Here is a 576,716-nt window from a genome sequence, read left to right as displayed (position 1 = left end):
CTCCTTCCCATGTATCTTCAGCTGCCCTTTCAGTGCCACCATCTTTCTTCCTCAAGTCCTCTCTGCAGCTGCCTCCTGTTCCAGCACTTGGGATTTTCACACGATGCTGCTGACACTCAGTCCTGATGCTTGGTTAGAATTCCTTGTCCCAGTGCACAGCCCATCCCCAGAGCAAGGTCTGGGTATCCAGTGTAACCTTACAAATATCCAGGCTGCTGCCAGGCTTCCCCATCAGCTACCTCTTCCCTCATCAAATAGTGCAAAGGCCCAGCACTGTCAAGGAGCCAGAAGGAGCAAAATGTCCTTCCAGCTGGCACTTCCTTTGACAGCAGCAGCTGCTGCCACACTCTCAGCTCCTGGGCATGAGGGGGCTGAGATCAGCTTTGACTCAATGTGCAGGTGGCAGTAAAGGGGTGGGAGGTTAACTGGTTTCTGTCACCTGATCGATTCGTTAAGGGGAAGGCTCTGCAAAGCATAATTAGCAATCTCTGCCTGCAAAGACAAATTCAATCTGGCTGAATGAGCTAGGGCCATCTGTGCACAGCTGTTGAGGTGCCAGTGCTTGAGCCCCCCCCTTCCCGGCAAGCAGCCAGATGGGTCCATCCATCATTCCAGTGCTCCACCTGTTCCCTGCACTGGGACTTGTGGCAATTGAAAATGGAAGATCTCTCATCATGAGGCAGCTGGGCCTTTTGGAAGAAAGCACAACGAACCTCCAGGGAGGGGAGTAGGAATGGGATCCCTTACCTACCCTGCTTTCTTACAGCGAGGGGCCAAGGTGTGAAGAATAGCAAGGAAAGGCATGCAAGCCACAGCGGTTGCCACCTTTGGAAACATGGTGTTGCAAAGCTCCTTCTATAAGCTCCTTCCATACACTCACACCCTATTGCAAGCTAGAGAACACACCTGTTGTTCATATGCAGAACTGTGCACAGGCCATAAAGAAAAATGCAAGGTGGTTTCCTTGTAACTTGTTCTTCAGGTGGTGGCCTGACCCATCACATCTGGGCTTTTCAGCAATGACAAGAGAACTACACAAAAATGTTAACCCATGAACAAAAAGCAGGATCAAAAATGGCTGTAAAAATACAAGGGGGGGGGGAAACAACCCCAAAAGGCAGCTGCGGGGACTGGTAATGTCCCAATGTATTTCAAATCTAGCTCCATGAAAGGAAAGTTTTCATATTTGCTCCTTTGTGAAACTGTACAGAAAAACTGCATACTGCAGTATGGTATCTATAACACAAACAGTCACTGGCCAAGGAGCAAGGCAGGCGTGCCTCCTGTTCTGACTAAAGTTCTAGAATGTTCTATGTTGTTACCTGCATGGGTGCAGCCCTGGGTGTGTAACACCATAGAACAAGCCTTATTTTATGCTTCCCCTGTCAGCTACCACAGGGTGTCATAGCACCACTTCATTAGACAAGGGGAGGGGAACAAACAACTGTTGTAGCACCATGCTGTAAGCCTTTGGGTTTCCAACTATAACCAAGAGGTTACCTGCAGAACCTCTGAGTTGGGCAGTCCTAGTTGCAAGGTTCAGTGGTCCAATATCCCAAAGTTTCCCCTCACCTCAGGAAGATTTACTTGTCACTGAGACTGAGGAGTCTACATCTTCCCATGATAGCAATGGAAGATTCCATACATTCTAGCCCATCCCCTAAAATCATCTGAGAGGGCCCAGTTGCAAGTACTACCCTTGACAGAAGTTAGGAGAATAGTGACATGAAGCAGGGCCTTCTCTCTGGTGGTACCTCAGTTGTGGAACTCAGTTGTGGATCATCCCCCTCCCTAGAGATGTTCTAGTGGAGACTGAAGACTTTTTAAAATGTAGATTATCTTTTTAGCACATTGAGTTCATTGGTGATTTGTTCAGGTGTTTTATCTATATCACACTTGCAACAAGGCCCTCTCAGATGATTTTAGGTCTGTGTATCCCTTGCATCTGTTGGAATCCTAGGAATGCATCACTCATCATGCTGTCCTCCATGGCTGCAATCCTATATACATTTTCTGGGAGTAAGACCCATTGAACATGATGGGACTCACTTTGGAGTAGATGTAACTAGAATGTGCTGTGAATCTCTCTCACAACACTCAAGCACCAAACAAGACTTTCTCCCTCATTGTCCTACAAAGGTAGCTCTTTAACTCTTGTTAATACAGTAAGCTTGGGGTTCTTTGCCAACTGAACAAGATGAATTAGAACAAGATGAACTGAACAAGATGAATGAATTAAAACAAGGACTGCAATAAACAACGGACACCAGCAGTTGAGAGCCAGCTGAGAGTTATATTCCCCTCTCAGCTGGGATGATTTCTGCTCCATCTACCCCATATACTAGGGACCTTGGTTTCTAATATATTTGGAGCACGTTGAATACCCTACTGTGATTTTTTTTAAGCCTACATATTGGATTTAATTTATTTAGTAACAAGCTTTGTTTGCTGCCCTTCAGTTTATGGAGACTTGATAATTCACCAAAATGTGAAATACAAAATAAAATTCAAAATAAGTCAGCAGACACCGAATTCAGAACAGAGCAACACAATCAGCAGAGTCAATTAAAGAAATCAATGAAGGCACATTGAGACCACCTGGTGAGAAGGCCTGGGCAAAGAAACTCTGCCTGGCCCTGGAATATTTGGCACCAGGTGAGCTTCCCTGGGGAGACCACTCCTTCCAGGATGAGCCACAGCTGAAAAGGCCCTGTCACAAGTCAGTACCCAGAATTCAACTTCCAGAGTGAGGGAAGGCTTGAAGGAGAGCCTTTGAAGATCATAGCAGTTGGGCAGGTTCCTGCAAGCAAGAGACTCTGCTCCAAGCCACTTAGGGCCGTAAAGGTCAGCACCAGTAGCACTGGATTGTGCTTGGAAACAAGGTGCAGTCCAAGCCCTCCCCTACAGCTCTCTGCTTCCATTGCTCAAACTAAGCAGACCTCCACATGGATGTCTTCCCACTGGTCTGCAGAGTTCCCTTGGCAGCTTCTCCCTACCTCCTTCTCTGGCTTGCTGCTGCTAGTCTTCTTCTCTTCCTTTTTCCGATTGCTCTGGTCCTGCCATTCAATCTCTTGAAAGGGCAGAATAGAAGGGTGGAAAGTAAGGAGGGATAGAGTAGCAGCGTGGTGAGGGAGAGGAGAGAAGAGCAGCAGCCCTGGGCCTGGAGGACAGTCTCTGCTTATTTGCTGCCTGTGGTGATGACCTCACCACATGGGCCAGCTACTGTTGGAAACTGACTGGTAGCTGGTATCTACGAACTAGTGTTCCTATAGCTGACTGGGGACCCAATCCTATCCAACTTTTCCTCTCCGGTGTAGCCACAATGCAGCCCTGTGGTAAGGGTACATATTTTCCCATACCTTTAGAAGGCCCAAGTGACTACCCTTCCACTGCAGGATGCAGTGCACACCCCACTGGCACAACTGCACCAGCACTGGAAAATTATATAGGATTGGGCCCTGAGGGTAAGGGAATGCAGCTCTGAGGTAAGGGAACAAACATTCCCTTACTTTGAGGAGGCCTCCGTGAGTGACACCCAACTGCAGGATGCAGCACATGTCCTATTGGCACCGCTATGCCAGTGCTGGAAAGCACTGACTTAAGAGGTTAGGATTGTGCCCTTAGTCAATGAAATGGATAACAGGAGTGCAAAATCTCTCACACCTCACAAATAAAACCCTTTCCGCTCAAACTAAATGTCAATATATCTTTCATGATTCTCAAACCAATCTATATAAGGAGTATATATGAGATCAGATGGGACACAGATAGTGTCATACACTGGCCAAGAACCACACCTGTCAAAGGACTCCCACTGAACCCTCAGTACCTGTGGCAGCACAGAAAGCAATATCATGGAGTAGGGATGCCATGAAGGATCCAAGGCTGGGTTCTGCCCCAGAGGAGTCCCCAGCAATCTGGCACTGACACTGAGGAGGGATATAAGGGACAGGAATCTGTCTGGCAGCATCCCTGATTTATTTATTTATTTATTTATTTATTTATACAGGTATTTATATACCGCCTTTCCTTCTTTGGTCATCAGATTTCTCCTCCGACTTTAATCCAAGGCGGTTTACATAGGCAGGCTGTTCTAAACCCCCATAGGGATTTTTACAATTGAATAGTTCTCGTCTTTCATAGAACTCCTCCTTCCAGCTGGACTCCTTCCCGGTCTGGCCTCTCTCTGGCCCTTCGCCTCCCATGCTCCACTTGACAGCAACTCCTCTCTGCCACCGAGGGTCAGCTCATCAGTATATCAGCGTGTCCTCAATTCTCGGGTACTTCTGGTTGTTTCAAACTGGCAGCCTCAGATCTTCAGGCATACAAGGTGGCAGCTCTACCAACTGAGTCAGAACTCCTGCCCACAGGACCTCCTTTTCTTCCCCACTACCTTTTCAACTACTTTAAGTAAATCATACCACCAGCCTCTTCCATTTTATAGTTTACAAAGCACTTGTCAAAGATGGACTGCTAGCGGTACCCTATAGTTTACAGGTGGAACCATGAGACATGGAAAGAATACAAATTATTCAGGATCCCAAAGCCTTCCCATTCTGCCTGCTGAGCCATACCATCACGTCTCCCCAGTGTCTTGGTCAAATGTTAACCCTTGATAAATGTAGTCTAAGGACAAGGTCTACATGAATCTTTATGACTACCTATTATGCCAGACAGAATCCAGCACCTTTGGGTCTAGTTATAGCAGAACCATGACAGCCTGCATTTAGGCTACAGTCCTATGAACATCGTGGGACTTACTTTGAAAAGACATGTTTAGTATTTCACTGTTAATTTCATTTACAAAGGATTAGCACCTGGCTGGTTGGGCAGCTTCCGTGAAGCTTCAAAATCTAGAGTGGCAGTTGTCTCTGGATGAATTTTCATCCAGGCGTCAAGGGATGAGATGCCGATGCTGATCCCAACCTCTCTCTCTTTTATCTCCTTACCTACACCTGCACACCTATGGCCCCCCCTTACCAAGCCCCCATAAATCCTTGCCTTCCTTTCTCACCCTCTCTCTCATTTCCTCATTAAAATTCAGATAACAATTTCCGTATTTGAAAAGAAAATATGTTCTTGCAATAAAGCAGCTACATTAAGCCAGCAGAGTGAGACATGGTGTCTTGTCAGTACAGAAATCCATTTGTTTGGGCTTCATTTCTGGCCCTGTAAACACAATGAAAGATTAGCTGGGTCTTTATCTAATTGGTTTAGAACCAGGGAACAAGAAAATCTCCTTGGATATTCATGAAACCCCAGCCTTAACAGGGAGACACACAGGCTGGCATTAGTGGTTTTTCCCCCCTCCCTGAGACCCTTTAAATCTCCATTCCCTAGCCTAGTTTTGCTTTATTATGTCTGGCACTTGTTAGCCTGTCTCCCTAGCAGAGGCTAGGAGATTTCTGTGCACCCTGAATATATATTTGGCAAGTTCTCTTTCATGCCTTTTGAGGTACAGCTAGCAACAGATCTTCTTTGCAAGTCTACTGAACCATGTACAGGTTGGGCCTCATTCATTTCTGGCTTCTAGCAAAATCTCATTCATTTCTAGTGAATTCAATAGAAGCCTACGAACAGCATTCCTTGGGGCTGATGATAAGATTACAATTCTTTGGGGTTTTAACATTATTAAAACAAATATTTTAATAATGGGAAATGGTACTTGAGAAATGGGCGTTCATTTTCACTTAGTGTCATAAACTTTTGACTTGTCATCTTGTCTCTTTCATAGCCAAAAAGGAAGGCATGATCAACACCGAAGTACTCACAGCCCAATCCTAACTTACACTGGAACAGGCAGGCCAGTGGATCTGCACTGTTTCCAGACCAGTTTCAGAAAGCCAGAGGCTCAGCCAGGGGAAAGGGGGCACTTTTCCCCTTACCCCAGGGACAACCACTGCAGTCCCAATGGGGTTACTCAGATCTGTGCCATCTCAGGAAGTGGCAAAAATCCGAGCAGCCCGGGCTGCCTGGGAATGGGGTTAGGATTCAGCATAGCTGTTGGATCCTGGCCCTGCCTCCTGCTCCCCACCGGCCCACCCCCTGCCCTGAAACACCTCCCTCTCACCTCTTCCCCACCACCCATGCCCTCCCCAGATCCCTGCACCAGTCAAGCTTGGCTGATGCAAACTCACTGTCCCTGGAGCTCGTGTTGGCGTGAGGAGGCCAGCACATGTCTGTGCATTGGTTTTTCATCCCCCAAAGTGGTGCAAAAGTGCTTGATGGCACTTTTGCAACACTCCCGGGCCAGCGCAAGGGACTTGTGTCTGCACAGAGCGCAGTTTGGATTGTGCCCTTAGTTAGATTTTGCACTTTAAAAAAAAGTTTGTTCTTAACTGGAGCATTAGTTCCCCCTTGGATTTTACTTAAACCCATTTTTGCCACAGGTGTATACATTTGGTCCCTGTTGTGTATATGCAACATTGGGTAGAAATGGCTTAAACTGAAGTATTTGTGGCCACTGCAACAGCTTCCTTTGCCCTTTTGGCTGGTTAGAGACACTATAACTGAAGATGAATTTATCTCTACAGACAGGACATAGCTGCATCTGTCCATATTCAGGCACTGGAGAGAGGCAACTGGGACTGTATTTGGAATCATCATCACTCCCACTCAGTTGCCTGTTCCTGGAATGAATCTCATCCACCTGGCCTTCCATGCCTGCTGTGTATATTTAAACTGGGTGCTTGATTGTGTTGCTGTCTTCACGGGGATATTCATGAGATGCTTGTATGGCCTCCCTGAACCACAGCTGTGTGGAGAGCATGTTTTTTCAGCTGGAAAACTGGTAATTAAAGTGAGGAACAACACAAAGATCTGCTGGGCAGGAAGAGAGTGAGCATAATGCTCTCAATTACAGAATTGGCTGTATCTGGAAGGACTTTCAAGCCTGATTTCTCAGGCTCTGCATCAAACCTTAGGGAATCAAGGTATGGGCAAAATGCTCCTCTGATTTATTATTACAGAATTGTTTATTATTGGGCCATCAATATGCATGATAATTTTCAAGGATAAGAGGGCAGGGTCCCTGCCCTGAGGAGTATACAATCTATGATTTGCCATGGGGGTGACAATGCAAGATGGGAAGAGAAAGCGAGCAATATACAGGCCAAAGCTCCACAGGTGTACCTAGTCCTATCATTACATTGGGGTGAGCTGGAACCTTTTTTCCCCCCTGATGTGTTTGTTACCTCTTTACTTGCAGGAAGATTTTGAGATAGGGAAAGCAGTCAAAGATGGGATGCCCTTACAGTTTGAAATAGTACAGTTCATTCTATTATATTTCTGTTTTACCAGTGACCCCTTTGGCATGTGTAGACCAACCATCACATCCAGGGTTACCAACTTTTTTTATTTGTCAGTACAGCTGTGCCTTTTTATCAGCAGTTTGATGTGCAGTCCATAACAGGTGATAATGTTTGTGTAAACGCTAGGAAGAGCTTCCCCTACAGCAGAGTTTCTCAAACTGTGGGTTGAGACCCACTAGGTGGGTCATGAGTCAATTTCAGGTGGGTCCCCATTCAGTTCAATATTTTATTTTTAATATATTAGACTTGATTCTACCATGTATGTGACTGCATTTGGGGAAATATTATAGACCTGTACTTTTAACAAGTTACTATGTATATTCTTCAACAGTGATAGCAAATGGGACTTAATCCTGGGTAGGATTTCAGTCTAGGATTGTTAAAAAATTTCCTGCTTGATGATGTCACTTCCAGTGGGTCCTGACAGATTCTCATTTTAAAAAGTGGGTCCTGGTGTCAAATGTGTGAGAACCACTGCCCCACTGACTTCTACAGAGCAGGCTGCTGTTATAAGCATAAGAATAGCCCAGGACATTTTTTTCTACTGTTGGTAACCCAGTGGTAATGAATTCCATACCTTGTGTGAAATGTTTTTATCAGTCCTGAACCTACTGCAACAACATTTCATTAGATGACTTGAATTATAATATAAAGAGAGAAATTTATCTCTGTTCACTCTCTCCATTATGTTATGTATGTCATCTCCTTTCTTCCACCTAGTTAGCCCTGTTGTAAAGTACAAAATAGCCCAACCTTGAAAGCATTTCTTCAGAGACTAGATGCTCCACCCCACCTGCCAACTTTAACAATCAGTTTCTCAATTCAAGAGTCCCAGACTGTGATGCACACCTCCATTCATGAGAAAGGCAAAGGTTTTAGAGTAAAGGCAAATCTTAGACAGAGACTGTATCCTGCACATTTAGGAAACACATTGATTTTGACCTTCAACTATGAACATTTGATTTGCTTGATAGTAATGAATCACCATCAGATGACACAGGGTTGCAGCTCAGCTTCTGGAATGACTCATGATGCCACAGATCTGACTCCAAGCCACAAGGCTTCAACGCCACAGCTCAGTAAGTTGTAACCATGTTGTTCCTTGTCACAGCCATTCCATGTGAGTAAAGCAATGATATTTGGGAGAACGGAGGTGGGAGGTTTGAGCAATCCAAGAAGAAATCTGTTTTGCTTTGCATGGGTGGGAACTATAATTGCCTGCTGTTTCTAAACCATTAGTTTGATTCCAACCAAGTGACTGACAGCCCCAAGTTTCAAATATTACTTTGGGGGAATCCATGGAAAATATAAAAGGGTTGTCATATCCCTTCTTTTTACGAGTATGCATGTTCTACAGCTCCACAGAACGGAAAGCTGACCTTAATTTTAGAGTGTCAACTTCATTGCTCTCCACTGGACAGGCATTTTTATTCCAGTTTGTCTATTATTATTTTGATATCACAGTTCTAAAGGCAGTAGATAGTGAGCCACTATGACTCCTGGAGAGAGATCAGGAGCTGGCTTAGGGCCCAATCTTATCCAACTTTCCAGCACCGGTACAGCTATAATGCAGTCCCAAGGTAAGGGAACAAATGTTCCCATACCTTGAGGAGGCCTCTGTGACTGCCTCCCCACCACAGGATGCAGTGCAAGCCTCATTGGCATGGCTGTACCGGCATTGGAAAATTGGTTAGAATTGGGCCCTTAGAAGCCTCCTTTGCTGCCCATACTTCATTGGCAGGTAGACTTAAGGTTGGCACTTTTCAGGCTTATGTTCCAATCCAAATGAACCTCAGATGCTAGGACTTTAATGTGCCCTTAGTTGGTGGCAGTGATTGTAGAGGAAAACCAAACTCTTCCTTCCTCTGGTTGTTATGAGTTGGCTTTGCTGTTTCTTCCTACTGTGATTGTCCCATTGACATCTCTTCTACAGATCCCCCACTCCAAGTCATGAGCTTCAAACTGCAATCAATGCCAGTGAAAGTATTATCTATCAAAAATTCATATCCCATCCACAGGTCTTGAACTTTGGATGGTCCAATCTTCTGTTTATCCCAGAGATTTTCAACCTTTTTCATCTCACGGCACACTGGCAAGGTACTAAAATGGTCAAAGCACACCATCGTTTCTTGACCATTGACAAGGCTCACTGTGCTGCCAATGGGGGGCTCATATCCCCCAATGGCTCTACTAATAAATGACCCTCTCCCAAATTCCCACAGTACACCTGGGGACTATTCAGTGGTTGAAATGGCTGGTTTATCCTAGTAGCACAATCGTTACTAAAACTCTTAACCATTTTTTTAATATTTTTGTTGGCAGCCATCTATTGGTAGAAGACAATTAACACAAACAGGGCTGGTGGGTTGTGCAAGAAAGCAGAATGGTGATGGATGCTTGCATTTCTAGTTTTGGAGTGCGTGGGATGGGGAGGGCAATGAGTAAATGGTGCATATATGGAAGGGTGGGGTGGAGAAAAAAAGACATTGTGCCACCCAGGTGGCAATTAGCTTGTGTGCTGGAGCAGTTGCTGTTCCTCCTAATTTTGTGCCAACTGTAAATATTTCATATGCTCTATGAAATAAAGTGTGAAATATGTAGTCATGTCTCACTTCAGACTGAGTGGAAATAAGTTTTCAGAGTCGGGGACAGCTTTAAGCCAATTGGACCAATTGCTCCCAATTGGGCCCCACAACTAAGGGGCCCCGTGCTAGGGTAATCCAGTCTTGTATGCAATTTTATAATAAAATGTGCTTAGATTCATTTGGTTCATTAACTCACATGCAGTTTTTAAGCACACATTTTTGATTGCTTTCCATTCTACTATAGAGATATAAAGTTTCTACACTAAAATTTATTTATACCTCTAAGATTCTACAGACCTTGGCTGTGAAACTGGGGCCCTGCCCAAAAAATGTTTCCAATTGACCCTGCAGCTCCTAAGGCTGGCCCTGCCCAGGGTACAGTGTTACCTGGGTTTGGGCTACTTTTGGAAATCACTGGAGTCTTATGTCATTGTTAACAGTTGCATTACAGTATTTACAAATGTACAGGTTTGAACACTCGATTGAGTAAGTAGCATGTTCCTGCAGCTACAAGCAACATCAGCTACATGGATGTTCTAAATTTGTTCTAAGAGCACAAGAAGAGCCCCGCTGGATCAGGCCAAGGGCCCATCTAGTCCAGCTTCCTGTATCTCACAGTGGCCCATCAAATGCCCAAGGGAGCACACAAGGCAACTGACACAACCTGTGCCCTGGTGCCCTCCTCTACCTCTAACAATCAGAGGCAGCCTGTCTCTAAAACCAAGAGCTTGCACATACCTACTATGACTTGTAACCAGTATGGACTTTTCCTCCAGAAATTTGTCCAATCCCCTGTTAAAGGCATCCAGGTAAGATGCCATCACTACTTCCTGTGGCAAAGAGTTCCACAAACTTATTGCACGCTGGGTAAAGAAAACCAGCTAGCTATCCGCTCTTCCTCTTGGCTCCATTCCAGCCTTTGCCGCATAAAATCCTAACTCTCTCTCTTCCAGCATTTGCCAGCTCACATGCAGCCATCTTCACTCACTGACTCAGTGCCCAGTCCTATCCAACTTTTCAGTACAGATGCTGCTGGGCCAATGGGGCATGCGCAGCATTCTGTGGTGGTGGTGGGAGTCACAGAGGTCTCCTCAAGGAAAAGGGACGTTTGTCACTTGGGATTCCATTGGCACTCGGGACTGCTTTGGCACTGGAAAGTTGGATAGGAGTGGGCCCTCAGGGAGGAGGAGTAGTATCACCTTATGTCTTGGCACCTCCTCTCAGGTAAAATGCCCTGATGGAAACTCCCATTCAAGGAGTTTTTTGGGGGCTGTTCTTGGTCTTGAATAAAGTCTTGAATAAAGACCAAGAAAGGCGGTATATAAATACTGTATATTATATATTATATTATTAACAAATGTTACCTTTCTTTTGTCCCATGTAAATAGCTGGCTATGTCTCCTCTGTTTTGGACCCTGGGAATCTTGCTTCTGTTGAGTGCTTCCCCTTTGGGTGCTTGGTTTTTTACAAGTTCCTAATGTCTCCCCCTCCCCCCCCAGAACAAGACTGTCAATTTCATCCAGACCTGGACTGACTCTGTTCCTGTTTCTTTCCTTTGGTATGGCACTGCATTGGCAGAGATTAGTTGGAACTGAGCCTTGGTGTGACAACTTGTTTCTACCCTTAGTATATGAGCAGACTAGCAAAGACAGCCTATGATGATGCACCTTTGACTGCAGGTGGCTCCAACACTCTTCCTCCTTGCAGAAAAAGGAATTTAGCCAAGTTCTGAAAGTTTGCCCTTTCCAGACATGAAGTTTTCTTTAACAAGACACCATCTCAGGTGATCATGTGTAGAGGATGATAGGGCTATTGTGCCATTAATAGCTGTGTAAAGAGAGATTTTCAACAAGTACAGTTTTTGTTACCCCTGCTACACCATACACCCCACCCTGTTAAAGGATCAGGAGACTGGTGTTCCTCTCCTGCATCTAGTCATTTCTCCAGTATTATATTATATATGAGACTTGGCCTTTAGCCATGACACAATGAATTCAATTTATTCCATGTTCAGACTCAAGAGTTCATTATAGGCTCCTTACAGGGCAGGCTTTTAATTGTTCAGTGTAAGAAAATATTAGAATCAGCTTGTGAATAAGAATTTCCATTGTATTGTTCCATAAGACTTTCTTATTCCTTGCCAGCTCCTTTCCTAATGGAGGTTCCTATACCTTTTAACATCTCCATGGCTGGGAGAAATTGACTAGATGCCTTTCCACCCACTGTGACAGCTGTAGTGAAGCTGTAACTGGATTTCATACAACTATAAAAGGCACAGTACACTTTTTAGGGAAAACTGCTTGCAACTCTTAACATTTCACTGGATGGACAGTTCTTATGCATATGCTCAGATCTATTTAATAGACCTAAAACAGAGAAATGCTTGGCAAATCTGGCTTTCTGTGTACCGGTGGTGCAAAGACAGACTTACCTTTCCATCTCTTCTAGAATGGAAGAATGACATGCTGAAGGGGTGAGGATGGGATACCTGTGCTGGTCCATGCAGCACTCTGCCTGTCAAGTTTATTTAGAAACTCTGTACCTGAAAGTATCTTAAGTATCCCCAACAGGATATTTCAGAACTAACAGTCACAGTTGCATAGCTGGGGGGGGGGGGATAAGTACTACAGGTACCTCAATGCGCCTTGTAAGCACCCCCTCCCATTCACTGTTGGAGCCATTCTCGGTGGGTAGCAACAATGCACAGGAAATGACATTTGGTTTGGCAAGTGCATCGCAGCATATGCAGTACTTACCATTTTGCTGCCCCCTTTAGCTATGCTACTGGATAGTCAATAACCTCATAGGTGCAGCTTTCTCCATACCAGGAAAAGCAGAACTGTGAGATGTTTGCCTCATGTGCTGTTCTTAAGGATTCTGCCTGGGGGGAAAAAGGTGAGCCTGTTCAAATAAGTGAAAATTGGCAATCCTGTTCAAGGAGCACTGCTTAGCTTTTGGTTTGGCAGTGACTCACATCAGGTTGTCTGCTGATCTCCATCTTTATTGAGAGGTTTATGTAGAGTGAGAGTGAACTGAGTGACCCGGAGGCAAAGAAGGGCCAGGCTCCTATGCTTTCAATAGTTGTGCAGAAGTGGGAATCTCAGCAGGTACACCTGGTTATAGGGATAAGGAAAGCAACAACTGCTGAAATTCCCTCTCCTGTAGCTGTGAAAAATATAGGATCTTCCTATGCTTCCAAGAGTGAGGCAGATTCCCATGAGCTGCACCTAATGACTGCTGCACAATCAGTTTCTCTCGTTACAACAACCCACGCTGGCAGCAATCCAGCTTCTAACCTAATAGGATATGCCCTATGCTTGATTAACTGGGCAAGTATTTATCTGCAAGAGGGATCTGAAAGCCTTAGGAGTGGACCTCAACAAGTGGGAAACCCTGGCCTCTGAGCGGCCCGCTTGGAGGCAGGATGTGCAGCATGGCCTTTCCCAGTTTGAAGAGACACTCGGCCAACAGTCTGAGGCTAAGAGGCAAAGAAGGAAGGCCCATAGCCAGGGAGACAGACCAGGGACAGACTGCACTTGCTCCCAGTGTGGAAGGGATTGTCACTCCCGAATTGGCCTTTTCAGCCACACTAGACGCTGTTCCAGAACCACCTTTCAGAGCGCGATACCGTAGCCTTTCGAGACGGAAGGTTGCCAACTCCAATTTATCAACCTCACCTACCTTACAGGGCAGTAGCATAGCTGGGAGGGAAGCAAAATGGTAATTACTGTAGGTGCTGCAACATGTTGTATACTCATCCCCTCCCATTTGCCGTCTGTGCCATTCTGGGAAGCGATGGCAACATGCAGGAGATGCCATTTGGTTCAATGAGTGTCTGAGTGTTGCCATTGCTGCCCCGAATGGCTTCAACAGCTAGTGGGAGGGGCTGCTTACACAACATGCTGTGGTGGCTGCAGTATTTACAGCTCCCCCCCTCTAGTTACACTACTGTTCAAAGGGTTTTGGAAGGACAAAATGAGAGGAGGAGTTACGCACACCAGCCTGAGCTGCTCAGAGGAAGAGTGGTATAAAAACATGAAAAACAAAATAAATTCAGCTGCTAATGTCACAGGTATTCTAGCTTTCACACTGCTTGTCCATTTTCAGGACAGCTTCAACAGGAGACAACATCTGATCAGTTGCTGGGGTAATTTTCATACAGGCTCTTCCCAAGTACATTTGAGTATTCTTCTGTCAATGGTCTGAGCTATGTTTGTAAAAACTGTAATGGGACAGAAGGGGCTGCAACAAGAGACTGGTGCCATTTCCTCACTCTTATATTCAAGTCCCCTTTCTCTCCTTGCTCTCCTCCAAGCCTCTGGCATTAAGGCATGTGCCATCTATTGGTCTCTTGGCTGAGAACAGCCAAGTTCTCAGTGGGACTGTTTCTCTTTCAGAGTCTACAGGCAGAAAACAGGGCCAGCCCCTGTGCTTTATTTTAAGGGCATGTTAATTAAAGGCAAATATGATGTATGTCTTTGACATCCAAATTAATAGTAAATGAGGTAATTATGAGAGGTGCCATTAGTGTGATGGAAGAGTCTGCACCAGCCCAGCCCAGAGATTAGAAAAGGCTGTGGCTTGACTTCAAACAAATCCCATACCGTGCAAATGCTCAGAATAAATGGTACAGAGGAGACTGAGAGGGGGAGGAGGGGGCAACTGTTGAAGATTATTTTCTTCATTGAAACATTATACCCTTCCTCATCCTGAAGCTTTTGGTTGGGCAACAATAAATCTCTGGTTCTGATGTTGTGTGAGAGGGAAAAGAACATTCCCCTATCCCTCATATAAAGCCACCGGGTAGATGGGACTCGTCAGCCTAGGAAGGCAGCTCATCTAAGAGAAGGAAACTCTGATCCCAAACCTCCACTGCCTTGTGGCTACATCCAGTTCTGGAAAAGGCTTCAGGAGTCAACCTCGAGGCAAAATCAGGAGCCGGAGTCCCTTAGGCAGTTCATGGCTGAACACAGTCACGTTCTGGCAACTCCTGCGACGCCGCTGGAACCAACCGTATTGGCTTCTGCCTTTCCATTGGACCATTCCAGCGACGTGGAGAGGGGGGATTTGCTGCATGGGTAACAGCCTATCCTCCATACCTTCTTTACCCAGGCTTCGCGCACTGGAGAGGACACTCCAACTTCGCCATACGGCGTCGGCACAACACGGGAAGCAGCAGTTTACCGGTTATAAGTCTTTGCTCGATTGGCGTAGAGCATGACGCCAGGGGCTGCTTCCGACGGTGGGAGAGATCATTGCATCTCATTGGGCAGCTACCGCCCGCCTTAAGCTGGGCAGTCCCCAGCCAGTAAGGTGTTGCCTCGCCACGGTCCGTTAACCTCATGGGGTGCGTGGGGTTTAGGGTGAAAACCGACAAGCGGATCGACAACTCTGCACCATGCAACAGAAAACAGAAAACTACTGCCCTAAAGCTGGGCACCTGGAACGTTAGGACAATGACACCTGGCTTCTCTGATGACCTGCAAGAAATAGACGACGCACGCAAAACAGCTGTCATCGACATGGAGCTGAGCAGACTGCAGATGGACATCGTCGCCCTTCAAGAGACTAGGCTGCCAGATTCCGGATCTGTCAAGGAGAGAAATTTCTCATTTTTCTGGCAGGGAAAACCACCAAACGAAACCAGGGAACATGGCGTTGGCTTTGCGGTCAGAAATACCCTGCTGAAATCCATCATCCCACCTACTGTGGGAAGTGAAAGAATTTTGTCCCTGCAGCTCCAGTCATCAGCAGGACCTATCACTCTCATCAGTGCTTATGCACCGACTCTGTCGTCTCCAGCAGAAGCCAAAGACAAATTCTATGATGACCTGGCCACCACTGTCAAGAAAATCCCTGTAAAAGAGCCATTGTTCATCCTCGGCGATTTCAATGCTAGAGTTGGTGCTGATAACAGTTCATGGCCCACTTGCTTAGGTCAGTTTGGCACTGGGAGGATGAACGAAAATGGCCAACGCCTGCTAGAGTTTTGCTGTCATCACGGTCTCTGTGTCAGCAACACATTCTTCAACACAAAGCCCCAACATAGAGTCTCTTGGAGACATCCAAGATCAAAGCACTGTCACCAGCTCGACCTGATCCTCACCAGACGCTCCAGCCTTCCCAGCATCAAGATCACACGCAGTTATCATGGTGCTGCCTGCGACACTGACCACTCCCTGGTGTGCAGCAGAGTGAAACTGCAAACAAAGCGACTGTATCACACGAAAAAGGAAGGAAGACCTCGCATTGATACCAGCAAGACCCGGGATCAGAGAAAAGTGGAGGAATTTGCACAAGCGCTTGAGGAATCTCTTCCAGGCCCGGCCGACGCAAACGCATCCAGCAGATGGGAACATTTCAAGAATACCGTTTACAACACCGCCTTGTCCATATTCGGCAAGAAGACCAACAAGGCGGCAGACTGGTTTGAAGCCCACTCTGAGGAGTTGACACCAGTCATTGAGGAAAAGAGGAGAGCTCAAGCAGCATACAAGGCCTGTCCCAGTGAGCGCAACCTGCAGGTCCTCCGAACTGCTCGCAGCAAAGTCCAACAGACTGCCAGGAGATGTGCTAACGACTACTGGCTCCAGCTCTGTTCCGAGATACAGATAGCAGCTGACACGGGCAACATCAAGGGGATGTATGATGGTATCAAGCAGGCCCTAGGTCCAACACAGAAGAAAATTGCCCCTCTGAAGTCTGCCACAGGCGAGGTCATCCAGGATCGGGCGCAGCAGATGGAACGCTGGGTGCAGCACTACTCTGAGCTATATTCCAGAGAAAATGTAGTCACCGAAGAAGCACTGAACAACATTGAGTGCCTGCCTGTGCTGGAAGAGCTTGACAGTGAACCAACCCTAGAAGAACTTCACGTGGCCCTGGACTCCCTTGCCTTTGGCAAGGCACCTGGAAAAGACAGCATCCCTGCTGAAGTCCTAAAATGCTGCAAAGAGATCATCGTCACTGAGCTGCATGAAATCCTCTGTCTCTGCTGGAGAGAAGGTGGAGTACCTCAAGACATGAGGGATGCAAACATCATCACGCTGTACAAGAACAAAGGTGACAGGGGTGACTGCAACAACTACCGCGGCATCTCTCTCCTTAGCGTTGTAGGAAAGCTGTTTGCCCGAGTTGTACTAAAGAGGCTCCAGGTACTTGCAGAGAGCGTCTATCCAGAATCGCAGTGTGGATTCCGAGCCAACAGGTCCACCACTGATATGGTATTCTCCCTTAGACAACTGCAGGAGAAATGCAGGGAACAACGACAGCCACTCTTTATAGCCTTCATAGATCTCACAAAGGCTTTCGACCTGGTCAGCAGAGACGGCCTCTTCAAGATTCTCCCCAAGATTGGATGTCCACCCAGGCTCCTCAGCATCATCAGATCCTTCCACAAGGACATGAAGGGCACTGTTGTCTTCGATGGCTCCACATCAGACCCTTTTGACATCCGAAGCGGAGTGAAGCAGGGCTGTGTTCTTGCACCAACCTTGTTTGGGATTTTCTTCGCTGTCCTGCTGAAGCAGGCCTTTGGAACTGCAACAGAAGGCATCTATCTCCGGACCAGATCAGACGGAAAGCTCTTCAACCTCTCCAGACTGAGAGCAAAATCCAAAGTCCAGCTGAAATGTCTGCGTGACTTCCTCTTTGCCGACGATGCAGCTGTCACTACCCACTCTGCCAAAGATCTCCAGCAGCTCATGGATCGTTTTAGCAAGGCCTGCCAAGATTTTGGACTGACAATCAGCCTGAAGAAAACACAGGTCATGGTTCAGGATGTGGACTCACCTCCCTGCATTACAATCTCTGAGCATGAACTGGAGGTTGTCCATGACTTTGTGTACCTTGGCTCAACGATCTCCGACACTCATTCTCTCGATGCCGAGCTAAACAGGCGCATCGGTAAAGCAGCTACCACGTTTTCCAGACTCACAAAGAGAGTCTGGTCCAACAAGAAGCTGACGGAACATACCAAGATCCAGGTCTACAGAGCTTGCGTCCTGAGTACACTTCTGTACTGCAGCGAGTCATGGACTCTTCGCCCACAACAGGAGAGGAAACTGAGCGCTTTCCACATGCGCTGCCTCCGACGCATCCTCGGCATCACCTGGCAGGACAAAGTTCCAAACAACACAGTCCTGGAACGTGCTGGAATCCCTAGCATGTATTCACTGCTGAAACAGAGACGCCTGCGTTGGCTTGGTCATGTCGTGAGAATGGATGATGGCCGGATCCCAAAGGATCTCCTCTATGGAGAACTCGTGCAAGGAAAGCGCCCTACAGGTAGACCACAGCTGCGATACAAGGACATCTGCAAGAGGGATCTGAAGGCCTTAGGGATGGACCTCAACAAGTGGGAAACCCTGGCCTCTGAGCGGCCCGCTTGGAGGCAGGCTGTGCAGCATGGCCTTTCCCAGTTTGAAGAGACACTTTGCCAACAGTCTGAGGCTAAGAGGCAAAGAAGGAAGGCCCATAGCCAGGGAGACAGACCAGGGACAGACTGCACTTGCTCCCGGTGTGGAAGGGATTGTCACTCCCGGATTGGCCTTTTCAGCCACACTAGACGCTGTGCCAGAACCACCTTTCAGAGCGCGATACCATAGTCTTTCGAGACTGAAGGTTGCCAATACATACATATAAAGCATCTTAAAAAGCTTCCAAATTCCAAGGGAAGCTGCAAAGAGCCAAAATGTGTTTGTATACTATAGATAAAAGTGGGAGAAATTTTTTTTTTTGCAGATTTCGGTATTTTCCAAAGCTAGAAGTCTGGAAAGTTGTGTTTTTATTCAGAATTTACTTTATAGTTATAAATTATCACTTTAAAAGTGTACTAGATAGATAATATGGGTGGTATAGTGGCAGAGGATGCAGCTGCAGTCATTATTCATGCACCTCACCCCTTGAATAAGAAATAAAAACAAAATAAAACGGGGGTTTTTTGCAGATTGTTTTTTACAGTGCAGAGAAGTGCAGAAGGCAGTTATGTGTTTTTTATTTCATTATCACTGTTTTCTCCCACCTCTAGCCATAGATAACGTATGAGGGTGCCTAATACGAATCAGACAACTGGTCAGTTGGGATCAGTATTGTCTACATTGCTTTCCTGGTCTAAAGGACCTCAATCCTAGACACCTGGGAGTAGGTCCCTTTGAAACAAATCGGACTTGCCTCTGAATGAACGTGCATAGGATTGCTCCTCCTCTGATTCTGCCTCATGTCCAGTGCCCTGCTACAGCCCCAGCTTTCCCCTGCACTTCTAACCATTGCAGCTTCTGAAGCTATTTCTTGCCACCAGTGATTGCTTGCGGCAGCAACACTGGGTGACAAGAAGGGAGGTGCACCACTCTGCAGGGCCTCTGCAAGTGTGGGACCCAGAGTGGCCTCCCCAGTTGCCCATCCCAATGGATGGGCCTGTATGCAAACTATCTGCCCCACTATGGAGTTATGGGCTCATCACTTCCATCAGCTGTCCTGCCTTGGTTGTCCAGGTTTCAGAGGTGGTCTCTGAAAATGCCTCTATTTTATTTTCAGATTTTTATACTGCCCTTCCCCCAAGGAGCTCAGGATGGTGTTCATAGTTCCTCCTTTTGTCCTCACAACATGACACTGAAAGGTAGGGCCTCTGTGGGCTTCCTTTTAGCTGGGCACCTCTATGAGATTGGTGATGGAAGATGGATAGGAGAGAATGACAGTGGAATGACTCTGTCTGCAGAGAGGGTCCCTCTGCTGCTGCCGCCACCACACAAAGTTTTTCTTAGGGATCAACACAGAGATTTTCTGTGGGCCATGAGACATCAGCAGCTGGCCAACAATACTGACCCTGGATACAGAGATTTTTATTGAAAGGAAGCATGATGGGAAAGAGGGGAGGGAGAAGTGATTGGCCCCCACTATCTGGGACTTTAAATGTTAAAACCAGCAGCTTGGAGGATGCCAAGACACTGGAGTATCCTGGCACTTCTCTCTCATTCATAGAGAAGATTGCCAACCGACCAGAATGCTAAAAACAAGAACAGCCTGCCCTGCGCCTGTGCTTTAGAGCAGTGGTGTGAGATGCAGAAATGAAGCAGATGAAGCTCTCCATGGCATGGAGTGAAACATTATCACCTGCCAAATTTATCTCTGTAATATTTAAGGGAAGGCCAATACTGTGTAGGGCTTTTAAATCTGCTGCTGACTTGGCAGATGAGGTGGCAGCAGCCTCCCACTTCCCCACCTGCTGTGCAATGTTTCACAAAGTCCTGCTCGCTGCAGTAGAAGGGTGAGGATGGCAGATTAGAGGATGAGGTGGGATGAGGGCAAAAGAAGCCCCAGCTGCCTTCTCTCCTACTCTGGCAATAGATCTATAGACAAAAGGGGAATCTTTGGGTTAGAACTGGCAGTCCTCATTTTGTAGCATCCAAAAACACTTGCTTCTTGGTCCATCTACTATGGCTGCCCACTCGTTTCTGAACAACCATGTTAGGAGCAAGTGAACCAATTGTCCAGGGTCAATCAAGCCACTCAGCTGCCTGCTGATCAGGGGCAAGTATCTTCAGGTGACCAGCAAGCAAACCAGCCCTTCTGCAAATCAATATGTGGCTCATTGAATGCTATCGTGATAAACAGGCAGCAGCTGCTTTCCTGGCCCCAGGCAATCACTCCACATTTGCCAGGGGAGCTGCAAATAACAGCCTTGGTTCACCTTGCAGGGATTTTGAAAGCAAAGGCACATTAAATATTGTGTACAGTAGACTGGAAACAGGGATGGATGGAAAATAATTGGGTAGAAAAGAAGAGAGTTAATAGGGCAAGGGTTTTTAGATCTCCTTCTTGAGTCTCTATGAGGTGGAGGCTTGTTACTGACAGGCACAGACAGGTATCTTAGCACTTGTGTAAGTATCAGATGACACTTTTTTCTTCATGGTAGGATTCTTGGGACTTCATTTCTGGGGGAAAACATGAGAAGAGTGGGAAATAAATGTATTTAAAAGATTAGGGCTGCAGTCCTATATCTACCTGGAAGTAAGTTCCATTAAATTCAGTGGTGTTACTGCTGAGTAGGCATGCCAAGGATTGCACTGTATCCTTCAGTTGTTCCTAGAATGAAGTGGCAAAGTTAAAAACAGGGCAACATTTAAAGGTATCCTTAATATTCTAAAATAAGACTTTCCCCCCTTAAGATCTTTTCAGTGTGAGTGATTTTAATCCTGTTGAGAATGCTTTCATGCTGCTTTTGTATTTTACTGTTCTATTTTTATTGTGATCTTTTTCTGTTTTTATTGATTCTGTAAGCTGTCTGGGGATTCTTTCATTTATTTTGAATAATGGTAGTATAAGTACAAAAAACTTACTTCTAAGTAATTAGTGCCTATAAATTTACTTCTGAGTATATAAATTGGCATCTATAGGGGATGAAGGCCTGCCCAATCTCATTTCCATATGTCTTCCTGGTCATATTTAGTAAAGCAAGCATTGTGTTTAGTGTTTCCCTTCCCCTGCCCTATTCATTGGCAGCCATTTACGGGGGCAAGGAAACACTGAACATGATGCTATGTGTCATATGACTTTTATTAAACATGACTGGGAAAATGTCAGGTTAGTCCTAAATATAAGCCTATGCTAGTCGGTAGTATCTGTGATTGCCTGTTGTCAGAATTGCCTTGCTTTCATCCTAAAAGCACAAGCTAGTAAAGGCTGCTTTTTTAACGAATCGGCTTAATCCTGAGGCATCCTATCAAGGGCAGTGTAGTCTACCCTGACTAGCAGTGGCTCTTCAGGGTTGCAGATGAAGGTCTTTCTCAGCTCTACCTGAAGATACCAAGGAATGGAATGGAATCTGCATGCAAAATGTGTGCTCTGCCATTGTGCAGGCTGCTTCACTTACCTTGCAATAAATGTGTCGCCCTAAATAGCTCCCTGGCACGTGTACCCCTGTGATAAAGGGTTTACAGCTAGATGCTTCTCTATTATATTTACATGGACACATAAGTTATGTAATGAATGAAATAACTGAGAGGCACAATAGCCTGGAAACATTGTGTGGGTGTGAGCTAGAAAGGGATTACCCTTATATTTTTAGCACCTCAGCATTAGGGCTGCAGCTGATGTTCTCTAAGGGAGAAGGAACCTGCTCAAGTTCCTCGAGTGCCAGACTTCTTCAGTAGGCAGTTTCTTTAAAGAAATCCTTATCTGACCAACAGTGAGAGAGTTTAACCCATTTTTGCCCAGGTGTTCACATTTGATCCTGTTGCTTATATGCAACATGGGGTAGAAATGACTTAAACAAAGAAAAAACACCCATAGAGAGAGAATGAGACTGAGAAAGCACCTAGATTTATAACAAACCTAGTTTCTGGTCATTGTCACTTATCCTGGTAATAATAAATGTGACGCCACCCAATAGATACCCCCTTCTAATTCACAGGTGCATTCGTGACTCCATTTTTCTTAATGACATTTGTGCCTTATCTCAGCCTGTGTTTGGCACAGCTGGGCTTCTGTGATAAAAGCAAAATTGGGCTAGGCTCTTGTCCTTTCAAACTGTTACAACTCCTAGTTTACCTCTCTTAATTGTTCAGAGTTTTATCTGTTCAGAGCTGAAGTGGTAGCTTAGACAAGAAGGGGCCTAGAGATAGATATGGAGGGTGATGTGTGGTCTCTCAGGACTGTAGAATTAACTGACATGATAGATTGCGCTCATCACTCATCCCACCCCAGCATTTGTACATAGAAAGCTGGAAGAGCATGGAATATTGTGTAATATACGTCATCTTGTATAATTCTGTATTTTTCCATTAGAAATACTTCACCTTTCTAGTACCTGCTGGCTGCACAAAAGGAGTCGGCAGTATACTAAATGATGAAAAACAAGAAAGATTTGATATGTGATCAGGAATGTGTAGCACTTTGAGGTGCTACATTTCTCCCTCCTTGTCTTGCACCCTGTCACTTCCTCACCATTCCTTTCTGTGCATTTCTGCCAATGACTTAACCCATGTCTTTGCAGAAGCATTCTTGCCTCTTCCTTTAAGATCTACTGGCCCAAACCTATCCAACTTTCCAGCAGCAATGCAGCCCTGAGGTAAGGGAACAAATGTTCTGATACCTTGAGGAGGCCTTTGTGCCTGCCTCACTATCACAGGATGCAGCACACACCCCATTCGCTGCAATTGGATAGGATTGGATCCTAACATCGAAAGCAAATCATCCAGTATTTGCAGATGACCAAGAGCTATTGGGAGGTGTGGTCTGGAGGTGGAGCTGTCACATTGCCTGAAAAAACTAAGCAGGATCACCTGGGTCTTGCCTCAGATGGGTGACCAGAAGCTGCTGGCTAGAGACCGGTGTAGGGGAGTCAAGTGGCAAGAAGTGGATAACATCCTGAGAACCAGCCTGAGGCATGTTTTGCAGCTACCTATGGAAGCTTAGAAAGCACAAGAGCTATGCAGCCAGGACAATGATTACACTATGAAGGGAGAAACATCTGGAGTAATGGAAGGGTCCTATGAGTTTCTCTCATAGTAATAACACTTGTAAAAACCCAATTTTTTCAAATGGGTTTATGATCAGCCTTCCTATGTAAACTGCCTTGAGCCTACAAGACTGAAGTCTATGAGAAAGGCAGATTCTGTAACAAATAAATAAAAATAATCTGTGCTGTATAAACAGATTAGCAGCCCATCAATTGGTCAAGATTTCACTGAGAATTCGGGTAGGGAAGATAGTTTAATTATTCATTTATTATTTTCAAAGCTTATATCCCACCATTCCTAACTGGAACTGAAGCAACTAAGAAGAACATCATTTAAAAAAAATTAATGTAAATAGCCACAAGAATGAAAAGTATACAGAAAACCCCTGCAAAACACAATGTGATCATCAAAATTCAGAGCAACAGATGAAAAACAAAAGGATCAGACAGTATTAAAAGCTTTTGGAGAAGCCGGGGTTATCATCTGGTGTTTAAAAGAATACAAGGTGAGGGATTCTCTAACCCATATGGGCAGAGAGTTCCAGAGGGTCAGCATCCCCGCTGGGAAAAAAAAAAAAATCCTTCTTGCAAAAGATGCTGTCTATAAATTCATTTGAGAGGTAACCAAAAGAAGATCTTAGATGATAAACAAAGCATACACTTAAGTGCAAGTTAGGCCATTGGGCTGCATCGCCATAGACTATCTATTTGCCAGACAACAGCTCTCAAGGTTCTTGTGCAGAGGTCCTCTCTAGTCTGAAAGCTTCTAGAACTGGAGACAGAGAGAACTTGTCCAAAGCTCTTAAAGAAGCATGTCCTGGACTACTGCACAATGACCCCTCCCAAAGAGACTATCAGGCCCAGGAGTTCCAGGGTTTGTTGTAATGGCTGCGTGGTTGGCAGAAAGTCAGCAGGTGCTCTTTTTTGTTGCTGTTCTGAGAAGTGCTGCCCCTGTTTAGTTTCTGCCTGTCATGCAAACTACTAAAAACAAGGTACTGTATAGCTGTGGGTGGAGGAGCTGTCAGGCCTGGGAAGGAATCTGAGAAACGTACTTGTCAATAACTGCACAGATTGTGGAAACAACTTCAAGGGAGGAAAGCTCCTGTTTTGCAGTCCATGTTGCCTCTTTCAACTCCTTTTCCAGAAAGTGTTTCCTTCAGCTAATGAAATATCAAAGCAATTCTTAAGGGAACAAGGGGGATTGGAGAGTGCTGCGCCTAGCTTTGTAATTCCCTTCAAACAGTGATGCTGAGCAATGTGATTAAAGCTCCCTGATTAACACACAAACCTTTTTTTTCTGGCAAGTAGGAAGTGGGTGCTTGGGGGAATCCACTTGGCAACTTAGAAAGCTGCCCTGACAAATTGCTCATCTATCAATTAGCTTGCTAGGTAAATGTCACCTGACATCTAGTTGTTTGCAGAAGTCTGAGATCCAATTAACCTGAGATTGTCACTGCAGGAAGCCCCCCCCCCCCAGCAATTTCCTGTGTGGCACATATCAGCAGGGTGGCAGCTAGAGAGGGCCCTTGGGAGCAGGGCTATGAAGTGAAAATTCTTGAGCTTGTGCATGTATATGCACACCAGCTATATGTTTTGTTCATGTATACTGTATACATAAAACTAGCTTTGTGTAAATAGCAATGCAGCAATTTCTGGGTTCAAACCAAACATATGAATGCAACATCATACAGATTCCCAGGCCACTGGTATCATCATGACTTCTGTTTCAGTACCTCAGCCCAGATAATCCTGCATGTTGATCAGTTTGAGGTGACACTACATAATGCCCAGCTTGCAGGTCACAGGCAGGTGCCACCCCCTAAAGCAAACAGACCCCATCTCCATTACGTACCAAGCTACTAGAGTCATTGCCTCCACAGTACAGGCTTCCTCGCTGTTTATGAATGTATTCTAAGCAAATACCGGCTAGGGGGGAACCTATCCTGAGAATTCTCCAGATTCCTACAATCATATGGGGAGGAGATACTGACTGGAGAGTAGACGTGGCTACTTTTTACCATGTGCTCTAGCACTGCCACAATAATTAATTTTTGGAGTCGGCATCTTGCAATTGTTGATGCCATGGCCATTTATGAGGCTTTCCAGTGGCTACGGGAAAGAGTTATGGTCTGGGAAGGGTACTGTACATGGACACCCCACCCCACCCCAATATTCAAGTTTGGATGAGAAACAGAGTCTCTCCCTCATAGCAACAGGTAGCTGATCAGCGGGAAGGGTCTAGACAGAGCACCTTCTACATCCAAGTTAAACTCAGCCACATCATGCTGGATGGGGAGAAGATGAGGGCAGTGTGTGTTCGTGCACATATCCCAAACTGATCTCTTGTGGGTGCTGAATCAGAACATTTTTCCTTTTCTGCTATGGAAATTTCCATCAGAAAACACAGTAGTTTCTTGTGACCGGCCAAAATCCCAGCCTTGTCTCCTGCTTATTGAAGCACCAGCTGGAAGCAACCTCATGACCCAGAAAAAACTAGGTCATTTTGTCTTCCAACTGAGATTTATGGCCCTTGTTTGAGTGGCAATCATAATTACCCAATGAGATGTTTACTACCTCCTGTGAGCTTCTGGTTCCCAAACCTGAAGATCAGTTGTTTAGACTGCTTCCAGGAGCAGCTGTCTATCCCTGGATGCTGACTTTGCCAAACCTTTCCAGTTCTGCTGATTTCAGAATACCTGGAGTTTTCTCTTCATCCCTTGAAAAATGGCAGCAGCTGTTTTTTCTGCGCTCTGGTTCCCAGATTGTAAAGTAATCCACAAGTATTAATTTGCCACCATGTGAGTGGGGAAAACAAGGAACCACATTATTCATTTCTGGTAACAGGTCATAGAACATAGGGAAGCAAAAGGATTGATCAAGACTGCCACAGACACACAGGGAAGGGGAAAGGGTGGTGGGTCTATGTGCAAGGACTGAAGAATACACAGAACTGTGAAGAGGTTCCATACATAGGGTTATAGCTGGCTATGAGTCAGGATTATAGGGTACCAATAGAATTAGGGGTTCTAAATAAGTTTCCCCCTTTCTTCTGCTGTTCTGCACACCCCCCAGGACTGCACATAGGGCAGGCCAGTCTTCCTGATGTTCAACTACAGTAACTGCATGTGAGGATAATCCGTCTGGGAGCACTTGGGACCACCCTGTGGCTAGAAGGGAGTTATATAAGAGCCAATGAAGCCCTGCATAGAACCAGGCTGGTAAATGTTAACATCTGCTGCAGGAAACCACTGACATCATTTCAGAGCTCACTGTGGCTCTTGTCATCTGTTGCTTGTTTCCTCAGCATCATGGGCTGACAGTTTGCTAAGGGTGTGTAAGAAAATGGATGTCTCTGGAATAGTGGCCTGAGGAGAGGTCACATGGGGAGGGGGACAAAGTGAGAAGCTAGCTTGAACCAAAGATGAAAGGCAAACATTTGATATTCTTTTAGTGACAGGGAAAGGAAAATAAAATAAACCTATGATAACATTGTGGGGGAATGAAGGGCTTTGCCTTCCCTGAGGAGCCTCCCTTCATGAAGGAAAGCAACTGTGCAGGACTACAAAGCAGTCAGGCAAGTGCAGCAATTCGTACATTTCGTGATTTACTGGGATGTGGGAAGGACAAGCCAGAGGCTCTCTGAAGACTAGAAAGGACTGTATGAGCCTGAAACAGCAAGCCTTGACCTAGAAGCCTCTGAGTGTGATCTCTTTGTAGTCTATGAAGTCATGAAAGTCTGTGAGCTGGAAATAGCATTGGAGTTCAGCTCCAGTGGCACCTGACAAGCTTTCGATTCCCCTGAATTTGATGAGAAAAGGTCAGTTGCCAAACAATGTTTTTTTATCTCTTTTTCTTTTTCAGAGAAGGAAACACACCTAATTCTTGCTGAGGTCTACAAAGAGACCAGGGCGGCAGGGGGGGCTCAGTGTCAAATGGTGCAAGGGCTGGAACAGGCCCTGATGATTAAAATACCTCATAATGGGTCACTTGTGCTGCATCACTAGGGCTGCCATCTTTACATTAGGGGGTATAATCTATTTCTAATTAGGTTTTCTGGAAGCAACAGGGCTCCCTTGCCTCTCGTCCACTGGTGGGAAAGATGTTCAACATTGTGTTCTCTCTCAGGAACTATTTTTTCTTGATCTAGTGAAGCAAACCATGTGCTGTCTCCATGGCTATAAGAGTAGGCATACTGCTCCAGTCCTTATATCAGCCATTTTCAACCGCTGTACCATGGCACACTGGTGTGCTGTGAGTGGTCCACAGGTGTGCCACAGGAATTTGGGGAAAAGTCATTTATTAATAGGGCCAATGGGAGATGTGAACCCCCACTGGCAGCATGGTGTGCCTTGTCAATTGTAAAAAATCTGGTGGTGTGCCTTGACCATTTTAGTGCCTTGTCAGTGTGCCATGAGATGAAAAAGGTTGAAAATCGCTGCCTTATATGGTTTTTCTCATTCTCTGCAGTTGGTCCTTGGTATTCAAAATGGCTCTTTCCCTTGGGAAAGAAAAGAGATGTCCTTCAACTGGCCTCAAATGTACAAACCCTGTATAATGGTGACAGTCTAACTATCTGAGGAGAAGCATTTTCCTTTGGGGAAATGATAAATTGCTGCTAAATGAATTAAAGTCATGAGGGACCTGATGAGTAGGAGGTCCCAAGACAACCAGGGAAACTTAATGAGAGTTATGAGAACAGGGGCTTGTTGGAGAGGCAGACAAAAAGTGTTGGGGGTTGGCAGTGAGGGGAAGAAGCAGTACAGATTTAGGAAGGGTGATGTGCTCCCCAACATTTTGGATTAAATTTTGTTTGATGATATCATTTCTCACTCCTTCGAATTAGGTGTATCAGATACAAGTGGGGACTGAATACCTATACCATTAACCATTGTACAGAAGAGTGAATTTTGGCAGGTGCAGCTTTTATAACCTTTTCATGTTGAGATGCGCTTGCCAAAATTCCCTCTGCTGTATAATGGTTAAAGGTACAGGCACTCTGTTCCCTTTGAATCTGATAACGCTGCTTAGAATGTAACCTCCATTTTTACTTATTGTAAACTGGACCTAGTTACAGGGAAGATGCAGAACACAAATGAGTTCAGCCTTCTATGAACATACTTTTAATAATATTCTGGCCCCAATAGCTTGCCCACGTCTCCTGAAGAGCAGGCGATTAACCCTTAGGTTACCACACTATTCTTTTCTTCAGACTCTCCTCAGTTATGCTTGGAATCTGCATAGGGTTACCAGATACAAATGGGTTCAGGGTGCCTATACCTTTAACCCAGTGGTTCCCAAACTTTTTAGCACAGGGACCCACTTTTTAAAATGACTCTCTATTGGGACTCACTTAGGTTTATGAGACTTTAAAAAAATCTAAAAATAAATAATTTTTTTTATTTACATGTAATAATAACAAAACAAAAAAAAGATGCGCCAACATTTATTTATGAGAGTATTTATGAGAGGATGCTGCTGCTACGGAAACCTCCAAAAATCAGGTTGTGACCCACCAGTGCGTCTTGCCTCACAGTTTGGGAATCACTGCATTAACCATTGAATTGAAGAGGGAATTTTGGCAGGTGCAGCTTAGCATGGAAGGGTTTTAAAAGCTGCAGCCACCAAAATTCCCTCTTCTATATAGCGGTGAAAGGTATAAGCACTCTGAACCGCTTCTGATATCAGATGTATCTGATAATCTTACATCTTCAGATATCAGTTCCATGTCAACAGCCAGATGGTTAGAATTGTAGAGAGAAATAGAAATAAATCCATCAAACAGACATTAAGAACACAGTGAATCATTATTAAAGTAAATAAAAATGATGTATGGAAAAATGCAGTCAACAAAATTATGGGGGATATGAACCATAAAGCATTTGCACCATGCTAGACAGATGGGACCTACTGAGGAAAGGGCCATAGCTCAGTGGTATAGAACATCCCAGGTTCAACCTCTACCAATTGGGCTGGGAAAGACCCCACCTGAAATACTGGAGAGCCAATGCTCTCAGTGTAGATAATACTTACCTAGATTGTTTGACTCAGTATGCAGAAACTTCATATGTTCACCCCAGACTCCCCATACTATTGCATGTCTGAATGTAGACAGATTAGGGTTGCAATAACTTATACCAGTGGTTCTCAAACTGAGAGCCATGGCTCCCTAGGGAGCCGTGGAAGCCAGCCAGGTGAGCCATGGAATCCTTGCAAAAAAACCTGGTGCCCTATACAATGCATGGGATTGTAGACCTAATGGGGAGCTGCGGCCAATGGCCCAGAAGGTCAAGGGAACTGCCAGTCAAAAAAGTTTGGGAACCATTGCTAAATACACTTACCAGAGAGTAGGTCCCATTTGAAAGAGTGGGACTTAAAACATGTTTAGAGTTGTGCTGTACGTCAAATGCCACTATTATCTAGGAGAGGGAAAGGCAGAGTAAGTCCTAAATGGCTATAAGAGAGCAATGAGAGACTTTTTTCAGTGGATTGCTAATCTGGAGAGGAGGGGCTTCAAATAACAGACTGAGCAGTGTCCATCTACTTCAGAGATCCTTAACCTTTTGTTTAATTTCAGTTATTAGTATTTGCCATTTTCCTGAAGTTGCATTTCCTGAATATATGTGGCAAAAAGTAGAACCTGAAAAACATCATTAAATTACAATAATAGAAAAAAACAAACTGTTCATTTCTTGATGAAGACATCAACAAATTCACAAGAAAAATCAATGAGAAGGCTGGTACTGTTTCCCTTCAATCAGAATGCTAATTTGCGGAGCAGTTTTTGATAACGCCAGGCGCATATCATGCCTTCCATCAAACAGATTCCAAACCTTTGCTTTGATGACAAGCAATGTTGAAAATCCAGAAATACACACACACACCCCTCCAGTGTTGCCAAATGCCTAGAGATAGTTTTATTTGTAAATACTGATTAAAAAGATGAAAACAACAAATATTTTGGCCAATAAGAAAATATATTACTGACTTTTGTTGACCATCAGTAGTTAGGGGCCAAATTCAAATCAAATTTATCCTCCTCTTGTTAAAAAAAAAAGTTTATAAACAAAAAAAAAATTTTTTTGTGGAAAACTGTGGGGAGGAGGAGCTCAACCACTACAGTAGGACAGCTGGCAACCTAGTGAGTCTAGGATTAAAGAATGTGGGATCTAAGAGCCCAATCCTTTCCAACTTTCCAGCTCCAGTGTAGCCACAATGCAGCCCCATGGTAAGGGAACATCTTAAGTTCCAATATCTTAAGAAGGTCCCAGTTACTGCCCCTCTACCAGATGCAGTGCACACCCCACTGACACAACTGCGGGCCCAATCCTATCCAATTTTCCAGTGCCGGTGCAGCTGGGGCGTGCACTGCATCCTGTGGTGGGGAGCTAGTCACAGAGGCCGCCTCAAGGTATGGGAACATTTGTTCCCTTACCTCAAGGCTGCATTGCGGCTACACTGGTGCTGGAAAGTTGGATAGGATTGGGTCCTGCACCAGCACTGAAAAATTGGATAGGATTGGGCCGTGAGTTACTAGAAAAGGAGAGCCTAGTACAGATGTTGAGGACTGTACAACTGCAGAATTCATTGATTATAAAATACTACTACATTGGTATGTAAGTGAATTAGGGCACAATCCTATGCAAATCTCAGAGGTAAGTCCTATTGTGTTTTAACGGTAGTATCATTTGTATTGATTTATCAGTGAGGACCAATTTCTATCAATGGGGACACATTTTAACCCATGAGGTGATTTTCTGGCCTGTTATTTTCATAAAAAATGCAAAAGAAAATGAAGTGAAAGAAAACACATGAAAAATAAAACACTAGAGTTGGCCTTTCCTTCTAATACCTTCTTGCTTATAAGTTGTGTTACCTTGAATATAGTATTGCAAAAAAACAACAACAAAAAACCCCATATTTAGGTTTTGATTACATTAGCATTCATTTTAAAGTAATTGACAAATTGGCTAAAAGGCAGATGATTAATCAAGAAAATGCTTTAATTTGTTGACTGCCATAACAACAACAGTACTGTACAATGTTGTGGTTTTTAATTACAAGGTTTTAAGTGAAGTTGCTCAGTGATATAAGGGTGGGGAGGATGGAACTGACTGTGTGATGGCTCCAAGTCAAATGTACTTTGCAGCTTAGTTTTCCAGCATTTAATAAAAAATGAATTTTTTCTCCTGAAGCAGATATGTTAGGCAGTACATAATTAACACTGTAGGACTTTGTTTTGCACAACACATGATGGGTCATGCTGCACATCTTCACCTACAGGCTGATGGGAGCCCGTTGAGAGTGTACAGAAAATCCAGGCAAACGTGGATTACTAAGAAAACAAGTTCTATTTTGGGGAACCAACAACAACAACAAAATCATTAAAATAGCTGTAAACAAACATCATGCTGCCTAATTAAAATAGTGACCCTGGCTAAGTTATAAAAAAGCTTGTAAGGAGAGATTTCTGGTCATTCTCTGGAAGAATGGAGGAAGTTCGGAGAGAGTGAGCATATCTTTTCAGGCACCATGGAGCCCCACATGACATGGAAAAAGCAAAGGAACAGGAAGGGGAACCTATGAGAAAAGTTGTCTGATGAATGGCATCAGAAGTCTGACAGTCCAATCCTATTCCTGTTTACTCAGAATCAAGTCCCACTTTCAATGGAACTTACTCCCAGGTATGTGTGCAAGAGCCAGTTCTAACATTTCACGTGGAATAACAAATTTGCTTGACTGTGCTATACATATTTGGTAAATAGGGATCTGGAAGAAGGAGAGAACAGTCAAGGGGACAAGATTATCTTCCTCATGCCTTCCTAATACAATATCAGTGGCCTCTTTTGGAGGGAAGTTCCTGCAATAGTTGAACTTTGGGTGTGAGTCAGCAAAGCATCTCTTATGTGTGGCGTTTGAGACTACTGTGTGGTCTGCCCTATGTGGCTGTTCCTAGGTGTGTAACAGCTGGAACTGGCTGCCGCACTGGCTAATGGGAAGGGAAGTTGGCTCCATCAGTCGCCTGCATCTTTGACACCAGCCTCACTTTGAAGGTAAACTCAGGCAGACCGTTTTAGTGTCCGTGTTATTGCTGCTCTGGAGCTGTCGCTCCCGTTCTCTTCACTTGCCAGCCTGCAAAACAGACCTCCTTGTTTAGATCAATGCGGCGTTGGGAAAGACTGTGCTGTGCTGACAATGTTGATGAAAGCTCAAGGGTCCCTACTGCTACTGCAGCTGTCTAGTCTGCTACCAGTCAGGGATGTCCAGGCTGGCCCAAATGGTCTGGGAGTTTAACTCTGAAACTGGTGTAGAAGTTGTGCAATTGGATGCAGGCTGGAAAGCAGAGAGACCAGCGGGGACTCAGTTCTCCAACAGAAAGTTACGTTGCAATCCTGTACAGACTTACCTGTAGGGCCCCTTGAATTTAGTGGGATTTATTTTTGCGTAGATATGCACCAGCAGTTTGTCTCATGTTAGAACTGGGTGGGGTTTTTTTAACTGTTGGTTAAGAATGGAGAAAGTGTAATGGAGAAAATGTAAGAAGGTGAGAGCAAGAAGAGAGAAAGGAGCCCCCAGAACTGTGTTCACTTATTTCTTGGTCTCTTACTGTGAGGGAACCTTGTAAGGATTGGCAATTCATGGCAATACTGTCCATTAATACAGGTACACAGAAAGCCAGCGATTAACCCCTGGCTTCCCAGAGTAGAGCTTCTGTCCAATCTCCTGTGTTTGGGCTCCGGCTCTTGCTCTTTCAATGCTTTGCGCATACTTGCAGCCCTAAGGAGATTCATTAGCATAGGAGCTGTAGCATTGATGTTGGCATTACATAGCGTTACCAGATACGAAGTGCCTGTACCTTTAACCATTGTAACCTTTAACCTACCAGTGGGAACTTTGGTAGGTGCAGCTTTTCAAACCCTTCCATATTGAATTGTACCTGCCAAAATTCCTATTCAATAGTTAAAGATATAGGCACTCTGTCCTCCTTTGTTTCTGGTATCCCTAGAATTACATCCCATCTTCTTACTTTGTTATGGATGATAGGTGAGGCTCCTTGGTGAGTCTCTTCTTTCTGCTGCCCATTTGTCTCTGAGATCCTTTTTATTGGGAGATGGGCAATGGTGGCTAAGAAGGAAAACGTTTTTTATTTGACTTTGTCGAAGGGATGCTGCACAGAAACAGTCTCACCACTTGTTACATGCTTCTAGGCTCAGAAAGTTTTGAGAAACCTTTGCCTGATGAAGGGAAGGCCCAGCCCACTACTAAGGCACCCCAATTATCCTTCCTTCTTCCCACTCTCTGCTGCTGCCTCTTTGTCATCATGATCTGCTCCTTCGTTGTACCCACTGATCTCTACCTTCCATCTGCCACACTGTTGTTTTCCTGAACATCTTCCCAAGCTCCAACTCTTCCCACATTCTCTTGCTGTGTAGCCCACTCAGGCCCTCTGTAACATGATAGACTTTGGTATCCTGCTTTCTGCATCAAAAATCAGAACCACAAAGATAGTTTGTGGGGAGGATTTAGAGCAGAAAGATTTCCTTTTACAAATTTGCCTTGTGTTGTGCTCATGGCTGGTATTCTGATTGCTGATGGGTCACATGACTCTTGCTGCCACACTACACACTTATGATAATTCTGTAGCCTTCTGTGTGGTTCTAAATCTGATGTAATGATACAAAAGGGAAGGCAGCTGCTCTGCAGAAATTCAAATGGTGTTCACAAAAGGCCACCCACAGGTTCATGCTGCAGTCATGTTCTGCAGAGCTAGATCAGTCTTCCTTGGCCTCTACCGTCCATCCGCTTTGGGATTGCACTTGAAGGGTGTGTTCTCCAGAATCAAATTCCAAAGATGAATTCAATGGATTGCACCAATAATTCTGATATTTTAGGAGATGTTTGGCCATGACACTGTTATTTTAGTCACAAATGGGCAGAGATTCCCAAAACGTGCACTGTGACTATTAGTACAAGATTTTGCGGCCCAGCAAGCCAGGAAGTAGAGGTCATGCAGCTCTGTGCAGCACCCCTGTGAGTACAAGGGTGCCATGACCATACTGAGTTGGGGAACCACTGGATTTGGGGGTCACAAGAAGCACTAGATTAGTGCAAGAGTTGGGTGATCAAGGGGAGGCCCAGGCTTAAGGGGAGAGCGTCTGGATAGTAGCTAGTGGTCAGAAGAATGACTGATAGTCTGCTCGTGCTTCTCAACTGTAGGCAATACTTGGACTCCATTTGAGGTTCCTTTGATGAACCACTGAAGCTGGCAAATTTCCCATTCTGGATTTTTTTCAACTATTCCAGATGAACTGGCAGCAGTTCTTCCACAGAGAAAGCTACATAGTCAATGCCTGCACAGAAAAATTAGGACAACCCTTATATCTGCCAGCCATTTCTGATGCCCTCATTGCATAGGGTCGCCCAGAAAGTAATGCACCGCATTTTTTTTCTTCAACAATTATTTGTTGAACACAATGAAACTTACACACAAGAAAGAATGATGTTTCTTCTACACTCCCTGTTTTTCCACGTAATCTCCATCCAGTTCTATGGCCTTCCTCCAGCGAGACACAAGGGCATGTATGCCCTGTCGGTACCACTCCTTGTTCTGGTCACGAAGCCATTTCTGCACTGTGCGAATCACCTCTTCGTCATCCTCAAAATGTCTTCCGCGAATGGCATCCTTTAATGGCCCAAACAAGTGGAAGTCTGAGGGAGCTAGGTCAGGGCTGTAGGGTGGATGGGGTAACACAGTCCAACCCTGTTTAGTGATGTGTTCCGAAGTCCTCAAACTTGTGTGAGGCTGAGCGTTATCATGTTGAATCAAACATTCACCTGGGTTGTTATGGCGCCGAAGTCGCTGGAAGCGCTTCTTGAGTTTGGTTAATGTCTTCACATAAGCTTCAGAATTAATGGTGCTGCCTCTTGGCATCACATCAATGAGTATGACGCCCTCACAGTCCCAAAACACAGTGATCATGACCTTACCGGCGGAAGCAGTTGCTTTGAATTTTTTCTTCTGTGGAGATTGAGGATGACGCCATTCCATCGACTGTCGTTTTGTTTCGGGTTCAAAATGGTGAACCCAGGTTTCATCACCTGTCACAATCCTGGACAAGAACGCTTCCCCCTCATCTTCAAAACGTTTCAGCAACTCAGAAGAAATGTTTTTTCTGAGAGATTTGTGGTCCACCGTAAGACAGCGTGGAACCCATCGTGCACACACTTTTGAGTAATCAAGAGCACGGATGATTGCATCCACACTTCCTTTGCTGATTGACGGCTTCAGCACCAACTGCCTAGTCGTTATGCGTTGGTCCTCGCAAATGAGCACATCAGCAAGCTGCATCTTGTCAGGTGTGACAGCCGTGGATGGCCGCCCCGAACGCTGCAAATCTTGGAGCTCTGCCGAACCGCCTTCTAATGGCCTCACCCTCTGTGCCCAGCGACTAACCGTACTTCTGTCGACTGCAGATTCTCCATAAACTGTACACAAACGTTTGTGAATGTTCCCAACAGTTTCTTTCTCCACAGTGAGAAATTCAATGTCGACACGCTGCTTGTAACGTACATCACTTACAGACGCCATTTCGAAACACTGCTGCAGCTACGCTATCTGTCTGAAGAAACCAAAAATTTGTGCACACTCCTGAAAATTCAAATAATGTATATCTAGAGTTTCACATTCGTACCATTACTGTAGGCTGAGAAAAAAAATGTGGTGCATTACTTTCTGAGCGACCCTCGTAGCAGCATAAATGGCACACAAAATGGCTACTGCAAAATATGGATGGCCTTTTGCCAGTGCTACTGGACTGACAGAGTTAATGCTGAATTTATTACTACAACAGAACCAGGTCACAAACTTACCTGTGACCACAATCAAAGGAGCAAATGTATTTTTAGGAGAGTTCTTGAAGAGAAGGACAAAAAGAAATTGTATCTGCGGTTTGAGACAAGATAGTTTATTTCCAAGGTCATCATTTGTATGGTTTCTGACCCAGCTTTCTTCCTTAGCCTACTTGCCGGCATAATAATACGCAAACTGAACTTGCCATTTCCTGAAGAAAATTGAAAGATGCTGGCCTGTCTCCCTTAATGAGTGGTTTTAAATCAAACTCAGCCACGTGAAAGCTTAACAGGATACCTGACAGTAACAAAGCTGGTACTTTTGGAGGGGGAAAGGTGAACGCTACAAGACAGAAATGAATGAGGGTATTCACTCCATTTTTTCTCCATTCAACAATCCACTCAGTTTGCTGCAACAGCTGGAAGATTGAAAGACAACTGTCACAAACATTTTGGGACTGTTGGGTACCAGTGGAGGGATGGAATTTATTATTATTATTATTATTATTAGTAGTAGTAGTAGTAGTAGTAGTAGTAGTAGTAGTAGTAGTAGTATTTTCAACAAAAGTTCACAAAGTGGTTTGCAGAGAAAATCAAATATCTAATGGCTCCCTGTCCCAAAAGGGCTCTCACTCTAAAAAGATGCAAAAGAACATCAGCAGACAGCCACTAGAAAAGACACTGCTGGAGTGAAGCGGGCCAGTTACTCTCCCCCTACTAAAAAGAGGAGCACCCATTTGAAAAAGTGCCTCTTACCCAATTAGCAGGGGACTGTACAACATTCTTCCAGACATCCCTCTAGGCAAAATTGGCTGTAATTGTTTAATTTGTAAAAAATTAAAAATATCAGTAATGGCACAGTCCTAACTGGCGATGGCCTATGGTGCGAAAGTGCCATGAAAATCTTCACAACATCCTGTCTGTAAGGAACACCAGTGGAATGGCCTGTGCTGCCCTGCCAGTGCTGGAGTTAATCGGAGCACCCAAGACAGCAAGTAAGCTCCTACTGGGCAGTGCAGGGTCAGGGGAGGGTGGCAAGAGGGAAGAAGGGGACGAACAACCCCTTACCTCAAGGAGACCTACAGCCTGTTCCTTCCCAGTGCTGGATACAGTGTGGGCTGAGTACCCCACTGCTCTGGCACTGGTTAGGATTGGGCTGCCCATCTTACCTTTGAATCTCAGATGTGGAGGACTGCTTATGGACAGTGAGGTGATGCAATGCCAAGAGAAAGGGCCTCTGCATGAGATTCATATGTTTGTATGGTATCAGGTGCTCCAGAGTCAAATCCTGTCTTTAAAAATGGAGTCAGAACCAAATCCTGTTGATCCCTGATTCAAAATAGACTCTGGTTGTGAATGCTGGCAACGTATGGCCTTAAACTCTGCCTTGAGAAAGACCATTTCAGTAGTTTGAGACTAAGATGGATACATGCAGAGCAATTTAATACTGACTAACCTACTTATGTTCCTCTGGTCTGACTTGCCGTCTTCCTGTCCGTGGCTGAAACTCCCTGAGAAACGGATATTTGACTGACTATAACGTGCAGATAGGAGACTCACTAAAATGCATCAACTGGGTTGCTAAGTGGAAGACGTTGGGACTGATTCACCTGCGAGCAAATCCCCAATGTCCCTCCCACTGGAGTGTGCAATCTGAGCTGGGATTCCAGAATCTCTCTTGGGGTGTCTGTTCTCCTGCTACCACTGATCCACTGTGCCTGCCTCATGAATATGAATAAGAAGCTTGTCCTCTGGGTCGGCTACCTGCCACTTTGAGTCTGAGTGTTTTTGTTTTCCTGTCCTCCCTCAGTAGCTCTGGGAACGTGGCTTTCTTTTATCTTGCTGCTACTGTTGTAGCTTTGAACAAGACAGCAAATGTGTGTCAAAATGTGGTGACGAGCAGGCATATAAATTTGGGACTCTAAAATGGGGAAGTATGTTCCTGGGAAAAGCTAATGGCCATTTTACAATGAGAACATGCTCTATAGCTTCTTTGAAGGACTATTTGGCCAGAGCCAGTGACATATACATTTTGAGAACTAATGAAAAAATAGGAAGCCAAGCAACCAGCTGTGATTCTTCTGCCCCTTCAGGCCACATTTGTTTTCAAAACAATGATACAATAATTGGACATGATATAGCAAAGCGATAGGGACAATTCACACATGCCTGTTTGTCACCTGATTAGCGCAACGCAGCAGAATCCATGGCTGCTTCCATCAAAACATATTGCGTTTGAGGTAAAATGAAAGTTTCATCTGTGCTGCTGGATCCATAATGGCTCATTTTTGTATTATTGCATAGTTTTATTAGGTTTTCTTGATGGTTGCTTGTTTAACATTGCTTATTGCTAAGCACTTTGGGCTCTTGAATGGGGAAAAAAATGAGACAATATCCAGAAAATTTTTTTAATGCACATATGCAAGTTAGCCTGTGCTAACAGACATACGTACATGACATAACATACATACATGACAGACATACGTGTGTGAAAAACAACCCTGAGAGAATGATTCTGATGGCCCAATCCTAACCAACTTTCCAGTGTCGATGCAGCCACAATGCAGTCCCATGGTAAAGGAACAAACATTCCCTTACCTTGAGGAGGCCTCTGTGAGTACCCCAACACCAACACAGAAAGCAGCATATGCCCTCTTGGCACAGTTATATCAGTGCTGGAATGTTGGATGGGACTGAGCTGTGAGGTCAGCAAACAGGGTCAAGAGCAAGAGACTGGCAGCCCAATCCTATGCAGGTGTACTCAGAAGTAAGTCCCATTGGGTCCTGTGGGGACCTTTTTCCCTCCAAAAGTCACCCTTCACCTACCCCTTAAGCTTCTATTTGCAGCTTCAGGGGGAAATAACTTCAGAGATCAATTTCTGGTGGCTATTTTGACCTGGGCTTGGTAGGATATTAGGCCTGATTTCCTAAACACTGGGAGAAAGTTTTCACAAATCTTTTTCATTAATATGCTTTTAAAAATGTCTGCATGGCTTTTGTTTAAATTTTGAACATAGTATCCCCCACCTGAGGTTTAAAGTGGTACAAATTCAGACTTTTGTTACCTCAGGCCCCAGTCCTGTCCAACTTTCCAGCACTGGTGTAGCCCCAATGCAGCCCCGAGGTAAGGGAACAAATGTTCCCATATCTTGAGGAGGCCTCTGTGACTGCCTCCCCACCACAGGATGCAGTGTATGCCCCATTGGTGCAGCTACACCAGCAATGGAAAACTGGATAGGATTTGGTCCTCAGCCTACCACCATTTTTGCTACATAATAGACTACATTTATATATTTAAAAAATCTCTACCTATCTTATTATTTCATGTAGGATTACAAAACAGCTGGCTTTGTTTAGGCACAACTAAAACAAGTTTAAAGCAATTTCATGCGTGTGTATGTATATATAGGCATGCATACTGGAATGAAATACTCTTGTGGATTGCTCATTACTGGAATGTGTGAGCTGACTCCATAGAAAAAAGCCTGTGTTCACTGCAGTGAGAATGTTCTGTCCCTGGTATATGATCTGTGAACCCTTCATTAACACATGAAATAAAAATAAAGAATAGAGGTTTACAAGCACAGTGAATTTAAAGGCTGTCAGCATTATGGCATCAAGTGGACAGCCTAACCACTAAGAGCCTTGGGAATACAGTACTAACTTTTCTGAAATGATAACTTCACTGTAATAGCATGTCATGTCATGACAGATGCAGAGGCTATGAGAAGATTCCTCCTAGATGCTTGTCAGGGAATGAGAATCTGTCCTTTTGCTCAGATGATTATTTTGATCTCTCCCAGCTCTGCAGTCTCACAATGCATCCAGAATTTCCACATTTGGAATTCATAGAACCTGTGATTGCCAGTACTTAAATAAAAGTTTGGTGTGGCTGACTGGAGGAAACTTTCTCTTTAGAACTGTCTTAATGGATTCTGCCTCCCAGCACTGCCCTGCTCATTCACTCACTTTCCTGCACGTATCTTGCTGAGCTTCCTCACAGGCTCTAGCTCTGTAATTAGTCTCTGGCCAGAGCCCTTGGTAAAATGTCAGGACCCTCTAACGAGGTCAGGCATGTCACCAGCAATGGGATCAGGCAGCAAGGTCCAGCACTTGGCAGACCCTGTAGCTTCTCATTAGGTTTTCAGCAGGAGGAACTGGCAAGAGGTTAACTTGGTGGTGCTTACAGCTCAGACCATCTCACACTACTAAGTAGGTTAGATCAGAACTAACAAGCTGGTGCTTTCTGAAACTTCCAGAGCTAACACATAAAGGGCAGATGTGTTTGGAACTGAAAGGGATGATGGGCTCCCAGAGAGAACTGTTTAAGACCAAAGTCTGAGGGGGACCAGGTGCTCTTGTAGATTTCTCCTTGCTTTCATCAGCCCTTGACAAAACCATAGTAGTGGTTTTGTACAACAAATTGTGCAATAAGCACCACTATCTGCTTAGTCCACTGACAGTCAGTGGCTGACTTGCTGGGTAAGGAAGCTGATACCATCCATGCAGTATCAGGACCTATCTGTTTCCACTATCACCTCTTTCAAAAATGAAGATTGGGACCTTCTGGGAGCCCCCGAGTAGGCTGGGGCCCCAGGGGTGCTAGAACCTACCCAATGAGGTTATGGTAACATGGGATTCAGGATCCTCATTGGGGGCCCTTCTCCATCTCCAGACCTTCCATCATCAACCTCAGAGTCTCAGGAACAGTGGTGACAATATCCCTAAGCAGAAACTCAGAATCAAAAGATAACACTCATGGGATAACCTGAGGCTTCTGTTCCATTAGCCCTACTCAAGGAGGGAGCGAGCAAGCACTTGCATGCTCTGGATCAAGGCCCAACTGAGATCCAGAAAGAGGCAGAGTAAATAGTTCCATTGCGAAACTCATCAGTTTCTTCTTTTAAGATGCTGGATCAACAGCTCTCTAGGGCAGCTCCCTTGCTATCCATCCTATCTATCTTTCCAGCATCGGTGTAGCCGCAATGCAGCCCCAAGGTAAGGAAGCAAATGTTCCCTTACCTTGAGGAGCCCTGTGTGACTGCCTCCCCACCACAGGATGCAGCGCATGCCTCATTGGCATGGTTGCACAGGCACTGGAAAATTGGATAGGATTGGGCCCTGAGTTCGGTAAACCCAGCTCTTCCTCGCCAGCTGGTCCAGATCGCCTTGCGGAGTATCTGCTGTTACTACCTTGATCCTGCTGAGCAGCTGCCCAGCTGGTCCACACTTCCTTGCTCTGCTGCAGCTGCTGCTACTCATGCCCTCCCACTGATTGGGGTTGGCAGAAACAGACAGCAGGACGCTATACAATATGTTACCGTTTCACTGCATATTAGTCCCTTCATGCTTTGTATGCTAAAGATCCCAAACCTAGTCAGCTTTGTGGCATACAGTGTGCATTATGACTCATTATTAATTACTAGATCTGTATTTTTTTAAATCTGCTTTTTATTAAGTATGTCCCAGGCTTGCCTCTGGCCAGGATAAACTTAACTGATATCATGAAAGCATTCTTGGAAGGAGAATTCCAGACACTTTGTAGAATTTGATTGCAGCTGCATGAGCTCAGGCTCTCAGGGCACTTTTGCACATTACTTACACAGTTAGCACTGCTCTCTGGTGTAAACTCCATGGGTGCATGTATGTCATTCAGTATGATGATCCCAAACATGTATATTTCATGTGATATACAGTGTCGTGTCTGTGTACTAGGAACCTAGGAACCTGCAGACAATCACAGAAAAGACTCAGGATTTAAAGTAGTAATGGTTGGCAACCTTCAGTCTCGAAAGACTCTGGTATAAGCCTACAGCACCCGGTATTCCCGGGTGGTCTCCCATCCAAGTACTAACCAGGCCTGACCCAGATGAGATCGGGCACGTGCAGGGTAACAGTTGCTGTAGTAAGTACTACAGAAATGTACTATGGTAAGGATGGATCTGTATTAAATGATGTTTGTGGGATCTCACAGGTTACTGATGAGTTTGTTTTGCTTGTGATTCATGGGATTGTAATTCCCCTGTTGGAACAGGTATGAAAACTAAATAGTTATTTGCTGCTGATAAGCAGGTTGATGGGATGTAGGCTAGGAGTTCTTTCCATCAGCTTCATTAATTGCACAGATTCTGTGCCTTCTTGGATAGAATCTGACAATGCTGTTCCATGCATTTTGACCTCCAAACTTGACTACTGTAATGTGTTATATTGGGGCTGTCCTTGAAGATAACTAAGACACTTTGGCTAGTGCAAAATGCTGCTGTGCATCTCCTTGTAGATTTGGAAACATAGACATACACAGCCAGTATTATGCTAGTTATGCTGTCAATATAAGTAGCGGCTCAAGTCAGCCTTTAAAACCTTTACTGCTTGGATCCCACATGTCAGAGACCACCTCTCCTTGTATCAGTTCCGACACCACTCTGGTTAGACATGGCTTCATGTAGCTATTCCTTATGAAATTAAGAACTACCACAGCTAGATGCACTGTTTTTCCAAGGTTGTGCAATGACCTTCCCCAGAGGTGCATAGTTTTTGACTGCTCCTTACTAGATTTCAGAGGAGTTGCAAGGTATTTCTTTTCTGTTTGGCATTTGGTTTGCCAGTAGGTTTGTTATTGTCTACCTTGTGCTTGATCACTGTTTTACATTCTGGGATTTTAAAGTGTGTTCTAATTTGCTGTTAACTGTTGTTGTAAGAAAATAGTGTCTTGAGTCTTGGAAAGATGGCATAGAAATGTTGAAGTGAATAAAAAACGAGGAAAGCTTGTATTAGAGTGGGGTATAACAAGCCTGCTATGAATATGGGCATTAGAAATCTCCAGCTAAGTAAGTAGAGAAACTCCAGCAAAATTTTCCCTTGAAAATCATACCAATATCTATATCTATCTTGATGTGCCATGGGAGAATGCTGTGTCAGAATCCTTCAAACTGCCAAAAAATCTACTTGAAATCTCCCAAGCCGCATAACCAATGTCATGCAATTGATGAATGGTTGATAACTTGTCGTTAGATGGATGGAGGTCCTTGCATAAAACCAGACCAAAAAGTGTGCTGATTCTGGTGTTTTATTATAGTTCTTACTTTCTGAAAGAGTCCCATGTCTGTAAGATACTGATTTCATCACCAAAACCAAAATTTCAGATTCTAATATGTAAGAGAATAGAAAACCAATTTCCTGTCCCATTCTGACTAATTTTCCTCAGTCAACCAATAGAACCCAATCCATGTGGGGGGATGTCAGTTTTTCCATATGGGCTGCCAAGGAAAGGAATCAGATCAGACTAATTCTCCAGTTTTTAAAAGCCTGTCTGCCCCTTTGATCCTTTCCCCGAAGTCTTGGGTCCTGTCCTCACTCACCCGGAGCCTTCCATCTGTTGGCTCTAGCTGTGGTGAGGCTTTAGCTCTGGTAAGTAAAATGCTTTCCCTCACCCCTCTCTCGTGCTACTTTCTTCATGGAACTTCGGTTCAGACAAGGAGGTTTTCTTACCTTCTGCTAGGGGTATGCAGGTGAGATAATCCGTTGCCGCCTACCTTCTATTAAAGAAACTCTCTATTAATCTGCTTCCCACCCCCAGTCAGATACATTGGCCTTTTCCTTCCTTTGACTCTGGATCTCTCAGCCTGACTGCATAATGATTAGAAGATGCTTGAATGGCTGAAGTGAACCCCACTCGTGCCCTACCTGTGTAGATGATGGCTGCTGGCTGCTGCTATTGTGCACAGCACAATAATAACCTTGCTGCAAGAGGCAGGGAATAGAAGTATTGTTTGAGCTGCTAGGCAAGTCATGCTGTTTTTGTAGATAGAGGAAATGGCAGGGAAGGGAGAGGAGGGAGGAGTAAAGAAAGGGGAGCAGAGAGAAGGACAAAAAACACATGAAAAGAACCCTCCTTCAAAACATTTTCCCACTGCTTCATCTCCCCCTGACTCTGGCCCCAAAGTGCATGCTATTCCTTCCAGTCTAATTCCTCCCTGTTGTTACCCCCATTTCTTCTAAGGAAAAACTGTCCCAGGACCCAGTAATTTCTCACCTCCATCCTCAGGGACAAGAGATTTCAGCTGTTCTGCAATTGAGAAAATGGAAATGGGTGGGGAATGGGGCAGGATAACTTTCCCTTTCCTTATGCTGTCTGCAAATGAATGAAAGGAAGTGTGCCTGATCAGGACTGTAGTGAAGGGCTGATGACAGCAGCTGCAAAAGAGGCTGGAAGCTCCGCTGCCTGCAGCACCAAAGAACAGTATTGGCTTCAGTCTCCAGTGAACCGCCCCTACCTCTACCCTGCCATGATACCTCTCCATTTGCAGTCACATCCCTTAACATTGCTGCTTTTTCTAAACAAAAGTAGTACGGTATGCATCTCCAGGGCCATTGGCCACCTTGATTCTTTCTCAAGCATGTTTTGGAGTCTCTGCTTACTAGTGATAATCCCTATCTGCCTGGGATGGGTTTGCTTGATTTATTGTAATCTCCACCCACCGAAAGGTGAATTGGTTTTTTAATTTTACATCCATCATTGTGCATGGAGCTGAGCACTATAAGCAAAATAAAGGAAAAATACAGGTCTTTAGTTCAAGGAGCTTGTGTTTGAAGATGTGACCACAGGGAGAGTACAAATGTCAGAAAAGGGAAGGAGAAGCAAGAATAATAGGAATGGATGTGAGCAAACACTCATTTATGTGCAAAAATACATATGGGTGTGTGACCCACCATCTCTTCTAAAAAATACCAAACTAAAACTAACTAAAACAATTTTCCCTTGAAACCCCTCTGGTATTCCCTCTGATCACTGTGACATTTCATTTTAGGCCAAATGCAATAGCAGCAAATCTAGTCCCAGAGCTAATCAAGTTTTCCCAGTGCATGGAGAGTTACTTCAGTATCCCTGGACTCCTAGGGCTGGTGAGAGCCAACTGAAACCCGTAGAACAGCTTGACTAACAACCTGTGGGTTGTAGTTTGCTTGCTGTGTGTGGACCTCCACTGAGCTCATCGTCTCAGACCTCTTTCTGTTTGTTTCAAAACTTGATGGAGGTTCTGCCTGAGCATGGATGACCCAAGTCTCAATTCATGTTGGGCAAAATTTGGTGACAACTTTTGGAATTGGGAATTATGGGGCGGGGGGGGGGGGAATTAATCAAGCACTTGCCAGAAAATGTGCGTTTTTGCACATGTTGCTTTCCTTGTCTAAAATAGACACAAAATATGGGTCTCTAATGTCTGCTGAGAAACTTTAGGCTGGTTATGAGGAAAAATTATATCCTCCTTATTAGTGCTTTACTTAAACAAGTAGCTTCTGGGTATGGTGGAAATTATCCCTGGAGATCCTCCTAAAAGGAGGTTCGACAACAAGCGTGTGACTAGATTGGTTTAAGTGAGTTTGGTCAATGTCTGCAGCAGAAGACTTGATTGAATGGCACAGTTTCCAACATGTCCATGACTTGAGGTGAGGGAGCATAGTCCTTTGAAAATATAATTTGAAATAGGTTCATACATGTGACAGGGTTTCAGTGTCAATGATCAGCAAAATCCCTTTCACCTCTCTGATTCTACAGTTCCTTCCTAGAAAACGTGTCACATAGGAAAATGAGACTCAGTACCAGGGAATCTGCTCAGTGTTTCTCCTCTTTCAGAAATTGGTTTGAGAGGACACATTTCTTCTTCCTTGAGACCCATTTGGCTTCTTCTTTGTCAACATTTCCAACCGACAAAAACCTTTCAGTTCAGATGCATTTCAGTTAAGTTGATGCCCCTGTATCATTTATTATTTTTAGCTTAGTTGGTTCGGAATTTTTATTATTATTGTGATTGTTATTACTATGATTAACTCTTGTTGCTTTATTTTTGATGGTTCATTAATTATTATGACAGGTTTTTGGAATCTTGATGTAAACTGCCTTGAGGACTCCTTTGAGGGAAGAAAGGCAGGGTGAAAATTGCTGAATAAATAAATATTTTGCAGAAAGCTGTGCTGATGCACTGGGGGAAAGAAATGTAAATGAATGTTGGAGGGAGAATATGAGAAAGAGGTTTTTAGACCAAACGGAAGAGTAATTGACAGGAATCTTGAGCAAAGGATTAAATGGAACATAACAATACAGTTTCTTGAATCAATTGGATAGAACTAGGGTTCTTGGCCATTTTGACTTTGAGAATTGTTAGCTTTGGTGGCCTGTCAAAGCCCAATAAACAGTTCTATGGGCAAACAGGGTTCTATGTCCCTTCTGAAAATTTAGCAACTGACAGCCCAATCCTATGGGCCATTTATGACAACGGATCTATCGACTCACTGTCATAAATGGTCCTGCAAAGGTGCAAGTATTGCACTGCCATTGCGTGGAATGGAGCCACTGGCAGAAATGGCCTGTGGCTGGCCTGGGTGAGATCAGAGGGGGCACTCAAGGACAGTTTGGGGGAGGTTTGGGGTGGGGAGTAGATCTCAGTGCCAAAGGCGCATACCAGATCTGATTTTTCAATCCATCTTGTTCCCTTCCTCTCTATGGACTTCAGCCTACAAAAAGCTGGTGTGGGCCCAAGGGGTCCCATAGGTGATCAGGCAGCCTATCAGGAGGTAAGTAAAAAAGGTTTTTACTTACCTCTGGCTGGTTGTCTGATCAACCCTCCACCATAGTATGCAGCCCATGTGCTATCTACAAGATGGTGGGGATAGGATAGGATTGGATTGGGCTATCAGTTGCATTTTTGAGGTGGTTGTGAGGGGGAACCACGCACCCTGTGAACTAACTAGTTGTTAGTTCTAACTAACTAGCTAGCTAGCTAACTAACTAACTAACTAACTAACTAACTAACTAACACACCATCCATTGATCATATCTGAGGTTGGGCAGAGAACACATTCCATCTGATTCATAAAATGTCAATCATCAGATGTGATGTGGGTGTGAGACAGGATTATCTGCAAGTTTTTAGTTTTAGTTTAGGTTGCCATAAGATCTACACATGCAACTGATCACTTGGAAACATAGACCTCCTTTGTTAGAAGAATCTACCAAGAATTTAGAAGCGCACCCACCACTTGATGGGCAGCACAATCCTATGTATGTTTACTCAGAAGTAAACTCCTATGTTCACTGGAGCTTACTCCCAGATAAGTGTGATAGAGTGCATTGTACACATAATAAAAGTCCCAGTTTTGAACTAATTCAATTTTTACAGTGTATGAAAACATCCTCAGTTCAAAGCACGACTATGTCAATTGAAGTGTTTCATCTTGGTAACACGATGTTCATTCTTCTCTGTGGTGGTAAAATAACTGGAATGTTATAGTGCTGATGAGAGTATTGTTATAAATTCTGAATATTATGGCTCTGCTCATCTGTATGGAAGTCAAGGTGTGGTATGTGGTATGCACTGAGATTCCTGAAAAGTGGAGACATAGAATGTGAGTATAGGGAAGGGGAGTTGGGCGTCTGAGAACTGGGCACTGACAACAGTGTGAAGTGTTAGATCTGGAAGATGTGATATGAAGGGAACTTCGTAGAGGAATATGGAAAATAGGTGGATCCCAAGAGTCATTCTATTACGACCACACAAAGGCAAAGGACATAGTGGCAATTCCAGGGATCCATAGTGGGACCTTCTGAGGGGCCCTGGGCCCTTGGTAACTGCCCAAAGATGTGAACCTGAACACAGGCCCTGGATTGGGATAACATTGGTAGCAGATAAGGAGCAGTGCTGTGATTGTGGATAGATGTTAGGTAACCTTTAATGAAATCCACAAGCCCTACTCCCAACTCCCCCTCCCCAATTTTAGCCAAATTAGGACTCCTTTTAGCCTGCTAGTCACAGGGGGATCCTCTCTGGCCTTCCTGTAATTTGAGGACTAATAAGGATGAGAAGACCAACATTCAGAATTGGGTTAGCAGGCAGAGCGGGTTATAACAGCTGGAGTGACTTCCGCTGTCATAAAATGGGTTTCAAGTTTTATTCTTTGTGCTTCCTTTCTTGCTACAACATTAGGTCCCCCCCCCCCCACCACACCCCATATACTCCCACACATACATGTGTCCACCTCTTTTCTAACTGGTTTGTAACTCACAGCACCAGCCACTTGTCTATGGAAAGAAGTCTCCTTTTTTAATCATAGTAACGTAGTAGCTCTTGCCAATCTCTGGCAAAGGGTATACTTTTAAAACACAATCCGTATAGTAAGAGCTTCAGGATGACATTATCCTATTATTCCTCCATTGTGCGGTGAACGTGGCTGGCATTCTTTTCCAGCAGATGGAACACGGGGGTGCAACCAAAACAAGATTTGTTTCCCGTGGAAAAAAAAATGCCTGTTTGGAAGCCAGAAAGTGAGATAAGGAAAGAGCAAACAGGCATGGTGGAGGAGGGGGAGGCAGAAGAGGTGGAAGGGGGCTCTAACAGAAACACAGAGGGAGTTGTGCATTTTGCTGCATAAAAATAGCATTTTAGTTGCAGATGAAGACTGTCCTTGGAGCAGCATTATGTGCTTTTTAAAAAACCAGTAAAATAGTAACGTTAGTACTGGCTCCTATTTGTCTGGTTGGTGGGATTTGAATGTAAATGTATAAATAGATGTACATGTAAAACAGAGAGTAATGCTGAGATAAGGCAACCTGCTCTTACCTGGAAATAAGCTTAACTGAAATTGCTGGGCTTACTTCTGAGTAAATATGCTTAGGATTGTGCTACATGTAGTGTGAGCGGATGATATTTATGGAGACATGCATATTAGATTTGTTGATACCTTAGGATATTTTTGTGTTTGCTTTTCACCATATCTGTAAATATCCTGAAAGGGAAGGAAAATGGCCACTTACTAGAGTTTGTTTGGAGACATTGAATGATTTTGTTCTTTACCTCCTGCTTTTGTTCATTTTGTGGTTTTGATATATCATGGACTACCATGACAACATTCTTGTGTTTGATGTGCAAAAAGGTGGACATCCATATCCACATTTGTATTCCATGCTACAAAATCAGCAAGTTACTAAGTATCCTTGATCCTCACTGGAAAACGCAATGTATCATTCCCACTGTCAGAGGAATCATACTTCTGGTTGCAAGTATATCTCTCAGGAGAAGTGGGTATTCAGTGTTTCAGATGTTGTGACTTGATTGGCTTATGCTTGATGTTTGGCTTATGCTTAATTAATATCATTCAGGTCTTCTGTTGTGGATTTACCCTATTCACCTGGCTGCCTACTTTCTCATGTGTTATAGCTCTCACATTAATGGAATTATTTTTTTTAAAAAACAAACACATATGGTATGAGTCACTTAGGGCCCAATCCTATCCATTTTTCCATCAAAGATGCAGCTGCAATGCAGTCCTGAGGTAAGGGAACAAAGGGAGGTAAGGGAGGCCTTACTTTGAGGAGGCCTCCATGGCTGCCCACCCATCACAGGATGCAGTGAACACCTCATTGGCATGACTGCATTGGCACTGGAAAGTTTGATAGAATTGGGCTCTTTGATTTGATAGCACAGGTCCCATTGTGAAAACTGTAAAATGCCCACACTCTGGAACCAGAGGACATTGCAGCCTCCTATTTTCCATTTTTCTGTTCTCAGTCTTTCCTTCAGCTTTAAATGAGCAGCAGAAGTAGGTACCAAAGTAGTGCAGAGCTGGGGAAGTTATTCTTGTCTGCTATGAAAACAAAAGTTCTACCCCACTACAAAGAACTGCTCTAGACAGCCATCTAGTGATCAAGTCAGTGCAGGGCAAGACTCATAGAAATCTGTGATATTCAGGTTATTTTCTGGTGGTCTCCTCCTCTCTCCACCTTTGCTGTATTCTTATGGCCCAATCCTATCCTCCCCCTCACTGGTGCAGCTGTGCTGAGCTGAATCCAGTGGGGGGGGGGTGAAGCAAGCAGCTTCAGAAGGGAAAGGATTTGGATTAATTCTCAAGCTAGAAATATGCACAGGATCTTTCCTGGATCCCCTGGAGCAAGATCAAATTAGTGCTAAGATGAATCCTCCCCATTCCCTCACTCTACCATCTTTTTTCTCTTTATTTTGCATTCTTTCAAATGAAATAGATATCAAACTCTCCTGGAGAGAAGAGGCTTTTATGGTGGGGTCACATGCCCTTAATGAAGAAGAGCAAGGTACAGTTTCCCTGACAACCAAAAGGAAATGAGAGCTGGGAAGTAACTCTTGAAAGATGTCATTAGCTGGAACTGCTAAAGTGGAAGTGGATGTTGAATCTCTGGTCAGACTAGAGTACATGACCATGGTCTTGTACAACATGACCATGGTCTTCCTGAAGCAGATTTGGAATCCCACCTACTTTCTTATGGTTCTCTCACTCCCATCTCCTGTACCCCACCCATTTACTCCTGAAGAAACACATCACATTGAATTCCAATTGCAGAAGTGTTAACCAAAAGTCAGTGCCTCTTCTTTCTTCTGGAGAGCGGGCAGTTGATAAGACAATGATCATGAGAGTCAAGATCTGACCGGGTGAGAGGTCAGTGACAAGGAATCAACCCAATTGGTTAGAATAATGTAACAGTGCATTCCTAGGCATGTCTATGCAGAAGTAAGTCCCATGGTGTTCAATGGGACTTTTTCCAGAAAAATGTGTATTGAATTGTAACCTAAGGAACTTTAAGCATTCAGAAAAACTATTGGGAAGATACGGTGTCCCAGCTCTTAGCCTGTGTTGAGAGTAGATAGAACAGATGGGTGCATGAGATTGGTTTGACTGAGTCTGCAATCCTAACCTCACTTTCCTGGGAGTAAGTCCCATTGAACACAATAGGACTTACTTCTGAGTAGACCGGGTTAGGATTGTGCCCTAAATTAAATACAAAACTGAGGAGGAAAAACACAACAACATATTGACAAAACCAGGGCAGCAAAAAGCTAGTTAAAGTAGTACTTATTTAGACAGAGGAGTTGTCAAGAAAAAAAGAAGACTAAATAAGCAGTAGCCAACTGACACTCATCTGCTGGTCAGCTGACTACAGAGCACATGCTGTTGTTTTTAGGGTTGGTTTTGCAGAGCTGTAGCAGAAGGCCACAATCTGTGATGCATTCCCGGGGATGTGGGTGCAGGGCTGTATTATTCATAAGACTGACTAGGCTGAAACCTAGGAGCCCTGCAGGGACTAGGGACCCATCATTTATTTTATTTTGCTGAGGCACCATTACCTGCGCCCTAGGGCTCCAATGGTTAAAGGCACTTTGCAATCTGAGCCATAGCAATAAGTATACGTATCTATTTATCCATATATACTGTCAACTGCAGTGGGGTGAAAGATTGAAGTGTCAGAGGGGACCCAAAATACCTGAAAGCTTAGGGGCCTGGCCATGGGTTAATACAGCCCTGTCTGGGTGGGAAATTTTATTGTCTGTCAGCTCAGGAGCCCAAGGCATGTCTGCCTATTCCCAAAAGGAAAGCTCCCTTAGGCAGTCCCTGGTTAAACAGAAAATTGTATCCTAGTGCTGGGGTTTCTCTCTGAGAGTTTAAAAAAAAAAAAAGTTTTAAAACAGGCACAGCCAATTGTCTTTCATCACTCTTTATTGTGTAAAAATAAACTCGACAATTCATGTACTTCCAGCAATAAAATAAAAAGAAAAAGAAAAAGCATGAAGAACCAGTAGAAACAGTGCATTTTCAGTACCGCTGATGTGAACTGTGGATGTAAGATATAACAACTCATTCAAAACCCAGTAAAGACTGCTAGAAGGAATAGGAAAAATATACAGCTTTGGTTAACAGAATGATAACTCAAGAAACATTTATCCTCTTTCACGCTGTACAGTATATACAATTGTATCACTATCACCCTTTTTATTTTTGGCAAATCACACGCAATTTGGACTGGATTCATTTATCTTAACATTTTTCCCCTTCATCAGATTGTACTTACATTCATTATTAGTTGCAAGAATGTTTCCAATAAGAATTGACAGATCAATCTTAAAAGGTACAGTTTTGTTTGTTTTAAAGAGCACTGCTTAAAATATGCTGCCCTGAGCCAAAATCTGAAAAGCAAGATATCTAGATTGGCTTGGTTCAATTATTGATAGATTTCCCCCCCCCTCCGCACTCTCACACTATGCTTTCACATGAGCGGTCACATGACTTGCTCTGATATCTGGCAGCAGCTTTCAAGGAGTGCAGCATCATCCTAGAACTGTCGATTACATGCCCATCCATGTTGCATATTCATTTGCCACAGCTTTAGAATTGGTCAAAATGGCTCAGTAAGCCTCATGAGTTTTTTCTTCATCCCTCCCTTTTTTCCCCTAGCCAGGAAAAACTCCTTGACCAGGATGAGAGAGGGCAAGATGACTTAAAGGGGTGATGGCTGCAATATACTATTAAAACCCAGGAGATTTTTTTTTTTAAAAAAGAAACCATATAAAATATTATCTATTTCAAAATAAGCTTTATCATCCATTTATCCTTCATCCATAAATTCAAAGTATTTTTCAGAGAACATCAATTCATTTTCTATATATTCTTTGCTAATAAAAATACCTTTCATGGTAGTAAACTCCTTTTACAACAAGAGAAATATTGTTTGTGTGTTTACAAAAGCAGAAAGGCTTGACATTTCAAACAGTAACTAAACTTTTAAGGGACAGTAAAGGTTGTTTCAGCTACTATGACATGGGCTCTAAACATTGCCAGTAAGTTCCATGGAAGTGAACAGGACTTACCTCTAAGTTACATATGTTTTGGATCAAGTGCTGAAGGATGATTCACTGACTTTTTAAACTGGTGTAGCATTAAAATATTCCATGGAAGTACACCTGTGTAAATGTCCAACGAATCACCCCTTTAGGCGGTGGCCTTTGGGACCTATCAGACACTGTTCAGGCAAACACACACGCTGCTTGTGCAGTGGTCTTTTTGTTTTTATAAAAGAACATTACCTGAGAGAGGCATGTATTATTCAGTGCAAGAGGGAACATCAATCCTATTAAGCAGTAGGCCTGGTTTGGGTGGATCAGATCTTTACTCCATGCTCTTTACTCCAGCAGCCTGGTGCTGAAAGTTCAACTCTCAGTAAGCCTGGAGTGGGAAAGAACATCCACAGTGGTGCTGAAGAGACAGCTCCAAGCACATTCAGATTGGTAAGCTTCAGTAGGACTAACCCAACAGCACAATTTGGGTTACATTCGGGTACATTTCAAGGCAGAAATGCTTAAGATCACCTTCCACTGCAACCATTGGGACAGCTCAGGTTCTGAACTGCAAGCTCTGGCTTCCTTCGGGCTTAAGCATCTTCTTGATGGTGCTGAAGGGAACAATTCCTACTGACTTCATAGTCACCAGTATTTTAACTGTGGGCACTGTTTATTATGGGGAAGAACGCTGCATCCTTAGTCACCTTCTTCCAGTCACACCTGACCTCTATGAATGTGCTCAGATGACTTTGTTTTTTAAAGCATGAACTATCGCTTGGCAAACCCCCACTGCAGTAGCCCATGCAAGCAGGCAAGCGCTAGACCAGGTAAAACACGATTGAGGCACCTACTGAAACATGCAAGAAACAATGGTGCACCCTTTGCCTCTCCTATCAGCCTGCAGGAAATCTAAGGGTGCCACAAACTGGGACAGAAGTAACTTCACTGAAACTACACAGCACGATGCAACCTGTTGCCACTAAAGGTGGAAAACTAGGCACTCTCCTAGCCAAATACAGTCCCCATAAAAAAGGCCAATAGCTACACCTTCCCGACCTCCTACAAAAGTTGGTGTCTTTCAAGATACAAATAATTCTGTATATTACAATAAGAAATGCACTGTTCCCCTGAAAAGAGGTCTGTGCAGGCTCCACACATTCATAGAACCCATTAGGCATCCCTTGTGTTCTTTTAAAAATATAGTGCAGGCTCTTTGCTGATTGCTGGGCAAACAGATGCATGGAGAGGCTGCAGCCTCTCCTTAATCCCCTGGGGCTTTGGAGCAAAACCAGGATTTGCCCTTTATTCTGCTTGTTTACACATTTGCTTAGCAAACCCCCACTAACAGTTCATTTCTTCCTTTCCAAAAAGGAAGATCTCTTGAACTTTATGAAAGCAAAGTCTACCTCAAATCCCACTGGGCTCAATAAGCACAGGGCAGGAAAGGCTCATTGCACAGTACAGCCTGCCACCTGCAATGAACCCAATTTGTATTTAAAAGGCAAAAATCTCAGCTCAGCAGAGTGGCCATGAAAATCGGACTGCAACTGCATGCTTTGCATCCGACTGACACCCCCTACCCCCCAGCCCTTCAGGTTTATGGCTCTTAGTGAGAGAAAAAGGAGTGTCGGTAAAGGTATGGAAATGTCTCATAAGGGGATAAGAAAATGATCCCTTCTCCCAACCAAATATTTTATGAGAGGCCCAGAATGCATTGCCTTTGGATAGGGAAAATGATTTAAGAGCTGGCTGTGGAAATGGGAAGGGAAAGGAAAGGGAGTGAATCAGGGAATTCTCTGCCTTCATCAGGTCACAGAGTTTTGAGAGAAGCAGTAACTAATGCCTGTGCAAGGAAATGACTCTGGACTAGGGGTTCATTTCTTGATGGCTAACAGAGACAAATCCTATAGCAAAATGAAGGCAGAGTAGAGAAATGAGCTGTTCTGCAGCTCCATTAAAATAGGAGAAATCTACTCCTACAAATAACCCAGGACCTGGACAAGCCGTCTAGGATCCTTGGCCTTGCAATGCTCCTGAGTCTCACGTGTACCCATGGGGGCAAAGATGGCTCTATTGTGCTCTGGCCATAGCCAGAAATGTATACAGTTGGGGGAGGTTATCAGGGACCTGAAGAGGTTAAACAGTCCTACCCCTCCCCAAATCTTACTCAATCCATAGTCAAGCCACCGTCATGCATCACCCAAAAGCATTTGTTCTCCTATCACTCCAAGAATAATTCTTTAGTACAAAATAAACATCTGCCAACAGGTGAATGGTTGCTTAAAAGACATTAAGTAGGAATATAGAGATATCCTTTAAAAAATATATGCAAATGAAGACAAATGTGCTGAAAGAGTCGCACCAGCCCAAAGGCACTCAGGCTTTGAAACAAAGTTGGCAAGCCAGAAAAATCAGACCGTTCATGATGAGATTTTGTAAAGCAGAAATGAAAAGAGAATCGAGTCTCAATCCAACAGGGAAAGGGAGAAAAGAAAAAGGGGAGGGGGAAAGATGACCCCCTCACCCTGCTTGTCAGATTGCAAAGTTCCAGGTTGCCTTAGAGTTGACTGAGAAACTTGGTCCAAGTCTCCTACACACACAAAAAGTGACTGATTCTTTTGGATAACAAACAATAGAATTGTAAAAGAAAAGAGACAGTAGAGAGAAAAGAAACAGATTTGTCCGTAATTCATTCCTGGGTGGGGAGAATGTCTGTTAACCAAGGGTTAAATGAATTTGGAATGGGGGAAAGAGCAGCACTTTTAGTTGATCTGACGACAAGCTTCAAATGTCCATTTGGTGGCTCCACCATAAATATCAATGTTGGTCTCAGACCAGGCTATGACACTACCAGACAGGGCTTTGGTGCTGCAAGTGGCCAGGTTGTAGATCTCCCCTGGGGTAAGTTTTCGGTCCCAGATGTTGAAGTGAGCCAATTCTCCCACAAATGCCTGAGTGGCATCAAATCCACCGCCAAGGGTATCCTTGAACAGAGAAAGTGAAGATAAAAGGTTTGAAAATATGTCTCTCTCTTTTGCTCTGGAAAGATGTGGCATTTACTCTGGCCTAAGAGAGTTCTATTCCTTCTCCCAGGACTTAACCCAGCACTGGGTGTCCTACAGCATGACAGAATAAGCACTTGAAGTCAGCCAGAAAGCTTTTATGCTAGCTGGGAAAGGTCAGTGGGAATAGACTGCTCCAGAACAGTTCATTAAGGAGAAGGAAGCTGCAATCTTCCAAACCCATTTTCTTTGGAAGGAATTTTCAAAAACAGAATCTTTGGCACTTGGCTCTAGCAATGCTGGTGTGTCTTAAAGCTTGTCAGAGGGGGACAGGTGTGTCCACACATGAAGACCTCTGAGAGTGTGTGATGGTGAGAGAGAGGCAAGGGACAATAAAATTGGCCATGCTAAGATTCAATCCTCCATCTTGAGGCTTGTGTCTGCATGTGTGCATAAATGTAATTAATGGAAAGACTCTGTTAAATAATTGGTTACTATAACTTTCACTTTCTGTGTGCCTGAGTGAACATACGGTGCAAGTTGTGGACAGACTTGTTCTATGTCAACTCTTGTGCTACGTGTGACAGAAAAAAACACCATATGAAAGACTCACATCTAGCTGGAGCTGGGGCCTAACTTAGCACCCAATCCTATGTATGTCTACTTAGAAGTAAGTACCATCATAGTCAATGGGGCTTACTCCCAAGTAAATGTGAATGGGATTGCAACCTCAGCCTCACATCTAGTTTAGGCATACAGGCAATGCCAGCCAAATAGTGATGTCGGGTGTGTCACATGCATAGATGGCGGAGTAACATTGTTGTTCTCCACACTGACAAAATGGGTATGCTGAGACTTGAAATCATGGTTTACCTGAAAGATCTGATGCCTGGAGACATGTTTCATTTACTAAATGGATAAGCCAGTCCCCATTCATGCTGACTTTTGAGAGAGGGAGAGTTTGTGTGGGAGCAAGCGAGTGTGTAATTGTGCCTGAATGTTTGTGACTGAAGGGAGCAGATCAGTTCTCCCCACTCCATCTGGGCTTTCGTATCCTCCCCCCTCCCCTCCAATTTTCTTCTGCTCCAACATAAAGCTGCTATCAAATTCCACCATAGGTTATATTTAAAGCATATCCACAGTGCTATCCCTGGTGGAACTCTTCTGCACTTACTAGGATATGAGAGTCCTGCAGGTTCTTCTGACATGATTTCATGGCTCCATCATCACAGTAAATCTTCTACCCCATGTGCGGAGACATCTTGTATCAATGTGACATGACACAGGAGGCCTCAGTACATACCTGGTAAGACCCCCTGAGGTATGGAATGCACCAGTTTTTAGTTAGACCAGCACAAGAGCCAGGCATCTGGAATCAGTGATAGAATCTAGTACATGCTTTGAAAGCTTGACAGAATTCAAAAGGGAGAAACCAATATAGAACCTGCAGGATGGATATATTTGTAGTGATGAGCACTTCCTTTACCGGTCATTACATTACTGCAAATTCTTGTGCATCGACAATCCCCAGCAGACATCCTCTTTTCCTCAGCCTTCACCGTACTATCTTACCTGTTCCTGTCCCAGGACAAGGACCCCTTGTGGCTTGATGGGGTGGTAAGGGGCCAGGTTTTCCCCATTGCCTCGTTGTGTACCATCCTGATAAGCCTCCCAGACACCATCTCGGGTAGTCCATGTAATGCAGATATGGTGCCATTTTCCATCATTAATGACAAAGGGGAGCTTTGCTACCTGAGAGAAGAAGGTGATAATTACTGAAGGCATGCATACCGTACTACAAAGAAAAGCTGTTAGGAGTAAACTAGTCCAGGCTGGTCTGTCCTGGTTTTTTATCAGAAAGGACTTTCACCTCTCAAAACAGCCGCAGGACTCTGATCTCTTTTTTATTGCTGGATAGTGCTGGGGAGGTGGGTGGGAGGAATAGGAGATGGGGAGCTGACAGCACACTGGAATCTATATCAAGTGAAGTTAATGGCAACGTTTCTTTTGCCTTCAGGGATGCAAGATCAGGTTTGCTGGCTTAAAAGTCCTGACTATGAAGAACAAGATTTCAAAAAGCTGGGGGTTTTTTTGTTTTTTTGTTTTGGATAGTTATATATTTTGAAAAGTCCAGTTCATGTCTGAGGGCTTCTTAAAATCTAGAGCATAGTGGACAAAATATGTTTCTGAAAATTGGTTGCTTGTATTGCTGAACATCATAATAAACTTGGTGTGCTATGTGCATTTGAAAGTCTAAGGCAAATTGACAGCTCAAAATTGTGGAAATGGGAAGCCACGGTACTGCAGGTAAGGGATCCGCATGCCTCGGAGAACTCCTGTATAATGACTTGCACATAAAGACCTTACCTCTGGCTACATTTGCATTGTATTGGGGGCCGCAAGAATAGAAAATCTAGAATATCTGTGTGGTACAGGTGAACTGCACAGAACCTTAGGCAGCAATCCTAAACACCCTTTCCTTGGAGTTAGCCCCACTGAACTCAATGGAACTTGGTAGATATACATAGGATTATGCTGATAGTCTATAGCAGTAAATGTTGCAAATGTAGACAAGAACCATTATCTCTAAAATTCACTTCGTGGGAGGGCAAGCTAAATATGTTTCCCTAATGAGCTCAATTTTTATTTGCCTAATGCCTGAATTTTTATTCTGAAGTTGCCTAGGAAAAAGATTGACGTTTAGAGGAGTTTAAACTCGCTTCTTGTGTTTTCACTTTTGAAAACAAAGCTCCTGTATTCTGCTTCTTCTATATTTCTGGTTACAGTGTCAATCAGCACAGTAATCTGAGATTTGCATGTAGCCACAAAGATGCTACAAGGGGAAGGGGTGCAGAATTTTCATTGTTTATACATTCACTGTTGATGTCTCTGCCTCTTACCTTGTCATTGATAAGGATCTCCATTGGATTGTTGCCCCACTCAATTAGCACCAGCTCATTCGCTTGTCCAGGTACTGCATAAGAGAAGGGTGTACCTACACCTGGGGAGGCATTTGATTTGATCCACATGCAAATAGTAAAGGCATACATCTCTGGCAGGCTTTTCTTCACCTTGGCATACATGTAGTTGGTTCTCAAAGGGAAAGTCAACTGAAACTTGTCTGTTGGCCTGTTGTCCTTCTGACCTAGTGGAACATAAGAGGAGGGGTGTTTGCTTGGTGACTTGAAGGGGTACTATGACAGAGTGGGGCAATGATCTAAAATTACAAGATGTATACAGATGCCACGAAGTCTGAGCCACGCAGCTTCCCGTGAAATTCTCTTTTTCTTGCTTTCTTTCTTTCTATTATATAATGAGCCTTAAGATGGCACTGTTTAAATCCCTCCAGCACATTTCTGCACTCTAATCCTGGTCACATGGACAGCGCCTAGGGAATAGGGTCCTTTTCTTTCCTCTCCCCCCCCCCCAATTTTTATTTTTACCATAAAGCTTAAAAGAGATAATGAATACTAACCAATCCAGAAGGAAAAAAAAGGTTTGGATGGGCACCGCCACCAATCTTGTCAAAGTTTGAGACCCACAAATTGCTTAGAGGAGGGAGGAATGCTTTAATTTGTCCTAGGTCACTTAGAGGGTAGACCCCAATGCATTTAAAATATAATCAATTTTAGGTAAAATATAATCAATTTGAGGCTAAACAATTTAAGGTGTGTTTTTCCTGCACAGGAAGTCCCGAGCCTCTGTCTTGTTAAAGGAGGGAAAGTCTCATTGGCAATACAGTTTGGGACAATGCGCTAGTTATTTATTGCCCTTCCCCACCACATATGCACACGCATTCACTTATGTTCACCATTTCCAGAGTAGGCAACAACAATAGTTGATCTTGCTCATGGTTGAGATGGAAAGCATTAATTCTTCATATGGGTAGACTACAGCGGGGGGGGGGGGGATGACTGTTGTGGGGTGAGTGCGTTGGGGAGGAAGACTGGAGATAAACAGGAAAGCTGTTCATCTCCAGCTGCCCTCTAAATGTGGCATTATTCAGAATAAATGGACGAAGCTTTTTACCTTTCTCTAGGTCACTGATCCTTTGGTGAAGGGAAGTTAAAGTGCTTTCTATTTTCCCTCTTTCTTCAGACTCATTCTTGGGATTGTACTTTCCTTCCTCCAGGCTGTTAATTCGGAACAGCACTTGCTTCTCTAAGTCATCAATGTTACTCTGGAGTATATCCTTCAAGGAATTGGTCTGGCTGGAAGAATTCATCCTACTGAATTGCTGTGCAGGGTGGGGAGGGGAGAAGCAAAGAGAGTAAGTGGATTGTAGCAAACCAAATTAACACCACAGCATTATTTACCAAAGTCTCATTCCGGTGCCCGCTCCTTGGACAACTAAACTCATTTAGAGCTTACCAAACAAAGGCGCTTCGCTTCGTTAAAGTGAAGCACCTGATCTGCTCTAGGCACACGCTGGCCATGCTCATGGAGAGTGCTTGGGGTTTGACTGCGGACATTTTACCTCTGGCGTGGGACAAAGGGGGGCATCAGTTAAACCACCCAGAGGAGGGTGCTGGCCGGGTGAGCGAAAGCGACGTCTAGCACGTCTCCTTGACTAGCCCTAAGAAAGAAGAGAAAGTTGTACCTCCAGGGTTTCTAGCCTCATTTTAAGCGACTGCAAAGTTTGCCCAAGTTGGCTCAAGGTCTCGGCAGCCGGAGTCCGGGAAAGATCCCCCATGGTGTTTTTGGAAGAGCTGCCCTGCTTCCTGCCCGCTTTGGCTTCGCTGGGCACGGTCTCCAGCAAGCTCTGGCTCTCACACCTGCCCAGCTTGGTGGTCAGCTCCCTGATGGTCTCCTTCTGGTTCATGATGGTCTCCTTCTGCTGCAGCACCGTCTCCCGCAGCTGGAGCACGGTGGTCTTGAGGTCCTCGGCGCTGCCCCCGCTCTGCATGGAAGAGGTGCACATGTCCATATCCACCGGCACCGAGGTGCAGATGAAGCGAGTCTGCCCGAAATTCTGCGCGCATCCTCGCCAGAAGAGGAAGGTCACCAGCGCCAGGCTGTAGCGCACGCCGGCAGGCATGGCTGGGGCCAGGCTCCCCCCAGGCGCGGCGCCCCCAAGCCCTGGCCTCGCTTTCAGCACCATGGAGCTGTCCGCCGAACTGCTGAGCCGACTGCGGTACGCGGGCTGCTTTTATCGCGGGCGGGAGGGGCCACGCGCCGCTGACGTCACGCCGGGGTGGAATCCCGGTTTAATCGCCTGCCCACCAGCTCCTTTCCCTCCTGCGCAGGGGAAGCAGAGGAGGGTCCCGGGGGCGTCGACCCAGTCGGCTCCTGCCCGCTTCCCTCGCTCGGAATGAATGGAAGGGGGGCAGGGAGAGCCCGGGGTGGGCGGGGGCGTCCAGCGCGCCTGGCAGAGGCCTCGTGCTTGCGCGTGTGCAGCAGCATGTGTGAAAGTACAAGTACGGGGGGGGGGGTGTTTGAGCGAAGGAGCCCCGTGCGTGCTGTGGTGGGTACACGAACCCTTTCTGTGTGTGAGGGCGGCCACGTTGGACTGCGTGCTGCAAACCTCTGTAATACTTGAGGAACCTTTGTGGTGTCTGGGAAAGTCAGGCTGCAAGCCTCGCCGCGCTTTCCTGGGAGTACGTCCCATTGACTACAATGGGATGTCCTTCTGAGTAGACATGCATAGGAGTCGGAGCTGAGTGGTAACTCCGCCTGCCCCTCCGTCCTCCTGCTGTGTGTGTGTGTGGAAGGCTGCAATCCTATGCCCACTTTCCTGAGAGTAAGCTCCACCGAAGACAATGGGACTTACTTCTGAGTAGGCAAGCATAGGATTGTGCTCTCCCAAGCCTATGCATGTCTACCCGGAAGTAAATCCCGTTATGGTCAATGGGACTTACTCTCAGGTAAGTTCGGCTAGAATTGCAGCCTAACAACCCAATCCTATGCAGGTTTAGTCAGAAGTAAATTCCACTGAGTTTAATGGGGCCTACTCCCAGGAACGTGTGCATAGGATTGCAGTCTGACTCCGCTCCCTAGGGTGGGTAGTGCGCGCTGGCTCAACCGCCTGCTGTACTAGAGGTAAACCTAAACAGGTGTAGCTGAAACAATCGCGTATTCTTCATTTGTATACCTGCATCTACCTCCAGAACCTTTGGAGTTTTTGGGGGTGTGCGCGTGTGTTTCCATTTCCAGACTGGAAGCCCTTCAAGGTTGGAAGTTGTCCTCCCGCTTGGGAAAGCAGGATATACATGGGTGGTTCTCTTTTACACGTAAAAAGAAGAGGCGCTGCTTGGCCCGCTTGCACTGAGGAAGGAGCCATTGATGCGTAATCGTGCGTACGTGAGAGCTCTACGATGATCAAGGTGGTGTTGTCTGGTGGAGATGTGCGTGAAGCTGCTTGAATGCGAGAAGCCCTTACTTTGGGACGGTGAGTCGTCCCAGCTCTGGAAAACTTTGATGTGTGTCACTGACACATACACGGCGCGTGTGCACTGACTGATAACACTCTATGACTGTCAATGTGGCAGGTGTGATGCTGGTGTCATTCTGTGTATTGTGTTGGGGACAATAGGTCGTGGTGGCGCGTCAGAAGGTGAGTCAACACGTGGCGGGAAGTCGCAGATCAAGAGGATGCAAGACGAACACAAAGTGGGGGGGCAGGAGCTAGGAGCTGAAGCGGGCTAGTGGTGGGGAACTCTGGCAGCCTCTGCTCCCCTGGAATGCGCCTCTCCCTCTTCACCTGTTAGTAGGTAGCTCCTCGAGAGAGGTGCTGGTGCTGGAAGCTGCCTTCCCTGATCGAAACCCCCCTTCCCTTATTCAAGGGTGTGAAGGTCCCCCGTGATCTTTCAGTGATGGGGGAACTTTGTCCATGCTCAGAGGCCCGGAATGGAGCCCGAAGACCCTGGACTGCCTTTTCCTCTCGATGTGATGCTGCTGCTCCAGTTCTCCTGCGTCCGACTGAAGCGAGGCCTGCCTGCACCTCTCCAGGGGGCTCCCTGAGACCTCCGTCCCGGCGCTGCGGAGGGCCGGACGCCTCAACTCCACCACGCCGGCTCGAGCAGAAGTGAGCCGTCAGCTGCAGGGAAGCAAGACGGAGCCCCCCTTCCCTCCCCCAGCCGGAAGACTCGCTTCCAGTCCAGGAGAGCTTTCCCGCAAGGCGCGTCCGCCCAAGGGGGGGAGCAGGAGGCGGAAGAAACCCATTTCCTGCTGCTTCTCGCGGCTCCAGCAGCGCCTGAGTGGACGCGCAGTCTGCTGCCGAGTTGGCAGGCACCCGATCCCTTCCCGCACGGCACCGAGGCGTCGGGGGGGGGGGCCTTCCTGGGAAGAGAGCTCTAGCCCGGCCCAGCCTCGCCACGATTGCCTCCTGCCTGGCTTGCACTGGGCTGAGCTGGCGGGACGTGGGTGGGAAGGGGAAGTGTATGTGTGTGTGTCTGATCTGTGTGCGTGGAAAAGTTACTCACCCATCTCATTCCCCACATTGACCACACATCTGCTGTGCATCCCAGTCGACGTCTGACGTTTGTGCTGGCTCTACACCAGCATTTTACTGGTGTAGTGCTGGGGTGCCATTTCAGTACACACACACACACACACACACACACACACACACATTTTGCTGGTGTATGAGGGGTGCCATTTCGGTCCAGACACACACATTTTACTGGTGTAGAGCAGGGATACCATTTCGGTACACATACACAGAGTGAGAGAGAGATTACAGCAATATTTCAAGGCCTGCCTTTGGACATTTTCAAAAGTGAAACTGTAACAAAGCAGTACATTTTTGACAGCTCTGTTGGGCCTCCTTTGTAATATCAGAGCTGTGGGTGTGTTTCTGAGGCATAAATTGTAGCTTTAAACAAAGACCACTCCTTCCCCTTCCTCAATAGACCCCTCCAAATACAGCAGAAAGGGATGGAGAGCTGGATAGCATGAAGTCTGGTTAGTCAACTGAGTGGTAAATACTGGGTGATCGGGGCCATGACATCTTTCAGCTCTAGTGGGGGCCTCACACAACTCAGGACTAGTAGTAGGCAACATTCAGTCTCAAAAGACTATGGTATTGCGCTCTGAATGGTGGTTCTGGCACAGCGTCTAGTGTGGCTGAAAAGGCCAATTCGGGAGTGACAATCCCTTCCACACTGGGAGCAAGTGCAGTCTGTCCCTGGTCTGTCTCCCTGGCTATGGGCCTTCCTTCTTTGCCTCTTAGCCTCAGACTGTTGGCCAAGTGTCTCTTCAAACTGGGAAAGGCCATGCTGCACAGCCTGCCTCCAAGCGGGCCGCTCAGAGGACTCAGAGGACCTCAGGACTGCTAGGCGCTGATTGAGCTTTGAGGTGAAATGACCTTGCTGGAGTGGGGAGCGGTTAAGGAAGGAAAGTTTATCTGCTATTCTAGGAATCAAGGAAGGAAGGAAATGGCCTGTATTGGATCAATAACTTTTCCTCATTGTTCCAATACATGTCCTTTCTCCCTTCCATTTTCCCTTCCTGAACAATCTCAGGGTAGTTCCTGGAATGGTGGCACATGGGGATCTGGAAGTGTAGTGGAGAATCACTTTCTCTGTTGCGCACATGCGCGTGCGTGCACACACACACACACACACACACACACACAAAGAGTCTTTATTCTGGTGTAGGCCCACTGACATTAGGCAGAATATATTATGATCCTGGACAGAAGATTACAGCAGCAAAATGTAGTAGCTCCCTACTCTAGTCTTGTGGAACAACAAAAGAGGGTCTTCCCCTTGCTCACTTTTCCTCTCCTGAAGATTCCCTGACCTTTTTTCCCCAGCAGCAGAACCTGGAGATTTTTTTAAAAAAAATTTCAAAACAGGACTGTAGTACTGCAGGCTGGAGTAGAACTTAAGGAGGGAGTGGAAGGGTTGGGCTGGACATGGACTGCTGTGGTCTCCTGAGAAAGACTTTTTCTATTGAGATTCCTTGCTTAGTTCCACATCGATATCCAAACTTAAAGCTCCCCACAGGTATACCTTCACCAACCATCTACTGTAGTTATGAAATGTGGCTTCCTCCTCCATCACACATTCTCACCATACCTCTGAAAGGTGCTGAAGTGGGGGAGGCCTTTGCTAAATAGCAAATGGCATAATTACAAACAGACCATTTTCATGACCAGTGCCTCCCATTATATTGGTCCTGCTGCCTTTCTCTGTCCTAACGCTTCAAGAACTGCCATGCTGGATCCTTGGATCAATGTTACCTACCCCTCCCCACTCTTCCTGCACTCCCTTTTAGCAAGGCTAGAATTAAGCCCCTGGGAGTAACTGCTCCTTCCCCTCTCTCTAATGACAGAGATCTTCCTCCCAGCTCTCTCCCTCCACACACCCTTTCCCTTTTTTTAGAGTTTTAGAGATACCTGAAAAGCAAAAAATCTGCAACTCCCAAGGTCCCGACATTTCCTTGTTTGAGAATTTTGCATGGTTCCTTAAGGGACTACCAAAAGAGAACAGCTTCTGGAAAGAACAGGGAGAAAAAGCTTCTGGAGCAAAACCTGGCTGCTTCTGAGCCAGAGGCAAAGAGTTGATGGGGGGTGCTTCTCACATTCTTCAAGGGAGAAGAGGGAGAAGAGGCAGAATGGTGCCAGCCTCAGGCGTTAAGTAGGAGCAGCTGCACTGAGCAGCCACTCAGGGGGAGCAAAAAGTTGCCTTCCTGCCAGGGGGAAGATACCAATTGCAGCCAAAGCTTTCAACAAGGGAGAAGCAAAACCGGGAAGCAGAAAACGAAACCCAGCCTTCCATCAAATGCACATGTTCTGGGCAATGAGCCAAGAGGCTCTGGTGCTCTACTGGAGCTCTCCCTATGATTTATTGGCTGTAATAACCTGAGAGAGGCCACAGTGCTTTGTAAGAATCACAGGGATGAATGAACTGGTCTCTAATGGGTGCTCTGTTCTTTGGACTGATGCAAGCAGAGGTCCATTGAGAAAAATATTACGAGGAATGCCCACAGATTCATAGAAGCAGAAAGGCTGTCTACCAGTTATGTTATTTGGGGATAACACTCCCTTATTCACGTCCCCTGATTGGGTGTTTACACATTCCAAGAGTGAAATATTCAAGTTCTGAAAATCAAGGACCCTCTGGCAAAATCAGGAGTTTTGGGCTCACTTCCAGGCTGAATAATCACATAAACAATAGCCTTATTTATCTGTCTTAATTAGAGGAGGATGGGCTATGTAGTACAGAGTTCCTTATTTGTCAGTTTTGTTTATATACTGCTTTTAAACAAAGCAGAGCATAAAGCCAAGAAATGAGAGCATTCCCAGTCCCAAAGGTACTCATAATTCAAAAATAAACACAAGGGAGACAACAGAGGAAGGGGAAGGAGGTGCAAGCAAAAATACAGTGGGGAAGAAGATGTGGGGCCCAATCCTATCCAACATTCCAATGCTGCTGCAGCCACAATGCAGTCAAGAGGAAAGGGAACAAACATTCCCTTACCTGGAGGAGGCCGCCATGACTGCCCTCCTACTGCAGGATGCGTTATTCCCCCGAGCAGAAAATTCTTGGGTTTGTCACAAACAGAAATGGCCAAGAAACTTCTTACAGGTGCTAATTCTCAGCTTATAAGACCAATTGCAAGTTTTTTGGCTGCTGTTTACAAAACCTGGATGAGCATTATTAATAATGAGAGGAAATTTTAATAGCTACTCCTTCTTATTTGATCATAATACTATGATGGCTATTTTATTGTATTTTAATGTTGCATTTTAATGTACACTGCATTAATTTTAATAAACACTGCAGGCTGCAGCACATGCTCTGTTGGCACATCTACATCAGTGCTGGAAAATTGGATAGGATTTGGCCAGTGGTTATTTAACATGCACATTCATAAACTAATTTGCAGCCTGATGTGAGCACTTTCCAGGATAGTCATTCCTCACAGGAAGGACTTTAATGTCCTCTTTCCTGCTAGATGTTATTGGTAGTCACCAACGCAAGCATGGTGATGTGAAAGAGTGAAAATCAAAAATCCACAGTCAGGTAATGCTTCTATTAGCACCAACCAAAATGCCACACAAGATGTAAGCAACAAGCTTTTGATTTCTCCAGAGCTCAGGCTGGATAGTAAGCAAAGTAAAAGGAAGTGAGGAAAGAAAAAAGCTGGGCCTGGCATAAAATCCTCCAAAGTCTGACATTTATATATAACAGTCTTCCAAGGGGGAGCAGGAGGAGTAAAAGAGACCTGTGGCCCAATCCTATCTGGACCATGCGCTGCCAGAACTCCTGTTTCGGCAGCTCAAGGTCCTTTATGGTGGCATGAAAGCTGGGCTGCTGTCACATGCTTCTGGACCACTGCTGCAAACTGTGAAAGGCATGCTGCAATTTTAATGATCTTCAATATGCGGATGATGCAACCCTCCTCTCAGAAACCTAAGAAGGCCTAAAGTATTTAATTATGAAACTCAAGGAAAAAAAGCAAGAAGGATGTTCAAGAAGAGGAATGTTCAATCTCTTCTTGAACATCACAAAGACCAAACTTATGACAACTGCAAATAATGGAAATATCAGAATAGTAATTGGTGGAAAGGAGGATGAACATGTGAAAAAATTCATCTTTCTAGGGCCATTGATCAATCAGAACGACTGCTGCAGCCAAGGAATTAAATACCAAATTATGCTTGGTTGCACAGCAATGATGAGTATGAATCAAATATGGAAAAGTAAGGATGTCAGATTAGTCCACACTATTGTGTGCCCCATAACTTGATATGTTTGTGAAAGTTGGACAATGAAAAAGTTGGAAAGAAGGGAAATTGATTCTTTGGAACTGTGGTGTTGGAGGAGGCTATAGCGTATACCATGGACTGCAAAGATAATGAATAAAGAAGTGCTGCAGCGCATAAAACCAAAACATGCCACTGGAAAGCAAAATAATAAAACTTAGACTTAGCTACTTCGGCCATGTCATGTGGTCAACTTCACTGGAAAAAGACATTATGCTTGGAATGGTCAGTGGCAAATGACAAAGAGCATGCCAAAGAACGCATTGGCTGAATGTAATCAAAGCAGACACTGGTCAAAATATAAAGCCACTGAAAGAAGCTGTACAGGGTCAGAAATCATGGAGAGAGCTGGCTCATGGAATCACTAAGGGTCGGATACAACTGAATGGATTATTCAATTTGAATGTGATAATAAACCAGTAGAATGTCTGAGCAACTGGAATTGGAGGCACATGCTGATGGCACTTCAATATTAGCAGCCTCTACTGGTGCATTCCAGCAATCACACCCGACTCACAATGACAGAGAAGCTTGCAAACACCTGGGGGTGGGATAGCAGAACAGGATAAATTTAAAAAAAGAAAAAAAGAATGGGATATAAATTCTTTAACCAGGTTTCTGAGGCTGCCAGTACAATAATAGGCCCCACAGGTGCAGCACTATAAAAAGTCCTTATTTTATTTTCTGGGGTGAAAATGTGTGATTTTTGCTGACTTGTGAGTCGTGCATGTGGAAGACTCTGAAAAAGAGTCAGGGCCCCTCTGACTCAGCACTTGTGCCCATGCATGCTGACTCAAGTCTGCCTGTGTCCGGGTGTGCTTGCTTACTGTTTTGCAGCGTGAAAAACCTTGCGGGGCCAGCATTTCAACCGGGTAAGCAACAAGGAGTTCCATCCATGAAGCAGGAAAGGGTTGATACTTCCTTTCCCAGCCAAGTGGGAGGGGGAAGCCAGGAGCAAACGTTTTGCCATCTCTGATAGGAAGGAAGGAATGGATGATCATTGGATCATCCATTGCTGGAGGGAGGGCAGGAGCAGGAGCAGGAGCAGGAGCCCAAGGCAGTTCTTGCCTTACAATTGGCTGCAGAAGCCCAGGGAGGAGGGGAAAGAAAGAGGGGAAGTGGGGGCGGTTCATAGCATCAGTCACACTTTCAGCAGGCCACTGTTTCTTGCTCATGGCCTCTGGCCATTTGCCCTGGTGGACACAGCCCACAGAACAACAGAGTGCCTTTCGCAGCGTTGTTCTGGGATTTTGGCTGATGGATTGCACAACCCGTCAGTGTACCCTGAATAGGACTGGGCTATCATATCCCAAATGATAGCTATCCTTCTGAATGACAGTTATTCTTCTCAAATGTTCCTATGAGGTGTTTGAAGTCTGGGAACTGTGCACTTCCAGAAGGGAATTGAGTTTGTCTTTCAGCAGTGATTTTCATGGGACAAGCCCAGCGAGATCAGAGGACATGCCTCACAAAATTTTATGGGATTCCCTTGGCTGATGTTGATCATTTGAATTCAAGAATCTCTTTATAGTGCTGTTAACACAGGTACACATACTAACTCTACCTGCATCCTAAATCTCCCACTGTCACATTTTCTATTAAATGTACACAGAAGGATATAGACATGGATTAGATTAACTTTGTGTACAGTGCTCTTTTATCAGGGATAGATAGTGTTGATGCCAGGTTGTTGAGGGTCCCAGGACATGGCCCTCACTGGGGCTTCCATTGAAACCCACCCCTCAACATCCTCTACTATCTCCTAATCAGCCCTGAGGGTTTAATAGTATCAAATAGAAGTAACAAGGGTCCAGAAAATCACTAGGTCTAGATGATAGCCATCCAAAAATTCTGGAGGAACTCAAATGTGGAATTGCTGATTTAACAAAAATAGGTAGCTTGTACTTTAAACACCCTTCATAGCAGAGTAGTGAAAGTAGTCAACCTAACACCGAAATTTCAAAAAGGGATCCAGGAAATTGCAGGACAATCAAATTAACAACTGTTCCTGAAGTGGAAAGCATAATTAAAGATAAAATTATTAAGATACTCTGCCTCACTAACTTTCTAGAGTTCTTTGAGAGCAGGCATGTGAATAGAGGCAATCAACTGACACTGTGAACTTGGACTTTCAAAAAGTTTTGGATAAAGTCTCTCACCAAAAGATTGTGAATCAGCTTAGCAATCATGAAATAAGAAGGTCTGGTCTCATGGATGGACCTGCCCTGTGGGTTGTGCCAAACTAATTGTTCTCTGCTGGACTGAACTGAGGTCATTTTCTCTTAGTAAATGTGATGGATACTAAAAAAATAAGACAGTGGTTCCTAATATCTTTTCACTTGTGAACCTCTTGGCAGCCCATTTCCATAGATTGTACCCTTCATATTAGCAAAATTTTGTAATGACTATAGTTTCTGTCATTTCAAATTTATATGTTTTAAACTATTGATCCATATCTGATAATACATGAATTGATGACCAGAAACCAGCAGTTCCTGGGGCTTTTGCAGCCAGCTAGCTGCCTTTATTCCTGCCTTGCCAGCCCCAAAAGGCATTCTAATACAGACCTGCCTTCTTCAGCCATTATTCAATTCTTTTTCAAGTAACTCTAAAGGTCCTGGCAAGTACCCCTGGGGATACACATACCTGAGGTTAGGAACCACTGACCTAAGACATCACTATATATATGGCAAATAACTACCAGTTAAGGACATATAATAACATCATACTGTATGTTATGAAAATGGAGCCAATTTAATTGAACTGTGTTTTACTAATAGGTACTTTCCTCCCTTGAAATAAATAAATAAATAAATAAATAAATAAATAAATAAATAAATAAATAAATCTGAATGGCCTGCATCACAGCTTTCCTAAAACGATTGTTCTGTGTACAAGGTGGGTAAGTTAATTATTTGAAGCAGTTAGTCAGTGAATGTAAAAATATTCCTTGTACTTTAACAATCCTCCTCACTCTTAAAAAAGAAGGTTCCTGGTTCTGGCTTACTTTTCTCTGCAGCTATGATGAGCTAGGCACAATACATCACTGCTGGACACATCAACATCTTTCACTATGAAGGTCAGCAAAGAGAAATGGATGTGGATTGCAGTGTGTTGGGGGAATACATTTAAGGCTGGCAAGCGAATAGAATTTGTACCCGTTGGTTCATTTGGATAATTGTTTATTTAATATATAGGAGAAGATTATACATAGCAGGTATATTTGGTATTGGCTGAGAGCGTGAGCCATGAGCCACGTAGTCCACAGTTCAAATTTTACCTTAGCCATGAACTTCTGTGCAACATGAAGATAATAACACTGACCTACCTTGTAAACTGTTGTAAGGATTATTAACATTGTGGGTTGTATTCTAAGATTACATTGCATGAATGGAATGTTTACACAAGGGGGCAAGAGTGATTTTTGCTACTTCCATTTCCCTCTGCAACCCCCTGCATTCCTGATTCCTGGAAGATCTTCTGGACTAGGATGGTTTGTATCACAGGAGGCTGCAGCAGGAAGGGAGGATTGTCAAATATCCTACATTCTGACAGACTTTTTCACAGAACATCACCTTAGGATACAACCAATCAATGTGACGTATATTGAACCAGGGCTGGCCCAAGGCCTCCTAAGAGGATCCTTCAAAGAAAATTGGAGCACCCTGTGGAGCGGAGCTCGGAGAGGGTGGTTAGCAGATGGGCTAGGGGGCTTGTCTGTTTGCCACCCTCTAAGAATGCCAGTCCACACAATCATTTCATGTTGCTTCATAGCAAGGCTGGCCCTGGATCAGCTGCATGTTAAATAAACTCAAACACTGTGCTGCTTTCAGTATTGGGTGGTTTTGTGAACTCTTTTTACTTTTGTGAAATCTGTTGGTTGGTTGACATGTTTTATCTTTGCCTTTTTATTGTACCTTGTAACTGATTGTGGGTTGCTCTATTACTTCTTGTTCTTATTCTTTTTAATGGGTTGCTTTATTGGCCATATTTTTGGCTTCAGATGCCACTATTCCAGTAACCTCTAAACCACCTAACTGTACTAAGATGGGTAACTGAGTAAATACGTAGAAGCCTGCATAGGAGGTGCATTGGGCCAAAGAGTTGCAGTTTAATTTTCCTATGCAAAGATTAATGTTTCTGCAGCTGTCAACTTTGCGCAGCTAGCCTGACCCTCAACCCATCTGAAGCAATGAATTTAGATTTAAGCGCACTGAATGTATGTATTCAGTAACAATACACTTTGCAATAAGACTAGCTTCTTTAAACGGCTCTCTGTGTCTTTAAGATAGAAAGCACCTTCACTCTAGGAGGCAGCAGGCAAAGATTTCTGTCTGAAGTTTGCTGCATTTTGCTGCAATCCCTTTTTGCAGATCTCCATCTATGAGGCTTTCTTTTCCTCAGTGTCTCCCTCTCCAAAGTCAATCTCTTTCTCAGTGCTTGACATTTGCAGCCAAATAATAAAACGGGAAAGGGGGGTCTTTATACCAGCCAGGTCTCAGCTACGCTACAGGGACATGGATCTTTTCATTACAAATAATTAATTTTGTTACATATTGCATAAGATCCTAAGAAGCTTTCTGGGGCAATCTCCTGCTCACTGAATGCACAGCTTCTATCAATATTACATTGCATTTGCGTACTAGAGTTATGAAGTTTCATTAAAAATTTAATTTGTGGTTTAAAAGTGTGGCATTCCCTTAAAAAGTCTAGCAAAGAGGTTATAGAAGGTGTAGGACGAAGTGAGGTGAGGTTGGGTGGAGAAAACTGCTGAAAACTAGGCAATAGAGGGAGGGGAAAGGTACAAGACCCTTGGGTACTTGGTGAGGAAGGGGGCAGAGGAAAGAACAGAAGGACAAAGAATCCTGAAGCCAATTTGCACCATGCTAAGTACTTCCTGCACTTCCACTGCCAAAGAATCTGTTCCCAGCCCTTGGCACGCATTTCTCAAACCCTGATCTCCACCCTCTTTCCTACCCATTTTTTCCTTATTGATGTAGATCCTATGATCCTAGAAGGACTGTTTCAATTCTCTGCATAGAGCCTTGTTGTTGTTGTACCAAATACATATAAATAGTGGTGGCAGCATCTGTCACAAGCACGGGCCTTTTTGCAGTCTAGGAAAGTAATAGAAACTTCTTTGTCTACCTATAGTGTGTAGATCTGGGGAACCAAGACTGCCAGTTAATTCATTTGACACTGTCTCAGTGTCTCCCACTGTCACTTGATGTTCAATACTGACCAACGAGTATCCAATTTGAGCTAATGCTCATCTTCAGTTTACCTCTGGAAACTTTCACTGTCTTCTACTGTAGTGGTTATGTAGTAGTGCATGTACTTATGAAGTGGTTATGTGGTAGCGCATGTAGTGATTATGTATTAGTGCATGTCTTTTACTATACTGGATAGAGAGCCACTCTGTTGCTTGCTTAGTGTGGGTTCAAGACCTACTTCCACTTCCTTTTTTGTCCCTGAGTGGGTGTTTCTGACCACTCATGAAAAAGGTAGATGTGATGTTGTTGCAAGCCTCCATCTGTGTTCATATCTGTCTTGCCTGACTGTGTGTTTATTTCACATAGTTGCCCTCGCCCAAGGAGCTAGTATCTTCCTCCCTTTGGTTTCTGTGGTGAGTCAAATCAGTGGATACCAAATCAGTGGATACCAAGGTCCCACCTGAATAGCTATTTGTTATGGTTATGGTTGCAGCACAATGACCAAGCAGCTGCACCAATTTAAGGCAGAAAGACCCTAATTTAACTTTCAAGTTCTCTTTGACCTCACTGTTGATTTACAAAACAAGCTACTGTTTCACTTCCAGTCCTAATAGTCACACTGCTTTCCTGAGCTCAAATATGCAGAGTTCTTTGAACACTTAGTGTTTATATATAACTTTTCCTAAGGATGCCATCTTTTGCACAGTTCCTTGGAAGTAAGTGGGCCTTGTTTCCTCATAAACAAGCAGAGAACTAGCCTGCAAAGCAGGGGTGTCCAAACATTTTGGCAGGAGGGCCACATCATCTCTCCCCAAGGGCCAGTTTGAGAGCCCCCGAGGGCCGCAAGTGGCCCCCGGGCTGGGGTTTGGGTACCCCTGTTGTAAAGGAAAAACAACATTAAATCCCTTGATTTTGGTACTTTTACATTTGGCGACCATTTGTTTTCCACACAACATACAGACTGGAGCTCATTCGTGGGCTTTGCAGAGCTCTTTATCCTTTTCACATACCCAGCTTTCCTCCAAACCCAGCTGTTGCAGTGTGGAATAAATACTTCCAATGAAACATTCAACAGAAAATAAAGTCTCTGTCATTTCTTCTTTCAGTTTCCCCCAACAAAACTGCAATATTTACATTTTTCCAGACATTTTAAAGTCAGAAAATATTTCTGATGCAATTTATGCTTTCAGCAAATAGGTGCAGAATTCAGGGACATCTATATGTAGCACCTTACCCACAGTACCTACATAGGTAAGGTACCTATGGTAAAAGTTTCAGACTTTCAGTTTCCCCCAACAAAACTGCAATATTTACATTTTTCCAGACATTTTAAAGTCAGAAAATATTTCTGATGCAATTTATGCTTTCAGCAAATAGGTGCAGAATTCAGGGACATCTATATGTAGCACCTTACCCACAGTACCTACATAGGTAAGGTACCTATGGTAAAAGCAAATACCGTAGTGTCATCATCGTAAGTCAGTACCTTGGGGGTTATCTCATGTTAACTTCACAACAAACCTGTGAGTTAGGTTAGGCCAAGAGATAGTGATTTACCCAAGTCTCAGCAGGGATTTGAAATTGACGCTCCCGCACCTATTTCTGTTGTCCTAGCTCTTGAGTAGACATGGGTGCCACAGGACACACACAGAGGCAGAAGCAGAAAAACCCATGGACCAAGCTATGCCATCACCTTGCTTGCACTACTGCTGTCTTTGCTAGGGCTATGCTGCTGCCTCCTTCTCAGCCGACTTGAGACAAGATGGATGCAGGACATAGTGGAAAGCATGAAAAGTCATTGTGATGTAGCTGACAGTGTTGGACTAGGACTGGGAAGAGAAAGGTTCCAATCTCTCCAGAGTAATGAAGCTCATGAGATGACTTTAGGTCAGCTACCATTCTCAACCTAACCACAGGAATAAAATGGGTGGTGGAGTATGCGCTTTTGAGCTTCTTGAAGGAAGGCAATAAATGTATATTGAAGTGCACACCAGAGAGGCATTTGTCCTATATTTTGGACTTGACTTGTCCAAAACCACTTGCCCAGAAAAGTTGGCCAGCCTAGCACAGCGCAACACTAGCTTTTCTCCTTTGGATGGTTGCAGACTGTTTCTTTCAATTACATTTGGGTTCTTCTTAGCTTGGGAAAAGGGAAAACTTCTAGAGGCCTTAGTTCACAAGCTGAGGGATCTGTTCTGGGGAATGACTACATTAAAAGCAGTCCACGATTCAGTCCTGGCAATACAGATCCTGAAAGTCCTTTGGCCATTGTAATGTTCAAAATTCTTTTCTGGCAATCTGTGTATGGTTGTTTGTCACTCTAATCTGTGAGCACCAGCTATTCAGAGTCACCAGTTGACAGGCTTTACTTTGGGAAAAGAGCTGGGAACACAATAGAAACAGGAGGACAAAGTCATCTTTATTTTCACCACAAGGAATAGAACAGTAATTTTCAATCCAGTTAGTGGAACTCTAATTTTCAACTCGGGTAACACACCACAATTTTCAGCTTCCATCAAATTAAATTGATCTATCCAATGTGCTCCTTTCCCAGTAAATTCTTCAACTAAATTAGGTTCACTTCAAGTTCTTGCTGCTCGGTTTTATAGTTATGAGAGCTAAACCGGCATGCTTTTGCTCGAGGATTTCTGACTCCTCAGAAGCACTGGCAGGCCTGGCTATGGGGCAGACGGGGCAAAAGCCCCAGGCGCTGAGGCCAGGCAGCCTGGGGAGGAGCGCTGAAGCTGTGTCCCGCCCCCCCCCCGTGCATTTCACCTTTAAAAAACGGAGCTTCTGCGAGGGGGACGGCGGCCTGCTTCCCTCCGCCCCCTGAGCTCACTGCCCTCCAGTCCCATTGCTCCCTTGATGCACCACCTGCTCCGCCTTTGGTTTCCCTTTATAATTTTGCCGCTGTGCTGATCGCCAGCCAATCAGGAGCGGCCCTCCTTCTGCAGTCCCGCCCCCTCAGCCATTCATTCTCATTCCACATGCTGCTGCTGGCTGCTCCTGACTTCCAGGGTCAGCAGAGATTTTGGGCACAATCCTAGCTGGGTCTACTCAGAAGTAAGTTCTATTTTGTTCAATGGGGCTTTCTCTCAGGAAAGTGTAGGCAGGATTGCAGACTTTGTTGGCACGAACTGGAGGGTAGCTTAAAAGAAAGCCATCCTGTTGTAAGTACTGCTTTGCTCAGTTGGGGGGGAAGTCAAGAGAACTGAATTATTTAGCTTCTTCCAAAAAAAAGTTATTTATATATATTAATTTTCTTGTTTAAGAAGTGAGTAGTTCAGCACCTGCTGGCCATTAAAACAGTATTTATAATTTGGGGAGGAGGGATGCAGAACTGGATTATTTAGCTTTTTTTAAAAAAATATTTTGTTGTTTGAGAAAATGAGCAGTGGCCAGGTCTTGCAGCCACCCCCTCCCTGCCAGTATTTCTCTACCCAGCATGTAATTAGTCTGTGGAACTCTTTGCCACAGGAAGTACTGATGGGAACTTGCCTGGATGCCTTTAAGAGGGAATTGGACAAATTCTGGAGGAAAAGTTCGTTACAGGTTACAAGTCATAGTAGGTATGCGCAAGCTCTTGGTTTTAGAGGCAGGCTACCTCTGATTGCCAGATGCAGGGGAGGGCACTGGGACACAGGTTGAGTCTGTTGTCTTGTGTGCTCCCTGGGGCATTTGGTGGGTCACTTTGGCCTGATCCAGCAGGGCTCTTCTTATGTTCTTAATATTAGAAGCCACTAAACATTCATAATCTGCTGAGAGGCAGGGAATTGGGTGTCTATTATACACTGTTATTCAGTGCTACTGTTAATAATGATAAACATATATGCAGTAAAAAATGAAGACCTGAACATAGTGAGTACTGCTGCTAATCAGGGCCTAGGGGAGGGGGGATAAAGGGGGTAATTTGTACCCAGGCCCAGGGTCAGAAAGAGGGCCCAGGAACCAAAGGAGGGGGCCCAGATAGTTCTTGGGATATTATGTTTTCCAATCTCACCCAAACTCACTGCCTGCACATGATGCTGGGGGCACAACCACAAGCATGAAGTGGCAACTGCTGCTACAAGCCATGCACACCGGGCCCAGGAATGAATCCATGACCCTCCCTAACAGAATCAAATCTGGGAGGAAACTGGCCTGCTACAGTAGCTTTTTGGCTTTTGGATCCCATAACCATGAAGGAGTGTATAGGGCCATGATTTTCAATCTTTTCCATCTCGTGGCACACTGTCAAGGCACTAAAATTGTCAAGGCACACCATCAGGTTTTTGATAATTGCCAAGGCACACCATGCTGCCAATGCGGGGCTCACATCCCCATTGGCCCTACTAATAAATGACTTTCCACACCTGTGAACCACTCATGGCACACCAATGTGCCATGGCACAGTGGTTGACAATGGCTGGTATAGGGGTTCAGGGGCTACAGCTGCTGTAGGAGTTCATTTTGGTGCACATAGCACACTGTCTGTTCTAGTGCAAGCCTGATGATGCTAATTTTCTGCAATGGATTTTCTATATTTCAAAGATTTTAGAGAGACTTAGCAGTGTGTTTGGGTTTCCATATTACTTTATCTAGCATGGTAGGATAGAACTGGGCTCTGCATCAAGAAGCCTGGTAGACCTGGGCTCCAAAGACTGTTTTGGCTATCAGCACCCTCCCCTGGCTTATTTGGCCCCCTGTTCTGCCTGCCCCCATTGCCCCCCTCCTCCTTTGGGAAGGGGCCCAAAAGAAACTTTGTACCCCCTGATAAAATTCTTCTCAGAGGCCCTGCTGCTGATGCTTTATTCTAATGCTCTAACCAATGCTCCTTACTGTTGTTTTACATAAACAAATCATGCATTTGCTTGCTACAGTGCTGCGTTCGGTAATACGCTATCATGCTGTCCTGGCCTTCACTGTTATTTAGTCTACCACTTAGGCAGCTATCTGTGGGAAACAGAGATAAAGAAAGCAGGACTAAATTGGCCTTGCCTTAGGTTGATTCACACATGTCTCTTTTGCTGGCCTTGTGGTTTTCACCACGCCCAGAAGTATGGGTTTGCTTGCTACAGTGGTGTAGCCTTGAAATCATTTGTCAGATGCGAGATGGTTAATGCTGCTATGTTGTGCTGCTTCTCCAATAGTGGTGTCTACCTTACGCTGCTTTCTGTGGGAAACAGAGATGCTAGCCTGGCCTTGCCCTGGCCTGTTTCCATGCTGTCTTGTGAACCATTCACACAAGTCTCTTTTGCTTTCAGTGAACCCACATGCAGATGTCTGTTTTGCTGTCAGTGTCTCACTAACACTGCAAATCTGGTCTTGTGGTTTTATGCCATAAATATCTGTGTTGCTCTCAGTGTGTTCAGCAGGGTTCTTCCCTATGCTCTCAAGCAGTCCAGTGCTGCAAATCGAATCTTCTGTGCAACATTAATATGCTCCTGTGCTGCTTGTCCAATGGGGTGCTGTCTATCTTAGGCAGCTGTGTGTTAGGCAGCTTTTTAAAATCACAGTTTTGCAAATAATTAATTAAATTGGGGGGGTGCCAAAATTTTAGTTTGCCCAGGGTGACAGATGGCCTAGGTACGCCACTGCTCGAAAGGACCAAACCAAATGTGCAAAAACTGTTGTGGAAAAGAGTCTTTCCCATGCAATCAGTGCACGTTTGGATGTAAAACCCATACAGATTTCTTTATTCATGAGACATCTATGAGTTCTTTGCCACGGAATATCCAAGTACATCTTTCCTACTTTTTCAACTCATATTACATGAGTTTGGAGGCTTCCACTGAATGTACAGTGACCCCTCAATGTCCACGGGGAATCCACGCCTCTCTGTGCAGCCTGGTCACTTCCAGTTGCTTTCAGGAGGTCCTCTGAGGTCCTCCAGCTGCAGGCTTGGCATCTGTGGATATTCAAATCCACAGATGTCAAGACTGCAGATAAGGAGGGTCCACTGTATTGTTACAAAACTCAGGTGGTTTTAAAAATCTGTGAATTTTGAGCTGTTGGAGGAGGTGTGTTGGCTCGGCACTTCTGACTGGCTCTGGGTGGGGCTTCCTCCACAATAACTCAACCTCTTGTTACTCTCTGCTTTGAAAGGCAGCAGTCTCTCTCCCAGGCATGTGGTGAGTGGGAATGACTGCAGTGAAAACAGCTTTTGCTTGATCTTTTGCTCTACCTGGTTGGGATGGGGGAAGGGATAGTCAAGGGAGCCCCCTCTTGCCAACACTTTGATCTTCTTCCCACTGAAGAAAGAAGGGCATTATTTATATTGCCTTATGCATGCCTACTCCAAGTCCTCCTGTGTTCCATTGGAATTAATCCCAAGGAAGTGTATATAGGATGGCTGCCCAGGCAGAGCGAACAGGAGGAGAACATGGAACCTTTCCTGCACCCCCTCTCCATCTCTTCTTAGCGGTCTCCCCCTCCCTCTCCTCTGGTCTCCTCCCCACCCCCCATTTCAATCAGAGGAGGGCATCTCTTATCGAATCATCATCCAACAGGAGCCTAGCCAGAAATACGTCCCATTGTGCTCAGTGGGGCTCACACCCAGAAAACTATGTGTAGGGTTGCTGTCCAAGTTGTGCAGCAGCAGGGCATGAACAAGAGTGAGGCAGGGAAGGAGGAGTAAATAGGAATATCTTTGTCTGCTTGTCTGAGTGTGGGTGTGAATGGCTGTGGGGAGGATGGAAGGGTGGCTGCTTTGACACACCATTCTATGCCTGCTTGCTCGGAAACACCAAGGAGTGGCCAGCAGCCTGCTCCAGAGTGAACAGGTCAGACTTGTACATGCTGGCACAGAAAAAAAATCCTGCTCTCTCTGGCAAGAGTAGAACATTTACTGCATCAGAAGGGCAGACCCTCAGGGAGAAGCTGCCACACTTTTTGGCTGGCAAGTGGTACATGCAGGCACTGGAAGTTGGCTGAAGGATGATTGGCACCACTGGGGAAGGGTCAGGCATGGCTTTTGTCTCTAAGAAAGCACTGGATTGCAGAAAACGTGTGGTCACAAATCCCATGTGGGTGGAAACTCATATGACTCATATGACTCATGCTATGTGTATTTTCCAATAGGATACTATGTGTTTCCTTTGGGCCTTTCACTCTTCCTGCCAAAGGATTGAGCTGTCCCTTTTTATACCTTCCCCTGGGCTGAGTTTGCAGAAAACTGCTGAAGAGAAAAGCCATCCCTCTTGCACAACTCCACCCCAACAGTGGCACAGGAGGCAGCATCAATGAAACTGCAAGAGAACTTTCTCTCAGCCCATGTGACTCCCTCAGACTCATCAGTGGGAAGGTTCATAGAGACAGACAAACCCTTTTGGTGGATCGAAGGGACATACTGCATCACTGCAATAACTGCAGGAATTCCCATAGTAGGAAGCATCTTGATCTACTGCATTTTCATTCCACCTTCTCCTACTGAGATCAAGACATTTTCCTCCACTTTAATACTGCAGTGCTGTGAGGTAGGTTAGGTTAAGAGGCAGTGAGCGGCTCAAGGTCATCCAGTGAGTTCCATGACTGAGCAGATTTGTGAGTGTAGGTCTTCCAAGTTCAAGGCTCTTACTCACTACAATACCCTAGCCCTCAGAGACTCCCAATCCAGCCCATAGGCTGGATGCAGCCCAATCCAGCCCAATGAGCCTGTGGCCCTCTGGAAACTTGCTGGAGCCCATGCTGGCCCAACATAACTGTTCTTAGTGTGAGGGCGACTGTTTGACATGTGAGCTGTGAGATGAGGGCTCCCTCCACTGCTTGCTGTTGCACATCTGTGATGCAGCAGCAGCAGTGAAGGAAAGGCCGGTCTTGCTTTGTGCAAGGCCTTTTATAGTCCTCGAGCTATTGTAAGACCTTCATTCATTCATATATGTTTTGTCTCTAACAAAATTTTTCCCCCGGCCCCTGACACAGTGTCAGAGAGATGATGTGGCCTTCCTGCCAAAAAGTTTGGACACTCCTGCCCTGCACTGACTTGCTTCGGATTTTCTAGTGGTGAGTGACTTGCTTGACATTTGAGGCTGCTTTAGCTACAGTTTCAAGACTTCTGTTTGCATGACAGCAGCAGCTGATGTGGATTGCACTGGCAGACCTAAAGCAACTTTAGAACAGAAGTATGTAAGGTGGGTGTGACAGTGAGTGGGTGGGCATGGGTGGGTATGCGTACACTTGAGGGAGTCTTACTGATTTTGTTCTGTCCACCCACACTATCAACAATCATTTATGTAGATAATAAAGGCCAGACTGATTGCTCCATTTCTTGGACTTGCCATTGCTACAACTGTTGGACTGGTTTTCAATAACTACAGAAAAATGTGACGTGCCTCTTCTGTTTACACATCCAGGCTCTCATAATTGATTGGGTAAGGGCCCAGCACAGCGACCTGTCAGGCTTTGGGAGGTTGCAATATGGTGCCAATTCCACCCCCCTGCCAGTCTTGATCCTCCCCCATTCCACCCTCCTCCGCTCAGAAATGCCCCCCCACTTCCAAAACTCCTTCCTGCCACCCTCTTCCACCCCCCACCCCCATGCTGCAAACCATGCTGCAAACCAACCAATGCAAACCTACCTGTGCTGGCCGGCGCAGGATCAGGATCTGACCTGGCCAAACTGGCACGGGCCTGCTCAGCAGCCCAGCTTGCTCTTGAGTCAGAGCAAATATGTCTTATGGCATGCTTGCGACATTCAGAGCCTGTGTAGAGAGGCTTGCGCCAGCTCAAGTTACAGTTTGGATTGGGCTGTAAGTGATTCTGAACTCCTTTCTCATTCTGGATTCTGTGGCCCCTCATTCTGTTACCACGTTGGATGTTTTCAGATGCTGGCACTTTTGTGCCATCATTTCCAATTCACAGATCTCAGTAGAGACTTGATTCAAAGCTAGTAGAGGCCACCTAGTCTGGCATTTCTGCCTTCAATACATAATGTACTTCCTTGATGAGTGAGTTTGTGCTAGATGGGCTCAGTGCCAGGTCTCCCTCCTCCCTTTTTGAAATGGTGTAGTTGATACAGTAACAACAACAAAAAGACATGTCAGCAAACCCGGCACTTGGCCTGAGTGCTTCTGACAGACCCAGGCATGGCTAACAGAGTTCACTTGATTCCCATTTCCTCTAGATTAGGGGCTGCTTTGCTGCTGATTCAGAGCTGATACTGCTCTCTAGCACGTACCAAATGTTTAAGAAAACATTCCTGCTCTGGAAAAAGAGAAAGTCTGTTCAAAAATTTGTCTGATGGCACTAGCAGTACCATCTATTTTTAAAAATGCACATGGGTGGAGCTGAGGGGGAAAAATTATAACAAGTGTTGTGAACAAGTACAGAAAGCTAGTGATATAACACATGAGCTAACATTTATTTATGTAACATGTTATTCAGATAGATATCAAGAGGGTTCATAGAATCACGAGGCTGAGTAGAAATATAGGAGGTCTGTTACTTCGGCTTGCCGCAGTGAGGAAGGCTTAATTATACCTCAACTATCCTTTCAGTCTATTTCCCTACCCAGGTGAGCAAATGCCTCAAAGAATTTGGAACTTATTTCCATATATTGATTGCAATCCTGCATCTTCTTGATATTCCCTTTAGATTCCATTGAAATGTATGGAATGTAGACATACATAGCAGGGCATCAGTGGGTTGCTGTGATCCAGCACACACAGAGCTCCTCCACTTCCTGCAAGGGATTTTGTCATTCACGTCAACAGAAGGAGCAACTCCTAATAAGTAGAAAATCTACATACTTGTGGAGGTGTGTTGATAAACATCTCCCATTTTACACATGTTTCTCCATAGTGGAGAGTGGCATGCAGAGAAAAAAGAGCTCTGCACTGCATCTCCCCTTAGCGGGAATCTAAGCGAAGAATGCGATCATCACTAATCAATAACGCATTTGTTTAAGGTCAAGATGTTCATAGAAATCATATATTACAAACTGCAGTTGGTTTACATTATGTTATGCAAAATGTAACATAACATACTTTTATGCTGTAAAAAAATAAATAAATGTGTAGATCCATACAGTCTGTGGAACCAGAACTTTAGCCTGTATGATTATTGATGTGAGCTCCTGATCAGGAGAAGGTTTATCTGCATTTAGAAGTAATGTGGCAGACAGTAATTTTGCAAGTCTAAGGGCACAATCCTAACCCCTTATGTCAGTGCTTTCCAGCACTGGCACAGCAGTGCCAATGGGACATGTGCTGCATCCTGCAGTTGGGTATCACTCACGGAGGAGAAAGCTAGATTTGTCAATATTGTCAATATTTGTCAATATTAATTACACTCTTAAATGAGATGGAGCCAATATCTCAGTCCTCTCCCTGAGCCAGTGCCACATTGCTGGGAGTAGGGGGGAGGCAAATTCTTGTAGTGGAGCCCCCCCCTGCTGGTACCCCCACCTGCCCTGGTGGTTCATTGAATGCAACCATTATACTGAGGATTGAGGTTAACCTGGGCAGGTGGGCAGAAGTTCTTGGCCAATAATCAATCTGGCCAATTCTTGGAGTCACCCCTGAGCTGAGCTTCGTGTTTCCATAGACTTACCTTTAGCTCCAGTTGAACTCATACTCACTGTTCAATGTAAGAAAATCAGAACTGCCTGCTGGATCCATTCTTTTTCCAACAGCAGCCAGCCAGATGCTCTTGGGAAGGGTGCGAGAGCAACAGCTCTCCCCTTTGCTCATCCCCAGCACCTGGTATTCAGAGACATACTGTTTCAGAACATACTAGTAGATGCTTCATTTATTTATCATAGCTAGTAGCTCTCAACAGATCTGAATTTGCTAATTCTTTTAAAAACTAGAAACCTACTCCATGGAGCACTGGATTTCATTACTTTCTTATGCACAGCGTGAAGTACTGTACTGTACTTCTTTTTGTCTACCCTGAACCTATTACCAACAAATCCTTCGCTATATATATTTTGTCTAGAGAAGAATTTTTATTTTTCACTTATGAGGAAAGCAGTAATTATCCCTCTTTCCTTGGGTTGGTTCTTTACCCTTTGACAGACTAGCAGAACAGGTGCTGCGTTCACAGGGATAGTTTGGCAGATTTACTTCTGCTGCTGTACTTTTCATTAAAATGCCACACAGCTCAGGATGTGCATGTCTTATGTTCATGTTAAAGGGATTTTGATAGAACATATTGTACAATTTTGCTCTTCTTCCACTGAAAGGGGAGGGCATGTCTCTGGGACTGGTGAGGAAAGAAAATCAGTCACTGGGCTCCCCCCTGAGGGCACCCACTGACTCTGCCAGGTAACCAAAGCCAGAGCACAACATCTCCTCCTCCCTAACCTTGCCCCCATTTTTAGCCCCAGAGTTCTGAAGCACATTTTCTACAAGGAGGCAAGTGCTGGAGACTGTGCACTGCGGCCACATAAATAATAGAACTAAAATCATCCTTAGTTAAAAATAGATATTCTTCTTAATAAATATTTTACTTACTGTCTTTAGGATATAGAGCTCCCTTGACTGAAACCTTGGTGTTTCACCCAAAGAGCTTAAAATGGCCCCTGGTCTGGAGCTTGCACACAATGTGGGGACAGGTTTAAAGGTTCTTGTTGTTTTAATTTTTATGCATATAAATGCCAAATATTCTTGCTACTCAGTTATTTTAAGCTGCCAGAATATACTTGAGAACTTCTTTGACAAAAGGGCAGCTTCTCAGTTTTTGGATAATTTGAGTAACCTTTATACTTAAGTGTTGCAGATTCATAATGACACTTCCCCTGAATGTTTATGAATCCTTTTTTCCCCCTTATCACCATTGTCTAAATTACTAAAGGCAATGAAGATGATTCCAGTTATTCCCACATAAGTGGCTAAGATACAAAGACTACAGACTTTTCAGACAAAGACAGAAGACTTTTCAATGATTTGTCAGGATTCTGATAGTTAGGGATATCATGGAATAACAGCCCATGGTGCTGAGGGTGACTAACAGTCCAATCCTATGCTTCCCTGGTGCCCAGAGGAACAGTGGTGTTGAAATGGCTGCTGCTGTATCCAATGGGGCCAGAGAAGCTGCTACAAACTTCTTGGGGGAAGGAAGTGTTTGCTCCCTTATGGGTAATGGCTTATGGCCTTATGGGTAATGGCTCTGCAGCCCCAATGGGTACAGAACCAAGAAACCCCCATGTAGGGCTTACCAGCCAGAGAGGGAGCATAGGATTCAGTGGCAGACTCTGACGCCATCTCTGTCCCGCTCCTGGGCCTCCCCTCCCTCCACCTAGTTCTGCCCCTCCTCACCTCCCCCCCCCACCCCAAAAAGCCTTGCCTAGAAATGCTTCTAAAAATGCACACCTAAAAATACAATGTTTGAAAGAAAACACTAAGATTATTTTGCTTTATATCTGGGTTGATCTCATGAGCCAAATAAATTAAATTAGGTCATGCTCCAGCCAAAGTTTAAGACGTTTAAGTCCCATTTATTTCACTGGGAAAGAATTAAACATGCTTAAATTCCATTGATTTCTACAGAAAAAGAAAATGCTTGATTGGATTATGTCTTTGTCTTGAAAGCACCACTGGATTCTTTATCTTTTTGCAGCAACTGATTAACATGGCTATTAATCTGGAATTTATATCTATGTAAGTGACTCACAGCCCAATCTTATGCAATAGTAGCTCCAGCGAAATGCATGTTCTGCAGGTGCATGCTGTCATGAAAATGCCATAAGGCACTTTGCAACAGCACAGAGAGCCAGGCCTGGGAGCTGGTGGAATCTGCTGCACCAGTGGACACTGTTCCCTTTTCCCCTTCCCAGGCCCGATCCTCCTGCACAGATCAACCCAGACTTGCACCAGTTCTGAGTTGACTCATAGTGGCAGCTGGGGCTTACCCAGGGGCAAGGGGACAAATGCCCCCTTACCCTAAGGAGACATCCAGCAGCCGAAATTTCCCTGTGGGTCAAGCCCTTGCCAGTGCCGTTGCAACACTGGGAATTTAGGTAGGATTGGGCTATGAGTATGTTGCGTATCATATCCAGTCTAGTCAGTTACTGTAACTAGAAGCAAATTCCGAAACGAAAAAAGTGGCAACCAGTTCAAAAATTAGTGATTCAATAATTAGGCACTTGGCTTTCAACTGTATGAGTCATGTTTTCTTTTTTATCTTATTGTATGCTTTGCAAAATCATTTTTAAAAACATTCAAAATAGTTTACTGTGAAATAATTAATTCTCAAGCTAAATACTTATCACAGCATTAATCTGATGGAATGATGTAGCTAGTAACAGAGGTTGATATTATTCAGCATGAAAGCTAACAACTGGCTCAAAATACCAGGAACTAGTTACCAGTTCGTGTCTGAACAGGAACTCAACTGCAGAGTTAAAAAAATACTGATGAAACTGAGCTGAAACAAAACCCAAATCTGTAATAGTTGGACTCCTTGATTTGTTCACATCCAGTTTTTATTGCTGTACAGCTATTATTACCAATCTACATAACATGCCCCAAAATGAAATAAACCGACAGCCTGTTCTCAGCCTGCACAGTTCTCACCCTCGCTAGTTATCTGAATCAAGCTATATAAACAGAAGGTTTCTCTCCCCTCCCTCCTACTGTTGATCATCCTGTGCTGCCTTCTTGGATTCCCTTCTATCTTTCACTTCCTGATATTGTTCACCCAAACCAAGCTTTGTGACATCAACTCAGTTTCCATGGTGTTGAATAGCGATGTCCCAAACAATTGAAAAAGCCAAAGCTCTTTCCATTCCAGAACTTCTTTTCAAGAAATTTGAAATAATTGACACTTCAGAGTGAAGAGGCATGTATCTCCTGTTATTCAACTAATTTTTCATTTCCTTGGCAATGGACTGATTAATTTTTGGTGTTAAATAGTTTGGGACAAGTAGATTGACTCATGAGTTGGGAACTAATTAACTATGCATTTACACAGAGATAACAATACCCCCACACCTCTTTTTGTTGACTTCCTACTTCTGTTCTTGTTGCTACATTGGAAGCCCAATCCAGCTTCCTGTTGTGGTTAGAGATTCTTTCCAGTATCTTTCATGGAAGTTAGAACATCTCAGCACAACCGGCTGGGTTGCCAACAGCACAACTGGTGAAAGTGACAGAACTGTTTTTCTACCTCCTAGTTCCTTTCTTGGTTCACTAACTATTTAAAAATAATTGCCGAATAATTGAAATCACTTCTTTCCCAATGATGGAGCTGGGTTGTAGCTGGAGTCCTGCACAATGGGTTGCCAACAGCCTTAGGTATGTCTGGAAACAAAACAGATAATGAATATGGTTCTATGTTTGTTGTCAGCAGGTGATAGAGAGGGTTGCTGCAAAACAAAGCCAATATGCATATGGCAAATTGGCATCTGTATGCCATGACAATATGAGTATATAAACTAAGCCAGATCATTGGCATATTGAGCCTGTACTTTTTTCTGCTTTGCTATCTGAAATCCTTTAACTAGAGCAGGGGTGTCCAAAGTTTTCGGCAGGAGGGCCACATGGTCTCTCTGACACTGTGTGTCAGTGTGTGTGGGGCCAGGGAAAAAAAGATCTAATTTACATTTAAAATTTGAATAAATTTACATAAGTTTACATAAATGAATATATTAAAGATGGAACTTATATGAATGAATAAAGGTCTTGCAGTAGCTCAAGGCCTATAAAAGGCCTTACACAAAGCAAGCCTGGCCTTTCCTTTGGTGCTGCTGCTGCATCACAGATGTGAAACAACAAGCAGTGGAGGGAACCCTCACCCACAGCTCATGTGACACGTCAAACAGTTGCCCTCACACTGAGAGCAGTTGTGTCGGACCAGTGTGGGCTCCAACAAATCTCCAGAGGGCCAGAGGCTCATTGGAGACTGGAGTCTCCCTGAGGGCCGCATTGAGAGGCCTCCGCAAGTGACCCCAGGGCCGGGGTTTGGGCACCCCTGAACTAGAGTATAATACAGATCATAATGTACTGATTCACAGATCATGATCACCATCTGATTATTGCTTTCAGATTCAGTAATCTACATCACCTTCCTTCCACTGAGACAGCTCAGGTATTCCTTTGCAGTCACTTCAGATTCCACTGAAGGAATCCCATTTTATATCTGTCAAAGAAGCATAGTGTCAAAGACATAGTGGAAATGGAAAAGGTGCAAAAGAGAGCGACTAAGATGATTACGGGGCTGGGGCACCTTCCTTATGAGGAAAGGCTACGGTGTTTGGGCCTCTTCAGCCTAGAAAAGAGACACCTGAGGGGGGACATGATTGAGACATACAAAATTATGCAGGGGATGAACAGAGTGGATAGGGAGATGCTCTTTACACTCTCACATAACACCAGAACCAGGGGATATCCACTAAAATTGAGTGTTGGGAGAGTTAGAACAGACAAAAGAAAATATTTATTTACTCAGCGTGTGGTTGGTCTGTGGAACTCTTTGCCACAGGATGTGGTGATGGCAACTGGCCTGGATGCCTTTAAAAGGGGATTGGACAAGTTTCTGGAGGAAAAATCCATTACGGGGTACAAGCCATGATGTGTATGCGCAACCTCCTGATTTTAGAAATGGATTATGTCAGAATGCCAGATGCAAGGGAGGGCACCAGGATGCAGGTCTCTTGTTATCTGGTGTGCTCCTTGGGGCATTTGGTGGGCCGCTGTGAGATACAGGAAGCTGGACTAGATGGGCCTATGGCCTGATCCAGTGGGGCTGTTCTTATGTTCAAAGAAGCAAACAACCCTTTCTAAATAGGGGGTTCCAATTTCGCAAAGTAGTTGAACAGAAAAGGAGGCGGAATTATGCAGATGAACCAAGCAGAGAGCAATGGACTCACAGTCCAGTCCTGTGGATGTCTACTCAGAAGTAAGTCCCTTTATAGTCAATGGGGTTTACTCCCAGGTAAGTGTGGATAGATTGCACTCTCAGCTGTTATGCTCCAGGAAGAGCTTCTAACATAGCCCTGTGATATAACTCAGAAGCTCCCATTCATGTAAACATGAGTAAGATGGGGAGGGCTGCATGCTTGGCCAAGTTTTGTCTGAGTGAACTGAATTACAGTATTTTCATTTCTGTTTAAAACTGCTGGGGTAGGAGTTTAACTAGCAGCCATCCCTATTCTCCAACTTCTTAGCTATTGTCCTTTTAAAAAGGTGATTTGCTGGTCTCAGCCATTGAGACTGTAAAAATCCTCTCATTTATATTTTATTTCCTCCTTTCAAAGAAATCGTGATATTTGCTGGGTTTGGTTAATTCACATATCCCCAGAGGGAGATTTGCTGAAGTAAATGTTATGCCCTTTTCATCACATGTTTAAAAGTAAAGGGCATTCACAGCTGTGACCTTGCCATCTTAGTCAGGGATCAGGTATCAACATAACAATGGCAGCAGCTCTGCCACTGGGAGGCATGCATGCTGAGACAGTCTTTTTTCTTGTATCAGTTATTATTGTAGCCTCAGTTTCATTGAGGCAATGTGGTTCCACCATCTGAGACATGCCCTTATTTGCAACACTGCCACAATAGCTGCCACTGTTAATCTGTGCAACAATAGCTGCTACCTTCTTGGCTAGCTTGTTGGCTGGCAACCTGAGGTTCCATACTTCAACTTTCTTGTTGTCTGTTCTGACCAACTGGCTTCATAAATAGAATTTGTCTTTTGGGATCCAAAAAGGGGTTCTTTTCCATATCTATCCAACATTGCTCTTCCCTCTGTTGTCCCCATCATCCTGATCAGTACACATATCAGTCATTAATAAGTCCCTCACCACATTTTTTGGCCTTCTCCATCTGTCTGGAAAATGAACAAGCCCAGTCAGTGAAAATGTTTGTCTGGAGAAGGCAGAGATAATAGATAAGCTCTATAATATGTGTGTGTGTGTGTGTGCGCGCGCGCACGTGCGTTGCCAGCCATCTCACTAACTTATGTCTTAGGTGTAAAAATCAAAGGAGAAGAAGACAAGGAACAGAATGGTACTCTTACCAAGGGCTGACTCATCCATGTGGTCAACTGAAGTGATAGCCTCAGGCAGAGATAATTTGGGAGTGCCTCTCTAGTTGCCTCTACTGCTCCCCCTTCTCCTTCTACTCCCTGAATTGGAAAAGGAAGAGGGGATAGGAGAAGAGAAAATATGGAAGAGTGTGCTGAGTTAGAACATTGGAAAATGGGAGGAGCAGAGGCTGAGGTATCATCCGGTACGGAGGAGAATTGGAGTGAAATCAAGTAACAGTTAAATATACAACCTAAACTGACTTTTGGGGGAGAATGCTGGCCCCACTATACTTGTCTCTGAAGTTAGTTGTGATTCCTGTATGCTATATACGCGAGATCTGACCCTTCTACTTGAATCTATGTCTCATGCCTTCATTTATACATATGCATTGCCTGGCTTCACTACTGTTATGCAGTCCACAAAAACTGTACTCTGATAATTGGTTTGTCTTTAAAGTGCCAGAAGACCCTCTACTGCTTTTGCTGCAATAGACTATATAGGGCTGGCCCATCCATGAGACCAACCAAAGCAGTTGCCCCGGGCAGCAGAGTGGTTGAGGGTGTCCACCTCTGTCTCCTCTGTGAGATGGGGACAACTCACCTGACCTGCTTCTTCTCCCCTGCTACTCCCTGGACTGTAAGAGGCGGATGGAGTGGAAGAATCAGAACTTTCTTTCACATTTCCTCTTCCACTCCATGCTCCTCTTCCTTTTACAATCCAGGGAATGGGGAAAACAGAGGCTGGCACATTACCAGGTAAGGGAGGGCAGCATTTGACATGCTGTCTCTGGTGCCAGGAAGTCTTAAACTGGTTCTGCTAACTTGGTTACTCCTCAGGAAGTGGTTACCAGGTAACTCATAAGGGTGTGTTGGTAACAGCTGGAGTCATGCTATTATAAACTGTGGCTGGATTCTCACTACCATTTGCAGCAGGAGTGACCCTATCTCAGGTTTACTCCTACAGTCTCACAGAAATGTAATCCTTGGAATACTGGCATTTTGAAGAAACTCCCCTGGTAAGACTGCTACCATTTCTTACTGTGGTCCACTGGTAAAGCAGTGGCTTTCTCTTGGTAGGACAGGCAAGATAATCAGCAATAGCTTCCCTTCAGCACAGATACTGATTTATCCCCCACCTCCAAGTACTGCTGGTTTGGATCACAGAGAGAAGGCAGCAGGGTTCAGGGGAATGAGGCCTCACAGAATACCAGCTCAGGCTGGGATACATAGTTAACTCCCATCCTGGATTTTTAACCTCACAACAAACTGGTGAAGTAAGTTTATATGATAGTAACTGCCCCCAAGGTCACTTACAGTCCAATCTTATCCAAGAGGGGTAGGGGGCAGGGGAGGGAGTTGAGGGACTGGGGGCATAACTGGGCAGGGAGGGAAAAGAGGTGGGAGGGGAGCAATGGCGCATGGTGGATCCTATCCCCTCTATTTCAATATTCCCTGCCTCTTTTCTCTCCTTGGCTATACACCACCAAAAGAGGTAGTGTATTTCTGAGGAGACCCATATGCTTCCCCAGGGCTTAAGCAGAGGTAAGTAATGTTTTATACTTCCAATTTGCCCTTGGGTTGCCTCTACCCCCACTGCTAGATGCAACACACACCTTTTTAGCACTGTTGCATCAGCACAACCGGACGGGGTTAGGACTGGGGCCTTAGCCAGAGTTCTGATTGGACAATCTAACCCCTACACCACTGCACAAGGGAACCTGGATGCCTTATGAATAGGACCAAAAGCAGAGATCGGTCCTGACCTCCCATTCATGTGAGTATGTGAGTGAGAGCAGTGCCTATAGGGCAGCCTGTTTAGCTTCACTTTTTGCATAGGGCTATAGGTAGTGGATGTTAGTGATTCCTTCTTTCAGTGGCCAGGACAGACAGCAGCAAAAGAAGAATTCATCCCTTCTGTTTTCCTCCCACTAGTTTCTGCTGCGGCTTATGCAGTATTGCAGCAATGTACTTCACTGAAGTACTGCTGCAGGAGTAAACAGCAGTATATGACTTCTTTCTTTTGACTAGAAGTGCAAGCATACTCCCATTGTATAGTGCATTGGTGCCTGACCATCTGTCTTACTGGCGTACCAGATTTCATCTCGTCTCTTTGGTATTCTTACAGAACCTTGAAGGCCACGATCCACTGAATGCTGCTCCTGACAAACACACACTGGAACAAACAAAAAATTGTTTCTGTGGAAACAATACTTGGGAGATAGTGCCTGAAACTCTAAGCAATTTGGCATTTCAGAGGGATATTTTGTCTGATTGACAATTAAAATTAGGCAGATTTCTGGCATCAAAATATGCTTTCTAGGCTGTAGGGAAGTGTGTCTTTTGAAGGTGATACTTTCAAAAATGCTTTGTAGGAGCAAACAATCTGACATTTAGGAAGGGTGAGGAAGTAGCCTGTGCATTTCTCCTTCTCCCTTGTGCACAATGAGCTACTTGGTTGCTTAATGTGAAACAAATGTACCTATATTCATCTGTCAAATGCTGGGAGGTATGCACCCATTACAAGAATGAATAAAAATGCTGCCTGTGCCAAGTTGGTCCCATAATAGCCAATCTACTTGTATTCCTGGGCTGTTAGCCTGGACGGATAAGTGAGTGAATTATATATAAATGTGTGGTGTGAAACAGATTGCCTTGGCCTTTTCCATTCAGTCAGGTTTTTTCTTTTTTTCTTTTTGGACAACGCTGTTTTTTGGCTAATTTTCAGACTGATGTTCTGCCTTATCCCCTGCTCTTATTCTTCTATGGGAAGCAAACACAACACCATGGTCCTGAAAGTCTCAAGAGTTGCCATGGTAACCAACTGATGTGCTGTGACTGAGGCCTAAGTGTTGGACTGTCATTCTGAATTTGCTACCTATCCCTTTCAAGGGGGTGATGGCAGTGGAAGGCACTATTAATTGGCATATGCAAATTAATTTCAGCAAGTGCATTTTAAAATTGTCCTTTTAACTACCTTTAAAGTAGTTAGGAGGGCAGGAGGTCTGGTCTAGAGGGTAGAGCCTCCGTCTGCCTGAAGATAACATCCACAAGGTCGCCCGTTCGAGGCCACCGGCACCGTGCGACCTTGGAACAGCTGACAAGCTGAAGCCAAGCTATTCCATCTGCTCTGAGCATGGGAGGATGGAGGCCAGAATGTGAAGCCAGATCGGAATGAAACACCTTGAATGTAGTCGTTCTTGAAAGAAAGAACCTTCTTTGAAATTGTAAAAATCCCTATTTAATAGGGATTTAATAAAGCCTGCCTATGTAAACCGCCTTGAATAAAGTCTTGAATAAAGACCAAGAAAGGCGGTATATAAATACCTGTTATTATTACCTTTAAACAATTTGCTGGTAATGTAATTTAACTTACTGGAGCATTGAGTTCTGGCAAAGGGTTCCTCTTGTGTCTACCAGTTTCGCTCAGCCATAATGTGCACCATCCCTCAAGCTCCACTGTAAGTCTTTGCAATGCCAGATCATTTGCAATGCCAGATCATTCCTTAGGCTGTAACCCTGCAAGCAAGAACTTGTCTACAGTTTTTGTCTCTGCAAAGCACCTAGGTCTTTTATAGGTGCTTATTAAAGAGTATTATCAGAATACTTACACACTAGTGATATAGTGTGTTATTCTGTATTTCCTCATTTTGCATGGCCTGAATGAAACCAAGACGTAGTGTGCAAGGACAGAGGAAAAGGTTTAGGTTATTTTAGGTTTGCTTGTTTAATATATTTATACCCCACTTTTAGCCAAATTTGGCTTCCAAAGCAACTTAAAATTACAATCCGAAAAGAAGTATGTGTACAATAAATTAGGGACAGATGGAGGAATTTATGGTCCTTGTTGCCTGGTCTCTGGCAGTTGTTGTCATAATCCAGATCCCAGGCTCTTGACACCAGAAGGAGGGGGCAGAAACCAGGAGATGCCTCTGCATTGCTCGAAGCACTTGGAATGGCTCTGATGGTGAGGGAGAGGGGCAGCTTACAGGGTTTGTTGAGGCTCCAACAAAACTTAGCACTTTGCCTCCCCCCCCCAAGAATGCCACTGGCAGAAACAACTGAAGGTTGACTCAAGAGTTGGCTGATGGTAAAAACCCTGCAGTCTTCAGGTCCCTGGCACTTGATGACACAACTCAGGTTCCTTCTATGCTTTTCCAGAAACAGTAGGTAGAAAGAGCTGAAGGCAACAATGATAGTTGCAAAGGACAAGAACTGTTTATTGCAAAGGTTATAATCCTGAAATGAGAGGTGCCAGCACACAAATCCTGCATAGGAGTCATGCGTCTTATTCTGTCCCGTATATGTGGGTGCAGGATGTATTTATTCAGTGATGCAAAAAGAATTCTGCATGTACTGTTACCAAATGAGCTAGGTTTAGTTGTTTTGGGAAATTAGTATACCTGCTTTATTGGAACACTGGGACCTTAGTGGGTGCGAACCAGTGTTCTGCAGAAATTCCCTTTAAAGAAGACACTGAGAGAAATATTCCAATAAATGATTACAGCTTTATTAAAAGGGACACAAAGAGATATCCAAAAGAATCAGTACGGGACTATTGTAGTGCCCTAACTAGAGTGCCCTATAGTGGTGAGTGTAGTGTCGTGAGAGTGTATTTGTGTATTTGGTGCATCCAAAGAACTCAGAAAGAAGGGAATGGTAGGGAAGGATTTCAGGGATCCCTGCTCTGCCAACCCCAGCTACTAGCTAAAGATGGGGAGAGAAGGGAACAAAAGGGGTGAGGGAAGAGAAAGAGTTCAAAGCGCAAGACATTGCTATCTGTCTGGATGTCTAGTCTGTGAGCAGCAGTTTCTGTGAGCAGTGTGTGTGGACACCCCTGGAGAGTGACCATTTGTTAGTCAACCCTCCTTAGTATTTAAGGATATTGAAACGTTGCTTACATGTAAGCAGAATGTTTGGGGAATAAATGTGTAACTTGGGGTGTTTGCTTTTAATATATCAATAGGTAACTTGGGTATGAATGAAGGGAGTTCTTCTTAATCAACCATTGTTGGCAACCTTTAGTCTCGAAAGACTATGGTATCGCGCTCTGAAAGGTGGTTTTGGAACAGCGTCTAGTGTGGCTGAAAAGGTCGATTCGGGAGTGAAAATCCCTTCCACACTGGGAGCAAGTGCAGTCTGTCCTTGGTCTGCCTCCCTGGCTATGGGCCTTCCTTCTTTGCCTCTTAGCCTCAGACTGTTGGCCAAGTGTCTCTTCAAACTGGGAAAGGCCATGCTGCACAGCCTGCCTCCAAGCGGGCTGCTCAGAGGCCAGGGTTTCCCACCTGTTGAGGTCCACTCCTAAGGCCTTCAGATCCCTCTTGCAGATGTCCTTGTATCGCAGCTGTGGTCTACCTGTAGGGCGCTTTCCTTGCACGAGTTCTCCATAGAGGAGATCCTTTGGGATCCAGCCATCATCCATTCTCACAACATGACCAAGCCAACGCAGACGTCTCTGTTTCAGCAGTTCATACATGCTAGGGATTCCAGCACGTTCCAGGACTGTGTGGTTTGGAACTTTGTCCTGCCAGGTGATGCCAAGGATGCATCGGTGGCAGCGCATGTGGAAAGCGTTCAGTTTCCTCTCCTGTTGTGAACGAAGAGTCCATGACTTGTTGCAGTACAGAAGTTGATCTTAATCAACCAGGATGCGGTAAAGAGGGCTAGCAGGGTCAGTTAAAATACAGATTAGCCCTCTGGTGCCAGGGGATGTCTGGCAACTTAAAGTGAGGTTTACCTAAGTTACTGCAAAATACAGGTAATCCAATGTTTTGGTGCAAAATACAGAAGTTACTGGAATTGCATTCAGTTTGCATTCAGCAAAGCCAAACTGATGATACAATGGAAAACTGACAGGATTACTGAGTTTCATTCAGCTAGAGATACAATGTAGAATTATCAGTTTCCTTCCAGGATGTGTGATTGTGAGGGGAGAAGAGGAAATACAGACAAGCAACCAAGAATCTGAGCCCTGCTTCTGAAAAGCAGTTATTTGGCTGTGCCTCGGCTAAGCCTTGGTTATTCCAGAAATCATCACAGAATATGATTGATGAGTCCCTTATGTCCAACAAGAGAATTCCAAAATGTCACTCAGATTTTAAATTCAAATTGTCCACCCAATGTAAGCGTGCTTTGAGAATTTACAGGCATGAATGCAGGGAACCCCCAAGGCTTCCACTTTCTCCTACACAGTTGAAGCCACTTCCCTCTATCTGCCCCTGTAGCATCCCTCCAGCCATCCACTCACCACCTACCATTGTTATCAGCAGTGGTGGTGTGGTTGGGTGAGCGCATGGGCTAGCAGGCAACCCAATTATTCAGAGGGATGGGAAGAAAAGAGCTGATCATGTGAGTTGGCAATTCTTCCTCCTTTTACCCCTCCTTGCCTATCAGGATGCTCCTCAGGAACCAAAGTCCCTGGAGAGCTACTGGATTGGCTGGGGGTGGAGGAAGGAAGAAGAGTCAGCATAACCCAGATGGAAACAGCAATGGAGTGACATGCTTGGCTGAGTGACATGCTCTGGTGCTGCTGCCATGTAAAGGTGGAGGCTGGGGTGCTTCAGTGGTTGACTGGGTGGTCCAGGAGGGCTCAGCAAGTGTCCACTTTGATCAACTTCTAACACCACCCATGTGGCCAACTCTGCTTAGCCGATAGACGCTATGTTTATGGTTTTACATGAACACAGAGTCACGGACAGAGAGCACACATGTCTTGTTTTAGAGCATGTCAATTTTAAATTTGCAGGTAAAAACACTCAAAGCTATTGTAAAAGTACCTTTTGATGGGGAATACAGTTGATGCTGATAATCTTCAAAATTCTTCACTTGGCACTAAAAAAAACCCAGTAAAACATTAGGTTACACAGGCCAACACATATTTTGCTTCCTTAAATGTTACATCAATTCCTGGGTATACGTATTTGGGAGGCCGATTCCAAAAGTGGCATCCGTTTTGCCCTATTGTTACCAAAAAGGCTGCTTTGTTTAGGGGAATTAGTATATTAGCCTTTTGGAAACTTTTTTGGGACCATAGGCTGGATTAACAAGACAGCGTAGAGCAAAGAGATCCCTTGTCTAGCTTAAAGAGGAGACTGGGAGGAAGGTAACTTTCAATCAAAGGATTATATTTTTATTGCAAAAATACACAAAGGTAAAACATAATACACATGGAGAAATTATATGAAGTATAAATTTCTAGTACTGGTCTGGTGTACCTAACTAGTGGTGGATGCGTGTGCTGTGTATTTTGGGTGCATCCGAAAAAGAATCAGAAATGGACAGGAAGTAGGGAGGTATTATAGGGGGTTCCTTAATCTGCTAAACCCAGTTGCTGACTAAAGATGGGGGAGCAGGGAGGAATAGGTAGGGAAGAAGGGGGGGAAGTTTAGACGCAACGATATATTTACCTGTCCGGGGGGGGGGAGAGTTGGAGGAAGAGTCTGGCCACTCCGGCCGGTGGGCAGTCAGAGAGCGACCGCATGTGCTCTGAGTTCTCTCTTATAAGATTTGTCTTGGACCTGGAAGTTGATCTAAAACTGACCGGAAGTATCCCAGAGCTGTGGGCATACTCAGTAACACACAATGGTACACGTGGAGTATGTAAAGAAAAGGTGGAAGAGTCCAGAACTCAGTTATCAGCAAGCTTGACTTTGGGGGAGGGGGAGTAGCTTACTTCCTGTTGCTACAGGATTTGAGGCTGGAGGTGGCTTAATGGCTGTAATTTAGTTAACAATAGGTGGTAGACTTTGCTGCCAAAGTCCTCCTCCTTTAAGGTGTTTGCATATTCAGTGATTGACTTAAACAATAAAGACATTTCCAGTGTCTCTGGAGAAAATGAGTCTTCCCAGACTGACAATCAACATGAGAGATGAGTGAGTTTAAGATTTGACTCCTTTTGTGGCCTGAAAGAGAAGTTTTAGGCCTGCATTTTAGTCCAAAATACATAACTAGATATAAAAACACAACTTGGAAGGGAAAAAGGGGATTTTCACGTAACACTATCATGTCTAGTTTTGGAGACATGGCGTAGCCTCTTTAGTGAATGGTTCAAGCAGCTTCCTCATGAAGAAGCCTACACCATGGCTTCCTCATGAGGAAGCTGCTTGAATCATTCACTAATGAGGCTATACTATATCTCCAAAACTAGACATGATAGGGCAAAACGGATGCCATTTTTGGAATCAGCACCCCAAATTCATATCAAACAACCATAAAGTTTGGGGAAAACTTTTCTGACACTCAGTTTTGTAGGCCTGTGTTAGCTGTGGCAGGGTGACCACTTAGAGAAAAGTGGGGAGCTGGATCATCTGGCAAAGTACACCCTTACATTCTTTCCGTTCTGCCCATCCTTTTCAGGATTGCAGCTGAATGTTTTGTTCTCCAAGTTTCATGGATACCTAGTGCTGGAACAGCAAGACGGCTGAAGCATACACTGACAGAATGGTCTGCTGCTTGTGGCAAGTTATAGCTGAAGAGAGGTGCACTCCGAGGTAACAGAAAGCAAGACTACAAATGAGGATTAAGTTGCATCGGCAGAATTGTGTGCCTCTCAGCTGGAATAGGGCTGCAGGGCAAGACTGTGGAAGATTGGCCTGGCTGCATGGGGAGCACATATCTCCGCTAGGAAGAAGTGCCACAGGTCAGAATTGAGATGCATTAGCAGAGATGTGCAAAGGAAGGTTGTTGACAGTCTGTCTGGCACTTCTTCATGCTGTTAACCCTCACTGGCTCGATTTCGAAGGCCGGCAGTATCTTTTTACCTTTTTTAAAAAAAACAGCACTGCATTTTAGTTGTACAAGGAGTGCTCCAGTCCCTTTCTTGCATTTACTCTTCGTTTTGTTACTGTTCTTCTGGATTGCTGACAGAATCCAAGTTAACACATTCTAGCCGCAGGACAGCAAACTGAGCACGTTTACTTTTAGGTCTCTCTCTTTCTCTCTTTTTTAAGCAGGTTCCATATATGACCAGGTTGCTACTCCTGGGAATGGACTGTAAGTAAGATTTATGTTTCTACAGATGTAGTACATAAACACAGGGACAAGCATTAGGTTTGCTGAGGAAAGGATGGAACCAGCTCATGTTGACACCATATGCTGCATGTGGATTTAGGAGGCTGCAGAGTTTTATGGAGATGGGTGCATTGTAAAAATCTGTTCCAGCACTGCAGAGCATGTGGGTAGACAAGGGCTACAGCCTGATTTACATGACACAGTAACTCAGGAAGAACATTCCTTATTGGAACAACAATATTCATGTCTATACTCTAATTCTTGAATAAGTCCAGGGCTAAGTATCTTTCTGGATTCCCATTAGATATACTGTACTTAAAAGAATTTGTAGATTGGCACAGCTAACCAGCCATTGGGAACTGTTAAAGCATGGACAAAATCCACGCAACATTAAGCACTTTTAATCCCATTGATTTCAGAGAAGAAAAGCAGGTTCATGCTGAATTCTCTTCAGATGAAATCAGAGGAACTGGTTTGGCTGGATTGTAGTACAATACATATATTGTCCCTGCTTCTCCTTTTCCTGGAGCCCTCTGGACATAGGTCTAGTTCTTCTCAACAAGGTGACAAACCTGTGCCTAGGTTGTTCCACTTCAGATTGCAAATGGGGGCTCACATGATTGAATACCCCACAACACAAAACAATATCCTAAATAGAAAACTAGATGTCAGGGAAAAGGGTTCTAGTTTTAGATGGAAAAATATTTATTTATGTTCATATGAGCCCCACCTGCAGTGAAGTGTACAGCCAGACACTGGTTCACCGCAGAGCGAACTAGGCAAGATAGAATGGTGATTGTCTATTGCTTCCCTCACCTGTCCCCCAATTCTGAAAGCATATCTGCAGGACAAGTTCCCAGGCTCCGCATTTGACCCATGAATGTGAAAAGAAAAACATAAAAAGAGCCTTGCTGAATCCAACAATGGCCAGCTAGATACTTCCCAGAAGCTCACAAGCAGCCCTTGCCATTATTTGTCCCAAGCATCTAAGCATTCACAGATGTACTTTATCTCAGTGTTTCTCAAACTGTGGGTTGGGACCCACCAGGTGGGTCACAAGCCAGTTTCAGGTGGGTCCCCATTCATTTCAATATTTTATTTTTAATAGATTTTATATTACCATGGTATATGTTACTGCATCTGGGGAAATTTTACAAATCTTTACTTTTAACAGGCTACTCTTTATATGCTTTTAACAATGATAGTCAATGGGACTTAGTCCTGGATAAGTGTGGGTAGGTTTGCAGCGTAGAATTGTGAAAAATTTTCCTGCTTGATGATGTCACTTCTGGTCATGGCATCACTTCTGGTGGGTCCTGCCAGACTCTCATTCTAAAAAGTGGGTCCTGGTGCTAAAGGTTTGAGAACCCCTGCATATCTGAATATGGAGGTTTCATCAAGCTGTCCTGGCTAATAGCTATTGATAGACCCATACTCTTAATTTGCCCACCCCTTTTTCAAGCATCTAAATTAGTGACCATCACTGTTTTATTTTAAAGTGCAAGAAGGCCTCTTAGAGCTTGCAGATGGATTCTTCAGGATATGCTCTTCCTGAGAAGTCAGTCATGAAGATAGCATATCCTGCAATCATGAAGACAGCATATCATGCCCCTACTGTTTTATTGAAGGATTTATTAGACCAACATCCCATGAAGTTTCCCATTTTACAGATGGGCAAATTAAACACTTTAACCACTGAAGCTGCACTCCTATACATGGGAATAGGTCTCATTAAACTTAATGAGACTTATTTCTGAATAGACATGCCCAGGATTGGGCTGTGAGTGTATGAGTACCATTATAAAGCTTCAGTTTGTAAAAATTTGTTTATTTTTGTTTCTTCAGGTACAAGAAGTTGTCAGAGCCGCATTTCAATATATTATGCTGGTAATTATATATGATTGACAGTTCAATTTTCCATATTGTCTGCATATTTTCTGGGTCACAATTTCCCATATTTTCTGAGGTTTCTAAAGGAGGGTTTTGTCCCTTATTCTGTCATGCTGTAAGAAGATGCACATTAAATAGCATCTGCCTGAGGAACCAGCTGCCCCCACAAATAACTATCCACCTTCTGTTCTGCATTAGTCTGGATTTAAAAAGAACCGTAACTGCTTACCAACTTTCATGCTAGTACATCTAACTTTTTTCTGAGCATTACAATGGCGCTCTTAAATCTTAACATGAATATACATAAGTTCACAGGAAATGTCAAATATTAATCAAATTGTAAGCACAAGGCCCCTTGCCATCACCTTATATCAGGGGTGCCCAAACCCCGGCCCTGGGGCCACATGCAGCCCTCGAGGCCTCTTAATGCGGCCCTCAGGGAGCCCCCAGTCTCCAATGAGTCTCTGGCCCTCCGGAGATTTGCTGGAGCCCATGCTGGCCCGATGCAACTGCTCTCAGCGTGAGGGCGACTGTTTGACCTCTTACGTGAGCTGTGGGATGAGGGCTCCCTCCACTGCTTGTTGTTTCAAGTCTGTGATGCAGCAGAGGCAGCAAAGGAAAGGTCAGCCTTGCTTTGTGCAAGGCCTTTTATAGGCCTTGAGCTATTGCAAGACCTTCATTCATTCATGTAAGTTCATCTTTAATACATTCATTTATGTAAACTTATGCAAATTTATTCAAATTTTAAATGTAAATTAGATCTTTTTTTTTCTCCCGGCCCCAACACAGTGTCAGAGAGATGATGTGGCCCTCCAGCCAAAAACTTTGGACACCCCTGCCTTATATCAACTGGCATCAGAGAAACAGCCAAATACTTACAGAAATGTAACCAGGGACAGGGGAAAGAAGCAGGCTGGTCTCCTCAGGGTAAGAATTTATTTTTCAGCTTGCCCTGAGTAAAGCCCAATGCAAGTTGGTGTTAAGTGCTTTACATTGCTTTTATTATGGATCCCGCAGGTCTGGTGGACATGCTACTGCCAAATAGGATTGCATTGTCAGTTGCATGAGCAGTCAAATGGTGTTGTCCTGAGATCATTTGAATTCATTATCATGCAGATCTTCATACCCAAAGTAATTTACATGACCCAGGGGAAAATCTGAGAATGACTCCTGTTAAAAGCAAGAGAAGGAAACTTTCCTGTGCTAATCCTCTGTGTAGCTACTTCACACCTTGAACCAAGAGTTACTATAATACAGTATGGGTGCAGGATAGGGGCCCAAAGTGGCTCAGCCAGAGGTAAGGGGAAACCGCAGGTAAGGCACCCTGGCCCCTATGGGTCTCCTCAGACTTGCGCCTCCTCTGGAGGTGACACAAGTCCCAGGAGAGTGGAGCAGCTTGAAGCCTCTCCAAACTCCCCAGGAACGGGGGTTGGGATCTGGCATAACTGCTGGGTTCCAGGCCTGCCTCCTGCTCCCCATCCACCCACCCCCAGTGAAAATCCCCCCTTTTGTCTTTAGCTTTGATTTTCTTTTGCTATACCTGGTTATGCTCTATTATGGCCTATAATATCATGCAAGCTAAACTGTTTTCCCAGCATACAGGCCACATTTCCAGGACTTTGGTCAAGCCACAAGCCCATTGTTAATTTACACACACCCCCACACACACCCATAGTCACACATTGTGGAAGGAATTCTTGTGTCTTAATCAAATCACTGTTTAAGCACCTCCTACAATACCATATGCAAACTTGAACTTCCCTCCATGATTCTGGTGTTGCAAAATTCTGTTTCTGATTCATTGTATTGTATCTACATCCTGTATTTTTTCCCACACAGTTTTTGTTAAGTTCCCCTTTCTAGGAAGCCAGTCATCAACCCCCTGATTGACTTTTGCTGATAACTGATACCTACCTCCTGATTCCCATTCAAACTTCAGGAATACTTTTACATATGAAAGCAGTACTCCAAGCACCCAACATCTTGTTAAGTAACCAGCAATCAAGCTACCTTCCAGCTCAGCACCTAGGTATTATCTCCCAATCCTTATAAGAGAGGTCTCTCTCTCTCTCCCCCCCCCCCCAAGGCCCAACACACTTGTGTTGTGTCAGTGTCCTCTCCACAGGACTCTCTCTTTCCCCCACTTCAGCTGCTCTGCAGGACAGGTAACTATCTTGCGCCTTGAACTCTTTCACTTCTCCCCCCCTTTCTCCCCTTGTCTCCCCATCTTTAGCTAGCAGCTGGGGTTGACATAGCAGGGACTCCTAAAATCCTTCCCTACAATCACCTTCCTTTTTTAATTTCTTTGGATGCACCAAATGCACTTCACACACAACCACCATGAAAGCTAGGTACACTATATTCAATCATGAGGACCAAGAAACATACCTTTATCATTACTCCATGTGTGTTATTTTTACCTTTATTCTTTTGTAATAAAACAATAATCTTTTATTGAAAGTTATCTTTCTCTCAGTCTCCTCTTTAAGCAAAAGGGAATTTCTCTGCATTACGCTTTCTTGTTATCCAGCCTGAGATCCTAATGTCCCAATTGGACTGTGTAAATAATTTCCCTAAACAAAAACAGCCCTTTTGGTAACACCAGGGCTGCCCACTGCCTGCCCCCCCCCCGCCCAGGAACACCGGCTTCCCGCCTCCTTCCCACCCACCCCAGAGCCTTGTGTAAGCCCAGGTGGGCTAACATAAGGCTCAGTGCGCAAGCCACCATGGAGGCTGGATTCAGCCCTCGTGTGCCAGCACACCTTCGTGCACTGGTATGGCTTGCTCATGAGGAGGCACAAACGTGCTTAAGGCACATTTGTGACCCTCCCAGGCTGGCACAAGGGACTTGCATCAGTCCAAGGCTCTGGCTTGCACCCTATATCAATTAACTCACCACCCAGATATATATTGATCTCTATAGCCCTTAATATTCTGGGCCAGGATACCCAAAGGACCACACAAATCTGCCTATATGTTAAGATCTTTTGATGAAGCCCTGCCCCAGGTGCTTCCACCTTTGAAGGTGAAGTGGGTAGCTGGGCATACTTGGGAGGTGGCTACATTGTTAACTTTTAAGCATCAATTCAAAACTTGTTATTTGCCTGGGCCTTTGTTGTCATCCAACTGGGTTTGATTTCTGTGTTTTATTTATTAGATGTTTCTTGGCCGCTGGATTTGCTTTTGTTTTATTTATTCATTTGTGCTCTGTTTTATTGTAATGGATTGTTTTAACTACTTCTTGTAAGCCACCCCAGAGATAATATTTGGTGGAAAAGTTGGGTACAGTGTATCTTTTCAATAAAGAAACAAATCCACCACTGGTCTGAGAAAATCGCTTTTGACTTTAACTTTGTTTTCTAAATGTATATGCCTGAAAATAGCAAAGCAGGCAGGGTGGTTGTGATTGTAATATTGATATTTATTTTTCCTTTTTCCAGCAAACTTCACAATCTTCCTTTCTGTACTTTTTGCTTGAACATAGATTAATTCCTAAATTACTGCAAATCATTTTGGGGGGATTTAAAAATAACTTGAATAAATCTGGGCCAGTTTGGTAAAGTACCATAAATTGAGATTCTGTTTATTTCAAAAGAGGCTATGTGTGCATTAATGTGTGCATTAATAGTAATACCATGGTCTCATCTCAAAGCTTCTGCATAGTTCAGTCAGTTAAATTCACTCCTAGAATTAATAATGTTAAACCCATGGAGTTCTAAAGCCTATTATTTAGAAAGTCATCAAGAAAACTGCACATGGTTTCAAACACTTCTTCTCTTAAGTGATTTAGATAATATCATCAAACTTTAGTCCATATCATCAAACTGTATTTCTAGCTTCTGCTTATCAAGATATACCTGCTGAGGCATCTGAAGTAAAATCGGCAGGGCCATTTCTTTGCTGTTATTCTGGTAGTCCAACAGATTGTAGCCCCAGTGCTTATGAGGGTCTCCTCCTCTTGCCCACTGAACAGATGATCGATGACCAGCTTTGACAGCACTACAGTGCGATCCTATGCATGTTGACTCAGAAATAAGTCCCAAAATATTCAATGGGGCTATTCAGGTAAGTATATACATAGAATTGCAACCCTAATCACCAGCTGAAGAGGAAAATTAGGTCCTGGATTTATTATTCTACTTCTGCACCCCCTACCCTTCCCCCCCCCCCCTGCAAAATGAGATTGTCATTCATTGATGCCAGGGGTTTTCAAGCTATGTTCTGGAGAATCCTGTGGTTCATTCAAAGCTTAAAGGATTTCCTCAATGAGATCAATAATGGCAGACAAGCTTCTCTGAAAGACTGCATACCTACTGTTTTCTATTATCCTTTGCAGTGCACAGTTGCAGAAGTACGTTGGATGTATTTTCTGAACCAAACTCTCAGTTCATGCAGAAGAATGACAAGGCCCGACAGATCTGGCCAGAAAGATGCCAAATGAACTGACTGTACACCCTGAAATGAGGGTTCCTAAACATCTAGGGAAAAACAATCACCCACTGCTAGTTTACTTTTTTAGTTGTACACCTTTGATGCATGGTGTTCATCAAATACCATTGTCCTTTGTGCTGGGCTCTGTCCCTGACTCCACCAAAACATGCTGGGTTCTGCCTCCTGGTTCTGTTTCTTGACCTGCTCTGGGCTTTGCTGCCTTACCCAGGCAATTCTGCACCAGGCCCAACCCAGGTACCAGAATTGTTTAATTCAAGAGTTGGCAATCCTATTTAGAATATGTCCTGGAAACATTTACCATAAAAATGAGTTGCTTGGCAGAGAGGTCAATGTGGAAAGAGTTCCCTGAAGACAGGAAGTTTGAAAATGACAGGTCTATATCAGGGGTGCCGGCCCGTGGGCCACTTGTGGCCTGCTGCAGGTCCCCATCCGGCCCCCAAGGGGTCCCCCACCTCCAATGGGCACCCGGCCCTCACCCCAGCTTGCACTGGCCCGCCGTGCGAGCTTCGTGCCTTGCTTTCCCTTGCTGCCGCTGAGCTCGGTGGCAGCGAAGGAAAGATGAGCCCAGCTGGCGTGTAGGGCCTTTTATAGTGGGAAGGTAACATGAGACTTGCAGGTCTCGCATTACTTCCCATTATAAAAGACGCTGTGCGATTGCCTGCTGGTCTCTTCTTTCTTGCCCATGGGCTGGGCTGGGCTGGGTTGGGCTGGTATCTGCTCCGTTTGGCTCCCCTCCCCTCCTGCAACCTGAGCCAGGGGAGAGAGAGAGATCACGAGGGAGGGGAGCCCAGCCCAGCTCCCTCCCAAGGGAGGGAGGGAGGGAAGGAGGGCTGGAACCAGCCGGCCAGGCAGGTGGCAGCAGCAGCACATGGGCAAGCAAGCAGGCAGCCCAAGCAAACGAAGGAGGGAGGGCGAAGGGGCAGGTGAGCAAGCGGGTATGTGAAAGTATGGAAGATCCCCCCCCATTTGTGTGTGTGTGTGAATGAGATCATAAACTGGCATGAAGATCCCCCCCTTCTTAAGGTGAATGTGATCATAAACTGGCATGAAAATCCCCCCCCCCTTCTTAGGGTGAATGTAATCAAAATTGGATTGAATTCATTCATCTATTTTCCATCTCTAATACATTCATTTATGTAAATTTATTCAAATTTGAAATGTAAATTAATTCGACACAGTGTCAGAGAGATGTTGTGTCCCTCCTGCCAAAAACTTTGAGCACCCCTGGTCTATATACACACTGCCAAGTTCCAAGTGCTGTATGTGATGCTGTAGAAGGGCATTTCTTTGTGCAACATCTCCCCTTGAGCACATGCCATCTGATCTAGCACAGTGTTATGCAAGCAAAAACCTGAATATTACCTTGGATCAGGGGTGCTCAAACCCCGGCCCGGGGGCCACTTGCGGCCCTTGAGGTCTCTCAATGCGGCCCTCAGGGAGTCCCCTGTCTCCAATGAGCCTCTGGCCCTCCGGAGATTTGCTGAAGCCCACACTGGCTCAACGCAACGTCTCTCAGCGTGAGGGCGAATGTTTGACCTCTTGTGTGAGCTGTGGGATAAGAGCTCCCTCCACTGCTTGCTCTTTCACATCTGTGATGCAGCAGCAGCAGCAAAGGAAAGGCAAGCCTTGCTTTGTGCAAGGTCTTTTATAGGCATTGAGCTATTGCAAGACCTTCATTCATTCATATAAGTTCATCTTTAATATATTCATTTATGTAAACTTATGTAAATTTATTTAAATTTTAAATGTAAATTAATTCTTTTTTTCCCCCCGGCCCCCGACACAGTGTCAGAGAGCTGATGTGGCCCTCCTGTCAAAAACTTTGGACACCCCTGCCTTGGATGGATTAGAGTAACAGTTGGGCAGCCTAATCCTGTGCTGCCCGGCGTATGGGGCTGCTACAGCGCCAAAATGGCTGCCATGGTTTCCAGAGTGCAACCAGGCAGCCATTGGTGGCTCCTCGGGGAAGGGAAACAGAACCACAATGGGGCTACTCAATTCTACGGCAGCTCTGGAGCTGCAGCAGAATTGAAGAGTCCCATGTCAGACCGTGTGGTCCTACATGGGGCTCAGAATCCAGTGGAGCTCTGCTCCACTGGTCCTACCCTCCTCCCTCTGTGCCCTCTCCCCACTACGCCTCCTCCCTGTCCTCCTCCCGCCTACCCCGCCTACCCCCCACCCCGGAACGCTACCGCTTCACCTCCCTCCACATCCCCACTCACCTCTTCGCCACTAAGCAGTCTGGGCGACCACTGGGCAGTGGAACAAGGGTGTAGGCTCGCGCTGAGCTATGTCTGGTGCTGGGCCCACCGTAAGGGCTTGCAAACATGCCCTATTTGCCCAGCATGCAGGGCTCTGAATTGGGCCCTAAAGGTCTTAAGTAAGCCCAGAATCTTCAACATACAATAGACAAACTGTACAGTACGGTAGCAGAACACACGGGTGAGAGAGATTTGAGTGAGGCTTTTTTCAGACTTCTGCTAATCCCCTAGCCAAGGACCTACACAGGCTACACAAAAATGTTTACACAGAGTAAAGACTGAGTTATATAAGTAAATAATTTAGAAAAATTAAACAGCAGATATTTAAGTGTCAGTTCCAGCCAAAACAAAGAAGGTAAAGAACTTGTACTTCGGCAAACAGAAAAGAGAAAACATTAAGGAAAGGTGACGCTTTGAAGCAAAGATATGGCAAACAAAGAGAAAAGAAACCAATTAAAAGCTGTTTGAAGACTGTTTAACCAATTGGGTGTCGTCTTTTGAATTTCCACCTTTTCTCTCCCCTTTTTCCTATTACTGCTGTCTTGACTTTCTTGTCTTTCACTAAGCAAAACATTAGCCTGAAGGAAAAACCCCTCATCCTAAATATTGAAGTAGAATGAAGTATGGAGATATTACTTTTTAATGTATGCTAAAACCTATTCGTTTTCTTAATCTTAGGAAACCTCATGTAGTTACTCAAATAGGCAACTCCTATTTCATAACCTTGTTCTTGTTCATAGATGCATACAATTCTTTATAAAGTAAAAACCTGTGTAGTCTGTTAATTTTCCACACAAGAATTCACAGATCTCAAGCAGCAAGGAGCAGGTGGGTTTTATGCACAGTGAAAAACCATCTGTCCAAGTTTAAGTCAAACTTTACTATAACAGTTATAAACATTGTAACTGAAGGCTGCAACTCTAATACTTGGTATACTTACATCTAGGCACTTTTCTTCCAAGTAAATATATTTAAGATTGAGGTACTTAGTCACTGGTTTAAAATAAATGTCTGAACATCACTGTATTTCTTAGAGTGCCAAAAAGTACAAACAGATGTTTTTAAGTAGGGTGCTTGTTCTTTTATGTAGAAAATGATTTCTTGGTTCAGACCCAGTTAATAACCCAGCCACATCTGTTTTCTCCCACAAAACTCCACACCGCAATGTAATATTTATTTGTATTAACTTGTATATTATGTTGTTTTTTGTTTAAAATATGGACTACTTTAAGACCTTTACGCAAATGTAAGGTCGAAAGAGAGTCTCTTTTGGATCCCTTTTTAATTTAACAACCAGTCATTGGTTGTTGTTTTTACCTCTTTTAATTGCTCCAGTATAGTTTTGATTGCTCCAGTGCAACCCTAACTGCACATTGAATAGCCACAGCCATCCCCACGCTGACTCAGAGTGTTGCCATAAGGTACGTATGCGGCAACTTGTGAGATGGCAGCACTGTCCCAATGACTTGTGCTGGCCTGCTGGTGCCGCATCCTATCCCAGCACCCGCTGGCACAGGTGAGGTTGCAATGGGTGATGCAGGGGCTGGGAGAGGGTGATGGGAGGTGTTTTGGAGGTGGTGAGGGGGCATTTCTGGGGGGAAGGTGGAACAAGGGAAGGATCAGCAGCAGCGCGCACTACATCCAAATCCCCTTCCTGGGTCAGGCAGCCCTACACAGGGCTTCCTGGATTTGCACTAGTGATATAGATGGCATGGATCTGAGAAGCCCCAAAGGGAGGGCTGGGGCTTTACTCAGAATAAGGGGAAATATATCCCCTTGCCCCGAGGAGGCCTTCAGTCACCTCCTGTGCTGCACTGGATGCAGCATAGGACATACAGCCCCACTGCACCAACTGAGTTTAGGATTGGGCTGTTATTTGGTTCTTATTGAATATTTTTATCAGTTGTATGTTTTATTGCTGTACACCGCTCTGAGTGCTGGAAAAGCACTATAAAAATCTTTTCAACAAACAAACAGATGTGATTTTTAATGAACAGGAAAGAGGAAAAGCTAAAGTGGGGATGGGGAATAATAGAGATGGGGAATATCAACTTCAATTTTTTGCTCATCTAAAATTAGGCTCTTATCACATATAACAGTAAGCATTGCCTGAGCTCAGTTCCCATTGATTCCCACCATCCTGAGGCGCGTTGTGGACCGCTTTTCTCTCTGCAGGCTGACAGCTCCTAGCAAAGCCAAGCCACAGGTGTGCTTCTAGCAAAGCAATGGTAGGAACATTCTGTCTTAAGCACAAACTGATCTTCAGGGCCCCGTGTCTTCATGTTGCTTTGTGGTGATGATCTAAATCGGGATGGAACACTTGCGTATTTGCTTAGCACAAACATAAGAGCTTGGGGCTTTTTAGTTCATAAAAAAAATGGGAGAAACATGATAGAGAGCAACTAGAGATATGTTTCTCTCTCTCTCTCTCTCATAATATTAGAAGTCAGGATCGTCCACTATAACTGATTGGCTCCAAATGCTAGAAACAAACAATAGGTTTGGGCCGTCATCATCATGTACTTGTGTGTTTCCAGGGTGCATCTGCTTGACCATTGTCTGAATTGTATGATGGACATTTGATGGACATATGATGGATGTTTTGTCTGTTCCAGCCTAAGCAATTCTCCTGCACAGGTTGTGTGCACAGATGTCCTGTCAGATGTCAATAAGCAGGAGAGGCAATGAGATTTCAGTGAGGGAGGGGCATGATTCACAGCAAGGAATATCCTTGGTTAATTAAAGAGTTAACAGTCATGTATATTAAAAGTATTTGTTGTGGTTATTTTTTGATCAAAATAATGATATGTTAATAATTCTGGTCAAATTTTCACAATTTTTATGCAAAGGGATTTATGCCCTTGGTATGCATACCCAGCACAAAAGTTCTTTTACAGCACAATCCTATATGTGTGTACTCAGAAAAACTCTCCACCAAATTCAGAGTGACTTACTCTTAAGTAATTGTGTATGTGTGTATAGGACAGCAATCTCTGGCAGTGTGGCCCCAGTGTGGAAACTGCAACCTATGGCCACAGACTGTAATCTCTGGCAATGTGGCCACAGTGTGGAGTGGTTTACGACAGTGGAAAACAGGAATCATTTTCAGGACGCTGCCCCAAATGGTGGCAGAGCAGGAGGACCCACAACCCAATCATGAGCTGCCCAACGTGTGCGCTAGCAGCACAAAAAATGACTGACACTGCATCCTGCGTGCTCAGCGGGCGGCACCTGCGGCTTCTCAGGAGAAGGAGACTTTTGGCTGCTTCCCCTGAGTAAGGTGAGTAGTCCTGCAATGGGGCTACGGTCCAAGGGTTACCATAGAAAGAGACTCTGTGTAGGGAAGGCGGCCTGATATGGAGGCTCAGGATCCACCTTCCCCCAATCCCACTCCCTCCCCTGGCACGCTTCCTCCCTGCCCACTCTCCGCCCCCCCTGCCTACACCCATGCCCCCACCTACCTCTCCATTGCCCAACGGTCTACACAACCTGTACGTTGTGGAGCACCAGTGCTCCACTGGCGCTAGCCCAGCACCAGTCAGCACTGAGCTAGCACCACCACCAGTGCAGGCGGTGAGCCAGCATGCACTGCATAGGATTGGGCCCCAGACAGGTAAGTCTGACAGCAGTGGGGTTGGGCAGAGAGCGGAAGAGAGAGCAGCAGAGAGGGGAGAGAGCAAAATGGGGAGAAGATGGGGCAGGGAGGGGGCAGATCAAGGCTGGGAAGGGATGGCACTAGTGGCAGTGGCACTGCTGATATCCTATTCCCTTTTCCGGTCTTGATCTCCCTTCCCAGATTCATTTGGACTTGTGCCAGGAAAGTAGCTGGTACAGATTCAAGGAGACCTATGCAGGCAGCAGAGGTTTTCTCCCAGCTAGGGAACAAATGTCCCTTTGCTGAAGGAGACTTCCAGGGCATGAAACTCCTCCGTGATGCACAGCATGCCCCGGGGCTCCATTGATTCATGAGGAGTTCAGTAGGATTGGGCTGCCAATTTTTCAGTGATAGTTACTGTAGAAACATGAGTTGGCTAGAGACAAAATGCTCCAGAGAAATATTCATTTGTGGTTTGAAAAACACATTAGGTTCTACCATCCCTAAATTGTTATTATGGGAGAGGTAAAATAGTTAGTTATTTCTTCCTTACTTTTGGCACACCATTTGTGGTTTTTCTAAGCTGACATAACCTAAATGGTCCTGTGCCTCTGTTAAATTTTGTTGCCTTTCACTGTGCCTTGTTCAGTTCTATTATATTATTTATAATATGATGTTGCAGAAATGTGGACAAACTGTGTCCTTTATTGGTTTAGGCTTGCAGTTACCGAAGAAGCGCTAGGGAAGGAATAATGAAAAATTCAAAGTTGATTTTAAAAAAACACACCATGTTTGGTTCTAAGTGAAAGAATTGTTCTACAGTAGTAGTAACAGAGGCAGAAAGAACGGGCTGGAAAGCTTACAATGCCATTACTGTCAAAACCTTCTCTTTAGGTGTGGTTATAGCTAAAGTGTGTCATTATCCATTACTGTCAGTTAATTCCTTGAACTAGCTATTACAGTACAACTGCTGGTTGAGGAAAACAAGGAAAATTCTACTCCTGTTCAGCAGTGTAAACTATCACCTACATACCAATGCCTAGTCAATTTTTGGATAGCATCAAGGAATGTTTTTCATGGAGGGAATGTGAGTAATTTCTGGAGGCTACTCAGAGATATTACTGGCTGTTTAAGAATTTGAGAATATATTTGGATAATTGTGAGAGTTTTGACGTGTTTAGCAGATACTTGCATGATTCTGTAGGCTGCTGTTTCAATAGTTATTTTGTTATTTTTAAGGAGATGTTTTATTTATTTCCCTTTGTCGTATGTTTGAACTATATTTAGCTCACCTTCGATGGCAGGTGATATTTGTAACTCTAAGTTCATTTAGGGCACAATCCTAATCTGCTCTGAAACAGGCAGACCAGCTGGCCTGTGCCGTATCCAGTGTAGGTTTGGTGGAGGCTGGGGTGCATCTTATAGTAAGGGGAATTGGGTTCCCTTACCCTGAGCAACTCCCCAGGCAGCCTTATGGGTAGGGATGTTTTTTTGTGATATTTTTTCCAAAATTTCTTGATTAAAATACCAGATGGTGGGGTTATGTGTTTTTACCCAAATTCTTTTTCAAAATTGTACAAACAGTGCAATAAAGCACAATAAGCATTTCAACTGTGACCTCTGTATCATTTAGACCATTATCAAACATACACACATACATACATACATATTCATTAGTTTTTCAAACTTCTCAGAAGTACAAACAAGCAGAATTTTTTTTTTAATCATACCAGAATGATACCAGAATGGCATAAAATGAACAAAAAAGCCACATAAAGAGATCAGGTCAAAGAGCAAAATATAGAAAAAATAAAATCAGAGAAAGGCTTCACTGACCCTTGCTTGGTTTTCCAAGCTTCTCAAAACTGCAACATCACACAGACAAGCACTACACAGACAAGCCCCAGAAAAGGCATTTACAGATAGTGGCTTGGGATAGAGGGGAAATCCAGATCTGAGCACATTCACCTAGTCATAGTTCACATACAGATCACAGTTTAGAATTAAATCACCTCTCCTCCAGATTATAGTACAGTGAAGTGAAGAAAAGCAAAGAAGGAGCAAAGAAGGAGCAAGGCAGGTCGGAACTGCAGGCTTAGTTCTTCCTTCTCAGTGCCTCTGCTCAAACATTTGCTTTTGTCCCCTTCGCCCAAGAAAAGCCCCAAGCCCCGCAGTGGGCTTCTCAAGTCTGTACAGACTTGTCAGCCAGCACAGACTTGACAAGCACACACTTGTCTGTGTTGGGCTTTTCAGCCTGACACAGGGGATAGGATGCAGCAGAGGATGCAGAGCAGGGCTCTGCTGGTCCCACCCACTCGTTCCCCAATTTCTCTCCCTGCCCCACCCTCCCTCCACCCTGGAATGCATCACCCTGCCCCAAAAGCTCTTATTGCCGCCCAGAGCTCTTCCTTTGCTCTGGGTGGTGTCCATCTGATGTTAGGCCCAATGCCGCCTGGTACTGAGCTGGTGCCAGTGCTCCCTCCTCTCTGGGTGTCATGGACATGCCTTATGGCACATTTGTGACATGCAGTGCCGGAGCTAGAGCTCAGTGCCAGTGCTATAGACCCACAGGATCTGCTGACTATGAAACAGATAGAATTTTTTTTTGTTACTGTATCCTGCTGCAGTGGCATAGCTAGTGGGGGGCGGGGGCGGTCCGCCCCGGGTACCACCCTTGGGGGGTGTAACACCACAAATGCCCCAACATTGCTAACATCACAGAGGTTATGAGTAACCACATCATGTTATATATACCGTTGGATGCAGAATTTCCAACGGAATGCAATGCAAAAAACCAGATTGAAATATCTCCTTTCCATCAAAAGTTATGGCCAAAAAACTGGAAACCAAAAAATGCATTGAACCCTATGGAAAATGTAACTACTCGCGAGTAGGCGAACATGCCATAGTTTGTCAGAAAGGGCAGACTGAAGAAAATGATGCGTATTTAGTTGTTATGATATTAACTGCTGCAAGGATTTTATATGCTAGATACTTGGAAAGATATTAAAATTCCAACGAAAGATGAATTAATAGAGAAAATAATGAACGTGGCGGAAATGGATTGACTTACAGAGATTTTGGCTCAACAGCACAAACCGACACAGATAGAGCAATGGAGACCATTTTATGCTTGGTTGAAAATGAAGGTGCAGATGTATAAGACAGGGCATTTAGATGAATGTATTGTATACATTATATATTATACAGGATATGATATGATAGATAAATGATATTAAGAGGCTAAACTAGAAGAGGAACAAGATTAGAAGATATGTATTGATTGATTAGATATATTGATATACGTATGATTGTCTGCACCCTCCCTCCAAGCAGACAAATGTATTGGGCCCTATGGAAAGTGAAAGTAAGCCACACAGTCGTGTTTACTCGTGAGTAAGCAAATGTGCCTTGGCTCCTGGTCAAGTCAGGCAAAGAGGAATGCTAGGCTAGCTGCATGGTCCCCATCTAATGAAAGTGGAGCTCAACAAATGCTCCAGAAGGCAGCACGCCCCTCCCCCCCAGAATAAACCAGAGGCTTGAGCTGCTAAGGAGGGCATTGGGGAGGGCTGAAAATCTCACTGCTTTATTTGTGTGTGTGTGTGTGGGGGGGGGTGTTACTGCAGGCAGCAAACCCCCCCCCCCAAAGAATAAAACAGAGGCTTGAACTGGTAAGGTGGGCACTGGGGAGGGCTGAAAATCTCACTGCTTTATTTGTGGGGGGAGGTGTTACTGCAGGCAGCAACTCCCCCCCCCCCAAAAGAATAAACCAGAGGCTTGAGCTGGTAAGGTGGGCACTGGGGAGGGCTTAAAATCTCACTGCTTTATCTGTGTGTGTGTGTGGGGGGGGCGTGTTATTGCAGGCAGGCTACAGAGAAAACTCACTTGGTGAAACAGGGCTGGCTTCCCCTTATTTATCTGTTTTTCTTTAATTTAATTATTTATAATTATTTTATTTTGCTTGATGATGTCACTTCCAGCCATGACATCACTTCCTGGACAGGTCCTGGACAGCTTGTCATTCTAAAAAGTGGGTCCCAGTGTTAAAAGTTTGAGAACCACTGCCTTAACTCAAAACAGGCTAATGAGACATCCGGGGAAGGGGGTGACACCCTAGTGACCAAAATTCTGGAAACTGTGGCTTTTAGGAATAATACCATCGTGTTATATACCATTTGATGCAGAATTTCATCCATTGCTTGTGGGAAATACTGCATTTATTTTTCTGGCTATTATTATTATTCATTCCATGCCATAACTATTACTATCTCTGTCTCACCTACCTCACAGGGTTGTTGTGAGAACAAAATAAGGGAACCATGTACACCACCCTGAACTGCTTAGAGGAAGGGTGGTATAAAAAGTGAATTAATTAAACAATATAATTAATAATTAATTAATAATGATTAATAAAGTAAGTCATATGGGGTGACAAAAATTTATGGGCCCCGGGTGTCAAATGACCTAGCTACGCCTCTGTCCTGCTGGTAGTTTTATCCCACCCTTTTCCCAAAGAGCTCAGAATATACACAGTCCCCATTCTGCTCCTATTGGAGATGGATCTAAGATCATCCAACAAGCACCATGCTTAGTGGGCATTTGAACCTAACTCTCCCTGGTCTTAGCTCAACATTGGACCCCTACAGCATACTAGCTAGTTACCAAGTTTTCTCTAGGCACACTACTGATCACGTGGAGCCTTTACTATCATGGTTGTCCTTGGGAATCTGTGCACCTCTGCAGTGCTGGAACCGCCACACATTAGGCATCAGCTTGTATGTATGTTTGGAAGAAGAAGGTGAAGGGGCAGGCTAGGTTCCCAGGAAATTCTTCATAATAAATCAGTAATGTAACGGGTTGAGGTCAGAGAGTGAGGGCAAAATCCCATCCAATTTTCCACTGCTGGTGCAGCTGTGTCAGTGGGGTGTGCACTGCATCCTGTGGTGGGGAGGCAGAGGCCTTCTTAAGGTTTGGGAACATTTGTTCTCTTACCTCGGGGTTGCATTGTGGCTGCACTGGTGCTGGAAAGCTGAATTGGATTGGGCCCTGAGTGTGCTTAGTGGGGCAAACCTGCAGCTAGGATTTAGAGATCCTGTCTCGGTGTATATGTTAGAAACGCGGTTCCCAAACTTTTTAGCACTGAGACCCACTTTTTCAAATGACACTCTCTTGGGACCCACCTAGGTTTGCAAGACAAAAAAAACTTGAAAGAAACAATATTTTTACTTATTTACATGCAACTATACTCAGAAAAAAAGATGCTCCAACATTTATATCTCCCTATAGGGACTCTTGCTTGAAACTGCAAGAGCTCTTTGCAGGGCTCCAGACAATTAGTTATCTGATCCTTCCCACAGCTGTATTTTCTTTGGAGGCTCTGCTGGGCTGCTAGGGGACCCACCAAAAATCAGGTCGTGACCCACAGTTTGGGATACAGCAGTGGTTTATGCTGAGAAAGGGATGTGAATTTTCGAAAGGAATAAATGAACGGAGAGCACTATTGACTACAATTCTGCATCCTCACAGCCCAATCCTACCCACACTTTCCTGGGAGTAAGCCCCATTGACTTTAATGGGACTTACTTCTGAGTAGACATGCTTAGGATTGGGCTTACTCCCAGGAAAGTGTGGATAGGATTAGGCTGAGCGGGGACCGGCAGGCTCCCGAACGCCCAGCACTGCAGTGCTACCTGCTGCGGGGGGGGGGGATGAGGAAAGAGGGAACTGCATCTTGATGGCGCGAGGCGTTCTAGGCGGTTGCTAAGGCAACGCAGCGCAGCCTCACCCCGCCTCCCTCTGCTTTACGGAACGCGTTTGATGCGGCTTGAGCCGGCCGAGGGCCCGTTGCCGCGATGCACTGTGGGGCTTTGGCAATATGGCCGCCTCCTTGGTGTGCTGGTGAGGGGAGTTGGGCTCTCCGGCAACCCGGGACGTCTCCCCTCCGCTGCCCCGCCCGAGGCCGGCGCCCTTGGAGCGCTTCGAGGAGCCACCAGCCGCCCGAGGCGGGGGGCGCGATGGGCCGGAGCGGCGTCCCTTCGCAGCAGCCGGGCAGAGAGCAAGCGGCCCCGCGGGGGTAGGACGTGCCCCCTCCGTCCCTCCGGCCACCGCAGGCTCTCGGGGGCAGGCCTAGGAGGGGCCCCGAGGGCGGACTAGGTGGGTGAACTGCGCTGCGGCAGGAGAGCCGCTCCTGGGCGCCCGCGGCCGCTGCCTGGTCTGAAGAAGGGTCCCTGCCCTCCTCGCAGCCCTGCCTTGGACGGGGACCACGCCGTGAGCCTGCGCCTCTCGTGGCTCCACCGCGAAGGGGCTCCGGCGCTGAGAGTGGACCCGGAGCAGCCCCCCCTCCTTGGAGCTTCGTGTCCTTCTACCGACACTCTCTAGGCAGCCTTGTCTGAACCAGGGCACAGCAGCCCCCAGGAGCTCCCTCCCTCGCACTGCTCCTAAGAGGCTCCTGCTCCGACTTTACACCCTGAGTAGAAACTTCCGAGTTGCATCGCCCTGGGTCCCGTCCCTGGGTCAAGGCACCAGCTTCATCACCCTGAATGGAAGTGCCAGTCCGGGCCCTATGAGATCCTTGTAATTTAGACTCTGCCCGCTCTTGTGACTTTGACTTGGGCCTCTGCTGTGAATTGCAAGCCACGTTGTCCTGCCTGAAACAGACTTCTGGGCCCATCTTTATTTGGAACAAATCTTCACAAATTGTGTGTAAGCCCATTTCAGGAAAGAACTAGTCACACTGTTGATCCCTAACACTGAGATACAGTTCACATGTAACCTATTCCTGAAGAAAAAAGGGTCCACGTGCACATTGTGACCCATAGGTTCATGTGGAGAGTAAGAATCCCTTTACTGCCAGGCACTAATAGCTGCTTGTTGTACAGGTATCACATTATTTCTCAAGCTTACCTACCCTGAATAGGAACCCCTCAGCTGCTGAGCAGACAACATTGCCACACACTCTGGAACATAGCGCTGGCAAATCCATTTGGAGCAAGGCTTCTTCCCATAGAACTTCATTTTGAACAGAAATTGCTCAATTCCTTTGTCCTCCCAAGTACTTTTCTCCACACCTTGTGCTGGAGCGGAAATTTCTGATCATTTGTTATCTTGGTTCTTTCTCTTCTGATGGAGTCCGATATGCTGCAGTCACCCCTCCTGGGGCTTGGGGAGGAAGATGAGTCAGACATGACTGACTGGAATCTGCCCTTGGCCTTCATGAAGAAGAGGCACTGTGAGAAAATTGAGGGGTCCAAGTCACTGGCTCAGAGTTGGCGGATGAAAGACCGGGTAATAATCTGTGACAAAAGATTTTATTTAGGAGGAATGGAGATTCATATGTTAACTGTTTGTTTATAGTGAATACTGGGGGTCTGCACAGTGTCCTTTAGCACAGCCCTGGACCTTTTCAGTTGCTTAATTTCCTTTGGCTTTGAACATTAGCTGTAGGTCATGCCAGTAAACAAATCATGAATAGGGTTAAAAGATAAGTTAAATAATGTGTTTCTTTAAAAGAAACATCTTTTAGGTAAATAAAAATAGTAAGGTCTTAAAACTCAGTGGGAGGAACAATATGAACAGAAAATAATAAATGCATTTATGTCTTACATCAATTTGCATTGTTGAGAAGCTTTAGAGCAAGTGGTTTAATCAAACAATATTGAGCTGATTGCATTTTATGAAATAGAAAGATCTGAAGAAGTGGGGAATCTCTGTTCTAGACTACATGTGATCTTGCATAAAATATGTTTCTTTTTAAATGACGGCAGCTATCAACATGTAGAACTGTTTGTTAGGCGTTATAGAATATGTGGAAAATCATTTGTTGTATTTGAACTTTTCCAGAAAGATGAATTTTCCAAAAAGCCAATCAGAACATCCAATGGAAACCTTAAAGACAAATTCAGTGGGGTGTGCATACCTTGTCAGTGATGTCAACTGCTAGAGTAACTCCTCATTTGTTCTAGAAAGCAGAATTTATCTACACATAAGGAAAAATTTAATAGCAGTTCTGTGGAACTTGTTTTTTATAGCATACTGTGAATGTTAATTAACCAAAATGATGAAGAATGTAATCGGATTTTAAATGTGTTCTTAGATTTCCAACTGTCTAAGAGCCTTATCTTATCTTATACTATGCAGTAGTCAGGGCTAGCCTATTCATGAAGGTGACTGAGGAGGTTGCTTTGTGGCAGCAGATTGATGGGTGCACTGACCTCTCTCCACCCAGCTCTTTCTCCCACTCATTATATTGGAAAAGGGGGAGGGAGGTGGAGATGGACATGTCCAGAAGAGGTGAGTGCTGGGCTAAGAGTGTCTTGACTCTGACTCACCACTTACCTCTTCTTCACATGTCTTCCTTCACTCTGTCTCCCTCTTCCTTTTCCTGTCCAGAGAGTGTGATGAGCAGAACCTGCACATCACCATGTGGGGTGATCTCCTTAGGTACCAGGAGATCTTGAGCACTGTCCTGGTAGTAGTAATGAGGCCTTGGTCATTGTTTGGCTCCTAGAGCTTGCAAGGGCGTACTCTGAATCCTGCTTTAGTACTGTGACCAAGGCTTGCAGAAGCTGCCATTGAAGCTAATGTGTAAGTGCTTAGGAGAAGTAATTGTATGATGCAACTGTGCTGTGCAAGGGAGCTTAACCCATTTCTGCCCAGCCCATAGGTGTACACCTTTGATCCCTGTTGCATATGTGCAATGTTGGGCAGAAATGGCTTAAAGTGGTTAGAGGAAGAGGTGAGTGAACTGGTGCTGCCATTGCCTCTGCAGGTGTTATTTATTCAACTGATTTTGGTAAATCCATGAAACCTGTTATTTTTGTTACTATTGCTGTAATAGTTCAGCAGGTGAGATTTATTTTTAAATCTAAACATGTTCCCATATCCATATTGTTCCATATTTTCTCTGTTAACATTTCTGTTAAAAGATTTCAGAACTCTTACAGATTTTTATTAATGGGACACTTGCACACTGTAGGCCATGGATCCCCAAACTATGACCACTTGCCTCATCTGACCCACCAACACAGTTTGGCCCAGCCCGCTAAGCTCAGTGACATTATAAATACGCGTATATCACTTTCTTCTTCTCCCCCACCCTTATTCATCATCATGCACCTTTTTCCTCTTGCTGGATGGGTCTGCTCTCAGTGGGGCTGCTGGCCTGGGTTACTCTTCTGGGAGCCCAGCAGAGAGAGGGGGGGGGCAGGCAGGCCATGTAGCTACAAATATTGCAAATATTGTTTCTCCTGTTGAGAATGTTCTTGAAGTATCATTGGAGCCAATGTTTATATTCATTTAGGGTTAGCTAGGCGACCCAAACCTTTGAGAAGCCTAAGCTGATAGTTCACAGACAGAGCAGTTCATTTTCATGAGAGAATATGCAAGCAACCAAGCTCTGGTAGTTCTCGATCATAAAAATAAGTACTGTATGTGCAAGATGGGTACAGAAGGTGATTTTTCTACTGATATTCAGTTGACATCTCTTGGATATTAGATCCCAGTTTAGATAAATTGCTATTTTCTGGCCCCATATATTGTTGATTATATCTAGATTCTAGTATAACCTACATAGGACCATATTTAGAATGTACTACCTTAAAAAGATTTGCCCATAGTTCTTTGTTTACATAGCAAAGCAGGCTTTATTTAATTAATTGTGTTGGAGAGGGCAACTGATTTACTTTTAAGACACAGTACATGTAGATAGACATACATATTCAGATTTAATTTTATTCAAGTAACTTTAAAGAAAAGTACAATATTGATTAAAAATCCAATTTAAATTTAAAAATCCATCTAACAATAAACAAAGGGGGGAAAACTCTTAGGGTAAATTAAAAAAAAAATCTTGGTGCACTGTTCAAGGTGGAGCACAAAGTAACATATATAAAAATTGTGACCACAGTTGCATAGGAGACTTCAGTTGCTGGCTCTCATTCATACATACTAACCAACCAAATACTGAATAGTGATTTTTTTTTTTTTTGCCCAAAAGCAATTATGCAAGACCTTGCAGTTGGACACTCATATCCCTTTTTGTTAATGTGGGTAAGAACTGCTAGAACTTAGGTTGGGACTTGTTCTGGCCTTCAGAACTCAGCCCATGAACATATCAGCTTCTGAGCATTAGTCAGATACCTTTTTTATTCATTGAGTAAAGCAGTCTTGCCATAGCCCTGAAGCTCCATACCACTACAGTTTCCAGGCTTGCTTTATTTTTAGACAGCTGTTTTTTTTTGCAGCAAATGCAAACAGCCAATCAGTGTACACCATTTCTTTGATGCAACCTCAGGGCAAAGAAAAGGTAAATAGTATGATAGTATGAGATAATGTTTTTCAGAGAGACAAGACACGCTTGAGGAGCATTAACAGTCTGTAGACTAAGTTGTTATCTTAATTCATTGGGTCTTAATCCAGGAGTGTAAAAATGATACAAAAACACAAGCTCAAAGGAGAAGATTTTGGCTCAATAATTAATGCAAGTTGGTACTTAACTTTTTGTAAAGTCTATAGCAGGGGTGCCCAAACCCTGGCCCTGGGGCCACTTGCAGCCCTCAAGGCCTCTCAATGCGGCCCTCAGGGAGCCTCCAATCTCCAATGAGCCTCTGGCCCTCCAGAGATTTGTTGGAGCCCACACTGGCCCCACACAACTGCTCTCAGCATGAGGGTGACCGTTTGACCTCTCGCGTGAGCTGTGGGATGAGGGTTCCCTCCACTGCTTGCTGTTTCACATCTGTGATACAGTAGCGGCAGCAAAGGAAAGGTCAGCCTTGCTTTGTGCAAGGTCTTTTATAGCCCTTGAGCTATTGCAAGACCTTCATTCATTCATGTAAGTTCATCTTTAATATATTCATTTATGTAAACTTATGTAAATTTATTCAAATTTAAAATGTAAATTAATTCTTTTTTTCCCCCAGCCCCTGACACAGTGTCAGAGAGACCATGTGGCCCTCCTGCCAAAAACTTTGGACACCCCTGGTCTATAGTAATGCAGGAGAATGTGCAAATTAGGCTTTGAATCAGTATTTGCTTACCTGTGGGCAATTTCAGCCACTAATGGCAACCAAGTGACTTACTAATAACAAATTTGTACTCCCACTATTCTGTGTAAGAAGCATAAAATATGAAATATGTTCACTATGGACTGTATTGGAGCAAGCAGTCATTGTCATTTTGCAGCTTTCTAAGAACTGCATTTAATGTTCTGTTTTAAAATTCATCAGCATTTATAAAACTCATTTCTATTTATAAAAGATCCTTTCATCTTTCTGATAACCCTGAGAGAGAGCTTTTTTAATTTCCATTTTACAGATAAGAAAGCAGACTGATGACATGTTTATGCTCAGATCTGTAGTGAATCTGTATTACCTGTAACATTTCTGTCATGAAAGAAGATAAAAAGCAAACTTAACTCTTCAGGATGGTAGGCTGGTTTTACTGTTTCTTGGTATTGCTTTGTAAACTGAATTGTCATTATCATGGAATCAATGGCTGAATGTTTTGTTAGAATACTGATCATATCAATGTGATCTCAGTCTACAAATGCACAGGTCATTGCCTGTTTTGCATATCTAAGCTGCTAGCCTGGTTTTCAGTGGATTACAGGTTGAGTCTGGTTATCCTGGAGGGTTCTGAAATCCATTTAAAAAACAATGCCCCTTTGCTCATCAATTTAAAAACAGCCTTGTTGACCTTTGTAATACAGGACAGAGGCATCAGGCAGACATCAATAAATCATTCTCTCTCCAGACTCTTAGAAAGTCTTCATTCTAAGGCAGCAACCCCCCTTTCACCTGGCAGGCAGCAAGAAGAGGTGATAATCGCTTCCCTTTGCATGGAAGGAAGGGGTCCCTTGCCTGGAGTGAAACTGCTCTAAGTGCCTGGAGAGAGAATGATTGATGAATTGTCTGCTGGCTATTCTTTCGCAGATTAAAGAGGCTATTGTTAAACAACTTTTTTCCTTTAATGGATCCTTCTGATTTAAAGGGGATATAATGGCATGGGGGGCGGATTGGGCCTGGGAGAGGGCAGGATTGGTGGCAGCAGTACATGCTGTATCCTTTCTCACTTCCTAGGCCAGATCCACCAGCGTTGATTCACTGGAACTTGCGCCAGCAATGTAATAGGTGCAGGTCTGAGTAGACCCATTGCTGCGGCTGGGGCAAGGGGATGGATGTCCCCTTATCTCAAGGAGCCCACTAGTATTCCTGCTGCATCAGTTTGGTGGAGATTGGATAGTATTGGTCTGTTGGATTATTAATCCTGTGCAGCATTTCAAAAAAAATGATATTACAGACATACCTTGACTTTCATCCACTTGACTTTTCACTTGATGTCCATGTGCTTTCCTCTTTTGTCAGATTTCATCCAAACTTCCATGATGTTTGTTGATGTTCTTATGTTTATTTTTCTTTTATTTCATTTTGTTTAGGTTCTGCATGCATTTGCGTGTGTTTTATATATATTTATTTATGCTTTTCACTGGCCAAAATAAATTGCATGTGTTATATTTATATTTATTTATGCTTTTCACTGGCCAAAATAAATTTGCAAGCTAAATAAGGCTATGCTTTGACATTCATCTATTTTTGACTTTCAGTCATGCTCTGGTCCCTAACAGGATGAAAATGCAAGGTATTCCTATACTTTAGTAAGTTGCAGGCAGATGCATGGATGCAAATGCTTATGTAAGATGGGACATTAACTTTATTTTTTATATCTTAATTTGATTTCTGAAATGTTTATCTCATTTTATTCCGGATGTTTTTATTTGTTGATGTTCCAAATTAACATGATCAAATGTGTTCAGAAATATTCTAGTAGAGAATGCCTGCATATGTTCCCCTGTAACATTGCAGTGTGTTGGTGTGAGTGGGGATACAACTTGAAACTATTTTGTTATGAAATTGGATGGGCTTATAGTTGTGCAAATTTTGATTTGGGAATTGCATTGAGCCTTCTTTAAATTAAAGTGAAAATAATTATATGGAGACTGGGATGAAGGACTGGAATAGGACATAAGAATTACTTTATCACATTTTTATAATTCCTTCCTCCAAAGAGCTCAGGGTGGTGTACACAGCTGCTCCCCTCCTTTTCCCCCCCGCAACAATCCTGTGAGGTAGGTGAGGCTGAGAGAAAATGACTGGCCCAAGGTCACCTAGGAAGCTTCATGGTTGGGGGGATTTGAACCTGGATCTTCCAGGTCTGAGTCCACCTCCCAAACCACTACACCACCCTGGCTCTTATAATTTTGGCTTCTTAGATGCGCTTTTGTTAGATCAGATTAACTGAGGATTGGCAGAGTTGGCATATTTGTTTTTAAAGTAAACAATCTTGCATTCTTAATTTGGATTACAGTGGGCCATCGGTATCTGTGGGGATCCATTCCAGGCCCCCATGTGTGAACCATTCTGCAGATAGTAAAATCCATGGTGGTGGTGGGGTGTCTGCCAGCAAACCAGAAGTGCCTTTTTGAGACGTCAGGAGACTATCTGAGGTGTGGGGAGGCAATATGCAACCTCCCCGTGCCTTAGAAGACCTCCTGGATGTGGCTAGAAGGCACTTCTGGTTGTGTCCAGAAGGTCCTGTGACGCCCTCTAGCATGGGTTTGGGATTCATGTTGAGTCAAATCTGTGGATGCCAAGCTGGCAGATAAGGAGGGCCCATTGTATAATCTAGGTGCGAGGTTACTGATCCTGAATTTCTGTAACACCAGTTAGTATTTTCAGTTTGCTAGCGCTTGTGAAAACAGGGTTATCAGCTTTTTTTAGTGTGCAAGTTCCATTTTCCCAAAGAGCAACTTTTGCAGGTACCACTTTAGCAAGAACCACCACTGCCATGAGAGACAACAGTTGTGCATAGGAGCAAGCGGCTTCCACCGCAGTTGGGATTTCACTCTGTTCTTCAATCTGTGCAGTATTTAAAAGGTTAGGCAGCTAGATAGCTATATCTTCCCCACTACTGCCCCAGCCACCTCCATTTCCAATGGGGTCAGGCCAGATGGGGCAGTGCCATGTGGTACTGTGGCAGTGAACCAAGTACCACTGCCATACTATTGAAATTCCACTAGTTGGTAGTTGAAAAGTGCTGTTGTAGAACAGTGGTCGAGGACTGTAATTTTCCTACATGCACACACTTCTCAAAACACATATCCCATTGAACACAGCGGGATTTACTTCTGAGTGAACATATCTAGAGTTTAATTTTAAGAATACTACAGCATAGGTTCCAGGCTGCATAAATTGAAATACTTTCTAAGATTACTGCTGGTGAATTTAGCAATGTGTTTGACCTGAGGAACAAAGAGCCTGAAACCTCTTAGAGAGAGGATTTTTAGTAGGGCTGATGGTTGGGGGAACCTCTACATTTTAAGAAAATCCATTGATAAATCTAAATAATATGATTAAATATTCACCACCCTCTTTGCCCAGAATCCTTTAATGTCACAGAGGGTTATTCTTTCTAGCCTATATCCATGGTGTATGTGTGCTTTCAGAATGACACTTCTTTGATCTATTATTTATTTAAAGAATCTTTTTTAACACAGAGAGAAGGAATTACTCTTTGAATGTGGAATTAAATCTCATAGCGCTGGTAGCAAGGACTTCATTAAAATGTAAGGGTCTCAAATGTGTTGGATTTTTCCTGACAAGTTGCTACCAAAGTCAGAACATTTAAATTGAGCCACATTTACTTGTATTGATTTCTAAAATAGATAGGAAGCAAAACTCTGGCTGTCGTGGTTTTATTTTAACAACTTTTTCCTCCCTGTAGTCTTGTAACCTGCCGAGAGAGAATTAAGTCTTTCCTTTATGGGAAAAGGTGGAAAATGTGTCTCCACCATAAGGTGAATGTATCCGAGGGGGCTATGTTGTTCTTATGATCTAATAGAGCTTACTGGAGTCTGTATGGCATGCGGTCTCTCCAAAAACCAACAGGAATAGATAGGTTTTCTGACCCTTTCAGCATTAGAACTATGGACAGAAATCTCTGCTTTCCAAAGGGTGATTGTGGGAAGTTATGAATCTTTGTTACTAATTACAGCCTGACCTTCCTTCCTTCCTCACAGTACAGGTTTCCCTGTGATATTTTTACATGGGGGCTCCAAAGTGGGGATGACTTGTCCAGATTTATATGGCAGGGAAAGGGCAGCACTAGGGGTTTGCAGAAAGGAAAGTGGGAATTTATTTTATTTATTTATTCGATTTGTAGTCCGCCTTCCCCCCCCCTGAAGGGCACCCAAGGCGGCTATTTCTCATAGCCTCCCCCTACCCACTTGTGCTATACTTCTTCACCAACTCCCTCCTTCCTTGCTCTTTTGCATCTTATCCCTGTCAGCTAGAGCCAAGGTTTATGCCAGCATAGTAGGAAGAACTTAGATTTGTACGCTGAAATCATAGGTAGCCCATTCACAGCAAGAAAATGCTTTCATTAGGAGTTTAGGACCAAACAAAATATCTCACAGTAGTGAACTAACTTTTAATTTATCTAGCCTGGAGAAGAATTCTGGAGAACTTGAAAGCTTACTCACTGCTCTGTGACATTTTAGTTGGTTCTAATAAAAGTATTACCCTCTGTGACTTCTGGCATTAGATTTGTGTGGAAGTCGTTCTGAAACTTGTTTATAACTTGACAGTCTGTAAATTGAGTTTCTTGTTATTAAGGTGATGATAATTTGAGGTAGAGTAGGTAATCTTATATCTGCCTCTTAAGAAAAAGATATCAAATTATTTTGAAACAGTAGTCTTAAACTTTGACTTGGGATATATAATTTATAGCTACCCTGGGCACAAGATATAAATAAATAAATAAGATTTTTATTTGACAGGATTCTATGCCTGTGGATTTTGTTATCCATGGGTTTCAGCATCTGCAGTTCAGGGACTGGAACCCCCGTGGATGCTGAGGTCAGACTGATTATGCTGAGGTCAGACCATGGAGCAGTGGTTCTCAAACTGGTGGGTCGTGACCCACCAGCTCATGTAATGATGCCTTGTTCCCTTTAAGAGACCGGGCTGGGGGAAGCAGTAAAGCGATCCCCAGGATCGTGCCTCTGCGTGGGGAGGTGGTGCTATTTTTTAACAAAACATACGTGCTCCTAGGGTCCAAGGGGTGTGGGGGGCTCTGTGGAGTGCTTGCAGGGCTCCCCGCAGCTTCTAAACACTAAAAGTTGCAAGTGTGATGAAACCGGAAATTCAATTTCTGGTTTAATCGCACTTGCAACTTTCACTGTTTAGAAGCCATGGATTCACTTACCACTCCCCACACCCATTACTTATCTATTTTCCTTTAATGTGGTGCCAAACTGTGGCCTCGTCCTCTGAAGTCTGTTATAGAGTGCCAGAATAGGAACATTAGAAGCAGCTATGGAAGAAGGAGTTGGAATGCTGGAAGAGGGAGACAGCCAGAACTAGAAGGAGACTAACTGAATAATAATAATAATAATAATAATAATAATACAGTTATTTATATACCGCCTTTCTTGGTCTTTATTCAAGACTTTATTCAAGGCGGTTTACATAGACAGGCTTATTAAATCCCTGTAGGGATTTTTACAATTTGAAAGAATGTTCTATCTTACAAGAACCACAACATTCAGGGGTTACTTTCTTGATCTGGTTTCACATTCTGGCCTCCATCCTCCCACGCTCAGAGCAGATGGAATAACCCAGCTCAGCTTGTCAGCTGCTTCAAGGTTGCACGGTGCCGGTGGCCTCGAACTGGCATCCTTCGGATGTTATCTTCAGGCAAATGGAGGCTCTACCCTCTAGACCAGACCTCCTGCCCAGACCTCCAACTGAATGACTAACTGGATGCAGGAACTGTCCTGTTTCCCATTAATGTTCATTTAGTCTTCCTCTAGCATGCAGGCTGTAAGCAAGAATGTTTGTTTGTTAACAGCACCCTTGCTTCAATCGCTTCTAAAGAAAAAATAAAAGTATGGTAATAGGCACCTGGGGAGGTGCTGGAGGTCCCCCAGATACACAGATGAGTGAAACAGCAGATACCGGATCTCTGGATATGGGGTGGGGGTGCGCCTGTATTTGGCACCACAGTAAATATAGGGCTCACTTTTATCCACGGTTTTGGTATCTGTGGGGGAGGGGGGCTTGGGAACATAATACCCCCAGATATGGGAGGTAGGACACCTGTTTAGGAAAAACTGATAGAAATTTGGTTGAAATAAAACTTGTTGCTTTCTTCTGGGTAGCTTTCCATCACTCCTGCAGCTGTGCCAATGAGGCATGCGCTGCATCCTTCACTGGGATGGGGGCGGTCACAGAGACCACCTCAAGGTAAGGGAATCTTTGTTCCCTTATCTCAGGGCTGCACTGTGGCTGCGTCAAGTGCTGGAAAATTGGTTAGGACTTGGCCCTAAGTCTCCCACTCTCTGTTGTCCCTCTTTCTTGTGCAGTGTATATTGAAATAAACATTGGTAGCCTTGAACAGCAGTGTTAAAAAACCATATGGTGGCTGGCTATTGCTCATAAGCTCTAGTAGGAAAAAAATAGCAACCACAGCGCAACATCTGTTCATTTGACAACTACCACTTTTTATGTTGGCAGTGTATATATTTCCTTAGTCGGGAGACAGGAGGTTATGTGAACCTTCTGAAAGCAATTTAAAAATGCTTCTCTGCTTCTTATCCAGCACTTGGATTCTGCAAAGCTTGTTTTTGTTTGGCCAGAGTTTTTCTTCTTTAATCTCCATATATTATAATTGCATTTTTTCCTTGGGTGTCAGATTTTGTGACCTGCTGTGTCGGCTGTGACCCTACTTCTGTGCTTCTGCAAGCAGAGCAGTCTTCCATTGGAAATGTGCCAAAACCAGATATCTTTGGCATCTGTTTAATTAAATTTGTGATATGTTAATAAGAATGTATTGTGTACTAAGTATTTAATCTTTATCTCAAAGTCCCATTACCCATCCTGAGGCTCTGTTAGGTCAGGAGACAAATATCCATACTCTGTGCTTCAGATGTGTCTGTTCTTTTACCTTTTCCACATCTGTTTTGGCCATACATTGACATTTTCCTCAGGGAATCAACCCCTCTGCTTTTCTTTTCTTGAGGAGATACAGTATTGCATTTTTTAGCATGATTTCCCAGTCTCTCACATATTTCATTGAAACCTGATAACTTAATTTCAAATAAAATACATATTGCACACAGAAACTATATTGACTCCTGACACCGTCTCTCCCTGGCTGTTTTCTTCTCCAGTGTATCCCTGGTCAAATTGCTGCTCTCGGGTCATGTGGATTTATGTGAAGCCTTGCCAATGAATAGTGAATGTGAAGTGACTAGGAAAACCAAATAGGACTCCTGCTTTATATATTTTTGAGTTTTGTATTGTGCACCTTATTGCTGAAAGAAACACAAAATAACTGTTTAAGAAAATGACGTGATTTGGCAGTGCTAAATATTCATACTAAAAACTTGGGAGGAGGCACCTTTTTTTCTTCTAAAGGTTTTGAAATCTTCAGTGTATATGTTGTTGATAACAATGTAACATAGTAAATTCCTTTACTCTGTTGCCCAGGAGAGATTTTGCAGATGGCAGAATGGTAAGCCAGCATCAAATACATTTACCAAATACATGTCCTCTTTTGAGTTTTTGATGTAGTAATCCTGATGGTCATAGCCATTTCCCAAATATCTCAGTATTTTAAAAGTTTCTTAAGTATTTGTAGTCCTCTGATTTTCTACTGACTCTGCTTCTTGTTTCAGAGATGGTAACGCAGTAGCTGTGTGGTTCTAAAAACATTTTAGTAGTTCTGTGATCCTTCCAGGCATGTGCAAGCTAGGACTTGCGCTAGAGAAGGTGAGAAGTGGAGCTCATGTTTTCTTCTCTGTAAATGTGTGCCTGCTAGGGCAGCCTGTGTTCAAGAGTGGCTTTTCTCTCTGGTGTGTAACTGAAAGCTTCATTATGGGTAGTGAGCAACATGCAATATCTATTGTGCTTTCCGGAGATGTTGAATTGTACCTTCAAGGTCAAGAGTGGGGCTTTTTACCACTGGAATATGAACAGCAGGAGGTGGAATCTTTGTAGCACTGAGTGGGTAGTAAGTCATTAAGGGCTTTTCATCTCTCTGGAACTTGCTTAGTCATTGCCAGTTTCCCTCATCCTCCTCTATTTACTTTTCCGTCTCATTATCTGCAGGCTAATGCAGGCTTCGCTATTGCTTCTCTTTGATCTGTAGGACCTGAAACATTGCCCTATCTCCATGGAAGATATATTTTTCATCCTTAGCAGTTGGACCTAAAGCTTTTTGGCCGTTGACTGGGCAAGCCTCATTGCCACAGTAGAGGTTTTCAAATTGATACTGAAGAGTGAGTGGTTCTTCCCAACATAACCATATTGAAACTTCTTGAGCATCTTTTGAGTGACTGAGTCTATTCAGTAATCAGAACCTTTATTGGCATAGAGTCTATTCCTTTGGGTATATATATATATAGTGCATATGTAAGATATTGATTGCTGTTCCAACCATAGCTGTAATGCCAGTCCGATGTAGTGCTTACTTAGTAAAAAGGGGAATCTGGCACTTTCATTAGGAGCAACGTTTGCATTACTATCTGTCCGTGAAGTATAAAGCTTCAAGCTTTATACTTTCCTCCAAGCTTTCCTTTTTATTGAATAAAAAGAGAGAAAGGCAGAATAGGAAGCTTGTTGCATTTGGATGTCAGTAATGTGATTTTTGTGGAAAACAAGATGTAGAATATGGTGGTTTTAAAAAAGAAGAAAACAGCACATAATCTAGGAATCTGAAGCACATTGTCAAGTACATGATGCAGAAGAGACTGAGTAAACCTGTGGATTTTAGACATCCAGAATATGGAGACATAGCCATTCACTGAATCTTTTATCCAAGTAGCCCCGTGTATGTGTATTGAAACTCTCACAGCTTTCAAAAGCTGATCCAGGCTTGCCTGAAACTACCTAAACTTTATTTTGAGATTTTGCTAACTGCAGGCTGTTGGGCCACCTCCTATAGCCCCCCTCCCTTTCTTTTACTTTTTGTTTAGTCTTATGAAGAGTTCTGTATAACTCAAAAGCTCTGGCAGCTCACTGTTGCTTTCTTAGTTTCTTAGTTGGTCTTAATAAAAGCATTAATATTCCACTTTGGATTGTGGGTTATCACCATAGTCACAGCCAGAATTGACCTTTTAGGATGCGCATGACTATGGACTACCTGCAGGGCCATGTGAATTATTAATGTTTTTGAAGTTTGCATTCAGACATTATGCCTGCCTTTGGTTTATCAATCCTGAAATATTTTGTCACTTTTCTTAAATGTTATCTGTGCATCTTATATAATTTATTCTAGCTTTTTGAGGGAGCATCTGAGGAAAATGCAGAGTTTAAGTGAACTACTTTGTTTATTGAAAGGTCTCTTAGAGCACAGTTCAGTGCATGAGTGTTCAGAAGTAAGTTCCATTTATTTCAATGGATCTTATTCCTGGATAAGATTGCAGCTTTGGATCTTTGCTAGTGGTGAGATATAAGAATTTGGAAAGCCAAGCATACTTCTTTTGAACTCTTTGGAGCCATTTAGTTATTTGATTTTTCTTTGTAAACCGCTTTGTGAACTTTTAGTTGAAAAGCGGTATAAAAATACTATTGTTAATAATAATAATAATAATAATAATAATAATAATAACAACTGAGTCAAGGCTTAAAATCAAGATAATAGATATGAGTGTTCTAGGATGGCATAGCCATTTAGAGTGGAAAACTGCAGAGAATATGAGGACTTGTTTATACAATTTTTAAGTAGTAACTGACTAGGAATGCAGTCAGTTAAAATGCAGTCAGGAATGCTATGCAGTTAAAATGGATGCAGTTGTATGCTAAACATATATTGATTTGTCTTACTGTGTAAAACACTTAGTGAACTACTTTTTGTTGAAAAGCGGTATATAAATATTCTTAATAATACAGTGGTGCCTCGCAAGACGAAATTAATTCGTTCCGTGAGTTGTTTCGTATTGTGAACATTTTGTCTTGTGAAGCGCGGTTTCCCATAGGAATGCATTGAAATTTAATTAATGTGTTCCTATGGGCAAAAAAAGTCAGAACAAAGTCAAATTTGGTTTACAAAGTGTTTATTAAGTGCTCTTTAAAGGCATACATACTGTACAGAGGATTTCAAAAATTTCAAGCACAAAACTTCAACTTTTTAATTTTAAAAATTTGTCTTGCGAAGCACGGCCATAGAAAAATTTCGTCTTGTGAAGCACGGCATAGAAAAATTCGTCTTGCGAGTCACCAGAAAAAAATCGCAAAAACGCTTTCGTCTTGCGAGTTTTTCGGTGTGCGAGGCATTCGTCTTGCAAGGCACCACTGTAATTACTATCATCTGTGATATGAAAGACTTAAAAGAGATGCATGTAATGAAGAATCCTACAAAGTTCCTATATTCCACTGCTGTTGACAGGACCTGCTGAAATGTTTATTTTGGGAGGATTGAACAGAACAAAAACTTGGACCCTGTAGCTTAGGTGGGTTTCTTCATGCTCCTCTTTCATTTTAGTATGTAAAAATTCTGTTCAAATTTTAATACAATCTGGCTAATTCATAATAACCTTTCATAATCTGGCTTTGTGGGCAGTGGTTATGAAGTCACATTGACTAGACTTTGGTTGAAGATGGATGAGGCAATATGGCATTGGTTTTCAGACTGGGCCGTCTCAATGCCCCTGCCTGAGAGCCCTGGGTTCTTCTCCCTTAAGGGGCGAGGAGGGGGAAGGCAGTGAAGCAATGCCCAGCATCACGCCTCTGATCGGGGCGCAGGGGCACGCTGCCACTCACCGCCACATGGGGTCGGGGGAGCCTGGCACCAGCCTCAGCAGGGCTCTCCATGCAATGCAGAACCCCCCAGAAGGCAATAGCGACCACTTCTGGTTTTGCGATCGAGAAGCAGAAAGCGGTCATGATTGCCTTCTGGAGGGCTGTGTGCTGTGTGGGGAGCCCTGCTGAGGCTGGCGTCGGGCTCCTCTGACCCCCAGGAGGCTCCTGCAGGCAGCAGTAAGTGGCAGTGCACCCCTGTGCCCCAATCAAGGCACGATGCTGGGCATCGCATATCTGCCTTCCCCCCGCCCCCCTGCCTTTTGATCAAACACTTGGTGGCACTCAAACTCTCCCACAGAGTTTGAGAATCACTGCAATATGGGATTAAAACTGTCAGACCTCTGAGGATGACTTGTCAGCACTCGATAATAAAAGTGTGCTGGACACACTAGACCAGTGTTTCTCAAATTGTGGGTTGGGACCCACTAGGTGGGTCGCAAGCTAATTTCAGGTGGGTCCCCATTCATTTCTATATTTTATTTTTAATGTATTAGACTTGATGCTACCATGGTATGTGACTGCATTTGGGGAAATGTTACAGACCTGTACTTTTAACAAGCTACTATGTATATTTTCACAACGATAGTAAATGGGACTTACTCCTGGGTTTGTGTGGTAAGATTGCAGCCTAGGATGGCTAAAAACTTTCCTGCTTGATGATGTGACTTCCGGTCATTACATCACTTCTGGTGGGTCCTGACAGATTCTCATTCTAAAAAGTGGTTCCTGGTGCTAAATGTGTGAGAACCACTGCACTAGACTATTATTGGGAGCACATGGTTAATTAGGATTCAAAGAAATTCAAAAGGTTATGCTTTGTGAAACCCTCGGCCTAGAAAGAATCTTTCATAAACGTGCTTAAGGCAAAGAGTTAACAGGATGCATTAAAGGTGGAATGTACTTTTAGCAAGCAAAAGCTAATCATATTTGAGAAAGAGAGCCTTTTTTTTAAACTGTCACCCACCACTGGTGACAGTATAACCTTGCCAATGGGGTGCATGCTGCATTCAGTGTCACTGGTGGTGGTTGTGGTGAGATCAGGAGGTCTGAGAGAGGTAAACAAAGCTACTTTTTCCCTTACCTCCACTTAGGCCTCCCGGTGGCCTATGGGTCTCCTCAGGCCTATGCCAGCTATGTAGCCAGCATTGAGGGAAGAAAAGGGGTGGATTGGGTTTGAAATGAAGGGATAGGATCCTGGCACATGCTGGTGCCTTCCGGATCCACCCTTGCCCTCCGCACCCCAAAACTCCCCTTGCCCTCCCCACTCATGACATATCTCTTTTGCCAACTCATCGTGAGCAGTGGAACCTCCAGGAGCAATTGCCCCATGTCCCACACCTCTTGTCGTTTGTGGCAGTTGCTTGGAAGTGCGTGACTGCAATTTGGCTTTCATGCTGTTGTAAAAGGCCTTGCGTTGCTGGAATGCAAGTTCCAGCAGCACAAGGCCCAGATAGAATTAGATTCTAAAGACTTTAGAACAATCCCGACAAAATTGTTCATACTGTTGAGAAATGGACTACAATGAAGCATCAGTCAAACTATGTAGATAATACTATCTTATGATTGATCATATGTTTAAATGCTGTGTGGTGAAGATAGTTTTATTCTACTGTGCTTTTAATCTGTAGTGCTGTTAATCTATAGGTGTTACTTTGCTGGACTTCTACCTATTTTTATTACAGTACATTATTCTTCTGTTTTAATATTGTATTGTTCTGTGTCTTTGACTCAATTTTTAAAATGGTGTTTGTATTTTTTTTCCTGTAAGCCATCCCAGACATAGTTTTCATGGAAAGTTCCAGACCTAAATGCCTTAAATAAATAAATAAAATGTATTTTTTTTCAAAAATAAAGAAAATAATGGTGAAGTATAAAAGCTGGTGTGCAATCCAGTGTGCATTGAATTTAAGACCCACTGAATTTAATGGGGCTTATTCCCAAGTAAGTGTGTATAAATTTGCAGCTTGAGTGAATGAGTAAGCAGATCATATCTTTCAGCACATGGAAACCATTTACTGTTTCAGTCCAGGTTCATGGTGGTGGGGCATAGAGCATTTGTTGGAGACGAATTGTCTTCCTCCTCTTTCTAAAGGCAGCTTCAGGATTAAAAGTGAGATGGCTTGTGAAGAGATATATTATGCTTCTGTATAATGGTCATGCATAGTGACTAGATAGGGAACTGTTGGGATGACTGTTTGCTGTTGGGATTGACTATCAGTGTCAAATCAGAAGACACTTGGTCTACTTCCATTCATTTAGTTGCTGTGGGGGCACAGCAATGGTAAGCTGACTTGTCGCAGCATTTGTGAAATTGCATGTGAATTTGAATCTGTTATAGATAACTTTAAAAGAATATATGCAGAAAAAGCTGTATAGATAGATAGCTGTAATAAGAATTGCCATATCAAACTTATTCCTGAGACACATTGGCAGAGTGGACCACCTAATTAGTGTAGTTTATTGGATTTATTTTTCTTCGAGCTTTAGTTAGAATTTGTATGTCAGATTGAAACATGCAGCCTTCATTTTGGATGGACATAATTTAAAATAAGCTGACACAACCATTTGGTACATCTAGCGTTATTTTATTTCATGTTATAGGTCCTAGAAAAGATTGACCTGAGGGAGAGTATAGCTTTTTCTTTAGTTCTTAGTCAGAACATTTACTGCTTCCAGGCATACTGAAATAATGGCAGACTCAGATAAATTAATATGGTAGCGAATTCTTTAAAGCATAAAGTAGATGTAAGAGCATATCTAGCAGGCAGTAACTGATACAAATAGGAGCTTTTGGGTGGAGGGCACCAACTACTCTTGCACTTACAGAGAGTGGTAGACAACATTATTACCCTGACTCAGTGATTTTCAACCTTTTTCATCTCATTGCATGCTGATAAGGCACTAAAATTGTTAAGGCACATCATATGTTTTTTGACACTTTACATGATGATGTATGATGCTGGTGCAGGGCTCACATCCCCAATGGCCCTACTAATAAATGACCCTTCCCAAAACTCTCACGGCACACCTGTGAACTATTCGCGGCACACTGGTTGAAAATCGCTGCCCTAACTCTCCTACTTATGGAGAGGTTAGGTTTTGGAGATCTGTATTGAACTTGTAACTGTCATCGGATAGAACGGCTGGCTGTTGCTGGCCCAGCACCATTGCACCTATGTGGAAGCACCAGCCAAGGACTGCACCTGCATGGAAACTCTGATGCATCTGTCCATAACATGGAGATCTATAACTTTGAGAGTGCGAGTACTGTCCTTTTTTTCTTTGGGAAACATTTTGTTTCTCTCTTAAAGATTTCTTCTCTCTTGTATTTCTCAGCTAATTAGGTAATGATTGCAATAGATTTTTAAATGACTTATCAGATCATTAATAAAACATGTAGAAGTAAAATAGCAAATAAATGACTTGCTAAAAAGGAAAGGAGCACAAATTGCAGGAAGCAACATGTGAGAAAGAAACCAGAACAAACAAGATGGAACTTGAGCAGATGGCTAAGGAAAGAGTGAAAACAAATTTTGGAGGTAGCTAGGAAGTCTAGGCTTGCTTGATCACCAAGTCCTAAAGGAATGATTAGGGAAGAAAACAATAAGTTGAGAGTGTCTTAGAAATGAAGAACAATAATTTCTCCACCACAGAGGATTTAGGGAAGCTATTCAGTCTTTCCTTCTGGCAAAGTTGATAGAAGAATAGTAAAAGCCATGAGTGGCAAGTAACTGTGTCTGGCTAGGGCTTCATGCTACAGGGAAAAAAAAATGCTCTAGGCTCAAAGTGTTCGGTTTGTCAAGAAGTAGTCATTCTCAAACTCTATCCTGCATTATGCAACCTGCCCAATAGGTCATTGGCAAAGCACATGGTAAAGAGGCTGCAGAAAACTCTAGTTTAAGGTCTGCCACTGTTCCTAAGAGGACACATGCTACCAGGCCTCTTTGGCTGGTGAGAAAAGAAGGCAAATCGGTGTATGCTGCTATTGTGTTGCTCTGCCCCTTTCTATTCAGGTCAATTGGAATGAGAATAGGAGGGAGGGTGTTGTTAGGGCATTAAAATGAATTAGGGAGATAAGAAAACCTTCTGGTGAGGCCTCAAAACTTTATTTCAAAAGGCCTTTGCCTGATGGAGGGCATGACGGCTGCTTTGTAACAATTGTTTTTATATATTTTATGACTTTTAAATATTGTTAGCGACTTGGGTGCCCTTTGGGGAGAAAGGTGGATTACAAATCTAATGAATGAATGAATGAGATAAACTCAACTTGCTTCTATCAGGGGAAAATAGACATATGGTTAGGAGACCAAGGGAACCCACTGTAAATTGATGAGTTTGGCCAAACAACCCCACCAAAATCTGATGGAGGATTTACCTCATCTAGGACCACCAGCCCTGGTTACTGTTCAGACTGTGCAGGCTTGAGCCTCAAAACAAAATGGCAGCAGGAGCACTGCTGTGGCCTGCCTACCTGAGGTTGGATTGTAACCCACTTCTCAAACATGACCCACCTCCTGAAGACCCAGATACTAGACCCAGTGAAAAGCAGTTATCATTCATGTTTAGTAGTCAATCTTTGGCTTTCTTATATTAACAGCCTCATCCCTTAATTCATGATGGCCTCATCCCTTAATTCTGACGCTGGTGCTTCAGATGAAAAAATGTAGACCCTTATTCTTGCTGCTAGTTCTTCCTAATTTTGAATACAAAGACTGAAGGGTCTTCGATTGAATTTATCTTTTTTAACATGTTTCTGAATGTTTTTTATTTTGCTTCTAGACATTATCAATTTCAGCCATTTTGTAGGTGCATATTGATCTTTTTATTTTTAATAGCAGGGCTGATATATCCAGAGAACTGTTTAGAGATCTGCAAGCACCAGGTTTCTCTGCTTGTTTCCTGGAAATTACTATGTTTCAGCAACTTGGAAAAAGGGGTCAGAAGGAAAGATGTATGAAGAGAGTAATTTATATTGAAGCAGAACAATTTATTTATAAGGGGAATCAAATAGCTGTTGTGTAGAGTACCATGCTCTTCCCCCTCACTTGGTGGGGAGAGCACAGAAGGGAAACAACCCTATTAGTCTTCAGGAACAGCCAGCTAGACTATTGCTTATCCTTGCCAGTTTGGTGTCAGTTTTCAAGGAAAAATGCTCTTTTAAAGCACATGGAACTCCAGAATAGAAAATAAATATTGGCATGCACAATGCTGGTCACAGATCAGGCACTTCAAGTGAAATATTGTAAAATAAGGTAATGTTGGACCATAAAGGGGAAGTAGTAAATAAAATGGGTTGGAAGAAAAGATTATTTGGCAGTATGCTTTCTCTTGGAAGAATTATTTGTTCATATTCTGTTCTAATACATGAGTCGGTCATGCACAGGCAATGTTTTTATTTTCTTGCGGGTTTTGCAGTAGCGATTTCTCAGAATGTGATTATTAGTTGCAGTATGCTAGCATTTTCCGGAAGAGTGTTCTCTGAAGCAGTCCTAACTCATAAAATTGTTGGTTTATTAAAATGGTTTAGTACAGAGGTCTCCAAACCCCAGCCTGGGGGCCAGAAGCAGCCTGTGGCGATCCTCTGTCCAACCTCAGGCCAGCCTCTGGTCCCATGTGAGGCTCTGGCCCACTTGACCAAACACGACCGGAGCTGTGCTCCAGTCGTGTCCGGAGGGTGTTCTGAGGGCCAGGGAGACCGCATGCAGCCTCCCTAGCCCTCGGAATGCCTTTTTAAATGCCTTTTTAAATGCCTTTTTAAATACCTAAAAACATCACTTCCTGATTTTAAAAAAAGACTAACTTTTTGTGCCCTCTGACAGCCCTTAGAAGACTTTCTGACGGTCAGGGAGGTCTCCCCAGCCCTCAGAACATGCTCCCAGTGATTCCAGTGATGTGCTGGTTCTGAGATATTTACTCTGGTACATTTAAGTAAGCTACCTGTGGATAGGGGGAAAGTATGTGCTTTATTTCTGTAGTGTGTGTTGGTGCTTGGAGAAATCCAGAAAGTGGGATGCTGAATTGAGCTAGTCTCATTGATGAATGCCATAGTCCTGTTTCTTGGAATTCAACAGATAGATAGCCTGGGCTTGTCAGGGCACTGTTAAGTGAAAGGGACAAGCCCAGCTGCAAGTTTTTTTTTCCTTATTACTCAGACAACCAAGAAGAGAGCAGAATGAGAGGAGATCTTCCTTGAGAAGGTCTAGGATCCCTGATTTGTGATCCAGAGGCAGTTTGCCTTGTTTTAAAACACTAGGGAAGTAATTATGTGGAATTGTCTGAGACGCACCATCTTGCCCAGGGCTACACTGTAAGCTTAATGGCTGAGCAGGGATTTGAGTTGAGATCTCCTAAGGCCAAGTCTAGCACTCTGTCGTCCACACAACATCTGACTCTCAGTTGTCTTGGCTACTTTTTCTTTTGTCTGAACTTTGCAGGCTTGTGCTATGGGGCCACTGTAGAGTTGTACAAAGCAGAGCAGATGTGAATTACCTTAATTTCTTCAGAATTTGAATGTGATCCTGGAGGAGAACTGTTTTCTGTTCTGACAGGCTTCTCATAATTTTGATGTGTCAGTCATGAAAACCACTCATCTATATTGATCCCTGAAGTTGGAACTGTAATACCTGCTTTAGTTACATACAGGCAGTCTGCATTTTGGAACTGGAATCTGATGCAAAATGTTCGTGCAGAGTGAGGAGGATGTTGTATGAAATATGACTTACCTATCTCTGATTCAGTTTATGATTAGCTCCAAATGTGACATTTTGTACAGTTTCTGGGATGATGCCTGTAGGGCTTACGCATGGAAGATGTCATCAGAATGGGTCAATCTTGCAAATTTCCTGTTGACAGTTTTAAGCTTATAACTGTTTGGCATAGGATAGTTTTGTATGATTACCTCTGTTGATAGTTTCACTTCATGCCTTGACTACCTCCCACTGCCTCATTTAACCCAGCTTCATGTCTGTTTGTCTCTGTCTCTTCCTGACTTTTGTTTACTGGTTCCTCCATCATCTTCCATTATGTTTTATTGTAAATGTCATTTGTGTTTTGTTTGTAAGATGCTTTGAGTTTTAATGAAAAATAGGTTATACATTAAAATTAAATAAATAAATGTTCCTTCTCTCTCCCACTTTATCAACCTTTCTCTCCCAGCTGCCTCCATGATTCCTTCCTGACTGCTTTCAAGCATACCATTTGTTTTCTTCATTCTAAATAAATATAAATTAAATAAATAAATAAATAAAAAGATTCCCACACCCAACTTCCATCCTCAAGTACTATCCAGTTTCGCTTCTGTGCTTTATGTCTAATCTCAGCTTACTCCCACTGTCTTGATATTTTTCTCCAGCCCTGCTTTTGACCCACCCTCAAACTTACTTTTACCCTCAGCACTAAAACTATGCTCATCAGTGATCTCCTCAGAACCAAAAGTTGCAATACTCATCCTTTTTGACTTCTCTGCCACATTTAATAGTGTTGAGCTCTCTCTCTCAACATACTTTTTGCTTTGAATCTCTGATTCTACCTTCAGGTAGTTCTGCCTCCCTCTTATTTAGCCCTCCAGTGTTTTCAAGGGACTCTTCCATTGGGGTCCTTCAGGGCTCTGCCATTCTCTCTTTAAACAAGTTCCCTGGGTGAAAAGTATATGTCATGACCATTAATAGGCTGGTGATATCCAACTGTTCTTCTCCACTCCAATCATGCATCTGCAAGCCTCACTGACAGGGCAGGAGGTCTGGTCTAGCGGGTAGAGCCTCCATTTGCCTGAAGATTAACATCCACAGGGTCGGCAGTTCGAGGCCACCGGCACCGTGCGACCTTGAAGCAGCTGGCAAGCTGCAGCTGAGCTGTTCCATCTGCTCGGAGCGTGGGAGGATGGAGGCCAGAATGTTAAACCAGATCGGAGCGTAACATCTTGAATGTGGTGGTTCTTGAAAGAGAGAACCTTCTTTCAATTTGTAAAAATCCCTGCGTGGATTTAATAAGCCTGCCTGTGTAAACCGCCTTGAATAAAGTCTTGAATAAAGACCAAGAAAGGCGGTATATAAATACTGTATATTATATTATTATTATTATTTCCATTTGAATGCTTCATTAGCATTTCTTGCTCAGTATGTCCAAGACCAAATTCCTCTTTCCTCCCAAGTCTTCCTCTCCTTATTTGTTGACATCATCACTATTCATCCTGTTGAACAGGCACAAATTGGCAAAATTCCTGTTACCTTACTCTGTTATAACTAACCCTAAATAAGTATAAATGAAATAATCAGAGATTCTTCCTTAGTTTATCCCTGCCTTTAGTTTCCTCCCATTCTTTTATCTTTCTCGTATGACCCCATTGTGATGGAGTCAGGTCTTTCTCATTCTGTGTAAAAAGTGTCACATGCATAAATGGTGCTAAATACAGGTCTCACGCGTCCTGCGGCTGCGCCCCATAGGAGAGGGCGCGAACGGGTTGGCGGAGCAGCTCCTGCCCAAAGAGCCTGCACCACTGCTGAGGGCGAGCCCCCACTGCCACCACACGTTCCTTCCTGCACAAAAGCAAGCAATTGAGTGCAGCTGATCAGTCCTCCTGTGCGTGTCTCCTCAGAAGTAAGTCCCATTGTGCTTGCTCCCAGGAAAGTGTGCACAGGATTACAGCCTTCAAGCTCCCCACTCAGCATTCCCCCCCATCGCTCACTCACCCTCTCACTGCCCCATTTCCTTCACTTGTTTCCCCCCATGATCACAGCAAAAGCTAGCAATTGAGTGCAGCTGCTCTCCTCCCAAGCTCAGAGCACAATCCTGTCTGTGTCTCCTCAGAAGTAAGTCCCATTGTGCTTGCTCCCAGGAAAGTGTGCACAGGATTACAGCCTTCAAGCTCCCTACTCAGCATTCCCCCGTCACTCACTCACTCACACTCTCACTGCTCCATTTCCTTCACTTGGAAACTTGAAAGGGGTTTGGAGACCCCTGCACCAGATGGTATTCTGTAGATGTTTGTATACTGTATGTGTAACATACTGTATATGTAGCACCAAAGCATATTTCATTGTTGGGAAGTAATCACTGTAAGTATGCCTTTTATTTTATGCAGTTTTGAACTCTTAGCTTGTTTGTTCAGGAGCACTTTTGTGAACAGTGTTAAGTAGTACTAAGTGGTCTTGTTCAGAGGTAGTATTGTGTGTAAAGGCATTTACAAAAGTACAGAAGTAAATGACTAAAGAATGACAGTATTCTTCACAAGCAGTTCACCTGTGCATAATCTAAAACAGTTGTTCTCCAACTGTGGGTCTGGACCTGATTTTTAGTGGGACCTACAAGAGGGGAGTGTATTATATAACTGTGACCTACAAGAGGGGAGTGTATTATATAACCGGGACCTATAAGAGGGGAGCGCGAACTATATATGCAGTGTTATCTTCATTTTAGATGTCAAAAGGGTTTTGTGGCTCCCAAGGTTTTCTTTTTTCCGGAAAACTGGTCTAAATGGCTCTTTGAGTGTTTAAGGTTGCCGACCCCTGCCCTAACTCCTTCCCAAAGGAGTTAAGCAGTGGTTCTCAAACTTTTTAGCCCAGGCCAACTTTTTAGAATGATAATGTGTCAGGACCCACTGGAAGTGATGTCGTTAACCTGGAAGTGATGTCATGGCCAGAAGTGACATCATCGAGCAGGAAAATTTTTTAACAATCCTAGGCTGCAATCCTATCCACACTTACTCAGGAGTAAGCCCCATTGACTATCATTGTTAAAAGCGTATACATTGTAGCCTGTTAACAGTACAGATCTACCCAAATGCAATCATATACCATGCTGGCATGAAGTGTACTAAAAATAAAATATTGAAATGAATATTGGCTGAAATTGGCTCATGACCCACACCTAGTGGGTCCCAACCCACAGTTTGAGAAACAGTGGTATAGACACTTTTTGCCCTTCTAGGTTTGAGAGGAAGAGGAACAAAATATTGGCCTAATCTGCATTTCTGTAGACCACGGGTCTCTAAACTTTTCGACCGAAGGGCCATATCAAATATCTGGCACAGTGTTGAGGGCTGGAAAAAAAATTAAATATAAAATTTGAATAAATACATTAGAGTTGGAACTTAGATAAATGACTGGAATGAATGAATGGGCTCAAATGTCCAGGATTTCTCCAAGGACCAACACAGCCCAAGAAATAAAGCACACACACTTAAATGGACCCCCATTGCCCCGCTCCACAAGCACAACTTTGGTTGTGTTTGGCCAACTGGGCCAGAGACTCTCTCTGCGGGCCGCATCTGGCCCCCCGGGCTGGGGTTTGGAGACCCCTGCTGTAGACGTATGGATCTCTTGGCTACAGATTCAGATGCCTTTCAAAGATATGGTAACTCAGGGCAACTCAGTGGTAGAAAGACAGAGGGATCTTTTTTGTGGTTTGTGTTGCTTAAACTATCTTATATCAGCAGGTCAAATGAAGGATGCTTGCTTGATAGCAGCGGTACCCTACTCCAGGGCCTAGGGGAGGGGGGTAAAGGGGGTAATTTGTACCCAGGCCCAGAGTCAAGGGGCGCAGAAACCAAAGGAGGGGGCCCAGAAATTTCCTGGGATCTTACATTTTTCTATCTACTCAGACTTGTTGCCGCATGGGATGCTGGGAACACTACCATGAGCGTGCTGCTATAGCTACTGGCAAGCCATATATGCTGGACCAGGGAATGCATGCATGACACTCCTTAACACAGTGTCAAATCTGGAAGGAAGCTGGCCTGTTTTCGTAGCCCTTTGGCTTTTGGATCTTCTTGCCTTGAAGGAGTGTGTAGGAGCTCAGGGACACAGCTGTGGGGCTACAGTTGCTGCAGAAACAAGTTTTGGTATGCACAGGACACTTTCCATTCTAGTATGAGCCTAAATATGATGATGCTGATTTTCTGCATGATCTTCTACATTAAGAAGATTTTAGAGACACTTAGGAGAATGCTTGTCTTCTGTATTACTGAATTTAGCTGTCGATGCCACATGGGTGGGTAGACTAGGGCTCCAAAGACTTTTCCAGCTGTCTCCACCCTCCCCTTCTCTGGGTTTCTCCCCTCCCTGCCCTCATTCTGCTTGCCCGTCACCACTGTCCCCTGCTCTTTTTCACCCCTCCCTCTTTGCAAAGGAGCCCCCCCAAAACTTTGTGCCCCCTGATAAAATGCCTCTCAGAGGCCCTGCCATACTCTCCCTCCCTTCCACAAAGCAATGTCCTCCTTAATGCCAAGTATTCAAAAGTTGGGTGCCACAACAGGAGAAGGAAAAGTTCCTTAAAGTTATGTATTTAACATTATTACTGCGCTTAGTTTTCAATTTTAGGTAAAGTAGCTTGTCTTTGGGGCCTTTTATAGCATTTTATGCCCTGTATTCCTTTCTTTTGGGGATTACTTTTGGAATAAAAGTAACTGAGATTCTGTGACCAAATGGGGACAGTAAATATCTTCGTAAATGATAATTTTAAAGCGTTCATCTGCAATCTAAAAAGCTGCCTGGGCTCTTGAAAGAAGGGTCAGGGTGGAGGTTATATTTGCCCAGAAGGATTTTTTTTTACTGTTTTCAATTTAACATTGACCTTTATGTCATATTACCTGCTTTTGTAACTCATATTTGAAGAATTCCTGGGTAGGGGAGGCTGTCGGAGGGGGAAAAAAGTCTAAAACTCCTTTGGGTGTACTGAACAAGTTGTGCTATTCTGTATCTGAAGTTGCTAATGCTGGTGTTGAGTACAATACACGACTCACAAAATGTCCCTGGTTTTAGTGATATATTTCCTAGTCAGTCTGGAATTAGAACTTTAAAAAAAATCAGTGTTACCAGAGTTGTGTAACTGATTCAATACTGGTATTGAAAATATTAAAAGAGTTTTGTGGAAGCTTCCTGTTTTACTGACTCTTTACTAGCATGTAGCATTTTGCCTTTCAGTCTAAATTGTAAGATTCTGCTTTGCACAGAAAACAAATATGTTAGAAGCAATAATTTTTAGATGATGGTGTATATGTATTAACATGTCTTTGAATGTTTAAGCTAGTGAATTAAAGGCAGCAGAGGATGTGAGATACAGTTGTTGGGTTTTTCTGTTGTGATTGCATTATGTTCCTGCTGTACTAAATCACTATGGCTCATTAGTAAATGCAGGGTTGCATTAGTCACACTCTATCACACTTCCTTTAGTAAGAATAAACCACCAAATTGTAACATACTTGAGTGTTAATTAAAAAGTGATTAAGTTGTAATGCTGCTAGCCTTCTTGCTGGCTTAGGTAGGCATTGTCCCTTGGGAAACTCTGAGGGGGGGGGGGGAGAGAGAGCAGCATATTAGCTGTGATGACAAACTTCTTAAATTCTAGAACCAAAAAGGCCAAGGGAGTTGTTTAGAAACTATTTCTTGTCTGTCAGTTTTATTTTGGGCATTGCCTTGCATTGCTGAATAGCAAGCCATTAGTGTTTATGCTATAGTATGGCATGGGTAATTGACTGTTCAAATATTGTCAGTTGAGTGATCAGTTAATAATGGTCTAGTATTTGACTGCAGTCAAATACTTCCATGAAGTCCAGAATGTGTACGTGATAACAACTTTTTTCTTTTTTTTTTTTAAAAAGGTATTATGGTGTCATATGTTTGTAAGGGTAGAAATAAGGACAGCTTGCCCCTAGCCCTGCGGTAGCCAGGGGCATACCAGCAGCATAAGAAAGCTTCTCCTACTGGCTATCTGCTGTAATGCTGACGTCTCCAAACAGAACATAAGCGGTCATTTGTAGCTAAGCTTAATGTCTTGAACCATCCACAACACCGTATGTGAGCTGCCTGTTCTGTTAAACTCCTGTGAGGGACTGAATGTAAGTCTTTTTTCTTCTTCTTTATTTTTCTAAAAAAACTATAAACAAATACACATAAGACATAACACAAAAAACATAACACACTTCACTACACAAAAAACACAAAGGGTATAGGAAATCATATATCTTTATCATATATCACTAAAACTAATAAATCATTACATATCTTTATCAAATCCTCTTCTAAATCTACCTTTTAATATCATTTTTCACTCATCATACATGTATCATATCAAAGATAATATATATGTAATACAATCATCTAAATGCCCTGTCATATATTTCTAAAACTTTATTTTCAACCAAGCATAAAAAGGCTTTTTCCCTTGCTCAATTCATTGTTAATCCGATACTTCTAAAAGTCTGTCCAATTCCGTCACATTCATTATTTTCTCTATTAATTCATTTTTCATTAGTATTTTAGAATCCTTCCAATATCTAACATATAAGATCCTCACTACAATTAAAATCATAATAACTAGTTATACATCATTTTCTTTATCTATAATATCTAAAATAATATAAAATTTGTTGCTCTAGTAAGTTTTTTTTAAATTATACTTCCAGATCTGTTCCCATTGATCTATTGTGATATTATGGTCTATATTTTGCGCCCATTTTATCATGCATTGTTTTACTGTTCCTTCTTACATCTCAAAGTCCAATAGTCCATCTTATAATGCATATATTAATTTTGATCTCAATCTCTCTTTAACATAAATGGCAACACCTTTTTTTCATCTGAAGCCACAAAAACTTCTCCTAATTTTTTATTCACCAACGATGCCCTATTCATTAGTCATCACGTTTCTTTTTACTAGTCTTCCTCTCTTTTGTCTTTTTCTTGTTGCTATTGGTGAGCACCTCTTACTCATTCCTCTAGGCCTGCGGTTTTCAAACTCTCTGGGAGTTTGAAACCTGCAGTAAGTCTTTGCGGGGGCGGGGAGAAGGCAGCAGGGGCAGGGGGAAGGCAGCGACGTGATCGCAAAAGCAGAAGCGGAGCGTGATCGCCCCACTCTCCCTTTCCCTGACCTGGGGCACCCTGCAGGTGCTCACGCAGGGCTCCCCGCACACAGGGACAGCTGCTGCAGGGACTGGAGGGTGCACCCCAGTCCCTGCAGCCCCGTCAGAAGGGAAAGCGGAGCGATCGTGCCCTGCTTCCGGTTTTGCAGAGTGGGGCGCAATCGCTTCGCTTGCACTTTTTCTGACCTGGGGAGCCCTGCCAAAGGTTGCTCAGGGCTCCCCGCACCCCCAGGAGGCTGCAGGAGGCTTGGGAAAGTGCACCCAAGCCCCTGCAGCCCTCCTGAGCAGCGCGATCTGCAGGATCGCGCCGCTGCCTTCCTCCTGTCTCCTGGCTGCCCCCTCCCCTTAAAGGGGCAGAGACCAGGACCCACAGGCTGGGGCATGGCGACGCCCCAGTTCGAATACCACTGCTCTAGGCTCTTCGCTCTGTTTCATCTGTTGTTTCTAAATCATTTGATTTCTTTTCATCCAGCTCCATTTCTGGTCTACATTCTTTTAATTCTTTTCTTCTCAATTTCTCTTCCTCCTTTTCTTTCTTTCTTATCTCATCCTTCATCACTGTACTCAAGAAGTTTTCTGCTTTTGTTGTTGAATTTATATTATATCTCTGTGTCTGATATTGAAAAAAACATACCTTCTGGAGAAAGTCATCTGTATGGTATTTGCTTTTCTCTTAAAAATTTTGTCAGGTTTTCATATTCTTTTCTCTTCTTCCTCACTCTCCATGGAATGTGTCTCAAAATGTTGACTTTGTTATCATCCACCGTCCATTCCTTTTCCTGTGAGGCCTTCAGTAATTTATCTCTGTAAAAGGTTCTGTTGAATTTCACATAGATTTCTCTTTGTAATTCGTGTTTTAACAGATAAGAGGTGCTCACTCTTCTCACTGAGTCCAGTTCTTTAGATATCTCCTCCATCAGTGTATCAATCCATTCTGATATTAATCTGACAATCCGTCACGATGTATCTTCTTCTTTCTCCTCTGGTATATTTTGTATCCTCACCACTCTATCCATCTGAATTTCCATTAACGTTGTCTCTGCATCATTCTGATTTCCTTCTATCGCCGATATTTTAGCTTGACCTTTTCTTACCTTTTTTCCCAGTCTCTCAATCTTTTGTTTAGTTTCTTCTGATGTAATTTTCACCTCCATCAGTTGTCCAGTAAGATCATCTAATCGTCTAGTTAAAGCATCCACATTAGCTTGAGTTTGTTCAGATTGGTTTGTTAGGTGCTGTATCATTGCCAACAGTTTTTCTATGTTGTCTTGCACAGTCTGTTTCCAGTCTTTCCCTTTTGGTTCCTCTTGTACTAATTTTCCAAGTCCAGTCTCTTGACACTGGCAAGCCTCGGACTTTCACTGTTTTGCCCGCCATCTTCGTTCTTCCTTCCTTCTGCTCGCACTGTTCTTTAAGGCCACTAGATGTCCTCAGCGTATTATCTTCAATTATAAACACAAATCCAGTTCTTGCAATGTCTTTTAAATTCCACTAGATGTCACTAGATGTGACTGGTGCACTGTTGTTTTATTTATTTCTCTTACCTTGTTTATACTTGTAGCCTTGGCAACTCCATTCCTCCGTTGGAAGGAATGTCCAAACATCCAGCCGTTCCTTCAGGCACTCCCAAATGATAGTAACAAACCAAGGCAATAAGCACTCCAATACACAAACTTTCCAAGGACAGTTAATTTGTAATCCCCCGAAATTCAAAGTTGTAAAGTTGTAATTATATTTTCATATATCCATAGCAAGCTTGGTAAATCTCCTCTATGATTTCTCCTCACACCGATAAACAGCTGGGGGGGGCAAACCTTCCCCCCCTCTTCTTACTGCAAGTGAACAAATCAGGCAGTCAAATTATTCAGTCCACACCAGGCATACACAAATGGAATAACACTTAAGTCTTTCAACGTCTTTCCCTGCTGGGGCCTTCAGCTTGATTTCAAAATGAATTCTTCACCATTGTTGCCAAGATGGCGGAATCTCCTGGGAAAGCCCCCTGGCAAGGCATTTAAAGGTGGACTGTGGTATCAGTGGTGAGTCAAATCAGTGAATGCCAAATCAGTGGATTCTGAGGTCCCACCTGTCTACACACAAAGATAAGACCAATACGCCATACACGTATGTAGGGCCTGCCTCATCTTTGGTTATGTGAACACAGCTCTGTCATAACAGCTGCTGAGCTTTCTTTAAACTTCTGCATATTTACTTGATGCATAAATCCCATAGAATTTAGTGGAGCTTCCTTACAAGTAAACATGCATGGGATCTGGTTAAAAGTCAAATAAAAAAAAATTGCCCTCCAAATATTATTAAAAGAATCAATGTATCTCTCTGTTTCTCTTGCTGTCATTCCCCACTCCTAAGGTAGGGAAAGGATTTCAGCTTCATTTAACAGTCTCACAATTGCCATCTTTTAAAAAGGTATACCCTCTTAATTCAAAAACTTGGAACCAGATGTTGTGAAGACTGGTGCTGTTAGGCCTTTAGGTCATCTCGCCTAGTTGAAGATTTGGGTGCTAACAAGTTGGCACACCTTTCAGTATTTTAGACCAGTGCTTCCCAAACTGGTGGGTTATGATGCACCCAGGATGGTGCTTCTGCCGAGGAAGGGAGGGTTTTTTTCTCTTACCTGTAGCGCTGCAGTCCTGGGAGGTCCAGGGGGTGCCGGGAGCCCTCTGCAGGGCTCCCTGTGCCTGCAAAACTGTTTGTTTTTTTTAAAAAGGGCACTTACAGTTTCATTGCAAAAAACAGAAAGTGCCTTCTTCTCTTCCATTTTTTACAGTTTTGCAGGCACAGGGAGCCCTGTGGCGGTTTCCCTTCACCCCCAGGACTGCAGGTAAGTGGCTGCAGGTAAGTGCTGGCTGCAGGTAAGTGTAAAAACCCCCTCCCATCCCTGACAGCAGCGCAATCCTGGAGATCGCGTTGCTGCCTTCTCCTCTAGGGAAGCACTGGCTTAGACTTTTTTGGTCTTAAATACATCTTAAAATTTATTTGGCAAAAGTGGAAATTTGAGGGCAGTACATTTTGTTAAATGAGTGTAAACCACTCTTCATCTGATTGACATCTCAGTTAGTTGATTAATATCATCTTAGCTGACACTTGTATCTGACGCTCCAGATCTTCCCCCAATCACATCATGCAAAATGTGCAACATGGTGATTTGAGGGCAGATGCCTGCTAGGTATTTATGTGTGCTTTAGAATAGATGTGGCCAAACATTGGTGAATACAAATACTGTATGCATATTTGCTGCTGCTTTACAATTCACTGATGTATATTTCAATTTTGGTCTTTGGAACTGAATAAATGTTCAGTTTGTCATAGTTGTCTAGCGGAATTATTTCTTGTTCAGAGTAGCTAAAACGTTGTCCCTAAATTCTTTCCAGTAACTTACAGCTAATAAATAGGTTCTCCAAGCATTTCACGTCTTCTGGGTACAATTTTATGGATGTGTTATTTTTTAAAAAATGACTTTGATTACAAATTCAGCACTAATAATCATGTTTTGGAAGCAAAATCTGGATATTCTGGTAAATGCCCTCCATTTACTCATATTAACCCTCTAAAGCAGCAATTTTCATCTCATGGCACACTGACTAAGCACTAAAATGGCCAAGGTACACCATCAAGTTTTGACAATTGACAAGGCACACCATGCTGCCAGTGGGGAGCTCATATTCCCCATTGGCCCTACTAATAAATGACCTTACCCCAATTCCTGTGGCACACCTGTAGACCACTCATGGCACACCAATGTGCCATGGCACAGTGGTTGAAAATGGCTGCTCTAACGAGAGAGAGAGAGAGAGAGTTTGGGAACTATATACATGTTTGCAAGAAGACTATAAAAATTCCATACATGGTTCCTTTCTTGTGATAGAGTGCAGCATTTGTTTGTGGTCTTGACAATAGTTTAAAGGAAATGAATTTCATCCTTAATAATCCAGCAGTAATAGCTTCTCAATTTGGAAAAATCTTTCACTGTCAGCTGAGTCACTCCTTTTGATGCATCCTGCTGTGTGAGGGCATAAATGAATTGATTACATTGACGGTATTAAAATAACTTTGTCATAAAGTAGCAATAGCTACACATAAATCATAATGTGTAATTTACCATTATTCTCAGCTTGACATTTCAGAATTAAGGCAATATTTTAAAAATACTTTTTAGCAAGGAAATCGTTGACAGAGGTGTGAAGCTACAAGGGGAAATCTGCAATTCATTCAGGATTCTGCACAAACATGGCACAGTTTAAATAACGTTTGTCACTTACGTGCCAACTTTGTAAAACTTTCCTTGCAGTCATGGAGCTGTGTTGAATGCATTGTGTTAATTGCAAGAAATGTAAAAAAAAGTATTACGCCCCAAGATCAAAGTAATAGTAAACTCCTTTCTACATATTCTTAATGAACAAATACAGAAGACAGTTAATGGCACTGAGAGTGCAAATTACAAGTGTGTTTGAGGCTATAGCTTAACAGCCCAATCCTATCCAACTTTCCTGCACCAGTGCAACCGCAATGCAGCCCCGGGATGAGGTAACAAATGTTCCCATGCTTTAAGGAGGCTTCTGTGACTGTATCCCCAACACAGGAAGCACTGCATACCCCATAAGCACAGCAGCACAGGCACTGGAAAATTGGATAGGTTTGGGCCCTAAAACTGTTAAGTTTTAAGTGATTGTACATCTGTATGTATCAGCTGAGCACCTTTTTGGCTTAGCTCAATTTTATCAGTAGACACTAAGAATGCATTTCCACCTAGGCTCTGAAACAGTAGTAGAATGTTTCAACATAAAATTACTTACCTATGTTGGGATTGTCAAATCAGTATGTAGTAGACTGTCAGTTGGCTGCACAAATGTGAAGTACTTTACTACTGGAGTAAACTACAGCTGTTTGAGAGCATATGTGTAAATGGATATGGAGGCTTTATGCCCATGTGCAATCCTATACCCACCTGGGAGTAAGTCCTGTTGAACTCATCATCTGAATAGACACGCATAGAGTTGAATTGCGATGGGGTGTTTTTTTTTAGATTTTAATTTCTTAATATGCTTTAACATTTTTAATTATGAAACAATCTTTTTGCAGAACAAACAAATTCTAAGATGATGTATGAGGGTATGCAGAATTATGCTAAAGCATCCTAAGATACACAGAAAGTTTTACCATAAATATCTGTATAATATAGCAGTTATTATACCATTACTGTAACAAATACTGGGTATCAAAACTGCAGAAAGACTTTATTAGTAAAAATGTAGCACCATGCTATTAGAGAGATCATCAGCTTAAAAAAAAAACCAGCCATAGTTCCAGGCCAGAATCAGACTGGCACTTGGAGCTGGAGGGCAGTTAATCTCTCAACAAATTTTCCCAGGAAAGTGGGGGGTGGGGGTTAGTGACATGCCAAAGAATTTCCTAAAAAAATCAGAAGCTGAACAGTGAAAGATTAAAGTCTATCAGTCTTCTTCTCTATGAGCATGACTAGTTTCAGCTAACCATTTTCAGAATGGGCACAGATCCAACTGAATGTCCTCCATGCACAGCCAAGCATGCATTCTCCACCAGAAGGAGAGACTGAAACTAATCCACATAAACTGGATGAGTGATTCTGATGTCTTAAAATCTCTGTCCAATATTGGGACTCTCAAGCTGAGCCAAATTTGAGCACTTTTATCCATTCATGCTTTTAAATTCAAGATGTTCCATAAAAAGTACATGGTGGTACGATAGATAGGTTATGCAGATATTATGGCAATCCTCTTTCTCATGGACAAAAAAGTTTTAAGACATAAAATCTCCTTTAGTTGCACAGAGATAGGGGAGAAATGTACAGAACTCTCAGTAGATGCTTTCCTTTGCCTTCCTTCTTTGAATATTTGTACTTAGGCAGTCAGTGTTTTAAAAATGAAAAGCCATTAAAAAGTACTTTATTATATGATTCATAGCATGAAATCAAGAATTGCTTGTTGGTTTCACTTTTGGCTGTTGCCTGGGGCTGTTGATTCAGTCAATGGCAACAAAAGCAAGGCGGATCAAAACATGTATTCTGATATACCTGTGAGGAGATGAAATCTAAGACCAATTTCATCTTTATGCCATTAAGAAACCAATGTGTCTAGAACTGGAGTTTGAAATCCCACCACCATTCCTTGTATATTACCACCATCCTTTCTTTCAAAATCCCATATATTGCAGGACCCCCTTCCATAGATATTTACATAAGAAGTGTTCAGCATTCCCATGCTTGTCTGAGGCAAAGCCACCCACATCACCACTTCCCTGGGGTGCTCATTAAGATTCAGAACAGCAGGCAAAAAACTTACAGCAAAGCTGGAGCCATACAAATACATAATTTATAAAGAAATCTAGAAACTGGAGCATACTGCAAAGAGACTGTGCAAGGAAAGAATTGGAAGGAGGGGTTGGATCCCAGAAGGTTTCAGGGTACAAATTCTGCAGCCTTTGTCCCCCTCCATTCAAAGATCTTGCTGCAGAACATAAGCTAGCTAGTGGGCATGTCATTGATTAGAAACATATTGCCATCATGGTTGCTGTGTAAGTTTCACACCTCAATTTTATGCTAACAAGGGATTAAGTGTTGCTTTCTAGGTTATAGGAAGAAGCAGCATTATTTTTGGAGGGATTCCTTCTATCAGCATTGGAGGAATTCCCACAGGATTAAAAAGCCCTGAGGAAATGGGAGAAAGCAGTTTCATGGTTACCAGCTATTTCAATTTGCAAACTTCCTCGCTCATCAGAGGAAAAATAAAAATGGACCTGAGTTTGATTCTGTTTGAATCATGCTGCAACCACACACACATGTGGTGGCAGCATGTAAAGAAATTTAACCCTGTGGGGAATGTTCATATCTCGCAGTTGGAAGTACCAGTGAGAGAGTATCCTATCACATCCCTTTCAAAGCAGGACTGAGTCTTGTATTAAATTCTGCACTGCCTAGCTGCTGTGCAACTTGCATATTCCGAATGCTGGTGGGATGCTGGAAACACTGGCCTCTGCTGCTGAGAAAAGAAGGGGACCGATGCAAAAGACACAAACAGGTATCATTTTGGTCTTGACTTGTTGAACTAATTGATCCCTGCTGTGGGTTCTTTGTCACTCACACACTCACACACTCACACACTCACACACTCTCCTCCCCACTCACAGTGCCAGCTCCTGTATGTGTATATGGGGGCCGGCACTTACTTACTCTTTATGCACCTCTTTTTGTGTCAGTTATAGTATGAGTGTATTTTTCAACCCAGATACACACAGCAGGAGTGTATCAAGTTACATGAGTATTACAAGTTACATGAGTCTATCAAGTTACATGAGTATTACAGTAATTGCCTATGCATGAAAAGTAGCATGGCTAATGACTCTAAGGGCCATTTTGAATATATGAAGTTGCTTTATGCTGAATCAGTATTGAGTGACAATGGCTCATCAAGAATTCAGACCAGGGACTTTCCCATTCCTGTGTGCAGATGCTAGGGTTTGAATGCTTCTTTGTCCAGGCTAGGTGCTGTGTCACAGCCATTCCCCAAATTTAATTATCTAGTACTGCATATGTGCAAATTATTCAGGGCTAGAAGCATTTCCACTTTTAAAGTTGATTGTAAAAGTAGGAAAAATGATGAAGGAAAGAGTGGGAGGAGCAGCTGCTCAGCAGTGTAAAATCTGCACAAATACTGGGATCTTAAAAATCACACTATCAAGAAATGTTCAAATTGTAGAATAATCACTCATGAAGAAACTTCCTTTAAAATTTGGCAAGCAGGCTGTAATATGGCATAAGAATCTGCCATTTAATAAGAAGTCAAAGATTTCACTGGGTGTGCCTAAGTAGCTCCTTGGACCCAAGCCATGAACTAGTTTACCAGCGTACTTATATTAGTCATTTTTGGCACTTTGAAGGTCTTGAAAACTTTTCTGAACTGAAAGAAAGTATTTCTGTGCTTAGTTGCTTGGAAGCAATTCTACTTGTCAGGAAGTGACCAAGTGAATGGCTTTTTACAATCCTGGTCTTGCCACATAATCAGAAAGTGAAAAACCTAACTTGGGAAAAAGTCTTGGCTAACATTTTGTGTCTAGAAGGAGTACTTTCCATTTCTCATTCTGTTGTGAAATGATCTGTAGAAACTGTTAAAGTACTTGACTCTGGTCCCTGGCTAGATCATTTAATCTCAACTTTCTTGTTCTGTTTTTTTTATCAAATTATCAAATTGCTTTTATTACTCTTCAGATTTTTTGCTACGCATCTCCAGTATAACAAGTCTGAGATACTTGTTTCATGCTTTGAGACTATGTTTAAAGGATGGAACTTTAGGCTGTGTTAACACTGCCAAATTTTCTGATCATGTAGTATGTAACCTAGTCCAGTGGTTCTTAAACATTTTGGAAGCTTTACTCCCAAAGTAAGTCTTTGCAAGGGAGGGACAAGGGCAGCTACGCGATTTCCAGGATTGCATCTCTAAGGAGGTTGAGGGGGGGTGCTTTTACTTACTGTGTATTAGGACAAGCAGCAGGAGGTGTAGGGAGCCCCGTGCAGCCTTCTACAGGGCTCCCTGAGGCTTGGAATCTTCAGAAATAGCGAGCACAAGCCACCTCCTGGCTGCATTAGCAAACTGAAAGTGGCTTGCCGTTTATAGGGGGGTTATAAGCATGTCCATAGTTTCCTTCTGTGAAATTCTTGTGGAGGTGCAGTTACAGAGGTTTGCAAGCCTTCCGTATCACAGGCTGTGGGTGGAGAAGGCTCATTTTGAACACTTGATAGCTTCTGTAGCACAATGACACTAGCCCTTGGAGGCTGGTATGGTTGTCACCCAGTACAGTCTGAGATGAGCAGTCTTCTGCCAGCGGAGGGAAAAGTAGGCAGGCAGGCAGGCTGGGTACTTGGAGTACCCATGGCCTCCAGTCTAAACGTAGACGCAAGGGTGCCACCAGCCAGTGGGAAAGATGCTGCATTGGGATGAAACAGGACAGGCTACCTTTCCCTGCTAAGTATAATGGGTTTTTGGACCACAGAACAAAGCAGGAGAAGTCTTCCCCCTCTCTGCATCTTAAAGTGCAATAAATTGAGAAGCTCATCATTTCACATCTTGGTAGTTCCCACATAAGCAGGTCAGATATATGTCGTATTGATATCAAACTGAATGCACAGTAAGAATGTGATGTGAGCAGGTCCCTGAACCTGATTCTGAGAAGATACTAAGAATATTCCTAGAATAGATCTCTTCTCTGTGTGATCAACATATATGCTGAAACTATGACTCATGATCCAGCTGTAATATAATCCCTTTATTTTAAGATATTGCTGTTATAAATCATACAGAATTTGTAAGAAAACACATTTCAAGCCCTTCTTATGGCTTCCTGAGTGGTCACAAGGCAAGGCTTGCTGTGTTGCATTATTGATTTGGAAATCTTGAATAATGTGTTTCCGTTATTTTTTAATAAAGCATTTCAGTTGAATTCTGCCTAATCCATGATGCTTGTCAGAGATCCACTGGTAATCAGTCTTCTACAGAGCTGTGCTAAGGGCTTTAGGAATGAATACAAGGTATGCATGCAGCCCTGCTAAACAATCAAAGACCTGAGGCAGATTTCTCTGAAGATCAGCACATGATGGTCAAACATAAGGCCCACGGGCTGGATGCAGCCTTTGGTAGTTCTTTATCTTCCCTCTTTATAATTGGGCTCTCCCAGAGATATCCTTTCAGCAGCACTGCTTCTGTAGAGGATCTGGGAGAGAGAGACAGAAGCAGGGAATGCTACAGAAAAAGGGGAGGATCAAGAGGAGTGAGAGAAGGAAATAATTCAGAGGAGCTGGGAAAACCCAGTTATCATGCGGATCGCCATTTCAGCAACACTTCTTTCAAGGCATAATTTTGCTGCTGAACTGCGAAGTGGTGCTTCGGCAGGAGTGGCGATGCTGTAAAGGCGAACCACATGTTAATTGTGCTGTCTCAAATCTTGAAAATCTGATCAAGATTTGAAAATTTTCTCTTCTGTCATGTGCAGCCAATGTGTTCCTATGTGAGAACAAAGTGCTTACTTTTGGCCATCATCTGTGTGATGACATCACTTCCTGCTTAATGACATCACTTCTGGTCTTCAGCAGGCTCCATGAATGCTTTTCAGCCCACTATATGAAATGAGATTGACGCCTGTGGTCTAGAGTGCTATTGTTGTATATATTTTCTTCATACATATAGGAATATTGTTAATCAGAAATATATCTACAGTCTCTGAATCCGTGTTTCCAGTATCCATGGATTCATTTATCCGCTGATCCCCCTGTGCCCCCATTCGTCCATTACTGTACCTCTGTTTTATGTAGATGCACTGCAGCGCAAGTATTTCTTGTTTAAGAATCTTCCTTAACTGAAGAGTTGAACATGCAGGCAACCAACCTGCAGGGAGGCTAACAGGAAGAAGGATGTTTCCATGTTAAAAAAGATTGTTAAACAAGAAACACGCTGCAAGTGCCTCTACATAAAACAAAAGGTACAATAATGGATGTGGGGGCCGCAGGGGCACGATATATACAGGCATTCCCCATATCCTTGGGGTCCGGGCAGAACAGAACTGCCACGGATACAGGGGGGCCACCTGTAGTTTATTCTCTTATACGAAAAGACACCAGGTATTCACCTAAATAGACTTTTTCCAACAGCAGTTGGATTTCTGCTCCTCATACAAATAAGCAGCAATGAAAATACAGGTGTGCACCACTTAATGAGGGGGGATGCATTCCCACACTCCTGTCCTTAAGGGATACCTCTGTTAAATGATGTCACCTATTCAAAGGCTCTAGAGCTGAGGGGAATTGTGCTCTCCTCACCTTCTCCTGGAGGCTTATCTGAGCCATGCGGAGGCTGCATATGGGTTTCCGGAGGGAAACCTTAAGTGATGTTTTTCCGCCTTATGAGGCATTCTGAGGCCCAGGCTTCATACGGTGAAAAAAGTCATTTCTGAGAAAAAAGTTTCTCTCTGGAAACTGGAAGTTGCAATTTTCCAGCCATTCTGAGCTTTGCAGTGGCGGTGTGCGGACGTTCGCAGCCTCTGCAGGGCTCAGAAAAGCCTCCGGAGGCAAGGGGACCACAGCTCCCTAAGCTCTGGAGGCTTGGGGGGGAAAGCAGAGATCAGTGACAGACCGTCGCATGTGTGGTCTATCGCTGATCAGAACATTGCTAAGCTACATTCACCTGTATTGCAGTGTTAAAGTTCAGAAGCTTTAGGACAGCCTTGCAAAAAAGTTCTTCCATTTTATCTGTTCACCTACAGTTGGTTGTTACATACTGTAAGGTTCAGGCAAATGTTACTTTGCTTGTCTTTTTTAGGTACAAGTAACAACCTGAGAGTACAGAACATTTGGCAGCTTTGGAATGGAATGTGAAGGGTTATCCCTACTACTTCTGGCTGTTATGTTTTTGGTACGACGCTTTAGGTGGAGTAGCAGAATTTAGCTATTTACAGGAATCTCCTGATGGTTAGAATTTCCCTTTGCTGAATGGGAACATAAATTTTTCTCCTAAACAGTAATGCATTTCCGTTGATTTCCTATGCACAGTAGCAACATAAATATTCATTTTTTTTCCAGCTATGGAAATATGGTTGGTTTCCCTTCCAGGTTCATTTTATGTTAGGGGTTTGGTTGAATCTAGAACTGTGACAGAAATGATGTGTTTGCTTTTTATTGTTTGGGGCTGTACCTCAGTGGTAGAGCACATGTTTGCACAAATTTCCAGCATAAGTCTCTGCCATCTTCAGATAGGGCTGTTAAAAATTTCTGCCTGAAACCCTAGGTTGCCACTGCTAGTCAGGGTAGACAGTATTGAGCTAGATCAGCGCCTCCCAAACTGCTACAAGGGAATTGGGTGCACTGTAAGTTCTTGCGGGGAAGGAGGGAAAGCAGCAACACTATCCCCAGGATTGTGCTGCTGCCGGGGATGGGAGCGGGTTTTTCTACTTATTGCAGCCAGCGCCGCAGTCTTGTAGGGTCTGGGCGGTGTGGGGAGCCCTCCACAGGATTCCCTGATTCCAAAAATCTGTAAAAAATAAAAAATAAAAGGGAGGGGGACTTCTGGTTTTCATGATGAAACCGAAAGTGCCCATTTTTCCTTTTTTAAAAAAAACAAGTTTTGCAGGCACGGGGAGCCCAGCAGAGGGTTTCCCACACTCTCTGGAACCATCAGGACTGCAGTGCTGGCTGCAAGTAAGTAGAAAAACCCCCTCCTGTCCCTGGTGGCAGCGTGCCCCTGGAGGTTGTGTTGCTACCTTTCTCCTACCCCTTAAAGGGGCATTGACCAGTGCTTCCCAGGCTGGTGGGTCGAGACCCACCAGTTTGGGAACCACTGATCTAAATGGTATGAGGCATACTCAACTTTTTAGGCTGCAGTCCTACACATACTAATCTGGGAGTAGGTCCCATTGTACCTAATGAGGTGAAGTAGACATGCATAGGATTGCAGTGTAAATTTGGGAGCCCAAGTAATAACATTAACTGATAATAACTAGAAACATTCTACCACAACATCAAATTAGATCAAAATTGCTACTGAGATTCCTTTATCATGTGGGTCATATGTTCTTGAGCCTTAAGATCAGCTATAGTACAGAATTGTATGAATATGAAGTGCTGATTATACAATTTTTTTTTCTAGATGAAGACTGTTAGTGTTGCATTAGTGTTGTGCCTAAATGTTGGTGTGGACCCTCCTGATGTGGTGAAGACAACTCCATGTGCCCGTCTTGAATGTTGGATAGGTAAGCCTATTTGAATATTATTTATCTAGAGTTTTAGCTAATCATGAGGCTGTGACAGTACTAAAGTACAGATTCAGCTTGCAGGTGTAACCATGTTGAAGTATTGGTAAGTAAGGTAATGTGACTCACTTGTAGTTCCTGGCTTAATTCAAGCCTGTAATACACAGTCTAGATACAGGGTTTTTTCCAACTTCAGCCTTCAGTCTTTTAAAAATCTTTTTGGAGATTCAGCCTCAGGATTTAGTGAGCCCATTGAGAAAGAAAGTTGCATACAGTGGAGTGGATACCATGAACACTTCTCTACATGCTATAGGTATGTAGTCACAAACTGCCTATAGTTAATCTTGGTGATTGCCAAGGGGTCTCTTAGTGATATCTTAGGCATCCTAAAATCATCTGGAGACCATTCTGAAAATTCTTATCTTGTACCTGTTCAGAATATTGTGTGATGAGTTGAGCATTACCATGTTTCCAGTGTGCATATACAACCACGGAAGATAGGGAGCACTTGCTACCTGTCATGATTAGGTCTGTATAAAATTAGGCTGCTAAAAAGAGACTGCTAAAAAGAGAGCTCTTACTGCAAATGTTCACTTTATCATATAAAGAAATAAATTCCTTGTTATTTCACTCTGGGGGAACATTACTGCTCTGGATGCAGCTAGACTGGTTGTTCTCAAACTTCCCAGGTAAGCTGGAAGTTGTAAGACTTACTCCTGAGGTAAGTCTTTGTGGGGAGGGGGCAAGTGTAGTGAAGCGATCCACAGGATTGTGTTGCTAACGGGGTGTAAGGGGGTGCTTATACTCATGGAGGACTGCTGCAAGCTGCAGGAGGTGTGGGGAGTCCGCGCAACCCTCTGCAGGGCTCCTTGAGGCTTAGAATGTTCAAGCAGAGTGATCACAAAGCACTTCCTAGTTGTGTGCTTTGTGATTGCTCTGTTTGAACATTCTAAGCATTGGGGAGGGCTGTGCAGGGCACCCTGCACTTCCTGCAGCTTGCAGCAGTCCTCCATGAGTATAAGCACCCCCTTACACACCTGTTAGGGATGAATTCCTGTGAATCACTTCACTGCCTTTGCCCCCCTCCCCTGACCCTTAAAGGGACCAGGAGACCTTAACACGAGCTGGCGGGTTGTGACCCACCAGTTTGAGTACCACTGACATAGGCTAAAGATGATCATGACATGGGCAATAGTTTCCAAACTGCAGAGCCTTGCTTTTCATATTTATTTATTTTAGAATAATTAGTCTGTCCTTCCACCCTTGTGGAAGCTCAAGATAAGTTACATAACAGAATTAAACTACACAATAAACAGCTTTAAAAATCCATAGTAATAAAAAGCCAGTAAAACAGCCACTACCCTAGTTAAAAGCAAGGTGAAATTTAAAAAGAGAGAGAGACACACACACTGTGGAATTAAAAGCTTCAGATTGAAGCTCTCAGAATTAAATGACCTCTGGGCAGAGCACCTAATTAGTGGGATAGAAGCATGATAGACTACCATACGTCATTCCCCCCCTCCCTTGGCTGCTGTGTAACTTTGAAACCTGCCAGACAAAGTTGAGAGAAGTTCATTCCTCCTAACCTGTCCAACCAGGTCTCAGTGATGCAAGCCAAGCTGACCCCTCATTCATGATTGGATCCTGGATTACTTTTGTTTTATTGCTGACTGACCTGGCATTGAAAAGCAGCAGTTTCAGGTTAGAGTGGCTGCTACCAGAGCCACCCAGCCCCCCTTGGGGGGGGGGGAGTAAACTGGAAGGGGGACAGGCCAAAGATGACTTTCCCTCCTTCCCCTATAAGAGCATCGCCATACCTGCCTGTCACTGTATTAATGGGGCCCATCTCTCCTCCACTACCCCCGACCTTTGAAGACACATACTATCCCCCTCTGAAGGAAAACCTCCTAAGAGAGACAGATGCTGTATAACAAGCTCCCCAAACTATAGCATATAAAATAAAGCAGAACAAATACAGCAAACTATAGCACATAAAATAAAGAAAGCAAAGAGCAAAGCAAGCAAAGAGATAAAGGCAGATAGATAAAAAGGCAAATAGGATGTACCCAGAGGCCAGTACAATAACCACCCAACATATGCTGTCACCTCAGGACTACCTACTGATCCCACTCACAATCCCCCTCTTCCCAGGGGCCATTCATTGGGCAGAGGGGAGACCTTTCCCTCCCACTGACCCAGACAGGTGATCCTCTTCAGCAGTGACCTGCTACCTCAGCTTGGCCTTAAGGTACTACATCCCGCCTCAGCAGTCCCTGGCTCAGCTGGAAGCCCCTGCAGAGGCAGGTCCTCTTCAGCACCACTCTTTTGCTCTTCTATGCTCTCTTGTTCATCTGCAGGGCTGGATCCGTGAGAGGAAGGGGAGCACTTCCCTGGAAGCAATGTCCAGTGTGCTTTGGCACTATTTGTCTGTGCCGCTGCTTCTTTCTTCCCAAACAGCAGTAGCTAAGGGCCAGTTGATTAAGACCTTGGCAGATGATAAGGTGCTGGTGAGCTGATCCCTCTGTCTTGACCTTAGCAGCATGAAGGCAATATGCAAATATTGTTTAAAACAAACGTTTTATTTTACTTCTGATGTCACAAAAGCATAGATTCTTTTGGCATTTTAGGCTAAAAAATGGACCCTGCTAATTTTAATCACTATAACTTGCAGGAGAAAAAGTAACCACTCACATTTCACAGCAATGCTACAGTATAAATGAACTTTGATTTATTATACCATATTTTCTGTGTGAAAGTAGCTCCTGCTTGCCCCTGGTCAGGCATTTGCCTTTGTTTGTTGCTTTTATGTATCAGAAATTTATCTGAAGCTCTTTGCCGTGGGGTCTGCAGCTTTAAAAAGAGCAAGTATTCGAATAGGCTATGTCATCTCTAGGAAATGCTGCAGTATTTCAAGATTGTAGAACCTTATGATAAATAGAAGGGCTTAACTTAAATGAACAAAGAGACAGAGGCATTTCTCTTAGTATTGTCTGGGTAGTTTCTCTTAGTAGCTTATAGTTCTGTTTGGTTTTCTTGTCCCTTAAAGCTGTTGCAGCATCAGGTTTAATGCAGTTACTAAGAAGATAGTAGGTTTTTAAAAAGTGACTTTGGCATTTACTGCAGAGCTGTTCACCAAGGCTTCCAGTTTTATGCATGCATGTTACATTACGTAAAGGTAATTATGGATTTTCCTTGCTGTTAGGAGTCTGAGTTCAAAATCTATTAATGTGGGTCATAACTGTGGAATAATGTTAGTATTAGGGATGTAACAACAACCTTTTGTGTATATGGAAAGCAGTGTGCTGAATGTGAAGTAGTGCTCCTGTTCAGATGACACATGGAGCCAGGATTGACTCCTGGTTTTACATGATGTTCCTATTCCTGGGCTCTCCCTTTCCCTTCACATACAAGAGAAGGTTTCCACTTCTGATCCTGGCTCAGAACAAACCAGGATTTATCCTGATGTGCAGACTGAATGATGATAACCTATTCTAACAAAAGTTTGCAAATAAACCAGAATCTGAAGCTGGGGAACAGATTTTGCAAGAGATCCCAGCTTGTTCCAAGTCAGGGTTGGAAACAGAATCCTTCCTCTCCCTGTGTGTGAAAGTGGAGTAGGGAGCATGCAAACACAAAGGGAGGAAAGGTTGCATGAAACTAAGTTTCAGTCTTGGCTCCATGTGATGTCTGAACATCTGATGAGTTCTCTCATACTCCTTGACTGGTGTGCTGGACTTCACAACAAACAGGACATTATGCAGTTTGTAGTCACTTGTCAATAGTCTACTGTACTTGTGGCTCTCCAGGTTTACAGATCGATTTACAAAGATTCTTATGTAACCAACCACTGGGAAAGAAGTAGGGAGATAGGAATATTTTTTGTATCCCCTTATGTCTTAGTATGCAAATCAGATCTTCACCAAACTTCCCAGCTGCTTGCTGTGTATCTTATAAAATAGAAGAGGATTGGGTGGATCTTATTGATTCCTGTGTACAGTTTTTTCAGTGTCCAGAAGGGATGGAATGCGTTTTGTCCCTGCTTGCTGACAAAACGGCAATGTGCTTGAGAAATGTTTGGGATCCCTACAGCAGTCGTCATACTGTGGAAAATGGAAGTATTGGAAGGAGCGACACTTTGCGTGTGCTTTCCCCAATCCCCAGGATGGCAAGTCAATGAAAGTAGTGTGGGGAGATGTAATTCAGTCTACATACACTCTAGGATTTCCTAGGAGCTAGAATTTCCAGCATATTTTGAGCAAAGTGAGAGGTCAGGAGATGGCAGGGAATTGCCATCCTATGCATATCTACTCAGAAGTAAGACCCATTGATTTTTGTGGGGCTTACGCCCAGGTCTGTGTGCATAGGTTTATGGCCTGAGAGTCTCTGCAACAAAATTACTCTGGAATTGGGTATTGCTGGTTTTTCTGTCTGGTGCTTCTGCAACATTTGTGTGATTTAATTTTTATATATGTGAGATCCACTCAGCCTGTACCATGGTTTGCATACAAAGAATGTAATATTGGTAGTATTTTAATAGCCAAGAGGTAATTGTGTTTGTACTGTTGTCTTTTTTGTTTTCCTTAAATCAGTTTTGTGTTTTTCTGGGATTAAAACTGAAGCAAGCATGCAGTTATGTCTTGAAGGAGAATGAAGGATAAGGGCACATACTTTAGTAATTTTCCCTGAATGAGCTACAAAGCACTATTGCATTCATCTTTGGGGATGCTACCGTTGTTTGGTGTGCTGCTTTTGCTCCAGGTAATAGATAGTGTTTTCATAATATTTCCTCTCCCTGTTTAGAAAAGTGACACCTGTCCTTTATTTTGGTTTCGGTTTTAGCTTTGCTTTATGAGCAAACATTAAATGTCACAACAAGAATGTGCAAAATATCATTAAGGAAGATGAATACCTTGTAGAATGCCAAGAAGAAGAAAAAATGTTTTAACAGTGGTGTAAATGAGTTGAATACTGAACAGAAGCAGAAAAATTCAACTGAAATCTCTTTCTTTATATACTACCTCATGGGTGCTATGCATTAGAGCAGGGGTCTCCAGACCCCAGCCCAGGGGCCATATGCGGCCCGCAGCAAGCCTCTATCCAGCCAGCAGCCATCCTCTTGTCCCCTGAAAGCCTCTGGCCCACTTGGCCGAATGTGACAGGAACTATGCTCTGGTTGTGTCTGGAGGGTGTTCTAAGGGCCAGAGAGGTTGAATGAATGAGCCCATTCATTCATTTATTCACTCATCTAAGTTCTATCTCTAATTTATTTATATAAATTTTATATATAAATTTTTTCCCCAGCCCTCAACATTGTGCCAGATATTTGATGCGGCCCTCTGGCCAAAATGTTTGGAGACACCTGCATTAGAGCAATGGGCAATGTGGAAGGGTGGGTAAGGCCTCTAGGAACTGGTTAACCCTTAAAGTAATGGTGGAGTTGGCTTCTATTGCTTGTTGGCAACCTTCAGTCTCGAAAGACTATGGTATTGCGCTCTGGATGGTGGTTCTGGCACAGCGTCTAGTGTGGCTGAAAAGGCCGATTCGGGAGTGACAATCCCTTCCACACCAGGAGCAAGTGCAGTCTGTCCCTGGTCTGTCTCCCTGGCTATGGGCCTTCCTTCTTTGCCTCTTTGCCTCAGACTGTTGGCCAAGTGTCTCTTCAAACTGGGAAAGGCCATGCTGCACAGCCTGCCTCCAAGCGGGCCACTCAGAGGCCAGGGTTTCCCACCTGTTGAGGTCCACTCCTAAGGCCTTCAGATCCCTCTTGCAGATGTCCTTGTATCGCAGCTGTGGTCTACCTGTAGGGCGCTTTCCTTGCACGAGTTCTCCATAGAGGAGATTCTCTGGGATCCGGCCATCATCCATTCTCACAACATGACCGATCCAATGCAGGCGTCTCTGTTTCAGCAGTTCATACATGCTAGGGATTCCAGCTCGTTCCAGGACTGTGTTGCTTTTATTGCTTAAATGTAAGTAAAGTCCCCTAGTGCATCAATCAGTTCATAGTAAGGAAAAAAATCCAGGACAGGAAGTGTTCCATTCTGTCCGGGAGCCTTATCCCTCCTCTATATGGTATGGTATGGCCATATGTATGATATGGCCTTATGTACATTAGAGATGTTGCAAGCTTAGTCTGTAATAATGATGTGCAACAAAATGTTTGATGGATATAGTACTTCTTCACTTTTTCCATTTCTTGGTAAGCAGAATAAATACAATGCATTTTTTTATTTGATGCAATAATCAGTAACTGAAAAAGAATTGCTTAGTCAGAATTCCTAACCAAGACCGGTTGTTGTACTCAACCAGGTGGAACATAATGTTGGGCCCTGCAACATCCTTCTAAAGCAGACACTGTGGGGAGTATTCATGGCTAGGATTACACAGAAGGTTGCTGCTTGTCATCTCCTTTCCAGATTTGTGATTGCTTCATTTTCCCTAGTGTTTCTCCAGTCACTTACCTAACACTGTCTTGTCTTTGTCATTCTACTTGTGTTAAGTTCTCCCTGGTCATTTGGTGGACTGGAAAGCATGGATTTTCAAGTTGCTAGGCAACTGGAAAATATCACAGCAATAGGTTCTGGGTTGTCCTGGAAGTCTGTTATATGGGCACTGAGCAGAGTATTATTAATTAATTATTAACAGTATTTATATACCGCTTTTCAACTAAAAGTTCACAAAGCGGTTTACAGAGAAAAATCAAATAACTATCAAATGAGTACCCCAGCATTAAATGCTGAAGATGGCACCCCCAAAATGGCATTAAAATAACCTATGTCATTTTACCTTTGTGGTGCAAACATTGCTTGTGTAGGCCAGTTGCATGTTGCTTGGAAGTCTTTGCTTAATAGTAAACTGTTGCTGCAGCATCTCTTCTTCAGTAATTGCTACTGTAGCATTTGTATCCAACCATCTTTTGGGAAGTTTCAAATAATGTGTGTGAGTTTCCCCCATTTTATCATCACAGCAGTTCTGTGGAGTAGATTTGGCTCCGTGACATTGACTGGCCTAGTCATCCTGTGAGCTTCAAGGCTGAGCATGGATTTGGACTCTGGTCTGTTGCCAAACTATCTGTTGCTAAACTATGCTATTGGTGATGGGGAAAGATTAAGCAACTCCCCATGTATATTGAGGGGAAAAATACTTTCAGATAGAATGAAACTGGCCCAGCTAAGAAGTATGTTTATTGTATAGGTTGCAGTCCTGTGCAACTGATTTTTTTTTAAAGTTTCATTCGAAAGCAGGCTTAGACAAGAATGAACAGAGGCTATTAGCAATATTAATATTTGTGTCTTATCCAATGTCTTATTTAAAAGCATAGGGTAGCTAATAGTATACTTTGTAAATAATCTTTTATAGTGTGTTTAAAAAAAGACTCTGAATAGGGAAAATGCCTGTTCGAGCCTTCTTCCCCCTCCCCCAGCTATAGCTATCTCTTTGCCAGCCCGAACAACATTCATTCTCTTTGTCCATGGTGTCAGGGAAGCCACATTAAACACATACATAATTCCTTAGCATTTCACTTTCCACAAAGGATAGGATTCTTCCCTTGTGAACTAGCACTGCATCTCATTTGTCTCTCTTTGCATGCATTCTTACATCTTAGTGCTTTAGGGAATAATTTGGAAATGATCCACTTTTTCAGTCTTTGCCAAAAGCAGGGCGCCACATGATGATGATGCTTTTAGCTCTATAGTTCTCAAAATATGAGGAAGGCCTGCTGAGGAAAGAATGAACAATTACTGGGGAGGACTCACCCCTACCCACTGAATGTTTTGATAGCCAGGAGACAAACTACTAATTTACCCACCCTGCTTTTTGTAATGCAGCAATATTGCATTGATTTTGCCATAGGGAAACTTTTTCCTTTCCCTCTGCTTCAGTAAAGAGTCTTTCTCAACTGTGATATAGTTGCATTAAGAGCCTAATTCTCCCGTTGATTTACGTTACCAACATTTATTAAGGACTTCTTGGGTTTTCTTTACTTAAGGAGGCTCATGACAGACATGAGTTGAAAACTTTTCTTTCAGATGTCTGATAACTACTTTTGCTAGAAGGTTATTCTGACGGGGTAGTATGGATCAAGATCCTGTATGCTACTGTCCCAGATAACCTGTTGCCAATATTATCATAGATACTGCAGTCACTTCTTGTTATCCGATAGGGTTAGGTTCTTAGAAAACCTAGTGGATACCAAATTAGCGAATACTGAATCATTGAGCCTATGGGGGAAATGGGGCTAGGTTCCAGGGCAATCCTCTTCACTCTATGAACCTAAATCTTGAAATCTGTGGGGCTGGGTGATAGCGAGGGCTTATCAATATCTCCAACATCTAATGCTTCCTTCTCTGTGCTGGATATCCCTCAATGCGTTGAAGGTTGTGGGGACAGTGATTTCTCTGTGCTGGCTATCCCTCAGCTTCTCCATACTGGCTATCGTGGTTGGATTGCTAGCCCATTAATGAGGCCTCAGAGTTCAGCAGTGGGGAGGAGATTGCTTCATTGGTCCTCCTCCTCCACCTGTCTCTTAGCTCCTTTCCTTGACCTGTCCCAGCTCCAGAGCAGCCCTCAGGTAGCCTTCCAGAGACCTCTCGACCTCTCCTCATCACTAGGGTTGTGAAGGTTCAGCTGGAGTGCCTGACATGGTGCACAAGGTGGTGGGGCAAGTCTGGAAGCGGACACAAATATGTCTGATGATTCTGTTAGCCAATACCAATGCCATTTGATGTGGAAAATTGCCCCAATTCATCAGAACAGCCCCACTGGATCAGGCCATAGGCCCATCTAGTCCAGCTTCCTATATCTCACAGCAGCCCACCAAATGCCCCAGGGAGCACACCAGATAACAAGAGACCTGTCTGCTGGTGCCCTCTCTTGCATCTGACATAGCCCATTTCTAAAATCAGGAGGTTGCGCATAGCATCATAGCTTGTAATCCATAATGGATTTTTCCTCCAGAAACTTGTCCAGTCCCCTTTTAAAGGCATCGAGGCCAGATGTCATCACCACATCCTGTGGCAAGGAGTTCCAAAGACCAATCACACGCTGAGTAAAGAAATTTTTTTTCCTGTCCTAACTCTCCCAACACTCACTTCTAGTGGATGTCCCCTGGTTCTGGTGTTATGTGAGAGTGTAAAGAGCATCTCTCTATCCACTTTATCTTTCCCATGCATAATTTTGTATGTCTCAGTCATGCCCCCCCTCAGGCATCTCTTTTCTAGACTGAAGAGGCCCAAACGCTGTAGCCTTTCCTCATAAGGAAGGTGCCCTTAGGAAGGGCGCCATAAGGAAGGTGGATCGACACTTTCATTGACCTGTCCACCCCCCCCCCAAGATCTCTCTCCTGATCTGTCACAGACAGCTCAGAACCCATTAGCCTATATGTGAAGTTTTGATTTTTTGCCCCAATGTGCATGACTTTACACTTAGTGACATTGAAACGCATCTGCCATTTTGCTGCCCATTCTGCCAGTTTGGAGAGATCCTTCTGCAGCTCCTCACAATCACTTCTGGTCTTCACCACTCGGAAAAGTTTGGCGACGTCTGCAAACTTAGCCACCTCACTGCTCACCCCTGTCTCCAGGTCATTTCTGAAGAGGTTGAAAAGCACTGGTCCCAGGACAGATCCTTGGGGCACACCGCTTTTCAACTCTCTCCATTGTGAAAATTGCCCATTGACACCCACTCTCTTTTTCCTGGCCTCCAACCAGTTCTCAATCCATGAGAGGACCTGTCCTCTAATTCCCTGTCTATGGAGTTTTTTCAGTAGCCTTTGGTGAGGGACCATATCAAACGCCTTCTGAAAGTCCAGATATATAATGTCCACAGGTTCTCCCGCATCCACATGCCTGTTGACCTTTTCAAAGAATTTTATAAGGTTTGTGAGGCAAGACTTACCCTTACAGAAGCCATGCTGATTCTCCCTCAGCAGGGCCTGTTCGTCTATGTGTTTTGAGATTCTGTCTTTGATGAGGCATTCCACCATCTTACTTGGTATAGATGTTAGACTTACCGGCCTATAGTTTCTCGGGTCCCCCCTCTTTCCCTTTTTAAAAATCGGTGTGATATTTGCTGTCCTCCAATCTTCTGGCACCATGGCCTTTTTGAGGGACAAGTTGCATATTTTAATCAAGAGATCAGCAAATTCATTCTTAATTTCCTTAATTACACTTGGGTGGATGCCATCAGGGCCTGGTGACTCATTGATCTTTAACTTATCAATTCAGATAACTTGCAGCTTGTACTGGCACAGTACAGAGGGGTTCCTGTATCTGAAGATCCAATTTCCGTGAATTCAGTTATCCATGGATGCAGGAGGACTCCTCCATGCCCCACCCTCCAGATATGAGGGAAGGTGTGCTCCCCTTGCCTTCAGAGAGTGGGGGAGCATCCCTGTATCAGAGAATTTTTGTATCAGCAGAGGGTTCTGGAATGGAACCCCCTGCAGTTATGGGGACATGCCCCTATCCATGGAGAATGAGAACAGAATAGCAGATAATGGGAAATGGGCAGCAATTCTGCAATTTGCCAATAGCAAATTCGCATATAAAGAGAACTGATTGTATCTAAAAGCTCTTTTGCCTCTGGGGTTGGTAATGGGTGGACACATTGCATCATTCTATTTAGTCCAAGAGTTATCAACTGCTGATCTTTTATCAATTGAGTTATCAATTGCTGCCTTTGAGAATGCCTGCTTAAGTAATACTGGACACCATAGGATGAAATGGATACAGAGGTGTAACTTATTTATCTGGGTTTGTCTCAAGGCGAATGGGGGTGGGGTGGGGGGAACTGAAAGTCAAACACACCTTTGCCTCCTTCGCATTGCGCTGGCATCTCAATCCATTTCCAGGCTGCCCAAAACACTGCAAAAAGGCTCTGCCTGGCACAGTCAGGGAAATAGCCCTGGAGTCCTGGAAGAGGTTCCCCTTGCGAAGGAGCAGTAAGACTCCTGGAGCCACACACACAAACACAGGTGTGTTTCCACTGGGTCAGGGAATGGTACTCAGGAGCATAAATAGGCTCCACCTGTAGTTCCAGAGAAAGTGAATATGTTGCAACACTGATGTTGAGAAGGGCTAAAGCTATTACTATAGCTAATAATTCATCTGCTTTGCATGCAGAATGTGTCAGATTCAATTCCCCGTATCTTCAGGTAGGGCAGAGAAACATTCCTGTCTGAAAACCTAGAAAGCTGCTACCAGTCTGTGTTGATTATACTGATTACACTGACTAGATGGACAGTATATTGTGTTGATTATACTGATTATAATCTGATTATAAACTGATTATACTGACTAGATGGACCAATGGTCTAAGGCAGCTTCCTATGAGGAAGAATATTCACCACATCTGGCTGCACAAGCCCATTAAGTCCAGTTAATGCTGATGATTACTGATATTCTTGAGGTACATCAAGAGGCCCTGCATGTTTATTTGTTTCTGTCTCACCTGCCCTCATCATGGTGTGGTGCACAAGGTTCCTGACTTTACCCACATGACAACCTTGTGAGGTAGGTTAGGCCAAAGATGTTCAGCAGCTGGATTGGGTTCCAGCAGTGGATTGCAGTCAGATGTCAGGTGGGTTGTAGCAGTGTCGCTATCACCATATTGTTTTGTTACTATACAGTGGGAATAGTAGGCAGGGTTAGGGGTCTTTGATGAAGTAAATTGTTAGAGATTTTTATTTCAGGGGATTTCTTTGGTGAAGCATCTTCTTCCTAGTCCTCAGTGGGTCCACTTGATTTTCCCTGCTATGGAAATTCCTCTACTCTGGCTTGCTTTGCCTTGCTTTCTCTTTCTCTCTGCCTTTCAGAATTTGCATGCTTTTGAATTGTCTGCTCTGTGCCCCTACTCTCTTTTTCTGACTGGCCTGAGGGGAATGAAGTGGAAGAATTGATGAGTAACTGTGCATGTTGGCTGGTTGCCAGATTGGGCTTTGAGGTGAGCTCCTGACAAGTTGAAGACTACTGAATTAGGCTGAGAAAGAGAGAGCACATAACTTGCCCAGGGTCACCTTGTGAATTTGATGGCTCCTGTTGCTACTTGTCCCCAGGCCTTGCTGGTACCAGCCTTGCACTCTAACCACTACATGACACAGACCCTCATATGCAGGTCATATACCTCAATTTGATATTCTGGACTTGTGGGGAAGAGGGCAATCTATGGGTCTCCTCTGTGGCACTCCCAGTGCTTTGCAACTCTCTCTCAAGATTTGTTTAGCTGTCCCCCACTGTCGTTTTGGAGACTGTTAAATATTGTTTTTCAGATGGCAGTTTGCTTCTGCTTTGCGGTGCTGATTTTACTGTTCCTTTCCTGTGTGTATGTGTGCACAGGTTTAAGTATCTGCTTGATTAAATAAAAAGATGCTTTGTTATAGCTTTTTGTTCCTCAGTATGATATCAGGATGGAATCATAACAGCATATAAGTGTTGTGTTTCAGGATATAGATAGTTGTCAACTCAATTCCATCTGAAATAACTTTTTGGTCCTTGAGTTTTCCTAATGCTCAATGCGCACTTTATTTCAGTTGCTAGCACTAGTTTCTATATAGGCCAGTGGTTCACAAACTTTGAGCCATGTTTCTGACTTGGTCTGAGTTGGTCTGTATGTTTTTACTGCGCAGGTGGTTTGTGGCAAACAGTTCATAGTTCTCATGTGGTTGTACATGCCTGTATTATAGTTCTCATGTACATTATAAATAAGTTCAGTAAAATTCATTCATATAAGTTCTGTCCCTGATATATTCATTTATTTTAATTTATGTAAATATATTCAAATTTGAAATGTAAATTCTTTTTTCCCCGCCTGCCCACAGTATCAGAGAGATGATATGGCCTTTCTGCCAAAATGTTTGCGCACCTCTGATGTATAGGATTATAGCCCTAATGAGGAGCCATGGCGTATGACCCAGTAGGTCAGTGGAGCCCCCAGTCCAAAAAGTTGGGAAGCACTGATATATTCTAAAGCTAGGGCTGTGTGTACTCTGCATCAGAGAAATTGACTAGTAGCTAGTAGTTGTGGTGGTGGCTATATGTTACCTTCAGGATCAGATGTATGCCTCTGAATCCAGCTTGTAGGGAAACAGCAGTGGAAGATGTGTGTGCTTTCATCTCTTACTAGTGGGTACCCTTATGTAACTGGTGGGTCACAGGATGTCAGACTAGACAGGTCTTTGGCCTGATTCAGCAGGACTCTTCTTATGGTAATCCAGATTCTTTGCAGAAGTTATGATGGGCCATGCAAACTTACATTTGCATTTATCTGCTGTGTTTGTGTTGTGCATATCTTTACTGGAAAAGACAGATTTTAGAGGCCCTAGGATTCTTCTAGTCTCCATGTGACCTGTGTATTGCAAGCAGTATTTCAGAGAAATACCTGTATTGTGCATTGTTTATAGGCTTCTCTATAGTACACTGTTTTTGTTTTTGTTTTATATAATGCTTTATTTATTTATTACAGATACAGGTAAGGAAAATTGGATAGACTTAGGGCTAGGACTTCATAGGTTACACACAAGGGTGGTGGCCATCGATTACAACAAACATTAATCCAAACGAAATTAATAATCAATACAAAAATTATCATATTCATTAACCCAACTGGTTAATACTTTAACATTCCATATTTTTCCTCTAACCTTATCTATCCCATCATAAAAAAACTTTAGATTTTTACTTATACACTCTTCTTACCACTAAACTAGTCTCTAAAATAAAATCTCTTATCTAATTCTTAATTTCTAATATCACATCTAAAAAAAGTCTCCAATTACAATGGTATTACCCCTTCAATATCTCTTATAGCATATTATACATCATTTTCCATAACTATCCAATCAAAAAAGGCTTCAAATTTTTACTTATAGACTCTTCTTACCACTAAACTAACCTCTAAAATAAAATCTCTTATCTGATTCTTAATTTCTAATATCACATCTAAAAACAAATATCTCCAATTACAATGGTATTATACTTCGCTTATCCACCACATATTTATTAACCCAAAATACAGGTTTAATATTTTCTCCAAAATAAATTGACATCTATAATTTTTTATTTACCTTCTCTTTTAAAAAATAACCCTTTTATTTATCTTAATACCACTTTAGTTTACACAATACTTATATTCCAAATTTGCAGTTCCATCTAATTTATTTCATATGTTTACCATTTTAATTTTCACAATACTTATATTCCAAATTCCCTTTTCATCCACTTTAATTTAATATAATTAATAAAATATTTATCTTAATACCACTTAATTTCCACAATGTTTATATTTCAAGTTTTCATTTGCATCTATTTTGATTTAATATGATTAAAAAAAAATTATACTTATTGTTCAACCATTTTGACCTTCTTCTTATTGCTTATTTTATACTCTCTTATTGGTGTTCCCTCTTAGTCTTCCGACTGGTTCTTCCACTTCTTCTTTTTCTTCTTTAGCCCCCCACTCTGTTTTTCTTTCTTCTTTTTCATTCTGTTATTCTTGAATTCAATCCATAAATTCTTCCTCTTCTTGAGACAGCTTGCTCTCTGAACATTTCCTCTTTTTTCTTCCTTAAGGTTCTTAATTATTATGACAATTGCTTCTTCCATCTCGTGTCCCATTTCAAAATACTCCACTTCTTTAACTTCACTCGATATCTGATTCTTTTTTCTTCTCTATTGTTTATAATCTGTTCCCGTGAGTTTAGAAGGGAGGAGCTTATTTGCCCAATTTGTTCAGACAGTTCTCTGACCTGTTGCTCCATTTCTCTTCTAAAATCCATCACAAAATCCACCAACAATTGGATTTCATGATCATCTTTTAAATTTTCAAAAGCCATTTTTCAACACCCACTTGAACCACTTCCTGCAGGGCTACTTTCTAATTTTGTATCCAGGGCTACTTTATATCCAAAAAAAGTCAATCAAATCAACACACTCAAATTAGGTTAATATGCCTTTAAATGACCAAAAAATAAAAATAAAAAAAATTCAAGCCTCTTGCTGAAAAACCGAAAATAGCAGTGACCAGGCTTAAATCAAGGTTTTTTGCTGGGAAAATGAAAGTAGACTTTATTTCCTTCATTGAAAATTACTTATTTATTTCTCTTCAGTACATACCATTAAAAAAATAATAATCTTGTACTTACTCCAGCAGGGGAAATACCAATTCACCTATTCCCCCCCCCCAGGTGGCTAACGGCCAGCATGAATAATCTTGAATTATCTCCTCCTCCTCCAGACTTCTTACTTACAGTTCTTCTTCTTACTTACAGTTAAAAAGGTAAAACTTTTTAATGAGCCAAGTTCACTCACTCTTAATAGCTTTTTTTCGCTGCGATGTTGTTGTATCTAGGCCATGGGAGGGCGAGTTCTCAGCTTTCCGAGCTTCTCCAAGATGGTGCCTGGGATAGATATGATTAAGGGCAGAGCAAAACAGAGAGAAATCCTTGAAATTGCCCGTTTCTAAGGACCCCCCGTTCAAGCTCTCAGCTCTTCGTACTGTCTTCCTGGCACCGAAGCGTGCCTTAGTTGTTTAGGCACATGAAAACACATCTATTTCGCAGTCTCTTCGGGAGCCCCCAAAGTTCACTGCAACTTCCCTGAGAGTTAGCTCCGCCCCCTATAGTACACTGTTTTGATTAACAAACTGAATAGGGATCTGTCTCTCTCCTGCACATTTTGATTTGGTCTTGGAAAAAACATTAGCTATTTTATTTTTGATGCCCCCTCCTCTTTTTTTTCCTGTAAGAAATAAATCAAGCTCTAGAGCAGGGGTGCTCAATAGGTGGATTGCGATCTACCGGTAGATCGCGAGGCAAAATGAGTAGATTGCGGAGTGCCGACCCCCCCCCTTCAGGTGCCTCTGGGAGGAAACGCTGGGAGTAAGGCCCATTGTACTCAATGGGGCTTACTCCCAGGTAATTGTGGCTAGGATTGCAGCCTCACAGCCTAATCCTAGGCATGTCTACTCAGGAGTAAGTCCTGTTATACTCAGTGGGGCTCAAGGTACACCAACATACATTGTACACATAAATGTTATATGTTATGATGGCGTGAACATTGTAAAAATAACTCTGGTAGATCTCCGGGCCTTGCTGGGTTTCAAAGTAGCTCTCGAGCCAAAAATGTGTGAGCACCCCTGCTCTAGAGCAATAGAAATGCCTGACTTCAAGGTTTATGTTGGTAATCCTCATGCCCAACAGAATACCAATATTCTGAAATTATGATACTGAAGATATTAAATGGAGTATTTATGCTACATATTTAAAAGAAATACAGGTTTATTCTAGTTCAATACAGTTTATTGATTATTAGAGAATTTCAAATGTAGCTTTTCAAGGTCTTGAGAGCACTGCTAATTGATGCTGGGCATTGGACTGAAACACCGGAAAATCGGACAGTCTCCTACTTGAGTAGGAACTTTCCATATTGTAAAGAGATTTGGTTTGTGTGCAGGAACTAAGCAAGTCAGCACAATCTTGGGGATGTCTACTCAGAAGTAAGTTCCACTGGCTTCAGTGGGCCTTACTCCCAGGTAAGTGTAATTGCAGCCAAGTCTCTCTTAAGGTTTTGTTTTGTTAATTTGTAATTCATTTTAGATCTCTGTGTTAGAGGAATGTGACTAAGGAATGTGATTAAGAAATGTAAGTTATGATAGTACATTTCTTTCATAATATGATGATGCATTTTTTCTTGGACCTGTTATTGTCACGTTGCATTATTGTTGAAGATGACCTTCTATTTGAAAATGGCTTATGGATGAAATCCTGTAGTTCAAGGTGCAGAGGTTATTCTTTTATCTCTGCAGCCTGTGCAGTCATTTCTGTATGACCTGTAACAGTGTCATTTTCAGATTATTGCAATTTTCAAGCAGCAGTAAATTTGCAGTTTCGGTGTGGACAAATGAGATTTTCTTGCAGTTGGGTTGCTAGCTGAAGTAAGATGTTTGTCTGCAATAGCTTAGTAATGCATGCTCTTCCTGCACATTTAACCAATAGCTTAGATTTGCATTTGATATTATGTATTAGTTTCTGTAGGACAGTGACTATGTATATGCGTACATGCAAATACAGAGTCCTGTGCTGATTTTTATAATGGGCTTAAAAATTCAGCTTGTTTGTGAGGATCCTTGAGAATTCCACTGGGTCCATGATGCGGAACGTTAGCTAAATAAATAAAATAAATAAATACAAGAGAAAAATGTCACCTATCTGAGTTGTAAGCATTTTGTCCAAGATAGATAGTCTGCCTCTTGTCAAATTTTCATCATCAGAGATGGCTTCAGTTGGTAAACAGTAGTGTTGTAGGTCATAGGATCTGTATTTGAATACACAAACACACACATCCCAACTGAAGTACAACTTATTTCAGTGCACTTGAGGGATGTCAAAAATGTTTATGGTTCTTTTATGTGTCTTAGATCCTTTGTCTATGGGGCCACAGAAAGCTCTGGAAACCATTGGTGCAAATTTGCAGAAACAGTATGAAAACTGGCAACCAAGGGTAAGTACATATGTGGGAGTTCAAAGCCTCCTTTTTCCAACACCTGTTCACACTTCTGGTACTATAACATGATAAAGCCCTGTTTTCAGCTTGAAATATAGAATGTAGCTTGCGTACTGACTTTGTGTACAGTCAGTACTGTACTGACTTTGTAAGATTCTTAACTTGTTTGTCAATGCATTCTGCAAGTTCTCAAAAGCTATTATGTTTTGGTTGGACTAACATACTTAAAGATCACAGGAGTAATTTTCAAAGTTGAGGTTTCTCCAATTACATTTGTATTATTTCCCCCATTATTATACTTTTCAAAGAAGTTGCAGTTGCTGTCAGTTTCTGTAGCTGAGGTCTCTTTTTCAGCACCATCAGTTCTTGGTGTGTATGTGACATCTTGGCTAGTTAGACTTTAAAAAAAATCATGTCATTAGGCTTGCTTCAATATTAGATTTGATTAGAATTATGGTAGGATTGTTATGCTTTCACATAAGCAGTTATTTGTGTGCCACAATGGGCATGGCAATTCTAATGTTAGCAAAACCATCCTAGAATGTGGGAATTCGCTGGCATGATTAAATTGTAATCATGTATGGTGTCTGTATAATATAAATAATTTCTCATAAAGAAGGGTGAACCCCTTCCACCATCTTTTGGCCACACACTTTGTAAACATAATCTCTAAAAAGGTCCTAGAAGAGTATTGCTGCTTATTTTTGTGAAAAACAATAGTTCTTTAATTTCTTCAGCTATCAGATGTTCCTGTCACTGCATTTTGGGGAGGGAAAATGCAAATGATGAGATTTCACTTGTTATATTCTTCACCTTGTATTTGGCTTTGATTCATCTTAGGCAGAATCCAGAGAAATCCGTCTTCCAGGGGAAGGGAACCTTTTGATGCAGCCTAGTGGTTACTGATACATTTGATGTTTGGGGTAATTGGGGTTTTTGTACTGCATTCTGAATCCTACAAGAACCCACAACAGTTCAATTACTGTTATTTTTCAATTCTGGTGTGCTTATATATTGCATGTGAGTGAATGTCCAAGTGAAAGTGGAGCAATTTACCTTTTATATTCTTCTTTCACCACCATGCTCCCTGTATATTCTAGTGTGTGTTGTGCTGTATCATTTGTGGTGGTATTTCAGGCTTAGGGCCCAATCTTATCCAACATGAGGAGAGAAGCCTAGTAGAACAACTAGAGCATAAGAACAGCCCCGCTGGATGAGTCCAAAAGCCCATCTAGTCCAGCTTCCTGTTTCTCACAGTGGCCTACCAAATGCCCCAGGGAGCACACAAGACAAGAAGAGATCTGCATCCTGGTGCTCTCCCTCATATCTGGCATTCTGACATAGCCCATTTCTAAAATCTGGAGGTTGCACATAAACATCATGGCTTTTAACCCGTGATGGATTTTTCCTCCAAACATTTGTCCAACCCCCTTTTAAAGGCATCTAGGCCAGATGCCTTCACCACGTCCTGTGGCAGTGAGTTCCACAGACCAACTGCATGCACAAGAATTTATAACTAATTTATGTGCAAATTAAAATTACATTATGTTGACTTATAGGGCATAAATTACATTTGTTTCTTAACTGAATCCTTTGTTTACACACAGAGGTGGATTATGGTTTCTGCAGAGTGTGCCGTGATTCCCTGTGATTTTAAATACCTGTGTTACAGATCCACAGTGGCAGGATTGGGCATCTGCTGGGGACTATATGCTTAGCAAGGAACACACACCTGCCAGAGATGGCTGTTAAAGCCAAGTCTGAGATGGCCCGCCCTTTTGGTGATGTCTTTGTTGTGCTATAGTCCCATTGCCATCTTGCCCTTGCCTGTCACTTACTCTCTTCAGAATATCAATGGATGCATTCACAAGCATCTGATGCTACCCTGCCCATTACAGGTGGAGTCTCATTCACCATGTGAATGGCAAAAATCCTGTACTGTAGCAAATCAATTTAAAAAACCAAGTTCCTTTGTTGGTGATTTAAATACAGCCTTGCTGACCTTTTGTGATGTTAAGAGAGTCATTAAGACAACAATCAACAATCAGTCTCTCTCCAGGGGAAGGGAGGTGGTCCCTTGGAGAGAGAATGTTTGATGGATTGTCAGCTGGCTGCCCTCTCTAACTATTGTGAAGAACTGTTTTCCTTTAATTTAAAGGGCCCTTCTCATCCTGCTGAGATAAAAATCTCTACAACAGTAAGAAAAGCATTTTAAAGGGGTGCATTTTTCCCCTTCTGCAGGGATTAGCACATTCCTTCTGATTTGCAGTGGCCATTCCTGTTGAGACAAATCCATGTATAAAAATTCTGTGTATAACAAGGTTGGACCTGTACTTACTTTTTCAGCTGTATCTGAACCTCTTCCCATCCCTTGACCAAGCCTTTGCAGCCTTCTTCTCTGTAATTTAGGTGGCAGCTGCCCAGGAAACCCTGTCCTCTCTCTGTGCCCAAATTCCAGAGGAAAGGCATAGTGTAGTGCTCTGCATGGATAATAGTGAAGCAGAAGAGCAACCACAGCTGCTGTGCTTTTATGTAAAATGGGAGATCCAGGTTAGATATCTTTATACCTGTCTTTATGTATGAGAAGGAAGAGGGCAGTGAAGGGGGAAGGTCAGCCTACCACTCTTGTTTGTGTTGAGAGAAGGGCTAGGTCAGGGGTCGGCAACCTTAAACACTCAAAGAGCTATTTGGACCTGTTTTCCAGAGGAAAAAAAACCTCAGGAGCCACAAAACCCTTTTGACATCTAAAATGAAGATAATACTACATATATAGCTTTTTTACCTTTATGCTCTTATAGGTCCCATTTTTATAATGTAGCCCCCTCTTGTAGCTTTTAGTTAGTTTTGTCATACATTCTTGTCCTGTGTTTTCAGATGCCTGGTCCGCTATGGTGTTTTGCCTGATTCCAAGGCCATTCTCTGCCTGGAGAATTATGCCCACTTTAAGCAAATTAGCTCCCCTTCTTTCCCCCAACAAATGACCCTGGTTCTGCCCTGCAGTCCTGCTGGACCCCACCTCCAGGTTAGCTCGCCTGTTCAACCTGCAGAGGTCCTCTCTCCTGCCAGCAGCCTCCCACTACTACAGCAGACCCTGGGTCGTCAGCAGGTCTTGGGCACAGCAGCCACACTTCAAACTCCAGCAGTCCATTAGCCACAAAGTCAGTCAGAGTATCCAGGACAGAGTTCAAAGTCAATAAGCCAAGTCACAGTCCAAGGTCAGATTCCAAAGTAAGTCAGTCAAATCAGTCAGAGTATCCAAGTCAGCCTTCTCTCCAACCTGCACTCCTTCTCCAACCCACACCCCCCCTTCCTGCCTCAGGTGCTCCTTATATCCCTGAGGGCCCTATTGCCTTCAGGTGGCTACAGCTGTGCAGCACACTCTGCTGGATGCCCAGGCCTTACCCTTACAGGGGCCACTGCTGACACCACATCTACCTCCTCACCAGATCTTCCAGGATTCCAATACATATGTCGGTTATGACATCTGCTTATCTTACATGGATACTAAAGAACTCCCCCCACCTTCCAGAGGAACCCTGTTGGAAGGAAAAAAGGACACAGACTCCAGAGGTGGGGAAGAGAAGAAGCCAGAGCGGGGGGGGGGGCAGCCACAGGCCAGCTTCTGCCCTGCCTGCCTGCCTGCCCTCCCTCACTCAGGCTGCAGCCCTCCACACCTTCCTGGGAGGAAGCCCCACTGACTACAGCGGGGCTTACTTGTGAGTAGACCTGCACAGGAGGAGGCTGAGGCTACAGCCCTCCATACCTTCCTGGGAGTAGCCCAGGGACTACATTGGGGCTTACTCTCGAACAGACCTGCACGGGCTCCCACTCACCTGTCCTTGCGCTTGGCCTTGAGCAGGCTCCAAGGCTGTCATCCCAGGCACCCTTTCCTGGGAGTAAGCTTCATCTGCTGTAATGGGGCTTACTACTGAGTAGACACACAGGATGTCTCCTCTGCTGTGGAGGAAAAGCCTCTCCTTGCACTGAGTGGGGACCTGCTCAGGGAAAGGCGGGCTGCAAGGGCTGAGGAGGAATGTGTCCTGCTGGAGAGTTGGGGAAGGGAAAAACAGGGACCTTAAGCCTGCAGAGTGGGCAAAATTGAAAAGGGGAACCAATGCGGGGCAGGTGGGGGTGAAGGGAGAGGAGGGCAGTGAGCTCAGGGAGTGGAGGGAAGCAGCCTGCCCTCCCAACACAGGTGCCTCCTGTTACCCCCTTTGCCATTTTCACCCGGAGGAGCCACAGCAGACAGCTGAAAGAGCCGCATGCTGCTCCAGAGCCACAGGTTGCCAACCCCTGGGCTAGGTCTACAATTCAGGTCTGAGTGGAGTAGAACAGAGCATGGGAAAACGGCATGCTCTTTAACAGCTATCAGTTAGGCTGCTTTTTGATAGTTTACACACATTAGTGAGCAATGCTAGCCCATAGGGAATGTAGGGCATAATGCAGGAGCTGTGGACAATTGTGAGCCTTGCCTCTGCATCTCTTGGGCTTGGGGATGAGGCAGCTGGCAAGTTCTGGTTCAGCAGGACACTGTGACTGGGTAGCCTACTGGCAAAAATCTTTATTTTGACTTGTTGAAAATTTTTTAGTATTATTTGGGCTCTCTGAACAATCAAATGCTTTAACCCAGGGGTGTCAAACTTGTTTCATACAGTGAGCCAAATGGCATTTTTGGCTCCAGCTGAGGACCAGAAGTGAAATAATTAAGCAAGAAGTGACATCATTAAGCAGATGATAGCCAGAAATAAGCACCTCACATAGAAATTCATTAGCTGCAAATGACAGAAGAGAATACATTCATATTTTCAGGATATGGGAGAGCCTAATTATCATGCAGGCTGGATATATGACCTGCAAGCCCCTTCTTTTAATGCTATTTTGTAGCATTCCTGAAAAATAAGTAAAATGGAAGAACTGTGTTTTGCTACTATGAAAGGCTTTTGCAAAAAGCTTTCTCCTTTTAAGTAAGTCCTAGTGTGCTCTTCATACTGGCATACCCTACTTTCAGCCAGCAGCCTGTACATCATACAGTGGACCCCCACATTACAATGGGTTCACTTTACAATCAAATCACTTTACAATGAACTCTCCATAGTAAACAAGGTTCACTATACAGTAAGTTATTCACTTTACAATGTGCTCACAATTGCCACCAGCAGTACCTTGTGGCCAGTAGAGATGCTAGTCAGCAATGTGAATGCAACGTTTGGTAGCGTCTCAGCCAAAGCAGTGTTTTTGATATTGAGACCATGTATCTGAAGGGGAGGATATATCCAATGTGAATATATTGGATGCTGATGCAAATGTAAGCCTTCTAGATAGCAACATTTTTAATAGAATGGCTGTATGTATTTAGGGAAGCAGACAACCTTGTAATTTGTAATCCCAAGAGAAACTGGAAGTTGCATTTTTTTGCCCGTAAGGGCCATTCTGAAGCCTGCAGAGGCTGCACAGCTCCAGTCATCTACGGCGGGTTAAAAGCACCAAAAGAGTGGATTTGGTTATCTGTGGTTTTCAGTATTTGTGGGGGAGGGGGGAAGGTCTGATAGTGGATCCCTTGCGGAGGCGCCACCTGTATTTGGAAAGTTGGTTGAATCTAGGTAAAGGAAGCCCAATGGAATCAGACTATATCTTTGAAAATGTCTACGTGCCTTGTACTGTACATTGCCACGTGAATTCCAGGGAATTCAAGCTACTTGTGTAAGCATATACTGACAACTTGCTTTTTACTAATAAATTTAAATTGCAAACCATCAAAATTCCATTGATTTTTTTTTCCATTTGAAATGCACTGTTCAGACATAATAAAGGATAGCTTGCTACCTTCCTTCATATTACCCTCTCACTTTCATTCATGCCGTTTCTGTCCAGATGCAGCAGACTTGGGTGAATCTGCTTGCATGCTTGGGGGATATGTTGCTAGAAAATGTAATATCTGTAAATATCTTCATTGTGAGACTTTTGATTCTCTGTGGTAACATCATTGTAAGTAGAAGAGGTCACAATGGTTTTTTTCATAAAAGTGCAATGATAGCACATTATTACACTTATTGATGAGTCATGCCTTTTCTAGTATCTTTGTTATTTCAGATGCTGTCTGTTTTCAACAGTAACAAGAGTAATGAATCCTCTGGAACTCAGCTGATTGGCTGGCTGACATGAGGCTCTGATGGCCCAGTGTGTGGAACCTAATGTGTAGTAAAACCTCAGGACACAACGAAAACAAACAAGTCTCTCTGCTGCTTAATAGCAGAAGCTGTAGAAATGGGGAAGGGGGTAGTGGAGGAGGCTTCAGGTAGCAGCAGGTACTCTGTGTGTGAGCAGACCCCACGCTGCTGTGGACAGTTTGCACAAAACATGAGGCAATTACTGTGCTCAGATGTTTTGTGTGCAAGGTACCTGGTTTGTAGCAGTAAATCACTGCCTTCTGAAACATTGCGAAGCTGAACACGTACCACTTTATTGCACTCAGCCAGCTTTTGAGTTTTTCTGCAGTAATAAAGAGAAGTTGCTTGGCTACCTGCAATAAAACAATAGGGAAATGATTGAATTTCCAAGACCTTTGCTGTAAATACTAATAGACCTACTTTTGTCTTTGTTCTTGCTCTCCTCTCCATTTTGATGGCCAATAAAGATGATTTAGAAAAGGAAAGGCTAAGAGATAACCAAATTCCAAATCATTGATGTAGCCAGCGTAAAGAAGAGAGCTTTAAAATGGTTACCATAACTGTTACTGATTATTGGAAAATGACCACCAAGTATGTGTGAAGGAGTGTTCAATGAGATGTGGTGTTTTGGGGCTTCCTTGTTTATTGCATTCTTGCTTATCAAAGTTGGAGATTCAGTCAGTTAATTTTGTTTTAATACTGTATTTCCCAAGGTAATTACTCACTGAAAGCAAATACATAAATCCCAGGAAACTGAGAGAGAATTCTAGAAACCCTGTCGAATTTTCTCTTAGTTTCCAAAAGCAATTCTGCTTTGTGTTGGTCTTCTCCTTGCCAAGTATTATTGAATACCTGACTATGTAATTTATCAGTTTGTCACTGTGTTAAGTATTTCTTTTGATTAAATTTAAGACTTTTCTCTTGTTGTGTTGTATATATTTCTCTGCTGCAGAAAGGGGAAAATTTTTCAACTTGTTTTGTCTGCAGAATAGTGCAGTTAAATAAAGCAGCAAATTTCATTGTAATGCTCAAATGAAATTTTTATTGGATAGAAGAAATAGCGAGTTTTAAAGTTGCTGATATATGATGAGGAAATCATCTGAGGAATTTTCCTAACAAATTAGAGTTATAGCTTTAAGAATGGAAATTATTTCAGTGTTGTGTTTTTTTAGATGAAAACCATTTGAGAAGAAACCATGTGCCAGAGACTGTAAAGATCCAATCCTATCCAACTTTCCAGTGATGGTGCAGCTGTAATACAGCCCTAAGGTAATAGAACAAATGTTCCCTTACCTTGAGGAGGCCTCTGTGAATGGTGCCCCACTGCAGGATGCAGTGCAGACCCCATTGGCTCATCTGCATCAGTGCTGGAAATTTGGATGGAATTGGGCCCTGACACTGTGCTAAGTGTGTCTTGATATCAATACAGTTGTGCCTGAATGACTCCAACTGACTCCAGTGATGGGGAGTCTCAGAGGTCTAGTTGCTGTTCCCTCACCCTGAATTGCTGTTGTCTACTGTTGGAAAAATTGGTAAACTTGCTTTCTGTTGTTGTTTCTAGACTTCTGTGAGTTGAAACCTCAGACTGTTCCCTCCTATTGGAACAAGTCTGGACATGTGTGTTTCAGAATTTCATAGCGGATTGCTGAGGCTACCGTATTTGGGTTATTTTGAACTTTTAAGATGTTCAAGATGAATGTTTAAGATGCTCAAAGAATTACTGAAGTTGATGTTTAGTGCTTATCTTTTGTAATGTTCGAAGTGGCAGCCTTGAACAGACCTTTTCTGGCTTATCTGCATCTCTTGAAAAGCGGTTTCTTACATATGAAGTCTCCAAGCCCATGGGTCTAGCCTATCCCACCCATGAGATAACAGCCTGTGTGTTAATGTGTAACCTATGTCTGACCCCAGGAGCAGCTGGTAATAGGAGATGTTTCTTATGGCTAGGGATGTTTGAAAAAGGTTTTATTTTTTCCACAGATTTCATGATTTGAAAGGCAGAAAGCAGTGTTATGTGTTTTTATTCCGAGTTCTCCTTTCAAGTTCTTCTCTCCTTTCAAGTCCTTCATTCTTCTCTCCTTATTTATTCTTTGTCATTATTATTAATTTTAAACACTCTAAAGTATATTAATTAGGTGATATAGTGTCAGCAGATGCAGCCACAGTATTATTTCTAACTGTAATCTATTTTAATTTTTGGAAAATACCTTAAACATCAAAATGTGTTGTTTTTATTCAGGTATTTTAAGCACAAAATGTGGTATTTTGTGTTTTTAACAAAGCAGCAGCAGCAGCAGCAGCAACCACAACAACAAACACCTCTACTTATGGCACAAATGGAGTTCCCTCCCGGAACAACAGGGAATGCTTACCCTTAGTTTTCCCTGCTGTTCTGTTAACCACTTTTCTTTATCCTTGACTTGTGTATATTAATGCCTGGCTTCCAGAAATACTAAGATAATGACCTAGGTTTATATAGTCCTAGTGGCTGTCTTTTGGTTGGCCCTGTTACCTCATTGTCACAAGCATTTTTTTCCACTGGGTCAAATTAACCATGATATCAAGAGACCAGTCTCCATGTCCTAGAACAGTGTTGGTGAACCTATGGCACGCGTGCCAGAGAGGGCACTCCGAGCAATTTCTGTGGGCATGCGCGCTGAGCCAGGCAGCCTGGATAGGGGCGGTGAAGCTGCTGCCTCCTCTCCCTTCACTCCGTTGCCCCCAACTGCCCTGAGTTTGTTTCCCTCCCTGTTTTTCCCTTCCCCAACTCTCCAGCAGGCTCAGCCAATCAGCATCCAGCAGACTCCTGGCTTTTTCTGTTAGAATGGCTCAGGGCCCTTCACTGGCTGAAGACCAGCCAATCCTGAGCTGCTCTCCTCCTCAGCCACTTGAACCTTTGTAGCCCGCCTTTCCAACTGCCCACTCAGCGCCAGGGGAGGCTTTTCCTCCACAGCACAGGCGCAGCTGGGGGTGAACAGCTCAGCCAGAGACAAATCCTGCATGTCTACTCAGGAGTCAGTCTCATTAAAGTCATTGGGGCTTGCTCCCAGGAAAGTGTGGCTTGGATTGCAGCCTGAGAGCCCACTCCTATGCATGTCTACTCAGAAGTAAGTCCATTGTAGTCAGTGGGGCTACTCCCAAGAATGTGAGGGAAGGATTGCAGCCTGAGGGTGCAGCGCGGACATTCCCATGGTGGGGTTGGAGAGGAGCTAGGCTGGAGGGGAGCATAGCTCACAGTGTGGCATAGCTGGAGGGGAGCAGAGTGCTCGGGCCACAGCTTGGGCTTTGTGTCGCCAGCCCTGCACGTGCTGCTGGCCCTGCCTTATTGCCCGCTGGAGGATTATCTGTAAGAACGTCACACAAAACTAATTTTTATATTATCTTAAAGGTAAACCACAGAATTGCTTCTCCAATCCTATTGGAAAAGAAGTGCATGCACAATTTCACATAGCTGTGAGCATGAAATACAGCATGATGCAGCCATCCAACCAGCCCCATTAGAGTTGATGAGACTTACTCCCAGGAAAGAGTGGTTGGGATTGCAGCCTTGGAGCCTGCTCCTGTGCATGCCTACTCAGAAGTAAGCCTCATTAGAGTCAATGAGGCTTACTCCTAGGAAAGAGTGGCTGGGATTGCAGCCTTAGAGCCCACTTCTGTGGGTGGGGCTTTAAACAATTTTTTTTCTTGTTTGAGAAAATGAGCAGTGGTAAGGTCTTGCAGCCACCCCTTCCCTGCCAATATTTCCTTACCCAGCATGTAATTAGTCTGTGGAACTCTTTGCCACAGGAAGCAGTGATGGCAACTTGTCTAGATGCCTTTAAGAAGGGATCGGACAAATTTCTAGAGGAAAAGTTCATTACGGGTTACAAGTAATAGTAGGTAAAAGATGTTAATGTATGAGTTGTTTTTTCTAAACTAAAAACTCAGTATTCAGGTTAAATTGCTGTGTTGGCACTTTGCGATAAATAAGTGGGTTTTGGGTTGCAGTTTGGGCACTCGGTCTCTAAAAGGTTCACCATCACTGTCCTAGAAGCTGCTAATCAGTTACTAAAGCTGATGATGCACTCTGATAATGTCAGGAAGCGGAGGCCGGTTTCCCCTTATGCTAACAAATGCTGGACTTGCCTCAGTCTCACAAGAGAGGGTCTTTTGTTATTCATCTGGTTTGCTCAATGTGGCTCATAATCAACAGAAGACATCAATAAAACAATAAAATGTGCAATAAATACCAACAAGGAAAACCAGAGAGTAAATATTTCAATAACATCTCCAGAGGTTGTAAAACACAAATCTAAAACTGCCAAATCACTTTTCCATACCATTAAAATGTTTGTTGATACAAGCAGGCCACTCTTTAAAAACAGCAAGAACAAAATGGAAGAGGAATGAGGAGGAATAGGCAGGGGGTTACTCCAGAATCTCCATGCAGTGAAAAGATTCTGCTATCTAAAACTGCTCCCATCTTTTTGGGACAGAATCAGAAGGGGGTTGGGGTTTTTTGGGTTTTTTTTTTTGTTTGTTTAGCTATAATGTTGTATTTCTAGGATTGTATAAATCATAAAGTCAGTCATGGTTAACTGAAGTCCATTAATTTAGATGGGACTTGGTTTTGATTCAGTTTGGTTTTGACTTTGGTTTTGAACTTCCTGAATTAAATGCCAAAGGGGCGAGTTAAACCAATGACCTGACTTCACTTGACTGGCAAGGAAGAATGCCTCTAATTCCTTCATTATTAAGTAAATTTCCCAGTTTAGGGTCAGGGCTCCCAAATCATGGGGTGTGGTTTCCAGAAAGACTCTAGTCCCAGTGTCTACTCTTCGAAATGAACAACATCTTAATGTTGACAGTAGCTCAAGCATTTTTGTTGGCCCTTGTCAGTTTCCATAAAGTCAATTTCAAACCACATCTGCTTTGTTCTCATAATAAATAATTTTTGGATACAGTCATAATCCATTAAAGCTGTTAGATTATTTTGCTGCTCACTTCATTGGACTGCAGATTACATTATTGAACCAGAAGACATTGAACTCAAAGGACAATCCTTCCTATACAAGCAACTCTGTGTGCTTGCAGTGTTGAGAATTCAGTCTTTTAAGTGCAGTTTAGCCTGTGCTTTTATTGGATACTGTATTTCATTGAATCCAAGATGCCACCATTATTTTATGTACAATTAAACTATGACACTGCTTTCTTATCACTTAGAATTTTTATTTTACACATTGAAAGCTGTTGCAGACTTATTTAGATATAGATTTTTATCACATATCAATGTAGTCATTCCTCCAAGGACAAATATTTTCTTCACAAACGCCAAATGTCCACCCCATGGCTCTGCTACCATACCTTTCTGTGGATGCAGTAACTTTTCATTTCAAGTCATATTATAGTGCAATCTTTTTAAAGACCAATGGCAATTGGCAATTAAATTTGGCATGTATAGTGACAACAACATAACACCTATGACCAGGTTTGCATATGGATAGACAGTGATAACTACCTCGTGATTTCTACATGGTTACCATTGATAAAATGCCATTGCACCCCCATTTCAGAGATGTTAAAATGTGAAAAAATGTGCCTTCGAGTCACTAATATACAGCCAGGCCCCAGTATTCACGGGGGGGGGGGTTCCATCCCAGAACCCCCCTGTGGATACCTAAATCCACTGAACTGCCTTCACCTCTGAGGACTCTTGTGTCCTTGGAGGCCTTGCATGAGCATGCAGGTCCGCCCATGATCTCTGCGGATCTTAGAATGGCCATTTAGGAGGAGACGGGGCCAGAGGCAACTGAATGGCTGTGTTTTTCTGAGCTCTTGAAAGCTCTTGGGAAAGCATGCTGTTTCTTCCCAAAAAACTTTGGCTCTGAGGAGATCCGAGGATCTGTGATCAGGAGAGATTAGATCCTACAGATGGTGTACAGTTTAGGAGAAGAAGGGTCCAGCCAGGGGCTGTTTTTCCTCCAAGGGAACCTAGCCATCAATGTGGGTCTTGGTGAGGATTCATTTTGAAACTAAGCTGAAGGCCCCAGGCAGGGTGTGTTTGGCATTGGTTGATTAATTGGCTGCCTGTTTAAACTTTTGCCCAAGGGAAGAAGAAGGAGGGGCAGATTTTCCCCCTCTGGGAAGAGGAAAGAGGGGGAAGCTTTCTCCATTCACTTGTTTGCTTGTGTGAGAGGAAGCTTTGGAGGAGATTTGCCAAGCTTGTTATGGAAAAATGAGAGCTTAACTTCACAAATCTAAAACTCCTTGGATTACAAATTAATCATTTTGGAATATAAACTCTGCTTTGGAACACTCAATTTCGTTCCTGTGGAGATCTTGCAGTGCCTGTAGAGAGGGCTGGAGATCTGCATTACTTTGTTTTGCAAAGTGGTTTATTGTTTTGAATTCCTCTCACTATCTCCTGGAAGGTAATGTGGGGAATGTGGTTGATATAGCAACAAAGGTAAGTAATAGAATCAAAACAACAGAATAAGAAGAATAGAACATCAGGGACATCTAGTGGATTTAAAAAGACATTGCAAGGGCAAGAACAGGATTTGACAAGTGAAGTAAGGAGGACAATTCGCTGAGGACATCTAGTGGCGTTAAAAATATTGTAAGGCAAAGGTTTATTTGACTTAAAATTTCCTTGTGTTGGTTTTTATGGGTGAACAGTTGTTCTTGATAATGTGATGTGATATATGGGTAACTGATAGTGATATATGTGATAGTGGATATTTGAGTTTTACAGGAAAGAAGACATAAGAAGGAAGAAAAAGGATGACAGGAAAAGGAGCGAAAGTTAGGGGCTCTCCCGCCCTGGAGTCAAGCTTGGGAAAACTAACAGAAGAGGAACCAAAAGGGAAAGATTGGAAGCAGACAATGCAAGACAATATAGAAAAATAAGTGGTGATCAATTTCTGCAGGTTCAAGCTAGTCTGGATGTTTTAAGTACACAACTAAATGATCTCAGTGTGCAACTGAAAGCTGTTAAAGGCCAAGCAGATGAGAATACACAAACGATTAGAAAAATAGAAGAAAACAACAACAATCTAGAATACTGGAGATAGAGCAGAACCAATATAATGGAGAGGCTACTTTAATGGAAATTCAGATGGAGAGTGCAGCTCGAGTGGTGAGAATACAAAACGTACCAGAACAGAAAGGGGAAGATACATGGCATCTGATTGGTGATTTAATATTAGTGGATTGACACACCAACAGAGGAGATAATCATGGATCTAGATTCAGCAAGAAGAGTGAGCACTTTCTATCTAAGAAAACATGAACTACCAAGAGAAATCCATGTGAAATTCATCAGAACGTTTTACAGAGATAAAATATTGAGGATCTCACAGGAAAAGGAATGGATGGTGGAGGGTAGCAAAGTGAAAATTCTGAGACATGTCCCATGGAGAGTGAGAAAGAAGAGAAAAGAATATGAAGAGCTAGCAAAATTCTTAAGAGGAAAGCAAATTCCATATAGATGGCTTCTCCTGGAAGGTATGTTTTTTTCAGTTCCAGTCACAGAGATATAATATAAATTTAACAATGAAAGCAGAAATTTTTTTGAGTACAGTGATGAAAGATGAGACGAGAAATGAAGGAACTGAGAAGAAAAGAACTAGAAAATGTAGAGATGGAGCTGGAAAAAAAGAAATCAGATGATTCAGAGATAACTGAGGAATCAGAAGAGGAAGAAACTAGAGGGGCAAGGAGGCATTCACTGATAGCAACAAGAAGAAGACAAAAGGAAAAGGTGGATAGTAAAAAGAAACATGATGGTTAAGGGAGGATGGAGTATTTACTCTGTCAACATAAATGGCTTAAATTCACCTCAAAAACGAAAGAAAGTCTTCCTTCAATTGTAAAAGTTAAATATGGATAGGTCATAATATTACATTAGAATAATGGGAATAGATTTGGAAATATAATATAAAATTTACTAGAGCAACAAATTTTAAAGAAAATGTATATAAAATGTTTTATAGATGGTACATGACACCAGTAAAACTGGTAAAAATGAATCAGAACATATCAAAAAATTGTTGGAAGTGTAAATGTGTAGAAGGGACGTTTTATCATATGTGGTGGACAGGTAAAAAATGCAAGTATATTGGAAAATGGTAAGGAATCCAATACAAGAGATCATTGGATTTACGATATCGCTGAAACCAGAGTTAATTTTGCTTAATATTACCTTAGATGTTAAAGAAAATGATGTGTGTTTAGTTATTATGATATTAATTGCTGCAAGGATTTTATATGCTAGATACTGGAAAGATATTAAAATTCCAATGAAAGATGAATTAATAGAGAAAATAATGAATGTGGCGGAAATGGATAGGCTTAGAGATTTTGGATCAATAGCGCAAACCGACACAGACAGAGCAATGAAGACCATTTAATGCTTGGTTGAAAATGAAGTTGTAGATGTATAAGATAAGGCATTTAGATGAATATATTGTATACATGGTATATCATACAGGATATGATATGATAGATAAATGATATTAAGAGGCTAAACTAGAAGAGGAACAAGATTAGAAGATATGTATTGATTGATTAGCTATATTGATATATGATTGCTTGCACCCTCCAAAGGTGTGTTTCTGTGTTTTTTTTTGTTGTGTATTGAGTTTGTGTTTGTTATATGTTTGTTTATATTTGTTTGTGTTTATTTTGGAAAACAATAAAAAAATTTTAAAAAAGGCCATGTAGGCCAAAAAACTCACTTCCAGTTTTAGGAAAAAACCAGGAAGCGACTTTTTATGTTTTAAAAAGCATTTGCAGGGCCTACTTCCTGGTCCTCCTAATGCCTTTTAAAGGCATATAAATGTCACTTCTGGTTTTAGGAAAAAACCGGAAGTGACTTTTTTTGTCCTAAGTAACTTTTTTGTAACATGCTGACTCTGCAGGGCTCAGAAGAGTCCCCAGAGGTGCTGGGGGTGCGGCGGATCCCCCGCATTCCATGGTTAAGTGAAAATGTGGATAAGAGATCCGCAGATACGAGCACCCCATATAATATTGAATGTGTGCATTCTTTCCACTATCCACCCTGCTCTCTCCACCAAGAATAAACTTATATCCCAGTTCAAATGGACCTCAGCGCTGGTGCCATCCTATGAGGAAACGGTGGTGGTGGGGAAGCCTGCGCTGTCCCTTCAATGCCACAGAAGAAAACCCAGCTGCTGGTGAAGTGCAGATAAGTGCTAAGTGGTGTGGTGTGGTGTGTGGGAGTGGCGGTTTGGCATGGGGCAGGTGTTCCTGGGCAGGAGAGGGAGGGGAGAGGGCAGAATGCAGGGAGGGACAGACCTGGGAGGGGGTAGGACTGACAGAGGCCTCCTGTGCCAAATCCTGTCCCCCTTGTCGAGATCAGAAGCCTGATGTAGGGCTTCCTGAGTCTGTGCCAATGAAATAGCTGGTCCGAACTCGGGAGGCCCCATTGAGCAGGCTGCGGCTTTTACTCTGGGTAATGGGACAAATGTCCCCTTCCCCCAGGTGACCTCCAGCCTGCTCAGATCCAGTGCAGAATCTGATGGTAAATGTTTGAGCCGGTGCTCCTATGCTGCATAGGATTGGGTCGTTACAGTGTGGACAAATAGTGTGGACCCAATGTTTATCTAAACTTAGGAAGATGTCAAAAATCATGAATAAAATACTGTTAAGTTTGTTTTATTTACCCCATCTTTCACCCCACAAGAAGGCTCCTGAGGCAGCTTACAAATACAGTCGTGCACCACTTAACAACAGGGATCGGGACCGCAATCCCTGTCTTCAAGAGGGACTTGATGCAATCTGGTCCCTCTCTGCAGGGAAGGGGATGCTCTGCTTCCCTCCCCTCTGGAAGGTCATCTGAGCTTCCCAGTAGCAGCACGCCTTCACATTCACAGAGGAAACCGGAAATCACGTGATAGACACAATTTCCCTCAGTTTGAGCCTTGCAGAGGCAGCATGCAGATGTGCGCTGCCTCTGGGAGACTCAGACAACCCTCCGGAGGGGAGGGGAGCAGAGCTCCTCTCGCTTTCGGAGGGTTGGGGTGTGCACCCTTGATGACCACGTGGTCACATGGTCCAATGGTAATTGGTTATGCGATCCTGGCCTAAGCCAGAATGTCACAAAGTGGTGCACACCTGTATACAATATCATAAATACAATAAAATAACCAACATATAAAATCATAGGTACTAAAGGTTATTAAAAGATTGAGACATGATGTAAAAATACACAATTTGCTTTAACTTTTTAGCACCTGGATGCACTTTTTAAAATGACACACTATGGCAGCTATTTTCAACCTTTTTCATCTCACGGCACACCGACAAGGCACTAAAATTGTCAAGGCACACTACCAGTTTTTTACTTACATTAAATCACTACGTTACAATTAATTGTTAATATAATTAATACAGTTATATTATTACATGACAAAGAAACTCGCAAGAAACTTGGAGAGGAAAGGATATGTGATTGTGAAAAGGTTGAAAAATGTCATTAAAGTGTTATGCGAGAAAGTGCTGGCAAAGAGAGGTCAGATTGAGCACATAGGAGAGCTGTGGGGTGAGGGGAATGAAGAGACATGAGTGAAACAAGTACAGGATTCAGCTGGAGTGGGGGGAAGAGAGAACTTGAAGCAAGTGATTCTGAACCTTTGGAAGGTGCGGAGGAGTGAAGGGAGGGACAGTAAGAGAGGTGCTGACTACAATTATGAGATTTGGGGGGCAAGTGCCTGTGGGAGGGAATGGGGTGGGGAGAAGTGCCATTTGCCTGCTCCTGTATTTAAGAAAAAAAGTGTGACCAAAAGCCCAATCCTAGGCATGTCTACTCAGAAGTAGGTATAGTACTTCCTACTCAGGTAAGTATGGAGAGGATTGGGGCCCAGTGCCCTTCCCCCTAAAAGGCAATGCAGGAAGGGTCGCTTTGGGGAGTTGCAGGCAAACTGTGGCAAGGAAAATGGAATATCTAGGACCCTTTGAGCCAGCCAGTTCTTAGGCTGGTGGCCTCAGCAGACTTGCTCGCTTCATACCTGCTTGCCTGCTCCTGACTCCTTGTTCTCACCTACTCCACCTGCAGGACCTCCTCCAAGCTTCTCTGGTCGCCCAATCAGCATGCAGAGGAGGCAAGGACTTAACACCCAATCCTAGGCGTGTCTACTCAGAAGTAAGCCCCATAATAGTCAATGGGGCTTACTCCCAGGTAAATCAGAATCAGGTTGCAGCCTTGGTCTTGCTCAGGAGCAGGAGCAAAGCAGCTGTGACCAGCCCCTTCGCTGGCTGGCTGCCTGCTCCTTTTCCTTGTGCTGCGCTTAAGGCTCAAAGCAGCCGCTTCCCCCGCGTGCGTGGCTGCTGCCTGTTTGCTCTGATGTCGCGGCACACCTGAGGCAGCCTGGCAGCACACTAGTGTGACGCGGCACAGTGGGTGAAAAACGCTGCTCTATGGACTCACTTAACTTTACAAGGCTTTAAAAAAGATGATCTAGAAAGAAATATTTGTATTTACTTATTTACAAGTAATATTTTATTTACTTATTTGTGAAATACTTGATCCATTTCTCATAATGAGGCAGCCCTAATGAATACCTCCAGGCTTGAGAGCTTAGTTATGTGACCTGCCCCCACAACCTGTCATTGACAGACTTGGGGGGAAAAAAACACCAAAAAAAAAGATGTTCAAACATTTATTTCCTCATATTTACACAAACTTGCAAACTGCTTGAGTTCAGCTCCTTGCAGACTGCAGGAGCACAGTTGTTTGTAGGGCAGTTAGCAGCTGTCTGATTTTTCAATAGCCTCTGGACTTGAGGCAGTTATCTAATCATTCCATTACCCATGTTTTCATTGGAGGCTCTATGGAACCCTCCAGAAAGTAGGTTGCAACTCACAGTCTGAGAAGTGTTGGGTTAGTGGATTAAGCCCTCAATCAACACATCATCAGCATATTTGCATCTCTGTGGTTGTAAACAGAATCTTGATGACCTTTGCTGAAAACCATGATATACCTGAGCAAATGAGAATGTGAGTATAACATTGGCCTCAGTATCATTACAGCAATTTTGTTCAGAAGTGTGCAAAAACAACCATCCTCTATGATTAGTCGACAGATGAAGCCTGATTATCAGCGGATTTTACATCCACAAATCTGGCTCACCATGGGTTCCCTGGAACCCCACTGAGCCAAACTTAGCCCCACCTGAAGGGGTTTCCCTCAGAGAAACTGGAAGTGACATTTTAATAGGGATTATCTCTTCTAGTTTCCCTTGGGAAATTGGAAGTTGCGTTCTTTCAGCTCTAGGAGCCAGTATGAAGCCTGCAGAGTCAGCGGGCAAATGTGTGCTTCCTCTGTGGGCTTCAGGAAGCCCTCTGGAGGGGACTGGAGCACAGCTCCAGTCCCCATTGGAGGGTGAAAGGCACTGAAAATCTCAGATTTATCTGCAATTTTCGGTATCCACAGGGGGTCCAAGTACGGATCGTCTGCAGATACTGAGGCCACACCTATAGTGCTATAAGAGAGAACACTTTGACTACAGACATTGGGTGATTGTGCTACTTTTATAATAGGTATTCCTACAGCAGCTGAGTCATATGAGAGAATGAGACATTAAGGCATGGTTGGTACAATTGTATTTTTAATGCCAGTGCTTCTTTTCCAGTATGCCAGCTTAAGAGGACATCAGTGTTTTCTGTGCAGCTGGTTGGCTGCATTCTTGGCATTGGGTTACAGTGCCTTCATCCAAAAGCATTAACTCCTCCCTTGTATTTTGGCAGTTTTAGCACAGAGCATTAAACAGAAGCTACCCTGTAATACATCTTCTCACAGCCATTGACAGCTTCTGTTCTGAGAGCCAAATATCATGCCCGTCTCTAGTTGCACTGGTCACCCCCTGGCTTTCTTTTTCCCTGGACTCTGAGCTCTTTCCTAGTTCATATTGTTTATATATTTGTGACAAACTGCAAACGAGGTCGTGTAGCCAGAGGCAAAATTGTAGGCCGGATGGCACACAGTTTATATAATTCAGAATCTGGTGTGAAGTACTTTGCAGCATATGCTCATTAAATTTGCATGGAATTAGATTTTGTTTCTCTTTTTGGTTGGTGATTTTTTTGCCATTGCACTTTTTAACTCTTGTTTGTCCAGAATACTTAAGACTGTGCTGTCAACAAGATCCATTATTAGGTTTAAATACTGTATCTGAAGTTCTCATTCCATTGTATTGTATGTCTTATGCATGAGATTGGATGTTCTCACTGATCTTACTCTTAGCCGAGAACATTTTTTCCAGACTCTAAAGTTTCTTCTTCTAGAGCAGTGGTTCTCAAACTTTTAGCACTGGGACCCACTTTTAAAAATGAGAATCTGTCAGGACCCACCAGAAGTGATGTCATAACCAGAAGTGACATCATCAAGCAGGAAAATTTTAAACAATCCTAGGCTGCAATCCTACCCATACTTACCCAGGGGTAAGTCCCACTCACTATCTTTGTTAAAAGCATCCTGTTAAAAGTACAGATCTGTAACATTTCCCCAAATGCATTCATATACCAGGGTAGCATCAGGTCTAATATATTAAAAATAAAATATTGAAGTGAATGGGAACCCACCTGAAACTGTCGCGTGACCCACAGTTTGAGAAACATTGTTATAGAGCGGGTTGCCCAAACCCTGGCCCAGGGGCCACTTACGGCCCTCAGGGACTTCCAACCTGGCCTGCGAAGAGCGCCCAGTCTCCAGTGAACCTCTGGCCCTCCGGATACTCGCTGCAGCCCACGCTGGCCCAACGCAACTGCTCTCAGCGTGAGAGTGACTGTTCGACCTCTTGCATGAGATGTGGGCTGAGGACTCCCTCCACTCCTTGCTGTTTCCTGTGGGTGATGCAGCAGTGGCAATGAAGGAAAGGCTGGCCTTGTTTTGTGCAAGGCCTTTTATAGGCCTTGAGCTATTGCAAGACCGTCATTCATTCATATTCACATTAGAGACAGTGCTTATGTCTCTAATATATTCATTTATGTAAATTTACATTTGAAATGTAAATTAATTCTTTTTTTCCCAGCCCCCCAACACAGTGACAGAGAGATGATGTGGCCCTCTAGTCAAAAATTTTGGACACCCCTGTTCTAGAGTCTTCATCCAAAGGCCACAGTGATAGCAGTGCTTTCTTCATAAGGTTAAGAAAACTAATGTAAAAACTCTCCACGTTGGTAATTCATACCATTCAATTCCATTATCATAAACCATACATTTATTTGTTCTCTCATTTCATTATAAGATTGGTTCTGTCTCATCCCCCATTCTCCCCCTCCCAAATAATTTGATGATCACATCAGGGTAGATATTTTTGAATTGTTATGGTAGGTTGAGCACTATAAAAATGCCACAGTCTGTAGTACACTACAGTATAGAATGCTATACTAGTATTAGTTTAAATATTTGTCTGGTTTCCAGAGACATTCAGTTCTGTGTGGATGAATAGTGGAGCCAGCAATGTTTCCTTTCACTTTTCCACATTGCTTTTGTATTGGTAGCAGCAGCTCCAGCTGTAGCTGAAGTGATGCTGATGTTCTTGGTGGCCAGCTCCTGCCAGTCTCCATATTTCCTGCCTCTCAGGAAATACACTAGGAAACAGCTCTATGATATGATGTTGGGTAATTTCCTGGCATATCCAAGGCAGAGCCAGCCATTGGAACCAAGTACATATGCTGAAGTGTCAAAAAGGTAAAAGATCCAGTTGCCGTCATTGTGAAGCCTTTCTCCCCAACACCTTGGATGTTCCTAAGCAAGGGAGTAATACATTTGAAGGCTAATAACTTTGGTGGCCTTAATTACCACCAGCTCTACTGGTATCCCTTTTGCTTTAAGAATAGTAATCTGTTTGATTATCCAACTTAGGGCCAATCCTTTCCAGCACCGGTGCAGCCGCGATGCAGCCCTGAGGTAAGAGAACAAATGTTCCCATACCTTGAGGAGGCCTCTCTGACTGCCTCCCCACCGCAGGATGCCATGCATGACCCATGGACGGCTGCACCCGCACAGGGAAATTGAATAGGATTTGACCCCTAAGTACTAGTTCCAGTGCTTACAACCTTCAGTGATCAGCAGTATGTTATGCTCAGCACTTTCTTTTCTGAACCTGAGAGCTGCTTCCCATGTTACCTATTTTATGCACAAAAATAGTTCCAGTGAAGAAATGACATGAGATTTGCATATTGAGTGTCATATATGGGGTTGCCCTGATGGTATGTGGTACAAGGGAATGAAGGTGACTATGGGCTCAGTTCTATTCAATTTCCCAGTGCCAGTGCAGCCCTGTCAGTGGTGGGGTGGCAGTCATAGAGACCTCCTCAAGGCATGGGAACATTTGTTCCCTTACCTCGCGGCTACATTGCGGCTGCACCGGAGCTGGAAAGTTGATAGAATTGGGTCCTGTGTCACCACCTACACCTTCCCTGGTTTACTGGCATAGTTGGTACTGATGGTTGTTGTTAGCTGAGCGCAGAACTAATTCTCATCTCTAGAGTAGGGTTCAAGGTGTCCCCTTGTTGTTATACTGCTAACCCAGCACTTTTCAGAGTTATATTGTTGTGCCGCAGACTATAGGACTATAGGACTGCATTCAAAGTGTGCTATATATGCAACAAATAATCATATTTGCTGGGTAATTTTTCTTTTGAAACCACCATAGGAATTCTTTTTTCTTTATAAATAAACTGCATCAATTTTATGAATAGTGTTTGGGACATCTTTGTTAGGCAGATTATCTAGCAGTTCAGAAGCAAAGATATAAAAATATCTGTGGTTTGTGGTTTTATAATGAGCTTTGGAATATGTACTTCAGCTTTTTCTTGCTTGTCAGAGTTGACAGTGTGTGTGTGTGGGTGGGTAACTAAACTTGGTGAACAGAAGTTTCTGTGGTGTTTTTTAAAATTTGCTCCTTAGTATTGGTGCAACAGCTTCCAAAGTTCCTCATCTATTCCTTCAGAGCCTGCAGGCTTTATTAGGCATTTCATCTTTTTACTGCTAATTGTTCAAATGCTTTTCGGTTTTGTTAAATTGGCCAGAGCAATTTTTAAACTCACGCAGTTGCAATAACACTTTCTGTGGACCATAATAATTATGATTACTTTTCTGGCTTTTATTTGCTAGCTTGAAGGCATTGAAGTAGCTGCCAGTGGTGGTTATGGGCATTTGGAATGGGAGAAAGTCAAGGGCTATGTAGAAATCCATGCATGTTCTGTTAATAAAGGGATTGCTTAGTATGCTAGACTTAAAATGTACCTCATCAGCATTAAAGAGAGCCCTAGGGCTGATATTTCAAATACCGGACAGAGTTAGAACAAATGTGTACACGTATTCTAATAAGTAAAGCTAGCTTTCTGCAAAGACAGTTATTTTCTGTATGCTTGCTTTAGATTCCCTTTCTCTATTTGGAGATTGTTGCATGTGTGACTTCACTCATTTTCAGGTGTACCTTTGTGGCCACCACTACAACCTGCATAGAGGGGCAGCTGAACTTCCACAGCCTAATATTTGGTCCCATATGTGCCTTGGCTCGCATTATGCTGAAGTGCCAACTGCTGTTGATTTCATGTGTCACATCTGGAGCAAGTTAGATAAAAATAAATAATTTTTAAAGACATAATTAGATTCACCTTTCTCTCTTTATACACACCTAGTCCTTTCCTAAAACAGCCCTTATAGTGAAAATCTGGATAATGAGGCCAGTCTCGAACCTCCCATTTCTGGGCAAATGCTTGAGCAAATGGTGGCGTCTCAGCTCCAGAGGGCCCTGGATAAAGCAGATTATCTGGATCCTTTTCAGTCTGGCTTCAGGCTGCGCTTTGGGACAGAGTTGACCTTGGTCACTTTGGTGGATGACCTATGCTGAGGACTGAATGGAGGGAGTTTATCCTTGCTAGTCTTTTTGGACCTCTCAGTGGTTTTTGACGCCATCAACCATGGTATCCTTCTGGGACAGTTGACTGAGCTAGGGATCAGGGGCACTGTCTTGCAGCTCCCTCATGGCTGACAGTTCTCAGATGGTGGTGCTGGGGGACTCCCTTTCAGCACCTTGGCCCTTGGAGTATGGGTTGCCACAGGGTTCTATACTGTCCCCTATGTTGTTTAATATCTACATGCAAACACTGGGAGAGGTCTTCTGGGGATTTGGAGTTGGGTATCATCAGTATGCTGATGGCTGTCCCAGGTGTCTGTCTCTGTTCAGGAGCGCTGCCTGGAGGCAGTTGGGATCTGGATGAGGACGAACAAACTGAAGTTAAATCCTGGCAAGGCAGAAGTTCTCTTGGTTCAGAAATCCATGATGCGAATGCTGGACTATTGAACTGCTCTGAATGTGGTTGCACTCCCCCTGAAAAGGCAGGCTTGCAGCCTGGTGGTTATCATGTATTCATAGCTGCTCCTGGATGCCCAGGTGTTGGCTGTGGCCAGGAACACCTTTGCCCAGCTTTGGCTGGTGCGCCAGCTACAGCCATACCTGCCTCATTCAGATCTGGCCACATTGGTCCATGCCACAGTGACATCAAGAGTAGATTATTGCAGTGCACTCTATGTAGGGCTGCCCTTGAAGATGGTCCAGAAGTTACACTTACTACAGAATGCGGTGGCTCATGTGGTTGCTGGAGGTCAGCGGTTTGACTCTGTCACACCGCTGCTCTGGTGACTCCACTGGCTGCCAGTTTGTTTCCAGGCCCAATTCAATGTGCTGGTCTTGATGTTGCCCTAAACAGCTTGGGACCAGCATGCTTGAGAGACCACCTTCTTCTGTATAATCTGGTCCATTCTCTTAGGTCATCAAAGGGGGCCCTGTTGGTTGTGCTGCCATCGAGAGGGGTTAGGGGGATGGCGGCCAGAAACAGGGCCTTCTTGATGGTGGCTCCTGTGTTATGGAATTCTCTCCGCTTTGAGCTGAGGACAGCATCCTCTTTATTAACCTTCCGGCAAGGCCTGAAGACATTTTTATATAAGAAGGCCTTTGAAGCCCTATAATGGTGGTTTTTAGGAATTTATTTTCATATTTTTTTATTGATGAACTGCAGGCTGTTCTGTTTTTATAGTGTTTTATACTATTTTTATTATTCTATTCTGTCTGCTTTTATTGTTTTTATAGTTTTACCTTTTACCTTGTATTTTAGTACCTTTTGTATTTTTTAAATCTATTTGTTGTTAGCTGCCTTGGGGGTGCCCTTCAGGGAGAAAGGCGGAGTATAAATCAAATAAATAATACAATGATTACATTAATAATACATTAATACAATGATTACATTAATTTCACTGGGAAAAGTTCTAAATCGTTTAAAAGCCATTCTGAATTTACCTCAAAAGCAGCCTAAATACATAATAGCATAAGGAAAAAGATGTGTGACACAATAAAATAGAACAAATAACATTTGGTAACATACTGCATCAAAATCAGCAGTAAAAATGTTTCAGAAGTTCTAGCATCACCTAATGAGGTTTAGAACTTCAAGCTTTAGTCCTGAATAACTCTTCCCCTAAAGCCTGTAGGAGCATACCAAAGAAAGGGGGCCCTTCTGGCCTTTTGTCTTACCAGAATGAGCAATCCCAAGTTCAGTCTGACCTCCTAGAACTCCTTCTTGGGCATGTGAGGCAAATTTGTCTCCTTTTCTGTCTTCATAGCTCAAAGTGGAGGTGTACACTCTGGGTAAAATGTAGATCTTGCCTTTGAGGAGACTTGGTCTCCTCCTCCCATTTCTGGACTTTACAGTATATAGAAAATCTTAATATGGATAAAGAGGGATGGTCTTAATACGTGTCAGAATCTGTATAGCAAAATTACTTGTAAAGAGGGAAGTGTGTATTGTATTTAATCTTGTTTTGCTCACATTAAATGGTCCCTTAAAGCATCCTTTGTTTAAAATGAAATTTGAAGTTAGTACAAACCAGTGAGTATTAAATATGTACACATGCATTCTGAATCTATGGTTCTCATCACATGCATAACTTAAGTAAAGCTTGCTTTTCATATGGAAGAAGTAACCAAGAGTGCAAAAATATGACGTTTGATGGTTGAATATTAGAAATATGACACAATAGGCAATGTATTATTATGCAAGCTCTAAATATTAGACTCTCCACCTAAGGGCATGAACTTTTTTTCATTCTTCCTCATGGAAAAATGCTGTTCTGCCCAGTAGATGTAAGTTCTTGCTTCTGGAAAGTTCTAAACACCTGGACTGCAGTCCTGTTCTTAGGACTGAACTCAAATGGTTGCAGCCAAAGAAAGGTAGTCATGACCAAGCACATTGAATTTTGTGCCATGAGTTAACTGTGACTAATTTAAATCCCATTAAATTCAATGGAATCTAGGCCCCAATCCTATCTACAGTGTGTAGCACTGCCAATGCAATGTATGCTGGATGCTATGGGCTGGCTGGGGACCAGGCAGCCCAGGAGTGGTAACTAAAGAAAATGTTTATTTACCTCTCCATAGGCTGTCTGGTCCCCAATGGACCAGTCTGAGGACCCTCTAGGTCTGGTTCTGGGCCAGGAAGAGGGGATAGGATTTGTATGTGTTGTTGCTGCCAAGATCCCTTATGCCCATAGCCTGACCCAATCCCCAAGCTGTGAGTGATGTATCAGCACTATCTTTAGCATAAGCCAAAACCTGGTGCTGCTACAAGGCCACTGGTGTAGACAACGTAACAGGAAATTAATATGTCTTATTCATGGAGGCGTGGTCTGGGAGTTCTGTTTTGGGATAGAGTACAAAGGAGCCTTCTAGCTTACTTGTCTGGTTTTCGGGTGATGTTGGTGGACAGCTTAAGATATGTTGTTCTCTCCCTCTCTACACTGATGCATACATCACTTTGAGCACAACACTGCAAGAAAATAACTGCATTGTAAATAAATAAAAATTGCTTTAAAAATAAATGTAAATTAGCATTTTACAATTCCCTGATGTAAATTAATTTTTTCTAGAAAATTAGAAGCCCCACTGATGCTTTCAACCATCACTATCTCAATGCATCCTTTCTAGAACAACCCATAATTCATGATCAAGCAATGGTTTATTTGGGACCAACCAACCATAACAGCCTTTAATTCTCTGTTTATAAAATCAACAAAATAAAAAAATATAGCGAGCTTTTGAATTCTACCTAATTTTAGGGAGATGGTAAACAAAAGAATAGGGGAGGGTGAGGAAAGGAGCATGTTGAATGAACCCAGTCTATAGTCTGCAAAGTCTGAACCTGGAGTTTTGGAGGTTTCCTTCAGACTTGAATTGGCATGCGAAAAGTGCTTTAACAGAGAAATAAAATATGACTGAACCTCCCATATTCTGGAACTATATAGAAGTAGCCCCTTAGATCCCATGCAAAATTTGTTCAATAGTGAAGTATTTTGTTTGAGTAGTGAGGCTAACTCAAGTAATTCTGAAATAATTAGGAGATTAATTGATGCAACTAATCAGTTCATTCATCATAGCCTTTAAATACAGACTTTTAATTGAATTTTAATTGATGAAGTTCAGTTCTGATAGCAGTTTTATAAACAATGTTTGTACATTGCTCAAGTCAGGCAATGTGGTTGAGATGTCTTTCCAAAGAATAAATTGCCTGTGTTACTTATTCAAGAGAAACTGTTACCTTAATTAAATACTGTATTATCAGAACATAGTCTGAATGGAGTTGATGTAATATACATTTTAATTGATTTATTGGTCAAAAGCATGACAGGCCAATTTTAGTTAAACTTTGTATTTATTGAAAGTGGTAGTTTTAAAGAGACTTCATAGGAATTATTATCCATTTCCACAGCAACTGTAATGGGTAGTGTTGTACAACCTTTAACTTGTATCTCAGAATTCTTTGAAAGATAGTCTGTTGATTTTATAAACAGGGAGTTAGAAGCATTGTATGCCATAAAGCGTCCAAAGTGAGTGGGATTTTGACTAGGCACAAGTTAAGTCCATCGCTGTCTGTTATCTCTAAAGGCTACTTCAGGTGTAACAGTTTTCTTACATTTGTACAGTACAGGTGGGAAACAGCTTTGAATGTCAGATGCTTGAACATTGATCAACATGACTTCTGTGCACTTTCCTTCACATTGTGTTTTTGTGTAGGATTGTAATCTCTGAAGCAGACCTAAATGAAGCTGTTTTTGAAGTTCAGACTGGGAGCTAGTCTAGAAGGGTTTTCTGAGCCAGTGTTTGTCTCTCAGTGTTGGACTTTGAACATACGTACCTTAAGAGCTTTTGGCAATGTGCTCATGAAGGGCAGAAGGGTGTAAATTGACTTTGAAGTGACTGTGCTAGGAAGGATGTAGTTTGGTCTCACGTGTTTAATGTCTTGGTTCATTACTTTACTGCTCTTTTTGGAAAATGTTAGAGGTTCCCATGCTGTCTGATTGGAAGCAAGTGCGTGAAGCCTGGATAACTGCAGCAAATTGTGTTCCAAATGAAAAATTAAAAAAATAGGGTTGCACCTGGGGACAGCAGAAAGTTCTTTTGTATAGAAGGTGATTTATAGTCAGAGAAATACTGTATGACTCTCTTTGGGTGGTGTTGGCTGTGATCTTAATGAAACTTGCTCCACAGTGATGTCAAGCATATGTTGCTACATTTGCTCTGTAGTGAAGGCCAGTGGTCAAACATTTTTATTTCTACAACTAAACATTTTATGGGGAGGTAGAAAGAACTCTTTGTTGGTTAAAATAATCTGCAACAGTATGCTGGAATTCTGCAAAGCTGACATTTTGGTGTTGCTTATATCTTTATATGGAGGATATAGAAACTAAAGACAAATGTACCATTTTCCTTTTAATTTTGATTGTCATTTTTTGTACTGAGCTCAGCATTAGCATCTGGATTGCATAAACAATTATTGTGGATCCAAGGGAGGTTAGATTTTGTCTTTGAGGTCCAAGCACATTAAAATCTGTGACATGCCATCTGTGTAATTCTCCCTCTCTCTAGTGGTTCAAAGCCAGAAGCTGTGAAGGTCTTCTGTGTTCTCATAGTAACTAGCAGCAGTAACCTCCAATTTGTTTCAAACTTGGCATATTAAGAAAAATGCCCTACTCTTTCATTTTAAAACCAGATCAAACACTCACAATATCATCAAGGGCTGTTACATTTAACATATGGTTCAGATACTGTGTTTCCTCCCCTCCCCCACTGTGAACCCAGTAATATAGGATTACCAGTGTGGATATTCCCTACAATTGTGGAATTGTAACTAAACATTTCAGCACACCCAGATTAATCCATGTCCTGATTTTTTTTTTTTTCTCAAAGCAGTGCTTCAAGTAGGCAGAATAAGAAACACAGGATTGAAATTTACTGTTTCAAGAAATTTACTGTTTGAAGCCAAACCAGAATATTGAAACAGACTTGCATATTGCTACTTTAAATAAACATGTACATTGGAAGAGTTCCAGAAAGGGTTAAATTAAAAACAAAGCAAAACACAGGCTTCCTACTTAGGCTTGTATAAGTTTCAATATCTTGTGCTGTTTGTTTTTAAAAGGGAAGAAGGAAGGGAATAAAACAGCAAAATCGAATTGGTTCAGAAGATCTGGAGGGAGCAATCATGTGTCCTGTTAACCATTTCTCCTTCACATCTCAAATTTGTTAGTACGTTATACTGTCTTCTCAGAGAGACCGAGCACGTCATAATACAGAAGTGTCAACAGAATTTATTTTTAGTCTAGGAGGTGAAAAGGGTGTCCAGTAGTATGAACTATAATATTTTGGGGTGTGTGAAAGTGTCAAGACTTGAGAAGATTAAGGTTTTCATTTTAAGTCTACAAGTCCTGTAAAATTTGATAGTTCTCTTCTCCATGAAAAAAAATCTTTTGGAGAAGAATTCAGGAATGTCTTGTCTTGTTTTGTGGGTCTAGCACAACAAAAATGCTCTGCATCAAATTTGTTCTACTTGGAAATTATAAAATGAAATACATGGCAATATTCAAAACCCATTTCTCAGCCAATGTCATCATTAAATGATCTTGTAGTGAAAAGCCCAGATTTCCCCTATTTTGGACCTTTCTAAAACACCCAAAGCTTGCCTTGACCTCCTAAAAAGACTCCAGAGTCATTCCTGTATGGTAGCAGTAATCCTGAGATACTGCATTTTGTTTGTGCATCTTTATCTTCCTCTTGACCCGTAATCAGAGAAAAGTAGGAATTTCTTACCTGAGAATTCCAGTTCTGGGAAAGAAAGGGTGGCATTCCTACTGCTGGAGATGCCCCTCCTCCTGGGAGGCAGGACTGGGACCTTGATTGATGGATACTCCTCCCACGTCAGAGGGGCATCCCTCTGATCCCCAGTCTGGACTTGACAAGCAGAAAAGAGAAGACCTGAATGCCCCCCCGTGCCTCGTCCGTGGCCTGACCTTAACTATACGGTGTGTCCCCCGAGAGGCCTGATTTCGTAGAGAACCTAACCAAACTGTAGATGAAATACTGTATTTTTCGCTCCATAAGACGCACTTCCCCCCCCAAAAGGGGGGGGAAGTGTGCGTCTTATGGAGTGAATACTGGGGGCAAGGTCTGCACCGGGGGCAAGGTCCTCATTTGCACAGGTGCCACAGGGGGAGGGCAGGCGGAGAAAAAAGGGGGCAAGGTCTGCACTGGGGGCAAGGTCCTCATTTGCACAGGCGCCACAGGGGGAGGGCAGGCGGAGAACAAAGGGGGCAAGGTCCGCACTGGGGGCAAGGTCCTCATTTGCACAGACATCACAGGGGGAGGGCAGGCTTACTTTAAAAGTAAGTTTTCCTCCTCTAAAAACTAGGTGCGTCTTATGGTCAGGTGTGTCTTATGGAGCGAAAAATACGGTAACTACAGAGAAAACCAACAGTTACAACTTTGTAATTTAACTGTGAACCATTTCCCGCCCCGGGCGGGGAGGGGGAGAACATTGAGGAAGTTTGAAGTAGCAGTGCACCCCCGAGCTAGAGAAGCGGTGGGCGGATTGCCATTCTTCCTTTCCCAGAATTATCAGGTAAGAAATTCCTACTTTCTCTGGGCAGGAAGTCTGGCATTCCTACTGCTGGGATATACCAGAGCCAACCAGGAAGGGTGGGCCAGCGAGGGCTAACTCACTGCTTCACCACCTGTTGCAACACCTTACGCCGCATGGTGGCATCCGATGAATCGACTGAGGTTATCCGGTAGTGTTTGGCGAAAGTGTGGCTCGAGGACCACGTCGCTGCCCTGCCGATTTTGAGAAGGGAAGCGTACCCGTCGAAGGCCGCCATAGCGGCAGCACTCCTGAGGGCGTGGGCCATGATGCCCTCTGGGGGAACTCCCCTAGCCTGGTATGCCATTTGTATACGTGCTCTCAGCCAGCGTACTAGCGAGGTAGTTGAGGTTTTTGTGTCCCAGGTTGGAGCCCTTGTAGGTTACAAACAGGGCATCTGACTTTCTGAACCCCTTGGTGCGCTTGGCGTGGTAACACAGAGCTCTGCGCACGTCCATTGTATGCCATGCTTTCTCTCTGGGATGGACTGGTTTGGGGCAGAAGGATGGGACAATGAGCTCCTGTGCTCTGTGGAACAAGGGGCTAACCTTCGGAATGAAGGGTGGAGAACCACCTGGTCTTTGTGGAAAATACAGAGCTTGGGGTTGATGGAGAGCGCCCCAAGCTCTGAGACCCTCCTAGCTGAGGTAATAGCCACCAGGAAAAGAACCTTGAAGGTGAGTTCCCTGGTGGAGACTGAGTCCTGCGGCTCAAAGGGGGCCTGAGTAAGAGCCTCAATGACTTTTTTCAGGTCCCAGCTAGAGAATCTGTGAACCATCAGAGGGTTCAGTAGAGCTACGCCCCTCAGGAACCTGTGGACATGAGGGTGGGATGATAGTGATTCCCCTGAGTCTGTTTCCAAGATTCTGCTTAGGGCTGCCGCCTGTCTCCGTAGAATGTTGGTGGACAGCCCCTTGTCCAGACCCTCTTGGAGGAAGGCCAAATGTCTTTCACTTTTGCTCTGACCACTCTAACCCCCCTGGCCTTTGCCCAACTGGTAAACGTGTGCCAGGTGGACTGATAAACCTTCTTAGTGTAGCACCTCCTTCAGGCCAACATGGTAGCCGTGACCCTGTCAAAATACCCCAATCTGGCTAACAGGCTCTGCTCAACCTCCACGCTGTCAGATTGAAGAGGTGAGGTTGGTGGTGGACAGTCGGGCCCGGGACCAGAAGGTCCTTCTGTAGAGGCAGTGTCCAATGGCTCTGTTGAGGAGCTCTGGGAACCGGATGTCTGGGCCACTTTGGGGCGATCAGGATGATCTCCACCCGAAGATGCTTGACTCTATTGAGGAGACGCTGTAGTAGGGGTACCGGCGGAAAGGCAGAGAGTAGGCCCTGCGACTAGGGACTGCGCAGAGCATCTATGGCCTCCGCTCCCTCTTGAAGGCCCCTCAAGAAGAACCTTGGACCTGCACATTCTCTCTTGTGGCAAAGAGGTCCACGAGCAGCAACCTGAATCTCTCAGTCACTAGGGTGAAGACTCGTGGGTTTAGTTACCACTCCGTCTCCAGTTTCTGGTGCCTGCTCAGCCAGTCCGCTGTGGAGTTGTCTACGCTGGTCACGTGTTCCACTTGTATGGCTCCGAGGTGGGCTTCGGTCCAAGTGATGATGGCCGCCGCCTCTTTGTGTAGAGCTGTGGATCGCAGGTCTCCTTGCTTGTTTACGTAGGCCTTGGTGGTCAAGTACCTGTTGGCCCTGGATCAAATGAGAGAACTTTTCCCGTGCCAGACGGGTGGCGCTGAGCTCCAGCAGATTGATGTGACTGAGGGACTCCACCCTGGTCCAGGTTCCTTGGACCACTGCACCTTTCATGTGGGCTCCCCAGCGCAAGAGGCAGGCGTCCGTGGTTATCACTGTCCATTCCAGATTGGAGAAGGGGAGCCTGCTGCCAGCTGAGAGCGGCTCCGCCACCACATCAACTCCTTCCTGACCTTGGGGGGGGGGGATGGAGGTCCTGGTGTGGGAGTTGTCCTCTATCTCTTGTTGGAAGTGCAAGAGGAATCTCTGAAGCGCCTTGGCATGGAAACTTGCCCAAGGAATAACGTCCTGTTGTTGTGTAGAGAGAAGTGTTCCCAGAAGCTGCCACATCTTCTCGCATCCCTCCAGAGAGGAGATCATGGCTTTGGCAGTGTCTAGGAGCAGGCCCAGGTGTTCCAGCTGTTGACTCGGCTGAAGACAGCTCTTCTCCCTGTTTACCACAAAGCCTGCTTCCTCGAGGGTCTGTGCTGTGATCTTGGAGTAGACTCCCTTGCCCTCTGCACCGGTGGAACTGGTTCCAGCACTCTGATGTTCAGCAGGTGCTGTATCGCTGCTTGCATGTGCTGGTGCTTTTCCTGGACCTTGGACCGTGGGACTCTCCAGAGGCGGTTCCTGGGCTGTGTCTTGAATTCCAGGGCATAGCCCTTGGTCACCATTTCTAGCACCCAGGCACCTGTGGTGATCTTGCTTCGGCAAGACACAAAGTGCTGGAGACACCCCCTGATCTGAAGGTTCCCCATCCGAATCCTGGTGTCAGGTGGAGCGGTTGGACTTGGCGGGCCTGTGGGAAGAGGAAGAAGAGTCTCCTCCCTGGGAGGGGCGAGACTTTGGAAAAAATTTAGATTTGGCCCATCTGGCCTGCGGTTGGAGGAATCCCTGAATGAGCACCTGGACCTGAAGGCTGGGCGTGAAAGGGCCGGCCCGGTCTGGATGAATTACTGACCTCTTTGTGCGCTGTGGGTAGCACCTTATGTTTGTCCCTGCTTTCTACTAGCAGGGGGTCCAGGGCGTGGCCGAATAGTTTAGACCCCATGAAGGGGAAAACTACCAGGCATGCCTGGTAGCCTAGGTTTACATCTCAGTGGCGTAACCAGATGTTTCTCTTTGCAACTACATTGGCTGCCACAGCTCTAGCACTGAACTGTATGGCCTCCAGGGATGCATCTGCTGCAAAGGCTGCAGCTAGTGACAACTTCTTGAGAATGTTATGGGTGTGTTTAGACAGGGAATTATCTGTTGTCAACAGGTCCTCCACCCAAGCCATTAGGGCCCCTGACATGATAGAATTAGACGCTGAGGCCCTAATGGCTAGGGCAGAAGCCTCAAAGTCCCTCTGGAGGGTGCTCTCCACCCTTCGGTCACATGGATCCCTGGATCCCCCTTCCCCTTCAGAGGGCAGCATGGCGGAGGTGGACAGTGCTGCCACAGGGGAATCTACGGCTGGGACCGTAGATTCATAATCTACGTCGATCCATAATATCAGCTGGCAGTGAGTAAAATTTATCCGCTGAGCGTGGGGTGCGCCAGGACCTGGTGGGTGCCGCTCATTCTGCCTCTAGAACCTGGCTGAAGGGTTCCAGGAATGGAGCCACTGCCTTGGTGGAGGATTTCTGGGGAAACAGGAACTTTGAACCAGGTTTGCGAGGCTCTGAGGCTTCAGGAGCCCCGGTTTCCCTTTCGGGGCCCAGATCCAATATGCCTGCTGCCTTGGCCAGGAGGCGGGGGTATGTATACAGCGGGAAGAGCTTGCCCCTGCCCTCCTCTGGGTGTTCCTTTTCTTCGCCTATGAGCTCCCCTTCCTCCCTGGAGTCCTCCAGTGGGTCGGGGTGACTGTCCCAGGGGTCTGACAAGGCAGCCCTGCTAGACCCCTTAGTGCGCTTGGTCTTGCTTGTCTTGCCCATAGTGCTCCTGTGGTTATGTCGCTTGCGTGGGGGGGGGCTCCCTTTCAGGGCTACTGGAATCTGAGGTGGAAGAGGGGGAGTCCTTTTACGTTTTCTCTTCTCCCCTGTGGTGCTGGAGCCTCTGGCCTCTCCCAAGATCCGGAGAACTATGTCCTCGATTTAGCTTTGAGAATGGACGGATAGTCCTTCCTGGTCTGGCTTATTCTGGTATGAGGCTGGGCCTTGGCTCCCTAGGGTGGCCAGGGCACTGGACTACTGGAAGTTTCCCCTTTGCACCTTGGGGCTGCTGGCCCTGCCGCTACTGACTCCAGTCCTCCATGGGGGCCTTGAGTTGCAAGGCTGAAAGATTAGGGGTGAATAGGTCAGCTCAGCCTGTTCTCGAGTGATCTACGCCCATTCTCTGGTTCCTCCCCCCTTTCTCCAGGGTGTCTGCCTGCCTGGCAGGTCTGGTCGTGGGGGGGCTGTGCCTGGGGGAAGGAGCTAGGAAGGACCTATCCCAGTGCCCCTCCTTTGATCCCCCCCCCGCATTGGAGGCGGAGGCGGCGGCACACAGTGGAGACACACGCTCGCCCATGGGGGGGGAAGAAGCGCTGTACCCCGGGTCCCCTTTCCCCGTGTTTGACCCATTTTTGGGGGGAAAGGTCACGCCTGCCTGCAGGTGCACGCCGGGCCAATGGCTCCCCTCCCCCTCCGCACTCTCCCACTGCTGAGGGAAGGGGTGGCGGCGCTTGTCTGGGGGCTTACCCAATCTGTTGCGGGTGCTGGTCGGCTGTGGGGGAGGGGCCCCGCCGCCTGCTGCCTCTTCACAGCCGCCTCCGCTCCGCTGCCACTATGGGGGGAAGCGGGGGGCTGCTAGATGGAGCCTCCAGTGGGTTGCAGCGTTGCTGGAGCCCGCAGTTCACCCCTCCTTCTGCTCTCCTTGGATGGCGCGGCAAGTCTTCCCGCGCGCAGGAGAGGGAGAGCCAAGATGGCGCCTCCCACTTGGTTGGGGCTAGACTGGCCCCGACCAGAGTTGTCCCAGCGCGGGTCTGCTTGCCACGCTGAAGCTGGCTGCTGCTGCTGCTCCTTTCTCCAATTGTCACAGGCTAGATGGGCTCTGGCTGTTGACCAGAGCCTGAGAGCGGAAGGGGTGGAGGGGTCGCAATATTACCCCCCCAGAAGCGATCCAAGGGGAAAAAGGTGAACGTCGTGCAGGAGCATGACTAAGGTCCATCCTAGCTCCTGGAAGGCAGGACCGGAACTGGGGATCAGAGGGATGCCCCCCGACATGGAGGAGTATCCATCAATCAAGCTCCCGGTCCTGCCTCCCAGGAGGAGGCGCATCCCCAGCAGTAGGAATGCCAGACTTCCTCCCCAGAGAATTTGAATTTCAGCCAGCTTATTGGACTCTTATGCCCACCTGATGTCCAAGAGCAAGAGATTCAGAAATCAGGTGATCGCCAAATGATGAATTTCCCAGGTAAAGTGGGGTTAATTTTAAGAGTTAATGCCCATAGATGTATGGGACAGGAGATGCACACATCCTTTTTGTGTTTTACCAGATCTGCGTCTGATTTGTGTTTTACCAGAACTGTTGTTTGAAAACAGGTACATCTTCACAAAAGCCTTGCCTTCTCATTATGCTGAACATGTGGGTGTTGGGACTAGAACCCTGGAGCAATGTAATTAACCCATTTTTGCCTGGCCCACAGGTGTACACATTTGTTCCCTGTTGCATGTATGCAACATTGGGCAGAAAGGCAGGGATCATGTTCAGTTAGCCTGCTCAAGGGTTTTGTTTTGCTTTTAGCTTCTCTTTCAATCTCCATACCAATCTTTGCAACGCACCCACCCTTTCTTCCCCTGTTGTTCATTAACCAGTGATTAATGGTTCATTACACCATTAATTAACCTTTAATAATTTGTCGTGTGCTGCTACCACCTCTCTATTTTACCATTTGCCAACTGGCCTGCTTTCATCCCTGGCCTTTTTCTATCCATTATGTTGGTTCTCCCAGATCAGATGGAAAGCTCTTCAACCTCTCCAGACTGAGAGCAAAGTCCAAAGTCCAGCTGAAATGTCTTTGTGACTTCCTCTTTGCCGACGATGCAGCTGTCACTACCCACTCTGCCAAAGATCTCCAGCAGCTCATGGATCGTTTTAGCAAGGCCTGCCAAGATTTTGGACTGACGATCAGCCTAAAGAAAACACAGGTCATGGTTCAGGATGTGGACTCACCTCCCTGCATTACAATCTCTGCGCATGAACTGGAGGTTGTCCATGACTTTGTGTACCTTGGCTCAGCGATCTCCGACACTCTCTCGATACCAAGCTAAACAAACGCATCGGTAAAGCAGCTACCACGTTTTCCAGACTCACAAAGAGAGTCTGGTCCAACAAGAAGCTGACAGAACATACCAAGATCCAGGTCTACAGAGCTTGCGTCCTGAGTACACTTCTGTACTGCAGCGAGTCATGGACTCTTCGCTCACAACAGGAGAGGAAACTGAACGCTTTCCACATGCGCTGCCTCCAACGCATTCTCGGCATCACCTGGCAGGACAAAGTTCCTAACAACACAGTCCTGGAACGTGCTGGAATCCCTAGCATGTATGCACTGCTGAAACAGAGACGCCTGCTTTGGCTCGGTCATGTTGTGAGAATGGATGGTGGCCGGATCCCAAAGGATCTCCTCTATGGAGAACTCGTGCAAGGAAAGCGCCCTACAGGTAGACCACAGCTGCGATACAAGGACATCTGCAAGAGGGATCTGAAGGCCTTAGGGATGGACCTCAACAAGTGGGAAACCCTGGCCTCTGAGTGGTCCACTTGGAGGCAGGCTGTGCAGCATGGCCTTTCCCAGTTTGAAGAGACACTTGGCCAACAGTCTGAGGCTAAGAGGCAAAGAAGGAAGGCCCATAGCCAGGGAGACAGACCAGGGACAGACTGCACTTACTCCCGGTGTGGAAGGGATTGCCACTCCCGAATCGACCTTTTCAGCCACACTAGATGCTGTTCCAGAACCACCATCCAGAGCGCGATACCATAGTCTTTCGAGACTGAAGGTTGCCAATACCAGCCTTTTGATAAACATGTATTTTCACTGTTTTGCCTGCCTGTTTTCTGTTCACTCAGGAGAGTGAATTGCCACATTTCTCAAACTACCATGTTCTGCTGTGTTTGGTTTTAAGAGATTCCCCCAGATTTGGGGGCTCTGTTAACCTGGAAGAAAGGCTTATCCAGGAACCCTCTTTCTGTCTGGGTTTTGTAGCTTTAGATGATAGCAGCAAGGACTTTTGGCTTCCCTTCTGCTTGTTTTTAACTAAATTTGACAAAGTTATGATCTGTTTGGGAAGTCCCTGGTTCAAGTATTGTCTCTGCCATGAAATTGTCAGCTGGGCTTAGTCAAGTCCTTGTTCTCTTGCTTCAGTCGCCCTGGCTGCAAAATACGGCTACTGAAACCTATTTTGCAAGATGGTGATGAATATAATGCATTCAAAACATTTTAAAGAGATGAAACGTCCCATATAAAATGCTAAGTGATATTTTAACTTCCATTTTCTGCACTACTTCAGTTTTTTCTTGTAACATTGACAAACAGCATGGTTGCTTGTGCTTATGCACAATAGTGCAGCTTTTATTTACTAAGATATGATCTTTTTCATCTCAACAATGTTTTCTTAATTTCAGACGGAATGCCGTGTATTCGCTTGAAGCATTTAAATTGAAAGCATTGAAATCGGTTTGCTTTCTGCATGTTGTCTTCTGTTAATGCTGTTGTACTCCTCATTAGATATCTGTGTGGACTTTGATATGGTTTCTGAAGTTTTAGACTTGCATTTCTTGCCTCTTCTTAATTAAGTGGTGTGCTGCCTTCTGCACATCAAAGGCTGAGCATTTCCTAAAGAGTAACTAGTTAAGCATGAAAGCTAATTGAACACATGACCTAATTATTGGGTACTCTCCAAGCAATGAGTACTCTCCAAGCTTTTCCTCTATTTCTGCAGGATTTTTGCTTTTAAAGCTGTAGCAAATGCTGATTACCTTTGTAAAAGGAGTCTCATATCATTCCCAAGGGAAAAATATGATGGAGGAAATGTTTTCACCAACCTAATGTTCTTTGAAAAAAGTTGTGGTCTTAAGCAAGTTTACAGTATATGCTTTTGTCCTAATAACTATCTCCCAAGGTTGACATCTTGAATTTAGTACAAGTAAGATTAAAGAATGCTCAATGCAAGGCTTGGGTAAATCTTAGATATTTCCCCATATTGCATTACAGCTTTCATTTTGAAGTGTTTTGCAAAATATTTGAGCTCTGAGTGTTTCGTCTTGTGTTCAGAAGACTTTTTGAAACAGAAGAATCTGTCATAAGACCTGAAAGAAACTCTCAAGCCCTTTTAAACCACTACCCTGTCTCTGTACCCCTATTAAAAATTGGCAAATGCACTGTTTATTTACTTAGGCCCTGATCCTTTCTGACAAGGGGCCAGCTGCGTATGGGTAGAACAGTTGCCATAGGGACCAATGAAGCTATGTCTCCCACGCCCTTCATGTGTGCACTGCAGCTTGTTAGTTTTTACCTAGTATGGGACGCTTGCACACTTTCTGTTTTTCCTCCAGCCGACCTTTCTGTCTTCACCCAGGACTCTAATTCGAAATTTGTTCAAACATGTAGTTCTGTATAATTCTGGGTGGGGTCTTATGTTGGGACAGGCTGACTTCCCATTCAGGGTAAAGCTAAAGTGAAGTGCACATGCACCAACAAGGGAAGGAAAGAGTGAGTGCGGCATTGAGCCCTGTGTCAATCTGTATTCTTGCCTGTATGACTGGGCTCTGGCTTACCAGGTGACAGTGGAAAGTAATGTCAGTTGTATGTGCTATACCTTATATGTTGTATGTGCATACCTTATTACACATATTACAGGATCTACCTACAGGTCTACAGGTGCAGTTCAGTCTGTGTCTGATTTGGCTGACCTCTTCCTCTGGCCCTGCTAGAACAAAATACATCCTGCATTTTTAATGTTTGGGATAATATACAAAGCTTTAAAAGACTAACCTGCAAGAAGTCTTAGGGTAGATGTGAACCAATTGTGCCCATTTGTGGGCAGTTCATGTTTTAAGTGAACTGGAAATGGAAATGGAAAAGGTGCAAAAGAGAGCGACTAAGATGATCACGGGGCTGGGGCACCTTCCTTATGAGGAAAGGCTACGGCGTTTGGGCCTCTTCAGCCTAGAAAAGAGACGCCTGAGGGGGGACATGATTGAGACATACAAAATTATGCAGGGGATGGACAGAGTGGATAGGGAGATGCTCTTTACACTCTCACATAATACCAGAACCAGGGGACATATCCACTAAAATTGAGTGTTGGGCGGGTTAGGACAGACAAAAGAAAATATTTCTTTACTCAGCGTGTGGTTGGTCTGTGGAACTCTTTGCCACAGGATGTGGTGCTGGCGTCTAGCCTAGATGCCTTTAAAAGGGGATTGGACAAGTTTCTGGAGGAAAAATCCATTAAGGGGTACAAGCCATGATGTTGCAACCTCCTGATTTTAGAAATGGGTTATGTCAGAATGCCAGATGCAAGGGAGGGCACCAGGATGAGGTCTCTTGTTATCAGGTGTGCTCCCTGGGGCATTTGGTGGGCCGCTGTGAGATACAGGAAGCTGGACTAGATGGGCCTATGGCCTGATCCAGTGGGGCTGTTCTTATGTTCTTATGTTCTTAAGTATTCCTTGGACTTGAAAACATTCTGATCAATTCCTGTCTCAGTTAGCGGTAGTTCTCTTCAGGTAGGCAGGTTGCTATAATAATGATATATCACTGCAGTAATCCTAGCTTCAGTGGTACACATAGGATTGAAAAGAAAATGGCAAGTCTCATAATGCCTTTATATAAACCTTTAGGTTGCTACATTTAGGATGCTGTGTACCATTCTGGCTCAGAAATGATATCCTACTGATGGAAAGGATACAGAAAAGCTCTTTGGGGACAGGAACCATTCATTGAATTATTTTGTTATGTAAACAGCTTTGTGAACTACTTCTGGTTGAAAGCAATATATAAGTATTCTTCATAATACAAACTTGCAACTTTGCAATGGAGTTGGAACAGCTTCCTCACCATCTCTAGCTGGAGCTCTTCTCTGTGCAAGATTATTCAAGAGAGGCGGAGGTTGTACTGAGGAAGTAGCAGCCCCTTCTCTGTTCACTAGCTCTGTTTGCCTCTTGGTGAGCATTTCTGCTTATGTTTGTAGTATTTCTCACTTTTCACAATGGAGGAAGACATTGCCAGAAAATGACCCCCCCCAGCCCTACCCCCCATTTTAAGCAAATATACTCAAAGTTCCAGATGGCAGCCCAATCGTATGCTGCCCTGGCACTACACCAAAGTGGCCGCCACTGTATCCTGCAAGACCAGAGCAGCAACTGGCTTACTCTTCAGGGCAAGGAAACATTTGGATCCCTTATCCCATGTAAAACTCTGGCAGCCCCAATGGGTCTACATGGATCTGCACCAGCTACTTAGCTGGCCCAGAACTAAGGAAACCTGTGTCAGGCACTGCGGCTCAGCAAGGGGGGATAGAATTTGGTGGCAGCTTCTGCTGCCATCCCTGCCCCCTCCCAGGCCAGATCTGCCCTCTGGCCTGCCCTTCCTCAACCCAGTTTTGCCCCCTCCCTGAAAGCCTTCCTGCCATTCAGTGGGAATACTCACCAGCCAGCACTTCTCTTCAGCATCCTGCTGGTGCAGAGGCTCAGAGCTGGGTAGCGCTGGCCTCTCCACCAGTGCCACATGCTCCTGCTGGCGGCAAAGTGCCTTAATGCTTGACAGCTGTTGCCGGGGTAGCATGTGGACTGCTGGCACTGCCCTGGCATAGGATTGGGCTGTTAGTTAAGTTAGCTGAAAACCACCAGCTGCAGCAGTTCTTTGCTTTTGAATTCTCATACAGTGAGCTTCAGTATTACCTTGGTATTGTTCTGTAATAAAACATTGAGATTTTATTGCGTGTTTCAGTCTATAGTACCTTTTCCCAGTTGTGAGCAAGGAGGTGTGTACTAGGAATGGAAAATGCACTCTGAGCAGTGCAGAACATAACTTGGGAATCCTGCAATACAGGAGTGGGTCAAAATAAAAGGAGGAGGCATTTCTGTGGGATGTTTTGGAAGGCATAGTTGAGGCTGAGCAGAGGTGAAGTGCAAACATTGGGCTGCTGTGTGCTGTTCATGCATTCTATAGCAATGACCTGTCATTCTGGAACTAAATCAAGAAACCAGCAAAAACATTTTAATGGGAAAAATCCTCTGGGTCTTGCCATCTTGCTGACGAATGTGAGCACTGCAGGCAAAGTGACCTTGGAGTAGAAGAATCTGGGGCAAAGGGGAGGTTGGTGCCAAAGTCTAAAAGGGCAAAGCAACAAAATTGAGACAAGTCATTCTTCTCCAACCTGAAGAGGGCTTTAGGTTTGTGTTAAGTTTTCTGGGATCGAATCCTGGGCATGCTTATGAAGGGGACTTTGAGGAAAGTCTAGCTGCATTTAAGAGGCACTTAACATAAACCACTAAAGTAGCAGTTAGATACTTAGGAGGGAGCCACATCTACTTGCAAGTACTTGCTTCTTTGAATAAGTTGCTGAATTACGAAAATGCTGAGGTTTGGGAATTCCCTCCAGTTCTTCCTCAGAAAATCTGATAATGGAGGTGCATGTACAATTTTAAGATTTGTGTTCAAATATGTTGGCAACCTTCAGTCTCGAAAGACTATGGTATTGTACTCTGAATGGTGGTTCTGGCACAGCATCTAGTGTGGCTGAAAAGGCCGATTCGGGAGTGACAATCCCTTCCACACTGGGAGCAAGTGCAGTCTGTCCCTGGTCTGTCTCCCTGGCTATGGGCCTTCCTTCTTTGCCTCTTTGCTTCAGTCTGTTGGCCAAGTGTCTCTTCAAACTGGGAAAGGCCATGCTGCACTGCCTGCCTCCAAGCAGAACGCTCATTATATATGTTCAAATATATAATATGGATATTGATATTGAGTTACACGTATATTTTGTTCATTGTGGGTGCAGTTAAATCCATTTCCTTTGTTCTCTGGGCCAGTTTGTGGAAGTCTTCAGTTCTGGGGTAGTTCACATACCATTGTATGGAATCTCATTTTGAGGTGACTTCTTGAACTGTCATTGTCTGCATTAAGCAATAAGGTTATGCTGCCTTTCCTGAAATGGGAAGCAAGCGTTCATCGAGGATCCGTACACTCTAATGTTGCTTGTTGGACATATGTCACAGGAAAGCAATGAGACATCCCTGAATAAATTAAGTTGGTGGTAGCTAAATTTATATTTATTTAATAATACTCTCATAATCTTCTCAAGTTCACTGCTCACATTCGTTCCCGGTTTTCTGAGCAAATCCAAGTTGCTGGTTTATTGAAATAACCATTGTTTCTGGTACATAGTTAAGAGTAAATTTAGGAGCTCTGCAAGGAAAATGTCAAGATTAGTTAGTTCACAGAACACCTCTAAAGTCATGATATTGACTATCAAGGATTTTCAGTTATTTTTGCATAGAAGACCCCGGGATATCTGCTTTTGTCTTTCAGATGATGACAGACTGGGGAGTGTAGCTTGTTCCTATGGTATTTGCTAATGAAAAGCAAGCATTTTTTTTTTAAACTGGATTAAGTAACTCTGTCTGGGAATATGGGTAATTAATTCTCTTATCATGGTTAAAAGTTCAAAGTGTTCTGCCTGGGCTACCAGCCCTGTTAGCAAGAAAGGAGGCTGCAACCTTTCCTCTTTGAGAATCTAGAAGCAATCATCAGGTTTCTGTCGCCTTGGTGCTAAACTACTGGAGTAGGTCCTTTGTGTTGGGTTCACTTGAACCCTGTTTTGAAAGATGCAGGATGTGACAGCCTGTTTTTCTAACAGTAAAACACCACCAAGTGCACTGAGTACAGTGGAGCTTACTTCTGAGAAATTGTGCATTGGAATGAGTCTCATCAGTGACCATTCAAACGATCCCTCTGGAAGTTAGTCCTGATATGTTTCCGGTTTTCCTGGTTCTTCAGAGATTTAAGTGGTTCATTTAACCCAACCTCCCACTTGAACTTAGCAAATTGTCAACTAGAAGCTTTTACTGAATGGCAGTTTCAGACTCTGCTGAGTTACATTTTGAACTCTGATTTTTCATTTGGTGTGCCTACTGAACAGTTTGACAATCAGAACCCCCCCCCCCAATGTGGTTCCTCTGATAGTTGTGTCTAAGATTTTATCTGTTGGATTCCTTCAGCACCTGGAAGTGTAGTTTGTCAGGTTCTTGAACTTAGCTTCATTTCGAGATTCAGATAACACCAGTCAGCTCTTTTTGTATGCTGATCTTTGAAATTTATCCCAGTGCTTATGCTAAATTCTACTAATCCAATTGAGAAAATGGCAGTAAAGAATGTATTTTTTGACTCTTCCTGTTGTTTCTTTTGATAAATTACTTTTTTATTTAAATGTACCTGGTTTTTGAAATGTACAACATCATTTCAGTATTTCTAACATCTTTCATTAGTGTATGTTAAATTTTTCTTCTTCCAACATCCTTGTCCAAAATGTTGTTCTGTTAATGAACTTCAGCCAGTACATCCTCTGTCATTCTTCCTGCTTTGGTGTTGCCATTCTTTTCTCTCTCTCCCCCCCCCCCCTTTATCACTAGTGCATTTGGTGAATTGCAGACACAGCTAACATGGAATCTCTGGTGTTGATGACAAGGTGCATTTTTGGTTTCTGGAGCACATTCTAGTTTAGTAGTGTTTCTTGGCAGGGCTGGTGCTCCTTCAGTCTAAGGAGGTAAAAATAACTCCCCACTGAGCTGTGTTTCTGCATCATACTGCAGTCCTGCAGCCTGAACTGAACCTACAGTACTGATGAGTCTACATTTAGGAAATGAGGAGCCACTTTAAAGTTTGAAACTTTAAAGAGCTCTTAAAATAGAAAAATAAAGGAGGAAGGGTAAAATGACACAACTGTGTGGCAATTATGCAGTCTACTGAGTAAGAAGGTTTTAAAGTTGTGTCCTGGTGTGTACTTAAATTTCTGTTACAGGGTTTTATGATATAACCCTTCAAAGTTCCCCAACTGTCTCAGGAACTATACAATAATGAGGCTGGGGTGGATTTTTGTGGTTTTGCTGGGTTTTTTTTTTGCTGCAGTGCAAGAGGAAAAATATTTATTGTGTCAGCCTTTGAAATATACCTTTGCCGATCTGTAGTAGAAAGGTGGACCTTGAGGGCCACTGAGGAGAAAAGGGCAGTAAGATTTCCTAGTCAAGGTCATCTTGTAGTAAACACAACAGTAACACCCCCCCCCCCCAGTTTGCTTGTGACAGGAACATTGCAACCTAGAATGATATTGTCCCACAGCTTAATGCTAACCAACTTTCCATTACCCATGCAACCATGTTAACAGGGTGCACACAGCATTCTGTGGTGGAGGGGTAGTCACGGAGACCTTGTCAAGGTAAGGAAACATTTGTTCCTTTACCTTGGGGCGGCACTGAGGCTGCATCGACACTGGGATGTCGATGGGTTAGGATTGGGCTGCCATTTATATTGTTTGTCTCTTGTGGTGTTCTGTGCTATGAAATGACATAGAAGAATTATTATGGTTACTAAAAGCATTTATTTTCCCTATTTTGCAATGAGGCTTATTGGATGTGCCTTAATATGTTAGGCATCCTATTCATGTCAATTTGTAGAGTCACGTAGGAGGAAGATAAAGCTATTTATTGTTTGGAAGTCAGTCATCTCTGTTCTGTGCGTTCTTTCAGCCTGCATTTGGGGACTTATAACCACACACCCAGTTCTTAGTAGGAATCATAATGACTCTTGCATTAAGTTATCACTCATTGCTTACGCACACAGATGCTGTGATCGAGACACTGTTAGTAGACTAGTTAGATTTTAAATTGGAGTAACTTGTAGTTGCTTGATACACATTGCCTTTTGACTGTACAGGTAGCTCTTCATTTGCATAGTCGTATTTTACCTGTTTTGCAATAGCGCAGCTTGTTTTAAATTTTTTAAAAAAGTTTTCTCATTTTAAAAATAATGTGGTTAGGATTAGTGCGACAACCACTAAGGGGCAGGGGCAATGATAGGCAGGGAGGAGGCAGCGACACCATCCCTAGGATTGCGTCGCTAACAGGGCTGCAGGGACTGGGATGTACTCACCAGTCCCTGCAGCAGCCTCCTTAGAGTGTGGGACGCCCTGTGCGAGTGTCTGCAGGGCTGCCCAGCCTCCCAAAAGTGAAAGTGGAGTGATCGCGCTCCACTTCCGGTTTTGCAGAGGTGGAGCAAGATTGCTCCACTTTCACTTTTGGGAGGCTGGGCAACCTTGCAGACACTCTCACAGGGCTCCCCACACTCTAAGGAGGCTGCTGCAGGGACTGGCGAGTGCATCCCAGTCCCTGCAGTCCCCCTTAGCGACGCGATCCTGGGGATTGCGTTGCTGCCTTCCCCCCCCCACCCCGCTGCCTCCCTCCCCTCCCTTGAAAGAACTTACTGCAGTTTTCAAACTCCCAGACAGTTTGATAACCTCAGGACTATGGAATGGACTCTGCCTGCTTGTGAATATCTAGCTGATGCCGTCGATTCCAGGGACCATTCTAGCCTGCCAGTCAGACAAGACGGGGGAAAAAATCACAAGAGGTAGAAAGAGGACATACTGAGGCTGAAGCTTAAATACTTTGGTCATCTCATGAGAAGAGAGAACTCTTTAGAAAAGACCCTAATACTGGGAAAATTGAAGGCAAAAGGAAAAGGTAGAGGATGAGATGGTTAGATAGCGTCACTGAGGCAATGAACACGAATGTGGACAAACTCTAGAAGTTAGTGGTAGACAGGAAGGCCTGGCATGGCGTGGTCCACGGGGGTCACAAAGGGTCAGACATGGCTTAATGACTGAACAGCAACAACAAGAAAAAGAAAGTTGTAGCTGTGGTAGCAAAGCCTTCCCCAGCAGCCAGAGGTCATCATTGGGGAGGAAAGCCCCTTCGGGATTCAAATAGGAGTATGGGAGACTTTGCAGTTTGAAGATGCGTTGGAGTGGAGAGACTCATTCTTGGGATTTAAGAATGCACACAAAAAGCCCCTCCCAAGCTCTGAACCTGATTGCCTGGGCAAGTGAGTCATCAGCAGCCTTGCTGCCTCCCAGTACTATCTTTCCATAATTGCCATTCATCAAAGTTAGTGCCCGAGGACCATTCCCCTAATCCAGAGATTCTCAAAGTTTTAAACTCTGGAACCCACTTTTAAAAATGCCACTATGTTGGGACCCACCTAGCTTTACGAGACTTTAAAAAAATGTGATCTATAAAGAATTATTTTATTTATTAATTTACAGATAATGTATTTATTTGCAAAAAACCCTCCATCTATTTCTTGTAATGAGGCAGCCCTAATGAATAGGTTTGAGGTGCTTGGTTTTGTGACCCAGCCTTCGCCTGCCTCCGCTATCTGTCATTGACAAACTGGGGGGGGGGGAGAAACACAGCAGAAAAAGATACTCAACCATTTATCTCCCTATATTTATACAAGCTTGCAAACTGCAGGCACTCGGCTGTTTGCAGGGCAGTTAGCAGATATCTGATTTTTGAATAGCCCCAGGACTTGAGGCAATTAGTTATCTGGTCTTTCCATTACCTGTATTTTCATTAGAGGTTCTGAGACACCCACTAGAAATTAGGTTGTGACCCACCAAGTGGGTCCTGACCCACAGTTTGAGAAACACTGCCCTAACCCATACCATTAACTTTATTTCCTATGGGAAAGCTAGTTTTTATTTAGCTAGTTTTCATTTTTTTGTTATATGTGCATTTTTCCAGAAACCTAACCCCTCCCTATAAATTGAGAACTTCCTGGACAACTATTCCCCTCTCCTCCGAAATTTCAGTTTTCATAATATGTTTGCATGGTTTTGCCTAGGAATTAGTCTTCTCTAACGTGTGTGTTCAGTTTTGGCCACACACTAAAATAAATTTTTGCTTAATCAATTCTGTTCAGCAATGAGAAATATACAATACAGGTTTGTACCAACAAATTAGCATCGTGAAAGCTAAAGTGTTTTCCATTATATTGTAAATCTTTGGGAATAATATGTTCATGCAGGGGGGAAAAGTCTTTCCATCACCTAGGGAGACATCTGTTATTTCAGAACTTTCCTTGAGGCTCTCATAGTTTGGGATTCAGAAGTCTTCGACATGGGCAAAAAGCCAGGAAATTCATTATTTCCTTCACCTTTTCCATATTGCAAGGATGTTCTGTAAACTAAATAAATGATTTTCAACTGTGCTATCAGAACTAGTCCTTGAAGCCTTGAGATACTGGAATTGCTGCACCTTTCAAGATAAATATTTGTTGAAACTATGGCTGAATTGTTGATGCAGCAGGGGTTAACGTGTTACCTAAGATACTGTCAGATGATTTGGCCAAAAGATTGTATATGCTATTTTTCATATAGGTAGCTCATCGTTTTCTATTAAACCTTACTATAGTGAAAGGATCTTTTGTTCAGTTCAACGTGTACCTTGAGCTTTTGCACTTCTTCAAAGCTAATGTGAGTTCAGGGCCCTTAAATCTCTTCATTGGAGAAAAAAGGGATTCCATGCAATTCTTCTTGGAATTTAAATTATAATAAATCACTTTGAGAATCTCAGAATAGGGGAACGAAGCTTGAACTATTAGTGAAGTATGTACGCTCATCGTTAAAAGGAACTTCAGTATCTGAATCCTTGAAGAGTGGCCAACATTTATTCATTTTTGGAAAGAAAAAAAGTGTGGGGCTTAAGGTGTTTCTACAGTCTGTAATCAAATGGGATTTGTACAAACCTTCAATTTTGCTATACAGGGGGCCCTGTATCCGTGGATCCCATATCCACAAATTCACTTATCAGCAGATTGAGTCCGCTTCCCCCCTCATGTAGGAGCTCTGCTCCCCTTGCTTCTGGAGGATTGTCTGAGCCTAGCAGAGGCCGTAGACAGTTGTCAGACAAGCCTCCTGACATCAGGAGGTCTCAGACGACCCTCCAGAGGCTAGCGGAGCGCCTTTCACCTTCAGAGGCTTGGGGGGGAGGGGTTGTTTGCCTGTATCAGTGGTGCCACTAGGAGGGTGCAAGGGGAGCAGGCAGCACTTGGTTACACGCACAGGAGGGTGACACCACTACACATCAAAATTTTAAAAACCTGGGTATTTTCAAGTAATACCATCATGTTATATATCAATTGATGTAAAATTTCATGAAGAATACAGTGAAATAAACCATGTTGAAATATCTGCATTCTATCAAAAGTTATAGCCAAAAAACCAGTGGGGGAGGTGTGATGGTACATCCCCACGCCCACTGCCTAGGGCATTGCCTCATCCACTGCATGGGAGGAGGTCCATCAAAGGGGTGACACACTGCCACCCCTTACCGGATGTTGCAAACCTTAGTGATGCCACTGGCCTGTATATTTATTTGGAAGCAAATCATTTAATGTTTGGAAGAATAAAGTTGTGGTTTAATAAAAACTGACTGTTACATACTATCTTCAAAAGAGTGTATTAGGAAAGAGTGACCCAGTTGATGAGTATTACTACTACTTTAAAACATTGTATTACTGGCTTGAAAAAATGTATAAAATGCTGAGTAACCAAAACAATGCACACCTAAATTCACTAGATCAGTGTTTCTCAAACTGTGGGTCGGAACTCACTAGGTGGGTCGCAAGCCAATTTCAGGTGGGTTCCTATTCATTTCATTTCAATGTGTATTTTATTTTTAATATATTTTGTAAACAGATCAGCAACTGCATGGGATGCTAAGGAAGGTTCTTCTTTATTTTAAATCAATTTTTAAACATTGTTAACTTTTAATTTACTTAATTAGATTGGATTTGATTTTGTTGCATGGTAGTTAAAAATTTTCCTGCTTGATAATGTCACTTCTGGTCATGACACCACTACCAGGCTAACGAGATCACTTCCAGTGGGTTCCTTCATATTGTCATTCTAAAAAGTGGGTCCCAGTGCTAAAAAGTTTAAGAACCACTGCACTAGATTATGCTTACATTTATAGGCAAAGCTAGAAATTTTTTTCAGCCGGCAAAGTGGGGCAAACTCGTATCGTGGATTTCTGGCTGAACTGGTAGTGTCTGTTTTGATTTCTGTAGAGTTCTCCATGAACTTTTTCTCCTAATGACAGTGTGACTTTTGGTTCTTTGGAGGTCATTCAGCATAGTTCTTTTAGAAACCATGAACACAAAAGGGGGGTGGTGCTCTATGAGGGCACTAAAAGCTAGAGCAGGGTTCTCAAACTGTGAGTCCACAAACTGTGGCTCATGACCCAATTTTTGGTGGTTCAAGAAACTGATGGCAAATGTATGTGTCCTAGTCCTTAATACAGGACTCAAGGTCTCTTGTTGTCTCCCTGAGGCATTTAGCAAGCCACATACAGGAAGTTGGATTAGATGAGTGTTTGACCTGATCAAGCAGGGTTTATGTTCTTATTCCTGACAATGTCTGAATCATCCTGCTTATTATAAATATTGCTATTTATTTACAAAGGAAATGAATGAGTCCTAGTCATTCATGACAATGCTTGAATCATTCTGTTTTTTATAGGTATGAATATCTTTTGTTAATTTTTCTGTTAGTGCCAAGGACTATACCTGTTGATATCATTATCTTGGCTTTTTTACTTGTGTGCTATTTCTAACATTGCCATCAACAGAAAGGTGTTGAAAGAACGTCATAATTGCAAGGAAATGGTGAGAATAAGGGACCTGGGTGATATTGATTGTTTAAAGTGTCACTTTAAAACTGTTTTAAACATTGAATGTAACTGTAATGTTTAAAAAAGTTTTTTTAATATCCCCCACCCCAAATTAACAACCCAATCCTATCTTTGAGATATTCTAGTATATCTCTACATATGCTGGTGCAGTGACAGCCCTACCAGTTTAGAAGCCCATCCATACATGGATGTGTCATGGATGCCAGCACAAGGTAGGAAAAATGCTGTGACAGTGTACATCAGATGTCATTCAGATGCCAGTGCCCCACCAGTGCTGGAGAGGCCAAAGCAGGAAGGAGATTGGGTTGTGACATGAAAGGAGCATAGGAAGGATGAAGAAGAAGCATGCCTTTTTGTTTCTTCTTCCACTCTCTGTTGCCCTCTCTTCCCCCCTTTTCCTGCCTTTAAATATCTCTAGCTGCAGAAATTCCAGTTGGGATATGCAAGGTATTATCATATATGCATGTTAGGAAACTGACCCCAATTTAATTGTTTGCATGTTGAAGATGGTAAGCTAGACAAGCAAAGCATTTGGGGCTGTGCTTTTATCATTTCATAGAGAGTCCAGACCTTTTAAGGGAGAGTTTCTTACAATGTTACCTTACATTATTTTATTTTACCTTGAGTCAATGTTTATTCAACATAAAACTTGTAGTGAATAAACAAGGAGGGGAAGACAATGCATGTATAATGGATTCTGATGGGCAAAATATCTGTGCTATTTCACCACCATCCTGTTGTATACTACATAGTCAATTGTTTTGGGTTAGACAATATATTCTCGCAGTACATGTATCTCTTTCTATTCTGTTCTGTGTGCCTCCTGAAGGGGAAAGATCCAAAGCATTTTTGTCTATTACTCCTCGTTTAAATTTCCACTCTATTGGATAATTAGCTTGAACTCATTTCAGCAAGATTTCCCTCTGGTTTTTCAGTCTCTGAGTGGATGATCAAAAGAGAATTCACAACTGTACAGAAAAAGAAACTTAATTTATTCCTGAAAAGTGTCGATTAATTTAAACTGTGATGTGAGATTATTTGAAAAAAATAACAAGTAGTAGATGCACAAGAAACTGAAAACACTGGGGCCCGGTCCTACCCAGCTTTTCAGCACTAGTGCAGCTGTGCCGATGGCATGTGTGCCTTGTCCTGCAGTGGGACAGCAATCATGGAGCCTCAAGGAAAGAGCGTTTATTCTCTTACCACAGGGATGCATTGTGGCTGCATTGGCACTGGAAAGTTGGATGAGCCCTGGGTTAGTATTACCTGAATGAGTAGTATAGGCATGTACCCTTATCTGCAGGGGTTCCTTTCTGGAACCCCTTGTGGATAGCTAAAACAGTGGATATGGGCAAACACCAGTCCCTGCCGTCCCAGGGGGCTGCCCCCCCTCCAGAGGTAAAGGGAGCTCCATCTTTTTATAGTCTTCTCATAGTCTGGTCTTCTATAAAACTTTTTACTTTTCCCTTCACCATTCCACCCAGAGCCAAAATTCAAGGCTTAGTTTTGTGTTTAGTCCCTTATTCAATTGCTTTGGTATTGTATGTAATTATTAGCAGTATAATATTTATCTGTGCATGTTATTCCTAAGCTGGCAATTATAGTGCTTTCCAGTGCTGAGCTATAATTGCTCTTTCTACATCAGAATTGATAATAGGCTTTCTAGTCAAATGGCAGTGTACCAGGCGCAAGATTAAATTGGCTAATGCAGAACATTTTCTGTAAAGATTTATTTCTGTTTTTGCGCCCCATTAACTATTTATTTTAACACTATGAAATTATATAGTGAGAATAATGAGATTTATCAAGAGCTGTTAGAAACCACCAGTTGTATAAACATTTGATCATGTTAATGAATGTTGCTGTTCTTTATTGTGGCTATAGGTGGTAGTGCATGGAAAGGTTTTGTGCTATTTAGTGGAAGGACATTCAGTGACACAAATTCCATCAATTTGTTTTATTATGAGACAATTTGATTACTTGGTTTCACTGAAAGTTATGGAGCTACAATGAATTGTTAGCAATGAAGGTGATGTTAGGCATCATTTAATAACACTGATTTAATGTTTGGTGCATAACTTTAACGTTAGTTTTAACTGCAGTATCTTTTTATGCTCATGAAAGAATATAAGAGAACAATGAGAATTGTGTATGAAAATTCACATTTTAAGGAAATGTTTATGTTAATGATACTCTCAAAATAATTTTGTTTTTCTGTCCTTTGCAGTATTTTTATTTTTGTGCGTGTAGCTGTTGAAGCATTTCTTACTGCAGAACCCAGCCTTGAATCTTTGTTTAATGCAGTGGTTCTAAAACCTTTTAACAATGGGACCCACTTTTTAGAATGACAATCTGCTGGGACCCACCAGAAGTGATGTCATGGCCAGAAGTGACATTATCAAGCTGTAAAATTTTAACACTCCCATATGACAAAATCAATTAAGAGCCCAATCCTATGCATGTGTACCCAGAAGTAAGACCCATTATAGTAAATTGGACTTACTACTAGGTATGTGTGGATAGGATTGAAGCCTAAGTAAATTAAAAATGTACAGTAAGAGTAAGTTTAAAAATTTATTTAAAATAAAGAACTCTCCTAATCTTTCCAAGAAGTTGCTGATCTGTTTTTGAAAAATTCCCCAAATGTTCCAAAGGCAGCAATCCTATTCACACTTACCTTGGAGTAAGCCCCACTGACTATCATTGTTAAAAGCATATACACAGTAGCCTGTTCAAAGTACAGATCTGTAACATTTCCCCAAATGTTGTCACATACCATGGTCACATCAAGTCTAATATGTTAAAAATAAAATACACATTGAAATCAATTGGGAACCACCTGAAATTGGCTTGCGACCCACCTAGTGAGTCCTGACCCACAGTTTGAGAAATACTACCTTAGCAAATCCTTTCCGTGCAAGTCTGATTTATCACTGAGGCAGGTATCACTTCAGGCTGCAGTAGGGCCTTACTTAAAAATCTTTGCCCATTGAAAACCATCATGCTAGGGAATTATGCTTTTCTGTTGCACACTGTTTTCTATGTGGAGGGTTTTTGCTTTTGGTATGGAACACTGGCATAGTTAGATCATTTGACACTCGGGGTCCATAAATTTTTTTATAATTATAATAAATACAATACAACAAAATTAATTAATCTGGGCTTCAAGTCTAGGCAGAAGCCCAGGTCTACTCGCCCAGCAAACTTCAGCCACAGAGGCCGAAGTTCAGCCAAGAACCCAGGTCTACCCACCTAGAAAAGATGGCTCCAGAAGGCAGTCAGAATGGGAGCCCAAGTCTACCCAGCAGGTAGATCTAGGCTTCAAGATCAGGTGGCAGCCCAGGTCTACCCACCCAGCAAACCTCAGCCACAGAAGCTGAAATTCAACTGGGAGCCCAGATGTACCCATCTGGTTGACCTGGGCTCTGGAGTTAAGAGTGCTTATGCCCCCCCCCAACACTGGATCTGTCCCTGACTCAGTGACATACTGCCTCTGAATCTGGAGGTTCAATGAAGCATCATGGTAAGTAACCACTGATAGACTAGAGTCTACCATGAATGTTTAGAATTCACTTTAAAAGTCATCTAAATCAGTGACCAACAACACCCAACCTTCTCACCAGTGGCGTCACTAGGATTCACATGAGCCTGGTAACTCGTGGTACCACCTCTGTTTGTTTGTTTGTTGATTGATTGCACTATAGAATAGTAGAAGTCACCAAACCAATCAGTAACCAACAAAAAAAACAGTGGCCAACTTAATGAATAGGAGTTCTAATATTCGGTCTGATACATGGAAGCTGATTCATGTTAACATCTTATTGTTGTTATAAGATAACACTGTTATGCAGTGTCATAACAGCTTGTTAGTTATCATAACACTCCAGTTCATTGGTCAGTTTTTAGTTAAGGAAATCCACTTTTTGTGACATAAGGCAGTTGCGTTTTTCTTTTCTGGTTATTTGGCTATAGCTTTTGATAGAACACAGATATTTCAATGCAGTTTGTTTCATTGCATTCTACTTTAAATTATGTATCGATTGGTATATAAAATGATGGTATTATTCCTAATCACGATTGTGGTCACTAGAGGTGTCATTCCTCTGCAGTTTGGCACCAGGGGATCACTGCCCCCTTGGCCCCCCATTTTGAAGCTGCTGTATGGAGGAGTATTCCATCACAGAGTCCCCGTCACAGAGCCTGTTACAGTATAGTAGGTTACCACTTTGGTAAGAACCAGGCCTGGTTTTCATGATTCACCAAGACTTCAGTTATATCCTTTTAATGTTGTTTTCCTTTTCACAAAAATAAAGTGTGGGTGTGAGCTAATTTTCTTACCCTTGAAAGTGTCTGTCTTAATAATATCTTCTATTGCTGTCATCTATTTTAAGATCCTACGATTACCATTAAGGTCTTGAGTCCTTTGAAAGCTTATACAGTGTGTGGACTGAGCAGTTGATCCAACATCCAGCTGCATTGTGTATTCAATTGTAACAGTTTAAGGGCCCAATCCTATCCAGTTTTCCAGGGCCAGTGCAGCTGTGCCAATGAGGCATGCACTGCATCCTGTTGTGGAGGGACAGTCACAGAGGCCTCCTCAAGGCATGGGAACATTTGTTCCCTTATCTCCAGGCTGTATTGAGGTTACACCGTTGCTGGAATGTTGGATAGGATTGGGCCCACAATCATGAAAAAGCTCTTGTTTGATTACACAGGCCAACACACATTTTGCTTCCTTAAACGTTACACCAATTCCTGGGTATATTTGGAGTGCTGATTCTAAAAATGGCATCCATTTTGCCCTATCATGTCTAGTTTGGGAGATATAGTATAGCAGGCATGTACAGCTTCTAACAGGTCGTGATCTACTTTTTCCACCAAAAGTGCTGGTGATCTACCACCATGAAAATTGTTTCAAATTAGTTTCAAATTGAATTTTAACCCAATAAAGTTGGAGGATCCCCCCCCCCCATTTTTAATGAACCTTCTGTGATTTACTTGGATATGATCAGCTGTTAAGCAAATTAAGCAAAAACAGAGAGACGAAGATCCAGTAAGAACTGCAAGGGGAAATGGAAAATACATTTTTTCTAAAAGTTTTATTAATAACTTTCTTTAACTTGTATTAAGTAATTTGTGTTAAATTTAGGTCAAGTATTGATCCAGGCTGATCTTGCACAATCTTTAATATTTCACTCCTGCTCATTACTGAGACGTCTGAGCCTGCATTTCATCCACTAGCTTTTTGAAGTTGGGTGAATATTGCTTGAGGGCCAGTCTCAGGGAATCCTGGAGATGTTCATCTGTCATGTTGGAAAGTTGTGTACTCTTTGTCATTTTCAGATGGGAAAACGCAGATTCACACAAATAAGTTGAACTGAAACAGGAGCGTACAGCTTCACTGCATCTTCTCAAGTTGGGAAATTTGTCTCTAGGCACTAGCTTCCAAAACAAATCTTGTTCAGCACGGATCTTGAGAAAAATGTCATTTTTAAGGGTTAATATTTCATTTTCAAGAGATGGCTTATTCATTGAGTAATTTTTACTGATAGCAGCTGCAGTTTCTTTAATGTCCACATCTACTTTGAATGGGTGTGACAAGTACTCCACAACTGTTCCAATTTTTTGGAAGTCACAGAATCTATTTTCAAATTCCTGGATAACAGAACAGATTTCTGTCACATACTTCTCGTTCTGAAAAACAAAATTTGGATATTGTCCCAGTTGGTCCTGCGTATTAGGAAAATGATCCAAAGTGTAGTTTGCAAGGTCAGTCATCATTAGCTCAAATTTGCTCTTGTAGGATGAAACTGCACTCATCATCTCGCCAATGCATTTGTTTTTACCTTGTAGTTCAAGGTTCATATCACTTAGTTCGCCTGTAAAGTCAGTGAGAAATGCCAGATCACATAACCACTCCTCATCTTCCAACTCTGCTTGGTCATCTCCCCTCTCCTTTAAAATACCGTATTTTTCACTCCATAAGACGCACCTGACCATAAGACGCACCTAGTTTTTAGAGGAGAAAAACAAGGAAAAAAATATTCTGAACCAAATAGTGTAATAAAATATTTAATAAACTATAACAGAATAACATTTGAACCATGTAAAGTGAACAGCAGTCAACAGTGGCATTAAGAACCATTATCACTGTCATTAACAAATGGAGAGACTTAAAGGTTTGAGCACTCTAGTTTTCTGGAAACACCAAGAACTCATCATCGCTAGAGTCAGAATTTATGAAGCTCACAAAAGCAGGTGCACACAAATAGGGGATCACATTATCTTTCTGCTACAATGATGTTCTGCCAAATCCCAATCCACTGGGCCTCGTGCCCGCTTAAGGCTGATCAGTCCCCCTTGTGCAACTCACCAGTGCAGCAAGCAAAAATTAGTCCAGTTCCAGTTCACAGATGCCAAGTAAATCAGTCCCATCATTCAGAGTTACCAAATCAGAGTCCAGAGCCAATAAGCCAAATTACAGTCCAAGGTCAGGTTCCAGGTAGGTCAGTTAAATCCATCAGGGTATCCAAGTCCAGTCACAATCCACAGTCAGATTCCAAATTCACTAAAGCCAGTCAGTCTCCTCCCCTACCTCCAACCTGCACTCCTTCAAAACCCACAAACCCTTTCTGCCTCTGGTATTCCTTATATCCCTGAGGGCCCTATTGCCTTCCAGTGGCTGCAGCTGTGCAGCACACTCTGCTGGATGCCCAGGCCTTACCCTTAAAGGGGCCACTGCTGACACCACATCTACCTCCATACCAGATCTTCCTGGATTCCAATACAAGGGGGGGGGGGAGCAGATCTCTATACAGACCAGTGCAAAAACAGGGGAAAGGTGTGGGGGCGGTAAGATCTTTGTATAGGCATCACAGCAAGACCAGTGCAAAACCCCTTGCACACAGAACCAACAGATGGAAGTGGGGGGGGGTGCAGATCTCCATACATACCAGTGCAAAAGCAGGGGAAAAGTGTGGGGCAGGTAAGATCTCTGTATAGACATCACAGCAAGGCCATTGCAAAACCCCTTGCACACAGAACCAACAGATGGAAGTGGGGGGGAGCGCAGATCTCCATACATACCAGTGCAAAAGCAGGGGAAAAGTGTGGGGCAGGTAAGATCTCTGTATAGGCATCACAGCAAGACCATTGCAAAACCCCTTGCACACAGAACCAACAGATGGAAGTGGGGGGGGGTGCAGATCTCCATACATACCAGTGCAAAAGCAGGGGAAGGTAAGTCAGCCCCAGTAGAGCCAATGGGGCTCACTCCCAGGGATGAGTGGACGGGAGAAAAGCCTGCCAGCGCCTCCTCTCCCAGGGAGGAGCCCGTCTCAGTCCCTGGGCTCCCTGGGCTCACAAGCCTGCCAGGGGCTCACTCTTAGGGATGCGTGACTGGTAGCTCGAGGATCGACATAATGACCACCCCTGCTCTAGGGGCTTGCTCAGCAAGACTGCCATCCCACCCACGCTTTCCTGGGAGTGAGCCCCAGTGAGTCTGAGACTTACTTCTGAGTAGACACCTGGGCTTGCCAAGCGAGCCTGCCACCCCACCCACGCTTTCCTGGGAGAGAGTCCCAGTGACTCTGAGACTTACTTCTGAGTAGACACGTGGGCTTTCTCAGCGAGCCTGCCATCCCCCCCCCTTTCCTGGGAGTGAGTCCCAGTGACCCTGAGACTTACTTCTGAGTAGACACATGGGCTTGCTCAGCGAGCCTGCCACCCCACCCACGCTTTCCTGGGAAGCGGAGCCGAGCAGAGCGGGCAGGGGGCGGGGCCAGGGGCGGAGTGTTATTTTTTTTTTTTTTTGCAGTATTCGCTCCATAAGACGCACACACTTTTCCCCCCACTTTTTTGGGGGGAAAAAGTGCGTCTTATAGAGCGAAAAATACGGTACTTCTTATTTCATTCAGCAAGTCACGAAATCTTTGCAGAAATTTGTGCCTGCTTAGCCACCTTACATCTGTGTGCAAAATGATTTCCGCTGCCCCTTCATCAAGAGTAAGACTGAAAAGCCGTCTTTGAAGTGATCTTCCATGAGCTAAATATACAATTTTGAAAGTGATGTCCATGACAGTCTTTGTATTCAGTCTCTTGCTTGCCAAAACTTGCTGGTGAATGATGCAGTGGTAAGAAAGGAAATCTGGGAAGTCTTCATGCTGTCTACAGAGGGCTATAAAAGCGTTAACCTCACCTGTCATTGCTCTTGCTCCATCAGTAGTGATGGAAACAAGTCTATGCAATGGAAGATTACACTTTGTCACAAAAGAATGGAAAGAACTGAATATTTCTGATCGGTAGTTCTCCCTTTTAAAGAAATCATTCCAAGTAGTTCTTCTTTAACACTGAAGTCTTCAAAAACCATCCAGATAAAGAGTAGTAACTGGGCTATGTCTCATGTCTGTAGATTCAACCAGTTGGAGTGAGAAAGCAACACAATTTGAAACGTCCTCCAACAGTTGTTCAGTTGTGTCTCCACACATCTTTTCTATTCGCCGCCTGACAGTGTTTCTTGACAATTGTACATCTTGAATAGCAGCTATGATCTCTTTCTTATTTTTAAATCCTTCAAAAAGATTGTCAGCTGCTTCAAGAAAACAATCTTTTACAAATTCACCTTCAGTGAAAGGTTTGCATTTCTTTGTGATCAGGTTGCTGACCGTGAAGGATGCTATGGTTGCATTGACCAAATGTGACCTTGGCTTCGCCATCAACTGTTGCTGAGTAGCCAATTTCGATTTAAGCTCTTTGAGCTTCAGTTTACGAATTTCACTTTTGGGTGGAAAATCAGCATCAAACTTATTGCTATGCAGAGCCTTATAATGACGTTCCAGATTACCCTGGAATAAAAATAAAATAAAATAAAATAAAATTGCAGTGTAGAATCAATGCAAAGGCTAGGCAAAATAAAATTGCAGAGACAAGCAAAAGTCACTGTGGTTTGAACCAATTCAAAGGCAAGGCATAGGCAAGTTAGAACAAAATTGGAAAAGCCCACCAAAATCACCAAATTCTTGACACTTTTTTGTGACTGCCCGAAAACGTTTAATGAAAGCGAACTATAAAGCGACCAATGACCAGCACACAACACAACTAATACGGTAAGTGTATTCAGTTAAAGCCCGGGCGAATGGATATTGCCCTGTATATAACACACTTCTAAGGGGTGTTGGGGTGGGGGCAGGAATGGGTGATCCTGAGAGGAAGGAGACGCCGGGCCTGTGGCGTCTCGTTGCGGGGCGTGGGCGGCGGCCCCCTGGGGTACCCACAAACTATTGGCACGAAAACAACAAGCGCCCCCAATACACCCGCAGGCAAGATTCCCACAGGCAGGGGAAAAAGACAGGCAAAGGATTAGCAGCGGCGGCAAGCCCTCGGCAGACAACCTGCCGGCACGAGCTCTCTCCTAGCGATGGGGCGAGCTGCTGGAGATACGGAGCCAAGTGGGACTGGCGATCTACCTCTGACCCCTCCACGATCTACAGGTAGATCGCAATCTGTCTGTTGGACATGCCTATAGTATAGCTTCATTAGTGAATGGTTCAAGCAGCTTCCTCATGAGGAAGCCTACACCATGAAAGTGTGATCAGGATTGCAGCCTAAGGCTCTTAAAATACAGGTCACCTATATAGCATCTTTTGATGTCTAGGAGGACTTGATGGCATCCTCTGAGGCAGTGGTTCTCACAAATTTTTTAGACTGAGAATCTGTCAGGACCCACCAAAAGTGATGTTGTGAATGGAAGTGACATCAAGCAGGACCACACTTTCCTGAGAGTAAGCACCATTGAACAAAATAGGACTTACTTCTGAGTAGACCTGGTTAGGATTGTGTCCTTATTCCTTGAACTCCCTTCTCCAAGTGTGAGCATAGCCTCTGATCTTCCTTGTTTAGCTTCTGTCTCAGAGGGTGCCATAGGAGAGGGCACAGTAGTGAGAGAATGTGGTAGATTGAGATTTCATAAAAGTAACTCCTTATTCAGGTTTCAACTGTGCTTCATAATCCATTGCCTATTTTGCTTCATTTCCTTGGCCTAACCTGCCTCCTGACTCCTTGTTGTGCTCTTTTTAGGCATTCTCTCCTTTGAATTTTCTACCTTTAGCCTCATGGTATCCCTCCTTTCACTTGAAGTTTCCTCAAGCCTTTTAATTTTCTTTACAGGTTTCAGCTTTCTGCCACTGAACCTTTCCCTGTTATAGCTGGTATAATGTTTGTGACATAGCTCAGCCAAAGGTTAGGTAAGAGCATCAAAGGAGCTTGTTCATTTGATTTTTCAAAGCTGCATTTATATATTACTGTTCTGCCAATGCCCTCAAGGTTGTTTGGGGTGACATGTCGGCAGTAGCAGCTCATAGACAGACAGCAAACTGTTTTTTAGCTTTTTTTTTGCATATAAGATTGTAATATTTACAGTTTTGAATTAAGAACATAAGAACAGCCCCACTGGATCAGGCCATAGGCCCATCTAGTCCAGCTTCCTGTATCTCACAGTGGCCCACCAAATGCCCCAGGGAGCACACCAGATAACAAGAGACCTCATCCTGGTGCCCTCCCCTACATCTGGCATTCTGACTTAACCCATTCCTAAAATCAGGAGGTTGCGCATACACATCATGGCTTGTACCCCATAATGAATTTTTCCTCCAGAAACTCGTCCAATCCCCTTTTAAAGGCGTCTAGGCTAGACGCTAGCACCACATCCTGTGGCAAGGAGTTCCACAGACCGACCACGCGCTGAGTAAAGAAATATTTTCTTTTGTCTGTCCTAACCCGCCCAACACTCAATTTTAGTGGATGTCCCCTGGTTCTGGTATTATGTGAGAGTGTAAAGAGCATCTCCCTATCCACTCTGTCCATCCCCTGCATAATTTTGTATGTCTCAATCATGTCCCCCCTCAGGCGTCTCTTTTCTAGGCTGAAGAGGCCCAAACGCCGTAGCCTTTCCTCATAAGGAAGGTGCCCCAGCCCCGTAATCAACTTAGTCGCTCTCTTTTGCACCTTTTCCATTTCCACTATGTCTTTTTTGAGATGCGGCGACCAGAACTGGACACAATACTCCAGGTGTGGCCTTACCATCGATTTGTACAACGGCATTATAATACTAGCCATTTTGTTCTCAATACCCTTCCTAATGATCCCAAGCATAGAATTGGCCTTCTTCACTGCCGCCGCACATTGGGTCGACACTTTCATCGACCTGTCCACCACCACCCCAAGATCTCTCTCCTGATCTGTCACAGACAGCTCAGAACCCATCAGCCTATATCTAAAGTTTTGATTTTTTGCCCCAATGTGCATGACTTTACACTTACTGACATTGAAGCGCATCTGCCATTTTGCTGCCCATTCTGCCAGTCTGGAGAGATCCTTCTGGAGCTCCTCACAATCACTTCTGGTCTTTACCACTCGGAAAAGTTTGGTGTCGTCTGCAAACTTAGCCACTTCATTGCTCAACCCTGTCTCCAGGTCATTTCTGAAGAGGTTGAAAAGCACCGGTCCCAGGACAGATCCTTGGGGCACACCGCTTTTCACCTCTCTCCATTGTGAAAATTGCCCATTGACACCCACTCTCTGCTTCCTGGCCTCCAACCAGTTCTCAGTCCATGAGAGGACCTGTCCTCTTATTCCCTGACTGTGGAGTTTTTTCAGTAGCCTTTGGTGAGGGACCGTGTCAAACGCCTTCTGAAAGTCCAGATATATAATGTCCACAGGTTCTCCCGCATCCACATGCCTGTTGACCTTTTCAAAGAATTCTATAAGGTTTGTGAGGCAAGACTTACCCTTACAGAAGCCATGCTGACTCTCCCTCAGCAAGGCCTGTTCGTCTATGTGTTTTGAGATCCTATCTTTGATGAGGCATTCCACCATCTTACCCGGTATGGATGTTAGGCTGACCGGCCTATAGTTTCCCGGGTCCCCCCTCTTTCCCTTTTTAAAAATAGGCGTGACATTTGCTATCCTCCAATCTTCTGGCACCGTGGCCGTTTTGAGGGACAAGTTGCATACCTTAGTCAAGAGATCTGCAACTTCATTCTTCAATTCCTTAATAACCCTTGGGTGGATGCCATCAGGGCCCGGTGACTTATTGATCTTTAATTTATCAATGAGGTCTGAAACATCTTCTCTTTTAACCTCTATCTGACTTAACTCCTCGGTTAGGAGGGGCCGTTCGGGCAGCGGTATCTGTTTGGTGTGGCAGAATGTGCACCAATTGTTTGGTGTGGCAGAATGTGGGCTGCTTTATGGAGCTTTTTCTCTGCGTTTTTGAGATTTCCCTTGCAGTCCAGAGACCTGGTTAACTTCAAATGGAAATTGAGGGTGAGCATTATAATCTTAGGGCTGTGGAGAGTATGGTGTGGCAGTGGGTAAAACATTTCCCACACTAGTTGCAGATGAGCCGATGGTATCAATTGGCGGAGAAATTCTGATCATGCATCTGAATATTAGAGGATCTTGGGGTTGAAGGGGACCAAACTGCTAACTTATTCTGTACTATCAGAACTAAATTACTGCATTGTAGAGAGGAAGTAAAGGTGTGATGAATTTGGCACAGCTCAAAATAAAAATACACTGAGGGAAACAATTGCCGTTGCCTGTTTCCTTCCCTTTTCATTTAAGGCTGTGATGTGGGCATTGAAATCCTTGTGCAGAGCTGCTGATCTTGATGTACTTCACTGATTTTCTTCTGTCATCTAGTCCCCTGATCTGCCACCACAGTGTTTCACCTAAAGGAAATAAAATGAAAGGAAGCATCAATCATGAATTTAATTGCATGAAACTGTTGCATAAATTGGCGTTTGTCATCTCAGAAGAGAACACATTTATTAGGCTTTTTGTAACATCAGAAGTGCTTTGTATGTAAAGCACTGTTTGTCTCTAAAATACTTGACATCCATTTTGATTTTCTGATCAAATGACTCCTTTAATCTCATCTGGAATTTCATCTTTCCACTCCATGGTCTTTTTGCATAAATGAATGTCTTTACCTTTCATTCCTAAACTAATTTTAATTTCTTTTTCTGGAAGATTTATTTAGCATTAATGTGAGTAAAACTGTGAACCTCTTGATAATGGGAAAAACTTCATGGGTATTGAGTACTGATGACTTTGTCATTGATTATCTTAACACCTCAAAGTTTAAAAGTGCGTTTTTCAGGACTTTGTGTTCCTACTCTTTGAAGGCTCTTTCTTTTAAAGATTTTAACACTGATAATGGGGTGCCCAGGCTTTCCTAAGAAGCCCCTCCATTTTGCTATCATAACTGTAAATGGAATTGCTGTCATGATTAGAATTCTAGGACTGGGAAAACAGAGTTGAAATCTGGGTTGGGCAATTTTGGGGGTTGTGTTTTTGGCCAGGAAATGGGTTTAAAAAGTAATGAATGAATGACCAGTCGCTTTCTCAGTCTAAACCAGGGGTGCCCAAACCCCAGCCCTGGGGCCACACGCGACCCTCGAGGTCTCTCAATGCAGCCCTCAGGAAGCCCCCCAGTCTCCAATGAGCCTCTGGTCCTCTGGAGATTTGTTGGAGCCCGCACTGGCCTGACACAACTGCTGTCAGTGTGAGGGCAACTGTTTGACCTCTCGCGTGAGCTGTAGGTTGTGGGCTTCCTCCACAGCTTGCTGTTTCACATCTGTGATACACTAGCAGCAGCAAAGGAAAGGCCAGCCTCGCTTTGAGCAAGGCCTTTTATAGGCCTTGAGCTATTGCAAGACCTTCATTCATTTATATAAGTTCATCTTTAATATATTCATTTATGTATACTTATGTAAATGTATTCAAATTTTAAATGTAAATTAATTCTTTTTTCCCCAGCCCCCGACACTGTCAGAGAGATGATGTGGCCCTCCTGCCAAAAACTTTGGACACCCCTGGTCGAAACAATACACATGATATATTATTGTTCATGTGGTATTTGCGTTCATTTCACTTTATTATCATGTGAAATTTTCCTCCCCGTTCTTCTTCAGAGATCCACCTCAACGCCCATATGACTCATTCCCATGATAAAATCATTATATAGCATTTCTATTGGAAAGACCAGGTCTTAATACTGATTCTGTGTTGGTTTAATCCCTGGGCCTCACTTGTCCTGCTTAACTCCCTTTTAATTTTTGTGTCTCTTACTCCCAAGTCCTGTGCTGTCACTTTATTGTTTCCTTTTTGCTTTTGTGTCCCCTACCCCAATCATTTCTTGTATACACCTCATCCTGTTCTTTTTATCCCTTTGTATTATTTTATACTAATCGTCCTTCTTTCCTGATATTATCTTATTCCACTTTTACATGTTGCACTTGTTTTATCTTTCTTTTTTCCTTTTTAATCTGCGCGAACTGCCAGTTTCAAGCAGATGAGGGTAAGATCAAGTGGTGTGATCTGCACTCTGGGCCTCCTCCATAATCTTACTAGAGACTACCTTGAATGCAGAATATCATTTCTTTAAAAAGGCTGTGCCACAACTGCTTTTGAGAACTGTTGAACTAGTAATTGACAATGTGTGTGTTTATTGAGAAGATGAGACAACCCAGCAGCACTATTATTTATAAGATAGATAGATAATCTCGATGAAAGCAATTAATATGAAAACCCTTGTAAAGCTGCCATTGAGATTGCGCTTCTAATATAAAATCATGGATGCATCATTTTTTTCCTCTTGTTCAATCTCATTAAGTCTTGGCCTAAATACTTCAGCACAGTGGGGGAGTATAAGATGAAACCCCAGCATGATTTTGAACTCATCTTGCTGGTGTAATCTTTAAATCCTTTATACTGATGCTACAGACTGACGTCCTGTTGCCTCCCTGAGCTCATTGCAGGATGTTCATTTTTCCCCGTAAAGGCCTTAAACATTTTGAATTTCACATTCCTTAGACATACCTTCTGTCACTGTAACTAATAAGATTAACTGAGTACCCCCTTGTACATTGTTTGACTAGTAAAGGGCGTGGGAGAGAGAGAAAGAGTTTCCCTTAGTGATTGCTTGCACTTGTGAGCCTCTTGCTCACTGGAGTTATCCTGGCTGATGGGTGATCCAATAATAATGACTTATTATTTTAATACACTATATATTTTTTATCCATTTATGTGTTTTATCAGTTTCTAAACGTGTTTCTTTCCTTGACCCTTTGGAATAGAATAGGATGGAAATGTTAATAGGTAAGTCAGAACATCCCATTGTGTAATATTAACAGAGAAGAAAGATTCCAAACCAGGAGTAAGAGATGAACGCCTGGCACATGCCAGTGCCTATTGACCTTGTTGGCTATGCAAGTACAGTAATAAGTTGATATGATATAACTGTTATTGGACAAGATACATTTGTTTAATATTTGCATGCCAAGGCAGCTTTGGGATTCTGTGGCTCAGAATTCAGATTTTTGTTGCAGTGATTTACTGCTAACACTTATTATTAATTTTTAATAATTCTTTAGTGACTGTGCCGGTTGCAGCACAGGATGCAAGATGTGTTCAGCAGGGTGCAAACCTAGTCTTTGTGTTTTTCTGGACTGTTGAAGAAATACAAGTTGTCAAGCTAACCCAAAGGTCTGCCTATAACCTGGCGTGTGCCACTTGCCTTGTGGGGTTTTCCCCCCGAAAATATCTTCTGCCAACACTCTTTTGCCTATCTTTTTGGCTTGTTTCAGTGTCACAGAAACCATTTGCATCATGTAAGTAGAATTGTAATGGAGCCAATTGTTCTTTTTGGTGCAAAGAAAAATTGAAATGTGAAAATGCCTCTTAAAATATTTTTATTGGGAATAAGAGTGTGTTTTACAAGCTAATGAAAGGTCCTACCACCATTTAAAATGTTGTTTACTTTCATTTGTTCACTATGTCCAACAGATGTATCATATTATATTTGTATGTGTTATAAAAACATTGCAATGCCTGCTTTTTGCCATCCTCACCAAAATTGCTCCCCAGCAGAAAAATGTTCAGTACTGTAGAAATAGGTCAGTAGTGGCCCAAGGGTGGAATTCCAGCTCCCAGTGACAGCTCCTCAGTTCCTCAGCTTTGCTCCTTCTCCTTAATTATATACCCCAGAAGCTTTCTCCGATGCCAGAAGACAGGCAAAAGACTTTGTTGTGAAGAGAAATAGCGTCTCTGACAGAATTCTCCTTTTATCCTACTCTTACTCTAGGTGTGAGCCAAAATGCAGGTGAATGGGATGGCTGTCTGAGATGGATAAGGAAATAATTCTGCCAATGCTGTGAACAAATGTAAAGAAACCCTTTGCTTCTGTCATGGCTCATGCATTAATGTTGGTGAATGAGATCAGTGTTGTTGATCCTTCTGCCTAGCCTTAATTCAAAACATGGTCCCTGTTTAACATTAGCTGTTGAACAAGAATGTTCTGGTTAAAAATTTCTACTGCTATTCTTTTCACTAAAATTCTAATACTCTTCCATTTGTGATCATTATGTTCCAAAAAGAGATGACAGTTCTTATAATAAAATGAATGACAGTCAATATGATTGGATTATCTTCTAAATTCTTCTTAATGTGTTGTTGTGACACTTTCTGCTGCTTCTCTGAGCAGAAATGAAGAATGATTCCCAATGCTTAAATAAATGTTACAGTAATTAAAACATTCTTTTCTGAAGATGCACTTCTTTTTGTACAAATTTTTCATTAACTGAACTGTTGTAGATACATTACTTGGCAACTCAGGCGCCAAGAGCTTTGTTCTCTTCAATCTCTCCTGCATTCAAGAATGGTTTCTGCTCTCCCTTTTTATTGTTTTTAATCATGGCTTAAAGTAGTGGTTTTCAGACTGGGGTGTTGTGACACCCCATCCTGAAGGCCCTGGTCTCTTTCCCCTTAAGGCAGGGGTGCCCAAACCCTGGCCCGGGGGCCACTTGCGGCCCTCAAGGCCTCTCAATGCGGCCCTCAGGGAGCCCCCAGTCTCCAATGAGTCTCTGGCCCTCCGGAGATTTGTTGAAGCCCACACTGGCCCGACACAACTTCTCTCAGTGTGAGGGAGACTGTTTGACCTCTCATGTGAGCTGTGGGATGAGAGCTCCCTCCACTGCTTGCTCTTTCACATCTGTGATGCAGCAGCGGCAGCTAAGGAAAGGTCAGCCTTGCTTTTTGCAAGGCCTGTTATAGGCATTGAGCTATTGCAAGACCTTGATTCATTTATATAAGTTCATCTTCAATATATTCATTTATGTAAACTTATGTAAATTTATTCAAATTTTAAATGTAGATTAATTATTTATTTCCCCGGCCCCCGACACAGTGTCAGAGAGATGATGTGGCCCTCCTGCCAAAAACTTTGGACACCCCTGCCTTAAGGGGTGGGGGCAGGGAAGAGGCAATGATGCAATCCCCAGGATCGCACTGCTCTGGAGGGCTGCAGGGACTGGGATGCACTCACCAGTCCCTGCAGCAGCCTGTCGGGGTTGCAGGGAGCCCTGTGCGAGCGTCTGCAGGGCTCCCCAGCTTGTTAGAAGTGAAAGTGGAGCGGAGCAGTGCAATCCTGGGGATCATGTCGCTGCCTTCCCCCCACCTCCATTTTACATACTTTTGTCTCATACTTCCTGGTTATAGTTCATATCACCATATATGTAGCACTTCTAAATTGCAAAGTGCTTTGAAGACTTTTATTGTATCCTGATCATTTCCATTTTATGAATGGGGAACTGAGTTTGGGAGTGAGTGAATTTCACAAGGCTCATACACTGCATTTGCATTACCAGTAGTCCTGATGAAATAACATCATGATCAAAGCGACTGCCCACATTTGCAATAGTATATGCTCCCAATATGACATTGAACCATAATTTCACAAGTGGATTTCTTTTGGGCGGGGGGGGGGGGGGGTGAGAACTGTAAAAGTAACCCTTAAACTTGGCCAGTTAATCTGTTGCAGAGGTGGAAAATTTGCACCCAAGTTTTCCAAAACTGTCCAACTCTGTGTTCCATGAACAGCACAGTATATTTGCATATTTCCTCATAATGATATGATGTGGTTCTTCCACTGTACATAGGACTAAAAACCGACAGTGTATTTTCACCCTTAATTCAGTTTCCAAATGGAACTGTGCTTTGTTCAATTTAATTTTAAAGTACAAACTGCTTTGTAATAACAATTCTGGCTTGTTACTTTTTAACTAAATCAGTGGTTCTCACACATTTAGCACCGGGACTCACTTTTTAGAATGAAAATATGTCAGGGCCCACCAGGTGTGATGTCATGACCAGAAGTGACATCATCAAGCAGAAAATTTTTTAACAATCCTAGGCTGCAATCCTACCCAGACTTACCCAGGAATAAGTCCCATTTACTATCGTTAAAAGAATATACATAGTAACCTGTTAAAGCTACAGGTCTGTAAACATTTCGCCAAATACAGTCACTTACCATGATAGCATCAAGTCTAATATATTAAAAATAAAACATTGACATGAATGGGGACCCACCTGAAATTGGCTCACAACCCACCTTGTGGGTCCCGATCCACAGTTTGAGAAACACTGCGGGAGAACCTGTGGACATTATATGTCTGGACTTTCAGAAGGTGTTCGACACTGTCCCTCACCAAAGGCTACTGAAAAAACTCCACGGTCAGGGAATGAGGGCAGGTCCTCTCCTGGACTGAGAACTGGTTGAAGACCAGGAAGCAGAGAGTGGGTGTCAATGGGCAGTTTTCACAGTGGAGAGAGGTGAAAAGCAGTGTGCCCCAAGGATCTGTCCTGGGACCAGTGCTTTTCAACCTGTTCATAAATGATCTGGAGACAGGGGTGAGCAGTGAGGTGGCTAAGTTTGCAGATGACATCAAACTTTTCTGAGTGGTGAAGACCAGACGTGATTGTGAGGAGCTCCAGAAGGATCTCTCCAAACTGGCAGAATGGGCAGCAAAATGGCAGATGCGTTTCAATGTAAGTAAGTCGTGCACATTTGGGCAAAAAATCAAAACTTCACATATAGGCTAATGGGTTCTGAGCTGTCTATGACAGATCAGGAGAGAGATCTTGGGGTGGTGGTGGACAGGTCGATAAAAGTGTCGACCCGATGTGTGGCGGCAGTAAAGAAGGCCAATTCTATGCTTGGGATAATTAGAAAAGGTATTGTGAACAAAATGGCCAATATTATAATGCTGTTGTACAAATCGATGGTAAGGCCACACCTGGAGTATTGTGTCCAGTTCTGGTCGCCACATCTCAAAAAGGACATAGTGGAAATGGAAAAGGTGCAAAAGAGAGCGACTAAGATGATTACTGGGCTGGGGCACCTTCCTTATGAGGAAAGGCTATGGTGTTTGGGCCTCTTCAACCTAGAAAAGAGACGCCTGAGGGGGGACATGATTGAGACATACAAAATTATGCATGGGAAGGATAAAGTGGATAGAGAGATGCTCTTTACACTCTCACATAACACCAGAACCAGGGGTCATCCACTAAAATTGAGTGTTGGAAGGGTTAAAACAGACAAAAGAAAATATTTCTTTACTCAGCATGTGGTCAGTCTGTGGAACTCCTTGCCACAGGATGTTGTGACGACATCTGGCCTGGATGCCTTTAAAAGGGGATTGGACAAGTTTCTGGAGGAAAAATCCATTATGGGTTACAAGCCATGATGTGTATGTGCAACCTCCTGATTTTAGAAATGGGTTATGTCAGAATGCCAGTGCAAGGGAGGGCACCAGGATGAGGTCTCTTGTTATCTGGTGTGCTCCCTGGGGCATTTGGTGGGCCGCTGTGAGATACAGGAAGCTGGACTTGATGGGCCTATGGCCTGATCCAGTGGGGCTGTTCTTATATTGTAGTTTATTCATTTTCCAAAAGAATGTGCTAACTTCCCAAAAGTTAAAAATAGTGCAGAAAATCTTTTCATAATTTGAAATTATGTGTTTCCACTCCTCTTGTACAGTGGGAGGTAGGAATACAGAAAGGAGTTCAAAATCCAGCCAGTTCAAGCAAAGAATATACATGACTTGTCATGATTTACTCATACTCCTGTGTTAAGATTTATTTTGGTAGCTCATTTATTCATATTTGTAGCTCACCGCTTTTTCTGATGAAAGGCTCTGAACAGAAAGCATCAATAATTGTACATAATTGTACATCAAGAGTTAAAATATTCCAGTGGAATAATGGAAGGCTGCCTGTAGCCCTCTCTCAGTTGCTTGCCCCAAACAGCCTCTCAACAGCATCAGAGATGACAAATGCCTTTCTCCCACCCCCAGCAGACCATGTTCTCTTATGGTAATGACACTGATGATAAATGAATGACAAATGAGACGCACAGCTGTGACCTACACAGCATGTGTGTTTTTGTTTCTTTTATTAGGTTTTGCAAGAAGAATGATGGTACAAGTTTATATGAAGGAATATCCAAATTTACCTTTAAGTAAATGGATTGAACAGATATTTAACAGATAAGAGCAAATGCTTCATTGGATGATTTTGTACGTGCTGACATCTGCATTGTATCTTCATCTTCTTTTTTTATGAGCATCTCAAAATAGGCCATTAAAAACTTTGTTGTGTCATATTGGAGGTTTAGGTAATGCAAGAGGCTTGCGCTGTATCCAGTGTGGATGGTGGCCCAAAGTGGCTCAGCTAGAGGTAAGGGGAAACTTTTCCCCCTTATGTCTGGGTAAGGCAGCCTGGTCCCTGTGCGTCTCCTCAAACTTGCTCCACCTCCTGAGGTGGTCCACGTCCGAGGACAGCAGAGCTGCTTGAAGCAGCTCCAAACTTCCTGAGAACGGGGGTTGGAATCCAGCATAGCTGCTGGGTCCTATTTCTGCCTGGGGCCACCCATCCTCCCTCTGCCCCGGAATGCCTTGCTGACTCCCGAAGAGGAGGCTTGTGCCGGCCCAAGTGCAGCTCAGGATTGTGCTGTAAAGTGTATTGTATTGTATTGGCAACCTTCAGTCTCGAAAGACTATGGTATCGCGCTCTGAAAGGTGGTTCTGGCACAGCGTCTAGTGTGGCTGAAAAGGCCAATCCAGGAGTGACAATCCCTTCCACACCGGGAGCAAGTGCAGTCTGTCCCTGGTCTGTCTCCCTGGCTATGGGCCTTCCTTCTTTGCCTCTTAGCCTCAGACTGTTGGCAAAGTGTCTCTTCAAACTGGGAAAGGCCATGCTGCACAGCCTGCCTCCAAGCAGGCCGCTCAGAGGCCAGGGTTTCCCACTTGTTGAGGTCCATCCCTAAGGCCTTCAGATCCCTCTTGCAGATGTCCTTGTATCGCAGCTGTGGTCTACCTGTAGGGCGCTTTCCTTGCACGAGTTCTCCATAGAGGAGATCCTTTGGGATCCGGCCATCATCCATTCTCACGACATGACCAAGCCAACGCAGGCGTCTCTGTTTCAGCAGTGAATACATGCTAGGGATTCCAGCACGTTCCAGGACTGTGTTGTTTGGAACTTTGTCCTGCCACGTGATGCCGAGAATGCGTCGGAGGCAGCGCATGTGGAAAGCGCTCAGTTTCCTCTCCTGTTGTGAGCGAAGAGTCCATGACTCGCTGCAGTACAGAAGTGTACTCAGGACGCAAGCTCTGTAGACCTGTAAAGTGTAGGTTTTGGAGAAATGCAAATTTTGCCTTTGACATATTTAATTGCACAATCAAGGCTCTTGATCAGGGGTGCTCACACTTTTTTTGGCTCGAGAGCTACTTTGAAACCCAGCAAGGCCTGGAGATCTACCAGAGTTTTTTTTACAATGTTCGCGCCATCATAACATATAACATTTATGTGTACAATGTATGTTGGTGTACCTTGAGCCCCACTGAGTATAACAGGACTTACTCCTGGGTAGACATGCCTAGGATTAGGCTGTGAGGCTGCAATCCTAGCCACACTTACCTGGGAGTAAGCCCCATTGAGTACAATGGGCCTTACTCCCGGCGTTTCCTCCCAAAGGCACCTGAAGTGGGGGTCGGCACTCCGCGATCTACTCATTTTGCCTTGCGATCTACCGGTAGATCGCGATCCACCTACTGAGCACCCCTGCTCTTGATGTTCAGTCAAACCAGAAAGTAAATCATTGTTCTAAAGAAGGTACATTAGCTGTGCTTTTAAGAAAAAAAATTTAAATACAGGTGCAGCTTATTTATCTGCGTTAGTTCCGTTCCATGACTCGGTGTGATTAACAAAAAACGCATTGTGCTAAATTCCATAGAGTTACGAAAATACACTGCAGCCTGACACTTCCGGGTGGAAGGAAACTAAGGCAGCTATTATCAATCCCCTCTGTACTCAGCCCTCCCCCTTGCCATCTGTCTTCTTCTCAGAAGTAAGCCGCATTGTAGTCAATGGGGCTTACTCCCAGGAAAGTGTGGGGAGGATTGTAGGCTAAATTGCATGCTTTGTTTGCTGGGAAGGCTGGAGCAGGAGAGCCTGCAGCATCTCAGTGGGAGGGGGGAGAATTTGGCACACACTCCCTGGATTTTTTTAAATAAATAAATATTTTTGGATAAATAGGCTGCACCTATAATCCTCTGTTGTGAGGAATCATTAGGCTAGAACCTAGGGAGCATTAATGCAGCTGCATATGAGGGCCTGTCACCTCTTTGTGTCAGGCAACTGTCAGTGGACTTCTTAGACAGCTCTTATTTTCATGTGTTCCTGTATTTTTTGACACCTGTTTTGCTTTGAATGCTCTTCGCAAACCAGAATTTGTTTTAGATTGTGCTCTTCCTCATCTTGGTTTAATTTTACCTTTCTCTCTATGTTCTGGTTTCAAATTTAGGTTCCTTTAATTTTGCTTTGTACATTTCTCCTTCCCATCATGATGTATGTGATTCCAAGAAAGCTGTATCTGATATGATCCCAGTGACACCAATATAAGTGGAGTGTGTATCCCTCTAGGTCAGGGGTGCCCAAACCCTGGCCCTGGGGCCACTTGCAGCCCTCGAGGCCTCTCAATGTGGCCCTCAGGGAGCACCCAGTCTCCAATGAGCCTCTGGCCCTCCGGAGATTTGTTGGAGCCCACACTGGCCCGACGCAACTGCTCTCAGTGTGAGGGCGAATGTTTGACCTCTTGCATGAGCTGTGGGATGAGGGCTCCCTCCACTGCTTTCTGTTTCACATCTGTGATGCAGCAGCGGCAGCAAAGGCCTTTGTGCAAGGCATTTTATAGGCCTTGAGCTATTGCAAGACCTTCGTTCATTCATATAAGCATCTTTAAAATATTCACATAGGTAAGTTTATGTAAACATATTCAAATTTGAAATGTAAATTAATTCTGTTTTTCCTCCAGCCCCCGACACAGTGTTAGAGATGATGTGACCCTCCTGCCAAAAACTTTGGACACCCCTGCTCTAGAGAAAAACTTTCCTAGTAATTGCCATTGATTTTGCTGGATTTTGAGAATGGTTCTGATCTTCCTGTGCTCCCTAGGCTTTGACTGAATCCTAGGAATTGTGTGTTCACATCAGTGTGGATGGTACTGGACCTCTACCCTGAATTCCAAATTTTGAAGAAACTATTGTAGTCCACTGTGTCTGTAGAGCTCTAATGTAGAGTCTGTTGGCAACTTCAGCACTGCTGAAGTGTGATCTGTTCATCCTCTACCTTAGGCCACTTTGCAGCACAAAGCATACTGAGTGATGCAGTGCAGCTCTCAGCAGAGAGGACTGCATTATTTCAAAATGTACCATCATTTATAACAAGTGATTAGAGGGTCCCCAGAGATGCTTATAATTAAAACACTCTGCCCTTTGTGAGTGATTTGCCTCTAAGTATTCATGTCCCCTCTGTGGACTGAAGAGAATGAGATATTGTTTCATTACAGATACATTAGGAAATCTTTATAATTGCATTTTAAAGGAGACAAAGGTGCAGCTTATCTCTAGTTATTGCTTGAAGAACAAGTATAGGTGTAATAGTGTTAATACTTTTAACATCTCTCTTTCTCTTGAATTACTTCCATCTTTTTGAGCCTCTCAAAAAGTCTCAAAAATGAATGATACAGTACGTCTGAGGCCTTGATTGCCTATAATTGTAGTGTAGCTTCTATTTTGGTTGAAATATCAACCAAAGCTTGGGAGTTTGGGGTGGGGGAACAGAGTAGCACTGGTATATATGTGCATCTTTGCTTGTAGAGAGGTATTCAGGGTCATCAAGAAACATGAAATGTGTGCTCTGTGTTGAACATGAAAGCATTATGTGAATTCCACTGGTATACTTGAGCTCTGCTCCCTCCAATTATATCTGTGATTAAGGTGGCTGAATTGACCTCAGAAATTGTATGGAACAATTCCCTAATATAAACCTATGTTGCCTTGCATTTGGTATACTGTGTACAGTTCTGCTGGTAAAACATTAAATCTAGCGAGTGAAAAAACAAGAGGTTCCTCAGAACTAGTTAGGAAAGAGAAATAGGCAGCCATCTTTCCGGGTTTCACTGCCACCATCAGATTCAAGGGGGAGCAAACTTTATTTGCCATCGAGTATAGATTTTGCTTTTCTATATCTAAAAATCTTTGCTTGATCTTCCGGATTGCTTCTATTTGGAATAGTAAGCACAAGGAATCTAAATCTATACCCATGGTTCTGATCTTATGTTCCACAATAGTCAGCCACTTCGGAGCACTACTTTCTAGAAGCACGCTCCATCTATTTGTTGGAGAACGCTCCGTGGATCAGAACAATAATGTACTTGTAGCCAATACTTAACTGTCCTCAGCCATGCTTTTGTTTCAATTAACATTTGTCCAGTTTCCAGACAAATTGCCGCGTACAGCACACAGTTAGGAACAACCAATATTTTCCTGAGGAATTTAGCCTGTACTCTCTCCAGTAAATGATTAACAGCTCCGAACCAAATAGGAACACCAAATAATAATTGGGCAACCACCTTGGCATTAGATATCCTTACTGCTGCAGGGACAAAACAATTGCCCTGATTTTAATAAAAGCGCATGATAGAATAAGCAGTAAAGTTGGCTAAATTGATTGCTCTGTCACGTTGAGTAGTCCATGCGGTGTTATGCTGGAGATGGAGACCCAAATACTTGAAATTCTTAACTTGTTCTATTATTTCCCCCCTTAATTATCCAATTCTGAGGCTTCCATGTTTTAGAGAACACTAAAATTTTTGATTTTTCGAAGTTCAGTTTCAATTTATTAATAGCCAAATACTCAAGAGTTCAATTCAGTGCTCTTCTTAGCCCAGTACAGGAGTGAGAAAGCAGTACTGCATCTTCTTCATACAAAAGTATTGGTATACGTGAAGAACCCAGTTTGGGGTAACGTCCCTCAATTTGGCTTAAAAAAGGAGCAAGATCATTTAAGAAAAGAGTAAACAAAGATGGGGCCAGGATACATCCTTGCTTAACACCTATATCGGTTGGTATTTTGGGAGTCAGTTCACCAGATGATGTACATCTAATTTGGCAGTTTGTCCCAGTATACAAATTCCTTATGAGGCATAATAGCCTTGTATCAATGTTCATTTTAATTAATTTGTTCCAAAGTAGTTTCCTATCAATGGAGTCAAAAACCCCTTTAAGAATGCTGTATATAATTTCCGATTTGGCTTAGTAGTATATTTCTTCATCATGTGAACTAACACTAAACAGTGATCTATGATAGACGCTCCCTGGCGGAAACCAATCTGTTCTGGTCCTAAAATCTTCTGCCCCTCCATCCAAACAGTAAGTTTGGACAGAAGGTGTTTCGCGTAAAGTATTGAGAGAAGACTTATTGGTCAGTAATTCGCCGTATTTGATTGGTCTCCTTTTTTTATATATTGGCACCACCAATGCATTTTTCCAATCTTCTGGGTTTAGGCCTGTCTTGTCAATTATTGTAAACAAGGAGGCAAGTAAGAGAGTCCACCATTCTATATCGGATTTTAATACCTCTGCTGGAATCACGTCCGGTCCAGGGGCCTTCCGAGACTTCAGCGAAGAAATCAGCTCTTTGATTTCTTCTGTATTTACGGGGGGCCAATTTGGGGCAACCATCAAACTTATATCAGAGGTTCCTGTGCTAAGTTCTTCACCCTGATAAAATAGGTTTGAAAAGTGTGGCTGCCACCTCTGGGGAGGGATTACAGATGGTCCCATAGTATTATCTCTGGGAGAACGTGAAACAATAGCCTAAAATAATTTGCTATCATTATGAGTTACTGCCACTAAAAGTCTCCTCCGTTGAACCATGCCAAATTCCTGTCTTTTCCTTTTTAGGAGTAATTGGAAATGTTTTTTTAGATCAAAGTAGCTAGCTGGGATGGCTACTACCTCAGAATCCCTATATTGGTGCTAAATCTCACAAATACGCATTTTCATCTCTACACACTCCTGATAAAGGTTTATAAACTAGGCATGGTATTGAGAAAGTGAATATAGAGGATCTTTCTCCTTCTTCCATATTACTATAACTTGATAATCCCATGAATTTGATTGGCAGTAGACACAATGTACTTCTGGAATTTACAGTCACAGAGATGGCCACTGGCTTGGATGGCTTTAGAAAAGAGGCAGGGTGGTGTAGTGGTTCTGGAGATCTGAAAGATCCAGATTCAAATCCCTCCTCAGCCATGAAGCTTCCTGGGTGACCTTGGGCTCTCAGCCTCATCTACCTCACAGGACAAAAGGAGGGAGGGAATCATGTACAGCTCTTTGGAGGAAGGGCAGTATAAAAATGTGAAAAAGAAAATTAGACAAATTTATGGAGGATACATTAATCTGTGGCAGCAAATCATGGTGGATATTTTGAACCTCCACGTTCAGGTAGTATGCTCCAGAACAACAGTTGCCTTTTGTGCCTTGTTTATTGGCCACTGTGGAAACAGGATGCTGGGCTAGGTGGATATTTGGTTTTATCCAATAGATATCTTCTTCCTAAGGTTCCACGTCTCATGCTATTTCATAATTCATGTCAAAGCAAGTTGTGAACGTCACAACTTCTGTGACAACGGTGGGTCAATTGGATTGCATACGAGGGAGAAATAATGCTAGAGGAAGAACTTGTAATCAGGTGTGATAAAATCTACACTCATTCTAGTTGGCGAAAACTAGCTAATGAAAGTTGCGATCTAACGTATACCTTTGCCTTACCTCACAAGTGGTTAGCGGAGAGCAAGTTCTGCTGCATACAGTCTCCTCCTTTGTATCAGTGCTAATCATGGAGGGGCTGGATTGACTGGAAACTTTCCAGTAGAAGTATTCATGTTTACATGTAATCTTATGACAACTAACTGGTAAGAGCATTTTAAAAGCATCTAAAAGCCCTTTGAGCATAGGGTAAGTTCATGAACTGTGGCAGGGGTCGGCAACCTTAAACACTCAAAGAGTCATTTGGACCCATTTTCAGGAGAGAAAAAAAACCTCGGGAGCCACAAAACCCTTTTGACATCTAAAATGAAGATAACACTGCATATATAGTGTTTTTTTTAACCTTTATGCTCTTATACGTCCCATTTTTATAATGGAGCCCCTTCTTGTAGCTTTTAGTTAGTTTTGTCATACATTCTTGTCCTGTGTTCTCAGACGCCTGGTCCTCTGTGGTGTTTTGCCTGATTCCAAGGCCATTCTCTGCCTGGAGAATTATGCCCACTTTAAGCAAATTAGCTTACCTTCTTTCCCCCAACAAATGACCCTGGTTCTGCCCTGCACTCCTGCTGGACCCCACCTCCAGGGTAGCTCCCCTGTTCAACCTGCAGAGGTCCTCTCTCCTGCCAGCAGCCTCCCACCACTACAGCAGACCCTGGGTCGTCCAACAGTAAATAGTCATCTTTGTGTCTTTTCCACAGTAATATAAAAGAGGTACAATGAAATACAAAATCTAATGACTAGTATTTTTTCAATACAATAAAGAGATTTATAGTTATTACTCCCCCTTGTATGTCCCAATTTATAATGCACTCCCCTCTTGTATATGCAACTTTTATAATGCGCTCCCCTCTTACAGGTCCCATTTTTATAATGTAGCCCCCTCTTGTAGGTCCCTTGTAGGTGCTGGGGCACCTTCCTTATGAGGAAAGGCTACAGTTTGGGCCTCTTCAGCCTAGAAAAGAGGCGCCTGAGGGGGGACATGATTGAGACATACAAAATTATGCAGGGGATGGACAGAGTGGATAGAGAGATGCTCTTTACACTCTCATATAACACCAGAACCAGGGGACATCCTCTTTCTGTCTACTCAGAAGTCAGCCCCAGTAGAGTCAGTGGGGCTTCATCCCAGGGATGCATGGACAAGGGTGCAGCTTGAGAGCGGCTCCTCTCCCTGTCTACTCACAAGTCAGCCCCAGTAGTGCAGCCCAAGAGCGGCCCCTGACGCGGCTCTAACAAGGCGCCCTTTCCCGCACTTCTCAGACCAGCCTCGCCTCTTCCAGGCTCTCTGCCTCCACAAAATGGCCGCGCTCCGGAACAGCGAGTGCAACCACTTTCACTAGGACTCTGGAGCTGCAGCGGAGGGCTGAAAGAGCCGCATGTGGCTCCAGAGCTATGGGTTGCCGACCCCAGAACTATGGAAATCTCTTCATTTGGTTCTTAGCTTGGTCGTGAATTCACTTTATGTTCTTAAGCGAACAGTCTCAGCCGTATTCCCCAAATCTGTAATATGGGGATAATACTATCTTGCTCTACTGAGTTTGTGTAGTAATTATTGAGATAAGGCACTTGAAGCATGCTGAGCGCATTAAAGTACTATTTGAATATTGTGCACACCACTGAAACAGAGATGCCTGCGTTGGCTCGGTCATGTCGTGAGAATGGATGATGGCCGGATCCCAAAGGATCTCCTCTATGGAGAACTCGTGCAGGGAAAGCGCCCTACAGGTAGACCACAGCTGTGATACAAGGACATCTGCAAGAGGGATCTGAAGGCCTTAGGAGTGGACCTCAACAGGTGGGAAACCCTGGCCTCTGAGCGGCCCGCTTGGAGGCAGGCTGTGCAGCATGGCCTCTTCCAGTTTGAAGAGACACGTGGCCAACAGGCTGAGGCAAAGAGTCAAAGAAGGAAGGCCCATTGCCAGGGAGACAGACCAGGGACACAGACTGCACTTGCTCCCGGTGTGGAAGGGATTGTCATTCTCGAATTGGCCTTTTCAGCCACACTAGACGCTGTTCCAGAACCACCATTCAGAGCGTGATACCATAGTCTTTCGAGACTGAAGGTTGCCAACTCTCTCTCTCTATATATTAAACATTATGATCTCCACTCTAATCTTTATCTCTCTTCCTTGCATGTGACATTGACATCATGACATCATGCCACTCCTACAGCTATTAAGCCTGATAAACTCAGTTGGAGTTTGATAATTGATTTCATTGGGAGACAGAGTACACATTGTTTTCATAGCTATTTGAGCCTTGACAGCAGTTCTGTAGGGTACAGGTGGAACCTCCGTATCTACTGATTTGACTCTCTATTGTTACCGAAGTCCTCCTTTGAATGCCTTGTAATAAGAAAAAAAGCACCAAAATCCAATTTCCTACCTTCACTCTGTTAATTATAATTTCATTCCATTCGTTTCCATTATTCACCCCTTCTAGTGGCTGAATGCAGGATAATATCTATTCCAATGCATTCTGAGGTGAGTGACAAAAGAGGAGCAAGAAACCTGGAAGTGGGTATTTAAAGCTGTTTTTCCACTGATTTGGTATCCACTGATTTATTTAATCCCCTGGCGGTTCCAGAACAAAACTCCTGTGGCTAATGAGGCACAACTTGTATTTTTTTTCACTCTTAAAGTTCCTCGGCTTTTAAAAATACATTCCCTTTCTAAGTAACATGATGTAGCTTGGCCATTCCGATGTAGCATTTGTAGCTGCTTTGGGAGATCTTCTGAGCTGACCATATGATATTTGTGATCTCTGCAACCTAATTTGGATGTTCTGGAGAAGTTTAGAGAAGAAGTGATGAGATGACATTCTTATGGCATTAGTTAGGTCAGTGTGCCATAATTAGGCACATTGTCTTGGATCCCCAGGTACACTTTTGCAAAAGGGCTCTCCCAATGTCTGTCAATTTCCCTTTCCAGCTTGAGCCCCCTGCATCACATCCCATGCTGTTTCAGAGCAGGTACAATGGGTTGCAGTAGGGATGAGCGGGCAGGAAAGTCCCGTTGTGTGAGTGGGACTTCCACGTGTGCCTCTGTGGATCCAAACCATTGTCTCAGGACCAGTTCAAGTGTTAGAATTCCCATGTGTGTGCTGCTGATAATGTCATGATGTGGTTGGAGCCTGCCCTTTCAAGTTCTCTATTCACAAATAAATGCACGCATACTGCTTGGTTTCATTTTCCGTAGGAATCAATACATTTTCTTGTCAGTTGGAAGGGGGGCACTTCTTTCTTGAGTGTTTTTTGGGGCCTGCATTCGTCGGATTGGGACCATTCTAGCAGCATTGCATTCCTCTTGGGCTGCCCTCGTAGTGGGCTGAGGCACTGCCATCTATTCAGGAGTAAACATGTGTATGTGGCTCAGTTTCACTTTCCATAGGGCTCTGTACATTTTCCTGATCGACTCTCAGCTTGTCCGTTTCATTCAAAACCCACCAACAATCAGGTCACAACCCACTGGTGAGTCCTGACCCACAGTTTGGGAAACAATGTTGTAGATGTTATAAGGGACAAAATCAATTCCATGGTACAGAATTGTATTCTTTCAGCCACACCTACTGGAATCTACTCACTAGGTGAGAATGAAACCATCCCCACCCCAAAGATGATTCAGGATGCCATGGTTGGTGGTATAAAACTGCTGGCAGATCCAGATGGTTTTATTCACCATAGCTCTTTCTTTGCAGGTCCACAAGTGCAGTTCAAATACTAAATCTGAACCTGAACTCAGATTGAAATGGGTCTAGGAGAATTAGTTTCATTCCTATCTGAAGTTGCATGGCAGTCATCTACTTAAGTTCGTCCCCTGAAAAGGGGAGATTACAACCAACTGACAATTATAATCTTATCAGTCAGGAGCAGACTTCTAAAGCAGTAGTTGTACAACTACCTCCTCCAAAGTGGTCAGGACCACTCCTTTTTGTAATGAAGTATGTAGTGCCTCTTGAACTCCAACTGATCATCTTCCCTTGGTTAGGTTTTATCAGCCAGGAGGGGAAATGTTCCGAAGATGCGGAAGGCTGCATCACAAGCACCTTGTCTACATTCTTGAACTGAAACTCATTCAAGCAAACTTCACTAGATTTAGGGCGCAATCCAAACTGTGACTTGGGCTGGCACGTGTCCCTTGTGCTGGCCCAGGAGAGTCGCAAATATGCTGTAAGGCACGTTTGCACCTACTCGAGAGTCGACTGAGCCGGTGCAGGGTTGCACACCAGCCTGTGGAGGCTGAATCCTGCTTCTGTGCTGACTTCAAAGGAGAGGCATGCATTGGCCGAGCTTGGCCGACACAAGGGTCTGGGGAGGGAGGGGTTCCAGGTGGGGGGAGGGATGTCACAGGGATAGACAGGTGGGGAGTGGGAGGCGGGGTTGGGACTCGGCAGATATGCCGGATACTAGCCCCTGTTCCTGAGTGTCATTGGAGCGGCTGCAAGCTGCTTCATTCTTCTCAAACTTATGCCACCTCCTGAGGTGGCGAAAGTCTGAGGAGACCCATTGAGGCTGCAGTGGCTTACCCAGAGGTAGGGAAGAGTTTCCTCTTACCTCCGACTGAGCCACTTTGGGTCTCTATCTTGCACTGGATACAGCACAGGCCTCCTGGCCTGCCTGTTCCAGCGCAAGATAGAATTGCTGTAATATCTTGTTCTGACATTGAATCTAGTAACAGGCAGCTTTATTGCTCATTCAAGATTTTCACCAGGGGTTTTTCTCTGACTGTTAATAGGTTTAGCAGTGGTGATATATGGCTTGGTCAATGCATTCATGATGCAATCTAAGTTCACAGGTACATAGAACACATTTTCCCTGCAGGAGTGAGATCTTGTTTCATCTGGTAATCATATATGTGAATGCTTTATTTATTTTTTGAAAGAATGGATTCATTCCTGAAATGAATAGGGTAAGGAAGAAGAAGAGTAAGGTTGCTTATGCTTTACCATTACCTAGCTAAATGGGTCAGGAGCAGCACTGCCTCTTTTGTAGTGACATTTAGCTAAGCCCAATCTAGAATCAGGGTGCTTTATTGCCCATTGAAAACATTTTTACCAGGAGTTATCTCCGGACCTGTTAACTGGTTTAGCAAAGGTGTGGTATTGGGCTTGCCCAACGCAATCAGCATGACAGAATTGAAGTCTGCACAAAAGCACAAAGTGCCTCCCGTGAGTGAGTGAGTGTGTGTGTGTGTGTGTGTGTGTGTGTGACAGGAAATGACAATATATGCTATAGATAAAATATGCCGTGCCAGAACTAACAGTGTGTATTACCATAGTGGCACTCGTTCTTTCTGAAGGAGAGGAAAGGATTTTGTGTTCATAGCTGTGGGATATACAAGTTACAACCATGGAAGTGTGATCTCCTGTGTAGATTACGAACCTCCCCCTCCTTTTACCTTGCCAAACTCGTTGGCTGAACAAAGTTCCCTGTTGCTGAATTTTTTTGTTAAAGTATTTGTATATTATTATATTATTATATTGTATATTATTATATTATTATTATTTTGAAATAAAAGCAGGTAAAGTGGAGTTCAAAAGGCAATCTTGCATCAGCAATTAAAGATTGTGTTCTTAACATCAAGTTTCTTATCCTTAAAGATTACCTTGGTTTATCTGAGACTTGACAAGTGTAAAATGGTGTAACTGTCCTGCTGTTGTATCCTAAAGTGAGTATCTGATTCTCTTATTGAGGCAGAATATTTGATAATCGCTGCCTTGAATAAATTAAACTGTATATCCACGTTATAAAAGATTTACAGAAATGGTATTACACTGCCTCTGAAATATATTCAGGATAGGAGTTTCATGCCTGTCGAGTAATAGAGAGATCCCATCATGACATGCCATTTCTGTTGTAACTTAGGGTACAGATGGGCAATTTTAAGATGTCATGATAAGAAACTGGAACGAAGGTTACAACATAGGAAAGTTGGACCCAAGCCATTCAGAATGGAGTAATGTAGAGTTAAGGCTACTGTGTTGTCCACGCTGACAAAAAGTGCTCAGCTTTACACTTCCTGCATTTTAAGTATTGAGATTGACCTAATTCTACACTCAAAACGTACTCAGTTTTTTAAAAATAGTTTTTGTTTAAACATATCTATCAGGCTTGCTGATTTGTACAGTTTTGCTTTGATTCATTTGAAGTACCTAACTAGGCTTGAGCTACTTCTGAATTCAAGCTTTCATTTATATTTTCTGCCACATTTTTATGCGATGGAGGGGTGGAGAGAGGGAGAGAGAATTCAGGCCTTTATTAGTTTTTTAGGGCCCAATCCTATCCAATTTTCCAAACCTATGGCGTGTATTGTATCCTGTGGTGGGAAGGCAGTCACAGAGGTCTCATCAAGGTATGGGAACATTTGCTCCCATACCTTGAGGCTGCATTGAGACTGCACCAGCGCTGGAAAGTTGGATAGGATTGGACCCTTAGTTTCTTATAACTTATGCATCCTGAACATAAGTATTTCTGTATTAGCTATATAGATTGCATCCAGCATTGACCTTGCTAAATCTACTCTCCTGTGCAGTTCAGTGGTTTAAGTCCCATTCTTTTCTGTGCTATTTATGTGCAGAAATATAGCCTAAACTGGTTGTCCAATAGGTATTTCAGCACTTTGACCTATTCTTATTTTTCTCAATGAAACTTGAGATGCTGGTTGACTATATTTTAATTTTGTCTTTCTTGAATTAGGACTTCTTGTGGAGGTGGAAGCTTGCTCACTTCTCCAGGTATATGTTGAGTGGTTATTAATTGGGCAAGTGTGTTAAATGCTTTTCGAATCAAAGCAATGAATTTTATCTCTCTTTAATGAACTGGCACTCTTCTCTCAATTTGTTGTGACCATTCATGGTTTTGAGATGGTCACTAGGGAGAACTAGTTGTTTGGTTCAAAATCCTAGGTGCACTCATCCTTGTTTTAGCTATATGGAGATATGAAATAGGATGTGCAATACTGGTTTATTTCTTCAAATAAAGTATGCTAATCCCAGGCTAAAGCTACTTATCTCCCCCCCCCCATAAAAACTTTTATTTTTGTGTCTGAAGTATTCAATCTGTGCGTGCTGGCTCCCTAGGGAGGCGTGGCTAGCCGCCAGGGGTCTTGTGAGGCATCTCAGAGAGAGAGAGGTGGCCCGTAGCTGCGCTGCTCTGCTCAGTTCAGCTGCATGTGCTGCCTGCTGACTTGCTGCTTTTCTGTAGCTGTGAATGAGGTGGGTGGGGCAGCGTGAGGTGGGGAGGGCCTGTGAAACATGGTGGGGGGAGGTGGAGAGAAGGCTGACTGGACAGCTGCAGAGGTGCTGCATCACATCAGCACAGGGCGTGCTCCTGACAGGCTTCAAACTGGGAGAGGAGAGTAAGTACAGGCAGCGCAGCGCATTCCTGCACTTGGAAAGGTGGGAGCCCAGCCTGCTCTGAGTGGGGGGGGGGGGTGTCCAAATGCCCAGCCTGCATTCCTCTGTCTTGCTGGGGGGAACAGGGGTTGCATCTGCATGTTGGGGTGTATGTGTGTGAGCATCCCCCCGTCTACTTTGGGGGTGAGTTGTAATCTTGCTCTGTGTGGCTGCAATCCTTTCCACACTTTCCTGGGAGTAAACCTCATTGACTCAAATGAGACTTACTTCTGAGTAGATCTACATAGGCTTGGGGTGTGTGTCAGCTTAACCAAGGATCTTCACCGTTCTCTCTTTCCTCCCCCTTCAAAAAAGAAAAAAAAAACATGCTTGATAGTCTTCTCTCCAAAAATTGATTAAAAAATAAAAATACCCATTCCTCTTCAGCCATTTCCCTTTTTCCTCCTGCCTCCGGGGGGGGGGGGTACTTCCCATGTTGGCTGCTGTTGTAAGACAAAAGGCACAATCCTAGCTAGGTCTACTCAGAAGTAAGACCTATTGTGTTTAATGAGACTTACTCCCAGGAAAATGAGGTTAGGGTTGCAGCCAAACAGTCACTGGGTCTCAGTTTGCATCAGTTTGCAATTAGCAGATACACACAAAACAAAGTCTTCCCCTCCCCCAGCAAATTCATCACTTCCCTCCTTCCCTTTCCAAAACCCTCCAGATGTGCTGCTGACAAACTCAGGACACAATCCTAACCAGGTCTACTCAGAAGTAAGTCCTATTTTGTTCAATGGAGCTTGCTCTCAGGTAAGTGTGGTTAGGATTGCAGCCGCAGAGTGCTGGCAGCTGTTTTTTTGTTTCTAGTGTATAATTATAACACCTTCATCCCCATTCTGGGGGTAACTGAGGTGAGGTGTAGTAATGGGGAGCCGTGGCCAATGGCCACAAGGATCAGGAGAGCCACAGGCTAGAAAAGTTCGAGAACCACTGCTTTATATCATTTATAAAGTGTTCCCACCTATGTCAGCTTTAAGTAACGTGGGGAGTGAGTGTATTTAAGTCGTAAGAGGCCACTTCTTGCAAGATATTTTGCCTACAGGTAGGTTTCCTGAGTAGACTGTACAGATGGACCATCTCAGTTATGAAAGGTGCACGTGTAATTTCAAATATATACATCTGTGGTTCTTATTCCTTTAGCACTGGGACCCACTTTTTAGAATAAGAATTTGTCAGGACCTACCAGAAGTGATGTCATGACTGGAAGTGACATCATCAGTCAGGAAAATTTTTAACAATTCTAGGCTGCAATCCTACCCACACTTACCCAGGAGTAAGTCCCATTTACTGTCATTGTTAAAAGCATATACATAGTAACCTGTTAAGAATACAGATCTGTAACATTTCCCCAAATGCAGTTACATGCCATGGTAGCATCAAGTCTAATCTATTAAAAATAAAATATTGAAATGAATGGGGACCCATCTGAAATTGGCTCGTGACAAACCTAGTGGGTCCCAACCCACAGTTTGAGTAACTCTAATATACACAGACTTGGTGTGATAGTAAGGAGTGAACTCTCACTTACATATTTTTTAAAAGGAGTTGCATTTCTTTTGAGAGAGCACCTGCTCTTTAATCCCCCCCCCACATTTTTATATCGCCCTTCTTTCAAAGAGTTCAGGGTGGTATACACATCTGCTCCCCTCCTTTTTGTCCTCACAACAACCCTGTGAGGTAGATGAGGCTGAGAGAAAGTGACTGGCACAAGGTCACCCATGAAGCTTCCTGGCTGAGGGGGGATTCGAACCTGGATCTTCCAGGTCTAAGTCATATTGTTATATGAACTAATTCACCTGGATGTGGCAGATCATCAAGGTCCTTTGAAATCTGTGTCCATGTTTCTTTTCAGCTCTTGAGTTTTATAATTATGTCATAGTTTTTTCTGTACCAGCTTAGAACTATGAGTCTAATCCACCATAACTCTGCTAGGATTCTGAATAGAAAACGTATTCTTGCATGCTTTCCGTTGGTAGGCGGTCTCATTTAGATTCTTCTTCTTGCCTGGCTCTAAAGAGTGGCTAATATTTTTTGCATTTGTCAATTATTTATGCTGTGGAGTAGAGTAAGCAGGCATCTCTGAATTGTAAAACAGGATGGAGTCTTCCTATTCTGAAGACTGAGGACAGATGGGATGTTGTCTTTGTGGCTTGTCATTGGGATAGGTTCCCTGTCATAGCACTTGAAAACAAAAGACAATTGACATGGATGTGTGGTGAGCTGGGAATAAGATAAGACATAAAAGCCACTTGACAATTTATTGGAGCTGTAATGCAAAATATTTCCAGCTATTCAGCAAGCTAGAATTTCCCAACTACATTAATAATTAACACTGAATGTCTACACTATACATAAAATCTTGATTTAGTGATGATATGTAAACATTTGAAATCCTGAATTAAAATAAATGTAGCATACTTTGTCTTATCCTTGACAGAGTATAGCATCTGGGCCCTCCACTGACATAATTAGTGATACTGTTAATGAACGTGAAGTTTTCCATGTGGTTCATCACCATGTGAGCCATAAGCTCTCCACAGGATTGTAGTTCCAGACTCAAAAACAGTCTTCAGATAATATACTGTGGTAAATGCCCATCTTCTTCTTCATTTGTCTACTCTGGCCTGCCGCATCTCTAGTACTGCTCACTGCCTGTCCACTATCTCTGTCTGGCTTTCTCAGACATAGATGGAATCTTAGCACCTGTTCCTAGCCTCTGTATATTCATAGGGACAGAGATGGAGGAAAACACAGTTGACCATCCAGAGTTCTACTATATTAATCCTGACTAGGAAACACAGTTGGGAGCTCTGAAGACAGAATCATGTGTGCAACCTGACATGGTGAAACTCAGACCACACTTTCTCTGATACACTTGCATGGTGTTTGACTGGCTGTATGCAAAACTTGGGCAATTTGCTTTTTCAAGAGCTCACCTGGGGGCAACTGCTTCTCTGCCTAAGATAGTGACAGTAAGTCTGGTCTGAAGCATATTTTCATGTGTGTGTGGGGGGGGGGGGGTTTGAGAATGGCAGCAGAGTGGAACTGAAAATAAAATGATGTCTTGTTTTTCTTACTCCTCAGTACAAAGAAATTGCATATGTGTACAGCTGTTGTTCATTTTAAATAGTAGCATCTCTTTTGACCAGAGGAACTGCTACAGAAGGAATTGTAAACAAACTTTGCCTGCGTGCGTAGTTCTATACAACCTATATGCACCACTAATTTAATTATAGCTTTTGTCTTTGAACGTACTGAAATAATTGCAAACTTCTTTTCAGGGCCTTCCCCTCTTGTGCCACAAGCACTGCATTGCTTTCCCAAGAGTTGTCTCCTAACTGCCAAACTGGACTTCCCCAGTGTTTTTCCTGTTGACATGCTATCTTGAGTTGCTCGCTAAAGTGGTCAGAAAATTCAGATTCTCATCAGAAAAGCAGCTGACACCATCACCAGCAAATTCATGCTTGTTTTGCAGTACACATCAACAAGGCATTTTGACAATTCTGAGGCTGGAGGCTGCCTAGGAATGACAGTTACAGCTGGGCACCAGTGACAGAGGAAATGCAATTGAAATTGTCCTGTCTGTAGCCCTAATCGGAGGCAAAACTTTCTTGCCAAGGGCCAGGCAGAATTATTCAGAGAAATATTTGAGAAGCAATGACACCTGCCCAACGAGCCATCATTTGCTAGGGCAAGTGGAAACATTGCTGTATTGACATGGTTTTTCCTGTCTGTGATTTGCAGGTGGCAATAGAGACTAGTTCAGTCATTCGGAGGAACCCAATCCCCCAGGGCTTTAATTACCTTTTTTGTTGTTTAATAGTACAATATGGGAAGGCTAAAAGCCAATCCAGGAATCTGCAGAAAAACCATTTGGGTTTTTTGCTTAAGCTCAGCTAAAACTTTCCCTTAGATGTATTTGAAGCATCTAGCATTGGAAAATAACTGACACAGACAGAACAAGCAGACCCAGAAAAGCAGAGCAAAATTAACAGTGCTTATTAAAGGAAGAAATTAAACTTAACAGTAAATTAACTTAGATGTCACCAATTACTAATATTTCAGAGCTAGTTAACCTTAAGATACTCTCTCAGGACTTGGAAAGAATGGCTATCCATGGCCAAGTACCTAGTGATGCAGATTAATCTTAATACAACCAATATGCTATTGGACATTGGTGCTTTAGTAACTCTTCATTGAAGGAGGGTAAAGGTCACAAACCTATCAATTGCAAACTGAAAGAGTGGCAAGGCAAAAATTCTGGATAGATTGGAGAAACAAGATTTGCTGTTTTGGACTCCCAAAACTAGGTGGACTAAAAATGAGGATAGCTTGACAAAGAAATACATCAGATTTCTTCCTTTAGGACAGGGGTCTCCAAACTTTTTGGCCAGAGGGCCGCATCAAATATCTGACATAGTTTTGACAGCCAGAAAAAAATTTAAATATAAAATTTATATAAATAAATTAGAGATGGAACTTAGATGAGTGAATAAATGAATGAATGGGCTCATTCATTCAACCTCTCTGGTCCTCCAGGTGCAACCAGAGCACAGCTCCAGTCATGTTCTGCCATGTGGGCCAGAGGCTTTTGGGGGACAAGAGGCTGGCCGCAGGCTGGATAGAGGCTTGCCACGGGCCGCTTCTGGCCCCCGGGCCTGGGTTTGGAAACCCCTGCTTTAGGAGACTGAATTTGCAGTTCAGACTGTGGAACTCCCTCCTTCAGAAGACCCTAATAGTCTAGTCTTTGAGCTTGTTTAAATGCCAGGTAAAAACCTATCTTTTCTGGCTCATTTTTGGCCTAAAGTGTTTTTTGATTGTACTGATTTTACTTTGCTTAAGTATGGCTTTTATTGCTTTATTTGTATTTTTTAGGGCGCAATCCTAAACCCTTATGTCAGTGCTTTCCAGCACTGACATAAGGGCAATGCAGCTCTGAGGTAATGGAACAAACATGCCCTTACTTTGAGGAAGCCTCCATGAGTGACACCCAACTGCAGGTTGCAGAACATGTCCCATTGGCACCGCTATGCCAGTGCTGGAAAGCACTGACTTAAGAGGTTAGGATTGCCTTAATATGATACTTAATATGATACCCTTAATATGATACTTTTCCAGTGATTCCAGAGCGGCTCAGTTTCTGGCAGCTGGGAATGTCCTCCCGCCTGGACAGGTAGGGTCAGATTATCCTAGTCTTCCTGGGGGGAGCGACTCCCCAAGATGGACCTTGCTTTGTGGCCAGATAACAGGGTCACCAACTCGCTCCATAAAAGGAATTATCTATCTTTTTTACTGCAGCCAAGCTGCAAGTGCTAAGATCAGCATAGCTCTCAGTTGAGAGCCCTGACTTGCTGACCCTGACCCTGGTGGCCCTGTCTGAGCAAGAGAATGGAATCCTTGAAATAAACAATGGTGCATAGGGAAAAAAACATCATTATTCACTCATATTTTAGAGAGGCACTATTCAGAGCATCAATGGATCACTCTTCATCTGCAAAACACTTTTAATGTAGTCTTGATAGCATATAGAGAATCTCAGCTTTCATTTTATCATAGTTGTCATAGTTGATGAAAAGAAAATGCTGGATTCTTGCAGATGATTAATCTGTAAATCAGAAGCTAGCTTTGGAAATATATATTCCTTCTCCATTCCTCCTTGATGCTCTGGTGTGAATTCTCTGCTTCCTTCCCTTGTTGGATTTGACTGTAAGTTAGCATTACATGATTGCTGAGGCTAACCTTAGTAATTGCTAATCAAGCTTCCAATCTTAACCAGAGTTTGCAAACTCTGGTTTCAAAATCCTGGTTTCAGACTCCTGGTTAAGATGGGACACCAGTTATCCTTTAATGTGATTAGCATGGGTGAAAATGTTATGCTAAACAGTGGTTAAAGATGACCAGAGAAGGGAATCTGTTCTAGAGAATGTGGAATGGAATATTGGTTCCCAGTTTGTGAATTGGTTCCCAGTTTGTTCAAGGAGCCAGAGTTATATCTGCAGTGGTGTATGGTGGCAGATATGTCTACCTGTGGTGTGGAGCAGTTTTCCCAGTTCAGGGACAGGGCATGCAGCCTGGTGCTTTTCAGTTGTATAACCAACAATGTTTTTTTCTGTCTGGTACAAGTAATACTGTGTTGATTGACAGCCAATGATAACCTTTGGTGCTAGAATTTATATCTTATTGTGTGTCCACTTTCTGGCAATTGAAGGATCTGTCCTGATATATCTTTTTCAGGAGCAATTACATTGTCTATTCCTGTAGGAGCTCCTGATTTTGTTGAGCTGGGTGTATACTCCATTATGATTGCTCCCTTACTGGGCTCCCCTTCTCCATCTTGTATAAATAGGGAAAGAGCTCCATATTTATTTTATAATTGCCCTGGCATGCCAAAGAAACAATATGGTATGTTGGTATGTGTGTGGCTTAACAGTTGCCATTTTCTGTGCTTGTAATATGTTAACAGTGATTGCTTAGCTATCAATCTGAAATTCTTCTGCAGAATTGTGGATTTTTTTTTCTCCAGAGCTAAATGGCTCAATTGAAGCCTCAACCTGTGCCAAATATGCAGTCTACTGTTCCTAAGAGTTATGCTTTCCCTTAGTTTTGATTATGTCAGAAGAGGGCATTTGTCTGAAACTAAATAATCTTGCTTTCTGGGCTACTGGAATAGGAAATTTCCTCTAAGAATCTGGTTAGTTTTGGAGGGTGGGTAGAATTTTTATAGTCTCATATTGATGTATGCATACTTTTATTTAAATGGATTGTGTAACATTTCAAACACATGAATAAGTAACTTGGTATACATTGAGAGACTGCTTGCATATAAGACACTGGTGTTTGACTACATATGATTCGAGATGCATGATGAATGAAGAGAAGAGTTTTTGCTTGTTTGATGGTGGCTGTGGTGTGGATAGCGTTGAACTTAAATTTTGGAGCTCCTATCCCAGCTGAGTTATGCAGTTGACCTTAGGCAAGCTTCTTTCTCTTCACAGAACCTGTCTTAACAGGTTGTTGTGAGAATAAAATGATACCCATTTATGCTACTTCGACCATTGAAGGAGGACGTTTAAAGTGCTAAGTAACATAATTGGAGGAAATCCCATATGCATGCATTGTGGCAAATTTAATCTCCTATTTTGTGTATGTGTGTGAGGGTGTCCATTGTGCATAGCTGAATTGAAACAAGGCAGGAAGGAAGAATGAGGAGTGGGAAAGAAATAAGATAGTAGGCAGTAGTTGCAAGATGTAGGGCTGACTGTGTGTCTTTAAGACATGAGCAAGGAACATGGCTTAGGCACAGGAGAGCATTCATTTGGAAGAAAATGAAAGTTTGAGCTGCAGCTTCATGAGATGAAAATAGGATTGGGGAGGGGGGTTGTGTGGAATCTTACATACTGATTTACTGTCTGTACAGTATTTGTGCTGTCATTAAAATGGCACAACAGCTGTGGACACTATTTTAGAGAATTCATTTTGACAGGATAACATCTGGGGGGAAATAACCATGAATCAAAAAAACCAAACTAAGTTCTTCACATTCCTTTTTCCTTTGGCATTGTGTTGCATACATGGGGGACATGTAAATAGTTTTACAAAACAAAATAACTTGTGTTTTTGAGGGGGTGGTGATATAACTCAGAGATGCTTGTTATGATGTATCTGAATAAAGTTTTAATTGATTAGTGTGATTAAGCACCCAATGCTACCCAAATTTCCAGCACTAGTGCAACCCTGAGATAAGGGAACAAACGTTCCCATACCTTGAGGAGGCCTCTGTGAGTGCCTTCCCACCACAGGATGCAGTGCACACCCCATGGGCATGGGTGTATCGACATTGGAAAATGGGATAGAATTGGGCCCTAAATTATTTTAAATGTTGTTGGCATCCTTCAGTCTCAGAAGACTATGGTGTCACGCTCTGAATGGTGACTCTGGAACAGAGTGTCCTCTCCAGTGCGTGAAGCCTGGGTAAAGTAGGTATGGAGGATAGGCTGTTACCCATGCAGCAAATCCCCCCCCTCTCCACGTCGCTGAAATGGTCCAATGGAAAGGCAGAGGCCAATACGGTTGGTTCCAGCGGCGTCACAGGAGTTGCCAGAACGTGACTGTGTTCAGCCATGAACTGCCTCAGGGACTCCGGCTCCGGATTTTGCCTCGAGGTTGACTCCTGAAGCCTTTTCCATAACTGGATGTAGCCACAAGGCAGTGGAGGTTTGGGATCAGAGTTTTCCTTCTCTCAGATGAGCTGCCTTCCCAGGCTGACGAGTCCCATCTACCCGGTGGCTGTTTAGTCGCCTCTTACGACAAGTACAGCCAAACTGAGGGCCTATTCTTATCCCCAGCCCCCAGGGGTTTAAATACAGACCTGCATTTATCCTTTTACATGAAGCTGGAACAAGGAAAAGCCTAATGATCAAACCTTACAGTGTGTTTTAAACCATTACCTACCCCTTTTACACATAGTACATGTGTGGAAGTTCAGACATCTGATGAAGTTGTTTGTTTCTGAATGCCTTTAGTATAGAATGTTTTGGAGCTCAATCCTAATGCATGGATAGGCTCATGCAAGTCCCCCGTGCTGGCCCAGGAGTGTTGCAAACATACCGTAAGGCACGTTTCCGCCTCAATTTGAGCAGGCTAGGCTGGTGCAGAGGTTCACCTGCCTTGCTGTGCTGGATCCTGGCCCAATGAGAGTAAGTTTGTGCCGGCCGAATGCGGCTGGTGTGGAGGGTTGGGGAGGGTGGCGGGAGGGCATCACAGGGGTGCTTTGGGGTGGGGGAAGGGCAGACCAGTGGGCAGACTGGGCCCAGGTAGAGGGTGGGACTGACCTGGGTGACCTAGGCCACATCCTAACCCCCCTCCCGGCAGCTGGTGCAGATCCAGATAGCCCCATGGGGTGGCTGCCATGCTACACTAGGTAAGTCAAAATAAATCTCCTCATTCCAAGTTGTGCAGCAGCCCCCTCCTACCCTGCACTGGATACAGTGCCTATTCTAGTGCAAGACAGGATTGGGCTATTAGTCCTTAATGTACTCCATAACTATGTTTTTATTGCAGTAGACTTACATAGTTTACAAATTCCTCTGTAACATTGGAACTTGTTGCCATTGGAAATAATGTTGGCCACAAGTAGAAATGAATTCAAAGAGAGAGTTGAGAAAATTCTGGGAGGACAGAATTGTCAAAACCAGCCAATTAAAATGATCATGAAAATGCACCATAATGTTCCAGGCATTTCTGTATCATACACTGTAAGCATGAAAAATGAAGGAATAGCACACAGTGCCCTCTACTGCCATGCAGTTCCATAAGCATCCAGGCCATATCAACAATGAATTTCTTACTCTGTGATGTTGTGTAGATGGGCTAGGGTTCTGTTTGTTGAATGGGGGTTTAGATTTGGCTCTGGTGTTGTGTTTTTGTAGTTCTGTGCTTTCAAAAAAAGAAAAAAGGAGGGGCAGGAACCAAGTGTGTTAGTGTTTTACATAAGAGCAGTATCAGATGGACCACATGCTGTGTTCAGTTTCACACTGGAGTTTAGTTGAATCTGCCAACTCTAATCCTCACAGTAATGTAGTCCTAGCAGTTCTGAGATGTTTCACAATATTTTGGAGGAGTAATCTATGGCTTAAGGCTAGATAAATCACTGCAGACACAGAATTCTGAAAGTGAAATAGCTGCATTTCCAAGATAAAGGAAATGCTTAAGAACATAAGACAAGAAGAGCCCCGCTAGATCAGGCCAAAGGCCCATCTAGTCCAGCTTCCTGTATCTCACAGTGGCCCACCAAATGCCCCAGGGAGCGCACAAGACAACAGGGAGAACCTGCGTCCTGGTGCCCTCCCCTGCATCTGGCAATCAGAGGCAGCTTGCCTTTAAAACCAAGAGTTTGCACATACCAATGCTTCCACTCTGAGTTCCCAGTAAAACCTCTAGACTGGTGAAGTGATGGCATTATCAACTCACAGCTGGAATTGGAACTCAGCACCATCCAATTTCTTTTAATTTGGCAGTATCTCTACCACTTCTCCTATTAATTGTATCAAAACATGAGGTGAGGTGTCACCCTATGCCCATTGGTCACCTGCATAGTCATCTAACCCCCATTTCCCCCCTTAGCTGCTCCTCTTTGCTTTGTTGCTCTATGTTTGAAAAAGAATAGCAGAGTGGGGCAGAACAGGAAAGCCAAGTGAAACACTGCCCATTTCCACTTCTGCTGGCTTCCCTGTTCCATTCTTGTTTTGTTCTATTTCAGAACATAGACTGGCTGGCAGTGCAGGGAGGAGGAAACAGCTGAGATGGGCAGGGAGGAGGTTGTGCTGATAGCAGTGATCCTTTCTGTTACCTGATTGAGAAGAGGACCACTGCTCTTGCTTCCTCAGCTTATAAACTTAAGTGGAAGATGAGCAGAGGGTGGGTCAGTGGATGAAGAGAATCACTTTCATTGCTGACCATCTTTCCTTCCCCTATTCTGCTTCTAAGTTGAAACAGTGGAAGAAGAGGCAAATAAGGGGGTGTGCACCTACTCAGGAGCAGAAGCAACGATATGGGGCTGGAAGAATTTCCACAGCACTTCAGGTGCCATTTTCCCCTTAGGTTGGGCCTACAACAAGACACAGTTTTTAACTATAGCATAAATCTGGTGCAGGCCAGTCCCAACCTGAGTCTAGGAGATTCCCAGTTCAGCTTTAGGGTCTCTGACAGTTGTCCTTTCCCTGTTATGTCTCTGTCACCATGAGGTACCATTAAATTGGCCTTGCTTTTCCTGATGTTTCCACTTCCCTAATCATTACCCTGCTTCTCCTCTACTCCAAAGGGAGTATCACAGTGCTGTCAAAAACAAAACAAATGGCATGTTACTCCTCTCACCGTGGGCAAAGCGAATAGAGATTTGGTTTGTCTGTGCATCAGAATGCTGTTTAATGTAGTGAAGGCTAAAAATCCGTGCTTGACAAGTAGGTATTTTAATGCCCATTTACAGGGTTTCTCCCTTCTCCTGTTCCTCCCCCCGTGACCCAGTATTTATAAATGTGAAAACAAAACGTTTACTTCATGTCCAGTTCTCCCTGCTGAGTTTGCTTTTCTTTTAAACATATGCATTCATATGATCTCAATTTAATATTTATGCTTGGAAGATGTGCGGTAGATTCCAATAAGGAAAGTATCCCTACCTATATATGGGAATTGAAAAATTGTCTTCCACTTGAGGGCTTGCTTACAGTGTCTTGTGACGATGCCAATAGGCAAAGTCTGATTTAGGGCATGCATTTTTGCAAATCAGCACCTTCATAACGGCTTTGTAAAATACGAGAGTGAGATCGAAGGCAAGGCTTGCATTAATGCAATCTACTGTGAACAGCATCTCTGAGTGACAAACCTTAGCATCTTTCTTGCAGCTGCTTGTCCCTTGCTCATAAACACAAATGAATGGGGTGAAATATTGTACCGTGTAAGGCACTGTTCTCACTGAACAGCTTTAAATGCTAAGAACCACCGCTGTGTTAACTTGCTGTTTTATTCCTATAAAAAGGTACACAAAACTGAAAATAAAATGGGTGAGGAAAGGTTGCCAGAATCAGTTCTGACACAATAAATACTGTAGTTCCTTTTGATCTTTTGCAAGAACACATTGTGAAAGGACACTGCGTATTATGAGAAAGTAAGACTGTAAATCCTTGTTTAGAAGTAGCTGTTTCTTGGTCCCTTTATAACTAAAAATATTGCTTGGTAGTTATTTCTCCATTCCTCCCCTTTCCCTGCACCACCCATATTGCAAGCATTAAGCCATCTTCTAATAGAGATACTAATGAGCTGTTCTTCTTACTCCTGGCTCAGAACCTGCTGAAATGAACAGGGCAGTGCAAGAGTTCTACTGTGAGCCAGTGTAGGTGAATGGCTTTTCCTCCACAGAGTGATATTCATGGGGGTGAAACATGACAAATATTACACTGAAGTGCAAAATCAATGGTGACCACAAAAAAAAAAAGTTGTGAGCAGGAGCAGGCAAGGAGAAAGTTGACATCTGTTTGTGGCATTCTTTGCGAGAGAAAGAAATGTTACGCTGGAATTGGCTTTGCGCTTTTTTTTGTAGTTCGGACTAGTTTCAGTGGTGTTTGTACAGGAGAATATAATCTTAGTTGATGCTATGTATACATCTGCCTTTTAAATGCTGTTTGTGGGTTATATAGTTTAGTCTTAGTCAACTTACTCTGTTATTATTCATCTCTAGCTTCCCAGTAAGAAAGTGCTTGCACGATTAAGTTCTCTTTCCTCAAAAAAAAGGACAAAGTTCAATGTTGTTTTATATTAATTGCACTTTACCAAGGGAAGAGGGAAATGAGTTGAGTTAATACAAGAGTTTTCTCTTTTGTACATAAGAGTATTTTAGTGATGGTATTTTCAGTGCGCTCTTGTATACAAAAGTGTGGCATGATTTTCTCTCCAGCAATAGGATGGTTATAGCATAGTAAGCAAATGGAGCCTCTGTGTTCAAAGGCAATATTCTGGGACAAAGAATGGGGAGGTCTGTTGCCTTTAGGCTCTGTGGGATTCCTGAAGGTATCTGGCTGGCCATTGTTAGAAACAAGAGATTAGTTAGTAGAAAACTAGATGTACGAGGGTCGCCCAGAAAGTAATGCACCACATTTTTTTTCTCAGCCTACAGTAATGGTACGAATGCGAAACTTTAGATATACATTATTTGAATTTTCAGGAGTGCGCACACAAATTTTTGGTTTCTTCAGACATATAGCGTAGCTGCAGCAGTGTTTCGAAATGGCGTCTGTAAGTGATGTACGTTATAAGCAGCGTGTCGTCATTGAATTTCTCACTGCGGAGAAAGAAACTGTACACAAACGTTTGTGAATGTTCCCAACAGTTTATGGAGAATCTGCAGTCGACCGAAGTACGGTTAGTCGCTGGGCACAGAGCGTGAGGCCATTAGAAGGCGGTTCGGCAGTGCTCCAAGATTTGCAGCGTTCGGGGCGGCCATCCATGGTTGTCACACCTGACAAGACGCAGCTTGCTGATGTGCTGATGTGCTCATTCGCGAGGACCGACGCATAACGACTAGGCAGTTGGTGCTGAAGCTGTCAATCAACAAAGGAAGTGTGGATGCAATCATCAGTGCTCTTCATTACTCAAGTGTGTGCACGATGGGTTCCGCGCTGTCTTACGGTGGACCACAAATCTCTCAGAAAAAACATTTCTTCTGAGTTGCTGAAATGTTTTGAAGATGAGGGGGAAGCGTTCTTGTCCAGGATTGTGACAGGTGATGAAACCTGGGTTCACCATTTTGAGCCCGAAACAAAACGACAGTCGATGAAATGGCGTCGTCCTCAATCTCCACAGAAGAAAAAATTCAAAGCAACTGCTTCCGCCGGTAAGGTCATGATCACTGTGTTTTGGGACTGTGAGGGCGTCATACTCATTGATGTGATGCCAAGAGGCAGCACCATTAATTCTGAAGCTTATGTGAAGACATTAACCAAACTCAAGAAGCGCTTCCAGCGACTTCGGTGCCATAACAACCCAGGTGAATGTTTGATTCAACATGATAACGCTCGGCCTCACACAAGTTTGAGGACTTCGGAACACATCACTAAACAGGGTTGGACTGTGTTACCCCATCCACCCTACAGCCCTGACCTAGCTCCCTCAGACTTCCACTTGTTTGGGCCATTAAAGGATGCCATTCGCGGAAGACATTTTGAGGATGACGAAGAGGTGATTCGCACAGTGCAGAAATGGCTTTGTGACCAGAACAAGGAGTGGTACCGACAGGGCATACATGCCCTTGTGTCTCGCTGGAGGAAGGCCATAGAACTAGATGGAGATTACGTGGAAAAACAGGGAGTGTAGAAGAAACATCATTCTTTCTTGTGTGTAAGTTTCATTGTGTTCAATAAATAATTGTTGAAGAAAAAAAATGTGGTGCATTACTTTCTGGGTGACCGTCTTACTTTGCATCTGATCCAGCAAGGCTCAAAGTAAGAGAAGTGGGGAAAAAATTGGGCCACTACAAGTCATTTTTCATGAGCCTAACAGCCTAATCATAACCAAATTCTACTGCACCAATGCAGCAGCACCAGAGCAGCTTGTGCTGCATCTTGCAGGGAAATTTTCATGGGCGGGGTGTCTCCTTGAGGTAAGGGGATATTCATCGCCTTGCCCCGATGGTAAGCCCCAGCAGACATAATGGAGCAACTTGGACCTTCACTAGTGAAAATCACTGGCACAAGTCCCTGTTGCCCCATGTCGGTGGATAAGGCCCTGGAAGGGGAATAGGATATGGTGCATGCCAATGCTGCTGATCCCACCCCTCCCAGGCCCAGTCCGTCCACTCTGGCCCTGACACTGCCCTTCCCTCCCCTGTTCTGCCTGTCCCCTCCCCTGCTGTCTCTCCTTACCTGTTTTGGCACACTACTTCCCTACACTGGTGCTGGTGGGATGGCTCAGGTCTTCCCGCTAGCGGGCCTGGAGCCTGCACTGTTGCAATATGCTTTTTTGGCACACTTATGACAGTCTGTGCCAGGGTACATAGGGGGTGCATAGAACTGTGCCATAAGTAGCTCTTTGTAGCCCAGCCACCCTCTGCTAGAGAGTTCAAAAGACATTAGGGGTATAAATCACAACAAACTTTTCTTTGAACAAGCCCTTGGATAGAAATGTCTGCCTCCTGAAAGTTTAATGACTTATTGTCTAGGTCTAAATTTTTGCAGCATCTCCAGTCTTCTCTGTAATCATTTCAGGACTGTGGATAGTTCCTTTGGCACTAATATAATTTATCAGAGGGATTATGCATTATGAAGAGAGGGAGAGAGCAAGACACTTTTATAGTGGGTGAACATTATCTGCTGGAGTTTATTTGGGTGATTAATAATGTAAAAGAGATAAGAGTTCATGGGCAGGTTGGCAAAAGAGCATGAAAGATAGTTTAAAAATAATACATCTTAGTTTTATTTGCATTAAACCAGTGGTTCTCAAACTTTTAGCATGGGGACCCACTTTTTAGAATCAGAATCTTTTGGGACCCACCAGAAGTTATGTCATGATCAGAAGTGTTATCATCAAGCAGGAAACTTTTTAACAATCCTAGGCTGCATTCCTACCCACACTTTCTCAGGAGTAAGTTCCATTTACTATCATTATTAAAAGCATATATATATAATAGCCTTTTAAAAGTACAGATCTGTAACATTTTCCCAAATGCAGTCACATACCATGGGAGCATCATGTCTAGTACAATGGTGCCTCGCATAACGAAATTAATCCGTTCCGCGAGTCCTTTCGTTATGTGAGTTTTTCGTTTTGCGAAGCGCATTTTCCCATAGGAATGCATTGAAATTTAATTAATGCATTCCTATGGGCAAGAAAAGTCAGAACAAAGTCAAATTTGGTTTACAAAGTGTTTATTAAGTGCTCTTTAAAGGCATACATACTGTACAGAGGATTTCAAAAACGGGGGGGATGCTGAGTGGGGAGCTTGAAGGCTGTAATTCTGTGCACACTTTCCTGGGAGTAAGCACAATGGGACTTACTTCTGAGGAGACACGCACAGGATTGTGCTCTAAGCTGGGGAGGACAGAGCAGCTGCACTCAATTGCTTGCTTTTGCCGTGATCATGGGGGGAAACGTGAAGGAAATGGGGCAGTGAGAGGGTGAATGAGCGATGGGGGGGATGCTGAGTGGGGAGTTTGAAGGCTGTAATCCTGTGCAAACTTTCCTGGGAGCAAGCACAATGGGACTTACTTACATAAACTGACATGAAGATCTGTCCCTTACTAGGGTGGACGGGATCATAAACTGACATGAAGATCCACCCCTTACTAGGGTGAACGGGATCATAAACTGGCATGAAGTTCCCCCCCCTTAAGTCAAACCAAAACAAAACAAAAAAAATTTGTCTTGCGAAGCACGGGTCATAAAAATTCATTGTGCGAGTTACCAAACTTCGCAAAACGCTTTCGTTCTGCGAGTTTTTCGCTGCGCGGGGCATTCGTTATGTGAGGTACCACTGTATATTAAAAATTGAAATGAATGGGGACCCACCTGAAATTGGCTCATGACCCACCTAGTAGGTCCCACAGTTTGAGAAACACTGCATTAGATAGATGAGTGTGTGCCTCTTTCCAATATCTGTGGAAATATTGTTGACTCATGCAGATCAAACTGGATAATTAATTCTTTGTTTTGTTGTTTTTGCAACTAGGCCCGGTACAAGCAGAGCCTCGACCCCACGGTGGATGAAGTTAAGAAGCTATGTACCTCATTGCGTCGAAATGCCAAGGAAGAGAGAGTCCTTTTCCATTACAATGGGCATGGTGTGCCCAGGCCTACTGTAAATGGAGAAATTTGGGTCTTCAACAAGGTACGTGGTTTGCAAATCTTAAAATTTAACTCAGTTTGCAAATGGAGCTAAATCTCATTCTTACTGATGTCAGAGTTGTCTATGTTCACAGGAAACAAATAAAATGCAAATTAGTGGTCCTAATGTTTTATCTCAGTGCTTTAGGGCCCAATCCTATCCAACTTTCCAGCACTGGTGCAGCTGCAGTGCAGTCTTCCCAGTGAAATGTTCCCATGTCTTGAGGAGATGTTTGTGACTGCCTCTCCACCACAGGATGCAGTGAATGCCCCTGTGGCACAGCTGCACCAGCACTGGAGAATTGGATAGGATTGGGCTGAGTGTGTTCTCTTTCTTTTGCACCTTCAGGTTAAGTTCTTAAGACTTCTTGTGTTCTCTTTTCCCCGGGGGAGGGTGTGTGTGTGTGTGTGGGGGGGGGTATTATCTGTATTCTTTCTGGGGAAGTGCTCTCCATATGAGCATATGCACACAGGGTAAAATTACTGAGAAAGGAAAGGAGGGGCATGTGAATACATGATTCACAGGCACGTCCAAATTTCTGTCTCAGGAGATGACCTTGCAAAACTCTCAAACTGCTCTTTTGATGCAAAAATATTGTAAAGTGGAAAGTACCAGTTCTATCCAAAGGAAGTTACTCATAACATTGAAATTAAGGAGACTTGACTTAATCACAAATATATTTATTTTAAATTTATATCTTGTCTACCCTTACTTCAGTGTGAAGCCCAAATTAACTGGCAACAATATAAGGTAAATGAACCCAAAAAATAAACAGCAAAATGTCAAAATACAATAGTTTTAAAATACAATAAAATCCAAAGTAAAAATCTTAACAGCAATGAAGAATCTCAAGGAGAGAACCAAGGCAAACATTTCACAACTAAACAGCAGTGATGACTGCTAGGAACCCCAGCACAGCAACATTGTTAGACACAAAAACCAATCAAGAAAAGGCTTGGCAGAAGAAAAACTTGTCTCATAGATTTCAGTACTGCTTTTTGTGGGGGAGGGAGGGGATGTAGCCCACTGTGTGCATACAGGCAGTGTTTTATCTTTAAAAGATGACATACTAAATCCTTGTGCTACATTTTTGGATAGTTGTAGAGAAATTGGGGGAGAAACTGGAAACTTGAGAATGTTTGTGTATATATATATAAATTGGCCTACTGATAATTTATAAACCTGGCATGTGCGGCTGCAACAGCACCAAAATGGCTGCTGCTGCAGCCTACGTGCTTCAGGCAGCTGCCGCCAGCTCCTCGGGAGAAGGGGACTTTTGTCCCCTTCCCCCAGGTAAAGCAAGTAGCCTCGCAATGGGGCTGCTCAATTCTATGTCAGCCCAAAGGTTGGCGTAGAATCTAGAACCTCCGTGTCAGGCAGTAAGCTTGACATGGAGCAGGGGTGCTCAAAGTTTTTGGCAGGAGGGCCACAACATCTCTCTGACACTGTGTCGGGGGGGGGGGGGTCGGAAAAAAAGAGAATTAATTTACATTTCAAATTAAATTTTACATAAATGAATATATTAGAGACCTAAAATGAATGAATGAATTCCATCCAGTTTATGATCCCATCCACCCTAATGGGGGTGGGTCTTCATGCCAGCTTATGATCCCATCCACCCTAGTAAGGGGGGGTGGTCTTCATGCCAGCTTATGATCCCATCCACCCTAGTAAGGGGGGGGTGTCTTCATGCCAGCTTATGATCCCATCCACCCTAGTAAGGGGGGGATCTTCATGCCAGCTTATGATCCCATCCACCCTAGTAAGGGGGGGATCTTCATGCCAGCTTATGATCCCATCCACCCTAGTAAGGGGGGGATCTTCATGCCAGCTTATGATCCCATCCACCCTAGTAAGGGGGGATCTTCATGCCAGTTTATGATCCCTCCCACCCACACACGGAGGGAGGATCTTCCACACTTTCACATACCCGCCTGCTCACCTGCCCCCTCGCCCTCCCCTCCTTTGTTTGCCTGGGCTGCCTACCTGCCTGCCCATGTGCTGCTGCTGCCTGCCTGCCTGCCTGCCTGCCTGGCAGGCCGGCCAACCAGCCCTCCCTCGCTCGCTCCAGAGGGAGATGTGCTGCGAGCTGGGCTGGGTTCCCCTCCCTCTTGATCTCTCTCTCCCCTGGCTCAGGTTGCAGGAGGGGAGGAGAGGGAAGGGGAGCTGAGCCAAATGGAGCAGAGCAGAGCCCGGCCCAGCCCAGCCCCTGGACAAGAAAGGAGACTAGCACGCAAGCGCACAGGGTCTTTTATAGCGGGAAGTAACAAGAGACCTGCAAGTCTCACGTTACCTTCCCACTATAAAAGGCCCTGCAAGCCGACTGGGCTCGTCTTTCCTTCGCTGCCACTGAGCTCAGTGGCAGCGAGGGAAAGCAAGGTACAGAGCTTGCGTGGCGGGCCAGTGCAGGATGGGGTGAGGGCCGAGTGCCCATTGGAGGTGGGGGGACCCCCTGGGGGCCGGATGGGGACCCACAGCAAGTGGCCTGCGGGCCGGGGTTTGGGCAACCCTGACATGGTGGCTCTGAATCCAGTGGAGTGAAGTCCCACTGGTCCTGCCTCCCTCCTGCACTGCTCCCTCCCCCGAAACGCCTCCTCCCTGCTTCCCCCCACGCCCCCACCTACCTCTCCGCTGCTCGGCAGTCTGCATGACTGCCAAGTAGCGGAGCTCTGGCACTAGCCCAGCGCCAGCCCAGCACTGGGCTAGCACCGGTGCTAGGTCCAGCAAACGTCCCTTATGGTACGTTTGCAACAGTGCGTGCCAGTGGTGAGCTGGCACCCCAAGCTCAGGATTGGGCTCTCAGTCTTTGTTTGACATTACATTGTGTGTCTGTACCTGGATTCCTCAAACCTTCATGACATTGGAAGATTTTCATTTAAGAGACAGAGATCTTCCTGATGCCTTCAGGATTACCTTGTGCCAGACACTTGACTTGGAGCTAGTGTTTTTTATTGTCATTGGATATGTTGACTGGTGGTTGAAGGGAGAGGCATGGTCATAAGCTGCACGAAATTTTGGAAAGCAGAAAGATGTCAGGGGGAAAATAACAGCTTGCTCATTACTTCCTTTGCAACAGAGAGAAGATTTAGCTATAGCATGGGGTGGCCACGCCTTATCTTGCTTGCAAAGAAAGCATAAAACAAGCAGGCATTTGCCCTGATATCTGTGTTATCCTCTAAAACAGTGTTTCTCAAACTGTGGGTTGGAACCTACTAGGTGGGTCGCGAGCCAATTTTAGGTGGGTCCCCATTCATTTCAATATTCTATTTTTAATGTATGAGACTTGATGCTCCCATGGTATGTGACTGCATTGGGGGAAATGTTACAGACCTGTACTTTTAACAAGCTACTATGTATATTCTTTTAATAATGATAGTCAATGGGACTTGCTACTGGGTAAGTGTGGGTAGGATTGCAGCCTAGGATTGCTAAAAATGTTCCTGCTTGATGATGTCACTTCTGGTCATGACATGACTTCCAGTGGGTCCTGACAGATTCTCATTCTAAAAAGTGGGTCCCAGTGCTAAATGTGTGAGAACCACTGCTCTAAAAGCTTCCTGTGAGTGAGACAATACCACACTTCTCCCTCCAGCCCTCCAGTCTTGCTAAAGGTTGGTAGGTTCTTGTTTTGTTTGCCAGAAGCTTTAGAGGATGAAATAAACATCAGGGAAAACATAGCTGCTTCTTTCATGCTTTCTCTTCCTCTAGAACAGGGGTCTCCAAACCCCAGCTCGGGGGCCTGATGCAGCAAGCCTGTTTCTGGCCCGCGGCCAACCTCTTGTCCCTTGAAAGCCGCTGGCCCACTCAACTGAACATGACCGGAACTGTGCTCTGATTGTGTCTGGAGGGTGTTCTGAGGGCCAAAGAGGTTGAATGAATGAGTCCATTCATTCATTTATTCACTCATCTAAGTTCCATCTCTAATTTATTTATTTAAATTTTATATTTATTTTTTTTTCCGGCCCTCCACACCACGCCAGATATTTGATGCGGCCGTCTGGCCAAAATGTTTGGACAAACAATGCTCTAGAACAAACAATGGGAGAAATGCTTGCTATGAGTTCTTCTTTTCAGGTCCTAAAGGGGCACATCTTTCTAGCAAGGTGGTGTGTGGGAATTATTGATGGCTGAATAGAGATAGTAGTACCATTTCCACCAGAAATTGTGTGTGTGTGTGTGTGTGTGTCTGGGAAATCCAGATATGTATATGCACATCTGGGAAATCCCAGTGGAGCGCAACAAAGATGCCTCTTGGATTAAAGACATCGACAAAAAGAATAAGACACCAAAAATGGTGGATATCACTGTTACAGAACAGTTACTCCAGCAAGAGGTAAAAAAGTTTAAAAACTGGTCTGCACCAGGACCTGATGAACCACATGGATTTTGGTTAAAATATCTGACCAGCCTGCATCACAGACTCGCTAAACAGCTGGATATTATGTTGCAAACTGGACCCACTGACACCTGGCTAACAAAGGGAAGGATCTTTTTGATCAAGAAAGACGGCTATAAGGGCAATGAGCCCAGTAATTACTGCCCCATCCCCTGCTTACCTACGACTTTCAAATTGTTTACCAAAATACTGGCTTCCACTATATATGAACACTTGATACAAAACAACATCTACCCAGTGGAGCAGAAAGGGAACTTTAAAAAATCACGTGGCACAAAGGACCAGTTATTAATTGATAAAATGGTCCTGAAAAACTGTAGCAGTGACAGACCAGACTGAGCATGGCTTGGATCGACTACAGAAAGGCTTTTGACTCACTGCCACATAGTTGGATTAATACTTGTTTGGAAATCTATGGCATCAGTAATAACATCAGAAAAGTGGTAGAAATGAGCATGAAAACATGGACAACAATCTTAATAACAAATAGACAAGAGCTGGGAGAGATTAAAATCAGAAGGTGAATCTTCCAAGGAGACTCATTGTCTCCCTTGCTGTTCAATATTGCGCTTATTCCCCTGTCCACGATCCTCAATAAAACTAGATGTGGCTACACCGTCTCAACTCAGACTGGTAAAATCAACCATCTTCTATACATGGATGATCTGAAACTGTATGGAAAAAACCAGTCTGAGTTAAATAGCCTACTGAACACTGTACGTATATTCAGCACCAACATCCAGATGACATTTGAACTGGACAAATGTGCCACAATAACACTCCCAACGTGACAAAATCAAGAATGTGGCAGGAATTGAATTAGCAACCGGAGATATTATCCAATCGCTTGGCAACAGAGATAATTACAAGTACTTGGGAAAACTTGAGGCGGACGTCATACTAAGCAACAGAGTCAAGATAGTGACTCATGAACAGTACCTAAAAAGAGTCTGCAAGATACTAAAGTCAAAGTTGAATGCTGGAAACTCGATCAGAGCCATTAATATCTGGGCTGTGCCCTTGATCAGATACCCAGCGGGTATAATAGATTGGACCAACAACGAACTAGACACCCTGGACAAGAAAACACGAAAATTGACAATTCACCTTGTATTTCATCCTAAAAGTGACATTGACCAGCTGTATTTAGCTCGCAGAAGTAGAGGTCATGGCTTATTACAGGTACAACAGACAGTGGAGGAGGAAAAGCGTGGCATCCATGACTACATATGTAACATTATGGAGAAACTTCTAAAAGTGGTCAAAAGTGAAAATGTTATCTCTGAATCATAGACAAAAGTGGACTACAAAAAAGAGACGCTCACCTACCGGCTTAATAGCTGGATCGACAAACCTTTACATGGGCAATTTTTCAAAAACATTGACGGCGTCTGTGACAAACAGACTACCTGGACCTGGCTTAGGGATGGATTTTTACGCAAAGAGACAGAAGGTATCCTGTTTGCAGCCCAAGAACAGGTCCTTCAGACGAATGTGAGGAAAGCCAGAATTCAGGGTACCAGTAACAACAGCCTATGCTGACTATGCAAAAGATGGGACAAGACTGTAAACCACTTGATTTGTGAATGTCCTAAAATTGCCAATACTGACTATAAACGAAGATACGATGATGTCGCGCGACTTATACACTGGACCTTATGCCAAAAATATGGCTTCGACACGTCCGAGAAGCTTGGCAACATCAGCTGGAGAAAGTCCTGGAAAACGAGAAGATCAAAATCTTATGGGACTTTAGAATCCAAACAGATCAACACGTTAAGACCAACACGCCCAATATCACGTTAATTGACCACAATTCCCAACTTGTGACATTCATTGACATTGCCATCCCTGGTGATCACAGGATGGTAGAAAAGGAACATGAAAAAATGGACAAGTACCACGAACTGTGTCTAGAAACCACCCGATTGTGGATGAAACACACTAAAGTGCTGCCAATAATCATAGGCGCACTAGGAACCATCTCCGCAAATTTTGACAACTACTTTGAACAGCTGAATGCACCAGCAATTACGCTGAGCTGCAAAGAGCTGCTATTATTGGAACTGCGTCAATTATCCATCAATACCTGTGATGATCCTAGGCCACTGGTTGGGGCCTGACGTTTGCGGGCAGTACCAGTGATACTGTGATTTTTATTTGTGTTTTCTTCTTTCACTTCCAGTTATCACTGTGATTATTCTTAACTTGAATAAAAATGTTCTAACTGGAAGTGGCCTGAGGCACATCCTTGGTTTTATTGTTCCAAGAACAAAATTATAGGTGTTCAGCTTGCGGTGTATTTTGCAAAAAGGTATGATTCCAACCCCTGAGTTTAAATGAAGCATGGAGGGAGAGGTTTTTATTTCAGTTTCTTTATGGAGATGATTCACTAATTATGGAAATCAAGCAATTGCACTGACTTAAAGGGAATTATTACTAATACTGTATTATTAAGGAATCTTGTAGCATCTTAAAGACAAATACATTTATAGTACCATATGGTTTCTTGGATCATAGTCTGTTGGGTGAAGTGGATTGTAGTCCACAAAATGCTATGTTGATATGTTGGTTCTGTAAGGTGCCACAAAAATTTTAAATGCTGAAACAGACACAGACACAGTTAGCTGTCTAGGAGTTTTTTCTAATACAAATAGCTAGTACTCTGGCTATTATGGCTTAAACTATGTTACCATTAATCTTTTTATTTTAAAATAACAAATATTTAAGCTAAACTTGGTATTTAAAAAGCACACAACTGTGGTGTTGCTTTAATAGGTTGTAGACAATCAATAAGTCAGTAATAATGTGATGCTCAGTGTGCTACAAGATTGAGAGAAATAAATTACTTTTCAATGAAATTTGGATGTTGTGCCAACTGCATTATTAAGAATTTATTTATGGTGCATTTGCCAGCTATCTTGCCATATCAGATGGGGTAATATGATGAAAACTCCACTGGCTATTATTAGGAGATGTCTTAAAGATTTGTAGTCCACGTTGTTAGAGGATTGAATTTTTCAAAGGTGGAATGTGCAATTTGATAGCTATATTGTGATTTCTTGTGATATCTTTTTCTATCAGAAGACTGGGGAGTTTGTCTCCTTCTGTGTCTCCACTTCTTAAAACAGAACACATTGAGGAAGGGTTTAGGTTTTTATTTTTAAAGGAGAAGGGAAAGCTTTTATACGTTTTGTATGCTGCTAGTTTTTGGATGAAATAGTAAATATGCTAACTTGCGTACACATGTTTTATTTCTCTGTTGTACCATGCCCTCCTGCCTTGCCAGTATAAGTACATCTGTGGAAATGCATTACTTCTAGCACCATTGCTTCAGTGGGGAAGCAGGAGAGGTATAACCCTCCCACCTTCTTTGTTGCACTGCTCCACCATTATTATTAACAGTATTTATATACCGCTTTTCAACTAAAAGTTCACAAAGCGGTTTACAGAGAAAAATCAAATAACTAAATGGCTCCCTGTCCCAAAAGGGCTCACAATCTAAAAAGATGCAAAATGAATAGCAGCAGACAGCCACTAGAACAGGCAGTGCTGGGGTGAGGTGGGCCAGTTACTCTCCCCCTGCTAAATAAAGGAGCACCCACTTGAAAAAGTGCCTCTTACCCAATTAGCAGGGGTACCATGAAAAGATTTGAGACATCCGCCACCATTCTACAGACCACTGCAATGGTATGAGCCAAGCTATGTGTGGATAAGGAGCTGCATTTGGAAGGTGTTGGAGCAACTCAGTGTTTCCAATGCCATTTCTGGCAGGAACAGTCTCAGGTCTTCTGATGGTTTTCAGCCCTTTCTGTGACATCTCATGGCTGTTCAGCCACAGGGAGCTTGTTTACACCTGTACCATTCTCTGACCCAGCTGCTGCTGCTGTTCTGGTCAAATGAAGTTCAGATCCTCCCTTCCCTCTCCATTGACTTTAATGCTGGCACTGTCTTAAGTTGTGAAGAATCTTGTTGCATCTTGCTTTAGTGATGGTGACTAGGTGTGGCAGGGGCCTCTGAATGAAGGCCACAAAATGAATTTTCTTAAAAGGATAGTTGGATTCTCTTTTCCAGGGATCTCCAAACCCTGGCCCAGGGGCCAGATGCGGCCCGTGGCAAGCCTCAATCTGACCCGCGGCCAGCCTCTTGTCCCCTGAAAGCCCCTGGCCCACTTTGCTGAACTTGACTAGAACTATGCTCTGGTTGCATCTGGAGGGTGTTCTAAGGGCCAGAGAGGTTGAATGAATGAGCCCATTCATTCATTTATTCACACATCTACCGTATTTTTCGCTCCATAAGACGCACCTGACCATAAGACGCACCTCGTTTTTAGAGGAGGAAAACAAGGAAAAAAATATTCTGAACCAAATAGTGTAATAAAATATTTAATAAACTATAACAGAACAACATTTGAACCATGTAAAGTGAACAGCAGTCAACAGTGGCATTAAGAACCATTATCACTGTCATTAACAAATGGAGAGACTTAAAGGTTTGAGTACTCTAGTTTTCTGGAAAGCCCAAGAACTCATCATCGCTAGAGTCAGAATTTATGAAGCTCACAAAAGCAGGTGCACACAAATAGGGGATCACATTATCTTTCTGCTACAATGATGTTCTGCCAAATTCCAATCCACTGGGCCTCATGCCTGCTTAAGGCTGATCAGTCCCCCTTGTGCAACTCACCAGTGCAGCAAGCAAAAGTGAGTCCAGTTCCAGTCCACAGATGCCAAGTAAATCAGTCCCATCAATCAGAGTTACCAAATCAGAGTCCAGAGCCAATAAGCCAATTTACAGTCCAAGGTCAGGTTCTAGGTAGGTCAGTCAAATCCATCAGGGTATCCAAGTCCAGTCACAATCCACAGTCAGATTCCAAATTCAATAAACCCAGTCAGTCTCCTCTCCATCCTGCACTCCTTCAAACCCACAAACCCTTTCTGCCTCTGGTACTCCTTATATCCCTGAGGGCCCTATTGCCTTCCAGTGGCTGAAGCTGTGCAACACACTCTGCTGGATGCCCAGGCCTTACCCTTAAAGGGGCCACTGCTAACACCACATCTACCTCCTCGCCAGTTCTTCCATGATTCCAATACAAATGAAAAAGTGGAAAGTCCAACCACAACTTGAATTCTCAAGACACAGCAAACCTCTGGATTTATGGTGAGAACCGAGTCGTACCTGGGGCTTGTGCAATAAGCAAACACTGGCATTCTGACCAAGGGGACAGTTTTTTCTTTGTGATGGGGAGGGGCTTACATTCAGATGCTGGATGAGGTGAGTGAAAGTGCCCCTCCCCTGCTGTGTGAGTGGGGGGGGGCAGAGCATCTGTGTGTGTAAGTGAAGGGGGCAGCCTGTGTGTGTGAGAGAGGGGGAAAGTGTTTGTGTTGTAGAGAAGTTGTGATGCTCTAGGCTTGGGGGGTGGAAGAGAAAAGCTGTGATGCTCCAGGCTTGGGGGGAGAGAGGATGTGATGCTCCAGGCTTGGGGGCGGAGAGAAGCTTTCCTGGGAGTAAGCCCCCCTGACTCTAATGGGACTTACTTTAGAGTAGGCATGCACACGATTGGGCAGCGAGACTGCCACCCCACCCACGCTTTCCTGGGAGTGAGCCCCAGTGACTCTGAGACTTACTTCTGAGTAGACACGCAGGCTTGCGCAGTGAGACTGCCACCCCACCCACACTTTCCTGGGAAGCTGAGCCGGGCAGGGGGCGGGGCCAGGGGCAGAGGTGGTTTTTTTTTTTTTTTTTTTTTTTTGCAGTATTCACTCCATAAGACGCACACACTTTCCCCCCCGCTTTTGGGGGGGGGGGAAGTGCGTCTTATGGAGCGAAAAATACGGTAAGTTCCATCTCTAATTTATTTATGTAAATTTTATATTAAATTTTTTTCTGGCCCTCAGAACCATGCCAGACATTTGATGTGACCCTTTGGCCAAAAAGTTCAGAGACCCCTGTTCTTTTCTAACAGAGCCAGAAGCTTCACAAGCTCTGAAAGCTGCACTTCTACTGCTGTATCTTCTTCTTCTTGTTCTTCTTTAGCATTTGTCCTGTGTGGTGTCAGGGTCTGCTATTTTCGATCGGAGTCACCATTTCTCTCAGTTACAGGCTTGATCCAGGTGTAAGCGGGCGATTTTCATGTCGCCGTGGAGCGTGTCAAGTCATCTCTGCTTCAGTCGGCCCTTCAGTTGTATCTTTTACTGCTGTATCACTGGTAGAAATAGCTACTGGGGCAGGAGGTCTGGAGGGTAGAGCCTCTGTTTGCCTGAAGATAACATCCACAGGTCGCCAGTTCGAGGCCACCAGCACCGTGAATGGTGAGACCTTGAAGCAGCTGACAAACTGAGTTATTCAAGAGTTATTTCACCTGCTCTTTGGTGTGAGCGAAGAAGCATCTTGGCTACCCTCCATGTGAGAGATGAAGGAGCCGCTTGTCAGCTTGCGTGGGAGGAAATCAGAGGCCAGAATGTGATACCAGATCAAAAAGATCCATCTGAAATGTTGTGGTTCTTGAAAGATAAAACCTTTCTTTGATTGTAAAAATCCCTATGGGGATTTAGAACAGCCTGCCCATGTAAACCGCCTTGAATAAAGTCTGAGGAGAAATCTGATGACCAAGAAAGGCGGTATATAAATACATGTATTATTATTATTATTATTATTATTATTATTATTATTATTATTATTACTACTACTACTACTACTACTCCTCCTCCTCCTCCTCCTCCTCTTGTCCACTCTTGTCCACTGCCTCCCAAGCAGCACTCTGTTCTGTGCAATTGAGGTGTTGGGGTTTCAAATGCAAAGTAACTACCATTGTTATGTACAAAGACACCCAACAATTCTAGAAGAATACTGTACATATCTCCCAGTGGTCCTCTTAGGTATAAGATTGAAATCCAGTTGGCTGTATAATCACTAGCAATTGGATTGACATATAATTGAGTGTCCCTGAAATGCCTTTGGCGGCAGTGTCATCATTGTGACCTTCTTTCTAACTGTAGAATTGCTGCTTCTGATCAGATACTCTGCAAATCATCTCTTTGCCCTTCCGTGGAAGATCTGTGAGTTTTTAGTGGTTCTGTGCAAGTCTAAGCACCCATCATTTTCTAGTAGTGCTATATTTATGAGAGATTAAACATAATATATTCTGATTCATAGATTAAAAAGGATAAACCCTTCAGGAAGTATTATTTCGTCCTGATTTGTTCCAGCCAAAAAGTCAGTTCTCTGTTGCTTTGTTTAGCTGAGTAGAGTTGAGATTCCAAAGGGATCCAAGTGAAAAGGACAGTGTGGCTCAGTCTGAATAAGACATTTGTTTAAAAGCTAATTCTTAAATTGGTTTAATCTTTCAAAAAGGCGCAGGCACAGCTTTTGCCTTGCTTCTGTGTCCATTTCCTCTCTGCGTTTTTTCCTCCACTTAAATTTTTCATCACTCTTGTCACGTTGTTCTTGTTGTGGCTTAAGTGCCTCTGTGGCCAGCTTAATCTTTCAGAGCTGCCTTATGAAACAAGCATAGTTTTTTGATGTTTCATCTAGCCTGACAGATAAAAAGGATCTTAATAAATAAATAATCTGCAATGCATCTCTGTTCATTTATTTGGAATGAAAACCTTGTTTTTTCCCCCTGTATGTTTAGCATGAGAAAGAGACAGTTGCAATGTGTTCCTTCTCCTGTCCCCTGACTGTTGCCTTGGGATGGGGCGTTTGGGGATGCAGGATAAAAGGTACCAGTTTTCCTGGAGCACTAACTCATTCTGAAGCAAGACTTTGCATCGTAACTTGAAGGGGGAGAAGAGGTGCAAGACAACCTCAAAAGTGGTCAGGAAAAATTTGCCATTATCACCCTTTTCCCCAATTCAGCCCCTGCTGCAGCATCAGTCCTACTGTCCCATTGCTGCTTTATGGCATGCTAGAACTTTGAAGACTTGCAGTTCTTTAATTTTTTCTGCAGCTTGAAAGAGAGAGAGAGAGAGAGAGAGAGAGAGAGAGAGAGAGAGAGCAAGGCAGCTAGGGATTTAGGAACCCTCAGTATGTTGTTATAGAAGTTCATGTGAATTTTAGTCTTTGAAAAGAATATGATACACTCTCTGAGGGAGGGGAACTCCAGAAGCATTCAAAAATACTTTTTAGTTGCTTATTTTTCTTATCTTTGTCAATCCTGCAGAAGGAATGAAATGTTTCTATTCTATAACACCACAACTGTACGTAATTTGCAGAATAAATTAAACGGTAGAACAGACATTTTTGGAATGTCCACTTAAGCAACTGACAGTGGGTGAAACTTGTCCATGCTTTATTGAAAAGTTAAGACAACTTCAGAAGAGATGTAAAAATCACATCTGAGGATCCTTTAATGGTGTTTCCTTTACTTGCCTAAGGCTACAATTTGTCTTCATGTTAATATTGAAGCAAATCTAGCCACTTAATTTCTAGGGACAAAATTTACTAGGCATGTCTCCTTCACAGGTCTGTTTGAAATAAGTGGGTTATGTACAAGTGGAGTGCTTGTACCCAGTCTCCGTTCATTTCAACAGTGAGTGTGTAGGAGACATGTCGTGTGAATTACTCCAGTTGTCATTTGTGGCTAGGTTTGTTGAAGTCAGATTATTGTGAACTTAATACAAAAACAGTGATTTTTTTTAGATTACAGTTTCATGAGCTTTATGATAAGCTGTCACCCTGGGAACTATATGTCTTTAGGGAGTTGATTTCCATGATCTGATGTAGCTTTGGAGCAGGTGGAAGTCTTTCTGCGTCTCAGCAGAAACTTATGGAATAATTTTCTTGTCACAGTTGTTAACTTATATACGTAGAAGCTATGCACTTTTTCCTTATGAAAGCCCTGAGATTTATTGGCTTGATGATTGATAGGATTATTTTGAAGTTTTGGAATACGCTTTGCTGAATCTGAAGAAAGTCCTCTTCAAAGAAGTTGTTGTGGAACATTTCAGTAAGGGAACATCTTATTCAATGTCCCTTAGAGGCCAGAACACATATGATACTGTTTGTTTCTTAAATAAGGTTAAGAGATAAGGAGAAGCCTATGGAATTGGGTGCTTTCTTGCCCCTCTTGTGCATGAATTCCCTCTGTTTTTATGTATAGTAACTTTAACTGTGGCTAATGGTTACATCTGTGGATAACCATGGTTAATGGTAACCAGGGTTCACTCTGAAAAAGCGTTCTTCAACACTCTCTGTTATGGTCCATAGAATTTCCTTTCCACCTCTCTGCCCTCTTGTGTAGGGCTCATCTGCCTGTGTGTTTACATTGTCAAATGCTGCCCTGGCTGGATGAGGAAGGCAGACTGAAGCAAGCCACCAGATCAAAAGATGGATTTTAAAGATGCAATGAGTGAGATGCTTCACTGTAGCTCACTTTCCTATATGTGAGTTACAGAGCCACATATGTGGGAAAGCCAGTAATCTTTCTTTGCCCTGAACTTCAGTGTAAATAGTTGAGTGACAGCCTAATCCTGAGCTATCTTGGGCTCAGGGCTGTGGCAGTGCCGAAAATGCATCCTGCACACCCCAAGCAGCCGCCGCTGGCTCCTCGGGAGAAGGGAACTTTTATCCCCTCCCCCCGGGTAAATGGAGTAGCTCCGCAATGGGGCTACTCGATTCACCCCCAACCAAAAGGTCAGTGGTGAATCAAGTGCCTCAGTATTGGGCGGTGAGCCTGATGTGGAGGCTTTGGATCCAGTGGAGCAAAGTCTTGCCTGCCTCCCTCCCTCCCTGCTCCTCCCCCCGGTATGCCGCCTCCCCATAATGCCTCCTCCCTGTACTCCACCTGCTACCCCCCTCCCCGGAACGCCTCCCCCCACACCTCCACTTACCTCTCTACTGCTTGGCGGTCTGTGTGACCACCGAGCGGCGGAGCTCAGGAGCCCACCTGGCACTAGAGCCCGCAAACGTGTCTCATGGCACGTTTGCAACAATGCATGCCGGCAGTAAGCTGGCGCACCAAGCTCAGGATTGGGCTCTGAGTTGTTATATATGCTCTGGAGATGTAAGATTAACTGTCTCTAGTCATTCAGGAAACTATGCATAGGTATGAGAAATGTCATCCAGTGACATTTGTAAAACAATATGTAAACAGCATCTTTGGTTAAGAATATTATATACTGCTTTTTGACAAAAAAGTTCACAAAGTGAACAAAATATCACAAAAATATCTGTCTAGTATAAGTAACTAGCAACAAAGTTACACAGTATACACGGTATACACAGTATACACAGTGTACACTTGCATACACTGTTGTGTGTGCCCTTGGATGTTTGGTATTTATAAGGGTGTTATTGAGTGTTGGGAGAGTTAGGACAGACAAAAGAATTTACCCAGCTTGTGATTAGTCTGTGGAACTCCTTGCCATAGGATGTGATGATGGTATCTGGCCTGGATGCCTCTAACCCATTTCTTCCCAGCCCACCTGTGTACACTTTTGATCCTTGTTGCATGTACAACCTCCTAATTTTAGAAGTAGGCTATCTCAGAGTGCCAGATGCAAGGGAGGGCACCAGGATGCAGGTCTCTTGTTGTTTTGTATACTCCCTGAGGCATCTGGTGGGCCACTGTGAGATACAAGAAGTTGAACTAGATGGGCCTTTGGCCTGATCCATCAGGGCTCTTCTTATGTTCTTATGTACAGTTGTTTCTCAAACTGTGTCCAATAGTCATGACCTGAATTTTTGTTCATGAGGTGTAGCTCATTGTTAGAGCACATGTTTTGCATGAAGAAGTTCTCAGGTTCAGTTCCTGACATCTCCAGGTAAAACCCTGGAAAGCTGTTGTAACAGTGTGTTATGATGCTGAAAGTGCTACAACACTGCTGCAGTGTTGACAATACTGATCTATCAAGAATGATCAATGGTCTAGCTTGGTATAAGGCAGCTTCCGATGTTTCTGTTACAGTGCACACTGGGTTAGCATACTTTAAAGCAGTGGTTCTCAAACTTTTTAGCACTGAGATCCACTTTTTAGAATGAAAATCTGTTGGGACCCACCGGAAATGATGTCATGACCGGCAGTGATATTATCAAGCAGGAAACTTTTCAACAATCCTACTGCAATCCTACCCACACTTACTCAGGTGTAAGTTCTATTTACTATCATTGTTAAAAGCATAAACATAATAAAAGTACAGATCTGTAATATTTCCCCAAATGCAGAGAATCAAGTCTAATATATTAAAAATAAAATATTGAAATGAATGGGAATCCACCTGAAATTGGTTCGTGACCCACCTAGTGGTTCCTGACCCACAGTTCGAGAAACACTACTTTAAAGTAAATTGAGAAAATTTTGTAGTGGTGAATCCTGGGATGTGTTTCAGCTGGGTAAGTGGTGTCACAGCACCATTTTGTTACATGGTCTTTGGAGTGTTTATGGGATGTGTGTGGATGCAGAATACAGAAGTAGCTTGTTCAGTAGTGCTGTATATTGGAGACAAAAGTTCTCATGTTGGTTATTATTCACTGTGTAGTGTAATGTGTGTTCTTGTTTCTTTTGCAGAACTACACTCAGTACATCCCATTATCCATATACGACCTACAGACATGGATGGGCAGTCCTTCCATTTTCGTTTATGATTGCTCCAACGCTGGCCTTATTGTCAAATCTTTCAAGCAGTTTGCTCTGCAGAGGGAGCAAGAGCTGGAGGTGAGATATCTGGCATTTGCTGAGGGAAATTGGGAAAGAACAAATTTTTTTTGTTGGGGGGCATCATGCTTTTTGAGATCCATATGGATTAGTTAAGCTGTGATCAGCAGCAAGCATGTAAAAACACTGAACTGTAAAAAAGAAAATTTGTGAAATAGCTGGCCATTCCAGTTCTATCTTTCTGGTTTTGCTTGCCATATAACACTTTAATAGAACTGTTAATTAAACAATAACATTATTAGAATCTGTTTGTACCCTAATGGTTTTTACAGTGGAGATGAATGCAAGGGTGAAGTTAGGTCCATATATATGACACATTGCAGACTTATGTCTGCATAGAGCTCAATTACTACTTCTTGTTGCAACCTTATGTACAGTCATGAAATGAAGTGTCTTAAAGAGTTCCTAAAAGGGAACACGATGTTGCTGCCATTAATTTCACAGCATGCAGAAATGTTTTGGCATTGTTAATAAAAGGGGGACATTTTGTAGGTTTAGAATTAAATTTATTGTTGCAAATGTGAATAGGAAAAGATGTAGCCACTAAATTTAAGATGCTTTCACTCGTTCCTTAGACTCTGAGTTTGGCTAGACATTTTCATCCTACTTTGTAACTGTCAGAGTTTAATTATTAGAAGCCAATATCTTATTTTATGTTGTGAGGTTCTTTGCATCTTTTAGATTTTCACTCTGAATACCAGTAGCCAAGCCAAATTGATCTGAAACATGACTCTTGATTACCAAGGCTGTCCACAAGTCTAATGCTTTGTTGAAACAAAAGCCATGCACTGAAATTTATTATAGTTATTGCAGAAGGAGCATAACCAATCTTGGTTTACAGAGCTTTTGTAGATTAATGCAAATATTTTTTTAGCATGTAATGTTTTTTGTTTTGCTAGCCTATCTGTTCCTGTAATTGTGTGTGTGTGTTGTAGGGCAGCTTTACCAATAGGTTTACTTACCAAAAGAGTTGCTTTACTCAGAAAGAACTGCTGCCTGCCAGAGGGGAGTGGCTGCTTATTAGCCTGTAAGAACAGCATTACAATAGTACTGTACTAATACTGCCCACCTACTCATGTAATCAGGGAGGACCTGCTGTGTGTCCTCCTACTGACAGAAGTGTTGCTGGTGGCTGCATGGGAGAAGGCCTTCTCTTATTGTGGCACCCAGGCAATGGAATTTCCTGTTTTGGGAGAGCCAGCTGGTCTAGTAACAGTCTGAGATATTTTGATGCCTGAGTTGGAACACTAGAGGCTATACCTCATTCTTCCCTCCACAGGCACACTCTGAACATCATTGAAACATAAAAGGAGCACTTTCACCATAAGGGGAATGACCCAGAAATGGCATGGGCAGGGATTGGGGGTGGTGGTACCCTGACAGCGTGGTGGCGTATATGTATATATGCCCTCAATCATCACTGGTGTGCAAGGAGGGGTTTTAAACTACCTCCCCCATTATCCAAGTCTAGATTGTATCCCCTACAGCTTGCCCTGGAAAGGAAGTTGCAGTTGTCACCAATCTGTAGTAATAGGAATACACAAATTGCTGTCACACTTTGAAGCTTAAGGCAAGGCAGCAGTGCTGGTGGTAGTTTTGTAGTTGTGGAGTCATAGCTTGCTCGAGGTTCCCCAGTGATTCTAGTTTAGATCAGGAAACTTACTTGGTTTCATTGGGGGGTGTTAATATTTAGATGTCCCTTAATATTTAGACGTTGCCACAACCTTCAGTGCATCAAGGGATATCCATCATGGAAGCATCAGATGTTGGAGATACTGATGAGCCCTTGCTATCACCCAGCCCCATAGATTTCAATTTCAGATTCAGGTTCATAAAGTTCATAGAGTGTATGATGAAGAAGGTTCCTTGGAACCTAACCCCATTTTTCCCATAGGCTCAATGATTCAGTATCTGCTACCTCGGTATCCACGTAAGAACCTAACCCTAGTGGATAACGACAACTGACTGTATATATTATTTGATTTTTTTTTTTTTTTTGAAAAAACCCTTGTAACGTTAATACAGTGCTGGTTGGAAGTTTCTGTTTCTTAGATTTGTTTATGCAAACAAATCAAACCTCAGGTTATTAATCCAACATTTCCCTCTTGGTATTTTTAAGCAATAGCTTTTTGCTTGAGCATGGCAAGTGTTGTTATGGATTAACTAGGTAAGAAATGTTGTTTTCCGTTTTAGATTGTACACTTGATAGGGAATGCTATGCACTTGTTAAAAAAATGCACTGCCTGTAAATTTTTTTTTAATATATTGGGGATTAAAATGCAGGTGGATATCAGATGACAGCAACTGCATAACAATGTAAAAGTGTGCCATATGTTTCATAATTAACAGATTTTGATCTTGGTACTATATTTTAATGAAAATTAAGAAGTGCCTTTGTGGTTTTTCTATTAGGCTTAATCATACTGGCTATTGTTCAGATGGTTGCTTGTATAAATAGCGGATATTAAAAACACAAAATCTGTTCATCACTAATGTCACTAAATATTTATTTTGGTAAATATATTTCCAGTCTAGAAGAAAAAAATCAGTATAGTGTGGAGTCTAAAAAATATGAGCTGCATTTATTCAGTCCTGTTTAAAATTTATTTTTCCTCATTTTATGTGCATTAAAAAAAGATTGACCTACTGGATTATGGACTCATGGAATAATTTGACATACTTTATGAAAATGTTGGCCTGTGATATCTGTAGGGATTAAGAGATGGCCAGATGGTGTGTTGAAGTAGCAGATCAGAAGTAGTTGTGTGTCCATAGTGTTTAAAAAATATGAAAGAGTAGCAATGTGAAGTATTGGATTAGAATTTGATTTCTCCTTTAGCAATCATAAACCAATGGGCTAAGCTGTGGGGGTGCCTTTTCAGTTAAGGGTGCTATTATTCATTTTAAACACCTTAATATGAATGGGCTAGTGTTTTCTAATTTTTCTAACTAGTGTTTTCTAACTTTTTGATAATGGAAACACTTTCTGAATTAAAATTAAAATGGAAGCTACATTTCATCAAATTACTGACTATAATCTGTATATTTGTTAATCAGAAGGTCTAGAAACTTTAATTGTTTTCCAAATGCAAGCTGTGATTTATGGAGGTCATATTTTTGTGTGTGGATTCATAGCATGAGCACACTCCTGAGTGTACTATCAGCATTATGGAAAGAAGTGTTTTCCCCTGTGGATACAGATTGGAAATGTTTGCTTAAGTCTTTAAATCTCAGTGGAAATACTGCAATTAGGAAGATTTCTTTCTCAGCATGAATAGTGTTCCTGAGGGACATAAAGATGAAGGGCAGAAATGCCAGTTCAGTGTTCTGAAAATTTTAATTGCTAGTTCAGCTATTTTTGTATTCTATTTTTTTTAAGCAAAAGACAACAACTCACTATAGTTTCAACTTCTAATCATCCCGAAGGGTTCACTTTTATAAAATGCGTCTTTGACTTAACAGGAGCCCAGTGAACATTCTGAAACCGTATGTAAGATTCTAGCAATGCTGTGACCATAGGGGTTTGACATGCCATCCAGTACCATAAATACAGACATATTCATCTACTCTTAAGAGCCATATCTACTCTAAGAACTACTCTGGGCACAAACACAAAAAGTGCAACTTCTGTAACTAAAAGACATCACAGTACAATGTATACGTATGTGGATATGGCTACGGTTGCTAACAAAATAGACCCAGGTCTTTGGGTGGGATAAGAACAGCCCCACTGGGTCAGGCCAAAAGCCCATCTAGTCCAGCTTCCTGTTTCTCACAGTAGCCCACCAGATGCCCCAGGGAGCACACAAGACAACAAGAGTCCTGCATCCTGGTACCCTCCCTTGCACCTGACATTCTGACGTTGCCCATTTCTAAAATCAGGAGGTTGCACATAAACGTCATGGCTTGTAACCCATGATGGATTTTTTCTTCAAAAATTTGTCCAATCCCCTTTTAAAGGCATCTAGGCAAGATGTGGGACAAATCATCCAATTAAGGCATTGTCGGTCCATTGTGCATCTGAGCAGCATGACTATGCACAGGTAAAAATTTGGGTAACCCAGTTTCTTTTCCAGAAAAGCTGCCAAACTTCCCAAACCTACCTAGTCATGCCAGCATGCCTCCCCTAGTCTGGGTCCTCTGCATCCGAAGCATGTGCTCTGCAACTGAGCCTGTCATAATATGCAGATTAGAAAAAAACGTCCTGTCCTACCCCTTCCAAAAAAATGTCTTTCATGTTTAGAAACCATTTTGAACTGTGGGTGACATCAGTTCTTGCTGATTTTTTTTTTTTCTGAGTTGACAATGTTCCTGGCATTATGATATTTGTCCTTGTAAACAGTGACGTTTTCAGGGAGTCTAACAGTTGTCTTTGAAGGCTTGGTTTTATGATAGTACATGTGTGGTCTAGACTGATTCAAAGACAGGTGCTGGGCTGCTCAGAAAATAAATTGCATGTGTGTTCCAGTCATTTGTTAGCTCTCACTGAGGACTGAAGGCACCCTGTTAATAGCGTTTAATTATCTAATTAACTAGCTTCACTGAGTTCAGAGAGTGTCTGTAAACACGCCATAATTGTGGGTAGCTAAATGAGCTGCTCAAGTGCACTGTGTTAAACGAAAGACCGCTTAATCTTCCTCTGTCATCCCACATTAATTGCTTATATCTAAAACACCTTATCACATGACAAGAGGAAACAGAAGAAGGGTTGGAGGGGATCTGTGCATGTTATGGACCTTGCTGAGATTACATAGAAATCAATACTCACAAATCGGTTTTAAGTGTGCTTCGGTCTCTTCCCTCTCCCAGCCTTATTTTCAGGCTCTTTTTTTTTTATGTCTCTGAAATATATTTTGCGAGAGCAGCACAATTCCTTATTTTTTTATTCCTCCTGTGTGTGGGAATTAAATGCTACTGTGGGAGTACTTGTTCCTCTAGACTTGACTGGGGTACATGACTAACTGCTTCTGATCAGAACTGATGAATCAAATTTGTAGTTTTGATTTGTTTTCCATCTTCAGCACTGATGAATCTTTTGAAGTTGCAATTCAGTGTACCGTTATATGTCAGTGATGTGGAGAGTTTTCCTAATCTATCATCTGCTGAAAGGAAGGAATTGTTCTCCCCTAGCTTTGTTAGCACATCGGCATAAAAGATGAGGATGCTGTCAGTTCTGAGAAATCGCCAGACCTCACCAACACAGGAAATGATGACAACTGCAGTCTCAAGCCTCCATGTTCATTCTTTTTACCTTCTACCAGTCCGTCCCGTAAGCAGTTGCTTTTGTTGTTCGAAACAGACATGAGACCACAGGAAGATACTGATGACTGAACCTAAACAGCTGCAGATCAAGCTTTGGCTCTCTGTACACGATTTGTCCTCTGTGTGGGTATATAGGGGTGTACAGGACCAGCCCATCCATGAGGCCAGGTGAAGTGGCAGCTTTGAATGGCAAGTTGGGGAGGCAGCAGGCCAGCAAGAGTGCCTTCCTGCTGCCCTCCCCAGTTTGCCACCCATGCAGGTGCTGCACCCTGCACTTCGATTTCTTTTTTCAGTTGCTAATAGTGAGACAGAAGAGAATTAGGGAACTGGCAGCTTACCTCTTCTTTCAGTGTTGTTGCAGTGAGTGAACAGTTGCATCAGGACTGCTGGAGGAGGGAGGGGAGCTATCGTAATCTTGTTCAGATTTCTTCCCTTCAAGGTGTGTAATCGAAGCCAGATTGTGTTTCTGCCACACTTGTGGTTGTTTCTTCAAAACAGGCTTGGTGGAGTGTGTCAGAAAGAGGAGAGCACCTCTTTGGCTTGCAGCATGCTCTGCCCAGTCTGTTTTGAAAAAGTGATGGGGCAGGTAAGGAATGGACGGTGGAAAGGAGCAGTATTTCCCTCTAAGATGAGAGGCATTGCATGGCCATGCAGTTTGAAATGAAGTTCTGTGCAGCTTGGCGACCTGAAACAATGATGTCATTGTCTAGAGCAGGTGTGCCCAAACCCCGGCCCTGGGGCCACTTGCGGCCCGACATAGTGTCAGAGAGACCCCTGTGGACAATTGGGTCCACAGTGGACAATTGTGGTCCACAGTGTCAGAGAGACAATTGTGGCCCTCCTGCCAAAAACTTTGGACACCCTTGGTCTAGAGAGTCCAGAGGCACCACCATGCAGCTATGAAAGGGCTCCATGTAGCAGTGCAGAAAGTAAGGGGGGAACACTGGTAAGGGGGTGTCAGGTCAAGTTGGGGTGGGCAATGGGCAGGGAGTAGGCAGAACAGGGTGATGACCGGGGCTGGGATGCGGGTGTGTTGAGGGCGGGAAAGGACAGATGTTGACCGCAACAGCTATGTTGATATTCTATCCCCTTCCCTGCCTTGATCTGCCTATTTAGGTCCTCTCAGATTTGTGCCAGTAAAATCACTGGCATAAGTCTAAATAGACCCATCGGGGAGCAGAGATTTTACTCTCCTGACAAGGGAACAAATGTTCCCTTACATGGAGGACACCTCCAAGACTGACCCCCCCCCCATAGGATGAAGTGCATGCTCTGGTGGCATGCTGCATCCTTAGAGAGGGATTTGAATAGGAGTAGGCTGTTAGTTAAGTCACATCTCACACAGTTGGGTTCAAATGGAACAGTCACCCACTGCATTTCTTCCTTTTTCATGGAATCTTGGTTCACTGGTTTTGGCTCTAAAAAATAACCCTTCTTCCTCTAATTAACTTAGCATAGCCAAGGTAGTTTCTGTAATTGTTATTGTTGTAGTAAATTGTCATTGTACTTTCTGTAATAATGGTCACTGACTTTACCTTTTCTGACTGCACCTTTGCAGCTTTCTCTGTCTCCATGTGTGTGCCCACTAAGGAGTTAACTTCATGCCTCTGATGAAGTGGACTGTAGTCCACCAACGCTTATGCTGAAATAAATTGGTTAGTCTTTAAGGTACTACAAGACTCTTGATTGTTTCTGCTGCAGCACACTGCCCCTGTGGAAATTAGCCATCCCTTGTAAGGCTACAGGACTGCTAACGTGAATTCCTCTATGACATTGGAAAGAATAATTCACGGGCATTGATTTGTTTGAACCACTGAGCATCCTTAAACTTTTCATTGTCCAGACATTTGACACTGCAGCCATGTATACTAACCGCTAATGTCCATATTGCCAGTCATTTGCAGAATCATATTATTCTCAGGTGTGTGCTGTGTCACCAAGTTACTGAGTAACTGCCAAGTTGTTAGCTGTCTGGCAAGAAGAATTGCTGTAATCTGCTGGGGTAAAAGGTCTAGAACAGCAGTAAGTGAGTGGTCAGGAAGCCAGGAATCTTGCCAGTCTAGTGAAATCTCTATGCCTGAAAAGCCAAGTGAATACAGTGGACTAATTTCAGCCCACTTAGTTCACTCTAGATTATTCCTGGTATGTATTCAGGATGAAAGTTGTCTTAGAAAATGGAAGGCTGCCCAGACAATATCAAGGCTTGTTCTGGAAAACTGATGATATTAATCCATTAGCTGAACACAGCTGATTGTGTGCCATCAGAAAATGCTTTTCTATCCAAACGGCATCGCCACTTGGGTGTTTCTAAGTTTTGGATTGTTGAGAGCTGACCAAGTTACTGCTTTGCATTTACAGTGAGCAAACACTTTCAGGTATCATGAAATCAGTTCAGAAGTACTTCATTTTTGGTGGGGAGGTGGCTAACCTGAGTTGATTTTGTGATGTCTATAACTTTTAAAACAGAAGACGGCAATTTCTTCTAGATTGGGATTTTTTAGCCCTGCTGAACACATGAGCAAGTTGCAAAACTACTTCTAGAGTAACTTTCAGATGGTAAATCTGTTCTGTGAAATTGTTTGTGTTACTAGTAGTAAAATAACCCAGCGTTGTTGAGTAAATTGTTTGTGGTATGTATTATCAACTGTCCCTGATATCTGGTCCTTGATAAAGCATCCCTTCTTACAAAAAAGTCAATTGTCTTTGTAGACAGAACAAAGATTTTTCTCTCCTTGTTATTTATTGTTTTGGTTTAGCTTCTGTGTATATGTGAGGGAAAACAATTGAAGAAATGCCACTTCTTTCCTCATCAAGGATCAATTCATGTGACATTGTCTCTTTACATCATTGTTGTGGCTATACAGTCAGTTCTCTTTATATGCAGATTCACTACCTGTGAGTTCTCTTATCTGTGAGGGGCAGAATTACCACCTGCGGAACTATCTGCAACTCTTGTTATCCATGAATTCTGTGCTAGTGCCCCATCAAATGGGTGTTAGTATTGGCCCATGGAGAATCCTCAGGCAAATTTGTGTCTGCTTCCAGACTTGCCCCACTATCTTGGGCACCATCTTGGGGGCTCCAGTTAAACCTTCACAGCCCTGGTGATGCCCATGATGAGAGGTCTCTGGAAGGCTACCTGAGGGCTGCTCTGGGGCTGGGGCGAGCCAAGGGAAGGAACCAAGAGATAGGTGGAGAAGGACATGTTAAGCAACCCCTTCCCCCTTGCTGAACTCTGAGGCGCCATTCTTAGGCCAGCAATATTCAACAAGTTGAGGGATAGCCAGCACGGAGAAATTGCTATCGCCAAAACTTCCAGTGAATCAAGGGAAATCTATTAGGTGTTGGAGATGTAGATGAGCCCTTGCTATCACCCAGTCCCATAGGCTTCAAGTTAATATTCAGGTTCATAAAATTCATAGAGTGTACAGTGAAGAGGATCCCCTGAAACCCAACCCCATTTTCCCCATAGGTTCAATGATTTAGTATCCACTAGGTTTTCTAAGAACCTGATGCTAACAGAGAAACGACTGTACATTTCCTCACAGTAAAGGAACTTTGATGCATGCCTATCTTTATAATGACTTTCATTTGAATAATAGACTCTTCATGTTAATTTGCAATATGTGATCTTCTTACAAACTGGTCCCCCTAATTATATATGAGAGCCGGATATATACAAATATGAGGACCAGAAAACTTTTATGGTGATTTTATATGAATTTGGGGCACTGATTACAAAAAAAATTTGCATTGGTTTTGCCCTATCATGTCTAATTTTGGAGATAGAGCATAGCCTCATTACAGAATGGTTCAAGCAGCTTCCTTGTGAGGAAGCCATGACGTAGGCTTCCTTGAACAGTTCACTAATAAGGCTATGCCATCTCTCCAAAGCATTTGGGAACTGCTGCACTACTTGCTCCTTCCTCAGTCAGCCTGCCTTCTCCTGATACCATCCCTAACGGCCCTTATCCTTGTAATTACTGAACCTCTTTATTTGACATCTCTGTACTTAAGTGTTATAATAATATTGTCTTTCTTATTCAGATAGGCCACTACTGAGGCACTGTATAGAATCTTGCTGTAGAATATACTAAAGTGGTATAAAGTCATTTTGGTATGTGTGCTGCAAGTCCAGCGTGAGTGGCATATATAATTTCCCATATCTTTTTCAGGTTTTCCTCTAACACAGTGGTTCCCAAACTGGTGGGTCGCGAACCACCAGGGGAACTGGAAAAAGGCAATTCCCCCTTAAGGGGAGTGGCCAAGAAATTGGCAGCAATGTGATTACCACGTTTTTTCTAACTTACCTTGGGGTTACTATGGCTCTCCAGAGGGTCTGGGGAGTCTGCGACCCTCTCTGCAGTCCTCCCTATGCCTCCAAAGTACTGTAAAAGAGGGGAAAGAACCATTTCTGGTTTTGCGACAGGAAGTGGTTTTCCCCGCCTTTTTACAGCACTTTGGAGGCCTGCAGAGGAGGTTTTAGGCTTCCCAGACCCTTTGGAGAACCATAACAACTCGCTGGTAAGTTAGAAAAACAGGTTCCCAGCAACAGCACGATCATGACGACTGTATTGCTGTCCCACCTATGCAAAGCTTACAAAGCTCAAACTGCAAGTAGGACTTGGAGAACCTTAACTCTAATGAATGGGGGAGCAGACGTCAGTGCTGTCCAGTGAGGGCAAGAGGGAGTTGCAGGCTGGACAATTGTCCATGCCTGAACAAGTTTCTTGGATCCTCTTTTTCTCTCTAAAAGTGCCACAACCACCACTCACTGGTAATTGAGCCACTTGTGGTCTTGTGCTGCAGTTCGACTACCTTTGACATGCCTGATAAATGTGGTGTTTTAAAATGAGTAAAGTCAGCAATCTTAGCAGCCTTTTAAATGCTTTTTAAATAACCCTGTAGCTGGTGTTGATTAGGATGGAAAAACGAGCCTTTGGGCTATAGAACTGTTTATTTCTCCCTACAAGTTCTCATGAGACTGTAAAATATATCAGTTGCATGGTCCATTGCTGTTCTTTAATATTCACTTTAATCTATCCCTTGTTACTGAAAGAGACAACTACGTGCAAAAAAGAGCAATAAAGAGATCTGAAGTAATGCAAATTGGTTGGAGAAGAGTTTGGTTTTCAGATAAAACTTTAGAAGCACGATGTCTGTCATAGCAGGGGACAAATTTCCTTAACTACTTGATCCTATGAAGTTTGACATTTCTAAGCACTTTAATTTCAGTGGACTCAGGGCCCAATCCTGTCCAGATTTCCAGCAATGATGGAGCTGTGCCAGTGGAGCATGCACTCCATCCTTCAGTGGGAGGGCAGTCATTTGTTCCCTTACCTCAGGGCTGCATTGTGTCTGCATCAGTGCTGGAAAGTTGGATAGGGCCAGGCCCTCAATGGCATCAAACTCTGCACAGAATTGGGTTGCAAAACTGAGAATAATGGAGATCCAGTGATTTTGAATAACGGTAGAAGAACCAGAAGAAGATTTCCAGATATGAAGGAACTCTACAATTAGAGCTCAAGTTTATTTTCATTGATTTAAGTTTTTGAAAAGACATGAGAATTGAAAGGGAATTTCCTTTCTTGTGATTAACATTTAATATCGTCAAAGCGGTTCTTCAAAACAGAAAAAAAGCATTGTTAAAATTCTGTGTGTGTAAAATTCTGAGCATGCTAGGTGGTAAACAAAAGTGGATATTAAATCCAACTCCACCAGATCTTGAGCAGTTTTTTTTAGACCCTGGAAAGGAATACTACAGCAATGAAATCTGCTCAGTGATAGCAGAGCTATGACTGGATGAGAGGGCAGAGGCAAACATTTTGGCACATGAAGAAACATGAAAAGTTTTCCCAAAGAACCTGTTTACTTTTTCAAGCTTGTTCATTGCTGTTTGTAATCCCAATTGGCTGCAGACTTTGTGCCTTTTTCTTTTATAAATAGCCCTTCATCATAGTTGTAGTGAAGTTGTTACGTAGCCTGTTGAACTCAGTGCCCCATCAACGTTATTGTGGACCACAAAGTTTGGAGTAAAGAACTGGTTACCTTCACTTGCCCTAAATGATGTCATCACACAGGCAAATCTGATTAGCTGGATTATGTCACTATTTTTTTCTTATTTGCATTTATAACACCCTTCTAAAGAGCTTAGAGCAGGAATTCCCAAAGTGTGTGATGCAACGCCTTAGGGTGTTGCAGCACATTCACAGGTGCGCCATGGGATGCCCCTGCTAGCCCCTCTTACCCGTTCCTCTGGGTGCCATCATCTTGGATTTTGCAAAGTCTTGGAAGATCCAAGATAGCAGCACCCAGCTGAGCTGGGAAAAAGACGATGCAGGGGTGTCATCATCCAGGTAAGTCTGAGAACCACTGGTTTAGAGTATTATAGATGACAGGGCCAGCTCCAGAAGTCCTACCAGCTCCAGAAGGTATGGGTAGGCCTTTCATTGAGACCTGGCTGCCCTACCTCCTCATTCACCTTATTACTGATTCCTTGATTGTGACCTTATACTTACATCTTTTGAACTCCCCCCTTCAGTTTTTCACCGTGGTGCTGGATTTGGGCAAGTGCTGCTGACATCTTGGTTTTCCTAGGGACTGACTGGTAAATTATGCCTCTTAGGGCGCAATCCATGGCACTTTCCAGCACTGACATAAGGGCAGTGCAGCTCCAAGGTATGGGAACAAACATTCCCTTACTTTAAGGAGGCCTCTGTGAGTGCCGCACAACTTCAGGCTGCAGCACACATCCCATTGGCACAGCTATACCAGTGCTGGAAAGCTGGTTAGAATTTGGGCCTTAGGCTATGATGTTCACTAGCTCTCCCATATCAGGATTTTAGTCTTGCAGCTTTTGAAACTACACTCTTGGTAGGATGTCCTGTGGCACCTATTTTTCTTGTTTTGCTTTGTTTTCAATCAGCCATTTTTTTGTAATGATTCCAGTAAAACAACTGGAGTGAAGAAATTGAATAGTTTTCTACAAACACTTTCTTAATTCTGTTTACATAATATGTTAATCTTTATACTGCTCATGTGTGTAAACAGCGTTTGACATTGTGTTACTTTTATTAATCCTTCAGTGTAATTCTGGTTTCATGGCAGTGTTACCTGGACCAGTCACAGCTTGTACTATCCACTTCTTGCCTGGGAAGCTGTTTTTGCTTGGTGCCGTTTCACTATGTTGACTCTGTTTTGGGTAATCTTATTTATGTGGAAGGGTCTTGCATTGGCATATCTCCTGTGACGCCCAGCTCTAGGTATAAGGCTTTGCTCTTCTTGCAGCCTGACTATTATCATTATCATTAAGAATATTTATATACCTCTGTTCGACCAAAAGAAGATCTCAAAACATTTGACAAAGCTAAATAAGTGGTTCCCTGTCCCCAAAGGCTCACAATCTACACAGACTATCATCAATGATCGTAAAATGGAAACTTTAAAAATGATTCACAGAAGCTGCTTACCTGCCTTCTTAGCAGTTATGTGTCCACTAAATAAGACATGTAATGTCCTTTTCCTCCCTGTGTAGGTATTTTGAGTGAGTCTCTTCCTTTTACCCTGATTTCCTTTGTTCTCTCTGACTTCGATTATCCCAACACATCTCCATACAAGTCTCTTTTTTTGTCTGAATACACATGACTAATTAGAAATGTAACTTTCATCTTTGAGTATGAGGAAAGGCTAGATTATTTATTGATTTTCTTTTTTGCTAATTAGGATCTGTGATTTCCTTTGTGCAACTTGGAGGCCATATCCAAGTATTTTGTCATCTGGAACAAATCTTTCTTTGCAGCCAGAATTTAAAACTACCAAGACATCAAGGATGTCTTTTCCTTTTTTCTTTTGAAAGATGCCATGCAAGGTATAGATAGCGTCATGAAGAGTTAACTTGGTTTTTTGCTGGTTCCCAGTCTCAGAAACATGATTTTTCAAAAACTTCTTGTGCATGAAGGAAGCAAATCATAATCCTGGTCTCAAGTTAGGCAGACAGATTTCCAAAATGCATTTTTCTCTTTACAGTGTTAACCAGGATGACAAAAACTATTTGACCCTAATCTTTTGTTTTAGGTTTCTAATTTCTCTGGAAAGTTTACATAGTCTTACATTTTTAATGTTTGGACAGTCCTCATTTCAGGTGTTGGTCTAACTACAGTTTGGATTCTGGCATTTCATGTGGATGAAAGGAATAGCTGAAAATCCAGATGAAGATGATGAATTAGTGTAGGCAGTACCTGCTGAAGACATTTTTCTGCCTGATCTGGACCACCAAACTGCGCTTTCTCCCCCCCCTTTTCCTGTTCAAATCACACCCCGTTCCTTTTTCCCTTTTCTCTCAGGAAGGGGAAAGTAATGTAATGCTGTTTCATCTTCATCTGCTGGTTAAACTGTTGTGCTGCCCTGGCCCACCACTCGTCCTCTGAGGTGACTTGGTATGGGTTGTTTGGTCTATACAGCTTTCTTTATGCGCTCACCAAATGGTGTGTCTGAGAAAGCACTGCTTTCCACAGGGTGCTTTTTGGACATCAGATTATGCACTGTACAAGGAGCACAGGAAGACTTCCTTTTGGGTAAATCACTAGTGATAGGTTAGAACTAATCATTCCTGAGTTATAGTTGTGTACCAATATCATTAGCGATGGAATGATTTGCTAAACTTTATCGTCTCTTCATAGGTTATGTTTTCAGAGAATTTTCTAAATATAGGGAGGCAGTGAATAGGAAGGCTTAACTTTGTGTTTGTCTGTGTTTTACCTCCTACAAAGGTGGCTGCAATTAACCCAAATCACCCACTGGCTCAGATGCCTTTGCCCCCTTCAATGAAAAACTGCATTCAGCTAGCAGCATGTGAAGCAAGTGAGTTGCTACCGATGATCCCTGATCTGCCAGCTGATCTGTTCACATCCTGCCTTACGACACCTATCAAGATTGCACTGAGATGGTAAGTGACTTACCTGCTAGCTAGGGGGATATTGCCTGTTCTCTGTGCCCTGCCTGTTGTACGAACAGACTTGTTGACCCAGATACTCCGGCTCCTCTAAAATCTCTCTGCAATACTAAATTACAAGGATTTGAGGTGTTCATCTGGGAGAAAACATCTTATTTCACCTTCCTGGCTTTGATTATCCTTCTGTTTATTACATTTTGGATTCTAGCTGGATATTCGGGTTTGCTCAGATTAAGGGACTTACTGCGTTGGAAATTAAAATAGTCTGCCTTTTCACAAATCAGAAATACCATATGGTGTGACACAGTGTTATATCAGTAGACCATTTTTCAGACAAGCTATAGTGCTGATCCTCAAGCTTCTCTTCCTGTGCACATGCGGCTTGTTTCGGTGGAGTTTATGTTGGCAGTGCAGCTTGAGGACTGGATGGTAAATCCCATATGTTACAAAAATGTTTCATATAAGCTAGTTAAGTAATAGCACAATGAATAGCATTAAGAAGTATCAACAAAAGAGAAGATTTTTTGTGGCCCTCTTATGAGGCAGAGAAATGAAAACTTATTCCATGAAGTTTACTCTTCCTAAACAAATGGAACATACACAAGCATGTTTAAAGCTTGAGTAAATGTAAAGTGTTCAGTTCTGCTTTGCAGTTCCAGTGCAGAATTAAATTGTTGCATGTATACTGCAGACTGTTGAAGTGTAGATGGCATCTACATGTCTTTAAACACCCATTTAAAGGTGTACACCCATGTGTATATGTTGAGCCCTGGCCCATTCAGGATTCCCAGTCACATCTGTGGGGACTACTAAAGTACAAGTATGTCATCCACACTTTACACAGTTGTGAAGAGAAACACTTCTGTGCATGGAGCAGCCAGGCTTGCTACATGAGATATGTAGTAGGCCTTCTGTGAAATCTGCAGCCCTGAAGTCCTAAACAGTGAGTTGCCAGTCTTCTGGTAGCAGACATCAGACAATGCAGTGTAAGTCTCTGTGGTCACAGTCTTCAAAATAATTGCTATGCAGTAGTTTTGAGGGTCAGAGGGATGGGGACAGGGACAGCTAGCCTTGAGATTGCAGTGTTAATGGTGCTGAGATCTGGGTGGTGCTAAAGAGCATAACGTAACCCTCATTAAACCGTTTCTGCCCAATGTTGCATATATGATACAGGAATGAAATATGTACATCTGTGGGCTGGGGAGAAATGGGTTAAATTTGCTTAGAAATTAACTGATGTAAAACATGTGCTGTTCTTCCCCTCAGTAACAATTGCTCTGTCACTTTTTAGATTGTGAGTCCCTTTGGGATAGAGAGTATTCTCATTCTTTTGCAATGTAATTCACACTGAGAACTGTAAAAATAAATATCGTGTTATACTTGTGCTCTTACCATTCCAAGAAGTTGTGTTTGAGGCTATTGATTTGGCACAGAAACTATTAAGGCTGTGTAAAAATGTCAGTACATGGGGGTTCTTTCATAATTCACCTGTTGTTTCCCTTTTCCCTTCCTGGACATTCTTAATATGCTGATGCCACTGTAATCTTACTGTAACTGGTCCTGGATTCAAATTCTAGTTCTGAGGGAAAGCCCTATCTTCAGCCCCTGTTACCCATAAGTAAAATGGGAATCATGATAGACATTGATAATAGGCTGGTAAAAATTATAATGCAATTAACATGCAAAAATGGTGTTAGGCTCATAATGATATACCAGATTGCTAAGTAAGTGGCTTCTTTATCCTAAACCTATCCAGCAGGAGATAGTTATGTAGTGGATTGATGGCTTGCTACCAGCAAATGCCTGTTCCATGTTTACCAAGATGTTTAGATACCATCTAGTGTGGCCTTTTCAGCCACACTAGATGCTGTTCCAGAACCACCATTCAGAGCGTGATACCATAGTCTTTTGAGACTGAAGGTTGCCAACATGTTAGATACCAACACTCCCCTGGGTTTGTTGCTCAGTCTCAGTCTCTTTTTATAATTGAAAAACTGTTCGTAGACTCTATCCTAGAGGCAAAAAAGCTAGGCAACGCTAAAGGAAAGGTATATGTTTATAAGGAAGTCATGTACTCTAAAGAGAAAAATGCAATTCTACAGAGACCTTTTAAATTATATTTTTGCTTACTGAACAATTTGAGGAGCCCTTTGTCTGAAGAAGAAAGATAGTGAATGGTTACACTTCTGCCAAACTCAAACAAGGTGGATAAAGACATCAGAATTTTGTTCCATCCAAACTTACTTCATTATTTTGAGAGTTGTAGTGAATCAAATTCAGTGGAGCAAAATGTGCCTTGTTCTTGTTTGGGATCAGCATTCAGTGGCTTCAGCTGAAAAGTAGAAGCATGAATCAAAATAAAAATGCTTATTACAATATAAATGAAACTGGCATAACTGTTTTTTTTCTAGGGATGAATACTTCTGAGCTACCAGTTTAGTCTTGAGGAATCAATTTACGCTGCTTATAAATTCATGTGGTGTAACTTCAAGACAAAATGACATGTAACTTTGAAGTCTAGAGAGCAGGGTTCTTTTTGCCAAGCTTGTTCAGTGAAATTTCACCCAGAGTGAAATTCCAGGCATCTTGAAACAACGGTAAGAGAAATTGTGGTCTACGTTCACAAGTTGAACCCCTTGCCTTGATGGCATATCCAGCCTTGAATAGGGCTTCAGACTAAGGGCACAATCCAGACTTGTCCTTGGACCGGCACAAGTCCTCAAGAGTCGACTGGGCTTGCATGCGAATGTGCAGTGGCCCGTGGAGGCTGAATCCAGTCTCCATGCCAACATAGGGAGTGAGCCTTGCATTGGCCGAGCTCGGCCGATGCAAGGCTCTGGGGAGCAGGCAGGAGGGAGGCGTTCCAGAGTGGGGGCAGGAGGTGGGGCTGGGATCCAGCTGTTATGCCGGATCCTAGTCCCCATACCTGGAGTGCAGAGTGGTTTCAAGCCGCTCTGCTCTCCTCGAACTTGTGCCACCTTCTGAGGTGTCGCAAGTCCGAGGAAACCAATAGGGGCTGCAGTGTTTTCCCTTACCTTCGGCTGAGCCAGTTTGGAGCCCTATCTTGTGCTGGGTACAAGCCTCCTGGGTTGCCTGTGCCAGCACAAGATAGGATTGTACTGCACATCTCTGAAGACAGAGAAGAAGCCAGGCAGACAGGACCACATAATGAGAAAGTGGTGTATCTACAGCTTCAGTCTCCTTTCCCTCAGAGCATTCCTGGGCTGAAGGCAGATGCAGAAGGGCAAAAATAAGAAAACAGCAGAATTGGCTTAAGGTTGTCTTTTTCCTCATCCTTGCTTCAGGTGCTGGAGGTTGTAGCAGAAACAGGGGTATAGTGCCTGGATTTACTTCAAGGCCACTTTGAGCAGGGACTTGGTCATCCATCTCCATTTGAATTCACCTGCTGGTATTGGTTGCCACCTATGGAGGACTTGTTAATTTAAGGCTGCAATCCTAACCACACTTTCCCAAGAGTAAGCCCCATTGAACAAAATAGGACTTACTTCTGAGTAGACCTGGTTAAGATTGTGCCCTGAGTTCCAGAAGAACTGTGAGGGAAGAAAATTTGGGAATTTTAAAAGTAAGAAGGTTAAAGCAGGCTCAACACATGACAGGAAGGCAGTACAAGTCCTTAAGAGGCAAAGTAATGTTATTGCAGGATTAGGGGAGAAAGGGGAGCTTAACAAAGGCAATCTGAATTAATAAGAGAAAGCAATAACAGGCAAGGAGGAAGTTAGATGAGTCTAGGTAGACTAGTATACACCCATTCAGGTAGTGAATCTGTCTGATGCAGCAAAGCTGCTCCACCCTCTTGATTCAGCATTGTTCAATTCAGGCTGTAACTATATATTACAAGAAATGTGCTTCTGCCACCAAAAGCTACAGCTCGCTGCCTTTTCCTACTTTCTCCACCTGGTTGTAAAGTGCATAATGTGGCAGCTCTGGGCCATGAGTTTTTCTGCTCCCTCAAGTGGAAGCCAATGAAGTGGAGTAGTGACTGAAAAGCCACAGCATGGTGAGAGCCTGTCACGCCTTCTGTACTGCAGGAAGTTTCTGGGGGAGAGAGGATGTATAGGAGACATAGGATTACTGTTTTCAGCATCAGCTGCACATCCCTGTAATGCCTGTCTCTGGCCTCATTCTCTTAGTAAATTTGATAATTTGGTATTGCTGAGAACTCAGCAAAACAGAACCCAAACCCTCACTTATTGCATATGGGGGAGAAGTTGCAGGTATGGGTTCTTCAGGGCAAGTTGTAGTTATGACCCTTCAGAAAAGCATCTGCTTAGTTGCAGTGTATGGGTTTGTGTATGTACACAAACAAACATGAGCTGAAGCTATTTGCAGTTTAGACCTCCTGGGAGCTTTAAAGATGTTTGAGTTATAGATGTAATTCAGAAGAATAAATTTCAGGTAAAACTAAATTACTGCTTCCCCCTTCTCTATTGGCTAGTGTGGGAAGAAAAATTTTGACTTACTGTACCTTAAAGTCATTTTGCACCAGGACTCCATATTATTTCTATGGCTTGTTGAGAAATAGAACCTACCAATCAACTGAAATGTAGTTTTTCTCCCATTTCTGGCTTGTATCGGTCTTCTGGGCATTCAAGTCATAATTGTTCAATGCAACTTTCAGTATATCTTGTCTGTTTAGGAAACCTGCAAATGTGAAGTGCTCATTGTTCATAGAGATAACGACAGTTTGCCTTTGCAGAAACCAATAGTATGACCAAAGTGTAGGGGTGTAGAAGGAGGTATATGTTATGAAAGTTGTGTAGATTGTTCCTTTAAAGCCATTTCAGTCACTTGTTCTGAGAGTGTCTCTCTATTTTCCCCTCAGTATTTGATGGTGCCCAGTTTGCTTCCTGAGAAGAGTTCTTTGCTCCTTCATCGAAAAATCAAAAGACCTGTATGTTCCAATTCATACTATAGGGTGGAGCAGTGGGCACCAAATCTCAGCCCATGGGTTGGATCCATGCACGAAAAACGTCTTTCACGCACAGTGCAGCGCTTACCGCTCTGTGCTGCAGCAGCTTATCTTTCTTACCAACCACCCCAGAAACTTACAGTGGGCAGCTGCTTCTGCTGCTCATCACCCCAGCAGGCTATGCACCTGGGTTTCTGGGTGGAAACGGCTGCCTAGTGCAAATTTCTGCAGTGATCAGCAGGAAAGAGAAGTCACTGTGACGTGAAACAGTAAGTGCCTTGCTGTTGTGGGGAAGACATTTTATGAGCAGTCTCATGATTTGGAGACTGCTGGGGTGGAGGAATATATCTCGGAGGCCAAACTAATGCTTCCAGTAATCTTCTGGAAAAACTAAAGTTTGGGGGAAATGTTGGTGTGTTGTACTTGACTAATCACACTGTATTTTAGTTAAGATCCAAGTAATAGTGATATGTCTAAATTTTTTTACCTCCATCTAATAGTCAGGGAGATTCCCCTGGTTTTGAGATTACTTGAGAAGAATTTGTTTATTTGAATGTGAGTTGATCAGCTGAATACAATTCTGTCTGTGCCTAAACATTGCACATTACTTTTGAACCTAAAACTAAAGGGGGTGTCCAAAGATTGCTGATGACAACTCGTTATCAGTATAAACTTGGCTTTGCAGCTGCACTATTTAACCAGTTCTGTCAGCATTTGGATGCAATAATATTAGGCCTGACCCTTTTCTCAAAGCTTGTTAGAAGCCTGTTGGAAAATTATAAAATGGCTACCAGCATAAATATATTTTGAGCAATAGCACAAAATCTGTACAGTATATTATGAAGCTGTGAAGTGACACATAGTACAGTATGTAAAATAAGCTTCTGAAGTATCATGTTACTAGGAAAATGGAACTTTAATTGGTAAGATGTTGGCATCAGCCATCTTGGCCACTATCTTAGAGTTTAAGTTCAAAGCTAAAATGTATTATTCAGGGGCAGACTAATTTGGATTTCATTAGGTCGTAAAGCATGAAAAACAAACACATTCTTCTGAAATAGATCCGAAACCAAGGAAATGTCGGAGGCCAGAACACTTGTTTCATCATTGCCAGGTTGTTTAGGTCAGGAAGTGGCTCCAATACTGTAATAATTTAGGAGGAGTATATCACCTGCCAGCTGTATCTGGCAAGGGCATCCCAAAATTGCAGCACAGTGCAGGATCAATGATGGGCAGTGATAAGGGCTTTGGAGGTTGTATCAACTGAAAGATTACATTTTGGATAGCTCAGTGCCCTCAACAACATTCTGGTATTGCATGAGGTAGTCTTCTGGAATATTTTGTTCTTTTTTGGCTGTTCTTTTCTTTGTTCCTTTTCTGACTGTTCTGTTGCACAACTCTAATGGTATCTATATAATTTCAGTTTGTTTTGACATCATTCAGTGAAGGAAGAGTGAGCAAATAATACATCTTTGTATATGAAAGTCTGACTCAGTAGAGTAAGGCAAATAAACCATGACAATATTAAACCCAGTTACCATATACATTGTTTCTAAGTATGCATTAAGTTACATGGGCATATTTCTGCAGCTCAAAGAATATATTTGAGACTTAGGTTGTAAGTAGGTTATGTGATATACTGAGCATCCCTAAAGACTACTTATTTGTCCAGATTTCCTAAATATGTTTAACTACCTTACTTAGTTTTTAGTATGTGTGCAAATTGGAAAGTGGGTTGCCATTTTAACCGGAGGAAGTTGTTGTTGGCAACCTTCAGTCTCGAAAGACTATGGTACCGCGCTCTGAAAGGAGGAAGTATAGGGAGGAAGTATAGGGAGGAATAAGCCATCAGTTTATTGAGGGTCCAATCCTATCCAACTTTCTAGCCCCAGTGCAGCTACAATGCAGCCCCAAGGTAAGGGAACAAATGTTAGTATACCTTGAGGAGGTCTTTGTGACTGCCTCCTCACCACAGGATGCAGTGCATGCCCCATTAGCACAGTTGCACCAGCACTGCAAAATCGGATAGGATTGGGCCCTTATGTATTAGGAGCCTCACCTTTGCTTTCTTATACAAGTTTTAAGCAACAAGAGGCATATGAGAGGTGGGTGGGCCCATGGGCAGGCGGGTGGTGAGTGAGAGGCAGGGCCACAACCCGGTCATTATGCCAGATCCTAGCCCCATTCCCAGGTGGCATGGAGCGTCTGCAGGCTGCTCCGTTCTGCTCAGATCCATTGGGGCCATTGAAACTCTTCCTGGAGTAAAGGGTATTTTTTCCCCTTGCCTTGGACTGAGCCTCAGCCAGCCCCAAATTTGTGCTGGATACAGTGCAGGTCCTGACTGCCTCTTTACAAGAGTAAGAAAAGCTGTTTTTAAACCACAATTGTAAAGGGACGCACTTCTTTATTTTTTTTAAACTGCTTTTATTTAACACATTTTACGATATCAGCAGGGAGTCCCAGCATCAAACCCTTGCGGATGTCAAGGCATGACCTTATTCCATTAGGAGCAATGAAGCGGCAAGAAACCTGGAAGTGGGTCTTTAAATCTATTTTTTCACTGTTTTTTTATCCACTGATTTTTTTTATCCACTAGGGGTTCTGAAACGGAACCCCAGTGGATAACAGGAACGATCTATATATGTCTCCCATTCTGTGCACACTCAACTAGGGAAAAACCCATGGAACAGAATGAAACTTACTTAAGTTTGTGCTGTCTTTCCTCAATATAAGTAAATTTGGTTATAGGACAGTTGGCCTTGTGTACTAGGCTGAAAATTTTTCAGCTAGCAATAAAAGAAACTTCTGCCTTTAAGTCTGAAGTTGTGAGGTCACAGAACTTAAATACTGAACTATAAAATGAATCTAAGATAATTAGAGTCGGTGAGACTGAAGTAATTTACACTCTCATCAGAACAGAAAGAGAGACAGTGAAGTTGATTAATCCGGTCCCTCCAAAGTCAAGATGGCATTAGGGCTAATCTACTTTGATTGTCTTTCCCCCCACTTCATTTACATATATAAAAATGTTTTTAGTATTTTTTATTTGTAAACTAACTTGGGTGCCCTTTGTTGGTATAGAAAGGCAGGATATAAATTAAATAAATTTCTATGTGCAGAAAAATTGTGGCCTTTATCATAGAATGCAAAGATACTTTGGAACTGTCAATATGGCTCTTCTGCTTTTTTATATTCAACCTACAGCCCAATCCTGAGCTGCCCGGGGCGCCCAGCCTCAGCGGCACCGAGAATGGCTGCTGCCGGATTCTGTGCGCCTCAGGCTACAGCAGGCAGTGCCTTGGGAGAAGGGGACTTTTGTCCCCTTCTCCTGGGTAAGGGAAGCAGCCCTGCAATGGGGCAACTCGCTTTACTGCCGACCAAAAGGTTGGCAGTAAAGTAAAGGTGTTGTACGGCGCTTTGATCCGGTGGAGCAGAGCCTCCCTCCCTCCCCACTCCCTCCCTCCAGCATGCCTCCCACCCGCCCCCTGTCTCCCTGTCAGGCCTCCCCTGTCCTTTGTCCGCCCTCCCCACGCCTCGCCCTCCCCGAAACGCCTCCTCGCCGAAACGCCTCCTCCCCGCCCCACTCCCCATCCCCACTTACTGTGCCGCAGCTCGGCGGTCCATGAGACCGCCAAGCAGCGGAGGCTGGGCACCTGCCCTGCACTAACTCAGCTCTAGCCCAGCACCGGCTGGCTCTGGGCTAACACAGGTGGTAGCCCGGCAGTGAGGCTTGCAGATGTGCCTTACGGCACGTTTGATATAGTGCGCGGTGGCACAAAGCCACGGTGCCAAGCCCAGGATTAGGCTCCTAGTCTATACCGTTTAAAAGGCCTTTTAAAAAAACACTTTTAACAAATCTTTTTACTTTTTTCTAATTTAAGTAATCAATAAATAAAACTGGAAAAGAAAAAAATGCTATGATTTTTAAAACATAACAACCTCAACAACAAAATCCTCTGCAATTAATGAGGAAAACTTGACATGGCTGCAGATTCTGTATTTGGGAAATACATGCCTCAGGTGTGAAATGACCTTGGCTCAGAGCACTCTTGACTGTTCCTTGTGTCCTGAATGTTCATGCACAATCCTATATGTGTTACTACTTGAGTAACAAGTTTCAGAGAATTGCAAACCTCTTTCCTTTGAGTCCTAGAAAATAAAAATATTGCAATTGGATATTCTCTGGTTTATAAAATTTGAGTAAGTATGCAGGGTCACTGTGGTGGTACTCAGCAGCAACATCTATCCTTAAGCATTTACTAAGGTTTTAAACCCATTGTTCTGAAGTTCCCTGAATGGAGAACTGCACACAATACAGAGAACCATCAGCAATCTTGGTCATGTACAAATACCCTCACCACAACTTCCTTTGCCTGTCCTGTATTATCCTCAGGCTAATTTTTCTTTCTTATGCTTTGTGAGGCTTTGATGCTTCCTTGCATTCCATAGACCAGAGGTTCTCAAACAGGGGGTGTTGAAACCTGAGAAGCCCTGCTTCTGGCCCCTTAAGGGGCGGTTGAAGGCAGCAATGAGTCCCCAGGATTGCACTGCTGCCAGGGTTGGGAGAGTTTTTTTTTTAACTTACCTGTAGCCAGTGCTGGAATCCTTGGAATTGGTGGTCCAAACTTGTTAAAAAAAGAAAAAAAAAAGGCTCCATGACAAAAACCAGAAGCACCTATTTTTAGACATTTGGAGGTGCAGGGAACTAAACAGAAGGCTCCTTGGACCCCGTAGCACTCTGGCGGGTGGTAAGTTAAAAAAAAACAAAACCCTTCCGTCCCTGGCAGCAGTGCAGTCCTGGGGATTGTGTCACTGCCTTAGCCCTTCCCGAGCACTCATTCACTTTGGGTCTCATACTCACGAAGAGTTTGAGAACCAAGGCCATAGATGAATTATCATTCATCCTGCCTTAAGTCCTTTATAAGCCCCATCTTCATCCTTGTATAGGTGCATATACCACCCACCCACAAGCTTTCTTTGACCAACTATTTGAGAATCAAACAATTGTGTAACTGTCGTATACAAAGGGGGGTTTGGGAGCTTAGGGTTCTTGGTTTTCGAACCCTAAAACCCTCAAGGCCCCTTGCCTAGTAGTACTGCCACCACCTTGTACGTGCCAGTGCCTCAGTCCAGGGACACTGAGACCCTCTAGCCTTAATACTATCCTTTGCAAGTGCTGAGCTCTTTTTAATTAAAGCCTCAGTCCTCAAGTTACTAGACCTCAATGGGTACTGGGTAGCTTGCTGAACGGCTAGGCAGGATTCTGAACCTTTGTCCCCAACAGACAGTGAAACAACTTAGTAAAAGTTATTTTAGTTTATTAAGTACATAAGGTTACACACTCTACAATAAGGCAGCAAATGCTAGAGACATAAACATCTAGGAAACATATCAGCAATAAAATAATAAAGCTAGCTGGCTATCTCTATTAATCCCTATCTCTCACCTGGGTCAGTTACTCTTGTAGATCTCTTGGCTCCAGGGCTACCTATGGGACCAGGTGCCCATGATGGACAATGGAGCTCACACGCATGCAGGATGTTGCACCCAAAAAACTCTGTTCAAGAAGGAAAACCCCACACACCCCCTGGGCACTCATTGTTATACTTCTTATGCTAATCGTACTGAGGTGACTTCATACTTATTAGACTGTCCAATCAGAACCCTTAAGGAACAGAACCTTCTCGAAGTTGGCCTGGTTGCTAACCCCTCATAATTCTTACCCTTCCCAACTGAAGATCCACAGCTGCACTCAATCACCCTTGATAAGGCGCCTCTCTGTCTGTTAAGGTGCTAAACATTCCAATTGGTTGTAATTCTTGTTATCTGTCCTTCCTGGCCAGCAAAGGAGAGAAACAAATCCTTTTGGTTATTTACTCACATTCCTGCAGCTGGGAACTGCTAGCAACTTCTCAGTTACACTGTCTTAGTTTGGTTCAGGCTTCTCATGCCAACCTAGGCCTAACGTACTTATTCATGACAGTAACTCAGACAGTTTGCTGCGGTTACTCTTGTTTCTTGGCTGATGCATTGTGATGTTCTAATATTCCTGAGCGCCTCGCTGCTGCACAACCATAAAAGGAGATATAGAAAATCTGTGTTTCAAAATTAGTAGCTCTGCTGTCTTTCTGAATGGTATTTGACAGAGGCCCATCTCTGGTTTCCTGGCTCAGATCTAGCAAAAGTATGATAGTTATGTTTCCACAAAATAAATTAATGTCTGAACTAGAATTCATTCTTCATTGGTGTGACTTAATGTGAAGGTGCATCTTTCATATGTATTTCATATGCCAGTGCACATAGCATAATGATATGTAAGGACTGGTTTTTTAGCATATATTACTTTGTTTAAAAAAATCTATTATGTGTAGCAGGGAACAACCTAAGTGGGGAGGGGAGATTGTGTTGCAGTTATAGACATTTGGTAGATTGAACATGGTTGCTTGCCAAACATAATTGTACCAGAAACATCTAACACATCCTGAAGGGTGATGAGAGCAGTTTACTTGCTTCCAAACTAGAAGATGCTACAAGAGCTATGCTGCAATCCTATGCATACTTATTTGGAGGTAAGTTCTGTTAGGGCAGGGGTGTCAGACTCATGTCATACAGAGGACCAAAAAGCATTCATGATGCCTGCTGAGGGCCGGAGGTGATGTCATTACACAGGAAGTGATGTCACTAAACAGGTCAAAACCAGAAATAGACACTCTGTTCTCATGTAGGAACTCATTAGCTGCTAATGACAGGAGAGAAAATACACAAATCTTGATCATATTTCAAGATATGGGAGAGCCCAATTATCATGTGGGCCACCATTTCAACAGTGTCACCTCAGCATTGCTCAGCAGCTGAGAGCCTGAGGGCCAGATAAAAAGCTTCCGAGAGTCGCATCCGGCCCCCAGGCCTTCTGTTTGACACCTCTGTATTAGGGAGTAGGAACTCAGTGAGACTTAATTCTCAGTTCAGTAAACATGCATAGGATTGTGCAGTTATTTGGGTAAGAGAGCATAATAAATCTTTCACCTCAAACTTTTGAATGTTTACCCAGAAGTAAGTCCCATTGACTTCAATGGGACCCACTCCCAGCTTAAGCATGTATAGGATTGTAGCTTTAAGGTGTCTTTGCCAGAGTATCCAGATAGCAGCTGTCCATGTTCCAACTTTGGCTACATTACTCTCTACCAAAAGTCCATTGGAAAAAAGTACTTTCCCTCTTTGATTCACTTAAAACGGGAAAATCAGAAAGCAGGTGTTCAAAGAACAGTGTAATTAAAAATGATTTATACCAATCATTTATATCCTGTCTTCACAAGTGCATAAAGTGTATTGCAAAAACATAATTAAAAAAAAATGAAAACAGCAGTCTAATACATCACCTTATACCAGCCATTTTTAACCATTGTGCCTTAGCACATAGATGTGCTGCGGATGGTCTGCAGGTGTGCCACCAGAATTTGAGGGAAGGTCATTTGTTAGTAGGGCCATTGGGAGATGTGACCCCCATTACTAGCAGTGCTCTGTGCCTTGTTAATTGTCAAAAAACTGATGGTGTGCCTTGACAATTTTAGTGCCTTCTCAGTGTGCCAAGAAATGAAAAAGGTTGAAAATGGCTGCCTCATACATTCAGCAGGACAAAAGCCTGCCAGAACGAAAAGATCTTCAATGTCAATGGAGCATCAGCATGGCAGAGACCATATGGACCTTCCTGGGTACCAAAACATGGATGCAACTACAGAGAAAACCTCCTCCGGCATTCCTACTAGCCACACTTCAGACTGTAGGGTCTCCCAGTTTACCTCGATAGACAGGAAGACATATTTACAAAGGGCACAATCCTATGCATGTCTACTCAGAAGTAAGTCCTATTGTGTTCAGTGGGGCTTACTCCAGGAAAGCATGGATAGGATTGCAGCCAAAGATACATAAGTGGCCATTCCTGGCCACAGCCATAACCTGAGCATCAGTGCAAACAGGGACCAGGAGCACCACCACACTGTGTATCTGATTGTTTAGGGTGAATAAGGCTCAGTTTGCCTCCCTATTCATGAATTAACAGTTCTATTAATCAGAGGCACCTCTCTCGTTTGAATTTAGGCTTTGTTTTTTGTCCACATCCAGTCTATTACTAATTTCAAAAATCAATTCAGAAGTGTACATCCTCCCTGAACCAAGATGAAGGGGGGTAGGGGTGGCGGAAAGGGAGAGTCAGGTGCCATTTTTCATACTTTTGACACCACGCTCAAATTTTCCTGATGATCTCATCCAATAATTGGACTGTTTTTGAGAGGAATAGGCAAGCTCTTTTGCTTCTCTTGGCTTTTGCACCTTTATAGGAAAGCACAACCTTCACTTTGAAAACCCTCATTTCACTTGTGTTACTTGACATATGTGGGCTGTTCTCTCAGTCACACTAAGTGATTCTGGGATGGAGATGCATTTTCTGCCCTGTTAATGCTACAGGATCTTAATAAGCAGGTTTTTCACAAGGGAGCCATTTTCTCCATGTACTGCTTGCTGAAAGGGCTGGAGGTCTGCTTAAATTTGCATCACTCTGAGATTTGTATATAAAGATCATTGCTTCTCACATGGCTGCATGACAAGCTCATTAATAATGTGGAAAATAGATTTCAATAGACTTTTCTGTACGTTTGGTGTTAAATCCTGAGTCACAGCTTTTAAATTTCATTTCTACTAAAAGTAGGTCACCAAGATACTGCAGTTCTAACAGAAGAATATTTTGCATACTTAACTGTGGATGTTAAGTTTCTAAATTCTCTTCTTAATTATGTGGAAATCAAACTGTGTTGTGTCTCTTACTGAAATGACATCACCCAACATGACCATTCTCATATCTTGCATCTGAAATGTCTTTGTCTGTTATGGGCTGTAAATTAAATCCCATCAGTTGCTACTTGTTACTTAGGAGGAGTCTCCTTTGCAACTCTCCTTGGAATGCTGGACAAACACTCTTTATTCCCAGCTTGACTGATTAGAAGGACATGCTTTAAGTAGGACTTCTTGCACCTATGTATTATCATGATCTTGGTTGCTTCTAGCTATCACAGTGGAAGATGGTAAAAGAGATAGTTAGCAATGTTATGTACATATGTATACAGGGGTCAAGGCTTTATACAGCTCTGGCCCAAATGCTAACCCACTTTCCAGCTCTAGCATAGCTGTGCCAATGGGACGTGTGCTGTTGGGGGACACTCACGGAGGCCTCCTCAAAGTAAGGGAATGTTTGTTTCCTTACTTAGGAGCTGCATTATGTCAGTACTAGAAAGTGGGTTTGGATTGCACCCTTTGTAATTAAATTCTCAGACATTACTGACCCAACTACTCAAGTATCTGTTAGTCACTTGTGACCAAAAATACTCTCCGTGCCTGTTCACCTTGTGACATTTCTTACTTGCCACAGATGAATATCTGTTTTCAGGATTTGCTTTGCTTTTGCTATAGCTTACGACCAGTGCTTTGAATTGTGCATGGAAAATAACGACTAGGGCTTTTGGCTGTTAACCACCACAGTGAGCAAGTTCATCACTAAGAAAAGGTCCTTGTATTCCAAAAACCACTTTCCAATATAACTTGGTGATATGAAGATGGCTAGATAGAGAGCTTGTCAGTGTCTTTTAAAAGGAACATGATCAACAGCCATCTGAATAATGTCATGTCAAGTTTTGCTTTTGTTCATTTGCCACAATTTTGGGCGTACTTAATACAGTGTGTAAAGAAGTACTTTAATTCAGCTTCACCCAATAAAAACATGATGAAACTGGGAAAAGGCACTGAAAGAAACTGAGCAGTATGTTTTTTTAATGATAGGTACGTACAGTAATAAGCTGCACTGCAGGCCGCATCCCTTGTGGAACAACTTCAGCAGGCTCTTGGATCTGCATCTTGTATAGATAGCACTGCGGCAAAAAGGTGTTTTTTTCCCTTTATACTTACTCACAAGTCCACCCCCTGATTATTATATGGGAACTTTAAAATGACAGGCTGAGAGGCACTTGTAGGATGTCTTCCTTTTTCTGGATTGTGTAAAATTGCAAGTATCTAATTTGAAAACATCCAAAATAACTGCCACCTCACACCTAATTGCTCCTAATGCCAGTACATTTGTTTTTGATTTGTTCACTTCTGGATTTTTTTCCTCTTTTTTTGCCTCCCTGCTTCAGAAAGTGAGAACTGGAACTTTTTTGACATAAAACATTTGCTCCTATGCTTTTATAAAACTTTTTTTTAACTAAAGAGTTTATGTAAGTAAAGAGAAATGCAAAGTCTTGTTTACTTCAGACAATATTTGAGATTAAGATGTATGCTTCAGCTTATGAATCAGCGGCTAGCAAAAGAGAATGCATGTATGACAAACGTACATTCCCCTTTTAAATGAGATGGCAAATTTTCAAAGGCAGATTTTATCTAAAGCAATTACACTGGAAAGAGCAGTTTGTGGATATAAACTGTACAGCCCTGTAATTCAAGGACAATACTTAAAATGAGGAAGAAAATTAGGGGAGAGAGAATTTAATAGAACTGAGCCAAATTTTCATTAATTTGAATTTTGTGACATTTGCATGTCTGTTGTAGGAGAAACTTTTTTGGAATAGTCATATAAATTGCATAAAAACTTGAAAGTATTTCTCTGCTTTTTGTTCAGATCTGAAGCAAATATCATGACTTGGTCAGAGCTCTGCAAAGACCCCCTAAGCTTGATGTTTAAGTCTACAAGGAGTGCAGTACCTAAGCTAGCCTGGAGTCTACATCTCAAAATAAGCTCTTGAACTGTGGGAACAAGAAAACTGCAGCTCCTAACCAAAACTGGTCACGTTGGTGCAGTTCTCCAACTCTCCTGAACCAAACCCTAGGCAGAGTCTCGTTATATACACTCTGTAAATCTTCCCCCAGCCTATGTGACTCGTAACTGCCCTAGTCTTGACTGTAGTCACATAGAACTGAAAGGAGGATTTGCAGAGATCAAGCTATTTTGCTCTTTAGGGCAATGGTTCTCAAATGTTTTAGCACTGGGAGCCATTTTTTAGAATGCCAATCTGTTGGATATGCCAGACCTGGATATGTCCAACTGTATGTGTAAAATGTTACCCCTTTGGATGGAATCAGACAGTTGGAAGAACGTGGAGTTTAGAAGCAAGGGAACAATGTGCTTCCTGGTATATGCAGTCTTTTTCGTATCACTTCAGAGAAAGGCTTGCACCAAGTCAGCTTAACTTTGAGTTGCCATTTTATTAAAGGGAAATCTGTTGGAATTCAAGCTAAAGGCAAATAGGATTGAGGTATTATAATGAAATTGTGAAGGTGTGCAGGAGAAAAGATTCTTCCCTCTTTGGTTATGCTTTTTGATGCAAAAGGATCACTAGTGCTGATGGCACACATTGTGTTCTCCAGTTCTGTTTAATATTCTTTGCAGCTCTGCAAGGACCCAGGATTAGCTGATTTCTTCTTTTACTGACATTATGGAAGGAGAGTCGGGATTTGGCTTGGTGCCGCCAGGCAAGTAGAGATTCAGAGCTCTGCAATAACATCAGTTTCTGATCCCTTTAATGACTGGTTTTGGAAGTGATACATGTGAGGACATTTTGCATGGTTTAGCAGTATAAAATGCACTTGAGTGGGCTATTTAACTCTGAAGCAGTGCTTCTCTCAGCATGATTCTGGAGCCCTGTTTTTTTAAAGAGGGTCAACTCTGCATAAGTTGTCACTTCTGATAAAAAGGGGAAGGAAGCTCATGTTGCAATTACATTTTGCCTCGCCTAATTTGGTGACATAGTAGGTTGTTTTGTCGCTTTTGTGGATTTACTGTATACTGTATAATGCAGTCAAGTTTTCTGATCTTCAGGATTGGTTTTTTGATCAAGTTTTTGGGTTTTCAATTTGCTTAGGTGACCCTTTTAGAATTTCAAGGGAGATTATCTAATTTGATTAACATCACAGTATATGGAAACCTCAGGATTTTACAGTGTCCCAAATTTCTTGTAAATTTAGCATGAACGAATGAAGATTACATGGTTGTATGGTTCATTTATCATTTATGTCATTAGCCATGGTGTTTTAACAGTAAAGATTCCATATGGCTAGCTGTATACTCTCAGAAGGTCACAGAAACGTTGTGGAGGAAAAGAGCACCAGCTATGGTAGTTGGGTTTTTTGCAATCCAAGATGTGAGTGAATTTAGGCCAGATGTAGATTGCCTTATTTTTGGAGAAAATGATTTGCCCTTCATATGGCTTTAAAAAAAAATAAAAAATCATAACAATCCTGTGAGGTGAGTTACGGCTCAATCTTATCTGGGCCTTGTGCTGATGGAACTCATGTTCCATTAGTGCAAGGATCATAAAACCACTATATTTTATGTGTGTTTCATTCCTCTCTGTGGGGTTTTGCCTGTTTACTCTGTGTAATTCTATGTGATCCTCATGGGTTTGGGCATTGTCACCCCTCCCTTTGCAGTGTTTCTGTTAAAGCTTACAGAAAAGCTGCTAGACAGGAGGAGGGCAGGAAATGTGAATTTGATTCAGAGCAGCTTGCAGCAGCACAACTAGTTCAGCTGAATCTAGGGGATAGGTTGGAGTGGTCAGGCAGCTGGCAGTCATCCAGTCAGAGGGACAGATGATGTCATTATAGCCAAAATCATGGGTCTCCAAACCCCAGCCTGGGGGCCAGATGTGGCCCGCGGCCAGCCTCATTCCGGCCCACGGCCAGCCTCTTGTCCCCTGAAAGCCTCTGGCCCATTTGGCCGAACATGAGTGTAACTGTGCTCTGGTTGCATCTGGAGGGTGTTCTAAGGGCCAGAGAGTTTGAAGGAATGAGCCCATTCATTCATTTATTCACTCATTTAAGTTCTATCTCTAATTTATTTATGTAAGCTTTATATTTAAACTTTTTTTTCGGCCCTCAACACCGTGCCAAATATTTGATGATGCCCTTTGGCCAAAATGTTTGGAGACCCCTGGCCAAAATGATAAAACTCCCAAGTGGAAGGAAATGGATGCTTCTTGTTCCAGTGACCAGAGAACTTCACTCAGTGAGCTCCCAGGAAGAAGGGGCTCCTCGCTGAATGAGAGTGTAAAAAGTTGGTGGTTCCATCACCCCAGTTAGATCAGATAAGGAACAATCATTAGTCAGATTGTTAGCATTTTATGTTGTTTGGTGGTTTGTCTTCTTTATGCCGTGCTATCACATTATAAGTAATGACCTGAGTTGCAATTCATGCATGAGATTCCACAGTGCTTCCGTGCCATTTGCTGGTGTTTAGTATTATTGCAGGTTAAATCGACTCCTTTTCTGCCCAATTCAATTCTCCTTACTCCTTTTTTCTTGTTCATTTGATTTTATCTCCTTTTTATTTTCTTAAGAACATCAGAACATCAGAACAGCCCCACTCTATCAGGCCATAGGCCCATCTAGTCCAGCTTCCTGTATCTCACAGCGGCCCCACCAAATGCCCCACCAAATGCCCCAGGGAGCACACCTGATAACAAGAGACCTGCATCCTGGTGCCCTCCCTTGCATCGGACATAGCCCATTTCTAAAATCAGGAAGTTGCACATACACATCATGGCTTGTAACCCGTAATGGATTTTTCCTCCAGAAACTTGTCCAACCCCCTTTTAAAGGCATCCAGGTTAGATGCCGTCACCACAAACTGTGGCAAGGAGTTCTACAGACCAACCACACACCAAGTAAAGAAATATTTTCTTTTGTCTGTCCTAACTCTCCCAACACTCAATTTTAGTAGATGTTCTAGTGTTATGTGAGAGTGTAAAGAGCATCTCTCTATCCACTTTATCCTTCCCCTGCTTAATTTTGTATGTTTCAATCATGTCCCCCCTCAAGCATCTCTTTTCTAGGCTGAAGAGGCCCTAACGCTGCAGCGTTTCCTCATAAGGAAGGTGCCCCAGCCCAGTAATCATCTTAGTTGCCCTCTTTTGCACCTTTTCCATTTCCACTATATCCTTTTTTGAGATGTGGCGACCAGAACTGGACACAATACTCCAGGTGTGACCTTACCATCGATTTGTACAACGGCATTATAATATTAGCCGTTTTGTTCTCCATACCTTTTCTAATGATCCCAAGCATAGAATTGGCCTTCTTTACTGCCGCCGCACATTGGGTCGACACTTTCATCGACCTGTCCACTATCACCCCAAGATCTCTCTTCTGATAGGTCACAGACAGCTCAGAACCCATTAGCCTATATGTGAAGATTTGATTTTTTGTACCAATGTGCATGACTTTACACTTACTGACATTGAAGCGCATCTGCCATTTTGTTGCCCATTCTGCCAGTCTGGAGAGATCCTTCTGGAGCTCCTTACAATCGCTTCTTATCTTCACCACTTGGAGAAGTTTGGTGTCGTCAGCAAACTTAGCCACCTCACTGCTCACCCCTGTCTCCAGGTCATTTATGAAGAGGTTGAAGAGCACCGGTTCCAGGACAAATTCTTGGGGCACACCGCTTTTCACTTCTCTCCATTGTGAAAGTTGCCCATTGACACCCACTCTCTGTTTCCTGGTCTTCAACCAGGTCTCAATCCAGGAGAGGACCTGCCCTCTAATTCCCTGACTGTGGAGTTTTTTCAGTAGCCTTTGGTGAGAGACAGTGTCAAACGCCTTCTGAAAGTCTAGATATATAATATCCACAGGTTCTCCCGCATCCACATGCCTGTTGACCTTTTCAAAGAATTCTAAAAGGTTTGTGAAGCAAGACTTACCCTTACAGAAGCCATGCTGATTCTCCCTCATTGTTCATCTATGTGTTTTGAGATTCTATCTTTGATGAGGCATTCCACCATCTTACCCGGTATAGATGTTAGGCTGACTGGCCTATAGTTTCCCGGGTCCCCCCTCTTTCCCTTTTTAAAGATGAGCGTGACATTTGCTATCCTCCAATCCTCTGGCACTGTGGCCATTTTGAGGGACAAGTTGCATATTTTAGTCAAGAGATCAGCAACTTCATTCTTCAATTCCTTAGTAACTCTAGGGTGGATGCCATCAGGGCCCGGTGACTTATTGATCTTTAATTTATCAGCGAGATCTGAAACATCTTCTCCTTTAACCTCTATCTGACTTAATTCCTTGGTCAGGAGGGGCCGTTCGGACAGCGGTATCTGCCAGAGGTCTTCTGCCGTGAGGACAGATGCAAAGAACTCATTCAATTTCTCTGCCATCTATAAGTCTCCTTTTATTTCCCCTTTCCCTCCCTCACCATCCAGAGGGCCAACCACTTATCTTGCGGGTTTCCTGCTTCTAACATATTTGAAGAAGCTTTTATTATTCCCCTTATTGCTGCTGGCCTTGTGTTCCTCTTGGCCTCCCGTATCACCTTCTTACATTTCTTTTGCCACAGTTTATGTTCCTTTTTATTCTCCTCATTAGGGCAAGACTTCCATTTACAGAAGGAAGCTTCCTTGCCCTTTACGGCCTCTCTAACTTGGCTGGCTAGCCATGCGGGCACCCTCCTGGACTTAGTCAAGCCCTTCTTCATTTGCAGTATACACTTCTGCTGGGCCTCTATTACTGTTGTTTTAAGCAGCCTCCATGCACTCTGGAGAGATTGGACTCTTTTTACTTCCCTTTCAGCCTCCTCATTTGAGGGAAGTCCACTCGTTGGAAGTCAAGGGTTTTTGTGAGAGATTTGCCCAGTATTCTTCCCCCAGCGTGCATGTTGAAACGGATCGCAGCATGATCACTGTTCCCCACGGCTCCATAACATTGACATCTCTAACCAGGTCCTGAGTACCGCACAATATTAAATCCAGAGTCACCTGTCCTCTGGTGGGCTCCATGACTAGCTGCTCTAAGGCACAGTCATTTAGCGTGTCAAGGAATCCGGTCTCCTTTTCGTGACCAGAACACAAATTGACCCAGTCAATATGAGGATAATTGAAGTCCCCCATGATTACAACCCTGTCCCTCCTTGTCATCTCCCTGATCTGTTTCCTCATTTCAAGGTCTGGTTTCTGGTCTGGAGGACGATAGTATGCCCCCAGTATTACATCACTCCTCAGGCCTGGTAATTTAACCCATAGAGATTCTATGGAGTCGGACCCACCTTCAATCTCTACTTTGCTGGATTCTATCCCTTCCTTAACATAAATGGCCACCCCACCTCCAACACACCCCTCCCTGTCCCTCCTGTAGAGTTTATAGCCTGGGATTGCGGTATCCCACTGATTCTCCACATTCCACCAGGTTTCCGTTATGCCCACTATGTCAATGTTTTCCCTTGTCACCAGGCATTGCAGTTCTCCCATCTTTGCTTGGAGACTTCGGGCTTTCGCATAAAAGCATTTGTACATGGAATGTCCCAGGATGGGCTGCTTATTAGCTCCTTTGTCCCTGAATGCTCTCATTGTGCCAAACCGTCTATCACATCCCATCATGCTACCATTCCCAATTTCTTCTCCTACTCTGCCTTTACCTTGTTGTTCTCTAACCTCCCCATCCTTGTTCAATAGGGATGAGGATCAGTTCCCCCAGGGATCAGTTTAAAAGCTGCTCTGCCACCTTTCTAATGTTAAGCGCCAGCAGTCTGGTTCCATTCTGGTTCAAATGAAGCCCGTCCCTCTTGTACAGGCCCCGCTTGTCTCAAAATTTTTCCCAGTGCCTAATGAATCTAAACCCCTCCTCCCTACCATCATCTCATCCACGCATTGAGACCGCTGATCTCCACCTGCCTAGCTGGCCCTGCGCATGGAACAGGTAGCACTTCAGAGAACGCTACCTTTGAGGTCCTGGCTTTCGGCTTCCTACCTGATGGCCTAAATTTGGCCTCCAGGACCTCTCGGCTACACTTGCCCACGTTGTTAGTGCCGACATGCACCACAGCCGCTACCTCCTCCCCAGCACTATCTACCAGCCTGTCTAGATGAGAAGTGATGTCCGCAAGCTTCACACCAGGCAGGCAAGTTGCCATGCGGTCCTCACATCCGTCGCAAATTCCCTCGAATCCCCCACTACAAGAAGTCTCCGACCCCCTTCCTGCCAAGGAATATACTGAGTGCGTTCGGATACAGGCCCGTCCCCTGGAGAAGGGTCCCCCCAGGGAATTGTTTCCCTCCTCTCCAGATACAGAGGACTTTTAAATAAACCTTTTTCAGTTTACAGAGTCTGCCTGGTACGGGAAATACAGGGGATTGTCATGTCTCCTCGTTTTGCAGGTGCTACTGAGTGTGATTTTGATTGAGACCCCTAAGGTTCCCTGATGTTCTAAAAGGGAGGGTTCTGCCCAGGGAGCCCCCCTGGCTAGCCTCATCCCTTGGGCAACCTACCAGGCACTTCTGCCTTGGACCAGCGTGCAGTCACTGGCGAACCCTCTTTTGACAAAATACAAGGCTTGGGCCACTTGTGCAGCAGCCGCTGCAATTGTGTACAGGCCAGGGCTGCCAGCACAGTTGACTGGCAACCACTGGCATGTACCATCAACCACCAGAGCCCCCATTAGAGCAGGTAAGTCAGCAAAGGAGCAAGATTGGGGTAGTGTTGAGGACTGACTGGGGTTGTGTTGAAGGCAGTCTGGGAGTGGATATTGGCGGTGGCGACATTGATATCCTGTACCATCGGCCCAGGCTCAACATGGCCGCTTGGACCCACTTATGCCAACCAGAGTGCTGGTGTAGATCCAAGTAGACCTATTGGGGACAAGTCAGTGACAGAGTAGGTAAGTACTGTAAAAGCCTTTTTTGTACCTCTCTGTCATTGCCTGGTCCCCAGCTGACCTATTCAGCAGAAGCTGTCCCAGTGCAGCTGCGTGCTCTGGGTTGGCCTGTTAGGCTTGGACTGTTAGCATAACAAAGTGGTTCCCAAACTTCTCCTTGAAAGTTTGGGAAGCACTAAATGTTTGTGGAGGCAGTAGAAGGAAGTGTCACAATCCCCAGGATTGCACTGGGAATGGGGGGGGGTTTCAACTTACCTCCCCCTGTGCTGGTGTCTGAGGGTGCAGGGAGCCTCGCAGATGCCTCTGCAAGGATCCCCAAGCCTTACAAATGTTAAAAATGCCTATTGGAAACCACTTCCAATTTCATGATTGAAAACTGGAAGTGGTTTCCGATTGTTGTTTTTAACATTTCTAAAGCTTCAGAAGCCCTGCAGAGGCATCTTCAGGGCTCCCCGCACCCCCTGGAGGCTGGCACAGGGGGAGGTAAGTTGAAACCCTCCCCGTCCGCAGAAGCAGCACAATCCTGGGGATCATGTCACTGCCTTCCCCTACTCCCTGCCCCTTAAGAGGCCAGTAACAAGTGCTTTCCAGGCTGTTGGGTCATGACCCACCAGTTGGGGAACCACTCGTCTAACATATTGTGTCTTGCCCTAAGCCAGATAGTGAGCTTTGTGACTAAGTGAGGAATTGAACCTGGAGATCCCACACTGAAATTTAACATACTATCCACCATGCCATACTGATTACCTTCTTCATCTGTATTGCGACAACACTTCATTACTGTCAAGTGCAAATTATAATTAGGTTTTCTCAAGGAATACCTTGAACTCCTGGATTCCTCAACTTGGAAGAGTTTTTTCAGAGAAATCCAAGCCACCAGATTTCATTGGATAAAATTCTCCCCTAGCAAACAATTTTGGGTCTCTGTGTGACTTCTTTTTAGAACTGCATCAAAGAATGATCCTATTCACTTCTATTGGAACCAGCTATGCTGTTGTCACTTACCAAGCATTTTTCACTTGTTCAGTTCTCTCACTAATTGATTTCACAACTTGGATCTTCCCAGAAGCTCCATCCTCCTCTCAGAAGGTAGTCACTGTCATCCTCTTACAGTGCAGCTCTAGGTACCTCTACTCAGAAGTAAATTCAATTGAGTTCAATTGGTGTATTGTATAGGTCATATCTCCTGTACACAAACATTTTCAAGATCAGTTTTCACTGTGTATCTGTTTGAGTACTGTGACCATTTCAGCCACTTGCACTTCCTGGGATATTTGGAGTTACTTGACCCTTGTCATTCCTTCTTGCCTTGATCATCTGACAATACAATTTTGTATTCCACAGTTTGATCCTTTAGCAGTATCTGTGGGTGTAGAAAAAAACCCAGTACTGTATAAGTAAGCTTGTTTGTTATTTATGAGAGAAAATGCAGAGGGTTCCTAGCAAAATTGTAGGCATTAACCCGTTTCCCTTGCACAGAATTAGCTTGGAGACAGCAGGGACTCATTACAAGAGAGAACTAGAAGCATTTCCATCACTGATCTTTTCTGATCCATTAGAGTACACCTGTGCCAGTTACAGCCTTGTGAACATGAAAGCTTGGGAGTGCTTGCTGAGCTGGTGCCATTACGCTGAATACCAAGTCAGTTTATGACCAGTGTTGCCCTAGAAAGGGTGTTTTCCTTACTAGTCAAAAGCAGTCTAATTTTATTCATTATTCTGTTTCCTCTGAGAACCAAAAGCAGATGTGAAATTCCTGAAGTCTCAGCTTTATTTACATCCTGCTCATGTGTTTTTGTTGAATGCCCTGGTGGGGAGAGCAAAATGACAGCTTTGTAATGTGTGGAGTTCATGGAAAGCACATTATAGCTGACCCCAAACGTACCCTTTATTTTCCTTTGTTTCAAAAAGAAACTGACTGAAGCACTTGACACTGTGACATCCCCCAGCTCCATTTAGTATGTGGGAGGCATGCCACAGCTAAGCAAGCAATCCCTAATCAAAAGCCTTTGGCTCATAAAGCATATGTCAGGATGTTTCTTTTGAAAAAGGAGGTATAGGAGCTCTTAGGACTGAGAAGGATTCTTTATTGACGCAAATGGCTGTACCTTGATTGCTGGGCTCCTGATAGTTTTGGAGGGAGGGAGGGAGGGAGGGAGGAATTTGCACTGCACCTTTGGGTGACCAGCATCCTTTCTTCCTCTTTGATGGCATCTTGTCACATTTCATTAGATACTCAGGGCGAGTTCAGGTCAAGTGACTTGGGAGACCGACAGAGAAGTACCAGGTTGCAGCCAAGTAAGGGACCATCAAATAGCAAGACTTTACGGTTTGCTGATGCCTGTGGTGGCATATGAACCATCCTAGTCACTTAGATTTTGAAATCTCAAGGCATTCTACATTATGCTGGCCAAAGAAATGTAGTACTTAGATACAAAGTCTGCCCTACATTTTTCTGCTCATTAAATATCACTGTACAATTATAATTTGAAAGTAGACATTTCAGTCATGGCCTTCCAAAATAGTACATGGATAGATGGTTGCTGCTACTGTGGAATTAGAAATCAGTTTGGGAAAGATATAAACATATATGGCTATGGCTCGTTCTAGCAGTCAGCCATTATTTTTTCCAGTATTTTTACTACTCAGTTGTCTGCCTGCTTTTTCTTTTTTATCTCTCTTTCCTAACCATCTGGTTTTAAAAAACATGAATTTTGCTATTCTCAAGAATTAAGAATAGCAAAAAGTACTGAAAAGTTATGTGGATTAAGACTGATATATATGCACAATATCAAATGCACTAACAATCCTAGGCATTGTCCTCAGAAGTAGGCCCCATTGAGTTAAGTGGGCCTTAATTCTGGTCCCAGAAGCCTTACTTACCCAAGGCTATCATGTACTCAAGTAGTAGTTCTATTTCTAGAAATACTTTCAAGGTTGGCCTGATGAGAAGGAAGGGGTGAAGGTATGGAGTTAATGGGGAAATTATGTAGAGATGTTAGGCTCTGTAAATCACTGATGCAGAATAGATGCTCGCTTCTGTATTTTGCAGGAACACATTCCACTGATGGGAAGAGCTGACTGTAATGCATAGATTTTTTTTATGTCCCCTGATCAGGAATGGAATCACTCTTATTTTCTGTAAAGCTCTTAATGCACCACTGACATTAAATAAACATTTAAATAGGTCTATGATAGTTGTATTTAGGGTGTGGAGGTACATCAATATTTATAGTATCATAAATTAAATATTTAGTGAAGGTGGTAAAATCTTTTGTAGCAATTGTCTGAACTCTGATGTCACAGAAAACTGGGCAGGTAAGAGGGCAGGGTCAAGCAGAGTTTTTCTGATCCTAGAAAAAAGGGAATCAGGGATCATGGAAGGGCAGGAGGCTGCAAAGGTAGTGGGGGATTGGAAGCTGGTTAGGGTTAAAGTTAGGGTTGTCCCCTGGGGGCTGGGGATAAGAATAGGCCCTCAGTTTGGCTGTATTTGTCGTAAGAGACGACTAAACAGCCACTGAGTAGTTGGGACTAGTTAGCCTGGGAAGGCAGCTCATCTGAGAGAAGGAAAGCTCTGATCCCAAACCTCCACTGCCTTGTGGCTACATCCAGTTATGGAAGAGGCTTCAGGAGTCAACCTCGAGGCAAAATCTGGAGCCAGAGTCCCTGAGGCAGTTCATGGCTAAACACAGTCACGTTCTGGCAACTCCTGCGACGCCGCTGGAACCAACCGTATTGGCCTCTGCCTTTCCATTGGACCATTTCAGCGACGTGGAGAGGGGGGATTTGCTGCATGGGTAACAGTCTATCCTCCATATCTACTTTACCCAGGCTTCGTGCACTGGAGAGGACACTCTGTTCCAGAACCACCATTCAGAGCGCGATATCATAGTCTTCTGAGACTGAAGGATGCCAACAAGAGGGTTAAAGTAGGAAAGGAAAGTTGGAGGATGGACTTAATTTATGCTAAGGCTCTGTCTTCTGTATCTGTTTTCACTTGTCAAGTCTTTCCCCATGGAACGTGTGAATTGATGAAAGTGATCCTGAACAGGTTCAAAGTGCATCTCTGTCATTGCTAAGAAAGCCAAGAGAGTCCCCATGTTTTATATCAGGGGTTAGTGGAAGGGCTTCTAGACTAAAGTGTGTTGATTCCATACAGACTTGAGTCCTCACCTCTCTTTCACTAGGAGTGGAAGCACTGACTGGAATAAGTGCTCCAGAGCAGTTGCAGGAAAAGAAGAAGACCAGAGGAGAGAATCAGAGAGCAGGAAACTGCATGAGAGAATGAGCAGAGAGCTTTGGTGCTCATGATCATGAATTGAAGCAGAGAGAAGAGATGACGTACAGCCAGACTGGCCTTTGGATACAACATAACCTTACATGTTTCTTAAGTTATTTGGAATGACTTGGAGATACAGTTTCTGTGGTGCAGCTGTTCATTGTTAGTGGTACACTGTGGTCCAGATGGAGTAGGTTAAAGTGTAGGGGTGAGATGGAGGAATTGAAATTAATGGTATGCTGGTTCCTTCCCAACAAACTCTGTTGTTCTATAGCAGGGGTCTCCAAACCCTGGCCCTGGGGCCAGATGCAGCCCACGGCGAGCTTCTATCTGGCTTGTGGCCACCCTCTTGTCCCCTGAAAGTCTCTGGCCCACTTGGCCAAACATGACTGGAACTGTGCTCTGGTTGCATCTGGAGGGTTGCGTCTGGTCTGAAGGGCCAGAGAGGTTGAATGAATGAGCCCATTCATTCATTTATTCACTCATCTAAGTTCCATCTCTGATTTATTTATATGCATTTTATATTTAAATTTTTTTTCCAGCCCTCAACACCATGCCAGATATTGGATGTGGCCCTCTGGCCAAAAAGTTTGGAGACCCCTGTTCTATAGAATACTGTATATATTTTTAAATGGAACTCTTATCTAGGCACTGTTGTCTTGATTTTCCCTTTGCCACTTCCTCCAGTGTCTTTTTCTCTGGGGAATCTCTAACTAGCGTTGATCGTTATTCCATCTGCTCAGCTTTATTCAGTGCTTTGCTCTTGTTCCCTAGAAGTTGTGGTGCTGGACTGAACTTTTCTCATTGTTTCTTTCCTCCCACCATCTCTGGGGTAAACTTGTCAATATCACAGTCACAATACACTAGCTTCACACTGTGATGTTTAAAATCTCTGCATAAACATGAATGTGGCAAATACTACCTCCTGCTATGCAGTAGCAAACTTTTGTCAACCCTCACATATAATGCTAATAATGAGAAACTCGCTTCTGCCATAGAACCTTTGGATAATCTGTCATTAGAGATTTAATTAGTGTAATTTACATTTAATCTCTTCTTTTCTCTGCAGGTTTTGCATGCAGAAGAGTGTGAGACTGGTACCAGGAGTCACACTGGATTTAATAGAGAAGTAAGCATAATTTTGAGATCTTAAAACCATTTTTATTTGCCTGGCTTTCTTCTTAAACCATTTTTCCCAATGTTGCATATACGCATCAGGGATCAAATTTGTACACCTGTGAGCTGGGCAAAAATGGGTTATTAAACGTAAATGTGGTAGGCAAACGTATGCATAGCTAGGAACTTTGTCCCATCAGTTTTCTAGGAGTGTATATATCTCTGAGATGCTTTGCTCCCACTCACATACTGGTGGAAAGAGACTTTCACAGTTATTGTGACAAGACAACACATGAAAGCAGCTGGGAGCGTGTCTGGTTCATTGAGACAACAGCATAAGAACCAAGGTTGTTCTTGCAATCAAAGAGTGGTCTTGTGGTCAGATATATTCTGGATTCTTTTTCAAAAGGAACAGAGATAGAAGCCAAAGCATGCTATCCAGAAATAGCATAGGTAAAATAGGAGTAGGAGATTATAAGCTGATTGTATAATCACAATCACAGCTGACACAGTTCTGTTTTTCCATTGCAAGACTATTTTTTATAGTCACCTAGTGAGTGGTGATCTGGGTCTCATGTACAGTTCAACTGTCATTACAGTTATGAACTAATGCAAGTCCAGCAAGCCTAATTTGGAAGTTGCTGAACTCGCTTTGGTACATGATCATAGAACCTAGATGGGCGCATGTTAAATTTGTATCAGGATATTACTCTCCTTAACATATTATAAGATACCTTATGTAAAAGTAAATGAAGAGCAAGATGGGTGCAAGACCTAGTGATTAGCAGTTGGAACTCACCTCCCTACTCCCCTCTTCACCCTTTTAACTGAATCCAGTTGGGATTGGTTTGGGAGTAGGTAGTTTTCACTGCCACCACCGAAATCTACAGAGCTCAGATAGAATGCCACCTTGGGAAAACCTTCCTCTCAGATTAACAGGGAGCCTCAAAATCCAGTGAGTCCCTTAAAATCAAGCTGTCGAAGTTAATAAGTGATTGGTGGGAGTGGCAACCCAGTCCCTCCATAGTGAACTGGACCAAGGAGGTAAAACAGTAAACTTACAAGAAGGGCCTGATCCAAATCGGGCCTTGGGCTGGCGCATGTCCCTTGCGCAGGCCCAAGGCTGTCGCGAAAGTGCTGTAAAGCACTTTCACGATGACCTAAGTGGGGTTAGGCCAGCACACGGACATGCACCAGCCTCCCCATGCCGACGTGGGCCCTGGGAGTCAGGTAGGTTGTGTCAGCTGAGTTCAGCCGATGCAGGGGTCTGGGGGTGTGTGGGAAGGGTGGGGAGGAGGTGTTGGGGGGAGGGCAGGAGGTGGGTGTTCCTGGAGGCGGGCGGGAGGCAGGGCCAGGATCCGGCAGTTACGCCAGATCCTAACCCCTTTCCCGGGCAGGCTGGGGCAGTCCCGGGCTGCTCGGATTTGCACGACCGCTTGAGGTGGCGCAGATCAGAGTAGTCCCATTGGGGTGCTATGGCTTTACCCGGGATAAGGGGAAGCGATTCCCCTTGCCCCAGACTGAGCCGCTTGCAGCCCCAATCCTGCCTTGGATGCAGTGCAGGGGCCTTTTGGATTGTGCCCAAAGTTTCTTAAAAGGCTGTTATATATCAAAACAATGGAGAGAAAAACACAAGGATGAAAACAAGACACTGATAAACCAACAAAGGAGAGGGGTACAGCAAAGGTTGGCAAGGATGCTGAAATACAAGCGGCAAATAAAGCAAAGCTTAATGTGTCTTCTCAGGGTAGTTTTCCTACCTGCTGATGCATGCGGTTCTAGGTTTTTGGTCTTTGTCCCAACCCTTTAGCAGAATGGGCTTGATGAGCACCCATGAAACATCAAATACTCCAGCATCAGACCCAGATAAATGCACAAAAGGATTGTGTGTGCCCCTCTACATTAACTGGGTACGAGGCATTAGGTATGAGGGGCAAGGTATTACCGGGACTCCTGAAAGTCCTGCTTCTGGAAATCAGGTATGCTTCATGATACAGTGAGCAGGCTCAAAGCCAAGTGTTTTGTTCACTGGTCACTTGGGGAGGAAGAAGATGTTTAACAATTAACACCACCAGCAGTGTCTGTTCTGGTGGCTGTCTGCTGGTATTCTTTTGCATCTTTTTAGATTGTGAGCCCTTTTGGGACAGGGAGCCATTTAGTTATTTGATTTTTCTCTGTAAACCGCTTTGTGAACTTTTAGTTGAAAAGCGGTATATAAATACTGTTAATAATAATAATAATAATAATAATAATAATAATAATAATAATAATAATAATAATAATAATAATAATAATTAATAATTAATATGTTGTGGCAGCAGCTCCTTCAGAAAGCTGAGGCATCATAGAAACCTCGGGGTAAAAGAAAGATACCAAATTGACAAAAAAAATTAGGGGGAAAATCAGGGATTTTTTTTACCACAATTTGTAACACATGTTCTATAAAAATGAGTTTTGGTGGGGGCGACTTTTTTCCTCTTGTCTTTTTTTAGCCATACTTTAAAAGAGGCTGGTTAAACAGTGTGATGGCGCAGTGTTTGTGCTTTATGAAAGCTTGAACTGAGAAGAGTTGCTGACACTGCGGTATGCTTGCCAGCGGACATGCACTGACAGAGCACTGCCATTCATCTAGCACTGGCGTAGCATGGTGTTGCTGCAGGCCAAATAAAGTACATTGGCACAGCCGATGTTATGGGTTGCATAGCTGCAGCACTGCAGAAGGGAAACGTTCACTCTGCTTGCTTAAGCTGTAACTCTGCTGCTGCAATCATTCACTCTTATGACAACTAAAATTACGTCTGCATCTTGAGCATCCTCCAGAAGTTGTAATCAAAACACACACACACACACACAGAGCTTGTTTCCTATTTCTTTGCACTTTGGCGGGGGGGGGGGGTCTTTTAAAGGCAAGTTATTATTTTCCATCAATTTTGCAACACTGTCTTTAGCCATTATGATGCTTCATCCACTACTGAACAGGCACATCCAGCCGTGCACAGATACATGGCTATTGCAAAGTCAGCTGATAATAAAAGATAAGCAGCACAATCCTAACACTGCGTTCAGCTAGTGCAGCCATCCCCACACCGTCTCAGAGTGCCATAGAGTGTGGCTCCTTGAGAGCTATCAGGGCTGGCGCAAAGGCCTGCCAGAGCCATATCCCATCCTTGTGTAAGCAGGCACAGGCAAGATTGTGCTGGGCAGCATGGGGGCTGGAAGAGGGTCATGGGAAGGCATTTAGGAGTTGGGGGTGTTCCTGGGTGAGGGAAGGACAGAACGGGGGGGATCGGGCCTGGGAGGGCGTAGGAGTGGTGGCCGCACATGCCATTCCTAACTCCCTTCTCCAGTCGGGCAGCCCTACATGGGGCTTACTGGATTTGCACCAGCTACATAGCTGGCATAGATCTAAGAAATCTCATAGAGGTGGCTGGGGCTTTATTTAGGGTAAGGGGAAATATATCCCCTTATCCCAAGGAGACCTCCAACCACCTCCTGAGCTGCATTGGATGCAGTGCAGGCCATGTGGCCTGGCTGCGCAAGCGCAGTTTAGGATTTGGCTGCCTGTCAGAGATTTCCACTCTGTGTGTTGCAGTGTTTTTGTACATTTGATTGGCAATTTAGATGCATGCACTATTGGTTAGTGATTTTGAACCTCCTTAGAACATTGTGGTACATCCAAATACGGTTGACTGGGAGCAATTAATAAGAGATAATATGATTTTTCAATGTGTCTTTCCTTTAGAAGCATTCCTTGTCAAAATTAATTGGGGGAACAGTCTATGGACTCATTTAGATTTTTGATGTACCTGTTCACAACCAATTAAGTCTTTTTTCCACCTATCAAGGCAAAAATTGTTGAAGAGAAAAGTCTAAATGCAATGTAGTTGTAATGAGTAGGTGTACATTTGTGGGCACACAGACATAATTGAAATACTTGAACAAGACATCCTTGAATTCTGCAGCTGCTCTAATCTTGTAATTCTCTTTCAAGTTTATTATTTCAACCACTATTGCACAATGGAGCAGTTGTTACAGGAGCAGCTGTAAATGATCATACACTAGTCTTAGTAGCCCGCCCAAGCCCTACAGGACTCAGTAGCTTTGGTGGCAGCAGTGTATAAATAGCTGCTGACCTTTCCATAGCAAACAGTTTTTTCCACCAAACTTTTTGGACTTCTAGTTTTCTGATGATTTCTCCTGACACTTTCTTCCACTCAGTTCAAAATTCTTAACAAAGTAATATAATGGCATGTAAATCTTGTGATTTCTCATTGTAAAATACGAATGTTTTAGTGAAGATTCCCACTGTACATTATTGCTGTGATAGTTTTTCTTGTTATTAGGATTCTGCAAAGTTTGGCACTGGCAAGCTCTCTGTTACCTGCACATCATTTTTTAAAGTAGAGAGTAGCAAAGTTTGAGAACAAATTGTCTACTTCGTGTTTCACTAGAACTCTGTGAACTGCTACCCCAGACCCAGTCACAAATTGGTAATGCTGGAGGACAGTGTTGATCAGAAACACAGGGCGCAATCCTAACTAACTTTCCAGCACTGGCATAGCTGTGCCAGTGGGGCATGTGCTGCATTCTGCAGTTGGGGGCACTCATGGAGGCCTCCTCAAGCTAAGGCAATGTTTGTTCCCTTACCTCAGAGCTGCATTGCCCTTATGTCAGTGCTGGAAAGTTGGTTAGGATTGCATCCACAATGAACTATATACAGTGGGGTCCCTAAAGTTTGTAATTTTTTTTGCTTGGAATACAAAACTAACATTTTTTACAAACAATACAATACATTCTATTGTGTTGTTACAATACAAACCTATAACCTACAAACTTGTAATACTTATTTAAAATATGTGGCAAGTGGTACAACCCTTGAGTAGTTCTTCAGGTTAGGGAAGAACTCTTTTTTTCCACCTAGTTACTTTCAGTAGCAGGACAGCCGGGGGGGGGGGGAGGAAGGGAGGGATTGTAGTGGTTTGAGAGGTGGACTTAGACCTGGAAGATCCAGGTTCAAATCCCCCCTCAGCCATAAAGCTTCCTGGGTGACCTTGGGCCAGTCACTTTCTCTCAGCCTCACCTACCTCACAGGGTTGTTGTGAGGACAAAAGGAGAGGAGCAGCTGTGTACACCACCCTGAGCTCTTTGGAGGAAGAGTGGTATAAAAATGTGAAGAATAAATTTAAAAAAATAGAATGCAGCAGGATCTTGTCAGAATATTTTGACCCAAAGTAGCAGAAATTTGCTGTCTGAATGTGGCAAGGCCTAAATGTTCTGACCCATGTTTGTAAGCCCATGTAAAATGTAAGGACCTAGATGTAACTCTCTGTACATCATGTGACTCCAGTTTGACCAATCCAATAAGCCTAAATGTGCTGAGTCATGATGACTCCACAGCCTCAATGTAAGTGGATGAGAGAGGTGACAGGTGCATCCTGGGAGGCTGATGCAATGGACCTCATGAGGATGAGGTCATCCTCACCCTGATTGGTCAACAAAAGTACTTAAAGGAAGCAGGCACAGCCTACCTAGTGGGTTGTTGTAGTCGTGGTGAGGAGTCTGAGAGAGAGTGTGTTGGAGTGTCAAAGATCTGTGCAGTTTTGCTGTAAATAGCCAGAGAGCCTGGCTGTCTGTACACTGTAAATATAGCTTGGTGGTGGAATTCTGCCTCGTCTGTGTGATTTCTTCATGGGACTGTCCTGGATCTCTGCTGGTGCCAGCATTTCGCTGTACTTCATCTATCTCTACGGGTTATGCACACAGCATAGCACATCCTATTGGATATGGAATACGTTGAGCTGTATTCTGAGGTTTTTGTAAACTATCTTGGTTTGGTAAGCAGAATAACAAACCAGGCCAGTGGAGTTTGGTCACCCACTGTGGGTGACTAGCCATCTACTATAGCATAATTGCTAAGAGACTTAGCAATCCTAACAACTTTCCAGCACTGGTATAGCTGTGCCTGTGGAGCATGTGCTGCATCTTGCAGTTGGAGGGCAGTCACAGAGGCCTCCTCAAGGTAAGGCAATGTTTGTTCCCTTACCTTAACTCGCTTCTGGAAAGTTGGTTAGGATTGCACACTGTTTTGAATCTGGTTTGCATCCTGCCCCTGTCATGAATTTACTGAAGTGGTCTTAGACAAACCGCTTCCTCTCAGCATCAGCTCCTCAGCTGCAGTATGAGGCTAATAATGCTACTAATATTGTAATACTAATAATAACAATTCACTTACATGCTGACTTGCTACAATGGCAACAACAGAAATTCATCTGAAGCATTACACAAATACAGTTCCTGAAGGAATCTTGGCAGTACAGGTGTTCCCAACTATCCATGGTGGATACGTTCCTACTGCTATCATGAATACCCAGAACCATGGATAGCAGCAAACTTTACTCCTCCTCCATTGGTCTCAAGACTAACCTTCCCTTGTTTGCAAACACTTTGCAAATGGAAGCTTTTTCTGCCTTTGGAAAAGGAAGCAAACAGTGAGAGCCTAGACTCGCAGCTGTTAGAGCAGTGGTTCCCAACCTTTAGGAGCTTGTGGACCAGTGAGGCAAAAATTGGAATAATCATGGATCGCATGTGGCTGTGGGCAGTCTGATCTCCGCCCTCTCTAGTAGCCTGTCTCTTGAGCACTCACCCATGGACTGTCAAAGAGGATGGAGAATGGACCCCCCACAGTCACAGCTGACACTTCAGTGGCTGTGTCTGCAGGTGGTGATGTTCTCTGCTTTCCCTGGTGGTCTGTGGGAGAGTTCTTGCTTGGCAAGACACTAGAAGTGATCAAAAGTGATTTTTTTCGCCCTGATACCTTGTGAACTATTTCTCAAGGTATCGTGGACCACAGATTGGGAACCATGGTGTTAGAGGAACACTAGAGGAAAGTGAAAGTGGGAACTCTAACAGAAAGCAGACAGCAGTGAGAACAGACAAGAATGCTAGTCTGCATTCTCACTATCCAGTCCACCAAGGCAGCTCTGGACCAAGTGGTGCAGTAGAGCATGAGAGACAGATCTACTCTTCTGTTCTAGCAACTGTGGTATCTGTCTCTCACCCTCTGTAAGTGCAGGGTGTAGCTTCTAGATTCTTGCTCTAGCTTTGTCATTTCAAGGCCAGAAGGAAGGAAAAGACTGACAGTCTCCTAAGAATTGTGCAGCTGTCAGCCAATGGACAGCACTGACTATTGTGCCCACCTCTGTTTTCCAACAGTGCCTAGTAGGATAGGAATACAGTAGCTACAATTTCATGTTTTGCCTTATCACTTTATTCAAGTAGATTCCTGTTGAACAATTTGTACATCTTGTTCTCGAACAAGTGCCATAATGGAATGCTGTCATTTTAAAGGCATGTTCTCTTTATGCACTTCAGTACCAGTCACTCTTCTGTGAATTGTGTTTGACAAAATGAGTCTGTGTTAGAATTATGCAGGGGTTTTAGCTAGTAGGAAATCTTACTGACATTGCACATTGTAGGGGCAAATTAAGACTAGGGCCAAAAAGACTGGATACAAAGGAACTTTCCCCAATCTGAACCCCACACAGACTTCTCTCTACCCTGCCATGGTACATTTTGTCTTATATTGAGATATCTAGTCTTATATCTGTGTATCTTTTATTATTTGTTGCATAGCTGACAAGCTTGAAATGAAAGGAGCATCCTGGGTATATATCCCTTGGGCCCCAAAAATGTTCTTTCACCTTTGCAGAGTGGATGGATGTGAAAACATGAACATTTTTTCACATTTTGAAGCCTAGTCATAACTGTTATGTCTTTGATTTGGACAGCAGCCCAATCCTAATAGCGGCAGGGCCGCTGGGTGCAGTGGCGCCAAAATGATGACTGCTGTATCCAGCGGCTCTACTGGGGCTGCCAGAGGCCTCCTTGGGGGAAGGGGACTTTCTTCCCCTTTCCCCGAATAAGGGCCCAGGGGCCACAGTGGTCTCCTCCAGCCTATGTGGGTATTTTGTTACCATAGACTGGAGGAGCTCCATGCTGGGCTCTTCAGCAGGGCATCCCACTTTCTCCCCCTGCCTGCCCTCCCTGCCCTCAACACCTCCTCTCCAACCCAGAAACCTTGCACCACAACCTGGCATAAGAACATAAGAACATAAGAACAGCCCCACTGGATCAGGCCATAGGCCCAGCTAGTCCAGCTTCCTGTATCTCACAGCGGCCCACCAAATGCCCCAGGGAGCACACCAGATAACAAGAGACCTCATCCTGGTGCTCTCCCCTACATCTGGCATTCTGACTTAACCCATTCCTAAAATCAGGAGGTTGCGCATACACATCATGGCTTGTACCCCATAATGGATTTTTCCTCCAGAAACTCGTCCAATCCCCTTTTAAAGGCGTCTAGGCTAGACGCCAGCACCACATCCTGTGGCAAGGAGTTCCACAGACCGACCACGCGCTGAGTAAAGAAATATTTTCTTTTGTCTATCCTAACCTGCCCAACACTCAATTTTAGTGGATGTCCCCTGGTTCTGGTATTATGTGAGAGTGTAAAGAGCATCTCCCTATCCACTCTGTCCATCCCCTGCATAATTTTGTATGTCTCAATCATGTCCCCCCTCAAGCGTCTCTTTTCTAGGCTGAAGAGGCCCAAACGCCGTAGCCTTTCCTCATAAGGAAGGTGCCCCAGTCCCGTAATCATCTTAGTCGCTCTCTTTTGCACCTTTTCCATTTCCACTATGTCTTTTTTGAGATGCGGCGACCAGAACTGGACACAATACTCCAGGTGTGGCCTTACCATAGATTTGTACAACGGCATTATAATACTAACCGTTTTGTTCTCAATACCCTTCCTAATGATCCCAAGCATAGAATTGGCCTTCTTCACTGCCGCCGCACATTGGGTCGACACTTTCATCGACCTGTCCACCACCACCCCAAGATCTCTCTCCTGATCTGTCACAGACAGCTCAGAACCCATCAGCCTATATCTAAAGTTTTGATTTTTTGCCCCAATGTGCATGACTTTACACTTACTGACATTGAAGCGCATCTGCCATTTTGCTGCCCATTCTGCCAGTCTGGAGAGATCCTTCTGGAGCTCCTCACAATCACTTCTGGTCTTTACCACTCGGAAAAGTTTGGTGTCATCTGCAAACTTAGCCACTTCACTGCTCAACCCTGTCTCCAGGTCATTTATGAAGAGGTTGAAAAGCACCGGTCCCAGGACAGATCCTTGGGGCACACCACTTTTCACCTCTCTCCATTGTGAAAATTGCCCATTGACACCCACTCTCTGCTTCCTGGCCTCCAACCAGTTCTCAATCCAGGAGAGGACCTGTCCTCTAATTCCCTGACTGTGGAGTTTTTTCAGTAGCCTTTGGTGAGGGACCGTGTCAAACGCCTTCTGAAAGTCCAGATATATAATGTCCACGGGTTCTCCCGCATCCACATGCCTGTTGACCTTTTCAAAGAATTCTATAAGGTTCGTGAGGCAAGACTTACCCTTACAGAAGCCATGCTGACTCTCCCTCAGCAAGGCCTGTTCGTCTATGTGTTTTGAGATCCTATCTTTGATGAGGCATTCCACCATCTTAACCGGTATGGATGTTAGGCTGACCGGCCTATAGTTTCCCGGGTCCCCCCTCTTTCCCTGTTTAAAAATAGGCGTGACATTTGCTATCCTCCAATCTTCTGGCACCGTGGCTGTTTTGAGGGACAAGTTGCATACCTTAGTCAAGAGATCTGCAACTTCATTCTTCAATTCCTTAATAACCCTTGGGTGTATGCCATCAGGGCCTGGTGACTTATTGATCTTTAATTTATCAATGAGGTCTGAAACATCTTCTCTTTTAACCTCTATCTGACTTAACTCCTCGGTCAGGAGGGGCCGTTCGGGCAGCGGTATCTGCCCGAGGTCTTCTGCCGTGAAGACAGATGCAAAGAACTCATTTAATTTCTCTGCCATCTCTAAGTCTCCTTTTATCTCCCCTTTCCTTCCCTCACCATCCAGAGGGCCAACCGCTTCTCTGGCGGGTTTCCTGCTTCTAACATATTTGAAGAAGCTTTTATTATTCCCCTTAATGTTGCTGGCCATGCGTTCCTCATAGTCTCGCTTGGCCTCCCCTATCACCTTCTTACATTTCTTTTGCCACAGTTTATGTTCCTTTTTATTCTCTTCATCAGGGCAAGACTTCCATTTACGGAAGGAAGCTTCCTTGCCCTTCACAGCCTCTCTAACTTGGCTGGTTAGCCATGCGGGCACTCTCCTGGATTTAGTGGAACCCTTCTTTCTTTGCGGTATACACCTCTGCTGGGCCTCTATTACTGTTGTTTTAAGCAGCCTCCATGCACTCTGGAGAGACTGGACTCTTTTTACCCTCCCTTTCAACCTCCTTCTAACCAGCCTCCTCATTTGAGGGAAGTCTGCCCGTCGGAAGTCAAGGGTTTTTGTTAGAGATTTGCCTGGTATTCTTCCCCCAACGTGCACGTCAAAACGGATCGCAGCATGATCACTGTTCCCCAATGGCTCAGTAACGTTTACATCTCTAACCAGGTCCTGCGTACCGCACAAAATTAAATCCAGAGTCACCTGTCCTCTGGTGGGCTCCGTGACTAGCTGATCTAAGCCACAGTCATTTAGCACGTCAAGAAATCCGGTTTCCTTATCGTGACCAGAACACAAATTGACCCAGTCAATATGAGGATAATTGAAGTCCCCCATGATTACAACCCTGTCCTTCCTTGTCACCTCCCTGATCTGTTTCCTCATTTCAAGGTCCCCATCAGATTTCTGGTCTGGAGGACGATAGCACACCCCCAGTATTACATCGCTGCTCAAGCCTGGTAATTTAACCCACAGAGATTCTACGGTGGAGTCGGACCCACCTTCAATCTCTACTTTGCTGGATTCTATCCCTTCCTTAACATAAAGGGCCACCCCACCTCCAACACGCCCCTGCCTGTCCCTCCTGTAGAGTTTATAGCCCGGGATTGCGGTATCCCACTGATTCTCCGCATTCCACCAGGTTTCCGTTATGCCCACTATGTCAATATTTTCCCTTGTCAACACGCCTTACCGCTGGTGTTTCCCCAGCGTCGATCTCCTGGTGCTGAGCCCAGCCCTGGTGCTGTAAATGTGCTTTATGGCACCCAGTGCTGGCACTGGGAGAGGATAGGATTGGGCCCTTGATCAGCTATTAGTTGTGCAAAATAAAGTCTGTTAGCCTGCTCATATTTTGACAGATAATTTGGAGTCTGCAGCCATTTGAAAAAAAGAGTGAGAGACCAGATATGGGAAAAAGGAAATCCATGAGAGTGAGCATCTATTCTCTCCCTGCCCATTCTCTTAAAGCAGCCTCAGTGAATCACTGCTAAGATGGCAGTGGGTGAGTTGGTGGGCATGGAGCAGAACAATTCCTCAGTTTCTCTTCCCCCTGCCGTTCACCCACCCAGTCTCAGCAACATCTGACGAATTTGCTATAAAGTTTCTGACTTGGCAGATCAATATTCAAAGCAGGCTAGGGATTGCATAGCAACCATAAAGGTATAAGTCAAAACATCATTACATGAAATGTTTTGTCAGCTCCCAGCTGTGCTCTGCAAGAAAAGAACTAGTCACAATGGCTAGATTGGCTGCTGTTGGATACTCAGCCCTGGTTTTGAAGATTTGCTATTGCTTGACCCTCTCAGCACTGGCTAAATCTGTATAAAAGAGAGTCCTTGTTGCTTGGGAAAGATTCTACCCAGACTGATAGAAGCTGGCCGAGTAAATAAGTCTCCTCAAATGTATCAGATTATGTGGAGAAAGATATATGCCTAATAAAGGTTTGTTGTATGTATGTATGTGGAGAAAGACAAAGGAGAAACTCATTGGCTTGCCACATTTGAAAGAGAAGCTTGCTGCAAAAGCAGGTTTGGAAACTTGCATGGTAAAGTAAATAAGAAAACAGCAGACTGACTGCAGCTTTTTCATTTGTCTTGGGGACTGTTTTATCTGTGAACTTTTCCCCTTATCTTAAATGCAGTGTAGATTTTTTAGCATTTGTTTCTATTATGCCTTCACAGAACACACCAGAATTCCCCCCCCCCCCGCTGTTTGCAGCATGCTTCATGTATTTTTAATCACAGCCATCTAGGTCGCATGCAGCACACTCTGCATTGGTGTTTTATCCGGATTCTTCCCACAATCTGTGTTTCCAATAGTAGAATTAAAAATCTCTGTTGTTAAATAACACCTAAAGCTAGGCATGGCTCAAAGACAAGTGCTGGTCTCTTATCTAGCCTTATGATTATTTAAAAATTGAGGCGCTCACTCAACTCAGGACAGCCTTCCCACAAATGGATGCTTTTATTTCAGATAATGCTAACAGGAATTAGTGGGTTTGCTTCTCCGTTTATGTTAACACCCTGGACATCTGGTTTTGTGAAAGAGTGCCTTGATGAATCAAAAGGTAAACCATATGGAGCCAATTGCGGTTGGAGCATTTAGGCAATGTCATTTTGTGGCTTGCAGGGAATTCTTGGCTAGGGATGTCCCCACTCCACCCCCATCCCCCAAAGTATAGTGCATTGCTGTAAAATAGGTACTGTGTGCTGTGAATTCCCTTTGTAAGGGACTGAAAATTCAGTGATCTAGACTATAAAATCCAAATTTATGCTGTACTGGAAAACAATAGAGTAGGTGTCTCTGATTCATGCTATGAATAAGTAATCGTTTTAGGCAACAGCCTCCTAGGGGCATCAGTGCATATATTAATAGCCTCTGAAGTACAAAGAAATTATTGTGTATGATGGGTTTTTAATGTGGTGCCTTGGAAAGACTGAGTTCAGGAATGTTTTCTTTCTTCTAAAACTTTGGGTGGAGGGGTTTCCCTGCCTTTACATGCTGTAAAGGTGTGATGGTGTAGAAAGATTGTGCTCAGAAAAGGAAACTAGCATTCTCTTTTGTTTGGAGAGGAACAGGAAGCAGGTTTGTCATACTCGAGATATAGCCAGGGTTGCGTTCAGTTTTATGGAATCATTACCAAAAAAAAGAAGAAGAAGAAAAAGAAAATAGAAGCAGAGGGGCTATAGCTCAATAGTAGAGTGCTTGGTTTGAATGCAGAAGGTTCCAGGTTCAGTCCTTGGCATTTCCTGGCAGGGCTGCAAGGCCCCCCCCCTTGCACCCTGAACCAGCCAATGGCAGATGGACCAACCATTTGATATAAGGCAGCTTTGTATATTCGTATATGGCCATACGTTCAGTGTAGCATAGGAGTGAAGAATTCAGCGTTCAACTGCAGTGTCGATGTTTTTAATAAAGGAGCAAGCTTCCAACTCTTATTATGATGAAGATATGCTTGAAAGCTTCTGGGGCATGCCTGCTGCAGTCTCAGAAGCCAGAGGAACTGCTGAATAAAATTACAGGTGGTTGCATCTTCCCTCCCCACCTGCCCTTACTAGCAGAAGCCAAGCAATTATGTAGATGAATATGCAGAGTAAATTGTGCATAATGAGAACACGTTTGTAAATACATTCATTTTCTTTAAAATGTTTACATGCTGCCCCTCTTGGCTCTCAGGGTGGCTTACAACAAGAGATGAAAACCATTGTGCATTAATATTAAAGCCAGAACATTTACAGAGGTTATTGAATCCAACTTTTCTTGTGACAGCATTTAGGTTACTTTGGAGCAGAATCTTAGGCATTTATTTGGCCTGTGTGTAAACACAAGCCCGATGTGAAATTCAGGATTCTGGCAATGGCACTGAAGCAGTTGGCCCCAAAGCAGCTATGTGGGTCTCTTCTCTGATCATGTTGGTCAGTGTTGTCGCTCCAGCTGTGTTGATCAGTGTTTAGGCCAGTTCAGTAGTAACACCAAAGCTGATTATGCTAGAGAACAAGATATTTATGGTTTGATTACAGTGTCCTGAAGGATGCTGGGAAGAAAGCAGAAATTTCTTGTACCTGACGAGGGAGACAGTTTGATTGCATCAACTAGGGACAGCCTCTGTCTTTGGAGTAGCCCTTTTAAAATATTGGTACAAACTGTACCTTTTCTTTCTTTCTCCCTGCGTATGGTAACCACATAGAGGACTGCTATAGAGAGAAAAAGAGACACTTAAGAACAACTATTTCATAGGTGGCTCTCATTTCATCCATAACTGAGATTTCTGCCCTACTAGAAAATAGAGATTTGTACCTTTTGTAGTAGGCTCCTGCAAACAGTCAAAGGTTACATATCTTTCTAAACTACTTCTATGGTTCTGTCAGTTGGAAACAACAAGAGAAACCACTAAATCAACGGAAAATGTCTTTGAGCAGCTAATCTATGCTGTGTAAGCTGGGTAGTTTTGTTTTGCATTTTTTGTGTTTATAAATAGCCAGTGTGGTTGAAAATATTCTCAAAGCTGCCAAATGGTACATTGAAAGAGAGGAGATTATCATTAAACCTCAGAGTATTGATTAAGTTGTCAGGGCATTTGCTAAACTGGATTTCTGGATTTTTTGTGCAATTGGGGGACTTGCCGCATGCCCTTATTGCAGTCACTTTTTTGCCCCCTTTCTCTCCAGTCCCACCCCCCCAAATTGCAGCAAACAGTCCTTGTAAAAGTCATTTTTATTGAATCAGACAAGACTGACTTCCAGATCAAATTTAGTTCCCTTGGGACTGTTGCATCTTCTGCTTCTTTCCTTAAATTGTTCTCATGGACCCAGCAACACAAGCTTGTTAAACAATGAAATAAGGAGTGTCAAAGTATGTTAGCCCACATAAATGCTGAGTTGAGGAACTTGAGCCTGGGGAGTGGAACAATCTTGCTTGCTGCTTTTGTTTGCAAAGGTTGAAATTCAGGGCAGTGAAATAATCTCGTAACACCAAAGCTTTTCTCTGACCTTCTGTAAAAATAAATGGGGCTAAACAGTATCTGTGAAAATCCATGTGGCATTAAAATCTGATATTAGGAAAGCTAATGTGTTAAAAAGCAAAATCATTTTGATGTTACTTACATGGCTATGAATGCTTATAATATTTAAGACTGAATCATTTCATTTATTTCACTTGTCTGAAAGGCATCTGTGTGGACATGTAGCTTTCTGTGGTGGAGGGTTCTTTCCCAAACGCATTGGCTTACCAGTAACATTTTAGTATCACAGATAAAGTGTCTGACCAAGGGAGCCTTAAAAACAAAAAAGAAGGATTTAAAAGATATGTAATAAAAAGAATGATGTTCTAATCATCTGTATTCTAACCATCTTACAGACGAGTTAGGAATAAGAGTTTCCAGTACCATGGTATTTTGTTTATGGGCAATAGAAAAAATGTGATCTCCCTCATTTGTAATGCTGGGGTTACAGAGGCCTCTTTTTTAATCATCAAGATGATTTTGCTTTTTGCACATTGAATTTATAAGAGCTGTACAAATTTGGAAGTTTATTTTGGATTTTCTAAAAATATTGGTACACCTTTCCTCACTTTCACATTGGATGACACTTCATTTATTTTTTTAAAACCTCATACGTGTGGGCAATTTTCGTTTGTCTTTGTTTTTTCCATGGTAGCTGAATAGTGCAGGGGGATGATGAACAAATCTGAGCCAACCGAGTAGGAGTAAGCTTTTCTGAGGCAAAATGTGATCAACTGTCACCAGGTGTCATTAACAGTCTCAGGCCAGATTCAGATCTCATTAACAACACAAGCTTCAGGCTCGTATGCTTCTCTCTTCCCTTTTGTGTGCAATGGGAGCAAATTTGAAGCTGCCATTCCTGGTCTAAAACAAACCAGGATTTCTTGTTGTGTCCAAATCTTGGCATGTTGTAATTACAGTCTGGAAATTGAGTCAGGATTCAGTCTGTGGATTGCTATTTGTTCTGGGAGGAAAACTCCCCAAATAACAAAGGAAATAACCCAAACCCAATCCCAAATAACCCAATCCATTCAGGGCAAGAGTAACAACAAAACTGAGAGAGGAAGAAAATTGAGGGCACAATCCTAACCCACTTTCCAGCACTGACATAAGGGCAATGCAACTTCAAGGTAAGGGAACAAACATTCCCTTACTTTGAGGAGGCCTCCATGAGTGCCCCCCAACTGCAGGATGCAGCACACATCCCATTCGCACAGCTATGCCTGTGCTGGAAAGTTGGTTAGGATTTGGGCCTAAGTGAATTCCATGTGCAGAAGATTCTGCCCCTCATTTTATTCATTAAACAATAAAGTTCATTCATTTTATTCTGGTGTTCTGGAATCCCATTGGCTTCTGTGTAGTCCAAAGCAGATCATCTCAGTTTTACAGTAACTTTGATAATTATTTAACCTGTCTATCAAAAAGGGTTTTGCTAGGTTCATATCTGTGAAACCAACCTTTCTAAGATCAAACAGCTTTTTAGCTTTTGATCTTTTGCTGCAGCCACTCAAGCCTGTAGGGTCTATTCTCTTTGCTGTGGGATAGATTAGAAGTCTAGTGCTCACCTAGTATTTCCTTCAGACACTTACCTGAACTATGAAGCACCTGTTCCTGTGTCTCTTCAAAAAAAGAGCAAAGACTATTTTTAAAACATCAAATTATAAATCACTGCAGGAATATATGACAACCAACCTGTGAAGGAGGTGTATAGGGTTTTAAGGGGAATTGGAAATATAAGGGATTATTTAATATATAAGAGGGTGATGGGACAGGTTAGGACAAAGTAACTAAGGGAGAGTACTTAACATAGAGGGTAAACATGGGAAAGGAAGCTATGCCTTTGAAGTTAGAACTGCATAGTTAGGCAGAGTGATGGAGTGGAAAAGGTGTGAAGTAGCAGGAAGGGGGAGGAAGAGTTAACTTTGAAGTGGAAAGTAGAAGAAATTCAGAAGGCCAGATGGCCTTGGGAAAAAGAAGGGCAGCATCAGGGCCTGGAGATAACACACACGTGCAGTTGATGAGATCACGATAGGGAAGAGAAGTACATGCAGGTGTTCTGATTGGACTGATGGCAAAAACGGACCCAAGTTTATGATCGGTTGAACAGCATAAGTGGGATGAGCATGACTCAGCAAGATTGTGAAATGATGATTGGTGGGGGGGGGGTGGTGAGATAAAGCTGTGCTGAGGCTGAGTTCTAGGTCCCCTTTGGGGTTGGCAAATGCCAAGGGGAGATTCTGCTTCTCTGAACATCTAGGAGGAAAGGCAATGTAAGGATATAGGCATGTGAGTAGAGTAGAATCAGTTAGCTTTCTTATTTTCCTGTAGATATGTGTGTACTGACATTTCTAACTGCCCTTGAGAAGCCCACTAGTTGAGTGGCAGCTACTTAAAGTACTAACCTCAGTTATAATAAGGAACGTTTACTCCGATTTTTGGAGTGTGTGTGCTCAGGGGCGGGCTTGAATGACTCAGGAGAACCCAAGAGACTTGCGCGGGCAAGCAGCATGGGAGTTGGGGTGGCCCAATCCCTTCACACAACCAACTGAGAGTCTCTGGGTTTGGGTGAACTGAAACCCCAAATTGACAATATGCAATGGTATAGCTGAGGGAGTAAGTCACAGGGATGTGCTGCAACACTGGGCGGAACTCTCTGAGAGGAGGCAATTCCACCCTCACTTGCAACCAAGCTGCTATAAGCGAGGCCGTCTGCTTTGACCAAGCAACATACAACCACTCAGTGAATGACTGTGGGGGCAGGCAGGTTCTCTTGCACATCCTTGCAGTAATTCTCAGCATGGTCATTCGGAGCCAGGCCAGCTGCTTCTTCTAAAGTGGCCGGCCTGGCTCCAAGCATTCCAGAAGTAAATGTGGTGATGTCATCATGTCACCATAATTACTTCTGGGCTGGGGGCAGTGGGTGGCAGGATGACCAGTGCACCCCGGTATGGCACTCCAGTCACTATGCTCCTGACAGTATGTCAAACTATGTTTCCATAATTCACTTTATAGAAACGTATGGTAGTTTGACATATAGTCAGTGACTCTGTGAAGGCCACCTTTAGGGTGTGAAATTGAACATCATCCACTTCTTGACAGGATTATATTACTTTGCATATGAAAGTAAAAAGGGTGAGCATGTTGGGAGGATGGGAAAGAATGACAACACTTGGAATCTGGAAAAACATCTAACCTGGGGCTGGCTAAGAGAGGTCAGCCTTAGGGACATATAAATATAGTGGTCAGAAACCACAACAATGCTTAGAATGCAATCTCTGTGCTTTGTGGAACCATTAGGAGTTGTCCAGTTCTGTCTTTCTCACTTGTTTGCTTTGTTTTGTTAATCAATTTAAAAGTACCATATTGCAAGCCATAAAGACAAAAATCCAAAGAAGAAAATTCATGAAAACAAAATTCTATCCAAATTTACATTGAATAAAATGCAAATAAATACATATAAAAATGGTTATAATGAAATAAAAGGAAACCATTTATTAGCCAAGTTTATAAATCCATCCTTTGATGAGCAGTATCAGTATATCTAACTCTGCTCTGTCTGGTGCCTTTATAAGCCATTCTTAACAGTTCTTTTCTGCATTTAGTTGCAAAGATGGGATTAGTTCTTGTTTTTCAACATTAGTGTCAGACAGCTGAGCCTATCTTGTCTACATGTGCAGCTAAAGCTCTGCCTTATTTTGTAGTAAGCAGGGCAGTCACATGCCAACTGTTAATAGCTGGACCAAGAGAGTAGGTTTTTCTAGTGGAGCTGCAATCATGAAATGTTGCTTACCCGTAAAGTTCCCCTGAATAACATATATTAACAGCTCCCTTAGCATAATCCATCATATGTCTCAATTAGAGAAGACATGTTTTTTGTTCAGTTTTTACTAGTCCCTAGCCAAAATTTAGACAGATTGTGAAGGCAATGCATGGCTATTGTAATTTACAATTTAGCTGGCTTTAAATCTCAGGAAAGAGATTTGTTTTCTAATTAAGCTGTAGACCTTTTGAGAAAGTTATACCTTCTTTGAAAAGCTGAAACTTCTCATTATCCAGGTTAGCCCAGCAGCCTGGCAAGTAAGCATGCTGCTAGTGCTGCCTCTGCTGCTGGAGCTGCCATGTGGATTTATTTGAAGTCCTTCGTTGGAGCAACCAAAGTAACCTGATTTTTGAGATGTCATAAATTGGAATATCAGTCATAAGATTTGGCATTGGGGGTGAGATGTGTACCTCGAGGCTATCAGAGTGCTGGGAAAACTCCAAATATAAGGCATTACTAGTGAGTGACTATTTTGTTGCTCCTGGTTACTAAAAGTAACATGTGTGCATTCTACCATCCACTAGCCATGCTTTCTTATTTGTGAAATTAATCTATGTCATAATCAATGAAACTCTGTCTCCACGCTCAATTTCTTACTAATGTTCAGAATGTTAAAACAAGCACTGTCTTGGAAGGAAAATGAATGCACGCATTCTGCTTCCGCCCACCCACCCACCACATTTTAGAGGTAACTGCAGTAAGTCCAAGGCAGAGTCCATATATGCAAACAGCACAAGAAAAGCTGGTTTTGTTACTGCTCATGCTGCAGTCACTCATTGGGGACTTATCTTTGATCTCCCATGCTGTCAATCAGGCACCTTTTTACCTGCACGAAATTTACTTTCCAGAAATTATTCAAAATAACAAGTCTGATGCTACAATTATCTTTGTTTCCATTATAACTATCATGAAGACTTTCAAGTTCAAAATCAGTAATTCATTAATGTCTGCCAGTCACTGATAAGATGAGTAATGTTTCAACAGGAGCTAATTTAGAGATGAAATGTAGGAAACAAAATCCCCAGAGACTGCAGCAGGAAGAATGTGAGTAATTGGGTAGAAATCATGCTGCAGTGTAACAAAATAACCAATTTCTCTACTGTACCATCAGAGATGCTTAATTAAGTAGTGCTGCTTTTTATAATGGCAAATCTTGAAGGTAAGCTGTGAGATGTAGTCAAGACCTCAGTGCTTCACCTTTGCAAATTCAGATAAAAATGTATGAGTAGGTCAGTTGCTTATGAAATACTGACTGGGTTCTTTTATAGCTCCCTTCAACAAAAGAAATCTGCCTTGCAGTTTCTCATTATTAGCAACATCAGCTCTCTGGGCCAGGGATAAAAGAGGATTTAAACTACCTGAATTTTTCTTAGCACATGTTATGAGCTGGGTAGTAATAAGCAGTAAAAATATTGTGTAGGCATGCATCTAGTTGTACAGCAGCAAACCATGTGTGGTCCAAAATGAAGAACCAGTTGCTCATGCATTTCTATAGATCTCTGAGTGACCAGCATTGGCCACAGCCAAGATACCTTCTAGATCAACCATTGTCAACAGCTGTGCCGTGCCATGGTATATTGGTGTGCCATGAGTAATCCACAGATGTGGCACAGGAATTTGGGAGAAGTCATTTATTAGTAGGGCCAATAGGGAATGTCAGCCCCCCACTGGCAGCATGGTGTGACTTGACAAGTGTCAGAAACCTGATGGGGTGCCTGGACAATTTTAGTGCCTTGTCAGTGTGCCATGAGATGGAAAAGGTTTGAAATCACTGTTCTAGACAAACTTGGTAAGAATGCTGATCCTGGTCCCTCCCTTTGGCGGCAGCAGCTGAAGTGAGTCCTGCGTCCTTCCTGCTCAGTTACTTCATCACAGGGCCTTTTACCTTTGTCTTGCACTGGAGACAGCAGTTGTGTACAGACATGGGCAACTTGCTTGCAGTTGGGGCTTCACTCTGTATCTTCCCTTCCCGAAGTTAGCATCTTCTGAAGAGCCAGGTAGCTGCACAATGACATCTTGCATCCCCACCACCACCCTGCTATCATGACTTACTTGTTCTTTATAGCAGTGGGACTAAGTGCCACCTGCCACACTGCGAAACACCGCAAGTGGTACAGATACCACTGGCTGAATTTGATAGGTTCTGCAGTACTGGTTATTAGTATCCTCTGAAGGCAGTGGATTAGGTGAATGAATAACGTACGGCGCATTCCTGTCCTGCTCTGGAACAGGCGAACCAAGAGGCTTGTGCTGTATCCAGCGCAGGATAGGTGCCTTATGGCACGTTTGCAACCCTCCTGGGCTGGCACAAGTGACAGCTCAGAATTGCACTATTATTGAGTGTCAAGCTTAGTTATTTAGGCATATTTACTCAGAGCTTTTATTTTAAAAAAATTGATATTGATTCACACAATAATAAATAGATAACCCCCCCCCATAATATATTATGCAATATGAAACCTCAACAGACCAATCAAATCATGCTGGTGCAGGTCCATGTTGACCTATGAAGGCAGATCAGACCCAGGAAGGGAGTTAGGATTTGGTAGGCACCACCAATGCCAAACCCTCCTCCTTCCTTGCCTGATCTGCCCACTTCACTTCACCATTCTGCCCACCCCTCCTCATTCCATCCTGCCCCAACCCCACCCCACCTTCTCCCACCAGCCTACCTTAGTCAGTGGATCTTCAGCCATCTGCTGGTGTGCAGAAGGCCATTCTGGCTTCCCTGCCAGGGTCCAGGAACACTTGCTGTTGGTGGACTGCTTTACAACTGCAGTCACTACCAGTACAGTGCGTATTCTGCCCTCAGCCAGCCAACATAGGATTGGGCTGTTTGTGTATCTTAAAAGGATACCTGTATTGACCTCCTTTAACTTTCTTGGGGGAAGGTGTTCAAAGGATGGGGACTGTCATGGTGTTAACTTCTAGCCCCCTTCCCTTCCTGATGTTACCTCCTTGTGGATGTGGAGTAAGCCTTCATTCAGATTTCAGAATGTATGAGTGTTCATGTTAAGTTGATAACACTGTTAACAGTTTTTGTGATCCTTTCTGCACTTTTGCAGAAAGTAACTGCCAAGTCATGTTTCAATGAAGAAAGTTGTAAAAATCATCATGAAAATAGGCTGTTCTGATCTGCCATTCCTATTGGTGCATTTTCTGGCTGTCATTACAGTAGTTGAGTGCATAGTAAAAGGCTTGCTTTTTTAGACCTCTGCAATTCAGATATTCCTTTATGTTTGTGTGTTTCCTCTCAAGCAGATACATAATTACAGGTTGAGTCTCTGGACAGGCGGAGTACAGGTTATTCGGGAGGATTTCTTTTCAACTCACATGGATGGCAAAAATCGCATTAAAGCAAATCCGTTTTAAAACAATGTCCGTTTGCTCTGTGATTTAAAAACAACCTTGCTGATTTTTGTGATGTAAGACAGAGTCATTAGGCAGACAATTCATCAACCAGTCTCTCTCCAAGCACTTAGAAGGGCTTCACTCTGAGTCAGCGACCCCTCTCTTCACCCACAGCACAGTGGTGGGAAAGAAAGTGATTAGCTTTCTTTCACATGCTCAGGTGGAAGGGAGGGGTTGCTTACTTTGGAGTGAAGCTGTTCTGAGTGCCTGGAGAGGGAATGATTGATGAATTGTCAGTTGAATGCTCTCTCCCACATTAATGAGGCTATTGTTAAATGACGTTTTTTCCTTTAATTGAAAGGGCCCTTCTCATCGCATTGAGATAAAACTGCAGGTAAAAAAATCTGTGGATAATTAGGTTTTAACTGTATATGTCTTGTTTGGACATTTTTCAGATAAGTGAAACATTTCTCAGGGTGTCTGGCTATGGGGTATTATATTAAGATGTACAATATATCTTAATAGTACCAAAGAGATAAGTGTTGCATATAGACAACAAGCTGACTGCCCCAGGGAGCTTATAACCTTAATTAAGTGTTCGTACTTAAGATAAGATAAAAGTCAAGTGGACTGAAATACCATTCGCCTTGAGAGGTCACTTCCAGCACATACTTTGTGAAGACCAATGAAAGGCACTTAAATAAGCTGGTAAATGTTATTTAAACAAAATGAAGTATAATTTTTCTTGAAAAATTCCCAAACCTTTAATAGTTTAGCTTATGTCAAAAGGAGTTTAATGTTTTGGCTGCCCGGATCCCTGTGGTGGCAAATGGTCAGTGTACTTATCTGTAAAACATGCCTCATTACTGCTTGTGTTCAGGGGGAAAGCAGCTTTGTGATTGCATATGTAGATGATGTCCTCTAAGATTTGTCAGGCAGTAAATCACTGTGTTTGCACTTACATTTATTGCCATTGTTAGAAAGGGAGCCATATGCTGCAAAGAACCTATTGTGTATGCAAAGTAAAGATCATATTCAACAAGATGGTTTTCATGGCAACACTCTTCCAGTTGGTAAAATAAATAAATGGCATGGGTGGATACCAGCTCTCAAGTCGGGAGCTACTCTCAGATGGAACAATTCATGTACTTGAGCTGTTGTGAAACATCTGTGTGTTTGGACCAGGTTTTTGGAGTTTAGCAAAAATATGTTAAAATAGTTTATTTTCTATAGCACCTACATTAAAAAAAAGTCAACACATTATTTTTCCTTTTGACGATTATTATTCCTACTGTTGTTGTCCAGCACCATCAACCTATGCAGTACTTTGTAGTGCTAAATAAGGCAAAAGACAGGTCACTGTCCCAAGGAATTTACCACTTGATGACAGTGGGGAAGACAATAGAGGAAGACTTGAGAGAGGCAGGGTTAACAAAGTATAGGTGTGAGTAAATACAATGATACTTTGTAGGCTTTATTTCAGTTGTGATTGAAGTTTATGGGATTAAACCAAAGACTCAATGTAAAATTGGAGTTTAAACAGGGAGGGTGAGGCGGCACCACTTAGGTTTTCTGGGAAGGAGTTTACAGAAGAAGGGAAGGGTGGATTAATGGTCTAAGGATTGTTAGAGAGTAGAAGACCTTTAGGTGTCAGTGGGTGATGGTTGGAGGAGTGAAGGTCAAACAGGGATCTGGTAGGAGATGAAGAGATGTGTTAGAAGAGGAGGAGTAGAGTGCAAAACCCATGAAGAGTTTTAAGATGAAGGTCAAAGCAAGACAAGAAGCTAGTGCTGGAGGTGTCGTAGAGAATGGGAAAATGGGGAAGGGATTTGAAGAGTATTGCGTGATCTGAATGACAAGAGAAGTGAATGTGTGATGCATTCTGTGCATCCTGTGAGAGGATTGAGGGTGGCAAAGAAAATCCAATTAGTGTCAATTTCAGTTTGGCAGCTAATGCTACATGTACTTTATGCTTCTTGCAGGTGATTAAGGCTGCAGGGGCTAGAGCACTGAACCAGAAATGACTAGAAAGACACTTTGTAGAGAAGAAGTGGTGTGGGGGCTTGATGCTGCAAACACTGATTTGAACAATGCCCCTTGCACTGACTCTGCTAGTTCATTTTGGCCAGTCCAATGTGACTTGTGTGTTTTGGGCACCGTCCCTGCAAAAATCTTTTAACTCAACTGCGTTCAGTGTAGGTGAATGTCAGTGCTGATGCTGTGGGTGGCTATACTGAATTTGAAGTGTTCTCCAACCCTAAATTTGTGGCGTGAGTTGCAGAGGCTGAAGCCTGAAAGTAGGAGATTAAAAAAAACACCACTCTGTTGAAAAGTCCACAGTGGAAGGCAAGACTCCTAGTGTTACCAGAAGTGATTTCTTGAATTAATTTCTGTTACTCTTTAATAATCTTGGGGTGCAATCCTAACCCCTTCTGTCAGTGCTTTCCAGCACTTGCATAGCAGTGCCAATGGGACGTGTGCCACATCCTGCAGTTGGGTGTCACTCACGGAGGCCTCTTCAAAGTAAGGGAATGTTTGGTCCTTTACCTCAAAGCCGCACTGCCCTTATGTCAGTGCTGGAAAGCACTGACAAAAGGGGTTAGGGTTGCACCCTTGGACTGTCTATGCCCTTATACCAAGCAGCACCATTCAAGTCTGGCCTTCCTGCTGAGACCCAAGTCAGACATTCAAGGTCCCTGACCTCTGCCCTGCTAGTGTCCAGATGAAGGGAAAAAACTTGGTTTTTGTTTGTCAGGAGTTCCCACTATTATTTGAATGATTAATATAAACTAGCTACATTTTCAACAAGGAACGTTTGTCTACAGCTGCTGGCACAAGCTGTTCAGTGACCATGACATTTCCATAGTTCTTAGTTCACAACAGTTTGCAATGAACTTGAGCTTCGCAGGGAGAACTGCCAAGAATACTGGATGAAGAAAGTGAAGCGGGGGGAGGGGTGTTTGAAACCTATCTTAAGACTTGAACATATCTGGTCTATTTCACGTCCTTCCCTTACTATTATAGTTTTCTTTGTCTTCTATGTCAAAAGTGTTTCTGTGATTGTTAAAGTAATATCAAATGAAACACAATCAATTCCCTTTTCCTAAGTATTTTGTAAGATTCAACTGAGCTTATGCTTGTCATATACTTGACTAGTCTGTTTTCTTTTGTCTTACTTTTTGAATGACCGTGACTTCGAGCTTCAAAAGCCATTGCAATCAAGTTGTTCTCTTCTCATGGAAACAATTGCTTGCCATTTTAGTGCACTTGTAATGAGAATGCAAATAAAACATTGCTTTTGCATCTCCCTTCTGAAGGTCAAACTACATCAGAATATAGCATACAATCCAGTAGTAGTTGGCAGTCAGGCTTGGGCAATTTGACGATGCCTCTGTGCTTCAGTGACAGGCTTTTTGTTGCGTAAGAAAAGATGGTATTTCATCCTACAAATGCTTCTAAACCAGTGGTTCTCACGCATTTAGCACTGGGACCCACTTTTTAGAATGAGAATCTGTCAGGACCCACTGGAAGTGATGTCATGACCAGAAGTGACATCGTCAAGCAGGAAAATTTTTAACAATCAGAAGCTGCAATCTTACCCAGCAGTAAGTCCCATTGACTATCATTGTTAAAAGATTATACATAGTAGCTTGTTAAAAATACAGGTCTATAACATTTCCCCAGATGCAGTCACATACTATGGTAGCATCCAGTCTAATATATTAAAAATGAAATATTGAAATGAATGGGGACCCACCTGAAATTGGCTCGTGACCCACTCAGTGGGTCCTGACCCACAGTTTGAGAAACACTGTTCTAAACCTTGGAAGGTTCGAGATTTGCTCTTGTATCCCCAGTGATTCTAAGAAAAGCAAAGAACTGTGAAATCCAGATTCAAAATGAGAGAGTATGTTTTGTCCTTTGTCATCTTTTTAGCATCCACTGTTCCTTCAAAACGTGTTTATTGTGTTCTGCTTGTAATGATGAGGCTGCTAACACAGATTGGCTGCAGTGGCATAATGGCATGAAATATTCACAAATGTTCCAACTGTTCTGCAATCAATGTTTGCAGTTCATCTGTAGGAATAGTTGTCCGTTTGGCTTGGGTTAAAAACTTCACACAGATTCTATGGACATTAGTAGGTTTATGAGCAGGATGAAGTCTGGGAAGAAGAGGTTCCAGGGATAGGAAAGCTGAATTTAAGGGAAGGTGGTTAACGTATGCAATGGACTATGAGAGATAAACTTGGGGAAGGATAAATGGAGGCTTTGGATATCTTTGGACAGTGGAAGCAGTAGTCGAAATACTGAATTCAGCTGAATGCTAATGAAAGAACAGACTGATGAAACCAAAGAATATAATACTGGAAAAAGGTGTATGCATGAAAAAGAGGGCCACACTGCTAATGAGATTGGGCTGGGGTTGTATCAGTCCAGGGCCAAACCACCCTGACATCTTGTACCAAAGAGGTCCTGCCTTGCCCCCACCCCATTGTGGCATGCAAAGCACACCATGCTTGCTCACCTCTTACTTCCCTGCACATACACATCTGCCACCACTGTTTCCTGCCCCAGCCAGCCAGGCCACCCCTCATCCTGCTGCTCTTTCCAAATAGCAGGTGAAAGAGCTGATGTGGCTGACTGGGGAAGGATGCAGACAGTGTATGTAGGGTGAAGGCAGATGAAGTGCCATTCCACAAAGAATGGAAGCCCAAGGAATGCATTCTGCTGCACTTTCCTCCAAGTGCCAGCAGGATTCTGGAACCTGCTAGGACTTTATTGGAGGGATGATCCTGCATCCTCTAAAGGTCCTTTGAAGATACATCCATCTTTGCAGTTCAGTTTTTTTTAAGATATGGTCTAATAGTATGATATGCTAAAGACAATTTATGGTTGTATTCCTGTGAAATCACTTAAGGCGCATCTTATGATTGGAACTGGCTTATGTAAATTAGAAGATGGACTTGTAGTGGTGTAGCATTTGTTCTGATTTTTTTTAAGGTTTTCAGTTGTATTCTCTTGGAGTGTTTCCTTTTCTAACATTGTTTTCTTCCAAAATATGTAATGGCTCTGACTTGCAGAAGCCACAATGTTGGCCATATTGATAATAGTTGGTGATGCGGAGAAATACGTGTAAGGGACAGGATTGTTGTTCACAAGCTTTTAAGAGAGTTTTGCAAACAAATGAGATTTTACAGAAATTAAACTCTAAGAGCGTCTGTGTGTGATGTTAAATTGGTCCATTCGGAGGAGGGTTGCTCTGATTACCGTGCCATAATAGCACAAAGCAACCTGTAAAGAGATTTATGTCTGACAGCAAAGTGCTTGGCTGTGCCATTTTAAGCTGCAGGATAGTTTCCTCTCTGCCTCTTTATTGCATTCCAAAAAGATCCATTGTAGTGCATATTATTGTAATGAGGTAAATTTACATTGTTACCTCTCCATTTACACATCTTAACCAAGCTGAATGCACATTTGCAAGGTTTTTATTGCAATGGATCCCTTTCTCAATAGAGAAGCATTTTCTGGAAGGGTGCCTTGGAAGGGTTAGCTCCAAGCCAGGTTGTGAGCATTAATGTGAACATATGGCGTAAATTGTGAATGAGTTTGGCCTCTTCTTCTTCGTCTTCTTCATCTTTTTTGTCTTCTTCTTCAGGTGTAGATTAGTGCCAGAAATAGCATTATTTGAAGGAATGCTGGAAAGACTGGGTAACATCACTAACAGCCCAATCCTATAGTTTTCCCTGCCATAGAATGCAGCTTTGCCGAAACAGGCTGTGCTGCATGCTGTTAGTTTTTTCATATTTTCCTTTACCCCTCCATAAGCCCCTCAACTAGCAATGAGTCATCCTTGGATCTGCACCAGCTCTTTAGGTGAGGAGACAAAAGGTCATGTTGGCTGGCACCAGAGGGGATAGATCTGGCGCAAACTGTCCATGCCAGGTGCTGCCCTCTCCCACCTCCGACATGCCTTCCCCATTCTACCAACTCAACTCTCTGTCAGCAGGCCTTCTTTGCCCTGTCACTGCACGTGGGACTTCTGTATTGTCTTCAGTGGCAGTCCAGAAGTGTGTGGCTATGTGCTCTTCTGGATCATTTTTTCACAGCTGCCAGAAAGCTTGTTCTGCTGTCAGGACACTAGTTCCAGTGCCAGATCAAAATAGGATTGGGTGACAGGAAGGCATTGACAGTGAAAGTGCATACATCACCCATTCACTTTAAGCGAGTCTCTGAAGTGCTATTTTATTCCCAGGTGTCTTGACCATTTGCTTCAGCAGTAACCTTGAATCATACGGGGACTTTTCTTTGGGGAATGTTTCCATTGCAAAGGATGCTATAATAGTAACTGGAGGTTTTAAACTGATAGAAGTTTTTTTGTTGTTATGAAGTAGTGTTTTCAGAAACACCAGCCTCTGTTTCTGGTGTATTGGCAATACAAGTGGTCTGTAGCTAAGTCAGAGGAATTGCAGGCTGTTTCATCACCATTTATGGTTTGCTGGAAAAGGTCTCAATAACTTTCTTGTGCATATAAAACAAGAACGTGTCAAGGTGTGCATTCAGTGCCAGTTTCCTTTCCTATGAAGTTTGTCCCTTTAGATCAGGGATCTCCAAACTTTTTGGCCAGAGGGCCGCATCAAATATCTGGCACGGTGTAGAGGGCCAGAAAAAAAATTTAAATATAAAGTTTATATAAATAAATTAGAGATTGAACTTAGATGAGTGAATAAATGAATGAATGGGCTCATTCATTCATTCTCTCTGGCCCTTAGAACATCCTCCAGATGCAACCGGAGCACAGCTCCAATCATGTTCGGTCAAGTAGGCCAGAGGTTTTGAGGGGGCAAGAGGCTGGCCACGGGCCGCATCTGGCCCCTGGGCTGGGAGTTTGGAGAGTCCTGCTTTAGATATTCAGTATTGTCAAGCCTGAGCTGCTTCTGCATGCATTGTGAAATCTTTTTATTTATTTCAGTCCTACTATGACATGCAGCAAAAAAGTCATCACTGCAAGGAACTTGCTCATTCTAATTACAGTTCTCTCCATCAGAAAATAAGCAGCTATAGACAACTTGCTAGTACTTTGGAATTGCTAACAGACAAGACCTTTGGTGGCAAGGGTTATTTTATAGAATAACACTTAAAATTTCATAATGGCCCATTGGTCCAAAAATATTATTTTAGATTTAGATTTGAAACCTTTATTGGCATAAATAAATATTATTCTACAAAGAATCAAAAACCAATACTGTTCCTTCTTGTATGGAATACATTTAGAGCACAATCCTTTTTTTAAAATTTTTTTTTTTAATTTTTCCAAAAACAAAATAACAAACGCATAATACAATACATACAAGACATAAACACAATATTAGAGGGTGCAAGATATTATACATCACTATAACTGATAAATTATTACATATTTCCTAATCCAGTTCCTCTTCTACGTTAGCTTCTTAATATCATTAATCATTTATCTATCACAGGGGTGTCCAAAGTTTTTGGCAGGAGGGCCACATCAGTTCTCTGACAGTATGTCAGGGGCCAGGGAATAAAATAATTAATTTACATTTAAAATTCAAATAAATTTACGTATGTTTACATAAGTGAATATATTAAAGATGAACTTATATGAATGAATGAAGGTTTTGCAATAGGTCAAGGCCTATACAAGGCCTTGCACAAAGCAAGGCTAACCTTTTCTTTGCTGCCACTACTGCATCACAGACGTGAAAAAGCAAGCAGTGGAGGGAGCCCTCATCCCACAGCTCACGCGAGAGTTCAAAAAGTCACCCCCACTCTGAGAGTAGTTGCATTGGGCCAGTGCGGGCTCCAACAAATCTCCCGAGGGCCAGAGGCTCATTGGAGACTGAGGGTTCCCTGAGGGCCGCATTGAGAGGCCTCGAGGGCTGCAAGTGGCCCCGGGGCCGGGGTTTGGGCACCCCTGATCTATCATATCATATCATATATCATATATATAATACATTCATCTAAATGTCCTATCTTATACTTCTACAACTTTATTTTCAACCAAACATAAAATAATTTTCATTACTCAGTCTATATCGGTTTCACTGTTGATCCAAGCTCTCTAAAAATCTGTCCATTTCCACCACATTCATTATTTTCTCTATTAATTCATTTCATTGGGATCTTTGTGTCTTTCCAATATCTAGCATATAAAATCCTCACAAAAATTAATATCATAATCCAATATCTAACATACTAAATTCTAACAACTTTTAATATCCTAATAATTACATATATCATTTATCTATCTATAACATCCAAAATTAATGTATCCTCATGACTAAATACATAAACATATATGTAAACATCCAAAACAATCACCTAAAATTAATTCTAATTCATTAAAATTATCCGTGGAAGGGGAAAATGGCCGCCTAGTAGGTTATCTCTGCCGGCCGCTCCTGTCGTTTCTACATTCTTTTCCTTCCCTAGATAGGACCTCTGGTTTACTTCTTCTCTGGGAGGTTCCAGTAATTGTCCCTGAACCGAAAGGCACAGGCAGCTCCTGTTTTTGCTTACAATTACGTGTGGATTACAGTGGATGGTTATTCCAAATCTTGAAACGCGGAGACCATGGGGAAAAAGAGGAGACAGAGAAACCATTCAGAACATGATAACTCCCCCGGCAAGTCCTCAAAACAGAGACACCTGGATGAACTCTCCTGGATGCAGCATGTGAGTGAGCCTAATTTTATCTCCTCTAATAAGTTTTCTGTCCTTGATGTCCAAGATACTGCCGTGGAGTCAGAAGGGGGAGACCAACTGCCCCCCTCACCCCAGCTGGGAGATATCTATAACTCACAGTCGCCACATTTCCCCGCTCTACAAGACAAGCTCTCGCTACAGGAGGAGAGTGCTACCAGTAATCAGTTTTTAACTGTTTTAGGAGATTATTCCATAACAATGGGGAATACGATTGTATACATCTGCCGGCAGTTCAACTCTGTTTTATCAAAGCTGGACTTGCTTCATAAGGATATCCAGAGCCCTCCTCTCTCACCCCCCCCATCCTGCACAGCATTTGGACACTCACTTCAGACACCCAAGAAACCCACTCCTGTCTGTAGAAGGGGTGAGCCCAGAACCCCCTGTGAACTCGGACCGTCATTTGCTGAGAAACCAACTGATGTTAGTGATCTGGCCCCTTAACTGGGGGAAATGGACAAATAAACCACGAGCACTCGACTCTCTATCCAGGCTACTCTGTCTCGACGTACACGACATTGAATTAATTGAATTGATTAGGCTCCCTTGGTGGCACCAAATGCCACAATGTTCCCGCATCTTGTTGAAATTCAAGACTCACAGGATTCCTCGCTTGCTTCATGAGAAGAAGTACATTCTCGAAAAATACAATATTTTCCAAAACCGGGTGTTTCGTGAAACACATACTACTCCACTACTCCAGAGAAATCATTTGAAGCCTCCATTATCAGCCTCTTCTACAGTTCCAAGGCCGGCCAATTTTGGCCAGATGCCCAGCCCTCAGTCAGGTGATAAGTGTAATCAGCTTGCTGAAAACGCAGCTGATCCCTGGTCCTCATTACACTTGGATGTTATGTCAACAGTCTCTGATCTAAAAGCGGCCACCGACAGCTTTGCTAGTCTACTACTGAAGTTAAAAGCCTCGCTCCCAGTGCAACAAGGCAAAGCATCCAAGGATTCATACAGCCCACCTAATGTCCAACATTCAAAAGCTGGGAAAGGAATGCCTAAAAGGAAGAGCCCAGCATCTAGCAGCAGCCCCCAGGCTCAATCGCTGGTTCCCAAGCCTCCACCCAAGGTACCAGTAAATTTGCCATCATGGAAGAAGACCTTCAGACCCCAAGAGGACCTGCATGGGTCTCTGAACGGACAGAGTACAACTGAAGCTGCTGTATCCTTGGAGCCAATTGCATCAGTAGTCCAAAATGGCCTTCTTTGCAAAGCATGTGCACCTTTGGATGTCAGCAGTGCACACACAGAAATAGACTGCCCAATGGAGACAATGCCTGCCATTCCTAGTTGCCCTGTGAGGATTACAAACTCATCCACAGAGGTACAGGATGAGTTGCCTGCCTCAGACACAGTGTGTGTCAGGAATCATCTTCTGAGGAATTCTGTGTTCAGCTCAGAGATCTCAGACACTGGTGATATCACTCAGTGTTTGCCCAGTGTTTCTTCACAAGCTACAACGTCTCCTCAGAATACTAGCCCTCACAGCGGTGAGACAAGCTCCCAGTCCTTGGACCTGCTGCTTCAACTGGATATAGATGAGGACACACTAACCAGAGAGGCTCTGGAGGCATACAGAGCTCTCCCTCAACAAAAGCAGTTACAGATGGTCAAGAAAATTGAGATGGTTTGGCAGGAATTAATAAACATCATTCTGACCCAATGTTCTTCTACATCTTTGGAGAGTTCACCTCCACCAGACCCTCAAGCATCATCTCTAGAAGCAGACCCCCTTCGGAAGCTGCCCATTCAGGCTGAGATCCATCAGGAGCCTCCAGGTGGAGGAAATTTGCCTCCCTCCCCTTCTCCAGAAGAAGATGAGATTGTGGAAGGAGCTATAAATGCCTTCAAGAGTCTTCCAAGGATGGAACAAGCAAACATAATAAAATGCCTGGATAAAGTTAGAGCAGAACTTATTAGCCCTAATGAGGAAGCTCTGACTGGCAGAACGCATCCTTTGGTTCTTCCAGAGCAAGTTTTGGGTCATCAATCTGATTCCGAAATGACTTCACCCAGGGAACATGTTACTAATTCAAGAGATTCTGTGTTACTCATGGAGGCAAACTTAGCCTCATCTAACTGTGTGTCTCATGCCCCCCTGGAAATTGAGAACCTGCCCATGAATGAAGCTTGACTGATCAACCCTTCTCCTGACTTGGTCTCTCCCTTTTTGAGAATCCTTTCTTGGAATATTGCAGGATGGAGGAGCAAGAAAAATGACACCGATTTTTTAAGTTATCTTAGAACTTTTGATGTAATTATGTTGCAAGAGACATGGGTCCAGGGCCAATTGCACCTTAATGGATATAAAGCTTTTTTGCTCCCTGCTATTAAACCTAATTCTAGTGGGCGCCCATCAGCAGGTTTAGCCATACTGGTGGCAGAGCATCTTAAATCTTGCCCCCTAGTCACAACTTCAGGGTGTTGTAAGATGCAAGCTTTAATGATATCCTGTGAAGCTATTGACTTATTATGTATTAACGTTTATATCCCCCCTATACTTAACAGTTCTCAGAGATCCCACCTCTGGAGTGACCTTTTGACTGGTATAGATGACCTCAAGAGGAATCATCCTCTAGCTGAGGTTGTTTTGCTGGGCGACCTGAATTCCAGGGTTGGAAACTCTAATCAAATCTATTCTAGAGCATGGATGGTGGATGAAGAAGATTCTTTCCCCTCATTTTGTAAGTTAGATAGATGGTCAAAGGATTCTCACTACAATGCTAATGGCTTGGCCCTTGCAAGATTTTCTGTTATTTCTAATCTGCTCTGGCTTAATGGGCTAAAGGAGTACCCCAATGCTGGTGAATTTACATACATGTCCCCCCGTGGGTCAAGCGTCGTAGACTATGCTCTCGTGTCCATGTCTTTGAAACCACATGTGAAAGAGTTTGACATTGGGGATCTTACTATTAGTGATCACCTTCCTTTAACCCTGGTGCTTGATCTACACTCGGGGAGAACACCAGCACACCCAGGGGTTGAAGTAAACACAGAGAGTAGCGGCAAAATCATAGTGAACAACACCCTTTCCCTAAATTTCCATCAGTTAATTAGGGAATCAACAAGTGTAGATTCATTATCATCCATCTTGAAGGAGCCTGACCCCTTTGCCCAAATCCAGTCATTTGAATGCCTAATTGACCACATCCTTAGGACCCTGGGTTCCAACCCTAAGCGGAGCACTGTACATGGTGTAGCCGATAAAAAGGACTGGTTTGATAAAGAATGTAGAGACCTCAAGGCATTGATCAGAACAACTTATTTGGCCTTCAGAAAGTCTAACGCTCCATGTGAGGCGGTTAAATATTTTTTCTACAAAAAACAATTTAATGCCTTACTGGTAGATAAAAAAGCAGAAGTATACCCATGCTCAATGGATTAAGTTGTTGCAAGCGATACAGCAAAAAAATAACAAACAATTTTGGGCCGTGGTATCAGGCTCTCTTAGCTCCAAAACGGATGACCCAGTTGTAATCTCTTCTTCTGTATGGATTAAACATTTTTCAGAACTATTTTTTGATAAGTGCAAATCCCCAGATACCCAACTCGACTTCAATTCATCTGATCTACCTACTTGGCCCCCTGTGATGCCAATGGAGATCATACAGATAATAGATCAATTGAAATCAGGGAAAGCTGCCGGACTGGATCTAATACCTCCTGAACTTTTAAAATGTGACCCTGAGTGGTGGGCTCACTTGCTTGCACCCCTCTTCACAACGATCGATAGGACTGGCTTAGTTCCCAAAGATTGGGTCTCGGCAACATTCATCCCAGTTTTTAAAAAGGGTGACCCTAATCTCCCTGCGAATTACCGGCCTATCAGCTTGCTCTCTGTAATAGGCAAAATTTATGCGAAATACCTAAATAATAAGCTTTTTACCTGGACCAACTCTAAGGATATCCTAGGTCCTGAGCAATCAGGATTTTGTCGGGGCAAATCAACAATGGATAACTGTTTAATTTTATCTCACCTAGTTTATAAACAGATTAAGAAAGCCAAGGCAAGACTCTATGTGGCTTTCCTTGATCTAAGAGCTGCGTTTGATTCTATTGATAGAGATCTTCTTTGGTCTAAATTAGCCTGCATGGGGATTGATAAAAGACTATTGATGTTAATCAAGATCTTATATTCTAACACATCATGTAAAGTTAGATATACCAGGAGTGGTAGCCTCACACACCCCATTGCTATAAACAAAGGGGTTAAGCAGGGATGCATTTTGGCTCCCATGCTATTTAACCTGTTCCTGAATTATTTAGCCCCAGCCTTGAAGACAGTGGATAGTCACTGCCCGATACTTGGGTCCCATCCAGTGCCGCTATTACTGTATGCGGATGATGCGGCTCTTATTTCTCGAACAAGAATTGGCTTAAAACGTCTACTTAATCAATCTATAGAGTATTTTACATCCAACAAGTTACAGATTAACTACTCTAAATCTAAAATCATGGTGTTTGCCAACAATTGGAAACCATTTAAATGGTCATTTATGGGCAACAAAATGGAACAGGTAAAGACATTCAGATATTTAGGCATTAATTTCCACTATAAGCATTCGTGGGTTTCTTACCGTAAAGCAGTCCTAAATGCATCAAAAATCTCATCCCTTGCAATTTCCCGGTTTTTTTTAAGCCAAGGTAACAGATATGTCCCGGCTGCTTTAGAGGTATTCAAGGCTAAGGTACTTTCGCAAGTTCTTTATGGCTGCCCAATCTGGCATAAGGCCTTGAATCATTCAACTGAGAGCATACAGGCATCCTTCCTGCGGAGGATCTTGGGTTTTCCCAGATGTGTCCCATACTCTGCTATGTGTCTTGAAGTGGGTTTTATTAGACTTAAAACATTGGCTTGGTTGAGATCAGTAAAATTTTGGCTTGCAGTCCTCTTCAGTGCTGCCCCATATGGGCTAATGTACCAGCTTCTGGCTGATCCAGTACTGCCTGTGGAGGTTGCGGATTTACTCACCAAGCTTAAATCGATAGGACTAGACACAGCAAGCCTGGGTATGATTGGTTTAAGCGAAGCCTACAGGACTATCAAGGAAAGATTGCTCGATATTGAGCGTCAAGAGCTACTCTGTGCAGCTAACACCATTTGCTCCCCTCTCCATCTGCACATCCCAGTCAGCTTTGGGAAGCCAGCTTCTTTCCTTTATCATCTGCAGTGCCCACAGGCTCGCAGAGCATTCTCCCTTGCGAGATGCAATGCCTTTCCATCAGCTCTGCTAGCGGGCAGGTTTAGTGGCATTCCCTACTCAGAAAGAGGATGTACCTGTGACAGGAATTGTGTGGAGACATTACATCATATATTTTTTTACTGCCCACTCCATGATACCCTTCGTAAGATCTATCTGGCTCCACTGCTGAACAAAATGCAGGGCTGGGAGGATTCATTTAAATTACAAACTCTTCTTTCCATAGAGGAAACTGACTCTCTTGACAAGGTTGCCAACTTTGTTTCTGGGATTCTGGCAGGACGGAATTCTGGGTCTTCCGCTATATTATGGTGTATGGGGGGAGGGGGTATTGGATGATTATGAGTGCTTTATTTTATTGTGTGTTCTGAATGTTTAATGTTTGGTTGTTGTTTCGTATTTCCATTATCTATGCCAATAAAGGTCTTATGTATGTATGTAAAATTATCCTCTAAAATTCTAACATCTATTAATATCAAACTAACTAAAATTTTTATACATATTACATATCACCTATAAAGCTTATATAAATTTTCATTGACATCTAATAAGCTTTAATTTCTAACATACAAAATCAACACATTACTGACTTTCTTTTTATCTATTCCCTTGTCTCCAACCTAAATATCCACAGGTCTGCCAAATCTCTTCTCTTCTGTAGACTTTAACTTTCCATCTTTTTTTTTCTAATAAAGTTCACATGAGTTCCTCTTAACAGATCACGGTTTAATGTACTCGCTCTTCTTGCTAAATCAACGATGAGTCATCTCCTTGTATATGTATAGTCTATTAAGCACTTATTTTATAGGACCACATGACACACAGTCTCTCTAATCTCGAGCAAACTGATTGCAGAATCCTTTATCAACCACTAAACTTACCTTGAGTTACTGTCAGTTTGGTTTCACTGGAGAGAGGGCCACTGTGTAAACATTTCAGTGTTTGCAGAGATTTGAATTGATTTCTTGCCCTAAATGCTCAAGCTTGTGAATCTATGCTAGTGCAGTTTCTGCCAAGCCTCCAGGGATATGAACAGTGTGGGCTAGAGATTGCTACTTGGGAAGCTGCCATGGTAGGAATTGATTAGTGTCACTTTTCTCTTTCCCTTAAAGAACATGAAATAAGCAAGTGTAGACCCATGGAAATTTAGGGTGAGTGGGATAGGGAGAGCCAGGGCCTCAGAAAGGAATTTTATCAGGGGGTACAGAATTTCTTTTGGGCCCCTTCCCGAAGAGGGAGGGGTGAAACAGAATGGAGGGGTGGCAATGGGGGCAGAACAGGCAGGGGGAAAGTGGCACCAGCTGGAATAGTCTTTGTAGTCCAGGTCCACAAACCAAAGAGCTACTGTAGCAGGTCGGTTTCCTCCCAGATGTGACACTGTTCAGGAATGTATGCAATCCTGGGGCCTGGTGTATATGGCAATAGTTGTGGCCATGTGCCCACAGTATTGGTATAGGTAGTGCATAGGTAGTGAGATTGGAGAATGTAAGATGCCGGGAAATTTCTAGGCCCCCTCCTTTGGCTCCTGGGACCCCTTCCAGACCCTGGGCCCGGATACAAATTACCCCCTTTACCCCCCTCTCCTAGGCCCTGGGGAGAGCCGTATTTGTGGTTCACTGGGAAGAGGCTTCCAGGGTAGTCTTTGCTTTGACTGCATTCCCTCCCCTTTGTGTCCAGCTGTTGGGGTATCTATGTGTTGCATGTACATGGATACCTATCAACATTATTGCCAATAATGAAGACCACAAAGGTCCATAAACTGATAAATGTGAAATATGCTCTTCTCCTATTCACCACTGGCTTTTGGACTGTTAATGTAGGGAGCTATTTGTTTTATTTTGGAACTGATCCCCACCTTTCCGAATGAGAACTCAAAGCAGTCTGTGCTCATTCCATCAATTCAGTACTATAACAATAATTAAAACTACTTCACCAGAAACAGAAGCAAATAAGGAGCAACAATAACCCATAAGTAATTTGTAGCATCAATCAGTAGTCAGACACTGCCAAATGTCTGACCAAAATGGGTGTGTCTTCCCTGTCATCCTGAAACATCCTGTCCAAGAACATATTGTTTGCTGTTCTGTGTTTCAGCACGAGTAGTACAACTTTAGTATCTCCGGGTGTTTTGTCAAGAAGGAGCATCTTGTAATGGCCTCTGAATGCAATATGGTAATCTTCTGAGGGAGTAGTTTTTCATTTGAAGTTAAAAAAAATATTTCTGCCTAATGATTCTAATACTGTATTCTTAATTACTACAGTTTCTCCTTCACAAGAAAGTCTCTGAGGGTTATATGTGTTTTAAAAACTTTAAACATTAGCGAAGGACTTAATGTTCCAGCTTCATTAGTACTTTCTAAGAGTGGTGATACTATCAACTGGAAATCCCTTGGTGATCCCACCTGTGGGGAAATTAAGAAATTCAATGTATTTTAAATGCAAGTGTGTCCAGGCTGGGGTCAGGGAGGGCCTCCGTAGCTACACCACTCACAGTGGCAGCAAGAAGGAGCAAGCCCAGATGTCAAAGAAGGCACCAGCAGGCACTATGGCTGTGCACACTGCTGCAGGTCTCACTTCTGGGTCTCATGAGACCTCCAACCAGGCCAGGCACAGTCAGAGCAGCACAGCAACAACGAGGCAGCACAAAATGGCCCCTGACTTGGGGGAGTAGCCCAGGCAGCAGCCAGCCACAGTCTTGACCCCTCATCCAGATGAAGAAGGAATACCTCTAAGCCAGTCAACTTTGAGGGAAACTCTTGGGGGAAGGGCATGTGTGTGGCAGGAAAGTTGTGAGGACAGCTATCACGCCTCAGCTAGCTGCACTTGCTGCCTGCTCCTTGTTTGTTCCTGGCTCCTGCACTAGACGGGCCCTGGTGAGACTATTCCAACCTCAAAAGCCTCAGGTCTTAAATCTATTTCTTCGTTCCATTATTTTGGTAAAGCTTATAGAATATTACAGTATTTTTTGAAATCACTTTTTACCTTCTTATAAAGCAAATACCACATTGCATTTACTTAAGTTTTCCATTGATTCCTCCATTGCCTGTTTTTAAAAAGATGCTATTTTATTTGTCAGTTCTTCCAATGATTTGGCGTACAGTTCAGCCTTACTGAATAATTAGTAAAGTAAAAAAAGATTGTAACAGTATTCCCTTGTTTGCTTATTAGCATTTATTTTGTATTATACAAGAGTCTTTTTTGTTGTCTAGCATTTTTATTTTCTTGAAAGAGTTCAAAATTTGGACTTTGAAGGCAAGAAGGCCACAGGAGATAAGAACCATAACTGGAAAAAGTTACCATAGGAAAGAAATGTTTCATAAATCAATGTCAAAGAAATATGCATTGTTATTCTGTAATATAGAAGTAAAGTGTAGCCTTCTAGCAGAGCAATTTTATGGTCATTGATATGAATTTAGCATGATTCTGTTTAACAATAAGATTTCATTATTTCTTGTAGAATTCCTGGAAGGCTAAATGACAGGAGAACGCCTCTGGGAGAATTAAATTGGATCTTTACAGCCATCACAGATACAATTGCATGGAATGTCCTACCCAGAGGTAAGGCAATAGCAGATAAGCCTCAGAATTACTGGCAATATATTTAGCTGATGATAATAGAAGAGGGCAGGAATTTGAAGCTAGGAGCTAATGAGGGAAAGTAGGAAGCATTGAAAACATAGAAATTAAAAAATGAGAACTTTGAGTAGAGAACACCTACTGTATTACTTCCCAGACCTAATTCCCTTGTGATATTAAATGCCTCTGGCCTTCATTGTATGTTAGTCTCCATTTTTCCTTGCCCATCCCATTCTGACATTCGCAGCCTCTCAGTTGGAGATGATTGTATTAGATAACATTGTAGTACCTTATAGCTATGGAAATTATGCAAAAACAAAATGAATGTTGATGCCAAGGTGTAAAATCTGAATTGGAAACACAGCTAGCTTCCATTAGTGTGTTTAAAATGTAAACATAAAATGACAAACATAATTTTTCGTGCCAGGGCACACTCAGATATTCAGGCTTCCTACTTACAGCAGAATCTTATGGGCTTTTGGTACCTTAAGAGGCGGGGGAAGGCAGAGATGCAGTCCCCAGGATTGCACTGCTGCTGGGGATGGGAGCTTTGTTTTTCATTTACCTGCAGCCTGCGCCAGAGTCCTGAGGGTGGGGCCAGGGGAGCCTGTGGAGCCATCCGCAGGGCTCCCCACACCTCCAAATATTAAAAAAAAAAGTGTGCCATTTTTTTTTTTTGCTATTTTTAGATGTTTGGAGGCACAGAGAGCCCTGCAGGATAGCTCTGCAGGTTCCCTGGATCTCCTAGCACTGGCTGCAGGTAAATGGAAAAAACCTTCCACTTCCCCCGCCTCTTAAGGGACCAGAGGCAAGTCTTCTCAGGCTGGGGTGTCAGAATGTTCCAGTGTGAGAACCTCAGTTTTAATCCTATCCTACCCCCACTGGTGTAGCTGAGCCAAAACTGCTGTAGTGCACTGTACCCATTGGGGAGGTGAGGAAACAGAAGCCTTCAGCAGGGATTTAAACCCCTTTCCCTTCCTTAAACTTACAACCCCACAATGGGTCTGGAAAAAAAGCCCTCCCATCTCCGGCAGCAGCATGATCCTGAGGATCAAGTTGCCGCCTTAGTGCCCCCCCCATACACACTTTCCTGTGGATCAGGTTCTTAATTCTGTTTAAAAACATAAAAAAATTCTTGCTCTTCATGGACGCAATTTATCTTTGGGTTTTTTTGTAGATCTTTTCCAAAAGCTCTTCAGACAGGATCTTCTAGTGGCAAGCCTCTTTCGTAATTTTTTACTGGCAGAAAGGATAATGCGGTCTTACAACTGTACACCAGTCAGTAGTCCACGTCTACCTCCAACTTACATGCATGCCATGTGGTAAGTCGCTGTCAGAAATTAACAGTTGTCCAGAAGTTGTCCAGTTGTCCAGAATTATTCAGAAGCTTCTTTGCTGGGACAATCTGAATCTCTTCACTGCTTTTTGAGATTCACGTATAGACCGGGGATGAAAAAAACATAACAACTTAATGGCCACATTTAGATAATCTTGTATCTTAGTTCTAAATACTCGTACATTATTACAATTAGGCTGTACAGGTCCAGCCTTGTTATACACAGATTTTTATTCGTGTTATACACGAATTGCCCCTGCAAATGAGAAGGAATGTGCTGATCCCTGGAGAAGGGAAAAATGCACCCGTTTAAAAAACTGCTTTTTACTGTTGCAGAGAGACAGTCATACAAGTGATTACAGGTATAATCTAAGTATCCACAGATTTTTCTATCGCAAAGCTGGTGTGAAGAACCCTTTAAATTAAAGGAAAACAGTTGTTTAATAATGCCAGAGAGGGCATCCATCAATCATTCTCTCTGCAGGCGTCACTCCACATGAAAGAAGGTTAAATGGCAGTGATTATCACCTTCTCTATTCTTTCCCCCTTGCTGGGGCTCCTGGTGAAGGGAGGGATTGCTGCCTCCTAGTGAAGTCTAAGCTCCTGGAGAGAGACAGATTGTCTCTGTGTGCATTACAAAGGTCAACAAGGCTGTTTTTAAATCACTTTAAGGTGCAAAGAAACTTTGTTTTTCAAATTGATTTGCTATAGTGCATTTTTTGCCATCCATGTGAGTTCTTGGAATGGAACCCTCGCGAATAATGAGACTCAACCTGTATTTTTTAAATACAGAAACCTCATTTTATCCATACCAAGACGCTGTTTTGCTGGTAGCTTTTCTGTATCAACCATGGTGGTGTTTTGTTCTGGATGTCTGATTTGAGGCATTCTCATTTATTACTCAGTTAAATGTCCCTTCTCTCTTCCTTCTCCCCTCCCAGACTAAGTGAGTGGCTTTAGCCAATTCTACCATGTCTGAAAGTGCTTGTCTCTGGGTTGTTATTCTGTATTTTCAAAGGCAGTTTCCCATAAGAGCTTATTTTGAGAAAAGGCTCACCAAAGCTTGAGCCTGGAATTTGTTTGCAGTTCAGTCACTGTGAAATAACAATGAAATGTAGTCCTGTTCATGTGCAAAGGGCATTTTTCTCACCAAATTTAGCTCCCACTCATCTGGTGTTATGGCTGAGGGCATTCAGAACAGAAGGCATGAACAAAAGGCAGTCCTGAGCATTGCCATCTTTTCTTTTAGAACTCATACTCTGGTAGTAGCTGCACATTAATAAAGGAGCAAGTGCACTTTATGAATAATTTCTATTTTGTCTTTCTAAAATGTAATTATTGTGACTTACAAAGGTTAAAACAGTAAAACCAGCAATTATAGTCAATGACAGAAACCAGCATTAGTTTAAAAAAAAAAACCCACAGAAAGCAATATATCTCATGAAGACAATATTCTGAACAAGCCCATTTAAAATAAAATTGTTTGTTGCCTACTAAACATTATTAGCATAGAAGCCTGGTATCCCTCTTTTGGACCTGTTTTTGAAACGCAGGTTATCATATAACTGAAAAAATTCTATATATAGTGCCCATCTGCTGTACCTTAGATGGTGGGAGAGACCTTGAAAAGGGTCTCAGAAGAGGAGCAGGGTTCATAGGCACTTTCGTATGAAGACAGACTATTTTCACCATCTAGTCCCTGACCAATTACAACATTAAGGGTCAAAGCCAACACCCTGAACTGAGCCTGGAAACTGATTAGTAATCAGTGTAACTGGAAAAGGATAGATGTAATATGATCCACTCTGCCAACTCTAGTCAGAACCCTGCCAGCCATATTCTGAACCAATTTAAATGTCCAGTCATTACCAGTTACTTCTGGGGTTTGGAGGCCAGATGCAACGCGAGAAACACCAGTAAGAGGCTCAGGTGTGTGGGAGGACTTTTTTGAGCATGGAAGACCATGCTTTGGAGCCTCCTACCTCTGTTTGTGGTGTCACATTCCTGGTCTCACTGTTGTATGGCAGGGGTCCTGCGAGTACCACCAGACACCAACTGAAGTACCACTAGTTGAGAAACACTGAACTAGAGCATGGATGGCTGACAGAGCATGTTTTGTGATGGGGCTCACTAAACTGAAGTATGGAATGTGGTTTTGGTGCTATCCCTGTGACTAGTAGTGAAATGTTCTTCTCTAAGTGTTGAAAGGGTACTACAAGGGCATATTAGACATTACAGAAGTCACCTAGAACAACTAATTGTTTAGCTTTTCATGGGCTGGATCTGTGATGCAGCTTAAAGTGGCCTCATTTGATGGTAAGCAATCCTTAGTTGTCAGTGGCATTAGCTTTCTGTTGTCCTCTTTTGTCTTAATGTGATGAATGAGGATATAAATGGCATTGTGATTATCAAGAGTCTCATTCAGCTGATTTCTGATTAGCCAAATCAGCAAATGAAAGTCAAAAAATATCCCAGCAATTCTGTTTCTGTTTCTGAGACCTCTTTAATTAGAGCTAAAATTGTACAATGGTTTGGTAAGCTGAAACCTAATAGTGTCCAGAAACATTGAGAAACACTGAAGTAGAGAGCAGTGCTCTGCAAACTCTTTAGAGGTCCTAGAGGGCGTTGCCTGATTTATAAATGCTGTAGGTGTGGCTATAATGGTAATTGGGCAACAGTGCTCCCTTCCCCCCCATAGCAGCTTGTTTAACCCTCCATGCATCTGCCCTGTCAGATTTGTGAACCACCAAAAAGTGGGTCATGTCCCACAGGTGGGTCGCAGACCCACAGTTTGAGAACTACCGGTCTAGAGAAAGAGTAACAAAACGGAAATGGAGATAATCAAGTCCAGATTAAGACACTGAACATGAATTTTAGCAATATCTTCAGAAAGGAAAGAGCAAATGTAAGAAAAGGGAAGAGTTGACAGCATCATGAAAGGTCCAGAATATGCAATGAAAAGGACAAAGTGGTGTCAAAATCACACCCCAAATTCTAGCATATGAAGTAGGGGAAGTGTTAAAGAAACAGAAGGAACTGAAGAAGAGGCAGAAGGAGGAAAAATAAGAAACTTTCTCTCAAAGAAATTAAACTTACAAAAATGAGAAGTCATCCAAGCTAGAGACAGAAGCAAGTTAAATAGAGACAGAAGCATTTTCGGCAGAAATATTACCAATGGATGATGGTAAAATCAGGGACTGCTAATTGTAACTACAAATTATCAGAGTAACAGCGCAATCCTAAGTGCTGGAAACAAGCAGGCCAGTGGGCCTGTGTTGTATCCAGTGCAAGTTTGGGGCCGAAAGCAGCGCATCTCAAGGCAAGGAGAATTGCTTCCCCTTACCCCATGTCGTGCTGCAACAGCCCAATGGATCTACTCAGATCTGAGCCACCTTAGGAGGTGGCACAGATCCAGGCAGTACGGAGCAGCCAGAGGCTGCTCCGCACCGCCCAGGAATGGGGGCCAGGATCCGGCATAACCGTCAGATTCTGCCCCTGCCACCCACTCCACATCCTTTCCCTGTCCCGGAAGGTCCACCCTTCCCTTGTCCCGGAACACCTCCCTGCCGCCACCTCCCCATGCCCCCCCTCCCAGACCTGCACCAGCTGAGCTCAGCCGGTGGAACTCACTCATCTTCCAGGACCCCCGGCAGTGCAGGCTGGCACAAGGGATTTGTGGTGGCCCAACTTCCCCTTAGGATTGTGCCCTAAATCTTATAACTGATACCCCCAAAAAGGTTATAAGAGGCGCATGTGGTAATAGAGTTTATAAAGAGGAGATTTCAATGCAGAAGTCTGTGATACAACAGGAAAATGAAAAAATTACAATTCAGTCCTAACTTTCCAGCACTGATGCAGCATGCCATCAGGGTGCAGGCTGAATTCTGTAGTGGGTGGAACAGTCATAGAATCCCCCTTAAATCAAAGGAATATTTGTTCCCTTACTTTGTGCTTCATTGCAGCTTCATCAGCACTGGAAAGCTGATTAGGGTTCGGCCATGAGTCTGAGAAAGAGTGTTGATAGCAACATGGTGAGCATGGTTAGAGTGATGAAACCAAACAGATCACAAAGTCAGATTTATGCAAAGATGACAAAATAGTTGAATGATCAATACTATCAAATGCTTAAGAAAGATCCACAGCAAGAGAACTGAAAACAGATTACACTGTTTTGAGAGAAGACAGTTTGTAATAGAAGTTAAGCCTCTTTTGGTTTGAGTGGAAAGGATGAAAAACATATTGTTTAGGATCAGAAAGTGATGAGAGAAATTATAAGCATTTTGCAAACCCAACCGTCTCCAAGAGTTTAGAGACAAAGGCTAGAAGGAGACAAGGTGATAGTTTGAGAGACAAGAGTGATCAAGAAAGGACTTTTGAAACTAGGAGTGAGAGCTAACTACAGATGTCAGACAGATTAAAAATAAAAATAGAAGAGAAGCTAGAAGCAATGTGCAAATGTGCTGCTTGGAACATAGTTGGTTCACAGTAGTATTTTGTCACTACTGTTAACCAGCTATGTCTTAAGCAGCACATTTAAAATGTGCTGTGACAAAATACCAACTCTGCTTCTTGTTCTAAATCACTAGATGCTGTAAGGTTCTATCTTAACTGACTTGAGTGCCTGTGATTCTGAAGTCTTCCATCAGATCTCTTATTTTAAGCAAAGCAGTTTATTCAAATTGCAAACTTGAGTGGGGGGATTAACTTTTCTCATCTCCACCATGTAGAAACATAAACCTTATTTTTGTTCTTCTTTATAATAGAACTCTTACTGGGTAATAACAAACAAATCATGCCTGTTGAACTGACTGCACTTTGAATGCTTGGGAGCAAGATAGTAATATCAGCTATTCTCCCTTGAGAAATACAGTATTTCAGCTCTACTGTGTTATAAATGGGTAATTTGCTCTGACACTTCGGTTTTCAGCATATTAATCTACTTTCCTTGGAGATCTGATATAAAAACTGAAAGCTCGTCTCTTCCTCCTCCTGTCTCTACACAGCATCTTGTTCCTATGTGCATTTTGGTTGAAGTGTTACCCCATCATGCCTTCTTAACGGCTATGCTTTTTTGGTCTTGGCTTTAGGTCACAATATGATTATTAAGAATATTTGTATAACACTTTGCAACTAAAATGTTCACAAAGCAGTTTACACAGCAAAGTAAATCATTCCTTGTTCCAAAAGAGCTCTCAGTTTAAAAGGCTGCTGAAGAAATACCAGCAAACAGACCATAGAAAAGATGCCCATGCTGGGGAGAACAGAGACAGTTGCATTCCCCCTGCTCAATATAAGAGAATCACCACTTTAAAAGGTGCCTCTTTGCCCAGTTAACAAGGGTCAATTATTAACAACAAAAATATTGCAGGTTAGGCAGTATGTGGTCCTGGAGTTGTCTTCTCTCTGCCAAGGCATTTTCTCTAGCCCAGCAGTTCCCAATCTTTCCAGTGCCATAACCCATCTGAGGTGGATCACAGATCTGCTGGCCAGAATTACTTACCAGGTGCCTCCAGAGACCCTCTTCCAGATCTCACCGGGCTGGCAATCCACTCTCTTGGCCTCCACAGGCCTCATAATGGCCGGCAGAAGCATCCAAAAGCTACCTATGGTCAACCCGGAAATTATCTTGGAAAGCCAGAAATAGCTTTTGGACACTTCTGTGGGTCAATCTGTGGTCTGTAGAGGCCAACAGAGTGGGTTGCCAGCCTGGCACGACCATGAAGAGGCCCCTGGAGATGTCTGGTAAGTCATTCTGGCCAGCAGTGTCACTGGGCCAGCATTCCCTCCTTCTGGAATGACTCCAATTTGGAGCCAAACATTCTCAGAGGCAGGCCGGAGGGTCCAGCTTGTGACCTACCACACACGGGCTTGCAACCCATCAGTGGCTCGCGACCCATAATTTTGGGAAACCCTGCTGTAACCAATTTTGTCATTACATTGCTTTGAGCTTCGAGAAAAGCAGTATATAAATCTTGTGAATGAATAAATGTTGCAAATACAAAGAGAGCATCATGCTAGGGGAAAAATCTTGACAGGCTAGTCCAGGGTAGGCAACCTATGGCGTGGAGAAGAGGTGCTCAAACTTTTCGGCAGGTGGGCCACATCATCTCTCTGACACTGTCAGGGGCCAGGGGGAAAAAGAATTAATTTACATTTCAAATTTGAATAAATTTACATAATTCAGATAAATGAATATATTAGAGACAGAATATGAATGAAAATTCAAACCCGTTCATAAACACATTCACACACAGAAAGGGGGGATCTTCAAGCCAGTTCTTAAGGACTTTCACACACAATGAGAGGGCAGCACCTTTAAGTTGCTGCTGTGCCAAGGTTGCAGCAATGCTTGAGCGCTCGCTTGCCTGCCCTCCCTTGTGCGGGCAGCATGTGCTACTGCCCCCTCGCCTGCCCTCGCTCCCTCCCTCGCTCGGGCAGCATGTGCTGCTACCTGGCCACCTGCCCCTGCCTGCTCAGCTGCCTGCCCAACTGCCCTCCCTTCCTCGTGTGGGCTCTCTCTCTCCTGCACTCTCCCGCTTCCCAGTCTTCCCTTGCTGCCTCTGACTCCACAAACGTGCTACCTGTGGGCCAGGCAGGGAAAGATGGGCCCAGTGCGCACACAGGGCCTTTTATAGTGAGAAGGTAATGTGAGATCTGCAAGGCTTGAACTCATTCAAGACCTGCAAGTTTCAGATTACTTTCCCACTGTTAAAGGCCCTGCGTGCACACTTGGGCTCGTCTTTCCTTTGCTGCTGCTGAGCTTCACAGGCGCGAAGCTCAAGGCAGCGAGCGAAAGCCAGACCTAGAGCTTGCGTGTCAGGCCAGCGCGGGCTGTGGTGAAGGCCGAGTGCCCATTGGAGATGGGGGGCCCCCTGGGGGCCAGATGGGGAGCCCCCATGGTCTGGAAGTGGCCCGTGGGTCGGGGTTTGAACAGCCCTGGCCTAGAGGATGGATGTGGTTGCCATACGAAGTGCTCCAGCCTGTAGCAGAGTGATGGGTGGGACTTCTTTCCAGAAAGCAGCAGCAACTGTGGCACCAGGACTCTGCGAGGCTGGGTAGGTGACTCTACCATTGGTTGTCCAGTGTGCAGCAAGTTGGGTGACAGGTGCTGTTGCCTGTGCCCATGATGGAATGCAATGTGAGCAGCATTCTGGGTAACAAGTCAGAAGTGGGGGGGGGGGTGGGCTGGAGGGGAGGCGGCAGCAACCTTGTGGGCTTTTTGATGTGATTCTGTTAGTCATGTATGTGGAAGGCAATGTGTACACGCTGGAGTGGCTATGGGACTTTGCTGGGATGCGTGTGAAAAACCCCTCTGTGACTCCATCACCAGCCTGTTGTTGGATGACCTTCTCTACCTGTGCTTTATCGTCATAATTGTAGGCATGTCCATGGCACAGGACTGGTACTTTGGCAAGCTGGGCTGCCATGTGCTGCTGAGCATCAACCTGCTCACCATCACTGTTGCCTAACATGTGTGACCAAGTGGCCGCGCACCTCCAAGCCGAGCTCTGTGCAGCATGGAGCTTTGCAACCTAGAAATTCAGTGATGACGTGATGGTCATTGTCAAACTTCCAAAAGTGACATCGCAATGCAGTACCCCACCATCCGCTTACAGGCATGACCTCTGGCCCCTTTGCCAAAGAAGGTTGCTGATCCCTGCGTAGTGCTACCTGCAGACCACACACAATACCCTGTCTCTGCTCTGGATGCTGATTTTCTCGCCTGCTTTACATCTTTCTGGTTGCAGTGTTCATAAGTTTGTGAGTCATGGCAGCCCTCCAGGCTGAATGGGGTCACAATAAGATATGATTGCCTGACTTTATATTCAGGGATGACATAGTCATTGTGCACTGGGATTCTGTGAGTTGCCATCTGCTACACAACTGATGCGTTCTCGAGGAAAGGCGGGACCAAGAGTGACAGGGTGATTTTAACAGAGCAGAGGAAGGATAAGTGGGAGAGAGGAAACAGGATGAGAAAGAAGAAAGGAACAGGCTGAAGGACAAATGGAGAAGGCGGGTACAGGAAAGAAGAGCAGTAGGAGGGAAGTAGAAATGAGAGGAAAAAGCAAGAAGATGGAGAAGTGAGTGGGCACTTCTTCCCTTGAGGGAAGACAGAATGCTAGCAGAGCAATAGCACTTTCCCATACCAGCCCCAACCCTGTTGGCATAGACGAGATTCCATTTAATGGGGCAGAGAAACCATTTGCATGAATCAGGTGGAGAGAGGCATGTCTGCCCAGAACTTTGGGGCACTTGAGCCTCCTTAAAGCAATTCCCTGACTGTCTAACCTCTCATTTCAAGTAATGTAAATAAAGCCCTAATACAGGTGCAGTCTTGGACTATGCCTGTTATTGCTGTGTAAAGACAACTTTGCCTATGATGTGGGCCTTCCTCCTTGGAAGGAGACTAAGGGTTTATTGGCTTCACACAGTCATAAAGCTCTTTTGTTGTAGATGCTGACCATTGCTGCTGGTTGCTCCATCCTTAGATAATCTGTGCTGACCCACTGCTCCTGTTTTGACCGCAGGGTAATTGGAATGGCATGGTTTTATATTGACTGCATTCTTTGTTATATACTTCCACAGTGCTGCAAATATATGCTAGTGTGTGACTCATAAGCTCTTGTATTTCAGATGCAAAGAAACCAAATGGATCATTATCCTTGCATGAACGCTGAAAAATATGACAGTGCAGTTTTAAGTGTTGAAAAACATGAAGTTCATATTTTGTCTTCTGTTTTTGGTGCTGAGGGACCAGCAGGGCTGCACAGCCCATTGTGAAAGGAAAACCCTGCCTTTGAAAAGCATGACTAACACTTGGTTAAAGATATTTCCTTGGCATTCCTCTTTTCATCTTTCTCGTCTTTCAGATGATGAGAGCACATCTCTCCTGGGCTATCAGCTACACTAAATATAATCATTCTTTTATTACCAAGTTGAATGAGTTTTGAGCTTTCTACACACACTGTCATCTGATTTCCCACCCCCCCCCCCCCAAGGAAGAAAACTTTCCACACACAAAATCTGTATGCGGGTATGCATTTCATTTGCATCATATATACAGGTTTTCTCTCCACATGCACACTTATTTCAGAGATATTGCATTTGCCCATTTCAGTTTTGTGTTGCTAGGAGCATAAGGGCACAGGTAGACATGCCTCTAAGCTTGCAGTATGGTTGCAGGGGAGGTTTGCTGATTATTTAAATAGAGGACTGGGAAGAGAGGAGCAGAGTAGAACTGCCATTAAGGGGGGCTTGAAGAACTTTGGCACCACAACTGATTGCAACTCTGAGCACTATTTTTAAACAGAGAACTATTTCATTTAAAACCAGTGTTTCTGTTTAAAATAGTGGGGAATGTGATTATGAGCAAAGTCCACGTTCTAAAGTTTCTCTCTCCCCTTCAGTTCTCCATGGTTTTATATGCCCTTCCTGGTCACAGTTTGAAAAATCAACATACTGTCTCAGGGCTGAGTTGCATGCTTTGGTGTACTCCCTTGCTGTGGAGTGAAATTGCTGTACTGTCAGCAGGATCCATTGAACAGTGGATTATTTCAAACAACCTCGTTCCACTGCATTTTCACAACTTGGTGACTGTAAAAATCATTGTATGTCAGCAAGCATTACATGTCTGAAATCTACTTGGGAATTACAGGTCCAACCTTGTTTTACACGGATTTTTTATACACGGATTTGACTCGACATGAATGGCCACTGCAAATGAGAAGGAATGTGCTGATCCATGGAGAAGAGGAAAATGCATCTCTTTAAAATCACAGTTGAATAAACCGCTTTTCTTACTGTGTAGAGAGACAGTCATGCCAGTGATCATTCCATTCTTCAGCTGAGCCAGGCAAAGGCAAGGGGTCCTTTGCATTTCTAATTGCTGACTGCCTCTCTACAAGAGTAAGAAAAACTGTTTTTAAATCACAATTGTAAAGGGACACACTTCTTAATTTTTTTAAAAATTGCTTTTATTTAACACATTTTATGGTATCAGCAGGGAATTCCAGAATCAAACCCCTGTGAATGTCAAGACGCAACCTTATTAGGAGCAATGGAGGGGCAAGAAACCTGGGAGTGGGTCTTTAAATCTATTTTTCCACTATTTTTTATCCACTGATTTTTTATCCACTATGGGTTCTGGAACGGAACCCTAGCAGATAATGAGACACAACCTATAGTTGATTTCAGATTGACAAGAGTTAAAACAGATTTCAGATGTCAAAAGGTCCTTTACTCAGTGATAGAACTCTTACTTTGTATGCAGAGGTCTTGAGCTCAGTCATCAGAGATGGAAAAGAAATGTTTTTTTATTTGAAACCTTGGAGAATCACTACCAGACAGTGTCCACAATACTGAGCGAGATGGACCAAGGATCTGACTCGGTATATGGCAGCTTTCTCTGTTCCTAGTTAACTATATGAGATTCAGATAATGTCATTTTTATTGATGTTACTCTGGTGCCCTGAAACTGGTAGAGTTTAGTATTGCAGTTTTCCCACTTCCATTTAGCTTGAAGCCAGAGGCTTACTAGATATGCTTCAGTAGCTATTGTGGAAAGGAAACCATAGTGCAGATGACAGCCTTTCGTGGCAATGTGCTTTTCAGCTATGAATGCACCAGAGCAATGTACATATGCTGGGAAATGTTTTTCCACTTGACTTGATCATCACTTTATCTCATGAACAATTGTGGCAGCCCCCTTTTAGAAGTTATAATCCATTTCACCCTGCCCTTCTTGGGTATCAGTATTCGCCTGAAGGGGTTTTTCTCCAGCACACACACTCTCTATCTAGAAGGATTCCTCTGCTTCATTTTCAATATAAATCTTTGCAGATTACCTTTGATTACTTTATCTCACCTCAATTTTATATCAGTGGTTCCCAAACTGGTGGGTCGCGACCCACCAAGGGAACCAGAAGGAGGCAATTCCTTCTTAAAGGGAATAGCCAAGAAATTGATGATGCCACCGCAGCTATCGCAGCGCTGCCATGATCAACTGGTTTTTAAACATACCCGAGGGTAGCGCTGGCCATGTGGAGGAAGCAAGGGCTGGCAGTCCGCTCTGTGGGCTTCTGCGCTGCTCCTAACTGCTCTTTTCGGCAATCAAGACCCACTTCCAGTTTTCCAATTGCAACCCAGAAAAGGGTCACAGTCTCCGAAAAGCTCTGTTTGGAGCAGCAGGGAGGCCCACAGATGGTCTGTGAGCCCCCCACACCTTCCAGATGGCTGTTGCTCCCCTCGGTATTTTTAAAAGCCCCATCTGCGACTGTACCACAATCACTGCAGTGTTGGCGGCGTGCCCCCACAAAGACATACCAGGTTCCCAACTGCGCTGTAGAAGTTTGGGAACTACTGTATTAAATTATAACCCTAGTTTTGTGATCCCTTCACTACTGATAGTCTTAAGCCTCCCTGTTCCCAAAAATTGTGATTTTTTTTTTTTTTGCTCATGCAACTCCTTAAACCATGTGTTGTCAGTCAGACTTTGTATGCCCATTCACCATTCCACTTTTGAATACAAAGGGGCTGACATCCGTTGTTTACCCAGGTAATCCAGAATTATTCTACAGGGCATGTGGTTAGGGGGCATATAGTAACACAGCTGCACACTTTGGTTTTGAAATTCACTTGGTTTTCCAGACTGCAGGACACCACATGAATTACAGCAGGTAACACTGGATTGCAGTAGTAGTAGTAGTAGTAGTAGTAGTACTGGGGATAAGAATAATCCCTGGGGGCTGGGAATAAGAATAAGCCCTCAGTTTGGCTGTACTTGTCGTAAGAGGCGACTAAATATAGATGGGACTCGTAGATGGGACTCGTCAGCCTGGGAAGGCAGCTCATCTGAGAGAAGGAAAACTCTGATCCCAAACCTCCACTGCCTTGTGGCTACATCCAGTTATGGAAAAGGCTTCAGGAGCCAACCTCGAGGCAAAATCCAGAGCCGGAGTCCCTGAGGCAGTTCATGGCTGAACACAGTCACGTTCTGGCAACCCCTGCAACGCCGCTGGAACCAACTGTATTGGCCTCTACCTTTCCATTGGACCATTTCAGCGACGTGGAGAGGGGGGATTTGCTGCATGGGTAACAGCCTATCCTCCATACCTACTTTACCCAGGCTTCGCACACTGGAAAGGACACTCTGTTCCAGAACCACCATTCAGAGCGTGACAAAATGGTCTTCCGAGACTGAAGGATGCCAACATGAGTAGTAGTAGTAACCTTATTGTCATTGTGCTACAGCACAATGAAATTTGTGCACCTTTGAGATACAAGCATAAATATATACTACAATTCCAACAATCACACTCTACACACTCACCCACACATTCTATACAACATGCATCATAATATAAAAACAGTATAACAGACCATAATGCCCAGGAGCATGGTAACAACTATATCGCCTTATTCAACGTAATTATGGCTGTGGGATAAAAACTGTTCAGGAGTCATGTGGTGCGTGCTCTAATAGTTCTGTATTGTCTACCCGAAGGCAACAGTTCAAAGAACTTAGGAGCCGAATGGAAGGGGTCTCTCAAAATACTGTGACTTCTGCAGGCAGCGAGATGTATAGATGCCCTCCAAAGCTGGTAGATGAAGGTTGATGATGTACTGCACAATCTTAATAATTCTCTGCAGAGCTAGTATTGTTCTCATATCACTATCTCTGTGCTATTGGAAACAGAAATGCAGATGTCTTGCTTATACCTGCCAATGGGCCAAGAACAGTCCATTGAAGTTTTAAATGGGGGTCCTGTAGCTGAAATCCTTGGAGACCTTTATATGCATGGGAAATATGTATTGGGTGACTGTGCAGTTGAGAATGTTGTCGCATGCTATTTATTGCCTGTGCTGAAAGGAAGAGGAGGAGGAGGAAGAGTAGTAATCGTAGTAAGCACTTATATAGCGCTTTCTGATTGTGCAAAGCACTTCACGTGTATTATTATTATTTATTATTATTAACAGTATTTATATACTACTTTTCAACAAAGTTCACAACGTGGTTTACAGAGAAAATCAAATAGCTAAGGAATCCCTGTCCAAAAAGGGCTCACAGCCTAAAAAGATGCAAAAGAACACCAGCAGACAGTCACTAGAAAAGACACTGCTGGGGTGAGGAGGGCCAGTTATTGTCCCCTTGCTAAATAAAAAAGGAGCACCCACCCAAAAAAGTACCTCTTACCCAGTTAGCAGGGATCTTGATATCCTTACAACTCTACTCTCCTGTAAATGTGTATAGGATTGGATCCTTAGTCACTATGTTCCACTACACTGTCTGAGACTGTAGATCTGGATCTGTGTTGCCACTGATTGTATTTAGTTCTGTTTTCAGAGAATGATCATGAGCTTTTGAAGAAGCCGAAGAAAACTAATAATAATTTTCTAGTATGATTGCATCATGAAGTTAAAATGCTATCTGGCAAGCTAAAATGATGACAGAAAATCATTGTTAGGCATAACTAGTCTGAAATTCTAGCTACTGGCAGCATAATATCATATCCCAATTGAGTTTGAGGGGCATCTTGAATCACTTAACTATTCAGGACTATATGTTTTGTGGTCTCCTCAGAGTCATCTTTACCCCTGTAGAATGATGTACCAAAAATATGTTCATGTAGTTGCCTTCTAGCACCCTCTCATGCACCCTGTATAGCAAGTGGGATGCCGTCTTCATCTCTGCACCCCCTGCCTTTCTTTGGACATGATCAGTCACATTTGGTACCTGTACTGTCTTGAGCCCAGTGTTTTCTTACCCTCTGCCCTTCATTGCCTAATTGCCCAGCAAGGAAAGTCTTGAGACCAGATCATCCCAGTTAAGGGACTGAGGGCCCAATTCTGTCCAATTTTCCAGCACTGGTGCAGCCGCAATGTAACCCCGAGGTAAGGGAACAAATGTTCCCATACCTTAAGGAGGACTCTGGGACTGCCTCCCCACCACAGGATGCAGTGCATGCCCCATTGGCAAGGCTGCACCGGCACTAGAAAATTGGATAGGATTGGGCCCTCAAACAGGAACAAATTCTCACCTGCAACTTCCAACAGCATCAGAGGCCTTTTTGTCCCTTCTCTACTGAGAGCAATGTCAAATAAAGGTCTTCTCCCCCACCTTCTATGTTTCACTCATGATTTTTATTCTCCACTGAGGAGCTCCACTGAGCATCTCCACTGAGATGGCTACATTGCCTCCCTTCAGGCATGGAGCAAGTTTCTTATCATGTGGCCCAGAGCCCAGATTTTCTGTCAATTTTGTTAGTCTCTCATACATTCTGTTCTGTCCAAGCCGTCAATGCTATACTGGTATTGGGTGTCTTAGCTGGAAGATCCCTTTCCTTACTATCCTTGTATGTGAGTCCAGTTCTTTTGGGTTCCTGTTATGGAGCAAACTTGCTGAACTGCTTCTTAGAGACTGTTCTGCAACAGCTGCTTCTCAAATTGTGAGAGAGAAACTGTTTCCCAAAGAAGGCTGTGCTTTACTAGCACGGACATAGCTGTCAAAAACTCTCATAGGACATGGTTTGTCAGTGGGGAATTATTTTTCACTTTTAGGATAATTTTTTTTCTTGGCGATTGCTTTTTTATGGTCTGCCGCATGACTATCACTTGCATCCCAGGCCCCTGGTATCTTAATTCAGTGTTACTGAGCCAGAGACTTGTCTAGTGAGTAACAGTGAACATACCTAAAAGAAATGCTACCAACCACTAACTGAAAAGGGCCCCTTGGGTCCCCTGCCCTCACCATTGAGGAGGTGGGCCAAAACCCACTGCAACAGCAGGAAGCAATAAGGCAGGGAAGTAAGTGTTTTCAGCCATTCTTTTCTATTCCGATATCATGTCTCTGTTGTCTTGCCCTGGTCTCATCACCAATTCTCTTCTGCCAAAGCATGGCTGAGGCAGGAGACTTATGCAGATTGGAAAAAATGGTGCAACCAGGTGATTTCAGATAAATTGGTACTTCATAAGGACAGAGCATGCCCAATAAATTAGTCTTGAGAAACCTAGAAAAATTATAGCAGATAGATGCCCAGTGAAAATTGAGGGCCCCCATTTCAGAAATACAACTGTATTAATTCAAATTAATTAAATCCACCTTCAAAAACTTGAACAGATATCCACCTCTGCCAACTTCCTCCCGCCCCTCACTCCTGATAACAGGATTAGTTCCTTATTGTATTAGCATATAGTTGATTTAAAGCAAAAATCTGAAGTCAGATAGGGCAGGGCACTGATTGATGGCTCCAAAAACAACAAATGTGATAATAACTTGCACAGTGCACTCAGTACAGACTGAAATACTTAACACTGTGTCAGAAATCTATAATGCAATCAGACAGCCTGGTGTTAGTGCTTGCAGAATACAGGTACTTTCTATGAGATTCTTGTAGAGGAAAATCCATTCCAGCATTCAGAAGTAAACCTTGCAGGAAAAATCAGGCTTAAGTAATTTTTCACTAAGATACTGAGGGTGTAGTCCTAACCAACCTTCCAGCACTGGCATAGCTGTTCATGTGCTGCATCCTGCAGTTGGGGGAAGGGCAGTCACAGAGGTCTCCTCAAGGTAAGGCATTGTTTGTTCCCTTACCTTGGAGATGCATTGCCCTTACCTTGGTGCTGGAAAATTGGTTAGGATTGCACCCTGAGTTGAATGAAAAACATTTGTTAGACTGACTCAGCTCAGAAAGTAAAAGCAAAGCCACAATCTTTGTTGCCAACCTTCCTTGTGAAAGGATCAAAGCGAATTTTTGTAATTGTGTTTCATTTCTGATAAAGTATAGATTTGCAGTCTTGAACAATTTATAGTCCAGCATAATAAAGTGGTCTTTAAGGAAATCTGGAAGATTTTCTGCCTTCCTTGCCTTATTTATTAAGTTGAGCTGTACCTCAAGAGACTTCAACTAGAGGCAAGGTGGAAGAGATGGGGATAAATTATTCAGAAGTATATTATACTTTTGCTATAAAGTATATATTTGGAGGGAAGAAGGATGAAATTTTCAATAGGAGGAAATAAACACTTGAAAACACTGCTGCCATTTCTTCCAGGAAAAGAGGGAAGTTAATGACAAGAATTACAGAGGCCTTTCCATGCTTTAGTTTCTGATGTGAAGTCACGGGAGAATCATGCTGCCTTTTTCTAGAATACCTGTGATATTTTAAAGTAAAAGCTTATATAGTTTACATTTTCATTCTGAGTGCCATATTGGTTTGATTGTTAAGTACAGATGGAGTTTTCTTTAGGGCTGCCCCAGATTTTCAATCAGAAAAATTTTCAAATCAAAAGAGAGATTTCAGAGTGGAAGTTTCACAATACCTCCCTATGCATACCTTTTTTGTGTGCGCATTTTTACTGCTTATCTCCAGATGCTTCTTTCCTCAATTTGCTGCTTTGCCCCCATTTGTCTTTTTACTGATGTTCTCTTAGCCAATTAGGGATTGCAAAGGAAGCATAACATCACATCATCACACAGTCTATTAGACTTGGCTACATGATGACATTATGAGCCCAGATCCTAGTAAGGTCAGTAAACTTTGCCTTTGTTCGATTGGGTTTATTGATAAAGCCATGTAGCCGATCGGTTATTGTATTACGTGATGACGTCATGATGGCAATGTTTTATCACTCTGAATTGGCAAATACTTCTTCTCTCTCCCCTGAAAAACCACCCCAATGTGGTATGTCTATATCTTGTGCTGGGGAGGGGGGGTTCATCAAAATGTGCCCCCCCTTTGGATCAGTCCTAGGTTTTTGTGCTCTCCTTCTAGAACATTTGATGCCATCTGTCTTTTGCTTTTCTGGAGAAAAAAACAAGCAGCAGCTTCTCCCCATCAAAAGGATTCATGAAACTAAGGAAAATATTTTTTAAAATACATATTTTCCAGAAGAAGCAAGGCAAGGCTGGGGCATTTCCTTTGTTAAGTGTGTACCTGATTCTTCTGCCTGAGAACTGATAACTGGCCATTGGTACCTTCTTAAAAGGGTGAACTGTGATCAGGTTTGGAGTACTATCTTTTACGTCAGCATAAATCTGTTTTCTAGTCCCATCTACAATGTTTTCTCATGGGTTTCATTTCCTCATAGAAAAGTTACCTATTAAGGGTATAGATGAAGACTGCTCTAGAAAGCATGAAAATCAAGATAGTTCTTTAGAGTCTTGGCTTGTCCACTATGCAGCAGTTAAAGAGGTTAGACTCATTTGAAGACTTTAATCCAGTTTTCCCAAATGGTGAATTTGGGCATACCAGTGTGCTGTGAGAAATGGGTTCAGTAAATCACTAAGGGCTCCTATAAGCTCTAAGTGCCTGCTGCAGTTCTGCATGATTTACTGCTCTGACCTTGCCTCCTTTCAATATACTTCTTCCAAAGGCAGATAAATTCTACCATACCTCCACAGCTACATTCCCTTACTCCTGGTGCAGAGATGAGGCTGAATAACCTACCCTCAGAGAAAGCTGTCCTGGTCATCTCTGCTCGAGTTGCTGCTTGTCTAAGGAGGAGCTTCTTGAAACAAAAAGGGTGGGTTGGACTCTCACACTTTTAAAAATAAATCAGTCAAGGGTTCATCTGATGTCAGTTCAGGAAAGGTGTCTGCTAGACTTCCATATGTTTGGGATACATTGGCTAGCCCAGTGGTTCCCAAACATTTTCAGCTGGCGGCTCCCTGGAACTACTGGGCTATTGGCCAGGGCTCCCCATTAGAGCTATTATTATTATTAACAGTATTTATATACCGCTTTTCAACTAAAAGTTCACAAAGCGGTTTACAGAGAAAAATCAAATAACTAAATGGCTCCCTGTCCCAAAAGGGCTCACAATCTAAAAAGATGCAAAGGAATACCAGCAGACAGCCACTAGGACAGACAGTGCTGGGGTGAGGTGGGCCAGTTACTCTCCCCCTGCTAAAAAAAGGAGCACCCACTTGAAAAAGTGCCTCTTACCCAATTAGCTACAAGAATATATATTGTATAGGGCAACGTGTTTTTCTCGAGGATTTTGTGGCTCCCCTGACTGGTTTCCACAGCGCCCCAGGGAGTCATGGCTCACAGTTTGGGAAACCACTGGGCTAGCCTAACATGTAGGCCACTGTGAGATACAGGAAGCTGGACTATATGGGCCTAAGACCTGATGCAGCAGGGCTATTCTTATGTTCTTATAGGACAACCTTGTGCCAGGTTTTTCCATTAGTCTGATATTTTTTTCTCTCACTGTCTTGAAATATGGGAGAAAGTAGAATAAGCACGGCACCCTTCTCTCTCTCTGCGCCTCCCCCCCTCCGTGTGATTTACTCTCGAAGTACTCGTTCATCTAGTGTTCGTTTAGTTACCAGGCTCTGACCCTTTCTAGGACATTTGGACAACGAATGGAGGAAAAAAATGTCTTGTTGACAAATATTCTGAGTATAGACAGAAGGTTGAGTACGGAGTCCAGTAGTATTATCCTTGTTTTTTAAGCACATCTCTTTAAGAAGTACATAGCTTATGTAGATATAAAATTGACTCCTATGGATGCAGAGTACAGCAGAGAATAGTTTGAAGCTCAATGTCCTTCACAACAAACCCTTTTGCTGGCTGATCAGCTAAAGATAAAACTTTTCAAACCTGACACAGTACCCAGATGTTGGTTAGCGTTATCAGATGCTCTTAGCTCTTGTGCTCTTGCTTTGTTAGCAAAGTATTTTAAACTGAATCTGACAAAGATCGGTGAGGGCAAGGCGTACTCAGGAAGCACATAGTAAAGATGGGATACTTGTCTAATATTCCTTATTTATGATGCAGTAAAAACTAGTCTGAAAAATAATTTTTCAAGTAATAAAGCTTGGATCCAAACACCCATATTCTCCTGCAGCTCCCTGCATTGCAAAGCACAGAGATCTCTAGAGGTCCTGCCACTCTTTTTGAGGGGCTGCAGATAGTTAGAGAAAAAGAAAAAGTCAAGAAGGAAAAGGTAGGTGGGAGGTGATTCACCAAACCACCATATCTCTGGACAAATGGCAGTGCCACCCTCTGGCAAGTGGAGGGGGGGGAGCTTGCACCCAAGCCAGTGTTCTACAGAGTGTCGATGTTATAATGTACTACATAATATTATGAACTGCCTCCTATTAAATGCTGTCAAAATGGAAGTCATTACATATCCCTTTTTAAAAATTCTCCGTGTGAGTTACGAAGAATTATCCATTTTTTGCCTTTCTGGCCTCTTGATTTGTCGCTTTAAGTTACCTTCATTTTTGCCTCTGAATGGCATTTGAATAGCCATTTTTCTCTTCCTTCTTTTTCTGGGTTTTTGTAATGCCCTGTCTTGAGCAGTGGCCCGTTTTACTTGCATATTTGTATAAGTATCTAACATTTGTTCTCTAAACATTAAAACAAATGGATTACCACCAAGTCTTATCCTGTCTGCAGTGACTTTTTCACCACCAAAATACTAGGGGGGGGGGGAATGGCTTTGTGAGGGAGCATTAGAAAATAGGTAGCAGGATGTCTTTGATGCTAGAACTTTATTGAAGGTGGACTCATTGAATTCTGATACTGGTGATTATCCTTTTTCAGAAAGATTGAGTAATATTGGCTAGTATGACCACATTGATTTTTAATGATGTGTTTTTAGGAGAAGGAAGAGATTTGCTCTTAATCTGATGAAGTCTCTTTTCCAATAGCTTTGAGCATTGGTTCTCGAACTTTTCCGGCTCGCGCCTCCCCTGATCCTTGTAGCCATTGGCCATGGCTCCCCATTACAACACCTCACCTCAGTTACCCCCAAAATGGGGATGAAGGTGTTGTAATTATACACTAGAAACAAGGCTGCCGGCACTCTGAGGCTGCAATCCTGACCACACTTACCAGAGAGTAAGCCCCATTGAACAAAATAGGACGTACTTCTGAGTAGACCTGGTTAGGCTTGTGCCCTGAGTTTGTTAGCAGCACAGCTGGAGGGTTTTGGAAAGGGAGAGGGGAAGTGATGAATCTGGTGGGGGAGGGGAAGACTTTGTTTTGCTTGTATCTGCTAATTGCAAACTGATGCAAACTGAGACCCAGAGACTGTTTGGCTGGAATCCTAACCCCACTTTCCTGGGAGTAAGTTCCATTGAACACAATAGGACTTACTTCTGCGTAGACCTAGCTAGGATTGTGCATTTTGTCTTACAATAGCAGCCAACAGAGTACCCCGCCCCCCGAAAAGGAGGCAGGAGGGAAAAGGGGAGTGGCTAAAAAGGAATGGGGATTTTTATTTTTAATCAATTTTTGGAGACAAAGTCATCAAGAGTGGCTTTTTTTTCTTTTTTGAAGGGGATGGAAAGAGAAAGGTGAAGATCCTGGGTTAAGCTGACACAGACCCCAAGCCTATGTAGGTCTACTCAGAAGTAAGCCCCATTTGAGTCTTGGGGCTTACTCCCACGAAAGTGTGGAAAGGATTGCAGCCACACCCAGCAAGATTACAACTCACCCCAAAGTAGATAGGGGCTGCTCATACACATACACCCAACATGCAGATGCCACCCCTGTTCCCCCCAGGCAAGACGGAGGAATGCAGGCTGGGGCATTTGGACACTAAGAGCAGACTGGGCTTCCCAAGTGGAGGTCTTAATCTTCCTTCCAGCTTTGAAGCCTGCCAGGAGTGCCCCTGTGCTGATGAGATGCAGCGCCTCCACACTCTTCTCTCCTCCAGCCTTGACCAATCCCAGGATGCCCAGGGTGAGGGGCACACTGGGAAATGTAGTCCTTGGGGCGAGGTTGCACATGGAGAGAGCTCTGATGAGATGCAGCACCTCTGCCTGCCCAGCCATCCTTCTCTCCTACCTCTCCCCACCATGCCCTCCCAACCTCATGCTGCCCCACCCACCTCATTCATGGCTGCAGAAAAGCAGCAAGTCAGGAGGCAGCAGAGCAGAGCAGCCTCTCCCCCCCCCCTCAGATGCCTGGGAAGCCCCTGGAGGCTAGTCACGCCTCACTAGGGAGGCGGGACGCACAGATTGAATACCTCAGGCTTTGCGTTTCTCTCCAATAGCATGTTTAAAACATTCTAAGATTTGGCCTTGTGGGAACTGCTCTGGACTTTTCCCCCCTGATTTGTGTTTTTACCTGAAATGCCTTTGAGGAGTTCATCATCTTAGTAACATCTGCCTCTATGGCTAATGACCAACACTGGTGTCTCTTCCAATTTGCAAGCTGCACAAATCAAGGCTATAAATGTGTCTCTTCCCATGCCCCTTCTCGCCCCTAAGCAATAAAGTATAGATAAATAGCATTCATCTCAAAGTCTAAGTGGTATTGGCTCTCACTAATTAGCTATTGGGAGATTATACTGTTTTGTGACTCCCATTCTTCCTTGTTTTCTGCTTCTAAAGTTGGTGGTATTATTAGTTTTTAAGTTGAAGCTAAGGAAATATTGATATAGCAGCCATGCCTCACAGTACATGCAGGCAAATTATTCAGTGCTCTTTCGGATTTGTAGGTGAGAAGTTGGGAAACAAGAAAAACCTGGTCTCCAAAACAGACGTAAGTTTCTGTCATCTTAATCCAAGCGTTCTCCACTGTCATAAGAACATAAGGAGAGCCCCACTGGATCAGGCCATAGGCCCATCTAGTTCAGCTTCCTATACCTCACAGTGGCTCACCAAATGCCCGAGGGAGCACACAAGACAACAAGAGACCTGCATTCTGGTGCTCTCCCTTGTATCTGGCATTCTGACATAGCCCATTTCTAAAATCAGGAGGTTGCACATACACATCATGGCTTGTAACCCATGATGGCTTTTTCCTCCAGAAACATGTCCCATCCCCTTTTAAAGACAGCTAGGCCAGATGCCATCACCACATGCTGTGGCAAGGAGTTCCACAAACCAACCATATGCTGAGCATTGAAATATTTTTTTTCCTGTCCTAACTCTCCCAACACTCAATTTTAGTGGATGTCCCCTGGTTCTGGTGTTATGTGAGAGGGTTAAGAGCATCTCTCTATCCACTTTATCCTTGCCATGCATAATTTTGTATGTCTCAATCATGTCCCCCCTCAGGCATCTCTTTTCTAGGCTGAAGAGGCCCAAACGCCGTAGCCTTTCCTCATAAGGAAGGTGCCCCAGCCCAGTAATCATCTTAGTCGCTCTCTTTTGCACCTTTTCCATTTCCACTATGTCCTTTTTGAGATGCGGCGACCAGAACTGGACACATTACTCCCGGTGTGGCCTTACAATTGATTTGTACAACGGCATTATAATACTAGCCGTTTTGTTCTCAATACCCTTCCTAATGATCCCAAGCATAGAATTGGCCTTCTTCACTGCCGCTTCACATTGGGTTGACACTTTCATCGACCTGTCCACCACCACCCAAGGATCCCTCTCTGCCACAGACAGCTTAGAACCCATTAGCCTATATGTGAAGTTTTGATTTTTTACCCCAATGTGCATGACTTTACACTTACTGACATTGAAATGCATCTGCCATTTTGCTGCCCATTCTGCCAGTTTGGAGAGATCCTTCTGGAGCTCTTCACAATCACTTCTGGACTTCACCAACCAGAAAAACTTAGTGTCGCCTGCAAACTTAGCCACCTCACCAAGTTTGCCACTGTCTCCAGGTCCCTTTTCATAGGCAGCAGACCCAAAGGCCAAGGAGTGTAATCAGAATGTTTCAAAGTAAAGAGCACACACCCCTTTCTAAGGTGGGTGTCATGGAGGTTGTGTGTACAGTTACCATGTTTTGTGTAAGAATGGGAAAAGAAGAAGGATTGATATAAAGTGTCCAGATAAAGACTGTAAGTGATTTGATTGTTAGGGGAATTTTTTTTTTTTTTTTTTTAAGAGTAAAGAGATTGGTAAGGTAGCAGGTTTTAATGTGGATTTGATAACAGGTGCCTGTAAGAGGGAAGAAAAGTACCTTTTTCACTCCATAAGACGCACCTGACCGTAAGACACACCTAGTTTTTAGAGGAGGAAAACAGGAAAAAATATTCTGAACCAAATAGTGTAATAAAATATTAAACTATAACAGAATAACATTTGAACCATGTAAAGTGAACAGCAGTCAACAGTGGCATTAAGAACCATTATCACTGTCATTAACAAATGGAGAGACTTAAAGGTTTGAGTACTCTAGTTTTCTGGAAACCCCAAGAACTCATCATCGCTAGAGTCAGAATTTATGAAGCTCACAAAAGCAGGTGCACACAAATAGGGAATCACATTATCTTTCTGCTACAATGATGTTCTGCCAAATCCCAATCCACTGGGCCTTGTGCCCGTTTAAGGCTGATCAGTCCCCCTTGTGCAACTCACCAGTGCAGCAAGCAAAAGTGAGTCCAGTTCCAGTCCACAGATGCCAAGTAAATCAGTCCCATCAATCAGAGTTGCCAAATCAGAGTCCAGAACCAATAAGCCAAATTACAGTCCAAGGTCAGTCAAATCCATCAGGGTATCCAAGTCCAGTCACAAGCCACAGTCAGATTCCAAATTCAATAAACCCAGTCAGTCTCCCCTCCAACCTGCACTCTTTCAAAACCCACAAACCCTTTCTGCCTCTGGTACTCCTTATATCCCTGAGGGCCCTATAGCCTTCCAGTGGCTGCAGCTGTGCAGCACACTCTGCTGGATGCCCAGGCCTTACCCTTAAAGGGGCCACTGCTGACACCACATCTACCTCCTCGCCAGTTCTTCCGTGATTCCAATACAAATGAACAAGTGGAAAGTCCAACCACAACTTGAATTCTCAAGACACAGCAAACCTCTGGATTTATGGTGAGAACCGAGCCTTACCTGGGGCTTGTGCAATAAGCAAACACTGGCATTCTGACCAAGGAGACAGTTTTTTCTTTGTGATGGGGGGGGGCTTACATTCAGATGCTGGATGAGGTGAGTGAAAGTGCCCCCCCTGCTGTGTGAGTGTGTGTGTGGGGGGGGCAGAGCATCTGTGTGTGTAAGAGAAGGGGGCATCCTGTGTGTGTGAGAGAGAGGGAGGGGAAAGTGTTTGTGTTGCAGAGAAGTTGTGATGCTCCAGGCATCCAGGTGGGGGGGGGAAGAGAGGCTGTGATGCTCCAGGCTTGGGGGGTGGGGAGAGAGAGGCTTTCCTGGGAGTAAGCCCCCCTGACTCTAATGGGACTTACTTCAGAGTAGGCATGCACAGGATTGGGCAGTGAGACTGCCACCCCACCCACGCTTTCCTGGGAGTGAGCCCCAGTGACTCTGAGACTTACTTCTGAGTAGCCTCTGACTGTCCCGGGAAGCAGAGCAGAGCGAGCAGGCAGGGGGCGGGGCCAGGGCTGGGGCGGAGTTGTTTTTGTTTTTTTGCAGTATTTGCTCCATAAGATGCACACACTTTTCCCCCCACTTTTTTGGGGGGAAAAAGTGCGTCTTATGGAGCAAAAAATACAGTATTTAAGTTAATGAGCTGTTGCGGAGAGACGTCAGTCATTCAGTTTCAGCTAGCCTTTCTATGGATGAGAAGACCCAGAGTACAAGAGTACAGTATAGAATAGTAAGAGGGCAACTTTAGATATCAAGTTGTTTGTTGTTTTCTTGACTGTCTTGACTTATGAAGTATTGTTGATTGAAATACCATAGTATTTCATATGTACCATAGTACCATACCATAGTATGGTACTATACTATGTACCATACTATGTACAGTACATAGTACTGTACATATGTACAGTATAGTACATAGTACTATACTATGTACAGTACATAGTATTTTGGTTTGTCTGACTAATAAAAACTTCTTGAAGTTTGTGAGTCTGCATTAGTGAATTGTGTGGATGTGGGGGGGGGGATAAATTGCCTCAAGGAATTGGGTGTATATGAAATAGCACACTTGTGAAGAAAGCAAGCAGACCACGAGTTTACACTAAGTAGTGGTTTTCAAACTAGGGTGTATCGACCACTTCCAGTTTTGCAGAAGTGGAGCGTGATCATTCCACTTTCACTTTTGACAACCTGGGGAGCCCTGCAGACACTCACACAGAGCTCCCCGCATCCCAGGACAGCTGCTGCAGAGACTGGTGAGTGCATCCCAGTCCCTGCAGCCTGGTTAGCAACGCGATCCTGGGAATCACATTGCTGCCGCCCCCACCAAGACTTACTGTGGTTCAAACTGTCCCTGAGAGTTTGAAAACCGCTGTGCTAAGTAGAAGCCAATAGGTCTGAGTACCTATTTGTAGGCCCTGAGGCAATACTCTGGTAGTACTTAGATGTTGCAGTGTGTAGCTGAGTGAAATTTGGGTTCTGAAGTCAAAATTGAGCTCCTGAAAGCAGATTCAAATTGACTTCAGAAGCCCAGCATCCTCCATTGTCTGTTCTCCTAGTCAGTAAGCAATGAGCAATAGAATTGAGGGACTCTTTTGCTCTGTCCTACATGGGAAGGATACAAATGCTCAGAGATGGAGGGGGTATGAAGGTCACCAGGCAGTTGAGTAGTGGTATCAACCATTTCCATTTTGGCTATATTAATCTTGATGGGAGCTTTAGGGGAGCCACATCCCTCTGGGAATTATTTTTCTATACACCTTTAGAGGAAGAACTATCTAACCGGCCACGAGCCAAACCTTTGCAATGTGGTTAAGAGCACAATCCCAAGCACTCTATTGGCTGGTGCATGTTCCTTGTGCCAACCAGGAAGTGTAGCAAATGTACCCTAAGTCACATCTGCAACGACTTAGGAGTTGGGAGGCCAGCACAAGGACGCACTCTGGTCTCCCTGTGCCTGAGCAAGTGCCAGGTCAGGTGTGAGTTTGTGCTGCCATAGGCCACCAGTGTAGGGTCTGAGGAGGGTGGAACTGGGGTGTTCTGGAGTGGGTGGCAGGCTGGGTCCAGGAGGGGGTGGAGCCAGGATCTGGCACTTTGGCTGGATCCTAGCCCCTCTCCTTGGAGGTCTGGTCCAGTACTATGCTGCTTGGATCTGTGCCACCTCTTTAGGTGGTGCAGAGCCAAGTAGACCCATTTGGGCCATTGCTGCATACCCAGGTTAAGGGGGCTCTATTCCATTTGCCTCAGGTTGCACCACAGCCAGCCCCAACCCTGTGCTGGTTTCAGGAAAGGCCAGTTGGCCTGTCTGTTCCAGCACAGGTTAAGATTGGGCTGCTCATGTTTTAACACCATGTCTGCATGTTAGATCAAGTATAAATAGGATATAGATTTAATTGTAATAATTGCCTTTATCTCTTGTCACAATCTAGGATATATTTCTCCCGTGACTGTTCTCTATAAGTGTTTTGCCTGCATCCTGGGTGGTTATGGAGCACGTGGGAATCATTTATTGCTTTTGCTTTGAAGCTATTTTGATTATCCCCTGATCACCTCATAATTATATAGTTATCCTATTATGAAGAGGAAGGTCATTATTGAAGGAGTCCTGGTGATGAGGAAAAGAGAGAGCAGATAAAACATAATGTTATTCTTTGCATCAATAGAGAAGAAATCAAGTTTTTTTTGAGAGTCTCCTTTTTCCTTATGTGTAGCTTTTTCACCTGCAGTCAACTAGTGTGTGAGCCTTGAAACATCATCAGGTTGGACCCTGCTAGTCAACTGCTTTTGCAGTACAGTAGTCTCTTGGGTAGAACTTGGTTGATTAAGATTTTAAAGGAGGTACTCAAGCAGCATGCTAATTATCTGCTATATCTTTGTACAAAGATTCTTTAAAATTGGTTAACCTGATAATGGCATTGTTTTGTTTCCACATCTCATGCAGAAGCCACTGTGCTTAGAGAACTGTTTCTTGGTATGGTTTTTGCTGAAAAGTCCTGGGAAGGTGATATGAGGCTCATGAATTTGTCATCTTAAAACACCTAAATTTGATACTTTAGTGGGTCATGTACAACAACTGGGAAGTGGGGCAGGAGGAAGAAAAGGTTCTTCCTTTGGAGTTCTTGATGAGTTTTGGTAAGTTCATGGTTGTTAAACTGATCTTTTGTCAAAGACAGAAGGTGTTTGGGAATCTTCATGACTAGAAATACTCTTCAGGCCTAATGGCAAAGCTATATAAAAGCATTGGTTGGTGCCAGTATTGAAATTAATTTTTTTTGCTCTCAATTTGAGTGGTACATTAATTTATCAGTCTGTGCTGATCATTTAACTAAAACAATGGCAAAGGTTCAAAGGGGCATATGTGCAAAAGAGTAGAGAGTCGGGTTACTAACATCTGCTCACTCCGCACTGGCAGTTGAGAGATGGCACAAAGTTACAGGCTTGTTTGCGTCTTTGTGCTGCAACTGTAGCCTCCAGTAGCAGTGCACATGTGATGGTGATGATGTTCTTGAGTCTAGACTCTCCTGTCAGGCTGTGGGGGTGGGCAGTGATACCTGCTCAAGTTTGCTCTGCATTTGCTGCTGAGATTCAGGGCAGTGGTGGTAGAAAGGAGATCACAGGTGTTTGAAAGAGGCTGTTGGGGCCATAGTTTGCCCACCTGTGGTTTACAAAGATTAACAATCTACTGAATGTGGCTCAGTCTGGAAGAGACTCAGTCCATTCATTAGAAGTGTGGATTTCTGTCTTCAAAGGTAGCAGGCTTACTAACCACAGTAGGCAGCGATGAGAGCTAAAAGATCTGATCAGCTCTATTGTCTCTCTCCAAATTTGTGTAGATAGAGTCACAGCCTTACCTTCCTCTTAAAAGTTCAAAGTTTCAAGAATGAGGCTGAAGTAAAATGCAAAACAGGAAGGACAGAGAGTAGAATTAGTTCGGTAAAACAATTTAAATGTATGTTTTTTAATGGTGGTTGTTCTTCTAATACAGCATGGCAAAAACATCCTCCATTTATTTATCAGATTTTTATACTGCCCTTCCTCCCAAGAGCTCAGGGCAGTGTACATGGCTGCTCCTGTCCTTTTTTTCCTCACAACAACCCTGTGAGGTAGGTGAGATTGAGAGAAAGTGACTGATTGGTCTGATGATCTGGAAATGGTTGGAGATTGTTCCCTTTCCAATGACTTCATAAATATTTGCTTCAGTTAACTTTGACAAAGTGGCCAAAACATCATTCATTTTCTGATGTAGCTGCAACATTGATCTGAAAAATGGTCAGAATAAATCACTGTTTTAAAATAGTGTACGCCTTGTAAAATTAAATCTATATCTGTCTATGAGTTGTGAAGAATCTATTAAAGTTATATCAAACAAGAATGCACTTTTTGGAGAAAGCAATGATTAAATCAAGTCTTCCTGGCAAGTCCAGTCCACCTTGGAAGAGCTACATCATAGTGCAGGAAGAGTTAAGCTTAATTAAATGTGGTGGTGCTGTGCGCTCGAAAAGATCTCCAGCATTTTTATCTTACTTTCATAGAGATCTTGCAAACCACCAGAATGTGCATTTTAAGAATCAATGTGTTAAGGACTTGGGCTATGTTTGAATGAGACGATGCCTCATGAGTCTTGACATAGCCCAATCCCCTCATCTATGAATAAAACTTTTCAAAAGAATTTATGAACAGACCTGATTCTGCCTTACATAGCAGAATGAAAGCAAAACTTCTTTCAGATAAGCTCAGTCTTTTATGAGTATATGCATTAGACTTAGGGGTAATATAAAGCTTGAAGTGCAGCATGCTTGGTGGATATCAAGACAGCAATGAGAATTTAATGAGAACAGCAAGGTTCGCTTCAAAAGTGACTATTAAATTTAGTGAGTGCAAACACATGGTTGTCTCCTAGTTTAAGCAGATAGTACATTTTTCATGAAGCATATTGTTGTGTAAATATATATGCAGTTTTAAATTTATCATAATTTATGCAGTTTTGAATACAAAGAACACGCCTCTGTAATGCCTGTTTTATGTTTCTCTTTGTACTTTTGTGAGCAATAAATGTTACCTATAGGATGGGAGGCGTTAGATGTTGGCCACAGGTACCTCTAACTCTGTACTGAATTGTAGCCATGCTGCATAATGCTTGATATATAATTATATATACTATGTAACATATTTGTGAAAGGGATAGCCATGTTAGTCTTTTGGAGCAAAAATAGCAAAAGTTTTGTTGCGTAGTAAAGACCAACAAACTTATGGCACAAAAACTTATGTCACCATAGTTCTGGCAGGAACCCATGCATAGCAGCAGGGCAGATATAATAAATACAGTGGATTTAAATCCAATTAGTATGCCTGCTTTTCCAGAACGGTCGTTAGATTTTTAAACATTGTTATATAATGTTTATATTATTTGGATTCTGTGCCTGGACTACTATAATTATGTTGTTTGTAGATTATATTCAGCTGGTTGAAGATGATATTCAGCAGGATGAATGGAAAGAGATTGACCAGTGGCGTCACTGGGGGGGTGCAGGCCACACTGGGTGACACACACTGGGGGGGCCTCATGTGCTAAAATCGCAATGATTAAGAATAATACCACCATGTCATATACCATTCAATGCAGAATTTACAGAAGAATGCAGTAAAAAAACTGGAGTGAAATATACTCTTTCTATTAAAAGATATGACCAAAAAACCGGAAAAACAAAAATGCATGAAGCACTATGGAAATTTAGACTGAGTCCTGTCATGTGTTTACTCGTAAGTAGGTGAACTTGCCTTAATCCATAAGAAGGGGCAGGCTGAGAGGAATCCAAGGACGCCAGAATGGTCCCAATCCAATGAACACAGCCCCCCAAAAACACCTGAGAACAAAATCCCTCCCTCTAAGCTGACAAATGTATTGAGCCCTATGGAAAGCAAAACTAAACATTTACTTGTGAGTAGGCGTTTCCTCGTACATAAGCAAACATGCTTTGGTCAGACCATCCAAAGGTGAACGCGAGCCACCAGAATAGTCCCTATCGGATTAAACTGCCGCCTTGGGTGCCCTTCGGGGAGAAAGGCAGAATATAAATCAAATAAATAAATAAATAAATAAATAAATAAATAAACCGGAGCTCAACAAATGCTCCAGAAGGCAGTCTCCCCCTATTAAAAAAAATAAAACAGATGCTTCAACTGGTAAGGTGAATTTTTTTATTTTTTAGACTTGCAAAGCCAGGTGGATCCTGGCAGTGACATGGTTTAAACTTATGAACATAAATTGAACTAGGCACTGGGTAGGGCTGAAAATCTTACTGATTCGGGGGGGAGGTGGTATTGCAGGCAGGCTACAGAGCAAATTTATTTGGTGGATTATTTGTTTTACTTTAATTTATAATTATTTATTTAAATTTGCTTGATGATGTCACTTTCAGCCATGACATCACTTCTGGTGTGACTATCATTGTTAAAAGATTATACATAGTAGCTTGTTAAAAGTACAGGTCTGTAACATTTCCCCAGATGCAAGCACATACCTTGGGAGTATCAAGTCTAATATAAAATATTTAAAAATAAAATATTGAAATGAATGGGGACCCACCTGAAATTGGCTCACGACCCACAGTTTGAGAAACACTACCCTAGTGGATAAAAAAAATCCATGGATAAAGAAAGAGTGGAAAAATAGATAAATAAAGACCCGCTTCCAGATTTCTTGCTCCGCCATTGCTTCTAATAAGGTCATGCTTCAATAGGGGTTTGATTCTGGAACTCCCTGCTGATACCATAAAATGTGTTAAATAAAAGCAGTTTAAAACAATTAAAAAGTGCGTCCCTTTACAGTTGTGGTTTAAAAATAGCTTTTCTTACCGTTGTAGAGAGGCAGTTGGCAATTAGAAATACAAAGGACCCCCTACCTGAAGAATAGAATGATTGCTTGCATGACTGTCTCCCTATGACAGTAAGAAAAGCAGTGTTTTAAACTGTGATTTTAAAGGGATGCATTTTTTCCCTTCTCTAGGGATCAGCATATTCCTTCTCATTTGCAGTGGTCATTGCATGTTGAATCAAATCTGGAGCCAGAAATGACAATGAGCGGGGGAGCCTTGCACCACACCCAGAACATAAATAAAGGTAGTCCAATGGGAAACGTCAAATGAATATATGATTACCTTTATTTGTGCTCTGGGTGTTGTACAATGATTATTAGGTAAAGTTGAAGTTGCATGACATGATGTTCCGATTGGCATCTTTAAAAATAAGACAGACATTGTGGCAGTATGGAGGATTTTTCACCACTTTCCTTACACCACTTCTTTATCTGAACCTCTCGCTTTCCAGTGGCATCTATTATTCACCATGCCATAAAGGGGGATCATTGTGGGGGACTAGAGTAAGGGTCAGGGAAACAATGTATAGGATTTGTATCTATGTATGTGTGTATGTACTAATATATGGTTTTTGTTTTGATAGTATAATTAGAACATGATGTGTTGCAGTGCTTGGTTCAAGTATCCCGCAGGGCTCCTACATTATTTCCATAACATAAAGCAATGAAAGTTGGGATGTGAACTGAAATAGCTTGGTACCACAATGATCTATTATCCTTCTTCACTTTTGACTTCTAATGTTGTATTTTTCCCCAGGCAAGCATGGGACCTTGCTGTGGATATATGTCTTTCTCAGTTACCCACCATTATAGAAGAAGGAACTGCGTTCAGGGTAAGTTATTGAGTTGCTGATGGAAATATATGTGGATAAATATGTAGAGATCAGCCAGTTCATCGCATCTCTATCTTTCTTCTTACTTGCCCTCTTGTTGTCTTACAACCAAAACGTATCCAGGAAGTGTAATATGTATCTGTCTTAAGGGCATAGAGCAGTGGAACATTTGAGGGGTCAATTAATCCGATTCCATTGCTACTCAAAGCTGTTCTGATATAAATTGTCATGTTTTGTTTTGTTTCTCATGAATGAGAAAACTGAAATAAAAGGAGGGAAATGACTCCAAGATACCTGTATGGGAGATGGTAGTATCTTGTTGGTAGCTCTTTCAATAACAGTTATAGTTTGTTTTTATGTGGTTTTCATCATAAGGGGCAAACTACTTCATATAATTGCATGCCATCCTCCCACCCTCCCTGTTTATGCATATGCTAATATGTGTATGTATGCATGCATACACACATGATCTGAACTTTTGGTACCAGATGGAAATGGTAAATACTTCCTCTTGGCTGAAAATAGTTTATCTGAAGCCTAAAACAAACCTCAGTGATTTGTAGAAAATAGTGTTGAGATGGTACAGTAGGGCTCTTGCACTGCAAAAAAAAAAAAACCAACCCAGACTTGCTAGCACTTTGCTGATATATTCAGCTTCTTATTACCAGCAAGTACTCCTGAAAATTTACACTGACACAAAAAAAAACCTGTGCTATAAGAGGACAGGACAAGCAGCTTAAAGCACAGAGGGGGCTGAATAGTGGTAGTATATAGTATATGCTTTTGGATTCCTATGTGTATGTATGTGGTGGCTATTCTGTAACATGCAGAATATCTTACAACTGGATCAAGCATTTCCTTCTCTCTACTGCTAACTCTGACAGAGATGGGTTTGCACATTCTCTAGTGGAAGTAAATTGGCTTCTGAAATTACAAAACAGGACAATGCAAAGTGTTTGCAGAAGCCTATACCACTGCAAAAGCAGCATTCTGCCAAGAGTTTGGAGTAATTTTTTTTTAAACTAAAGTAGCCTTCCTGAAACCAGCATAGCTGCAGGCATTCTGCAAAAGATTTATATCTGAAAAACTTGGATTGCTCTGCTTTTTGACATTTCATTCTCATACAGAAAAATAAGAAACTTTGTTCTTTTTTCATTTTTGCTTAGCCACTTTTAAAGATAGAAAAGCTCTAGAAGCTGTTACTTGTTTCTTCAGGCTGAATCCTGAACTTTTATGCTATTTCTTTAACAGTTTGTGGACAGAACAATTTTTATTATGACTCTTTTACTGGCTAGCTGGCCACCTTGGACATGATAATATGGTGCATTGTGGCCTGAACTCCATTAACAGCCTAATCCTGTCCTCCTCCCCACTGGTGCAACCGCATCAAAAAAGATGTGCACTGTATCCACTGGGGACGGCCAAGGGGGCTTTAGAGGAGAAAGGGGATTTCAATCCCCTTACACCTGTAATTCTCCCACACCACAGTGGCTCTCCTCAGACCTGCACCAGCAATTTTGCTGGCATGTCCAAAGAGAGAAAGGGGGCAGGGAAGCTGCTACTGAAAGGAATAGGATCCACCCTATGCCATTGCCACCAGATCTGCTCCCTCCAGCAGCCTCCTCTCCCCATTCCTCCATCTTCTGCCCCCCCAACGTACCTTACTTGTCTGGTCCTTCTAGGTCCACTGATGCAGGCAGAAAGACCATGGCCTGCCAGAAAGACTATGGCACTCAGACAGCATGCTACTCGGCACACTGCCAGAACACACTTTATGGCTGCTTTAGCACAATAGGATTGAGATGTAAGATGTGTTAGAAAATAAAGTACAGGTTTTCTGTCTAAAGTTTCATATTTACTATATAACCAGATATTTTCTACCCGGTGTAGAGGACTCTGTGAGGATAGAAGTTTGTTTTGCTTAACACAGACAGGTATTTTTAGCTCATGTTTATAACCTAATAGCATTTTTTCCCCTTGAGAACCAGTCAAGAGGTTATATGAAAACATGCTTTAAAACCTTAAGGTCTGTTTGTTTACAAGACAGCAGCTTTGAGAAGATCGGTTTAGAGAGATGAGGTGGCAGGATGGTGGTTCAACTTTCTCTCCTCATGTTTTCCCCCTTCCCTGCCTTCCAGCTATCACCATCACTCCTGCAGGGCTCCACATGCTTATTTATACTCTCAACTGCACAATGATGGGTTAAATCAGTGGTTCTCAAACTGGTCTGTCACAACCCACCAGGGAACCTGAAGAAAGCCATTTCTCCTTAAGGGTAGTGGCCAAGGAATTAGCAACACGATTGCCACAACCGTGCTGCTGCCGGGTAGGAAAGAGGTTTTTTTTTTTTAACTTACCTAGGGATTGCTATGGCTCTCTGGAGGGTCCAGAGAGCCTGTGACCCCCTTCTGCAGTCCACACGGTGCTTCTGAAGTACTGTAAAAAAACAAAAAAGTCTGGTTTTGTGATGAAAACCAGAAGTGGTTTTGTTTTGTTTTTGTTTTTTTGCTTTTTACAATATTTTGGAGGTGCAGGGAGGGCTGAAGAGAGGGTTACTGGCTCCCTGAACCCTCTGGAGAGCCATAGCAGCCCCCAGTTAAATTTAAGTTTAAAAAAAAAACTCCTTCCTCACAGCAGCATGACCCTGGTGATTGTGTTGCTGCTCCCTCTCCTCTCCCGCAGATACTTGAGAACTGCTTGGTTAAGTATTCCCAAACTGCTTCCCTGCTCTAAATTATCCCTCTCAATCAGATTTCCCCAAAACAAAACAGTTATTGAAGTATGAAAAGCACATATTTGCATGTGCCATCTTAGTTTGCCCTCAGAAATACAGATAGGTGATCAGAGTACTTATTCAATTTCTTGCTGTCTTAGGACAAAACTAAATGTGTTGGTGGCTAGTCACTGATTTAAGCACCGATTCATCCTAATCACATTGAAAGAGGGGCTGTTTTCAGACAGAAGGGTCACATGAGGGAGGAGTGTGGATCGCTTCCCTGCCCTTAGGGTTAGGAGTGTGGATCGCTTCCCTGCCCGCTATTTAGCTCTCTGTAACCTCTCCCAGTTTTTGGTTTTTCCCTAGCTAACTGCAAGTATCAAAGCTTGACTGAGAAGAAAAGCACCCAGCAAGGAAGTAAGCTATGCATTTAACATTCCTTACCTGTGCCTCTTTTGTTGCTTTAAAAAAAAAAAAAAGGCCTGATGCATCCCTTTCTGTTTGATTGGGGCAGATCTGTGTTTAAACAGACCAACCTTCTTCAGTCATGTCTTATTTGACCATTCACTGAAGGTATGTGATTTTAATAAAAATGTAGCATGCAAAATAAGCCAGTGTACTCTGTCCGATTTACCAGCTAATAATACATACCTATAATAAGAACCTAACCCTATATCATCCGTCCATATTTAAGCAAACCACTCATCTAAACCAAGACCTTCTACCATTTATTTTGATTGTGAGCATGTTGGGAGTGATTAGTGTTCTGTAATTTGCCCCTTCAAGTGTTTCAAAACAAATTTCCATGTTTAAAACAGGTTTTGAAAAGACCCTCAGTTTTTTGGTAAGTGTCTCTACTTCCTTGTGCATCCCAACATTATGATCTGGGTTTGTCACACAGCTTACTCACTCTATCTGCATTCTGGCATTTAACCACAATGCTCTGATTACCATCTTACAGGTTTCCAACATTTGTGGATTGTTATTCGTGACTATACTTCAGACTAGGACAGTGATTCTCAAACTTTTAGCACCAGGACCTATTTTTTAGAATGAGAATCTGTCAGGACCCCCATAAGTGATGTCATGATTGGAAGTGACATCATCAAGAAGGAAAATTTTTAACAATCCTAGGCTGCAATCCTACCCACACTTATCCAGGAGTAAGTCCCATTTACTATCATTGTTAAAAGCATATACATAGTAGCCTGTTCAAAGTACAGATTTCCCAAAATACAGTCACATACCATGGCAGCATTAAGTCTAATAAATTAAAAATAAAATATTGAAATGAATGGGGACCCACCTGAAATTAGTTCGCGACCCACCAGGTGGGTCCTGACTGTCGTACACTTGGTCTCACTCCCAGGGTTTTGGGGTGCTCAGAGTTGTTGGTTCTGAACCCTAGAGCCCTCAAAGATCCCTGTTCGGTAGTACTGTCACCACCCTGTAAGAGCCAGTGCCTCAATCCAGGGAAACCGAGACCCTCTAGGCTTAACTATATCCCTTGTAGGCACTGAGCACTTTCTTTACTTAAAGTCTCAGTCCTCAAGTTTCTAGTCCACAATGAGGATTTTTGGTAGCTTGCTGAACGGCTAGGCAGGATTCTGAACCTTTGTCCCCAACAGACAATTATCTCTGTTGGCAACCTTAAGTCTCGAAAGACTATGGTATCGCGCTCTGAATGGTGGTTCTGGAACAGCGTCTAGTGTGGCTGAAAAGGCTGATTCGGGAGTGACAATCCCTTCCACACCGGGAGCAAGTGCAGTCTGTCCAGACAATGAACCAACATGGTAAAAAGATTTTCTACTTTATTAAATACATAGGGTTACAAAAGGTTACAAAAGGCTGCAAATGCTAGAGGCATAAAACTTCTAGGAAACATATCAGCATAAAACAACATAGCTAACTGGCTAACTCTATTAATCTCTGACTCACACCTGGGTCAGCTTCTTTTGTAGATCCTCAATTACCTAAGAGGCCACATGGTCCTGGTGGGGCAGGATGTGCACCCACCATCTCTCTCACCCAGAGACAAGGAACAAAGACCCTGTCCTCCAGAAGTGGGGCTGGAAGCTTGCCCTCTCAGCTCTTCCCTCCCCCCTGAAGATCTGCAGCTGCATTCCATCCTTGATGGGCGTCTTTCTGGCTGCCTAGGTGCTACATAATCACCTTCCATTGAGTTGTAAATCCTAGCAGCTAGGAAATGCAAGCCACTTCTGTGTTACTTTAGCTTGGTTCAGGCCTTGCAATGCTACTAGGCCTGACTGTACATATCCATGACACTGACCCACAGTTTGAAAAGCACTGGACTAGGATATTGCATTCTTCTTCTGCACTGCAGCAGTTTTCAGAGGCTTTGAAGCTGTGTAACACTTCTGTGGTGTTGCATAATGAAGAGAGAGCCTGTTTGTTAGAGTGGAGAATTATAAAGAACGGAAGGCAGAGTTAAGTAACTCTGATTGATGATAATGATGATATAGACTTGACTGCATCAATAAAGTTTGCCCAGTGATGACCTCAACAGTGGTTTCTATTTAGGTATTGCCAGTTTCCCAATGGCTGAAATAACCGTTATGCTAAATATCTTTAAATATAAAACTTCAGCCAAATTGGACTGGTCCCAGTCATTAAGCATAATTGGCACAATATTATAATAATCAAGCATTTCATTCACATAATGTAATTTGCATATTCATTCATTTCCCATGACCGTACCTCCTCAGAATACATGTGGAAGGAAGTTGACTTGTTTGAAAGTGTCCCCAGTCAAAGTCTTTTTTCCATGTAGCCCTGGCATGGTGGATGGTTGGTTTTGGGATTGGTGTATCTTTAAGCAAACAGTCATCCACATAATCTTAGCATAGTTGCACATGATGACTCTTGCATGTAAGTGCCTGCAAATGTAAACCAACTCTCACTAGTCCATTCCTTATCAAGTGCAATGTGGCACTGTTCCTAGAAGAAGAACTTGTTGCTCTGCAAGCATAACAAGAACAACAGGTTGAAAGCCAAAAATCTTAGAAAGTTGAAATTGCAGTGTTGCCTGCATTTTTTTGTGACCACCTTTGATAATTTAGTGGTCATTATCTCCAGATTACTGTTGACTAGCAAGAGAAGCTGCATTTTAAGGTGAGTTGGATTGCTTTTGAAAGGGCAGCAAGGGGAAAAAAAGCTCTTGAAAGTGAAGCATCAATAAAGGTTGGGATTGCCTTGCAGAATGCTGTAGCAAGGAGGGTATGTCATACATGAGAGCCTTGACAGTCAGGTCAGGAAGCATAGCTGTGAGTTGGTGGAATAAAGAAGTCAACTCAGGGCATTTGGAAAGAGGGTGACTCAGTTATAGCAACAGTTAGAAGGCTGAGCTGTGAAAATTCCTGATAGAATAAAGGTAGGTGTGAAGAAGACTAGGTAGAAAAGATTGCCTTATAAGAAAGGCTTCACTGAATACTGAAAGGGGTGAAAATGATCTTGCAGTCCATAAGGCAGTTGTTCTCAGACTCCCAGGGAGCTTGAGAACTGTTGTAAGTCCTTGTGGGGAAGCGAGGAAGGCAGCGGGGGCAAGGGGAAGGCAGTGACACAATCCCCAGGATAGCGTCGCTAAGGGGGGTGCAGGGACTGGCATGTACTTATCAGTTCCTGCAGCAGCCTCCTTGGGGTGCGGGGAGCCCTGTGCGAACCTCCACAGGACTCCCCAAGCATCAGAAATTGAAAGTGGAACAATCACACCCCACCTCCGGTTTGCAATCGCAAACCGGAAGTGGGGCGCAATTGCTCCACTTTCAATTTCTGACGCTTGGGCAGGGCCTAGGAGAGGGGGGTAAAGGGGGTAATTTGTACCCGGGCCCAGGGTCAGAAAGTGGGCCCAGGAGCCAAAGGAAGGGGCCCAGAAATTTCCTGGGATCTTACATTTTCCAATCTCATCTAGACTCGCAACTCACACAGGATACCATGGGCACATGGCAGCCATAAGCCATAAACACTAGGCCCAAGAATGCATACTTTCCTTAACACTGTCACATCTGGGAGGAAACTGACCTGCTACAGTAGCTCTTTGGCCTGTGGATCCACTTACCATGAAGGAGTGTATAGTAGCTCAGCCACCCAGCTGCACAACTGCAGGTGCTGCAGAAGTCAGTTTTGGTGTACACAGGACACCTTTCATTCTAGCGTGCTACTAAATACAATGCTACTAATCTCCTGCAATGATTTTCTATATTTGAAAGATTTTAGAGAGTCTTAGAAGCGTGTTTGGTTTTCTGTTATACTGTATCTAGCTTCCAACGCTGGGCAGGCAGGTAGACCTGAGCTCTGAGTTGGGAAGACTGGTAGACCAGGCTTTAAGGCTATTCCAGCTGTTGCCACTTTCCTCCTGTCTGTTTTACGCCCATTCTTCCTATCCCCATTGCCAACCCCCAACTCTGTTTCACCCCCTCCTTCTTTAGGAAGGGACCCAAAAGAAATTTCAGACCCCAAATAAAATTCCTCTCAGAGGCCCTGGCTTGAGGAGCCCTGCTGTGGGTCACACAGGGCTCCCTGCACCCCCCCCTTAGCAACGCGATCCTGGAGATCCTCTCCCCCCCTGCCTTCCCCCCTCCCCCGCACCTTAAGCAGGCAGAATCCAGGGCCTTCTGACTGGGGTTTCGCAATGCTCCAGTTTGAGAACCACTGCATAAGGCATTTTCCAGAACTTTGAATCAGGCATATACTTCTAGGAAAGGTAGTAATATATATATGAAAAGTCCCATCTTGGTGGCTATTGTAATAGTTGAAGTTTTTTGGACAAAATGCATGCAAATATATAACACTGCCTGGATGAGAGCCCAGTAGAAATTTATTAAGAGGAAAAAAATTGCCGTTGGGTCCTCTAGCAATGACAGCAACAATCTATGGCCATAAAATGAATTCTTCCTGTAAAAATGATTAAAGTCTTGAAGCTCATGATCAGAGGGAAAAAACTAATGTGTAGCCTAATGCAGTGTTTTGAAACGCTTAAAGAAGACTCCCCAGTACTACCTGTGCTTGGCAGGTTGTACACTTTCCATTTGTGGTCACGAATGAACAGCTTTCTACTGATAGGATGTAACACTGCTCACTGCCTCTCAGAACAGATGCGGATCTTTGTTTGTTTGAATGTGTTTGTCAACCATTATTTATTTAGCACTGCTTTGAAAGAGCTCTTCCAGGATTTGTCAGTAGCAAGCACTTTAGTGTGACTTGGCTTTCCTAAATGTGAACCGGACAGGCATGACTCACAATTATACTAAGCCCGTAAGAGCACTTGTGTTTACCTTTAATTGTGGACTTTTAAACACAAATCAAAAGAAATTGATTTTATAATAAAATGCTAATTTTGCAAGTAACGTCGTTAGCCTGGGTTTTTTCCCCCAGCGGTTTTGTGACTAGACAACCTTTACTTGTATCTCTGACTAGAAATCTCATTAATAAACTGTGTTCTTAATATTTCACTGGAATAAGTACTACCCCCAGGTTGTGGTGATGGTCATTCGTTATTACATGAATATTTCTCTCCATGTAGCCATTCTGTTTGCAGCATCTTGGCCACCACAGCTGCATATTTTCGAAATTATAGATCAACTCTACAATTTGAAAAGAAACCACCTTAGTTCAGTCATATGTGGAATCAGAACAGAGATGTCTCCTTTTGTGCTTGATTTATGTGTTTGTCTTGTAAACCTGGTTTGGTTAATTTTACATTTATATAGGATTTATATATCTGCCATTTAACTTCTTGTTGAAGGATGTATTGATATCACTTGAAAACGCACCAGCATCAGCACCTCGTATTTTGAATCCACTTTGCCCACTCCATTTTATTTTATTCCTTGTAGACCAAATCCTGGGTCTCTGTTAGTCAACTTCTGAACCATACTGCAGCCACGTTGTAAAATCCTGTGTGCACTGTTAAACTCAGGGGCTTAGTTTTTTGTTACATTGCTTTTACATGCAGTGAATTGAGCATTACTTGAACATTCTTGGTCTTAACTCTCATTTCCTAATCAACATTTTGCTCTCCAATCCATCAGGAATTACTGTGAACCAGACTAGGTTTAGCATCTGCCAGCCAGCAGTAATCCTATAAGAAATTGTGGTTTATTGGAGGCTTGAGCATTAGCCGCTAGGGAGAAGAAAATTTAAGTATCACGGAGGTTTACTCATTCAGTTTTGTAACTGGGCTGGCCAACGTCAGAGATGGTATCTCAGGTGTCCAGTGCTCTCACACAGAGTTTCTCAAATGTTGTCATAGTGAACTACCACATCAAAGAACAAACAGTTTCAATTTCCAAGAGTGTACCTAAGGTAAATTTACAGGCAGCACTCATTCACATCTCGGATGGAGAGCAGGGTAAGTTAAAGGAAGGAGAGAACGTAATGTACTTTTAAGATGCTCCAAAAAGATAGGAACAATGAATCGCGTTATCCCTAACTCCTTCAAATGATGATGAATTGTACCACACTAAAGTCAAGGGGAAAGGGCCCAAAATTGTTCTTATTCCCTAGATTAGGGGAATAAGATGGCAAAGTCGTCTGGCCTATAGTCCCAAAAAAGATATACGGTGGTCCTAAAACAGAATTCTGAACTCTGTACAGTGTAAGCAGATCAAGGGCAGAAGCTTCCTTTGAGCACCATTCATTGTCTGGGCATGCATGTCTCCACATCATGCCTATCTCTTTTTTCTAAGCTCTGTGGCCTAACTGGGAGGTTGATGCGTGCATTCTTACTATTGATGGATCCAATGTCTGGCCCCTACATGAAAGAAAGTTGCCAACCTCTATCCTACGTAACTGCTTGTGCTTCTTGAGGGAGCCCTTTTGATACTGTTTAGCTCAGCTGCCAAGCTGAACTAGTAAATTGTTTCTTGAAAAGTAGCAGACTATTGTTGAGTCTGGGGAGTTGAACACTCATGTGTAGACACAGGAGGTGCTTCTACACCAAGGATTTTCCCAAACAGGCTTGTTCATAGCTTCTGGAACTTGATGGTCACAAGATATCTGTGCATAACTGTGGTCCAGCACCCTGCCTGAAACTCAGAAGAACCCCTATAGGGGCCCAGCGAGCAGCTACAGCAAGTTTGACAGCTCAGCAATGATATCATTGCCAAGTGCCTAGAAATGAGGGGAGGCTGTTCAGCCAGGCAACTGATAGGATCTCCACTGGGCAGGGCTAAACCCAAGTATAGGAGTCCTTTAAGAGCCATAGGTAAGAGGCAGGAAGGGAAGAGAGAGAGAGCTAAAAGGGAGAGATGGTAGGCAGATGCAGAGAAAGTTGGGGAGAGAAGGGAAGCTTGGCAGAAATAGTCAGAAGGAAAGGGATGAGAAGGGAAAGGGGTAGTGCTTACGCTACATTGAGGTAATTAAAAATATTTCCAGTGCTTTGCATTTCGTGAAAGATATTAAATGTGGGATTCCTGTTGCACACACAGTTGTTGCTATGGTTTATTATGACACAATACTCATTGTTTCCTCAACAGCACAGCCCATTCTTTGCTGAGCAGCTAACAGCATTCCAGGTATGGCTGACAATGGGAGTAGAAAACCGCAACCCACCCGAACAGCTTCCCATTGTACTGCAGGTGAGTAGTCTTGATAAGCAGTAAGATGGCAAGATTAGCTGAGGCTGTTGAAACATGTGGACAGGCAGCCAGCTGCAGACTGTCTCACTGTGTGTGTGTATTTACAAGGATGTCTTTCCCTGACTGCTTTGCTCTCTGCCAGATGGTGTTTGGGTAAATAAATTATGTGGACTGCATTCAAGACTAATTGGAGTGGATTGTTTGCTAGGTCTTTGCTGAAATGGACACATTGCACACAAGCTCCCCTTCAAATGCTCTCCCCTTGAGCATAAATTGAGATTGTAGGGTATTGGCCAATGCTATGAAACTTAACTCCTTCACCTGTATCTACTTTGTGTCAGCAAATTTCTTACAAAGAACAGCCACACTTGCTTTATGTATCCTCTCTTAACTTTCAGAATTTAGTGACAATACTCACTTTGTGCATTTCTTGCATGCAAATTCACTAGAGAAGTCAATGATGGTAGGAATTGTCAGTGGAACAAGTAAGGGGCTGACACACAGGCTTGATACCATAAAAACAGATGGATGTCCAGCAATTGAAGGAAGCTGTGCTTAACAGGGTAGCATGGAGAACTCTTGCCTATAAAGTTGCCAAGAGTTGGACACGGCTGAATGGATAACATGCACATACTTTGTGAGAAATGCATGATTGTCTTACTTGCATTAAAAAAGTGGATCTTTTGGCTATGCGATTTTAACGGAAAGATCAGGGAACTGACTGACTGAAAACATTTGTAGGTGTCTTATTTAATGACTAAATAACAGAATAGTCCAAGCCAAGGTCAGGGGCCAGATCTTAGCTGGCAGGAGAACTGAGCAGTGTTTTCAGAAAACAGCACCTTTATGATATTGCAATATCCCATAGCTTTGAGAAGAACCACACATTTGTACATGGCATTGTACCAGTTTTACAATAATGGGCATTTATAATTCTAGTTGAAATCAAAGCATTTATCATTATTTCTGCCAGTCTTTGAAGGTTCCCTTTTTTGGGGAGGGGGAGAGCAATCCAGTTAAGGCTGTTCCTGCTAAGAAAAATGGGGCTGTATTGTTTTGCCTATCCAAGGGCATCCATTTTCCTCCCTGATAATGGGAAAGAACTCTCATTCCCATTTAGATCCAGTAGCTTGCATCATGGCTGACAGTATCATCAATCTTTTCAAGTCTGAATCTTCATTTTGTAGAACCTTTGAAGTCTCAGAGATCATTGTGGGGAAGGGCTGATAGATGGGCAGTTTATCTCTGACAAACCAATGAGGGCAGACAGATTTCTTATCTGGCATCAGATCTGTTGAGTGACATGACTCTGGAGAGCTGCACTGATAATTTGGCAGCAATATTAAGATACCTACCTGCTTCATGGAATGAAGTGCCTAAGCTAGTACAAAAGGCAGCACAGAGCTTGAAGATTCTGTGGGGCAATGAAGTTCATATTGTTTTATCAGAGTTGACTTGTGGTACGGTTGATTACGTTTGGCAGCATATGTACATGTTTCATTTCCTGGAAGTATCTACATGGGTAGTGTATCTAAAAAAGTGACCTAGAGAGAGAGCTTTGGTTTCCTTCCTCCCCTTTCTTTTCTCCTGAGTTGCCTCTTCCTGGAATAGAGGGGCATTTATGTGCCTTGGCACAATGCCAAGCATTTATGTGTATTAGTCCCAGGAAAACAATCCTTTTGTAAATGGCCTTTTATTGACTGCTTAAATATTGCAATCCCTTTAGACACTCTGCTGACAAAAGTAGATTCCTGATGCAGTGGGAGAGCATTGGGAGGAAACAGCAACTTTACTACTGCCTGAGTGGTAGATTGTTAATCTTTGGTGGGGCATTTCCCTTCCAGGGCAGTGCAGCTCAATGGGATTCATTGTTTGAAGGCAAAACCTAACTGCAGATGCAGAATAAGCTTCTTTTTTTTCCACTGCTGCCTTTTAATAATGATGTTGGCTGTTTGACCTTTGGTATCTTATATTTCCTTTAATATAAAATCTCTGTGAATGTATCCATTCCTGCTGAGGGTGTCAAGTTTGACATTTGCATATTCCCAGCATATCTTTTAAAAACTCTGATCCAATTTTTTCCCCTGTCTATTTCCCTCCCTGAATTTGAAAGGGGCTTTTGCTGTTCATATGAGGATCAGAGGGGCTAGATAAAAATGGAAAAGTTCATTATAGTTTTATATTGGAAAAAAAAAAAAATCTTGATTGGTTTTTAGTACATGCTTCTGTATCCGGAAATAAGTATTGCCTCTGCAGCATTCTTTTTTTCTGAAGAGAAATAATTCCATTGCAAGAATGAATGAAACTATTTATGTTCAGTGTGTGAGAGAGCATTGTTTTCCTGTGGTGTGTGCTGGATGGCAGCCAGTCATCTCCCACATTGGATTCAACCAAAGGTTGCTTTTTGGGGTGGGAAGTCTTCTTCATGAAAGAGGGCCCTTGCAAAATACATTCACTCATTTTAGTTACTGGGGTATGCTACAAAAAAGGGGGAAATATTTTCACAAACTGACAACACGAAGCATTGGCTTTGTTTTTATTGAACTTCATGAGATCCTCATTTAACCAAACGTTCTTTATGAAGCTTTTTTCAGAGTGAGGGCAATTTTTTCTGGGATTCACTGTGTAAAGTGACATTATCAAGTTGCTTCTGTGATCACTAATTGACTGGGATTGCCTTAGAAGGAAGCTCCTTTTTTTGTACTTGTAAAGATGCAGATCAGTGAGTTACACAGTTGGGAAAAGTGAAAGAAGGGAGGCAAATTGTTCTTTATCTAAACCGTCTCACTTTGAAGCTGTTTCTGGACTAAAAATTCATCACAGCCCTAGTATAGTATCAAGGCTGCTTGCAAGTCTATTAGAACTTGTAAAGATAAATACTAATTATGCACTTCAAGCAGGGAAGTCAAGGGATAGTTACAGCTAGGTAAGAATGGATCTTACTAAATTATCTCATGTTACAATTTTATAGACCCGTTAGGTACAAATAATGATTCAGGTAATGTGAGAAGCATCTTTATTGGGAATGAAACCGATTAATTTTAAACTTCCCACTTAAACCCCATTTTTCCTGCAGTATTTTGTCTCCAGGCCAGTCTAACCATCTGCTCCTGAAAGACTGTGTGCATGGGGAAAAACATGCATTTGTCAGGAAAAATGATTGAAATAAGTTAGTATACATGGCCATAGTGTGCACCTTGCCAAGTATCTGCACTGTTTTGGAAACCCTTTGGAAGCTGCACGTTGGTTATTTCCTATCTCTTTGAGGAGCATAATCCTAATCAGGTCTACTCAGAAAGTGTGGTTAGGATTGCAGCCAAAGTCCATTCTTATAGAAATCCAGAACAATAGCTTCTGATAGATTTGAGGCATCTTCAGAATTCTCCTTCATTCTCCAGTGGGATCTCCATGTCCATCTTAGTCCTTCCAAGTGGGTAGCTCCTCTCTCTCAGGTAGGCAGGCCAGAGTTTTTTGAACTTCCTGAGGGGGAGGGGCTGCCTGGACTTCCCCAGACTGGCCTAGCCTTTCCGCACCATTTCCTTTGGTTTCAAACTGCTTGATCATACGGACTACCTTTACTGTGTATTCTCCAGCTTTATTTTCGACCATTTCTGATCTTCGTTTTGTGCATTCTGCTCTACCAAAAGTGTTCTTACTAAGTTTCCCAACATTTGCCTGGCCAAGTTGTCTTGGTCTCAATTCTTACTTTTCAGCATCTCCAGAATCATCCTCTTTGTTACCACTTGCTGAAATCTCTGGTTATTTCCTGCCAAATTTAAAATCTCTGCCTAGTATGGCTTCTGTGCTGTTTTATTCTCTTAACTCAATTCAGAATACCTTCTAACAAGTCATTGGAGCCAGATAATATTCATGTGATAGTTCTTTAAGAACTTTGGTGTGAAATGGTTGAGTGGTTGAGTAAAGAAAGATGTGTGCAGTGTATACACAAGGTCCCAGGTTAATCCCTGGGGTCTCCAAGTAGAGCTGGAATTGAAATTTCAGGGGGCAAGGATAGGGACAGAAAAAATAAATACTAAATAGTTCATGGGACATTATGGTTTATATACTGAGACAGCAACCTCAGACTTATGATTCAGATTGGGAATACTATCGATTTAAGTCTGTGGGTTAAACGTTGTAGTCCAAAAACTTAATACTATTAAGACTACAAGACAAACAAGGCACAGCCTGATAATATTTCACACTCAGCCAAATAGGAGCCTGTAGAACTACCAGCTCATTAACATACTTGAACAAGGCTTTAATGAGTTTGCATTCATTTGCTAATGTGTGTCTTTCTCCTGCCTTTCATTCTAACCTCTTGGCATCCATTTGCCAAGGAAAGCAAAGGCTTGATTATTGCTTCCCAATCTCTTTGAGTTGCTTCTTACTGTTCCATTGTATTTCTGAACTGGAGACCTAATCTAATTCTTACTTTAATCTCTCCTCCATTCCCTGCCCACACATCATTACACCTCCAGATGTTTCTTTAGTTTAAATAGGCACCTATTAGGGCACCAAGTCTTTGTGGTTGAGAAGCACATGATGTTGGAAAATCACTCCCTTCTAACCAGTTATGGGTCATTGTTAGCAAAACATACTTCACCATCATTGGGGGGCAGCAGAAAGTATGGTCAGAATCAATGCTGAAAATTATTATGTAGTAAATTATGAAAGAAGGATAATGGAAAGAGCTCACTTTTTGTGTGGGGCAATGATAGGAGCTGACTACTGATTGTTTAGTTGCCTCCTTTCAGATTATAGCACCATTATTGCTCCACTTCTGGAAGCTGGCCTCTTTCACTTGTTCCCTTGAGGTCATTTTCTGCTTTGTTCTGAAATGCTTACACTTGAACATAACCTATCACCATTTCCCCAGTTTGTCTTGTTACATGTACTCAGTAGTTGCAGAGATCTATTAAATTTTTTTGCACTGTTTTTCCCTTTATTTCACAGGTGCTGTTGAGTCAGGTTCATCGACTGCGGGCCCTTGATTTATTGGGCCGGTTTTTGGACCTGGGTCCCTGGGCTGTTAGCTTGGTGAGTGCATATTACGGGCATCTCTGTGGAAGAGGAAAGTTTCTTTCTGTATAATCAGCATGTGTGAGTGATTACTTGCAGAATGTAGTATATAATGTCCCATACTTACTTTGCAGAAATGGTTACTAGCTGTCAGAAATCTGATGACTGTCTGGTCAATGTAAATCAGTCTGCCTTCACTTTAGCACCCTGTAGAAGTTGATGAGAACCCTTGTTATATTTTGTGTACATTAACTGAAAATAACAATCCCCATCCTTGTTTAGCAGATCCAATTCCATCTGAGGCTGGCCCCTGTGCTAATAGATGAGACAATGTCAGTAAGACAGCTTCTTATGCGCATGTTGGATTTATTGAAGGAGCTGTAGGAGCATAGGTTGAATTTTAAAAACTGTAGATGAACTCTGAGCTGTTGTAAATTTTACCCATTCTTCACACATGGGTTACCTGAGCCTGATTCACCTTAAAGGAGAAGAGGCTGGAGTTACAATCACTTGAGGATTTGAACAGATTTTGGCAAGGTGAACAAACTGTTGGGAATAGCTTATTTACATGGAAAACTGGAAACTTTAAAAAAAGGGGGGCAAAGGATGGATCATTGTACCCATTAAAAATAGCATAGTTTCTAGTGAAAAATTTGATCATGTTTTTGCAGCCTATCAGCTTATAAGAGCAAGCGGTCCCAATTCACATATAGGGGACAAGAGGTGCATCACGAAGATGTTGTGTTCTAAGCAAAAACTGATACTAGATTAAGTCTTGGTTTTGGCAGACAGAGAGCCCAATCCTATGCATGGCTACTCATAAGTAAACCTCATTGCAATCAATGGGGCTTATAAGCGTGGTTAGGATTACAGCCTATATAAGTTAGAAAACACCAGGTGACATCCAAGAATAAAAATATCTTGAAACAAATATGCAAGGAATATCTCCTCAGTTTCATCACTGTGGTATTCTTATCTATTTTCCTATTCCACCAGCTGCTAAGTGTGGAGAAAATAACATGCAAGTCAACCTACTGAGCTCTTGTTCTGCACATGCCAAGCTTATGTTTATCCTCAATTGTTTTTCCCTAGGCTTTGTCTGTTGGCATTTTCCCCTACGTGCTAAAACTCCTTCAGAGTTCTGCTCGAGAACTGAGACCTCTTCTTGTCTTTATCTGGGCCAAAATCCTCGCAGTGGACAGTGTGAGTAACCATTAAGTGTGAACGATGCAGAATCCTTTACAGGCTCCATCTCATTCATCTCTGCACAAGTGTGTGAACGACTTGTTCATACTTGGGAGTGATACAAGAGGCACTACCTAACAGCACAGTTCTACACATGTCTAACTCAGAAATTAGTCCTTCTGAGTTCAATAAGACCTACTTCCAGATGAGTGTGTACAGAGCTTCAACCTAAGAAACTGAAACCATGACTGAGTTGGAATTTGGTTCCAACTGGTTCAAGCCCAACTCTCTGTCTGTTATCTCTGTCTATACCACTTGTCTTAGTAAGAAAGCCTTAAATTATGTTGGCTGTTCTGTCAATAGATTGAAATGGATTTCTGTAACTTAGTATAAAAATCAGGATGGCACATGAGATTTTCTGTAATAAAAGCAGTGCTTTTTTGTATATATTAAAAAAAAGGTGCAGGAACTCACAACTTGTTAATCTTTTATTGGAGAAGATTTAGTTCCATGTAGTAAAATTACTCTAAGCAACTGTGGGAGTAAGAACAAAAAAGGGAATTATTACATGAGAGGGGTCCTTAGGTGCACACAGAAACAGCCACGTTTGCAAACAAGCGATTAAATATGGTTTAATTCAGGTATCAGAATACTCTGTCTTTGGGAAGGCGCTTGGCATGCAATTGTATGTTCTCTGCTGCCCTGAGCAGCTGCTGTGCATTACTGGAGAGGAACTGCAAGCGCTGGCTGGTGGAGGGCATGCTTGTGGGGGAAGGATGAGGAGGATCTCTGGCAAGGCTGGACAGCATGTTTTACACATGTAGAATCCCTTTTCACCTGCCCTTAGCATGTGAAAACAAGTGCAGATATATATCTCTGCCAGGATTAAGAGCCCAATCCTAGGTATGTCTACTCTGAAGTAAGTCTCGTTCTAGTCAATGGAGCTTACTCCCAGGAAAGTGCCTAGGATTGCAGCCTAAGAGCTCAATCCTATGCATGTCTACTCAGAAGTCCACTTTAGTGAATGGGGCTTACTGTGGATAGGATGGCAGCCTTAGAGTCCAATCCTGTGCCTGTCTACTCAGAAGTAAGTTCCATTATAGTGAATGCAGCTTACTGTGGATAGGATAGCAGCCTCAGGGCCCAATCCTGTGCCTGTCTACTCAGAAGTCAGTCCCATTAGAGTCAGTGGGGCTTCCTTCCAGGAAAGTGTGGAGAGGACTGCAGCCTCAGAGCCGCTCCTCTGCCTGTCTCCTCAGAAGTCAGTCCCACTAGAGTCAAAGGGGCTCACTGCGCCCTCGCACCTATCAGCCAGAGTTGCCTGGTGCAGGAGGAAGCCTGCCTGGGAAAGGATGGGGTGGGGGAAGAAGAGGAGCCCTATGGGGGGGGGGCTGGGCTGGGCGGGGGGGCTGGGGGGACCCTCGTTCAGTGGCTGCGCTTTCGAGGGGAGGGAGGGAGGCGCTGGGCTGGGAGGCGGAACTGAGCGCGGCGGCTGCTTGTTGTGGGGGAAGCCCATGAAAAAGGTGCTGGAACACCGTTCCGGTGCGGTCCATTAGAAAAAAAGCCCTGAATAAAAGTATATTGAAAAAAACCAGAGGATAGTTTTCCACCTGTTGAATCATTGACATTTGTGTTGATGTAAAATTCCCATTGATGACCAGTCATGTGTGTGTTCCTGAAGAAATAAAAATATAAAGTATAAAAAATATATGTTTGTACCAGGAAATTGCTAATTTATGAAATTTGCTCTCACAAAATGTGCAGTATAGTCTGTTTTGTCTGTTCCTGACTCATACCAAATCCTGGCGACTAAGGGTTATCATATTAGCTTGCTCTGCGCTGGGAACATTCCCTGTGATGGAAACTTATAGGACAGGATGCTAGAACCAAGAACTGAGCTCATGGCTCACTGTGAAGTATTTCCTTATGAATATGTTGATGTTTTTGCCATCTAGTTTTAATTGCATTCTTTTTCTCTGAACTAGCCTATGCTGGATAGTTCTCATACTTGAATAAATGTCCATTCTCTTTGTTTAATTCAACCCCTCTGCTGTTCAGACAATCATATATGTTGCAGTGTGCACAAAGGCAACTGCAGATGGCAATTTTTAGACAATGTAAATATTATAGCATCAGAAACAGATAATTTTAAAGGCTAAACACTCTGAGTATTGGTGTTGACTGGGTATTTTCGTTGCCTTTTCTAACACGTAGTATTTTACGTGAGAGAGCAGGAAGTCACACTCAGTCACTGGTTTTCTTTCCTGCTGGTAATCTAGAATTATTTTATTATATATTTCTGATAATGTATTAGGAGGATTTTTGACTGCAAAAAAGAAAAATAACCTTCTTGCTGTTCTGAAAAAATGCTTATTTTTGATGCATGCTGTTGTTTGGCTGGAGATTCAGGTCTCCATGTATAATTCAGAATAAGAATATATTCATTGAATCTGGCATGCAACACCGTGGAGGCCCGCATGCCAATGAAATTGTTGTCAAGTGGCATTGGGCACAATCACTGCTTTAAAAATACAACCAAATGCAGCCTTCAACCTTAGGCTGGTGAAGTATGTGCTTGATTAAGGGCCCAATCCTAACCAATTTTCCAGCAGTGATGCAGCTGTGCCAACAGGACATGTACTTCATCCTACAGTGGAAGGGCAGTTATGGAGGGCTCCTCAAGGTTAAGAGAACATTTGTTCCCTTACATCAGGGCTGCATGGCTGCTGCATTGATGCTGGAAGGTTGGATATGATTGGGCTGTTAGCTCTCATGTTGTGTATCTGCATGATGTCAGGGACTGCTCTCAATCTCCAAATTTGGAACAGGAGAGGACAAGGATGTTCCCTGCAGTTATACAGGTGATTCCACACCATTGCAGCAGTAATTCCTGTGTCCCTTTTTGAGCTGCACAGGAAGCTGAGTGGGGAACAGGAGATTGTTTTGGCACTGATCAGGACTAGCCAGCTTAGTCAGTCTTAACCTACCCCTTCAGAGTTTGGATGTAAAGGCTTCTGGATGAGTGAGAATCTCAGGGTGTGTTGATCATCCAAAACAGCCAACCTCAAGTAGTGTTTTCTGCAACTCTGGGGGAGACTGTGTGGTGCCCTAACAGTGCTGCATGGGGGCAGCTCCAAAGCATCATGACAGAAATTATGTGGGGCTCCAAATCAAGCTGCACAGATGTCTAGCTTAGAAGGGGACACAGGCTTCCACCCTCCACTCCAGTTTGGAGCTAGAGAAGTTGGTGGGGATCATCACTTTAATTGTGGTGCATCCTTTTAAGCTCAGCACAGCTGTGGAGATCATCCCTCCTCCCGAGCTCTAAACTGGGGAGACAGAAAAGAGAGAGCTTCATACTTCTCTTGTTACCATCACCAGAGAACAATGTAACATTCACCATGGTGATGGGAACTAGAAGAAATGTGGAACTGTTTATTGTTTTTGAGATATATTCCTATGTCCACACTCTGCTTTTCCATTCACCATAATGATGAAACTAAGGAGTATGTCCCTTGCACAAACCCTGGGGCAAAAAAACAGTCTCCCTTGCCTAAGGATGGTAATGTAGACCATTTATTTCTGCACTGACTTGGTTGCTACCAAATCTGTGCTGGTTAGTAAATGTAGCACAGAAATATAGAAGTAGCATTTGTGCTTGCAGGATACATACAACATTCAATATAAAGTGAAATGCAGCACAAAAGAGAAGGGGGTACATGTGGAGGAGAAAATGGCATGGGCCAATTCCTGACAATCCCATGAGTTTTAGGTTCTGATGACTGCATTTCTTGCATGACTGTGGCATTCATTCCAGAGCTAGTTGTTTTATAAGATTTATGTCCAGGAGTGATGACTGCAGGGGCATGTCCTGTGAATGTGTTATCCCAGCTGCTGTAGGTGATCATGAGAAGCTGTTGTTCATTGTGTTGATGAAAGATGGATGATGTGATTAATTGTTCAGCTGCAGTGAATCACATCTGTTTAAATGTGTTGCTGAAGAAAGAGTGGAAGGGAAGGGGAGTCGCAAGTGTATTTCCCTCTCTGAAAATCCTTTCAATGTGCGAAGTTTTATTAATAATGGTTGTTAAACAGAACTGCCAGGCCAACCCAACACTTTTCAATATGTGCGGTGGATATTCATTTCCAAATAGGGCCTAATGAATGTTCTGGGAGTACATGATACTGCAGAATTGCTGGGACTAAGGCAATGCAGACCTAATCAGTAACCTGGATGGAAGACCTGTGTGAGGGCAGGATATACATTTAATAAATGTTTAAAATGAAAGTTAAAACATTTTATTCTCTTCTGTTTGGGTAACACTCTCTTTCAGAATGTAATGCAATGTAATCTGCATTATAGTTGTTTTATGGAATAACTTTATTATCAGAAGTACTGATCCCGGTTCATGGCTCTTCGCTCTGTTTGCATCATGTCTGCATCTTGTTGAACCAATGAAGACTCAAAGCAGTATTCATTTTTCCTACAAGGTTTTTTCTTATACTTTTGTAGACAGAAAAATTCATCGTGTTATATAGTTTTGTCTGCAGGGTGAACAAAGAACCAATAAATCAGACAATGAGTGAATGCCACAAGTATGCACTTGTACTCACAAATGTGTACTGTATTGGAAAAACTTAGCTTTAGAGTGTCTTTACTTAGTAGCTCTTTCAATTAAAAAAGGGGGGGTGTTGCTATGTAGACTGAACAAGTTGGCAACTCTGGCAAGAGTAGCATATTTTTGTCTCTTTTAAGCTATATACCTGTGGCCCCTCTTGACATTTTTCATTCCTGTAAGTATTTCAGTGTATAAGCATATTTGGCTTAATCCTGCCATTTGCTACTGCAATATTCACGTATTGTTCTCAGGTATCTTTCTACTTGTTAGTGTTCATCTTGGCATACCAAAGCTATGATGGTAGTGAGTCTAATTACCTTCCACAAGGGTTCATTGTGGCTGGGAACAGCTGCTATTAAAATGGGATTATTGTGCCAGTGTGCTGGCAAAGTGGATGCTCAGCCATGTGATAAGTAAACCTGAGAAGGTGGGTTCCATATCCAGGTATTGTTCAGCCCATGCTGGCCCCAAAAATGGCCCTTAGAGCAGTGTAAGATTGGAGTGTGCTTCGTGACTGATCTCCTTGAAGCTTTTGCTATGCCATATTTTTCAAGGAGTGTTCATGAATCCTGAAAAATTTTGGGGGGAGAGAGAGATTTCCTTCAATCATACTGTAGCAGTAAAAAATGTCATAAAATATCAAAAGTCATTGTAAAAGGAAGCTAGGTTATGGCTTCTGCCTTTATTTAGATCAGGTATAGATTGGGTAAGGAAAATCCCAAGTATCATTAACTCTAAGTCTTCAAATGAAGACTCTTCCATCCAAACTTTTCAGATAACTATGCATTTAGATTAACTATAGGACTTTGTTGTAATAGTAGCGCTTAGCTTTTGTGGTGGAGAGAGTGTGTAGGTGGAGAAAGGTTGTACAAATATAGTGCATAACAAGAATGTGAAGATTACTGGAATAAGGGCTAATGGAATCTCAACATCACCACCCCTTTTTAAAGTATATTTTCTTATACTTAAACAAGGATCTTTGTCAACTATTAAGTGCCAAAATAATAAGTCAGCTGTAACTTGGAAATGTGATGATCTCATTAATAAGGCAGTAATTGACCACCACCTGCTTCTGGCAAGCTCATAAGCTTGGTAGTGCTAATTTAAGCACCACATAACTAAAGTATCAGTGGGATGCTAATTGTACATAAAGTAAAAAACCACGACCTTAATGAAGGAGAAATTGCTTAATATTTAGTTGCATTTAAAGGTGATATGTATACGTTAAAAAAAAGCATACTGACATTTTCAAAAGGAAAAATTGTAACTCTTTAAATGCTGAAGTTAAGTGCCACATAAATATCCTGCTAGCAGAATTTATAGGGAACAGTGAGGTCTTGTGACCAATAAAAAAAAGTTCCAGACTTTGTTTTATTTAAAAATGTGCCCTTCACATATAAATACAGCATCTTGTACTGATTTGGGAATACTCCTCAGACTTTGGGTTCCACAATAATTTTTTGCTGAACAATGTGGCTATCAAGCTCAGTAATGACCACCCATTGGCATATAACTTCTTTTACATAGAGAGGATTTTTATTGTTGGCAAGCACTGCCATTTCACACCTTCCACATCAAGCATGCCAACATTCTGTTCTCATTGACATATGGTAATTTTGTGGAGAAGGGAGATGCTGTTAATGTAGTACATCAAATATTTTTTTCTCGGGTATTGTATTGAGAGTAGAGAATCATCCACTATAGAGTCTTGCAGAATTCTAGAAGAAGAAAATAACCAGTTTCTGTACTGTTAAGTAGTCAGTTTGTTAACAGGAAACAATATAAGACAGAGCCCATAATAGTCAGCCATTTGAAGCAGTTATTCTCCCAAAGCAACAGTCTTCCTTGTTCATATAGTCTGATTTTAGTTTGTCTCCTGCTCTGCTGCTCCCTGCAGAATGCAGCTTAGGTTACTTCAGCGATGTAATATTCTCTTGCATCTTTATCTTTCTGGGTCCCATTTGACAATGAGACCCTCTTTATTCTCTGTCCCTGATTAAAGATGCATGACTACATCCTCCTCCCTCCCACTCACCCCATAGCATCTTGCAGAATCCATTGCCACAAGGAGTGTTCAAAGCAAAGTCAGCTTTCTTCCTTTCCCTCCTCTCTACCAATTGTCACTGTAGTCTTTCATATGTATGTATTCATGCATCCCCTTTTTCTGACCTTAATGTGTCATCCCCAATGCCTGAGCTGGATGCTAGTGCCAAATGTCTCATGAAAGGGTTGCTGATGAGGGTTGTTAGCTGTAAAAACAAAAACAGGCTGCTTGCTTCTCATTTAATTGGCACCCCATGTGAAATATGGTGGAAAACTCACTTTTGAAAGGAATTCTGTATTGCAGGACCTTCATTTTGTCCCATTCTTGTTATTAGACACTAGCAAAATGCTCATCGGAATGACAGGTCAAATGTATGAAGAATTTGTGTATTTGAAAGACTGTGAGAGTATGTGTTGTGTTTCTGCACAGTACTCACACAGATGCATTGCACTCCTTTTCAGGATCCTAGTGGGTGAGGGCCAAGCCACCTAGTGTCAGTGTTGGGAGCAGATTTTGTTCTTGCTGTACCAGATTTTGTTCCCCGTGCAGTGTTTTATAATTCCCATACTTGTGATTGGTAAAACACTTATATTGGAGGATGTAAAGAGATGTACTTGGGAACACAATCTGAAAGAGAATCTAGCCAATAAAGGAGAATCTTGTCCTGCTGACTATGGTAATTGAGAATGAAATCTATTTCTACTTGTGTGACCTCATCCTAGGTTCGGTTTCTGTATCATGCTGTTGTGTGACAGAATGTTGGAAGGTGGCCTACAGCCCAAGACATTTTAGTGCCTGAAGTGGGGTGCAGAATATTACCCCACTCTCCATATGCACTCATCCCCCATCTTATTCTGCATGTTCCTTCCTCTGTGTCTCTCTTCTTTACTGCTGCGTCGACAGCAGGCATAGTGTGCTACCGTGTCTGGGAGCCACAGTGAATGGATAGGAAGAATGATTTCCAAACATAGAGTTGAACTAGAGTAGAGCTGGTTACTTTGTTGTGTGGTATCATTGGCTACAGCAGAGGTGAACAGGTGGAGTGGTGGTGGTTCTAAATCTCCCCCAAATCAATCACCTAAGGCAGTGATTTTCAACCCTTTTCATCTCAAGACACACTGAGAAGGTGCTAAAATGGTCAAGGCACACCATCCGTTTTTTGATCATTGGTAAAGCACACCATGCTGCTGGTCGGGGTCTCACATTCCCAATGGCCCTATTAATATATGACCTTCCTCCAAACTTCTGGGGCACACCTGCAGGCCATTCGCAGCACACCAGTGTGCCATGGCACAGTGGTTGAAAATGGCTGGCCTAAGGCAACTTCGCTGCATAGTAGGGCCAGCTCTGCTGACATCTATCATCAATCTGTTTAGGCTTCTTCCCTCGGTATGAGCCCAAAGACTATTATCGGCCTATTTTCTCACACTTTAGTATATAGACTCATTTAGGGTAGGTATACATGAAAAAGTAGCCACAGGGAGCTGCTTTACTTTGTTCATATCCTGGCTCATCCATATGGCAAGGTGTTCACATGTGCTGCAACTTTCTATTCTGATCGATAACATCATAAAAGCATTCTGGATTTATGTAAGAAATTGCTACATGTGAGTAACTTGATATGTGGAGCATCCACCATGGGGAGCAATCTGAAGTTGCCTCTGTGTGACTGATTGTTCATGGGTAGTGGCCTCAGTTCAGAACAAACTGGTCTCTGATTTACCCCATGTCATCTCTACAGAACCAGAGGGAATGTAATTGAAGCAAAAAAGAATATGCTGTGCTGATCAGGCATAACAATCTTCAGAATTTTTATATACCTGGGACGGATTACTCTTAGGCAACTGCTTCATCTAGAGCGCTATCCAAGAGATGTGTATGAGCTCTGGGAAGCCTTTGAGTTTCATGTGGCTGGCCTTTTAGCTATTCTATCCTGCATTCCTCTCTGGACAGGCTATCTGTATACATTTTTGTTGTCCCCCAGAGCCTTGCCTGTGCAGCAGTCGTTGCATTTTGTTGTTTGCTACTGGGCCTCAGTTTTGCAAATGCTTTGTCTTGTTTTGTCTTAGCTGATTTTCCTAGCTCCTTCTACTTGCCCATTTTCTTCTCTCTCCAGTGCTGAGCCATTCCTGTGTCTGTGCTCTGCTTATACTTTCATTTCCTGCATAGTTTACTCTTTCATTTACTAGTCTTAGCTCTTATTCTACCTTTGACTATAAGACTTGTTTCTTCTTTGTCCTCGATTATGTAACAGTTCCTGTTCTGCAGTACCCCTTCATAACTATCCATATTTCCTGCTGCAGTTTATCCCAGACCTTTTTATGACCATACTTTGACATTGTGCTTTTGTCATTATTGCTTCAACTCTACCATGTCGCTTTGCAAACAGCTTTCGGCCTTGCTCTAATCTTTCTTTTGGCCTGATTTGTGGCCTTGGCATCAGCTCCTGGGTTAACATTTTCATTTTTCTGTGAACCATACCCTATAGTTGCAGAACCTCAGTGTCTCCCAATCTGTTGTCCTTTGGGAGATCACACATGTGTCTGAAATATTTCTGTTAGTGATTCATAACCTTTTCTGATTTCCTACATGGTGGAACTTTTGAAGTTGAAATTGCCATTGAGGAATACAAGTTAAAGGTCGTTCCTGCTTATCTTTCATTACATGTTTGTGAGCTGGACTTGGTAATGTACTCTGTCGTACTTGCAAAAATTCTGTTGGTAGAGGTGTACATAGAATGGAACTCACTAGATTTAGGAGGGCAGTAAGTATAATCATGGATGATATGCTCAGAGACTGAACCATCACTCCTGTCAGCTTTTCAGGCTTGTTTCCGCAACTGTAATGACCAGAAATCAGTTCAAAGCCAAATCTTAAAATTAATGACATGATCCAACCATGCAGTACGTTTGCTCCTTAGGAGCTAGGACTGAAACATTCGTGTTTACTTAAAGTATTTTTAGGAGTATTAAAAGCATCTGTGTAGCATTGCAACAAGCACATCATCAAGACTACTTGTTTGCAGAAGAGATAATGTACTTTAAGTAGAGCCCTGTGACTTATCCAAAGCAAATTGTCTGATCATACTTGGAGAACGGAATGGGATGCTAGTACCAAATGGTTCCCTCGGCAGCTCCCACAGAAGGATGCCTATCCGTCTTGTCTTGCTCCCCATGATGCTGTAACCTCAGGGATTTAGAAGTCACTGGAAGAGTAATAGAAAGACACTTTTAAGTTTTAGCCATTTAAGAAACGATACAGTTGTGGGAAGGCAGTTCTTTTTCCTATACCTGGCTTGTGGAAAGCTGTACTACCTTGTGGAGCAGGTTCGCAGCTTGGGGGCCTGGACTCGCAGCTGCTCCTGGATTCCCAGGTGGCGGCTGTGGCTAGGGGGGCTTTTGCGCAGCTTCGGCTGGTGCGCCAGCTGCGACCGTACTTGGATCGTGCAGACCTGGCCACGGTGATCCATGCCACGGTGACATCAAGTTTAGATTACTGTAACGCACTCTATGTGGGGCTGCCCCTGAAGATGGTTCGGAAACTACAATTAGTACAGAATGCGGCGGCCCGTGTGGTCACCGGAGCCAAGCGGTTTGACTCTGTCAGCCCGCTTCTCCGGGGGCTACATTGGCTGCCCATTCGTTTCCGGGCCCAATTCAAGGTGCTGGTTTTGACCTTTAAAGCCCTATACTGCTCCGGGCCAGGATATCTTAGAGACCGCCTACTCCCGTACAATCCGGCTCGCCATCTCAGGTCATCAGAGAGGGCCTTTTTGCAAGTGCAGCCACCCAAGGAGGTCCGGGGGGCGGCTGCAAGAAATAGGGCCTTCTCGGTAGTGGCACCAACATTATGGAACTCCCTTCCCCTTGATTTGAGAATGGCTCCCTCTCTTGAGAGTTTTCGGCGAGGCCTGAAAACATTGTTGTTTAAACAAGCCTTCTGATTTCTGGCCTTCTTAACATTTTTATACATCTTTTAGTTTTTTACAGGCTTGATTCCTCGGTGACTTGCTCTTTTATGCTGTCTTTTAATCTGACTACTGTTTTTATGGCCTCTGTAATGTGTTTTAAAATGTTTTTATTTTCTATGTATTAATGTTTTTAAAATCTGTTGTTTTTAATATGTTAGCCGCCCTGGGTCCCTTTAGGGAGAAGGGCGGGATAAAAATAAAGTTTATTATTATTATTATTATTATTATTATTATTACTACTACTACCTACTCCATTTACCTAGATTGAATGAGCAAGAGCTGACTGTTCTCTGCAGATGTGGCTTGTTCATAATTGCTTTCGAGTTCTCTCAAATGCACAAAGCGGCTGAACTGAATGAACAGCAAGTTGAATCCTGCCCAGGGGCCTTGGGCTCCTTGGACATGGAGCAGCTACCCTGTGTTTTCATACAAAAAATATTAGCCAAGATTTCTTCATCAACGTCTTTGTTTCTGAGATCAATTGAAAACTGGATTTGAAGGAGAAAAAATTACTATGGCATGAAATATTCATAAATCATCCAGTGGCATAAAATAAATTCTCCTCAGGTTATTGTACTCATTGTTTTCTCTCCCCCCCCCAACCCCCACCCTGGTATCTTGTTTTGCAGTCATGCCAAGCCGACCTTGTGAAGGACAATGGTCACAAATATTTCCTTTCTGTTTTGGCAGATCCCTACATGCCGGTAAGGACAAATGATCAGCTTATGCTTTTTTCCTCCCCCCCTTTCAAACTCAGTTTAGAACTTGCTTGCTTGTTTTCTTTTACCCAATGTGCTGTTCTTCTGAGGCAGCTGTGTTGTTGGTGGTACAGATAGTGAGAGGCGGTGGTAACATGCAACAGTCCTATTCAGGAGAGGTGTAGGATTAGTGGATAGGGCAAATGTTTTCTCTGTCATCCATAAGAGAGCAAAACTGATTAACAATACTCTGTGCAGTCAGAACAGACGAAAGAAGGTATTTCTTCACACATTGCATAATTGCTTTACTATCAGATGCTTTACCATCAAAATTCGCTACCATCAGATGGGTGACGGCCACTGGCTTGTATGATTTTAAAAGGGGATTAGACAAATTTATGGATAAACTGTTTATCGGTGACTCCTAACCAGCATGCCTATATGGTACCTCCATGTTCAGTGGCAGTAGACCATTCAGAACCAGTTGCTAGAGAGAAGGCAGGAGTGAAGAAGGGCTCATTGCCTTCATGCTCTCCTTTTGAGCTCTCCAAAGGCATCTGGTTGGCCACTCTGGAAAACAGGAGACACTGATAGAGTAGGCTGCAGTCTACCAGACAAGCCAAGGTGGAGACTTCAAACATTTTAATGATTTTTGGCTTAATTAAAGTGTGTTTCACACAGAAATTCTTTTGTTGCTTAGTATTTTTTTTTTTTTGTCATTGTGAAAGAAGCCACAATAAATCTATTGAAAGGTTATTTTTTGTCATCACTGGCATCCTTCAGTCTCGGGAGACTATAGTATCGCGCTCTGAAAAGTGGTTCTGGAACAGCGTCTAGTATGGCTGAAGAGGCCAATTCGGGAGTGACAATCCCTTCCACACTGGGAGCAAATGTAGTCTGTCCCTGGTGTGTCACCCTGGCTGTGGGTCTTCCTTCTTTGCCTCCGTCTGTTGGACAAGTGCTTCTTCAAACTGGGAGAGGCCATGCTGCACAGCCTGCCTCCAAGTGGGACACTCAGAGACCTTGGTTTCCCATTTGTTGAGGTCCATTCCTAAGGCCTTCAGATCCCTCTTGCAGATGTCCTTGTATCGCAGCTGCGGTCTACCTGTAGGGTGCTTTCCCTGCACAAGTTCTCCATAGAGGAAATCCTTTGGGATCTGGCCATTGCCCATTCTCGCGACATGACCAAGCCAACGCAGGCGTCTCTGTTTCAGCAGTGCATACATGCTAGGGATTCCAGCACGTTCCAGGACTGTGTTGTTTGGAACTTTGTCCTACCAGGTGATACCGAGGATGTGTCGGAGGCAGCGCATGTGGAAAGCGTTCAGTTTCCTCTCCTATTGTGAGCGAAGAGTCCATGACTCGCTGCAGTACAGAAGTGTACTCAAGATGCAAGCTCTGTAGACCTGGATCTTAGTATGTTCCGTCAGCTTCTTGTTGGACCAGACTCTCTTTGTGAGTCTGGAAAACGTGGTAGCTGCTTTACTGATGTATTTGTTTAGCTCGGTATCAAGAGAAAGAGTGTCAGAGATCATTGAGCCAAGGTACACAAAGTCATGGACAACCTCCAGTTCATGCGCAGAGATTGTATTGCAGGGAGGTGAGTTCACATCCTGAACCATGACCTGTGTTTTCTTCAGGCTGATCGTCAGTCCAAAGTCTTGGCAGGCCTTGCTATAACGATCCATGAGCTGCTGAAGATCTTTGGCAGAGTAGGCGGTGACAGCTGCATCGTCGGCAAAGAGGAAGTCACGCAAACATTTCAGTTGGACTTTGGACTTTGCTCTCAGTCTGGAGAGGTTGAAGAGCTTTCCGTCTGATCTGGTCCGGAGATAGATGCCTTCTGTTGCAGTTCCAAAGGCATGCTTCAGCAGGACAGAGAAGAAAATCCCAAACAAGGTCAGAGCAAGAACACAGCCCTGGTTCACTCCGCTTCGGATGTCAAAGGGGTCTGATGTGGAGCCATCAAAGACTACAGTGCCCTTCACGTGCTCATGGAAAGACCTGATGATGCTGAGGAGCCTGGGTGGACATCCAGTCTTGGCGAGAATCTTGACCAGGTCGAAAGCCTTCGTGAGATCTATGAAGGCTATAAAGAGTGGCTGTCGTTGTTCCCTGCATTTCTCCTGCAGTTGTCTAAGGGAGAATACCATATCAGTGGTGGACCTGTTGGCTCAGAATCCGCACTGCGATTCTGGATAGATGCTCTCTGCAAGTACCTGGAGCCTCTTTCATGCAACTCGGGCAAACAGCTTTACTACAATGCTAAGGAGAGAGATGCCGTGGTAGTTATTGCAGTCGCCCCTGTCGCCTTTGTTCTTGTACAGCGTGACGATGCTTGCATCCCTCATGTCCTGTGGTACTCCACCTTCTCTCCAGCAGAGACAGAGGATTTCATGCAGCACAGTGGCAATGATCTCTTTGCAGCACTTTAGGATCTCAGCAGGGATGCTGTCTTTCCCAGGAGCCTCACCAGAGGCAAGGGAGTCCAGGGCCACGTGAAGTTCTTCTAGGGTTGGTTCACTGTCAAGCTCCTCCAACACAGGCAGGCACTCAATGTTGTTCAGTGCTTCTTCGGTGGCTACATTTTCTCTGGAATATAGCTCAGAGTAGTGCTGCACACAGCGTTCCATCTGCTGTGCCCGGTCCTGGATGACCTCGCCTGTGGCAGATTTCAGAGGGGCAATTCTCTTATGTGTTGGACCTAGGGCCTGCTTGATACCATCATACATCTCCTTGATGTTGCCTGTGGCAGCTGCTATCTGTATCTCGGAACAGAGTTGGAGCCAGTAGTCGTTAGCACATCTCCAGCAGTCTGCTGGACTTTGCTGCGAGCAGCTCGAAGGACCTGCAGGTTGCACTCACTGGGGCAGGCTTTGTATGCCGCTAGAGCTCTCCTCTTTTCCTCAATGACTGGTGTCAACTCCTCAGAGTGGGCTTCAAACCAGTCTGCCGTCTTGTTGGTCTTTTTGTAAACAGCATTCTTGAAATGTTCCCATCTGTTGGATGCATTTGCATCGGCCGGGCCTGGAAGAATTTCCTCAAGCGCTCATGCAAATTCCTCCACTTTTCCCTGATCCTGAATCTTGCTGGTGTCAATGCGAGGTCTTCCTTTCTTTTTTGTGTGATATAGTCACTTTGTTCGCAGTTTCACTCTGCTGCACACCAGGGAGTGGTCAGTGTCGCAGGCAGCACCCTGATAACTGCGTGTGATCTTGATGCTGGGAAGGCTGGAGCATCTGGTGAGAATCAGGTCGAGCTGGTGCCAGTGCTTTGATCGTGGGTGTCTCCAAGAGACTCTATGTTGTGGCTTCATGTTGAAGAATGTGTTGCTGACACAGAGACCGTGATGGCAGCAAAATTCTAGCAGGCGTTGGCCATTTTCGTTCATCTTCCCAGTGACAAACTGACCTAAGCAAGTGGGCCACGAACTGTGATCAGCACCAACTCTAGCATTGAAGTCGCCAAGGATGAACAATGACTCTCAGGGACTTTCTTGATAGTGGTGGCCAGGTCATCGTAGAATTTGTCTTTATCTTCTGCTGGAAATGGCAGAGTCGGCGCATATGCACTGATGAGAGTGACAAGTCCTGCTGATGAGTGGAGCTGCAGGGACAAAATTCTTTCACTTCCCGCAGTAGGTGGGATGATGGATTCCAGCAGGGTATTTCTGACCGCAAAGCCAACGCCATGTTCCCTGGTCTCGTTTGGTGGTTTTCCCTGCCAGAAAAAAGAGAAATTTCTCTCCTTGACAGATCCTGAATCTGGCAACCTCATCTTTTGGAGGGCGACAATGTCCATCTGCAATCTGTTTGGCTCCATGTTGATGACAGCTGTTTTGCATGCGCCATCTATTTCTTGCAGGTCGTCAGAACAGCTAGGTGTCATTGTCCTAACGTTCCAGGTGCCCAGCTTTAGGGCAGGAGTTTTCTGTTTTCTGTTGCCTGGTGCAGAGTTGTCGATCCGCTTGTCAGTTTTCACCCTAAACCTCACACACCCCGTGAGGTTAACGGACCATGGCGAGGCAGCACCTTACTGATTGGGGACTGCCCAGCTTAAGGCGGGCGGTAGCTGCTCAATGAGATGCAATGATTTCTCCCACCGTCGGAAGCAGCCCCTGGCATCACACTCTACGCCAATCGAGCGAAGACTTATAACCGGTAAACTGCTGCTTCCCATGTTGTGCCGACGCCGTATGGCGAAGTTGGAGTGTCCTCTCCAGTGCGCAAAGCCTGGGTAAAGAAGGTATGGAGGCTAGGCTGTTACCCATGCAGCAAATCCCCCCTCTCCACATCGCTGAAATGGCCCAATGGAAAGGCAGAAGCCAATACAATTGGTTCCATAGGGAGTTCGTAGCTATCACGACAACTACATGGAAAGGGAGAAGGAATTTTCATTGAATGACTAGCTGCAGTGGGACTGCAGTGGTCCTGGTTGTGGGGCAAGGGGGTTGAGGGGAGGACCATGTGTCCCTGGACTGGCTGCCTCTGGCTCCCCTCTGTTTTGGAGGCAGCTCTGGATCCCCTGCTGAGTGTGTTTTTGCCTGGTTTGTTTTCCTCTCTGGTTCTGGTTGTGGGGGAAAGGAGGTCCCCTGGGGGCTGGGCGACAAGAATAGGCCCTCAGTTTGGCTGCACTTGTCGTAAGAGGCAACTAAACAGCCACCGGGTAAGTGGGACTCGTCAGCCGGGGAAGGCAGCTCATCAAAGAGACGGAAAACTCTGATCCTAAACCTCCATTGCCTTGTGGCTATATCCAGTTTTGGAAAAGGCTTCAGGAGTCAACCTTGAGGCAAAATCAGGAGCCGGAGTCCCTGAGGCAGTTTGCGGCTGTATACAGTTGCGCTCTGGCCACTCCTGTGACACTGCTGAAACCAACCGTATTTTTTGTCAGTGGCTTATATAACTATCTGTACCTGCCAAAAGTATTGTGCATATTTTTACAATAACTAGCCTTAAAGTCAGTATGGAAAGCAAGCAAACAAACAAACCTGTTCACTTTTTTTTTTTTCTGTTGCAAGCCTGTCTCAAAGAGTCACTGGTCTCTTAGCTACATTTTAAAAAACAACGAGCATACCTTGCATTTAGGGCAAGATGTAACAAATATAGTTTCCTGACTTCCCCACACCGCATATGAAACAGCGTGACCTTGGAAGAAAAATGTTTTTTTTAGCTTTTTTTAATGTATTTTTATCACAAGGCAACAGTATTGTTAACTGTTAGTCTATAGCTCCGTATGTGTCAGAATTCTTTTAGAGAAGGATATAAAGACTGCAGTATATATTCTTTGTCTGATAGAGTTCTATGTGTCTGTCTCTGCATGTTGGCAAAGGTTTTCTTTTGTGGCTGTTGACATTTTAATTTAAAATGGCACTTTCCACTCTCACATTAGCAAACTAGAATTCACAGTAAACTGAAGTGTAATTCACTGCCAGTCAAAGCCTAGCCATGCCACCACCTTAGAAAGATTGGTTCTGGTTTTCCTGCTTTCATCAAATTACATGGTTGCCTGTTACGTTTGAGAGTTCTCAGATTCTCACAGTGTCACGTTCTTACAATGAAGATGGCTCCTGTCTTTTTTTAATGTTCTGTTTTGAAGCTTCCATTTTTTATCTCCATGTTTCAACAATAAAAATGTTCTTGTTTGTCTGTGCTTAAGGCTGAACACAGGACGATGACCGCTTTCATCCTTGCAGTGATTGTCAATAGTTACAACACAGGTCAGGTGAGTACAAATGAGAAAGGAGGTGGTTGACTTCCATGAATAATCTTGAGTAAAAAGTTAAATACCACAGCCCTAAATCAGTGCACGGGTTTTCCTTGGTATTGATATGTTGGCAAGTGATTTGTTAAAATATCATGCACTACCCTGTGTTGTAGGAAGCCTGTCTACAAGGGAACTTGATTGCCATTTGTCTGGAACAACTGAATGATCCACACCCTCTTCTGCGCCAGTGGGTGGCTATTTGTTTGGGACGTATCTGGCAAAATTTTGACTCTGCAAGGTGGTGTGGCGTGAGGGACAGTGCCCATGAAAAACTATACAGTCTGCTGTCTGATCCAATCCCAGAGGTAATCTGCTAGGTTTGTAAATAAATATCATTAGAAAAATTGGAACCCTTGTTCAAACTGCCAAAAGCAATTTCACCACATTGTATGATCTGGTCAATGCCTGACTAAAAGAAATGGCCTTGCATTATTTTTGAAAGATCAGCCCCAAATCTTTGAAAACATTCAGCTGGTATTTATCAAATTATTTATTTGTTTTACCTGCTTTCAACTATTGTACTTAAAGTACTGTTGGTTGAGTAAAATAAGCATGTCCCACTTATGTCTGCATTTACACAGGCAAACTGACATTAATTTAGGTGTGCTTTCCCATAGAACGGGAGCATTCTCTTGCAGCAGTTTAACTGTACCCAAGTGAAGTTTAAGAGTACATGACAAAAGGCATACTGAGCAGTTCAGCTTAGACAGCAGTGGTGAATTATGTTTCTCTTGCAGGTTCGCTGTGCTGCAGTCTTTGCCCTTGGCACTTTTGTAGGAAATTCAGCTGAGCGGACTGACCATTCTACCACCATTGATCACAACGTTGCAATGATGCTGGCCCAACTTATCAATGATGGAAGCCCCATGGTCCGAAAGGTATAGCAAAAGGAAGGGGATAGATTTTTGCAATTCCACGTTATTGTTGACAAGACTACAGCTTACCTTGTTAGATCTGCATACATTTCTTTTGTACAGTTCGCAACAGCTGCTTGTAACTTTGATTTAACTGAAAATATGAAATGACCATTTCTCTGTGGTAGAGCATATTACTTGCCTGGAAAAGTTCCACGGAGAAAGATCTCTCTACCTGACACCTTTTGAGAGCTCTGGCTGGACTAGATGAACCAATATTGAGGATCGGTGTAAGGCCGTGGCATATGATCAGTTCAGATTGCCCAGTTCAAATGTAGTGCTAAATCATGATGTAGCAGTACAGGAATGAAGCATGGCCCACATGGCTGCTTTTCATTGCATTTCCTTTCTCTTAATCACTTGTCCTGAGAAGAGTTTTTCCCCCACTTTCTGGCAGCTGAAGCTGTTTCATTTGCAAGCAGGTGCCATTTCCCCATTTTAGAAAGAATAAGTTCTTTCAAATATAATTCAGGATTTTTACAACCTACAAGAATTTGAACAATCATCTTATTCCTCTCTGCTTCCTTGAGCAAAATGAGTAATGCAAGGGTTTACTGCCTGGAGACCCAATCAAGGATCTGCGCTGTCTGATGATTCTATGTGTGATCCCTAGTTTTGTACTCCTGCAGGTCATATTAGTTCTCAGTTCTGTCAAAGATGTTTCTGAATGGCAAGTCCTGTTGTGCTGTCCTGTTATTTTCTCTCTCCATTTCCTTACATAAATGTCAATTTCCCCTTGGCTTTGTGTTTTCAGTCTGAAGAATAATGCTTTGCTGCTCTTTCCCTGTTCTGAAGAAAATGAAATTAAGTTCATCACCCAAAGTGCAATTTAGAACAATTGCTGCATGGGGTGGGTAGCAGGCCCTTAAGCAGAGGATGTACGCATCCTGCATCCCCTTACCATCATGACTTCTGGAGGGACATCACTATAAATTCACTAAATGCTATTTCTCGTCTATCCTGAACGTCAGAATGCTTCATTTTATCCAGTGGGGCCAGACATTAGGTCTTTATCAATGTGGCATTTCATTTGCTGTAAAGTATGAGAAATCCCTATGAAACAGAAAAGGGCAGTGTATAACAAAATAATGAAAGACCAGGCATGAAAGGAGGATTATTTTAGACCTGGTAGCATATCTACCACTAGAAAGTGTGTGTGCTTCTGAATGCCAAAGGAAAGTGATATCTGTCAGCAGTTAAGCTATCAGGCTTGTATGTCAGTATTTTCAGTTTTGAGCTCCTGCATAAAAAAAGGGGGACAAGGAAATGAGATTACTGGTTTCTATCTTCCAAACCTACACTCTGGAGAACTTCTTTTCTTTTTACTTACTTCCTCAGAAACAGGAGTCTCCCATTTTGTCTCTGTAATACTTTTTATCACTGTTTTGACGGCAGAGATTTGCATCGTAATCTGTGAAATTAAATATGAAACATTTGTTATTGGAAACATGAAGTATGTGACAGCCCTGTAGAAGGAATGGGAGGATATAAAATGGTAACAGGAAAGTTCTGTTCAGCAAAGAATTTTCCATAAGTCACAAGGGAAAAGTGAAATTAAATAATAGATTGATCTTAGTCAGTTGAAGGTTGCATGTTCTGACTTCCCATTGGAGAGAAGCAGTACATTCATCACATCCTAGCATTTAGGGGCATTGTGTGGCTGGAGGTCCCTGCTTGTTGTTTCCAGATTTGAGGTAGGCAAAATGCCTTCATATTTTTTAGCTCCTATCTGGGTGACTAGTGCTGGAAGAGGAGGAAGGTGCATCAACTCTGCACAAGCATCCTGTGCTTTCTAAAGGGGGTAAAATACCGTATTTTTCGCTCCATAAGACGCACCTGACCATAAGACGCACCTAGTTTTTGTTTTTTTTTTAATTACTTACTTTAAGACATGGGTACAGGAAAAATCACAAACATATATGTACAGGGTAATACACAAGGGAAAAAACACCAGGAAATCGCAGAACTGTAGCCGATACTCTTATGTTTCCCTACCTATCATCCTTGAATAACTTATTGTTTATCTAACCACTCATACAATGGTTTCCACAATTTCTGTATTCTCTCTATTTCGCCATCTCCCAATCTTTCCGTCAATACATCTATTTCAACCATCTCATATAATTTCTCAATCCACATCTCTACAGTGGGAGTATCAGGGTTCTTCCACAATCTAGCATACACCAATCTCGCTGCAGTAATTGCATACAACAAAATATGTTTAAGATCATTGTTATAACTTTCAGGAAAAATACTCAAGAGAAACAGTTCCTAGTTTTTAGAGGAGGAAAACAAGGAAAAAATATTCTGAACCAAATAGTGTAATAAAATATTAAACTATAACAGAATAACATTTGAACCATGTAAAGTGAACAGCAGTCAACAGTGGCATTAAGAACCATTATCACTGTCATTAACAAATGGAGAGACTTAAAGGTTTGAGTACTCTAGTTTTCTGGAAACCCCAAGAACTCATCATCGCTAGAGTCAGAATTTATGAAGCTCACAAAAGCAGGTGCACACAAATAGGGGATCACATTATCTTTCTGCTACAATGATGTTCTGCCAAATCCCAATCCACTGGGCCTCATGCCTGCTTAAGGCTGATCAGTCCCCCTTGTGCAACTCACCAGTGCAGCAAGCAAAAGTGAGTCCAGTTCCAGTCCACAGATGCCAAGTAAATCAGTCCCATCAATCAGAGTTGCCAAATCAGAGTCCAGAGCCAATAAGCCAAATTACAGTCCAAGGTCAGGTTCTAGGTAGGTCAGTCAAATCCATCAGGGTATCCAAGTCCAGTCACAATCCACAGTCAGATTCCAAATTCAATAAACCCAGTCAGTCTCCTCTCCAACCTGCACTCCTTCAAACCCACAAACCCTTTCTGCCTCTGGTACTCCTTATATCCCTGAGGGCCCTATAGCCTTCCAGTGGCTGCAGCTGTGCAGCACACTCTGCTGGATGCCCAGGCCTTACCCTTAAAGGGGCCACTGCTGACACCACATCTACCTCCTCACCAGATCTTCCACCATTCCAATAGGGGGGGGGGAGGAGCAGATCTCTATACAGACCAGTGCAAAAGCAGGGGAAAGGTGTGGGGGAGGGAAGATCTCTGTATAGACATCACAGCAAGACCAGTGCAAAACCCCTTGCACACAGAACCAACAGATGGAAGTGGGGGGGGGGGGGACAGATCTCCATACATACCAGTGCAAAAACAGGGGAAAGGTAAGTCAGCCCCAGTAGAGTCAATGGGGCTCACTCCCAGGGATGCGTGGAGGGGAGAAAAGCCTGCCAGCGGCTCCTCTCCCAGGGAGGAGCCCGTCAGGTGCTCACTCCCTGGGCTCCCTCCCTGGGCTCACTCCCTAGGCTCCCTGGACTCACTCCCTGGGCTCACAAGCCTGCCAGGGGCTCACTCCTAGGGATGCGTGGACGGGAGAGAAGCCTGCGATTGACTCATTTCGCCTGGAGATAGACTGGCAGCTCTCGATCGACATAATGAGCACCCCTGCTCTAGGGGCTTGCTCAGCAAGACTGCCACCCCACCCACGCTTTCCTGGGAGTGAGCCCCAGTGACGCTGAGACTTACTTCTGAGTAGACACTCAGGCTTGCTCAGCAAGACTGCCACCCCACCCACGCTTTCCTGGGAGTGAGCCCCAGTGACGCTGAGACTTACTTCTGAGTAGTCACGCAGGCTTGCGCAATGAGACTGCCACCCCATCCACACTTTCCTGGGAAGCGGAGCCGAGCAGAGCGGGCAGGGGGTGGGGCCAGGGGCAGAGTTTTGTTAGTTTGTTTGTTTTGTTTGTTTTTTTGCAGTATTCGCTCCATAAGACACACACACTTTTCCCCCCACTTTTTTGGGGGGAAAAAGTGCGTCTTATGGAGCGAAAAATACGGTAGCTAGTTAGGTAGTAGGAGGGACCAGGAGGAGTTTCCTATCTTGTCCTTTCTTTTCCAGTAAGTCTCTTTTCATATGCAGATTGCTATTTTCAGGCTCTCTCTCTCTCTCCCCCTTATCCATTTATGTAGCTCCTTTCTTTATAACCACAAGCCCAGAAGTGATCTTCTTAACGGAGTTCTCCTAAAACACACTGCATAACCCAGCTGCCCCAACAGGGACATCAGTAGCACAGCATCTAATATAATAAACTGCAGTGATCATAAACTGCACAAATATAGTAACAATCAGATGATGAGATGTGGCAACTTTAAGATGATGAATACTGAGTTTCTGAGGATAATCTGAGTTGCCAAATTCAATGCTAGTGATGCAACCAAGCAGATTTCTCAATTTCCTATCCAACACCTCTAGAACTCTTTGCCTTTTTCACAGATAGTAAGTCTCCCCCTTAATTGCCAGGCATTGCTATCTTTGCCTCTTCTGCACAAAGGAAAGAGTAGACCCCTCCCCCTTCGTAAATCAGCACTAACCCCATTATGCAAATATCAGATTTTGTTCCTTCCCTTAAACCTACTGTACCACCTGTTACGAACAGTTCTGCAGTTCTGACAGTGTATCATTACATTTCTATTGGTACTCTTGGGGTCACTAAGAACAGATAGGCAAACCTGCAGCATTTATATTGTGCCTTAGGTTGTCACACAAGAGGCTTGCCCTATAGCAGCTGCCTTGTAGGACATAATGAATTATGCTAAAAGAGTCTTGCCCTTTTAGCCTAATTCATTATGTCCTCCTTAGAAGTTGCTGCAGGCCAGGGAGGAATGTGTTTGCTGTGTCCCAGTTCAGTACTTCCTGTGACAGTACATCAGTTTGACAATACTGGGCTGAATCAAAAAGTAAGAGAAGCTGGACCAAGAATAAAAGATCTTTTGTTGCAAAGAATTCATTTTTGTAGTTAAACGCTTCAGCTTTCTTCAGATCTTCACACAGAAGTGAAGAAAAAATCAATGTTTCACCAAGCCAAATATAAAAAAGTGCCCTCATCCCCACTTGAGGTGACAGATGGTTATTAATTTTGTCAGAAGGCAGGTTTCACAGGGACTTGATTCGCCTTATTTTTAAAAATGTTCACAAAAAAGAGGCTTTCTGCTGCATTATCACCAAAGTGAAGAAATTTGCTAAGCACTACTATTTTTGCCATTTTCTTTGTGCAGAGGAAAAGTTGAGGAAGATGTATGTGCTGTTGGTGCCTTAGGAGAAAACATGAATAGTCCAAAGAATATTTGCAGGTTTCTGTGAACAGAAGCACATTCATGGCATTATTCTTGTGCTGAGAATTACTCTTGGACTTACTAGGCTGAATTCAGAAATATAAAGATCTGATCTTAGAATTTGAAGTGGAGATTATTACATCTGTCCATTCCTCAAAGTCCTGAGTCCTTTTTTCTCTTCAGAAAAGTAAGGTCCCCCATAACCCTTTTTCTACATGAAGCTTTGGGAATAATTTATGTACAGAGTTGTGCTCCATAGGAGTGCCTTTGAAATTCCTTTTTTGTGTACGTCTCCATGTGGAAAGTCTTACATCTGGAATGGTAATACACATACATTTCTCAGGCAAAATCCTTTAACACAATACAGTACTAGTTTCTTCCCTTCTCTTATGCCTTTTCATAAGAGATCATTTCATAAGAGATCATTTCATAAGAGAGGTAGCAAACATATGAATGATCATAATGTGTTCCATCTGTATGTGTTCACAGGAATCATTCTAAAAACAGTCCTATAGATTCCAACATTATGTAGTAACCAACTGGAGAGGACTTAACTTCCAAGTCAAGCGAGTAGGACTTCCAGGTGGGGCTCAACTAGTAACACAACTCTATTAATGATCTGAAAATTGCTAGCTTAGAAGCTGTTCAGTTTGTGACTAATGGTTTCACAAACTTTTAAAGGAGGGGTCCGCTCCCCCCCCCCCACAAAAACCAGGAATATATAGGCACAATTATATATAGTTGCGAGGTTTCAGTCCAAGACCACTAAATATGGGTGTGCATTGTGATTCCGAGCCTTTCTCAGTTTGGCTGGATGAGAGTAATATGTCTCATTTTCTGTGCTCTGCATCCTTGTCCTAGAGCCATTCTGTCACAGTGCAAATTACTAGTGAGAATTACAGCAATTTAGCAAAAACATTCCTTGAGCCTTGAATTGTGAAGATGGATGTACTTTCTTCTCTTTGAAAAATTATCAGGCACTAAAGCGACCCACATGTTCTTAGCTTCTGCATTGATAGTTCCTTGCGGTTAGTTGTTTAATGTGCACAGTGTTCAGAGGTCTGTTTTTCCTTTCCTCTCCACAGGAATTGGTGGTGGCCCTGAGTCACCTTGTGGTCCAATATGAAAGCAATTTCTGCACTGTTGCCTTACAGTTTATGGAAGAAGAAAAGAACTATGCGCCACCTTCTCCTGCTGCTCCAGGTACTACATCGTTTTCTTTGTGAGCGAAAAAACTTTAGGAAGTTAATTCTAAAAGAGAGGAATTTACTGCACTTGTTGATTTAGCCAACAGATATCTGGAAAAAAACTCATGTTTCTTATTTAACATTTTTTGCATGACTTTGTGTCACCTCCTGTCAAAAACACTGCAAATCCACAGTATTTTACTGGAAAAGGAGACACCATGTTGACTGAAATACCTGTTGTTTGTAGTGTGGGCTCACGGGTCAGGACAATGCCAAGACAGTGGCTCGAGAATTGTTGTTGCTATGATTTTCTAACCTTGGGGAAACACTGGGTAAGAGAATTGCTATACAGTGCAGAAGACCTAGAACCCTAAAAGCCTAATGCTTAGTGCAGTTTGAAGGGAGGGCTTTACATTCTTTTTTTATTCCCTCTCCTCTTGTTTCCTTCTCTTATGCATTTGTGAAATTTTAAAAAACAAACCGGTCCTAGGCAAATTGTTGCTTTTTATTTCATTAAATGTCATCTTAAATATTAAATGTCTTGGATAATCTCCAGAGACACTGGAGAGACACTTTCCTATCAGTTCATTTAGATGAAAGTACAATTGTCTCCTGCAATGAGTAATTTAATAGGCCCTTTGTCTGAAAAAGTGGACTGCATTAAAAAATATGGAATCCTACCTTCCCTCACCCCATTGCCTTTTTATTACAGAAAGTAATCCCAGTGATTTTAAATAGTACCTTTATTTTCTCAGGCACATGAAGCATCTTATTGCCACCATTGAAATGTATCTGGTGTGGAATTGGAAAGCTATTGTTCAGCACCAGTACTACTCAGATGTTCCTAAAGGGGAAAATGAGATATAGTTTGAAACATTGAAATAGCCAATATTTGTAGTATAGTTTAGCTCTTTGAGCTAAAATTTGGCTAGGAAAAGATCTTTGGGATTTGTCAAACTTTTCTAATGGAAAAGGTACCTTGCATCATATATCATTCTCCCTGAACACTGGTGTATTCAACTAAATTGGGCTTACACAGGGCTGTCACACAAGTTCCATTAGAGTTAATGAAGGTTGCACAGCAATAGTTAGTAAATTCCTCCTCTGTCTTGCATGAGCGGATGAATACAATATCTGAGATTCAGATGTTGCTTGGAAGAAGTTACCTTCTTTAAAAAGTGCACAATGCCAAGATATGGAACTTGTCCAAAGAAGAGTTAAAAGGCAGAATATTTTTGCCTTTCCATTTAAATAGTTTGACCAGGCCTAATATGTGTAAAAGCTAGGCCATAATTATGTTGGTTTAGAATGCGGGAGAAGCGGCTGCTTTGAGCCTCCCGCGGCAAGCAGCACAAGCAAGGGAGCAGCCAGGGAAGCGGCTGGTCGCAGCAGCTTTGCATCCCATGCAGCAGCTGAAGAGTCTGCTTGGAGCTTGCTCCTGCTACTGAGCAGGACTCAGGCTGCAACCTGATCCTCATTTTCCTGGGAGTAAGCCCCTTTGGCTACTATGGGGCTTACTTCTGAGTAGACATGCCTAGGGTTGGGCATGAAGGAGGTTGTTGCCTGCCTGCATGCTGATTGGCCAACAAGAGAAGCCTGGAGGAGCCAGGAAGTGGGAGGTGCGGAGTCAGTGACAAGAGGGAGCCAGAAGCAGGCAAGCAGGTACATAGCGAGCGAGTCTGCTGAGGCCCTCAACCTAAGGTTTCAGGGTCCCTGAAAGTCCCTTTTCCTTGCCAGTTTGCCTGCAACTCCCCAAAGCGACCCTCCCTGCACTTTGGGGTTTTAGAGGAAGGGTGCTGTGCCACAATCCTATCTACACTTTCCTGTGAGTAAGCCCCATTAACTATAATGGGGCTTACTTCTGAGCAGGCATGCATAGGACTGGGCTCTGGGGATACTGTACCATCCACACTCACCTGGAAGTAAGCCCATTGACTAAAATGGGGCTTACTTCTGAGCAGGCATGCATAGGATTGGGCTCTGGGGGTGCTACCCATTCACACTTACCTAGGAGTAAGTTCCATTGAATATAATGGGGCTTACTTCTGAGCAGGCATGCATAGGATTGGGCTTTTGGTTGCACTCTTTTTTCTCAAATACACAAGCAGGCAATTGGCACCTCTCTCTCCTCTTCTCCCCCACCCCACCCCCTTCTCCAGGAATATTTCCTGGGGAAATAATACATAATTTAATGTAAGTAAAAAACTGGTAGTGTGCCTTGACAATTTTAGTGCCTTGTCAGTGTGCCATGAGCTGAAAAAGGTTGAAAATGGCTGGTTTAGAGACACAGTAGCATAGTGGCTAAGAGATCAACCTGTGAATCAGGACTTCCCTGGTTCCAGCCTTGTCTCTGCTGTGAACTCATTATGCTATGAAGAATGCTCATTCCTGGGATTTTGGATGAAACTGATTGGCTAGAAGATCCTTATAAGTTGGACTTCCAACTGATTTGGAAACAAGTTTAGGAAACTACCTTGGTCACTGTGATGTGGACTACCTACATCAGGAACTTGATAGGTAACGCATGTCCAAATTGGTTCTGTTGGACCCCCTCAGCAGCTTTTGATGCTATCAACCATTGTGTCCTGCACTGCCTTGCTGTGTTGGGGGCCACACTTCTGGTGTCTCCACTCTTTCCTGGAGGAAAAATCTCAGAAGGTAGTGCTAGTCTTAGCTAGAGTGGGTGTGGGACAACCCTTAAAGAGAGTCTAGAAAATACAACTGGTACAAGATGCTGCCTTACAGCTGAGGCCTGGGTTTGGGAGACTATAACCCCAATTCTGTACCATCTGAATTGGTTACTATCTGGTTTGGGGGCTCAATTCAAAGTGTTGCTTATCACTTTTATACTTTGGGACTATATTCATGCGGTCTCTCCCAAAATGAATTTGTCTGACCCCTTTCATCATCTAAGGCCTTGCTCCATGTTTCTCCTATGTCTGAATTTTGGTGGCAGGGGGCGTTACAAGGTCTTTTAAGTTGTAGCCCTCAGGCTCTGAAATTTCCTGTCTTGGAAGCTTGACTGGATCCCTTCACAGCTTTTCATTCACCATTTGGTCAAAAGTGTTTTATTTGAATGGGCATTGGCTTAATACTCTCCTGTGCTGTAAGAGTATTGCTTTTATAGTGGCTTCTCATCTCAGTTCAATTATTTTTTGGACATTATTTTGTGTTGGGTGTTTTATGATTTTGTCATTGTACTCACATATATTTTAATTGCTGTAGGTTGCCTTGTGGCCTCTTAGGATGTGGAAAGATGAAATAGAAATCCTTAGACCTGCTTTTTCATTTCTCAGAGTAACACAGGTCTACTCAGAAAAAAAACATTTTTTTGGTGTTGCCAAGGATGTTTGAATGAATTTAGGATATTTTTTGGATGCTGAATCCAAAAACAGCATCGGTTTTGCCCAGTTGGCTCTAGTTTTGGGGTACAGCCTAGCCACCTTATATGTTGATTCAAGCAGCTTCCTCATGGGAAATCGGTAACCATAGTTTCCTCTTGAAGAAGCTGCTTGAATCAACATATTAGGTGACTATGCTGTACCCCAAAACTAATGCCTCTTTTGATTCAGCACCCCAAATATAAGTAAAAATAGATCTGACATTTAAGTCAGCAAAATGTGTGTAAGCCTGTATAATAGTTAAATATTGCCTTCACAGAAGGCGGAAGCTTGACTCCGGTGAGGGACAGTCCATGCACACCAAGGCTTCGTTCTGTCAGCTCCTATGGGAATATCCGAGCGGTCACCACAGCAAGGAACCTGAATAAGTCTCTGCAGAACCTCAGCTTGAATGAAGAATGTAAGATGGTTACAGAATTCTCCTTCATTTCCCCTCCCCACAGGGTGGGGGGTCTTGGGTGGAGCTTAGTCATAAGGTTGACTAAGCAATTGAAAACATCTTGAAACCATTGAGAACATCCTGGGACACTGTCTATGCTATAGAGTTGTCATAGTGAAACAATGAAAAGTGGGCAGCATCTCTAAACACTGTTGGTTTGACATAATTTTTCAGAATATTGCCACCTTATGAAAGAAGGCATTGTGGCAAGCTGAGGGACTTCTGCCAAACACCATGGCCTTTGGCTTATGGTGTTTGATAGAGTTCAGTTTTGTCTCCCATGGTGGGATAGATTATCCAGAGTTTTCAAGCTTGATATAATCAATATGTATATGACACTCAGCTGTCTCTCGCCTCACCAGATGGCTGCAGAGAAGCTGTGGAAGGGCTGATTGTGTGCTTGGAGGTGGTGGGGGTCTGGCTGTGGGCCAACAAACTAAAGTTTAATCCAGACAAGACAGAAGTGCTCCTATTTAATAAAGATCCTGAACATGAAGTGGAATTCAGACAGTGTTAGATGGGGTTTTCCTCCCTTTAAAAACTTCGGTTCACAGGTTTGGGATACTTCTTGACCCAATGTTGTGCCTGGTGGCAGCTGTGTCAATAAGTACCTTTGTGAGCTTAAGTTGGTATGCTAACTGCATCTGTTCCTTGAGGCAACAGATCTTGCCATGATGACACATGCTGTAGTCCAGCGGTTCCCAAACTGTGGGTCCAGGACCCACCAGTGGGTCATGACCCAGTTTTTGGTGGTTCACAAAACTGACTGGTCAGATTAGGTTATGTGCTTCAAGGGTTCAACAAGCTGCTACTTGGGGAGAGCACTACTGCCCAACCACCATTATATCCCTTGGCACTTAAATCAGGCAGCAGCCTCTAGGGCAGCAGTTCCCAACCTGGTGGTTGTGACCTCCAGGTCTCACATTTGCAAAATCCTCCCCCTTAAGGGGCTGGCGATTGGCAAGGACCCTTTGGGAAAGGTGCCCATCATTTCCAGGTTCTCTCCACCACCGCTGACAATAACAGGGAAGTAAGAAAGAGGTTTTTACAGGGCTTCTTACCTCCCTATAAGTTGGCAGTGATGGGGAGAACCTGGAAGTGACAGGTCCTGTCACTTACAGGTCCTCAGTAGGTTCCCAACTCTTATCCTAAAGGAGGAGGTTGGGAACCACTGCTCTAAGACCTCTAAAAAGTTTGACAATCGCTGCTCTAGTCACCTCAAATTTGGGTTATTGTAGTGTGTTTTATGTGGAGCTGAGCCTGAAGATTGTTGAGAAAGTACAGCTAGTTTAGAATGCAGGGCCCACCTGTTGAGTGAGTGGTACATAGCACCAGTATTGCACTATCTGCACTGGCTGCAACATGTCATTACTCTAAATAACTTGTACCCATAGTACATAAAAGACCACTTTCCCCCATATAAGTCTGCCCATTTTCTGAGGTCATTAGGAAAGGCCCTCTTGCAAATCCCACCACCTTTGGAGTTGCAGTTGGTATGCACACAGGAGAGGGCCATTTTGATGACAGTGCCCATATTATGGAACTTCCTAAACCCATGAAATGTCTGTAGTTCCAACTGTGCTTACCTTCTGATGGGACCTGAAAACTGCCCTATTAAAGTAAACTTTTAATTTGTTTTAAGTGTGTGTCCTTAAGGTCCGTATGCTTTTATCCCGCACTCCTTGCCTGTTTATGCATATTCTTATGTGTACTGTTATTCTTGTCAATAGTTTTAAAGTGCTTTTTAATAGGCTGGTATCTTTTAATTGAATTGTTAGTCTCTTTGAACAATAAGAAAAAGCAGAAGTATTTTAAATAAGTAAGTATTTCAGGATTCCAAATTACTCTACAGTCATTTCTTAAATTTCCCCCATCCATCGTCCAGTTCCCTTTCAGGCCTGCTTTTCGTCTGTCTTGTATGTAAGAGTGATCCAATGAGTCTGGCAACTGGCAAGCCTCTTGGACCCTTTTTCATAGTTCCTGTGTGTCAAACTCTTATCTGAATTGGAGCATTACAAAAAGATGTGTGTGTGGCTAATTTCTACTTATTAAGCAAGTCAAAGTAACATTGGATGCAGGCTTTATTTTGTCCATTCCTCTGCACTCCCCACTATGATACACCATCTGGAGTGTATCAAGGGCTAACTGGATAATATGCTATGACACCTACCAAGGGAAATGAATGGTCCTGGCTTAGGAAAATACACAGTCCCTTTTCTACCAGGGTATGCCTCTTACCAGTCTTTCTGGGCTACTCAAGCTTAAATGCCAGCCACAGAGAAAATGTGGGCAGCTATGCTCTTGCTCAGCATTAACTGAATGCCATAGCATAGAGTATATCTCTGATGCATCCAAAAATTATGGACCTCTTAAAAGCTTGTTTCAGTGTGATTGTTTTTCTTCAACAGCTGGGAATTCTGTTGCATTTTCCCCTGGGAACTTGAGCACCAGCAGCAGTGCCAGCAGCACCTTGGGAAGCCCTGAGAATGAAGAGTATATTCTTTCGTTTGAAACCATTGACAAGATGAGACGAGTCAGCTCCTACTCCTCACTGAATTCACTGATAGGTGAGCCTCTACCTGTCCCAGCTTCCCCATCTCTAGTCTGCATGGTTGGAAACCATGGTGCTGGTTTTTCATACAGTGCTCTCTGTAATAGCAAAGGCTGATTGCCAAGCAGCAGTTATGGAAAAAGGGAGTTCACTTGAACTTTCTGAGAAATTGACAGAGCCGTATCTCTGTGAGGGCGTGTCAGTTTTCTGACAGGAAAGGATTGATTTTTTTTTTTCCTGCTTAAGAATTCAGGCATAAGAAGCTAATTTTGATTGGCATTTGCAGCCGCAGCCGGTATTCTGAGCTAGAAAACAGATGGGCAGGTTACATGGCCTATGCTCTTGATGAACTGCTTTGTTGATATGATATCTGTGTTGTCTGCGCCATACCGCAAAGCTTTTCCATCTGTTTATTATTTCAGTTTCTATCTCACCCTTTCCCTTGGGAAAGGGTCTATATGAAGCCATTTGCTGTCATGTCGAAGTTTGCAACCATGTGTCAGTGATTAAGCTAGCTGAAGTGCCTGTGTGAAGACAGGCTTCGGTATTAGCGGAGATAGAGAGCTTCTGCACCCCAACCTTTTCTTCCCTGCTACCACTACACATCCCATCCAGGACAGAGCAGGCAGCCACCAAATTCGAGGAGCTGCCCCACTATAAAGGGGCGGGGTGGTGGTGGTGATGGAAGATTTACAACTAGCAGGGAAGGTACAAACAGAATAACGTGCTCAAACCCAGATACATTTTCTCTCCTCGTTTATTTACCTCAGGAAGTCTCTCCTAATCTCCCACAAATGTCTGGAACCAAGACCCGAGTGACCTGATTTATTTATTTTAAAACATTTCTCCGCTCTGAGATAGAGGCAGATGAGGAAAGAAAAGCTCTCCTGCTCAGGTGCTCTGATTGGTTTCCATCCCTACTCAGCTCCTGAGCCAATCAGGGAGTTCAAGGATGGAGATGACTGGGGCATATCTAAGAGAGAGAAGGCTTTCTTTTTTTTCTCCCATACTGTGCCCATCTGTTGCCATGTCAGGCTTCAAAGAACATTATCTCAGTAATGAAGTTGGCTGTTTAGACTAAGGTTCTGAGGATAGGAAGAGTGGAGTTGGAGGCAATGGCAATGTGCAATTCCCACAGCTCTGTCCTGGAGCTCTGTCTGTCCTCAAATTCTTTAACTCTGCAAATATCATTGCAATGCAAGAAGGTGCAGAGACCCCCAGCTCTCTCTATGTACTGGACTATTACAAGACCATTGTGACAAAAGCTGTATAGAATTGTGTTTCCTATGTGATAACATTTTTATTTTTGCTGTGGCTAAGCTAAACTAGTCAGGCCTGCTCTTAAAAGACCCCACTTTTAAGCCAACTCCTAGTCCAGATTAAGGCATCCAGCAATATTATAAATCTTTGTGGAAGGGAGACTTGCTTAGGTAATATATTGTACTGAATGTTAAAAAATAAACATTTTCAGTGCTAAAAGTTTTGGCTGGGGGGGGAGGAGGCACAGTTGTTGCTTTATTGAAACCTCCCCCCCCCCCCGTTGACCTTTTTTTGGTCTCTGCTTGCTGTTTTTTTGCATCTTCCTGTCAACTGCTCTACCCAGATAGGTTTAAAAAAATTGAGTCACCTTGCTCTAGAAGTTGTGATCCCAACTGAATAGTGTCATGTAGCCTGGGTCCCCTCAGGGGAAGAAAGGTGGGATAAAAATGCAGTAAATAAATAAAAATAATAAATAAATCTCAAAGCCAAGTGAGGGCAGGAAAGATTGTCTTGGCTCTGAATTTGCAAGCCTTTGTTCAAAGCTCTGTCTTTGAATTGCTGAAAAGGGAGGTGGATTTTGTGAGAGGAAAACCTTTGATAAAAAGTATCTCTACTCAGCCCTGTAAAATATGCCTCTGCCTTAGTTCCTCTTTCTGTGGCATAGATTTCCTCATTGTCTTCTGTGGAGGTAAACAGCTACACATCTATTTACATATGTCTTAAAAGAGTGTTAGAGAACAGGTGAAAAAAGCCTAGGAATGAGTTAGGCATGAGTGAGAGAAATTTAAAACACAAAGGCTGCTCTCCAGTGCCATCCTCATTCATATTCAGTCAGGAACAGCTCATATCCAGCTGTAAACGACATAGCTTATGGAAGTGTTTAAAATTCATAACTTATACAGAATGCCATTACTTTCAGCAGTTACCTCTTTAAGGCCAACCATTTTCTTCCTTCTCAAGGTTTCCCTTTCCCTCCCCCTCCTCCTTTTTCAAAAATCTATCAGCATTCTTTGTGCTGCATCCCAGAAGAAACAGTTTTGAGAACTTGAAATTGGTCCATCCTTCATTTGGATGCTCAGGCTTGAGTTGACCTACGATTGGTTATGTCAACTAGCAGTATCCATCTGTTCCAACATATTTCCTGTTTCCAATTTCTTCCCACTTATTCAGACCCAGAACAGGTAACTCATACAGGAACAAAAGCCTCAATAAGAATTTCATCAGCTAAAGGGACACATGTTTTTTATGCATAATTAACACCAGACTTGTATGAAAATTGTGGATTGCTAGACAGTGGCCTCTTGTACTTTCTGTGCAATAACATTTGTGTAGTTAATGGTGTAAATGTTCCTTCTGGCTAGACTGAGAATTCATTGAGTGCTGGACAGTATCTAAAGGAAGCTGATCTAGAATGTGAATCAACAGTCAGTAGTTGCTCAGTATCCACTGGGGTTTGGTTCCAGCCCCACCCACCCCCCACAGATACCAATATTCCGCAGATAATGGAATCCCCTTTCAAAAATTTTAAAACAGTAAAAATCAGTAAAAAAATAGCCTTCCCTATCTTCATACCACAAAATTGTGCTGTTTGCAGGGCAGCCTTCTGTGTTCCTGTAAGCCACTTCCAGGTTGTGTAACCCCCTTGCTTGCCCCCCCATCCTCCTCCCCTTTCCCTTACCCTCAACTGGGGTGCCCTGGATGTAGCCTCCTTGTTCTGCCTAAGTTCATGGTGGAACAGGGTGGAATAAAAACAGGGAGAAGGGCAGAGAGCTCCACCTTTCCATTTCCTGCCAAAAGTTGCTTTATTAATCAGCCAGTGAGTGGGAAGATAAAGAGGTAGAGACAACCATAGCAGGGTTCCTCCCTTTATTCTTCTAGTAGTGATGAAGGAGGATGGGGCAGCTGCTGCTGGAATCCTCTTCATGGTTGCTTTAAGCAAGTAGGAAGTGGATCTTAGCAGACAGCAGTGCAGGCCAAAGGGGTAGCCAGAAGACGCAGGGTGTGGGAAATGTTCCCTCTAATGCCCCCCCCTTTGAGGAACAGTTAATGACCTGAGCTGCATATAACCACTGTAATCTTAAAATGGTCAGTGGTCAGTTTGACCACTAGGCAGTAAGTGAGGTGGTACTGAAAAAATCTCAACTAAGATCAGGTGGCATGCCTGCATATTTATCAGGCATGATAATGATCGGTGTAATCAGTATACTGTTAGTGTTTTTAATGTTACATCAACAGAGCTCTGTGAATAGTCCCTACTCCCATTGCATTGCAGTATATACCACGTTTAGCCATATATGAAGAATGCATACAGTGTGTATGCGCATGTTCAGAAATTGCAGTTGACTGTTCAGAAACTACAACTAATGCAGAATGTGGCTGCCTGTGTGGTTGCTGAGGCACTTCGGTTTGACTTAGTTGGACCACTACTTTGGTGGCTACCCTGGCTGCCAGTTCATTTCTAGGCTGAATTTAAAGTGTTATTTTTGACTTTTAAAGCCCTTTACAGCTCGGGACCCAGGTATTTGAGGGGCTGCCTTCATTGATATAATCATACCCATCCTCTTAGGTCATCTGACAGTACTGCCAGAAGGCAGCTTTCTCAGTGGTGGTGCCTCACTTATGGAATTCTCTTCCCCTGGAATTAAGAGAAGTTCCCTCTCTGGAGACCTTTAGGCGGGACCTCTAGACCTTCTTATCTAGGAAGGCTTTTAATTGATACTAGGGACTGCACTTTTTAATGAGATATATTTTAATTGTTGTTATCCTGGCTGTTGTTTTGTTTTAATGGTTTGTTTTTAAAATTTATGATTTCATTATTTGTTAAAATATATTACATTTACATTGTTAACCATCTTGAGTTTCCTTCAGTATGGGAGAAACATGAGATAAAAATTCTGCAAATAAATAAATAATATGCTCAGTGAGTCCCCTGAACTTGCCACTAGATGCAAAACCTTCATATCATCAGAGGGCTTGTCCCTTGAGGGACAAGCTTGCTTGAGGCTGGACCAGTTGTCTGACTCAATACAGTGGGCATTCCTTATCTATAGGCCTGGCATCCGAAGATTTGCACATCTGCAGTTGCTGAGCCCATGCCTTAGAGGGCCTCCCAGAAGCCACTTCTAATTCATTCTTGTGGTTTCCAATTAGGTGTTGTTCTGGGGCACAGGGAGGCTGCACACAGCTTCCCCACACCTCAGAAGGCCTCCCTGACATGACCAGTAGCAACTTTCAGTTTGCACTGGTGACTTCCAGTCACGGGGAGGTCTCAGATAGGTGTCCTGCACCCACTGTTCCCTGTAAGCTGTGTGGCTAGGACTCAACTGTAGTAGAAGCCCTGTGCAGCTGAAAGAAGTGGCCAATGCAACTATCTCTTCCCTTTGTTCCTTTATCTCCTTCTCTTGGGCTTCTATCTCTTCCTTTGTTCTCTTATCTCTCCCTCTGTGGAGCTTGCTGGGAGGAAAACCACACATGTAGCAGACCACTGTAGAAGTGATGCTTGGAAGCCAGATGTGAGTGCAGACCATTGATAAAAGTAATGTTTCCATCAGCTTTTAATTTTCTCCCTCCCCTCCCCTACCAGGAAGAAAGACAGTCACAAGTGCTTGTGCAGATCACAATACTATAGGGTGCACTTCTGTTTGCACCATCTTCAAAAACATATTGTGGGAAAAGGTACAAAGAACTCTATACCAGTACAGAGAACAAAAATGAAAAGAAAGGCTTCCAAAATGATCTGGGGCCTATTAGCTTGGGGGGGGGGGAGTGATGGAGTGAAAAGAAGAAGAAAAAATTTTAAGAGGAGATACAGGTCGTGCCTTGTTATCCACAGGGATTCTGTTCTGGAACACCCATTGGATAAAAAAAAAATCAGTGGATACCAAATCAGTGAAAAATTGCCTTAAACACCCACTTCCATGTTTCTAGCTCCCCTGTTGTCATCCCAGAATGCATGGGTATAGACACTATACTGAATTCAGCCACTAGAGAGGGTGAATACTGGAATCTGATGAAATGAAATTATAATTATTTAACAGCACAAAGGTAGGAAAATGAGTTTTGCTGCTTTTTTCATTGTTACAAGGCATTTAAAGGTAGATCTCGGGATCAGTGGTGAGTCAAATCAGTGGATACCTAGGTCCCACCTTTAGAAGTTTATAGAAATATTTTTATCTATAAAATGGCAATTACAAAGAAGGGCTACCAAAATGATCAGGAGCTTTTTAGTTATTTTATTTTTTTGGTAGGGGAAGGTGAAGAGGGTGGGTTGGGGTGGAAAAGCACTTAGAGGCTTATGAAATTAGACATGGTTTGGACTGGGAAGAAGAAAGAAATGAAAATCAAAAAAGCCGCAATATAGTAGTACCTTTTATTAGTACCTCCCCAAAAGACACAATAACTTAAGGATGTTTAATAAAGATAAGGTCCCACTCCCACCTTCAACTCTTGGCATGGCCAGGTAGGGCTGGAATTTCTCCTAACAGAAATTCTAACAGCCTAGAGCAGTGACTTTGTCTCAGAAGGCAGGGAGACAGAGGGAAGGCAGAGACACGATGCCCAGCAGGCAGAGACACGATGCCCAGCATTGTGCCTCTGATCAGGGCACAGGGGCACGGTGCCACTCACTGCTGCCTGCAGGAGCCTTCCAGGGGTCAGGGGAGCCCAGCACCAGCCTCAGCAGAGCTCCCCATGCAGCACAGAGCCCTCCAGAAGGCGATCGTGACCACTTCCTGTTTCTCGATGCAAAACCAGAAGTGGTCGTGATCACCTTCTGGAGGGCTATGCACTGTGTGGGGAGCCCAGCTGAGGCTGGCGCCAGGCTCCCCTGACCCCCAGGAGGCTACTGCAGGCGGCAGAGAGTGGCAGCGCGCCCTGCACCCCTATCAGAGGTGCAGTGCTGGGCATTGCCTCTGTGCCTTCCCCCCCTCCCCGCCCCTTAAAGAAAAACAGCACAGGGCTCTCAGGCTGGGGTGTCGCAACACCACAGTTTGAAAACCACTGACCTAGAGCCTAACAGCCTGATCCTACATAACTCCCCCTGCACCAATGCAGCCATGCGAATGGGACACTCGCTGTATCCTGCAGGGGAGTTTCAGGCTCTAGATGTCTCCTCTGGGTACAGGAATATTTATTCCCTTGTCCAAGGATAAGCCTCAGCTGCCTGCATGGGTCTGCTCAGATCTGTGCCAGCTACTTTGCTGGCCCGAGTCCAAGTGGACCGGGGAAGGCAGATTGAGGCTGGGATCAAATATCAGCTGTATTGCTGCTGTTAATACCACCCCTTTCGCGCCCCGTTTCCTCCCCGTTCCATCCATCCTCACCCCCCCCCCAACAGACTTAACTTGCTGGTTCTGGCAGAAGTCCGGAGTTGTTCTAAGATAGTGATGCTTTAGTGTATGGAATTTTTTCTCTACTTGTAAAGTGTTGTGTTTTCTTTTCATATACACCTTGTCTTGTTTCAGCAGAATGTGAGAGTATAGATTGGAATTCTCCATGCACCCCACTATATGTTTGCTTAGCATCTCTGGGGCAAGAAGAATAGAGAAAATCCAGAAAAAGTGTTATTCAGCTCTGAAAATCAATTTCGCATGCTAGATGCTGTGTTCACATGAACTTGAGAGGATTTCAACCTTCATTCAGAAGCTTGTCCAAAATGTTGATCACTCATTTGGCAACTCCTTATGCATGGTAGCATATAAACCTGTTTCTCCCATACAAGGAGATGAAGTTTATCATATTTAGTCCTTTTTCAGCCTATGTGTTCCTATAGCAGTGTCATAGTATATTGGGCTGAGGAGGCATGTTGTCTGGCCAGATCTTTGCATTTCTACTAAGTGCTAAGATGCCATTAAAAGCTACATTTTCCACTATGTATCCAGACAGTGGTGGAATGTAATTTTTAGTCTTCTCTTGACTAATTTCTTGCTTGTGTGCATTTATGCTAATGCAATTATCCAAGTGGAATGTTGTTTACCTTGGAAATGAGCTTTCTAAAGCCTCCAGGAACTGCTAGCTTGGGGGTTGAGTGATTTGAGTGGTAAACAGAAGCTATAACCCGTGTCACTTTAGGAGGCCACTTGAAAAGATTGGTACACTGATATTTACAGAACAAAGTCCTGTGAGTGCAGTTATGATCTTTGTGGGATTGGGGTGAAGAAAGGTGGAGCATGAGGTAATAGGAGAGCACAGATGGAGGAGGAAGAGATGGCAGTGCTTTTCAAGTGAAAACTATATTTTTTAAGGTCTGGCATTCAAGTTAAAAATACCTTTTAACCTTTTAATTAAATGCTTAGATATGTAGTTCTTTATTCCATCAATCCGTTGAGTCAGGAGGACTTAAAATTACAGATTCCAATGTTCTTGCAGAACTACAGATCTTAGCATACTCTTAAGTCTCCATGTGTTGCCAAGGACACAGTGAGAATTTCAGAATGAGCCCTCCATTGTCCCTAGCCATCCAGTTTCCTTCCCCACCCCCACAAGGTAAGTTTGAGAGAGCGAGGTAAAAGGAAAGTTGGTAACAGAGACTGCTAATGAATGCTAATTTTGTACTGAGGCAAATTTCTGCAGGGACTCAGCTTAAAATTGGAGAGCTTTTCCAAACTGGGGAAATGTGAATTCAAACCCATCCACTCCAGTTTTGGAATTCATCATTATCCGTTGCGACAGCACTGCATCAGATGATTGTACTATAGAAGTCCTGCAGTTTCCTATGCTCCCTAAGAGATGAAGGCAAACAAAATCTCTGACTAAGCCAGGCACTGAAAGGAATTAAATGATATCACAGCTGTCTTTAACTTTTGTATGCCACTCAGCCTTGCCCTTTCAGTGCTCAGTGTGGTGAGACTGAAAGATGTAAACCACTTGTACTGTCCTAATGGTGGCTCTTAAATTGAGTGAAGAGACATGCATATCTGAATAAAAACCAAAAACCATCAGTGAAGAAAGGCAATTTACTTCACACATTCATTGCTAAAAGGAATCATTTTGTAAATCTTGTTCTGCAAGGTCCATTTAACCAGTTTTCAATTGGCCTAGCTAATTACAGAGCTGTCATTTTAGATGAACTTTCAGCATATACACTCCTGCCTCATGCTTTGTTTCTACATTTATTTTTTATTTTTTATTACAGTCCTTTATGCAGAAGTAGAGCAGCTATTCCCTCCTGCTGCTGGTATTTCCTTTCATCAGCACACTGACTCAGTTGTTCAAACTTGACAAGAAGCTATTTTAGATGCGTCACTCATGTGGATCAGTGCTGTGAGCAATCCTGTCATTAAAATGAAAAAAGGAGAAATAAAGTGGGATAGGTGGAGAAGAAGGGAAGCACCCCTTCCAGTATTCATTCCAGTGAACCTAAAAGTCTTTCATAGAACTTCACAGCTAGTGCGCAAGAAATTTCAGTGGTGAATTTCATTTTTAAAAAAATCAGGTATATTAAAACAAAGACTTTTCTGAGGTGTTTCTGTCTATCTATCTCTAACATGACAGAGTGTTAGTGTGTGTTAGGACAGGGTATTGCACTACTGAAAGATAGACTCTCCCTCCTTTCCCCTGGGTCTTTCATGAACTTTAAAAGGAATCTCAAACAGTTGAGATTTCCCAGAAGTCCTTATGTAACTTTCTGCATAAAATCACGAGAGAAGAGGCAGAATGCTGATCAGGAAGAAGAGGGCTGTGAAGAGTGTTCCTGGTGGTGCGGGCTGCTGACGCATTGACAGCTAGCATTGTCCTGACTTTCATCATTTTTACCTACTACTTTCATATGTCTTCAAGAGCAAAGATGCCAGAAGTCAAGTCAGTTAAGTGGTTCCAAAGCCTGGCACAGCAAAAGCCATTTTTTGTGGGCAAACTTACTCCAGTGGAGAAGTGGAGACTCTTGCACTATAGCCACAGTGGTAATTTCATTAAACAGCTAGACCAATGCCGGGTATCTTATAGTCTGCTCTTGGTTTTCATTTTAATTCAAGAACAAAAGAGTATCCTTCACACCATTGGATTGGCCATTATGAGAGGTGTTTTTGTTGTTAACTAAATAAAAACACAAAACACCACATTTCGTATTGCAATAAAAAGGCAAAACATCATGCTTTTCAAACATCCATAGGTAATAAGTAAGGAACACTGGAATAATGTATTCAGTTGTGAATAAGACACAGAACCATCACCTTTTGCATTTTAATTGAACAAATTTTCAAAAAATAACAACACCGTTTTCAAACACCTCTAACCATTATACTGGCTCAGCTGCAAAATCCAAATTGCTTAAACAGTTACGTGTTCCTAGGTTATGTGTCTAAAATCAAGTGAAATAGCATATAATGGAAAATTGCAAATCACACAATCAGCCTTTCATTTTTAATTTGTCCATTTTTTTCTTGGTTTCTACTTCTAGTATCAGGTTGAAATCATGCTCGTTGATTCATGAGATTATAATCTCCTTCAGACCATTGTTGTTATGACCTGCTAAGTGCCATCTATTTGATAGTGATTCTGGTACACAGCTATACAATCAGCGTAAAATTTGACAATTGACATAGAAGATATAATTCAGATATACAGTCTTTTTTTTCCGCTTTCGCTTCTAGGAGTTTCTTTCAACAGTGTTTACACCCAGATTTGGAGAGTCCTCTTACATTTGGCTGCAGACCCCTACCCAGATGTTTCTGACTTGGCTATGAAAGTGCTCAATAGCATCGCTTACAAGGTAAAACTCGGTGTTCTGTTGAGTTCTCATTCAGTTCTTAAACTTATGCAAATTATGACTAGCTAGATCTTGAACTTGCCCTTTTGAAACACTTGTCCATTTTCCCAGACAGTGAAAGTTTATAGAATGCCTTGGAATAAGAGATTCTCCCATAAATCTGTTTATTTTGATATTCCTCTTTTATTTAATAGTTCACCCCGCCCAAGGGCTATGGTCTGGGTAAGAGCAGTTGACCTGAAAATTATCTCTTTCCCACAGGGCTTGCAATTCATATCTGGCAAAAGACATATAGTAAAAAGGGGAAATGCAGAATTTAAAATTACAATATTAAACTGAAAATGTCTTAGAAGTCCATTGATTTATCCCATCATGTCCACCTGTTCCAGTTCCCCCCTTTCCCAACACAATATATAGCTATTCATCGCAGCTCACCCTGCTTTGACTAGGGGTTAAAAGTGAAAGACCCTTCCACACCATCCGTAACTCTTTCTTCTGTGGGTCATAAGAAAAAGGGGTAAGAGTACATAAAGGGGCGTTTTACCCCTTTTTCTTTTGGGCAGCTTAGATGCCCAAAAAGCTCCAGAGGAGGAGCTACTTATTGGAGGAAGCTGTCCAGGTAGGAGTCACTGGAAGGATTTGAATTGGGTGAAGGCTTACATGGTTGCACTGGTAAATGGAGCTTATGTATGAATGTCTAGCTAGACAAAGTTGACCTTATGCGTTCTTGGTTATTTTTTTGTTTTGCAAACTCATTTAGATTATGCAAGTGAGAGTAAGACTGGATTGCAGATTGAAGCCACAACGGCTGCCCAGTGCAGGTGATCTAGTACATGTGAGTCAGCATGCAGACACCCCATCCCACTCCTCACCTCTCGCGTATGGATTTAAAGCACCACCATTATTGCTATCCTTCATTTTGCAAGGATGATGTGTTTTTAAACCCAGAGGCTGCCATCAAGCTGTTCTAGGATTACCAGCTTAAGGAACTTTGGTAACTGAGCTGTTGTCATAAACCATTTAATATTTAACAAATCTTCCCCCACAAACCATGCACTACCTAAGCACTTTTTAGATTTAATTATCAAATATTTCCCTCCCCATTCTCACTAAATGGATGCTAAAGGCCATTTGGACATTCTCTTTATGTTATGTTCTTGGCTCAGGCCTTTCAACAATTTAACAGCATGAGTCGCTCCAATAGGGAGATGGGAACTCTTGCTGATTATTCATTCCAACATTTTAGCCTCAAATTCTTGAGCTAGATTTGTCATAAGAGATTAAACTATTTTAATGCATTGGGAGATGGCCTGTTTTAAACTGATATTTCCCCTAAGATACTAATTTTTCTTTTAAAACATTTATTTACTAGAATTCAGAATGTCCAACATAGCCATCTCAGCTGATTGGACATGCCTTCTTGAGTATTTTGCCAACATTCTTAGAGGGCACAGATACCAGAAAAATGTAAGCATGAAAATTCCTGCTTCCCAAATTGAATGGTCAAGGGGAGATTTATATTTTGAACATTTGCTCACATCTTTAGCAAGCATGGGCCTGGAAACTGAGTCATCATGGTATTAGGCTAGTGATTTTTTTCCCCATGGTGGTTTTATACAGCTTTACCTTTTTCAGGGAATGTAATGTTGAAATGCTTCAATGGAGCCTCTGGTTATTTGTCCATATGAGAATTAAAGCAGTTGTGTTTTCATCTGCGGCAGAGTGGAGTTGCACAGTCCACCAAATCTGCCATGGATCATGTAAATCCTCTCTTCCAGGAATGCATGGATGACAAATGATGGAAAGCACCACTCAATTACTTTTTTCTACACAATGAACTTTACTCAGGTTATATTCCAGTTGCTGCTAAAGAACTTCCAAGACGTCTGCTTTCTCCTGTATTGATCCTTCTAATGTACTCATCCATAAAGTCAGGAAGGTGATACAACATCATCCATTATTTGCCCCCAAAATGTTTCCTTCATTTTACCTAAATTAAGCATGTGCCTTCCAGTGTTTCCTCCGAGACCTGTATGAATACAATACAAGATTTTCAACAACTGCTGGATAGAAAACATTCATTCCATCTCCGAAGGACTAAACAGTTCCAAAATCTTTAAAAGAGTTTTCCTTGAATGTTGATATAAAAAAAGATTTTCCCTTCCTCTTTCCTGTTCTTACTGGATGCAATCTAATTAAGCCTGTTACGATGTACCACAATCTGAAATGGATAAGACCTTGGTGCTTTCACCACAGGTTGACTGACTACATAGCATATACTGTACTCTAGTTCTTTCTGAGTTTAATAGGGAGATGACATAGTCTTCTATTTGTTCATTTGCAAAGCATTACTAACCTGAGTCAGATCAAAAACTGGGTTTCACACTTAAATAATTATTAGGGCAAGGGGCGCACTGCTGTTAGCACATGCACCAGTTGACAAATACTTGGAGTTCATTCTTGATAGGGCCTTTTTCATGGCAAGATTCTGAAACTCCCTCATGAAGGAAGTGCATTCTGCCTATTCACTCTTAGGTTTCCAACAGTAAGCAAAGACTGTGTTATTTCAGAGGGCATTGGGGCTTTCTGAGCTGCTCTACTCGTTGTCTATTATCTTTTCTTGCTGTTGGTTTGCTACTTCCAGTTGTTTGGTTTTATGCTTTTAATGGATATTTCTGATGTAGTTTGTCAACTTCTTTGAAAGAAAGGAACTCATTCCAACTGGAAATGAACGATTGCCTTTCTTTCCATCTTGAAATCCAATGCCAATCTTGACAGTGATTACAGAACCTGAGGTGTCTAGGTAGTGCCACGTTTTACAGCCCAGTGGGGCTGTTTGAATATCCAGTAGGCCCATGTGTGTTGCATGCTTCTGAAGAAGAGAGGAAGAATTATATCGTATGACCATAATCTGCATTTCTTTTCATATACATTACCATATTTTTGTGGAAACCATTTATTTAGGCTGCAATTCCATGCATACTTTCCTGGCAAGTTCTGTTGAACTCGGTGGGACTTATTTCTGCATATACATGCATAGGATTCTATTCTTGTTCAAGTCCTACTATATTCTTCACAGTTATATGCTAGCTAAGAGGATGCCAGTTGTACAGGTGCTCAAAGCAGCACAGTAGAGGCCATGTTTCATGATAGCAAAGAAGTGTGGGAGAGCTCAAGTCTGTAATGACTCCAGTAACCAGTGGTTTGCAAATGGTTTTTAAAAAAAAGAAATCATTTTTATGACCAGGGATTTCAGCAGCTTCCAGTTATTCACCTGCTACTCATCCTTTTTATGTTTCACTTTCTATACTTTCACATCCTGTTCACTAAATAAATCACTGAGTTTGAAATTTGGCATACTAGCCTTGTAACCTGATGGTGGTAATGGATGTTTTCTATCAAAGACTTTTCTGCCCACACAAGAATTTCTGGACCACATCCCAGAATGCACTGCACATTCTCTTGGTACCATAAAGAAGGTATTGGACAATGGCTATACTTTGGGGCAGAGTTTCTTGGTGTTGACAAACAGAATGGGGAATTAGATAGAAACCTAAGCTTTTGATACATAATTGATGGTATCATACTATAAAAGGGAAGGTTGCAATGGCCTTTCATGTGTCCAGTAAAATAGTGTTGAAGTAAGCAAGAAGAAACCACATTTAGTTTGTGATGGTTGCTAGCACCATTGAGCAGACAAGATGTCAGATTTGAAATAAAAGCGTTTTTTCAGGTATTCATTAAAAGTGGATTTCAGAAGTGTGCATGACTTTTATTTCCACTTTTAAGCTTCTGATGTAACAGTTGAAGTCAATCTTGTGGATTTCATTTGCAGTGAGACCCCCCAAGTGAATGTCGCAGGTTCCCACTTTGAATTTGAATGTCTGAATCAGCTTCAAGTTTTTCTGTTAAATCCTTTATCAGAGTATTTTCATGATCTCTATCTATCTCTATCTCTATGCTATCTGCTATTTCTATGTGCTTAAGTAAACTTCAGTGTTTTATTGGTAGTAAATTTAATATCTAAAAACAGATCTTTGTGTGGTGGTCCCTGACCCTCTTCTTTCACTGCTACATAGCTTTAGAACACCTGTTTCTAAGAACTGTACTTAAAATGGCTTGCTTAAATCAATGAAAACGGAAAGTTAAGTTCACTAAATCCTAATCTGTGATTTGATTTTTGTGTTTTTCATTAAAGTAAATGAATTCTACTACCCTAGCATCTCATCTCTGCATTTATGAAGTTTAGGTTGATTTGATGCCCATGAAGTAGTTTGAATTAAAGTTTTGCTGTAGGGCTGCGGTTTTCAAACTCTCCGGGAGTTTGAAACCCGCAGTAAGTCTTTGCAGGGGCAGGGGGGCAGCAGGGGCAGGGGGAAGGCAGCGACGCAATCCCCAGGATCGCGTTGCTCAGGGAGCTGCAGGGACTGCAATGCACTCACCAGTCACTGCAGCAGCCGTCCCTGTGTGCGGGGAGCCCTGCACGAGTGCCTGCAGGGCGCCCCAGGTCAGGGAAAGGGAGAGTGAAGCGATCTGCTCTCCCTCCGCAAAAGTGGAAGCGGAGTGCGATTGCCCCACTCTCCCTTTCCCTGACCTGGGGTGCCCTGCAGGCACTCGCGCAGGGCTTCCCGCACACAGGGACGGCTGCTGCAGAGACTGGAGGGTGCACTCCAGTGGATTTCTAGTGAATAACTGTTTTGATATGGGGGTAAAACCATTATCCATTACTACATTTTAGCATCCTGGCTGACCCTGTCAATATTCCAGTTCATCTCTGACAAAGATCACAGCTTACCATGTCTTTGAAAACATGAAGCTTGGAACAAATCAGGATGTAGCAAGCCATGATCCTGACAGGTGTTAAAACACTGAGGAGGCTAATCTGCAGGAGGTCTGGTCTAGAGGGTAGAGCCTCCGTCTGCCTGAAGATAACATCCACAAGGTCGCCAGTTTGAGGCCACCGGCACCGTGCGACCTTGGAGCAGCTGACAAGCTGAAGCCGAGCAATTCCATCTGCTCTGAGCGTGGGAGGATGGAGGCCAGAATGTGAAGCCAGATCGGAATGAAACACCTTGAATGTAGTCGTTCTTGAAAGAAAGAACCTTCTTTGAAATTGTAAAAATCCCTATTTAATAGGGATTTAATAAAGCCTGCCTATGTAAACCGCCTTGAATAAAGACCAAGAAAGGCAGTATATAAATACCTGTTGTTATTATTATTATTATTATTAATCACCATGGTGAAAGTAGCAGTTTTTGTCACATCAGAATTATGTGAATTTACTCTACATGTCTTTTTCATAAGTCAGAGTAATGAAATATTGACATGGATTGAAAAGCATGGCTGTTTTTTACATGCTTCAAACCAACAGGGATTGACTTTATTCCATTTGTCACTGCCTTCACCATGGCGTGCCATTTTACAACTCTCAGGAGGAGCCCTGGTTCCCTAATGTTGTGGGAGATGGGGAGGACCATGGACTTGGGCATATGGTAGGAAGACTGTAGAGATAGCATTGCCAGGGTGCAATCTTGGCATTGACCTTGATCATGGTCAAGGTCAATGCCTATGAACAAGGTCAAACCTGACATGCTAAAGGGATTTTGTTTTTTGTCCCTGTATACTTATGCTGGCATTATTCTGAATTTTAAATAGTTTAACTAAAAGAAGCTGACTGTAAACAGATATATAGATTTCCCCACCATCCCTTATTTACAGCACCAAATCAGTCAGACTAGTTGTTTTTATTCTGAGTTAATATAGCCTCTAAAATCCAAGCTTATAACAAAGGTGCTGAAAGACTCCAGGCTATTGTAAGGAAGAAGTACTGCTTCAGAAGATGGTGCATTGCTTGGTGTTAAATAGTTTATAAGCCTGAATATTTTCCTTTATTTCAGAGACACTATATTATGGCTAGCACTGAAAACACACATATGTTGTGTTTAGACTTAACTTTGATTTTGACCAAAAGTGTAATTGAGGGGGACCAGGTGGGAGCAGAACACTGGGCCTTCTCCTACAGTAGGAATGGTAATGGCTCAGGAGCACTCTAGTGCTTGTCAGAAAGAAGAATCCCTTTCAGCAGGAGCCTATGCCTGGGACATGTTTTAATGTCTATGTCTGTACTGTTTATCCCAAGGGCTGCTAGAGGTACACTATGTAGTTCGTGTTCCATCAAGGCTGCAGTCTTACACAAATTAACCATGGAGTAAATCCGAGTAGACATATGTGGGACTAACTTCTGAGTAAACATACAGGATCTAGCACTCAAAAATATCCCAGATAAATAAATATAAAAGGTATATTAAATTCTACTTTTCAATTTGTTTTTGTTTTAACTATTACAACCCACTTCAAGCTTTTGGGATAAGATGACCTAGATCAAATGAAATAAAAGTTTCAAAGTAGAAATAAGTGACAAGGGAAAAAAATATTCTAATGCAGAAATTTAAAGGTGGTTTTGTTGTTGTTGTTTTCTAGTCTTTGTGGAATGTGACTATAGGGGAGGGACATTATGATGAACTTGTGCATGTGAAAATTTACCATTACACTACAGTGATTTTGTCACTGAAGACTTGAACTGGGATCCTGAAATCTTCCTGCACAAGTACTTCTGTTATTGGAGGTTTGCTTACAGTCATCTGAGAAGCCAAGCTGAAGGCCCTTGTGGGTAGGGTCACCAACCTTCCAGATTGGTCTGGGATTTCCAGGTGACTCCTGAAACTCGTTCTGGAGATTTTAAGAGTCTCTAACATTAGAGAATTTCCAACATTATATCATATGGGGGGGGGGGGGATAGCCAGGAATAATTTCAGTCACAGTTGCAGCTCTACTTGTAAAGCTAGTGTATGGATCCTCTGGCACAAGCACAAGTGCCTTCAGCTTGTGCAGTGAGATCCTTGGATCCAGGTCATTAAGTGGGGTGAAGAACTTTTGAAAAAGTCCTGTTGCTTATTTGGTTTTTATATTTTAATTAAAAGAAGGAAAAATTGCTTTTAATGCAGAATTTTTACAATTAATGGAAACAGCTCCCCATATTATTTCAACCTTTTTCTATGGGAGGCTTAAATCTCATTTAACCCTGACAATCCATGTGCAATGTATCCTGCATGACAAGTAATTCTGTGCTTGAACGAGCACCAAACCCTAGTAACTCTTCAGGCACCATTATTTTCTCCTGTCCTGGAAGGATGGATCTGGTAGGAGTGCTATGAGAACAAACCTTCAGTTTATTCTTCTGCAAATGTAATTCAGAACATTTTGCATCAAATGGATTGTGGGCTACCAAGACTTGAGCATTGTCTATACTTTAGCAACTGGAGATAGTACTAGGACAGGATTGTTTCATAGGACTTACAAACATTTGTATCTCTCTTTATACTTGCTGCCCTTTTGGAAATGAACTTTTCAAGCAGTGAATTATTCCATGATCAAAGAAATCCTCTCCATATGCTTTATGAATGAAATTTTCTTCCCATGTCCAAAGAATGCATGATAATTCGTTTTTGTTTTTTTTATTCTCCTCAATCGTACTTTTCAATCTTATTTTTTCTTAAAAACAGGAAAGTCCTGAGCTGCCTTACATTGCAGAATTGTAGCAATATAATAATTATACTTACAATCCTGCAAATCAGGGTCCTGATTCATATAAGTTTTGTAAGCACTGGTGCTATCTTCTGCTCTCTCCCTCATCCCCATGTACTAATGCAGGCATTAATGAGCTACAGTAACCCTAGCAGCCAGATGCACCATTGTGAAACAGTTGGCAGGACTTCCCTTTTCACATCCAGGAAGCTTTGGAAACCCTCTGATGTATTTCAAAATTTCCCAGTCAGTAAAATGGAAGTGTCAGCAGTGGCATAATTCCTAGAAAATATATTCAATATCTGACTAAAGTTTATTCTTTTGTATATGGATTATTTTGTTTGTGTCCATTTTAACCAGGGTTGACCCAAGACATTTTGCTGTCATTTTACAGCATTATGCATGTTCCATGGGTTAAATATATAACTAAAAGTCTTTGTGTTAACATAATGCATTCTGTTGTTGTATTTTTCTTTCACAGTCACCTTTTGACTGTTGAATATTTATGTTGGACCAGAGATTTCCAACATTAGAATGACTTGTTAATTAGAACCATACTGGCCAGAACCATTGAATCTTTTCTTCAGCCCTAAAGATAATAAAAATATTTTGGAGAGTTCAGCTGTTTTTTAGTTAACAGAGGAGAGTAGACAGAAAAAGAAGCATTAAAAAAAAACAACCTAGAGTTTATTGCCAAATGATACTATGGCAAGTTTTAAGATGAAAATGGCAGCCAGCTGAATCCCAGAGTGTGTCACTTGCTATACCAGCAGCAGCTTCTCTCACTCTTGGAAATGTGACAAGTAATTTGTAAGCTCATTGCACATTCACAAATTGTCCTTTCAGAGTGCAACATTGGCTTTGGTTCTTTAAAACAAAAAATGGCACAGTACAATTATCTTCTTTGATAACCTCCGGGAATGGGAGGGAAAGAAGAAAGCCACTTCCAAAAAGCTAGTTCAATATGGTATGTACTGGAGGAGCAACAATATTCAATCGTCTGTGTACATCCAGCCATTGTAGGTGTAAAGTGCAGATTCAGATACTATTGGAACACTCTTTGCTGTTTATGTTATTTATTTCATTCCCACAAGTCTTGTTGATAGCTCTTTACACTCTTTTTTCAAATTATGACTGATGGGATCTTAATGGCCATCAGCTTAGTCTCTTTTGGAGTTGACATACCCGTGTAAGGGAAAGTTTTGCTGTGTTAAAAGCTTGGTTCTTCACAGTTCTTTGCCCTTTGTTCCTATCCTTCTACCCTTTGCCCATGATTTCAAGAAGCAATAAAAGAAGTTTATCTATATGACCTTTTGGGAACTGCTGGATCTGTTGCACTTATTTTCTGATTGTTTTTTGTTGTTGTGTTTCTAAGTCATTGCTGCCAAAGCTATTTCTCCACACCTGCTCAGTATCTCAAGATAAATTGCAGTAGAGGGACTCTAGGTGTGGGGACTGGAAGTAAATTCTCATTCCTGACCATACTGAGATGTTTCTTTCTTCTGAGGTTAGGCAGGTTAAGTGACTAAGTCACAGGTTAGGTGACTTAACCTCTTAGGCAGGTTAGGTGACTACTCAAATACCATTCACACATTTTCATTTCTTTTCAGATTTACACAATATGTTCAAGTTTTGTCTTTGTCAGATTGGTAATGATTTGATGATTGATAGTTTCTTTTCAGTCATAAAGGTAACCTCAGGTTTGCTGCTTTTCCTTACCAGCCCCCCACTACCACCAAAACAAATGCCAGTGCACCTATGATAAGAAGCCATGTTGCATTTTCATTGAGTGTCTTTTATCAACGGGCATCAGATGAGACTCTGTAGTAGTTAGTAATATAGTAATATTGCAGCAATGCTCAAGATGGTTCCACTGTCATTCATTGACAATGAGTTTATTTCCACTTTTGAAAATAGTTTTCATTGCCATTGATAACTAAAGACTGTCATTTGCTCACTCTCAGTTGTTCAATTCTGTTTCCTAGGCAACTGTAAATGCCCGACCCCAACGCATCCTTGATACCTCCTCCCTCACGCAGTCTGCCCCAGCCAGTCCTACCAACAAAGGCATGCACATACATCAAGTGGGGTAAGTTGCCTCTATTTTAGATTTCACATAATAAATAGTGATGCTGCTGAAGTTCACCAAACGAAGGCCTAGGAACTGAAGAATTCATGTGCTTGTTTGAAGGGGAGTTGTGCATTATGAGCTCTGCATTACTTCTCTGCTTTTGGATTTAAAATCTGAATTGGAAAAGAATTCCCGGCTTACCTTACCAAACAATATTTCCAAAGTCCTTCCCCTTTCTCTTTAAGCAAAATTTATCTAACTGGGTCATTGGCAACTGTGGTGGTGGTATGCTTGCTGTGGGAAGGAGATAGATAGCTTTGGAAGAACTATGTTACCTAAGAGCCATCTAGGCCCTTTTACCTGTGATGTAAGCAGCACATCAGATTATGAAGGGAGGGAGAGATGAGATCTCCCGCTTTCCCTTAATCAGTGTGCCATTGCCACAATGTCCCAGATAGGTAGATTTTTTGAGAGATTGGGGAGGTTTGAGATATTAAGATTTGTCTTGGAAATATAACATACTATTTTGATCTTTTGGAAAACAGCTTCTGTTATTTTTGAGGTAATCTTATTCAAGCCAGGACCAATTTACCCATCTGTACACCCAAATTACTTGTGTCTATAGGCTGATACCCATGTGTGCACAAGCATGTATGTGCATGTGTGGATACAGTGTTAACATGTCTCCTTTTGAAGCCATCATTCTGGAGGGGAAGGGTGTAATCTGTTTCATTTGATGGCAGTTTTGGGAAAATATCTACCTCTATAAAACAGACACATAATCCCTGCAGTTTGGAAAATAGCTGACCCCAATTTATTCTACATCAGCAAAAGTCAGAAGCAGGGCTGGCCTTGCTAAGAAGCAACCTGAAACAGTCATGTGAACTGGCACCCTTGAAGGGGCAGCAAATGAACACACTCCCAGCCCATCCGTCCACCCGTCTCTCAAGTCTGCTGCTCCACTGGGGGCTCCAATTTTCCAGCTCACTGACAGCAAGTTAGAAGAGGATCCTGGCAGTGGCAGCCCCCTTAGCAGGGCCCCTTTCCCCCAAAAAAAATAAAATAAAAAAGAGCTGCTACAGCTTCAGATAACCTCTCCGTGTCTACTTGGTGCTTACATAGCTTGCAAAGCACCAAGTGGGCAGGGAGTGGAGCTCCAGAGCTCATCCCCCTTTACTTTGCTTTCCTCTCCCTTTGCGTCCTGGCTATGCACAGTGAATAAACGTCTAACATGTATTGCTCCGTTTGAATCAGAAGCAGTGTGGAGGAAAGAGACTAAGTGCCATGCTTCTAGTTATTTAAGGAGAGGGGAATGGGGGCACCTCTCTTCCCCATCCCTATCAATGGAGAGGGTATGCTCACTCTCTCATCCTCCCTAAATATAAGGAGAGCAAGTGGGCAAGTGAGTGAGTGGGTCCCTCCCTGCACACTTGCTCATCTGTCTTTCCCCATCCACAGGGAGGCTGGCACACATATGCTTCCACGCAAGAACAGCAAAACTGGGGGGGGATGGGCAGCAGGGAGGCATGGGCTAGCCCTTGTCAGAAACCAAAATGTTGAATATATGTTGGTCATTTATACAAAACACTCAGTAACTCAGAGCTACCTGATGTAGCTTATTCAACACAGAGATTTAACCTTTGTGCTGGAAAAATAGCTAACATTATTCTGTAATTATGAAGCGAGGCACAAGTATCTTCCTTTACATTGGGAATGTGCATTAGGAATTTGTTACAGCATAAGCTTACTAAATGCATGTATTCAATCATTTTTAAAAATTGAGTTGTCCTTCAGACATTACTGGATACACAAGTTTCGTAGCAATACACTAACCTTTATCTTGGAAAAAATAACAGGTCAGGTGTCTTCTGGTGACTCACTGTCACAAAAAGAAAGCTTCTCTACATAGACTTACCTAATTTTCCATTGAGTAGTCCTTCAGTCAAGCGCAACCTGGAGCTGACTGCTGTTAAGGAGACATTCCTGTAAATACTGCTGCACTATCTCTTGCAGTAAGATCTAAGATACAGACAATTTCTAGATTTTGTTTCAAACTCTACTTTTCCCCCTGTAGTTCCACTGGGTCAACAGTCAAGTGCTATCACCTTGGAAAACAACTACTGTCTACAAAATAACCAGGTTTATCCATAGTAAATGAAAGTGGCAAAAGCAATTTAGCTGTAATTACTAAATGCAGCCAGTGCTTTCTCCTGCAGCCGTCATATTTTGTATGGTCCTAGTAAAAGTATCCAGTGCAGCATTCAATATATTTTCTTTCCCATTATTAGAGGGTCACCACCAGCTACCAGCACCAGTAGCTCCAGCTTGACTAATGACGTGACAAAGCAGCCTGTGAGCCGGGACATCTCCTCTGTAAGGCCTGCAAATGTGGGCAACGTGGGGGTGCAATACACTCCACACTCCCACCAGTTTCCAAGGACAAGGAAAATGTTTGACAAGGGCCCAGATCAGGTAAGATCATTGTCTTCCAAGAAGTCCTTTCAATTTGTTCCTTGGCCCACTGCATTCAAATGTAGCAGAAGAAACACTGGTTGATTTCTTCCTCAATAAGTTAAAAGATTTAAATGAGTTGCTATTTGGTGTTTGATAACCAATCTTTTCCACGCTCCTTCTGTACCTCCCATATGGACACTTGATACAGTTGTAAATAGGGACTTCTCTGAAGGTCAGTGAGAAAGAGGGGAATAGTATCTAGTATTCTGGATTTTCAAGCACTATTTGTTTTGTCTAAGAGTAGCTATTCCTATGACCAAGACAAAAAGGATTGAAGAACTAAGATGGTAAAAGCAAGATGGTAAAATTTTGAATTTTTTTTCTTTGAATTATCTTATCACCATTTTTATTAATATGTACACAAGAATTCCTAGGTGCCTCCTTGACTAGTTACCCAGTCCTGATGGTGTAGCTCTCAGCAGAATTGGAGATGAAATTTCATAAGGTAGAAAGACCTAAATATGGACTATGCCTAAAATACCCAACACCTGCAGTATTGTAGAAATGGTCAAGGTACATCTACTTCTTTACATGGAACATTGACTTCTGTTATCTATACCAGTGGTTTTCAAACATTTTAGTTCTGGAACCCGCTTTTTAGGATGACAATCTGTCAGGACCCATCAGAAGTGATGTTATTAACCTGGACATGATGTCGTGGCTGGAAGTGGCATCATCAAGCAGAAAAATTTTTGACATGCCCCCCCATATGACAAAATCAAATCTAATTAATTAAATAAGTTGGTAAATGTTTACAATAAGTTTAAAAATTTATTTAAAATAAAGGAGAACCCTTCTAACCTTCCCAAGCAGCTGCAGATCTTTTAAAAAAGTTCTCCAGACATCCCAAAGGCTGCAATCCTATCCACACTTCTCAGGAAGTGAGTCCCATTTACTATCTTGGTTAAAAGCATATACGTAAGAGTACAAATCTGTAACATTTCCCCAAATGCAGTCACATAGCATCAAGTCTGATATATTAAAAATAAAATACACATTGAAATAAATTGAGACTCAATTGAAATTGGCTCACGACCCACCTAGTGGGTCCCAGCACACAGGTTGAGAAACACTGGTCTATACTATTTGAGGGCAAAGTTTGGCCATTACCTCAATTTTACCAAAAAAAGTTACACCATTGTCTTAGTAATGAATCTAGGTCAAATCCTATGTTGTTCTGCAATCATGTTTTTGTCCCAATAACGTATTCTTAGTTGACACCATACTGTGATGTGATCCATGTCGTGCCCGAGGTATATGGGTCCTCTGAAATGCATTGATTGATTTCCTCACTCTTCTCTTGGACAGACAGCTGATGATGCCGATGATACTGTGGGGCACAAAAACTTCATGACGACAACAATGCAGACAGGGTTTTGTGATTGGAGTGCCAAGTATTTTGCCCAACCAGTGATGAAGGTACAGTCTGTTTTTCTTCCATAATCTTTTCTGAATTACAGAATTACATCAGTGCAGAACACTGAAAAAGTGTGTCACAGACCCACAAAGTGTGTATCCTATCCCCTCTCTTGCCAGTATTCATTTTATTTCCTTAGTTGAGTTGAACTTTGATCAAGAAGGGGAAAGATAGGTTGACTTCTATTCAACTAGATGGACAGATGAAAAAATTACATAAATTGGGGAAGGAGGCAGTGGCGTCGCTAGGGGGTGCGGGGGCCTGCACCAAGTGACGTGCAAGGGCGGTGACACACTAAAATTGCGGTGGTTTGGAGTGGCCATCTCTTCTGCATCTTTTTTTTTGGGTTGTAAGCATTTTTGGATCAGGGAACCATTTATTGATTTATTTTGGAATGTAAACCACTCTGTGAACTACTTTTTTGTTGAAAAGCAGTATAGAAATAGTCTTATTACTAATAATCTTTTGAGCCCAATCCTATCCTCTCCCCACTCCCGCCAATTTAACAATGCCTAAAAGGTGCAGCCCAATCCTGAGTTCCCGTGGCATGTGGCTGCAGCAGCACCAGAAACGGCGGCAGCTGCATCCTACACACTAACAGCAGCTGCGGACGGCACCTCGGGAGAAGGGGACTTTTGTCCCCTTCCCCCAGGTAAGGGAAGTAGCCCCGCAATGGGGCTGCTCAATTTGGGGCTACCTTTTGGTCGGCAGTGAAGTAAGAGCATTCGTGTCGGGCACCGAGCCCCACCTGAATGCTCTGGATCTACCGGACCCGCCTCCCTCCCTCCCCAGCACACACTGTTCTGCCAGCGTGCACTGTTCAGTATTGGGCCCTAAGAGTCTATCCTGGATAGGTTGGTTAAATCTAGCCTGCCTCAGCTACATCCCCTCCAACACCTCAGTTCCTGGCACTAAGGAAATGCTGTGTGTGTTGTAGAGGGATTTGCACCCATTGCCCAAGTAACTTCCTCTTCAGCACTGAGAGTATCGGCAGGTTTCGTGTGTGCAGCTGCTGCTACAACCTTACAAAAGGAATGGGGTGTAAAATCTGAGGATACACTTGTCTATAGCTGCCTCTTTCTGTCTCACGCTGGGTGGAAAATGCTTGGAGATGGCAAAGACTCTGCTACAAGATTGCCATCACCCTTACCACAGCAGCAAGGATTGTGCATCTCTGTGCTCACAATCTACCAGCCAAGTTTTTCAGGTTTTTATCTCATGACCACCCTGTAATTCAGGCACGGATTAGAGCCAGCATTCTTATCTCAATGAGTCAGGGCAGCTCTGCATCTTTTAACTAAGCAGTAATAACAGATATTCAAGCTTGATGCACCATCTCTGTCCGTGCCTCTAATACGTGAAAAAGAACATGCAACTCCCCTGTATTATAATACAGGCATTATAAACTCCTACAGCTCACTGCTGGGGACATGAAATAAATCACTCTTTGCACATTTCACAGAAACCGTAAGTAGGGAATATGCAAGTCACTCTGGCTGCTGTTTAATTGTAATGGATTAAGTCTTCCTCAGATTATGAGCACCATGAGGATAATAAACAAGCACTGACTGAAACAACTGTGGGCTGTTTCACATATTGCACGAGGCCAAACCAAGTTTTCTGTTCAACATGTGCTTTACAGAAACATCCTGGCTGCTTAAATACACTTCAGTATACTGTGTGAATAAGCTCTTGTACTAGAACTTCAAGTGGATGAGACCTTGAAATGTTGGTTACTGGAGTGTTTAAGCTACAGTGCTGCCTCAAACATCTGTTCATAATGTATGACAATGGAGGCAAATTTACCTAGAGTTTTTAGTCTGCTGTCATGCTGAATGATGGCCCATCACCAGTGGGGATAAGTTCCACTGTGAGGAAAAACTTGGGACAAAGACTGTGCACAAGTAATTCAGCATTCTGTCTTTGGCCTCTGAAAATATGGGTTTAAACCCCATTCAGCCACAGACTCTTTGGATTACAGGCTATCCTTCAGCCTCCATTTCCATCAGTAAAAGCTGGAATAATAGCAACCTGCTTCACAGAGAAATAGATGAAAGATGGGCTGTATGCTAAACAATGCTGTATTAATTATGAATAATAATGATACCAAAATGATCACAATGCTGCCGAGAAAGAAAATTTCTAGCAGCTGGCTGCATATTTGGTGCAGGCAGCTGTGTTTTCCATATCTTTCCTTCCTAATTACTACAGAGGTTTGTCTTCAAAGAGGATCACACTCCCTCCCCCCTCATCATGCTCTTATTCAGCTCCACAGTGAAGAGCTGGTACTGAATTCACAATATTGATATTGTGTCCAATATCCCGAGTAGACTAATACTGTCTCTAGCTGTTACTGAACATGGTTAATCTGCATTATGCTTTACATACTAACTCTTCCCTACGCACAAGCAAAGTGAAGTGAGGAGAGGGGGAAATAAACTGAGAGATGTTTTAACCCACATTCTTTTAATTCTCTTTCAGTGGCTTTGTGTGCTATGAGAAGCAACTTTATGTGTCTTCTTTTGTAGCCCATAGCAGATAGCAAACAATATTTCTCTGAGCCAGACAGCACTTGAGCTCCCTGGGAGAGTTGTGGTGATTAAGTATTCTGCCTTTCTGCTATCCCAGAGGAACATAAACACAAATTACTTAGAAAATATATATATATATATATATATCACAATGAGCCAGTTTTTGCCTACTGTGTAATTAAGCCCTTGTATTCGAGCAGCAAGGGCAGAACTGTTAATGTTTTCCTATATTTATAGTTAGGTTACCAGCTGTGTTAATGTTAAAGCAATGCCAGAACATTGTGCCTTAAGTGAAGACGCTTTAATCCTCGAAAGAGGTCAGCAGATCACATCCTCTGATAGAATTTAAACTTGACCCCACTTGATGTAGTAAAACTCTGGAGATCAATGTTACCAGGCTGTTTGTCTGCAATCTGAACTGGAACTCATGAGCCCCATTCTTTGACCTTTTTTCAAAATTTCAAGGGCATAAAATGCATCCCTTTTTGGTACAAATAAATGCTCAAGCTCTGCAGATGCTTCAACTATGACAAAACTAAAGAGGCATGCAGGATGTTCCATGTACGAGAAATTTGGATAAACCACCAACACATCTCTGGATTAAAGGAGAGCGGGTTTCTGGATTCAGTGCTTTCTTATGGCTTGCATGCCCAGTATGATCTTTGACTTCTTCCTTTTGAAGAAGGTCATCATGCAATATTACAAAGTTTGAAAAGCAGCTTGTGATTTAGCGTAAAGATCCGTCATTCCAAAGATAGAAGTCAAAGATTCTGCTGGGCAAGTCTCAGCCCTAGAGTATTCCTAAGTAGCTCTTTGGATCAAAGTCATAGTAGTGAACTGCCAAAAGGCAACTTAAGTCAATCTCTGTGTGCATGTAGGTCTACTAAAATAATCTGCAAATGCCTTCCCTCATGTGCACTTGTGCCACAGTTCATTGATTGGAGAAGGAATGGGAATAGATATCTCCCTGTTCACACTGCACTTGGGCTTCTTGCTTCTGTTCCATGTAAACAGGTAGATATATATACTGTATTTTGCACTGAATTCTGGAATAGAATTGCATGTCAAAAGAAAACCAGACAGATTGCATGACTGGGCATAAGTTCAAAAACTGGAGTTAGTCCGAACCATGACAAAGTACTCATTTAAAAACCAGATTTCATCACTGCTGCTATTGTATGGAACAACTCACTACCACATACTGAATCAGGCTATGATCAGAGACTCTTTTGACGTTATTTGCACCGTAGTAGCAAGAGACGGCGTCATGATACAGCCCCTTCCAGCGCAAGTGTTTTCTCATCTCCCAGGAAAAGTGGTGCTTGCTGAGGTAATAGTTGTGTTTGTTAGGTCCTGAGATGTTACCTTAGGTGTCTGACACTCAGAGCGGTATGGAAATGAGGCACCCTGTAGCAACTCCACACTGCAGAATGAGAAGAGATCCCTCTTCCAGGTAATGTCCCACAAATACTTCTGGGCTCTTGTTCTTCTGCATGGTGCTCACCACTCAAGATCACTTCACACATTATGTTTTTTTAAGTTTCTGCTATGAAACTTAGAGCACAATCCTAACCCCTTATGTCAGTGCTTTCTAGCACTGGCATAGCGGTGCCAATGGGCCGTGTGCTGCATCCTGCAGTTGGGTGTCACTCATGGAGGCCTCCTCAAAGGAATGTTTATTCCCTTACCTCAGAGCTGCACTGCCCTTATGTCAGTGCTGGAAAGCACTGACATAAGGGGTTAGGATTGTGCCCTTAATTGTATGTCTAAAATTGTAATATGTAGGTGTATTTTTCAACATTTTGCAATGTTTTGCACTTGTTCTGCACTGCACACAATCCTCATAAGGCACTTTCTGTTAATTTACAAACAAATCATTTTCTACCTACTTGATGTTTTTATTTAAAAGGACTGCTAAAGCTGTGAATTAGTCAGAGAACCTAACAGATTAAGGTATCTGGTATGGGCGGGGAGGAGGATTAGAATGAGAAGATATATGCCTAAAGTAAACATCTCTTTTTTTTAATTAATTTTTAATTATTTTCCCAAATAAAAACAAACAACAAATATAAACAAACACATAACAAACACAAACTCAATTCACAACACTGAAAAAAAACACAAAAACATAACGTTGAAGGGTGCAGGCAATCATATATCAATATATCTAATCAATCAATACATATCTTCTAACCTTATCCCTCTTCTAGTTTAACCTCTTAATATCATTTATCTATCATATCTTGTATAATATATCATGTATACAATATATTCATCTAAATGCCCTATCTTATACATCTACAACTTCATTTTCAACCAAGCATAAAATGGTCTTCATTGCTCTGTCTGTGGCGGTTTACGCTGTTGATCCAAAATCTCTGTAAGCCTATCCATTTCCTCCACATTCATTATTTTATCTATTAATTCATCTTTTGTTGGAATTTTAATATCTTTCTAGTATCTAGCATATAAAATCCTTGCAGCAGTTAATATCATAACTAAATACGCATCATTTTCTTTATAATATCTAAGGTGATATTAAGCAAAAATAATTCTAGTTTCAGTGGTATTATAAATCCAACAATCTCTTGTATTAGATTTCTTACCATTTTCCAGTATACTTGCATTTTTTTACGTCCACCACATATGATAAAACATCCCTTCTTCACATTTACACTTCCAACAATTTTTTGATATGTTCTGATCCATTTTCCCCAGGTTTACTGGTGTCATGTACCATCTATAAAACATTTTATATACATTTTCTTTAAAATTTGTTGCTCTAGTAAATTTTATATTATATTTCCAAATCTGTTCCCATTGTTCTAATGTAATATTATGGCCTATATTTTGCACCCATTTTATCATACATTCTCTTATTGTTTCTTCATGCATCTCAAAATCCAATAGGAACATATTCATTCTTTTGATATATTTTTCTTTTATTTCTAAGAGTATTCTATCAAATGGCGTCTGTTCTGAATTCTTCTTTTGTCTTTAATTGCCCATCTTTCTTAATAAACTTTCATATCTAAGCATTTTTGTTGTCTCTAGTAAATTCAGCTGCGTACATGCTTCTAACGGCGCCACCCATCTGGGGATTTTGGTATACATCTGTCTTTGTATTTTAACCCAGATCCATGATAAAGATTTCCTTAACATATGATTATTGAATCGCTTATATTCGTTTGCTTTTCCATACTAAACAAATGCATGCCATCCCCATTCAAGATCATGTCCCTCCAGTTTAAGTATTCTTTGATCCTCTAATATAATCTACTCTTTAATCCATAGTAGTGCTGCGGCCTTATAATATAAAAACCAATCAGGGAACCCCATGCCTCCTCTTAGTTTCACATCTTGCAAGGCCTTCATTTTAATTCTTGGTTTCTTTCCCTGCCAGATGAATTTCAAGATGATTTGATTAGTTTCTTTAACTATATCTTGCTTCAAAATTACAGGGATTGTTTAGAAAAGAAAGTTTATTTTAGGCAAAACATTCATTTTCACTGCAGCAACTCTTCCCATCAATGAAAGTTGCAATTCTTTCCATTTTGTTAAATCTCTTTTTATTTCTTCAATCAATTTCAAATAATTATTTTTCAGTAATGTGCTTGTTTTCTTCGTTAATTGAATCCCTAAATATTTAATTTTTTTCTTCTTTGAAATTTGTTAATTCCACCAATTCCTGTATTTTCTTTATTTGCATATTCTTTGCTAAGATTTTCATTTTCTTGACATTTATTTTCAGTCCTGTCACTTCAGTATATTCTCGCAACACATCTAACAAATTTTTGGCAGATTCTAATGGTTCTTCTATAATCACCATAAGGTCATCCGCAAATGCCTGGATTTTAAATTCTTCACCCCTTATTTTTAATCCTTTAATCTCTTCTGTCTTTCTCACTTGATTCAAAAGTATTTCCATAATCACTATAAATAATAATGGAGAAAGTGGACATCCCTGTCTTGTTCCTTTTTCAATTTTTATCTCCTCTGAAAGCTCTCCATTTATTCTAATTCTAGCAGTTTGATTCTTATATATCGCTTTAATCATACCAATAAACGGAGTTCCTACAGCCATCATTTCAAATTGTAAAAACATCAAATTCCAGTTCACATTATCAAATGCTTTTTGAAAATCTATAAAAAAAATCGCCTTTTTCTTATCAGGGTGCATTTCATACTATTCTAAAAAGTTCAATATCTTTCTCATATTATTTCTAATTTGTCTTCTTGGTAAGAAACCTGCTTGGTCTTGATGAATAATGTTTATCAAAACTCTTTTTCATCTTGAAGCTAATATTGTTGCAAAAATTTTATAATCCACATTAAGTAGTGAAATTGGTCTTTAATTTTGAATCTCTTCTTGGTCAAGCCCTTCTTTATGTATAACTGTAATAATTGCTTCCTTCCAAGTATCAGGAATTTTATCCTTTTGCTGTATTTCTTCTATCAATTGTTTAAATGGTAACATCAGCTCTTCTTCAAAACATTTATAAAATTCAGCTGGTAATCCATTGCTGTGAAGTAAACATCTTTTGACCCATCCATCTTTTGGAGGGAGGTTGTTCTGCTTTTTGTCAACTCTTGTCCTGCTAGTTCACTAGTCCTTTACTAGTGTTTTTATGGCCTCTGTTAATGTGTTTTTAATATGTTTTTATCTTGTTAAATCATGCTTTAAAACTGTTTTTATATGTTGTGAGCCGCCCTGGGTCCCTTTTAGGGAGAAGGGCGGGATACAAATAAAGATTATTATTATTATTATTATTATTATTATTATTATTATTATTCTTAGGGGATGATGTGGTACATTAATTGGTTCTATGCCTAAGTGTTTTATACTACAACATATATTACAGACGGGTTTGTAGATCTCTGATATATTTTTTTTAATTGAATCACTCAGGGAATCCTCTAGATAGTTAAACAGTTGGTACTTCATCAACAACAGCACAAATGTAATTAATTTCCTCTTCATACCCCCATAGCTCCACAGCCAGCAAAACATTTGGAAATGATAATGATTTAACGGGCAACTTATAAGCTTCAAGCTGTTGGTCCCACTACAAACACTTGCTTTGGCCAAGCTGAGTTTTTTGTACTTGTTTTAAAATCCAAAGAACAGTAGGTATTTAAGAAAAAATGAATTAGGATAATGATGTCTCTATTTTACCATTTAGAGTGGGTTATCTGTTAATTCACAGTGTTATTAAAAAACATTTGTCTACTTTCTGAGAATAGCTCTTCACTAGAGTGGTATCTTATTAATCTAATAAATCACTCCAGACAGCTGATCAAAATGCATCTTTTTATGTATACAGGGTGGTTTTTTTGTTTTAATTTGGGCGTTTCAGTGCTTTAAAAATTGGAAGTTTGAGAATACTGCAGTAGGCTAAATTCCTTTTTACTGAACAAAGAGCAATGATACTGTGTAACATATAGAAATTTGTTCTTGATCTTATATTCCTTAATGTGTTGGCAACCTTCAGTCTCGAAAGACTATGGTATCGCGCTCTGGATGGTGGTTCTGGCACAGCGTCTAGTGTGGCTGAAAAGGCCGATTCAGGAGTGACAATCCCTTCCACAAAGGGAGCAAGTGTAGTGTGTCCCTGGTCTGTCTCCCTGGCTGTGGGCCTTCCTTCTTTGCCTCTTTGCCTCGGTCTGTTGGACAAGTTTTTCTTCAAACTGGGAAAGGCCATGCTGCACAGCCTGCCTCCAAGCGGGCCGCTCAGAGGCCAGGGTTTCCCATTTGTTGAGGTCCACTCCCAAGGCCTTCAGATCCCTCTTGCAGATGTCCTTGTAATGCAGCTGTCTACCTGTAGGTCTACCTGTAGGGCGCTTTCCTTGCACTTCTCCATAGAGGAGATCCTTTAGGATCCGGCCATCATCCATTCTCACGTCATGACCGCGCCAACGCAGGCATCTCTGTTTCAGCAGTGCATACATGCTAGGGATTCCAGCTCGTTCCAGGACTGTGTTGTTTGGAACTTTGTCCTGCCAGGTGATGCTGAGGATGCGTCGGAGGCAGCGCATGTGGAATGCGCTCAGTTTCCTCTCCTGTAGTGAGCGAAGAGTCCATGACTCGCTGCAGTACAGAAGTGTACTCAGGATGCAAGCTCTGTAGACCTGGATCTTGGTATGTTCCGTCAGCTTCTTGTTGGACCAGACTGTCTTTGTGAGCCTGGAAAACGTGGTAGCTGCTTTACCGATGCATTTGTTTAGCTCGGTATCGAGAGAAAGAGTGTTGGAGATCATTGAGCCAAGGTACACAAAGTCATGGACAACCTCCAGTTCATGCGCAGAGATTGTAATGCAGGGAGGTGTCCACATCCTGAACCATGACCTGTGTTTTCTTAAGGCTGATTGTCAGTCCAAAATCTTGGCAGGCCTTGCTAAAACAAAGAGCAATGATACTGTGTAACATTTGTCTTCTTAGAAATTTGTTCTTGATCTTATATTCCTTAACACAACCATAATCTTGCCCCAAAAATATAATCCATATATTTCACCAATAATTTTTTCCCACCATCCCCACTGGAAATTAATAGTATTTCCATTTGTTTTCATTGGGGATTGCGGACAAAACATTCCTATTGGGATTGTGCTAATGGTGCTTAAAAAACTACAGAACTACTTTGCACGGTAAGATATTTTTCTCCCCAGTAAATCCAACTACCATTTTTTAAGATTACTGTGATCCTATACCTTCTTCATTTTAGCTTCCTTTTGTTCTTTCACTTCTTAGTAGGAAGTGATGTTGTCTTTCTCCTAAAACTGAGATTTACAGACATTGTGGGTACTGCTGTTCTCCTTCTTCTCCCCCCCCCCCTTTGGCCATATTTTTACATATGAACAGTGCTCTTACCAGGTTATTGGAGACCTTTGGGACAAAAGCCTACTTGGACTCTGTCATGATGCCCCTACTTATCTCCTGATGTTGCACTGGGCACTCTCACTGCCATTAGCACCAAGGGTTCAGGAGCCAGCCTGGTCAGGTGACCTTCTAATAAACCCCTTGGCCCTGTGCCCCATCTGGCTGACTCCCCAACACCACCCCTGCATATCAACTATTATTTTTAAGTTCTAGCAGTCCTGCATTCTGTAAGTTCTATAATATACATTCTATACCAGGGTTGTCAAACTCATTTCATATGTACCAGGGTTAGCATATGTAGTGCCTGCTGAGGGCCTGAAGTGACGTCATTAAACAAATGACCTGTAGTTTATTTATTGTCTTATAAAAAAGATGCACATTTAAAGTGGACTGTTGCCTAGCATTGAAACCTCTCTACAGCCTCTCTGTACTTGAGAACAATCCACTACTGGCACTGCACATTGCCCATCATCACATTGGGTGCTTGTTATAGCAACTTCATAACTATGCCTGGTGTGTGCAGAATAATCTGCTGTATTCTACTGAGTGTTCTGCATCATAGCGAGTAAAAATATTGTCATGCTTCACTGAGCAATAATTAGTGTCTATACTGAATACTGAATTTCATTGCATATAATCAAGGGGTAAAATTGAGGTCTGCTGTCAGTTTCAGATATAGTGTTCTTCTGATAGTTGAACCAATTAATCTAGCCAAGCTTGACATTCTTGCAATCTGCATTGTTTGATGGAGTTATGCAGGACCTCCTCTCTCCTGCAAATGCCACATTTGGTGCATTCAGGAATAAAGAACCTTGGTTTGTTCCTGCTGCCTTCTGGGAATTTCAGCCATCTGGCTAAAACAAGAAATGAGAAATAAATGTCAGTACAAGAGACATATATTTCCTGGTTCTTATGTTAAGACAGTGCTAACAAATACAAGCAGCATGCAATGTGACAAAGTAGATTGCCTGCAATTAATAAATGTGAAAGGCTCTCAAGTGCATCTGACTTTTTAAAGGGTTCCTCTAGAAAGGACCTTCTTCCTCTGAGAAAAAGTGTTCTGCTTCTATGGAGGCAAGGTCTGATAAGATTATACATCACTGACTCAATTTCAAACATCAGTCAGGCTTTGATTTATTGAATAGCAGATCTGATTTTGTTTCAGAAGAGAGTGCTGCATCATGATTGCTTGGTAGGTCTTTAGCTGGTACTTCCAGGTGTGCTCATCTAAACAAAAATGCTGCCCCCATCCCCGCTCATAGTTCTGAACATGAATAAAGTCAAACGGCAAACTATAAATGGCATTGTGCAAATGTAGATTTGATGTTGCCTGTGTGTCTGAGAGCAAACTTCAAGATCTTTTATGTGGAATCTGAGCAAAATGTGAGTGAGAAAACACACGCACAAACAAGCCTCAAGAGCCACACATTTATGCTTCAGCATCCCCGTCATTTTAGCTCTGCTGGGGAACTTAACTCCTTAAGAAACTCTTCAGCTCTGTGTCTCAGTACAGATTGCAATATAGCTTAACTTGTTGCAATAAGGAATAATTTCATTCTCTGTTCTAATTGCCTCATCATCATTGTTTCCTTCTTGATATGGGTAAAGAGGAGAACAACTTCTTTGACTTTCACATGGCACTGCTCAGTTGGAGACTTCTGAATTGTAATTGGTTTCTGTCTGAGTGGAAGCAAGGAGGTGATAGAAATCTGTAGCATGTCATGAACCTAATAATGTAACACTATTCCAAACACCCACACACTTCTGGGAGACCCACATAGAAGACAATAGAACAGAAACCAGAAGCTTAGCTTCTATTTACAATGGAAAGATCTTTCTACAGTTTTGTTTTTTTTAATGATTGCAGGGACCAGCCAAAAATAATGTGAGAACAGCCCTGCTGGATCTAACCCACGGCCGTTTAATCTAGCATCCTTATTCCCACAAATGCTTACTAGATGCTTCCCGGATGCCAGCAAGCAGGTTTCAAGACAATACGTTTCTACTACATTATCTAACCCCCTCCATGGCCTGATTGATATCTGGGGCACACTGCCTCTTAAGATGGAGGTCCCACTGAGCTATTCATATATCCTCAGTGTATTTGCCTGTTCCTTGAAAGCCACCTAAGCCCGTGGCCATCATTATATCTTGTAACAGCAAATTGCATACATTAATTATGCATTATGCAAAGCACTTTCTTTTGTCTATTGTGAATCTCTTGCCAATCAGTTTTGTTGGGTAACCAAATACTAATTTTGGGAGAAGGAGAGAAAACATCATCCCTTTCATCACATTATACATAATATTATAAACCTCTATCCTGTACCTCCCCAAATATAAGAACAGCCCCACTGTTATAAGTACATAAGTACATAAGAACAGCCTCACTGGATCAGGCCATAGGCCCATCTAGTCCAGCTTCCTGTATCTCACAGCGGCCCACCAAATGTCCCAGGGAGCACACCAGATAACAAGAGACCTGCCTCCTGGTGGCCTCCCTTGCATCTGGCATTCTGACATAGCCCATTTCTAAAATCAGGAGGTTGCACATACACATCATGGCTTGTAACCCGTAATGGATTTTTCCTCCAGAAACTTGTCCAATCCCCTTTTAAAGGCGTCCAGCCCAGATGCCATCACCACATCCTGTGGCAAGGAGTTCCACAGACCAATCACACGATGAGTAAAGAAATATTTTCTTTTGTCTGTCTTAACCCTCCCAACACTCAATTTTAGTAGATGTCCCCTGGTTCTGGTGTTATGTGAGAGTGTAAAGAGCATCTCTCTATCCACTTTATCTTTCCCATGCATAATTTTGTCCCCCCTCAAGCGTCTCTTTTCTAGGCTGAAGAGGCCCAAACACGGTAGCCTTTCCTTATAAGGAAGGTGCCCCCGCCCAGTAATCATCTTAGTCGCTCTCTTTTGCACCTTTTCCATTTCCACTATGTCTTTTTTGAGATGTGGTGACCAGAACTGGACGCAGTACTCCAGGTGTGGCCTTACCATCGATTTGTACAACGGCATTATAATATTAGCCGTTTTGTTCTCAATACCTTTTCTAATGATCCCAAGCATAGAATTGGCCTTCACTGCCGCCGCACATTGGGTCGACACTTTCATCGACCTGTCCACCACCACCCCAAGATCTCTCTCCTGATCTGTCACAGACAGCTCAGAACCCATTAGCTTATATGTGAAGTTTTGATTTTTTGCCCCAATGTGCATGACTTTACACTTACTGACATTGAAGCGCATCTGCCATTTTGCTGCCCATTCTGCCAGTCTGGAGAGATCCTTCTAGAGCTCCTCACAATTGCTTCTGGTCTTCACCACTTGGAAAAGTTTGGTGTAGTCTGCAAACTTAGCCACCTCACTGCTCGCCCCTGTCTCCAGGTCATTTATGAAGAGGTTGAGAAGCACCAGTCCCAGGACAGATCCTTGGGGCACACCGCTTTTCACCTCTCTCCATTGTGAAAATTGCCCATTGACACCCACTCTCTGCTTCCTGGCCTCCAACCAGGTCTCAATCCACGAGAGGACCTGTCCTCTAATTCCCTGATTGTGGAGTTTTTTCAGTAGCCTTTGGTGAGGGACCGTGTCGAACACCTTCTGAAAGTCCAGATATATAATGTCCACGGGTTCTCCTGCATCCACATGCCTGTTGACCTTTTCAAAGAATTCTAATATATTTTTCTAACTAAAAAGTTCTAATTCTAGTTCTAAAAGAATTCTAGTTCTAAAAGAATTCTAATAAATTTTTCTAACTAAAAAGTTCCAAAAACATTCAGCTTTTCCTCATAAGAAATAAATGAAGGATTGTCTGAATTACCAGTTGGGGAGTTTGCTCTCAATAATTCCTCCCAATCTCTGTCCTTGGTTCCCCTGCAGCTGAACATGTCTTTCGCCTCTCATAGAAACATTTGCATGTACACATGAGGGTTGATCTCGGACCCTCCTGAGAAAAGTGTGCATAGGATAGGTATAACAAAGTACAATATTAGCCTGATGGTTCATCAGTGCCCTTCATTGCTGCTCATGGTGGTTTGAGGCAAAAATGCTGTTTATTTCTCTGTGCTGTGCTCCCACATACCACATGGAACAAAGTCATCTAACACATTCCACCTTAAGTTTTGCATAGTAGAACCATTGCAGTGTAACAGACACTGTCCTTCCAGGTTCATGGCCTATTTGACAGTGTCAGCTAACATTTGAATGCCCGCTCATAAATACATTACATTGCAAAACCAGACTTCTCTTTTTTATGCGTAGATTGATTCCATTTTTCTCAGAGAAGTAGTGCAGAATCTCTTACCACCATCTACATTCTGGTTGTATGGCATGGGGTGGTAACAGGTGCTCATTTCGTACTCCAGACTTATAAAAGACATGGTGGATACCAACTGGAAACTAGTAGATTCTTTGCATGCCCTTCACCTCCTCTTCACAAGACATCCTTTTTGGATCAAGGTATGTCAGAATGCCAGATGCTATGTCAGAATGCCAGATGCAAGGGAGGGCACCAGGATGAGGTCTCTTGTTATCTGGTGTGCTCCCTGGGGCATTTGGTGGGCCGCTGTGAGATACAGGAAGCTGGACTAGATGGGCCTATGGCCTGATCCAGTGGGGCTGTTCTTATGTTCTTATGTTCTTATGATCTTAATCTAATTTATTCCTGTAAAACTAGGTTTTCATTAAAGTGTAATATCTCTCCACTTGAGTATGCTTAGATGTTTTTATCTTCGGCTTGTTTATTGCTGGACAAACAATTGCTGGTCGTTTGTCATTCTCCATATAATAAACCTTGGATTGTTGCAAAAGGAAACTAGCAGGGGAAAAAATAAAATTAAAGAATAAGCAATCTAATTCTGTAATTCCAGTTGTGATTTGTTTTCAAAAGGTGGGCTACTGTGAACATAGTTTGCATGAAAATATGATTGAGTTCAGTATATTTTTTTACTGGACAATCTGGGACCATCTGCTGTGCTTCTAACAATAACCTCTAGGTATATCTTTTCTATCTGGCTTGATTTTAACCTAATAACCACTAAAAAAAATTCCTTTCTCAGAGTCCCATATTAAGGACTTGTTTCCTAGAATAATTTTTAACAGCTACCAGTCTCCTGTGTTCTCAGTGGTAACCAAGGCCAGGTCCCTCAGGGCACAGTACCAACTGCTAAGTTGCACTTATTTTATTTTCAATACAATCTCCATCATGGCATGAATACTAATTTCAGAGAAAATGACCATGAAAGTCAAACTCCTTGGCTACATGATTGTAAGTGTTTGTGTTTGCTTGTGCTTGAATGCTGTAGACCTAGTTAGGGAAATTGAAAATATACCTTTTATAGTACAGTATCCTCTGTATATTAGCCTATTCTCTCTCTCTCTCTCTCTCTCTCTCTCTTAAAACTTGTGTTTCTGTGCAGACAGTTACACAAGCGCATAATTGCTTTCAGTACCAATCTCAAAATGCAAAGGTCAGCCTATGTTGCCTCTGGTCCCCCACGAAAACAAGTTGAATACCTGTCTTTGCTGGGAAAGTGAATAGCGCCATTCTTGCAAACTACATTGCAGTGTGAATCTGCTACAGCTGAACATTCTTGCTTTCTTGAGTAATGGGGCATGATCTTTCATGTTACATCACTGGCAATTTTAACCATTAGGTGGTTGGGAAGTGCAGTGGGCATGTATATTGTGGCAGTTTTACCTGCTGTGTGTTGCTGATGGTAATGATTAACCTATGATGGTGTTCTCGTCAAAGGACCAAATTCTATGTATCCATCCCTTGGCATTTGAATGTGAAGGAAGGCCAGGAAACCTGTATCTCAGTTCCTTCATTTTGCCATACACATATTCTGTTGCCATACACAGCCTCACAGTGTGAGTGACAATAAATAAGTCAGATTCATGAGTGGATTCACACAGCCGGTTCATGGATGATAAATACAGTTGATCCTCAGATCCGTTCCCGGACACTCCCCCATACCAAAATCCATGGATAATGAAATCCACAGTTGGGCCTCACATGAGCTCTGGACATGTCCAAAAGTGCCTTCTGGTCATGTCCGAAGGTGTTCTGAGGTCTTAGAAGGTGCAGAGCTTGGGCTGCCTGCGTCCTCCCCATTCTTCAAAAGGCCTGGTGTTCTGGTTTAGCAGAAAAACAGAAGTGCTTTTCAGAAGGCTCTGGCAGGCCTTCTGAGGTGCAGGGAGGCCGCATGTAGAAGACCAATCAGACACAACCCACCGACGATGAGAACTGGCCTGTATAGACTAGTGGAGCAAACAAATAGTGGATCAAATAAAAATAGTCACAGCTTCCATGAAAAAGTATCTGTTAATAACAATTGATCCACAATGGAAATTCCAAATGATCAGGTATGGTATTGTATATAGCTGTCATATCCCAACTCAGGCCTTGCGTTGTCTGACCCAGTGCTGCCTATTCCAGGTGCAATGATTCTCAAACTTCAGGCACAGGTCTTTGCCAGGCCTGTTACCTGAAATTCTTGCTAGAGTTGCTAGAAACTGAACATTTGATCGGCGTGCAATGCAAGGACACTGCTGCTGTACTACAGCCCTTCCCAAATACCACATTAGTTGCAAATACCATAGAAAAGTGGACTGATGAATCTATATATATATATTTATTTATTTACTTAATCACTTACTATATTTATATCCTGCCTTTCTCCCCAAAGGGACTCAAGGCAGCTTACAACAATAATTAAAATGAATACAAAAAACAGCACAATTAAAAACAAGACAAAAACACATTCACATCTTAAAAACAGCAATCAGACATTAAAGTGTAAAAGAGCAACAGCAGCAATTTTTAAAAGCCCCAAGCCTGTGAATCAGATGTTAAAAGATGTTAAAAAGGCTAAGAACTCAGAAGGCTTATCTAAAAAGAACATAAGAACATAACATAAGAACATAAGAACAGCCCCACTGGATCAGGCCATAGGCCCATCTAGTCCAGCTTCCTGTATCTCACAGCGGCCCACCAAATGCCCCAGGGAGCACACCAGATAACAAGAAACCTCATCCTGGTGCTCTCCCCTACATCTGGCATTCTGACTTAACCCATTCCTCAAATCAGGAGGTTGCGCATACACATCATGGCTTGTACCCCATAATGGATTTTTCCTCCAGAAACTCGTCCAATCCCCTTTTAAAGGCGTCTAGGCTAGACGCCAGCACCACATCCTGTGGCAAGGAGTTCCACAGACCGACCACGCGCTGAGTAAAGAAATATTTTCTTTTGTCTGTCCTAACCCGCCCAACACTCAATTTTAGTGGATGTCCCCTGGTTCTGGTATTATGTGAGAGTGTAAAGAGCATCTCCCTATCCACTCTGTCCATCCCCTGCATAATTTTGTATGTCTCAATCATGTCCCCCCTCAAGCGTCTCTTCTCTAGGCTGAAGAGCCCAAACGCCGTAGCCTTTCCTCATAAGGAAGGTGCCCCAGCCCCGTAATCATCTTAGTCGCTCTCTTTTGCACCTTTTCCATTTCCACTATGTCTTTTTTGAGATGCGGCGACCAGAACTGGACACAATACTCCAGGTGTGGCCTTACCATAGATTTGTACAACGGCATTATAATACTAACCGTTTTGTTCTCAATACCCTTCCTAATGATCCCAAGCATAGAATTGGCCTTCTTCACTGCCGCCGCACATTGGGTCGACACTTTCATCGACCTGTCCACCACCACCCCAAGATCTCTCTCCTGATCTGTCACAGACAGCTCAGAACCCATCAGCCTATATCTAAAGTCTTTAGGTCTTGCTGGAAAGACATTTAGAAATGTCTTTAGGTCTTGCTGGAAAGTTTCCAGGGAGGGAGCAGTTCGTAGATCAAGGGGGAGGGAATTCCATAGTGTTGGGGCCACTACTGAGAATGCCCTATTTCTTGCCGCCGCCCCACATACCTCTCTGGGCGGTGGCACTTGTAGAAGGGCCTTCTCTGATGACCTAAGAGGACAAGCCGGATTGTATGGAGTAGGCAGTCCCTGAGCAGTAAAGGGCTGGCCCCGAGCAGTATAGGCTTTAAAGGTCAAAACCAGCACCTTGAATTGGGCCTGGAAAAAAATGGGCAGCCAGTACAGCTACTGGAGAAGTGGCCCGACAGAGTCAAACACCTATCTCCAGTAAATACACGGGCCGCCGCATTCTGCACTAATTGCAGTTTCCAAACCATCCTCAAGGACAGCCCCACATAGAGCACGTTACAATAATCTAACCTTGATGTCACCATGGCATGGATCACTGTGGCCAGGTCTGCACGATCCAAGTACAGCAGCTGGCACACCAGCCAAAGCTGAGCAAAGGCCTCCCTGGCCACAACCAGGAAATCCAGGATCAGCTGTGAGTCCAGGCAGACCACCAAGTGCGGACCTGCTCCTTCAGCGGGAGTGCAACCCCATTCAGTGCAGGCCGATACTCCAGCACCTGAATCTATTGGTATTTCTGCAAGGGAACCTTGCAGTTTGTTCTGTCATTCTGGTCCTACTAATCTTGATTTCAAGATAAAATAATAAAGCTGTGCTTTTAAACCCTTGACAGTTGTGGAGCAAGAAACACAAGATTCTGGCATGTACCTTCTACCAAGTATTAGATCCCTGTATTTACTCTTTTCTGCCGTGCCATTTATTAGGAAGGAATAATGCAGAAATCATATTCCTTCCTTTTGAACCAAAAAAAGCCATTGAGACAGGTTTTTAGATGGTCCAATACTTGCTATGCATTTTTGGGTTCTTAACTGCAGTCAGCAGATTGAAATATATCTTCTGTGAAATATATCTTCTATCATCATTTATATAAGCTTCATAAATTTATGTTGCTCTTTAAGGCAAGACATTCATTTACTTCCTCTGAGAGTTTGCAGCCTGAAAGAGACAAAAGGCAAGGATCTAGTTAGAGAGTAGGTAAAAAGTAGGTTTTTAATGTTTGTCGATAAATCGGTATGATTTATCAGTGATGGGTTTAAGATGCGCACTTCTGAGGAACTTTTCCCAGTGAGAGAATTTCAGTGCTGTTGGAATTTTTGTAAACAAACTGTGTACATATCTGCATTCAAATAATGCATTCCAGGTTATTTTCCAAACCTTAAATCACTCTTCTGTGCAGTTAGTCAAGGAAACAACATGCTATCTCCATTAGGTTTCCTAAAATATAATGTGTGAAGCATTTATGTAATATTTGTTTTGGTTTGGAAAAAGGAAACTCTTAATTTTCCTATTCTTCTCTGATCAGTTGACAGCTCAGGCGGGGCAACAAAACAACTTATGATGCTTAGCTCAAAAGTTAATGAAGTGTACCAGAACGTACGACTCTCATCTGCTCCTTGCTGGTCTGCCTGCATGTGTTGAAGATTCTCCTGGCTGAAAGAAATAGGGAAGTGAGACTCTCTTGCCCTGTTGTATTAATTTATTTTTAATTTTTCCTGGCAGATTCCAGAAGAACATGATTTGGAAAGTCAAGTCCGCAAAGAGAGGGAGTGGCGGTTTCTGCGCAATGCCAGAGTCCGAAAGCAAGCACAGAAAATCATCCAAAAAGGTGATGATCGCCTCTTCTTTGTTTCCACTTGTACATCCCTTGGCATTTAGAAATATATATTATTTAATAATCTTTATCAGACCATGAACAAGAACACTTTCAGACCAGTGCTAACCTCTAAGAGTTTCTGCTGTCAACAAGAACTTTCTCTGTTGTGATGGGTGACTTGCTTTTCAATTTAGATGACCTTATTTATTTTTATACTGCCCTTCCTCCAAGGAGCTAAGGGTGGTGTACAGTCCATTTCCTCTTTTTGTCCTGACAACTACCCTGTGAGGTAGGTGAGGCTGAGAGATATTGACTGGCCCAAGGTCACCCAGGAAGCTTCATCACTTATAGGGGATTTGAACCTAGATCTTTGACCTGAACCAGGTCGAAATCCAGCTCCAGAACCACTATGCCCCTGCTAATTGGGTAAGAGGCACTTTTTCAAGTGGGTGCTCCTTTTTTTAGCAGGGGGAGAGTAACTGGCCCACCTTCCCCCAGCAGTGTCTGTTCTAGTGGCTGTCTGCTGGTATTCATTTGCATCTTTTTAGATTGTGAGCCCTTTTGGGACAGGGAGCCATTTAGTTATTTGATTTTTCTCTGTAAACCGCTTTGTGAACTTTTAGTTGAAAAGCGGTATATAAATACTGTTAATAATAATAATAATAATAATAATAATAATTCCATATTGGAAATTTTTATTGGATGAAGACATGGTGGGAAGAATAAACTTGTGGTTTAGTGGCTGAACTTATAGCCCTGGGGTTAGAAACAAGAAGTTTAATTTTTCTGGTCCATCAAGACTCCAGGGGTGCCTTTTCAGTTGGAAGCAATGGGATTTTTGCTTTTGGCACACATGAGTACACAAGTTCATTTAATTGTTTATATCAATCATTATTTTATTAAGAATAAAACCTTTTTTTGCTTTGTGTCATTTAGTTCAGAAAGACACATACACTACAATGTTCATTTGATTTTAAAATGGCTCTTCTCTACGTTATAAACCAAGTTAGCGCTTTCTACAAGTTAGTACTTTCGCAACTGAGTGTGAAGGTCAAACAGTTGTGTACCTCCCATAGACTTCTCTGGGGCAAAAACCCCAGGCACCAGCTGCTAGGAGCCCACGGAAGCCTCCCTGAGGGGGCGGGGGTGGAAACTGCTCCCGGTTTACCGGAAGCACAGTTTAAAGTGTTGGGGAACCTCGCAGAGGTTTTCCCGATGCAGCTGGAGGTTGTGCATGGCTCCATGAGCCTCTGGTGAGTGGGGGGGGGCAGATTTTTGTGCGGGGGGTGATTGCCTGCGGGGGGCACCATCGCAGAGCCTTGCCCTGGGCACGTGGCTGCGGAGGTCCGTGACTGAGGTCAAATGCAGGAAATGTTATGGAATGCTCAAGTACTGTGATTGATTATTAAACCGGTTCATCTTCCTAGATCAGGGGTGTTCAAAGATTTTGGCAGGAGGGCCACATCATCTCTCTGACACTGTGTTGGGGGCCAGGGAAAAAAAGAATTAATTTACATTTAAAATGTGAATAAATTTACATAAGATTACATAAATGAATATATTAAAGATGAACTTATATGAATGAGTGAAGGTCTTGCAATAGCTCAAGGCCTATAAAAGGCCTTGCACAAAGCAAGGCTAGCCTTTCCTTTGTTGCCACTACTACATCACAGACATGAAACAACAAGCAATGGAGGGAGCCCTCATCCCACAGCTCATGCGAGAGGTCAAACAGTTGCCCTCACGACTGAGAGCAGTTGCATCGGGCCAGTGTGGGCTCCAACAAATCTCAGGGGGGCCAGAGGCTCATTGGAGACTGGAGGCTTCCTGAGGGCCGCAAGTGGCCGCAGGGCCAGGGTTTGGGCATCCCTGTCCTGGATGGATCATCCTGTATTCACAATCCAAATGCCATTTTGACAGTGTAGCTAAGGAGTTTTTGAATCATTGGAGTCCCTTTTCAGAGGTTCAGACCCCCTTATGTGAACCATGCTGCCTTTGGGATAGAGATGTCTCATTCTGTCTAGCAGGTAGCATCTTTTCAGAACCTTCTTTTATTTGTAACTCTGTTAAGCCAAAGTCACCGAACCTGTTCATAGTATTATTAAAATATATTACAATTCCAATGCAAAATGTTAATATATTAAAATTTTCCATGGCTCTTCCTTTATTAGTCCAGTTAGGTGTTTTCAGCAGGTTTATAGTGCTACAGGAGGGTCCGATAGTTGCAGTTAGGTCCTTTGGAGATACGGAAATTGTCTCAGGCCTCACACAAGGAAGGGACAATATCAAAATGGACTAACAGGACTCTTCAACTAACAAGAGAAGGAAAGGGTGTGGATCCTCCACTAGATATTCAGTTCCTGGCTTCTCAAAGTCTTTAAGAGATCCTGACTGAAGTCGTACTAGTTCATTTCCGAAATCTTGTTTGTCCTAGGGAATCAAGGAAAGTCTAATATTGCTTGACTTCTTTAGTCTTGGTAGGCATGGGAAAGAATAAAAAGACTGAAGAAATTGCTTTGTAGAGAGATACAAACATTCAGCAATGGGACAGTTTATCCAGGCTAGTGGTTTTAAATGCATGCATCCCTTCCACATTCCTTGAGCTCATCCCTTGAGCCCAACTCAACAGCCTTGCCAATCAGAAGTGACATGCCTCCCAGGCACCAAAATATCCAGCACAAAATGAATCACTCAAAGGCATTTAACACATGCGGTTTACAGACCATTTTGTCCTTTCTTCACTGCCCTGTAAATCTTAGGTGGATAATGCAGTTTAGTTACAAGACAGGACGTTGCAGGCAAAATGCCAGTTTTCCACCTTGTACAAAGACAGAGTTAGAGTTTGCTATGTGTCAGATGCTGCTGGGGATAATCAGTCTTACCAAATCAGCTTGTGTTCTGCAAAAGTCTTTTGCGTTCTCTTTAACATTCACAAGACACATGAAGGACTTCAGTATCCATTGACTTTAAGGAGCTTCGTAAATGATTGTTTGATCATATACTGACATATTCCTGCAATACTTTTTTATGCGTGACCTCTTTCACACTTATAGCTTTCCCTACTTAATATGCACTGAGCTCACGTTTCATCAACATGCATATCCTGAAAGCTCACCTTGCTTATTTCTAACTCTTTATGCATTTTTGAGGGAGCAGTTAAGGCTGTGAGCTTTATTGTTTAATGACAGAGCACATTTGGATTCTCTGTTTCTTCCTGAAGTGGCCCCCTTAATTTGGCATTCTGTCTGTAGTTAGAATTACCATTACTGTTTCTTTGTACAGCTTGCTTGGCCAGTGAGAGAATTTGTACTGCTCACTTATACTGTCATTTTCAGCATGGTTTGAGATTGCTCTCACCAGGGATGAGAAAATTTGGGGTGTTTCCCATCCTGAGATGTCAGCTGGGGAAAGATTAGTGTGAAATATTAATCTTCCGAGAGAGATGGTCTGCCTCTCACATACAGCTCTGTCCTTCAAAACCCTGGGAGGCTTGAGTCATCAGAGAGGAAAGCCTCAAGGTTTTTAGAAATGGTGTTGAAAAAACGGAAATATACACAGCTGCATGCTAAAAAGGCAGTCATTTCAGAACAGTATAGGGACATTTTTCTGTTGTCATAATGGAAAAGAGGCAAAGTGAAAGAGCCTTTACTTAAGGCCCCCATGTGCATTCCCCCCCCCAGTGTTCTTCATAGACTTCTCCTTCCCCATCTCAAATCTTTGAAAATGTTGGCAGTTTACCAAGTTGACTAATGTTTGCCTATCCTTATAAAAGGCTTGGGACCTCCTTAAGTATTTTATTTGCCATACACTTAGTGGTGGAAATACCAGGATTTTTTAAATACCATCCCCCTGGAGATCTGCTTTCACTAATTGGCTGTGTCAAGCCTCTGAAAGGCTTGGGACCTCCAGGTTCCTAATGGACCATCTTCTTGGACATAAGTCTGCTTACACTTTAAAATCTCTGTCAGAAGTCCTCCTCCAGTCCTCTCCACTTTCTGCAGTAAGGTGGGCAGTGATCACAGAGTGGCCCTTCTCTGTTTTGGTGCCCCATGTGGAATAGTGCTATTTCCCAGCAAGACACACATGGCATCAAGTCGGATGTCTTTTTGGTGCCAGGTGAAGATCCTTTTATTGGCCCAGGCCCTCCAGTAAGTTATCTATCTGGCTTTAACCTGCTATCTTGTATTGGTTGCTGCTGTTGCATTGTCATTTATAAGTGTTTATTTTGTATTGTTTTACAATACAAAATAAATGTTATGAGCCTTCCTGGGAGTTTTCAAACTGAGGGGAAATATAGAAGTTATAGATTAATTTTCTTGATTACAAATACTTTATCTGCTATACTAGAACATTTGGTAAAAATTGCCATTGCTTTACAGCAAAATTCCTCAAACTGATCCTTAATCATGTGTTATTTTGCAATAAAATGGATACTAGACATCTGCTTTTATCGCTTGCCTTTTTGCTGTGCTCTAGAATAGGTATTCAACCTATCACAAACACTTGCCCTGCTAACTGGTTGATCCCCATGTTAGCCACACAGCATGTTGCTGTCAAACTCTGAAAAGCTGCACAGCATTTTAGGATTCTCAAAAATTACAATGTGATATCAGGAGAGAAGTATCGAGCAATGAAGACAACCTGGCAGGCGTTCCCTGGAAATAGGAAATAGACATGTCATGCTGAACAGAATCAACTGCATCAGTTGGTCTCTTGATTGAATGGAGGCTGGGTGCTAGACTTGAACAAATAAGATGTTTTCCCCCTCCCCCTTTAACTTGGATAGATCAACCATGACATCATTTGAAGAACCTACTATAAAGCACTGCACTGTGCCTATCTGATGTGATTTGGTTGCTGGCTACAGTACTGATTTTGGCTTTTCCCTCACCTTTTCCAGGCATTTCAAGACTAGACGATCAAATTTTTCTGAACAGGAACCCTGGCATGCCCTCAGTGGTAAAGTTTCACCCATTCACCCCATGCATAGCGGTAGCTGACAAAGACAGTATCTGGTAAGATTTGGGTTTGCGAGAACTTCCCTGTCATTAATAGTGGCCTAAGTATATAGTCAGTCTGCATCTTATATCCAACTGAGTTGCATGATTCAAGTATACACACCTTGCCCCCTCCCCCAAAAAGCAGGCAATCCCTAAACCATTTGACTTACTCTATTTATGCCCCAGAATGAGCCTGAAATGAGAAAATGAAGGTACTGTTTCCTCTGTTGTCTCTCATGCTGTGATACTAGTTTTAAAAGAGAAATTATGCATTAGTTGGATTTTCAGCTATATGCAATTTTTACTTTATGAGCCCATCTCAGAATGTGACCCTCACATAAGATGCAGGTTGACTGTACAGTATTTGAACTGTTGTCCTGCTCTTCCTGCTAAGGAGAAGTCTTATAAATAGAATTGCCTTGTTATGCCTAGATTTGTTGCAGACATTTATAATAAAGTTTCATCCTTATTGCTCCTTCTGCAGAAGCCAGAGGTATAATGAAGAAACATTAATCAAAAGGTGTTAAAGAGTCTAAGGGGAAAAAATACTCCTGATTTGAGCCAGTCTGTAGAATAATCTTTAGTATCCTTGGGTGACTGTTTGGAATATAAACCCAGATATCTAATGTGCATATATATAATTTTTCCTTCCTCTCCCAGTTTTTGGGATTGGGAAAAAGGGGAAAAGTTGGACTATTTTCACAACGGAAACCCACGCTACACCAGGATCACTGCCATGGAGTATTTGAATGGACAAGACTGTTCTCTTCTGCTGACTGCTACAGGTGGGTTAGGCTTCATTTATGAAAGGAGATGAGAGGCCTAAAAAGCATCTGAGAAGCTATCTGCCCTTCTCTCCTATTAATAGTCCTGGTCCTGCAGTCTATTTTCACAGACTTGTCTAAATGCAATGTTTCCCTTTTTAAAAAAGTAAAATGAAGAGGCCCTCCAAAGAATCTTCTTTTTAAAAAGTCAGAGGTGAAAAACTTGCTTAGGTCCTTATCCTGTATTGTTTCAGGCTGCTGAGTTCCCCACTACCTCCACGGTGCTTTGGAACATCCAAACTGTTTTCTGCCCCATTTCAAAATATTTTAGGAATCAGAGAAGTTCCCAGCATTAGGCGATCACCCATACCCATTCTTTGGACTCTGGCTGCAAGGAACTGCACCAGAACTTTAAGCTTCTACACTTTTTTCTGGCTGTTTCTGAGCAGTCCTCCACTGGCAGTAGAACTTAAGGCTGGGTTAACCACTAAAATAAGCTCCTGCAAAGACCAGTTACTCTCACAGAACCTATCTCTAGGAAAATTGTGCTCTGTGATAACCTTGTCCCCTTTAAAGCCAACAAGCAGCCATACTGGGCTGTTACAGAGCAGACCATACTATGTGAATCATTGTGTGGAGCAAATGCTATAGATCAGCAGTTTTACTTGATTTTGGCAGTCTTGCTTAAGCAAAATTCCAGACTTCCTTTATTTGCAATGGAAACTGTGTGAGTGAGTGAATGATAGAGCATGCACACATTCAGTTAGATGTTGACCCTGACCATGGACTGTGTTCAACAGAGCAGGAATTATTATTTTTCAAACAGAGCCATACATTTGGAGACTTGATACGTGGCATTTCTTTGGAAGCTCGGAGGCATGCTGTAATTGTTTTTTGTTTTAGTTTTCTAGCTTTGTTCAGGAGTCTATAACTAAGGTAGTCACAAAATATTTGAATCAGTAATCCATATATACCCCAGTGGTACTTGAAAAAGCTCAGGCTGCTATTGTTAGATTAGAGCATCTTGAAAGAATCTCAGATAAACTTACAACCCACTCCTAACCAGGCTGCCTGTAGCATGATACAGAGGCACTGAAATGGCTGCCACTGTACCCTGCACTGGCAGAGAGGCAACTGAGATCTTCTCAAGGTAAGGGAACAAATGTTCCCTTATCATGTGTTGAGCCTCAGCAGCCTCTATGGGTCTACTCAGAGCTGTGCCTGATAAATCGCTGGCACAGAACCGAGTAGCCCTGTGTAGGGCTTTCAGGCCCAGGATGGGGGTTAGGCTGTGGCGGATGCCTCCTCCACCATCCACACCCCTTTCCAGGCCTAAACTGCCCTCCTCCCTGCTACAGCCTCCAAACACGCCCTATCCACCCCCATTCTGCCCTCTCCCTGCCTGTCCGCCACCTGGTGTTGGACTTACCCTGGACAGTGAGAGCTGCTCTTATGCTGGCAGATGCCTGCCAGCACAAGCCACTCTGTGGTGGCGCTGGCCTCCATGTGGTTGCAACGTACTTTATGGCACATTTGAGACATTATGCATGCTCGTCCTGCCCGTGGGGGCTGGCTTAGAATTGGGCTGTAAGAAAAGTATTGCTGAAGATGTGTGCTGTTGTATACTGTCATGGCAGCATAAGGTGCAGTTTTCCCCACTCCCCACAGCTGTCATTGGATTTTCATATATCCTAGGTTACTCTAAACCTGTCAAACTAAGGATTTCCTATTTCTAAAGTGTTTGGCTTAATTAGGAAACTTAAGCAAATGAACAGTAATGCATCTATAATTTCCACCTTCCCCACTGAAACACTGGAAAGGTTTTTACTTGATAACAAGTGAGAACAAGCAAGGCAAAGGGTTGGTGAAATAATGTGCTACAAATAGGCTAGGCTAAGAGATTGTCATACCAGACTGGGATCGTTTTTAAATAAACAAAGCTAAAAATCAAAAAAGCAAACTTAAGGGAAATAAGTGACTGCCACTACCGTGAAACCTTTATGACACGCAGAGTGCAATCCTACCTGATGAGTGGGCTGATTTAAGTCCCTGCACCAGCCCAGGAGTGTCGTAAATGTGCCATAAGGCATATCTGGAACAACTTGAGAGCTGGGTAGTCCAGTGTAAGGATAAGCATTGACCTCCTAGCACCATGGAGGGTTGGCGGGAGGGTGGAACGGGTGCATTTTTGGTGAAGGAAGGTGGATTGGAGGGTGGAACCAGCCTGGCGACCTAGGCCGTATCCTGTTCCCCTCTCCCAAGCAACCCAGCATTACACCAGGCTGCTCAGATCTGTGCCAGCAAATAGTCCTATTGGATTAGCTGCCACGCAACATAGGGTAAAGGGAAATTCATCCCCTTACTCTGTGTTGTGCAGCAGCCACCTCCTACCCTGCCAGTCAGCCTGCCTGTGCCTGCACAGGGTAGGATTGGGCTGTCAGACTCAGATAGTGTAATCATGAGTTTACATAACTTAAGAGCAAAGAAATGTTCCTGTTTAGTACCTTTGTGATTTGTCCCACTTTAGCAGGGGAGAAGATTCATCAGGAAGTCTGCTTGTGGAGAAGAGTTAAGAAACACGTACCATGGTTACATTCGAGTTGGATTTGTTGACACACACACCCCCACAGCTTGCTGTAGCAATACAGATTTCTCCTTAGGAATGCCTGCTTCCTACCTGGAAAACCATAGTGCAGTGGTTCTCACACATTTAGCACCAGGACCCACTTTTTTAGAATGAGAATCTGTCAGGACCCATTGGAAGTGATGTCATGACCAGAAGTGACATAATCAAGCAGGAAAATTTTTAGGAATCCTAGCCTGCAATCCTACCCACACTTACTCAGGAGTAAGTTCCATTTACTTTTATTGTTAAAAGTACATACAGAGTAGCCTGTTAAAAGTACAGATGTGCAACATTTCCACAAATGCAGTCACATACCACAGGAGCATTAAATCTAATATATTAACAATAAAATATTGAAATGAATGCGGACCCACCTGAAATTGGCTCGCGACCCACTTAGTGGGTCCCGACCCACAGTTTGAGAAACACTGCCATAGTGGAACCAATCCTAAGCTGCTTGAAGTGTACATTAGATCAAAATCAGTATTGAGTGAATGACATTTAATTGTGTGGTGGTCGCTCAACTTTTTCTTCTCATCTGAGTCGACTGCTGTCTACATTGCCTAATATTTTCATTTCTGTCCTCCCCTCAAGATGATGGTGCTATAAGGGTGTGGAAAAACTTTGCTGATCTGGAGAAGAATCCTGAGATGGTAACTGCCTGGCAGGGCTTGTCGGACATGCTGCCAACAACCCGTGGTAGGTGTGATTTGACCCCCTATCAAGATTTGGAGGACTGTAAATTACTTGTGATGGTTTGGAGTAGGGCTGGGTAACAGAGTAGATTTTTCTGCTTCTGTCTGTTATTAACAATCATTTGGCCTTTATAGAGTGATTTGATGAGGGATCTCATCCCCATGTTTCAAAAACAAATCATATACAGAAGCCTAAACAGATGCCAGGTGGGGCATAGATATGGCAACAGTGTTCTTCCTAATGGAATACAGACATGCAATTGCATTCTCCACCCTGGACTGCACTGGTGTTGTATTATTGGAGGTCAGACCTAACATTTTTGCTTCTAGGTAGAGTACAGTTGTAAAATGCTGTAATGAGCACTGCCCTTCCTTAAAGACATTATAACAGGTGGTTAAATCCACTAACTTTGGGGTTTATCCAGAAGCTTACCTGCTGCCTCTCTCCTTTTGATTTGCTTGATCACCCTTTCTCCAGCTTTGCATGCTTCCCATATGACCCCGCTAAGCCTGCCTTGACTTTAGCACAACAGCTCTGCTTCCTGCCATTTATTGTGGGGGTTAAGAGGAAAATGGGAAATGTCACATATCCAGGACAGTGGTACAAGTGGATGTAAATGGCTCAAGCATTAAGAATCCCAACAGAGCTACATGTCAACACACGTCCCATCACTGGGACATCAGGCTGAGCAGCTAAGGCAGAGTTAGGTGACCACAAAGCCTCTGTCAAATGTCTTAGTAGAAGGGTACTTGCTCTGCTTCCAAGACACAAGGAGTCATTAATTCTCTGACAGCTCTCATTTCTGAGCCTGTATATCTCAACAGTGGTGTCTGACAGCTGCTTAGTTGAGAACTTCCTGTTGTTAATCCAGCTTTTTGGTAGCCCTTTACAATCTTTGCGCTAGTACAGACATCTTTGTACAGTAGTGGTTTGATGTGTCAAAATAAAAATGTCTGCCCTTTGAACATTAAGATTTTTACATTTCAGTAACAGTGCCCACATATTGTTCTTTAATGTTACCCTCCTCCTTCATACAGCCCTTATTTTTCCATGTAGTGTGATTCTTAGCTATTCATTGGAATCTACATGCAACATCTCAGATCTAAAACCTTAAGCACACCTTACTTTGACTGAATGATTTCTCTTCAGACTTTCTTATGCTGATTCATTCTCTCTCTCACATACATACACACACACACATTTAGAAAACCAGGTCCATTTGCTGTAAATTGAAATTCTGTAGTGCATCACCTGTGCACAGAATTGATCATAAAGTGCTGGAATTCAGACATGTGTTATTAATGTTGCTGTGACTAAATGAAATCCTGACGTTTATAGGAATGTCATCTGCAAAAGCAAATAGATGCTAGAGAGAAAATTTGCTCACTTTATGGTTCTTGTGCTCCCTTTACTGCTTTGGAAGAAGAGCAGAGGACCAAGCTAAAATCTCAAGCTGAACTCTATAGGCCTTGTCTTCACTGGGCCTTTAGTATTTATATAACGTTAATATTATGCAACTTTTACCTGAGCCATCTGCAATGTGTCCATTTGAGGATCAGCATAACCACTCAGTTACTGCACAGTTCAGTTCATTGTATTGATTGCAATTGCTTTTGTCCATAATAAAACCAGATTTTGCAAATACAAAATTATCCCCATATAGATATAAAAACCAGGATGACACATTTTAATAATTCAATAATAAAGCTACTAAATCATTAAAAGTTTCCAGTTTCAAAATCTAGTAGAGCAGTGGTTTTCAAACTTTTAGCAGTGGGACCCACTTTTTAGAATGAGAATCTGTCAGGACCCACCAGAAGTAATATCATGACTGGAAGTGACATCATCAAGCAGGAACATTTTTAATAATCCTAGGCTACACACTTACCCAGGATTAAGCGCCATTTACTATTATTGTTAAAAGCATATACATAGTGGCCTTTTAAAAGTACAGAGCTGCAACATTTCCACAAATGCAGTCACATACCATGGTAGCATCAAGTCTTAATATATTAAAAATAAAATATTGAAATGAATGGGGACCCTCCTGAAATTGGCTCACTACCCACCTAGTGAGTCCCAACCCACAGTTTGAGAAACACTGTAGTAGAGTTTTTAAAATACATTTTTAATGTCACCATTACAAGAGATAATATAGCCTGGTCATGGCTCCCTTCTTTCATGGCAGCCTGTTTTTTGTCTTGAGCACCGCCATCTGGATCACATGAGATGTCACGTGATTCTCGTAAGATCCTGTGAGATCCAAGATGTCAGCACCCAGAAGAGCAAGAAAGAAGAGGTCATCAGGAACATCCTTCTATGCCCTTGTGAATTCACCATGGAACCCTGAGGCACCACTGCACACCGTTTGGGATCCCTGGCTATAGCTATCTCTGGCAACATATTACTAAGTAAAATAGTTAGTTTAAAAGGAGTAATTATAAGTGTTATAGGATTCCATTCTGGCCATAAAATCAGAGATCAAGCCTTGAAGTATAATAGGAAGGGGAAAATATAGTGGAATAAATCCTCTGTCACATTAGCTGCACAAAATGCACAAAGTTTGTAACAAGAAATACCTCATCTCTGTGATTTTGTTGGGACAAGCAGGTACGCATGAGTCTCAGGCTTGTGCATTCCTTCCTTCCTACACTTGATCTTAGCCAAAAGGCTGAGAAGCGATCCTTCCTTCCTTCCTGCACAGAGTCTGAACTGTAGTTAGCAGCAACCAGAATTGCAAACCAAGTTCAGAAAATTGTTTTCAGAACCCATAGTTTGCCAGGAGTCAAAGCAGCAAGTGATGGTTTGCTGTGGTCACAACTGAAAGGCTTCTAATCTCTACATGCAAGAAGATAAACAGTTGTCTCATAAGCCTTTGATAAAACAAAAGGGTAGTTTTCTAATCTTTGAAAAGTTTGTAGCAGGCTGAAAACTGCTCCCTGCTTATGTTATGGACAACTTAAGTGTGTTGCTGTACTATAACATCCTTAGTTCCACTCTAGATTGGTGACTTAGCAGCTGGGAAGTCTTTTATTGTCTGTTCTGAGAGCCGCCACTTGCAGAAGTCTAGCTAAACTCTTTATCTAGACTCCTACAGCTCAATTTTATTGGAAAAAGGTAGCAATGGAGTGCTGGTTCCCCTGGCACTGACTGCCATAAAGCAGTTGGCACCGGCCGTAAAAAGTGCTTAGGCAGTGCACTGGGTAGCATGCTGCCAGGATGCTGGTGGGAGGTCTGTAGCCTTCCCACCCGTGCCAGTGGATCCCCAGCCATGTGCCAATCAGTGAAGATGACGGTAAAGTCAGGAGGGAGGACTAGGAGGGGAGGCCATGAGAGCGGCAGATCCTGTGGCGATGGCACACACCAGATCCTGTCCCCCTTTTCTGCAGCCTCCCCATCCTCTTTCTCTGCTCAGGCTTGTATTAGCAAAATCTTGTGGAATGGAAGGCTTATGGAGGTATAAGGAGATTTAAATCCCCTTTCACCTCAGAAGCCTTCCGATCCACCCCTTCCCCTGTTGGATATACTGCACCCGTTTTTGGCATGACTGCACAAGTGGGGGGAATAGGATTGGAACATTAAAGAGGTTCTTCTTTTCATGCTGACTAAACTTAAGGGGAATTACATTTCACCGATGCAAACTAGTAAGATGTGTTCAAGACAGTATTGCAGCATTTGCTCTAGTGCAGAGGCTGGTGTGTGCTGATCAGATCCAGTTGTATCCTTTCCTTGATGTGTCTGCTGCTTGCTTCCTCAGTTCAGAAGAGTTGGAACCTATTAGTCCAACATATCTGGGCATACTCAAGGGTCATAAAAAAGTAAACGTACATGTGTCATGAGAAAACAAAGAGAAGATAATAAAAGATTAAATCCACGCCAGGCAAAGCAGACCAGCCTGTTGGCAGAAAACATAGCTAAGAAAAACTGCCTTGCAGATATAGTCCAGTCTGAGTAATAGACATTAATTGCTTATCTCATGGGAATACAGATCTTGCTACTCTGACAGAGGGAGTGGTGCCACTATTAACTGCTACAAAGCAGAAACATTTTAGCTGATCTTAATCATATCCTTTTCAGCCCTCTTTACAGCATCAGCAAACAGAAAAAAGGAATGCAATTACTTTTCAACAGATGAGGTGCAAAGGTTGCTTTATGACGGTCATCTCTGATTTGAACCTTTGCACCATGGCCTTGATTTCCAGCCAGCAAATATTTTCACCATTTAGGTCAATAGGCGCTTTGATGGAGGTGAGGTATGCGTCTTTGACAGAACCATTCAGAGCTCTGTTAAATCTAAAATTTCTGTTAGTGTTGCACTATGCTGTGGGAATGATAGGGTTAGTTATTCTCAGACAGAAATTCACTCACTGCAAAGATGCAGGGTGAATTAAATGAGTCCTCTACAGAAATGAGATTCTCAGTAGAAGTGCCAGCCTTTGCTATGGAGACTGCAGGTACAGTTCAGCACAGGGTTGTAATATGCCTTGTGTCTCTCTGAGACCATTACACTCATGGCCTCAATTTCTTGTGTTATGCTCTTCTCCTTACATGGCCAGAGGAATTATATCTGCATTTCAGCAGCCTCAGCTGTTGATTGTTTTTCCTCCATCTTCCTTCAGCACCTCCTAATCCCCTGTTGGTGATGTAATCATCTTGATGAAAAATGGGTCAATGACCTCACAAGGGGATTGAGTGAACAGCAGGAGCAGAGGACACTCTTAAGGAGTGGACATGACCTCTCTGTACAAGCTTTCTCATTTGTGAAGAACAGGCTGGGCTAGATTAAGAGGGCTGGAAGGAAAGAATCTTATAATACTGTGTGTAGTTCTTTTGCTCCTGCAAAATGTTCATGACGTCTTTATAAAGGGAGCCCAAAGGCTTTAGCTCTGTACTAACTACATATTACAAGAGAGAACAGGGTTTTTCTCCCCTTCCCCCCTTAGCATTGGTTATGCCTTTGTCTGGCTTATACTGTATTGTCCACAATCAGAATCATTGTCCAACTACAGAATGAAGTCCAAGAAAAACAAGAGCAAATCTCATGTTGCTCATAGTCTAACATTTTGAACTGTGAAAATTAGAACTGATATTGAAGGAAAGGACTTTTGTGAGCGATTGGGAATCAAGAGGAACCACAGGGGTTGTGTACTTTGAGTTAGCTTCAGGTCAGTGCTGAGCTAGTGTTGATTTAACTCCCATCTAACCTACATTGTCTGTGATGAAAACATCAATATAGCATTAAATTCTGCAAATAAAAAATATCTTCACCAGAAAAGTGTGTGCGCTGCGCATGTAAAGATGGGCAACATGCCAAAATTGACATTGCAGTAAACCCAATACTTGGGCATTCTGGTTGCTGCATGTTGACTGAACTAGTCTACTCTTGTGCACTCCCTTGGCCTGTACGACATCAGAGATGACCAGATGCTATGCAAATCTGTTGTTCATCTGCATTCTTCATGGGGTGAGTCTCTTTTAGAGTTTTGTACATAATTTTTGATTTCTCTTAAGTTTTAGTACAATTGAGCAAATTAGATCAGCGTTTTACATTTTTCAAAATATAAAAGTGGCCATCTTATAAGAATGATAGACAAATAACCCTTTCCCCACCAATTATTGTATTTCTATCACACCCTTCTTCTGAAGAACTACAGCATATATGGCCCTTTCCCAGCCAATTTTTTTATCTACAGTGAGCAATAATACAGTGAGGTAGGTTAGGCTGAGAGTTGCCCAATAACCAGAGCCTCAGCAGAAGCAGTGCTGATGAAAGAAGCAGTCCTGGGACAGCACAATTATCATGGAGGCCAAATAAATAGCTTCTGGGGGACGCATCTGGCCCACAGCCCATATGTCTGACATCCCTGTTCTAACTGGAGCAGGTTTTGTTATTGCAATCATTTTTTCCCCCTCAAAATCTTCTGTGAAGGGCATTTTCATGTAGATTCCACAGGGTCTGATTCCTATATACATAGGATTTTTAAGACAAGTGGTTTCATAGGAAGCATAGTGCAAGCTCCTAACTCAAAACCAGACTTGGCAGTGCCTGTTACCAAGATTGCATTTTGTGTCATACCTTTCCCCAAGCAGATTTGGGAGAGACAGGAAGAGCAAGAACCTAAGGAATATCTTTTTCTGGGTCATACAGACAGTATAACCTAGCCAAGTATTCTAGGTGGCTGTGATCAGTACTGGATACTATGAGACTATTTCACAGAGCAAGTGATCTCTTGTTATAGAGAAAATGGACCATTTCAAACATGTTTGTGTGTTCTGTTCCCATCCATTCGTACTTCATTAGGTTTATTCCACATTTTTAAAAGGTGAACTTTGCTGCACTTGTGGACAGGTGAAGTTGCCTTACACTGAACCATTGGTCCATCTAGTTCAGTGTTATCCACATTGACCAGCAGAGACTCTTGGGAGTAACAGCCAGGAGGCGTTCCTATTCTTGCCTGGAAATGCCAGAGAATGGGATTCAATCTGGAGCCTTCTGTGTACAAAGATTTGTCCGGCACTGAGCTACAACCCCTCTTCAATATATGCATGGGCAAGTCTCTACATGACCTGCCATGGCCAAGAGCAAGCATGTTCTTTTCCTGGAAAACATGGAGTGCTGTGAACAAGCCAAGGGCAGCTGATCTCAGTGTATACTTAAAATTCCACATCCTTACAGCTGTGCTGCTGCTGCCACCCTGCAGCTTCTCTCATTATCCAGCTTTCTTTCTGATGACTTCAAATGAATTCCCTTGTAGAACTAATTTCCCCCACTTAAGCAGTTGTTTGAGCAGAGCCTTTGTAAATTGTCCTCCCTCTCTTATGGGAGTGCTCATTAGCAAACCATTGAAGTGTGTTGTGCTGAAGCGCATTATATTGCTCCACAGTCAAGCCAATGGCTCAGAGTGTGGTACCTAAATATGTTGTTTGCTGATTTGTGTTTGGCTTTCTCTGTGCAGATTCTTTATGCTAAGGGTCATTTACAGCAGTGCATCTCAAATTATCTGATGTGGCAGACTGGCATTTTTCCCCCCCAATATGCCAGGGGCCAGTATTTCATCTGTGCCATATTTTTACTATTATTTCTTTCTTTCCTGGTAATTCACCCCATACCAGCAACCGATGGCTCATGGACCAGCACTGATCCATGGACACCACTTTGAGTACCACTGATTTAGAACACTGTTCATTTCTCATTCCACCTTGACAATGAGATGCCTTTTGTTATAGGTGCAGGAAAGGGGCCAAGAGAAAATATACCAAAACAAAAACAAAAAACCAAATCTTGTTTTTATGCCACTGGTTAATGGCTCCCTAGGGTGGCTGCTTTGTTCAAGCTCCTCTGCCTGTTTTCCCCTTGAATTGAGGCCTCTGTTGCTACTGCTTCTCTCTAACTGTGTTCTTTTCTGTTCTTTTTGGGTTGCCTTTTCTAATCCTTTTTAAGATTTGTTTTGCTTTGGCTGACCAACTTACCCTTAGCATCAACCCCTTAATCCCTGTCTTCTCACAGGTCTGGCCCGAAGGGTTTCAATCTATCTTGACAGAAGTAAACAGGGAGGTGAGTGCTCTCTTTCCTCTTACCTATGATCAGCTTGGGAGGGGTGGTCCTTCTCATCTGTTTGTTTTTAAAGTTTTTGGCATTCCTTCTGACATCTCTTAGGTCAGCACTATTTGTTCTTAGAAGGCAAGCTTAGCCCATCCCATTTCTTGCCTTGTATTGCCTGTCTGTAATGAACAATGTGGACTTCGAAATGATGGGTGTGTAAAATTCTGTCCAAGTGGGCCTCCATTTCAGGTGGGGAAAGATGAAGGGAGGAGATTCTGCATTTTGCTTATGTGCTGCTTTTGGGTGCTAGTTCACAGACTGGGGAAGGTTCTTCAAGATATGCAGAGAAAAATCTTATTGCGTGAATGCTTTCATGACAGGGTAATGAAATCCAGGGTCTGCATACAGCTCCATCATCAGTCCAGCATTCTTGTACAGTTCAAGATGGTATTTTAGAATGCTTGAATGTCACTTTTTTTACACTGTTTCTCACTGCAACAATTTGTGACATGTTCATTTTGTGAAAACAGTACACAGTGAAAATAAGTGTTGTAAAATGAAATGTGGGTTTCCTCGTTTGGCTGTTAAATGGCTGTAAAACTTTGTGAGCCTTGTTTTCACCTATGGTGAAACATTCACTCAGCTCTTGGCCTGCAGGAACCTGTGGTGGGCTGGGACTTGAAATCTTTCTCTGTTGCTTCAGACTTTGAAACAGGGACAGATGGTTGGCACAACAGGACACTGTATATGTGGTATGTGTGAGAAAGCTGATGTAATCTTCTTAGGCGCTTTTGTGAATTATTAATATTCACTAGTTGATAAGGACTGGAATGTGACTGCAGTGATTACCAGAACACAGGTAATGATGTTTGCGATTCAGGCTTCTCTTAACTAGAGGTCTTCCTCAAATACTTCCTCTCATTATTGGGAGGCAGTAGAGAGGTTGTGCAGAATGAATGCATTACTATGATGTGTTCCCCATTTTGCTGGCAGATTGACAGGGCTAGAATAAGCAAGATTGAGGTTGAAGGGGTTTCCCGTTTGATACACCGAGCATCAGAGCAGCTTAATGGAACCACTATGGATATTCAATACTGATAATGCTCAGACAGCACCAGTCTGTCAAGAGTATGCAGATAGATAGCTCCAAATCATCAGCAGCCTGGCACACCTGTTGAGTTCTCTGGAGCATTTTAAATCTTTGCCCTTTCTCCAAGAAATGCATTCTCAGAGTGGTATTGCACACTACAGGATACAGCTAAAAGTGGATGAGGAGGTGCACAACTACGTCCGTGTTTCACTGCATGATGCCTTATGCAAAACCACAGTTATCCTCTGATAAATGTGATTTGTGCCCATTTGCCAAACTTACCACATCTATCACACTCTCCTATCTCAATGGAACAGGGTGCTGGAAAAAGGGCCATTTTTTCAGGCTGTCTTGGGGCAGCTAGCAAAGTGCACCTACTAAGGGAGCACAGCACTTGACCTAGCCTCATTTTTGTTCATTTGGTGGGCAATAGCTGGGGCACTTCAAGGCTAACTAAGTGGTGTGGTCTTCTGGAACTTCAAGAATGTGGAAACCATGTTTCAAGCCTAAGAAACCATGTGAAATTTTCAGTCAGCCCACTGAAATGAGCAAGGGTAAACTTATGCCATTTCATACCAGACTGTTTTATTCTGTTGGCACACTGGCATTTTAAGGGGTTTAGCCAACACAGCCCTTTATATCCCATCTCCAAGCAGCCCCTCTGGACCCCCAAAATAGCAGGTCTGGCCCATTGACATTCTAACTAGATATGTGAAAAGCTGGTCAAGGGGAAGCAGGACAGAGAGAAGGAATTCTATAAGGGAGGTACTGACTAAGGATTTATTTTGATGATTAAGGGCACAATCCTAAGCAGGTCTACTCAGAAGTAAGTCCTATTCTGTTCAATGGGACTTACTCCCAGTAAAGTAATGATAGGATTGCAGCCTAAATAGTATATCAAAAAATGGTTTAAACCTTAACTTAAAGCTCTTTCCTCTTGTTTGTGAGGTGGGGGAATTTCTAGGGAAGCTTCACAACGTGGAACATTTGGCCTAAATAAGAATCTGCTTAAAACCTAAATGTCTGTCTGATCTGGAGACTTTAGGGGGCTTCAGCAACAGTCAGATGGTGACTCCCAGTCTTCTTGCCTCTAGGATTGACATCTGTTGTGCCTCTATAGTCTGAAAGAGAGAGAAAGAGAGTTATGCTTCAAGGGAAACCAGGTCTTTTATGAAAAATAATTAGTGGAACTGCAGCACTATTTTGAGGTCCCTTTGGCTTGGTAAATTAAGCTCCCTGTATCCTCAATATTCTTCTTTTGTCATGTGTTACTGTGAGCAATGCTTGGCAGAAGAGGAGTATCACTTGGAAAGGGCATTTTTAGGAATTAATGAAGAATGAGGTAATACAGCCCTCCCACTGCTGCCTGGAAATTAAAACAGAGACATGCCTCATTCATCAGCCAAGAGGATCAGGATATAAAAGATCAACTGCACATCTCTGGGATGCTGTTGCATTGTGTCTTGTGTGCACATTTCTAAACACATCAAAATGCCAGCTAGGCACTGACTGCATTCCAGCAATGATTTTTTTAAAATTCGAAAAAGGTATGTATTTGGAATGCAGCTGCTTGTGATGCCAAGATTCTTTATTGAAATGTATACAGAGAGCTGTTCCGTAGAGATCCATCTCTGACTTTAGAAGCCATCCTGCTGAGAACAGTTATAGAAAATTCCAGTTGTTGATGCACATTGCCTATAAATCACTATACCTCATGTAGAACTGCTAGTCCTTATGTTAAGAAGATAAGCTGAATCCTTTTTTAAAGTTAGCTTTGTGCAGTGAATTTTCTACATCCAACTTTGTGTATTCCCTTATAGGAGTGTTGGCCTCCAGTCTTACATGTGCTGCCTGCATAAGTGCTGGTGCTGATGGTGTGCCATCTGCACTGGCACTGACTACCATAAAGCAGTCAGCACCAGGTGCGTGCTAGTTAGTGTGCTGTGAGCACTGGCAGGAAGGCCTGTGTCTTCCTGCCACACCATTGCTTCTCCTGCCGCTCACCAGTGCAGATAAGGCAGTAGGAGAGGCAGGAAGGGTGGGGAGGGTGAAACAGGCTGTTCTGTAGCAGCAATGGAGGCGGGGCAGATCATGCCTGCTGATATCCCGTCCCCCCTTCTGCATCCAATTCTGCAGCATATTTCCATGTGGACCTGCACCAGCTATTTAGCTAGTGCAGATCCGAGTAGACCCCCCCCCAGCCCCTGCACCACAGAGGCTTATTCCTGGATAAGGGATAAAATGTTCCCTTATGCAGAGAAGACCTCTGCAACTGCCCCTTCACCCACTGGATGCAGCGCCATTTTAGTGCTGCTGCATCGGCGGTGGAGTGTATGGATAGGATTGGGTTATTGGAGTTCTAGTGATCCATTGAAGGGCCTGCATTGTCATGGTGCCATGAGAATACCATTGCCACCTTGAATTTTGCCTTTTTGGGGTCAAAGAGCTGCAGTAGATTTTATGACGTCCCCAAAGATACCAGTGGCAAAGTTCTCTGCTACTCAAGCAGCCCTTGAAACCAGCACAAATGGCCGCTGCTAGTTGTGTCTTTTGTGTTTCTCTCTGTCTTTCTTACTTTGAAAACTTTTATTGAAAAGCAGTATTTAAGTATTCTTTATATAGAACATATATAAATATGCATACACACGCATGCATGAGTGCACGCGCCTGCACTTCTCTAGATGTTGGAATTAGTAACCTTGAATCCTTTAGACCAGCGTTTCTTAAATTTTGAAGGAGCTTTACTCCCTCAGTAAGTTCTTGCAGGGAACGGGCAAAGGCAGCGACGCCATCCCCAGGATCACAGGAAGCTCTGCACAGCCCTCTGCAGCGCTCCCCAACTTGGAATCTGCAATAAAAGTGGGCATGAAGCAACTCCTGCAAAACGGAAGTGCTTTGCACCTACTTTTACTGAAGATTCCAAGAGTTGGGGAGCGCTGTGGAGGGGTGTGCAGGGCTCCCCACACCTCCTGCAGCCTGCTGCAAACCTAAATCGTTCATAAGTGGAAAGCACCCCCTTGCCCCCCCTTAGCCACACGATCCTGGAGATTGCGTCGCTATCTCCCTCCCCTTTCCCTGCTTCTTAAAGGGATGGGGGAAGTGTTACATGAACCGGTGGGTCGCAACCCACCAGTTTGAGAACCACTGCTTTAGACAGCAAGCAACAACTCTTGGGGGAAACTCCAGCACTTAAGGCACCAGTCTTGCCTCAGTTTCCCTTGTACCAGAGAGCATGCTCCAGGTATCAGACATACACGCATCTGCCTTGATTAGTCTCACATTCCAGGAAGCAGGCAGATACAAGCGAAGTAATATGCATTGGTAAAGTGCTCTTTTATCCAAATTATCTTTCATAATTCAGATAATACTTTGTCAGAATCCTCAAGCAAGGTGAACCATTCAGCTGGTGATTGAGATGGCTCAAGCAATTAAGCCAAATCATATACAGTAAATAGGAAGACAATTAAAAGCCAAGATTAATACCCATTTGGCTCTGAATAGTACTCTTTTATGTTCCCAAGGACAGGATTCAGAATGAGTATGAAAAAATTTATTTCTCAAATGGATGACCTGCATTTCCCCTTTCCATTCAAGAGTATATCAAGGTCACTAATAATATACAAATTAAAAGCAACAATAACATCAGAGAAGCAGAGCAGATGCCTGATGTCTTTACTTTCTCTTTCCTTTCTCTGCTTCATTTGCCTCACCCAGGGCCAGACCGTTCAGGCAGCAACTAGAAGCAGCTTCCTTGTGGAGGGTCCAAGGGGATGGCGGACTCAGGGTGCCTTTCACCCCAAGTCTGCTGCTGCTGCTGCTGCTGCTGCTGCTGCCTCCCTCCAACCACCACTGCCCCCCTCAATCCAAAAATTATTTGCTTCCTGTTGAACTGTGTGTGAAGCAGATTCTTCTTCACACTCACTTGAACACAAAGCAGACCATTCCCCTACTTGCTGCACTCCTCTTGTGCTGTCTTGGAGTCACGCATAAGTCACACTCTTCCAGGTTTCATGGCAGCACATGAAGAGTGTGGTAAGAATTTGGGAGGTTTCTTTATCACAGAGGCAGCTGGCCCAAGACAGAATCAGGTGGCATTAGAGGTTGTACCTTCCATGGCCTCACAGGTTAGTTAAATGGTGTTAGATGGTGTTGTGAGTGGGGAAAGAGGGCACATTCCACCTGAAGCAAAACAGGTGCCTGGTGCTTTTCTGCCACCCCCTTTTTATTATAACTTCCCAATCTTTGTTTTTCTTTGTACCATTGTACTATTAAAGTATTTTATTTTATGTATTAACATTTATATTCTGTGTCTTGCAATTATTTTTTTAAAAAGTATACCACTCAAGTGCAGGACAACACACGTACATATGTATATGTTTCTAAAAGCAGGTAAAAACATTTTAAGCTTCAGTTTCTGAAGTGACTTACAACACCATAATAAACCATAAATAACACAATAAAAGCTAACACAGTTAAATTTTGCTAGCAACAGTAAAAGTAGTCTCATTAGAAGCCATTAAACACTAAACAAAACAAAAGCTTTTTTCCCTGGGGTCTAAATAAATAGTTAGGTTTAATGCCAAGTAGATAGAGGGAGGGATGTCTAGCCAAGGCGCCACTAGGGAGAAGGCCCTTTCACTGGTAGCTATCCATTTTCACCTGTGAAAGGATGAAGTGGGTAGCTATATATCTCTGCTCATGGTGAACCACACTTGCAGTGAAGATCTTAGCAACTGAATAGGTGTAAAGGAAAGATATCCAACTAGTATTAAAAGCAAGTGTACACATGTGCACACAGTTTTCTTTCCATGATATAATCACCCTAGTGCAATACAAAGTTATCCTGCCTTTCCATCTTGGGTGTGAAGACACATTGATTTGAATAACCATAATACTGTTAGACCCTTTTTGCTTCTTTAAAATCAAAAATGTTTTAAAAGCAAAAGGGCCACAACATTGCGAAGGGATTGTGGCACAGTGATAGAGCACGTCTTTTGGATGCAGAAGGTCCCAGGCTCAATCCTTTGCATCTTCGATTAGGACTGGAAAAGACCACTGCCTGAAATCCTGGAGAGCTGCTCCCATTTAGAGCTGACAGTGCTGAGAGATGTGAACTAATGGCCTGACTCAGCCAAAGCGAGCTTCATGACCCCTGAACAAAGAAGCACTTTTTCAAATGGTGCTCTTCTTCTATGTGGCAGAAGAGCAACTGTCCGTGTTCGCCCTAGCATGGCATTTTTTCCAGTGGCTGTTTGCTGTTATTACTTCTGCACCCATTTAGATTGTGAGCTCTTTTGGGTTGTTTGTTTTGCTATGTACACCCACTTTGGGCGCAATCCTAACCCTAACCAGAGACAATGCATCTCTGAGGTAAGGGAACAAACATTCCCTTACTTTGAGGAGGCCTCCGTGAGTTGCACCCAACTGCAGGATGCAGCACATGTCCCATTGGCACCACTGTGCCAGTGCTGGAAAGCACTGACATAAGGGGTTAGGATTGTGCCCTTTGTGAACTACCGTAGATAGTATAGTACATGAAATTTTTGCCAAGTATTCAAGCTCAAATTATCACTTCGCCTTATCTCTGGGTCAGTCAGAGGGCAGAGCCTTTCAGCTCAGGCAGGCACCTCCTTAGTTGCTGTAGTTACTTTTGAGGGACATTCCAGCCAAAGTTAAACTTTTATTCTCCGTCCTTCTGCTGCAGCCTGGTTCTGCTTTGCAAATGCCTGCAAAGCAGGTCTGTTTTGTGAAACATCAAGATGGGACCCTCCTTCCCAGGCTACAATTCAGTGCACCCTTACTTAAGAATAATACCCATGGAAAGCAGTGGGTCTACTTCTGAGTAAAAAGGTTTGCAAATATCTCATCTCTCTGCTGTGATTTGAATTGCACACTCTCAGTTCCCAGGTTGGGAACCACTGTTTTACTGGTATGTTGTTTACAGTGCACTAACTCTGATAGTGTTTACAAAAAGGTGGTGAAGACCAGAATTTTAAAAAGAATAAAAATGTATCTTATGCTCTTTTACTATGTTTTTAATAAATTAGAGACTACAGTTCCTAGGTAACAATTAGTAGTAGGTTATTTTTCAGGATCTGGCCTTGGGTAAAATCAGACAAAATTATAGTCAGACACCCCCCTAAGTTTAACCCCCGACTTATCCTAGGGTTATAGAAAATTCCATGATTGTTGGCTCAAAACCTGCCCTTGACTTATCTGTGGGGTCAACTTATAGGCGAGCATCTGCGGTATTCTGTTGCAAATAAATATTCTTAATAATAATGTGTTCATGGCAAGAAATTGCTGGAGAGCACAGTCCTCCTGATGTCTTCTAATTTTTGAACAGTTGCTTTGAATCACTGGTTCCCAACCTATGGTTCATGAACCACAGGTGGTCCATGAGATCCTGAGAAGCGGTCCACAAGGTCTCAGGGAGAAAAAATCACTTTTGATCACTTTCAGTGTCTCGCTGAATGATCCCTCCCCCCACAGACCAGCAGAGAGGGACTGCCTGCAGCCAGCTCTGAAGTATCAGCTGCAGCTGTGGGTGGTCCATTCTCTGCCCTCTGGTAGTTTGTGAGGGAGTGCTTGCTTGGGAGCACTTCCCCATGGATCACAAGAGAGGTGGAGAATGGACTGCCCACAGCCTCACCCAACAATGAAAGCAGCAGTGCTCTGAATGTGCTCTGAATGTTCACATATTTGAATTGCACAGCAACAGCGCTTCCCCTATAACATTAATAATAAGGAAAAATGTTTGCAAAATAGCATGATCATGGAGGTAAAGGAAACCACCACTCATCACAGGTGAATTTCAAAGTTCTGTTCGATCGGTGGTATATGTACTCCATACAGTGCTCATCATTGCAATGAGTGTGCTAGCTGAATAGGGAAAGTTGCATTTACACACTCCAGAAATATTGCTACTTGAGTGCTGGGAAAATGCAAATATCCCTGCAGCAGAGAGCATAATCTTGAAGAAGGCATCTGGAGTTCAGTGACAAATGAGTAACTCATAATTGCACATAAAATTTATTACAGGCAAAAGCAATTACTTGGAAAGGCCCTAAAAGACATCAGAGACAGATCATTCTCACCCCTCTAGCATATTGTGGAAAGGTTTTTATATATATATATAAATAAAAGGAATTTGAGATGTAAACATTAGCCAATAATGTTATGATGATTCCTCCTTTGGAAAACAGTAGAAATCTCAGGACTACTTTAATAAGCATCACCTTGTCTCTAAATATACGTATTACACTCACAAGCTATGTTGCTCTTAATTATGTTGTTTTCCCAGTATTAGAATTACACTGCCTTCCATATATTTATGTAGTTATGAATGACATAGATTTGTATGCAGAGGATTGCTGTCACAACAGTTCTTTTTGCTTATCATGGGATGGGATGAAAGCTCATCCTCTAAACATCCCTCTGGTAACTGGTTCATTTTGTCTGCTGCAATCCTTTGAAGTTGGAGGAACACTGTGCTGCTCTGGTTCTTTGCACACAGGTACCCTCTAGTGGCAAGAGATTCCACACAGTAATGTCTGAGGGCATTTCTGCAGTCACCATCAAGTGGCCAGAGGGCATTCTGCTCCTACCTCTTTACGTAATGATTTTCTTATCAGTCATTTTTATCAATCAATAGTCTATCAGTCATAGTCTAGAACTATGAGTCTAGAACATAGTCTCGAACACCACTCAGAACACCACTAGTGACCCACGCCCTAGTGACATCCAGATTAGATTACTGCAACGCGCTTTACGCGGGGCTGCCTCTGGTCCGGAAACTGCAACTGGTGCAGAACGCGGCGGCCCATGTGGTTGCCGGGGCTCGTCAGTTCGACTCAGTTGGGCCGCTGAGTTTGGCAGCTACACTGGCTGCCAGTTTATTTCCAGGCTGAATTCAAAGTGCTAGTTTTTGACTTTTAAAGCCCTATACGGCTCGGGTCCAGGGTATTTGAGGGATTGTCTCCTTCCATACAATCCAACATTTCCACTCAGGTCATCAGAGGGGGCCTTTCTGACTGTGCCACCACTAGCAGAGGTAAGGGGGATGGTGGCAAGAAAGAGGGACTTCTTGGTGGTGGCTCCCCGTCTGTGGAACTCCCTCCCCCTGGGATTGAGAACAGCTCTCTCTTTACAGTCTTTTCAGCAGGGGCTTAAAACCTATATATATATTCCATTTTCAAGGGATAAAGTTGCCAGTGAAGACCAAGATATAATGAACAGAAAGCCACTGAGAATCCAGCACGTTCTAGTTCAGCCATTTTCAACCACTGTGCCGTGGCACACTAGTGTGCCACAGGAATTTGGGGGAAGATCATTTATTAGTAGGGCCAATGGGGATGTGAGCCCCCACTGGCAGCATGGTGTGCCTTGTCAATTGTCAAAAACCTGATCGTGTGCCTTGACAATTTTAGTGTCTCGTCAGTGTGCCACAAGATGAAAAAGGTTGAAAACCACTGTTCTAGTTACAGAGGAAGGCAGTGCTCTTAAACAATTATTTGAGAAGGTAGCAAAAGACAGCAGTTTCATCACCCTTTGCTAAAGACTCAGTGGAATCCAAAGGAATACAACTTCCCCCTGCCCCTCGCTGTTTTTAGTTTTTTAGTTAATCATAAGGAGAGGAGCCCTTCTCAGATTTCTAGAACTATGCAGAGTTGTTTGTATTTCCTGTTGAATACAGAAAGAAGCCTGCTAATGGATAAATGCTTACTATTTCCATACTTGCAAATCTTTCATAAGAGGAACCTCCTTTCAGTAGTATATGGCAATAAAGTATTTTGTGCTTCCTCCTCCTGCCCCAAAGGAAAGAGAATTATTACCTCCATTTTGCATGTGGCAAGGGCAAAGGTATATATGTTGCCCAAGGTAATTGAGATCACGAAAGAGCCAGGCATTGGGCAGCCTAATCCAGCACTGCCCGAGTACCAGTGCTGTGCCCACAGCACCAGTGCTAGGTGTAGCAAACATGCCATAAAGCATGTTTGCTGCACCCAGGGTGTAAGTGGCGCTGGCAGGGAGGCCTGCACCACCCCATCAATGCCGCAGTCAGACCCCAAGCCACCAGCGGAGACAAGGTAAGTGCCAAGTGGCATGGAGAAGGTGTCGGGAGGGTGGAACAGGGATGGGATAGACACAGAAGTGGAATGGGTGGTGGAGGGTGGAATCCCAGGCTCAAAACCCGACACGGGGCTTCTCAAGTCTACATCAGCTAAATAGCTGGTACAGCTCCAAGAAGCCCCATTGAGCAGGCTGGGGCTTTACTCAGGGTAAGGGGACAAATGTCCCCTTATTCCAGGGCTTTTCAAACGGGCATCGTGATGCCCCAGCTTGTGGGCCCTGGCCTCTGCCCCTTAAGGGTTGGGGGCAACCTGGAGGCAGGGAGGAGGCAGTGGCACAGTCCCCAGGATTGCGCCGCTCAGGGGGCTGCAGGGGCTTGGGTGCACTTACCCAAGCCTCCTGCAGCATCCCGGGGGTGCGGGGAGCCCGGTGCGATCTTCAGCAGGGCTCCCCGCAGCAGTGGAAGTGAAAGCGGAGCAATCGCGCCCCGCCTCCGCTAAGTGGAGCACAATCGCTTCACTTTCACTGCTGCAGGGAGCCCTGCTGAAGATCGCACCGGGCTCCCCGCACCCCCGGGACACTGCAGGAGGCTTGGGTAAGTGCACCCAAGCCCCTGCAGCCCCCTGAGCGATGTGATCCTGGGGGTCGCACTGCTGCCTTCCCCTCGCCCCCGCAAGCACTTGCAGTGGCTCAAACTCTCCATGAGAGTTTGAAAACCACTGCCTTATTCCAAAGAGATCTCTAGCCTTCTCAGATATCGCGCAGGATACATCAGGTGCTGGATAGGATTGGGTTAAGTCTTCTATCCTGTATTCAGCATTCTTTTCACTAAGCAGTATATCTTGAGAGGCTTTGTTCTTGTCACCACTGTGGACTCCACGAATACCGTATGGCAAATATATGACTGAATACCATCAAGGATATTTATTCATGCTTATACTGCATTTTCATAGTTTGACAAGAGTGCTCACAAATTTAAAATATTAAAGTAACAGAAAAATTCAATAATAATATCAAAAGCAGCAAGATGTCTAACATAAGCAACTGAGCATGCAGGAACAAAAACTCAAAACAATCTGCTGTGCAGCAGTTCTCAAGAGCCTTGTAGAATGAAAGCATCTTACATTGCTTTTGGGAGAAGATGCTCCCAAGAAAGAGCAGCTTCTCACCTCCTCTAGGAGGGCATTCCAGAGCATGGAGCAACAGCAGTAAAAGGCCCTGGTCTTTGTGGTTGACATTCTCACTTCCCTTAATGGAAAGTTCTTAGCACAGGGCATGACCTGCTAACTGCAGCTGCCGAGGGGGCTTGTATAGAGAGTTGTAGCCCTTTTGGTATATGGACCCAAGTCTAGGGAGTATTTGAAAGGTAACCAACTGTACCTTAACTTCAATCTGGAAACAAACTAGCAATCAACCAAACATGTTCCTGTCTCATAATATTCATCAAGAAGCAGGCCATAGCTGCAGCATAAAAGTTGACTTCAGGGGCAGCCCCATATAGAGCATTCTGCAGTAATCTATGCTTGAAGTTACAAAAGCATAGTTCAGGGATAAGGATCTGTCCTCTCTACAATGGAGCAAGGCCTTCATATTGGATACTTTTGGGAAAAGGCATTATTGACCACTGCTGCTACCTATTTGGGAAGGCAGATCTAAGAGCTTCCCAGGCTCCACAACTGCTCAGATGAAAAAACACGAATCCACGAACATCACTTCCGTCTTTTCCAGATTTAACCTCATCTACCTGACCATGGCCTCCACATACTAAGTATGCAAAAGATATCTTGCAGACACACATGCAAGGGGACATATCCATAGTCCCTGTGTGTTGCAGCTGCAACAGTGTAAGATCTTGTCTTAAAATGTGAGTGTGAATGACTGAAAGTCTGGCAACTTTAGCATCGCTTCCTCATGTGTTGCCTGCTTCAGATGAAAAGGTAGCATCCATCTTAAGCCTGCTGGGTTTATCTTGTCATATAGCCCATAAACAAGATGACAAACACAAAATGCTTCAGAGGTGCTTATAATCTAAACTACTCACTTTCTCTGAATCTCTCACAACCCTCAAAGTTGCCAAGGAAGCTGAAGAAATAATCAATTTGGATGTCTAGATAGGGATGTAAGCCATACGTTTAGCTGCAGTTCTCTCCCTTTCCCCCTCTCCCCATTTCCTGCAGTGCGATCAAAAGCTAGCAGCCCAGAGATTTAGCAGGGCCTGGAAATACCAGAAATGGGCCTGACCACTGGATGTACTCTTTAAGAGAAAAGGCACAGACAACTAGGAGACTCCTTTCAAATCATTTACCTTAAGCATCTCCCTTTTTCTCTGAAACTGACCTGCAGCTCCAAAAGAGGTTGTTTCTGCTTCTTTCCTTGTTGTACCCTACAAGTTCCCGGAAGTGTTTGTTCTTATGGCAACATAGCTATTGTTTTGCCATTACGATTCCACCCTGCTATGTGGTGCCATTGCACCTGCAGTTACAATTCGCATATACTGTATATAGGAGAACAAGTTCAGATTTTTGCTCTTTGGTATGTTGGTGGTATTAGTGTTTTTGTTTGCTTATTCTGTAAGGGTCCTGGTGAAAACTATGGGATGGTAGACAGAACGTATGGACTTGCAACTCTGCTGTCTTGTGGGATTATAGAACGCTCTTCTGAATCCTCTCTTGTTCCAGAGCAATTTCTTATTGCAGTATGACCTTATAAGAGAGCCAAGGCACAGAAACAGGAAAAATGTACCTCCCATTGGATTTTGTTGATTAGAAATGAGAGGAGGAGGTTGTATCACTACAATGAATTCACTTCAGCTTTTCCATGCCTAGCACAGTCTTTTGTTCATCTCTGCATTAAAAACCTTTCATGCACATCCTTTGGCAATGTTGGAGATTCATGGTTTATTTTATTCCTTGAATTAAAAAAAGGGAGGAGGGAGGTGATCTTCAAAGCACTTTTTTCTCATGGTGGAACATTTGTGCACACATATAGGCAGTCTGTAACTGTGGAAAAAGGCATTCAAATTACATAAACTGGACTCTGCTCTAAGGCTTGGCAAAACCGACGATTTTCCCAAATGCACAGAAGCTACCACAATCTAGCAAGGATGCACTGTGTACTAAGTATAAGGAGATGGTGGAGAATTTTTTTTCTCTCCTGCTGACAATTGGTTTCTACTGTGCAACTTTGAGATAGAGAGGCCTTTCACAATGATTCCAGTCAGTGCAACCTCAGAATGTTGTCATATGGTTGTTTTGGGGGGTTTTTGGGGGGGGGGATTGCTAGTCCTTTTTGTCTAGGTTTTATTTGATTTAAGATTTTGGAGCAGTGAATTCAGCCCTTCTGCAAAATATGTCTCCTATTACAAACATTTTTCAATTAGACAAACATTTTGTTATTATTTACAATTTTTATTAGAGTTCCAAGACATAAAGAAATATAGTATATGGGTTTCATGATTCCCGGAAAGTAAGATCACTGATGCATATCACCTGAATGTGTTATCTCAATCCAGTCAACCCAGTGTCCATGCAATACAGCTATATACCTCATCAAGCAAACTCTCAGAATAGACCCATGCCTGCGTGTGAGCACATGTACAAAAACACACACACTCACACAAATCTATGCCAGGGTTCTCCTTCTAGCACTTTCTTCTTTTGACAGTAGTGGGGCAAATCTCTTTCTGAACATGTAGCCTTGGTTTAAACCAGGGGTGTCCAAAGTTTTTGGCTGGAGGGCCACATCATCTCTCTGACACTGTGTTGGGGGCCGGGGGGGGAAGAATTAATTTACATTTAAAATTTTAATAAATTTGCATAAGTTTACATAAATGAATATATTAAAGATGAACTTACATGAATGAATGAAGGTCTTGCAATAGCTCAAGGCCTATAAAAGGCCTTGCACAAAGCAAGGCTGACCTTTCCTTTGCTGCCTCTGCTGCATCACAGACATGAAACAGTGAGCAGTGGAGGGAGCCCTCATCCCACAGCTAATGTGAGAGGTCAAACAGCTAATGTGAGAGGTCAAAATGTGAGAACCCTCACGCTGAGAGCAGTTGCGTCGGGCCAGTGCAGGCTCCAGCAAATCTCCGGAGGGCCAGAGGCTCATTGGAGACTGGGGGCTCCCTGAGGGCCGCATTGAGAGGCCTCGAGGGCCGCATGTGGCCCCAGGGCCGGGGTTTGGGCACCCCTGGTTTAAACGATCAGCAGGTTTGGGCTGACATCCATAGTGTATGTTCAAGTAGAGTGAGCTATATTGAAAGAAACAAGACCTTTGTTCCTTGTTTAATTGTTTTTTCTCTCAAGTCCCAGGGACATGCATGCTCTTCCACATAATTTTTTGAAAATGACCTTAACCAATTCTAGATGTTCAAAATGTATCTCTCAAAACTTGATGTTGAGTACTGTAGAGGCTCTAGCTCTCTTCAGTTCTGTATTTTACAGAGAATAAGTTTGTATGCCACACCTTTTTCTTTTTCCAGGGGCAGGGATGGTGGTGGACTGGGAACAAGAGACTGGTCTTCTCATGACTTCTGGAGATGTGCGGATTATCCGAATTTGGGATACAGACCGAGAAATGAAAGTACAGGTAAACCATGGTGCAGTCTCCTCATCCATGTGCAGCTAGAAGGACTCCTGCTGCCATCTAGACATCCAGAACAGAAAAAGCATCTTGTGCTGTACGAGCCTTCTGGTTTCTCCACAGAAGGGGGTGGTGATGGTTTTGAAGGCTTGCCTTTTCATGAGATCAGTTATGAACCCAGTGCCACACTGTCACCATTTTTTAAATGTTTAGCTTCAGGAATAGATGTACACCATGTGCTTTCTGTGTATCCATCTTCACAGCAGGATTCAAAGTGCTAAATCAGTGCTTCTCAGACCAATCTTGACATTCACAACTACTGAGGCTAAAACTAGCCCTGAGGATAGCGAGTGAATCTGTGTTAGAGTTCTTAAACACGTGTGGAGCAACTAATGCTAGAAAGCAAACCAAGGCATGGACTTCACTCATACGCATGCATGATGTGATCAAGGAATGAGTTGTATAAGAAACATGCTAAAGAACATTTTAATATTGTTTACAGATTCACATTCACACATAAATATTTGTACATGTACGGAAACACGCTCCCACATCCTTTCATGTGTTCACATGACTATGACAGGCACAAGCACTCTTTCTTATGCATTGACTGCCAAAAAACAAATACTCACTTTCTCTTACATTTGTGGACATACACTCTTATATACAGAAGCAAGGGACTGTGGTTTGATCACTCCTCTGGGGCCATGCAGTACTCTCATTTGCCACTGGTGCAGTACCAGTCTCTTCCCCACGCTCTGTCAGAAGGACAGAAAAAAACCCAAGTGAGTAGATGCTGCTACCATCACTTTGATCACAGTCAGAATGGCTGTCCAGAGAAGCTGGTCCAGAAACCAAGAAAGCCATTCCTGATGCTACCTGCTTCCATGCTATCATTGCCACCGCAACAAGCTCCACCAGTTCAGCTAAGAGATACTGCCCATTCTCTCTCCTTCCTGATCTCTTCCTCTGTGTTGCTGCAGCCACATCTCATGGTGGAAACATAAGGATAGCCAGGTTTCATGCTCACCTTTTCACAACATCCAGTACACCTGTCTACCTTTGTCAGGCCCCAATTTTGCTGCTCCCCTGCAGTGACCACCTGAAGCAGCCTGTTTCACCAAAAGCTCTGCTCCTCTTTTCATTGGCATGGGAAATGACAAAAAAATATGACTCCTTTGGTAGTCTGTTGTTTCTCACTCAGTGTGTTCTGAGGTTCACCTTAGCAAAAAGCGTATCTGTTCGCGTCAGTTGCCATTAAATCAGACTTGTTATTCAGCCATGTAATGAGAGGTAACATCTCTGCATAACTACTATGGGAAATGAGTCTAGTCTCCAAAGCTTTGAGAAATTAATTACCTCTGGATGAACATTAATTATGACACTTTGACCCTGCAATGCAGCACAACTAAGCCTATGCTATTCTTAATTATTTTCAAATATTATTTTATCTGTGCAAATTAGGGAACATCAGGAATCAGCGGGGTGAAAATATTTTAAATGAGAATGATTAATGATTATACTAAGAGCATTTTAAAGACATTTTATTTCTTGAATAGTGTAAATTGGTTTTTGCGGTGATTCTGGGGATTAAAACTTAATCATACTGCAAAACCAAGCATAGCAGGACCATAAAATCCAGTCCAGAAATGTTTGTTGCCTGGCTGTTGAGAGTGGAAAAGCTGAAAACTAGATTGGTAGTAGATGGAGGGAATAATTACAGGTGAGCAGGTGTGCTTATATAATTAATGCAGTTGTACTGAAACATCCCTTTCAGACCACCAGTTTAGGTGCTAGGCTAGTCAAGTGGGTACATGGATAAGCAGGAATGTGCCAAATGGAAGCAACTGACCCTGTACCAGACCAATGCGTTGCTTAGATTGAGGATCCAGGCTAGAGCAAGATGTTTTATAGAACCAGATAGCACCTTCATCTGATCCCAGCTGAGCTGATAGTGTAGCACTACTCTTTATCCGTCCACAGTGGTGGCAGTGAAACCCAGCAGAGAATACACCAATAGCTTCCTCTTCTGGCAAGTTAGCCGCAGTAATATAGAATAAGGTGTCCACATCACACTGCCAGAGTCAAGGTTCAATATCTTCACTGCCTTAAAATAGGCATACCTAATGCTAAACCAGAATTTAACTGGCATGAGCCCCAGGCACACACTCTCCACTCCACTACCTGTGCAAGGGAAGGAAATTTGCAGCTTCCTTTCATGGTTTAGAACAAACATTGCTTTTTCACTACATCCAAATTCTAACTGGTCCATAGTTTTTGAACAAGCAGTGATACCACACTAAGATTTAGTTTGCCTTATTTGTTGATTTCAATGAATCATATCCCACTTTTGCCTCCAAATGAACAGAGTGCTCAAGGTGGCATAAAGCATTGAGGAAAAACAGCAAACTGTCAAAATAAGAACAACATATAATGTGCAATAATAGTAAAAATAATAAAGAATAGTAGAATTTAAAACATTAAAATACAACCACATAATTCCAAAGCAACTAATTAAAGAGGGAAAGGCCAGATGGAAAAGGAAAGTCTTCAACTGTTGCCAGAAGGCTAACAGGGAAGGGACAGTTCTTAATCCCACTGGAAGGGAGTTCCATAGTAAAGTCATCACTACAGAGAAGGCCATTGCCATCAATTGACCTGGCTACCACCACCTGGAACCCTGTCCTCCCAAGATATATACCTGCTCCTACAACATTCAGAACAGGCCAGTACACACCACTACTTGCATCACTGACTTCCAAATCAAGAAGACCTCTGTTTTGTCCAGATTTAATCTCAGCTTTTTAGCCCACACCAAGATCTTCACTATCACCAGACAGGGGACAAGATGGTATGAAAAAGTTTTATGAACCATTGCAATAATCTATCATGACTCTGCCTTCTCAACCTTGTGGCCGTGGCTGCTGCAGTACTCAGAAACCTGGGGAACAAAGCTGAGAGACACCAACCCCTCCCAGCTCATCCAACCAGCTCTCTGTAATACATGTCAGGCAAGCTCCTGCCTCCAAGATAAGATTGTCCTGGATCTTTGCTAACTGAGCTGCCTGTTAAAAACTGCGTAAGGCTAGTGGGGTGACTAGGAGTATCATAGTTAAGAGGACTCGAGGAAGGGCTCGAAAGAAGGGTGCAATTGAGGGATTATATCCAAACCCACCCAATGGATGGTACTATTTTCCTTATGGGTTTTCTTAGATAAATCTCTCTGCCCTGTTCCCAACTTCATTACATTTCAGATTGATAGGTTATCTGAGCAACTGCCAGGCTTGGATAATGACTACGTATTATCCAAACTCTGTTGTAGCAAGAAACACAACATGCTTCAGCAAGTGAGTCGGCAGATTGCAGAAATACTCACCCTTCCTAATGGCATGAGGAGAGCGCCATATTCACAGGTTGGGGGAAGAAGTATTGCTTTCCCTTGAAACCCTTGATTTTGCTGATTTTTATGAGTCATCTTTGGCTGTTTATTCCTTAAGCACATTTTTTTACTGGTGGCTCAATGCTCTGCTTGTGGCATGTTGAGAGATCTCTAATCTGGATTATTTTGTGGTTGCATAGGATGATCTGTAGGGAACTGTGAGAGGGTCTCAAATAGGTATCATTGTGGTCCATCCCCAACCCTGTGGTTCTTTAAGACTTTATTTTGAAAGTGAGAACTTCTCTTCATTGTGAGAGCCTTTTTATGCATGTACATCCCCCATCTGAGTAAAAATCTGGCAATCCTAGATAGCTGTCTTGAGCAAACTGTTAAACTAATCTTTCATCAAGCAAGTGAAAAAAATAACAACCAGAGAAGGTGGATGGACTCACAGGAGCAAAAATATGAGGGAGGTGTGAAATTAGTTGCACAATTCTGCCGAGCCAGTTTTGATTATTATCCTACTTTGAAAATGTTGCTCAGTTTTTTGGGGTGCCTAATTGAAACGGTTTTTCTTCTTCACAGCTGCACTCTTATTATTTCAAGCAGTTCTTTTATATCTAACAGATGAAGAGAGGAGTGCTTTCCAACAACATACTAGTCTTGCTCTTTGCACTTATTACTCTCCAAAATTGTTCTTTTAAAGAAATATGCAGTGCTTTATTTCTGTTCTAACCATATTTTGGCCAAGTGGAATCCTGTAGGAGCAGGTCTCCAGGAGCCTATTCTGATCTTGACCACAGCCTTGTTCTGTTTTTTCTTATACCAGTTACTTAATTGCCTTCTATCTCCCATAACAACATAAGGGAGCGTTACTTGTTCCAAAGGGGGTTACAAAGGATTGTAAGACTTTCTGCTGTAAGGTTTGAGGTGAGGCACAGTGTCAAAGTGGAACAGCTTTGATCAGTTAAAACAAAACACTTCCTGGTAGTGTCCTTTTCTTCTCCCCAGAGGAAAGGCAGGAATCAGGAGTTCAAGGCAGATTATGTACTGCTATAATTGTCCTTAAATGCCATGCAAAAATTATGAAGCTGCATTTGCCCTTCTCTTTGGAGTGCTACTGCTTTTAGCAACTCACCTTTGTTATTCAGTTGAGTGCAGGCAAAATGTCTTCTGCTCACCAGGTCTTTCATCTGTACGTTCCCAGTACATTTTGCTCTTCTTCAAAATACATCTAAACAGCTTTTGTGGTATTTGTGGTTTGGTTCAGTGTTCTCAACAAAGAACTTTTGCCCTGCAGGCTTCTACCTTTAAGGTGCTTGTTTAATGTGTCATGACTGTCTGTAATACTGTGTGTTCCTTCTCTTACCTTGCATGAATATTTGGACTATTGTGCCTGTTGAGCTGCCAGATGTATTTCAGCAATGGTAGATTTATTTCTCTCCTGAGGAATTGTGCGTGTGTGTGTTTCAAACCACCTTTATCCGTCCTGCTCTTCCACGTAGCATTTATGACTGATTGGGGACAATGCTGTTTTCTGGAGAAAGGAACTTCCCTAGACATTTATCTTACCTAATTAGATATTTTTAGGAAGTGGATAATGAGGCCGACTTCTCTTCAAAGTGAAGGGCTAGTTCACAAGCTATTTTTTCCCCCAATGCAGAAATTAGTTTGTAGAAATGTGAGTCACTGCCAACGTTGCATGCTGTGAGTAACTGCCATGTCTCCATTTTCATAGACATGTCGTGTGCATACAGTATATGTGCGAAGGAGATCATATTTTTTCCAACACAAAGATTGTAATATGTGAAAAAGCCCTAAGATACTGTGTGTTAATGTTACTCAAAGCTGAACAGCATTGTGGTTTCTTCCTATAAAGGAAGCCAGCAGTTGTGTCTTGCTAAGCTACCATTGAAATATAGCAATATTGCTGGTTTGTCCTGCAGTATTTCCCATGATGGTGAGCACTTATCTTTTCAGTTAAAAATTGCCCAAAGCAACATACAACATATCAACATTCCAATACATAATAACAGCAATTTTCAACCACTGTACCATGGCACACTGGTGTGACATAAATTATCTGCAGGTGTGCCATGGAAATTTGGGGGAGGGTCATTTATTATTACGGCCATTGGGGGATGTTAGTCCCCCACCAGCAGCATGGTGTGCCTTGTCAATGGTCCAAAAACTGATGGTGTGCCTTGACAATTTTAGCACCTTGTCAGTGTGGCTGAGATGAAAAAGGTTGGAAATTGCTGCATAATAATCATACATTTATATGCAAAAAAAACCACAATGAAATGGTAAGTGTACTTACCATCAGCATAAAAAAGCAATAAAAACAACAGCCTTGGTAAATTTGAAAAGGTGTTGTAAAAATCCAAACTAGTGATTCCAGAGGAAAGTATTGAGGGACTGCGCAGATATCTTTTGGGAACTGTTTTTATAGTACAGACACTACCACTGAAAAGACCCCAGTACAGTAGCATGTCATGTCTAACATCACTGGAGGACAGAAAACAAAGTAAAATCAGGCCAGATAATCTTGAGGGGATGAAGTTTGTATGGGAGAAAGTACTCCTTAAGGAGTACTGCTGTGTGCAGGCCATTAAGGGCTTCAGAGGTGATAGCTAGCGCTTTTACTGAACCTGACTATAACATATAAGCATGGTTGGTTTACCTATTATGGTGACCTTGTGAAGACTCATTTGGTGAATATTGTACCATGCAGGATGGTGGCAGTCAGCCTGTCCCAGCTGTAGCTGCACATCCCCTTAAAGACCTGATTCCCAATCAAGCTGATGCTTCTCCTAGAGGTCCAGATAGTTTTAATGATGAGGAATGTTTTTTATCAGCTTCAGCTAAATCACCAGCTTTGACCTTTCTTGGAGAGGTCAGACATAGCTACAAGTATCCATGCACTGGTCACACCCCTGCTTGGACCACTGCTGTGGTTTTCAAAGTCTGAAAGCCTTGGCCTCTGCCCCCTTAAGGGGCGGGGGCAGGGAGGAGGCAGCGATGTGATCCCCAGGATCACATCACTCATGGGGGCTGCAGGGACTGGGATGCAGTCACCAGTCCCTACAGCAGCATCCTGGGGGGTGCAGGGAGCGTCTGCAATGGGCAGCCTGCAGAAAGTGAAAGTGGAGCGATTGCTCCACTTTCCACAAAACTGGAAGGGGAGCGCGATCACTCCACTTCACTTCTGATGAGCTAGAAAGCCCTGCAGAGGCTCGTGCAGGGCTCCCCGCACCCCAGGTTGGCTGCTGCAGGTACTAGTGAGTGCATCCCTGTCCCTGGAAGCCTATACCATGGCTTCTTCATGAGGAAGCTGCTTGAACCATTCACTAATGAGGCTATACTATATCTCCAAAACTAGACATAATAGGGTAAAACGGATGCCCTTTTTGGAATCAGCACTCCAAATTCATATTTATGGTGGTTTGAGAAAAACGTTTCTGACCCTCAATTTTGTAGGACTGTGTAATTAGTCTATCTTGCTCTTAAGTCAATATTTGAACCTGTGTAATGCAGCTGTCTTTTTACATTGTTCTGTATCAACACTATAGTGTTCTTTGTCCTTTCATCCTTGGCTTGTGTCTTTTTCTGCCCTAGGATATTCCCACAGGGGCTGACAGCTGTGTCACCAGCCTGTCTTGTGACTCTCATCGCTCACTCATCGTAGCAGGGCTTGGTGATGGTTCTGTCCGTGTTTATGATAGGCGGATGGCTCTGAGTGAATGGTAAGAGGACCATTTCATTTCTGCAGCTGGCCAGTGATGCTGATTCCTTATACTCGCTCTTCTTGGGGGGAGTCATGTGTCCTTTGCACCGTCAAACACACTAGGAGCCTTACTGCTCTTGGGATCGCTTCCTGCATGATTTTTAATTGAATGAAGTGCCTGTAAATATAATGTTGGAAATTATATGAATCCATTTATTTTATTTTAATGGAAATAATGCATAACTTCAAACCCATTTCCAAAAATTGGATGGTCCTCAGAACACCTGTCTGACTAAACCTGTCTTTGGAAAAGTTTGCAATTGCATGGTAAAAATTGTCTTGTGTCCATCTTCTCTGGTAAGGAAATACAGAGATATCTCATACAGGGTCATCTCACCTTAATGCATCTTTAAAAGATGCATTCCATTGAAGTTAACAAGGAGTACAACCTTGACACTGGCTTAATTCCTTAAAACTATGTATTATGGTGTTACGTGCAACCACCGCTGGATGATTTTGTGAAGAAGCTGAACTTCACTCCAGCTCTGTACTCCCTTTAACACAACTGTTCCCTACCATAAATGCAAACTACAGAATGTCAATTAAAGTGTATATTCCTTGCCTGCTCATTCCAAAGAGCTGTGACCTGGAAACAAATTCTGTGAGTTGGTGCTGTTTTTATCAACTTGGGCTGTATAAAGAAGTCACTTTTCCAACAGGGGGAAGAGGGACAATATTGCATGGATTTGTTTCCTTCCTGAAGTACATAAATTATTCAAGTTGCTGAAGACAAAACAAACCTTAGAATTCAGTGTCCAATAAGGAGGGCTTGTTACTGTCTACACCAGGGGTGTCAAACAAAAGACCCACAAGCTACAGGGTAAGCGGAAGATCAAGAGGATTGAGGGAGATGTTACTGAGATGCTGGGAGAGCCCAACTATCACACAGGCCGCCCTTTTAGCAGTGCCACTTCTACCAAGGCATGACTTCACAGACCGCTGCTGTGAAGTGATGCTGCAACAGAAGCAGCACTGCTGAAAGGGTGGCCTGTGTTATAATTGGGCTCTCCCATATCTTGAAAATATGATCAAGATTTGCACTTTTTCTCTTTTGTCATTTGCAGCTAATGAGTCTCTATAAGAGAACAAAGTGCTTTTTTCTGGCCATCATTGGCTTGATGTCATCACTTCCTGCTTAATGACATCAATTCTGCCCCTCAGCAAGCACTATGAATGCTATTCGGCCCACCCCTGGCTTGACACCCTGGTCCAGGGGTGCTCAAACATTCAACTTTAGGGATCCTGGACCTTTAAAATTGTATAGGAGAGATAATTTCAGCAGGTGCAGCTTGTCATCTGTGGGATGACAAGTTGCACCTGCTGAAATTCTCTCTTCTATACACTTGTTAAAGGTCCAGCATCCCTAAAGTTGAAAGTTTGAGCACCCCTGCCCTGGTCTACAGTTTCTCCTCCCCTTTCATCAAACATCACAGTTTGGGCTAGATTAGAACAACAGTTCCCAAATCATGAGTTACAATCCACCGGTGGGTTGCAACCTGATTTTTAGTGGGTTGTGAAACTGTCAGACTGGCAAGGAAAATGTATTGAGCCCCTATGGAAAGTGAAACTGAGCCACATGAGTGCATGTACTTTTGAGTAGTTGAGTGTGCCTTAGCTCTTATCAAAAGTCAGGCTGAGGGGAACACAAGGCCACCAGAATGGCCCGGATCTGATGAACCTGGAGCTCAACAAAAGCTCCAGAAGACGGTTCCCCCACCACCAACATAGTAAAATGGATAAAACCAGAGGCTTGAGCGGCTGGTAAAGTGAGATTTTTTTTTTAGTCTCATAAAGTTAGGTGGTTCCCAATTTAAACCGATTTAAAAGTGTCATTTTAAAACTGAGTCCTGGTGCTAAAAAGTTTGGGAACCACTGGCTACAGCACATGGTTGCAGAATTTGAAGCCTGCACTCTCCATCTCTGATTGCAATTTTACTTAACTGGGAAACCAGACCCAGCAGGCAGGTACTTTCCCTTGCTGTTCAAAGTAAGCTTTCTGGGCTTTCTCCAACATTGTCTTAGGAACTCTTCCCTCTCTCTCTTCTAGTCGTGTGATGACCTATCGAGAGCACACAGCTTGGGTAGTGAAAGCATATTTGCAGAAACATCCTGAAGGCAACATCATGAGTGTCAGGTAAAAAAAAAATGAAATGAAAAGGAACAAGGGCCTCTGAATATTTATGCGACATTTTCCTGTCAAAACATTATTTTGCTCTCTTGTTTAAAAGTCTGTGTTTGGTATTTAAACAGCGATGAGGTTTGCACTCTTCAGTTGGCATTTCTACTCAGCAATTAATTCTGGCTCCAAAACTCTGAGATACGGATGGGGGGATAAGTAACCTTGATCCTTAGAGCGAAGTTTTCAAAATTGTTCATAGCAAACTTCACTTAGGAAGGACATCTCCCCCCCCCCAAAAAAAAATTAAACAAAGGGTCTGATGATCACTCTCATCTCAGATTTAGATCCAGTCAGGCCAGAAGAATAGCTGGGGGGGGGGGCTGAAGCAAGCTGTTAGAAAGGTACCTCAGTAACATCACTGGCTAAGAAAATACAGAGTTTGACCCCATGCACTGCCAAATGACTCAGAGGTTGGGTCCAGAATATGCTCAGCTTCTTTGAGAAATCTTTTTTGTTGGCAATTGTCTGCACCTTCTTCAGAACACTTCACCCCCGCCACCTAAGACCCTGAAGATATAGGACCCTAAACATAAATAGAAAAGCTATGAAGTAAAAAGCAGGAAGTGGGTAACTGATCAGAGCAAGCTTGCTAGTAAGACAGAAAGTTAAAAAAAACAAAAAACAAGGGAGAGATTGCATTGCTTGCTCTGGCCTTATTGCTATGCAGGATTATTTCCCCATCTAGCAATTTTCTGTGCATAAATCCATTTCTCATACTTTGTAAATACAGTTCAGGAGCACTACGTTTATTTATTGTCCCATTCAAAGGATGGCAGAATATAATTTACTGCCACTAAGTTGCCATTTGTTTTGAGAGAGATTCTCCCTTGTATACAGAATTGAAAGAAAATATAATTCTCTAAGATGTAACCCTTTTCCACACTGGAACAGACAGCAAACGTTGTGGTTTTTATTTTTCCTGTAAGAGAATTGAAGTGCTCTGGCTTGCCAATGAATAGCTCTTCCTTATACTAGAGGGCAATATCTACCACAAAGCGTTTGTCCCTGATTTATCCTTGGTGGATTCCACATACCATCATATATAACATCATAAAAAGTGTCCCTCATACTTTTTCTCAGTGAACAGTACTTCTTACCAGTCCTTTCCTCAATCTGTGCATGTCTAAGTCCCCATCCCACATCAGGTAGGTCAGCTTGGCAAGTCCCATTGCTCCAGGCCATGAAGTTCCCAGTTTCTCCAGAAGAAGTTCCCAATTTCTCCAGAGGAAATTTATCAATTTTAGATAAGTTTTTGTATGTGGTCTGAAGGCACAGATACAACAACCTTGCGAGGGCTAAGCAGTTCTGAGTCTAGTCAGTGACACAGTGGGAAACCATTGAACTACTCTATGTATGGCACATAGGAAAGGCAATATATAAATGTAATAAACACTGAGGGTGGTAGCCAGTTGCAAGATCTGTATCAAGCAGGTGGGGCATGCCTAATGGGAATAGCAGGCCTTCATGGCATTCACCTGATTGGGTCACACCCTCTTGTGTAGACTTCTGTCTGCATAGTTGAAATGCAGATTATTTCTAGCCATATGTCATGCACATCCAAAAGTTCTGATCAAGGATGAGTGACATGAACTGCCAGTGCAAAGGAGGGCATCAGGATGCAGGTCTCTTGTTATCTGGTGTGTGCTCCCTGGGGCATTTCGTGGGCCGCTGTGAGATACAGGAAGCTGAACTAGATAGGCCTATGGCCTAATCCAGTGGGGCTGTTCTTATGTTCTTATGAACTGTGTCACTCATTCTTAATCAGAACTTTTGGATGTGCTTTTATCACAATAGTTTTATCACAATAGTTGTTGAACATTTCGACTGAAACACTTAACATTAAGGACCTTAAATAGCACCATAGCACAGGCTGTTTCCTGCATCTGGAAGGCATCTTGCGAAGACTAGCTGATCAGTGACTTTTTAAATCCCCTTTTGAGGTAAAAGGCACGTGTAAACTTAAAGTACTACAACATTTTCATGCTGCCACCTGAGTTGACTTGGACCAGTGACCAAATGTGAGCTAAACATTCAGAAGATTTTAACCAAGACTTCTTGTTCACTTTGGTTCATCATAATTCCAGCGCAGTGATAGATATTTGTGTTCATATTTGTGAAGAGGTTCCTAAAGACACGTGGTACACTTAGGTCAGGCCAGATAGATAAGTCCATTCAGAGGAGCAGGAAGATGATTCTTCAAGGACTCATGGCAAGGTAGAGTCTAAGTGACTTGAACAGCAGCCACATCCTTTGTAGCTGGAGTGAGTCAGCGCCCTGTTAACTCTGAACTGAAACTTGCAGAGCCAAGGGTACATATGGTTCTTGGCACATTTGAAGAACATGCACTCTTAACTACAGAGTTAAAGATTTCCCATTACCTTCTGGAAAATTTGGATATTGGCCTTTACATTATTTCGACAGTTAAGACATTGAGAACAGAATTACTGTTTCATTTTTTGTGATCCCTTTTCAAAATCTATTCATGGTCATTCTCCCTAATGTGCAAGGCAGCCTTTGGTTGTAATTGCCCTGAATTTAATATCTTGACAGTTGGAGCTGGAACTCTGTAATTATGGTATCAATCGATTAGCAGGCATTTTTCTCCCTCTGTTTGTTATATCAACACAGTCACAAACACACTTTAAGATATTGATGCAAATATATGCTTCCTTCCAGAGTGCTTAATTTGTACGAATGGATGCCAGGCTCAAGTCTGCTTGAAAGCCAGACCTTTTGCCCCAAAAGCAGTACTTCCAGAGTTTTACTCTGAAATGATATGATGGGACTAAGCCCTGCTTGCTGTAGTGTTTGTCTTGTACAGTCTTTAACCTTGTTGGCACTGTTGAAAAGGGAGTGCTACAGAGCCTAAGTTCTCACAGGACTTCAGTGGATCTTTCCTGGCCCTTACTGAGCACAGGCATGGATCACTCCTTGGAGACTATCTGGAAAACAATGCAGAAATAGGAGGGTTTGAGAGGCATGTCAGAATGATGTGGTTAATCCCTAATGAGGGAACAAGGCAGCTCCAGGTTCACTGTCTTGCAGTAAATTTCTACAACTAGAGAGTTGAGGAGATCGAGGAAGTTTTAGGGGAAAGCAGCATAAGATTGGCTGTTGGATAACCTGACTCCCTGATTCGGAAGATCCAGTTTGCTGGATGTAGCTTCAGGCTGAGTTGAAGTACCACAGACACTTGCCTATGAGTTGATCTCACAAATAAGTCGAGGACAAGTTTTGAGTCAAAAAGCATGGAATTTTCTATGATTCTCAGATAAGTCGAGGGTTAAACTTAAGGAGGGTGTCTGACTATAGTTTTGTCTTTTACCCGGGGCCAGATCCTGAAAAGTAACCTACCAGAAATTGTTACCGAGGAACTGTACAGTCTCTAATTTATTAAAAATATAGTAAAAGATAATAAGATATATTTTTATTCATTAACTCTTTACATTCTGGTCTTCACAACCTTTTTGTAAACACTATCAGAGTAAGTGCACTGTAAACAACATACCAGTAGAACAGTGGTTCCCAGCCTGGGGTACATGGCACTCCAGTGGCACTCGATAGGATCTTTAGGGGTACTTGAAAAAGAAATGAATGGCAAAAAAAGCAGGTAGTGCTCTAAAATGCCTTGCAGGGCCAGCAAGGCAGGAGGAGAGGTAACTAGTTGACTGTGAAAGTCCCACCAATAGCTAGTTTTTGGTCATTAATTCATATTTGAATCGGTAATTGAAAACCAGCACATAATATGACCAGAAACATAATATGGAAAGTGATCAATCACCAAGAATTTTTCAGGACACTTCTGGTTCAAAACAGTGAAAAGGCTTAGTCTTCGGTTCTTCAAACAGATAAAAAGAGAAAATACTGTGACGAATGCATAAAGTATGGGTTTTCATATGGAGGAAATGAGGGTTTATATTAATATTAATTACAAAAATTTAGCTAATATGAGGGGTACAATTTATGGAAATGGGCTGCCAAGGGGTATGCAAGTGTACAAAGGTTGGGAACCACTCGGTGGCATAACTAATGATTGTGTGGCCCAGTGCTGAGCTCAAAATTATGCCCTGGAAGTAATGTCACAACTAGAAGTGATGTCACGCCCAGGCTTTTTAAAAAGTGAAATTCGGGGCAAAACCTGCCTCCTGGGCATCTATCTGCTGCCTAGGGTCAAAGAAGATTTTGTAGCCACCCTCTATGACAAAATCAAATTTAGCTAAGTAAATAAATTAAAAGTGTACCCCTTATTGGTTAGAGACACTGTGCTGGGGTGAAGAGGGATGGTTATTCTCCCCCTGCTAAAAGTAAGAGGGAGCACCACTTGAAAAAGTGCCTCCTTACCCAGTTAGCAGGAGTGACTATACAGGTCCAGCCTATTTATACACTGATTTTTTATACACGGATTTGACTCAACACGAATGGCCCCTGCAAATGAAAAGGAATGTGCTGATCCCTGGCGAAGGGGAAAAATGCACCCCTTTAAAATCAGTTTAAAAAAACTGAACAGTCCTTTAACAATAGCCTCCTTAATGAGAGAGAGAGAGAGAGAGGGCAGCTAGCTGACAATCCATCAATCCGTCTCTCTTCCGGTGACCCCTCCCTTCCCCCTGAGCATGTGAAAGAAAGGTGATCACTTTGCATTGGTGAAGGGAGGGACAAGCGCTTGGAAGAGGACTGATTGATGGATCGTCTTCTTAATGACTCTTATCTTACATCACAAAGGTCAGGAAGGCTGTTTTTAAATCACCGGAGCAAAGAAACTTTGTTTTTTTAAATTGATTTGCTATATTGCGTTTTTTGCCATCCACGTGAGTGCTTAAAACGGAACCCACGCAAATAATGAGGCTCAACCTGTATTATTATTATTTTTTTATTATTTTATTAATTTATACCCTGCCTTTTTGCCCAACGGGCACACAAGGCGGCTCACAACACTTTAAAATACAACATTAAAAACAATTTACAATAATTAAAAAATCTAAAAACAAACAAACAAACAAACCCCGTGGATTTTCATATAAAAAGCAAGAACGCCAGCCAGCCTGTCAACAATTAAAAGCTTTTTGAAATAAAAAGGTTTTCAGTCCACACCGAAACATTAGCAAGGAGGGAGCAATTCTCAGTTCTAAGGGGAGGGTATTCCACAGTTCGGAGGCCACCACTGAGAAGGCCCTCTTCCTGGCCGCCGCCCCTCTCACATCTCTTAGTGCCGGCACAGTCAAAAGGGCCCCCCCAGATGATCTAAGAGCACGGGCAGGATTGTAGGGAAAGAGGCGGTCCCTCAAATACCCCGGCCCCGAGCCGTAAAGGGCTTTAAAAGTCAAAACTAGCACCTTGAATTGGGCCCAGAACAGAACCGGCAGCCAGTGTAGCTGCCGGAGCAACGGCTCGACAGAGTCAAACCGACGTGCCCCAGCAACCACACGAACAGCCGCGTCCTGTACTAGTTGTAATTTCCGGACCGTCTTCAAAGGCAGCCCCACGTAGAGCGCATTGCAATAATCTAATCTAGATGTCACTAGGGCATGGGTTACTGTGGCCATGTCCGCGCAGCTCAGGTACGGTCGCAGCTGGCGAATCAGCCGAAGCTGAGCAAAGGCTCCCCTGGCCACCGCTGCCACCTGGGACTTATGATACATGGAAATGAGAGTTCATTCATATTAACACCTTATTGGCTCCATGCTGTATCATAGTAACATCACATTGGTTCTCAAAACAATTATCTCATAGGTCAGTTTCAAGTTAAGTAAATCCACTTTTTGTTCCATAAAGTAGTTGTGTTTTCATTTTGTGATTAATTGGCCATAACTTTTGATAGAATACTGATATTGCAATGAGGTTTGTTTCATTGCATTTTGCATTAAATTACATTTCCAATGGTATATAACATGATGGTATTATTTGTACGTACCAAAGTTTTCATAATTTTGGCCACAAGCGTCAAGCTCAGCTTGTTGCCCGGTACAGTTGCTACCACCTGCATCCCCTTAGCTACACCACTGGAACCACTGCAGGAGAACCATTAATCAAATTCTTCTTTAATGTGCCTGGTGTGTTAAGCCAGATGCTGTACAGATAACATACAACTTAGAACACATAACTGAGAGTGTGCAATTCAGTTCACACTGGAGAGATGAGGAATGACTGTGAGAAAGTGCAGCTGCGCATAGTTGCAACCTATTTTCTCAGAAGTAGACCTATTGCTTACATGGGTGTTATGTAATGGTGCCCTGAATTGTAGCCTGGGACTTTGTTTCAAATGGAAACAAGGATTACATCTAGGGTTTAAAAAACAGACCACTGGCAAGCATTTGCAAAATGGATCAGGCTGCAGCAGGGTTTGCTAAAGAGAACAAGGCTTGCTTGATTTCAGTGGAAGCCTTCAGCTCTGGCTTTTTCTCAGGAGGAGAATAAAAGGTTAACTTTGGCTGCAACTATGCCCTGGAGAGGTTGCCTTGGAGATTAACAGCCCTCTAATTATCTCTGCATTGCTTCTCCCTGTGCTTCTCCTGCAAGTTTCTGGGAAAGCCCTGACCCCTGAGTGACCTTGCAGATAAGGCAAGGTGATGATCTAAGCTTGATTTATTGACAGAAATTTCTTGCCCTATAGGTGAGTATCTACGGTACATGAGGTGACCAACTGCTGTGGTGACCCAGGCAGTAGGAACTGTATCTGTGACCCATGTGCAGAAGACCCATGTGCCCCATATTGCTTTTTGGGTGGGAAGAGGCAGTTGGGTGGGAAGAGGCTAAATTTTAACTCTTAGAAATTGTTACTTCGAAATACACAGTTAATTTGTTTGTGTACATTTCTTTCTTCCTGTTTCTAGTTTATTTCATTTCCAAGATCTAGAATTTTGTAGAATCTTGGTGTGGGAATTCAGCATTTTAGGTGTAGGAGAATGGGCAAAAAGACAACAGAATGATCAGAGCAGAAAGGGAGTAGTAGAACACAGAAGTCCTGCCTCCAGGCGCCTGGAAGTCACACACCTCCTGTGTCTGGTTCCAGAGCCTTTGGCAAATACTAGCCAAGTTTTTACCATTAGTAATGATGACTAGAAACTTGCTTTCATGGTTATATAGTTAGTTCATTGTGTAATTAGTTATCTAAATCAGTGGCAACCTTGTAGATTACTAGACACTAACTGCTATGCCTTTTTGATTAAATCAAGAATAACTTTTGCTTAATTAATCAGGCTTTAATTATACTTTTGTCACCAACACCCCTTATCTGCCTTCCTTAACAGTACTGGATTTTAATGAATCACTGCTTGAAAAAGCTATAGACAGGAATTGTGTAATGAGAGATCTTCAGTTCTGTAGTAGGCCTGACACTATCAGTTTTATTTCCCAGTGATCACTTTGTGTCCAGAGAATCTGCTTAAGAAATACAGTTTATCCAATGATATAACTCCATGTTTCAACCCTCCTTCATAATAACTTGGACTGAACAAACTTTAAAACACTACCAGTCTGGCCCCAGATTAATCAAATGGGAAAGCCTGAAGGCCTGTTTCATGAGCTGTGAATCGATTAAATCCAAGACAATCTGGCTGAAGGTAGAAAGTTCACTTTGACAAATTATTGTGATTTTAACCGCCCACTTATACTACCATAAAGCATCTTGTCCAATGTTAAAGGTCTTCACATGCCAAAATCTGTTGCAAGCCCGTCAGTCTGATGTCACGCTGCTGGCCAAGATAAGCTGGTGTTCACATTATCTAGGCTTCCATTTACTGTAGTCTGGGAAATACAAAGGGGCTTTTTGGTCTTAGTCCAACAGCAAAACAAGGTAGAGATTTTTGATGATATACAATCCCATTCAGTTGGAGAAGAGAAAAGAGGAATTGATTCGTACATTTTAATTCTTTGTGTATGAGCCGGTGGGGGTACTAAGAGGAAGCTCATGTTTGCTTCTGCAGCATCTAGAGCCATGCAGATGCTGTCTGAAATAGATTGCTGTCTATTAAAGTGAGGCTGTATCAAAGAAGTATTGCTGAAAAATTCACCACTGTCAGTGCAAATTCTGACCAAATGCTGGGAAAGTAGAATCTGCTCTCCTTTTTGGAGCAAGGGGGTAATCACCCAATATTTTGTCTGTTTGCAGTGTAAATGGAGATGTCCGTTTCTTTGATCCAAGAATGCCAGAATCAGTGAAAGTCCTTCAGATAGTTAAAGGACTGACAGCTCTAGACATTCACCCACAAGCCAACTTGTTTGCATGGTAAGTTCTACATTGGTCTTACCCAGCACAATCCCTTCCTCCTGCAAAGCACAGAGAGAACCAGCCCATTGTTTATAAACATTTTTATTTCTTTTCCTTGGTATAAGCAGTGCCAGTGGCGTACCTGGGGGTCCCGGTGCCCGGCGCAAACCCCAGTTTTCCGCCCCCCCACATCCCTTTTCCACACACCCCCACCTGTGACCCGGAAGTAATTTCAGTGACATCCTTGTCACCGCAATTACTTCCATGCAGCTACCTCCTCTGTTCCCCCTTTGGAAGAAAGGGGGAACAACGGAGGCAGCCGAGGCCCCGACAGAGCCTTCCGCGCCACTTGTAAGCGGCGCCAACTTCTCCATTGTAGCGGTTTGGGGCTGCTGGAAGCCCACCTGTCTGGAGTGCTGTTTCCAGCAGCCCCAGACCGCTCCAAAGGAGACCTCTGTGCCTCTTACAAGCGGCACAGAAGCCTCCGTTTGAACCCAGGAAGCCGAGAGCATCAGTGCAACAGGAGTTGTGCTGACACTCTAGGACACGCTCTCGCTGCCTCCGGAGTCGCGCTGTCACTCTAGGGCGCCCCTGCCCTCTCCTCCTATAAAGGAGATGTTGGGGTACAGCCCAGTCTGGCGCTGAGTTGCTGCCGGAGAGGCAGCTTCTTGCTGCCTCTCCAGGAATGCTCCTTGGCGCCTCTCCTCCATTAGGAGGAGGCTTTTCTTAAAGGAACAGAAGCCAGCAGAGCTGCCGGCTTCTCTCCCTTTAAAGAAAAAAGCAGGTGGGCGGGCAGGGGTGGAGGCTTGAGGTGGTGCCCCTGGAGGGTCGGCACTCAGGGCGTTTGCCCCCTTCTAGGTATGCCAGTGAGCAGTGCAGCTTCCTTCCTATGATGTATTTCAACATTTGCATGTGACCTTGAACCCTTAGGATTTTGTGTTAGTGGGTGTTTCTGGTTTACCATATCCCAGCATCTTGGATTTTCCTTCTAAAGAAGGAAGCACACAATTTACCAGAAACTTGCTATCCATCTTCCAAGTTTGGTACCTAGAATTTTCACTCAAGACGATCAAGTCCTGGTAGTTTTCTCTGTGCCTGTTCCTTAATACTCCTCTCTCCTTCCCCAAACCTCTTACAGAGTATGTAAATCTTTTTTTCCATGAACCTGGTGTTGAACTGTGCTGTAGCAACCATGAGCTTGCTTGGAACCTGAGTTTCTGCTTTGTGAATGACACCTCTGCTCATGGTCGATCTGTAGGGAGTGGATAACTCTGTTCTGAGCTTCAGCCAGTGGTGATGTGACATAATTGGTGTGCTGTGTTCTCTCTTTTCCTTTGTAGTGGCTCTATGAATCAGTTCACCGCGATCTACAATGGGAATGGTGAACTGATCAATAATATCAAGTACTATGATGGATTCATGGGGCAGAGAGTGGGTGCCATCAGCTGCCTAGCCTTCCATCCCCACTGGGTTAGTCTCCTTTCTCAATTGCTGAATATTTCTAATGTTGGCTACAGGACAAAAGTTAGTGCTGTATACCGAAAAGAGGATTAGAAAGGCTTACTAGAGGCCATCATGCAATGTTTTCATTTTCAGAACCTCTAAATTCAGCAGCCAGAAAACTCCACTTCGGTGGCAGTGTTAACATGGTCAGTTAACCCAATTTGAAAATATTTACATCCCTTTTTAAAACTGAAATCACTGGCAAACTCTAGTGATAGTCTTTTTTGTGCTTTGAGGAGGTTCGCAGAATTTAGTGATTTCCAGCAGATGATCAGATTAAGAACAACCACTTTGGGACCATTTGGGAAAGTGGGGGGAAATGAATAAAACAAATGTAAGCCCCTTCCTGGATCAGATCAAGGGTTCATCTAGTCTGATATCCTGTTTTTTCCAGTAGCCAGTCTTGGTGTAGCAGTAAAGCATGCTTTACTTAGTGGTGTGGTTGTTTGTTTAGGCAGGTTTCCTGGAAGGAGACAAAGGAAATTAGTGGGAGTTCTAAAAAAGAAAAAAAAAGAAAAAAAGAGGGGTCTCCGTACTGGAGAAAATACTGTAGAGTTGACTAGTACTTTTGCCAGTGAACTCGTAGATAAGCAATGGTGGTTATGAAGCAACAGAGAAGAGCACAGGAATTCCGATCTGATCACTACAAGCCCACTTCATATGTTATGCAACAATGTGTGGCATTCCCTTCCTATGGTTTGGTTTCAAACCACACAGTCTTGGTAATACCTGGATTATAGTTGAACCATGTGGGGTGGGTAAATGACTTGGTATAAAGCATCTATTTGCATTTTTAGATAGAAGGAGAGATTCTTAGAATTCTGTATATACTGCACTTCTGCTTGGGGGGGAAATACTAAGGGGTGTATGAAGGTCATCATTTCGGAACCCTATACACTCATTATTTTTCTCTCTCCTTTCCATAGCCCCACCTAGCAGTTGGAAGCAATGACTACTACATCTCAGTGTACTCTGTGGAGAAACGAATCAGATAACAGTGTGTGGCTGCTGTGTCGGAGCAGGACATCTTCTGGCAGGCGGGACCATGTCTCAGTCACATTGTACATAGTGAAACTATCGACTTGAATGTTTAGTGTTGGCTGCTGCTGCTGTGCGACCCCCATAACTTGAACACTTTTATCTCCTGGTTAGCTACTGATGATTTTGAGGGGAGGGAGAGAAGCAATCTCCTGCTTGTCATCACAGCGAGAGCCTCCAGGAGCAACCAAAAAGCAGCGTTTGTATTTTAAATGGGTTTCATTACCACCACCATCGCCCATGGCTGCTTCTCTGGTTGTTAAAAACATGGTTCCTATGAACTTACTGAGACTATTTCTTCCTGGAAGAGGGGTGCAGTTTCCTTGATGTCAGGAATGAATTCAGAACTTACCTACTGTTCCACATATTCTTCGTAGAACGTCTGTGGCTGCTACCTATTTTGTGCCGTGCTGGCCCTTGCAGTCGCATGCTAGCGGGCTGCCTGGCCTTGGATAGTCTGTGTATCTTCCTATTCTATATGCCACCAGCCATCTTTGATAGCATTCGCTGTTCCACTGGAAATAGACAAAAGGGAATTAGTGGGAGTACTAAGGAAGAGGAAGTCTCAATGCTACAGAAAATACTGCAAAGTTGGCTGCCACTGCGGAGGGGAAAGCAGGAAAATGCCCCTGCTTCCTCGGTGTCCATTGGGAAGTCGGAGTGTCACATTTCAGTAGTTGCATCACCACATGCAACAGGACAGGAGATCTTCCCCACTCCATCTTTAAGTTACTCCAGCCATCCTCTGCTCCTTTTGCTCACAGAAAAACCCCATAAGCACAAGAAATGGCCTGCTACCTCCACATAGACAGCAAGGAGTTCGCTGATCATTGTACCACTGCCTTAAATCCTCCCCCTGCCCATCCCGGTGCTTTCCTTTTGCAGAAGTGCTATTATTCAGCTTGGTGACAAATGCAGATACTTGCAACTCACAGATGAGGCCCGTGCAGCCATCCCCCTTGCTCCCCTTCCCCCTCCGAGCATTTGCACGTAGGTTGAATGCAGGGTGAGCTGTACGTACCTGGGCCTCTGTCAATGCATGTGTGCTGGCTGCAGAACTACCTGCTGTCTGAAGAAAGAATGCTGGTTCCATCTTCTGTCTTTCATACCATGAAGATTCCAATCCCTTCAGGTGATTGAGGAAAAGAATCTCAAGTCAAGAACTGCCTGGTTAGTTCAGGGACAGTGACAAGGAGGCCTCACATTATATTGTGCCAGTGCCATTGCAATAACCGCATGTGGCTCCCTAAGCATCAGCCCGGATATCTGTCATTCATAAAGCTGTGGGGGGAGACAGAAATTTAGTCTTGCCAATAATGTTGCCAATTGTGATAGTGATAAGAGTAGAGCGCCATCCAGTTCATCTTGCATTATGGACAACATCAGTTTTGCGTAGCCTGCGGAATCCACCTCCTGGCTGTCCCTATGGAGCCCTGCTGTACGTACGTTTCTTGTGGGCTGAGAGCCACCTTGCACGATTCAGGGAGGGTCTTCTTCATTCAGGGAGGAAAGCTCATAAAGCTTGACACTTTGCTGCAGGCCACTCAGATTAAGTGATGGGAATAAATAGGAGATGATGTGACACACCTGTTTGTTGACCCCCGTGTCAGCTGTGCTGGGATGTGCAGTGGCCCCCCATTGCCATACCTGTCACTCTGTAAGTGGCAATGAGCTCAGGGAAGGTCAGATAGATGATGGATTTTGTTAACAAGCATCAAGCTGAGTCTCGGATCGATATACAACTGACTTAACCCACACAATTATAAATGGATAATTGTGATTATGGAGAATATGATTTTTAATTTTTTTTAATTATTTTGTAACCTGCATCCAATATGTTTGTTTTAAGAACAAGATCCCCTGTGCTTCCTCTCAGCTTGTGCAGCCAGGATGGCTGTGTGTTGTTTTCTTTAAATTAATGCCAGACTTCCTGCTTTCATCCAAGCATGTATGTGGGGGCTGTGCTTTTTCACAGGTCTGATGTTGAGATCCAATCATGAAGTTTAACCAACGTTCTAGAAAACATCCTACCTACACAGTTCACTTACTGCTCTATTTATTTTCCAAAAAAGAATTAAAAGAAAAAAATACATGCATTTAATAATAAACCACCACAAGATTGTAATGTGAGAGTAAATCAATTAATGAAATAAATGGTTAATAAATGCCAAAACAACCTGTGATCGCAGTACACTTCTTTGAGTGAAGGAGAAGGCAGTTGTGACAGAGAATAAAGCTGTCAGGAACTGATGCCCAACTAGCCCTGACAAGGCTAATTATCAAACATTTATATCAAATATGAGACAGAACCAGTGATACAACCATCAGCATACCTGGCCACTCTTGTTTCTTGCAACGCATGGGATTTAGGGCCAGCCAGTGAAAAATTTGAAGTGCAGTCTTAAGCATGTTTACTTATATGTAAATTCCACCAGTGAGAGTATTGCCCCAATCCTATTCCCCCCCCCCACCATTAGCATCAATGCAACCACACCATGGAGGCAAGTGCTGCATCCAGTGGCAGAGTGGGGGCAGTCACGAAGCTACCTCTAAATATAGGAACTTCTGTTCCCTTACCTCAAGATAAGCCCCTGTTGCTATATGGGTCTGCTTGGATTTGCGTCTTTAGAGCTAGTACCATCCTGGTCCCAAATTTCAGGAATATATTAGCTATTTCAAAATTGAATTTGCCAGAGGGTAAGTTCAAGTTGAACATTTTACTAGAGGGTATGCACCAAGGAGCTCCAGTTCTGGCTATTGTCACACACAAGTTATTCTGTGGTAGAGGAAGGGGGGCATTCCTGAGCCTTCAATTTAGCCCCTCCAACACAAATGGGGAAGAGGCTAATAATAATAATAATAATAATACAGATATTTCTATACCGCCTTTCTTGGTCCTCAGATTTCTCCTCGGACTTTATTCAAGGCGGTTTACATAGGCAGGCTAATTAAATCCCCGTAGGGATTTTTACAATTTGAAAGAAGGTTCTATCTTTCAAGAAACCACAACATTCAGATGTTTCTTTCTGATCTGGCCACAACATTCTGGCCTCCATCCTCCCACGCTCAGAGCAGATGGAATAACTTGGCTCAGCTTGTCAGCTGCTTCAAGGTCGCACGGTGCTGGTGGCCTCGAACTGGCAACCTGCGGATATTATCTTCAGGCAAATGGAGGCTCTACCCTCTAGACCAGACCTCCTGCCCAGCTAGCTAGCTGTCTTCTCCATGGTACACTGCCTCATGCCGGAAACTTGACAGCACTCCTGGCCATATCTCCCAGCCTGGATTGCAGGCAGGGGAAGGAGTGAAAGACTGCTATGGGCCCCATTCCCACCAAGGTAAGAATTGGCAGAACTTGTGTAAAACAGGTGGAGACAGAGCATCCTCCATGGGTTTGGAGAGACTGCCACCAGTGGTAAACCTCCCAGTAAGATGATCACAGTTGCCACAGCAGGGGTAGAAGGATGAGAGGAGGTGCCTCCCTGACCCCTCCTGTTCTTTCTTCATGGTAGGAGCATAGGGTTCATCAAGGCCCTTATTTCCACAGCAGCAGGAGGGAACATTGGGTGGGCCTTCCCTAGAACTCTCTAGCATCTGTCTCCCCTTCCTGCCTTTTTCCCAGGGTCCAGTAGGGTGAGTTGAGAGCACGCAGCAGGAGTGACAAGATTCACTTCTTGTCAAGAACCATGTGCTAAGACAGCCCCCCCCCCTCACCCCAAGGATCAGCCAAACACACAGTTCCTTTTCTGGACTCCTTCCAGAGGGTCTTGGAAGCAAAATGGGCCAATCTGGCTATCTCTAAACACCTCCATCAGTTGCTTACCAAGAGCCTGAGCAGCTGCTGGAAAAGACCATTTGGTGGATGTATTCTTCCTCATCAGTGATCCCCTCCAAAGGGACAGGCGTAAAAGGATGCCTGCAACAAGTGAGTAGAGACTGCATTCAGAGCTTAGAGGCATTTTGACAATGCTGTGAGCCTCTGTGACCAATTCAGTCTTTGCAGGATCCACCAGCTGCAGCAGCATTGTTCCTCAGAGATAGTATCTAAAAGATTTCATTAGCAGTGGCGCTGATGGCAGACTTGTCTCTTGATGCAGTTCATCTTAGCTCCATGGCTATCGCATCCGACATGGTGGCTAGACGCAACGTTTGGCTTGAAGCAATAGGAAGTTGTCCCAGGCTCTCCAGCTCCCCTATTCTCAGGCGTTAACGCTATTTGGTGGAGCTCTGGATCAAGTTCTAGTAGAAAGAAGACAGCTCTTCTTACAGCAAAGCAGGAAGAGAAAAGGTCCAACAGCCAGTTTGGCAGACCTACAGGTCAGGGAACAGAGCAGATTCAAGTACAACTGGTCCTGGTCTAAGTCTTTTAACAGGAACTCCATGAGGAAGGTCCCTCTTCAGCAATCATGAAGGCGAGAAAGAAACTGGCACACCAATTGATGCCAGGAAGCTGGATGTCTCCAGCTCAATCAGCAAATATCTCCAACACTTCTTGGATTATTGGCCCAAATTCATGAAAGGCACATGGGTTTTGGAAACTGTAATGATGCATTGGAATTTGTGAGACAGGTTCTGATGTTCCTTTGGGTCAAAGAAACACTCTCTAAAGTTGAAGGCCTCCCAGCACCTTCTGTAGATCAGGACCACTGAACCTGTTCATTGGGACCAAAGGTACTTCAAGGTTTATCTTTTTTCTCATTCTCAAGGAGAATAGGGATGTACATCCTGGATAAGTTTCTAAACAAGCTAAATACGTTTGTTAAAAAGATGTTTCAAAATGGAAGCATTGCTGCAACTATGGAACAAGGAGATTTTCTAGCCATTTTCTCCATGTGCCTACATGTTTGCATTTGTCCAGCTCACCAACAGTACCTGAGATTAGCATATAGCTCCTCTCACTTTCAGTATATGTACTTCCAGTACCATGCACAGGTCACAGCAGAACCCAGAGTACCAAAATCCTGGTGGCATTGGTAGCACACCTCAGGCTACAGGGGATAATATCCTGACATTATTTCTTTCAGTCAGGGGCATGTGTACATTCAGAACACATAGACTGCCTCCTGCACTACTACTTCATAATTAACCAGGAGAGAAGCTCTCTGGAGCTGGCGTAGTTGCTGGACCATCTGTGGATAAAATGGGACACTAGTAACTACTCAAGTCTCTTGTCAGAAGAACACTAGGATGTTATAGCTGACCAGAAGGGTGTGTACAACCAAGTGGTACAGTTCTTGGGCGTGTTGATGTCCAGCTAGGAAGTCATGAACTGGGCTTGGTTCCACATTAGGCATCTGCAGGGCAGCTACTGCCTTACCAAGAAGTAACAAAGAAGCAGCTATACTTGTCCATTTTAATTGCAAGCAAAAGCAAGAAGGCATTGATGTGTTCACATGCAGTGTCAGACTTCCTCAAGGGGTGAACCTCACTTTTCCAAGCAGGATAAAGATCACTCCAGACACCAACCTCCTAGAATGAGAAGCTCACATGGGCTAGCATCTGACACAGGGCTCCTGTTCCAGGCTGGAGGCAAGAAAGAATATAAATGGACTAGAACCCAGGATAATATGGATGGTCCTCCTGTCATTCCAGGCTCAGATGCAATACAGCTATGGTCTCATACAAACAGACAACATGAGAGCAAAAATGTACATCATCAAAGTGAGACTCAATCCAAACTCATAGAATAGAATGGACTCTCTTTTCTAGGGCAAAGACCATGTGGCTGCAACTCATGGAATTCTTAGCCAGGATCTCCCAACATGTTAGCCAACTTGTTTGGTTGAAAATGGGTTCAGAAATTGGAATGGAAATTTAATCCAGAGGTCTTCCAGGCAGTGATGGGTTGTCTCGGGTGATTCAAACCATTTGCAAAAGAAGTGAACTATCTACTTTCAAGTTTCATGACACATCACACCTATGCCACCAAAGGGCTCAATTCACTCAAGCAAGCTTGGCCTCAAAGGCTGTAATACACCTTCCTGACCATAGCTCTGATAGATACCCAGGGCACTATGGTGAATTAGAGGATAGGCAGTACCAAAATGCCAGATATGACCACGCTATGAAGGATTCCCAACTGGAAGTGAAGAGTTCTACGAGTGCTTGTACAACAATTATTGTAAAAACTCATCTGAAATAAAGATTAGTATAGCGTGCCTTTGTGATCCACCTTGTGTTAGTGAGAGAGGTGGTATACAAAAGTTGTCTAGATTACTCATTCTATCAGAGAGAGAGAGAGATTGGGGTATGACTTGTACTTGACAAACCCATGCTGGCTCCTAGAAGTTACTCCATTATTTGCTAAGAGTTCACAGACATGGTGCTTAATAATCTGTGATGACGTCCACCAGCTCCTTCAGCACTGTGAGCTGTGGCTCATCTGGTCCTGGAGATTTAAATACCTTTAAAACAACTAGGTGTTCCCATACCATCTCTTTATTTTTCCTTTACCTCTTTTATGCTCAAGGGTATGGGGAGAGAACACAAATGCAAAATAAGGATTGAGCAGTTCTGCCTTCTGTTGTCCGTTCTCGCTTCTCCAGCACACACATTCCGCTGTACACCTTTCCAGAACAGAAATTGAAGAAATATCCTTTTCTGTGGCACGTCTTTGCCAGCTGATGTGAAATATCAATAAAAATAGCAGCTGCCTCCAGACCGCAAAGGAAGCACATGTTTGTGAGGGGAGAGGTGCTCTGTGCGGGAGTGTCAGATGGATGAGATCGCAAATAGGCTGAGATGTCTTTGGTCTCACGGAATACTTTGTTGTATACATCCCACAGAAAACAGCAGTTCTATAAATCGGATAGCAATATAATATGTTGGCCCTGCCTGTGCATGAATTCCAGCACAGTATCCCTGAATGTGGAACACATTCTGTCCCCGAACTTCCCCTTTCTTCCTGCATGCCAACTTCAGAGGGAAGATCAGAAACAAGTGCAGGTATCACATTTTTTTTGTGATTTCTTGAAGGGGAGAGACTGTTCTGAAGAATTCACAACTTATGTGCCTGTCACCCACGTGTCGTGCCAGTGTAGAAGGAACCAGGGCAAAAAACTACTGGATAGTTCCAATAGCAGGAACACTCTGACAATGCTGAGCCCACATCCAACTGAAACAGCTGTTCTGCCTGAAAGCAGCCTGACAGATACAGCGTTTCACTTGCCATGCTTGGTAGCAGTCATTTTTTTTGCAGATGCTCCTGTAAGATGAAGCAGGAGTAACAAATAGACCCAAGTCTGATAAGAATAGTGCCTCACTGCACAGAGAGCTTTTGCATTTTCTAACACCCTCTTGTATTCTTCACCCATGAATGGAGCCAGTCCCCAGAAGGAGGTAGCCACGTGAAACGCTCTGGCTCTCTGGTTTCAAGAGCCTCATAGAGTCGTTCCCTGATGGATGCCATCAACTTGGCCATCCTGAGCTCAGGAGAGGGTTTCACAGAGGATACAAGATGGACAGGCTGCCTAAATAGTTCCTGTAGCTGCCATTGATCTGCTACACACGTGTCTCGCAAATGGGATAGAGCATGGTGTTAAGTGGAGGTGTGGCAGGATGCAAAGTCTTGTGCACAGATAGTTGTCCCCCATGAAAGACAGTCACAATAAAGGACAGAGACTAATGTGTCTGTCTTGCTTGTCTGGAGTGGTTTAAGATTAATTGACACAGTGCTTTGCTATGTCTTAGTGGAAGTGGTTACCATGGGAACCCTAAATGTTCTCTGCCTATAGCATGTGCTCTAATCAACTACAATGACTGTACTACATTACTCTTTGTTTTAAACAAGCAGCCTTCTCAGCACTTACATCTGTTGAGGGCAGTACTAGTATTCCTCTGGCCAAGAACCAGCTTCTGTTGTTGCCCTAAATTTGTAGCCATTGTATCTCTCTACAAATTTTATAGGATGTAGCACTCCCCAGATAGTAGTTAGAGTGACCACACGTTCTGCAGTTTCTGTGATGCTCTACCTAATTATTATTTAGTCCTGTCATAATTCTGGACCTATCTGACCCCCTAGTCCTCTAATCTTGGCCCACACCTTGCAATCCCTTTCCTCAACTTTTCCAAAATCTCTGTCTCTGTTTTTCTCTGCCTCAGGGCCACATTTCAGGGACAGCTGGGCAAAGTTGACACTGGGTTGCCCTTTCCCTACCCCCCACCTTGGTTCGGTCCCTTCCCCTTACAGTTGCAGCAAGCTGATTTCTGCAGTAATACAGAACAGGACCAACTCCCACCTCCCCTCCCTGGCTCCTTTTTTGTCAAAATTGAACAATGGATGCGGGGCTGGCAGCTGTATGACCGCCTGCCTGACCACCTGTCCATCACCACTGAACAACTGTAAGGGCTACAAGCATCTGTGCAGCAGCAGTGACAGAAACTGGCAGTTGCACGGTGCCCAGGATAAGACTACACAGATCTGAATTGGGGAAGATCCATCACGGTGGCTAGTACAACCGCCACCGCACCCACCAGCCTCCTATGTTCCACCATTGCTGTGGCCACCACCTCCTCACCCATCTTTTCACATAGGAAAACAGCCAGGCCAATGAGATGAGATAAGGGGGAGAGCAGAACCCCCTCCCCCGCTGCCTTCAGTTCCAGAATCATCTTCTACCTTTGGCTCCGCATGGTCCTGTTGAGAATGAATAGACCCAAAAGAAGAAGCCAGCGTTCAACTGAAGGGGAATGCTTCAGCTAGCACGATGAAGAGATGAGCATTTTCCCCCTCCAGGAGCACTGGTGGAAGTTGTGGGCCAATGCTCTTTCCACTTCCGCTCAGCAAGGAGCACTGATTGAAACAGCACAGTGGTCTGTGGGGGGTTAGCATGCAGATAAGGGGGCAGGGCCCCCTTTGCCAGCTCACTGCTCCCCCTCCAGCTCTCCCCTCAAAGCAAGTGCTCCAGTCTGTCTTGTGGCTAAGCCAGCCTGGCTGCATTCATGCAACTTCTGGGCAAATGCCCAAACTGCCTCCTCCTCCTTCTGCATGGTTATCACTGTTCAACACTAGAGGGGAGTGTTGAACAACACTGCTCACCACCAAGGGAAGAGAACAGGAGGGGACTTAGCCTACAGCCCCTGGGCACAGTCCCTCTTGAGAGGCAGATCAGATACCAGGGTGCTGCCTGGTTACCAGTGCATTTCTAGTATCAGTCCTGCTCTGCAGATTAACTAGGCATGCTCTCCTACTATGATTGACAACCCTGCCATCTCAGAGGATGCTGCTGCTAACTTTAATACTAGGCACTACTAGGCAAATCTACTAGGGGGTGCCTCCTGAACATGCAGCATCGCACTGAGCCATAGCAAAGCGTGAAACCCCTGGTGCAGAGCAGCTGCTCCACCTACAGAGTAGTCATTTTCCTTTCACAAACAGCTTGTGTAAGAAGAAAGTTAACCACGTTTGTAGCCTCTATTCTACAGGCTCAGGCTGTTTACATAACTAATTGTTCCTCTGTGTACTTTATTGTTGTACAATAATTTGTACACACAGGTGTGGCAAAGTAGAATGATTCCCCCCTGAATTGCAGCCAGATTTCAATGATGAGGCAGGGCCTTTGGTTAAATAGGGCTGTGAACAGATTAATAGGGGGAGGTTTGTTTTATTTATATTTATACATGCAGACTTTTTAAAGAGACAAATCTGTTACTGTACTGCTTAGTTTTCTCAGTACAACTAATACTCTGAGCATATTTAAACAAGGCAATTTATTGCTTGAAAAATTGTCTTCCACACACACATCACTGGCACTGAAAAATGCATCAACTGCCCTACCTGAATACCTAATTACAGGTATTCCGTTTATGCTTTAAAATCCGCATTTTGAATCTGTGACTAATCCAAGTGTGCCGGTTAACTGAGGGCCGAATCCTATCCAACTTTCCAGCACTGACGCAGTCGTGCCAATGGGGCATGCCCTTCATCCTACAGTGGGGAGGGCAGTCATGGAGGCTCCTTAGGGTAAGGGAATGTTTATTCCCTAGGTGACCTTGGGGCTGCACTGCAGTTGCATTGGCACTGGAAAGTTGAATCCTGAATATCTCCGTTCTCTACTCTTTCAGAAATCGTATCCCTGCCACAAATCCACTCATATCCCTACCCCTAATCCATGGCCATGGCTTCAGTCTGCTAAAAATCTCATTCTGAGTCCCCGGGCAATGGCTATCAATCAAAGTACACATCAGATTAGATTGGCCAATGGTTTGATGTAACAGAAAACAGCTTCATTGTGTTAGTTTATGCAGGGCCGGCCTTAGGAACTGTGGGGCCCAACTGAAAACATTGGGGGCTCCAGGTTCACAGCCAAGGTCTGTAGAATAAAAATAACATTTATTATAGACCTTATATTTTGATGGTAGAATGGAAAGCAATCAAAATGTGTGCTTAAAAAGTGTGTGTGGCTTAATGGATCTAAGCACATTTTGATATAACATTGCATGCAAGACTAGATTACCCTGATTATGCACACAGCCCAATTGGGAGCAATTGGTCCAACTGGCTTAAAGCCAGCCCTGTGTTTATGAACTGGGTGCAGACTATATGCACAGTCGTTTCACATCATGGTATATCCTCCATGTTATCCTGCAAATCACCTTCGAAATTCAGGTGTTTCTAAAGCAGCTTGTGATCAGTTATGAAGGAGCTGTTGTTCAAGAAATGGAGTTCCATTGCACCTGCATGCATAAAGGGGCTTACTGCATCATTGCTTTCTGTCCTTAGACTGGCATTAACTTTCATGCCTTTCCTCACATGTGCTGTCATTTGGTTTTCTTTCCTCCGTGCATCACCATTATTCTCAGCCACCTCTCATTATTTTTATCCCAGCTTCACACAGTTTTTCTCAGTTTCTGAAGCCTTATATTAAAACTTCATTATAAATCATAACTACTGAGATCATGTTTTTAAAAGTTTCTAAACCCACTGACATCTCATTACAGAGAAGCTCACAATTATAATTGCATAGAACATTTGTGCTGGGCCTCTTTCGGAGCACATTCTGTCTGTCTGGGAGGATGGGATGAATTGGGCATATGCTCCTAAAGTGCAGAAAACAGTGGTTGAGGTAGTGGCAGTGGCGTCGCTAGGGGGGTGCAAGCCACACCAGGTGACACGCACAGGGGGGTGATACACACTGGGGGGGTGACACACTAAAATCGCGGTGGTTAGGAGTAACCCCATCATATTGTATACCGTCGGATGTGGAATTTCGAGCAGAATGCAATGCAAAAAACCAGAGTGAAATATCTCCTTTCTATCAAAAAGTTATGGCCAAAAAAACTGGAGAACAAAAAATGCATCGATCCCTATGGCAAGTGAAACTAAGCTGTATCGCGTGTTTACTCGTGAGTAGGAGAACTTGCCTTAGGCTGTCGGTAAGGGCAGGCTGAAAGGAATCCAATGACACCAAAATGATCCTGATCCAATGAATACAGCCCCCAAAAACACCTGAAAAGGAAGTCCCTCCAAGCAGATGAATGTATTGAGCCCTATGGAAAGCGAAATTAAGCCTCACAGTCGCGTTTACTTGCGAGTAAGCAACCATGCCTTGGCTGGTGTGGAAGATCAGGTGAAGGAGAGTGCAAGGCTACCAGAATGGTCCTGATCCTATGCACCTGCCGCTAAACAAGTACTCCAGAAGGCAGCCTCCCCCCCCCCTAAAAATGATCAAAACAGAGGCTTCAGCTGATAAGGTGAACTTTTTTGAGACTTGCAAAGCCAAGTGGATCCTGACAGTGATCTGGTTTAAACAGAAGTTCTTAAATTGAACAGGGCACTGGGTAGGGCTGAAGACCTTACTGGTTTTGGATGGGAGGTGTTATTGCAGGCAGGCTACAGAGGAAATTCACTTGGTAGACCAGGGCTGGCTTCTGCTTATTTAATTATTTGTTTAATTATTTATACTTATTTTAATTTGCCTGATGTTGTCACTTCCACCATGACATCACTTCTGGTGGGTCTTGGACAGATTGTCCTTCTAAAACAGTGGGTCCCAGTGCTAAAAGTTTGAGAACTGCTGCAATAAGGTGTTAGTATGTTGACCCCCCAGGGGGTGTGTGTGACACCACTAGTGACCAAAATCACTAAAATCATAATTTGGAAGAATAATACCATCATGTTATATCTCAATCAATGCGTAATTTCATGCAGAATGTGTTCTATCTTTGTTCTATCAAAAGGTACAGCCAAAAAACCAGTGGGGGCGGAGTGATGGTACATCACCATGCCCCACCACCTGGGGTGTTCCCCTGCCCACCGCATGGGGGGTGACGTGCTGGCATCCCACACCGGGTGACATGAACCCTAGTGACGCCACTGGGTAGTGGTGCTGGGAATCATGTACCATCAGCTTCCCATGTCAGTGTAAGCCCTTGGAAGAAGGCCTTGCAGTCAGCTCAGACCTTTAAATGGCAAACAAAGATGCCCTTCCTAACACAGCAGAGTTCTAACCCCAAATGTTATCAAAATCCAATGAGTTGAAGAACTTGACTGCTTCTGCCATAATGGCTCAAATTAAAGCCTGACTAAAAAAAACCACCAGTCTGAGTTGTGACAATTTATTTGCCTAGTGAATAGGCTTGGCCCTTTCGTAGTACAAAATATGGCTTTGTATCACATTAGTGTCATGGCTTCCCCCCAAAATCCTGGAAGTTGTACACTGGGAGAAGTTGAGAATTCTGTGAGAGATTCCTCTGCCCCCTCTCCCACCCCCTGTGCTGCAATTCTCATGGTACCCTGGAAAGCGAGTGTTGCCAGTTTAAGGCAGCAAGCCCATGCATGCTTACCTGGGAATAAATCCCATTGACTATAATGGGGCTTACTTCTGAGTAGACATGCATAGGATTGGGCTGTTAGTCTAAGGACTGACTTTTCCCACTGTCCATGTTTTTAACACTTGTGGTTGTGCACACACCAAAGTTGGCATCCTTCAGTCTTGGAAGACTATGGTGTCACGCTCTGAATGGTGGTTCTGGAACAGAGTGTCCTCTCCAGTGTGCGAAGCCTGGGTAAAGTAGGTATGGAGGATAGGCTGTTACCCATGCAGCAAATCCCCCCTCTCCACGTCGCTGAAATGGTCCAATGGAAAGGCAGAGGCCAATACGGTTGGTTCCAGCGGCGTCGCAGGAGTTGCCAGAACATGACTGTGTTCAGCCGTGAACTGCCTTAGGGACTCCGGCTCCAGATTTTGTCTCAAGGTTGACTCCTGAAGCCTTTTCCATAACTGGATGTAGCCACAAGGCAGTGGAGGTTTGGGATCAGAGTTTTCCTTCTCTCAGATGAGCTGCCTTCCCAGGCTGACGAGTCCCATCTACCTGGTGGCTGTTTAGTCGCCTCTTACGACAAGTACAGCCAAACTGAGGGCCTATTCTTATCCCCAGCCCCCAGGGGATGTGCAAACACAGCGCCGTGCTTTATCTGGGTGGACAGAGCAAACAGGTGGTTCATCTAATTGCCAGCACTGGCTGCCACTCAGTGTCTGTAGTTTGAACTCAGAGCAGAGGAGCTGAAATGGAAGCAAGGCTGAGGGCAAGATGTCATCGCAAAAGTAACATTTCCACCAGCATCCTTTATCTTCTGAACGGTAATTGTTTGACAGAGCCTTGATCACTTGACAGAATGTCAGGTAACAATGGTAGGCAGCTAAATATAGCCTGACTTGAAATTCAGCAGCTCCAGTGGGGATCGGTAATGAAACCAGCCGCTTTCACTGGAGTGTGGACTAGTGTGGGATTTCATTCTGAGTAGAATGGCAGAGCTCCTAAGAAAACACAGTTAGCAGTACATGTTTATTTCTCTGGATAGCAAGAGACTTGCCTTTTATCCAGTTTCTCCTGCCCATTCACTGACTCCAATAAAAAAACACATTTTGGTAGAATAGAGAAGGAGGAGGAGGAGAGGTTCTTAGAAGTGGGAGGGGCTGCCAACCAAGAGAGAAAGTGTATGTTTCCTAGAAGAGATTATTTGCAACCACTGGGACTATTCCAAAGTTGAGCTGCTCACGAAACAGAAGCTCCTGAAAAAGGCCTTTTCAGCCAAGATGAAATTGTAGTGCTTGTTTGCATTCCAAATTGGCTTGTGGGTGTTGTAGAGTACATTAAATTTTGACACTTCATGTGTACTTGGATATATGGCAGCAGTGACAGTCCTTGGCTGGCTGGCATCTGCACGGAACATCTGCTTGTCTATTCAGTGGACCAGGATTAAGTTTTCTCAACCCAAAATCATCCCCAAAAGTGAAGTCCTTGGGTTATATGAAGGGGGGTTCTCCCTAAAAGTTACATCATCCTCCAAACATTTTCCTGAGTAGAAAAGTTTTGCACTTCTTCCTAAAGGCAGGTAGGCTCAAACTTTTTGAGGCAGTGGGGAAAGGTGCAACAGTGCACAAGCATCCTGCACCTGAAGGGGGCAACATAGCTAATGAGCAAGCCAGATGGACTGTGAGAGTTTCCCCATATTTTTTTCCAGTAAAGCTCTTCTTTGGTATGCAGATTGCTAATCTCCAGCTATCTTTTTTTCCTCCTTCTCCTTGCCAGAGATCCTCTCCTCCCATTCCCCCCCCCCCGCCCCACACACATGGAGTTGTGATAAAGTCTTTTTGACCACATGCCTTGAAGGTCTCTTCTTGGCAGATGTCTCCCAAACCCTGCTGTGTAAACCAGCTATGCCAACAATACATTCAATTGAGCCAGGGCTGCTACTGAATCAGACTGCTGCAGCCTCTGTCACTGTTGACTACCCTCTCAGAAGGCATTTGGAGCCACCCACCCTGTATCAAAGGGGTAAGATACTCTGAAATATGCTGGACCCAGACAAAGATGCCCCATTTAAAGATCAGGTACATTGTTATGCTTCAAATTCTTCTCCAAAGCACCCTAAAAATGTAGTCCATATTTCAGAGAAAGCACTTTCTGTATTGTGTTGGCATCCTTAAGTCTCGGAAGACTATGGTATTGTGCTCTGAATAGTGGTTCTGGAACAGAGTGTCTTCTCCAGTGCGCAAAGCCTGGGTAAAGTAGATATGGAGGATAGACTGTTTCCCATGCAGCAAATCCCCCCTCTTCACATCACTGAAATGGTCCAATGGAAAGGCAGAAGCCAATACGGTTGGTTCCAGCGGTGTATCTTTCTGTACTTTCTGTATTATGCATTTGATAAACACTTTAGCTGTGAAGACTATCTTCTAGCTCAGCTGTGAGTAATTTGGCAGCTAGGCTTGGATTTCCAATCTATTAGAATCACTCTTTCGGCTTTGTTGCCCACACTGCTTTCATACACAAGCACACAGTCTTGAGCCCAGGTCAGCTCAGCCCAGAATTAAACTCATTTGGTGAATTTATAACACAAGAGATCGAAATGCAGTGGATGGCTGTTTGGGGATCATTTTGGATAGCAGAGCGAACAACTCCAAAGTGTTTTAATTAGTGTTGTAATTAGGCTAGCCAGTAAACCCAAGAAAAGAGTTTTCCAAAGGAATATAGATTTTAATAAGAGATATAGAAAAACAAGGAGTAGGCCATGCTTGCCTGTGAGATCAGGTGCATAGAGACTTAAATGGTTGTGGGTGAAATAATATTTGTAAATTGCTTTGTTCAGACAGGCACAAGTTGGATAGAGTTGGTTATCAAAACGTCAAATACAACTCCCCATTAAGATCAGAACATGATTACATAGCTTCCTCCATAAAGTCCTTGAGTGACATCTTGCATATCTTGAGCATTCCTAGGCACATAAGTGCATGGTAGGAGACAGGCACCCAGCGCGTGTTTTTCCTTGCCTTGGCCTACTTGCTATAAAAAGCTCTGCTTGTTTACCTTTCTGATAAGCATCTGCTATCATGAATCTTGGTTCAGGCCAAGGCATTCGAAGTGAATGTGCCGTCATTCCCCTTCCTATACCAGGAATAAAAGAACTGGGTAGCAGTAATGCAAGGATGATTTAGAAACTGTGGGTGGAAACCCATCTATTTGCTTGGGAATGGGAGAAACAGCCCACAATTCCACAGGGTCAGAGATGGCCCAAGGATGCAAAGGATCCCTTACACAGCCAGCATCTGAATCTTTCATGCACCTGGCATTATAAGGTAGGAAAGGTATCATCAATGCATAGTGTGTATCTATTATTTTTATTACAGTATTTATGTACCACCTTTCTGATAGGTTCAAGGAAGTTTACATAGGCAGTTGTAAACCCCATTTTTCAATGGGATTTTTAAAAGTATGTTTCCATGAGAGAGACTCATAGAGCCCTCCATTTCTCCAGATGTTTCCCTTCATAGTGCAGTCATCACTCTGGCTTGCTAGTCCTTTGTACTTCCAAGCTTTTGCAAGCAGCTGCAAGTCAAGTCCCGGGTGTTACCTTGCCAGCTGACTCCTCCACATTCCTCCATAGAGATCTGTCAGTGGCTTCAGTCTTCAGCTTTCGGTCTCCTGTCAGTCTCTCAGTTAAGGCTTCTGCTTCGCTTTTTAAAGCAAGGCTACAGCTCAGCCTCCAGATCACACCTCCTGCCCAGGTGTCCTTCTAAAGCAGTGGTATTCAAACTGGGACGTCCCAGCCTGAGGGTCCTGGTCCCTTTCCCCTTAAGGGGCAGGGGCAGCCAGGAGGCAGCAGCGCGATCCCTAGGATTGCGCTGCTCAGGGGGGCTGCAGGGGCTTGGAGCATGATTGCCCCACTCTCACTTCTCCTGACCCGGGGAGCCTTGCAGGTGCTTGCGCCTGGCTCCCCACAGCCAGGGACGGCTGCTGCAGGGACTGGAGGGTGCACCCCAGTCCCTGCAGCCCAGTCCAAAGGGGAAGTGGGACGATCACGCTCCGCTTCCAGTTTAGTGGAGCAGGGCACGATCGCTCCGCTGTCACCTTCCCTGACCTGGGGACCCTGCTGAAGGTCACGCAGGGCTCCCCGCACCCACAGGGGGCTTGGGCAAGTGCACCAAGCCCCTGCAGCCCCCCCTGAGCAGCACAATCCTGGGGATCATGCCGCTGCCTCTCCCTGCACTTGCAAAGACTTACTGCGGGTTTTAAACTCCCTGCAAGTTTGAAAACTGCAGTTTTAAGGGTTTTGTTCCTCAGATGGTGGGTGAAGTAATTTTCAAAATAGATGCTGACCCTTGTTTCTAAAGGCCACACAACAAACTGGGGCCATCCAGCTGTGCAGAAGTGGAGCTAGAGGGGGAGCAACACAGTAAGTACGGCCCTCTCCACAGCCCGCCATGTAAGCACCCCCTCCCTCTTGGCGTAGGAGCCATTCAGGGTAACAATGGTACCTCACTTGACATCGCTGCCTCTGTGGCTTTGATGCTGACAGGGAGGGGCAGCTTACATGGTACATTGCAGAGCATGCCATACTTACCCTGCTGTCCCCCCCAGCTCCACTTCTACAGCCTTGCAGTGTAAATCCTATGGAAGAGATGGAGGCAGGCCAGATTCAAACACTAATTCCTAAACTGTTTGCTATTGTGCTCCAGGAGACAATGACTTAGTGTTTTGCACCCCCTCTAGCTATTACACTGGTTGAAGGAGAGGATAATGATGCTCCAGGATTCTCTGACATAGCCTGCATTAGAGCTTGTGGACAGAGGAGAACCTGGGGTCACCCCAACTGCCCCAAAAGCATGATCTTGAGTAGACCAAGAAAAGGCAATATTAATTGGCTGGTTGGTTGCATACTCATTGTTCCAGAAGCTGATGAGAAAAGTATATACAGTACATCCTTCTGAACACAAGAATGAAAGGTACCCTCCAATCTTAATACTGGAAAACATTGTTCCAAACTTGGAGTCCAGTGCTAGATTAGATGTGCAGATGGAGAGATAGGATAGAAAGAGTGGATGGGGCACTGAGAAAACTCAGCTGACTGGTATGAAGGGCAAGCAGAAGTAGCGGGTGGATCTTTAAGGAGAGGAAACTCTCTAGTTGCACTTGTTTGTGCTTCAGGATCAAATCAGACACACAACGAGTAGGTGATTGTCTGGTTTTTAAACTTTAAAATAGCATTACAACATGGAGATAAGGTAAGCATGGAAGTAATTTTCCTGCCCCAAATCCCCTCCCAAGGTGCCACTGCAGCAAATGGCATTTGGGGGAGAGGAAGGGATTTTTAATGGGAAAACAGTACAGATGCTGTGACTCTCTTAACATAAAAAACAACAATGAAAACCAGAGTAGACAATGACATGTTTATTTTCAGGCTCTACTTTGCTCTGTAAGGATCCTGAAGTATTAGAAAAGTTTTAAAGAGCATTAGACGGGCTGCCTCAAAGGTGGAGCACTGCCAGCTTCTTTAACAGCACACAGCCACACATGTGGTGATTGATGGCTGGAATGGGGAAGTAAGTCTTATGCTAAGCATTGGCTCCTTTCCACTGGTTGAGCTGATGGTCTTTGTGGCTGAGCAAGAATTTGAACCTGGATCTTCTTCTTCTTGTTTTGAGCACTTAGCAATGGGAATAATGTGGAGCCTGCCTAAACAAAACTCTCAGATTGCCAGTTTATACAGCTCTGTTGCTCAGGTAAGGAACCATTTCAGTAAAATCACTTCAGTGTTTTTTTATTTATATTTCTCACAGATGATCCAAAATTGATTAAAATCTTCTAAATCAATTTCTCTGACTAAGGAGCTCATTTCGGGTTCCTGCAGGTTTTCTGTGGCAATTAATTCACTTCTCAATTAGCTGGTGTTCAAAGCCTGGAAGTACCTTGGTAGTGATTATGTTCAGGATGAAAGACTATTAGACTTCATGATCATGGGTCTTCCCCTCGTAAGCCATGCTGTTCTGCCACGTCTCAAAACCTGAGGTTGAGTATTGATGAGCATCACTCTTGCTTAATGATACCTGCTTACACAGATGTCAGAATACAGCTGCTAGCCACAATAGCACTAGATGGAAACATCTTCTTTCCTTCCAATATCCATCTGCTGGGAAGTATGTCAGAACATAAGGTTATTTAAAAAAAACATATTGGGGCTATGATTTTATTCAACTTCATGGATGTGAATTATTTTTGCCACAGTGTTGTTGCAACTAAACAAAGACTGTGGATGCAGGCACTGGAGGAAGTATTTGAACATTCTGAATGTCATTGTTATTAGGCAATTTAATGAAAATCCCTTATTCTGCTTATAGGGATGAATGAATCAATACTGGAAGCAATTAAAGCATATACTTCCAGCCATGACAGTTTTGCAAGCACTGGGGAAATGAAACGAGTTGCAATAGTAGGAGTGGACAGTGAGAGATGGCTAAGCTGGACAAATATTGCCTTAGTGGAAGATCAGGTGAAAGAGGAACAACCAAGGTCACCCTGAAGGAAGTGCCAATCAAGGAATTCAGGAATCCTACACTAAGCCATGTTTTCCATTCTTTGCACCCACAAGATACTATTCCTTCCATGGCTGGCCCAACCATGAAGTCATGTGATTCAACCAGCATCAGGGTGGCTAGTGGAAGGAGCGGTAGATCCTCCAGCCCACTGTGGATGCAATTATCCACTCTCCATTTGCTAAATTCAAAAGGAAATTGAATCATCCCAGTGTGTGCCTGTCCATCCCTCCATCTGTGTGTGTACACAACTGTCTTTTCCTCTCCTGCTAAATTAGACTTCATACTTATTTAGGTGTTTTGATGATATGATTGACAACATCATGTTAGCCTTTGTTATAATAGTGAATTAGTGAGTCCTGCCTAGCTATTAGGTGGCTAAGCACCCAGTAGCTTGGAAGAGGCAATCTGGAGCACTACTGGAAGGAACACTGCTGGAAGGAGAATGGGAAGAAAAGCTCCTTCTTCACTGCACTCTCTACTCATATGGAGTTTAAAGTTTAAAGGAAATGCGTCCCTTTAAATGCTGTGTGAGAATGGCATGTTGGAGGGAAGCCTACCTGTCCCTTTGAGCACATGATAGACATGTCTCACAAAAGCCTTTGAACTTGAAAGGTGATGAGATGCATGCTCCATAGCCTAGCTACCTTGCTTCCCAGGTGTCATTGTAATGCAAAGTGCATGCAAGGAATGTTTTGACTTGGTCTTGATCTGACAAGAGCTTCTTAACTGATCTGCTGGATGCATTTTGCTTGTTCTGGCTCTCATGCGTCAACTCCTCTTTGATGGCTTTTCCCAAGGTAAAAGGAAAAATAGAATTAAGGCAAATTTGTTCTTGTCCAAATTTGATTGTGGTTCCATTTTGCAGTCTCTTAGGGAGAAATCAAGGTGTGTAAGCGCATCACATTTGCTCTTAGATTTAAAGAAAGATCTGAAGGAGTGACCAATTATGCTCTTTCTTTAAAAGGCTGCAATCTAATAAATCTGATGCCTTCTGTCCCTATTAACTTCAGCACTTACTGTGCTTGAACCTGCTAAAGGGGAAAAGCTCTCATAATTTCTGTCTTTGGCACCAGCCATTTTCATAACCAAACAAACTATAACTATGTATACTGTGTCAGGCTGGTAGTGTAAAGTAGTGGCTAAGTGGGCACACAGAAGGGTCTAGGGTAGAAGGAGGAAATGAGAAAAGGATAGAAGGGCCCAATGAAACCAGGGTTCTAAGAAAGGAGGAAGAAAGACAGGCAAGATACTTGAGGAAAGTAGCCTCTGGGAGGAGCAGGCACATGAAGCAAGTGAATGCTGATGGAAAATAAGCAGCATGGGAGAAGGAAAAGAGATGGAGGGGAGTAGTCTAGACGAAGAATGAACAGAGAGGGCTGGGGGAAGGTGTCCCAGCCCCTCTCCTCTGGAGCATTCAGTCTTCCATATATGGACATCAAAGCAGTTTTAATACCAAGAGTTTCAAGCCTATCTTTCAGTCCCAATAGCACATACTTCCTGGCATCTGTTGTTTGTTCTGCCACCGTTTCTCTTTCCTCAAGACTCAAAGGCTCCCTCATACCTCTGTTGATCACTTCAGTCCCTGTAAATATAAACCCAGCCTTTCTCATCAGACGTGCACCATAACATGTCCCATCTCTTTTATCCTGCCTAGGAACTGCTGATGCCTAGATGTGTGAATGATTGGGAATATTGCATTGTATTATCTTTCTGATTCCTCCTCTTGGCTATTGTACTAATCTCCTCAATAAAAGCTATACATTGTTGCACTGATATCCTTGCCTCCATTTCATGCCAGTCCATTGAGCGATGCCATGAGCCGATGCACACTGCCAGTTTCCCATGTGCACTTGTTACTTGTATCAGTTATATGGGACAGCCAGTAATGAGAGTTCATACCTGGTAATTTCTGACATTTGAAACACCAACAGACTTCTGAATACTAAAAGTACTGTACTTAACACCAATTTGATAGAATTTAAAATAGGTTGTGTGTTGAAGTGTCCTTACGAAACAAATATTTAGAGGCAATAAGGAGGAACACAAGTAGAAAGTTCTGTTAGTAGCAACTTCAGGTGGTATTTAATGTTCTCTAATTCAGCCATGCCCCCCTTATACATGCACACCTCTGACAACCAGCATATGTATACAAAGGGGCTGCCGAGGCACATCAACCTGACCTGCAGACACTGATAGACTGTTGTTTCAATTTTGATTTGCTCCAGCATTTTATATGATCTGAAGAATCTATTTTTCTTTATCATGAGAGATATGTATTGGCATACAAGCGCAGAGTAATCAGCAGCTACTGACAGCTTTCATTAGTTCTGGTAATAGCATGTGGAGTAATCATGATGATGTGTCAGGTTTCTAGCTTTAGTTCTGCATAAGAAAAAGGCCAGGATTGGTTTGTGTTTGTTTTCCCCTGCCCTATGAGGATTAGTCTACTTGAGTACCAAACTGAAGATGGAAATCTCTGTTGCTAAGAGTCAAAGATTCTAGTACAGTTATGAAATGTATGCCTTTGGCTACCATCATACCTGGAACTCTAAGGCAGTGGTATCGCTATGGGGGTGCAGGCACTGTGGCCCACACCAGGTGCCATGCACTGGGGGGGTGACACTACTAAACTCATGGTGGTTAGGAATAACCCCATTCATGCTATATGCCGTTGGATGCAGAATTTACTGCAGAATGCAATGAAAAAAACTGGAGTTAAATATTTCCAGTCTATCAAAAGTTATGGCCAAAAAACCAGAAAACAAAAATGCAACTGGCTTAAATGCATATGGAAAGTGAAACTGAGCTTTATCGTGCATTTACTCATGAGTAGGAAAATGTGCCCTAGTCCATTGGAAAGGGCTGGCTGAGAGGAAACGAACGACACCCTAATGGTCCCAATCCACTGGCCTGCTAAAGAATAAAATGCAATGGAAGAGCCAGGTGGCTTGGTTGGAGGCACCCTTCCCTCCCCTAATTTATCCTCTTTCTTAGCCCAGCCCTGCACCAGCCACTGCTCCTCTTCCCATTACTTTAAAAAGGAAGAAGGTGTGAAAGAGGAAATCTGGGAAGGGAAAGGGTGGCCAGGGCTAGCCCATGCATGATGCAGATGGCACCGCTCATGTTGATCTGCGCACGAATGGCAGATTTAGGGTGCCTACCTATTCACCTTGCTACTTTCTTGTGTGGTCTCTACATTTAAATGGATCTCAAAGGAGCAAGGTGAGTGGGTAGGGAATTATTCATGCCCACAGCACCCCCCTCCAAAAGACACACAGGTAGCAGTGTTTTGCTTCACTCACATTGCTCCTTCTTCATGTGATCCCTTTACAGTGAAAAGGGGTCTTCAAGGAAAGAGCATGGGTACAGAGCAAGCTACTTACCTTGTTGCTTCCTTATGGTCCCTTAAATAAAACAGAAATAACAGGTTGGGAGTTCCCAGCATGCCTCATACTTTCTGTTTTGTCAAAAAAGGATTGCAAGGGAAGGAGCAAAACTGAGTTTTGTTTATTTCTGGGGTTTTTTTGGAGGGGGGAAGCATTAGCATCAGGCAGTGGATCCAGTTGGATCTGTGTGTACTAGAAGGAAAACACTCTTCTCTCCTTCACACACTTCCTCCAGCGTTTAGAAATTGCAGGAGTAAAGGCAGTGGTACCCTCTCCCTGTGGATGAAAGCCTCAATAATTGCCAGAGACCACAAGAGATGCTGCCCTCCCCACCACACTTCCAAATTTGGTGAAGAGAGGGATCTTTTAACTTGTGTAGGGAGGAGAGCATATTCACCCCAACATAGCATCTGTTCCAGTAGCTGTTTGCTGTTGTGTCTTTTTTTAAAGACCTTGAGTCCTCTGGGACAGGCAGCCATCTTTTCATTTGTTTTGTTATATTAAACTACTTTGTGAAAAGTTTGCTGAAAACTAAAACGTAAATATTGATTGTCATGTGTACACTTGGTTGTACTGTACAACATCGTAATTGTAAACTGCTTTGAGAGAATCATAGCCGAAAATAAAGAGCATTTGGGGTTATTTCCAAATTTTACATTTACAGGACTTTGTCGCTCAGTCAAAAAGGGTTTTCATAGATTTTGATTTATTTCCTGCCACTAGATGGCACTGTTGCTGAAGGCTGAAGAAGACCGAACATCCCAAGTATTTGTCTGAAGTGTTGCCAGCCTCCAATCAGAGAGCACTAAGAATGCACAGGAAAGTTGCACAGCCCATGACTTCAGAGCAAAGCTCCAAGCAGAGATCTGTGACAGAGCAATAAAGAGTCTGCTGAGCCACAACTACACAGCGGTGTCAGCTGCAATCTCAGGCTAATTTCCCAGTTGTGCAATCTTATCCTGCAGCCTGGAAATCTCTGCATCAGTTGTTTATATGTGTGAGCTCTTTCCTTCCTGTGTGCTCTAAAATATGTCGTTCATCATGCACTACAAGTACCATTTTGTGGTAAACCTGCTTCCCATGCTATTTAGAGGCAGACAATGGCATACCACATAAAGGGCAGGGAAAATATATGGGCTACCCTTTGCAGTTTCTACTGATTTTCTCATGCACAGGGTAGCAGGGCAAGAGATACCTAATGAAAAAGGCACTGAAAGCAACTGTGTCCCATTCTCCTCTTGACAGCAGTAGCAGCTGCAAGCATGAGCATGGCAATTCAATACTTTTTACATAGACATAAACATGACTGGAACCTGAGTTTCTATAGACAAAAGATCAAAATTTCTTCCAACTCTCTTCCCAGAGCACATGAATTTGAGCTTGTGTGGAACCTTTGACCCTTAAAAGGAAACTGTCCCTTATGGTACAATGTGATAATAAGCCAGGCAAACATTTTCCAAGCTGTGCCTGCACTCAAAATTCTTCACAGGGTAATCAAAATTCTGTGCAGCTTTGTGTAAATCCGACATCTTTGCACCTGTGTGTTTTGCACAATTTATTCTGCCTCACTGAGAAGAGCGAAAAGCTGTGGCAGTCCTTCCCCAACTAGTGAAAACCAACTCCATCTGTTGTGAAGATTTCTGCAGCTTTTGCCCACCTATGTGCAATCCTATACTCGCTCTCATGAAGGCTAGAAACTTCTTCTTGCTTTGTAAATGAAAGCACAAATACTTGGGATGTTGAATGCTGCATTCATTGCAAGGATCTGTGCTTATGCAGCTCTTGGATATGCACAATCCCAGATGTTTTTAGCCCCAAGTTAGTCTTCATGTTGATTACCTGGGCTCAATCGTAACTTCGGCCTCATAAGGATATCCAATGGGGGGAAAAAACTTAAATCAATATAAATGAACTTCTGTTCCAAATCTGTCAATATAACAAACATTCACAGATCTATGCACCGACCTGGGAAGGCCCTATTATTGATGTGCAACACTGTATTTCTTTATGCAAACTTGCAATGAGTTAATTCTGTTTATATATATGTAGGGAGATAAGCTGTTGCTTAACAAAATGTGTAGCCCCTAGACATGAACAGCACTGCAGTAAGCTTCTAAGATACAGCACTTCTAGGTTAGGTGATGGTTCTGTTATGCCATCTAGTGGAAGATGAGTCCATGACTCCTGCAGAGTGGGGGAACTGGAGCAAATGCATACTTGATTGTAATTCACAAAAGGGGGCACTTGTCATAGTTATTAAAGTGGCCAGTCTGGGCCAATTGTTAGGTCTATAAAATATTTTGTATAATTTGTTTATTTTTTAAATGGGAGTAGCATGAATTTGATATTTTCAATGAGTTTTAAACCATATTGCATGATAATAAACCTGGGCAAAGTGGCAAGAGTATTTAAAGGCACACAAACTGGATTTTACAGAAGGGCAAAGAGCAAAAAACTATACACTGTAGTGTATACACCTATACACTATACACCTAAAACACTATACACCTATAGTGTATAGGAGAGACTGTGTAAAAACTATGCACCTGAAGGGTCCAGACCTAGGGTTCAGTTACCAAGGCTCTAAGAAATGTTTACATGCATACATATTTAAATATATGCTGACAGGCAGAACATAAAAATTCATTCCCCTAGGGGCCAAACCCACTTCAAATTAATGATTATGGTTACCATGTGGCACTTTTTATACAGGTGTAATGGTCAGTGCAAGGCCCAACAACCATCTTCTGTGTCTCCCAGTCCCTGGGAACTGTCTGCTTTCCCACTGAGCTGTTCCCATAAGAAGCAAAAGAAGCTAGACTCAAAACAATGATTTTAGCAGCTGCACCTGCCCAACATTATGAGAATGGGGCAATAAGATATGTGTCTATTCCAAAACTCCTGGCTATATTTAATCTTCACATGTATCAACTTAGCTGCACCTGCTAGATAGCCCTTCTCCCAAATGATGGGAACATGCCTTGGTGTACCAGCCTTGGTGTACCAACAATTGGTTGCACCTGGTTTGATAAGCGACCATCTAATGATGAGCAGCTGGGCAAATAATGAAAGTAAAGAGCTAGTCTATATAAGCCCCTGTTTTCAGCTGTTGCTTTGCTTCTTGGTGGGTGTTAGAGGTGGTATTGTTGCCTTAAAATGCCTAGAGAGGCCTGTGTAAGTTGATGCTCTAATGTTTAGCTCTAGCCTGGCCAGCAGCCCTGGACAAAACAACAGGTTTAGCAGTGTCTGATAAAATGAGACTGAGGGCCCAATCCTATGCAGTGTGCACTGGCTCACAACCAGTGAGCACTGTCACAAATGTGCCATAAGGCATGTTTGTGGCCCTCAATGCCTGTGGAGTCCCAGTGCTAGCCAGGTACTGGGCTTAGCACCAGTGGAGCACCAGAGCTCTTCTGTTTGGTAGTCATCTGGATCACTAGGCAGCAAAGAGGTAGGTGGGGAATAGGGAGGAGGCGTTCTGGGGTGGGGGAGATGGCGAGGATGAGGTGGGAGGGAGGCAGGGCTGGCAGAACCCAACACAGTGGCTGTTACTTCTATGCTGACCCTTGGGGTGCCATAGAATTGAGTAGCCCCATTGTGGGGCTACTCTCCTTACCTGGGGGAAGGGGACAAAAGTCCCTTTCTCCCAAGGAAGTAGAGGCAGCTGCCTGGGACATGCTGGATGCAGTAGCAGCCATTTTCAGTGCCCCTGCAGCCCCATGTGCCAGGCAGCTCAGGAATGGGCTGTCTGTTCTGAGTGAGGAAACAGTTGCATATATATTTTTTAAAACCAAATACTGGGTGCTTGAGGCAGATTATGGTAGATTAGAAGAATTTCCTATCCCAAAGACTTGCAGTCTAATCCTGTACATGTCTATTCAGAAGTCCCATTTTGTTTAATGGAGTTTACTCCCAGGAAAGCAAAGCATGTATAGGATTGCACCCTAAATTAGAGTCTGCCATCTCGTTTGTTGCATCTATCAGTAGAAACTTATTCAGCATCCCTGACAATCATTGGAGGAAGAGAAAAAGGAGTTGACAATGTGTTAGCACACCCACTATCATTTTTGAATTTCCATCCTGCCTCAATCTGCCTCAATTCTATGCTTGGGATCATTAGGAAGGTTATTGAGAACAAAACGGTTAGTATTATAATGCCGTTGTACAAATCGATGGTAAGGCCACACCTGGAGTATTGTGTCCAGTTCTGGTCGCCGCATCTCAAAAAAGACATAGTGGAAATGGAAAAGGTGCAAAAGAGAGCGACTAAGATGATTACGGGGCTGGGGCACCTTCCTTATGAGGAAAGGCTAAGGCGTTTGGGCCTCTTCAGCCTAGAAAAGAGACGCTTGAGGGGGGACATGATTGAGACATACAAAATTATGCAGGGGATGGACAGTGTGGATAGGGAGATGCTCTTTACACTCTCACATAATACCAGAACCAGGGGACATCCACTAAAATTGAGTGTTGGGCGGGTTAGGACAGACAAAAGAAAATATTTCTTTACTCAGCGCGTGGTCGGTCTGTGGAACTCCTTGCCACAGGATGTGGTGCTGGCGTCTAGCCTAGACGCCTTTAAAAGGGGATTGGACGGGTTTCTGGAGGAAAAATCCATTATGGGGTACAAGCCATGATGTGTATGCGCAACCTCCTGATTTGAGGAATGGGTTAAGTCAGAATGCCAGATGTAGGGGAGAGCACCAGGATGAGGTCTCTTGTTATCTGGTGTGCTCCCTGGGGCATTTGGTGGGCCGCTGTGAGATACAGGAAGCTGGACTAGATGGGCCTATGGCCTGATCCAGTGGGGCTGTTCTTATGTTCTTATAATCCCCCACAAATCTAACCTGCACCTCCAAAGAGCTTCCTGTTGCTTAATTCAGCCCCCCATCTCATATAAAAATCATTCTG

At 43.2% G+C, this 576,716-nt stretch overlaps 2 protein-coding genes across 6 annotated transcripts; one reads left to right on the top strand and one right to left on the bottom strand.

The window, feature by feature from the left end:
• Positions 1-51,695: 51,695 nt before the first annotated feature.
• On the bottom strand, positions 51,696-60,963 carry NPTX1 (neuronal pentraxin 1). The gene is made up of 5 exons (XM_066616238.1): positions 60,434-60,963; positions 59,863-60,070; positions 58,734-58,978; positions 57,406-57,585; positions 51,696-55,815 (listed from the first exon to the last, which is right to left on the bottom strand). Exons 1-5 carry the CDS (start codon positions 60,932-60,934, stop codon positions 55,594-55,596), a joined length of 1,356 nt encoding a protein of 451 aa, XP_066472335.1. The 5' UTR covers positions 60,935-60,963; the 3' UTR covers positions 51,696-55,593.
• Positions 60,964-116,811: 55,848 nt separating this feature from the next.
• On the top strand, positions 116,812-551,272 carry RPTOR (regulatory associated protein of MTOR complex 1). Of its 5 annotated transcripts, none has more exons than XM_066615737.1 (36): positions 116,812-118,188; positions 159,297-159,399; positions 176,812-176,894; positions 277,117-277,275; positions 293,175-293,321; positions 307,352-307,527; positions 335,495-335,554; positions 374,953-375,053; positions 376,249-376,393; positions 407,777-407,852; positions 418,062-418,163; positions 423,120-423,203; positions 424,278-424,388; positions 435,633-435,707; positions 441,357-441,422; positions 441,578-441,769; positions 442,202-442,342; positions 448,637-448,754; positions 452,399-452,539; positions 454,987-455,145; positions 464,978-465,096; positions 465,854-465,928; positions 474,663-474,766; positions 477,037-477,220; positions 478,571-478,681; positions 497,543-497,648; positions 502,537-502,651; positions 503,297-503,421; positions 506,621-506,725; positions 514,230-514,277; positions 528,911-529,017; positions 536,009-536,136; positions 538,225-538,311; positions 546,464-546,580; positions 547,903-548,032; positions 548,992-551,272. In XM_066615737.1, exons 1-36 carry the CDS (start codon positions 118,027-118,029, stop codon positions 549,058-549,060), a joined length of 4,131 nt encoding a protein of 1,376 aa, XP_066471834.1. In that variant the 5' UTR covers positions 116,812-118,026; the 3' UTR covers positions 549,061-551,272. The 5 variants fall into 5 exon arrangements, with proteins under 5 accessions (XP_066471834.1, XP_066471836.1, XP_066471835.1 ...); XM_066615741.1 differs by lacking the exon at positions 116,812-118,188 and adding an exon at positions 123,502-123,537; XM_066615739.1 differs by lacking the exon at positions 465,854-465,928.
• The last annotated feature ends 25,444 nt before the right edge of the window (positions 551,273-576,716 follow it).

This window comes from Tiliqua scincoides, chromosome 2, assembly GCF_035046505.1.
Source record: "Tiliqua scincoides isolate rTilSci1 chromosome 2, rTilSci1.hap2, whole genome shotgun sequence".
Taxonomy (NCBI): Eukaryota; Metazoa; Chordata; class Lepidosauria; order Squamata; family Scincidae; genus Tiliqua; species Tiliqua scincoides.
The sequence above is the reverse complement of the archived record's forward strand: the minus strand, read 5'-3'. Positions and strand labels throughout refer to the sequence as shown.

Excerpts from the sequence above, each read along its gene's own strand:
- NPTX1 (XM_066616238.1), bottom strand. The coding sequence starts at position 60,934 with ATGGTGCTGAAAGCGAGGCCAGGGCTTGGGGGCGCCGCGCCTGGGGGG. Across the intron at positions 58,979-59,862 it reads GATCAGTGACCTAGAGAAAG|GTCAGAAGGACAACAGGCCA; the intron begins GTAAAAAGCTTC and ends ATGTTCCACTAG. Across the intron at positions 57,586-58,733 it reads AGATCCTTATCAATGACAAG|GTAGCAAAGCTCCCCTTTGT; the intron begins GTAAGAGGCAGA and ends TTCTTCTCTCAG.
- RPTOR (XM_066615737.1), top strand. The coding sequence starts at position 118,027 with ATGGAGTCCGATATGCTGCAGTCACCCCTCCTGGGGCTTGGGGAGGAA. Across the intron at positions 477,221-478,570 it reads TTGACAAGGGCCCAGATCAG|ACAGCTGATGATGCCGATGA; the intron begins GTAAGATCATTG and ends TCTCTTGGACAG. Across the intron at positions 538,312-546,463 it reads GGCAACATCATGAGTGTCAG|TGTAAATGGAGATGTCCGTT; the intron begins GTAAAAAAAAAA and ends GTCTGTTTGCAG.